The sequence below is a fragment of the Canis lupus genome, chromosome 3 (assembly GCF_011100685.1).
Source record: "Canis lupus familiaris isolate Mischka breed German Shepherd chromosome 3, alternate assembly UU_Cfam_GSD_1.0, whole genome shotgun sequence".
NCBI lineage: Eukaryota > Metazoa > Chordata > Mammalia > Carnivora > Canidae > Canis > Canis lupus.
The window spans coordinates 54,680,412-55,237,893 of NC_049224.1; the positions used below are offsets into that span (position 1 = coordinate 54,680,412).

At 44.8% G+C, this 557,482-nt stretch overlaps 7 protein-coding genes, 2 long non-coding RNA genes, 3 other non-coding genes and 2 pseudogenes across 39 annotated transcripts; 5 read left to right on the forward strand and 9 right to left on the reverse strand.

Moving 5' to 3' along the window:
* Nucleotides 1-3,916: 3,916 nt before the first annotated feature.
* Nucleotides 3,917-4,671, forward strand: LOC111095373 (annotated as a pseudogene).
* A 17,833-nt stretch (nt 4,672-22,504) lies between these two features.
* PDE8A (phosphodiesterase 8A) lies at nt 22,505-179,033 on the forward strand. Of its 4 annotated transcripts, none has more exons than XM_038532922.1 (22): nt 22,505-22,717; nt 95,973-96,029; nt 98,232-98,422; nt 105,046-105,102; nt 105,889-105,943; nt 112,140-112,228; nt 123,414-123,492; nt 125,021-125,158; nt 130,351-130,439; nt 132,303-132,354; nt 132,456-132,498; nt 137,770-137,847; nt 142,292-142,362; nt 142,627-142,791; nt 144,134-144,182; nt 144,397-144,532; nt 146,011-146,209; nt 149,954-150,186; nt 151,601-151,733; nt 154,245-154,412; nt 177,026-177,155; nt 177,691-179,033. In XM_038532922.1, the coding sequence occupies exons 1-22, from the start codon at nt 22,520-22,522 to the stop codon at nt 177,795-177,797; spliced, it is 2,517 nt and encodes an 838-aa protein (XP_038388850.1). In that variant the 5' UTR covers nt 22,505-22,519; the 3' UTR covers nt 177,798-179,033. The 4 variants fall into 4 exon arrangements, with proteins under 4 accessions (XP_038388850.1, XP_038388851.1, XP_038388852.1 ...); XM_038532923.1 differs by having other exon boundaries at nt 149,969-150,186; XM_038532925.1 differs by lacking the exon at nt 22,505-22,717 and adding an exon at nt 89,538-89,705.
* On the reverse strand, nt 57,498-57,628 carry LOC119871375 (annotated as a pseudogene).
* LOC119871402 lies at nt 160,994-161,100 on the reverse strand. Its single transcript, XR_005357499.1, has one exon. It is a non-coding gene; the product is annotated as a U6 spliceosomal RNA (small nuclear RNA).
* Nucleotides 179,034-211,342: 32,309 nt separating the features above from the next.
* RPS17 (ribosomal protein S17) lies at nt 211,343-213,993 on the reverse strand. Its single transcript, NM_001003099.1, has 5 exons — nt 213,984-213,993; nt 213,596-213,747; nt 213,152-213,257; nt 212,630-212,695; nt 211,343-211,433 (listed from the first exon to the last, which is right to left on the reverse strand). The coding sequence occupies exons 1-5, from the start codon at nt 213,984-213,986 to the stop codon at nt 211,353-211,355; spliced, it is 408 nt and encodes a 135-aa protein (NP_001003099.1). The 5' UTR covers nt 213,987-213,993; the 3' UTR covers nt 211,343-211,352.
* A 1,932-nt stretch (nt 213,994-215,925) lies between these two features.
* Nucleotides 215,926-310,307, reverse strand: CPEB1 (cytoplasmic polyadenylation element binding protein 1). Of its 13 annotated transcripts, none has more exons than XM_038532936.1 (12): nt 310,159-310,307; nt 291,332-291,506; nt 242,721-242,912; nt 229,566-229,792; nt 227,158-227,410; nt 225,329-225,442; nt 224,915-225,019; nt 223,909-224,045; nt 220,702-220,900; nt 219,365-219,459; nt 218,761-218,841; nt 215,926-217,369 (listed from the first exon to the last, which is right to left on the reverse strand). In XM_038532936.1, exons 3-12 carry the CDS (start codon nt 242,872-242,874, stop codon nt 217,259-217,261), a joined length of 1,476 nt encoding a protein of 491 aa, XP_038388864.1. In that variant the 5' UTR covers nt 242,875-242,912; nt 291,332-291,506; nt 310,159-310,307; the 3' UTR covers nt 215,926-217,258. The 13 variants fall into 13 exon arrangements, with proteins under 13 accessions (XP_038388864.1, XP_038388858.1, XP_038388854.1 ...); XM_038532930.1 differs by lacking the exon at nt 310,159-310,307 and adding an exon at nt 309,772-309,850; XM_038532926.1 differs by lacking the exon at nt 310,159-310,307 and adding an exon at nt 309,305-309,456.
* On the forward strand, nt 287,968-290,137 carry LOC119871212. The gene is made up of 3 exons (XR_005357091.1): nt 287,968-288,022; nt 288,984-289,054; nt 290,004-290,137. It is a non-coding gene; the product is annotated as an uncharacterized LOC119871212 (long non-coding RNA).
* Nucleotides 310,308-320,428: 10,121 nt separating the features above from the next.
* On the reverse strand, nt 320,429-353,830 carry AP3B2 (adaptor related protein complex 3 subunit beta 2). 2 transcript variants are annotated; one of them, XM_038532940.1, is made up of 26 exons: nt 353,683-353,830; nt 344,633-344,708; nt 344,430-344,504; nt 344,044-344,139; nt 339,040-339,200; nt 338,695-338,761; nt 338,414-338,596; nt 338,036-338,319; nt 337,458-337,512; nt 337,096-337,167; nt 335,749-335,811; nt 335,265-335,397; nt 334,898-335,007; nt 334,074-334,250; nt 328,417-328,603; nt 327,084-327,202; nt 326,507-326,615; nt 326,102-326,219; nt 325,541-325,724; nt 325,335-325,395; nt 324,900-325,006; nt 324,488-324,716; nt 324,009-324,093; nt 323,700-323,797; nt 320,949-321,087; nt 320,429-320,844 (listed from the first exon to the last, which is right to left on the reverse strand). In XM_038532940.1, exons 1-26 carry the CDS (start codon nt 353,793-353,795, stop codon nt 320,694-320,696), a joined length of 3,252 nt encoding a protein of 1,083 aa, XP_038388868.1. In that variant the 5' UTR covers nt 353,796-353,830; the 3' UTR covers nt 320,429-320,693. The 2 variants fall into 2 exon arrangements, with proteins under 2 accessions (XP_038388868.1, XP_038388867.1); XM_038532939.1 differs by lacking the exon at nt 353,683-353,830 and adding an exon at nt 349,940-350,521.
* Nucleotides 353,831-354,534: 704 nt separating this feature from the next.
* LOC106558622 lies at nt 354,535-387,020 on the reverse strand. Of its 8 annotated transcripts, none has more exons than XM_038532951.1 (7): nt 386,398-387,020; nt 385,850-385,912; nt 384,407-384,473; nt 359,733-359,774; nt 358,037-358,096; nt 355,861-356,062; nt 355,258-355,672 (listed from the first exon to the last, which is right to left on the reverse strand). In XM_038532951.1, the coding sequence occupies exons 5-7, from the start codon at nt 358,094-358,096 to the stop codon at nt 355,314-355,316; spliced, it is 621 nt and encodes a 206-aa protein (XP_038388879.1). In that variant the 5' UTR covers nt 359,733-359,774; nt 384,407-384,473; nt 385,850-385,912; nt 386,398-387,020; the 3' UTR covers nt 355,258-355,313. The 8 variants fall into 8 exon arrangements, with proteins under 8 accessions (XP_038388881.1, XP_038388882.1, XP_038388879.1 ...); XM_038532950.1 differs by lacking the exon at nt 386,398-387,020 and adding an exon at nt 386,025-386,391; XM_038532953.1 differs by lacking the exons at nt 384,407-384,473; nt 386,398-387,020 and adding an exon at nt 354,535-354,639 and having other exon boundaries at nt 355,383-355,672; nt 385,850-386,391.
* LOC119871213 lies at nt 374,797-381,497 on the reverse strand. The gene is made up of 3 exons (XR_005357092.1): nt 381,443-381,497; nt 380,393-380,505; nt 374,797-379,656 (listed from the first exon to the last, which is right to left on the reverse strand). It is a non-coding gene; the product is annotated as an uncharacterized LOC119871213 (long non-coding RNA).
* WHAMM (WASP homolog associated with actin, golgi membranes and microtubules) lies at nt 386,449-455,482 on the forward strand. Of its 4 annotated transcripts, none has more exons than XM_038532942.1 (12): nt 386,449-386,571; nt 389,064-389,202; nt 391,244-391,279; nt 438,244-438,417; nt 441,019-441,169; nt 442,353-442,522; nt 443,555-443,720; nt 446,514-446,701; nt 447,717-447,803; nt 448,005-448,100; nt 452,072-452,537; nt 454,609-455,482. In XM_038532942.1, exons 2-12 carry the CDS (start codon nt 389,068-389,070, stop codon nt 454,941-454,943), a joined length of 2,004 nt encoding a protein of 667 aa, XP_038388870.1. In that variant the 5' UTR covers nt 386,449-386,571; nt 389,064-389,067; the 3' UTR covers nt 454,944-455,482. The 4 variants fall into 4 exon arrangements, with proteins under 4 accessions (XP_038388870.1, XP_038388871.1, XP_038388872.1 ...); XM_038532943.1 differs by having other exon boundaries at nt 386,560-386,697; XM_038532944.1 differs by lacking the exon at nt 386,449-386,571 and adding an exon at nt 386,722-386,940.
* On the forward strand, nt 390,371-390,443 carry MIR1839 (microRNA mir-1839). The gene has a single exon (NR_049314.1). It is a non-coding gene; the product is annotated as a microRNA mir-1839 (primary transcript).
* FSD2 (fibronectin type III and SPRY domain containing 2) lies at nt 390,821-432,617 on the reverse strand. Of its 2 annotated transcripts, none has more exons than XM_038532946.1 (13): nt 432,132-432,617; nt 415,286-415,948; nt 415,065-415,160; nt 413,549-413,779; nt 412,310-412,332; nt 410,942-411,063; nt 407,783-407,938; nt 405,499-405,633; nt 404,611-404,761; nt 402,366-402,499; nt 399,909-400,041; nt 394,801-394,977; nt 390,821-392,854 (listed from the first exon to the last, which is right to left on the reverse strand). In XM_038532946.1, exons 2-13 carry the CDS (start codon nt 415,889-415,891, stop codon nt 392,602-392,604), a joined length of 2,217 nt encoding a protein of 738 aa, XP_038388874.1. In that variant the 5' UTR covers nt 415,892-415,948; nt 432,132-432,617; the 3' UTR covers nt 390,821-392,601. The 2 variants fall into 2 exon arrangements, with proteins under 2 accessions (XP_038388874.1, XP_038388873.1); XM_038532945.1 differs by having other exon boundaries at nt 432,097-432,614.
* Nucleotides 455,483-468,036: 12,554 nt separating the features above from the next.
* MIR8898 (microRNA mir-8898) lies at nt 468,037-468,179 on the reverse strand. The gene has a single exon (NR_128869.1). It is a non-coding gene; the product is annotated as a microRNA mir-8898 (primary transcript).
* Nucleotides 468,180-557,482: the final 89,303 nt, after the last annotated feature.

Genomic DNA, 557,482 nt, shown 5'->3' on the forward strand with positions numbered 1-557,482 from the left:
GTACGTTAAGTAAATCTTTCTGATTCTAATAGTATTGAGTGTCTGCAGGAGTCTTACAAGACGGCTCCACATTCTGTCACGCTGCTCCCATCCAGAGGCCAGCGTGTGTCCTCCTTTCTCAGGTAGGCTCATGACCACTCAGACCAATAGAGTCTGGTGAAATGGTGCTATGGGCCTTCTGAGTCCAGGTGTCCCAGTCAACTGGGTCTGCTATCACAAAACACCACAGACTGGCTTAAATGACAAATGTTTATTTATCACAGTTCCAGAGCTGCTAAGTCCAAGGCAAGGACTTTGGTGTCTTTGCAGATGGCTGCCTTCTGGCTGTGTCCTCCCACGACAGGGAGAGAAAAAGCTCTGGTCTCTTTGTCTTCTTATAAGGGCACCAATATCATCATGAGGGCCCCACTCTCACGACCTCATCTAACCCTAATCACCTCCCAAAGGTGCCTGGGTGGCTCCGCCATTGAGCATCTGATTTCAGCTCAGGTCTTGATCTCAATGTTATGAGATCCAGCCCTGTGTCTGGCTCAGTCTCAGCAGAGTCTGCTTGGGACTCTCTCTTTCTGCCTCTCCCCCCGACTCATTCTCTCTCTCTCTCAAATTGAATAGATAAAATCTTTAAGCCTAATTACTTCTCAAAGTCTCCACAACTAAATACCACCCCACTGGGGATTAATATCTCAATACATGAACTTCGGGAGGACACAGCCATCCAAGTCTGTGGTACTAGGTCATAAAAGGCCAGGCAGTTTGGCCTTGTTCACTGGGATACTTGCTCTTGACACTCTGATCTTCCACCATAGGTCCCACTATTCTGAGGAAGCATGAGCCATGTGGAGAGGTGGCACATTCTTGTCATCCCAACCAAAATGCTAGATAGGCGTGGAGAAGCCTCCAGCTGGTTCTAGCCCCTAGCCACGTGAGCCTTCCCCGCTGAGGCTTCAGACGTCGTGGGACAGAGACAAGCCAGCCCTACAGTACCCCATCCAAATCCCCGGCACACTGACTCCTAGACCATAACAGATGGTGGCATCAACAAACCTAGTTGATGCAACTAGGTCTGGGATGGCTTATGACACAGCAGGGAACAACTGGAATAGCTCCAGGGTAGGAATCAAAGGTGCCTAGTCACGGAGCAGTTGAAGTAAGAGGAAGATAAAATTGAGGACTGTCCTACATTCACCAAGTAGCAAGTAGTGATGCTTCCCAACAGGGAAGTGGTGGCCAAAGTCCAGACACTTCAGCCTGCAATCTGCCTTCCTCCACCAGGTGGGGTGGATGCCTTTGCTGCTCCTTCTCAGCCTTTCCCAGGGGCAGTGAGTAACCTAGGCAGCTGGCTCAGCTCGAAGGGGAAGGACCCCAGCACAGCCTGGATCCTGGGATCCAAGGCTGCAGAAAGCGGAACCCCAGGAGGGATTGGGTGTTGCTGCTGCTGGGGGCCTCCTTCTTTCAAGGAGAACAGGGGCTCAAAGGGAAGGTAGGACCTGAAAACAAAATAATCCTGGTCCTATCACCTGTGCCACCACAGGAAGGTGTCCTCCCCAGAATGGGACTCCTCTCTTTAGCACTGCTCATTTTCCCATTGCATCAGATGTCAGAAAGGGTCATTGCCCCCAACAGGGCTGGAATGGCTGGGCGAGGGGTGGGGGGAAGTTTCCCTGATTCACTGCCTCCCACCTTCACTTACTTCCTTTTTCCTTCCATTCAAATCAGCTTTCTACATACACATGATTTAATTTTTTTAATTTATAAATTTGTTTTTTATTGGTGTTCCATTTGCCAACATATAGAATAACACCCAGTGCTCATCCCATCAAGTGCCCCCCTCAGTGCCCATCACCCAGTCACCCTCACCCCCTGCCCACCTCCCCTTCCATGATTTAATTTTTTGAAAATTAAAAATATATATATTTTATTTATTCATCAGCTGAGAGACACACAGAGAAAGAGAGAGCATGAGCAGGGGAGAAGGGGGGAGGGAGAAGCAGGCTCCCTCCTGAGCATGGAGCCCAACATGGGACTCAATCCCAGGACCCTGAGATCATGACCTGAGCTGAAGGCAGATGCTTAACCATTGAGCCACCCAGGCACCCCTTTCCCCAAATGTTTAAAGAATATTATTCTTTTCTAAAAAAAATCCTAGGGCAGCCCAGGTGACTCAGCGGTTTAGCTCCGCCTTCAGTCCAGAGTGTGATCCTGGAGTCCCGGGATTGAGTTCCATGTCAGGCTCCCTGCATGGAGCCTGCTTCTCCCTCTGCCTGTGTCTCTGCCTCTCTCTCTCTCTTCTCTCTGTGTGTCTCTCATGAATAAATAAAAATAAAATCTTAAAAAAAAAATCCTAAACCTAGTTTCTGTGGGTTCAAACGCTCAGACCCCATGTCTGATTCACATTTTTCCTGGAGATGTTCCTCCTAGAGGCCCCCTCCCCGCTCCTCCCCTCCCCTCCCCCTCCAACCTGTTGCTTGGCTGCTCCCAGAGCTTTCCTGCACTGTTTGCCTGCCTGGATCCCCTACTTTTGGATTCCCTATCTTTCTTTTTCTTGGTTTACTCCCTTTGGAGGAGATAAAATTTTCCCAAAGCATTGCATATCTGAAAATGTCTCTATTCTATCATTACCCTGGGTTGCTAGTTTGTCAGGGAATAGAATTTACTTTTGGAAATCATTTTCTTTTACCGTTTTGAAGACTATGCATCTGTGTTCTAGCTTTCAGCGTTGGTACTGAGAAATCTGATGCCATTCATTCTGATTCTTGGCCACTTGTGCATGGACTGTTTTTTCCTTTCTGGAAGCTTTTAGATAATTTCTTCATCCTTGGTGTTCTAATATCATAATGGATTTCTTTTTCATTCATTGTGCTGGGAATTATGTGGGACTTTTAAAAAAGATTTTATTTATTTACTCACGAAAGACACACAGAGAGAGGCAGAGACATAGGCAGAGGGAGAAGCAGCTCCCTGTAGGGATCCTGACATGGGACTCGATCCCAGAACTCCAGGATCACGACCTGAGCCAAAGCAAATGTTCAACCACTGAGCCACCCAGGTGCTCTAGGTGGGACTCTGGATCTGCAATTCCATGTCATGGAGCTCTGGGAAGTTTTAATTAATTTCTTGGGTCACTTCCTCTCTTCTCTTTCTGGACCTATTATTCAAATGTTGGACCTTCTGAATTTACCTTCTACTTTTCTCACCTTTCTTCCTTGTGGTTTTGTTCCCTTCTGGAAATTGTCCCATAAGCTCATCTTCCAACTGCTCTATCAATTTTTTTCTCTCCATCATAATTTAAATTTAAAAAGCTTTTTCCTTATGATGAGATTGTCTTCGTCTTTAACATCTTTCTGTTTCTGGGATGCAATATTGTTGCCCCTGCCAGTAAGGACATTAATGGTTTTCAGGCATCATTTTTCTCTGCCCATCTGCCTTGTCTCTGGGCCTTCCACTCTTTTTTGCTATGTTTTGTTTTTTTCTTTTTACTTCTGTCTTCCATATTGGGTGCTTTCCTCAGATATCGAGTGATCCTTTGTTTTTCCTTCATTCATAACAAAGAGGCTCTGAAAAGTTGTTTGAATACTGGGGGCTTCGAGGGATGAGGCATGGGTCTGACTGTGGGGTGACTGAGCCAGGATCACACATTTGGGAATGCCCAATGACCAAACAACAGTACTTAGAGATCTCTTTTTGGGGGGGTAGGGGAGATACTATGTTTCTCTAGAGAGCAATGGTCTAGTTTCCAGGTCCAGGGCAGGGAGGTCCAGGTCCAGGAATGGTCCAGGGTGGGGAGAATACTGGGAATAGAACAACACAAAGTGGGAAGAGGTGGTTCTCAGCCTACAGTTATAAACTTACACTGAATCCCTCTGTCCAAATACAGTGCCTTGCTCTTTCCCTAGGCAGCCCAAGGTGACCTCTGAAAATGGTTCGCTATTTGCTTGACACCCAGAAAACCCTACACAATCATGCAAATCAGGAGGTTCATATCTTTGTGTTCATGTCAAGACACACCCGAAACTGCCCAGGCCATCAAGGGTATGCATATCCAAAAAACCATCGAGTATCTGAAGGCTGTCACTTGGCAGAAGCAGTGCGTGCCATTCTGTCGCTACAGAGGTGGAGCTGGCAGGTGTGGCCAGGCCAAACAGCAGGGCTGGACACCGGGTGGGTGGCCCCACAAGAGCGCTGAATCTTACTGCACGTGCTTAAAAATGCAGAGTAAGGGCAGCCCTGGTGGCCCAGTGGTTTAGCGCCACCTTCAGCCGAGGGTGTGATCCTGGGGTCCTGGGATTGAGTCCCACGTCGGGCTCCCTGCATGGAGCCTGCTTCTCCCTCTGCCTGTGTCTCTGCCTCTCTCTCTCTCTCTCTCTCTCTCTGTCTCTCATGAATAAATAAATAAAATCTTTTTTTAAAAATGCAGAGTAATGCTGAATGGAAGGGTTTAGGTGGAGAGCCTCTGCACATTGAGCACATCCAGGTGACCAAAGCCCCAAGATGCAGCATAGAACTCACAGGGCTCCAGGTCAGATTCACCCTTACGTGAGCTCTCCCTGCTGCATCGAGATGATCCTCACTGAAAGAGAGCAGGTTGTTCCTAAACCAGAAGAGGAGGTTGCATAGCAGGAAAAGATATCCCAGAAGAAACTGAAAAGACAAAAACTTATGGTCTGGGAGTAAGTTCTGCATAAAATAAACGCAAAACAAACAAAAACAATAAAAATAAAAAAACCAGTGCCTCTTCCCCTCCACCTGCCTATTTCTCTGATTCAATCTCAGAATAAAGGGCTCTTTCCTGGAATGGGGAGGGGGGCAGTCACCTGGCAGGGGAGGGGGTGCTAACTCCAGGCCTTCAACCTAGCCAGCCTCCTGTCTTGGAGCCACCTCCACCCCATCTTGTGCAGTAACCGAATCTTCTGATTCCTCAGTGTTGAGCTTTCTTGGCATTGGCTGTCTTCCTCCTCTATTTCTCTCTCTCTCTCTTTTTTAAATTAAGATTTCATTTATTTATTCATGAGAGACAGAGAGAGAGAGAGAAAGAGAGAGAGAGGCAAAGGGAGAAGCAGGCTCCCCAAGGAGCAGGAAGCCCGACACAGGACTTGATCCCAGGACCTCGGGATCATGACCTGAGCCAAAGGCAGACCCTTAAACAACTGAGCCACCCAGGTGCCCCTCTTGCTTCTTATCTTCCAAACCTTTGTTAACATCTCTCATCTCTATTGTTGCTGTTCTCATTCTCTTTGTCCTTTTTGTTTGATAAATATTTTATTTCTCTACTCTCTTTTCCATGGGGTTTGGAGAGAAAAGAGTACTGCAAGCCTGTGCTCAGCCCACCACAGTTAACTGGCAGAGCGTGAGTCTCCTTTGTAGGGTGAGAATGACAGAGCAAAGGAAGAGTATGGGCTCTGGAGCCAGACAGATCCATGCTCGAGTTCTAGTTCTAGTTCTTCACATCCCTGTGTGACCTTGGGCAAGATAATTGACCTCTCTGAGCTTCATATTTCTCATTGGTAAAATGAGAGCAATAGTGCTTCTTAACTCACACAGGTGTTGCAAGCACTAAGTCTGATGACGCGGGGATTTCCTCCTGGGCCTGAGTGCAAGGCCATGCTCTGAACCGCTGAACCAGCTGGCCTCCCTAGAGAACGGCAGGAGTCACAGGGGGGCGTTGCTTCCAGCCTGGACCCGAGGATGGAGAAGACACATGGAACAGAGCAACCCCCAAGCCGACTTATGCTGTGAGTGGAAGATGAATCTCAGTGGTCGTGAGTCACTAAGATTCTGAGTTTGTCTCTCTTACAGCAGCATCTCGGGGCGGGGGGGATCCATTCCCAGGGAGATGTTGGGTGAGGGGAGCTTGAGCCAGATAAAGCCAGCAGGTGAGGGAGCCCGGCAGTGAGGGAGATGGACAACCCCAGTGCCCATTACATCAAGAACTATATTCTTCATCACGATGACTGAGATATTTAATGGTGCTCACTGGCTTTGTATTTCTCTTCCCTCTGGCTCTTCGGAGCAGGGATCCAGTCCTTTGAATATTCCTTGCCTTGAGTATTTTAGTGGCCAGAGCACTGGAGCTTCTGGAAGTCAGTGGCTGTTTTAGCCTTTTGCAATAACCTTGACTCTTTATGGAGACTCTGGGACATGTTCCGGAAAAAGGAAGAAAGGGTGGGCCTTTGAGAAGAGCCAGGAAGGAGAGGGAGAGGTTTTCACGGAGAAGGGAAGAGGGCAGCGTGTAACACAAGAGGCAAGGGTGGGGACAGGCTCTGTGTCTCTGCTAGGCAGTGTCCACTAGGCAGTGTCCAGGAGGTGACAAGGCCTTGGAGGGAGTGGCTGCCGGGTACACTCAGGGACGGTGGACAGGAGACACAGGGCTCACACCTCTCCCCCACAATTCCTACACCCTCCTAACCAGCCGAGCCCCAGAGCCTGAGGGGCATGAGGGCTGGGAGGCTGGATTGTCCAGGCTTTGGGACCTTGACCAAACACTGAGGTTGAGGGAGGGAAGCCCAGTGATATGCCCGAGATTGAATTTCTTGCTAGCTCAGTGGGATCACTATCACTGATCACTGAGCGGCGCCTGGAGTCAGATTTCAATTGAATTAGAGAAAATAAAGAAATATGCCAAACCACGACAGCTTTGCGATGGCTCAGGCAGGCCCTAAACCACACAGCTCCCTCCCAGGCCTGCCAGCAAACAGCCACCACCAGCACGGGACGCTCCATGTCACCAGGTCTGGAGTGATATGCATCCTCCATCCAGGAGTGGGTGTCCACCACTTGTGTTCCCCTGGTGGAGGCCGCCCAAGTCCTTTATCCTGAGGTCCTGCTTGAATGGGCCATCAGAGCATTTCCCGGCCAGAGGGAGGTAGGGAAGCAGGAACCTAGTTCTGGAAGCTGGGGGAGGAGGTGTGTACCCGATGGTGGGCATGTGGCATGGGCTGGGACATCCTTTCACCGAGTGGCCTGTTGCCTCACAACGTAGCAGTGAGCAGACTGGCTCATTTTCAACTCTGGTATGACCAGGCAGGACACCTTCCCAGGGGCCCAGCTATAGCCTCGTCTTTCTCAGCTGCTGCACACCAGGGAGATTGATGGTGGGACCCACCCAACACCACTCCGGACGACAGCCTGGCTGGGGAAGGGCATTTGAGTGGTTAAGAAGCAGATGACCCAGTTAGTACTTTTATGCAAATGCAAGCTCCTCATCACAGCTCATGAGGATGGTTCCAATTTGGCCCCTGATGATACCCCTCATTTCATCTCTAGCCACTCCCCAGCACAATCCCCTCCCCTCACCCAGCTCCAACCCCACTGAGCTGCTTCCAGGCCCATGAAGGAGTCACCTTCTCTCCTGCCTGTGGCTCTTCTACAGGCTGCTCCATATAGTCAAACATGCCCTCCTCTCGCTTGGCTCATTCTACTTATCTCTTGGGACCCAACTCCTACTCATCCCTCAGGACCCAGCTCTAGGAAGCCCTCTGAATCCTCGAGTCTGGACTAGGAATCTGTTCCAGGCCTCCCATAGCTCCTTGATTTCCTGTCTTGGTCCTTTCCATACCTGTTGTACAGGATTGTTTAATTTTCTGGCCCCTCAGCTAGACTGTAAGCTCTTGGATGCAGGAACTGTGCCCATTTTGCTAATCAATGGTATCTCCGGTATGTGGCGTGTCTGAGGAGGGAAGGAGAAGGAGAAGGGAGAAGGGAGGAGGGGGATCACATAGGACTGGACGGTGCTGACACCTTGACTCCAGGTGACTCAAACTGTCCTGAGTCTGAATCACCTGAGTCTGGATCGCTGGTTATTCCCTCAGAGCTTCATTTACTGGAGAGAAAAAGAAATGCCCATCTTGTTCAAACTTCTGTTATGTAGGGTTTTCTGCCACTTGTAGCTACACCTAATCTGGATGGTATAGAAATTGGTCAAGAGCTTTGATGGATGCCAGGGTGCTGGAAATCAGCTCTGGTGTGCTGCCAGGCACGGGAGGGAGGGTGGTAGGGTGGTGGCGAGGTGGGTTCCACCTGAAAATGTGCAAAGTCCTCCGCAGAGATGCCTCAGGGGTTGCTCCCCGGGAGTCTGGTGGGGTTTCTGCCTCCCCCACCAAAGGCTTCAGCGGTTCCTGCTTTTGTTTCCCTTGATAAAGTGATTCCCTTCCTAGAAAGCAATTTGAAAGCCAAGAGTTTTTAAAGGAATGGTGGCTGTCTGCCCCACGTCCTGCTCTGCCCCCCACCTCCCCAGTTGTTTAGCTGTGTGAGCGGCGCAAAATCCATTCAGATCCAGAAATAATAATGAACATAGAGACCAGAAAGAGAAAGGATATTAAATCTGAGGAAAAGTTGCATAAGCCTAAAGCCCCAGGAGAAACCCAGCCGCAGATGGTGTTGCTGGCAATAGCTGTGCATGGGACTTGCTGCTATGGGGACTTCTCCGGGGCTGCCTGGGGAAGGGGACAGTCCCCCGGGGGCTGTTGCATCATGCCCCGGGTGCCTTTGTTTCCAACAAAGCATCACTGTTCCTGGAAATACGGCCTTCAGGTGCACCTGCGCAGCCCAGGAACTGTCTGGGTTTGTTGATGAGACTTGAGAGTGGGTTGCCAGGCAGGGGATGAGGGCACAAGCAGGGTTCTGTGCAGATGCAGATTTAGTGAGCCGGGGTGGGGTGGGGTGGTGTCAGAATTTCCCCTCGGGCCCACTCTTGAGTGACTTGGAAGCTTCTAGCAGGTGGCATAGAACAGGGAATCTCTGAGGTGCATACAGGTGAGCAGAGCTAGGCAAGCTTTCCCAGACTAATTCTTGAAGAGAGGGCTTTGCTGTATCTCACCTTAGCCATGTCCTGTCTGTGCCTCAGTTTCCTTTCGTGTAGCTTGGGGGAATCATGAAACCTACTTCATAGATGTTGTGAGGGAGGGCACAAACACTCAGTCCAACATCTATTTTGGTGTGACTAAGCTGGTGTTCTGGCCAGGTTCTCCCTCAAGGTCTCAGTTAAGCTGTGGTCAGGGTGGCTCCCCTTTGAAGGCCTGATGGGGGCTGGAGGGTCCGTACCTAATATAGCTCATTCACAAGGCTTTGGCAGGAGGCCTCAGCACCTCTTTACACAGACCTCTCCCTAGAGCTGCTTGAGTGCTTTCACCACATGGCAGCTGGCTTCCCCCAGAGTGAGTGATCTGAGAGCAGGGACAAGGTGGAAGTCACAATGACTTGGATGACCTAGCCTGGAAGACCCCTGCTGTCATTTCTGCAGTATCTTAGTGGTTACCCAGGCCAACCCTATTTAATGTTGGAAGGACTACGGAGGCTGTGAAGGTCAGAAGGTGGGGATCCTTGGGGTCATCTTGGAAACTGGTACCATGAGGACCTCACCAGGCTGTTGGACCAGTGCTCAAATCACCTATAGCCTGACTTCTTATTATGTGAGATGACAAGCCCTAACGTTAGTAGACTGCCTGTAGCCCAAAGCATCCACTATTCCTTCTCAAAAGTTCTTTTTTCGCTTAAGGTAGCCAGAGTTGGACTCTGTGACTTGCAACCAAAGCCCTTATCTGATACCAGAAAGGAAGCCTAGATCATCAGCCTGATTTAGGGGAGAGGAAAAAGGCTCCTGGGCTGTAGGCACCTTCTGTGACTCTCCCTCTGCACTTCCCAAATCTGACCCAGTCTTCCAGGGTTCCAGAATAAGCACCATGAGGGAAAAGAAAGTCTAGTTTTTATATGCCTAGATAGCCATGGTTAGTTAAAAAATACAAAGAAAAATGCTTTGCTGTAATGACATGACTCTGGTTCTCCCTGCTTCTCTAACCAACTTTGTGGATGGCAAGAATCCTTCTCCTTGCTTTTCTCCTGTCATCCCCTGCTTAACTTTGGCCAAGGGTTAACTCCAGCAGAGATTCCCAGGCTCTGCCCCTCGGCTGGCCAGCAACCAGGAGACTCTCTGAAGTTGCCTCCGTGGGCCAGGAGACCACTGAATTTACACAAGTCTGGTCTCCTACTGAAGGTAGGTCAGAAATCAGGATTCACTGCGTTCTTTGTTGCCTTCATATGGGCACTGGCAAGCTTTCACACTTCAGAAGGAAGAGGAGCCTTCTGGAACTCATTCTTTCTGATCTTCTGGGTTAGCTGCAGCTGGCAGCGTGGTGGTTGGGTGGCCCACAGAAACTGGCACAACCATCACTGCCAAGCCTGCTAATTATGTGCTAGGGAAGAGTCAGACTCCGGTATTCCACTGGGTCCCCAGACATGCATGGAGAGGGGGAGGCAACAGGGTGGACAATCATCTAGGCACATCTTGATCCAATCCCATACTCCCCTTTAGCTCAGAGAAGCTGTAGGTGAGTGGTAAATGGAATCATTTCTTAGAAACAAGGACTGGTTGGCACTGATCTTCGTCACTGTATGAAAGGCTTGGGGCAGAGTGGGAGAGAATGCAGTGGACTGGGGGTCCTGACCAGCACATGCCAATGGTGAGACCTTGGACAACTCCCCTGTTGCCAAGTTGTGGTTTCCTTCTTTGAAAAGAGAAGACAGGGGGATGCCTGGCTGGCTCAGTGGTTGAGCATCTGCCTTTGGCCCAGGGCGTGATCCCAGGGTCCAAGGATCGAGTCCCACATTGGGCTCCCTGCATGGAGCCTGCTTCTCCCTCTGCCTGTGTCTCTGCCTCTGTGTGTGTGTGTGTGTGTGTGTCTCAAAAATAAATAAATAAAATCTTAAAAAAAAGAAAGAAAGAAAGAAAAAGAAAGAAAGAAAGAAAGAAAGAAAGAAAGAAAGAAAGAAAGAAAGAAAGAAAGAAAGAAAGAAAGAAAAGGGAAGACAGGAGATCCCTGGGTGGCTTAGCAGTTCAGCGCCTGCCTTCGGCCCAGGGCATGATCCTGGAGACCCAGGATCGAGTCCCGCATTGGGCTCCCTGCATGGAGCCTGCTTCTCCCTCTGCCTGTCTGTCTGTCTGTCTCTCTCTGTGTTTATCATGAATAAATAAATAAAAAGAAAAGAAAAAAAAGAAAAGAGAAGACATCGAATCACGGGATGTTAGACCTAAAAAAAAAAAGAAAAGAAAAAAAAACACAAGGAAATTCATCTGGGAGCCCAGCATGTAAGGCAGAATGCACTTGGCTGCAGCAAACAGAAGACCCACCTAAAAATAGCTTAACAAAAGCAATTACACCACGGAACAAGGACTGCAGCCTCAGGCGGGTCCAGACTTGGTTAACTCAGCGGCTCTGTGATGGCACTGGAGACAGCAAGGACACAGGCCACAGGCTCTCTCCGTCTTTCCACCTGCTGCCCTCAGGTGTTGGCAGCCTCCCGGCATGCTGGCCAGGTGGCTGCAACAGCTCCAGACAGCCTTCTGAGCCAGCCACTCCAGAGGCAGGAGACTACTAGGTGCCCCTCTGGGTAGCTCATTGACCAGGTTCTGGCACGTGTCCAGACTAAACCAATCGCTGGGGTGGGAAGGGGGGTTCCCAGGATTGGCTGAGACCAACCACCACCGGCTTGGGGCCTGGGGCCGGGAAGGGTCTTGCAGCTGGTGAAGGGGAGAGGGAAGTGGTGAGGAGGGCTGAGGGGCTGTTGCATAGGAAACCGGCCACGTCTGCCAAGGCTCAGCTTCTCCTGTAGGTGGGGACCTGGCAGTAGGACAGGTTTCCACAAGTCAAACCACACAGAAATCGGTGGTAGTCAAGAGGGGAACGTGACTCTGAATTCAGGCTCGCTATTTCATTACACCTGTTGCATCTGACCTGGGTGATCTCCAGCCTAGAACCCGAACTCTGGTTGCCTGTGCAGACTTTTCCCTCTGCTACACTGTATGTCCATGGCAGGTCTGAGATGGAATTCTCTAGAGCTCACCTGGGCCCTTGAAGTTTGTCTGTCTCCACCCAGGCATAACCCTAAGGGGGAAATGCTGTGGCCCAGTGGGGCAGAGCCATCAAGGCAGACAGAAGTGAGGTCAGATCCCACCACCGCCTTCTCCGTTACTCATTGACCCCAGCAGACCACCCTGGCAGCGGCTGGCAGCCATACCCTCGCCAACGACAGAGGCAGGTCCCAAGAGTCCTTCCTGTCAGTGCCTGGGTCAATCAGTGGCCAGCCGGGCAAGTGGAAACCACTGGAGATATTTGAGGCAGAGCAGTTTTAAAGGAGGGAATTGGTTACAAAGGTATTGGAAGGCCTGGAAGAACAAAAACATGACAAGGGTGTTACTCAGGGACCAGGAAGCTGTCCCAGGAGCCACACGCCTCATTTTGGAGCTGCTAGAGCTGCTGTCCCCCGTCCCCTGCCCCATTTACTCCCGCCACCATCCCAGCTGCAGTCACTGCCACTCGCGCGGCCTGAGCCAGAGTGGCTTTGCCCTTCCTCCTGCCTTCTGATCTCTTTGACACCTCCACTGGCCTCACCAAGCTAGAAACCAGCTCATCGTGGTTGGGAGTGGGACAGAGGGAATGCACCAAGGACCCAACGTCATACATGGAACAGAAGCATGTAAGATGAAGATGGACAGCGTAGGTTTCAGAGTCAGAGAGGCCTAGGTGTGACAGCAGGCAAGTCACCTTCCCTGTGTGGGCTTTAGCTTACTTGTTTATAAAATAGGAGTGATAACACATCTATCCTGGAGCACTGGTGTGAAGCCTTAAAAGAAAATTATTATTATTTTTAAAGATTTTGTTTATTTATTCATGAGAGACACAGTGAGAGAGGCAGAGACACAAGCAGAGGGAGAAGCAGGCTCCTTGCTGGAAGCCTGATGAGAGACTCGATCCCAGAACCCCGGGATCATGCCCTGAACCGAAGGCAGAAGCTCAATCACTGAGCCACCCAGGTGTCCCTTAAAAGAAAATTATTATAAAAGAGCTTTAGCACAGTGGCCAGAAGCCTAGAAGGGACTTGGTTCCTGAACATACCCTGCTCCTTCCTCTCACTTCAGAGCCTTTGTACTCTACTTTCTCTTATCTCGGCCTGGAATTTTTCTTCCTATTTTTTTTTTATCTCATTACTTCTTTTTTCTCATGGTTTTATTTATTTATTAGAGAGAGAGAGTGATAGAGAGAGAGTGGGGGGAAAAGCAAAGGGAAAAGGAGAAGCAGACTCTCCACTGAGCCGAGAGCCCAATGTGGGGCTCCGTCAGGGGCCCTGGGATCATGACCTATGCTGAAAGCAGATGCTTAACCCACTGAGCCACCCAGACACCCCTTATCTCATTACTTGTGACTCATCCTCCTAGTCCAGATAGGACACTTGGTTGCAAGAGACCAAAAACTGGACCCAAAGAAACTTAAACAAAATCAGAAGTCATTGGCTATTATATTAAAGCTAAAAAGTCCCAGCATAGTCCTGACATCATGTATGGCTTCATCAGAGGTTCAGCCAATAACATCAATACTCATTAACTCTGGATTGGCTCATGTGCCTATCTCTAAATTAGTTTCCATGGTCAAGGAAGTGGCACATGCTAAATGTTCTACCCAAAGAATTTGAAGTGATAGTAGGAGTGATTGGTTTCCCAGAGGAAAATTAGGTATAGTTATAAGGAGGATGAATGGTGTCAGGCAAGAAAAACAGCTCTCTACCCATTTTCAGCTCAGGGAAAACTTCCTGGTGCTTACTCTCCTCTGTCCAAGATTAAATCATTTCCTACCATGATACATACTCAGAGCTCCTTGTACGTCACAACACTCATGAGCTAGTAATTATGCTCTTGTGAAGTTACACGATGCCTGCCTCCCGCCCCAGATTATGAGCTCTGTGGGGGCAGGGGCTCTTTTGTTATCACTGTATCCCCAGTATCCTACCCAGTGCCTACACATGCCGGATGCTAAATAGAGTCTGTACATGAAGGGATGAATATGGAACCCTGGTTATGATGAGGCCCAGCCTGTTACCTTGACTTTTTCCAGCTGCACAGCTACTTAGGCCAGATTCTTCCCCGCCTAAAGTCTTCTCTCTCCTTCAACCAGGCTTGAGGACACATAGGATGCAACTCCCCAGAGAAGAGAATGACAGTTTTCCCTTTAGATCAGAGATGGGTAAATGGGGGTGGGGTGAGGGGATGGGAGAGTGAGGGGGGATGGTTAGACCCATAACTCCAGAGGGTGATTCAGCCAGCAGAAGCGGCTTGATGAATCAGGAGAGGAGGCAGGGGACAAGGGGGGTTACTTTGGATTAAAAGCTTTAAGAAGAGTGATTCATGATCATTGCGGCTGACATTTAGAAAGCCCCAAATACTTTTGGTAACCAGTGTGCCGCTTTGCATTTAGCCTCACATTTATCCTGGGAATGGAGCAGCCCCCAGTGGCTCTGGGGAATATCATATTTCACTTTCTGCTTCTCAAGTGTCAGGGATGTTTGGCTCCTCAGTTTCCCGTATGTAACTTGTTATTACCAGACTTTATTTTCATGGAAGCTCTTGTATTGTGGGGACAAGTTGGCCTTTGGTGTCAGATAGGGCACAGTTTGTAACCTGGTTGCGCCATCTGCTATCTGTGTGATCAGGGACAAGTTATTTAACCTCTCTGAGCCTCCATTTCCCTTCCAATAAAGTGAGGCTGATAATGCCAGCCTCACAGGGCTTTGGGGAGATTTAGATGAGGCTGCTTCTGTGTAGGTTTAGCCTAAGCTGAAGCAGAATGGTGAGAGGAGAGGGAAGGGGCACATGTGCCTGTGACGGAGGAGAAGGAACCACAGGACTCTGGTGTCTCCCTTCTGCCCAGTGTGGGCATGAGTGTGAGTCCCCAAGAGGACCTCTGCGGACCGTAGCTGGAAGGGCTCCCTGCCCAGGTATAAACTCGGGGAGATGTAAGGCAGAGAATGGCTTCAGGGCCTAGGAGACAATGTGACACATCGTGTGTGTGTTCGCATGTGCATGGGTGTGGAAATGTAGGATGACCAGCCAGCCTGGTTTGCCTGGGACTGAGGGGCTCCCAGGATGCAAGGCTTTCAGTGTTAAAACTAGGAGGGTCGGGATCCCTGGGTGGCGCAGCGGTTTGGCGCCTGCCTTTGGCCCAGGGCGCGATCCTGGAGACCCGGGATCGAATCCCACGTCGGGCTCCCGGTGCATGGAGCCTGCTTCTCCCTCTGCCTATGTCTCTGCCTCTCTTTCTCTCTGTGTGACTATCATAAATAAATTTAAAAAAAAATTAAAAAAAAAAAAACTAGGAGGGTCTTGGGCAAGCCGAGACATGGTTGGTCACCCTGGAAATGTGCCTGTTCCCCACTCACCTGGAGCCCAGTACCTGTCACTTAATGTGATTTTTGTCATTATATTGTCTAAGTGGTCATTGATTGTCTATAGCACTGCTCTTTTCCTTTGAATTCTGGCCACTGCAGAGAAATCTTTTATCTTAATATCTTTTGGGTTAATTTCTAAGTATCTTGGATAGAAGCTATATTACCTGCTATTTTTTTAAAAATATTTTATTTATTTATTCATGAGAGACACACACACACACACACACACACACACACAGAGGCAGAGACAGAGGCAGAGGGAGAAGCAGGCTCCATGCAGGGAGCCTGACGTGGGACTCGATCCCAGGTCTCCAGGATCACACCCTGGGCTGCAGGCAGCACCAAACCGCTGTGCCACCGGGGCTGCCCTATATTACCTGCTATTAATGATGAATTTTATTCTTGGCCCAGTATCTGTACTTTAATTGCTAAGTCATGTCTCATTGTACTTCTCAGAGCATCTAGACAGCATCGGATAATAGCAGCCATGCTTGCTGCCCTGTGTTTTCTGATCCTGTTAGTTATGCTCAAGGCGAGGATTTCTTGGTCTTGGGACACTCTTTAGAAGCAGACCCACGAAGTTCCAGCCTTGGGAAGTGTTTCGGTGCTTCACTATTAAGTATCCTGAAAGCTCTTATCCAGAAATAAATACTTTATTATATTATGAAGCATCTTTCCATTTTGAAAAGAGTCTCTATAGAAGGATGGGTGTTGGGTTTTATTAAAGATCTGCATCAGCCCTGTTTCTAAAAAACCTTGATGTTTTTATCTTTAAAATGGAGGTGAGGGCATGGTGCCTGGGTGGCTCAGTTGGTTAAATGTCTGCCTTCAGCTCAGGCCATGATTCTGGGGTCCTGGGATAGAACTCTGAGCCCTACGTCCAGCTCCCTGCTCAGCAGGGAGCCTGCTTCTCCCTCTCTCCCCCTGGTCATGCTGTCTCTCTTGCTATCTCTCTCTCTCTCTCAAATAAATAAATACAATCTAAAAGTAAAATGGGGCAGGGTCAGAGGAGCAGGAAGGATAATAGTAACCACTTTATGGGGCTGTTATGAGGAATAAGTGAGCTCATAAGGTGTTTATGCGAGGTGCTTAGCAGACAGCCTAATACAGGCTGGCAGGTGTCACCGCTGTCACAGGGCCAATCTTGATATTTCCTCCTCCAGGCCAGGAGAGCCTGTGGCCCACTCCTCCCCCACTTCTCCCCTCAGGGAGGGGTGGCCAACAGTGATCTCAACCCCAGAAGCCAAATGCTTTTTTAGGTGGAATTTGGCTGAGAGCCACAGGCTGGTGGTTGGGAAGCTGGATAGGTTAAGATGAACACCCACTCTACTGGAAAGACACGGAGCAGAAGGACCTTGAGGAGCCTGGCTGTGCACCAACTAACTGGCTGAGGGACCATAGCTATCTCCTGACGCTCTGTGTGCCCGTTTCCAGAGGAGGTGATCTCTGAGGCCTTTCCCACCCATGGAGGCGGTGAAGGATACCCAGGACTGAGCTGGGGTGGATGGTGGTGGTGGTGGTAGTGGTGCTGGGTCCAGGGCAGAGGCAAGCAAGGACTATCATTCTGACATAACAACATGAGCTGCAGTAGCAGACCCTGTGAATTTCTCCTGGGACACCAGATTCTTCTACATACTCCTCTCCCCTATGCACACCTGAAAAGTGCACTTTTTAAAAGAAGATTGATTTATTTGAGAGAGAGAGCATGAGCAGGGGGAAGGGCAGAGGCAGAGGGAGAAGCAGACTCCCCACTGAGCAGGGAGGCCAATGAGGGGCTCGATCTCAAGACCCCAAGATCATGATGTGATTGAAACCAAGAGTTGGGTACTTAACTGAGCCACTCAGGCAGCCCAAAGTGCACTTTTTAGAAGCATTAGGCAGGACCAGGTACAGAATTCATGCAGCACAGTCCAAAATGAAAATGTGGTGCCCCTTGTTCAACAATTATTAAGATGGTGACAGCTTAGCAGTAAACCAAGAATGGGGGCCTTTCCAAGCATGGGGCCCTGTGACTCTCAAGTGTCACACCCCTGAAGCCAGCCCTGGGAGTAGGGATGGACCCCTGGGACACTCTCTGTTAGGAACTTGGAACAAAGAATGTTCATGATGCAGTGGAAACCAACAGGGTAGTCACAGGACTGTGAAAACAGAAGCCAGGGGTCCACAAGCCCTAGGCAAACCTTGTTCGGAAGGTCAAGGTGTCAGGATCGAGAGGTGGTCCTAGTGGCATCTTGAGCCCTCCTTGCCCTTCCTGTCTTTTGAGGAAATTGACCAATAAGTACCTACATTTGTTAAGCTAGGTGGAGTTAGGTTTCTGATATTTACAATCAAATTTGGCAATGTTAAGAGTTCTGGACTTTATCCAATTGGTGGGAAAGGAATCGGACCCCCTTGCCTGGTGGGAAAAGGTAGGTGGAGCCAAGGAACAGGGCATAGGGGGCATGTAGGTACTGGGGACAGAGACCTTTGTTGGAAACAAAGAAGCCTAATTCCAGGTCATTTTGAGGAAGGGAGTCAACACTGGGTTGTTAATTTCAGGTTCTAGGTGAACCACAAGTACCAAGGTCTGGAGCCAAACAGGAGAGAAATGCAGGTGCACATCTGAACTGGGAGGTAAGAGAACAGTGAGTGTCCTAGGGGCTTTCCTCCATCATTCTAGCCTCTAGGGGGCGCTCCTTCCTCCTTACAGTTCTGGCCTAAGAGTGGTCACTGGGTTTCTCCCTTATCTGAGAAAGGCTGGAACAATCAAATACATTTTACCAAAGGTGTGGGAGTTCCAAGAGAGATAAAGATAAGGAGGCCTGTCGGTCTAGAGAGGATGACCAGGAGAGGTCTTGCATCTGGGGCTGGTTGCCCCCCACCCCCACACCTTATCCAGGGGCACAGGAAATATCCAGGGAGTTCCCCTTCTCAATCCTTCATCCTCGGCTGGGCTCCTTCTGTTTTCATCCCTTCTGGAACTGGCATAGGGTGGGACATACCTTTTGACCAAGCAATCCAACTTTTAGGAGTCCATCCTACAGAAAAAGATACATTCAAGGATATTCACTAAAGCTCTGTTTGTGACATTGAAATACTTCTGTGTGTGCACACATGCTTGTAATATATTTAACATAGAAACAAGTCTGGAAGCAAATGGTCCAAACAGTTAGCAATAGGGAAGGAAGGGAGAGAGAGAAGGAAGAGAGACTTTCCTCAGGCTCCGCACACTTTACATACTTCTAAATTTTTTTTTATTTATTTATAATAGTCACAGAGAGAGAGAGAGGCAGAGACACAGGCAGAGGGAGAAGCAGGCTCCATGCACCGGGAGCCCGATGTGGGATTTGATCCCGGGTCTTCAGGATCACGCCCTGGGCCAAAGGCAGGCGCCAAACCGCTGCGCCACCCAGGGATCCCCCCTACTTCATTTTTAAAAACTATTTTCCCAGCATGTATTCAGGTGTAAATTACAGAATGTGTAATGTTAAAATGATGGTATATAAAAGTCACATGATACAAAGCTTTGAAAGAGAAATTAAGGTGATGAAATCCGATGCACCGATTTGTAGGGGTGTGGATCCTCCTGGTGATTTCATGCCCTCCACAGGTTCCCAGAAGGCTGGGGTGGGCCTGGAGGAAGGTGGTGTTGAATGCGCCTGGGAGAAAGTGGTGAACTAAGGAAGGCACCTGGGCTCAGTAGTTGTTCTGGGTATTTGACACGGGTTAGCCTCTTTAATCCCAGGGAGGTAGACGTCATGAATCCTAGATTTATGATGGAGGAAAGCAGCTCTGAAAGAGGACACAGGGCAGAACTAGGATTCAGACCCCAGGGCCCAGGAGCTCTACCACTGGCTCTGCTTCCAGGCCAGTTCAACGGGGGAAGGCAAGGGGAGTAGGGAACTGGTACCCGTGGCACAGTCTTTGAATGGCTGACCCCTGGTTGCAAAAGGCCGCAAAGCCAGGAAGAACTGGCTTAGGAAGGATCAGCTTTAGTGGCAGAGGTGTGGAAACCAGTAGATTCTGATGTTAGATAAACAAAGCTGTGTAGGACTACAGGCCCTCATGTCTCTAATGGGAGGTGGGCTGTGAGCACCATGGAGTCTCCTGGGAATGACTGTAGCTTGGGAGAGGCTGGGCCTGGCATCTACCTTTTGGTTTATCTCCTTTCCCAGCCTCACTGACCTTATGCTGACCCTAGGAGTAAGAACTGAAGTAGATGTTTAGCTACAACTCTAAGCCTTATGGGAGTCCAGCAGCTCTGCCTGGGGGAGAGGTACACTGGGTAGAATGGATTGGGTCTGGGGGTAGAGTGTGTTCTACTGCATGTAGACCTTGGAGGTGTCCACCTGGCTGGCATGATGGGGAGTGCCTCTCCTCCAGCAGGATGGGGATTGTTCGTGAGCTCCTTAGGCATCCCCCAAATGGCAGGATTCTTTGCAGGGGCCTGGGAGTCCTGGGTGAACTAGTGGGTGGCACGTGCCAATGACGTTTGGGTTACTTCCATCAATGTGTCCCTTTTCTGTCCACTGTCATGGAGGCCTGGGGGAAGGGGCTTTGTAGGGTGAAGTGTTCAGGGACCTTAGGGTGCAGCTTATGGCTGGGGAAGGTGGAGGCAGGGTAGAATTGATGTTAGGGGCTTGAAGCTGAGGGGGGTGGGTTGTAACTTCTTAGAGCACCCCAGGCTGAGTTCCTGAGCGTGGAAAAAAGTGAGTGGGGCTTGCTGTGACCCCAGATGACGCCTGTCTGCTCTTGCATCCTTTTTAGCTTTAGGGTTTTTTAAGTCTAGGGTCCCCAAATTGCAGAGCTGGAAATGAGTGCTCCTCTCCAGCAGGTCTCTGGGAACAGAGAGGGTGAAAGACCAGCTTGCCAGGGCATAGGGAGCCAGGGAGACCCAGTAGGTGGGAACAGGGAAAAGCAACCCACCCCCTAATTGGCACAGGGTTCAAGGATTTCCAAGGATAGGCCAGGACACAGACATGCCTGCTGAGGGAGGGAGGGACCAATGAGGGAACAGCCCGGGGTTGGAGAAGGCAAGGTCAGTACCAGAGTCGTCAAGGCCTGACTTCTAGGCCAGGCAGGGAGGACAGAGGGCACTCGGTGGACTTTCATGCACTCTGGTGGTTCAAAGCATTTTTCTTCATGAATAACCCTTTATTTAGAAGGGTCTAGATTCTGTCCTGAAAATTACCTTCTAAAATCTGCAGAACAAAGGCAGAAAGCCCTCTGCTATATAGGTGGAATAACGGGTGATGGTAATAAGAATCTTTTCCTGTGTCTTTCAAGGCATCTTCATTGAGCCGGTGGTACTTTTACAAGGTAGGAAAGCATAAATATAATTACTGCTTAACGTGCTTGAACCTGATAATGCAGTCACGTGCCAGTGGTTTGGGCCAGCCCGGCTGGTAGAGAGGGCTAGAGCACCAAGCCACTCTCGGGTTTCCCCGCCGTTGGGCTCCGCCGCCGTCGGACACCGCCCGGTGGGCACCTCGGGCCCGGGAGGCTGCGGATCCCCGGTGTCCCGGCGTCCTGGTGTTCGGGCCGCGCAGGGGACCGGGCACCTGAGCCAGTCCCGCAGCCCCAGCGCCAGGGCAGGGACTCCAGTCCGGAATGCGCCTCCGGGGCTTCACAGTCGCCGGCCCGAGGCGCGAGCGGCGGCATCTCAGGGTCGCTGCGGGGCCGCTTTAGGAAAGGTGTGGACGGCAGCAGAGGAAAGGGGGGGATCGGCCCCCGGGAGTCGCCAGGAGGGTGGGACTGGGGGCAGGCCCGAGGTGGGCCGCTCGGGGGGCCGGCGGTGGTCACCCAGGGGCGTCGTCCTCCTTAAGGCCGGGGCTGGGGCTGGAGCCTCGGGCACAGAGAGGTTGCGTGGCTCGCCCAAGGTCACACAGCGGGCTGGTGTGCGCGCGTGTGGGGCGGTGTGCGGTTCTGACAGCGCGCCCGGCAGCCTCACGGGCCACACCTTGCTCTGCGGCCGCGGCGTGGCGGCCGCCGCTAAGAGCCTCGGGGTCTCGGGCGCCAGGTGAGAACAGGACAGCGCGCCCCCCTCCTCCCCCCGCCTGCCTGGAAACGGGGCTTTTCAGTGCCGCCGCCTCCGGGTCGCCCGCGCAGCCTGGCGTTGGCCTTCCAGGTCGCCGCGCGCGAGGGGGCGCACGGGGCGCTGCGGCAACGTCCGGACCCCGAGCGCCTCCCCTCCCCCACCCCCCGCGCCCCAAGCGGGGGTCCTCCCGCCGGCCTCGCTCGTGAACGCTCAGCGGCAGTGACCCGCCCGAAGTCCCGCAGCGGCTGAAGGACGGAGCCAGGATTCGAACCGAGCGGTCCGGACTACGGTGGGCTCGAGCCCGAGGCGGCCGTGTGTCCCTGGGCGAGTCCGTTCCGTCCTCGGGGCGGCGAGACCGCGCGTCCCCTTCCCGTCGTGGCCGCGCATGCCCGGTCTCCGGCGGCGCCGGGAGGTGGCGGCGGGCGCCCCAGCTGCTTTGCATTGACGCCAGCACCCGCTGGAGGTCACCGCTGGGGGCTGGGCGCGGCGTGCCGCGCGCAAGACCCGGCCCGGAGCCCGGAGCCCGGAGCCGGAGCCGCGTCGCTAGCAGCTCCCCGGTGAGCGCAGCCGCGCTGCGTTTCTCGACGGCGCGGCCCTAGACCCGGCCAGAGCCCGCCGCTCCGTCCCGCCGCCCCCACTCGCCCGCCGCGGCCTCGCCGCCCCAACCGGCGTCCTTCGGCCGCCTCCCCCCCAAGGCCGGAGCGTCTAGGCCAGCCTTCCCCGCCGCCGGCGCTCGGGCCAGGGGCGTTTCTTCGCGGGGCGGCGGCCCAGCGGGCTGAGAGGCGCGGGCTGCGGGCTGCGGGCCCGGGGAGGCGGCGGCGGGCGCGGCGGGGAGCGCACCTCCCCCGGGCGGCGGGCGGGGGGGGGGGTCGCGCCGCCCCGCGGCCAGGGCGGCGTCGCTCGCGCGGCGAGGACTCGCCCGCTCCGGGGTTGGGAGAGCGCAAATCTCCTCCCCCGAAATTCCCCGGAAGCGCGGCGCGGCCAGGCGAGCGCGGCGATGTGAGGGAGGCGGCCGGCGGCTCCCGCCTCAGGAAGGGCATGTTCGGAGGGGCGGCAGCGGCGCGCCTCCCGCCCCAGCGCCCCCTCCCCAGCGCCGCCGCCGCCGCCGCCGCCGCGCCCGCACCGCGATAAAAGGGGCGGCCGCACTTCCTGACGCGAGACCCGCGCTTGCCGCCGCCCGCCCGCCCGCCCAGGCGGCGATGACACGGCGCCCGTGGCGGCCCCGAGGCGCCGGGCGGGCCGTTTGCTGACCGGATCGCGGCTGCCCGCCAGCGTGTCCGCCGCGCCGCCGCCAGCATGGGCTGCGCCCCGAGCATCCACATTTCCGAGGGCCGGGCGGTGTACCACGGCGGCAAGGAGGCCGAGGACGCGCCCGCCGCCGCCGCGCCGCCGCCGCCGCCGCCGCCGCCCGCCGGCCCGAAGACCACCGCCTCGCCCCGGGCCCGCGGCGCCGGCCTCGCGGAGCCCGAGCCTCGCGACGGCAGCGGCGGGAAGGTAAGGGGCGCCCGGCTCCGGGTGACTCTGGCGGGCGGGCACCGGAGCGGCGCGTCCTCCCACCCCCCTCGGTGGGGCTGCGAGCGGGACGCCCTCGGGGCCGCGGCGGCGCTGCCCGGGGCCCTCCGACGTCTCGGCTGCGGGGCCCGCCGGGAGCGCGTCCCGGCCCCGGAGCGGGAAAGCCCCCGGCGGGGGCGGGGGCGGGGGCGGGGGTGGGGGTGCGGCGCGCCCCGGACACGTTGGAGCCGCGTGAACTTTGTTCTGTGGGTTCTCGTGCTGGAAGCGGAGGCTTCTCCCCGCGAAGCCGCGGCGCTGGTCCCGCCACCCTGCTTTGTTTCCCCCCGTGAGCTCTGCACATGCACGCGGCTGCAGTCTGCCGCTTTCTCCCGGGCTGTTACACCGCAGTCGGAAGGCAGCACCAACTCCGCTGCATTGATTGCACATGCATCTGAGGCTCACGGTCATTAGCGTATGTGTCGCGTTTAAAGCGCACGTAATGAGAAAACACTATCGGAAACGCGGTGTTGGAAGCATTCAGCAGAACGAAGTTAATTTTTTATTAAGTGGTCCGACCGGGACGTTTCGTGGCTGTTTTTCCACCACTGTGTGTCTTCTCCAGCGCGCAGCGCCTCTGCGTATGTTTCGTCCAAGTTTTTAAGCTTAGTCTTCCGTACGATTTCCCAAAGGAAAGATAATGGAAAAGGAAAAGGAAAAAAAAAAAAAAAAGGTGGGGTGGTGGTGGGGAGGAACGATGTTCTTTAAGGCACACAGCAACGGCTTCCCAGTCCTCTGGTTCGAAATTGTAGAGCTGGAATGCATGCGGTCATGTTTTATTAAACTAGAAAAACAGTTCTGGTGTGCCTGGCCTCAGATCACTGATCATCCCTCTCTCCTTGCTGTCTGTCTGTCTGTCTCTCTCTCTCTCTCTCTCTTTTTTTTTTAGAAAGTCATTTGCAAAATTGTCTGGGTTTTCTGGGGATTGCTAGACCGCCCAACTTTGATACCGTCTGTTCACTCTCTGTGTTAGATTTCTAGCAGTCGGCCCTGGAGCTTTTTCTGACCGAAAGTGAAAAGTCTTTCTCGGTGTTGCGTAACCCACATGAAGTGACTTCCCACCCCTCCCATACATATCCTAGGTGGAAGTCTAACTTTGCTTTGATTATCAGAAGTTGGATCCCTTCTGTGGATTCTTGAAGACACCTACAATGGTTTTAGGCTGTTAACCCAAGTTGCTCCTTATGTCAGTGTAATGCTTGGACGTTAATCCTAATTGGCTTATAAAAAGCATTACACAGGTGAAGTTGAATATGCAAGTGTTAACATTGGAATAACGCTTGGAAATCTTGCATTAACTAATAATGAACTTTTAGGTCGCCAAATAAGCCCTTTTGGAAAGAGGCCCTGTGTCTTGACTTTTTGTGGGGTTGTGGTTGTCCTAAAATTCACCTGTGTGTCTTATAAGCATCTCCACTGCAGCAGCTTGTTCTTCTGCTCTCCACAGTGTCTGTAGGGCTCCTGAGTGTTTAGGATTCTTAACGTATTCTGTCCCATTGTCAGACTGTTGTCTTGAGTTGGGGCCCAGAAAAATACATTTGTCATTTACAGTGCTTAAGCCAATGGCATGCATACATATAGTAGGTCCTAAATAAATATTTGCCGAATTTGGTTCTTTATTGTTAACTGAATGATGAAACTTTCAGTCGCTGGAATTTTATTCCATAAAACCTCCCATATAGGCTTTAAGGTAGCATTAGTATTTCCAAAGGAGGAGTCAAATTATAAGTAACAACACCACAACCACAGAAATGCTTGTTAGTCACAAACTGTACATGTTGATACCACATCTCAGCTACAGCAGTTTGTATGTAGGCATTTCAGGTAACAGGGCAGAGGTAAATATCAGCATGTCTTTTAGATTGTTATTTTTTCTTTAAGGGAAGGAATCTATTATTTTTTTAAAGATTTTATTTATTTTTAAAGATTTTATTTATTCATGAGAGACAGAGAGAGAGAGAGAGAGAGACAGAGACACAGGCAGAGGGAGAAGCAGGGAGCCTGACATGGGACTCGATCCCCGGTCTCCAGGACCAGGCTCTGGACTGAAGGCGGCGCCAAACCACTGGGCCACCCGGGCTGCCCATAAAGATTTTATTTTTAAGAAATCTGTACACCCAAAATGGGATCCAGCTTGCAACCTCTAGATCAAGAGCTACATGTTCCAGCAACTTAGCCAGCCAGGTGCCCCAAGAGAATGAATCTTTTAAAATTATCACATACACTCTAGAAATCTAAAAATGCATGTTTAGAGAAGATAAACTTCCAGTAATTTAGCAAAATCAAATTATAATACAATTAATTTGAATTCTATTGTATTAATATACCAAGGTCCAGTTTTAGTTCATAAAAAATACGTCTTGGGGCACCTGGGTGGCTCAGTTAAGTGTCTGCCTTCAGCTCGGGTCATGATCCCAGGGTCCTGGGGTCGAACCCCCACTTCAGGCTGCCTGCTTAGCAGGGAGTCTGCTTCTCCTTCTGCCCCTTCCCCTGCTTGTGCTCTCTCTCTCAAATAAATAAATAAAATCTTTTAAAAAATTTCCTCCTAAAAATAAGTAAATTGCGTATCACTGAGTGAATTTCAAAAATAGTTTGGGGAAGTTTTTGAATTTCAGTAGTACATATAGAAAACACTAGTTAATCAAAATGCTTGGGAGATGGATAATTGCATTTTTAGATTAAGTAGTGTGTAGCCTATGCCGTAGTGTATCTCACATGTGTTCCCTGAAGCAATTTGTTGACTATTAAGTGAAAAAAGGAGCCATGTCAAAATATATTTGGGAAATACTGGCTCAGACTAAGTTTGGCAGATTTCTTTTATTCCGGATTTGTCAGAAAATTTAATATGTTTAAGTATACTGTCAATCTCCAAATGCTGTTTAGAGTGTGCAGCATTTCTCAAATGTGTTGGATTATAGAGCATTTTTATTGAGTTAGATCTTAGACCACATTTTAGGACATGATTCCTAACATAAGATACCAATATTCAAAGTACAAGAAATATACTTAACAGTGTAACACAATAAATGTAATTTGTTTCTTAATGATTCCAAAGGTACTTCAGGATCTTGTAATACATTAGGCTGGGTCATCTTATATGAACTTATTTAAGTATTACTAAAAATGTTCTGTTTATTCATTTCAGGAGTTGTAGTCTATGTGGTTACAGATAATGAATGCTGTGTTCAGTTTGAACACTTACAGTTTTGTTTTGTTTTTAATCAGCTTGAGCTTTAACTGCAACATTTCACTATTTTCTTGCCAGTCTTTGGATTTACTTGGTCTTCCCTTTCTTTAGCTCAGACTTGAGTTGCCCTTGAAAGATTTGAGTGTGGAGGGAGGAGTGTCGGAAGAGAGCCTGTCTCCCCCTCCCCCTTTTGCAAACATCTGGTACACTGCTATGATCCACCCCCCCCCCCCTTGTCATTAAACAGTTAGCTCCATGAGGGTGGCAGTCATGTCTGTTTTGTTCACTGCTGTATCCTCCTCCCCCACCCCCCATAGTGGGCCTTCTACAGACATCTGTCGAATTAGAGAACTCCGTGAACCAGGCTGGAGAAGTGGAAAATCCACCCAGCCCATAGAAAGGAAATAGAAACCAGTTTTAACTAGAGTAGAGGCTGGAGGATATAGATCTGGTTTTGTGGAACTCTCTGGTTATTGCTCTTTCAGAGCATTTATACCAGGGAATAATATAGTTCCACCCTGGTGAGCAGAGTAGATTTCCCTTCAAAGATGGAGGGATTAGAGCAGCTGGATGGGCAGTGCACAACAGGTGGCAGATAATAGCTGGTCACACACTCACCTCTCACCCAGGATCCCTGGCCTTAGAGCTCAGAATCCCCTCACACAGACTTGCCATTTTGTCTTTAGTCTTCGCTTCTGTCATTTTCTCCTCTGTCCCACAATTTTGTCTTACTATGTTTTTTACCACCTTCTCCTTCTCTTCCTCCTCAAAACTGGACAAACCAGCTTAGTGCCCCCCAAAGTTTAGTAGTTTCTTAGCTATGGAATAAAATTTGCTGCTTACTCTTCATGTACAGAGTGCGTTCATCAAATTTTAATATTTTCCTTAAGTGAAGCAAATTTCTCTTTGTGTGACCTGCCTGATTTTTTTCCCCCTACTAGGGGTAATTGACTCTGGGTAGATTATGGAATTATTGAAAGTTTCCTTCTGAAAATGTAGTTGACAGAATGAGACCTAACTTTATATTCCTGAAATATGTGACTATAATTTATCTTTGTAGATACTGCTTTTTATATTTTCTTGAATTCTTATTACACATATAAAATATTTTACATTTATATTCCTTATTGTTTTGATATTTAGTATCATTACCACCCTAATATGAAGTGTGGTTCTTAAGGTAGATGTTTTGAATGTTACAACTCTATTAGTGCAGACCTGTGCTGGGCTAGCCCAACCCTTCTTGCTGAAGTGAGAGTTTGGATGAGGCCTGTAGTCCCTTCTGGCACAAATGTTCCCTGTTAAATGGATTATAACACTGGCTCCCCCCCCCCCCCCCCCCCCTTTAGTACAGCTTGCCCAATTGGGATGGGCTCTTTAATAGGGGAAGTTTCATGATTGAGTCTACAGGGTGAGGCAGATGTCTCAGAATAAACTAAAATGTCTTAAAGGACAGAACTTTTTAAAAATTAAAAATCCAAGAACAGAAGGCAAAGTTGCTTAGGACATGAGTAATCCCTTGATCTTGTCCAAGGTCAGTGGCTTTAGCCTGGTTTCTCAGTACAGTGAGGTGATAGGAAGCACTGGACTTAGAAGTTCCTGGAGAGTGTAGACTATTCATATTCATGATATGCACCATTTCTTGGATGCTTCTGATGATACAGGCACTGTGCTGAATGTCTTACAGATGTTATCTCATGTAATCCTTGCAACCCCGTGAGATGACTAGTGTCATTTCCATTTTGCAGATAAGGCGTGGTAGGTTAGAAACTCACCCACGCTCATGCAGTTAAGCCTCTATTCAAATCCATTGCTCCTGGGCTGTCTCTGTTAACCCGTCTCCTTTATATTTCTCCGTCCTCTGGCTCTCTGCTAGGTTGCAGATGTCACAGGTCCACCTGGCTTTTGAGCAGGCATCCTGAATCCACATTCTCAGGATTTTAAGTCGTGACTTGCTGGGAAAATTGGCCCCAGCCCTGCCATAGGTTCCCTAGTTTTTGAGAGTTGCAGCCCTATTTGGCCCTGCCCCAGTGGACTGAAGTCAGGCATTCATGAGGCCCTCTCATTTATTCTCTTTGCTCTCTGGCATGAGTTGGCAGGCATCCCTCTGGAGTCCTCTTTGGTCTCCCTTCTTCCTGGTCAGGCTTCAGGTAGACTTCCTGAGCCAGCAGCCCCCTTGGAGCTAGTTCTTCCCATCAGCCTTTGCTCAGAACATAGCACACCTACCCCCAACTCTGCAAGTCAAGAGTTGCATCATCAAGGCCCAGCCCAAATCTTTCTAGAGCTCCTGGTTGTACTTGCACTCTCCGTTCTCTGCTCTTAGGCTCTTCCCCCTGGAGCCCCTGCAGGCCTGGGAAATCTGACTTGAGCCTCCTGCGGGATGATAGGCCTCTTGAGGACAAGGATGGTGTCCTAGATTCATTCCAGTTCCCAAAGTAGTTAGCACACTGAGTGAATGTTTGGATAAATACACCAGTCTCTAAGGCTGAAAGGGCTTGTATTCATGTTCCATAGGTCCATCTCACCTTGTTTAAATTTAACAAAAATTGTTGGGGTGTGTTGGATATGCGTTAACAAAAAGCCAAAATACCCTGAAGCTAGTGATTAATGTGTGGGTGATTGCTAAAGCTTTTGCCTTCAATTCTGGCCGTGTTTGGGTTGAGCAATGTTCCTGGGTCCTCTCCTTCTGTTCTACTTTTGTTCTGCTTTGGTAAGAAGAGTGGTGGAATATCTTGTCAGAGAAGTGTTTTGACAAGTTTTGTATTGCAGTTTCTTAGCTACAGGCATCATATGCAGTTTATGCATCCACGCAGACAGGAAGGATGTCACAGATTCCCCTAAACTTTGAAGATGGCTTCAAAAAACTCAGGGAGTTGGGCTTGCCAGCACTTTTGTGCTGAATGGGTTTGAAGTAGACCTTGGCTCTGTTGAATTCATGCTTTTTCATTGTTGGTTGTGTCTGTCACATGTGTCTGGTGACAGTAGCTACTTTGCTCCTCTCACTCTGCAGGTGGGATGGCCCAGAGAGCTAGTGGCGCAGTTTCCCTGTTGCCTTCTACCACCTGGAGGTGATGGTAGCTCCCCAGTGGGATGTGTTTGAAAGAGCATAGAAGAGCCAGAGACATTCAATTCAGGTCCAGCTCTGTCAGACACTGGCTGTGTGAGATTTGCCAAATTCCAATCCCCAGTTTTTTCAAGCATAAAATGAGATCAGAATCCTCAGGTTTTGGTGAGAATCACTTAAAATAATCTGTGTAAAAAGCATTTTTGCAAACTCTAGGGCACTAGCATGTGTAAGGATCGAACTTTCTTTTTCAGTCACTTCTCTCAAAGGCAAACTTTGCTCAAATATATCTGCTTATTTTTTAAAGCCAATCTCTTCCTTTTGAAAATGTGCTTTGTCTTTAATATTGTGAAAAGTTTCAAGCATATGGTAAAGCTAAAAGAATGTGTACCCCTCTACCTCTTACCTAGATTTAGTATTAACATTTTCCCATCTGTGGTTTATGACCTCTTTCTATCCCATTGTCCATCAGTGTTTTATTTTTGCATGTGTTAAGTTCCACACATCAGTGTACTTAGCCCCTGGCTTCAGTATGCATATCACTTACTAGAGCTCAAAATTTGTTTCCTTTTTGTTTGACAAATGTATATACCATCTAGATGCAAATCTCTGCCAAGATACAGAATATTACTGTCTGCCAGTAGAAAGTTCTGTGTGCTCCTTCCTCATTTCTCACCCCACCTGCCAGCAACCACTGTTGTGATTTTTATCCATTATAAATTATTTTTGCCTATTCTAGGCTTCATGTAAATAGAATCTTAAAATATATATTCTTTTGTATAAGGCTCCTTGTACTCAGCGCAGTATTTTTGTGATCTATGTTGCACACGCTAGTTGTGTGTTCTTTTTCTTGCTAAGTAGCGTTCTGTTGTTATGACTAGAACCCAGTCCACCTCTTCATTCTCTTATTGATGGATAACAACAGGGCTCTTCCTAATTTTTGGCTATTAAGAATAAAGCTGCTATGAATATTCTAGTATAAATTATTTTGTGGATGTGTGCTTTCATTTCTCTGAGGAAAATACCAACTGGAGTTGCTGGATCACAGGATAGTTGTATGGTTAGCTTTATCAGAAGCTGCCTGACCTTTTCTGACTTGGTTCTACAATTTCACACTCCTGCCAACAATGTATAATAAAAGTCCAGTGGCTCCACATCCTTGCCACTGTTTGGTGTTATCAATTTCCTAATTTTAGCCATCCTGGTGGATGTGTAGTGGTTTCTCATTGTGGTTTTGACTTGCATTTCCTCGATGGCGAATAATTTTGAGTACTTTTTATGTGCTTATTGATTACTTATGTAACTTCCTCTTTGAAGTTTATAGCACTTTTTTTCTTAAAAGGAAATATAAATCCTTTCATGACCTCTGGGCAAGGAAGGGCTTATTAAACAAGTTACCCAAACCATTTGCCATAAAGGAAAGGGTTGACAAATTCAACTACCTTAAAGTGCTTCTCATCATAAGAGATGAAAAGGAAGGAAAGCCATAATCTGGAAGAGAAAATTTGTAACACATAATACCAATAAAGGATTAGTATCCAGAATATATATAGAACTCCTGTACTTCAATTAAGAAAAAGACGGCCTTGGGGATCCCTGGGTGGCTCAGCGGTTTAGCGCCTGCCTTTGGCCCTGGGTGCGATCCTGGAGTCCCGGGATCGAGTCCCACGTCGGGCTCCCGGCATGGAGCCTGCTTCTCCCTCCTCCTGTGTCTCTGCCTCTCTCTCTCTCTCTCTCTGTCTATCATAAAAATAAGTAAATAAATCTTAAAAAAAAAAAAAAAAGAAAGAAAAAGACAGCCTTGTTGAAAAATAAAGACACAGACCAGCCTGTTATTTAAGAGCAAACCAAATGGCTGATAAACATACATGAAAAGATGTTTGACCTCATTGGGGAAATGCAGATTAAAGCCACAATGAAATAACATTTTACACCCAAGAATTGGCAGACATTTAAAAGTTTGACAGTATTTTGAGGCAGTCTTCAACACTGTAGGTAGAAGTATTCATCCACTTGGGAAAACCATTGTCATTACCAGGTACAGTTGACTGTGTGACCCTCTGACTTAGTAGTTTCACTTAGAAACACACATGTGAACTAGAAACGTGTACAAGAATATTCCTAATAGCACTGCTTCTAATAGCAAACTTTTTTTAAGCTCGAATATCCATCAACAATATAATGGATGAGTAAATTGTGATATACTCAAATATACTCAAAAGGGATACTTCACAGTTTCGAAAACAAATGGGTTGTAGCTCCAGATGTCAACATAGGTCAATTTCAAAAACTTAATGTTGAGAGAAAGAAGTTATAGAAGAATTTATAAAGTATAACTTTTTAAAGCATAATAGCTAAACTGTGTATTTGGGAATAGGTAGGGATGTACACATAGATTTTAAAGCTATACAGAAAAACAAGTAATTACAATGAAATTCACTTAGGCAAAGAAAGTTTTAAGTACTAACATGATTAACGGATTAATTTCCAGCACCTTTTTTAGAGAATGTAGGACTATGCCGGCCCTGGCCTTAGGGCACAAGTAGTCAGTCCTCTTTTGAAAGATGGGACAGGCCTCTGACCTGAAAGTGAGGGACGGAGAGCGTGTTTAGAGGACGGGCAGGAACTTGGTCTGGATTGGTCATAAGGTGCAGAGAGAGCACAGGCCAGACCCCTCTCCCCTGCCTGGGAAAGACTGGAAGGATCTATATAGGTAGAGAATAGGGGGATGTACATGGGGGTGGGAGGTGTTGGCTTGTTCTGCAGAATCTGGGGAACCTGACCACGGGTAGGAGGGCCTGAAAGCTGAGGGAAGGAGTTTGTGAAGGCTATCCTATAAACCTCTACAACTCCCAAAGGCTTCATTTTCAGCAGGGTAGTTACAGAACCTATTTTAACCTATTTTATGAAAATTTTTAGGAGGAAATTGCAGAGGCTGGGGTAAGGAAAAGCTAGAGGTGGGGCACTGCCCAGGGGTAAGGGTATAGGGTCGGACCAGGTACAGATAGTACAGGTAGTCTAGTGTGGGGGGTTTGGGAAAGGAGGAAATGAGTGAAGGAAAAACTGGCAGGCTAGGAGATGGACCAGACATGGGGAGTGAGGGGCAAGGGCAAGTGTAGTGTGGGGATTTGGGAAAGGAGGAAATGAGTGAAGGAAAAACTGGCAGGCTAGGAGATGGACCAGACTTGGGGAGTGAGGGGCAAGGGCAGTGGAGGGTGACTCAGGGGCTGCAGTTTACCAGCTTAGAAGGACTGTGGCAACATGTCACCATTTGTAGAGTGCTCTACAGTTTACCAAGTGCTGTTTTATTACATCATCTCATTTAATGTTCCCCAGGTTCCTGTGATATAGGAAGGAGGGATTTTCTTGTCCTTGTTGAAGACCTAAGGTAGCAAAAATGTATTTATTTTTTTTAAAGATGTTATTTGTTTATTTGAGGGAAGAAATGGAGATAGTGAAGGAGATGGCAAGAGAGCACGGAATAGGGAGGAGAGGAAGAAGCAGGTTTCCTCACTGAGCAGGAAGCCTGACTCAGGGCTCGATCCCAGGACCTCAGGATCATGACCTGAGCCAAAGGCAGGAGCTTTTATCGTCCGAGCTACCCAGGTGCCCCAAGAAGCAAAAATTTAAAGAGTTCAAATGACTTGGCCAAGTTTGCAGTGACCAAATACAGAAATAGGTTCACTATAATATAACATAAAATTTGCCACTTTAATCATTGTTAAGTGTGCAGTTCAGTGGCATTAAGTGCATTCACATTCTTTTTTTTTTTTTTTTTTTTTTTTTTTTTTTTATGATAGTCACACACAGAGAGAGAAAGAGGCAGAGACACAGGCAGAGGGAGAAGCAGGCTCCATGCACCGGGAGCCCGACCCGATGTGGGATTCGATCCCGGGTCTCCAGGATCGCGCCCTGGGCCAAAGGCAGGCGCCAAACCACTGCGCCACCCAGGGATCCCTGCATTCACATTCTTATGTAACCATTACCACCATCTATCTCTAGAGCCTTTCCATCTTCCAAAACTGAAACTTTATACCCATTAAAAACCAACTCCTCCCTTCTCTCCTCCCGCCTTCCTGGCCACCACCATGCTACTTTTGACTACTCTAGGTGCCTCATAGAAGTGGAATCACATGGTATTTGTACTTTTGTGACAGTCTTATTTCACTTGATATGTCTTCGAGATTCATCTATGTTGTAGCATGTATCAGAATATCATTGTTTTTTTAAGGCTTGAGTAGCACTCCGCTGTATGCATGTACCACATTTTGTTTATCCATTCATCCATTTATGGATGCTTGGGTTGCTTCTGCTTTTTGATTATTGTGAGTAATGCTGCTGTGAACATGGGCATACAAATTTCTTCAAGTTCCTGGTTTCAATTCTTTTGAATATATATATATATATGTATGCTCAGAAGTGGAGCTGATAGATTATATAGTACTTCTCTTTTTAACTTTTTGAGGACCCGTCATAAGTACATATTTTGCAATGGACCTTTCTTCAGCCAATAATCAGTACATTTTCATTTTAGTACTGTTTTATTTAATACCCATACCAAACCACACTGATATCCCCTCGGATCTCAGAAATGTTCCCTGCATTGTATGTGCTCGTTATGATCCTTACATTTCTTTTTTTCCTAGCACATCCTTTATCTTGCCCTTCACTTTTTTGTTACTCTGACTTGTTATAGAGACCTGGCCACTTTGTCCTAACTTCTGGATTTGTCATATTGTTTCCTTGTGGTGTCATTTAGCTATCCTTCTATCTTCTGTTTTTTTGTAAACTGTAAGTTGTATCTAAAATGTATGAAAGTTACGTATTTTGGGTTAGAATACATCATTAGCCATCCATGAATCACGGAGAAGATGCAGAATATCAGATTGGCCCGCTATTACAGATGGTCAGATTGACTACTGGGTTAGGGTGATGAGAATCTGATCCCTCCCTCTTGCATCAGGTTCCCCTCAGAAGTACAGAAAGTGATCTATGTGGCACTTAGCACTGTTTGGTTCACCAGAGGCTATTTACCTGATCCCCCCACCCCTTTTTTAACACCAATTGATAATCCTGATTTAAAATAACAATTCTCAGGTGCCTGGGTGGTTTAGTTGGTTAAGTATCTCATCTGCCTTTGGCTCAGGTTGTGATCTGGGGGTCCTGGGATGGAGTCCCACATCAGGCTTCCTACTCAGCAGGGAGCCTGCTTCTCCCTCTCCCTCTGCCTGTCACTCTCCCTGCAGGTGCTCTTCTGCTTGTGTGCGCTCGCGTGCTCACTCTCTCTCTCTTTCTCTCTCTCTCTCATAAATGAATGAAATCTTTAATAAAATAACGATTCTGATTGGGGATAATGGATGATGTTTCCTAATTCAGTTACTTTTCTACCTGCAGTAGTTAGTGTTCTCTGTGAAATAGAAGTTTCCTTTATCAGTTGAGGCCAGGACTACTTGATTACTATAAAATATAGTTCCTATTAAACAGACAGGGTGAATGTTTCCCTTTAATTTAACAGTTTTAATGGTTGAGGAGTTGCTGCCTCAAATGGGAATGAATATGTTGTTATTTCTTTTTTTCATTTTTAAAAAGTATAGTTGCGGACATAGGGATTATCATTGGTTGGATGTGCTTGGATCTATTATATAGTCTTTTTTTTTTTTTTTTTTAAAGACTGAAATGGTAGCTCCTTTAGATTGCCTCTCTATTCTTTTGAAATGATTCTGTTCATCTTTGAAAGCACAGCCCATTGTCCCGGGCGCAGCTTGTACATTTGTGGTCCCTGACCAGACAGACATGAGCTTTTCCTCCCAGGTGCCCTGTTGCTCGTAGTGGGAAATGGTGTAGGAAGCTGCAGCCTAGGTGCCAGGAGTGCTCAGTATTTTGGAAGAAACATCATTTTGGAGCCATTTTAGTGGATAGATGCAGAAAATAAATCACTAAAAAAAAAACAAACCCCAACTTATGCGATTCATGTATACTTTCAATTTAGTTTTTTTTTTCTTAAAGATTATTTATTTATTTGAGAGAGAGAGAGATGGAGCATGAGCACAGGGGAGGGGCAGAGGGAGAAGCAGACCCCAGTGAGCAGGGAACCCGACATGGGGCTCTATCCCAGGACCCTGAGATCATGACATGAGCCGAAAGCAGACGCTTAACCAGCTGAGCCACCCAGGCACCCCTCAGTTTAGGTTTAATAATTCAGTGTTTCATTTCCCTTTGCTTGATATTATTATTGTATTTTCTTTTACACTGACAGTTTTGATTTTTTTTCCTTTAAGTCCTTATTCATCCAGATATAGCCAAGTATTCATATGTTAAAAATTTTTTGTGTGCTTATGTAATTTCAATATTTAGTTTTTAAATTTTAAGTCACGCATTTGTTTTGGGTATTTGGGTATTTTGGTGTGAGGTAATGATCTTAGTGCTTTAGAATAGCTAGTTTTTATTCTAGGACCTTTTATATACGTAATTATTTTTATTCTTTACTGGCTTATACTTTCACTTGTCCCATCTTTGGGTTGTCTGTTCTTGGTCATCTATTCTTGCTGGTACTATTACTGCACTGATTTCATTTTAATAGCTTTATGTTTTCATAGTGTCTGGTGACGCTAATCCTTTTCCTTATTATGTTCCATAAAAACAAAACAAAACAAAACAAAAAAACCTTAACCCATTCTTGTCTATTTTTCCATGTCAGTTTTAGGATGATTTTGATCTACCCCCAAGTTTTTTTGGGGGGGATTTTGATTGTATTAGAGTTCAATCCACTGTAACTTGAAAACTGATAGCTTTATAGAATTATTCTGCCTGTGAACATCATATTTATGATTCATTTATCTTATTTTATGTATTTTCACGTGGGTCTTCATAAGATAATTCTGTTAGATCCAGAATCTTTTTTTTTAATTCTTTAAACTAATTATTTCAATTAGATATGTTGATGTTGCTGAATTTTCCTAAATATCCCATAGTTGCTCAGTTGATTTTTTTGTTCATTTGTGAAATAGATAAAAAAAATTTTTTTTTGAAATAGATAAATCTTAAGTGTGTAGTGTCTTGGGTTTTTGAGATAAGATTTGTTATTAGCTGACTGATGCTTTGGGGTTTTCCTTTACCAGAGTAATACTTTTTAATCTCTGTTTCCTTATTGAATTGCTTTAGGGTTTCAGAACGTTGTCAATAATAATGGTTTTAGTATGCATCTTTGCTTCATCCTGATTTTAATGGTCATATGTCCAGTTCCTTCCTCTTAGATGTGGTCTTGGCTGTTGCTTTTAAGACAGTGTGATTTTATATACTTTATTAAGGAAATAGCTTTCTAGTCCCTGTTTTCTATGAGTGTTTTAAAAAATTACAAATGTCAAATTTTATCAGAAGCCTTCCTGCCCACCCTTGCTTTTTGTTTTATCTAATGAAATATTCACATGCTTTTTCTTGGAATTACTGATGTGACATGGCCTAATTGAGTTTTTATATACTAAAAACTTTGCATTCCTAAAATAAATCCTATTTGCTTGATATAGATAATTTTTTAAAAAGTTAAAAATATATCATTGAACTTTGAACAAAGAAGGCATTAGGGGTGCTGACCCCCTGCCTGTTTAAAAATCCATGTATAACTTATGACTCCCCCAAAGCTAACTACTAATAGCCTACTTTTGACTGGGAGGTCTTATCGATCACATAGTTAACACATATTTTAAATGTTCCTTTGTTTTTTTGTTTTGTTTTGTTTTTAGTAGGCTTTATACCTAGCATGGAACCCAGAATGGGGCTTGAACTCAGAACTCTGAGATCAATATCTGAGCTGAGATCAAGAGTTGGCCATTTAACCCACTGAGCCACCTAGGCACACTGATTAACACATACTTTAGAGAAAAGAAAATGTTATTAAGAAAATTATAAGAGGGATCCCTGGGTGGCGCAGCGGTTTAGTGCCTGCCTTTGGCCCAGGGCGCGATCCTGGAGACCCGGGATCGAATCCCACGTCGGGCTCCCGGTGCATGGAGCCTGCTTCTCCCTCTGCCTGTGTCTCTGCCTCTCTCTCTCTCTCTCTCTCTGTGTGACTATCATAAATAAATAAAAATTTTAAAAAAATATTAAAAAAAGAAAATCATAAGAGAAAATACTTTTACAATACCATAGTATATTCATTGAAAAAAAATTTTTGTATATGTGGATTTGCGGTTTAGACCTGTGTTGTTTGGAGCACCTGGGTAGCTCAGTCAGTTAAGCATCGGACTCTTGGTTTTGGCTCAGGTCATGATCTCATGGTGGTGAGATTGTGAGTCCTGCCTGCATCAGGCTTTGTGCTCAGTGGGAAATCTGCTTCAGAGTCTCTCCCCCACCACCCCATGTGCACTCATGCTCTCTTTCTCAAATGATTTTGTTAAAGATTTTATTTATGTATTCATGAGAGACACAGAGAGGCAGGCTCCTCGCAGGGAATCTGATTCAGGACTCGATCTCAGGACCCGGGGATCACGACCTGAGCCCAAAGCAGATGCTCAACCACTGAGCTACCTAGGTGTCCTTAAATAAACCTTTAAAAAATAAATAAATCCATGTTGTTGAAGTGTCAACTGTACTGTGAATTCAGTTTGTAGTAACTTGAAATTCAGTTTTCTATATTCATGAGTGAAAGCAGAGTCATCTACAGTTTTATATACTAACAAGTACCCTTATTAATGCTTTATATTATTTTGTGTATAACATGTGTATTAATAACCTCTTGCATTCTTTTTTCCTGTGTATGCATAGTAAATGTTAAAGTTAAATGTTAAATGTAAGTTTTAAACAAATACTTCCATATAGTTTTATATCCTGGCTTCTACATTTAATAATTAATTATAATTATCTTCCTATGTCTTTAGACTTTCTTCAAAACATAGTTTATATGACGATACTAATGCTGCCATGTACATTCTTCTTACATAAGTGTTTATGTATATCTATGATCATATCCGTAGATTGTACTTCCAAAAATAAATCCTGTTTTCAAGTCTTGATTTTTAAAAATCAATCCTGTTTGGGCAGGCTTTAAAACATTTTGGGCAGTATGTAATGAAAAGGCATTACATTTTATTATTAAACATTTTTATTTATAAACATGGCTCAGGTAAGTTACATTTTCATTTTCTTGTAATTTTATTCTTTAATGGAATCTTCAACTTTACCATATCCAACTTTCTTATTTTATGGAGGAGGAAATTAAGACCCTAAGGGATTTAAGAGACCTATCCAAGATCACACTGCAAGTATTGGCAAAGCTGGAGCAAGTACCTGAACCTAGCACCTTCCTCTTATCCCCCAGTACCTCTTATATTCATAGAAATTGGACCTCTCTGGTCATTGCACTGAGCTGCCTAGGCATCAAACTTTCCACACAACCATCCAATTCAGGTTTGCAAAGTGTAATCTTGTCCAGTGGTTTCCCTGTATAGAAGCAATAAAGGAATTGAACACCTGGAATTTCTGAGCTTGGATATCATTAGTGGAGTTGCTTGATTATTGGAGAATGGTTCTGTTTTCATTTTAATGCCATGTACAGCTATGTGTTTTTTCTTCTCAGTTTGTAACTCATACATTGGGAGTTGGAGTTGGCATGTGGTCAAAAGCTGTATAATTTACGTAGTCATTCACTATATTTGAGCAGCTTCCTTTATACTGCCCTACCTAATATTTTTAGATAAAAGCAGGAAGTCTTGTTCCTTTTTCCTCCCTCAGCCTTTATGCCATGTCTTTTGTTATTCTAGTGTGAAGAAACAGGGTCTTGAAAAGCCAAGGATTCCAGATGAGCTGAGCTGTAGTAAAGCCTTGCCTGGGGGTGAAAGCATGGGGTCAGCCTGGATCCAGCAGTATTTAGAAAAGGCTCAGAACACTCTGTAGTGAAAATTGATAATTGACAATATGAGCGAACTTATTTTCATACTGACAAAAATCAGTACTTCCATGTGGCATTCATCTCTCCAGTCAGATGAGTTTTCAGAGTATGAGCTGAAAAGTTTGTTAGGGGCCTTCTTTCTGTTCTCACTTCTCCTCCCATCACAGGCAGTCCCTTAATTCTCCATCTACACAGGAAACTCTAGTGTGGTTAAGTTTGCATGATAGCTTGCTGGTTTATTTTATCAGATCACAAAGTGTTGGGTCACTACAGTCGCTCCTGGAGCACACATCTGTTTGATGCTTACCTGTGGGCTAGGAACCGCACTAGGTAATGTGAAGATGGGTAAGATGGAGCCCTCTTTTTCAGATGATACACTCCATAGAGAGTAGGCTTGTCTAATTGTCTTTCTGTCTCCTGATTCTGCAGGGCTTGTTCAGAAATCTGAACATACCGTGTCTGTGATAATAGTCAAAGAGGGCAGGGAAATTGCAGTGAGAAGACTTGGGTTTGAATTCTGGGGTTGACACTTACTGAACTGTGAGCTGGGGCAAGTCAGGTGGTGTGTCTGTAAGCCACAGTTCCTTGTATGTAAAGCGAACCGTGGCATGTCTGTAAGCCACAGTTCCTTATATGTAAAGCGAACGTGTTGGAGGAGGTGTAGGAGACGCCTTCTGATCTGTTACACACCATTGAAGTGGCAGATGTTTGTTTCTCTTTGCTAATTGATCAGAATTATGTTTTCTCACCAGTGGGTCAGAAGAGAAGGAAGGTCTCTTATAATCTTTTCAGTGCTGCTGAATATACTGATAATGGAAAAATAAACAGGGGTACGCTGGTTTTTTGGCCTGTAAACCAAAAAACAGTTTTCGGTGCCAAAAGCTGTGTTTGTCTTGAGAGGCCAAGAATATTTCTGCAATGTAGGACTGCTTCAGATCCCACGGTGAATCTCTTGGGTAATCACAGGGTTTTGGTTTAGGTTCAGTTGTTTATAGGGCTAGCTTTGCTACAGTGTAGTTTGCTCACTGTGCTCAGTTACTGCTGTAGTAAAATGATGTAGGCTGGCTGGAGGTGGTCTCTCTGGCCAGGGCTAATAGGAGTTGAACTTGTTCTTGCAGGGTGCAGTCACTGGCCAGTTGGAGCAGCATGTCTGTCCCATAGCAGGTTCTAGAAAGCCCTCTGATCGTGACCCTTACACTGGGCCCTGGCTCTTACCCACCAGATTTGCTTTGGAGGCTGCTAAATGGTGGCATGAGAGCTGTGGCCCTGCCCCCACCATTTTTAGCCTTCTATAGTACTGGAGATCCAGCTTGCTAAAGTGATCTACCTTCTTGTTATTTCTTCCTCAGGAGGAAAGTTTTTGGAATGTCTACCCCACCTAAGCTATTCTTCTGTAAAACAAGTCTTCAGACTGCATTTTTCTGGGTCCCAGCTAACCAGAACCCATATACACAGCGTCAGGGGATCTGCTGCCCTGCAAGCAGAGGTTCAGAGAAGGGGTACAGTGATCAAATGCTAGTCTGATTATGCCCTGCCCTGCTTAAAACCCTCTGTGGCTCCCCAGGATCAGAGTCAGACCCTTTTAAACCTATGGAGTCCAGCTTTCTTATGGCTCCTACCCCCTGCCAAGCTTTATCCCATGCCTTGCATGCTCAGCACCTCCAGTACTCACTTCCAGGGACTAATGACCCTGGACTTTGTGCAGTTTCCTCATGAGTGCTCTGCTGAGAGTTTCTCGCTAACTTAATCAGCAGAAGTAGCAAAGGAACATCGATGAAGGGAGAGCTCTAAGAAGGAAGTATGTAACTGTTGGAGGAAGTATTTTATGTCTGGAAGAAACGCCCTGAGATTTTTGTTTTTGTGGTATTCTGTCAAAAAGAGAGGGAAAGAGAAGATGAAGATAAGATGAAGGGTTCAAACTCTCAATGTCATGTGTGCCCAGAGGAAAGAGAGATCCCTGGAACCTCTAGGGAACCTTCCAGGATAGAGCTCTCCTCAAACAGTGTTGGGCCTCCTGGCTGCCTCACCATGGCCCCTAGGACTGGGGAGCAGAGGAGGGCAGCAGGGAATGAGTAGCCTGTGGGCTAGAGGAGTGCCCTGGTGGCTGACAAAGCCTATTTTTGCTAATAAATTCCTGGGGGTCTGAGGCTGTAGAAGTGCCGCCCCCCCCCCCCCCCCCCCCCCCCCCCGCCTTGGCGGGCACCTGAAGAAATTACCCTTTTATTAAAATAAAAGAGCTTCTAGATCTGATGGTGTGCTGCTGAGTGTCAGATTGGGGGAGGGACAAATGTGTTTTTTTATGATTAGTTTGATGCCTATTTTGGTCTAGCTTGTTCTACCTTAACTCACTAACACTTGGGTCACTGACCTGGAACTCCACGAGGATTGAGCAGCACAACAGTAAAATTATCCTGTATTGAATGTTTAATGCATACCCGGTACTGTTCTAAATGCTTCATGTGTGTTGACTAACACTATCCTTATAAAAGTCCTGGGGCACAGTGTTACCTTAGAGCTTCACTCTTCAGAGAGAAAGCGCCGAGGTGAGTGGGAGGCAAAGCAGTACGCCCAAGCGTTCACAGGTAGTGATTGGAGTGCTTTTATTCAAACCCAGTGGCCTGGTTCCATATGAGACTTTGAAATTTCTGCATTTTTCATTTTATTTTTTGAAGTTCTTGATGTCATAATTTTTTGTCGTTGTTGATTTGTCTGGTTTTCTTCCTGATTGTATTGGTCAGGATTCTTTTGACTGTAGGTGACATCAGCCCGGTCTCAGCCAGCTGAGGCCAGAAGTGAAACTTCTAGGCCACTGTAACCGGCTTCTGTAAGCACATCATGGGAAGGACAGGGTATGCCACCTCTGGGACAAACAAAGTGAGGACTCTCTCTCTCTCTCATTTGGTGTCCTCTTCATTTCCATGGACTGATTTTTCCTGCTCAGCAGGCAGAGTGCCCACCAATAGCTGCTCCCCTCATGTTTAACGGCTTCATTAGTGGAGATGGACTGAGCGCCTGCCTTTAATTCCAGGATAGGAGTCCCTGGGAAGGACCAAAACGGGCCTGGCTAGGCACACCTGCAGCCGGTGGGGTGCTTCCCTGATGGCACAGCGGTCACAGACCTGGGCAGTTGGCAGTTGGCTGAGGAGGAGCCATTCTGGGTGGAAGGGGCTACTGCTCCGAGCAACAACTGCCCCATGCCAGGTTTCAGTCCAAATCCCCAAATGCTTTTCGGCTTCTTAGAATTAATACCAGTTTTATGTGTAAGGAGAGTTATTGTTCCTAATTTTGATCCTGAAGCAGTTTGTGTTTTGAGTTATCAGAGAAACTTTCCAGTTTTTCTGTTTGCTAAGAGAAGAATGGATAACAACTTGTGGGAAAATTTCAACAAGTGTTGAAATAGAAAGGGCTTTCAGTTGACCTTCTCCCTTCCTGGTACAGTCTGCCTGAGAGATATGCAAGCACTCCCTATTACCCATTACTTCTCTTTTTATCCTATGCTTTCATGGTTATTATATGTTCTCAATTCTATTTTTGCCTTCTATTGGTAAGATCATTGCATCCTGTGTTTTTGTGTTCCATTGGATATCACTTGGGTAAGTCATCCAACCTTGTGGGCCTTAATTTTTTCTCCTGTTGGGATAGGCTGACTATTGTGACAAACCCAAAAATATACGAAAGTCTCCACCTTGATAGAAGTTTCTCAGTCATGTAAAATTTAAAATAGGTGTTCTTGATCACAGTGCAAGACTCTCCTCTAAATGGTGATTCAGGGACCAAGGCTCCTTCCATCTGTGACTGCCATCTTCACATGGTCCCGAGGTCACTGTGCATGTTTGCACGGACAGGCTCGCAGAAGGGGAAGGAGATAAAGGGTGGTGAGGGGTTCTTAGGGGCCAGAGCTGAAACGTGGTTCATGTTCGTTTTTCACATTTCATTGGCCACACCTAACTTCATTGAATGCTGGGAAATACAATCTATCTGTGGGCCTAGGGAGAAGAGGAACTGGGTTTGAACAGTTTGCCAGTCCCTGCCATACCTCTTTGGTAACATCTGTAATTCTTCCCCTTTTCTTCTCTCCCATGCATAGCAGTGATGAAGTTTATGTGGGTCTGAGCCCATCCCCAGTTCCAGGATGGGCCATAACATCCTCTTTGCCCCAGTTATTGGGTCACTATTAGATCTACAACTCCGGCCTATGTCATGGAATTCCTCTGGTCCCACTTACTAGTTCAGGGGTAGGCATGTGACCTAAATGGTCTCAGTCAGACTGTGGAATGGGTAGGGGCATCTCACTCCCCCACCCCCAGAACGAAGACAAAGCCAACTCCTGGGTGACAACAAGCCCAGAGAGTTGCAGAGTCACAGAGCCGGGGTCCTATTGAACCTTGCCTGAAGTTCAGAAGATCTCACTCTCAACTTTGTGTTTACATGAATGATAAATCTATTGTGTAATAATTTGAGGCTAATTTTCTTTATTTGTAACCAAAAGCTTCCTAACTGATATAGCCTGTGAAATGGAAGGAGGGCAGGGAGTGAGAAAGGTAGAGTCTGGATCTCTTAAGTTCTTTTTGTTGCTAGCATGTCTGTGATGTTTCTTCAAATACCTGAACACCCAATCAGGATCTGAAGTGATGGTAGCCTCATTTGACTTCCCAATTTCTTGGAATTACAGCTGGGGTAACTATGTTCTTTAACATTCTAATTTCTTCTACCTTTAGACAATGATGTCTCTCTGGGCTGAATGGTATATAATTGCATTGACATATAAATTACCACATTTTATTTGTCTTCCACCAGAATGAACGGGACATAGTTGATGTGCTTTCTTTTCCCATGTTTTGTTTTATTTTTTAAAAATTTAAAAAGATTTATTTATTCATGAGAAACAGAGAGAGAGGCAGAGACATAGGCAGGGGGAGAAGCAGGCTCCCTTCAAGGAGCCTGATATATGGGACTCAATCCCAGAATCATGGGATCTCGCCCTGAGCCAAAGGCAGGCGCTCAACCACTGAGCCATCCAGGCGTCCCTGTCATGTTTTGTTTTGGCAACTTCTTTGAAATTAGCTTTTTCATCAAGAAAGTGTATGGAATAGATAGATCATACATATTGTAAAATGCATTTAATTTATAGCTGAGTATTATCTCTTATCATGTAGGAATTCTTTATTTTTTCTTTTTTTTTTTTTTTTAAGAATTCTTTATTTATTGGAAAGTTCTAAGCCCTTTTGGAATTTGAACAGTTTGTCAAATTTGTTGATTTTTATAGCATCTCCATCTTGGGGAAAAAAGCCATATAGTCTTCCTGAAAGAACATTTTGAGAGACTTACATGATATTCAATAAGGCAATTAGAAAGAACCTATTAAGTAGGAATTGTTGTGCAAGAAGCTGATTTGCACAACCAGAGGCCATTAATTAGCCCAACACACAGACACCTCATAAAGCTATGGTAACAAATGAAAACTATGAAAGCCCAACCTGATTTGTCCCTTTTGGGAGATGGAGAACAGCAGAGGGGTGACAAAACCACATCATTAGAATAGCCCTACCTTGCTTTGTTTCAAAAGAATTTGAGGTAATTTAGAGAATACTTACAGTAAGATACAAATAAGCAGAGAAGCGAACTGGCCAAGGGGACACAGCAGATGGGCTAAACCATTAAGTCAGGAGTTAGGTCATATGTGGCAATGCATGCCACAGACACTTGCCTGGTTGGGGGGTGATGGTCGGGTCCCACGTTAGACTCTGAGCTTCCACAGCCTCAACACAGAGGAAGACAGTCCCAGAATTCCTGAGATTGACATAAGCTAGAGCCTCAGGAGAAGTATAGTTTCTGAGCTGAGACCTAAAGAAATTACTCTTCTGGGCCCTTTTTAAGGGATGAGGCTCTCAGCAACATTCCCTTGATAAACATGGTCATGAGTGTGTCTCAGTGCAAACTGGCGGCAGAATGCTGTTCATGGACTTCAGGTGGGGCCACAGTAAGTGGGCCCCGTACCCTGCTGATTTGATTCAGGAATTAAAGTTTAGTCTGGGAGGATATTGTATCATCAATTTTTAATTTTGGCCAATTTTATTTACATCCATTTGATTAGAAGTGGAGCTCGGTCTTTTCCCAAGTGTGTATCAACCATATTTGTAATCTCTCTTTTGTATACTGTTACTTTGGCCAATTCATATTAGAGAATTGGAGGGTTTTCAGTTTGTATGGGATTTTTAAAAAGTTAGATGTTATTAATCCATTTGTCATTTGTAACAGATAACTTTTTCTTTTCTAGTTTGCCTCCTAAAGTTGCTTATGATGAATGTTTTTAGGGTTGCTTTCTGAAATAGGAGGAAGTAAGTGTGCCAAGTATGGGAGGTAGGCTGTAGGAAGCCAGTAGAGAAGGGGGAACAGTGGGAATAGTCCCTCTGGTCGGGGCACCAGAGAAGGGACCTGGGCAGTGCCTGGCACCCAGCTGCAGGTGGGCACCGTGCACTCGTTCCCCACTCCATGAGGCTGTGTGTGTCACGTGGACGGGGGCCTGGTCTGGGAATGGAGTTTCAGGCTGCTCACCCTGTCCACTAGCTGCTGGCCAGGTGGGTCCCAGTGCAAGGTTTGACCCAGCAGCAGGTGCTGGGAGAGACTAGGAGCCCGGGAGAGCCGGAGGTGGAGGGTTTCCAGAGGAGCCTGGGGGAGTCTGGGGGGGTGTTTCCAGGGGAGCCTGGGGGGGCAGGAGAGGCGGGGGAGTGGCGGGGGCAGGAAAGCCTGGGACCAGGGGCCTGGGGTCTAGGAGAGCCACTGAGAGGGGGCTAGGCAGCCCTGAGGAAGGTGCTGGAGGCGTGCTGAAATGTGTGCAGAGCCGCTCAGCACCAGGCCATGGTCGGGAGGGCGGTGGTCGTGCTAAGAGTGAGGACTGGCAGAATGAATTACACCATTACAGGTCAGCACAAGGGTCCTCACTGCGGGGACTGGGGGGCTTTTAGTGTGCTAGTGTTGCATCTTGATCTGGGTGCTACTTCTACAGGTGTGTTCTGTTTGGGGAACGCTATCCCTTAGTGCATTTCCACACTTTTCTGTGTGTGTGTTCATAAAATGTAACAAACTGAAGGGAAGGAGAGGGAGAGAGTGTGCACTCTTTGGTGCCAGACCACCTGTTTTCAACTCTCAGCTCTTTATGGCCAATTCATAGCTGTGGGACCTTGGGAAAATTACTCAACCTCTCTGTGCCTCAGATTTCAAATCCTGTAAAATGAGAATAATAATTACACCTGTATCTTAGCAGTGTTGGGAGGAGTAAATGAATTGATACATATCAAGCACTCTGAACCATATATAGCACATAGTAAACACTCTCTAATGTTGCTTATTATTATTATTTTTAATAATGATTATTATGAACACGGAAATGGGGATAGATACGGGACAGACCTGATGCCTGGGAAGCTGTGGTCCATGGAGAGCCAGTGGGCGCCCTGCCAGGTGAAGTCCCGAGTGTGGCTGGGGGCGCAGGTGGTAGTCACAGTCATGGAGAAGGAATGGGGAGGTGGTGGTGTTGCCAGATAGACCGTGATGTCGCCCAGGAGGAGAGTGGAAGGAGGCTGAGCTTGGGGTCAGGAGCCTCAGTGCAGGTGAGTGGCCCGTAGTGTTGCTAGATGAGGGGTCTCCGGCCTTGTGGTGGAGGGGCTGCCGGTGAGTGACGGAGGGCATCAGAAGCAGCCCTTGTCTATGAAAGGGCCTGGGTGAGGGCAGCTGTGGCCTTTGTGAGGCTTCTGCAGGGCATTTCTGGGAGTCTTGGTGCCTCTGCAGGCAGTGGCTCAGAAGAGTGTCAGAAGCCAGGTGACATTTGGTGTTTGACAGGGAATAGAAGTGAATTATATCTGCTTTTCATATTTTCAGAATTCCCCTCTCTGCCGATAGCGATAATCCTGCCTGCCTCACCATCATCGCCCTTCTCGAACCTTGGCTAGGTTTGTCCTCATCCTCACTGGGTGACCACCCCTACCCCTACCCCAATTCAGGAGGAGGACATTAAAGTCCCTCTAGTTCCACACTCTGGGACTCAGTCCCATTGCTAATACCTGGACCTTGTTATTGTATACCTATTACTGTCTGAATTTCCACAGCCAGGTATGGGTCTTGCTCTTCCATCCTAGCCCAGCTGCCTGCCAGGGCCCTGGTTTCACTACAGTGGAGGCATCCTTTGCACCTACTCTTTCCTTTGCTGATACCAGGTTCCAAGGATGAGATCCCACCACCTGACACAGATTTCCTCTCCACACTGACATGTCCGCCTGAATCTTTTGCTACCACCCTCACCCTACCCCACCCCATCCTGCCCTCACTTGCTGAGCCCTCCGCCTTGTGCTGAATCTCCCTAAAGCAGTGTCTGCCAGCATTGTTTGCCGGGGATCCAGTGTTCTTCCTGACGAAGGGAGCCTCCCCTCCTGGTGTCTGCGGAGCCGGCCACCTACTCCACCTTAGTAAGCCTGTGACACCTCCTCCCAGGCCAGCCTGTCCTTTGTCTTCAGGGCTCCTGTTTTGACAATGGGCACATGGGAGGGACAGGTTTTGAGCCCTGTAAAAAGAAAAAGGAAGGAAGTGTCCTTCACACAATTTCTGCCCCCTTTTCTTCGTTCTTCCTGGGGTGTCTGTGTTTGTGTGTGATGTTTTGTTGTTTAGGGGCAGGGGATGTTCATAGTGGAGAAGGGTGGGAGGGTAGAAGATCAGTCTTTCCTTTGTGATCAGGCAAAGAAATCTAAAAAGCCAACCTGGAGCCCATTCTAGCTCTCTCTTCTCGAATTTTCTTTTTTTTTTTTAAGATTTTATTTATTCATGAGAGACACAAAGAAGGAGAGAGAGAGAGAGAGAGAGAGAGAGAGAGAGGCAGAGACATAGGCAGAGGGAGAAGCAGGCTCCATGCAGGGAGCCCCATGTGTGACTCTATCCTAGGGCCTCGGGATCACGCCCTGGGCCGAAGGCAGCGCCAAACCGCTGAGCCACCCCAGCTGCCCGTCTTCTCTACCTTTTAATATAATACAAGTGACATAAAAACTCAGCCTCTTTTGAAAGTGACTATTAGAAAGCCATTTGGGACAATAGATGATCACAACAAAATACTGTTCCTATGTGTGTGTTTCCTGTGACCTGGAAATAACGATGTTACAGATCTTTGTAATGGAGTGTATTCTTTTAAGAATTTACATATTGTGGGCAGCCCCAGGGTGTGATCCTGGAGACGTGGTGTGATCCTGGAGACGTGGGATCGAGTCTCACATTGGGCTCCCTGCATGGAGCCTGCTTCTCCCTCTGCCTGTGTCTCTGCCTCTCTCTCTCTCTTTCCCTGTCTCTTTCTCTCTCTCTCTCTGTGTCTCTCATGAATGAATAAATAAAATCTTAAAAAAAAAGATTTTATGCATTGTAAACTTCAGGAATTTGCGTTGGTAAATAATAAATTTCATATAAAGGAGTATATGTGGGGATTTCAGGCTGGAGAAGAGACTCTTAGTCATTGTTTTTGCATGGCAAATTTTCATCAAAAGTTTAGATTTCCTCTGGACTGTGATAGCATATTTTGTCTGTTATGACAAAAACCAGCCAAACAAGAAATAAATGTCATATGCTGTTAGTAGGAATGTAAATTGGTAAGATTACTTTGGAAAACTGTTGGAAAACTACTTTACTAAAGTCCAACATAGGCATGTTCTCTCACCCACCAATTCTACTCCTAGGTGTATACCCAACAGAGAGGCGTACATATGTTCACCAGTCATATACTAGAATGTTCATACCAGTATTATTCATAATAACTAAAAACAAGAAGTAACTCAAGTCCACCAAAAGAGTAAGTTGTGGAATAAGCATATAACAAAATAGTCTGTGGCAGCAGAAATGGAAGAACCATTGCTACTTGCGGCAGCGTGGATGAATTTCACAAGCAAAGTATTGATTGAAAGAAGCCAGACAGAAAAGATTCATGCTATATTTTTTGATTTATACAAAATTAAAAATCAGGCAGAGGTGTGGTTTTGGGAATCAAAATGGTGCTGACCTAAGGGAAAGAGGGCGGGGTAGCGATTTGGAGAAGGCATAAGGGCTTCTATGTTTGGTAGTTCTATTTCTTGACCTGGATGGTAGTTATGTGGGTGGGTTCATTTTGTGACAATTCACCAAGCTACATACTTATGATTTATATTTTCTGTGAGTATGTTAACCTTCAGTAAAAGTTTTATTGAAAACTTCAGTATGGGAGCGCCTGGGTGGCTTGGCCAGTGAAGCATCTGCCTTCGGCTCAGGTCATGATCCTGGGGTCCTGGGATTGAGTCCCACCCATATCAGGCACCCTGCTCAGTGGGGAGCCTACTTCTCCCTCTGCTTGTGCGCTCTCTCTCTCTCTCTCTTTCTCTCTCTCTCAAATAAAATCTTTAATGAAAAATAAACACCTCAGTGTATGTATTATATTTGAGCCAGTTTTCCTAAATGTGTCTGTCCCTCTGGCTGTGGACTTGGTATGTATGTGGCCTCAGTCTAAAGTACTTTTTACTCCCTTTTCACTCAGTTCTTATTCCTCCTTTGGGTCTCCCCTATAAGCCATCCCCTCTGTTCTCCACATGTGCGGGGCCTGGGTCCCCACCTGCGCGCTCTGTGGGCACCTGTTGGTCACAGATGGGATTCCACATGGCCGTGTGCATCGGATCACCCCTCCTCCTGAGGCTGCTGCCTCTGCCAGCCAGATGTGGCCAGTGTCAGTGTCACCGGGGATGCCCACAACTGCCCTAGCAGATTGACTTCTCAGGGAGCAGCCTTTTGCTCTGCCCATCCTCAGGCTGTCTGGGGGAGAGCAAGCCCATGGGAGCTCTGAGGCTGAAGCCCCTCTGAAGTCACATGAACAGTTTTGAGACTGTAGTAGTGACTTTAATGTGTGACCTGCAGGAAAACTTCTTAGCTGGAGAAGTGGTGTCGGCTAATCTATGGTGTCCCTTAACCTACTTCTGTGTCCTGTGCCCACTAGTCATGTTCTTGAGAACAAACAGTTTATATATGATGACTTCATTTGTTCTGGCTTTTCTCATGACAATCCTAAGGTCAAGCCTATTTTAAGCCTGAGAAATATGTCCTGGAAGTTAGTTCCAGAATCCCTATTTCCTTTTTCTTTCCTTAGCATGGAAATCTTGGCTGTCTTCCCCATCCCCGCCCCCCTGAACTGTTCTCAGAAACGACTTTGGAAGTAACGTAAATATCCTCTATGTTGATTTTGTGTGTGTGTATGTCCTTTAGTTGTTGTTTTTCACCTAGGTGTGGGGAAATAGCACGTTCTCCTTTATCATTCCAACCTGACCAAAGGAAGCCCAGAGCCATGCTTAGATGGATCCAGAGAGAGCAAGAATTTAAGACCATGTATTTACCTTTAGGCTTTATTTGTTGGGTGATTTTTGTAGGGTGTTTTCCTCCTGTGTAAAGTGGTTAGAAGATGGGCTTTGGAGCCACACGTGATCAGTCCCAATCCTAGCCCTACCACTCCCTGCCTTTTGACCTTTGGCAAGTCACGAAACCTCTCTGGGCCTAAGCTTTTTCTTTGTAACATGGGGGATAGTCATCAAGATTGGATTAAATTATGAATGTGGAACAATCTGTTCAATGCTTTAAAAACTAAACATCTGACAAAGAGTAGTTACCTAAAATGAAATATTCAATATTGTTATTTGAAAAAGAATGGTTTTAATGTAGAGTATCTATTAGACTCTAAAAAGTAGACTAGGGCTTTCTTTTTAAGAACATATTTGTGATTTTTAAATGATTATACAGTACCCAATTATGTGATTTACTCTTGGGAACAAGGAAGGAAATATAGTAGCATGACATTGGTTGTATCCTGCCTCCTGCCCCCTTTGATTCTGAAAACAAGTAAGTGGCAAATAGAGAAATTTGGAGAATCTGATCCACTGTTAACTCTAATGATCATTCCTGAAGAACAGCCCCATCCAGAGTCACACAGAAATCTGCGATATGGAGTGGGAGCTTTGAGCTTTGTTATTTTTTTCCTTCCTTCAGCAATTTCTGGTTGCTTAGCATTAACAGGGGCACACTGAATGACGCTGTGTTTGTTGATGAGCAAAGGGGACATGGGGAGGTGCTTTGTAAGGGATGGGAGATGGTGTTTACATACTAAATTTACAGATTTGGACCTTCGCACCTTTGGTTCTGACGGCTTGATGAAGAAATTTCAAGGTCAGAAGGGCTTTGAGGTATGGTGGAAAGAACGGCCTTTCTGTACCCTGCTTCAGCTATTCTGCAACTTGAAAAAGTTGCTCCTTTCTCTGTTGCTTTTATTGATCTTTTTTATTTGCAAAATAGGTATAATTTTACCTGATAGAATTTTTTGAGAGGATCGAGATAACCTCTGATACCCTTTTCCTAAGAGACTGTGAGATACATGTGAAAGAGTGAGGTTTTATTTGCTCTTTTTCTTTTTCCATTTAACCTGTTGTCTGCTCTGATAAGAATAAAGGGATTGCTTAAAGGATTCTCTGTAATTAGCCAACTTACTGTTTTGAAATATCTTATTGTGGAGAATTTACAATACGTATAAAAGGAGAGAAAAGAGTGTTAAACTTGTTGCATAACAAATCACCCTAAAATTCTGGGGGTCAGGAATTCGAGAGCCGCTTGGGTTGGTCGTTCTGGTTCATGGTATCCTGTGGGGTTGCAGCCAGGTGTTGGCTTGGGCTGCAGTCATCCAAGGGCTGGACTGGGCCAGAGGATTCGCTTCCAAGCTGGCTCAGTCACATGGCTGGGAAGTGAATGCCAGATATCTTGGGGTGGGGGCCCAGTTCCTCTTGATGTGGGAGGTCTTCACAGGGCTGCTCAGGGTCCTCAGGGCATTCCAGGGAAAGTGATTCTGTACACCAACACAGAAGATTACAATGCCCTTTTTGACCTAGTCTGAGAACTTGTGTATGATCAGTTCTGCCATATTTTATTGGTTACATAATAAATTTGCCCTCGTTCAGTTGAGGAGACCACATAAGATCTTGTGACAGTCATTGCATCTTTAACTCATTAATGGTTACAAATTCTATCATTCATTCCTCATTTAATACTGAAATACTTTTTTAAAGAGAAACTTCCCCTCATTAACTATGTGATAAAGTTTGAATAACATAGGTAAGGATAAATGCTTGTTTCTTGCCTTTCATTTACCAGCTTTCAGAATAAGGATTTGGTTAACATCCTTCAAAAGGGACCAGTTAAATTTTATTTTTTTGAATCATTGTAAACTAAGGACTTCAACATATTTGATGCGTTTCAATCTTTTGCATTTAATCTATTTTGATATTCAGATATTGTACCCATTAAATAAGTAGCATACCACACATAGTCATCTTTACCTTGGTTTGCTCATTTAACAGTATATCCTTGAGATCATGCCATTGTTGTATGGCTAGGAATTCCTCTCTAAGAACTGAGATCTAATTCATATACTCCCCCCTTTAAAGTATACAATTCAGTGTTTTCTCAGTGGTAATGCTTGCACAACTTTGTGACTACGCTATCTGCCTGATTCTAGAATGTTTTCATCACGGAAACCCTATTGCCATTAGCAGTCAGCCCCCCATTCCCTCTGGTCCCTACCACTACTGCCCAAGCCTCTGGCAAACTCCAACCTGCCTCATACCTCTTTGGATTTGCCCATTCTGGGCATTTCATTTCATTTTATTTATTTTTTAAAGATTTATTTGATAGCAGAGGTAGCTAGAGAGAGAACATGAGTGGGGGGGGGAGGCAGAGGAAGAGGGAGAAGCATACTCCCCATGGAGCAGGGAGCTTTGATGTGGGACTTGATCCCAGGACCCTGAGATCATGACTTGAGCTAAAAGGCAGATGCTTAAATGACTGAGCTTCCCAGGTGCCCCTGGACATTTCATTTTAATGGAATCGTACACTTTCTGGCCCTTGTGTCTGGCTGCTTTTACTTAGCATCATGTTTTCTAGGTTTATCCATGTTGTAGTTTGCACAGTTCCTCTCTTGTTTTTATAGTGGCACACTGCTCATGGGTTACCACACCTTACTTAGTCAACCAGGCCATGTTGGTGAACAACTGGATTGTTTCCAGATTTATTATTAAATGGCTTTGTGCAGAAATCCTTTTCTTTTCTTTTTTTTTCTTTTTCTTTTTGCCGGTATACCCTTTGGATAGATTCCTACAAATGGGATTGCTGGGCTAAAGGCTAATTGCATATGTAATTTTGCTCATCTTGCCGAATTCCCCCCTAGAGGAGTTGTGCCATTTTGCATTTTCACAAGCAGGGTATCAGAAAATCTGTTTCCCGACTGTTTTGTTTCAGAATAGGATTTTGTGGTATCCCAATGTAGTTTTGACATTTTACTTGTATTTCTCACAAAATGCTTGAGATTGATTGGCCGTCTATCTTTTCACATGTTTGAGGGTCATTTGCATTCCTTTTTCTGTGAATTACCTGTTCCTATTCCTTTAGGACACTTCTCCAAAGGATTGTCTTTTTCTTCCATTTTTGGATGCCATTTCTCTGTTGCAAATATTTGCTCATTTTCCTTCTTACTTTGCTTAAGATGTCTTGTTATGCAAATTGTAAAATTTTTGTGTAATTCTGGTGATACTTTTTCTTATTGTGTCTGGAGTTTGAGTCATAGTGGTAAAGTTTCCCTCATTGCCAGGTTGTTAAATATTTATCCTTGTACACATCCTGGTGTGTGAAGAATAGATCCACCCCACCCCCCCATATTGTTATTGCATTATTCCCAGCACCATTTTTTAATAAGTATTTCCCCCACTGTTTTGATATGCTACCCTTGTGATAAATTTCATACAAAATTAAATCCATTTGTGGATTTTTTATTCTTTTTCATCAGTCAGTATGTCTAATTGTGTGCCACTGCTATGCTTTTTTTTTTTTTTTTAAGGCTTTATTTATTTATTAGAGCGTGCTTGTGAGCATGAGGGCTAGAGGGAGAAGCAGACTCCCTGCTGAGCAGGGAGCCCAACTTACCTACCTAACCAACTGACCAGGGCTGGATCCTAGGACCCTGGGATTATGACCTGAGCAGAAGGCAGATGCTTAACTGACTGAACCACCCAGGCACCGTTGCTATCCTTTTTAAATATCTGGTAGGGCTAGTCCTCCTCATTTCTTTCCCTATCCTTAGTTGGTTGTTTTTAACAGATGAACTTTATAATATGCTTGTTTAGTTCTTAAAAAAAAAAAAAAAAAAAAAAAAAAAAAACCTTGAAGGTATTTTTATTGGGGTTCTGTTAAATATATAAATTAGTACAGGAAGGACTGACATCTTTATGATGTTATATATCCCTACCAAGCACATAGTATGTCTTTCCATTTGTTCAAATTTGTTGTGTTTTGGAGGGCAGTGTTTTTACACCTCTCTTCAGAGGTTCTTCTTAAGCTTCTACTTAGATATTTTATTACTATTTTGCTTTCATAAGTAGAGTTTTCTCTTCATTGTACTTTTTTTTTCATTGTACTTTCTAATAGAATTTCTCTGTTAAAAATGAAGCCTATTGATTTTGATATATTTATTGTGTAACCTTCTAAATCTCTGATTTGTAATACTTATCAATTCTTTTGAGTTTTCCAGACATATCATTATATTATTTGTGAATGGTTTTACTCCTTTTCCAATTCTTAGACCACTCATTACAGTCTCTTATCTAGTTGCATTGGATAGCATCTCCAGGACAGTGTTAGAAAGTAGAGAAGATAGCATTTTATTTTTATTACAAAATAGTGTCTCGTTTCTAATTTTGGTGAGAAAGTTCTAGTTTTTCTCCACTAAGACTTAGCAGACTTTTACATGCCATCAAAGGAATAGAGGAAGGAAATGATGTAGAGTTTTTGTTTTTTTGTTTTGCTGTTTATTTGTTTTGCTTTTCAAAGTGTGGGTGAGATATCCTCAACATTTGTTAGTAAATGCAATTATTTCTACTCCCAACTCTGTAGTATAATATCTTAATCATTATATCGACAGTTGATGAAATTATTTTCAACTATTTGACAAGGAAAGTACTTAACATATGAGTGATAAATACAGTAGGAAACTGTTACTATATAATTCTGAGAATAGTTGCATAGAAAGAAACCCTGTTTAATATTTGTTTCATCGTGTGATACCGCCATGTGGACACCTAGTTTCGGGATTTGCTATGGTGAGGGCAAGAGGTCCTCGCACAGCTTCAGTGAAATGCCTCAGGGACATTCGTCACTTCAGCTCAGTCTGTTGAAGGTAGAATTAGTCAGTGGCCTGACTGCAAGGGTAGGAAGTGTGTCAAGCATGTGTGTGTCAAGAGAGAGGAGAACCAGATACCAGTAAGCATTTAAAAGTCCCTGCCACACTGAGAACCTCAGTGCTAATTCTTTAAAATTTTCAGTTTCTTCTATAGTTACTGGCCTGTTCTGGATTTATTCTACTTCTGTAAATTTCAATTTATTTCCAGAATTGATATTGTTAAGATTTTAAACTGTTAGTAACCTATCTTGAAAATAAGCATGGTTTGATGGTCATTTCCAAATGATGACCTTGATTATATCTCCATAAAGCTGGGAATAAAATCACTGTGACTACTCTGGAAAAAAGCTGTAGGGGCACAAAAGTAGCAGCGGACTAACTAGATTTATGACACTCTACGGTCCAGGTCATTTGTGTTTGTTCGGTGGTAGCAGTAGGGGTAGAGGGATGTGGGCAAACTTGGGATATATTTTGGGGGTGGAATCTGTAGTGGTACTGTACAAAGGGGCAGGCAGACTGTTTCTTGCCATTTTGGGCAAGAGAAGGTATTTATGCCAGATGTAGATCAACATACTGATTTCTTAGCTGAGAATATCTTGCTGTTTACTTTTTTTTTTTTTTTTTTTGTGGTAATTCATACTCTGGCTTAAACTCTTTATTTCATTGTGGGCCAGTTACAGTTGGTCCATGGGCCACACTGTCAGTTGTGATACTAGTCTCTAGTATTTCCATTGTAGGACATACCATGATTTTATTTAAACATTGTCTTACTAGTGGACATTTAGATGGTTAGTACCTCTCGCCCCAACACCCCCACCCCAAGTCTTTTTCCACATTAGAAATAAGCCCTATTGCTATGAAATCCTTATTTATATAATTATGTGTACACTTTTTATGACTTTGTTTTAGGACAGTTCCTGGGAAAAAATAAAGATTTTGGAACATATGACAAACTGTTCTCCAGAAAACCTTTTACCCAGTTACAGAGACAAATTTTTGCTATCACTGTATTTTTTTTTTAAATCTTTGCTAATTTAGATGACAAATAGCAAGTCATTATTTGAGTATTTATTTGATTACTAGGTAGAGTGAATTTTTTTCATGTGTATTTTGGAGTTGATATTCCCTTTGCCAATTCTTTATGTTCTTTTTTTTTTTATTTTTCTTTCCTTTTTTTAAAATTTTATTTATTTATGCATGAGAGACAGAGAGAGAGGCAGAGACACAAGCAGGCTTCATGCAGGGAGCCTGACATGGGACTCGATCCTGGGTCTCCAGGATCCCACCCTGGGCTGAAGGTAGTGCTAAACCGCTGAGCCACCAGGGCTGCCCTTTTTTTTCTTTTTAAAGATTTTATTTATTTACTGAGCCACCTAGGTGCCCTCAATTCTTTATATTTTTTGATTATTTTTATTTTGGGATATAAGTACCTTTTATGAAGGGTATTTATTCTTTGAACCTATAATGGCACTATTTTTCTCCGTTTTTCTTTTTTCTTTTTTAAGAATATTTTTTACTTATTTGTTAGAGCAGAGAGGGAGAGGGAAAGGGAGAAGCAGACTCCCTACTGAGCAAAGAGCCCGACGTGGGGCTCAATCCCAGGACCTTGAGATCACAGTCTGAGCCAAAGACAGATGCTTAACTGAGCCACCCAGGAACCTCTTTTTCTCCATTTTTAGAATAGATTGTTTGAGGTGCCTGGGTGGCTCAGTCTGTTAAGCATCTGCCTTCAGCTCAGGTCATGATCCCGGGGTCCTGGGATCTAGTCCCATGTCAGACTCCTGCTCAGCGGGGAGTCTGCTTCTCCATTTACCCCTCTCCGTACTCATTCTCTCTCAAATCTTTTTTAAAATTAAAAAAAAAAATGGATTTTCATCTTTTGGCTTCATGTAGAAATTTGTCTTTTTTCAGAGTTTCCTAGCAGCATAGTTCCTTGTGTGTAAGGGTGCTCAAAGCTCCAGCTTCCTTGTCTAAAGAGATTGACCTCCACAGGCAGCGTGTTTGCTGTGGGTCTACCATGCTAGGATGAAGGTTCCTGTGTGAGGAACTTGGGAATTCAGAGTTCTTGTGTCAAGGAAATTTGCACGATGAACAGAGGATATTAAGGGATTATTTTTTATTTTGTTGGTTGTAGTGGAATTGTGGTTGGGAAGAAAAGTCTATACACAGAAGTATTTCAGGGTGAAAATGTTAGAGAGTTGCTTTAAAATACCATGGCACTCTCTTTGCCACATCTACCATGAGAAAGAATGAGGACCATTCTCAGCAGTCATCCTGTCAACATTCCAGAAAATGTCAACATCGTATTGAAGGGACACTATTATTGTGAAGGGCCCCAGAGGAAGCCTGCGAAGGAGCTTCAGTCACTTCAGTTTAGAACTGTCTTCTTGGAAAGAAGAGGCTCTGAGTTGACAGATGGTGGGGAAATAGCAAACTATAGAAATGATCCCTGAAAGTATAGTCTTAGATGGTGGGGAAATAGAGTGAACCAGAGCCACTTCTTTTCTGCCTGTAGTCATGTCCAGAGCATGATCAAGGGCGTTATGCTGGGCTTCTGTTCCAAGATGAGCTCCATGTAGGCTCACTTCCCCATCAACAGTGTTAGGAGAATGATTCTCTTGTTGAAATTAGAAATCTCTCAAGTGAAAAATACATCTACAGGGTTTGGATGAGGCAGGTGTTGCTTTTTCATTAAATATCTCAAGCCTGGGAAGAGGAGTTAGTTCTTGAAGGAAATGACTTTGAACATGTATCAAACTCAGTTGCTTTGATTCAGCAAGCCACAACAGTTAAAAACAAGGATATCAGAACATTTTTTGGATGATGTCTACGTTTCTGAAAAAGAAGCTAAAAGTTTAGCAGGCTGATGAACAAGATCTGAGTTGTCCCTCTATAGAAACAGTAAGATGCCAGATGATTTTTCAAACTTAGTTGTGATATTTATTTATTAAAAAGATTTTTTCACTATACATATATTTTAATAATATAGGTTTAAAATGGCAGGTAAAGCATAAAATTTCCAAATGCCTCCTTTTTTTTTCTGCTTTATTTTCTTCCCAAGTTTTTATTTGAATTCCAGTTAGTTTACATACAGTATAATGTTAGTTTGAGCTGTAGAATTTAGATTCAGCATTTACATATGACACCCCATGTTCCTCACCACAAATGCCCTCCCTAATCCTCATTATTTGTGATATTTTAAAGATACAGTAAAAGTTATATTGATTTTTTTTCTTAAACCAGTAATTCTTTCCAGCTATTTGGCAAGTAAACCATTCAGAAGTAAAAACAAACAACCCCCAAAAAAATTATAGCAAAAAAGGGATAGATGTAGCCAGTGTGTCAAAATTATAATAACTGATCAGGGTGATGGGCATTTGGAGTTTCTTTATAGTCTTTATTTTTGTGTATGTTTTTAAACTTTCATAATACATTTTTTAAAAGTTCTTGGGTCTTTGGAGGGCTTGGTGTGGGGGGAGGTTCTTTAGAGTCCTGGTGGCTGGGATTCTCTCGGCCCCTTTCTCCTGGCACTCTACAGGTGATGTGGTGATTCACACCAGAAATGGAGCCACCATTAAAGTCAGGAATGAGTCCAAGAAGGAGGCTCATTATTACCTCTTTATTTAAGTGTTCATAGTCATTTGCAAATAGTACCTATTCTCTCACAGGTACAAAGTTCTAAGTATGTCAGTTAAATTAAGCTTATTAATCTTCTAAATCCTGTATGTGTTTGTTTTGTATGTACCCAGTCTGCCAAAGAAGGAGAGTGGCATTTTGAAGTCCTACACCACCACTATGGTTTTAGCCTCTTTCTCCTTGTACTTCTCACAATTGTCGGCTTAAACAAAATACTATTTTTAAATTTTGAAATAATTTCAAACTTACAGAAAAGTTGGAAAAAATGTAGTGCAAAGAATTCCTGATATTCCTCACACAGATTGCCCAAATGTTCACATTTTACTGTGAGCTGTTATCATTTATTCTCTATCCACATTTAATTATTTTTGGAATCATTTGAAACTAAGTTGCAGGCATGATGTCCCTTTACTCTTGAGTACTTCCATATGTATTTCCTCAAAATGAAGACATATTCTATAATCAATACTAATATCAAAATCATGAAATTAAATATTGATACAATACTGTTACCTATTCCATAAACCTTACTCAAATTCCACCAGTTCCACAAATTTTCTTTATTATAACAAAAGAAAACTTATTATTTTTTAAAGATTTACCTACCCATCTGAGAAAAAGAAAGAGAGCATGAATGGAAGGGACAGAGGGAGAGGGAAAGAGAATCCTAAGCAGACTCCTTGCTGAGTGTGGAGCCTGACACGGGGCTCCATCCCAGAACACTGAGATCAGGACCTGAGCCAAAACAAGAGTTGGAAGCCCAACCAACTGCACCATCCAGGTGGCCCAAGAAAACTTATTTTTTATTATAGGATCCAATCCAAGATCACACATGTAGTTGTCATGTCTCTTTAGTTTTTCATCAGAGAATATCCCTTGATGTTGATCTATTGGGATCTAGACATTTTTGGAAGAATACAGGCCAGTTATTTGTAGAATTTTCCTTATTTTAGGTTTGTCTGCTGTTTCCCCATGATAGATTCAGATCATGCGTTTTTGGCAGGAATACTATAGACGTGATGTTGGAGCCTTCTCAGTGCATATTAGAAGACACATTGTGTCCCTTTTTCTATTCCTGGTGCTGTTCATTGGTATTCCTTGTTTAAGATGGTGTCTTGTGGGTTTCCTCAGTATTTTTCCCTCTGAAATCAAAGAATATCTTGCAGGCAGATATTTTGAAGCTATGTAAATAGACTTTTTCTCATTAAACTTTCACCAACTAGTTTTATCATCCATTGATGATTTTTGCCTGAAATGTTATTACCATGATGGTTACCAAATGGTGAGTTTTAAATCCTGGCTAACATGTTTTGATGTGCTAGTTTGTTGTTTAGCAACTTGCAGTCAGCCTCGGGTCTTTTAATGGAGATACACAGTGGGGTTATGGCATAGAGCAGCTGTGCTCTACCATCAGTCCAAACACGTGTGGGTGGATCATATTTCTCCTTAGAGAAGACCCGGTTGGGTCCAGGTCTCACCCCTTCTGTGGTTTGGGCACCTGGCTGCCTCTGGCTGTCTGCTGTCCTCTCAGCTCCAGCAGTATTCCACAGCCTAGCAGCAACACCTGGGTATTGGGAGTGGTTTTGCGTGATGTTTGTGGCACAGATCATAGCGTATCAACTAAAACAAATCACCTGAGGTTGTTTTTTTTTTTTTCAAAGGGTCTGTGGAATGCTAGCATGTCATAGATTTCCATCTCATGGGGTCCAGGGAAGATTTGTTCATTTTGTTAAACGGATGATAGATGAGCACGTTTACATGCTAAAGGGTAAGAGTCCATAGAGGAGAGATTACCGATTAGGACAGAGGAGACTATTGTTGGGATCCTTGAAGTAGACTTAGGTGGTAGGATTAGCTGTGGGCAAGAGGAAGGACATTTCTTTTAGGAAGACATTGAAAGAAAGGAAGTGTACATGAAAATGAATGCTACCATTTTTGCAGGTTAAGACTAGGCCTAAATTTTAAGGAGTTAATTGTTGCTAGGTTGCCTTATTTTTCTTTTTGAAATAGAAGTGAGGTCATATTCTAAGAGTGAGAGATCACGAACCTTGAAGACATCATTGATAGGGAAAGAGTTGTTGGGGGAGATAAGAGCTATCTGGGGCCTATAGAAAGCTTTCTAAGCAGCTAGGGGCAGAGACCAAGCGTGATTGGTGGTCTCACTCTACAGAGCTGTGTGATTTTTCTCCAGTAGTGCCCAGCATCCCAGGTGTAGAAGCAGAGGGAATGAACAGTTGTGTTGATTAGAGCACATAATTTGCCCCACATTGTGTTAGCAAAGAAAGGGAGGTGGGAGAGCAGAAGATGGAATGAGAGGGTAGCATTTTGTCAGGAGAGGTGGTTTATACAGGATGGGAGAGGTGGTAAATTGAGAAGAAAGCACAATAGTGAACGAATTGGAAGTCAGAGTTCTAAGAAGAGGAGTAAAGGTCCCACTGAACTAGCAGGATGGGCATATTGGTCAGAGAGCAGGATATTGGAGTTGAACATTTCCATCATGGGACAGTTTTGGCTGCTGAGGGGCTGGAATGGAGTAAGGTGGAGGTGAAAATCACCGGGTTGTGACAGAACCTGTGGAAGTTGCTGGATGGGTCATTTACACGAGTGTTGACCACAGGTTGATGGTAGGATGGTGGTGGAGAGGAGATGACCGTGTTCCAGGTGTTTAGGGAGGTGCTGGAGTATTCAGAGAAGGAGGTGGAGGTGAGCAGGAATGAAGCATAATAGCAGCATGGTGTTTTGTCTGCCAAGAGATCAGGATGGCTGGATATGGAAGTATGCTGGAACTGGCTGTCTGCAAGCCTCCAAAAATGCCTTGAAGCTAGTGGAGAGAGGCATCTGCTCAGCTTTCCAAACAAAGGTTGGTCATCAGATCTTTGCTGGTTATTTCTCCTTCCTGTAGCCCCATTCCCTGCCTGGCTAACTCCTGCTAGCCCTTCAGGAATCTTTCTTGAACGCTGAGCTCTCCTCTAACTTAGGTAGCATGTCATACTGCCATTGTCTGTTTCTTGTTCTCTCCTCTAGACTATGACCTCCTCAATGGAGATAGAGACTGTATCCTTTTTTTTTTTTTTTTTTTTTTTAGCTTTTTTTTTTTTTTTTAAATTTTTTTTATTTATTTATGATAGTCACAGAGAGAGAGAGAGAGAGAGAGGCAGAGACATAGGCCGAGGGAGAAGCAGGCTCCATGCACCGGGAGCCTGATGTGGGATTCGATCCCGGGTCTCCAGGATCGCGCCCTGGGCCAAAGGCAGGCGCCAAACCTCTGCGCCACCCAGGGATCCCGAGACTGTATCCTTGCAACCCTGGCACAATGCCTGGCATATATTTGGGTGAACTTCCTATGCAGTTCAGAAGAGGGGTTTCTTGCTTAACAGAAGTCTTCTGAGCACACAGGAGCACTTAAATGCCTACAGAATGAAAGATGAGTAAACCAGGTATGGCAGCCTTTATGAAATTGCCACTTAGTAAGTGAATTTGGTCTGGTTTGTTATTTCTCTCCCTAATGGGTGACTTTTCCTTTGTCAGTTCATCTTGAATCTTTTTGTTAAGTCTCCCAGACCTTCCTTAGTTTGGCCTTCGCCAGATTCCCTGCAGAGGAACAGAATTGTTTCATAGTGACCGACTAATTTCTATGTAGGCCACAGTCCATCTGTTCATTCTGCTTAGGCTTGTTTTTGTTTTTGTTTTGTTAATTTCCCTTTTGCTTTTCTGTACAAGTGGTAGAAGAGGTAAAAAGAAACTTGTTCACATTCAGTTTTCTCCAGGTGCCAAGAATTTCTCAGCCTGTTTGTCCATGCATTTCATTCTTCTGTTGATTCTTACTGAGTACCTACATACCAGGCAACAGTTGGGACCCAGGCTCACTTCTCTGCCTCTGGTAGGTCTTCTCCTGTTGCTTCCTGGCTTCAGTGTGCTGATGGGGCTGCAGCTGCTGTGGTGATTGTTAGTTGGTTTTTTGAACAGTGACTTTAGTCATGAATTGCCCTAAACACAGTTTTTCAGAAACTTTTAATGACTTGCATGCATTACACATTAAAGAATGCAGTGAAGAATAACACATCCAGGTTAAAAACAAAACAAAAAAAAAAATGAAACCAGGTTTATTTGGAGTAATAGTGAAACATTTTCTTTTAGGGGGAGACACTGCATAAATAAGTTAGTCTAGGGTCTTTGAGTGGCTTCTAGTTCTTTCTGCTTGATCTCTTCTTCCACCATCTCAAGCTCAGAGGTATTTGTTTTTGCTTTTGTGGGCACTGAGAATATAATAGAAATATGCTTTTCATATCCCAAGGCCATAAGTGCTTGAAGTCAACTGAATTCTGACTTGAGAGTTCCCCAAGGCCCCATTCCCATTTCCTCTCTGATCTGGACCTTTTCTTTCAAGGGGTATTCCCTTGAGGCGAGGTCCATGAGATGAGCTCCTTGCATGTGGAACACTTGCTCAGAGAGCTTCTCTTCCTTTTGGGAAGTTTCCTTAATGCTCCCACTCCCAGGCTGCCCTTCCTGGAAGTCCTGTCCTTGTCGTGAATTTCCTGGGTTTTTTTCCCCTGGGACCAGTACTATAATATTAACCTAACTAGTGACATTTAAAGAAAGAAACCAAGAGCCCATTTAATCAATTAAAGTTCTCTGGCCCAGCCCTGCTGGACACTCTCCTTCCACCAAAAATGCTTCTTACTCTCCCTGCCTTTTTTTTTTTTTTTTTTTTAAAGAATCTGCTAATCCTTAACAGATTAATCTGAGTTTATATTTAGATGAAAGTTATCCATTAACAGAAAAGCTTGAAACTGTAGATAGGCTTGACAGTGTTGAAAGTGGATAGATGTAAATAAGTGGCCTTTAGATCAAAAATGTTTTATAGGGACCTTAAGTATTTGTTTTGGCATATAGTTAGCAGGGACATTGGACCATCCTTAGGGGGTTAGGATCACCTTGAGACTCAGACCAAAACAATATGACCTTCCTGTGCTTCAGTGTTTGGCCCCCATGAATCTCAAGTCCTTTTGATGCTGGCTTATTCATATGGGGCCCAAACCCCACTTCCTTTATTACCCTATGCAACCCATCCCATCCATTCCCAGTTACAACCTGAGTATGCAGACTCAGGGAGAACATTACAGGGTTGAATGCCAAGCTTCACATACCGAATTAGTGTCCTCTGAACTAGTGTTTGTCAAACTCCCTACTAATGGATCGTGGCATCAGTTTTGCAGGTTATGTCTGTCTGGCATTGTCATTCCAGTTGTTACTGCTGTGTTATAGACCACCTCAAACTTAGTGGCATTAAACTAGAGACATTTTATTATGCTCCTGGATTCTGGCCCAGGAATTTGGACAGGGTCTGGTAGGGAGTGGCTTGCCTCTGGTCTGTAATATCTGGGGCCTCAGATGGGAGGGGATGATTCCAGTGGCTGTGAATTAGACTCATTCTGAGGCTGCTTCACTCACATGTCTGGTCCTTGGGCCTGCAGTGCCTCCAAAGCTGGTGGGATCAGCTGGGGCTTTTGACCCAAGTGCCTGTAGGCTTGGACTTCACATAGCATGGTTGCTGGGTTCCTACAGGGAAGTAAGTGTCTGGGGAGTGAGTGTTCTCACTTGGTTGAAGCAGCCATGAGTCTGTCCAGGTTCAAAGGAAGGGGATCCAGATCCCCACCTCTCAATGGAAGGAGGTCCAAAACACCTGCGGCTGCCTTAAAAACTACTATTGGGGGATCCCCGGGTGGTGCAGCGGTTTGGCGCCTGCCTTTGGCCCAGGGCGCGATCCTGGAGACCCGGGATCGAATCCCACGTCGGGCTCCCTGCATGGAGCCTGCTTCTCCCTCTGCCTGTGTCTCTGCCTCTCTCTCTCTGTGTGTGACTATCATGAATAAATAAATAAAATCTTTAAAAAAAAAAAAAAAACTACTATTGGTTATTTTATTTTTATGTATTTTTAAAGCTATTGTTTTTTTGTTATTGTTAAAGATTTTATTTATTTATTTTGAGAGAGAGGGCATGCATGAGCAGGGGAGAGGGGCAGAGGGAGAGAAATCTAAAGCTGACCCCACGCTGAGCATGGAGCTCCAGGTGGGGCTTGATTCTATGACCCTGAGATCATGATCTGAGCTGAAATCAAGAGTCAGTAGCTCAATCAGCTGAGCACCCAGGCATCCCACTATCAGTTATTTTAAAATGAGATGGAATATAAAGTAACAGTGGCTCATGTGGTAAGAATGTCAAACTTGTATTTCGGTTTGTTTGGGATATATGTATATTCTGGTTCATGATGTAACTTTTTTTTTCTTACTAGGGACTACAAAATGTATTTTTAAAATACTATTTAAATGCAGTAACATCTAACTTTGATTTATGAACACCAAATTTTATCTTTTAATACTTCAATGAATAGGTTATTATGATGTGGTTCTTAGTCACTTATAAAGATGAAAACCTAAGGAATTGTCATTTGCTTGTAAGGACAAAATGCCTCTTTTTTGGATCTGCTTTATCATTGCACATCAAGAGACACCCCCCACTCCCACCCCCAAGGCTCAATTGGAGTTACCACACTTCAGAAGAGGCTTCAGAAGTGGTCAGGTCTGGCAGCCAGAACGCCCTCAGGTTTCCGTTTAATCTTTGCCTATCGGTTTCCCTAACAAGTTGCAAACAGATGTGAAATGAAAAGAGCATACTTCTCTTTGCAGATGATCAGGAAATATTTAAGGATCTGGAGGCTGAAGAATGAGCCACAGCAGAGAGAAAGCTAGCCATCTCTGAGGAAGGTGGTGTTTGAAGTAAAACAGTCTCAGGAGAGGTGTCCCACATCAGTATTGAAACCAAAATGAAAAATTGAGATTGGGGTTTGCTAAAATGATCTGCCCTCTTCTCTTTCCTCCCTGTAGTTATTTCTACCCTTTCAAAGAAATGTGTAGAGATGACTAAGCAGTGGCATTCACTGTCATCTTATAAAACATTGTATCCCACAGCACCTTTTGTGGAATAGTGTTATAAAAAGACTGAAGTTTTACTCACATATCTTAGAAAATTTACATAATTCCATGTTTTTATTTCTTAATTTGAAAATTATACATGTTCACTCTAGAAAACACAAATAAGCAAAAGTAAAATAAAAATTATCTGCTATTTTATGCTTAGAGGAAATCACTGATTTTTGTTTGATCTTTCCTGTCATTTTTCTGAGGATATATCTATACATTAAACAACAACAACAAATGGTGGGCTTTTACATAAAGTACATTTTTCTGAAATCTGCTTTTAAAATTGACATTCCATGTCAATTACCATATTGCACTACTGGAAACACTTCATGCTATTACATTTTATGGGGGTAGTATTTAACCACTTGCTGACATTTGTCTGTTATAAATAATGTTGTGGTGAACATCCATACAACTAAATCTTCTTATTCCCACAACGTGAGAATTCTTATATTGTTCCTAAGTTAATAACATTTTTTTGAGTATGTAATATATGCAAGTGCTACAGAATAGCATGATTTTTCTTTAGATGTACATGTAAATTGAACTGCTGAATCAACGTGAATGTTTAAAAAATTGTATCTGGCCGGCTAAATTGTCCTTTACAAATGTACCAGTTTATACTACTCCCGGAAGTGTTATCTGTTCCTACTGTTTGACAGTGTGACAGGGTAAAAGCTCATTCCTTGTTTGCTTTTAATTGTGTGACTTATTTGGGTTGTAACCTCCTTTTAGCCTCTTTGCCTTAAAAACCTGCCTCTGCCTTTCAAAGCCCATCTCAGATCCCATCTCCTACCTGATCCTCCCTTACACCTGCCAGCACAGCAGAGGCTTCCCTTCTACTGTCTTGGGGATTTGCTTCGTCCTTTTCAATCAACTGTAGTTATCATGAGAGCATTAAGCACAATCTTATTTTTAATCTTCTTTTGCATGCGGCTTATTTCAGTGCACATCCTTAGGACTTGTAAATACAGAGTTAAATTTAGTCCACAAAAAAGGACTGATGATGGCAAAAAGTAGTCTTTGAGGAGAGGGATGTAAGGAATAAAAAAAAAATACTCATCAAACTGACGACCATGCAGAAGTCTCCAGAGAGCATATAATTTTGGCAATTCGTTTAGGCAGCCCAGCCTTGAAATTTTTTGTTAATAATAACTGACATATTTTGTCACTTTTCTTATTTTAACCATAGGTAGTAGGATCCCCTCCAGCCAGAATTTTTTAATGACCCAAGTTTCCATTAAAAGTTATTTTCTCAAATTAATGTTGGCTATAGTCAGAAACTGACATTTCCTATTTTTACTGTCTTTCCCTTCTTCTATAATGTATTTGCTTCAGACTCCATCAGAGCTATTCTGGCCTCATGGATCTTTTTTCTTTTTTCTTTTTTCTTTTTTTTAATTTAAACTTTGGAGCATCATTCACAAATTAGCAGAGATAATTTTTTTTTAACCAAAGGTCCTTTTCTGGACTTATTCTTTACATTTTGCCTTCTATCCTTCATCTTCTCCCAAATATACAGCATTTTATTTCCATTTATTTCTTTTTTTCCTCCACTCGAATTGTTCTGGTGATGCTGAGTAAAATTATGAGAAGGTACAATGGTAAAACAGTCTGTAAAATTGGTGATAGAAACATTTTTCTCTTGCCAGACTTGGCTTCACAGGATCCCTGCCAGGCCTGAGCCCAGGGCCTTTCTTTGAAGCTGCACAGGCCGTCTTAATGCATCCCTGAGTGCTGGGCTGTATCAGGTATGGCCTTCCAGCTGCAGCCAACAGCCTCCACAGCTGGAATCTGCTTTCCCCACACAGGTCTGGAGGAGAGGGGTACCAGGTGACCAAGTCCGAAGCCCTGGGTCAGCCACCTGTTGCCTTCACATGCAAGGCAGCAGCCCTGGCCTCAGTGTCTCACCCGAGGTGGTCTAGGGGAGGAAGAGGTTTGCCCCAAGCCCCCCACCCCGGCTGCGTCCCCTGGGGTCCCAGGGCTGGGGGTCTGCATGCCGTGTTCCCCTCACACAGGGCTGTGTCCCCACCCTCCCCCAGCCCTGCTGCTGCCAGGGCAGAGGTGGAAAAGGACGAGGCTGTGGGAGAACTCAGCCTGCAGGCTGGCACTGGTGTAGTTCCCTCTCCCGCTGAGCTCGTGCCCCTGTGACCTCCAAGGACCCGCTTTCATTCTGCTCCTTGGAGTCCTCACCACCTTTTCTTCTCTCCTCTCTCACCTGGTGGCCTAGAGTTGGCTGAGGATGGCTGTGTGGACTCCACCTGAGGCCTGTCATCCTGTGGATGATCTTCAGGGCCTCGTGGTGTCTGGCCCAGGGGCCTCGCAGTATCCTTCCTGGCCACCGTGTCCCCGAGCCAGCCTGGGTTCCTTCTGTGGCCAGAGCCACACACTCCGGTGCTGGCCCTGATCAGATCTGCCTGTGGAATCCATCTACGGTTTTCACCTGGTAGTTGTGCCCGGGCACAAGTGCTCACCTAACTGCAGCGCTGCTGGTTGCTCGGGCCTCTGCCATCTGATCTTAGTCCCTCTGCTGCCTCCTCTGCTATGGAATCTTCCATCTCAATCCCACTTAGCCATTGAGTGTTCCTGAATGCCCCTTGCCCCCTTCTTACCTGGCACAGCCCTGCATTTCCTTCCAGACTCGTTTCAGCAGGTGTCCCTCTTCTGAAAACTGGTGACCACCCCCACACCTGCCGGGTGGAGTTAATCAGTCACTTCGCACTCACACTCTGTACAAGCATTTGTTGTTAAACATTCACAAAGTGTTGTAATTATTTGTTTATATTTTTCTATCCTTCTATATTTAGCATCTGGGAGATAGGATCCATATTTTTATTTCTAGAACTTCAGCATTTGGTATACATTTAGTGCCTAAAAAGTACCCCTTAAATATTTGTTGAAGTGAAGGAATGGATGACAATTTCATATCCATACCTGCCAATTGGATAGCTACCTCATGTCTTCCTTGCAAAAGGAAATCTATGTATATTAGAAGATTATAAATGATAACATATTATTACCTACACCTGAACATGATAGTGCATTACAGTTCTTACCTGGAGACTATAATGAGGCTCAGTGTGAAGTGTCTCCCCAAAGGCCATATATTGAGAGGCAGAGCTGGGGCTAGACTTCTATCTTTGTGTCTCACGTATCTTGTCTTCCAGTTTCTGTAACACAGTTTTGCCAGATGGATGAGAAGAGGGTTATAATTAGCCCCATCCATGTGGCTGTCCGAGATTCTGCGTCAGCCTTCCTCTTCTGTTGCTTCTGCTCACACAGACCTTTCTGTGCGTCTCTACTTGTCCAGGTCCTGCCTGCCTTTCCAGACCCAGCCTGATTCCTGCCTTTCTGCCTGTCTTGGTCAAAATCACTGTCCCTTTTTCTGAGTTTCCATAGCTGTTAAGCATACGAGGCAGTATAGTGCAGAGACAAGCATGGGCCTTAGGGGTCTAGATACCCACATCCTCACTTCCTAGTGATGTCACTGACCAGTAGGTTAACCTTGCTGAGCTTCTGTTTCCCAATTATGAATGATAACAGTTCCCACTTTATAGGACTGATGGAAAGTTTAGATGCTGTTTTAGTACATAGGAAACATCCAAATGCTACATGCTACTGTTGTTGGTAATGGCTTGATTACTATGAATAAATCACTGGTTTCTGGCCTTCTCTTGTGCACTTCTTCTCGTGCCTGACTGCTTATTGAATCCATTGTTAAGCCAGTTTTATAGGGGGCATATCCTAACTTAAGGGCTATATTCAAACATTTGTTGGAATGTTTTTGTGAATAACATTCACTTATAGCCTGTTCCGTGGCACATGCCAGTACATAGCCATCTGGAGGTTTGCTCATTTGTGTAGGGGATATTTCATTGAAAAAGTTGTTTCTGTGTCTGCTGAGAGAAAGAACAGAATGTTTTCTATCTTCACAGCTACAACCAGCTTTGAGTTTCAGTGTTTGTGTAGTTCTAAGTCTCTATTAATTAAGGAAATAGATTAGAAAAGACAGTTTAGTGAAAACTCATATACTGCAGGCAATTTGCACATGGTCCCTTGTTTGATGCCCTAGTACAAGCTCACCTCTAGTTATAAGAGGAGCAGTCTGTAATTCTCCTCACTGTCTTCCTGATTTAATAACCTGTAGAGATTGTTCGTCCTTAGTATAAGACTTGTTTGGATTTTCTCTGTCTTGTAAATGAGAAACCAGGAAAATACAGTGTATTTATTATACAGGGAACAAAGGTCATGGAAAACGTAACTTTTCAAGAGAACCCTTAGTTACCTAGTTTTTACAGACCTAGGCCTGCTTGTTTTATTTCTAAAGGCCTGTGGAATAAACCCCTCATTTTCTCTGATTTACAAGGAAACGTTTTAAAATGTGGAAAATTTGATCTTGAGGGGGCATGACTTCTGGTTTATGGGATTGTTTATTTTAAAGTTTAAGCACTACAGTGCCTCATGATACTCTTAGTTAAAAGGAAGTTCATTGTGAATATAATGTCGCTATTAAAATTATATTTTAGATCTGTATTTCCAAGAAAATACTCAGTTTTAAGTGGGGGGGGGAAGCACAGGATAAGGTAGATTTATATGTATCAGGATATGTGTGTCTATGTTAACAGGGATTTTTTTTTAGACTGATGAGATTTCAGGTAAAACCTTTTTATTTTATTTTTTCTCTGTACCCTTTCTGTATTGTCTGGATTTTGGAGTGCCATGTGTTACTTTATAATCAAAGAAATTATAAAGCTATTTTCTTTTTGGAGGGAAAAAAAGTAGAACTTAAGATTTGAACATGCTAAAGTCCTCCTTTCTCTCTCCTTTCCTGGAATCATCCCTGGAAACTAGGAGAAGAAGAAACAGAAATAAAGACACTGTCTTTGAAGAAATCAGATGTGTGGTACCCCAAGCCAGAAAAGGAATGGAAAGAGTCTTTGAAAGATTGACCAGGAGTGTAAGAGGAAGTGAACAGAAGACACAGCCATAGATCTGAGGAAAAGGAAAAAATAAAAAAAACAGCGTGTAGCAAATAACGTTTTCCAAGATGAGAAATACACCATGGGTTTCAAAGCCAAAATGTTTTGTTTGAATGGAAAGGTGTACACAGGCTGGTGGCAGAAACTGCACCAGATCCAGTTTGATTTTAAGGTACAGAGGAGGTTGGAGATTGAATGAGGATTTACACAAGTAACGTATGTAGGGAGCAGCCTGATCTGTGATGGTGGGAAGGAGAGTGCTAAGGCCCTGCAGCTGCCTGTCCCTTTTGGTTAGGGACAGAGAGAAGCTAAAGAACACCTTCCCACACCTTATATGCACATATATACAGTCCTGCCAGAAAAAGAAAGCAGTCTCCTATTCCCCTGAATATGGCTCCAGCCATCCTTCCAGATGAATCTTCAAGTAACTGGTCTAGGAAAAACTGCCTTCAAGAATGAATGAGTGATCAAAGAATGGACCAGTTTAGGGCCTAGTCAAACATAGTTACAAGAAAAAATGATAAAGGAAACATGAAAAAAAAAAAACGGTGAATAACACTCACTAGAAAAACACTGACACAGAACAAATGAAAATTATGACTAAATATTTCACAAATTGAAAAAAAGTCAATCCACCTATACAAAGAACTAGAGCACAAAAAAAGAAATACAGAAGCTCAGGGAAGAACTGACAAGCCAATAGGAAAAGAAACTTGAGTCCAGGAAAGACAGTGAAGGAAAAGAAGAAGAAAACCATCAAAGACAGGGAGGCAATGTTGAAAGTGATGTAAGACAGCAATATAGAAAACAGGAATGGAGTAGGTGAGCTAAGTGAAATAGAAATGGTGACGAAGAGTTAGTGAATGGCAGATGCAAATGAAGGGTACAAAAATTGCCTGAGGCAGGGAACAGAAATGTGAAGGGCTTTTTTTGTTGTTGATATTTTTTTAATTTGAGAAAGAGAGAGCCCAGGCATAAATTGGGGGAGGGGCAGAGGGAGAGGGAGAAGCAGACTCCCCACTGAGCAGGGAACCCGATGACGCAGGGGCTCGATCCCAGGACCCTAGGATCATGACCTGAGCTGAGGGCAGACGCTTAACTGACTGAGCCACCCAGGCGCCCCTTGCTGATGATTTTTAAAAGGTTTATTTATTTTAGAGAGAGTGTTGGGGGGAGGGTTGGGGAGAGGCAGAAGGAGAGGGAGAGAGAATTTCAAGTAGACTCCCTACTGAGCAGGGTGACTGGGGGAGGGGGGCAGCTTTATCTCAGGACCCTGAGATCATGACCTGAGCTGAAATCAGGAGTAGGCCGCTTAACCAACTGAGCCACTCGGGTGCCCAGAAATGTGACGTTTGGGGCTGCAAATGTAAAGAATTATTTGGGCAGCTAGGCCGAAAGATCAACTCATTTGTGAGAGGGGAGATTGTGGCTGCTTCATCTCCTCATCAACACGAGGGAACACTGACAGAATCCTTCAGAAGAGTGAGTATGATTTTATATTCAGGGATTTTATATTCAGCAAAATTGTTTAAAAAAAAAAAGACGAGTTTTTTAACAGAAGATATTGAGAAGATTGTTCCCACGAATCCTTCCTGAGGAATCTAGTCAAAAATAAACTTCAGTCCCTCAAAAGATCACTAGAGAAACTACAGCAAAAGAACTGGTGATGAGCACAGAGTCTGTTTAATTGTAGGTTATTAAAACAAATATGAAGAGTAGTGCAATAGAACAGAATGTAAAGGTTATGTAACCTGACAGTGGGAAATTATCTAACCAGCTAGATTTGGGTGGTAAGTAAAAATATTCTTCCCTTATCTTTAATAGCTAGGATTCAAAGAGCATCATTTAGAACTAACAGATAAGCTAATAGAGGTGTAAGTATATTTAGGAGTACAAAGCTAGACAGGAAAAGAGGATATAATCGGCTAAACTAGTGTTGTGGAGGGATGGTGTGGGAGAAGAAAATACCTTAATCCCATCATTCCTTATAGGGAATTAAGTAGAAATTACCAAAGGAAAGGTTTATAAATATTAATAAAAGTAACCACTAGATAAAAATATAAACCATCTTAAATATCAAAATACACCAAAGGAAAACAGTCATTTAAAAGAGCAACAGGGCAGCCCCAGTGCCTTAGCCGTTTAGCGCCGCCTTCAGCCCGGGCGTGATCCTGGAGACCCGGGATCGAGTCCCATGTCAGGCTCCCTGCATGGAGCCTGCTTCTCCCTCTGCCTGTGTCTCTGCCTCTCTCTCTCTGTCTCTCATGAATGAATGAATGAATGAATGAATGAATGAATGAATAAATAAATAAATAAATCTTTAAAAAAAGGCAAGAAAAATAATTGATAGAACTAAGGTCAATATCTGTTCTATCAATAAATATAAATGGGAATTGGAGGTCACAAGATGGCATCCAGAAGCTTGGTCATCAGGAAGTCAAACCACTTATTCCACTAATACAGGTCCCTATAACAGAAGAGGCAACTTAATGTTCAAGAGCATTGAAGTCACAGAAATACTATCTCACTTCTGGATATTCACTTTATACTATTTGTTTCCACTCAGCCAGCTACAATGAAGTGTTGGTTTAAGGTGATTATCTTCCTTCCTTTGAAGAAATTAAAAATCCCAAACTAATGAGTGAAATTTTAAAAAAGAAAAGGCTACATTGTTACTTAACTTGAATACTATGTGGGAGGTTTTGGTGAAGTTCTTTTTTTTTTTTGGTGGTGAAGTCCTTACAACCTACCACTGGGCTGGGGTGCCTGGATGGCTCATGGCTCAGCTGGTTGAGCATCTGACTCTTGCTTTCAGCTTCTGTCATGGTGTTGGGGTCCACACTCAATGCTGAGTCAGCTGGAGATTCTTTCTTTCTCCCTCTGCCCCTCCCCCTGCTTGTGTATACTCTCTCACTCTCAAATAAAACCTTAAAAAAAAAAAACCTTAAAAAAAAAAAGCTATCACTGAGGACCAGGAAAATATGATATTTTGTTTTTGGAAGCTCCTGAAACATAAACAGGCTCTCATCCTGAAGTGTTAAAATATTTAGTCCTTTCATGTGTGTGCAGTGGCATTCTTTGTTTCACCAGCAGAACCAAAGCCTTATTTACTATTTAATCCATGGTTTCATAAAAATTAATGTGTGTATATAACAGATGGCAGTGTACATGAGGATTCTAGTTTAAATGGCATTTAGCAGTCTTTAATACCACCCTCCCAAATCTTCAACTTGACTCTCCAAGGTTGAAAACTCAACAATGCTGAAAGTAGGCCTAGTAGACTACTTAGTACTAGAGTTCATAGAACTGGCTGAGGGTGCTGGATTGAACAACAAACATGCAATGCAGGAGGAATATCAGCCCTGCCAACTTGCAAGAAGATCGGAAGATCTGTTACTTTCCTCATGGTCTACCTCCTGTTCACCTTGGTGGCCACCCAGATTCCTCTGCTTTTCACAGCAGTCCTTTTCTTCCTCCTGCTTCCCATTGGCTCTTCATTCTGTATCCATTCAGAGACTCCTGCTCTTGATACACATCTGAACAGTGAATGAGGATGCTTTCTTCAAAATTGCCTGTAAGTAAAATGGAGGCTCAGACAGGAAGCACCCCAGACATTAGAGGACAAAGGGCTCATGTCATCCACACAGAGCCACTTCACCTGAAAGCACAGTGGACTTGAACGTGAATATACCAACCTTCCCTCCCACTAAGCAACTCAGAGCAGAGCTGTGAGCACAACTTGGCTTTGGGCAGATGCCAGATCTAGGTAGAATGTTGATATAGGGTCATTCTCAAAGGCTTCCTGCTAAGATGTTAGCTGACCAGGCTGAGGGGACCCCTGCACTAAAGGCTGTGCCGTATGCACTGTAAGGGAGGATTGGGGAAAACCAGCTGGAAGAGAGGCACTGCCCATCTAAAGCAGTTGCAGGGCTAAGGACACAGAAGGAGAATCTCCAAAGAACCCACGAAAATGTTCTGAAAGAGAAAAGCTTTAAAAATCCATCAGCCTCCAACAGTGAGAGATCATGTAATGGTTCCAGGCAAGTGAGAACTTACTTCTCTCTGGCCCTTTCCTACGCTCCCTGCCTCAAACAGCAGCTAGCAAGTGGGGGAGGAAGTGAGGGAGAGAGAGGCAGCCACCCCCCTTTCTCCAGAGGCATGCTGCCCCTGCAACCAGCCCTTGCTGGTGGAGAGAAGTCTTCAGATGAAAACTGAAGTGCTGTTAAGATATTGGACAAATTGCTTTCTTTTTAAAGTAAACGCTTTTTGAAAGTTAATGCAGAAATCCTAAGTGTACAACTTGATGAATTCTTGTAAATGTAACCAGCACACAGATCCTGGAAAATAGAACATTCCAGGACCCTATAAGGCCTTCTTGTGTTCTCTCTGCCACCCCCTACCCCCCACAAACATTACTATAGTTTTGCCTAATTTGATCTCTATGTAAATGAAGTAGATTAATCATTTTAATGACTTAATTAAAGCTGTTTGTGTGACTTAAAGAGTGTACCAGGTTGAATAGTGTCCTCCAAAAATTAATGTCTCTTGGAACCTCAGAATGGGACCTTATTTGGAAATAGTCTTTGCAGATGGAATCCGTTCAGATGAGGTCATACTGGATTAGGCTGGGCCCTTGATCCAATGACGAGCGTCCTTCTAAGAAGTCCATGTGACAACAGGCAGAATTTGGGGTGATGCAGCTGCAAGCCAAGGACTGCCGGAGATTTCTGGCAACCATCAGGAGCTAGGAGAGAGTATGAAGCAGCTAGGAGAGCTGCTTTCTCCCTCAGAGCCTCTGGAATGAATCAGCCCGCCTCCACCTTGATTTTGGACCTTTAGTCTCCTGAACTGTGAGGAAATAACTTTGTGTGTTTTAAGCCACCTGGGTTGTGGTCATTTGTTATGGCAGCCTTCAGAAACTAACAAAATGCAATTCTGGGGGCTTTGTGTTGAGAAAGAATGGACAGAAATTTTATGACATTTGTCTTAAGCATGGAGGAAGTGCTATTTCCATTAAACAGGTTTAAAGTGGGAAAATGACTTAAAAATCACTTTTTTTTGGTTACCCTGCAAGAAGAGTCCTGCATATTCAACCTTCCAATTATGGAAGGAAACTGTTGGCTTACTAGAATATCAGAATCTTATGTGTACAACAGGGCAATGGAGGCAAAACCTTGCCCAGATTTATTTCATGCACTGTCATTTACTACCAAGCTCCCTTTACTGAGTCAGATGTCCCCAAGCACATAAACCTCTGGGAGTGGATTCTGCTGGGAAGCGCTTCAGTGATTCTTCTTTTTTTTTTTTTTTAATAATAATAAATTTATTTTTTATTGGTGTTCAATTTACCAACATACAGAATAACACCCAGTGGTCATCCCGTCAAGTGCCCCCCTCAGTGCCCGTCACCCATTCACCCCCACCCCCCACCCTCCTCCCCTTCCACCACCCCTAGTTCGTTTCCCAGAGTTAGGAGTCTTTACGTTCTGTCTCCCTTTCTGATATTTCCCACACATTTCTCCCTTCCCTTCTGTTCCCTTTCACTATTATTTATATTCCCCAAATGAATGAGAACATATAATGTTTGTCCTTCTCCGATTGACTTATTTCACTCAGCATAATACCCTCCAGTTCCATCCACGTTGAAGCAAATGATGGGTATTTGTCATTTCTAATGGCTGAGTAATATTCCATTGTATACATAAACCACATCTTTATCCATTCATCTTTCGATGGACACCGAGGCTTCAGTGATTCTTTATGGGGGCCCTGTCCTTAGACCCACCGCAGTTCAGATGCCCCCAAGTGATTGCCCTACCTCAGAGTCAATAGAGCTAATCAAAGCTTAGAGGTGATAAACACAAAACTACATATTCAGACTTCTTGTTGCCCCTGCTACCAGTCTTTCTTCAGGCATATGATTTGGTAGATTCAGCTAGCTCTGCAGACCAGCCCTGCACCATCGTTCTCTTGAGGGGTTTTCAGTGTGCTGGGAATCTGTGTGTCCCGGAAACTATTTAGGGGAAATTAACATGTAATAAGTGAAACCAGCCACTTGCAGAAGTGGTCTGCCCTCATTTCATTTTCTGAGTGTAATTAGAATTTCATGTTTTAGATTTATTTCTTATTACTACTGTGTATGTTTGAGAGTTTTTCCATTCTAATAAGTCTTTTTATTGGGAAAATTTCTTACACTATTAAATCAGCATGATATTGAAGTTTCCTTTAGCTTAATATGTAAAGACATTTTGAGGGTATATAGATATACATCCAAAATGTATTAATCTTTACATTTTTTGCTTTTATTTGTTATTTGTCATACAGATTTTTCTACAAAATCACATGGTCATAGCCTGACATTTTTATATGAAAATTGTGTCTTTGGTTGAACTAGAAGGCTCGCTTCCTGTTTTTTGTGCATCATGCTTTATTTTCAGGTTCAGTTATGTATGCTCAAAACCAATACTGTTTTTCACTTCTAGTTATATGTTATAATTTAAATGGAAAACAGGTTTTTTTAAAAAGGAGGTCAGGCACTTTCTATGATAGCTAAAGAAAATGTGGTTGAAAACAGCAATTGATGTAGGGTGCTAAAATGTTCAGAGAGGCAACAAAGCAAGAAGCTAATCAAACAACTTTGAAAAATTTGGCTTATTGAGAATATACTCAACTGTAACAAAATTAAAGATTATATCATTTCTGTGGAGACCTTTGAGAATGAATTAGAATATCCATTTGGCTGGAGAGGATTTCACAGTGAATTAGAAAAAGAACAGAATGATTTATAATATAAGCCAATCAGGAAATGTAGTCATTCTTCATTTTACTCTATCATGTGGGATTTGTTTATTCTTTCTTCTTGGATATTTCCTTTAGGAACATTTATTATCAAAACATGAGGAAATGTTGGGGATTTCAATTATTCAGTAGTTACTAAGCACTGCATTTGTTTAGGTTCCAATTTTATGAAAGTGAATAGAACTCAAGCTCAGCCTAGCAGAGGAAGTAAGGGAATGAAATTCCACTGTGATGAAAATAAGCCCAGGATAACTTTGGGAACACATAGGCTTGGCCCCTCGTCCAGATGGAGGTTGGGGCCACAGGCATAGCATGTTTGTTTGAGTTTTGAAATATGAGGAAGAATTAGGGGAGAAGAGGAAGAAAGCAGGACTGTGCCATGCTCAGTGAGCCACAAGAATGGCATAGTAGTAAGAGACTCAGGCTCTCAGGAGGTCCTGAGTTGTTAGGGCCGTTGAAGCTTAGGCTTCAAACACTATAAGAACCTTGAATGCCACGTCAGAGTCCAGGCTTTGTCCAGGGCAGTGTGATCCCCTGAAGGATTTTATATGTACTCGATTTATGTATCATTCCACTTCCTTTTGAAACTTAACATTCTGATGTTTTTGTGACTTTGGATTAATAATTGCAAGTGTTCCTCTCTCTCCCCACCCCCCACAGTCTACAGTTTATCTGTTGAATTCAGGTAGTAGTGACAGAAGGTAGACAGAATTGACTTTCGTCTTGTTGTTTAGTTAATAATACAAGAGAATGGTTAAGTGTAATAGTTGTGAAGTGAGCAGAAAGATACTTTGAAATGTTTTATGTTCTTTATGGTCAGTATTTTTGTACATCCTGTAGAAAGATGTCATTCTCTATATATTTTCAGGCACTTGTGAAATTTTCGGGTGTCTGAATTCCTTTTTAGGACTTGTATGGATGTATTCTCATTATTATTACCGAAGTAAAGAGGAAATGATATCAGCAGATGTGCGGAGCTTTTATTCACACTGAATACACTATTCATTTAGACAAAAAGATCATTTCTCCATTCAAATCGGAATATTCTAATTTAAGGCCTAAATCAGTTGTGTCATAATCTCTATGGAAACAAAGCTTTCTACTGTGTAGTAGTTGCATAAGTAACTCATTTCCCCCTTGTAGATATACAAATTGTAGATGCGGATGCTGCTTTTTCCATTTTCTCTCAAGAACTCTTAAAATAGAAGAGACTTTAGCCAGTGACATTTGTTTATATGTTTTATAAAATTTAAAATGTTCAAATTTCCTGCTTACTTGAATTATTTTTTTTAATTCTTTTTTTTTTTTTTTTGCTTACTTGCATTCTTACAAAATTGCTGGAATTTAACAATCACTGATAAGCTGCTTTCTTTTCCTAGTTGAATTCTGACTCAGAGGGCTGAATTACCCTGTCACTTCTTTTTTTTTTTTAATAAATTATTTTTTTATTGGTGTTCAATTTACCAACATACAAAATAACACCCAGTGCTCATCCCGTCAAGTGCCCCCCTCAGTGCCCGTCACCCACTCACCCCCACCCCCCGCCCTCCTCCCCTTCCACCACCCCTAGTTCGTTTCCCAGAGTTAGGAGTCTTTATGTTCTGTCTCCCTTTCTGATATTTCCCACACATTTCTTCTCCCTTCCCTTATATTCCCTTTCACTATTATTTATATTCCCCAAATGAATGAGAACATATAATGTTTGTCCTTCTCCGATTGACTTATTTCACTCAGCATCATACCCTCCAGTTCCATCCACGTTGAAGCAAATGGTGGGTATTTGTCGTTTCTAATGGCTGAGTAATATTCCATTGTATACATAGACCACATCTTCTTTATCCATTCATCTTTCGATGGACACCGAGGCTCCTTCCACAGTTTGGCTATTGTGGCCATTGCTGCTAGAAACATCGGGGTGCAGGTGTCCCGGTGTTTCATTGCATCTGAATCTTTGGGGTAAATCCCCAACAGTGCAATTGCTGGGTCGTAGGGCAGGTCTATTTTTAACTCTTTGAGGAACCTCCACACAGTTTTCCAGAGTGGCTGCACCAGTTCACATTCCCACCAACAGTGTAAGAAGGTTCCCTTTTCTCCGCATCCTCTCCAACATTTGTTGTTTCCTGCCTTGTTAATTTTCCCCATTCTCACTGGTGTGAGGTGGTATCTGGTAGAGAACCCAGAAGTGGACCCTGAACTTTATGGTCAACTAATATTCGATAAAGGAGGAAAGACTATCCATTGGAAGAAAGACAGTCTCTTCAATAAATGTGCTGGGAAAATTGGACATCCACATGCAGAAGAATGAAACTAGACCACTCTCTTGCACCATACACAAAGATAAACTCAAAATGGATGAAAGATCTAAATGTGAGACAAGATTCCATCAAAATCCTAGAGGAGAACACAGGCAACACCCTTTTTGAACTTGGCCACAGTAACTTCTTGCAAGATACATCCATGAAGGCAAAAGAAACAAAAGCAAAAATGAACTATTGGGACTTCATCAAGATAAGAAGCTTTTGCACAGCAAAGGATGCAGTCAACAAAACTCAAAGACAACCTACAGAATGGGAGAAGATATTTGCAAATGACGTATCAGATAAAGGGCTAGTTTCCAAGATCTATAAAGAACTTCTTAAACTCAACAGCAAAGAAACAAACAATCCAATCATGAAATGGGCAAAAGACATGAAGAGAAATCTCACAGAGGAAGACATAGACATGGCCAACATGCACATGAGAAAATGCTCTGCATCACTTGCCATCAGGGAAATACAAACCCTGTCAGATCTTAACAGATTAGCATCACCTGGCTGTGCAAGGCTCCCTCTGGTTGGTCTCCTTACTTCTGGATCTTTAGGTGTTCTTTACATATCACGAGCCCTTTGTCAGTCATATGTTTTGCAAATACCTTCTCCCATTCTGTAGCTTATCTTTTCACTCCCTTAGTAGGGTCCTTTAATGAACAGAAGTTCTTAATTTTAAAATCTAATTTATTAGTCTTTTTATGTTTAAGAAATCCTTGCCTATCTCTGACGGTTCCTCACTTTTTTTTTTAGTTTGGTGGTCTTCATCTGATTCTCCTTTTCTCTCCCTGCCAACTGTACATAATCATTCTAATGTGTTTAATGTATGTTATTTCGTTTTTGTGTGGTATTGTAAAGTATGTATTTTTGAGGGCTTATGTATTTGTAATTTTGTAAATGGTATTATAGATCTCATGATTTTTTTTCTTTTTCACTTAGCATAAGTATTTAAGATTTATCATATTACTGGGGCACCTGTGTGGCTCAGTTGGTTAAGCGTCTGCCTTAGTGCAGGTTATGATCCCAGGGTCTTGGGATGGAGCCCCAGGTCAGACCAGGCCAGGGAGTCTGGTTGCCCCTCTGCCTCTTCCCTGCTTGTGCTCTCTCTCGTATCCTCAAATAAACAAATTAAATCTTTTTTAAAAAGGATTCATCATATTACTCTTTCCCAGTTAGATATACCCATATTGTCTGCAGCTCTGCCGCTTCGAATAACCCTGGACAAACATTTTTGCATATAACCCCTTACAGATCTTTGTTAATAGATCTCAAATTCTCACTTCTGGGTCATAGGGTATGCAGGTACAGGCATTTTTGGCTTAACCTTGGTAATTAGTTCCTGAACAGCATGTGCCCTAAGTGAAATTTTCGACTTGGAGCCATTACTTACTCTTAAATGGGAAAATTTTATAATTCATCGTAAGTCAACTCAAAACCCCCAACCTGCTTCCTAAAGCATAACTGAAATTTACTAAAGCCATATACATAAATAACATTCTAGCACGTTAGGATGTAAAATGCTTAAAACATCACTTTCTAATTGTCAAATATTGTGGTTCTTGACAAGAGGTTGCACGTGCAGAGCATGAGCATCTCTTCCGCTCAGGCTCAGACCTAGTTTGCTGTTATTTGGCTAAACACCAAGAAGGGCGGAATCGTAGGTAAATAGGGCACTCGTTTTGGTGTCTCCCTCAGGAAAATGGTGAAGAGATGGAAATGAGCCAGCATGCCAAGTACACTTGCTACTTCTGTAGCAAAACCAAGATGAAACGATGAGCTATGGGGATCTGGCACTGTTTTTCCTGCATGAAGACGGTGTAAGGTGGTGCCTGGGCCACTTCTGCTGTCACAGTAAAGTCAGCCTCAGACAACTGTAGTTGAAAGACCAGTAGAAGCCCCACTACTTGGAACAGCATTAGCCTATAATAAATGAATTAGTTTATGTAACAAAATTACTTTAGCTTGTTAAAATGTATTACTTAGTTCCAGTTTGCATTGCATTAATTTTGCTCTTGACAAAAACTTGGAAATTAAAAATATCCTTATTTTTTTTATGGGGAGGGGGAGTGGTTGCTTTGAATGCACTCAAAAGAACAGTTTGCCTGCTCTCCTGTGACTTCCAAAGGAAGGCAGTGGCCCCATGGAGGATGGTGCTGGGATGCCCTATGTGCACTGGCAGTTTTGGAAGCTGCATATCCCCTTTGACACTCCATGCTTTCCAAAATGCTTATGCAATTATGACTACTTGCTGTTTGAACAAGTGTATTTGGACTGTAATCTGAGACTTCCTGCATATAATTTTGTTGAAAACGTATTAGACTTCTAGTTTCTAGTTCTGTTCATGAGGAGCTTGGAAATCAACATTTTATCCTAACAATAAGTAAAAAGCTGAAGAGACTGAAAAATCAACAACTCTTAAATCCATAGGGGAAGACACAGTACCCCCAAGATTGGAGAGCTAGGCAAATGCAGGGACTCACTGCTTCCCAGAGGCTCTTGAGTAGAAGCCGTTCAGGAATGCTGGGGTAGGAAAACCTGAACTGTAATCTGTGAATTACTGGAGGCTTGGTGCAGACAACTCTGAGAGAATTAGAATGTTCTGAGGGACTGTGGTATGAGGGGGGCCCCACAGTATTGTGAGGTTTGCCTCCAAGAGTTTGACAAGATTTATATAGTAAATATCAGAAAGAAACTATGTTGTCTACAAGAAACTCACTTTATTATTATTTTTTTAAAGGATTTTATTTCTTTGAGAGAGACAGCAGGAGCAGAAAGAGGGAGAAGCAGGCTCCCTGCTCAGCGGGGAGCCCCACATGAGGCTCAACTCCAGGACCCTGAGATCATGACCTGAGCCAAAGGCAGACACCCCAAGAAACTCACTTTACTTATAAAGACACATATAGGGGCACCTGGGTGGTTCAGTTGGTTAAGTGTTGGACTTTTGATATCAGCTCAGGTGCACACCTGCTTGCTTGCTCTCTCTCTAAATCTTAAAAAAAAAAAAAAAAAAAAAGACATCTACATTAAAAATAAAGACATACCATGGTAACATTAATTAAAAACAAGCAAATATAGCTATATTAATTTCAGACAGAGCAGACTTCAAAGTAAGGGAAGTTATCAGGGATACAGAAGGACACCACATGATGATAAAGAGATCAGCTCTCCCAGAAGACATAACAATCCTTTATGTATATGCACCCAACAACAGAGCATCAAACTGCATGAGACAAAAACTAATAGAACTGCAAGGAGAAATAGATGAGTTCAGTATCATGGCAGGAGACCTCAACACCTTTCAGAAATGGACCTATCCAGCAGACAAAAAACCAGTAAAGACAGAATGGAACTCAACACCACCATCAATCAATTGGATATAATTGACATGTATAAACTATTTCATCTAATAGTAAAGTACATGTGGTTTTTTCCCCCTCAAGCTCTTACAGAATATTCACCAAGATAGACCACATTCTGGGCCATAATACTTTAACAAATTTGAAAGAGTAGAAGCCATACAATGTCTGCTTTTAGTCCACAATGGAAGTAAACTAGAAATCAATAACAGCAAGATAACTGGAAATTCCCCAAATATGTGGAGATGAAACATGGGTTAAAAAAGAAATTTTAAAATATTTTGAAATAAATGAAAACTAAATACAACTTACCAAGATTTCTGGGATGCAGCAAAAGTGCTTAGAAATTGGTAGCATTGAATGTGTAATTGAAAAAGAAGATTGATCTAAAATTAATAATCTGGGACACCTGGGTGGCTCAGTGGTTGAGCATCTGCCTTCAGCTCAGGGCATGGTCCCGGAGTCCTGGGATCGAGTCCCATATCGAGCTCCCCTCAAGGAGCCTGCTCCTCCCTCTGCCTGTGTCTCTGCCTCTCTCTGTGTCTCTTATGAATAAATAAATAAAATCTTTAAAAAATAAATAAGAGGGCAGTCTGGGTGGCTCAGTGGTTTAGAACCGCCTTCAGCCCAGGGTGTGATCCTGGAGACCCGGGACTGAGTCCCACGTTGGGCTTCCTACGTGGAGCCTGCTTCTCCCTCTGCCTTTGTCTCTCCCCCCACCCTTCTCTCTCTCTCTGTCTCTCATGAATAAATGAAATCTTTAAAAAAATAAAAAATAAAATTAATAATCTAAGTTACTACCTTCGGTCACTTGGGGAAAAAAACCCAACAAATTAAATCCAAAATAAGCAGAAGAAAAGAAATAATAAAGAATTAAAGCAGAAATTAGTGAAATTTTAAACAAGAAATCAATAGAGAAAAATTAATGAAACCAAAAGGTGGTTCTTTGAATAGATCAGTAAAATCGATAAGCCTCCAGCCAGGCTAGCTAAAAAAGCAGATACAAATTCCTGATACCAGAAATGAAAGAAGGAGCTTCATTACAGATTCCATAGAAGTTAAAAGCTTGGTAAAGAAATACTATAAATGATTCTGTGTCCACAAATTTGATAACCTAGATGAAATGAACCAATTCCTTGAAAGACACAAACTTTCAAAACTCACATAAGAACTTGATGCTTGGGCAGCCCCCGTGGCTCAGTGGTTTAGCACCGCCTTCAGCCCAGAGCATAATCCTGGAGTCCCAGGATCGAGTCCCACGTCCGGCTCCCTGCATGGAGCCTGCTTCTCCCTCTGCCTCTGTCTCTGCCTCTCTCTCTCTCTCTGTGTCTCTCATGAATAAATAAATAAAATCTTGAAAAAAAGAACTTGATGCTCTGAATAGGCTATCTATTGAAGAAATTAAGCCAATAATTAATAACCTTCCAAAACAGAAAGCACTAAGCCTAAAAGGCTTTACTGGTGAGTTTTACTAAACATTTAAGGAAGAAATTATACTAACTCTCTACAGTCTCTCTCAGAAAGTAGAAGCAGAGAAAATACCTCCTGACTCATTCTATGAAGCCAGCGTTACCTTAATATCAAAACTAGATAAAGGGCATTACAAGAAAACTGCAGACCAATATCTCTCATGAACATAGATGTAAAAATTCCTGACAAAATACTAGTAAATCCAATGAAAAAAGTATAAAAAGAATTATGTGCCACAACCATGTGGGCTTTATCTCAGTTAGGCAAGCCTGGTGGTTCAATATTAGAAAAATCTATTAATATAGCCTATCACATCAATAGTCTAAAAAAGAAAAATCACATGATCATATCATTAAATGCAGAAAAAGCATTTGACAGAATCCCAAACCCATTCATGATAAAAAGGTCTCAGTAAACTAGGAATAGTTTACTCAGTAAACTAGGAACCTGCAGCTAACATCATACTTAATGATGAGAAACTTGAGGCTTTCTTGCCAAGATCAAGTGTAGGTCAGTGATGTGTCTTCTTTCACCAGTCTTTTTCAACATCATACTGGAAATTCTTGCTAATGCAATGAGACAAGAAAAGGAAATAAAAGGTGTACAGTTAGGAAGGAAGACCTAAAACTGTTTTTTGTTTACAGATGACATCATTTATATAGAATATCTAAAATAATTGACAGAAAAACTAACGGCAGAATTAATACGTGATTATAGAAAGGTTGCAGGATACAAGGTTAAAATATAACCTTTGCTTTCCTGTTTACTAACAATGAACGAATAGAATTTGAAATTTAGAGCACAATATTGGGAGTGCCTGACTGGCTTAGTCAGTAGAGCATGTGACTCTTGATTTCAAGGTTGTGAGTTCAAGCCCCATGTTGGGTGTGGAACCTACTTAAAAAATAAACAACAATATCATTTACATTAGTACTCCCAAAAAGAAACAACATTTATTAGTATAAATCTAATAAAGTGTGTGCATAATCTATATGAGGAAAACCACAAAACTCTGATGGGCAAAATCAAAGAAGAACTAAATAAATGGGGAGATATTCCGTATTTGTGGATATGAAGACTCAATATTGTAAAGATGTCAGTTCTTTCCAACTTGATATATAGACTCACGGCAATCCCAGTCAGAATCCCAGCAAAGTTAGTTTATGGATATTGACACACTGATTCTGACATTTACACGGAGAAGCGAAAGTCACAGAATAGCCAGCACAGTATTAAAGGAGAGGAATAACTCTCCTTGGTTCAACTTCATGGATACTTTGGGGATATTGATAAAAGAATAGACAAATAGATCAAAGGAACAGAAAAGAGAGCCCAGAAATAGACCCATGTAAATATAGTCACCTGATCTTGACAAAGGAACAAAGGCAGTACAATGGAGTAAAGATAGTCTCTTTAAGATATGGTACTGGAACAACTGGACATCCACATAAAAAATAATTTAGATACAGATCTTACACTCGTCACAAAAACCTACTCAAAGTGAATTGGAGACCTAAAAGTAAAATGCAAAGCCATGAAACTTCTAGAAGATAACTTAGGAGAAACTCTAGATTACCTTGGGTGTTGTAATGCCTTTTTAGATGCAACACCAATAAACAGATAAAACATCCATAAAAGAAATAATTGATAAGAAGAACTGCATTAGGGGATCCCTGGGTGGCACAGCGGTTTGTTTATTTATTTATTTATTTATTTATTTATTTATTTATTTATTTATTTATTTATTTTTGGCACAGCGGTTTAGCGCCTGCCTTTGGCCCAGGGCGCGATCCTGGAGACCCGGGATCGAATCCCACGTTGGGCTCCCGGTGCATGGAGCCTGCTTCTCCCTCTGCCTATGTCTCTGCCTCTCTCTCTCTCTCACTGTATGCCTATCATAAATAAATAAAATTTTTTAAAAATTAATATTAAAAAAAAGAACTGCATTAAAATTAAAAACTTCTGCTCTGTGAAAGACAATATCAGGAACATTAAAAGAAAGCCCCAGACTGGGAGAAGATATCTCCAACAGATGTATCTGATGAAGGACTGTTGTCCAAAATATACAAAGAACTCTTAAAAACCTACTAATAAGAAAACAACTTCATTAGAAAGTGGGCTAAAGACTTTAACAGACATTTCACCAAAGATCTACAGATGGCAGATAAACACAGGAAAAGATGTTCCACAGCATATGTTATCAGAGAAATACAAATTTAAAAGCAAGATACCACTACACATCTATCTTCTATTTATTAATTAAAGATTTTATTTTTTAATGAGAGCAAGGGTGGGAGGGAAGGGGAGAGGCAGAAGGAGAAGGATAAACGGACTCCCCCCTGAGCAGGGAGCCCGACATGGGGCTTGATCCCAGGACCCCGAGATCATGACCTAAGCCAAAGGCAGACACTTCACTGAGCCACCCAGGTGCCCCAGCACACATCTAATTAGATGGCCAGAATCTGGAGCACTGACAACACCAAGTGCTCATGAGGTTAGAGCAACAGGAACTCTCATACAGTGCCGGGGGAATGCAAAATGGCATGACCACTTTGGAAGACATTCTGGTAGTTTCTCACAAAACTAAACTGACTTGATCATACAGCCTAGCCATTTCTGTTTGGTATTTGCCCAAAACAGTTGAAAAACTTAAATCTACACAAAACCCTGCAGAAAGATGTTAATAGCAGCTTCATTCATAACTGCCAAAACTTAGAAGCCACCAAGATGTCCTTTAGTGGGTGAATGGATAAACTAATACATTCAGACAATGGAATATTACTCAGCACTGAAAAGAAATGAACTATTAAGCCATAGAAGATGTGGAGGAACCTTAAGTGCATTGGCTAAGTGGAAAAAACCAGTATGAAAAGGCACGATACTTGGATGATTACAACTATAGGACAGTCTGGAAAAAAGCACAACTGTGGAGACAGTAAAAAGATAAGTGGTTGCCAGGGGTGGGGAGGAGATGATGAGGTGGAACGAGGATTTTCAGTGCAGTGAAAATACTCCACATGATGTTCTAATGATGGATACATGTCATTATACATTTGTCCACATCCATAGAATGTACAGTACTGAGTGAAGCCTAAGGTAAAATACAGATTTGGGATGATTATGACGTGTCCATGTGGGTTCATCCTTGGTAAAAAATGTACCGTCCTAGTGAGTGATGATGATGATGATGATGATGATGATGGGGAGGGCTATACATGTATGAAAGTAAAGGATATGAGGAAAATCTCTGTACTTTTTAGTTTTGATGTAAACCTAAAACCGCTCTGAAAAAAAAGTCTTAAAAATGTATTTAGTTTGGAGGATGTAAATAATACATTTTTCCTATGTAAATACCAGATTACTTCTGGTCAAGATTTTGTTCTAAAACCCTTAGGAAGCAGCAGCCCTGGGATAGTACATTCTCCAGAGGAAACCTCTGGCCTGGGATGTTGCTGTTACTTGCATTGAAGGGGCGAAGGCAGTAGTTATCTGAAGCTGGGGGCCAAGGCTCCCGGTATTCTCCCCCTCCAGCATCCATCCCTAATCTTCTGGACCCAAGGCCTTGTCTGCCTCAGGGGTGCTTCACACTCTGCTGGTGGGGTGAGTACCCCTGCTGTGTACTTCTCTCAACCCCCTGTGCTTTCTCCTCTCCTCTCAAACCCAAAGTTGTTTTCCTTGGAACTTAAGAAACAACTTCTTCCTTGATTTTTCAGAGCTAATTATTTGAAATCTAGAATTAGACATAATTAATAGTGAAATATTCCAAAAAGAAGCTTTGAGGAAATCAGTGTTATTTATGAAAAACCGTGTAGGTCAGTTAAGAGAATACTTAGGTAGCCCTCCTAACACAGGGCTCATAAAAGACATGGTTTCAGCAGTAGAACCTCTGGCCGTGGACTGTGTTCAGAGGGTCTGATGGTTGGATACAGGAAGGTGGTTGGGATGAGCAATTTGACTCTGGCAGACTCTCTCAAATAACATTCGGTCTGGAAACCTGCTTTCTGCCAAAACCGATGTGTGGAGCCTCCACACCTGGTAAGAATTTCCTCATTGCTCTAGAACTACAGCAGGGGCATTGTGAATGCTCATGTATCCCCTTCCACCAGCAATAACGGCCACACATTATGGTGCCCTTGACCGTAGGCCAGGTGCCCTGCAGAACTGCATGTCTGTCTCTCACTGAATCTTGACAATCACTGTTCTCTAGGCAGGGTCCTCAGCAAAGTGAGAAAACTTGCCTAAAGACACATAGGTTTTCAGGGGAGAAAAGTCAGTTTAAACCCCCCATCTGGGGGATCCCTGGGTGGCCCAGCAGTTTAGCGCCTGCCTTTGGCCCAGGGCATGATCCTGGAGTCCCAGGATTGAATCCCATGTCGGGCTCCCTACATGGAGCCTGCTTCTCCCTCTGCCTGTGTCTCTGCTTCTCTCTCTCTCTCTCTCTCTCTCTCATAAATAAATAAATAAAATCTTTAAAAAAAAATAAAAAATACCCCCCCCCCAATATATCCAGTCTCAGGTAGCATGTTGTGGAAACTGGGTGATTCTGGATAATTTATCATATCGTGTGGGTTGTGATTCTCAGTGTAGTCCCTTTGGATATCATTGAGGTTCATGAGCTAACCCAGTAAGGCCTGGGCTGGCATTTGGAGTCAGGATGCTTAGCAGTGGGCAGTGGGCGGGCAGGCAGCTGTACACCCTCCTGAACAAGGCTCACTGCTGTCTAAGTGTGCAGAGTGTGATATAAACATGATCAACATATATACATAGGCCTAGAATAGACTCCTCCCAGAGAGAAGCAGGATGCTCATTTGTTAATTTATAGTTAGGAAACTTTTTTTTTTTTCAGTATCCGGATCATCTATACCTGCTGGATTCAGTTTTTCCTGGAAGGAGCTGAATAAATAGCACTGCGTTCTCCACCTCTGGCTCCCCTTCCCTGGCAGCCTGTAGACCCTCCTCATTCTGCCGGGATGATACATAGTGATCAGTTGCCTCTTTTTTGAGGGGTTGGAGAGAGGTAGGTTCTAGTTATCTTATACCTCAGATTTCCCCAGTTGAGATTTGAGGATTCTTAAATTTCAGTGGCACATTTAAAGAGAAGCTTAGGGTTAGGTTACCCTGCAATTGGCTATTCTCATTTTTTATGGATTGATTTTCTAGTTTCACCTTTAGAAGCAATCTTTCAGAGTTTCAGGAAAATCTTTATTTGTCCCTCGTACCAAATACATAAATATGATATTTAAGAACTAGATCCTGTTTTTTTACACATGATATTTCAAGGTGTCATGAAGTTAATGGTTCTTATTAGAGATTACCTTAGTGCTCTGAAAAAAATAGCTCTTCGGAAAAATAAAGTTTTAAGCATGCCTTAAAGTGTGTATGTGTGTGTAAAGTTGTAGTTTCATAGCAAAAGCTTCTTGGAAAATCTTTTTTTGTAGATACTTGAGAATTTATTAGGCATTTTGCTCGCAGTCAGGCTTTAAACTCTAGATAGTGCTTTTAATCCAGACCATTTTTTGCTCTACACTATGGGTTTGAGGGAAAAAAGGACCTGAGCAGTTTTACCCAAGTATGTGACTTGATTTTGGCATTCAGTTGGGGAAACATATAAAAGTCTCCTTGTAAATATTTGCTGTTTAAATTGACCAAAGGGACAATTAGGAACAGGTAAGGAGAGAAAAAAGAAACACGGACGGTGGGGATGGATGTGGAGCATTTGGCCTGCTCTTGGAGAGCATTTGGGAGCTTTGCCTCAAGGTATATCTTGGTGCCATCTTGTGGGTGGATCTGGAAAGGACCAAGGAGACCCACACCAACTTCTACCAGGATGCCTTGCAGCACCCCAAATTTCCATACAACACCTAAATAAAAACCTCAAGTCAGATATCAGAACTCTGGTCTAGGAACCAGTAGATTAGATAATGTCCCATCTATCAAGAAGTCCTGATCACTGAGCCCCCAAATACCCTAAAGCTATCTGCTCATCTCCTGGGCCACAGGGCCATCCTCTCTCACTTGAACTGCTATGGAAACTTCCTCGCTGGTCTCCTTTGCCTCTGCTGTCACCATCCCACTGTCCATTCTTCACCAGGGATCTATTTAAAAAATAAAAATTAGATTCTATCACCTTCTTATATAAAACTCTTTGGTGACTTTTGATGAAATTTAGGATAAAACCCAGGTTTCTTGTCTGGGCTTAGAAGGCTCTGCATCGTAAGGCCGCTACCCAGCCATGACCTCATCTCCTGTCCTCATTCCCTTCCTTTCCTTGAATGCTCCCCATTCCCACCCTGAGACCCATGCATTCCTGTTCCCTCTGCCTGGGGCTCCTTCTTTTCCTTGTGTGACTGGCTTGGCTGCTTCTCATTCAGATCTCATCTTCTACATTGCTGCTTCAGAGAGGCCTTCCTGGATTCTGATTTAAAATAGGGGTGCCTGGCTGGCTCAGTTGGTGAAGCGTCTGCCTTCATCTCAGATCATGATCTCAGGGTCCTGGGATGGAGTCCCGCATCTGGATCCCTGCTCAGTGGAGAGTGTGCTTTTCCCTCTACCCCTCCCCCCTGCTCATGCGCACTTTCTCTCAAATAAGTAAATCTATAAAAAACAAAATAGCACCCCAGCTAGTTTCTATCACCTTCCCCCAGTAGGTAGAGGTACTGTCTTATTTTTTATTGGATATCTAATGCCTAGGAAACCAGTTAGCTCACTGTGGGTGTGCAACAAAGATTTGTCAAGTGAGTGAATGCTGCTTCCTAGGTTCTTGGTCTTATTTCCATTAGATATAGGTTAAGGTCAGGTGATTTTAGGCCAATCCCAGTGAAGCATAAAAAGACCACAGGAATTCAGTCCCCCTGAATTGGGTCTTAGTCTCATCATTGTCCTTTACCAGCTGTTTAACCACAATGCTCTGAGCTTCAGTTTCTTCATCAATAAAATGGAGTTAATGAGTTTACCTTACTCATAGAGGAAGGACTAAACTGGATTTAAGTATGATTTATGACTAAACTCTGGAAGCAGAGTTTTTAGCACGTAATAGGCAACTCCTTTCTCTGTTAAAACTGCATCATGTTGTCATTGTGTACATTTTCCCCTCCTGCAACTCAAGGGCAGGGTTAGGTACATCTTTGCACTTCCAGCACCTTGCTCAGTGCTTGGCTTAAAGCATAGTAGTAAGTGATACACAGATGTCTGGACTAATTTTGACTCTTCCCACCCAGGAACTAGTGTCTCCTGACTGTCTAAGCTGTGTCCCTTTGACCAAGTTACCACTCTGCCCAGAGAGAAAGACAAGGCCACTGGATGTACAGGGAAAGTCTGGAGGGTTAGCAAGGCTCAGGACAAAATCTGATTTTTGACTTTGCTAGAGCTCCTAGGTTTGTATACAATTAATTTAAGTTGATCCCAGTGTATCTTTGTTTCTAATAAAGGGGATGTAGGAAAAAAAAAAAAAACACATGATTCTTTTGTGGTTCCTAGTGCTTAGGCTTTCGTAAGAGTCCTTCCTTCCTTTATGTTCCTTTATGAAATGAATATATAAAAACATTCTAAAACTGGAAGTGCTGTATCACATATACATGCATATGTAGAAACTAGCATGAGTGTGATTTCCGGATAAACGAGTGATTAGAAAAGATTAGCTGTTGAGTAATACTGATTCAAAAATACTTCTTAAATGCCTCCCACGTGCCAGGGACTGTTTCGGATTTTGGAAATACAGCAATGAATAAGGCAGATAAATCCCTGTCTTCGTAGAACTTACATTCTAGTGAGAGAGACAGATGATAAAGATGATAAATAGTAAAATACAGAGTTTTGCAAATGATGACTGAGAGCTGCAGAGGGAAAAAAACAAAGCAGGCAAGGGATAGAGTTGGTTTGGGGGAACAGAAATTGTAGGCAGGTTAGTATTATGTATCTCTTTTCTTTCCCACCCCTATCCACAAACAAGATTCATAACTAGTTTCACCTTCTAGTGTCACTTCTCTAAGTGTTAGGTCCGTTAGGCAACAAAAGAGATCTGATATGTGTTTTGTCAGTTTTGATAATAATTTAAATTTCATGCTTCTGTCAGCCATATTTATAAATATTACTTTATTAAAATACAAAGAGTTTATAATTTCTTTTACAGTTTAATAAATACATATCTAAAAGTCCAGAAAACTAAACAGCTTGTATGATTACCATTATCCACAGTGTTGTTTCTGTATTGTCTAAAGTATCCATTGCTTTTAAACTTAAAGATTAAATCAAAGCTGTGATATTACAATTAACCTGAAGATGACTTCTCTTTTAAATGTTAATGTGCTCAGCAAATTATTAAGAGGGCTGTGACCTTGAAGCATTCGATCAGTTTGATTCTGATTTTCATACATGAAGAAAAGAAGAATGTAAGAATTCTATAGTTCTGATCCCCTTTTCCAGAGCAGTTGGGAAGTTGTTTACTCTTTGAGGGCCCCTGCTGACGTCCGCACACTGAGTAATGTCATCAGATTTCCTGGTGGTGGTTATTTTGGGGGGGCAGTGGTAAGTAGTTGTCCGGCTCTGCTGGGACACTGCTCGACAGAGGTCCTGAGAGCCGGATATACCCCGTAGACAGGATGTAAGGTTAAAATGCAGTCTAGTTAAGTAAATAAAGTTAAGTGTTGGGTGGTAAAATAGAATTGCTGAAACATTAATGTTTTAAAATGATGATATTGAAATTATACTGAGGCAAAATTAACTTTTAAAAAAATCTATATCTGCTTTTATTTCTTAAAATTAATGCAGTGGTAAGTTGTTTTTGTAAGTTGAGATCATAAAGTTATACTGTCCTTTGTGAAAGTTATTTCACCCACTTTTGGTGTGGACCCAATGCTGAGAGTTGTTTTCCTGGGAGGGATGAGGCTTTGCCCTGATCCATTCATACTTTTATCTTGTTTCTCAGCTTGTGATCAATGCTATATATACATACATGCACACATGTGTATATATATGTGTGCGTGTATGTATGTATGTATTTTTAAATATGGTAGTCATTAACATTTTAAAATTTTATTATTACCTTTATTTTTTTCCTCTTGTTTTCCTTAAGTTTGTACTTTTGACTTTCTCAAACTTAGTGACTTTAAAGCTTGATAAGTTCCCTTAATTCTTGTTTGTGACAAAAGGATTTAAGTCTATAAATCTTGTCTCTGAGTAAAATTTGGCAGTGTCCCATAAGTTTCATTACATGATATTCTTCTCATTTTTATTATTTTCAAGGTAATCTGTAGGTATAATTTCCATTTCCCTCTCTGACCCAGCAATTACAAGTTAATATTTAAAAATTTTTCATGGCAGTGGTGTTTGTTGATTTTTGCTTAAACTCATGTTTTAAATTTCTGTTTTGCTGGCATTATGTTGAAGAATAAAAATGGTACCGTTTTTACTTCCAGGAATGTGTTTTTTCTGTGTGACCTAGTGTATCATATGCTTGTATATAATTCATAAATATTTCTTTTTCTCCTTTGAGATTTTTTAATCTACTTGGCCCTCAGAGCCAGTTTCATAGGTATCCTGTCAGAAGCTCCCACTCCCCACTCACATAAGGGACTCAAGCAAGTACTTAGGCTGCTTTATCTTGGGCAGTAGCAGCAGGCTTCCTGTTCATGAGTCCGCCATGCTATAGAAAATCAGCGAGGTGACTTTCCTTCTTTTTCTTTTTCCTGTCATTTTCTTCCTTTTTTCTTTTTCCTGAGTAGCTCCACTGCATTCTCCAAGCAGTACATCTGTATCATTCCTTGTACGTACTTTCATTCATTCCTTTAAACTTAGTGAAAACCGACAGAAAACTCATCATTGAGATTGGTCTCTCTCAGTGTCTGAGTGCACTGCAGGCACATGACTGTGCAATAGACCAAACCTCTCTTTGAAGACTCTCCTGGCCCCCTTGGATTATCTCTCAGAGTTGCTGGCTTTGACATCAGCTGCACCCCTCGCTGTGAGGCTGGCCTGCTGTTACCCAGCATGGGGGGGGATAAGGCTGGGATGTGGGGGGGTCTTTTCTCCTCAGCCTCCCACTGTCAGAGTCCTCCTCAGTCTTAGGTCTTGGAATAGTGACGGCCTTCCTTCTTCTTCTGTTTGTTACAAAGCATATGAGAAACCAAGCTGGTGTCTCATAGTTGGTAGACATCAGCTTCTTGCAGTGAGAAATAGACATGGGCTTTCCCTATCACTCAGCAAGCCTTGTTCCATGTGTTTACTGTGGGACAGATCCCTGCCTGAGGGTAGACATGGGAAGTGGGCAGTCAGGTCAGAAATATTTTATGGGAAGGCTTATAGATCTAGGTCTTCCGCTGCAGATTTGCCATGGAATCATACCACCACCCAGAGGCCTGTGGAGCCCTTCAGTACATAGTGTTTCTGGAAAAGTTACAGAAATGTGTCTCCTCCTCTGGGTAGCAACTCATTGCCAGCGTCCATCACTCAGGGCTGTATTTCAGCCCCAATATTCTTCCTTCCTTGGGCTCGCTTATGCAGTGCACAGACTGCCCGAACCTTCCAGTGGCCCTGGGTTTGCAGTGAAATAAATCCCAGCTTCTACTTGCTGACTCTGTGGCTGTAAACAAGGTACTTGGAACCTCAGTTTTCCACCTGTAAGCCTCGCTGTGTTGCTGTGAAAATTGAGCAAGATAACATGTTCAGCAGTTGGCATGATGCCCAGTCTATGCTGAGCCCCTCCCCTCCATTGGTGCTATTGGGATTTAGTTATGACATGGTATTTATCTGTGTCATTTAGTGCTAAGTTCTCAGATAAGCAATTATCGATAAACACTGTGCTTCTCTGTAAAATGAAAGTGTTAACTACTTTTCAACGGGATTTATTTGGCTCTGATGTTGCATGATTCTGACTGCTGGATTTCATTATGTATATGCCATTCTCGATGTAAGATTTCGTTGGCCATCAGGAGAAAGGAACTAATGTTCATTCAGTGTCTGATTGGGGGGTCCTTTATACTGTAAACTCATTTGATCTTTGTAACAAAGGGGAAATTAAGGCTGAGGAAGGTTCAGTAATTCACTTAAAGTTAAACACATCTAGGAAAAGAAGAGCCAGGATCAGACTCATTTTATTTCTCCCTCTCTGCTCTGCACCTTTCCTGAGGGTTATAAAGAGATCCCTGGGATTCTGTGTAATAACTATTTATGTGATTTTTCCTCTGGAGTAAAAATCTCACTTTCTTCTGTGGCAATGATTGGAGAGAGAAATTTTAAAGTCAGCTCATCTTTTAAAAACATTTTTTTAAGGCAAATCTTTTTCTTACAGGTAGCAGTAACTGATGTGCAGTTTGGCCCCATGAGATTTCATCCAGATCAACTCCAGGTAATAATAAACCATGCTGTAATCTTTACATATTGATTTTCTTTAAAGAGAGGGAGGGAGTGGGCCTAACAGTGAAAACAGTTTTCTATTTTAGATAATAGTATTGGATTGACGTTAAATTTCCTGCAGCTGATAATAGTTCTTTAGTTATACAAGAGAATGTACTTTTTTTGGATACACATATTGAGGTATTTAGAGATGAAGAGATGTGTGCAACCTACTTTGAAAGTTTCAGCAATAAAGAAAAGAATGTGCATAATTGTGGGATGGAGAGAGCAAAGGGGGCAAAATGTTAACAACTGATGAAACTAGAAGGGTCTGCTAATGTTCATTGCACTCACAGCTTTTATATAGGTTTGAAATTTTCCAGTATAAAAAAGCAAAAGCATGATCTTTTCTGTGTTGCTAAATCAGCTCTACCTGAGAATACCTAAATGATCAAATCCAAAATATTAGACAATCAGTTGAAATTGAGTTCCAAAGTTATTTGATGTTTCTTGCATACAAACCATGTTTACTGTTACATTTTAAAAACACGTGCAAAGGTCTGGCAGGAATGTGCTCTCTTAGTTCTTTGCGTTTGTGGTAGTTGTGCACTTGCATAAACTTAGAGGAGCTAAGCCTTGGGGGACAGGGTTGCTGCCAGCTTTGCAGTCTCTCACAGGCTGGCCGCCTCCACCTTACCACCATTGCCCTCATGAGTCTGTCTGGGTCCAATGGGACAAAACAGTGTACTTCTGAACCAGTCCTGGCTGGAGACGGGGGAGGCAAGCAGGTGCAGACCTCACCTGATCCAGGCCAGGCAGGGCAAGCCGTCATTGTCCTGGGTAGAGGCACAGGTGCCACCTCTTGGGCCTGGTGCTGTGCCTGAGTCACTTAACTGATGGTTTTCATTATTTTGTCATTTGCTATCGGTCAGAACTTTATTAATTGATTTTATTGAAATGCAGTTGACCTACAATATTATATTGGTTTCAGGGGTACAGCAGAGTCATTCAGCATTTATATACATTAGGAAGTGACCATCACTATAACTCTAGCTACCATGTGTCATCATATAATGTTATTTATATAATGTTAACTATATTCCCTGTGTCATATATTATATCCCCGGGTCGTATATATTTTATGACTGGAAGTTTACCTTATCTATCTATTAGAGAGAGAGAGAGAGAGAAAATCTTAAGCAGGCTTCAGACCCATTGCTGGGCGTGGAACCCAACATAGAACTCGATCCCATAAGCCTGAGACCATGACCTGAGCCAAAGTCAAGAGTCAGATGCTTAACTGACTGAGCCACCCAGGCAGGCGCCCCTAGAAATTTACCTTTTAATCCTTTTCCCCTAAGACAAGTATCATATGATTTCTCTTATGTGTGGAATCTAAAAAACAAACCATCACCACCAACAAAAAGCAGAAGCAGACTTATAGAGAACAATCTGGTGGTTTCCAGAAGGAAAGGAGGTTGAAGTGCTATATTTTGGTCTACTTGAAATGTCTTATCATCAAAGTAACTTTTTTAAGTTGGAGGAATTATATAAAATCTTGAGTCAAAACATTTAAATACATTATTTAAAGTTTTGAGTTTTTGGGGTGCCTGGGTGGCTCAGTTAGTTAAGAGAATGCCTTCAGCTCAAGTCATGATCTTGGGGTCCTGAGATTGAACCCTGCATCAGGCTCTCTGCCTAGCAGGGAGGCTGCTTCTCCCTTTTCCTCCCCCTTTGCCCCCCCACTTGTACTTGCTCAATCTCAAATAAATAAAAAAAATTTTAAAAATAAAGTTTTCAATTATTCTAAAAGTTTGACTAAAATAATTATAGTTTTTGCTATCTAAGGACTTATCTAGTTTATTACTATTAACCAAAATAAGTATTGTGTATTGTAATTAAAATACTTTCAAGATAAAATGCTTAATCAGGCTTTTGTTGAGTTCTGCCTAATGGGCTTATTAGCAAAATTAAAAGTATATGACCCATGCACTTGAACTTCCAGACCAGAGATGTAAAATAGTACTAATTTGGGGGAGCTGAGTGATAATGTCCCTGAGTTACATGTAGGAGGATTTCTATCAACAGATTGTTATATTCACATCTACGTACTTGCCTTGAAAACACTGGGGAGTTTTCTGTGGCATGTTAAGAAACGACCATTATAACAATAGCTTTTTTTTTTTTTAAAAGTCTTTGCGCTTTTTTGATTCAGGTACTTTTAGTGTTTACCAAAGAAGATAACCAGTGTAATGGATTCTGCAGGGCATGCGAAAAAGCAGGGTTTAAGTGCACAGTTACCAAGGAGGCTCAGGCTGTCCTTGCCTGTTTCCTGGACAAACATCACGACATTGTCATCATTGACCACAGAAACCCCCGGCAGCTGGACGCAGAGGCGCTGTGCAGGTGAGCTTGGAGCTTGGGCCTAAGCAGTCCCCTGGTGTGTGTGACAGAACAGCCCAAGTTAAATTCACTGTCTCCTGAGTTGCCTTCCATGCACATAAAAGAAGTAAGACAGTAGGACATCATTATTTCTGGGACTGATCTTCCTGCTTTTGTTTTACTTTGCTTAAAACAGTGAAAAAATATGAATAAAAACCATGAAGGGGTTAAGATGAAACCCAGTCTTTAATTAACCACAACAGCCACCTGCATATTACAACAGGAGCTAATAAAATTTTCCAGATGTTTTTAAAGTTGTAAAAAATGGAAAATTGTCTTCTAATGTTAGGCAGATGTGCCCTGTTTATAGTACTTGCAGAATATCAAAGCATGTGAGCTGGGTTGCTGAAGAGGAGGTTTTAGAGAAGCATAGATTGCCATGTGTGCATGTCTTCTACAAAGTTCCCACCCCCAACGTCCCCACCCCCAACGTCCCCACCCCCAACGTCCAGCCTCTGTTGCCTAGAGGGCTGCGGGATGGGGGTGTTCCCAGGGGAAAGCTCTGAGCTGCAGAAATTCTCTTTCTTACTGAACCCAACTTATCCCCTTCCTCAGATTTCCAGCATTTGAGGGCAGGAATGGCCTTTTCTGGATGGAGCATATCCTCACTGCTCTCAGTGTGATTTCATATTCCAGCCCCATCAGGGCTGCTTCCTCCAAGTGCTCTCTTCCAGGCAGTAGCCCTTGAAAGCATGGCTCCAGAAACAAAACTCTCACACCAGGTTTGGATGGCCCAGTGTCCAAACTCACCAGGTTTGGAAGAGTAAGGAGAATAGCCGTCTTCCCTATGTTGTCAGAACAGATGCTGACAAATGCAGCCCCCAAGCACGTTCCTTTCCCAAGGGCTGTGTCACGGCCCTGGCCAAGAATCTCAAGTTTTTTCTTGCTAGCTGTGTTCTGCAACATCATCTCCATCTTGTTGGCTAAGGGTGTGTGTGTGTGTGTGTGTGTGTTGGGGGGGGGGTGAGGGTAGGAAGTCCTTGCATCATGGTTCATGAGTTTTCTAGAAGGAAGAGTATGCCCTGATTTAGTTTCCTAGGTCACTTTCATCTCGATTCTGGCCCTATCTGGTTTATATCCCTTAAGATCATCCCTTTAAGGGAACCTGCCCACTCTGAAGTATTCCTTCAAGGAATCATTCCTGGCTGTCCCTCCTGAACTTGTTTGTGTGCTCTGTCCCTCTGCTGACTTAGACAGTTCATGAGACCTTAGCCCTGGCACAGCTCTCTCCTTTCCTTCCTCTTCCTTTTGGGATACCTAATCAGTATCACCTGTGAAGGGTTTTTCGTCAGTTGCTGACTTATCTAAATGAGTAGCATTCATCTGTATCTCTCTGCTGGGGACATTTGGAACTCCTTACACTCCTTATCAAATGCCTTGCTGAAGGCCAAATATTGTGTCTGTGATATTTCCAAATCCACCAGTTGAGAAACCCTACTTTACAAGTCATACCAATTCTGGGCACTGTCTTTTGTACAAGAGCTACACAGGTAAATAAGACATGGTTCTTGCCTCTGAAGGACTAATGTTCTGGTTGACAGGGCAAGTGAGTGATTTCAGTACAGGCTCCTAAGTGCCCACAGGGATATATATTCAAAGGGCTGCAGGTGCCTGTGTCAGGAGGAGCTTACAGAGGATATTTGGGTTGAATAGAAGTTTTGAAAGAAAGAAAGGTGGAAAAAACATTCCAGGTGGAGGCAACAGCATGTGTAGGAACAGGTGGGTGTACAGGGCTTCTCTGGTTGGTGTTGATGGCCTTTGGGGCAGGCAGGCATGGGATGTGGCTCTAAGGCTGGAGGAACAGACAGGAGCCCATCATGAGGGCTGCAGTTGCTGAGCCAAAGGCTTGAACTTCACCTTGTAGGCAGTTAAACACTGACATGGTCTGTGTAGGTGGAAGATCACTGGCTCCCAGCTGGAGAACAGCATAGAAGGGCAGAGTAGCTGAAGCAAGTCCATCAGTTGTGAGGCTATTGGAGGCCATCTTGTACCTGTTACAGCGCTGCCTCCCAGCTTCCTGTCAAGAAAGCCATGAAGGTAACAGTCAAAAGCTGACCACAGCAGTTAAGAAGCCAAAGATAATCCGACAGTTATGTTAGGAGCTGGGAGAAGAGAAGAGGCCCAGAATTCCCACTGTCTCTCTGTACTCTGGGGCCTAATGAGGAAGCTTGATCCTGAAATGTCCTCTGCAGTTCAGTCTCTGAAGCTGAAGTGCCATATGAACCTAAAGGAAGGAGCTGGGAAGAGACCCCACTGTCGTTTTGACCCTGGGACGCTGGAATTGTGCTGGCCAGAGAAACAGATGGCCCTGCCTTAGCTGAGCACCAGCATTTCTGTGAGTGGCCAGAGCCGGCCAGCAGCACCCCATTCCCTGTGACCTTTTCATTCTTTACTTTCTGTGTCCCCTGGGATATCCAAGACCTGGAGCATAGGGAGGTAGACAGAGACCTGGGTTTCTTTCCCTCATTGTAAGGAGGGGCAAAAGCCTAAGGAGTGTGAGAACAGTCCTTCACATGTTGCAATTTCAGAACAGCAACTGCATCGGTTCTCAGGTTTAGAGAGTGGGAGAGAGCCAGGCAGGAGTGTAGTCTGTGCAGCTAACCTCTGCCTGCCTGCTGGCAGCAGTCTCTGAGCGGGAACTTGCATCTGCTGGCTTGATCTATAGGCCCAGACCTCAGAGGAGGAGGGCCACTCATGCCAAGGGCCTAGCAAAGGTGTGCGAGGGAGGTTCCTGTGACCCTCTGCTGCAGGTTCCCAATGGGCTTGATCTCACTTCTCTTCAAGGATGAATGAACAGGATAAAGAAAGGATCCGAGCGCCTGCCTTTGGCCCAGGGCTAAATCGAGTCCCGGGATCAAGTCCCACATCAGGCTCCCTGCATGGAGCCTGCTTCTCCCTCTGCATGTGTCTCTGCCTCTCAATCTCTCTCTCTCTCTCTGTCTCTCATGAATAAATAAATAAAATCTTTAAAAAAAAAAAAAAGATAAAGAAAAGAAAGGATCCTGTAAAAATCTGCCAGATGATGGAGGGGAAAGAATAGCCTTAAAGACTAAGAAAATTATTCACCCCAAGAAACCGAAGAACCTTTTAGAAGACCTATGCCTAGTATACTCAGAAGAAATGAACTCTTCCTTTGTGTGCACTAGGAGCAGGGCTCTGTAGTGGAAGGGAAGACTTGATAAAGCCCTGTATGGGAACCCAGAGTGTACCAGCAGAATTAGATCTAGAATGAATGCAGGAGCAGGACTCAACTTGGGGTACTGGACACCTGCTACCATCTCTGGTCCTTGGCTTCTTTTTACCATTGTAAATTCCATTCTTTTTGATCTGAAATTCCTTCCACATGGCAGAGGGTACAGTTCCAAAGTACAAGTAACGGAGTTGTACTTTTGTCAAATTTAACTCATCGAAGTGCTTTGCTGTGCTCTTGCGATCAGCCTCCATCACCTGACCTTTTTTCTAGGGTTGTGTTGAGACCATCATCAGATTTATTTGTAGTTGCCAGTGTGTCTGGAGAATGGTAGTTGCCCCCAATACTCATTTGTACTCTTTCCTAATAACAGAATTTCTAGTGTTTAGCTGGGCATATGGCCACCTAGAAAATGCATGCATTCCCTAGCTTTTCTTGCAGCTGGCCAGTGGGAATGTCCTGTGCATCTTCTGGCAAGTATCCTTGAAGGGAGAGTGTGTGCTCTTCTTCCTGCTGTATGGAGTGTGGATGTTGTGGTTAGAGTGTAGCATCTGTCTTAGACCATGAGGAAGAAACCTTGTGGAGTCAAGAATAGGGAAACGTAGAGCAGCCCGGGTGGCTCAGCAGTTTAGCACTGCCTTCAGCCTAGGGCCTTATCTTGGAGACCCGGGATCGAGTCCCATGTCAGACTCCCTGCATGGAGCCTGCTTCTGCCTCTGCCTGTGTCTCTGCCTCTCTCTCTCTCTCTCTCTCTCTTTCTCTCTTTCTCTCTCATTAATAAATAAAATCTTAAAAAAAAAAAAAAAAGAATAGGGAAAACATAGAAGGAACCAGGCTTCCGATGCCACAGCACGCCATTGCAGCCTTGGACTGCCTCTGCACATCTTTTATGTGGGAGAAATAACTTGTTTAGACCACTGTTGTTTGGAGTTTTCTTTTATGCATAACCTAAGAAAATCCTGGTGCTATACCAACTAGCATGGTTTGGAGAGTTTCCCAGTGTGCTCACACGGTCTTTCAGAATCTCATGCTATAGATTCATGCCCTCTCTTTTTTCTAACTTCTTGAAACCTGCCCTCCTAACATCTGGGTATACATTTTAATGATGCCAAGTTGTTTCTTTCTTCATTTTCTTGAATTCTAAAGTAAAGGGTATTTTTCCCCCAACCCAGTTTCCTTACATTTCTATTTTTGAGTCTGTTCCTCCTCCTTATGGACAGAAAAAGTCAAGAGTACACCTCTGCCTTTTCATAGTGTTAGCCCTCCTTTGCAGGTATCAACTTGCTTCCAGGTAAACATGGCCTTCCCTTCTGCTTTGCCCTTAGCTCACTGCCCATCCTCATTCCTGTGTCCCAAGTAAGTCATCCAAAACCACTTCCTGAGTTCACCTGCACAGTTACCTACTTGCTAGTATACCACTCAGATCTGTTTTTCTTCTAAAAAGATGAGAGCTGGTTTGAGATAGCTGACTGCATACATAAATTTGGCTTTTCTTTCTTGAAATCTTTGTGATATGGGGATGCCTGGGTGGCTTAGCAGTTGGGTGCCTGCCTTTGGCTCAGTTCGTGATCCTGGGATCTGGGATCGAGTCCCCCATCAGGCTTCCTGCGAGGAGCCTGCTTCTCTCTCTGCCTGTGTCTCTGCCTCCCTCCCTCTCTCTCTCTCTCTCTCTCTCTCTCTGTGTGTCTCTCATGAATAAATAAATAAATCTTAAAAAAAGAAATCTTTGTGATATGACAGAAATATGAACACAAGAAATAAGTACAGTGCCCTGGGAAGTCACGGGAATACCATTTGTGGGTGCCTGTTCTGCCTGGGTAAGATTGGTGCTAGTGTCAACAGCAGCCCACACTTCTGAGGAGTGAACTGGCCTTGTCTGTGTGAGTGTCCATTGTACCAGTCGCCCTTCCATGCTTAAACAGCCCTTCCTATGCCCCCTCTTCAGGAAGAGGAGCATGGCTGTTCTCCAGGCAGGGAGATCCTGGTGGAACCAGGGACAGGCATCCGGTTGGCAGACGCACAGTGACCTGTCGGGAGGGCTCTTCCAATACAGCAGCCACACAGCACCCTTGAGGTTGGCTTCCTCTGGAGCAGGTGGGAGCTGGATGAATGGAGTGGACACTGGGAAAAGCAGAAACACTGAGAGAGACGTGTGAGCCACACGGCCCACGAGAGTGACTGGTTCGTCCCTAGAGCTGTGTGTCCATCTGTGAGCCACTTCTGTACCCCATATGCAGTCTGTATCTGTCGCTGGACTCAGCCTTGAGACAGTGAAGCCCCGGTGCCATGAGGCAGGGCTGTATCAGGGGGGCACAGCTACACCGTTCGTTGATGCATCGTTGGTGGCTGCTTTCATGCTACTGTGGCGGAATGGAGTGGTTGTGACAAGTCTGCCAGGCTCACAAAGTCTAAAATACTTGCCATCAGGCCCTTTACAGAAGAAGCTTGCCAAGCAGAGGTACCTGTTGTGTATGCTGAATTGACATCCTCGGATGTATCTGGAATGGCTATGTTATGTACCATCCTCGGGAGAATTGAGAAAGAGCCACTCAAATGGTTTTGTGTGTTCTGTGACTTGGGAGTGGTTCTGTTTCTTGAACTAACAGAGTGGAAGTCACACAGGAAGTCTTGGCTGTTCTCTGCCCCAACCTGGCACGTTCTCTAGGAAGCCAATATGCTTTGACATGGCTGGGGCCGCCCAGGAACGGTCCGCTCCATTCTCTGAGCTGGAGCCACCGTTGAGTGTGTCTTCCTTGCAGCCCAGGGCTGCCTTCCCCCTCTTCCTGAGGCATGACCCCTCTTCTGCAGAGTCCTGCTTTCCCCTCCAGCATAGGCTGAGCTCTTGCCCATCTCCAGTGGAGCCCCTCCTCCTGCTCTTCCTCTCCTGATTCATATCTTGCATTTCCTGGTTTTGAGTTTCTGTTGCTGCTGCTTTTGCCTACCTAGGAACTCTTGTTTGTACTGCTTAGGGAGCTGACCTTTGGGCTTTGTCCCCACTGTAACCATGGCCATCAGCTTGTGGTAGCACACATGTACTCGTATGTCCCTTTGGCAGAGAGAGACAGATAAACCCAGTCACGTAAGCTGAAGGTAGGGAACATTCTCCACCTGAGACCACATGGATTAGCAAAGACCAGAATGAGTAGCAGGTACACTCTCTCAGCCAGCTGCTAAATTTGCACTCCGTGGGTGTTAGGGTTACTCGTTCACTGAGTAGAGTGTGTCCCCTAGAGGAAGGAAATCAGGTAGCCAAGAAGGTAAATCCAGAGAGTGACATGCTTGCTCTTCTACCTCTTCCCAACTTTAATTGTTCTACCAAGATTAAGTATATTTATCATTTTTAAGAATTGCTTTTTAAGAATTTATTTTAAAATTTGTGGTTTTTTTTTTTTTAAAGGTCTATCAGATCCTCAGAACTCTCTGAAAACACAATTATTATTGGTGTAGTACGGAGGTAAGCTCTCATTTTTTTTGAGGGTGAAGCTCAGGTGTCAATGTCATGCTTGCTCTTAGCAGGGGCCTAGGAACTTATTGCTATGACAGATGTGACTGTCATTAATTTGGCATTTTCTTCTTTCTTCTTTGCTTTCACTTCACCTGGTAGGAGTTTCTGCTCTGTGTGAGGTTTTGTGATTTTTGGACTGGCGTTCACTTTAGAAATAGGCCAACCACAAGAGATTGCCATTCCTAAAAGTACAGATGTTACCCAGGGCTTTCAAATTCCCAAGTATCTACAAAGGTTTGATTCATGTATAAACAGGGGAATTCTTTATTTCTTCTGAAATTGGAGGTAAAGGAAGGACTAGAAATATGTTAAGAGAAGGGCAGTATTCAGACGTTATTTAGCTTATATGCTCTTGTAGGTAGAAGAAAAGATTCTTTGTCCTTTAAACTTTTTCCAGAGCTTTTGGGGGGAAGACATCATTTTTTTTTTAACCGGAAGTAGAAGAAAATGGGGAAGAACTTAAAATAAAATTTTTATGTGTCAAATAGGTATGTGCTTATTTCTGTATTTTGGATGTTAGTACAAAATCTCCATATTTCAAGCATTGCCAGAAAGCAACATACAGAACTAAAATAGAAAACTATTTTCAATTTTATGCTAATGATTGGTGTATTAGTCTAATTTATCTAAGGTTATTTGACATACGACAGTCCTGTATTATAGAAATTAGTGAATAAAGTGATGAACTGTAATTGATAATAACTGTCTCTAACCTTTTACTCTGTTCTTTTGAAGGACGGATAGAGAAGAGTCCTCTGTGATGCCCCTCATTGCTGCTGGCTTTACAAGGGTATGTACCCACTTCTTTGCTATGCAAGTGTAATTCAGCATGAGAAATTAAATTTTATCTCCTTTCAGAGCCACCAAAAGTTTTGAATTCATTTGGAGAAAAAAATTGTTTTCCTTGTGCTATTACAGTTTGGTTTAACTTTAGAACTTGGTAATCTTAATAATCTACAACATATTATGGTTTTGCTCTCTCAAAATTATGCTTGCTAAAGGCATCTAAACATCATAAAATCTTTAATGGCACACTCATGAAAAGTCATGCCATAGGATATGTTGTTTATAAATAAGGCTGACATGTATACATGCAATTTGAAAGGCAGTGCAAGGATCCTGGAAATGAGGCAGCCCAAACATGCCTCCCACTCCCTCCGCAGCCCTCCCTAACCTGTTGGTTTTCCTTAAGCCAAAGGGCTTCTACAAGCTTTGGTCAGCTGGTTGCCATGAACCTTGGGAATCATGGTGGAGAGAACTGAAGAAAGGCTGATCCTGGGACAGATTTGTGGCCCTAATTTCTGTCTATGAGGTTGTCAAGACACCCCAAGCCACGAATTTACTTTAAAGGGGTTCTAGGTGGTAGGTCGTACTCCTGGGCACCTGGCAGAAGCAAATACAGATCCTCCCTTGCAGAAAACGCCTTTGTCTCTGGCCCCAGAGAATCTTTGCAAGTAATTGCTCAAGGGCAGCAGGCAGCAACCCATGGAAGCTGAGCGGTACATAGGAGATGATGCATTGCAAGTGAGAACTAGTAGGGAAAAGACAGCAGAAACAGACCCCCACAGCCCACAGACACCAGAGTAATCAGATGCAAGTTATAAGGCAGTTATGCTTCTTATATGTAAAGAATAAAAGACAAGCTTGGAAATGTCTGCAAGAAATAGAAAACCTTATAAAAAGTGACACAGCAAATTCTAAGCACAGCACCATTGAATTTTGAGAAATGAACACATTATAACCGAAAAATTTTAAACTTAGTGGGTCTGAAGAAATTATCCAGCATGTAGGACAGAGATTCAGTAAGAGAAGATAAGTTAGGTTAAGAAGTGTGGAGTTTAGCTTATGTGTAGTTGGAGTTCCAGGAGGACAGGAAGGAGAATGAGGCAGAGGCAATACTTGAAGAAGATTTTCCAGAACTGACGAAAGACTGTCATCCATAGATTCAGAAATTCCAACAAATCCGAAGTAGAGTAAATAAAAAGAAGACACTTCGTAGTGAAAAAAAGTGGAGAGCTTAAAATCTCACCAGAGAAAAAAGATTGCCTTCAGAAGAATGATGACTAACAGCTGGCTTCTCAGCAGTGATAAATGGAGAGTAGAAAATAGTGTGATAATGCTTTCAATGTGATGAAATAACTACTCACCTAGAGTGTTAACCCTAGCAGGAAGAGCTTTCAAAAATGAGGCTGATGTACGTTCAGCAGTATGGAAACCGAGAGAGTTTGTAAAGGATGTGCTTCAAGTGGAAGGAAGGCAAATGTCAAGCAGAAGCCTTGAAATACAAGAAGGAATGAAGCCGGAAAATGGGGAATATGGGGATAAATGTAAGCACTCATTTACTGTATGAAACAGTAATAGTCACATCTAGTCTGATTAGAGATGGCAGCAGGAGAGGGAGGCCCAGCCGGGTCCCTGTTCACCCTACAGGTCTAGAGGGGATGTACGTGAACTTCAGAGCCCTGTTTGCCCAAGTGCCCTGTCTGAGGCAGAAAACTGAGAAAGGACTGCAGTGACATAGCAGATGAACTGGAACAGAAACTTGAAGAGGAGGGAGGGTGGATGAGGTGGGAGAAGTGGTGAGCAGTGAATGTGCTGCGCCCACGTGCCGCCTGCTGCCGCCCTCTCTCTGTGGCCTTCCCTCCTCCCCCTACCACGCGTGCCCAGACACAGGCATGTGTGTGTGCACGTACGTGCATGAGTAACGTGTACTGTGGCTTCATTTCTAGTTACATAACACAGGAAATGTAAGTAAAATATAATACGTATCTATCTAACTATAATGTTAGACCTAAAAGGAAAAATGCAGACCTGAATGTATAATACTCTTCTAACAGAGGGGGACACCCCAAAAGAAAAACTTGAACAACAGGTCAGTATTTAAATTCTAGATGATCTTAGCAAATCTAGGCATTTTCAAGGTTTGTGGGGAGGAGGTGGAGGTAGAAGTGTTCTCAGGGCCTCATCTAGCAAACATGCGGTTGGGGGTGGGGAGTGGACAGAGTATCCCAAAGTTTTCATCTGGGAAATGTACAGACTAGAACATTGGTTCTCTGGGAGATGGTCGGTTCTGGGAGTGATTGGTACCTTGTTTTCATATAGTAGTAAAGAAATCTGTGTTGGCCTTTGAGATCAGTGAAAAGGAACATAACCATTAATGGAAAAGTTTAACAAACCTTCCAAATTCACAAGAGGAAATATGAAATTTACAGCCACTTGGTCAAACTGTCTGACACAAAAAGGAATATTGTGAAACCAGTCATGAAGACCGAGTAAGAGAGAAGGAATAAAATCAAGTGCATGTGATTTCTTCCATTTTTAAAAAAGATAGGCTGTTCAACTGGGTTATAAAAGTGCAGTTAAATGGTATTTCTAAGACAAAGCGATAAAGGCTTAGTAACAAATGAACAAAGGTAGCAAGTTGATGCAGACAAAAAAGAACACAAATTCCAATGATAACATCTGGTAATCTGCAGCTTACGATTTTACTTTATACACACACAATGTTATATAAATTATATAAAAAAATGAGATCATTATTTTTACCTAGTTTTGTGTTTCCTCTCCCTTTTTTATTGACAACTCCCAAAGCATATGGCCCATATCAGCACCTACCCCCATTCCCTCACCTGCAGTAATCCGTTCAGTTGTCTGAGAACAACCAGTCAGCCGCTGTGAAGCCGCTGTGAACCAGTCAGCCGCTGTTCCTTTCAGTACAGAATCCTGGGTTGGAAGTGTGGATCACCTCTTGCTAGTGGATCCGAGACCATGCCCCTCCTCCAACCTATGTGGGAAAGCATTCACACAAGGAGAAAAACTTTCCCAGCCTGCTCTGAAGATCCTCTTCAGCTTCAAACTGGCTATTTTTTTTTAGCAAGGACCGCTGAAGCTTCTATTTTCTAGTGAAACCTGAGGATAGATGATGTGCCCTGCCTTGGATTCTTTGCTTACCTACAACCACCAGGAGTCATGAAGCTTTATATTTATTTGTATGTGTCTCTTTGAAAAGAGTTGGGAATGTGTGTGTTTGGTGAGCGATGTATTTGAAATTCCCCATAAGGAAATATACTGGCATAGCTGTGTAGGCTGGAGAGGGCACTTTGGTAGAAGGTATAGTAAACCTCAGTCCTTATATTTTCGTCATATAGTCAAGTTATCCTGAAGCTAACTTGAAAATGCAAGGGTAGCTGACGCACACACTCTCCACCCTCCACCCAGTGCTTGGTCAAGGTGTCCTTTGAAGCCCTTGGTAGAAGCACTCTTAGGTGCATGTCCCTAAGCACAGAAGCTTTAAAATGGTCATTCCAAGGGTTCATGACCTAGCAAATAAGGAGGTAGCCACAGGCTCACCATTTTGTGGGAGATGAATTCAAGTGGAGGACCAGTCCTCAGAGACCACAGTGAAAACTAATCTTCCCTCAAGCAGAGTTCCCTTCCTTCACATAGCAACAGGGCCCTGAGGTAGGCAGTAGTGCCAAGGCTTGAGCCAGCCCCTGCCTGAAAGCCAACACCATGGTGGGGTCTCTGGTCTTTAGGAGGCAGCCAGCTATTTTATGGGTTAGTGCCATCATTCAAGATTTCAGGGTGAATGGAGACCTGCTTGCTTCCTCCATTGGACTTGCTGGCAGCCGAGCATTTGCTCAGGTTTGGTGTGTCTCAGTGCTGGTTGTGCATGAGAATCCTCTGGAAAAACTTCTCTACCTAGAGAGGCACTTTGAGGTGGTGGTGGGAGGGGCCTGCACATTGGTATTATTTTGTAAAATTGCAGATAATTTTAACAGCAGCCCAAGGTTGAAAGCCACTGGGTGGGGCCTCACAAAGTAGGTGTGATAAAGGCTCTGGAAAAGCAAGGTTGAATCCGCTCAGGAGTCCACAGGATTCGTGGCCTGGCCCCTCTGGTGGAATGGAGTAGGGATAGGAGGCTAGCGGCTGTTGATGGAGCAGGAGCAGCAGCCTGTCTCCCAGGTGTCCCTGGACTTGGTGCCCTTCTTTGCCCTCCATGCCTTGTGGAATTCTTGGGTCATACTTGAAAATTGGAGAAGGGCTGGAAAGGCTGGATGTTTAGAAGCAGAGCAGAAGTAGTGAGGGGGAGGGACAGACAGCATGGGCGAGATGCCCTGCATTTGGTCACATGTGCTTCTTTTGTAACTTTGCAGTCTACCTTTGGGGTAAAGAAGTTTGGATATATACATTCATACCCAGTGAAAAATCTGGTTGCATGCCTGGGAGGCCATTTGTAAATACACATGTCTCAACATCCTAGGATCTCACTTGCAGAGCAGGTGAGGCCAGCCAGGCCCTTGGCAGCTGCAGTCCCCACCCCTTGTCTACTGGCAGTGGCATAAGCCCTGGGCTCAGGAATCTCCTCCCTGTTCCTGCCTGGTCAGCAGTAGGTCCCTGTGCAGGTTGATGGCATTCTTGGGTGTTCTGTGGAGTCAGGCCCAACTGAGGAATGGACGGCAGGCCAGTGCTCTCCTCTCAGTAGATGAGAGCTGGTTGGCATGGCACCTCTCTCAGACTTCTGTGAGTGAGAAGGGCTGTGTTTTGGTGTGCAGGTTAGGGACCACCATGCCCGTAGCCAGCAGCCCTTGCTGCCTCTCTTCCCCTCCCAGAGACAGCGGTCATCATACTCTATGGTCATATAGCAGTTTGCAGTTCAAGCGCTTTTGTCCACTTGGTTCTTACAGTCCTCTGTGGTGGCTAGGAGCAGGATAGTCTTGTTCTGTAAGTGAAGACACCAGCCCAGGAAGATTGGGTTCCTCATTTAGGGCCATACGGTTTATAAGCCACGAACCTGGAGCTTGTTTGACACTCAGGCAAGATCTTGATCACTGTTTAAATGGGAGAGGTAGGGGCAGCCTAAGTGGCTCAGCGGTTTAGCGCCGCCTTCGGCCGGGGTGTGATCCTGGAGACCCAGGATTGAGTCCCATGTCGGACTCCTTGCATGGAGCCTGCTTCTCCCTCTGCCTGTGTCTCTGCCCACCGCCCCCCTCCCCCTCTCTGTGTGCGTGTTTCTCATGAATAAATAAATAAAATTTAAAAAAAATAAATGGGGGAGCTATTCACCTTCACTGTGGCAGAGACAGGAGCTCCGTGAGGGGCTCGTGTCCCAGGTTTGTCTGGCTTCCGCTTGCGGATGGTGACCTGCCCTGCCTCTTAGGCCTCAGCCTGCTCCTTGGCTGATCCGAGTATTAGCCACGCATTGAGCAGGTGAAAGCCAGAGCTGGTCATAGAAATAGGGGTGAGTTAATGTTCCCAAATATTTCTTCCACCCAACTGGAACTATGTAACAGAACATAGTGAAGTCTAAGATATCTTCACAGAATACATAGTTTGGTGGTGGAATGAGTCCATGCTTCTCAGAACTATGTGATTTGCTTTGTGGTGAAATGCTTCCATTATGTAAACATTATTATATGAGGTAGTAATTGTCCACAGCAGGAAGAGCTCCTGGACAAGGCCATGACTCTGCCAGCACCTCTGACATGGAGGGCCATCCTTTGATGGCTTGGTTGAGCTGTGCTTAGAGGTGAGTGTAGAAGAGAATGTCCTGAGTGGGGGTGATCTTTGTGAAATACAGGTGCAAAGAGAAGTACAAGCATGTTTTTGCTTACTGTGAGCTTGAACAGCTTTGAAGAGTTAAACCATATACTGAACCTGGATAAGGGAATATGCTCTGGGAGTTATAGAACCTCAGTTAAATAAATTCTTCCTTCTACATATTCTAGCTTCTGATGGTGAATGCAGACAACCAGAATCCTCTCACCTCAAACAAAGCATCCTTAAGCAAGCCCTGCCTTTCTGAAGGTGAATTTGGTACCCATAGGCTTTATCTCTCAGTTCCTGTTCATCATTAAAGATCATGTATTTTTTAGATTCCAGTTACCCACTTGAGAAGTCTATTGAAAAGAGTTATTTTTATTGATAGGCATATTAATTTAAAGATACACATTTGTTGATCCACAAAATCTCCTTTCTCTCTGTAGAGGTATGTGGAAAACCCCAGCCTCATGGCCTGTTACAATGAACTGCTCCAGCTGGAGTTCGGAGAGGTGCGGTCCCAGCTGAAACTCAGGTAATTAATTCTGCTACTTCTGGAATGCCCACACCACACCATGTGGGACAGCTTTTTTGTCTTTCTTTTCTTTCTTTTCCTCCTTTCTTTCTTTCGTATTTAGAGATCTCCATTCCCAAATTTTGTTTTGTTTTTTAGGATTTTATTTATTTATTCACGAGAGACGTAGAGAGCAAGGCAGAGACACATGCAGAGGGAGAAGCAGGCTCCCTGCGGGTAGCCTGATGTGGGACTCGATCCTGGGACTCCAGGATCACACCCTGAGCCAAAGGCAGATGCTCAACCGCTGAGGCACCCAGGTATCCCATGGGGCAGCTTTTCGAGCGAGGTTTTCAGTTGTGGCTCTTTTGGCCCTAACTGACCTCCTACTGAAATGGGAGGGAGTGGTGACCTGGCAGCTCTCCTCACACAGACTCTTGGAGTCTGCCTGGGTGTCTAATGACTGGTCAGGTTAATGATGGGAGACTCACATTTAAAGATGGAGCTCCAGGGGTCTTGGGATCAAGTCCCACATCAGGCTCTCCACATCAGGCTCCCCACAGGAAGCTTGCTTCTTCCTCTGTCTGTGTCTCTGCCTCTCGCTCTGTGTCTCTCATGAATTAAAAAAAAAAAAAAAATGGGGCTCCAAAAGAAAACAATTATCTGTTAAGTTTTTTAAGAAAATAAGTTGAAATATATACACACAGCCAACCTACTAATATTTATTATCTTTGCTAAGTGACATGTTTTCTTCTCCACAGAAAGGCATTTTATGATTTGCTCCTGAGCAAGTTTTTTTTTTTTTTTTAAGTGAAATGAGTTAGAAGCCTAAGTCCTTGTACAATAGGAAAAGTAAAAAGATTAGTAAAATTATAGGAGTTTGAGAGAAGGGGAAAAATGTCAGCAGCCCTTTGTCATCCTGGGTTTCTTCCTTGGGGGGCCTGCTGTTCTCTAATATTTCCAGGGATCAAGGAGAGAATGAAATCACTCTGTTTATTCCCAGGGCAGAGATAAGGGGACTAGGCCTGGAGTCGGAAGATTGGTAGGGACCAGTACAGGCTCCACATGCAGGGAAGGAAAGTACTTCACAGGCTGAAGGAGATGAAGCTTGAGGTAGCAGAGAAGTTCTGACGAGCAGATGTGTTTCGAGGCTAATAAAGTGTATGAAAGAGTCTTATTGCCAGATTCTGCCAGGAAACTGAGGTGGCTGGCTGCCCTAAGGCCTGCTCACCCCTCACTCCGGATGCTGACTGGCTGCGGCATTCCTACAGTGGATTAGGCTACCAGCCACTCTGAGGGTAGAGCAGAGTTTTGGAGCAGTTGGTGGTACTAGCGGATACCTGGCCCTATCAAGATGCAGCAGCTGACACCTAGGGAGATTAAACGACTTTGGTCTAGGACCTCACAGGCAGCAGACGGCCATAGGGAGTCCTGCAGATTGTAATCAGCCTTTTTCAAACTGCAGTCATTGTCTCTCTTCCATCCCTAAATTTAAGTGTAACCTCTGACCTTTTCTTCCTGAATACCTTCACCTAGGAAACACAGCATCATCTCCCCTGTGGTCCTAGACGGAAATCACTATGTCTCCTCACACATCCCCAACTCCAGTCACTAACCAAGTCCTATTAATTTTGCCACCTGAGTATCTGTGGAATATACCCACTTCTCTTCCTCTTTAGGCCACTCTCCTCTAACCTGGATTAGTGAACCATCCATTAGTCTCCCTACATCATTCTGGACTCGTCCTTGTCGTTCTGCACACCACGGTAATACGCAACTCCACTTGTGCTTCAGCTCTGCACCTCCCCATTTCCTTCAAGCTAAAGCCCGAACTTTAAGATGTGGCCTGCACAGTTCTCTGTAGTGCATCTCCTGCCTTCCCCTCTGTCCCCACCTGTGGTTCTCCGCACTAGCTGACAACCAAGGGAGAAGTGCATTATCAAGGGCAATATGAGGGAAGGGGGAGATGCGGGCTTGAGAGCTGGGAGAAATCCAGACTTGTTCCACCGGATGTTAAAATGCGCCAACAAGCTATAACAAGCGCCTTTGTGTTACTGCTAGATCAGTAAACTGGAATGTAAAGTGTAGAGATAGACTTGAGTATATTTCAGAATTTAGCATATGATCAACACAGCAGCTTAAATCAATATGGAAAAGGGCAGACTTTTCAGTGAATATGCTTGTGACAGCTCGTTAACTGTTTGGAAGGAAAATTCAGCTCATATTGATCTCACACCCAACCCCAAAATAAATTCCAGTGACTTAAGAGACTTGATGTCAAAAAGTAGGGCCACATAAGTACTAAAAATATAAGTGTACATATGTAACTGGATGATGAAGTCTGTTTAAGTTCTGCATGGCATAAAAGCCAAATTGGGTAAGGAAAGAGATTCAGATTAAACAAATATAAAAATGTTAAGCTTGTCTACAGTTCTTTTTTAAACTGTAAGTAATGTTACATTTTTATTTTGTCTTATTTTAAAGATTTATTTATTTATTTATTTATTTATTTATTTATTTATTTGAAAGAGAGCATGAATGGGAGGGAGAGAGGGAGAGAGAATCTTAAGCAGACTCTGCTGAGCATGGAGTCCAATGGGAGGCTAGATTTCATGATCTTGAGGTCATGATCTGAGCCAAAACCAAGAGTTGGGTGCTTAGCTGACTCTGCTACCAGGCACCCCAATAATGTTACATTTTTAGATAAATAACATACTGGGGAGAATATATCTGTAATATATAGGACAGACAGGTTAATACCCCAAATACGTAAAGGGTTTTTGATCAATCAGTTAAAAAGTGGGAACATCCAGTAGAAGAAATTAAAAAGGCTTGATCAAGCAGTTCACAGGGGGTAGTAATGGCCAGTAAAAGTGAAAAGATAGATGTTTGGCTTCATTAGCAATCAAAGAAATAAAAATGAAATGGTATACTATTTTTTATTTACCAAATCTGCAAAAAGTTTAAAAAGAATGATAAAAACAAGCAGGGCTTCTCACAGATCCATCTCCTCTAAGCTTATTATATCAGAGTTAGGAACTTCTTTCTCATTGTTTTTTTATTTTATTTTTTTAAATAACAGCTTTATTGATGTATAATTCATATTACATCACTTGATTTTTATATACCAAGAAATGAAAGTAATCCCTATTGGCTAAGCTCCTTTGTCTTATTTAGTGAGATAGTTTATTAATACCAAATAATGTAAAAGCATTGCTCTTGTTAGTTTCCTTAATACTGTCTTTACATTTTATGAACAAATAGGCAGTTGCTTTCTTTCTTTTCATCTTCTGAGGCATATAAGAGAACTAAATTGGAAGTGACCCAAATGTCCAATCATGGGGATTTATTGAATAAATTATGGCATAACTTTAAAATAGACTGTTAAATGCATAGGACAATAAACGTCAACCTCATGGTAACCACAAAGCAAAACTTAAGGTAAATACACAAAAGAAAATGAGAAAGAAAAAAAAAAAGAAAAAAAAAAAAAAAAAAAAGAAAATGAGAAAGAAATCTAAACATAGCACTAAAGAAAGTTATCAAACTAGAAAGAGAAGAAAGGAACAGAGAGTAATTCTAAAAACACGCAGAAAAGAGTGAACAAAATGGCAATAAGTACTTATCCAGTAATTACTGTAAATGTAAATAGACCAAATTCTCTAATCAAAAGGCAGTATACTTGAATAAAAAATAATAAATAATTTTCAAAAAGACTCCTCTGTGTGCCTGCCTAGAAGAGACTTGCTTCAGAAGTAAGGATACACACAGAATGAAAGGGAAAGGATAGAAAAAAGATATTCCACACTAGAAACAAAAAGAAAGCTGGTGTAACTGTATATGAGACAAAATAGGCTTTAAAACAAAGGCTTTAATATTACATATTACATAATATTACATATTACAATATTACATACATATTACATAATATTACATATTACATAATGATAAAGAGGCCAAACCAACAAAAAGATATAACAGTTATAAATATATATACAGCCAACATAGGACACCAACATACGTGAAGTAAATATTAACAGATGTAAAGAGAGAAATTGACAATATAATCCTAGTAGGGGGCTTTAACACCCCACTTAAATCAGTGGATAGATCATCCAGACAGAAAATCAATAAGGGAACATTGGCCTTAAACGGCACATTAGACCAGATGAACTTAATAGATACAATACAGAACATTTCATCCAAAAGCAGCAAGATTTGTGTTCTTCTCAAGTGTTGTACATGCAGCATTCTCCAGGACAGATCATGTTAGGCCACAAAAGAAATCTCCGTGTTTTCAGGAAGATTGAGATTGGAGCAACCATCTTTTCTGATCACAGTGGTATAAACTAGAAATCAATTATAAGAAGAATATTGAGGGAAAAAAACACAAAAATTTGGAGAATGCTACTAAACAACCAATGGGCCACCAGAGAAATCAAAGGAGAAATTTTTTAAAATGCTAAGGAATAGGGATCCCTGGGTAGCTCAGCGGTTTGACACCTGCCTTTGGCCCAGGGCGCGATCCTGGAGTCCCGGGATTGAGTCCCGCGTCGGGCTCCCAGCGTGGAGCCTGCTTCTCCCTCCTCCTGTGTCTCTCTGCCTCTCTCTCTCTTTCTGCCTCTCATGAATAAATAAATAAAATCTTTAAAAACAAAAACAAAAAAACCTCCCAACAACAGAGTCCAGGACCAGATGGCTTCACTGGTGATATCTCCTAAACACTGAATAAAGAATTAATACCAGAGTATTAAGAGTTCTCCAACTCTTCCAAAAAAACAGAAGAGGAAAAAAAAAAAAAAAAAAAAAAGAGGAGGGAACTCTTCCATACTCAATTTATGAGACCAGCATTACCATAGTACCAACCCAGACAAGCAGGCCATGAAATAGTAAAATGACAGGCCAATATCCCTGATGAACATAGATGTAAAAATCCTCAACAAAATATTAGCAAACTGAATTCAGCAATACATTTAAAGGATCATATAACATTTATTCTGAGGATATAAGCATAGTTCAGTCTACAAATCAACATGATATATGCCACATTAACAAAATGAAAACTAAAAATCCTATGATCATCTTAATAGATATAGAAAAAGCATTCGATAGAGTGTAACATTCATTTATGATAAAAACTCTCCACAAAGTGGGTATGGGGGAACGTACCTCAATGTAAGAAAGGCCATATATGACAGACTCACAGTTAACACCATACTCGGTAGTGAAAAGTTGAAAGCTTTTCTCCTAAGGTCAGAGACAGGACAAGAATCCCCCTGCCCCCAAACACACACACACACATTCTTTTATTTAACACAGTACTGGAAGTCCTAACCAGAGTAATTAGCAAGAAAAACAAAAGGTATCCAAATTGGAAAGGAAAAGGTAAAACTGTCACTATTTGCAGATAAAATGATACTATATATAGAAAACCCTAAAGGTACCACCAAAAAAGCTTACTGGAACTAATAAACCAATTCACTAAAGTTACAGGATGCAAAAATCAATAAACAAAAAATCCATTGCATTTCTATACACTAATAATGACCTATCCAAAAGAAAAATAAATCCCATTTATAATTGCTTCAAAAAGAATAAAATATTTAGGAATAAATGACCAAACAGGTAAAAATCCTATACACTGAAAACTGTAAGACATTGATAAAAGAAATTGGAGACTATGCAAATAAATGGGAAAATATATCCTGCTCATGGATCAAAATAATTAATATTGTTAAAATGTCCATACTATATAAAGCAATCTGCAAATTCACTGTAATCCCTATCAAAATTCCAATGACATTTTTCACAGAACTAGAGCGAATAATCGTAAAAACTTATATGAAATCACAAAAGACCCTGAATAGCCAAAGCAATCTTGAGAAATAAGAACAAAGCTAGAAGTATTACGCTTCCTGATTTCAAATTATACTACAAACCTATAGTAATCAAAATAGCATGGTCTGGAATGAAAACAGACACATAGATCAATGGAATAGATTAGAGAGCCCAGAAATAAATCCACGTTTACATAGTCAATTAATCTACAACAAAAGAGGCTAGACTATGAAATGGGGAAAGGACAGTTTTTTTTTAAATAAATGGTTGTTAGGAGAACTGGACCATTATCTTAACCATATACAAAAACTAACTCAAAATGCATTAAAGACTTGTATGTAAGACCTGAAAGCATAAAACTAGAAGAACGCAGAAGTAGCAAGCTCCTTGACACTGGTTTCAGTGATTTTCTTTTTTTGGGTGGATCGAGCTCCAAAAGCAAAGGCATAGAAGCAAAAATCAACAGATGAGACTACATCAAACTAAAAAGCTTCTGCGCAGTGAAGGAAGCCATCAATACAGTGAAGAGTTAACCTGTTGAATGGGAGAAGATATTTGTTAATCATAGATTTGATAAGAGTTAATATCCAAAATACATAAAGAATTCATACAACTAAATAACCAAAAAACTGATTAAGAATTGGGTGGAGGATCTGAATAAACATTTTGTTCAAAGAAGACAGATGCCCAACAGACACATGAGAAGATGCTTAACATCACTAATCCTCAAGGAAATTCAGGTCAAAATCACAGATCTCACTTTGCACCTGTCAGAATGGCCAAAATAAAAAATACAAGAAACTGTAAATGCTGATGAGGGTGTAGAGAAAAGGGAACCTTCATCATTATTGGTAGGAATGCAAACAGGTGCAGTACTGTGGAAAACAGTAAGGAGTTTGCTCAAAAAAGTTAAAAATAGAATTACCATATGACCCAGTAATTCTACTACTATTTACCCAAAGAATGCAAAAACGTGAATTCAAAAAGATAGTATGCACCTCTGTGTTTACTGCAGCATTATTTACAATAGCCAAATTATGGAAGTAACACAAGCGTCCATTGATAGGTAAATGGATACAAGAGATGTTTTACATATATACATATTATAATGTATATATTCATTCCATACTGTATATATATACACACACATATACCTACTATATATAATACATATATGTGTATATATTCCATAGTATGTGTGTATACATACACACACAAACATAGATGTGTGCGCACACAATGGAATATTATTCAGCCATAAAAAGAATGAAATGTTGCCATTAGAGAAAGATAAGTGAAATCTAAACAACAAAACAAATAAAATGAAATTAAACCTAGACTGGGGATCCCTAGGTGGCTCAGTGGTTTGGCACCTGCCTTCAACCCAGGGCGTGATCCTGGAGACCCAGGATCAAGTCCCACATCTGGCTCCCTCCATGGAGCCTGCTTCTCCCTCTGCCTGTGTCTCTGCCTCTCTCTCTCTCTGTGTCTGTCATGAATAAATAAATAAAATCTTTAAAAAACACACACAAAAAAACCTAGACTCCTAAATACAGAGAACAGAGTGGTGGCAAACAGGGAAAGGGGGTTGGGGCTGGATGCCAAATTGGTGAAGGGGATCCCAAGGCACAGACGTATGGTTATAACAAAAGTACATCATGGGAAATAGAGTCAAATAATACAGTTGACCCTTGAACCATGCAGGGCTTAGGGCACTGACCCTTCATGAAGTTGAAAATCCATGTAGAACTTTTGACTCCTCAGAAATTTGAGTATTAACAGCCTACTGTAGATTGGAAGCCCTGTTGATAATATATAACCAGTCATTTAACATATGGTATATTATATATGGATGAGCTGATTGTATTGTTATTAATATTAATTTTGTATGGTAACACATAACTAGACTTGCTGTGATCAGTTTGCAATGTGTACAAATGTCAAATCACTATGTTTAACACATGAAACTAATAGAATATTATATGTCAACTATATTTCATTTAAAAAGACTGAGTTCACCCAAAAGCATAAGATACCTAGGAATAAACCTAACCAAAGAGGTAAAGGATCTATACCCTAAAAACTATAGAACATTTCTGAAAGAAATTGAGGAAGACACAAAGAGATGGAAAAATATTCCATGCTCATGGATTGGCAAAATTAATATTGTGAAAATGTCAATGTTACCCAGGGCAATTTACACGTTTAATGCAATCCCTATCAAAATACCATGGACTTTCTTCAGAGAGTTAGAACAAATTATTTTAAGATTTGTGTGGAATCAGAAAAGACCCCGAATAGCCAGGGGAATTTTAAAAAAGAACACCATAGCTGGGGGCATCACAATGCCAGATTTCAGGTTGTACTACAAAGCTGTGGTCATCAAGACAGTGTGGTACTGGCACAAAAACAGACACATAGGGGATCCCTGGGTGGCTCAGCGGTTTAGCGCCTGCCTTTGGCCCAGGGCGTGATCCTGGAGTCCCGGGATCGAGTCCCACGTTGGGCTCCTGGTGTGGAGCCTGCTTCTCCCTCCTCCTGTGTCTCTGCCTCTCTCTCTCTCTCTCTCTATGCCTATCATAAATAAATAAATAAATAAATAAATAAATAAATAATCTTAAAAAAAAAAAAAAAAAACAGACACATAGATCAATGGAACAGAATAGAGAACCCAGAAGTGGACCCTGAACTTTATGGTCAACTAATATTCGATAAAGGAGGAAAGACTATCCATTGGAAGAAAGACAGTCTCTTCAATAAATGGTGCTGGGAAAATTGGACATCCACATGCAGAAGAATGAGACTAGACCACTCTCTTTCACCATACACAAAGATAAACTCAAAATGGATGAAAGATCTAAATGTGAGACAAGATTCCATCAAAATCCTAGAGGAGAACACAGGCAACACCCTTTTTGAACTTGGCCACAGTAACTTCTTGCAAGATACATCCTGAAGGCAAAAGAAACAAAAGCAAAAATGAACTATTGGGACTTCATCAAGATAAGAAGCTTTTGCACAGCAAAGGATACAGTCAACAAAACTCAAAGACAACCTACAGAATGGGAGAAGATATTTGCAAATGACGTATCAGATAAAGGGCTAGTTTCCAATATCTATAAAGGACTTCTTAAACTCAACACCAAAGAAGCAAACAATCCAATCATGAAATGGGCAAAAGACATGAACAGAAATCTCACAGAGGAAGACATAGACATGGCCAACATGCACATGAGAAAATGCTCTGCATCACTTGCCATCAGGAAAATACAAATCAAAACCACGATGAGATACCACCTCACACCAGTGAGAATGGGGAAAATTAACAAGGCAGGAAACCACAAATGTCGGAGAGGATGCGGAGAAAAGGGAACCCTCTTACACTGTTGGTGGGAATGTGAACTGGTGCAGCCACTCTGGAAAACTGTGTGGAGGTTCCTCAAAGAGTTAAAAATAGACCTGCCCTACGACCCAGCAATTGCACTGTTGGGGATTTACCCCAAAGATACAGATGCAATGAAACGCCGGGACACCTGCACCCCGATGTTTCTAGCAGCAATGGCCACAATAGCCAAACTGTGGAAGGAGCCTCGGTGTCCATCGAAAGATGAATGGATAAAGAAGATGTGGTTTATGTATACAATGGAATATTACTCAGCCATTAGAAATGACAAATACCCACCATTTGCTTCAACGTGGATGGAACTGGAGGGTATGATGCTGAGTGAAGTAAGTCAATCGGAGAAGGACAAACATTATATGTTCTCATTCATTTGGGGAATATAAATAATAGTGAAAGGGAATATAAGGGAAGGGAGAAGAAATGTGTGGGAAATATCAGAAAGGGAGACAGAACATAAAGACTCCTAACTCTGGGAAACTAACTAAGGGTGGTGGAAGGGGAGGAGGGCGGGGGGTGGGGGTGAATGGGTGACGGGCACGGGGGGAGGGGGCACTTGACGGGATGAGCACTGGGTGTTATTCTGTATGTTGGTAAATTGAACACCAATAAAAAATAAATTTATTAAAAAAATGAACAGTTTAGAAATGGGCTTAATAATATGTTAGATTCTTTAAAAAAAAAATGTTAGGTTCTTTAAAGTCCTCTCCAGTATGATATTATTTGTTCAGAAAAGTTCATGCTCTCTCTTTATTACTTTATCTTCCTGTAGAAATAGTTTTAAAAACTTTGGATTAGCAGATTCTAATTTTTACTGAAGAGACTAAGAAAAGGACTAACTAAATCAGAAAACTCTAGCTGGTGAAATCTGCAGTTAAGCATAGATTTTATTATTGGTAAAAGTGAAGAGGAAACACTACAGATGTATGATTAAATTATTAGGATGTTTTTTCAAAAGCACATACAATAAATATGTTTACATTTAAAAAAAAGACTGAGTTATCTTTCTGGTAACTGTAGAAGTTTTGTTGTGATATGTATAGGCAGTCAAAGATTACACTGCCAGGTATATATGGAATATGTTCTATAGATAAGTATCAGGTGGTTTATTAATAAAATTACAGTTGACCCTTAAACATCACGGGTTCTTATACGTGGATTCTTTTCAATAAATACAGTAGTATAAATGGATTTTCTCTTCCTTATGATCTTTTTAGTAGCATTTTCTTTTCCCTAGCGTACTTTATTGTGAGGATACATTAAATAACACATATAGCATATAAAATCTGTGTTAGTTGACTGGTTATGTTATCGACAAGGCTTCTTGGTCTACAGTACGTAAGTTTCTGGGTAGTAAAAAGTTGTATGTAGATTTTTGACTGCACAGAGGGTTGGCACTCTTAACCCTTGCCTTGTTCAAGGTTAGCTGCATGGTTATTTCTCTGGATTTTGTGATGATTATCATCTTTTTAAGTTTGTAATTTGCTACAATTTCTTTCCTCCTTCCAAATACGTATTCTTTTTTTACATAAAAAAAGTAAATAATAGCTACAAATGATTGACCATCTCCTTTCTGTCGGGCTCTGTGCAGGATTCTTGATTCTCTTCTCTCACGTAGCCCTCAGGAGGGTTCTCCCAGATGGGGAGGAGGGAGACTCAGGAGGTTCAGTCATGGGCGCAGGGTCCCAGAGCTGCCCTGGCATGTATCCCACGCTGGTCCTCACCCTGGAAGGGAAGGCACAGCTATGCATATTCATGGTCCCAAGTAGCATGGTTACAGAAGGTGTTTATTTGTCTTTATGCTTTTTAATATTTCCCTCCTCCTTTTTCTTGAATTAGTATTTGTTACTTTTATCATCAAATGAAAACCACATTTAAATAAGTTAATACAATAACTCAAGATTGTATTAGATTTTTTTGTAGTGTTTACATTAATCAGTCTTTTTTTTTTTTCCCCTACCCATAAAGGGCTTGTAACTCAATATTCACGGCATTAGAGAAAAGTCAAGAAGCAATTGAAATTACAAGTGAAGACCGCGTTATACAGGTTGGTTATTTTGGAAGTTCATTTTTCTGAATTTCTGGTATTGCTTTAGCATTAAACCCTTCCAGTCTGATGTTTTTTTTTTCTTTTGGAAGTTCAAGAGACCAAGTTTTTCTTAGAGAATCATCAGAACAAAATCTGTAAAATACGTAATTTAAAATAAGTTCCTTTTAAATAAGTAAAGCTACTAATAGTTATTTATGGTGCCAGAAAATATTCTGTGGAAATACCACATTTGCATTTATTATTATTTACTTTTTTGTTTATTTAGCAAGAGGAGGCTTTTATCCAAAGGGATTACCACAGGAGCAGGAGGAGGCTCTCACCCTAAGGTCTTCAAGCTCTAGCCTTTCTCATTGTTTTTGAAGATAGTTTACACCTATAGAAATGTATTAGAAACTACTCAGAATTGCCAGAATAACCTAGTAGTTACTGAACAAATGACTCATTATTAGCAAAGAGGATTCATAAAAGCAGCTTAAGATAATATAGCTTGTACTTTTAGATTACAAAAGAGGGCTTGTGCCAAGGAAATACTCCTTTTGTCTGAGATCAGCTCCACTTTGCTGTCTCTCCTAAGCACTCTAGCTCTTCACTTTAACTTGCAACATGCTTGGTAAAGAGCTGCTGATCCCGGCTTTCAGGAGTCGGTGCCCAGAGAGGCAGCTGGCCGGCATTGAGAGCGCAGGCTGGTGGCAGGCAACTGCCACACCTTCCTAGCTGAGCATCATAGGGCAAGTTACTTTGTCTCCCTAAATGTGCTCTCTGAGCTGTACAGACAAGAATGATACTCCTACAACAACCTGTCTTTTGTCAGGATGTTGTAAGTGGGTGAGTGCGTGTGGAGTGCTTACTAGTGTCTAGCAAGGAAAACAGAACCTAAGTGGTATCAGTCATTGCTTTATCATCACCGCTATTTTATTATTGCTATTATTAGCACATGCACAGCTTTCCTGTACATTTTCTTCTAGTCTTGTGGTCCTCTCTGAAATTTAGCCATACAGCCTTCCATCAGTAAGTACTTCCCAGTTCATAGCCTGCTTTCCCAGCACACGATTCATGTGTATCACTTGAGAGTGGCGACCTAGGGGTTTCATTCCCATTGAACAGATACGCGGATTGAGACTTAGAGGGGGTTGAGTGACTTGCTGGAGGGGAGCCTGGGTGCTTTGCACTTCAGTCTACTACTTCATTCTACTGTGTCATAATCTGAGAAGTGCTCCTATAGCAGTTCAAGCCGGTATTCATGTGGCTTCTTCCTCTTTGGATGTTCAAGGGGATTGGACCAGTTCCTCTCTGGGGCCTCAGGGACCATGACAGAACCCCAGTCAAGTCCCTGGGGTAGAGGCTTCTCTGGACCCCAGGGATCTCCAGGGGTTATGCTCTGCGACTTCAAAACTGTCACAGTGAGCTCCAAGCTCCTGAGCTTTCTGGGTGGAAAACATAATGGCTTAGGGTAAATACTCTGGATTGTCCTCTTCCCAGATTCTCTTTTAATGTGCTTGATGATGTTTCTCTTGTCTCCCCCCAGTATGCAAATCCTGCATTTGAAACAACCATGGGCTATCAGTCAGGTGAATTAATAGGAAAGGAGTTAGCAGAAGTGCCTATAAATGAAAAAAAGGCTGATTTGCTCGATACTATAAATTCATGCATCAGGATAGGCAAGGTAAGTAAGAGGGTTAGTACCTTTTTTACTTTCTGTAACAAAGAGGAAAGGAAGGTGTTTGCCAAGCATCACCTGGGCGGGATAATCTGCATCTCACCCTTCACTGAGGCCCAGGGAAGTGCCGATAGTGTTGGTCCTGTTATTCCCATTTTGCAGATGAGGAAACTAAGATCAAGGAAGTGGAGGAGACAATCAACTGTTATGCAGAATAGCTTTGATTGACACTTGAAGTCAGTATCTTCATCTTTGTTACAAGTACATTGATCTTTCTAATAATTGATTGTCTAAGTGGTAGATGTTGTCAAGTGGCTTCTTTGGGCAGAGGATTGCCGGTAAAGACCCAAGGTCTCAGAACACACCTGAGCCCAACACATCTGCATCTGTTTGGCCTCTTTTGGAATGTCTTCTATGTGCAGGCACTCTGCTAGATTGTGGTATAGAAAAAAGGGCAAAACATAAACTGCTGCCTTGGGGAACTCCTATTCCAGGGTGTGAACATGACAAGTCACATAATCGTGGTGCTGGAGGGATAGATCGAAGGCAGTCTCAGTCTGAAAGGTTATTTCTCAGCACTGGCTTCTGCCAGCACCTCACTATTACTAGGTTTTCATGTGTGATGACAAGGGAAAGGCTGGGATCCCTGGGTGGCTCAGCGGTTTAGCGCCTGCCTTTGGCCCAGGGCCTGATCTTGGAGTCCCGGGATCGAGTCCCATATTGGGCTCCCTGCATGGAGCCTGCTTCTCTCTCTGCCTGTGTCTCTCCCTCTATCTCTGTGTCTCTCATGAATAAATAAATAAAATCTTTAAAAAACAAACAAACAAGGGAAAGGCTATTGCTTTCCATAGTCTTTTCTGCTAGGCTCTTTTTAACTTTTGGAAGTTGGTGAGAGACTATTAATCTGATCATTCAGAATACTTGAAACACTGGTGACCTGCTTTCTTGCCCGCTCCCCCACCCCATAGCCCAGCAGAGCAGTCTGCCATGAGGGGCTGAAGGGCTCTGCAGAGCCTATACCCTACTTTACCTGGGCCCCTTAAGACACCATTTTTGGGTTGTGTCCCTTTGTTCTGTGGCTCTGAGCACACCAGTTTGCCTTGTGAAAACAAGGAAAGGGCAGGCTGGCTGTGAGGGCCCAATGACATACTCCCAGGGGAATGATAAAAATGGGCACTACTTGAATCCCATTCTGCCTTCAACTTTTCTGTCACGGATGATGATTTTCTTACTGGAAAGAGTGGCAGGTCCTCTGGAGAGAGCAGGGAAGACTGAGACGAATGAAGAGCCCCTCAGGCGCTCAGGCATACTGCCTGGGCTGGACCCTGGGTTCCCTCACTCTGAGAGAGGGGGCATCCTCAGAAGGCAGTGACCAAAGAGCAGCCCTGGCGGGGCTTTACCAGGGCCTTCCCAATCCTGACACTGAGGTCCCAGGCTGCCTCTGGGTCAGCCAGTGGTTCTGTTGTGAGGGTCAGCCAGGCATGAGCCAGAGATTATGGCCCTCGTACGCCTTGATCTGGCAACACGAACACTGAGGAGAGCAAGTAGAGAATGGGAGGGGCCAGTTAGTGGGTTAGCGTGAGGCCTTGAGATCCATCCCAATCTGTGTGAGCAACATCTCACCTCCTAACTAATGTCACTGGTGCCAGGTACAAAGGGGCCTCAAACTTGAACAACAGGAGACCTGTTCTCTAAAACCTGTTTATTGTGAGCACAGAATATGAAAGATTATCATATAATTGACCTCAGCATCACTTCATTGGGAGCATGGTTATTTATTTGTGTGTTTTGGAGTTCCTGGGGAGAGCAGAAGAACAGCCATTTGTCCTTGGTTTGCTGACAACGCTGCAGCAGGACAGGCTATTTAGTTGGATAATTTTTGTGAAATGAAACGATATATGGCCTTCATGATTGAGTTTCCCTATGGAGGGAGAAGAAGCACTTGCTAAGGGGTCAGCCAGCCCTGGAAGACAGAGTCACTGGGCTCAGTGGAGAGAGCTCAGACATGCCCTGGGAACCAGAACAGGGACTCAGGAAGTGGTTTGGTAATGGAAAGAGGGCAGCTTCAAAGGGCCAGATTCTAGATGTGCCAGTTGGGGACAGAGAAGAAATTCTGATGATGTTCACACAGAGAGTATGGCAAACATAGCTCTCCACAAACCCCTCTACCTATTGTTCTCAGCCTCAGCCTCCATGCTCATGCTTCTTTGCATCCCCGCCCGTATACATCCTTCCCAATTCCCTCCCTTTCCTCGTCCCCAAGACTTCTCTAGAAGGGCTCTAGAACTCACACTCTCCTCTTCTCACATGCCTGAGCCTTCTATGGGCTCTTCCCTTGGAAATTGTGTCTTGTAGGCACTAGAACATGTTGGCTGCTCAGTGCCTACGTATAATCATGACATTTGGCTGCAGAGCCCTCTAGCTTTTCGAAACTTGGAGCTCCTATGGTTCCTCACAGGCTCCCCTCCTCTCCTGATCTTTCTTCCACCATTCCTCCCAGGTTTACCAGGGTTCTTCGTCCCTGCCGTATTTCTCAGAAATCTCGCTTGGTGAGGCACTTTGCTGCTCTGCATACATGGCCCACGCCTTCCCATTTTCAGCCTCAGCTTCTCACCAGGGTCTCATACAACTTCCCTCCATCATCTTGAAATCACCTTGTCTAACAATTTTTCCCTCATCCCTCGTTAACCAAAATATCCATCCTCTCCAGCCCCTGCTATCTCTGCTCGTTGGTTGGCCTCCCACTTGCCTCATTCCTAGAATGGTTTTGGTTCCTCTCCACCCATCAGTGTCCAGTCCATTGCTAAGCCATGATGTCTGTTACATCCCTGCATCTCAGTGTCTGTTGCCTGGACCTGACCTTGTGTGGGGCCTTCTTGCCACCCTTGGACTGTGGTGGCCGAATCCCATCAGGGCCATTTTCTGGAGATCTCTGGTCAGCGCTTCCTATGCTCCCAAGTGGTTAGTCTGATCACACTGCTCCCTGGGCCTGGAGTGCAATCCCTAGGCCTAGCTACAAGGATTCTACAGACTGACCTTGGCCTCCCAATTCCATTTGGCTGAACAGGAGCCCCAGTGTCCCTTGACTGACTGTGTGCTGGCACTGTGCAAGCCCTGGGGATGACTGGGCACCCAGAGGGGCTGTCTCAGTAGTCCGAGAAGCCCAACTCAGTGCTTGGCCTGCCCCAGAACAGCAGCGGGGCATGGGTCTTCATATGGTTCTGAGGGGAGCATGGCCCAGAGAAGCCTGTGCAAAACCACCTGGGCTGGAACTGAATGGCCATTTACTGAATGTTTGCTATGTGTCAGGACTCGGCCAAGAATTTCTGTATGTTACCAGATGTAATCTTTATGAGTGCGTTCTGAGGTAGTACTATGTTATTCCAGGAACTACAACTCGTATATTTCTGATAGGTCAATATTTTTGATAAGAACTATGATCTGTGATAAGTAAATATTTTTGCTTCTGTTAATGACTGGAGAACTCACAGGCAAAAGTGTTCTCGAAGCAGAGACACTGACTAAATCACTTTGTTCCTCAGCTGGACCATTCAACACTGGCTGAACTGGCTTCCTATTCCTCTCCTTGGGATCTGGCAGCTGCACATGTCTATCCAGAAAGGATTAGCGGAGAAAATCCTGCAGATATATTTTAAAGTTCTGACTGATGGATGGATTGAATTAGTCTCCCATTTTTCTCTCTCTTTTCTATAAAAACTCTATAGAATTATTCTCTCTTGAGAATAATTGAGAATTCACCCATTAAAGTCTGCAATTCACTGGTGTTTGGTCTATTCACAGAGTTTTGTAAATGTCACCACAATCAATTTCCTACATTTCTGTTGGTAGTGAGCTTTGGCAGTAAGTCTGTAGCTATCTGCTGAAGCCTCCTGCGAGGATACACAGGCTGCAGATACAGAAGGCAGGCGGTAGCTTCCTGTCTAGTGACCTCTGTTTAGCTCTTGCCTGGCACAGGCCAGTCTCCCCTCAGAACTATGGTGTGTGAGACCCTCACCTTCCTTCTGCTCCGGAGGTCCATAAGCATGGAGCTGGACTCTCAGGCTGTCTTTTCCTTCAGTCCTTTCCTGAGGACGGTGTGTTCAGAAGTACACTGGGGAGCATCAGAAACCATCCTTTGCTTCTGTCAGAATGTCCTGGCTTCTGCTGAATCCACTTTCTCAGAGGAGCCTGAGAGGAGATTCTCTTGTTGGCATTTGCATGCAGGTTGCCAGGCCATAAGCATGGAAGATTTCAGAATGGACCCTTTGTAAGGGTCTGGACAGATGTGAGCTAAGCCACCAAGGCTGCCACGGTGGTCTGTTTCCTGCCTGGGTCAGCCCTAGGTCCTGAAGGATCTAGAAGGTCAGGAGGGTTAGGGGTCACCCTAAGAGTTGAGTGTCCTACAGTAAATCCTCAAGCTATTTATAGCTTAAGGACCTTGGTGACCCTTGCAGGAATTCAGAACCTTTTAGGTGATGACAAAACCCCACTCCATTCCAGACTTCTCTGCACCACCCCAAGAGTAGGGTTGCCACCTGCAGTCCCCGTTCTCGCTGGGGTCATGGCCCATACACAACTGCTCTCCCAGACTGCAGATTCATTCTAAGAGGATCTGTGCATGTTCTGACTGGCCGTGAGAGCACAGCTGATGTCGCTGCAGCCCTGGCTTTTAAGGTCTCCAATCTGTTCTACCTGAGCCCAGACTTGGCTGTCATCTTCATCCACTTCCCTGCAGAGGGACTGGAATCCCCACATGTCCCAGAGGATGGTAGTAGGCCACTGTGCTAGTGGCAGCAGAGTGGCCCCTTCTCTGCCCCAGTCCTGAGGTTCTCCCATCAGGGGAGCAGAGACCATGCTGCTCCTCCCCTGCAGCACGCGGGTGAGAGCCAGGACAGTCTGAGGAACCTGTGTGCTGCAGCCAGGGACCATTCTTCATTCCGAGGCCAGGCCCTCTTGCCAGAGGACAGCTCCTGAAAACCTGTGACCACTCCTACCATGGCCAGCTGGTGTTTGTCCCCCATGCAGGAAGAGATGGACTTGGGGAAAACAGATTGCCCAATGTTGTGTTTGGGGTTGGGATCATTTTTTTTGTCTGAATTGCTTTAGCCACGGTAAGTGAATCAGAACCTCACATAGAAGATGTTCTTGGGTTTATGTTTTGAACGCACAGTATAATGATGCTTACATTCCATTTATAGGAGTGGCAAGGAATCTACCATGCCAAAAAGAAAAATGGAGATAATGTGCAACAAAATGTGAAGATAATACCTGTCATTGGACAGGGAGGGTAAGTGGAAAATCCAGGTACTCCAGTCAACATACCATGCTTGGCTTAGGGCAGAATTTGCTCTGAATACTTCAGTAGGTTAAGAACTGCATGCAGAAATTTATTTTTTTTTTTAATTTTTATTTATTTATGATAGTCACATACAGAGAGAGAGAGAGAGAGGCAGAGACACAGGCAGAGGGAGAAGCAGGCTCCATGCACCAGGAGCCTGACGTGGGATTCGATCCCGGGTCTCCAGGATCGCGCCCTGGGCCAAAGGCAGGCGCCAAACCGCTGCGCCACCCAGGGATCCCTGCATGCAGAAATTTAAAAGGAAGACTTGTCACAAGGTCAAGTGTCATCAAAGAACCACCTTCCAGGGTAGAGCGTCCTCATGGCTACAGCCCGACCTCCCCAGCTCGTGACCCAGGGCCACCAGGCTCCAGACAATTGTGCTTCTGCTGCATGGACACAAGAGAGACTACAGTATTTCAGTTAGAATGCCACAGTAAAAAAAAATAAAAATAAAAAAAATAAAAAAAAAAAAAAGAATGCCACAGTATTATGCCATGTGGCAAGAACACTAACTGCTGGATTCTCTATATTTAAAAGATTTTTATCTAATTTGAAAGACTATGTATTATTTCTCTGTAGATCTATCAAATTAGATAAAGGTATTTAAGTCATTACCATTTATAGCAACTCTCATATAAAACAGATGTGACTACAGATGGCAAAGTATTATATATCAGGAGCCTAAAAATGTCATATGGTTTGCCTCAGAATATATCTTAAATAATATGAACAGTGGGAAATTATAAATCTGAATTGTAGGATACCCAACAGTAAAATATGCAACCATCAGAAATGATGATCATAGAAAATTAAATGGTAAGGAAAAAAATGCTTAAGGTAAACACAAAAATCAAAATGTGAAATCATACCTAGAATATAATCTCTATCCTGAAAATAAAAGAAGGAAACACAAGACCAGGAGGGAATGTGGCCATGGTGGTTACAGCAGCTGCGGCTGCTTCTCGAGCCCTCCCTCCATGGGCAGGCTTGGTGCCTGGTAGATGTCACTTTGTTTCCTCATCAACACACACTGTAGCGTCAGTATTGTGATCATCTCCGTTTTACAGATGAGGAAACTGAGGCCTGAGGTGGGAGGTTTCACCAGCAGGGGGTGGAGCAGGGCTGCCATGCTGACCACAGGGCCCCCGTGCTTGGTCCCCCATGAGTGATGGTCTCAGGGAGGCGGGTCTATGTGGGCTCCCTGTTCCAATTCTTTGCCTTTTTATGTCGTCCTCCAAGTTTTTTTGGGATAAGTCTAGGGATTTGATGATCTGGGGGGAGAATTGGAAAAGTGGAAGGCCCAGTGAGTAGTGAGGAGTTCCGCCTGCAGCTTCTGAGATGAGCCCTGAGTGCCTGGTCGAGGACCCTTCCCCGCCTCTTGCCAGTGAGCTCGGTGTGGCCATAGTGCCACCTTAGTGGCAGGGAGCACAATGTTGGCTGGAACCTTAGGAGGAATGTAGATACAAAGGGCTGTGAAAATGAAAACATGCCAAGGAATGAAAGGCTTTTGGTTGGTTAGCATGCAGTCCGTTGTTTAAAACACTGGTATTTTTTATTGTATGTTGTGATAACTTGGAAGAATTGTGTTGTTTTTACTGAAGAGCTCACTTCTTTTCTGCAGAGACACCAGAAGTGGCTCATGGACTCTCACCTGTTTATTGGTGGCCTTGGCCACAAACAATAGAAATGCTCCCCTCAGAGCATTTTGTGTATTGTGAAAGGGAGATGCTCTTTCATAATAAAAATTAGCTGCATTCCTATCAGATTAGAGAGCCAGGAGAGAAATAATGTATTGTTTTCTACTTGCAGAAAAATTAGACACTATGTGTCCATTATCAGAGTGTGCAATGGCAGTAATAAGGTATGTAAAGGGAGCCCTAGGGACTCCAGGGGTGCCCAGCAAGATTTCCCCAATTACGTGACTAGGCAATCAGAACTAATGGCTTCTACATTTATTTTTAGGCTGAGAAAATAACTGAATGTGTTCAGTCTGACACTCATACAGGTATGGTGCTCCATGTCCATTCTTTGGGGTTATCAGGCTGGTGAAAACAACAAAACCAGACCCTTACTCTGCCTAGCTCACCTCATGCACGGGGGCGAGGGGGGAGGTGTATTTTCTTAGCACCATGACAACATGTCTCTCCTAACGCCCCAGGCTGGTTTATGAGCTGATGCACCTGAGCACCTGTGGGCATTCTTACAGGTGTCCTGTCCTGGGGTGGATCTCAGCCTGTGGGGAGAAAACTGATCACCCCAGATGCAGGAACCTTGTAAAGATATGTTGAGTGAGCTGTGACTTGTTGGCCTCACCTGTGCTTTAAGAGGCAACAGTGTTGGGTATAAGACTACAGTATTCAAGCAGGGATATCTCCACCTCCTGATAGTTATCCCCTCCAGCCTATGGGGAGGTAGCTGGACCCTGACAGGCTTGGCTCACCTTGTGTCTGTCCCCTATCATGCTTTGGACGCCGCCTGCTCATCTCCACATCTGTGTTTTTCCCTGCCCCGGCATTGCCTGTTTCCCTCAAGCATATGCCATGGCCTCAGCAAGCCACCTTCCTCACCTGGTGGTTATAGGTGAGGGCCAAGCTGTGCTGGTGCAGAGTTCTTCCAGCTCCACCCAGGGGCGGCTCCATCACACCCTGTGGGTGTTTAACAGCAACCCACCATGCCCAGGCAATGCTCTGGTTGCCCAGCTAGTCTATAGGAGTCTTTAGGGAAAGACTTTGTCTTCCATCCCCTCAGCTGTTGGTGACATACTTTCTGCAGTACCAGAACATTCATTCATTCATTCATTCACTCATTCATTCTAGGAATGGGTCCCATGTGTTTTTCTGAGCATTTACCATGCACAAGACCCCATGCTAAGTGCTTAAATTAAAGCATATTTAATTGAAGCCTTGCAATGACCCAGTAGGGTAAAGATTTTGTGGATGAAGCTCCCTTTTGACAGGTAAGGAAATTGCAGGGCTAAATAATTTGCCCAGGAGAGTCCACCTAGAACCCAGTTAAGCTGGCACTGGAATCCAGATGGCCGGCTCCAAAGCTCTGGAGTATACACCGGGGCAGTTCACTCCAGGATCAGTGAGGCTTTCAGCTGGAATGAAGAGAGACCTGTCGACAGCCAGGGGACACAAGTAATGATAAGCAGTGATCAGTAGTGGCTGGGAAAGGACTGGTGGTGCCATGGTGGCCTAGAGGAGGAGGAGAAAATTCCAGACAGGGAGAGGTGGTCTGGACTAAGGAGAGTGGTGTGAAAGGAAAAGCATTCCAGAAATAAAAACCATAAAAAGAGGAAAAGGTCAGAGTGTGTTCGAGAAAGAGCAGGATTAAATTTTGACTGGTCAGTATGGAAAGGGGAATTGGGCTCATGAGGGATTCCCCCTCAGATGCCAAGTAGGAGATTAGGATTTTCCTCTGTAGGCGGGGGAGCCTGAGGACTTTTGAGCAGGAGAATTGAGTGTCAACATCTGAGTTTAGCTTTGAACTTGGTCTACCTTGGGTGCCTGGAAGAGCCTTGTGGAGATGTCTGGTGGCATATGGAGAGTCCAGGGCCACAGGACGTTGCTCCTGATGAGAGTGGGGAGGCAAGCTGACTGAGTACTGTGGGTGGGAGGCCAGCAGTAGCAGACAGTGAGGGGATGTGTAGCCAGCAGGATGTGGAAGTCATTCGTGCCACCAAAATTCCTCGTACCACCACTGCACACCAGGCAGCAGATGTCTGCTGGTGAGAAACCTGCACTCTGTGTTTCATGGGTAGGGGGGTGGGGAAGGTATTATCAGAACTGTGACAAGTTCCAGGTCAGGCAGCGTGGCATGGTGCTTCAGTATATCTTACAGGTACTCTGGGGCTGCCAGGTTGAGCCCATGGATACAGGTGTCCTGAACTACTGGAAAGCCTTCAAGTGCTCCTTGGCATCCGGAGAAGGCGAGCTTCCTCAGGTGGAGGAGGTGGAGAGGCCAGGGAGAAGAGGGCTAACTAGAAGCTGGCTCTTAGGAGTTCAGTGGTCCCAGTGCAGAGCAAATTTGCTCTCAAATGCCTGAACTATTAAGAGTGTCACAGAAAGTTCTCTAAAAGTCTGCAGTGTTCCCAGCAAGTCCTGGCAGACATCCAGTCCGCAGCTTCCCCATCTCCAAAATGGAGCTCATCCCGCTAGAGCACCATGTTCACGTAGCAGTGGAAGCGGCTACTGAATGCTTACCACCCTCACTGCTGTTCCACGGTTCCCTGGGTTTACTGCTAAAGACCTGTTAGGGGAGGCATGGAAGGATCATGTTCTAGGGAACAAGAAGCAGAGAGCTGAAGTCAGAGGGGGTGCTGAGCCCAAGCCCTGGTCTTTGGAGGCCCATGTAGGCTTCTGTCCATTGACAGGCCAGGCGTCTCAGAGCACACTTACTAGGTGTGAGGGCTTGGACTCATGTTTCTTCAGGGCTTGCAGTCTGGCCAGGTATGAACCTGCACTCATCCTCCGTACCCGTGTCTGCCTCTGAAAGCCAGCCACCTCCCTCCCCAGGAGCAGCATCCCAGCAGGTGCAAGCTATTTGAGATTGGTCTACACAGAGTTGTTGGATTTGGGTGGGGAGCCAGGGACCCCAGTGGGGTTGCTGGGGCCAGGAAGGTGGAGGATTTACACAGCGATAGAGTAACCTTAAAACATTCAATACAAATGAAAGCTGCTTCTCTTCCACTTTTGCCACAGCCCGGTCCTTGGTACATGCATTTTGCTTCTCTGCAGCCACATTTTGCCCCATGGGCATAAGCAGCTTCCTCCTGGAAATGTTTCCTCCTCTTGTTGGCTACATCTACACAACCTAACTCATTTGCTCTCAGACGAGAACCTGCCTTTTCTCCTCGGGACCCCTTCTGCCCTGCAAAGCTGTTACTCTGCCTCTTGGTTCACCTACATTTGTTTCCCTGCATCCCAGCCCATTTGTAGACATGGACCATACTTTGTTTGTCTTCACATTGCTAACGCCTGGCAGAGGGCCCAGCATGTGGGAGGTGCCCAGTGAATGTGTGTGGAGTGGCTAAAAGGGAGAAAAAAGAGTGCAGGACCAACCCAGTAGGTTCAGAGCTGTCTTCCCAGGTGGTCGTGTGGATGTGACCTCCACAGAGCTCAGAGGAAGGAGACAGGCCAGGATCTGTGTCTGTCTGGGGGCCAGAAGAGGGGCTTAATTTGAGGGAATGAGAATCTAGAGAGAGCATCATGTTGAGGTAGGAGTGGCGGGGGTGCCAACACAGCCACGTGTGGTCATGGCAGGTGAGGCGAGAGGCAGGTTGTGACAAGCAGCTTGTCCTGTCTTTGACTGCCAGCCATTTATTCTCTCTCTGCAGCGCTCAACATTTTTGAGCAAGGGAGGCACAGAAGCAGAGTGTTCTATGTAGTGGACCTTATATCCAAACAGGGATACACAGGTGCTTGTCGAGCGTCTGTTACATGCAAGGCAGTGCTGGTCCCCCAGGAATAAGAAAGGAAGGCTGTTTCTGCCCTTGTGTCCTCCATAGCTGGGGAGGAAGGTGGACATTGCTGGCTACTGACAGTGTTGAGGGGTGCAGGGAGGCATTAGGGGAACATTCCAAAAGGTTATGATACCCGAAATGCATCTTCACTGCTTCTTCAAAGAGGATAGAGAATTAACCCGGTAAAGAAGGTGGCCTGGGAGGGGTCCATTCCCAAGTGGAGGTAAGCAGTTGGTGCCAAGGCGTAGAAGATTGTGAGAGGAAATAGTTTGTGGTGGCCGGAGAGAGAAGGTCTAGATACCCTAGGACTCTGGGGCCATACTCTGGTCACATCCTAAAAATAATGGTTGACCCATTGAAATGTTTTAATTGGGAGAGTGATCTAGTCAGATTTTTGTTGTAGGAGGATCTGCCCACAGAGAATGGGATGAAAGGGACAAGGTTGGGGACTGTGGGACCAGTGAAGGAGGCTGTTGCTATAATCAGGAGGAGGAGGGAGAGTGCCTGAGCTAGGACAAGGACAGAGCTGGGGTAGACTAAAGATTTATTTAGGAGATAAAATGTGTAGATTCAGCTGGCCAGTTGAGGAAGAGGAAGGGAGAAGCGTATGACTTGTTTCCAACTTTACTGGATCTGGGGGAAGATGAGTACGCTGGGAGTGCCTGAGGGGTGTCCGATGGAGTCTGGCTCTCTGGAGAAGCCTGGGATGAGATAGCAACACAGGAGTTAGTTAAAACTGTGGGAATAAATGAGATCTCCCAAGGAGACATGTTGCTGGGAGGACAAGAAGGGCTAAGAACAGAATCTTGGGAGCCGGAAGGAGGGAACCATGAGGAAGGGGGTTGAGGAATGAGGAAGGGAGAGTAAGAAACGGAAGGAAAATCAGGAGTTTCCAGAAAGAGTGGTCAGTGTGTCTAGTACCATAAGTAAGACCTGAACAGTATCCTTCAGATGTAGCAACAAGGAGGGTCCAGGTGACATGACAAGTTCACTGTCAGTGCCCATGTAAAAGAAAATGTAGCAGATACCCCATGAAGCAGCTTCTTGATGTGGGGAGAGACATGAAGGGCCTGCATTTGGGTCCTGTTGCTGAGCAGGGACTCTAGCTGAGGCAGCCAGGGGAGGGTAGAAAAGATGCAGCCTGCAGGCGGAGAAGGCTCCGCTGGAGCGCCAGCTGCCAGTTTCCTCATGTATGAAATGGGAACAATTTGGAGAGGCTCAGCACCAAGGGTAGCACACAGCAGGGCACAGGAAGGAGGGTCAGCTCTGCCTTGTCATTGGTTGCCATGGGGTCAGTGGGTGAGAGGAGTCAAAGCCAGCCCCTCCTGGAGGCTGGAAGAGGGGGCGCAGCTCACAGGAAGCAGGGGCAGCAGGGAGAAAGATAAACTGTCTTTTGAAGTAGACCCCAAACCAGTGTTCCCTGTACTACGCTTGAAAAGAGAGATATGTTTTTCCCTGGGACATTGTAAAACATGTATTGTAAAAAAAATAAAAAATTTACCTTTGGGGCAAGGATGGGTGAGAATCAAAATGTTTTAACCATTTTATTTGATTATGCGGAAGTATAAGAGATTGTTTATGACTGTACGAGGTGGGACATTTTGAGAAAATCACCCCCCCCCCCCCCCCCCCCCCCCCCGCTTAAACTTCATTGGTCAAAGTCTTCATCTCCGGGCACTCTGTTGACTTTTGTGACTTCTTAAATGGTGTTCTAATTCTTAAATTTTGTTATTGAAAAAATTTAGATCTGTAACTTTCCTAATAAATTGTTAAAATTCTTTTGAAGAGGTGATTTATAGTTTGTTTCCACAGATAATCAGTCAGGCAAACATAAAGACAGAAGGAAAAGCTCGCTAGATGTCAGAACTCTTGCTTCTCGAACAAGTGAAGGTAGGTGACAAAGACAGGAGGAGAAAATGCTGAACACATGAATACCAGACATTCTGTCCTCAGTCTGCTCTCCAGGTCACTGCCCACACCAGTTCAGGAGAGGGGAGGGGACCCTCTAGCAACCCGTGTCCATTTCCCCCTCATCCGACTCCTGCCAGGGGGCTCCATTCTCAGCCTTTTGATGGAGTGAGGAAATAAAGAAAAAAACCCTACATTTTACTATCTGTTCTATAGTTTATTTTCTAAACTATTAACAGCGGAGGATGTCCATTTATCTGCTATAATTACATGGGTAATGCATAATGCATTTGGAAATTCTTAATATATTCCATTGTGGGTTGCAGTTTGCCATGGAAACTTACCTTTTGGTGGAGAGGTGAGCTGCCTTTGGGGATTTGAAAGACTCTGACTAAGCAAACATTATTTAAATTTTAATTGGAATATAATTTTTCAAGATTACAGTAGATGTGTGGTCTGGATGATATAGTAGTTTTTAAAATGTAAAGAAAATTACAAATACAGTGTGGAGGCAAATAGTACTGCTAGCTCTGTACTTTCTTTGACCCAGAGGCATATGGAGTTGGTTGGTGCTAGATAAAAAGCCACAACTTTCCAAGGTAATAGCAACCGAGATAATACAATGGGGATCCAGTGCCCTTGGGTTTGTTATGAGGCTCAGAAAACACTGGAAAGACTACACAGGCCCCACCCTGCTGCGAGGGAAGCAGTGTGGTGTCACGGGCCAGAGCTTGGGCTTTGGCCTCAGAATACCCTTGATTCTAGTCCCAGCATCATCTATTTTGTGTACAGCCTTGGGGGTAGACTTCTGTGCTTCCATTTGCTCACTGTGAAATGGGGACAGTGATGCTGCCCACAGAGGGCTGTGTGAGAGTTACATGAGGGTGCCTGGCAAGGGGGGACGGTAGCTGCCTCCACCATCTTCACTGTGGCCTTCACTCGTGCACCCCCATGGGCCTCGGGCAGAATGGGACAGGGACAAGGTTGCCCCCACCCACAACAATCTTCCTCCTATGTTCTGTTCATTCTTAGACTGACTTGGTCCATTTCTGTATTTTTAAGAGGTAAATGTTTTTCTTTAATATTTCTGGGTTTGTTTTTTTAAAGATTGAGAGAGAGAGAAAGAGGGAGGGAGCTAGAACAGGAGGAGGGGCCAAGGGAGAGGGAGAGAGAGAACCCCTGGCAGACTCTCTGCTGAGCACAGAGCCCAACTCAGTGCTGGATCCCAGGACCCTGAGATCATAACCTGAGCCAAAATCAAGAGTTGGCCACCCACCAACGAACCACCCAGGCATGCCCCATGTTTCTGGTTTTTAATCACTAGGTGCCTTTTTTTTTTTTAAGATTTTATTTATTTATTCATGAGAGACATACAGAGAGAGGCAGAGACATAGGCAGAGGGAAAAGCAGGCTCCCTGCAGAAAGCCTGATGGGAGGACTCAATCCTAGGACTCCTGGATCACAACCTGAGCCAAAAGCAGACACTCAACCAGTGAGCCACCCATGTGCCTCTAATCACTAGTCTTTTTAACTGAATTATAATTTACACACAGTGAAATTCAGATATTAAGTGTTTGGTTCCATGAGTTTTGACAGCTCCATACACTTGTGTAACCACCACCCAAAGCAAAGCAGATACAGAAAACAAACATGCACACACACCTTGTACCTCACAGAAGCAGCCACTAGATTTCTAGCACCGTAAACCTCTTTGGCCTCCTCTTACACTTCAGAGAGATGGATTTTATAGCATGTATGCCTGGCATCTGCCTTCTTTCAGTTCGTGTTCTTACGATCCCTTCATGTTGTTAGGTGTGCCAGGACTTCATCCTTTCTCTATTGCTCTGCAGTCTTCCATTGTAGGAATGTGTCACCTTGGATCCATTCTCTTGTTCATAGGCATCTGTGTTCTCTTCCCATTTGGGAGCTGTTAAGAATAAGGCTGTGTGAATGTTCTTATGCAACTCTTTTTTGGTGGACATGTGTATTCCTGTCCTACCTGGAAGTGGAATTCCTGGGCCTCTGGGCAGCTACAGATGTTTCCCCAAGATGTGTTGTCCTACATTCTTGCCCACTGCTGATGTGTGGGTGGTCCCTTTGCTCTGCAACCTCCCGCACTTGGTTATCTTGGCATTTCAAATTTCAGCCATTCTGGTGGATATGGTTTTAATTTTCATTTTCCTGGTGTCGAATGAGGATGAGTACCCCTTCCATATGCTTACTGACCATTTGGACATTCTCTTGTGAACTGTTGTTCAGATATTTTGTTTTTATAATCAGGTTGTTTATCTCACTGGTTTGGTAAAAACTCTTTATGCATCACATATATTTTGTTAGTCTGTGGTTTGCCTTTTTACTCTCTTGGTGATCTTTAATGTGAACAGGAGTTCTTAATTTTAATAAAGCTCATTTTATCAGTGTTTTCTATTATAGCTGGTGTTTTTTTGTGTCCTGTTCAAGAAATCTTTCTCTAGCCCAAGGTCATGAAGATATTCTCCCGTGTTTTCTTACAGAAGCTTTATCGTTTTATTTTTCACCACAGGTCTGTGATTCATTTCAAATTAATTTTTATATCTGATGAAAGTAGGGATCAAGGATGAATTTTCCTCGCTCATGCAAGTCCAATTAGCCCATCATCATATAGAAAAAAAAAGTATTTTCAGCAGTGCCATTATTATAATCAGGTGACGATAAATAGATGGTCATTTTCTGGACTCTTCTCTTTTCCTTGTTCTGTTAGTCTATATGTGTACCAATACCACCATCAGCTTCTAGAGCCTCTGCAGTAAAGCCTTCATAGTTGGTAGTGTAAAATTACTATTCTTTACAACTGTCTTATCTATTATAGGTCCTTTGTGTTTCCATACAACAGTTAGCATCAGCTTGTTAGTTTACTTATACACGTACACACACACACACACACACACACACACACACACAGCCTCCTGGGGTGGTATCTCTGGGAGTCTCTCGAATCTATGGATCACTTTAGGGAAAATGGAAATCTCAATGATACTGAATCTTTCAAACCATGGATGCCTTCTGTGTTTCCTTTCAGGTGGTTTTAATTTTCTCTCAGCAGCATTTTGCATTTTTCAGTGTATAAATTCTACACATCTTTCCTTACATATATTCCTAAATATTGGTGGGTTTTGATGCTTTCATAATGATGTTTTATTTTAGTTCCTAATTGTTTGTTGCTAGTTTATAGAACTTTGACGTTCTATGTAATTACCTGATAGTTACGTACCCGGTAACCTTGATACACTTGCTCATCGGTTGTCAGAGTAGTGTTTATAGATTCTTTTGGGCTTGCTGCACACAGGGCAGCCTTTATGCCCTGTTTCTTCTTCTTACTTTATTTATACTGTTATTTCATTTTTATAAGCATATGTCACTTTCATTCCATTTTTAAATGAGACCGGGTCCTTTTATGACATAATGATAAAACAGTGGTTTTTATTTTTGGTTTAGTGACCTTAACTGGGTAGAATGGGGAGGTGGCAACCATATGCTGATTGCCAAAATTAGATGTAAGGAGTGTTGTAGGTCCCTGAGATCTAAAACGCTTTAGAGGCCCTGAGATGGTTAATCTTGCCCTGTGCTTCTTAGACCTCAGTTTGGTGAAACAAGGCTGACGTATCAGGCCATTGAACAGTCTGTGGTCCCTTCAGGTCTGTGGTAAACAGCATTTGGCCTGACAGTGGGGCTTTCAGGGAGACACACAGAACACTATGTGTATGTTTTTTTCCTGCCTGTACACCACCCAGCCTTCCCTTTACCCCAGAGGAACCATATCATGACAGGAGCACCAGAACATGAACAAACTTCAGACAGAGCCGAGGCATTACTGCCTGTCTCATTGATGGTGTTTACCTCATTGATTTTGATTAAGCATCACCATGGAGAACACCAAAAGGTGCCTTGAAAAATTTAACCAAAAATTCCTGTATTTCAGTTGATAGGGGACTGTGCTTATTGCTCCTGCCATATATGAAACAAAGAGCCTGTGTGGCATTGTCTTCGAGAACATTTTTGCTCCTGGATAGCGGCAAGCTGAATATTAAAAGCCTTATTGTTATAAACGCAAAAAGAGGCTAACTGTTTGGCCTTGACTTGCTAGATTGTTTACCCTGTTTTTTCTCTGGCCTGTGATATCAGAAGTTCAGTCTGGGGGGGCACGTGCATCCTAGTGCCTAGGACTGAAGGAAGCTGCTGGCAGTTGGTTCTGCCAGAACCCCAGGCTTGTTGGGACACAGTTCCACTCTTCCCCCTTGCTCTTGCAGCTGAGCACATGGGAGCCTGTGGGGGGGTGGTGCAGGGAGCAAGGCAGGGCCCGGCCCCCCCCCCCCCCCCCCCCCCCGTGGTCAGCAGGTGCCTGCAGCTGTGCGTACCCTGACCTCCATGTCATGTGCTCTCTCAACAGTTGGCAGTCAGAGACGACACTCCTCCATGGCCCGGATACATTCCATGACGATTGAGGCGCCCATCACCAAGGTAGGGCATGTGTGGGCGGTGTCCAACAAGTGTGCAGGGAAGTCCCTTGTTCTTGGGGTTGCATGTTTCCAGTGAGAGGAAGCAGGCCCGCCTGATAAGAATGCTTTCCTCATTGTATGGAGCAGTCTCCTCTAATGAAAGAGGACATGTCACATGAACACAGAGGCTGGTCTGTTTGGTTGAGCACCGTGACCAGCCTGCCCCTCTGCATCGCCCTCCCTCCACGTGTAGGGTTGAAACTCATGTGGTCTTCCCATGCTTTAGGTAATCAACATTATCAACGCTGCCCAGGAGAGCAGCCCCATGCCTGTGACGGAAGCCTTAGACCGTGTGCTGGAAATCCTGAGAAGCACTGAATTATATTCACCACAGTTTGGTGCTAAGGATGATGATCCTCATGCCAATGACCTTGTTGGGGGCTTAATGTCTGTAAGTATATTTGGCCCGGTTGCTGGCGAGAGCCTCCTGTTCTTGTCTGTTTCCCCAGACATCATTTGTGTATGGCTGGCCTACACAGAGCTCTTCGTGGGTAGGGCTCAGCGGAGGCCTGAATCCCTCCATCACTCAGGCTCGACTGTTCTTTGGCCAGAGCCGTCACCCACCTGTTGCCTGCCACCCAGGGAGACTTCAGCTCAAAGCAGAGAAGGGGGAGTCTTGACAGTCTGCAGGGCTAGGTTCTTCATTTTTGCTTAGGGGTCCTATGACGAATTTAAGTAAAACTTGATTGTTTTAAAGATTTTGAAAACTACAGCAGAAAAAAAATATGAAATGATTCATACCAAATTATGACACAGAAAGACTATATATGCTTTAAGAGGCACCAGAGGATGGGGCACAGTTTCCTTTCAAAACAACCTGCATAGATTTGGTGGTTTCATACCATGGGCTCTCGGGGTTCCTGGAGGCCTCCTCCAGCCCAGCTAGCAGAGTGGTCTCACCAGGGAAGAACAACTTTGTGGGAAACAGATCATTCTGTCACTGTCTTCACCTCTTGTCTTGGCCAGAAGTAAAATTTACCTCCTCACCAGCGCCAAAAAAAAAAAACAACAAAAACTCCACTCCCCTCCCAGTGCTTGCTTTCTGAAGTTCACATCTTAAACAGAAGGCTCTAGACCTTCTATAGTAATCTGTAGGGTACAGTGGTTCCCAGGGACAATAATGTCTAACCGTGGTCCTACCTATTTGAGGCACAGGTGCCTCCAGCCTGTGGGTAAGGGGTGAAAATAATGGCGGTGGGGTGGGATTATGTCCTTGGAGGAGGGAGGAAGGGAAGGAAGATGGGAGAGCGGGGCTGTTAGGGGCTTGTGCCGTGGTCTAGGAGGGCTCTCACTCCAAGAGGCAGCCAGGGGTCTGAAGGTATGTGGAAGTGCAAAAGAATCCACTTTTCCAGAGGAAGCTGGAAATGACAGCCTCCTTACCCTTGCAGTAAGGAGGGTGGCAAGGAAATGGCAGAGGGGAGGCTTGAGGGCAGAAGCCAGTTGTCCCTGACACACCCAAGCGGCACTGAGGGCCCCCAGCAATGCTGGGCTTTGGGGCATCTTGCAAGCTTACCTTGCTTGTGTGGCTTGAGCTTAGACAGTTTTCCCAGCATCAGGCCCTGCGCTCTGTGTCAGGTGACTGAGTCCAGTTGTTAATCACAGGGGAGATCAGGGGGCATTGGTGGAGAGGCTGCCCTCAGCTCTCCTCGGAGACCTACTTACTGTCCTGGCATTTTCAAGAAGTAAGGAATAGTTTTGACTTCTCTTTCTCTTGTTTCCTTGATTTTTATCAGGATGGTTTGCGAAGACTCTCTGGGAATGAGTATGTTCTTTCGACAAAAAGTGAGTTTTAACTTTTTAATTTTTCAGGGCATTGTTAATATTATAGTAACACAAATGGTGAAAACATTTTGCAGATATGTTTTCAGTTAATTTTTTTCATCTGTAAGAAGTTTCTTGGTATGTCCTATACCTCAGAAACAAAGCAGCTGTCCCCACCGGAGCAGTAAATACTATAAAGCCTATTAATTTTGTTCTCCACCACATCACTTTGCAGATCTTCAGCAGGTGCCCAGCAGTATAATCACCCCCATCTCCCTTCACGATGTCCCCCCACGGATAGCTCGGGCCATGGAAAACGAGGAGTACTGGGACTTCAATATTTTTGAACTGGAGGCTGCCACAAATAAAAGGTGAGTCCACCTGGAGCCTGGCAGACACACAGCTTGGTTCCAGGGGCCTCTGTGGTGAGCCATTGAAAGAGTGTGGGTTCTTCCAGAGCCCATCCCTGGTCAGGGAGGGAGGCTCTAGAAAGAGGAGCTGAGCAGCAGGTACCCCTGACCACCTGGGCCGACAAGGGATCAGGGAGGGTCGGCGGGGTCATGACTCCTGCAGAGACAGGACACTCAGGGCAAGTGGGAAGTTTAACAGGACTTACCTCTTCAAGTGGCACAGGTTTCTCCTGTAAAATACAGGTGTTAGTTTTTTCTGTATGTGGTGATATGTCGAGACAGCAGCACAGAGTCCCACTCGGGCTGGAACTGAAAAATAGAGATACACAGACACATTTGCTGACAGCCATCCCCAGATCTCAGCTGCTGTGTTGGTGACAGGCCTGGGGCCCCCCAAAACTCCATCCTGATCTGAGTACGCTCAGAGAGTGGGGGTGGGGTTAGGGATCTTACCTTCTATGTTGTACCTTGCTGGAAAAGAACAGTTGGCCAGAAGGGTGTAGTTGACATGACACACAGGGAAGACGGTAGGGCTCCGAACCTGGCCAGGCCCAGAGGGCAGTTACGGGAGAGGCGTGCTGTGCTCTGTGGCCCACAGGATACCTAACTCTTCAGATCTCCTCCTAGTCTGGGTGAACTGTTTCCAGGACAGCCCCTGCCCTTCAGTCGTGTTCACCAGGAGTCAGCCTTCTGGTATGTTCTGTTTCCATGTACCCCTCATGGGCAAGGACACTCCTATAGCAGACGAATCTTCGAGCACCTGGCTTACATGCTAGTGCCATTGCATTCATGTGAATCAGGCCAAGGCAGGCCACTTCAAACCCTGTGAGCCTGATGACCTCAGGATACTGCCTCAGCAGAGCCGTTTCTTGACCTTCCAAGCTGAAGGCCAGATGCTGGATCAAGGCTAACTTCTCAAGAAGGGCCTGACTTGGTGGCCCATTGACCACCTTCTCAGGGGAAACTTCCTCATGCTGCAGCACCTACCTCCAGATTGAGATCATTACATGACAAGTGACGGTATCTGGCTCATACACCATCTTCAGAAAGTGTTATTTGCTTCCAGACAGGACATCTGGCCCATATCATAGGTCCAGCGAGTGGAAAGGTGAGGACAGGGTTCAAGCCCAGCATCACATTGATTTTGAAGAATCTACTGGTACAAGTGAAAGTCTGAATGAAGAAGAGGGGTGGTGAGCAAACCTCGCCCCAGCCAGTGGGGAACACTGCCTGAGAGCTGGCACTGGGCTCCGGCCAAGGTTGGCAGTGGCTGCCAGAAGAAAGGGCGATGCTGCCCTGCGCCACTCAGACAAGCTCCACCCTCTGCCTGCATGCTCTCTGAAGGTTAACTCCACTAGCTGGTTGGGTCTGAACCTATAGGCTCCCAACACTTTGCCTGTTTCTTTTTGTTTTAATGTCTTGGATGTTTTTCTCTTTAGGCCTTTGATTTATCTTGGTCTCAAAATATTTGCTCGCTTCGGAATCTGTGAATTCTTGAACTGCTCCGAGACAACACTGAGATCGTGGTTACAGATTATTGAAGCCAATTACCACTCTTCTAACCCCTACCACAACTCCACACACTCTGCTGACGTGCTTCACGCCACTGCCTACTTTCTCTGCAAAGAGAGGATAAAGGTGAGCTGCATGTGCTCCATGCTTAGTGGGCAGGGACAATGGGGCAGGCTGTGGCCTCCGATTCCACAGAGGTGATCTGTGTGGGGCACCACTCCACCGGGGATGGGGGGCCACCAGTCTATAGGGGGACTGTTCACGTGGTCCCTACCTGTGTGCAGCCCAGCCCTGGGAGAGTGCAGCCGCATGGGAAGTCGGGCAGGAAGCTGTGCTGTGGCTCTGTGGGTTTGATAGGTTAATTCATGACATGAGCCTATTCCTTTCTGTGGGAGTGTGAGGAGCAGATTGGTCCTGTGGAGAAAACCAGCAAGAACAGTTAGTTGGCTGCAATTTGTAGGTTCAGAGTGAGACCCCCCCCAGAATTACGGCCCTAACTTGTAGAGCACCACTTTAGGTGCCCCTCTACCCACCCCATCCCTCAGTGTCATCAAGGTTTGAGGCCAAGTTATATTCTTGCGCAGCACTATGCTCCCCTGGGGTTGCCAGCCCAGGCCAGAATTCCATCAGTCAAGAGGACACCCAGGTCAGAAACCTGGAAGCACTTCTGTTCTCTCTTCTCCCTAAGCCTGTGTCATCTAGTAGGTCACATGACAACACACACAAACACACACACACACACCCCGTGTCCTCAGGATTATCTTTACCTCATAATGCTCCCGCTATGGTCCTAGGGAGGGCCCTGCTTTTTCATCTACATGGTACCACTTAAGCACTCCTGACCCCCTGACTCCCATGGAACTCAACCACACTGCTGCACACAAGTTTTCTGAAACAGCACATCTGACCCCATTGTTCCCAGGAGTAGCTTCCCACCTCCTACAGGACTTAGATTTTATTTTCTTTTTAAGATTTTATTTATCTATTAGAGAAAGCAAGCACAAGCAGGGGAAGCAGCAGAGGGAGAAGAAGCAGGCTCCCCACTGAGTAGGGAGTCCAATGCGGGGCTTGATCTCTGGACCCCAAAATCATGACCTGAGCCAAAGGCAGACACCCAACCACCTGAGCCACCCAGGTACCCCAAGACTTAAACTTTAAAACTCCTCGGTATGATTATTCACAGCTTCCCAACACACAGGCCACATGTTGTTTTTAATACTCTTGCCCTTAATATGCTATCCCCTGTGATAGTACTGCCTTCCTTGTGTCCCTACCTGTCCTTCAGGTATGCATACCAGCCTTTGGTCCTCCAGAGAGGCCTGCCTGAACTACCCTGCATCCCAAGACTGACTTAGATGCCCCAGTTTCCCATGTGTGCTCCACTCGGGCAGGCTGTTTTCCCCATATTTGGGGATATTCCCTCATTGGTCCATGCACTCTGTTTGCATAGCAGGTTCTTTTTCTATCCCATGTCTGTCCTGCTCTGTTGAGTCAGTGCTCTGGCCACTGGCACCCACTGGTGGCTGGTCACCACAGACTCAGAGCCACCTGGGCGCTGTCTAGCAACTTTAGCTCCAGCTTTGAGGAGAAAGAGGGAGAGGGGGTTATGGTAGAAGAGCTTCATAGGAGAAAGGTTCCAGTCAAGGTTCAGGACTCACTGCCCACTCTCAAACCAAGTTCCTAGGAAAGCTTTTCATGTTGTAAATTACTTTGTTAGGGAAATTTTCAAAGCAGCAACTAGACTTACGCTGATCTGCCAAAGCTCTTGTGTTCTTTCCTTCAACATCTATCATAAAATGGCACAGAAGGTCCAGGGAGTTCCAGTGGCATCGCCATTTCACTTTCAGAAGAACCGCGGTTTTTGTGTCTAAGAGCAGGGCTTTTTGAGGAATGAGCAGCACCATGTCATTGCCTAGTGTCCTGGCACCTGGAGACAGCCCTTTGGGGCCATGGCAATCAGGCAGAGCAAGGGCAAGCGTCTTATCCTCTATGATGGAGTAGTGTGTGGAGAGGACGACATGAGGGTAACACCTGGCACACAGACCTACTGGGCAGCAGTGAAGGCCTCACCCCAAAGGTCAGATGTGTTCAGATCTGGGTCTTTCAGGTGCCCATTCACTGTTCCTTCCAGTTTTTTTTTTTTTTTTAAAGATTTTATTTATTTATTCATGATAGACACACACAGAGAGAGAGGCAGAGACAGGCAGAGGGAGAAGCAGGCTTCATGCAGGGAGCCCAACGCGGGACTCGATCCCAGGTCTCCAGGACACTCCCTGGGCCGAAGGCAACACTAAACCGCTGAGCCACCCGGGCTGCCCTCCAGTTTTGTTTTGTTTTGTTTTGTTTTGTTTTGTTTAAAAAGATCATGACCAACACTATAGGCATAATTAAGAGTCCAGAGAGAGCACTGTTTTATAAAATACAAAAACAAATGGGCAGGTAGGCACATCTCTGTCAGCATGGCTCAGTATATATAAAAATAGCCTAATTTTTGCTATAATTTACTGCTTTTAAACCACTCTAGTGATAAAATGCAAATATATACTTAGCTAACTTAAACATTTATCGAGATATAATTCATACAAGTCCCCCATTTAAAGTTAAAACTATTAAATTTTAATTTAAATAAGTTTATAGAAAAAAATTTATAGGACCAATGAGATGTGCACTTTTCAAGTGTCTATAGCATATTTCCAAAAATGAGTTGCTAGGACACAATAAGTCTTGATAAACTTCAGAATTTCATGGGTACATTTTCTAACCTTTACAGAACAAAACTAAAATTTAATAATTAAAGGTTAAATTAAAAAATGCCAGCTGCGGGGCACCTGGATGGCTCAGTCAGTTAAGCATCTGCCTTTGGCTCAGGGCCTGATCCCAGGATTGAGCCCCATGGAGGGCTTCCTGCTCAGCAGGGAGTCTGCTTTTCCCTGTCCCTCTGCTCCTCGCCTCACCCCAGTGCTCATGCTCTCTCTCAAATAAATAAACTCTTAAAAAAAAAGAAAAGTCAGCTGCTACAAATGAGAAAATGTTTTAAATAATTTTAGAAACCAACACAATGAAAAATCTATATATTAAGACCTACAGAATGAGACCAAAATGATATTCCAAAATGATTCTTTGAAATAACCAAGAAAATTAAATTCTAGCCAAACTAATCAAAAAGTGCAGAAAGAAGAAAGTGCCAGACACTTCTGTACTAACTTAAAAGTCTTAAAATAAAATGTTTCACATCACATACTAGAAGTAGAAAACCAATAGGTCAATACCATGGAAGTAGTTCTTAACCTCCATCAACTAAATTCTTCTAATCCAGCTCTTGACTCAGATGGTCAGGTGAGTTCTTCAGCCCCTTGAGGGATTTTTCCATGTTACGTAAACCTTTTCAGAGACTTAAAAATGATGGACAACTTCCAGATTATTTTTACCAAACTCACAAAACCCTGACATCAACCTGACAAAGATAGCACCAAAACGGAGGGAAATACTAGACCAACCCCACTAATGTAAGTGATGCACATTTTAAATTATTTCTCTCTCAGTAATACTAGTTTACTTTGGGCCAAGTCGGTATCTGACTTTTTGTGATGGGTCTAAAGTCACACTGGCTGAGGAGGTGACTCCTGTCTATTGAGGACGCTTCGTATTTTGGTAAGTCCTTAACTTGTGTGAGATTGAGAATCAGATAATGTTCCCTAATTAACAAGTACAAACATGCAGCTATTTCTCAGTGAAGGTAAGGAAACTGGATTTGTTCAACAATATGCTTTTCTCAGAAATCTGGAATAGTTTTACCTTAAAGTAATGGGGCAAAAAGAAAACTATACAGAAGCTTCCCTCCTTTCAGCACCATGCCTTCGTTTTTAAAAGATCTCTTGTTTGCAGCAAACTTTAGATCCAGTTGATGAGGTCGCTGCCCTCATCGCAGCCACCATCCACGACGTGGACCACCCTGGGAGAACCAACTCCTTCCTGTGCAATGCTGGAAGCGAGCTGGCCATTTTGTATAATGACACTGCTGTGCTGGAGAGCCACCACGCGGCTCTGGCCTTCCAGCTGACCACCCGGGATGACAAATGCAATATCTTCAAAAACATGGAGAGGTGAGAGCACTCACTGAATAGGGGAGTATGTTGGTCCCTGTAACAACTTTGAGATACAATTCACATACTATAGAGTTTATTCATTTAAAGTGCACAGGGGTTGTCAGTATGTTTAGAGTTGTGTGGCCATCACCGCAGTCAACTTAAGAATGTTTCCATCATCCCCCAGAAAGAACCTCAGATTCATTCATTGACTCTCACTTTCCCTGCCCCAAGTAGATCCCGCAGCCACAGGCAACTACTGGTGTACGTTCTGGCTCCAAAATCTGCCTACTGTACACATTTTGTAATAAACAGAAGCACACCCAGTGTGTGGTTCCTGCCTGGCTTCTTTCTCTTAGCACGATGCTTTCAAGGTTCATTCAGCTCTTTTATGTCTTGACATTTCAAGACACCAAAGTATAATGCTGACATCTTGAGCTTCTAGAGACTCATAGAAGCTTTTTCTCCGAACACTCCTCTCTGCCCTCCTGTGCCCAGCACACTTCTCATCATTGTCAATGTTCACATGTTACTTAGAGGAAGCCTTCCCTGATTCCTCATACTAATTTTCCGGTGCTAGATTCCTTCATAGCACTTATCACATGTTTAAATAATCATTCTTCATTACTTGGCTAAGGCTGATTTGATTAAGTTCTGTAAGATCACAGTAGCCAGTGCCTTTTGTTCATCACTGTACCCTCAATGTCTAGTAGGGTGCCTGGTCCAGGGGAGGGACCTCATAAATATCAGGTGGAAGAAGATAATTTTGATTCATAAGGAACATTTTATAGGAGATTTTTTAAAAAGGAGATTCCTGTTACAAAACTCCCTTTTGCACTGTTCTAGAATTTCACTAGGTTTTATTCATAGTTGCTGGTATATATATATCAGTTAGCTCTGGACAGATACACAAGACCCTGATAACCTGGGTGTGTCCAGGGGAAGCAGTGGGGTGACTGGAAAAAAGAGGTTGAATAGAGATAAATTTTACAAAATGATTGAATAAAAACAAGGGCTGGAGGGAAGAGGTAGGCAAGTATCCCCTGTGAGTTTCTCAGCTGTCTTGAAGTTTCTGGGCACTGAAATTGTTGGATCTTAAGGTTCCTCTATAGAGGGGGGTACATTCTTCATAACCACAGATCTCTGCCTTTGTTCGCTCCTACCATGTTCTCTTATGCTAAGAACTAGGTGTCTTCTGCTACAGAATGACAAGTGTTGCACCTGTGAAGTCTTGCCCATAAGCTTACTGATTTTAACTTCTATTCAGTTTCCCCTTGCTAATAATCTTGTTTTAAAGTATGCCCTGTGACTTGCACTGACATTAGAATTTAGGTCCAGTGGATGCTATCCTAGCTAACAGATTGTTTTCAGGAGTATCTGTCTGGTCTGGATGAATCCTCCATAGCACCCTCTCGTTTGTCATCTGAAACAGGAATGACTATCGGACGCTGCGCCAGGGTATCATCGACATGGTCTTAGCCACAGAAATGACAAGGCACTTCGAGCATGTCAACAAATTTGTCAACAGCATCAACAAGCCTCTGGCAGCCCTCGAAGTAAATGGGGTAAGGGAAACTGAGTGCAAAGAGAACCTGTATTTGAGGCCCTTATCCCTGTGTGTTGTGGAGACACAGAGTGTAAGACATAATGAGCTGGAGAAAAGTTCCCCAGGAGTTCCTTGGATTTAATTTCCATTGGTTGAAAAATTATTTATTCATGAGAGAGGCAGAGACACAGGCAGAGGGAGAAGCAGGCTCCCTTCAGGGAGCCCGATGTGGGACTCAATCCCAGAACCCCAGGATCACTGCCTGAGCTGAAGGCAGACACTCAACCACTGAGCCACCCAGGAATCCCTGGTTGAAAAATTATTTAAAGTATACAGACTTGTCAGGAAAAAATTAGACCTCCAAAAGTAGATGTGGAAGCTAAAACTAACTTCAGGCAGGTGATCCATTCCTGTGCCTGTTCTCATATTCCTCCCAACCCCTCTCCTTGGGCATTCTGGGGTCAGTTGGCACCCTTGAGGTCTCCCCCCACAACATTCCTCACTATGTACATGCTGTGGCAGCAGCCACTCTCCCCTGCTGGTCTCTGTCACGAGAGGGTGGGGGGTTGAGAAGGACCCTGTATTTTGGTCCCAAGGGTGACATTGTTGTACATTTCTGGATTTGAGGCCTGGAGTCCACAACTGCCCAGCAGGAGACCACAACTCAAGAAGCAGACAGATCTGAGTTCTCATCCCAGTTTTGTTTCGCCATTTCCTTGTCTGTAAAATGAACAGAATCAAGCTGAGGCATAGGACTAATGGGCATAGGGCAAAGTAGGCACTGAATAAAAGGTACCTACTATACTAGATCAGCATGAGATCAGCACCTATAGCATATATTTTCATGAACCCTCTTCCTTTGAGGCCCTACCACCTATCCCATATACACTGAACATCTTGGCACCAGCTCACAATCTTTTTCCATGGCCCTCCTCCCCCTACTCCTATCACCATCCTGAGAGTCTTTATCAAGCACAGAGATGGTTTATCCTATGAGGCTAGGATCACCATTCCTTGAATTCTAACCCCACTTGACATGTACAACTCATCCGGTCATAGCCTTTGTCCCTGGCCTTCCAGCTTATTACCCCTTCGTGTGTGTTCCTCTTCAACCCAATTTGAAATCTGTTGAGAACTCTGCTTCCTTCATCCACCCCTGTTCTCCCAGTTTGTCAGCCTGCTTCTGACTTTACTTCCTTTCCAAGGACTTCCATTGTGGAGTACCCACACCAACCTTTTTTAGTGGCTCCTGCCATCCTGGGTGGGATGTCACCTAGGCCACCGTTCCTAGCCAACTCTGCAGGCTTGGTTTCTTTCATCAAGTCTGGGCAGGTGCCAGACTCAACTGAGTATTCTGTTCTATCTCATCTGTTAGTACTTGGGTTACTTCTGAGACTGGAAATCAATCTGTTGAGCCAGTCAGATGACAGACAAAGTAATATGAAAGAAAGTGGTTTACAGTTGGCAGGACTGAACCATAGTCACAGCTGACAAGAGGAGTGTCAACACAGAGTTGATAGGTGGTGGAAAATTTGACAGCCTGGGCTCTGGATGGGCATGTGCCCGTCTTGATGGCATAACCGTCCCCACTGAGATGGGACCATCAGGCCTTTTTAGACTATTGTGATTACTCATTGAAATCACATGACCCTTCTTTGGAAAGCATGAGGAGACCAGCTCATTGCTGTCTCTGATGGTGCTCTTTGCCCTGATACTCCCTCTTCCAACCTGAATTTGCTTCAGAGGGCTTGTAACCACCAGGTCTGTTATACCATGTGTGGAGAACCCATACCAATGGCACGCCTTTAAACAGGACAGCATGTGGTACTATGAACAGAGCAAACCCAGGACTAAAGGTAAATCTGAAGTTCTTATTCTGGCTCATCTGGGTGGCTCTGAACAAGTCCCAATGTGCTCATCTATAAAATATAGTAGTAGATGATACTGCTTTTCATGCCTACCACAAATCTTTTTGTGAGTGAAGATCAAAAGAGAATGACTATTAAGGAAGTAAGAAGTAACACTCTATCTGACAAATCCAGGTACACTGCCAGCTAATTCTCAAGATCATATCTATCATGGGCCTGGATTGGGCTGTGCAAACCAAAGAGCCTGGTGCACCACACAATTCCTTTTGAGGGAAGGGCAGAGAAACCTTTTTTTATAAAAGATACTGCTCATGTCCCAAGGGAGAGCAGTAGAGATAGAACAAAGAAAAAGCAACTGTTGAGCAATATCTGGAATGGGAAGAAGAGAAGAGTCAAGAAGGGGAGGGGGCACAAAAACCAGCCTCCAGTGCTACCCTCTACTCTTAAGTCCTGCTGGAATCTCACCGAGCCTTGGTTTTCTTTTTTGTCAAGTGAGGAGCTGAGCTCAATGCTCAGATTATCCTCCTCACTGTTCTGTGAACTGCTTCACTTGTAGGCCTTGGTCAATGCTTTACTAAGTGTACAGTGGAGCCACACCTAGAAGACAGGGCTTGGTACCAGAAAACCCACTTTGATTGCTTTGAACTTGTCTTCTGTTTTAGGAAGTGAATAGAGATGAAGAAGCCATAAACACTATGCTTAGAAGTCCAGAGAACCGGACTCTGATTAAACGGATGCTGATTAAATGTGCGGATGTGTCCAATCCCTGCCGACCCCTAGAGCAGTGCATTGAGTGGGCCGCACGCATCTCAGAAGAATATTTTTCTCAGGTGAGATACAGCCTCTTAGGCTCCTTAAGAGAGAGAAATACAGTAAGACCATTAGAGGTAAGGGGCATAACACTCATATCACAGGCTTACTGGTAATGAATTCGATTAGTTTTTCCCTTATCTGAAAATGTATTTGCCTTCTTACAGAAATATCTTCACTGGCTGTAGAATCTGGGGTTAACAGTTTTCTCCCAACAGTATTTTACATTGTAGTCTACCCTTCATATTCTCTCTTGGTAGGAAAAATTATTCTGGGACAGAAAAAAAAATTAGAAAATACAATGGCTAAAGGTTTTACAAATTTACTGAAAGCATATACATACAGATTTAAGAAACACAACACACCCTCATCTATGCTCAGTCATGGTCAAGCAGCTCCAAGCCTTCCAGAAAAAAATGAAACGCAACTTATAAGAGAACAATGATTCTCATTCTTCTGACTGCATGTCAAACTATGAAAGCCAGAGAAGAAGGACTTCTGCAGAAAATGGGGAAATAGGAGAATCTTAAGCATACCTTATCCATGGATACACCTAGATAATACCCACAGCAGTATAAATGACCTGAAGACTGTCAGAAAAGACTCTACACAGCTAAATGTAGAGAATGTGGCTGTATCCAAGAGGATAGGAAGGGCATAGACACCATGAAGGAGCCTAACTGACCTGTAGGACCATCCACAGTAGGGAGGATACTGCAGGCACAGAGAGGGGAGGGGGCAAACTCCACACCAGGAAGACAAATCTCCATAACATCTGGCTTTGTAAAACAGAGAGGTTTAACTTCTCAAGTTCTTAAAATCAATAGGGCTTATGACCTGATTCTTGGTTTTCTCAGGGTTGTGGGATCAAGCCCCATGTCAGGCTCCACACTCAGCAAGGAGTCTGCTTCAGTTTCTCCCTCCTCACCATATACCCCACTAACCCTATGCTCACCCATTCTCTCACAAGTGAATAAATAAAGCTTTAAAAAAAATTTTTTTTTAACTCGGCGGGCTCAGCTCTGAGGCAGGCAGACCACCAGAGGAAACTGAGCTCCCACCCTTAGAAACAACAGAGACAGAACGTAAAGACTGCTAACTCTGGGAAACGAACTAGGGGTGGTAGAAGGGGAGGAGGGCAGAGGGTGGGAGTGAATGAGTGACGGGCACTGGGTGTTATTCTGTATGTTAGTAAATTGAACACCAATAAAAAAAAAATCTTAAAAAAAAAAAAAAAAAAAAAAAACAACAAAACAGTTCCACAGACCTATAGTGTAGAAATAGCAGTTTGGAGGGAGCTTTTTTTTTTAACTAATCTCAGAGCCAGTGGTGGAAGGGGAGGGATCTTTGGAAACTTCTCCAAAACCAAGAGCTGCTGGGTACAATTTCCTTCCCCCACCCCTCAGCCCAGATACACTGGACACCTGTGAGAATCAGCATGACTGGAATACTACCTAACTTGCTGATAGGAGGCCCCAGTCCCACGTTCTGTGGATATACCACCTCTGGCCTGTCTTGGTTCCAGATCTCCTCCCCCAGCAGACTTATGCAGACCCCACCCTGTTTCCACACTCATCTGTGGACCTGACCCTTCCCAACCGGCCTCACCAGAAGTTTTCCAGAGTGGCTCCAGTCCCCACCTACAGCAGACCAGGCACAAATCTTGCTAACACCTTGCCCCTGCATTCTCCAGTACCCCTTCCCCCTTCAAAATGCCTTTAGCAGGAGTCCATCCAAATCAGTGCCATGAGCATAGCAGTGTGCAAAAAACCTGGATTGGGGTCAGCACCACCCCAAAGTGACTCCTGCCCCAGGGAGAGGGTAAGAAAACCATACATACCAGTTCAACTATAGCACAAGACAGGCCCACTAACAACGTAGGGACCAAACCTACCCATAATAGGCAGAGATAGCCATTTCAGACAACTGGACTGTAGACAAACATAGCCCAGCAACGCACAGAGGAGATAACCCTGAAGTACCAGGTTCTGGTGAACAGGGGACACTGCACTGCAGGGTACTACAGGACCTCTTCTTCATAAGGCCATTACTTTTAGCTGAATTTCCAAACAGAGAGCTAAAAAATGTGGAGACAGAGGAGCATGTCCCAAATGAAGGAACAAGACAGAAGCACAGGAGATCTGAGTAGAACAAAGATAACATGCTCGATGGAGAAGTTAAAATAATGGTGATAAAAATGCTAACTAGGGAGCTAACTCAGAGAGACCTCAGTGAGATAGAAAACAAAGAACCAGGGGATCCCTGGGTGGCGCAGCGGTTTGGCGCCTGCCTTTGGCCCAGGGCGCGATCCTGGTAGACTCGGGATCGAATCCCACATCGGGCCCCCCAGTGCATGGAGCCTGCTTCTCCCTCTGCCTGTGTCTCTGCGCCTCTCTCTCTCTGTGACTATCATAAATAAATAAAAATTAAAAAAAAAAAAAAAAAAACAAAGAACCAGTCAGAGAGAAAGAACTCAGTAACTAAAATTTAAAGTACACTACCAGGGGATCCCTGGGTGGTTTAGTGTCTGCCTTCAGCCCGAGGCATGATCCTGGAGTCCCAGGATCAAGTCCCGCATCGGGCTTCCTGCATGGAGCCTGCTTCTCCCTCTGCCTGTGTCTCTGCCTCTCTCTCTCTCTCTCTCTCTCTCTCTCTCTGTGTGTCTCATGAGTAAATAAATAAAATCTTTAAAAAATAAAATAATTTTAAAAATAAATAAAAATAAATAAAATAAAATACACTAACAGGAATAAACAGAGGAAGGAGAACAACAGATCAGTGACCTGGAAGACAGAGTAATGGAAAGCAATCAAGCTGAACACAAGAAAGAAGAAAAAGACTACTGAGAATAGATTGAAGGAACTCAGTGACACCATCAAGTATAACATTTCATTATAGGGACCTTAGAAGAGGGAGAGAAAGAAAAGGGGGTAGAAAATTTGTTTGAAGAAATAGCAGAAAACTACTTGAATCTGGGGAAGGAAACAGAAATCCAGATCCAGGAGACACAGAGAGGCCCCAACAAAATCAATCAAAGGATGCCTATTCCAAGACACATAGTAATTAAAATGGCAAAAAAAAAAAATAGTAATCTTTAGAGCATTTTTAAAGCAGCAAAATAAAATAGTTACATAAAAGGGAAACCCCATAAGGTTATCAGCTGATTTTTCAACAGAAACTTTGTAGGCCAAAAGAATTCATCACCACTCAAGCAGCCCTACAAGAAACATGAAAGAGAATTCTTTGAAAGGAAAGACCATAGCAGGAGTAAGAAATGTAGGAAGCACAAAAGCAATAACATTAAATATATCTATAAAAATCTATCAGTGGATTCACCAAAGGATGTAAAATATAACACCATATACCTAAAATGTGGGGAAGAAAGTAATAAAAATTTAGTGTTTTTAGAAGAGGTTCAAACTTTAAGATTTTATTTATTTATTCACAAGAGACAGAGAGAGGCAGAGGGAGAAGCAGACTCCATGCAGGGAGCCCGATGTGGGACTCGATCCCAGGACTCCAGGATCATGCCCTGAGCCAAAGGCAAAGCCACCCAGGCATCCCAGAAGAGGTTCAAACTTAAGTGACCATCAACTTAATATAGACTTCTATATGCATAAGGTGTTATATATAACCTAATAGTAACCACAAATCAAAAACTGCCAATAAGCAAAAAGTAAAGAGAAAGGAATCCAAGTATCTCACCAAACAAAGCCAACTAATGGTTAGAGAAGGGAGCAAAGGAAGAAGGGAACAGAAAAGAATAAAAAAACCACCATAAGATAAGTAACACAGTGGCAGTGAATATGTACCCATCAATAATTTTGAATGTAAATGAACTAGACAATGAGAAAACCTAGGATGGATGGGCTAGATCCAAAAACAAAACCCATCTTGCTGCCAACAAAAAACTCATTTCAGACCTAAAAATACATGCAGACTGAAAGTGAATACATGCAGAAAAACATTTATCATACAAATAGGTGTGAAAAAAAAGCCAGGGTAGCAGTACTTGTATAAGACAAAATAGACTTTAAAACAAAATATTATAACAAGAAACAAAGGAGGACAGTATATAATCATAAAGGAAACAATCCAACAAGATGTAACCATTATAAATACTTGTGCACCAAACATGGGCACACATAAGGCAGCTAATAACAATGGTGGTAATCAATAGTAATACGATAACAGTAGGGGACTTTAACATCAATGGATAGATCATCCAAACAGAAAATTAACAAAACAATGGCTATGAATGACACATTAGACCCGGTGAATCTAACAGATATGTTTTAGGATGGAATGTTCTGAATATATTAAGTGCACATGGAACATTCTCCAGAAAAAAATCACATATTGGGCAAAAAACCTCAAAAAATTGAAGTAATGCTATGCATCTTTTTCCAACCACAAAGCTGTGACACTAGAAATCAACCACAGGAGAAGATCTGGAAAAGAACACAAATACATGGAGGTTAAAAACCATGTTACTAAACAATGAATGGGTCAACCAAGATCAAAGAGGAAATTTTTAAAAATGCATGGAGACAAATGAAAATGAAAACACAATGGTCCAAAATTTGGATACACCAAAAGCTGTTCTAGGAGTGAAGTTTATAGCAATACAGGCCTCCCTCAAGAACCAAGAAAAAGCTCAACCTAACCTTACACCTAAAGGAGCAAGAAAAAGAAGAAAAAGCAAAACCCAAAACCGGCAGAAGGAAGGAAATAGTAAAGATTGGAGCAGAAATAAAATCAAAACAAAAACCATTAAAATCAATGAAACCAGGAGCTGGTTCTTTGAAAAGATCAACAAAATTGCTAAACCTTTAGCCAGACTCAGTTAAAAGAGGGGGAGGGGACTCAAAATCAGAAAGAGAAACACCACCACAGCAATATAAAGCATTATGAGAATATTATGAAAAATTATATGTCAACAAATTGAACAATCTAGAAAAAATAAATTCCTGGACACATATAACCTCCCAAAACTGAACCAAGAAAAATAGAAAATTTTAACAGACTGCCCGCAATGAAATTGAATCAATAGTCACAAAATTCCAAACAGAAGTCCAGGTCCAGACAGCTTCATAGGTGAATTCTGCCAAACATTTCAAGAAGAGTGAACAGCTCCTCTTCCCAAACTATTCCAAAAAATTGAAGAGGAAGGAGAGCAATTCATTCTAGGAGGCCAGCATTACCCTGATACCAGAACTAGATCAAGACACTACAAAATAAAAGAGAACTACAGGCTGATATCTCAGTGAACATAGAGGCAAAACCCTCAACAAAGTATTAGCAAACCAAATCTAAATAACAATATATTCAAAAATTCATTCACCACCATCATGGGGGATTCATTCCTGAGATGCAAGGGTGGTTCAGTATTTGCAAATCAATTAATATGATATATCATGTCAACAAGAGAAAGTATATAAAAGCCATATGATCATTTCAATCATGCAGAAAAAGCATCTGACAGAATAGGACATCCATTCATGATTAAAAACCCTCTACAGGGCAGCCCAGGTGGCACAGTGGTTTAGCGCCAGCTTCGGCCCGGGGCGTGATCCTGGAGGCCCGAGATGTAGTCCCATGTTAGGCTCCCTGCATGGAGCCTGCTTCTCCCTCTGCCTGTGTCTCTGCCTCTCTCTGTGTGTCTCTCATGGATAAATAAATAAAATCTTTTTTTAAAAAAAAACCTCTACAGGGATCCCTAGGTGGCGCAGCGGTTTGGCGCCTGCCTTTGGCCTAGGGCGCAATCCTGGAGACCCAGGATCGAATCCCACATCGGGCTCCCGGTGCATGGAGCCCGCTTCTCCCTCTGCCTGTGTCTCTGCCTCTCTCTCTCTCTCTCTCTGTGACTATCATAAATAAATAAAATTAAAAAAAAAAAAAAAAAAAAAAAAAAAAAAAAAAAAAAACCTCTACAAAGTAGGTTTAGGGGGAATAAACCTCAACAAAATAAAGGCCATATATGAAAAGCCCACAGCTGGGGTGCCTGGATGAAGCAGTTGGTACAGAGTGCCAACTCTTGGTTGCAGCTTAGATCATGATCTCAGAGTTGTAAGATCAAGCCCTACATTGGGGCTCTGTGCTCAGTGCAGAGTCTCCTTGAGATTCTCTCTCCCTCTGCCCCTCCTACTTGTGCTCACTTGCTCTCAGATAAATAAGTAAATCTTAAAAAAAAAAAAAAAAAAAACACACACACAGCTAACTTCATACTCAGTAGTGAAAAACTAAAAGCTTTCCCCCAAGATCAGTAACAAAACAAGGATGCCCACTCTAACTGCTTTAATTCAACATAGTACCATAAGTCCCAGCCACAGCAGTCAGACAAGAAAAAGAAATAAAAGCATCCAAATCTGTAAGAAAGAAGTAAAACTTTATTTGTAAATGACATGATATATACTATATAAAGAAAACCCTAAAGACTCCATCAAGAAACTATACCTGATAAATGAATTCAGTAAGGTTACAGAATACAAAATTATTGTACAGAGATCCAGTGCAATTCTATACACTAATAATGAAGTAGCAGAAAAAGAAAATCCTATTTATAGTTGCACCAAAAGTAATAAAATACCTGGGAATAAACTTAACCAGGGAGATGATAAATGTGTATCCTGTCATCATTGTGCAGGGGCCATGCTAATCTTCTCTGTATGGTTCCAATTTTAGTATATGTGCTGCCGAAGTTAGCATGATAAACGTGTACTCTGAAAGCTGTAGAAAACTGATGAAGGAAATTGAAGATAACACAAATGGAAAAATACTCCATGCTCCTGGGTTTAGAGAATATTGTTAAAATGTCCATGCTCCCCAAAGCAATCTACAGACTTAACACAACCCCCATCAAAATGCCAACAGTATTTCTCACAGAAGTAGGACAAATAGGCCTACAATTTATATGGAACCACAAAAGACCCTGAATAGCCAGAGCAGTCTTGAAAAAGAACAACAAAACTGGGAGATATTGCACAATCCCAGATTTCAAGATACACTACAAAGCTAAAGTAATCAAAACAGTATAATACTGGGACAAAAACAGACATAGATCAACAGAACAGGAGAACCCAGACATAAAGCCACCATTCTATGGTCAATTAATCTTTAACAAAGGAGGCAAGAATATGCAATAGGAAAACGTCTCTTCAACAGTTGATGATGGGAAAATAGGACAGCTACATGGAAAAGAATGAAATTGGGCTGTTTCTTAACTATACAGAAAAGTAGACTCAAAACGTATTAAAGACCTAAAATGGGGCAGCCCAGGTGGCTCAGTGGTTTAGCGCCGCCTTCAGCCCAGGGTGTGATCCTGGAGACCCGGGATCGAGTCCCACATCAGGCTCGCTGCATGGAGCCTGCTTCTCCCTCTGCCTGTGTCTCTGCCTCTCTCTCTGTCTCTCATGAATAAATAAATAAAATCTTAAAAAAAAAAAAAAAAAGACCTAAATGTGAGAGTTAAAACCATTAAAATCCTAGAAGAGAATATAGGCAGTAATTTATTTGACATCAGCTATAACAATATTTTTCTAGGTATGTCTTCTATGAAACAAAAGCAAAATATATTATTGGGACTTCATCAAAATTAAAAGATTCTGCACAGCTTTTTTGTGGATTGTGATGCGGGACTGTGCCGAGGACGTCGGATCTTCCTGCCCTCCTCCCCTCCCACCTTTACCCTGAAGCCCCATAATAAAACGGTTTGAAATCAATCAATCAATCTTTTGCACAGCAAACAATAAAAGATAACCTGTGGAATGGGAGAAAATACTTGCAAATGACCTCCCATAAAGGGTTAATATCCAAAATATATAAAGAACTTGTACAGCTCAATACCAAAAAAAAAAAGAAAAGAAAGAAAGAAAAAAATAATCCCTGGACGCTTGGGTGGCTCAGCAGTTTAGTGCCTGCCTTCGGCCCAGGGCCTAATCCTGGAGTCCTGGGATCAAGTCCCATGTCGGGCTCCCTGCATGTAGCCTGCTTCTCCCTCTGTCGGTGTCTCTGCCTCTCTGTGTCTTTCATAAATAAATAAATTTTTAAAGATCTTTAAAAGAAAGAAAAAGAAAAACCATTTTAAAAATGGGCAGAAGAATGAATATTTCTCCAAAGAAGAGATGGCCCACAGGCACATGAAAAGATGATCAGCATGACTCCTCATTAGGGAAATGCAAATCAAGACTACAATGAGATGTCATCTCACACCTGTCAGAATGGCTAAAATAACATGACAAGTGTTGGTGAAGATACGGAGAAAAAGGAACCCTTGTGCACTGTTGGTGGGAATGCCAACTGATGCAGCTACTGTGGAAAATGATATGGAGGTTCCTCAAAAAATGAAAAATAGAATTACTACATGATCCAGCAATTCCACTACTGGGTATTTACCCAAGAAATAAGAAAACACTAATTTGAAAAGTTATATGTGCCTCTTTGTTTATTGTAGCATCATTTACAATAAATCAAAATATGGAAGCAACTGAGGTGTTCATAAATAGATGAATGGATAAGGTAGTAGTATATATGTATAAAATGGAATATTACTCAGCCTTAAAGAATGAGATCTTGCCATTTACAACATGGAGCTAGAGAGCATAATGCTGAGTAAAATAAGTCAGAGAAAGACAAATACCAGTATGATTCCACTCCTGTGTGAAATCTAAGTGAAAAAAAAAAAAAAGACTTTATAGAACAAATATGGTTACCAGAGGGGAGGTGGGAGGGAGGATGGGTGAAATAGATAAAAGGAATTAAGAGTATATTTCTCAGGATGCCTGGGTGGCTCAGTGGTTGAGCGTCTGCCTTTGGCTCAGGGAGTGATCTGGGTCTGGGGATCAAGTCCCACATTAGTTCCCTGCAAGGAACCTGCTTCTCTCTCTGCCTAAGTCTCTGCCTGTTTCTCTCTCTCTCTCTCTCTCTCTCATGAACAAATCTTAAAAAAAAAAAAAAGTATATTTCTCATGATGAGCACTTAGTAGTATACAGAACTGTTGAATCACCAAACTGCACCTGAAAGGAATATTACACTACATTATTTATACTTGAATTTTTTAAGAACAAAAAGAAAATACGAAGGCCAGAAGACACTGGAATAACATCTTTAACTTGCTGTTAGGACACAACTGTCAACCCAGAATTCTGTATCCAATGAAAATATCCTTCAAGAATGAGGGGGAAATAAGCACATTGTCAAATAAGGAAAAGCTAACAGTTCATCACCAGTAAACCTGCAATAGAAGAAATGCTAAAGGACGTTTTTAAAGCTGAAAGGAAAGAATAACAAGATACAAACTTGAATCCTCAGGATGGGATGAAAAGTACCAAAACCCAAGGAGATATTACCTTACACCTGTCAGAATGACTGTTAACAAAAAGAAAATCACAAGCATTATTGTTGAGAAGAATGTAAATTGGTGCAGCCACTAGAAAACACTGTGGAGGTTACTCTGAAAATAAGAAACATCATATGGTCAAGCTATTTAACTTCTGAGTATTTATTTGAAGAAAATGAAACACTAACTCAAAAAGACATATGCATCCCCAGGGTCCCTGCAGCACTGCTTACAGTAGCCAAGATATGGAAATAACCTGTGTAAATAAATGGATGAATGGGTAAAAAAGACATGGTATCTATATACAGTGAAATATTATTCAACCTTAAAGAATGAAATCTTGGCACTTGTGATAACATGGATGGAACTTGAGAGAGCATTATGCTAAGTGGAAATAAACCAGAGAAAGACAAGTACTGTATGATCTCACATTTGGAATCTTAAAAACAAAGCTCATAGCAGCAGCCCGGGTGGCTCAGCAGTTTAATGCCACCTTCAGCCCAGGGTGTGATCCTGGAGACCTGGGATCGAGTCCCACGTCAGGCTCCCTGAATGGAGCCTGCTTATTCCTCTGCCTGTGTCTCTGCCTCTCTCTCTCTCTGTCTCTCATGAATAAATAACTAAAATCTTAAAAAAAAAAAAAAAGAAAAGAAAAGAAAAGAAAAAAGCTCGTAGATACAACAGATTACTAGTTCTATTTTGGTGAGCATTTTGCAGTATATACAAGTACAGAATCATGTTGTATATCGATTATACCTCAATTTTAAAAAGAAACAGGGATGCCCAGGTGGCTCAGCTGTTGATCGTCTGCCTTTGGCTCAGGGCGTAATCCCGGGGCCCCGGGATCAAGTCCTGCATCAGGCTCCCTGTAGGGAGCCTGCTTCTCCCTCTTCCTGTGTCTCTGCTTCTCTCTCTGTGTCTCTCTCATGAATAAACAAATAAAAATAAAATCTTTAAAAAAATAAAATAAAGCCAACTACATTCAGTATACAAAAGACATTTAAAATAAAAGGAACAGATTCATGCAAAGACAGAAATGGATGGAAAAAGTGATCATGCAAGTTGTAAACATAACATACTTGAGTGGCTATATTAATCTCAAACAATAGATATCAAGATAGAAAATATTACCAGAAAAAAAAATATTACCAGAGATAAACTGGACACTTCAAAATGATAAAGGGTCAGTTCTATAGGAAAACATAATAACCATAAATGTATATGCACCTAATAACAGAACTTCAAAATAAATGAAGCAAAATTGACAGAGAAGTAGACAATTCTGTAGTCGCATTTGAATATTTTAACACTTTCAGTAATTGAGAGAACATCCAGATTGATAGTATCTGGATTATCTGTTTTTCTGTTATTTCAGTCACCTTACCTTAGTTAAATATTCATAAAATACTACACCCTAAGTGGGTAGAATATATATTAAGTACATCATATGCTGGGGACACCGAAATTATTCAGCAAATTTACAAGACCTGAAATCATACAGAATATATTCTGTAGCCACAGTGGAATCAAATCAGAACTCAGTAACAGTAATGTATCTAGATAAATGCCAAGTATTTGTAAATTGAACAGTCCACTTCTGAATAATCCCTGGTTCAGATAATAAAACAATCCCACTTAGAATTGCACCAAAAACCATATCTAGGAGTAAACTTAACCAAAGAGGTGAAGGACCTGTCAGTTAATATACTCTGAATACTATAAAACACTAGTGAAAGAAATTCAAGACAACACAAAGAAATGGAAAGTCATTCCGTGCTCATGGACTAGAAGAAAAAATATTGTTAAAATGTCTATACTACCCAAGGCAATCTACAGATTTAATGCAGTCTCTATCAAAATATCAACAGCATTTTTCACAGAACAAACAATCCTAAAATCTGTATGGGATGAAAGAAGATCCTGAATAGCCAAAGCAATCTTGAAAAAGGAAGAACTAGAGGTGTCATGATTCCAGATTTCAATTATAAAGTGATAGTATTAAAACAGTATGGTGTTGGAATAAAAATGACAGATCAGTAGAATAGAGCAAAAAACCCAGAAATAAACCCACAATTGAATGTTCAGTTAATCTTCAACAAAGGAGGAATGAAAATACAATGGGAAAAAGTCTCTTCAACAAATGGTGTTGGGGAAATTGGACAGCCACATGCCAAAGAATGAAACTGAACACTTTCTTTCACTATACACAAAAATCAACTCAAAATGAATTAAAGACCTGAAACTATAAAAATCCTTGAAGAGAGCACATGTTAGTAATCCTTCTGACATCATCAATAGTCATCCATAGAAACATTTTTCTAGGTATGTTTCCTGAGGCTAGGGAAATAAACTATTGGGGCTACATTAAAATAAAAAGTTTCTGCACAGCAAAGGAAACAATCAGTAAAACTAAAAGGCAACCTACAGAATTAAAGAAGATATTTGCAAATGGCATGTCTGATAAAGGGTTAGTATCCAAAATATATAAGAATCTGATACAACTCAGTACCCAAAACAACAAATAATGTAATTTTAAAATGAGCAGAAGACACAAACATTTCTCCAGAGATGACATACAGATGACCAACAGGTACATGAAAAGATATTCGATATCACTCATCATCAGGGAAATGCAAATCCAACCGACAATGAGGTATCGTCTTACCACCTGTCAGAATGACTAAAATCAAAAACACAAAAACAAGCCTTGGTGAGGATGTGGAGAAAAAGGAACCCTCCTGCCCTGTTGGTGGGAATGCAAACTGTTGTGGCCACTATGGAAAAAAATATGGAGGTTCCTCTAAAAAGAAAAATAGAACTACCCTGTGATCCAAGAATTGCACTATTGGATATTTATCCATAAAATACAAAAACACTAATTTAAAAGGACACATGCACCCTATGTTTATAGCAGGATTGTCTACAAATAGCCAAACTGTGGAAGTACCCCAGGTGTCCCTCAGTAGATGAATGGATAAAGGAGATGGGGTACATACATACAATGGGATATTATTCAGCTATAAAAAATGAAATCGGGTAGCCCGGGTGGCTCAGCGGTTTAGTGCTGCCTTCAGCCCAGGGTGTGATCCTGGAGACCTGGGATCGAGTCCCATGTCAGGCTCCCTGCATGGATCCTGCTTCTCCCTCTGCCTGTGTCTCTGCCTCTCTCTGTGTGTCTCTCATGAATAAATAAACAAAATCTTTAAAAAAAAAATGAAATCTTGCCATTTGCAACAACATGGAAAGAACTAAATAGGGGCAGCCCGGTGGCTCAGCGGTTTAGCGCCACCTTCAGCCCAGGGCCTGATCCCAGACATCCGGGATCAAGTCTCATGTCAGGCTCCCTGCATGGAGCCTGCTTCTCCCTCTGTGTCTCTGCCTCTCTCTCTCTCTCTCATGAATAAACAAAATCTTAAAAAAAAAAAAAAAAAAAAAAAAAAAAAAAACTAAATAGTATAGTGCTGAATAAAATAAGCCAGAGAAAGACAGATACATATGATCTCACTCATATGTGGAATTTTAAAAACAAAACAAATGAGCAGAGGGAAAAAAGAGACAAACTAAGAAACAGACGCTTAAGAATAGAGAACAAACTGACGGTGAGCAGAGGGGAGGTGAGTGGGGATTAAAGAGTATAGTTACAAGGATGAAAAAAATAAAATGAAAATAAGAAAAGTTAATGACTTAAGTTTTACTTTAAGAAACTAGAAAGTAGGGGGATCCCTGGGTGGCTCAGCGGTTTGGCGCCTGCCTTTGGCCCAGGGCACAATCTTGGAGTCCCGGGATTGAGTCCCATGTGGGGCTCTCCCAGCATGAAGCCTGCTTCTCCCTCTGCCTGTGTCTCTGCCTATCTCGCTCTCTCTCTCTGTGTCTATCATAAATAAATAAATAAATCTTAAAAAAAAAAAAAAAAAGAAACTAGAAAGGAGGGACACCTGGGTGGCTCAGCAGTTGAGCGTCTGCCTTCAGCCCAGGGCATGATCCTGGAGTCTCCAGATGGAGTCCTGCATCGGACTCCCTACATGGAGCCTACTTGTCCCTCTCCCTAAGTCTCTGCCTCTCTCTGTGTGTGTCTCTCATGAATAAATACATAAAATCTTAAAAAAAAAAAAAAAAACTAGAAAGGATAAAGCATAGAGGAAAAAAAAATCCTATTTAAGAGCAAGAAAATTAGGAAATGGAGAAAAATTAACAGCCAAAAGTTGGTTGAGAAAATTAACAAAATTTCCCACTATCTAACTGGAATAATCAAGAAGAGAAAGAAAACACAAATAACCAATATTAGGAATGAAAGAGGTATTGTCATAATAAATCTTACAGATATTAAAAGGATAATTTTAAGGTGTGAGTTTTTACACTAATAAATTTGACAACTTAAATGCCTTAAAAACTAGTTTATCCAAACTGACAAGATAAAACAACCACACGAGAAGCCCTGTATTAATTCATCAAAATTTACTATTAGAGATCTTCCCACAAAGCAAATTCTTGACCCAAATGGGTTCACTGAAGACTTCTATCAAACATTTAAGGCAAAAATAATACCAGTCTTACAAAATAGTATCAAAAGATAGAGGCATTAAAAAAAAAAAAAAAGATAGAGGCAGAGGCAGGGAGGGTGCCTGGCTGTCTCAGTCTGTAGAGCATGTGACTCTTGATCCTCCCCGGTCGTGAGTACAAGCCCCACGTTGGGCATGGAGCCTACTTTAAAAAAAAAAAAAAAAAAAGGAATGGAAACACTTTGCAGCTCATTTTGTGAAGCCATTATTATCCTGATATCTAAACCTGATAAAGACAATACCAGGAGCAAATTACAGTCCATTATCTTCATGAACATAGATGCAGAGATACTTGATTGAATAGTACATAGAAAAAATACTGTCTCATAAGTTAGAGTTTTTCCCAAAAAATGTAAGGTCAGTTTCACAACAGGAAAATCAAGAATTACAGTCTCCATACCCAATTAAAGGAGAACAAACAGGGATCCCTGGGTGGCGCAGCGGTTTGGCGCCTGCCTTTGGCCCAGGGTGCGATCCTGGAGACCCGGGATCGAATCCCACATCAGGCTCCCGGTGCATGGAGCCTGCTTCTCCCTCTGCCTATGTCTCTGCCTCTCTCTCTTTCTCTCTCTGTGACTATCATAAATAAATAAAAATTAAAAAAAAAAAAAAAGGAGAACAAACATTATTTCAGTAGATGCAGAAAAAGCATTTGACAAAACAACATTCACCCATCAAAAAAAAAAAAAAAAAAAACTTAGCAAACCAGGGATAGAAGGGAACTTATTTTAAAAAGGGCATCTACAAAAACTTACAACTGATAAAAATGGTGAAGTATTGAATACATTCTCAAGATTGGAAACAAGGGAAAGGTACCACCTCTATTGAATACTTATCGGCTATCCTAGCATTGCAATCAAGCAAGAGAAAAAAGGTACAAAGAATAGAAAACAAGATTTTTTCTATTTGCAGATGACACAATATTTTAATATGGAAAGCTCTAAGGAGTATACAAAACAATAGCACTTATTTAATAAGGATTTGATTTAGCAACGTCCTAAGACACAAAAATAAATAGTATTTTTGTACTAGCCTAAAACAATTGGAAAATGAAAGTAAAAACCTAATCCCATTTAAAGTTTAGGGGGCAGCCCCGGTGGTGCAGCGTCGGGCTCCCTGCATGGAGCCTGCTTCTCTCTCCACCTGTGCCTCTGCCTCTCTCTCTCTCTGTATCCTCTGTGTATTCTCATGAGTAAATAATAAAATCTTAAAAAAAAAATAAAGTTTAGGAACAGATTTTTTTTTTTTTTTTTTTTTTTATTCATGAGAGACACACAGAGAGAGGCAGAGACACAGGCAGAGGGAGAAGCAGGCTCCATGCAGGGAGCCTGATGTGGGTCTCGATCCCGGGTCTCCAGGATCACATCCTAGGCTAGGCTGAAGGCAGGGGCTAAACCGCTGAGCCACCCGGGCTGCCCTAGGAACAGATTTAATAAAAAGTCTAGTTCTTTACACTGAAAACCACAAAATATTGCTGAGAAATTAAAAAAAAAAAACACTTGAAAATACATAGAGATATACTAAGTCTACAGATTGAAAGGCTCATCTTTACGGTAGTTTTCTCCAGATTGATGTACATATCAATGCAATTCCAATAAAAATCCCAGCAGGGTTGTTTTGTTTGGGAGAGAGTTTTTGTTGTTGTTTTGGTAGAAATTGACAAACTGATTCTAAAATTTATATGGAAAGGTGAAGGACCTTCAATAAGCAAAGCAAACTTGAAAAAGTTGGAAATTTTACACTGTTTGTCTTTAGAACTTAATCAAGCCAATATGGTATTTGCATTAAGATGTCAGATGCATGGATGGAAAAGAATAATATAGAGGTCCCAGAAATAGACCACATCTCTATAATCAGTGGGGAAAGGAAAAATTTTTCAGCCTGTGGTATTGGAATACTTAGATAGCTCTGTCCAACAAAAAATGAACCACAACTTCTACCTCATGCCAGAGGAATATCATTTCACAGTGGATCACAGAACTAAATACAAAACCTAAAACCATAAAGCTTTTAAAGAAAAACATAGGAGAATATCCTTGGTCATTTAGAAGTGGATACATACTTCATAGTTACAGAAAACCACCACCATAAAAAGAAAACTTGGAAAATGAGAATCAAAATTCAGAAATTATGCTCATCTAAACACAACAAGCCACACTGGAAGAAAATATCCACAAATCCTGTCTGATAAACAGCCATATTCAGGATATATAAGAAACCATAGCTCAGTAATAAAAAGATAAACCACCTAATTTAGAATGGCCAATTTTTTAAAGATTTTATTTAACAGAGAATAAGCACAAGCAGGGAGAGTGGCAGGCAGAGGAAGAGGGAGAAGCAGGCTCCCACTGAGCAGGGATCACAATGTGGGACTCAATCCCAGGACCCTGGGAGCATGACCTGAGCAGAAGGCAGATACTCCACCAACTGAACCACCCAGGTGCCCCATGGCCAAATATTTGGACACTTCACAAAAGGAGATGTAGGAACAGTCAATAAGTATGAAAAGTGCTGAACATCATTAGTTATCAGGGAAATACACATTAGAACCACAGTGAAACACTACTATACACCACTAGAGTGGCTAGAAGTTTAAAAGACAACCTATGTTCATGAAGCTGTGGAGCATCTGGGATTCATTCTGTAATAGGTGTGTAAAACACTACAACGTCTTTGGGAAGCAGTTTAGCAGAAGAGGGGTGTGTGTGTTGTGTGTATGTGATCAAATACACATAAAATTTAACAATTTTGATGATCATGTGTTTTGTTTTCCTTCATTGTTTTAACATGGTGTATCATATCAACTGATTTTAGATGCTGAACCATCCTAGCGTTACTGGACTAAATCCCAGTTAGTCACAGCACATGATCCTTTAATGTGCTGCTGGATTCTGTTTGCTATTTTGTTGAGGATTTTTCCATCAGTATTCATAAGGGATATCGATCTGTGGTTTTCTTGTCCTGTCTTTGTCAAGCTTTGGTATTGGTAATGCTGGCCTCATAGGTTGAGTTAGGAAGTGTCCTCTTCAATTTTTTTGGAAGAGTTTAAGAAGGATTGGTGTTAATTCTGTTTAAGAGGTTGGTAGAATTCACCAGTGAAGCTGTCTGGTCCTGGGCATTTCTTTGTTGGGAAGTTTTTAATTACTGAGTTGAACATCTTTACTAGTTATAGGTCTACTCAGATTCTCATTTCTTCACAATTCAGTCTTAGTAGGTTGTAGGTTTCTAAGAATGTTAATTTCATCTAGGTTCTCCATGTTGTTGAGGTACAACTGTTCATGGCACCCCCTTATAATCCTTTTATTTCTGTAAAATGGGTAGTAATGTCCATACTTTTTTCTTTATTTTGTTCTTTTGTCCCACTATTACTTCTGCTTTTAATAATTTGAACCTTCTCTTTTCCTCATCTGTCTAGTAAAGATTTTTTAGTTGTGTTGAACTTTCAGAGAACTTTTGGTTTTATTGATTTTCTCTGTATTTCTATTCTCTATTTTACTCTGTTCTAGTCTGTTCTTCATTTCTGCTAGCTTTAAGTTAGGTTGTTGAGAGTTTTCTTTTTAATGTAAGTACTTAGAGCCATAAATTTCCCTGTCACCCCTACTTTTATTTCATCCCATTACTTTCTAGATGTTATGTTTTCATTTCCATTTGCCTCAAGGTATTTTATAATTTTCCTTGTGATTTCTTCTTTGGCCTGTTGATTGTTTAAGAGTGCATTGTTTGGGATCCCTGGGTGGCGCAGCCGTTTGGCGCCTGCCTTTGGCCCAGGGCGTGATCCTGGAGACCCGGGATCGAGTCCCACGTCAGGCTCCCAGTGCACGGAGCCTGCTTCTTCCTCTGCCTGTGTCTCTGCCTGTCTCTCTCACTGTGTGCCTATCATAAATAAATTAAAAAAAAAAAAAAGAGTGCATTAATTCCCACATACTTGTGAATTTTCCAGGTTACTTCTATTGATTTCCAGTTTCATTCCAAGTAGAATAAGTACTTTGTATGATTCTAATCTTTAAAATGTTTATTACGACTTGTTTTGTGGCCTAACATATATTTTATCTTAGAGAATGTTCCACTTGTGCTTAAGAAAAATTACATACCCTAAGTGTTGTTAGATGAAGGTCCTCTTAATGTCTGTGAGGTCCCATTGGTTTTTATTGTTCAAGTTCTCGATCTCATATTGATCTGTTTTATCCATTATTGAAAGTGTGGTATTGAAATCTCCAACGGTTATAGAAGTGTCCATTTCTCCCTCCAGTTCTGTCAGTGTTTTCTTCATGTATTTTGGAACTCTGATGATTGGTTCATATAAGCTTATAATTGTTGTATCTTCTTGGTAAATTAACCTGTTTATCAATATATAATGTCCTTCTCTGTGCCTGTTTTTGACTTAAAAGTTTATTTTGTCTGATAGCACAACCATCTCAGCTCTCTGTTGGTTATTTGCATGGAAAATCTTTTGTAGGGGCGCCTGGGTGGCTCAATTGGTTGAGCCTCTGCCTTTGGCTCAGGTCATGGTCCCAAGGTCCTGGGATCTGGCCCTGCATCAGACTCTCTTCTCTGCAAGGAGTCTGCTTCTCCTTCTCCCTCTGCTGCTCCCCCTGCTTGTGCTCTGTTAAAATTTTCAAAAAAAGAAAAAAGTATTTTATAGGCAGAGTATAGTTCGATAGGGTTTTTGTCCATTCTGCCAGCTATGCCTTTTGATTGGGGAGTTTAATCCACTTACATTTAAAATAATTACTGATGAGGAAGGACTTACTTTTGCCATTTTACTTGTTTTCTTGGTGTCTTAAAGCTTTTTTGGTCCCTCATTTTCTTCCCTTACTGCCTGCTGTTTTGTTTGATATTTTTGTAGTGGCACATTTGATTCCTTCTGTGTTTAAGATTTTATTTATTTATTCCTGAGAGACGGAGAGAGAGAGAGAGAGGCAGAGACACAGGAGGAGGGAGAAGCAGGCTCCATGCCAGGAACCCGACGCAGGACTCGATCCCGGGACTCCAGGGTCGCGCTCTGGCCCAAAGGCAGGCGCTAAACCACTGAGCCACCCAGGGATCCCCTGCATGTCTTTTAGGTCCTGTAGAAAGTGGAAGTACAAATTAAAATTTGTAACAGTAATATTGCTTTTTAATATTTGCTTGTGTGATTATCTCTACTGGAGATTTTTACAGCTTCATATGACTTGGAGTTACTGTCTGGCTTCTTTTCACTTCAACCTGACAAGTTCCCTCTGGCATTTCCTTTAAGGCAGATCCAATGCTAATGAGTCTTCCCCATTTAGTGTTTATCTGAGAGTGCTGTCATTTCTCCCTCATTTTTGAAGAACAGTTTTCCTAGATAAAGAATCTCAGTTGACAGGTTTGTCCTTTAGCACTTCACATCGTTTCTTTCCCTGCCTACCAGCCTCCAAGGCTTCTCCTAAGAAATCAGCTGAGCATTCTACAGAGAATTTCTTGTAAGAAGTCACTTTTCTCTTGCTGCTTTTATGATTTTTTTTGTTTCTGGCTTTTGACAGTTTGGTTATGATGTGTCACAATATGGTTCTTTTGGGGTTTACCATATTTGGAGTCATTTAGTTTCTTGGTTTTATAGATTTAGGTCTTTCTTCAGATAGCCTCTGCTCCTTTTCATCTTGACTGGACTCTGATAATGCATATATTGGTCCATTTGATAATGTCCTGTAAGTCCTTTAGGCTCTTGTCATTTTTCTTTCTCCTTCTCAGACTTGATAATTTCAAATGTCCTTTCTTCAGATTTGTTTTGTTTTGTTTTCTTCCACCTGCTCATATTTCCTATTGAATCTCTCAGGTGGATTTTTCAAATCTTTTTTTTTTTTTTTGTATCTTTCAGCTCTGGAATTTGCTTGGGTCCTTTTTATGATTTCTCTTGTTGCTATTCTTATTTGGTTCATATATCATTTTCCTGATTTCCTTTAGCCCTTTGTCCATGTTTTCCTTTTGCTCTTTGAGCATATTTAAGATGGTTGTTGTAAAGTCATTAATAAATCCAGTGCCTGCTTCTTCAGGGATGGCTTCTGCTAGCTTATTTTCCTTTTTTTTTTTTTTAATAGCCTGCTTTCCTGTTTCTTCGGCTTTGTGTTAAAAATTGGATATGGTGCAGTAGGGGGGAACCCATCTCACAGTCTTCCCTCTGGGGCAGGGGAACCCACATTGCAGTCTGCAGTTTGCTCTGTGCTGGAGAAGTTTCACTAATAAGCCAGGCACTCCAAGCCCTGGGCTTAGCCCCACATGAAAGCTGAAGTTCCCTTCAGGTTGTTTCTGCACATCTTGCCTAGGCCCATGTGTGGTCCACTCATTTCCACTGTATGTACTGCTGCTGTTGAATGTGTAACATCTGTGTCTTCTCCCAGCTTGTCTTTGCGGCCTCACACGGCCTACTGAAGGTCTCCACTGATAATCTCTTGCCCCTGGCGTCTATGTGTCAGTCAACTACACACACCTTTCCCAAGCACTAGCCATTGCTTTTGCATGAGAGAGCAAAGCTAGGGGAAACAGACCAGTCCTTTGGGCAGCCACCAGACAGGTTAGAATTTTGTAAATAAGATCAGCTCTCCTCCCTCCAGTTCAAGGGAAGCAGCTAGAAACAGGGCTGCCGCTTCCCGACCAAGATTGTGCCAGGGACCTGGTGGGGCGAGGGTGATGCCATGATACTTTATACCATTTTGAATTTGGCTTTTTTAAAAACATTAGAGAGCATGAGTAGGGGGAGTGGCTGAGGGAGAGGGAGAAGCAGTCTCCTCACTGAGCAGGGAGCACAATGCGGGACTCAGTCCCAGGACTGTAGGGTCATGACCTGAGCCAAAGGCAGACACCGGACTGAGCCACTCAGGCTCCCTTTGAATGTGGCTTTTCTTGACTGGCCTTTTCTGTAACTTTTGACTCTTTTCCAGAGTTCCCATTAGGTTATTTTAGCCAGCATGGTGGTGACTGATGAAGGCTTGGAACATTTAAAGCCATTAAATCAGTTTCTTTTGTATACAGCTGGTCAGGTGGGGCCCCTATAATAGGTGTCCATTCCTCCCAGCCACCTGTGTTGAGTATCTTGGGTAGCAAGAGTGCGTAGGCATGAAGACAAGGTGAAATGGTGTCTCTGCCTTCTGAGTGGAAGTAGGGCGTGAGCACCAGACATCTGTCATGTTGTACTTTGGAGCACAGTGCTGACAGCTGTCCCATGGACCAGGTCCCAGAAAGGAAGCTTCTAGGCTCACAGGTGTCCTAGGTGGGGGCTTGGGCCACAGATAATCTCATCAGGAAACACAAGGGCCCGGAACATCCTGTGCACCTGCCACATTGGGCCCAAGAGAACCGGAGTATGAGGGACCTCCCTGACCCCCAGCAAGTCAGCTGCTTCTGTGCACATCGGAAAGGGCAGCACAGACCGAAAAGACCCTGGAGCCGGGACTGCTGGACTGAGCGAGCCTCTGCCAGGAGAGCCCCCGCCCCAGAGCACAGCTCCCTGAGGCTACCTGTGGCCCTCAGGGGGAGATTGCCCCTCCCCGGGATAGCCCCCTGCCTGCGCTGTGGGGTGCCGCCCTTCCCGGGCCTGGGCCTGTGGTCGTTGGGGGCCTCTGCAGCCCAGGCCCAGCGGGGACAGCAGCCACCAGAGGGCTGGTACAGAGGCAGCAGCTCCTGGCCTCAACTTGCCCCTGGGATGGGTCCAAGGGGAGGAGTGGCCAGGGTGCGGAGGGCTCCCAGCCCCGAGAGCAGTTTTCTCCAGGTCTTCAGCCCCTGGGCTCTCGGCCGGATGGCGGCCACTCCAGGGACTCGTCCGCTCGGCCCCGCCCTTCCGCAGCACTGCTGGCGGCCGACGGCACCTGCTGCACCCCTGGCGTCCCCCGACAGGCCCTACCACTCCATGCTGTCTGTCCCAGGTGCCAGGGGAGCCCCAGAGGGAAGGCTCTTCCCTCCAGGGGGGGTGGGAGCACCGCGCCTCCCCCCCACCCCCTCCCCTTCTGTATGAGCTGCTGATGGAGCCTTGGGCCACCTCCCTGACCCTGCTCTCCCGCCCTCTGGTCACCTGCCCCCGTGTGACCCTCTGACCCTCACAGGCACGCATCCGGCTCCGGAAGCCCCTGCCTCCCTGTGGACCTCCCCTCACGCTTTTCTCCAGGACACTTCAGTGAAAGCAAGACCTGATTTACAAAAACTAGCTCCCTTATCTCTCAAGATAAACCTACCTTTTTCCCAGATCTTTATTTTCATTTTTTGGCAAATCTCTCTGGAATCCTGAAGCTGTTCTGAAATAGTCTGACTAGACATAAAAATTACTCAGCTCAGAGGTTTGTTTTTCTTGTTTTACCTCAAGGCTCTCAAGGGTGTTCAGAACTTTTCAAATAAAATAATTGTCTAAGATGAGCAGCAGCCGCTAGATCCTTCTTTAGGAAGGGGGGGGTTTGTCACCTTTGCAGACCCGGCGCCGGGGCTGGAAACACCTTTTTGGTGGAAGGATGGCTGGTTGGGGACTGGCAGCCAAGCACATCACAGGCCAAGTAGGCTCTTACTGAGGAGCTTCAGCCAGAAGCTTCTAGGTTGAGAAAAGCAAGGGTGGGATAGGGCCGTCGTCAGGCCCTCCTGGTGCAAGGCCGCCCCACCCTGGGGACACCTGGTCGTGGCCCAGCTGGATCTCTGGCTGGTATGATGGTCAGCTTCTCCCTACTGGCTCCTGGGGCTGCTCTGTGAGCACAGCCAGGCCCCAGAGTCTCAATTTGGGCATTTTCTGCTTTACAGACTGATGAGGAGAAGCGGCAGGACTTACCTGTGGTGATGCCAGTTTTTGACAGAAACACCTGCAGCATCCCCAAATCCCAGATCTCCTTTATCGACTACTTCATCACCGACATGTTCGATGCTTGGGACGGTAAGCGCTCCTACAGCATCGCCCTCAGAAGCAAATGGGGAGCTGCATGCTAGGGACTGGATAGAGCAGCTGCTTCTAGAACAGACTCTTAGGGAGGATTGAGAAGGACTGAGCCTTCCCTGAGGATACCCGGGGCCTGGGTGCTCTTCCCGCCAGCCCCCTTCCTGTTCACTGCCTCAGCCAACCCCCCCTCCATCTGCTTCCTGCAGCCTGTTCCCCACCTGCTGTGAGGGGGGTGGAAGTGAAGCCCCTGGGGAGTCAGGAGAGCCAGTCAGGGCTGGGAGCAGAGGGGGCTCACTCCCTTCCTGACCCCCCCCACACACACACACAGGAACAGATTCACTCCCTTTTCTGAGTGGTCAGCTCCCTGGGCAATGGCGGGGGGGGCAGCCACTGGGCCAAAGCAGAGTGGACCTGAGTGAACCCGGGGTCGGGATGCAGCAGGATGAGAGTCCCCGCTGCCCCCCCCTTTCTTCAAATGGCCCAACCACCTCTGTGGCTGGGAAGGAGCTCACAGCCCTGTCTCTTCCTCCAGCCTTTGTAGACCTGCCTGAGTTAATGCAGCATCTTGACAACAACTTTAAATACTGGAAAGGACTGGACGAGATGAAGCTGCGGAGCCTCCGACCGCCCCCCGAATAGTGCCGCCCGCTGCCTGGGCCCTGAAGCTTCATCCCTCCCCTCATCTGGAATTCCTGAGGGCAGCTGAGTCCCTCGGTCCTTTCAGTATTAGGCAGAATGGTGCCCAGGTCTTCAGAGCCTGTGAAAGCACATGGGGACAACACTGCCCTTCTCGAGCCATCATCTGATGCCATTGCCACCAAGTGTGACTTAGTCTGCCACACTCGGCCTGTGGCTCTTCAGAAAGTCACAGGGGAACCGGTTTGCGCTAGCTTTCCTTGTAACGAGCTCAGAGTGACCCTCCAAAGGACACTGATGGATTTCCTGCCGGTCTTGTTGCAAACAATTTCAACTGTGTCCAGCACTTAGCAACAGCTCATGGCAATCGGAGCTTTAGCAACTTTTTCACATCATAGAAGGTGCAATCACTCACTTTGGAACACTACTGAAAGTGACTTCTCTTTTGAAACTGAGTAGCAAATGAAAAATGCAAAGAAATTTTGAAGTTAATTATTAAATACAAAGAAATTTTGAAGTTAATTAATATCAATTATTAAAATGTTTTATTTATTTTATTAGAAGTTCAATATTTTCTATGAATTTTGAAATACTTCAAAGCCAAAGCCAACTTTAAATGCCATGACCAAATTTACATGATTCATACTCATTAAATATGTATTACTTGGTATACAGACTTATTTTCATAACGCAAATTAAAACTATAAAATGACACATTTTTATTGCACTACAGAAATATTTGTGTATGTTAAACTCTTTTCTGATTGATGCTAATTGGGAAAACCTGTCTTGGGGCAGGGGGTGGGGTCTGAGTCTGAAACGCTCACGAAGAGCTGCTCCTCTGTATAGAAAGCAGAGCTCTGGAACTGCTTGATGGGCTTTGCAGGCACCTCCCCATAGTCAATGAACTTAAGACCTAACATATTTTTCCTAAAATTTTATAATTGAATTCCCAAAACTCTGCCTTATTTTATAGTGTTTCTACAAGATATTCCCTCCCAAAGAACAAGAATGGAATATTTAGTGAGCTGACATTTTATAACCAATCTGTTTTCATCTGAGGTGGGAATCTTTGATTCCAGAAATTTATAAAGGTTCTGTATCTTCACGTTTTGAATAAATGTAGTACCATAAAAAAAAAATGACACATGATGACATGTCAGAGTGCTTGTCATTTTATTTTAAAGTTGTATTTTTTTCCCAGATAAAAATGAAATTAAACTATTTGTTTTTAAGAAATCATGTGTCACCTTTTCTTTGGAGTTTTCTAATACTTAAAATATTTCATTTCTTCCTTTAAATAAAATACCTTTCTTTATATTACAGAAAAGATTAATAGTTAAATGACTTTTTCAATGTCACAAAAGGACAGGTGAATCTGGTGAAAACTTCTCAGCCCTCGGTACCCATTTGAGGCTGTCAGGGCTGGCTCCTCAAAAATCCCTTTTTCTAAGGAAACAAAAGCCCCTTTTCCTGTGAGAAGACATTTGACCAACGTTGGTAATTGTGGACCAAGGTGGAAGAAAGCCCTCTCATCTACTCTCCCCAGGGTGCCAGGAAAGAACAGGAAATGACTCCCATGACTAATTCAACCATCATGAAGCAGGGAGAGCAGTGCCTGCGATGTCTAGAATCTGCACTGCCCAGAATACCCAATAATCTGGAAGAGACTTTAAGAAGAGAATGCCTACAATGTTTGAGGAGAGAAAAGCAATAGAAACCATAAGATAAACCAAGATAATTTAAGAGATAGATTGGGAAAAGAACCAAATAGACATTCTAGATACGAAGAATATAGTCATTGAAACAAACAGGAAACTTCACAGGTTTAACAGAAAACCAGACATAACTAAAGAGAGTAGTAGTAAATTGGAAGACCTGAAGTTGCTCCCCATGCAGCACAGGGGTTTTAAATTGAAGCAAAGTAGGGGCATCTGGGTGGTTCAGTTGGTGAAGTGTTTGCCTTGGCTCAGGTTATAGTCTCAGGGTCCTGGGATCAAAGCCCCCATCGGGCTTCCTGCTCAATCCCCTGTTCGTGTTCTCATTCTCTCATTAGCAGAGAGACAGAGCTAGTCTGGCTGCTGGGCCCACCTGCCAGTGAGGCCACAGCAGCATCAGGTTTCCCAACAGCACATGGGCCAAACCCAGCATAGTGAACCCACAGCAGTCTAAGCACACCATTGTGCCCAGCTGGGCTGAAGGCAAATATGGCTGAGCCATATCAGTAGGGCACACAAAGCCCTACAGGAGATACCCCAGAGCACCCAGTCACCAGAACAATTATACTAGAAGGCACTGCAGGACCTCTTTACATGAGCCACTACTTTCAGACCAGGAGACATAGATGGCCTCCCTAATACATAGGAAGAGATGTAGAGAGTTAGATAAAATGAAAAAGCCAAGGAATGTGTCTCAAATGAAAGAACAGAACAAATCCCAGCAAAAGAGCTAAATAAACTGGAGATAAGCAACAGACTTGATAAAGATTCAAAGTAATGGTCATAAAGATACTCAGTGGACCTGAGAAAAGAGTGGATGAACTCAGTGAGAACTTCAACAAAGATAGAAAATATTAAGAAGAACCAGTCAGAGAAGAAGAACTTAATAACTGAAATAGGGGTGCCTGGGTGGCTCAGTGGTTGAGCATCTGCCTTTGGCTCAGGTCCTGATCCCAGCATCCTGGGATCAAGTCCTGCATCAGGTTCCTTGCAGGAAGCCTGCTTCTCCCTTTGCCTAGTCTCTGCCTTTCTCTGTGTCTCTCATGAATAAATAAAATCTTTTAAAAATTAAAATAAAAATAAAATAATAACTGAAATACACTGAAGGGAATCAACAGCAAATTAGAGGTCACAGAAGAATAGTTCAGCAACCTGGAGGACAAAGTAATTGAAAGCAACCAAGCTAAATAGGAAAGAGAAAAAAAGGACTAAAAATATAGAATAGGTGAAGGCAACTCAGCAACACTATCAAGTGTGGTAACATTTGTATTCCAGGGATCGCAGGAGGAAAGAAGGGGACAGAAAAATTTATTTGAAGAAACAGCTAAAAACTAATCTAAGGAGGGTAATAGACATCCAAGTCCAGGAAGCACAGAGAGCCCCAAACAAGATGAAGCCAAGGAGATCTACATCAAGACATGTAACTAAAATGGCAAATGTAATGATAGAGTTTGAAAGAAACAAGAGAAAATAAAACAGTTACATACAAGGGAAATCTTATAAGGTTATCAGCTGATTTTTCAGCAGAAACTTTGCAGGCCAAAAGAAAGTGGCAGGATATATTCACAGTGCTGAAAGGAAACCTGCAACCAAGAATACTCTACCCAGCAAGGTTAGCATTCAGAATTGAAGAGAGAGTTTCCCAGCCAAACAAAAGCCAAAGGAGCTCATTACCACTAACCTGGCCTTATAAGAAATCTTAAAGGGAATTCTTTGTTAAGAAAAGGCCATAACTAGAAAAGAATTACAAAAGGAAAAAAATTGAATAGTGAAAGCAAATATAGGGATAGATTAATCATTTCTAAAGCCAGTTAGGAGGTTAAAATCACAAAAGTAGTAAAATCAATTATATCTTTAAAAAAAAATCAGGGGATACACAACCTAAAAAAATATGACATATAAATAAAATGGAGACTGGGAAGTAAAAATTCAGGCCTTTTAAAATGTGTTCTAACTTAAGCAACTTAATATATTTTGCTATATGTTTAAGATGTTATATATGAATCTAATGGTAACCACAAATCAAAAACCTTTAATAGATATACACAAAAAAAGAAAACGGATCCCAAGCATAACACTAAAGGAAACCATCAAACCACAAGGAAAGAGAGAAAGAGAAGGAAGAGAGAAAAATAAAAAACTAGAAAACAATTAACAAAATGGCATTAAGTAACATACCCATCAATAATTACTTTAAATGCAAATGATCTAAATGCTCCATTCAAAAGACATCCGGTGGGGGTGCCTGGGTGGCTCAGTTGATTTGAGTGTCTGACTCTTGATTTCAGCTCAGGTCATGAACTTGTTGTTGTGAGATCCGGTCTGGCATCAGGCTCTGTACTTGGCCTGGGGTCTGCTTGGGATTCTCTCCTTCCTTCTCCCTCAGCCCTTCCCCCTATGCATGGGCTATATATACATATGTGTGTGTGTGTGTGTGAGTGTGTGTATTTTGTATAAATAAATAAATATATATGTAAATAAATAAATAAAAATTGTAAAAACCGAAAGATTTAACTGATTAAAAAACCCACAAAACCCATCTATATGCTGCTTATAAGAAACTCACTTTGGACCTAAAAACACATAAAGACTGACAGGAAAGGACTGTAAAAACATATGATACAAATGGAAGTTAAAAAAAAAAAGGGGGGGTGGCAAGACGTTTATCCAACAAAATAAGACTTTAAAACAAAGACTGTAATAAGAGACAAAGAAAGGCAAAGAAAGGATCCATCCATCAAGAGAGAAATTATAAAAATCTATGCACCAGGGCACCCAGGTGGTTCAGCAGTTTAGTGCCACCTTCAGCCCAGGGCCTGATCCTGGAGACCCAGGATCAAGTCCCATGTCGGCTCCCTGCATGGAACCTGCTTCTCCCTCTGCCTGTGTCTCTGCCTCTCTCTCAATCTCTCTCTCTCTCTCTCTCTCTCTCATGAATAAATAAATCTTAAAAAAAAATCTATGCACCCAACATAGGAGTACCCACATACATAAAGCAAATATTAACAGACGTGAAAGGAGAAACTGACAGTAAGATAATGATAGTAGGGGGCTCTATTTCCTTTTTTTTTTTTTTTAATTTTTATTTATTTATGATTGTCACAGAGAGAGAGAGAGGCAGAGACACAGGCAGAGGGAGAAGCAGGCTCCATGCACCGGGAGCCCGATGTGGGATTCGATCCCAGGTCTCCAGGATCGGCCCTGGGCCAAAGGCAGACGCCAAACCGTTGCGCCACCCAGGGATCCCAGTAGGGGGCTCTAACATCCACTTCATCCATGGATAGATCATTCAGACAGAAAAATCAACAAGGAAACAGATACTTATTTGGTCAGAGGACCTAACAGATATTCATAGAACATTCTGTCCAAAAACAGCAGAATACACATTCTTTTCCATTGCACATGGAACATTCTCCAGGACAGATCATGTTAGGCCACAAAACAAATCTCAATAAATTTAAGGAGACTGAAACCCTATCAAGCATTTTTTCCAACCACAATACTATAAAACTAGAAATCAATTACAAGAAAAAATTTGGAAAAAACACAATACATGGAGGCTAAACAACACAATACAAAACAACGAATGAGTCAACCATGAAATCAAAGAGGAAATAAAAAAGATACATGAAGGGATCCCTGGGTGGCGCAGCGGTTTGGCGCCTGCCTTTGGCCCAGGGCGTGATCCCGGAGACCCGGGATCGAGTCCCACATCGGGCTCCCGGTGCATGGAGCCTGCTTCTCCCTCTGCCTGTGTCTCTGCCTCTCTCTCTCTCTCTCTCTCTCTCTCTCTCTCTCTCTCTCTCTCTGTGACTATCATAAATAAATTAAAAAAAAAAGATACATGAAGACAAATGAAAATGAAAACGCAATGATCCAAAATCTTTGAAATACAGCAAAACAGTTCTAAGAGAATTTTACAGCAATACGGGCCTACCTCAAGAAACAAGAAATATCTCAAACAACCTAAATTTACACCTAAGGGAGCCAGCAAAAGAAAAGCTACCATAAGGAAGGAAATAATAAAAATTAGAACAGAAATAAATGAAATAGAGATTTTAAAAAAATGAAACCAAGAAGTAGTTCTTTGAAAAGATAAACAAAATTGGCAAGCTTTAAGCCAGATTAGTCAAGAAAAAAATAGAACAGTCAAATAAATAGAATCAGATATAAAGGAGAAGAAATAACTGATATTACAGAAACACAAAGAATTATAAGACATTTTATGGAAGCTACATACCAACAATTTAGACAACTCAGGAGAAATGGATAAATCTTTTGAAATAAAATCTTCCAATACTGAATCAGGAAAAACCAGAAAATGTGAACAGACCAATTACTAGTAGTGAACCAAATCAGTAATCAAAAAACCCCAAACAGAAGTCCAGGCCCAGGCAACTTCACTGGTGAATTCTACCAAATATTTAAAGAGGGGTAATGCCTATTTCTTCTGAAACTATTTCAAAAAGTAGAAGAGGGGTTCCCTGGGTGGCGCAGCGGTTTGGCGCCTGCCTTTGGCCCAGGGCGCGATCCTGGAGACCCGGGATCGAATCCCACATCGGGCTTCCGGTGCATGGAGCCTGCTTCTCCCTCTGCCTATGTCTCTGCCTCTCTCTCTTTCTCTCTCTGTGACTATCATAAATAAGTAAAAATTAAAAAAAAATTAAAAAAAATAAAAAGTAGAAGAGGAAGGAAAGCTTCCTTTTTTTTTTTTTTTTTTTTTTTTTTTTTTAAGATTTTATTCATGGATCCCTGGGTGGCTCAGTGGTTTAGCACCTGCCTTTGGCCCAGGGCATGATCCTGGAGTCCTGGGATCGAGTCCCGCATCGGGCTCCCTGCATGGAGCCTACTTCTCCCTCTGCCTCTCCGTGTCTCTCATGAATAAATAAATAAAATATTTAATAAAAAAAAAGATTTTATTCATTTATTCATGAGAGACACGGAGAGGCAGAGACACAGGCTGAGGGAGAAGGAGGCTCCATGCAGAGATCCCAGTGCAGGACTCGATCCCAGGAACCCTGGATCATGCCCTGAGTCAAAGGCAGACTCCCAACCGCTGAGCCACCCAGGGGTCCTGGAAGGAAAGCTTCCAAATTCATTCTTTGAGGCCAGCATTACCCTGATACCAAAACCAGATAAAGACACCATAAAAAAAGAAAACTGTAGACCATTACCTCTGATGGACAGAGATGCAAAATTCCTCAACAAAAAAAGAAACAAACCAAATTCAACAATACATTTAAAAAGTCCCTCACCACAATCAAGTGGGATCTATTCCAGGGACACAAGGGTAGTTCAGTATTCATGAATCAATCACTGTGGTACATCACATCAACAAAAGAAAGGATAACAACCATCATCATCACAAGAGATGCAGAGAAACCATTTGACAAAAATATATGCATTCGTGATGAGAACTCTCAACATAATTAAGGCCATATAAGAAGAAACTCACAGCTAATATCATATTCAATGGTGAAAAGCTAAGAGCTTTCCCTCTAAGGTCAGGAATAAGACAAGGTTGTCCACTTTCACCACTTTTATTCAACATAGTACTAGACGTCCTAGCCACAGCAAACAAGAAATAAAAGGCACCCAAATTGATAAGAAAGAAGTAAAACTGTCCCTATTTGCAGATGACATGATACTATATAAACAAAAACCCCAAAAACAGCACAAAAAACAAACAAACCTATTAGAACTGACCAATGAATTTGGTAAAGTTGCAGAATACAAAATTAATGTGCAGAAATCTGTTGCATTTCTATACACTGACAACAAAATAGCAGATGAGAAATTAAGAAAAAAATCTCATTTACAATTGCACCAAAGGGAATGAAGCACCTAGGAATAAATTTAACCAAGGAGGTGAAAGACCTCTACTCTGAAAACTGTAAAACACTGATGAAAGAAATTGAAGATGACAAACAAATAGAAAGATATATCATGTTCCTGGATTGGAAGAATTAATATTGTTAAAAGTCATACTACTCAAAGCAATCAACAGATTTAGTGCAATCACTATGAAAATACTAATGGTATTTTTCACAGAACTAATACAAGTAATCCTAAAATTTGTATGGAACCACCAAAGACTGTGCATACCCAAAGCAATCTACCCAAAGCTTAAGGTATCACAATCCTAGATTTCTACAAAGCTCTAATAATTAAAACAGTATGGTACTGGCACAAAAAGAGAAACACAAGTCAATGGTATAGGACAGAGAGCCCAGAAATAACCCCACACCTAATGGTGAATTGATCTATGATAGAAGAGGCAATAATATGCAATGGGAAGCAGATGGGCTCTTCAACAAATGGAGCTGGGAAAACTGGACAGCTCCATTCAGAAGAATGAAACTGAGTCATTTTCTTACACCATACACAGAAATAAACTCAAAATGGATTAAAGACCTAATGTGAGGGGTGCCTGAGTGGCTCTGTCAGATAAGCATCTGCCTTCAGCTCAAGTCATGATCTCAAGGGTCCTGGGATTGAGTCCCACATTGGGCTCCCTGTTTAACAGAGTCTGCTTCTCCCTCTCCCTTTCCCTCTCCCTCTGCTTCTGCTCTCTCTTTCTCACTCACTTTCTCTCTCCCAAATAAATAAAATCTTAAAAAAAAAAAAAAAGACCTAATATGAGACCCAAAACCATAAAACTGCTAAAAGAAAACATAGGTAGAAATCTCTTGGACAGGCAGCCCAAGTGGCTCAGCGGTTTAGCACCGCCTTCAGCCCAGGGCCTGATCCTGGAGACCCGGGATCGAGTCCCCATCAGTCTCCCTACATGGAGCCTGCTTCTCCCTCTGCCTGTATCTCTGCCTCTCTGCCATTCTCTCTCTCTCTCTCTCTCATGAATAAATAAAATCTTAAAAAAAAATCTCTTGTACATCAGCCTTAGCATAACTTTATGGATAGGTCTCCTCAGGTAAGAGAAACAAAAGCAAAAACAAACTACTGGGACTACAGAAAAATAGAAAGCTTTTGCACAGCAAAGGAAATCATCAACAAAACAAAAAGGCAACCCAGTGAATGGGAGAATTTATTTGCAAATGAAATATTTGAGAAGTTAATATCCAAAACATAAAGAACTTATACAAACTCAACCCACCACACACAAAAAAAGCAAACCCAAATAATCTGATTAAAAAGGGGCAGAGGAGGAGCACCTGGGTGGTTCAGTTGGTTAAGCTTCTGCCTTTGGCTCAGGTTGTGATCCTGGAGTCCTGGGATCAAGCCCTGCATCAGGCTCCTGCTTATCAGGGAGTCTGCTTCTCCCTCTGCCTCTCCTCTCCTCCCCGCTCATGTTCTCTTTCTATCAAATAAGCAAAAGAAATTTTAAGATTTTATTTATTTATTCATGAGAGACACAGAGAGGCAGAGACACAGGCAGAGGGAGAAGCAGGCTCCATGCAGGGAGCCTGATGTGGGACTCAATCCCAGGACCCCGGGATCACACCCCACCCCAAAAGGAGGCACTCAACTGCTGAACCACCCAGGGGTCCCAACAAAATATATTTTTTAAAAAGACCCAGAGTTCATGGAAGGGAGGAAGGAAAAGAAGGAAGGGAAGAGAAGGAAAGAGAAAAGAAAAAGGGAAAGGAAAGGGAAGAGAAAGGAAAGAATAAGGAAACTACCAATTTCACCTGTAAGAGACAGGACCACGGGCTCAGGCCGGGGCTGGGAGGAGACATAGGGTGCAAGAGCTGCCACACCCACCAACATGCAGCTGGCGGGCACCATGCAGAATTCCCCCCAGGTGCTCCTGTGTTCCTGAGGTTGAGTGATTAGAAACAACCACACACACACACACACACACACACACACACACACACACACAAAGAAGCAACAACACATGCCCCACAATAGAGAATGATCTAAGAAAAGTTTCATGTAAAAAAAAAAAAAAAAAGTTTCATGTGATTCCAAATAATGCTCTTTGCAGCCACTAAAAATAATGATTTAGAAAACTCTTCAGTGAAACCAGACGTGTCAAGCCTGTGTTGTTAAGTGCAAAGAGGTTGAAGGACAGTGTCCATGGAATGACCCATTTTGGGGGGACAGGGGTAGATATGTGTGATTCAGGGAAACATAGAAGGGTGAGGACAGAGCATACCTTTGAAGGCTGGGGCTCCTCCAGGTGCTTTCCTGCCTGCCTGTGCTTTTCAGGGGGGTGGGGTCCCCTGAACTTAACACATCTGATTGCTTTTGCAATTGCAAAGTGCTAAGGTTTGCCATCTGAACGACTGCCTAGATTTGGGTCACCTAACCAGCCAATGTGGAGACAGTAGACTCTCCAGGACAGACAACTGGTGCAGATTTCAACATAATGGAGTCTGAGGGCCTGTGGACACTGAGCAGAGGGGCCAGCTGGAAACGGACCCCAGACTCTACAAGAAACCTGTACCACGTTTAGCTCCACAGACAGGACATAAGCTTGAAGCAGTCAGGATGAGGTAGGTAGGGGACAGCTGAAGGTCCCTGGGGTCCCTGGCTGCTGGAGTCCCCATGGCAGCTGTGGACAAGGCCCAGGACCCCTGGGGACAGCCAGGGCTGGACAGCAGCCGAGCAGAGTGTTCCAGATTTTCCACCTCCTGCCTGAGCAACCTCCCAAGGGATGGATTTCCACCTGGGAAGGACAGTGGCTCTTGAGCCCTACTAGTATGTCCCTTAGACACCGAGAGGGGCCCAGTGATGACATTTTAAATAGAAGCCAAAGTTACCAACCTGGAAAAAGACAAAGGTCTTTTGTCTGCCCACCTCGCCTGAGCCGAGTCCTCCCATAAAGGACAGAGAAAGATCAAAGGAACAGAGGAAACGGTTTTTGCTGTTCCATTTCTTCAAAGAAATAATTGGTTGTGGAAGGACCGACTTCTGAGTCACAAGGAAGCCTTCTCCCCAAGGATTGGCATCAGAAACAATGGGGAAAGGAATTATTAAAGCCATCAGCTCACAACAGGCTCAGGAAGAAGCTGAATAAACTGAACAATCTGTCTCATCCTGCTATAAAAAGAGGACATTTCAGCAAGTTGAAAACCTCCATGGGCACGCAGTTGCACGGTGCCTCACCCCACGGGTGGGGTCCTGCGACAGGAGCAAGGGGACCAGGTCTGTGCCTCCGCAGCAGCCTGCACCCCCAGCTCTGTGGGATGGGCAGAGCAGGGCCACGGGCATCACCCTGGCTGCCCTGGAACCTGCCTTCCTGCAAACACTCTGGGTCTGTGTGATAGGGAGAAAAAGGCAAAAGAAATACAGAAAAAAAAAAGTTCCTTTGCAGCCCACTGACCAGTACTTGAGACAGATGGAGTGATGGTGGAATGACCTTCCATAACCTTCCTCCAGGAGCTCAACTGCCTGGATGTGAATACTTGGCTAAGGGCAAAAGGAAACCTGAGCCTGACGTTAGCCAGACCCACCCTCCACCCACCCACCCCAGACCTGTGAGTCTTCTTTGACACGTAAAAATCCCTTTGGAAGTGTCCTTTATCTCTACCTCAACCAGGATATATGTTAGCAATTATCCTCCAAACAAATGGCTCACATTACTCATCTGTGGGGCTTGGCTAAGGTTTTCCTAGACAATAGTAAATGACCCCTCAGGGTCCGGGATACCTTGCTTTCAAATTCCTTAAGGAGTCTTGCTCCTCCTCATCCCCTCCCAGCCTAAAAGTATATAATGGGTCCCTCCTCACCACCACCACGACCACCACCACCCCCAGAGCAGCTCTATCTGCCCGCAGGTCCTGTCCCCTGTACTTTAATAAAACCACCTTCTTTTACACCAAAGACATCTCAAGAATTCTTTCTTGACTGTTCCCTCAGAACCCCAACATGTCACATCGTGGGTGCACTGGGGTTTGAGAAGCATGGATTGACAGTTGCTTTCCTTGAAATATGAACGGGCCTGGGACACCTGGGTGGCTCAGTGGTTGGGTGTCTGTCTTCGGCTCAGGGTGTGATCTTGGGTCAGGGGACAGAGTCCCATATCAGGCTCGCCACTCTGCCTGTGTCTCTGCCTCTCTCTCTGTGTCTCTCATGAATAAATAAATAAAATCTTAAAAAAAAAAAAAGAACAAATGAATGAATGAATGAATGAATGGACCTTGCAAGCATTTCTACCACCACTCTTTTCTTCCCACCGCTTCCCTCACCAAAGCTTCAAACCCCAGCTTTCCAAAAGACTCCATTCTTGTCCCATGAAATAGATCCTATTTGATCAAGAAAAGGAAGCCATAGTGTTAACCTGCAGGCCAAAACCAACACAGCCAACGGAGAACAATGCAAGAGAGACCAGGGGGCTACTGAGGCAGCTTAGCCCAGTGGTCAGGCCTCTAAGACAGAAGTTCTGGGTGCAAATCACACAAACGGAAAATGGGCAGTGCTGTCTCTAAAAATAGGAGGAATGTTTTAAGAATTTTATCTGAGGATTTTCAGACACTGAAGGTAAGTTTCCTTCAGGACAGAGACTGACCCCACATGAGGCATCAGCTCCTTAGTTCATGGTTCAGCATAAATAATCCACAACAGTAGCAAGGATTTGGCCACAGACCTAGCTACAATCAGTGCATGCAGGTGGGATGGAACTCCCAAAAGAAAGAATTATTTCAGAAGGAAAAAAAATATATTTTCCTTTCAAATTACTTTATAAATAGGGAAGACTCAGGTCTCCCTTAAGAATAACTTTTGAAAATTCAGAGTTAAGGATATTATTAACATGCTCCATTCCAAGAATTTGTAGTTCCCAGAATCTCACACAAGATTAAAAACGAAGATTAAACAAGCTAATACAAGGATAAATTATATGCCCCATTCTGCTACAAGTGAGTAGCAAATTTAGCTTGGAGTTTCTAAGCAGCCAGAGTAAAAACAAAACAGGATCAGTCCAATAATGATAAAAATAAAATAAGCCAGTGATGGAGAGGTCTTTTCTTGGTAGAAGTTTCAGAAGATCTTCTCTACCAGGTAGTCCTGGGACATCTGCCTAAATGCTGTCCTCATACTGTGATATCAAGACTCTAAGAACAAAGCACCAAGGTCAGACTTGTTGTTGACCCTTATTGCCCACAGAAGGAGCACCATCTTTTTGCTTCACTCACAGTGTGGTTTACTCCCTTCTAGATGTTTATCCCATGCCCACCAGGAACTGCTTCAGGCTTGAACATGTGACCCTGTTCTGCGCAGAAGAAGTCTGCAGGGGCCATTCCCACCAGAGAGCATGGAAAGAGATAGTCTCTTCTCCCTCTAGGTGAGTTGGGTCTGAGTATGACACCCGGAGCTGCTGCAGCCATATTGCTACCAGCCCAGGGATGAAGCTACCTCCAGCAGTGACAATGCTGCCGGGTGGAAGAAAGCTGAGCTTTCAGCATCAGCACCCAACTGCTGCATTGATTTCTGGACTTCCCGCCGTCCAGTGAGATAAAATCCTGCCCTTATGGTTTCAACTGGTTCATTCCAGGTTTCCATTTTTACAAAAACAAAAGGTAAAAGCCTAACTTTTCAAGGGAAAATACAAAATGAGACATGAAAATTTTCTACACATAAAAAAAAAAGCAATACAAATTTGCTTGTTTTTAACTTTCAAAATTGTTCCATTTGACTAGGCGACACATTCACATGGTTCATGATTCCAGTAGCACAAGTGAGTTTACAGCACACGATCTCTGTCCCAGCATTGTTTGAAAGAACACAAGTTGGATACAATCTTAATAGCCATCATTAAAAGGGACACAGCCATCACAAGCTATTGGTCAAATACATGCACGATGGAATCTCAAAGTTCCATAAGGAAAGAATGGGAAAGACTCTTTGGCACCCATCTGACAAAATAGAACATTTACACTAAGTGAAAAAAGTGCAGAACACTATGTACGGAGTGCTTTAATATGTATTAAAAAGGGGAGACGGGCACCTTGCTGGCTCAGCCAGAAGAGCATGCAACTTCGATCACGGGGTCTTGAGTTGGAGCCCCAAATGAGATATAGAGATGACTTAAATAAAAACTTTCAAAAGAAGGGGAGAAATATATATACTTTTTGCATATGGTATAGAATCTATAGTTGCATAACAAATTACTCAAACACTTAGCAAATTTAAGGCAAAACAAACACTACTATCTCGTTTCTGTGGGTCAGGAATTTGGGAGTGGCTTAGTGGGGTGGTTCCAGGTCAGTGTCTGTCATGTGGCAATTGTCAAGGTGGTGACCAGGGAGTGACATCAGTGAGAGTGGAGAAATAAAGACCCCCCTAAAAAGCTCTCCTTCATAAAGACAGTAAGAAAACAGGCAAAGGTTGTCAGAATCAACTTTTCTAGAAATTAACCAAGGGACTGAAGCAATCTGGAGTTTTAATCAAGAAAAATGGCTAAATCTCAGGAAGAACAGGGAGCTTTGTGGCAATTTAACTGTACTATTCCTATGCCCTCTCATTGGCTCTGAGATAGTCTTGGAAACCAATTGTTACCATCACAGTGAAAACTATCAGTCTGGCAGATAATAGGGTGGGAGGTGGGGAGAAGTCTGGAGCAATGGGAGGGTTAGGAGTGCCAACCCCCCTCCCACCTCCACCCCCCTCACTCCACTCCCCGCCCCATGAAATCAAGAATCCACATATAATTCTTAACTCCAGAGCACCTGGGTGGCTCAGTGGTTGAGCATCTGCCTTTGGCTCAGGTGATAATCCCAAGGTCCTGGGATCAAGTCCTGTACCACACTCCCCGCAGGGAGCCTGGTTCTCCCTCTGCCTATGTCTCTGCCTCTATGTGTTTCTCGTGAATAAATAAAATCTTTAAAAAACAAAAAAAGGCCTCTGAACTCTCCCCAAACATTACTAATTGCTTACTGCTAACTGGAAGCCTTACTGATAACAAACAGTTAACACATATTTTATATGTATTATATATTGTATTCTTGTAATACAGTACACTAGAGAAAGTATTAAGACAATCATGAGGAAGAGAAAATGCATTTATGGTTCTGTATGTAAAAGATCTACATAGAAGGAAACCCACACTGTTCAAGCCTCTGTTGTTGAAGAGTCAACTGTATTTACACATTAAGACAGCAAAGTTCATTGTATCTGAATTATAGCTCCATTTAAAAAATAAAAAACAAGCAATGATCCAAAAGCTTCCCTGGGGCTGAAAGGTACACTTTTAAGAAGCCTTTCTTACATTGCTCCTACCAGGAGGCCCCAGCTCCTCAAGCAGATGCACCTCTCTAAACACTGCTCAAGTGTCTCAGCAACATGGCAGCTGGCTTCTGTTGGGCCAAGTGATTTGAGATTTCGAAAGGAGAAAGTCACAAAGTATTTTTATGACCTTGGCTTGGGAGTTACACATGGTCACTTTTGTCAGGTTCCATTTAATTCTAAGGGAGCCTCCACATCCAGCCTCATCTCAAGGGGAGGGAGGCAAGCTCCACCTCTGGAAGGAAGGGGGTGTTAAGTAATGCGTGGACACATTCTAAACCCACTACACGTGCATGTAGCATATCCAGGACACACTAGGAACTGACAACATGGCTCCTCCATGTGGAAAGGGAACCAGGAGGCTGGAGGTCAGCAGCTGGACAGAGATCATATGCTGTAAACTCACTTGTTCTACTGGAATCATGAACCATGTAAATGTGTCGCCTATTCAAATGGAATAATTTTGAAAGTTAAAAACAAGAAGCAAATTTGTATTCCTTTTTTTTTTTTTTTTTAATGATTTTATTTATTTATTCATGAGAGACATGGAGAGAGAGAGAGAGGCAGAGACACAGTCAGAGGGAGAAGCAGACTCTATGCAGAGACTTGATCCCAGGTCTCTAGGATCACGCCCTGGGCCAAAGGTAGGCGCTAAACTGCTGAGCCATCAGGGATCCCCTTGTATTCTTTTAAGGAGGAAAATCGGGGGCAGCCCAGGTGGCTCAGCAGTTTAGCGCCGCCTTCAGCCCAGGGCCTGATCCTGGAGACCTGGGATTGAGTCCCACATCAAGCTCCCTGCATGGAGCCTGCTTCTCCTCTGTCTGTGTCTCTACCTCTCTGTGTCTCTCATGAATAAATAAAATCTTAAAAAAAAAAAAGGAAAATAGTTTTAACCTGTAACATGCTTTGCTAGCTGAATATGTTAGGTAAAGTACTAAACTGGATGTTAAAGGACACATATGAGTTTTAAGTATTTATATTCATCCATTCATCCTCACTCCGTAGCTCCTAACAGCCAATTAAAAAAAAAAAAAAAGATTTTATTTATTCATGAGAGACAGAGAGAGAGGCAGAGACATAGGCAGAGGGAGAAAAGGCTCCCTGTGGGGAGCCTGATGCAGGACTCAATCCCGGGATCATGACCTGAGCTAAAGGCAGATGTTCAACCACTGAGCCACCCAGGTGCCCCCAAACAGCCAATTTTTAACAAAAGAAAAAACTGGAATCTTCTTTGGGCTCTAAAAGCTGTTTCTAGTTTCAAGGTTTGTTGAAACCTTGTGATAAAAAAATTACAAAATCTCCTAAACTCTAGCAAGCATGAAAATTAAGGAAAGATCACAAATTGTATCATTGAGTAAACAGATTCAGTACTAAGCTCCCCGGTCTCCTTTCTGGAACATAATGTTTCCTATAGCTGTTTAAAGCTCCTTGTAACTCCTCAGAGAGAACATAATTTCACCATTAAGTCTCATTGACAAAAATCTGTCCACTAGATTCCTGCACCCTAAATACAATGTGAAATCACTTTGTCTTTTCTTCGACATTTGCAGCTGGAAGTGTCTGATCACCCCAGCTTAGAGTAGTAGTGCCCATGGGTTAAGCAGGTGTCAGGGTCTGCCTCAGTTCAAACACTGACTGGTTATATGGCGACATAGGAAAACACTGAGCTCACCTCCTGCACAGACACACCAAATCTATGCTTACTTTTAGAGCAATTTCTCCTGAAGAACTGTGGGCTGACCAAATGGCTTCTGTACAAGAAAAGACAAAGAGACCACATAGAGAATGGCAAGAGACACAGAGACACAGTAACAAAGGGAAGAACTATAAAAAAAAACAAAAAACCCAACAAAATAGCGGTAAGTACATACCATTCAATCATTACTTTAAATGTAAATGGTCTAAATGCTCCAATCAAAACATAGGGTAACTGAATGGATTAAAAACAACACAAGACCCGTCTCTCTGCTGCATACAAGAGACTCATTTCACATATAAACTCAAAGTGAAGGGATGGAGAAAGATATTTTTATGTAAATGGAAGTGGGGGAATAAAAAAGCCTTAGTAGCAATACTTATATCCATATAGCAATACTTTTATCTACTTTAAATCAAACTGTAACAAGAGACAAAGAAGGGCATTAGATTATGATAAAAGAATCAACGCAACAAGAGGGTATAACAATTACAAACAGCTATGCACTCCAGATGCCTGGGTGGCTCAGTAGTCAAGCGTCTGCCTTTGGCTCAGGTCGTGATCCCAGGGTCCTGGGATCGAGTCCCACATCAGGCTCCTTGCAGGGAGCCTGCCTCTCTCTCTGCCTATGTCTCTGCCTCTCTCTGTGTGTCTCTCATGAATAAATAAAATGTTAAAAAACAAAAACAAAAACAAAAATAGCTACTCACCCAACATAGGAGCATCTAAATGCATAAAAGCAATTAACAAACATAAAATGAGAAATTGACAGTAATACGTAGGATATTTTACATAGGACAGTAACAAGTAGGATAATTTAATACCACATAACATCAATGGATAGATCAACTAGATAGAAAATCATAAAAAAAAAAAAATAGTGGCTTTGAGAGGCACCTGGGTGGCTCAGTCAGTTAAGCATCCAAATCTTGGTTTCAGCTCAGGTCATGATCCAGCCCTATATTGGTCTCAGGTGTTAGCACAGGGTCTGCTTGGGATTCTTTCCCCCTTCCTCTCCCTACCCTTCTGTCTCTTCCCCCACCCCTACCCCTGGTCACATATGCGTGTGCGTGTCCTCACTTTCTCTCAAATAAATTAGTAAAATCTTTAAAAAAAAAATAGTGGCTTTGAATGACACATTAGATCAAATGGTAAACCACAGGTTAGGCTGAATAACAAGCTTCAGTAAATATAACTGATAAACATTGATAAACCTTTAGCAAGATTCGTCAAGAAAAAGAAGACCTAAATAAAATCAGAAATTAAACAAAAGTAGTAACAACCAACACCACAGAAATACAAAGGATTATAAGACACTACTATGAAAAACTATATGCCAACAAGCTGGATAATCCAGAAGAAATGGATAACTCCCCAGAAATACACACGCTTACAAAACTGAATCAAGAAACAGAAATGCTGAATAGACCAGACCAATTACTAGTAGTGAAATCAAACTGATCACAAGAAACTTCCAAAAATTAAAGTCCTGGACCAGAAACCTTCATAGATGAATTCTACCAAATATTTTTTAAAGTTATTTAAATTCCAGCTAGTTAACATACAGTGAATTAGTTTCAGGTGTACAATATAGTGATTCAACACTGCCATACATTACATAACCCAGTGCTCATCATAAGTGCTCTCCTTAATCTTCATCATTTGTTCCCCCCAACACTCCTACCTCCCCTTTAGTACCAGCAGTGTATTCTCTATAGTTAAGAAACCATTTCTTGGTTTCTCTCTCTTTTATCCTTTGCTTGTTTTGTTTCTTAACTTCCACATAAGTGAAATCATATAGTATTTGTCTTTTTCTGACTGACTTATTTCACTTAGCATAATACTATCTAGCTCCATCCACATCATTGCAAATGTCAAGATTTCATTCATTTTTATCGCTGAGTATTACTCCTGTGTGTGTGTGTGTGTGTGTATCACATTTTCCTTATTCATTCATCATCAATCAGTGGATACTTGGGCTGTCTCCACTGTAATTTGGCTATTATAAGTAATGTTGCTATAAATGTAGGGGCACATGTATCCCTTTGAATTGGTGTTTTTGTATTCTTTGGGTAAATACCAACTGTGATTGCTGGATCTTTTTTTTTTTTTTTTAATTTTTATTTATTTATGATAGTCACACACACACAGAGAGAGAGGCAGAGACATAGGCAGAGGGAGAGGGAGAAGCAGGCTCCATGCACCAGGAGCCCGACGTGGGATTCGATCCCAGGTCTCCAGGATCGTGCCCTGGGCCAAAGGCAGGCGATAAACCACTGCGCCACCCAGGGTTCCCTGATTGCTGGATCTTATGATAGTTCTATTTTTAATTTTTTATCTTATTTATTTAAAAAATTTTTTTTGAGTAACTTCATATTGTTTTCCACAGTGGCTGCACAGTTTGCATTCTCACCAACAATATAGGAAGTCTCCCCTTTCCCCACAGCCCCAAAAACACCTGTCGTTTCTTGTGTTTTTATTTTAGCCCTTCTGATAGGTGTGAGGTGATATTTGCCAAACATTTAAAGAAGGGTTTTTTTTTTTTTTTTTTTTTTTATTTATTCGAGGGAGAGAGAGAGAGAGAGAGAGGCAGAGACACAGGCAGAGGGAGAAGCAGGCTCTATGCTGGGAGCCCAACATGGGACTCGATCCTGGGATTCCAGGATCGGGCCCTGGGCTGAAGGCGGCGCTAAACCGCTGAGCCACCTGGGCTGCCCCTAAAGAAGAGTTAATAGCTATTCTTCTCAAACTATTCCAAAAATACAAAAGAAAACTCCCATATTTATTCTATGAGACCAGCATTACCCTGACAGAAACACAGGACAGAAAAGACAATTATTGGCCAATATCTCCAATGAACATAGATGCAAAAATCATCAAGAAAAGCAAGCTAAATTCAACAGTACATTAAAAAAATCATTCCCACAGTTACCTGGCTCCCTGGTAGAGCATGTGACTCTTGTTCTTGGGGTTATGCATGCAAGCCCCACACTGGGCAAAGAAATTACATACAATACAATAAAAAATAAAAACCATGATCATCTCAATAGATGCAGAATAAGCATTGGACAAAATTCAACATCTGTTCATGATGAAAACTCCCAAAAAAGTATATCTAGAGCTGCCTGGGTGGCTCAACAGTTAAGCGTCTGCCTTCAGTTCAGGGCCTGATCCCAGGATCCCAGGATCCCAGGATCCCAGGATTGAGTCCTGCACCAGGCTCCCTGCATGGAGCCTGCTTCTCCCTCTGCCTGTGTCTCTGCCTCTCTCTCTGTGTCTCCTATGAATAAATAAATTTTAAAATTTTTAAAAATATATCTAGAGGAAACCATACCTCAATATAATAAAGGCCATATATGAAAAACCCACAGCTACCATCATACTCAATAGCAAAAAACAAAACTTTTCTTCTAAGAACAGGAACAAAACAAGAATGTTCATTCTTACCATTTTTATTCAACATTGTACTGGAAGTCTTAGCCACAGAAATCAGTCAAGAAAAAGAAAAAGCATCCAAATTGGTAAGGAATAAATAAACTATCACTACTTGCAAATGATATGATACTAGAAATCCTAAAATCTCCATCAAAAAACTATTAGAACTGATAAGTAAACTCAGTAAAGTCGTAGGATACAAAATTAATACACAGAAATTTGTGCTTTTCTATTAATGACAAAGTAGCAGAAAGAGAAATTCAGAAAACAATCCTATTTATAGCTGCATCAAAAAGAATACTTAGGAATACATTTAGCCAAGGATGTAATATATCTATACTCTGAAAACTATAAAACATTCATGAAAGAAATTAAAGGTGACACAAATGGAAAGCTAAACCAAGATCATAGATTAGAAAAATTAAGATTGTCAAAATGTCCATACTACTCAAAGCAGTCTACAGATTAAATGTAATCCCTATTGAAAATACTAATAGTATTTTTCACAGAATATGAATAATCCTAAAATTTGTATGGAACACAAAAGACCCAAATAGTAGTCAAAGAATTGGAGAAACAAGGGCAGCCCGGGTAGTTCAGCAGTTTGGCGCCGCCTTCAGCCCAGGGCATGATCCTGGAGATCCAGGATCGAGTCCCACGTCGGGCTCCCTGCATGGAGCCTGCTTCTCCCTCTGCCTGTGCCTCTGCCTCTCTCTCTCTCTCTCTCTCTCTCTCTCATAAATGAATAAATAAATAAAATCTTAAAAAAAAAGAATTGGAGAAATAAGAACAAAGCTAGAGGTACCACAATCCCAGATGTCAAGCTATCCTGCAAAGCTATCAAAAGTAATCAAAACAGTATGGTGTTGGCACAAAAAATATAGATCAGTGGAGCAGAATAGAGAGCACAGAGATAAACCACGCTTATATGGTTAATTAATCTATGACAAAAGAAGCAATAATATACAATGGGGAAAAGACAGGCTCTTCAAAACATGGTGTTGGGCAAACTGAACAGCTATATGCAAAGTGAAACTGGACCATTTTCTCACACCACACGTAAAAATAAACTCAAAATGGATGAAAGATCTAAATGAGAGACACGAAACCATAAAACTTCTAAAGAAACAAAAAAATCTTAGGCAGTAATTCCTTTGGCATCAGTCTTGGCAACATATTTATCGATATATTTCCTCAGACAAGGGAAACAAAAGCAAAAATAAATTATTGGGGTTACATCAAGATAAGAAGCTTTTCACAGTGAAGGAAACCATCAACAAAATGAAAAGACAACCTACTGAATGGGAGAAGATATTTGCAAATGATATATCTGATAAGAGATTAATATCTAAAATATATAAGGATCTTCTACAACTCAACACCAAAAAACACAAATAATCTGATTAAAAATGGGCAGAGGACCTAAATAGGCATTTTTCCAAAGAAGACATGTAGATGGCCAACAGACACTTCAAAAGATGCTCAACATCACTCATCATCAGGGAAATGAAAATCATAACTATAATAAGATATCACCTCATACCTGTCAGAATGGCTAATATCAAAAAGACAAGAAAAAAACAAGTGTTGGTAAAGATGTGAATAAAAGGCAACCCCTGGGATCCCTGGGTGGCGCAGCGGTTTGGCGCCTGCCTTTGGCCCAGGGCGCGATTCTGGAGACCCAGGATCGAATCCCACATCGGGCTCCCGGTGCATGGAGCCTGCTTCTCCCTCTGCCTGTGTCTCTGCCTCTCTCTCTCTCTCTGTAACTATCATAAATAAATAAAAATTAAAAAAAAAAAAAAAAAAAAGGCAACCCCTCCTGCACTGTTGGTGGGATGGTAGGTTGGTGCAGCCATTGTGGAAAACAGTATGGAGGCCCTTCAAAAATTAAAAATAGAACTACCATACAATCCAGTAATCCAGTACTGGGTATTTATCCAAAGAAACTAAATGAGTAAGTCATGGGATGAAAGTTTTCCAGTAAATATCCAGGAAAGTACGAGGGGATGTAGAGTCAAAGAGATCCTGAGAAGGGAGTGTGAGCAACCAAGTAGAGCTTCACTCATCAGGCACCTGGTGCTCTCACCTGCTCTTGTCCTTCCAGCCCATGTGACAATCTGTGCGGGCAGTTTTCCCTGGCCCCTTACCTACATTATAAGGAACTTGTTCCCTTTTTTGTGTGTATTGCAGTCTTCTGGCCAATCACTCCTGCTTTGGGACAACCTGATAGCTGGCTTTCTGAAAATACTGTTAGGGCTGATGCAGATGAAAACAACAGAATTTTGGCAGTTTTCAGAGATGCTGCACAGGAACATCATGGGGTGCAAGGACAGTAGGCAGGAAGGAACATTTTATAAGAATTCTATGAACCCATGGGGAATCCCTGGGTGGCTCAGCGGTTTAGCACCCGCCTTCAATCCAGGGCATGATCCTGGAGTCCTGGGATCGGTCCCGCATCGGGCTCCCTGCATGGAGCCTGCTTCTCCCTCTGCCTGTGTCTCTGCCTCTCTCTCTGTGTGTCTCTCATGAATTAATAAATAAAATCTAAAAAAAAAAAAAAAAAAAAACACTTAAACCATTGGTCCTGAAACCTAAAGAATGCCCCAGAGGTTTTCAACCGAAAATAAAGTTATTAAAATAAATAAGAGAGGGGTGCCTGGGGGGCTCAGTTAGTTAAGCATCTCCCTTTAGCTTAGTTCATGATCCTGGGGGGGTCCTGGGATCAAGCCCCATGTTGGGCTCTCTGCTCAGCGGGGAGCCTGCTTCTCCCTCTTCCTCTGTCCCTCCTGACCCCTCATTCTTCCACTCCCGCTCTCTCTCAAATAAAATCTTTAAAAGAAAAAAAAAGATTGAAAGCTTTTCCTATAATTTCACAAATGAGACAAGAATGCCTGCTTTCACCACTGCTATTTAATGTACCACTGGATGTTCTAGGCAGAGCAACTAGATGAGAAATACAAGGCATCCAAATCAGAAATGAAAAAGTAAAAATATCTCTATTTGCAGGTGACATAATCCTATACATAGAAAATCCCAAGGAATGCACAAGAAAGCTATGAGAACTAATAATCAAATTCAAGAAAATTGTGAAGATCATCACTTAAAAATCAGTTGCATTTCTATACACCATTTATGAACAGTTTTTTAAAAGAAATGAAGAAAGCAATTCCATTTACAGTAACATCTATGTGTGGGTTTTCCACACTGAGCAATTCTCCAGTTCTCTGTAGGTAACAATTGGGTGTTCTACAATTTACTTCAATCCTGACACTAACAACTCAGAGTTAGCACAGACACACACACACACAGACAGGTGACGGGCTCTGTCCCACAAAGTTTCCTCTATTTCAGATGCCAATCACAAAGTGGTGAGGTCCCAGGTTACACACACTTCTGTCTGACTTGGCTACAAACTGGGGCCTCCACCATCCCCTCCTTCAGTTCAATGATTTACTATAATGGTTTATATAACTCAGGAAAAAAATTGTACTAGAGCTGGTTAATTATAGAAGATACAAATGAACAGCCAGATGAAGAGGTACATAAGGTGATGTCTGGTAGAGTCTTGAGTACAGGGGTGTCTGTCCCCCACCTTCCTGGCACATGTTCACCAAGCACTTCCAATCACATAGCTTTTATGGAGGTTCAATTATGTAGGCACAGTTGATCAAATCATAGACTGTTGGTGATTAACACAATCTCCAGTCCCTTTCCCCTCCCCAGAGATCAGGTGATAGGGCTGAATGCTCCAGTTTTTGAATAGCACAATTGGTTCCTCTAGCAACCAGCCTCCAGCCATCAATAGCCCAAGAATGACCTCATTAGCATAAACTCAGGTGGTTGTAAGAGGCTTAAAATGAATAACAAAAGATGGTCCTCCCACCCCTACCACTCAGGAAATTTCAAGGGTTTTAGAAACTTTTGTGCCAAGAACTGGGGACAAAAAACAAATATATATTTATTACATCACAATATCACAATCTAAAAGAATAAAATATCTGGGAATAAATTTAATCAATGAGTAAAAGATTTGTTGCCTGAAAATTAAAAACATTTCTGAAAAAAAATTAAACACCTAAAAACTGGAAAGATTTCCCATGCAGATCAACTGGAAGACTTTTTTTTTTTAATTTATTGATTTATTTATTCATGATAGATATATATATAGAGAGAGAGAGAGGCAGAGACACAGGAGGAGGGAGAAGCAGGCTCCATGCTGGGAGCCCAACACGGACCTGATCCCGGGACTCCAGGACTGCACCTAAGGCCAAAGGCAGGCGCCAAACCGCTGAGCCACCAAGGGACACCCCTCAACTGGAAGACTTAATGACAGTACTACCCAAAGCCATCTACAAATTCAGTGCAATTCCTATTAAGATTCCAAAGGCATTTTTTGGGCAGAAATAAAAAAGCTGATCCTCAAATTCATAATAGAATTGCATGGAGTCCATGTCTTGGGCTCAACTGTGTTCCCCAGAATTCATTCATATATTGAAGTCCTAAAACCCCAGGACCTCAAAATGTGACCATATTTGGAGGTAGGGCCTTTAAAAAGGTAATTAAGTTACAATGAGGCCATTAGGGTAGGTATAGTCTACTTCTGACTGGTGTCTTTATAAGAGGAGGTTTGGACACAGGGCAGGATACCAGGGATGTACACGCTCAGAGAAAGACTCTGTGAGGACAGTCCTCTGCAAGCCAATGAGAGAGGTCTTAGGAGAAACCAAACCTGCTAACACCTGGATCTTGGGCTTCCAGACCGCAGATTTGTAAGGAAATAGGTATCTCTTTAATACCCCCGGTCTTCAGTATTTTGTTATGGCAGCCCTAGCCTTATGTATTTGTTAATAAAACACAAGCAGCCAAAAAAATAAAAAAATAAAAGTAAATAAAAATCTGAAAAAGAATGAAGCTGGAAAACTCATACTTCAAAGCTTACTACAAAACTACAGTAATGAAAATACTGTGCTACTGGCCCAAGGGTAGACTTAAACACCAATGGAATAGAAATAAACCCATACACTATGGCCAAATCTTTTTTTTTTTTTTTTTTTTTAATTCACAGAGAGACAGGCAGAGGCATAGAAGAAGTAGGATTCTCACAGGGAGCCCAATGTGAGACTCGATCCCTAGACCTGGGGTCACACCCTGAGCCAAAGGCAGACATCCTACCGCTGAGCCACCCAGGCATTCTGGCCAAATCATTTTTGACAAGGGTGCCAAGTCCATTCAGTGTGGGAAAGCATAGATTCTTCAAGAGATGATGTTGGCCTATTGGATTTCCACATGCAAAAGAATTGAGTTGACCCTCTACTTCATATACAAAAATTAACACCAAATGATCAGAGACCTAAATATAAGAGCTAAAAACCATAATGAAAGAAAACACAGAGATAATTCTTTATGACAAATTTTAAACTTTTGTTTATTAAAGGACACAATCAACAGAGAAGGCCACTCACAGAATGGGTGAAAATATTTGTAAACCATATCTGATAAAAGGACTAATACCCAGAATATACAAACAACTTCTATAACAACAAACAAAACAAACAATAAAAAAAAATGGGCAAAATACTTGAAGACATTTCTCCAAAGATGATATGAAAATGGACAATAGACACATGAAAAGATGCTGGACATCACTAATCAGAGAAATGCAAATCAAAACTATAATGAGGGGCACCAAGGTGGTTCAGTCAGTTGAGCAGCCAACTCTTGATTTAAGCTCCAGTCATGGTCCTGGGATCCAGCCCTGTGTTGGATGGAGCTCCACACTTAGTGGGGAGTCTGCTTGAGATTCTCTCTCTCCCTCTGCCCCTCCCCTGGCTTGCTCTCTCTCAAATAAATAAATCTTAAAACAACAACAACTATAATGAGATACCACTTCACACTCATGTGGATGGCTATTATAAAAACACCACCACCACAGAAAATCACAAGTGTTGGCAAGGATGTGGAGATATTCAAACTCTTGTGCATTCCTGGTGAGAATATAAAATGAAGTAGTGGCTGCAGAAAACAGTAATACATTTCCTCAAAATATTAAACGTAGGATTACCGTATGATCTAGCAATTCCAATTTTTGGTAATATACTCAAAATAACTGAAAGGAGTTTAAACAGATATCTTTTCACCTATGTTCATAGCAGCATTATTCACAATAACCAATAAGCAGAAGCAACCCAAATGTCCATCAGCAAATGAGTAGATAGGGGCACCTGGGTGGCTCAGTGGTTGAGCATCTGCCTTTGGCTCACATCATGATCCTAGGGTTCTGGGATCGAGTCGTGTATCTGGCTCCCTGCAGGGAGCCAGCTTCTCCCTCTGCCTATGCCTCTGCCTCTGTGTGTCTTTCATGAATAAATAAAATCTTAAAACAAATGAATAGATAAAAAAAACACATGAACACATACATTTTGTTTATCCATATAAATATAAAATATCATTGAGCCATAAAAAGGAATGTAATTTCATATATGCTACAACATGGACAGACTATCTACTGATGAGTAAATAAAGAAGCTGTGGTATATACAGCTTGAGTTTTTGAAGGATGTGTGACTATCATAAATAAATAAATAAATAAATAAATAAATAAATAAATAAATAAATAAATAAATAACACATTGCTGGTCACCAGAGGGTAGGTAGGACCTCCCCCACCACCCCCCATGGGGAAACAGGTGATAGGTGATGGGGATTAGGGAGGGCACTTGTCAGTGATGAGCACCAGGTGATATACAGCAGTGTTGAATCACTATAATGCACACCTGAAACATTACACTGTATGTGAACTGAAATTAAAATAAAAACTTAAAAAAAAAAAAAAGAACTTGCCAAGAGGCTTTCATAATTGAGGATTCACTCCTTTTGGTAGTGAATCCTTTTCCTACTTACCTGGTTAGGGATAAAAGTAAATGAGTCTATGATCAGGAACTTAATTTTTTTTTTTAAAGATTTTATTTATTCACGAGAGAGAGAGAGAGAGAGGCAGAGACACAGGCAGAGGGAGAAGCAGGCTCCATGTAGGAAGCCCGATGTTGGATTTGATCCGGGGACTCCAGGATCATGCCCTGGGCCAAAGGCAGGCACCAAACCGCTGAGCCACCCAGAGATCCCCCAGGAACTTAATTCTTAAAGTTATTGCATAATGTGCTTAGACTCTCTGGCCAAAGCTGTTCTTGATAACAGAAGAGTTCTTGATCATCTTTTAGCTACGCAAGGAGGCATCTGTGCTGTGGCCAACACCACCTGCTGTACCTGGATTGACACTTCGGGCAAGTTGAAACTCCATTACATAAGATTACAAAACAAGCCGCTTGGCTTAAGAAGGTGACTCATTCCACTTGGACTTTAACTTATTTGATTTTGATTGATTTGGGTCTTGAGGACCATGGCTTCAAAGAGCACTCCAAACGCTGTAGATTATCTTGCTTAGAGTAATCATAACAATTCCCCTGCTGCATCATGTTTTCTCAAAAACTTTAAATGCATGTTTGTAGCAGCTAACTACCAAGCACTCTCCCTAAAACTGGAACGCCAGAAAAGAAACAAAGGATGGCTGACCTGAAGCTTTAACTTATAAAAATCACAGAGTGTAAGCAAAGGCATGACCTGTGGCCAACTTGCAAAGGATTAGCACCAGCTGCCTCAACTACAGACTGTTAACCCTGTAGGCTACAACCACAGAACCTAAGAAGAAGGTAGAGAAAATTTCTTTTATCTCCCCTACAGTTATCATGATGAGGATAGGGTATCACTGGCTGGGACACCCTGCTCATTTTGGAGGTTGCAGCTGAGATCTTGGGGAGACTTCAGAAAAGCCAGAGAGTTTCCTAAAACACAGGCCCTCTCTACATGGAGGCAGGGCACCTATGAACAAGCCCTAGTCACCAGTCCTTCTGTCACTGTACATTGTTGTAACACTTAAAATCCCGCTACTCTACTACCTCTCCCTGATGATGGAGAGCCTCACTCCATTCCAAGACTTCCTTGCAACTACAGAAATGGTTTCAAAGCCACAAGATCCCTTATCCCTCAAACAACCCAAACTTACTTCAATTTTATGATTTTTAAAAATTATTTGAAAGAGTGAGTTTGCTTGTGGGGGGGGGGGCGGGGAAAGGGAGAGAGAAGCAGACTCCCCACTGAGCACAGAGTCTGACTGGGCCGGGGGGTGGGGGGTGGGGGGTGGGGGGGGGGTGGGGGTGGGGGTGAGAGGGAAGGCAAGGGCTCCATCCCATGAAGCCAAGATCATGACTTGAGCCAAAACCATTCCTCTCAGGATGTAGATGATCTCAAAGTAAGATTTCTAGAGCCAATCACCAGTCTCTGGAAATAGTCTCCATCTCCTTCATATGAGTTAACTGGACTCAGAAAAACCTTTATGAAAACCCAAGGACTGTTCCTTGCTCAGGTAAAGATACCGGAAGGAAACAGATATAGCTCATAGATGTCATCAGCCATACCTAGGTGACATACCAAAGCCAATACTGCAATCAAACCCTGTGCCTTGATCCTCAAACCCCTCGGAGGTCCTAAGTGTTTCAAGCATAGCCTTTTAAGGCACAAACATTTGCCAAATCTTCAAATGTCTCAGCTGGTTCACAGGCCATCCTTCAAAAACTCAACGACAAAAGCAGCATGGATGGACCATGCTTAGTGCAGTAAGTAAAAAAAAAAGAAAAATACTCTATGAATCTGCTTACATGAGGCATCCAGAATAGGCAAACTGACAGAGGCAGAAAGCAGAATAAAGGTTACCTTGGGCTGGGGTTAGGGAAATGGGAAGTTACTGCTTAATGAGTAAAGTTTTTGTTAGAATCATTGAAAACATTTTGGAGACAGTGATGGTGGTCACCATAACATTGTAAATATATTTATGCCACTGATCTATCTGTACACTTATAAGTGGTTAAAATGGTATTATGTGTTACCACAATTTATTTTATTTTTTTTAAAAGATTTTATTTATTTATTCATGAGAATGCACAGGGAGGAGAGAGAGGGGCAGAGACAGGCAGAGGGAGAAGCAGGCTTCATGCAGGGAGCCTGATGTGGGACTCGATCCAGGGTCTCCAAGATCACCCCTGGGCTGCAGGCGGCGCTAAACTGCTGAGCCACCGGGGCTGCCCGTTACCACAATTTAAAAAGAAATTCATGGAATGGATGATGGTTAAGCCTATGAGAGCAAGTGAAATTTATTGTTAACAACACTGATTCAAGTATTAAGTATTTTATGCAAAATACCGGGACACCTGGGTAGCTCAGTGATTTAGTGCCTGCCTTCGGCCCAGGGCGTAATCCTGGAGTCCTGGGATCAAGTCCTACGTGGGGCTCCCTGCATGGAGCCTGCTTCTCCCTCTGTCTCTTATGAATAAAATCTTTAAAAAAAATTTTTTTATGCAAAATACCTAATGGCGAATAAGGTTTTAAACATTTTACAGTTTTGCAAGCTTTGAAATGTGTCCAAAGCAGCCTCCTTCTGCCCCAGATAGATTTCTACCACCACCTGTTGTAACATTAACTCAGCTGATTCCCACTACAGGTTACATTGAATTATTTATTTCTCATCCTTAAAAATATTCTCACCTGTAGTCCTTCCAAGCAGACCATTCAGAGGCTAATTCCTCGGTCTCTTCAAACAGCATTGACTCCTGCATAAACACCTGAGTGGTATTTGGTAACCTTTATCTGACTCATCAAGAGCCAAGGAAAACCACTAAAAATCATTTGCCTTGTTTTTAAATTTTTTATTGCTCCTAATGTTCTCACCTCCTCAAGGGACCATTTGCACTCAAAGGCTAATAGTCTTAAAAAGTAAGTTTATATCCTCTGGACATACTTCTTCCAGAGAAATTAACTCACCATCGACAAAAAGCTTTCCTTGCTTGGCTTGAGAATGAGCTATTCATACTTGAAAGTACAACAAAGTCTACTTTCTCTTTTTGATGTTGAATGTGGACTAATGATTTTTAGAAAATATCTCATGGTGATAGGTATGATCCTCAAAACACTATGAATGATAGATGTGTAACTGCAGTCTGTAGTGCCAAGTGATGAATGCCCTGGATTGTCCACATCGTGACAATTTAAATTCAGCCATTATAACAGGGAAACAGGCATATACAAAGTATGTAAAGCAATGTGGCTGCATTCCAATAAAACCTATGGACATCTGAATTTCGTAGTTTTTCATAACTCACATTACCGTCCTCCTGTGGTGGTTGTTTTAAACCACTTGGAAATGTAAAAAATCACTCCTAAGCATTTCTGACTCATAAACAGGCCACCATCGTGGTCTGCTGACCCCTGCAGTTGAAAAGGAGAAAATGAGCTTTGTTCACGTCCCCCACAATTGAATCAGGTTGTTTTCCTTCCTCCAATAGCTTATGAGAAAAAGAGGTATAACCTCAGATAGTTAAAGAAGGGTAAAACTTCAAGTGCTTTTTTGAAGCGATCAATAAAATAGTCAAATATCTGACAAGTTTAATTTAGCAAAGAAAAAACATTTAAAACGATAGATGGGGGCTTTTTCTAATTTCGAGAAAAAACTGGATTATACTAATAAAGTTGAAAATCCTTTTTTTTAAATTTTATTTATTCATGAGAGACACACAGAGAGGCAGAGACACAGGCAGAGGGAGAAGCAGGCTCCATGCAGGGAGCCCGATGTGGGACTTGATCCTGGGACTCCAGGATCATGCCCTGGGCCGAAGGCAGGCACTAAACCACTGAGCAACTCACGGATTCCTAAAGTTGAAAATCTTCATGGCAGACCTGATACAGAAAAGAACAAATTCTCAGAGGCAAAGGGAAAAATTGTGGTTCACTGAAAACAGGAGAAACAGCCCTGCAAGTTCTGTTCGGGGTCCCAGCAACACTGCCCCCCTTTCCAATGGCCCTGCCGCCTACAGCTCTGTTAAGTTGCAGATACCTGATAGCAAGCCAGTAATTCTTATCAATAGATGTGCAAATACATCCATTCTGTTGGGTAGAGAGTTAGTTTATTTACTACCGGGCTGTGGGAAAAGCCAGTTTCGACTCCATTTATAAAATGATTTCAACATTCCCTAACTCCACATTCATCCTTCTTTGACTTCTCCATTGAACAGGTAGTGACATGTTCTGTTCCGAGGGGGGGAAAAAAAAGGCTTACCTTGTGTTCATTTGGTATCTACCTGTAGGAGGGTCATTTTTCTTTTTTGTGCATTATATTGAAAATTATCCTTTAACACAAATAACCAAGAACGATATAGAAAAGTAGGAAAAAATTACCTCCAAACAAACGCTCCTGGAGCAGTCTCCCTGACACTGAAGGTGGAAGGCGGTCCATTGTGTTGGTGGCGAGGACACCGTGGGCCCCAGAACCCAGGCCAGGGTCACCCAGGCCAGGAGAGCCAACCAGGTTCCCGCCGCCCACAGAGCGCGAGGGAAGCACCGGCGCCAGCCACGCCCACCTCAGGAATCGCCCGCCAATCGCAGCCCCAGGGGCGGGACCTGGCCACCTGCTTCCCACAGGCGCCTCCCCAAGTTGAAAGGAGCACCTACCCTCCTCTGAGGTACCTAGGCCTAGAGAAGGTCCTTAGCGCTTGCTGTAACATAAAGCAGCTTCTGCGAGCCCCCCAGCTCCCGCATGAGCCCCGCCCCAGGCCGTGGGGTGCAGGAGCCGAGCAAGTACGGAGCGGCGACATTTTCTCCTGGTGGGGGAGCATGAGAACATCACACCGAGCTGCCCCGCTACAGCCTTCACGTTTCCTCCTTAACCCTGCTGGAACCTCCACCCCCACACAGAACCCAGCCCTGCCCTTGACCAAAAACCCAGGTCAGGGGGGGCGGCTCCACGAACCGTCCTGTTTAGAAGGCAAGAATACTTGCTGGGAATGCCCAACCCCACACTAAAAGATGGAAACCAGTTTTCTGCGAATAAATGAGAAAGCTTCCTTACAGAGTTAAAATACCACTAATCTCACAAGTTTATAATTACACAGTCGAAAAGTTCACAATGCAGAAACTTGGCAGGTGTGCCTTAATCAAGAGCTTCAAAGTAAATATGTCACAGATGTGACAAGCTGACATCCTGCACTTCTCAGTATGATGGACCAAACCACAGTATCACGGGACCCCTGGGTGACTCATGTCGTGATCCCAGAGTCCTGGGATCAAGTCCCACATCGGGCTCCCCGCAGGAAGGCTGCTTCTCCCCCTGCCTCTCTCATGAATAAAATCTTTAAAAAACAAAACACAGCAACACTTCTGGACTCTTCCTACAGAAAAAGCTAAGTTTAATTTCACTACGAGGAAACACGAAACCAGACAAACTAAAGGACCTTCTACAAAATCAGGCAATACTGTTCAGAAATGTCATGAAAGACACAGGAGGCTAGAGGGACATGAACACTAGGTGCTGTCAGCAACTCTGGTTAGGATCCTGGGCCAGGGGAAAAAATGAAGTGTAAGAGACATTATTGGGAAATTGGCCAAAATTGATTACAATTCTATCAACATTAAATTTCCTCATTTTGAACATCCTACCGTGGTTTTGTAAAAGACGGTTCTTATTCCTAGAAAACAGACACATGTATTTGGGGCAAAAGGGCACACCTCTGGGTTACCTCAGTAGATCAAGAAAAATCACATATGCATAGATACACACATACACAAGTTCAGAGTATATAGGGCAAAAAGAAAAATAGGCAGATCTGAGTATCTTGTACTGAAGTTCCTTGAACTATATTTGTAACCTTTCTCTAAGGCTGAAATTCTCTCAAAACCGTTACACATTTTTACATTGTTTGCTGTTATCAGCCTCACAGAGGCAGATGGGCAAAGGGCTGCCACCTTCTTGCAGAGATCTTGACACCCACGCTTGCGAACATAGCCAGCTCCACCCTGGACGGAAAAGCAGACAAATGCGTAGATCACCAACAGCTCCCTTTCCTGACGACTCAAGAACAGGCACCAGCCCTGCCCTCTGACCCACAGCCTCAGCAGACCCCCAAGCTCAGAGCCATCTATCCAGGATCCTGTGTGCAAGCATCCTGCTCATTACACTGGCCCTCCTCACACTTGAATCTCAGGGGCACCAGCCATTCTACCTCCCATCCACAATGCCCAACCCTCAAACACATGAGGAGTGTTACCCTTTCAAGACAGGTTCATTAGCCCAGATTGTGTGTACCAGGGAGAGGCTGAGGATCAAGCTCAGGTTACACCAGGTGAGGAGGAAAGCATCTCCTGACTTCACCTGAAGCTACAGTTGGTACTAGGGCCTGCCAGGACTAAGCAGGATGGGGCTGGCAAGCAGCATAGCCACGTGGCTCACCTCTCCAATACACATGTCAGTCTGTATGGGCACCGCCCAGAAGCCACTTACAGAAGCTCACTCTGCAGAGCGCTCCTCAGGATTTCTCCCTTGAGAAAGAACTCCTGCCCTTAGCACTACTGGCACCCAACCCACACAGGACACAAGGTTGTTGTCCAAGGTTTATTGAAGATATTACAGCACAGCAGAAAGATTCAAACAGCTCCCCGTGGTGTTTTAAAATTCATCCCAACTGTAGGCTGAGTGACCTGCAGGTTGGACAGGCTTCCAAAGTCCTGGAAAAACAAAGTTAAGATTCAGTGTGGTTCTGTATTGGTGAGAGCTGTGATTAGTCCCAGGAGCACCGCCTGGGACCAGGTTGGGACCCTATGGAACTCCAACAAGGGCCTTCTCCCTGCCCCCAGAGCTCACAAGGGGGTCTACCTGACAGCCAAAGGCACATGCACCCCAACAGCCACACCTAAGGGTGCTGTCCTGTACCCTGTAGGGTTTTCAAAGCATCTCCGGCCTCTGCCCGCTAATGGCTGTCAGCATTCCTCAGCTCCAACAACCAAACAACCAAACGTGTCCAGACCTCCCCCAATGTCCCGAAGGTCAAAATCTGTTCCTTTGAGAATCACCGCTCTCGGCCACATACAGTGCCATTTCCTTTCCAGGGCCAGACCCATGTAGGAAGAGTCACTAATGCAACTGCCAAGGGCCTGACACATGCAGGAATCCAATGTCCCCCTCTATTTTATCCCCCAAAGCCAATTTATAGATGAAACTGAAAAAGTTGCATTCAGGACAGTGGTTACTTCTGAAGCAAATGATCCACCACAGACTTTAGAGCACGGAAGTTCATTCTGTTCATTACCTCTGAATGTAACATTTCATGATCATAAATAAGAAAAAATAAAGCTGCTTTAAATCGTGTACTGGACTTTGAAGCCACGGTACCTTCACTGAACTATGTAAAACTAGAGAAGCCTCCAGAAGAAAGCTCAACTATACGGTAAGCATGTGGAAAGGAGAGCGCAGTTCTGAGTGGTCAGCATACAGACACGGAGTGAAGGCATGAAGGATGAAAAGACAACCAGAGCTGGAACCATGGAGGCCAATGGAGGAGCAGCCACAGGGGCAGGGAGCGAACAGGAGAGAAGGGAGGAGGAGAGTCCTGCAAGTCATGGGGGAATGGCTACTGGCTCTGGGAGCCCTCTTCCTGCGCAGCAGCATCTCTACCTTCCACAACCAACCAACCAACCAACCAACCCCATTCTGGAGGCAGTCTGTCCAGTGGTTAGCAGTGTAGACGGAATTCCCACCCCTGCCACCCACTCATCTTCCAGTTACCATTTCCTCGGGCAGCAAAGGTAGGTACTAGGGTGTGCCTCCTGGGGCACCACGAGGACAAAGGACATGGTGGAACACCCCAGAGCGAGCTAGGATGGTCCCTGACCAGGGATGCTGCTGGAGGAACACCAACACTTACCAAGAGTTTCAACATCTCCTTAGTGTCAGGATCTACCTCGATGATCTCCTGATCCAGGGCTGAAACCTACAAGAACAGGGCAGGCCCCAAAGACCAATCAGTGGCTTCTCTCTCTCTCTCTCTCCCCACCGCTTCTCCCAGATTCTTCAATGGAAGAAAACGGGAGGCAGGGTCACCCCCCCCCCCCCACCAAGGTGAGCAGTCTGCCTACGGGATAATTCTTCTACTTTCCCCTTTGTAATTCCCTCCTTCCCACCCAGCCACTTTCCAGAAAACCTCAGCAGGAAGCTAAGCCCTCAGAAACCTTATGCTCGGGTACCAAGAGGTACCAAGAGCCGCACAGCATCCAGGACTCGGCCCTGTAAGACCAGAAGGGACTTCACGTCCCGGAAAGGAGAACGAGGCCATGGTACAGGCAGAGGACGGCGGGGTGCTGTGGTTCAAGACCCTCGGCCGAGGGCCCTTCCAGGGTTCTCAGGAGCCTGATCCATCCTCGAGGAGCAGCCGGCCCTGAAAGTTTACCTCGGGCACGTAATTATCCCTCCTTTCTCTCTCCTCCTCTTGCAACTTGATGGAGATGCCTCTCACCGGGCCCCGCTGAATCCGCTTCATCAGATGTGTCACATAGCTGCCAAGGAAACGCGCCCAAGAGCAGGTGTTGGCGCCGGTGCCGCTGGGCCAGGGCTCCAACCCCGCACAAGGCGCGCCCCTGCGCCCCGGGATCAGACGCGCCCCCGGCCTTCCTGCGCCCACAGGACAGGGCGGCGGGGCTGTGCCGGGCCCACCGGGTCCGGACCCCGACCCCGCAGAAAAGCCCGCAGCCCGCCGCAGGCAACAGATACGCCGCCCCCGCCCGCCCTCACCCACCGGGCAGGACAAGGCGTTCATGCACCAAGCCAGGCACACCGGGCCCCCGACCCCGCAGGGAAGCCCGCAGCTCGCCCTCCCCGCCCTCCGCCAGCTCACCCTGCGATCTTGTTGCGGAGCTTCTTGCTGGGGATGATGGCAATCTCCTCGCACACGCGCTTATTGGTGTGGAAGTCGTTCCCCAGGCGCGTGTAGTACTTCTCGATGATGACTCGGGCCGCCTTCTTCACGGTTTTGGTGCGCACGCGGCCCTGCGGGTGGGAGAACACGGCGTCACCCGCGAGCCACGACAGCCCTCCGACGGCAGCGGGGCAGGGCCGAGCGCGGGCCGGGCCGGCCGGAGCGCGGGGCTCAGCGCCGAGGCCAGTGGCCCGCGGAGGCTTGGGCCTGACGGGGCCCTGCGCCCTTCCTCGAGAGCTGGGGGCCGCGGAAAGCAGCGGATGGGCGACGATTGTAGGGGACGAGGGCCTCGGGCCAAGATACCTACCATGTTGGCGGGTATAGTAAAAGAGGAAACAGGAAGCACAAGCGAGGCCTATAAAGCGCGGGCCAGAAAGGCGCTTCCGCCGAACCCGGGACACGCAGAGCCGGCTCCGGAGCTCCACAGCGACCCCCGGCGGCGCGGGGCGGAAGTGCAGGAGGCTGCCACCACCTGGTGGGCGGGGCGAGGGCCTGGCCCGCCCCGCCCCGCCCCTCTCCCCCGTGGGCGTGGCTCCCGCCCCTCCCGCCCCTCCCGCCTCTCTTAGGGTTCATCAGCCCGCGGTTGCTTAGGCTCCCTTGATTCTCAAGACAGGATCGTTTGATGTGCCCTGGACTAGAAGGGGTGCATGTCTTCTGCACACGCCCGCGAGACGGAGGGCGATTCGGGAGCGTGGGAAGGTGAGGAGGTAGGGGAGGTGCCCCGCCCAAGACCCTGGGCCTCAAGCTTGCCTTTTCTAGCCTGGGGGAGAGGGGGCCACTGAGAGAAGCTGATCTCGTTTCTGCCAAGACTGCTCAAGTATCACCTCATCAGAGGTGCTCTTTCTTCCCCCTCTGATCCTTTTGAAGCTGCTGTAGTATCTTAGGCATTTATCATGGTGAACTTGTATTTTAAGATTTTATTTATTCATGAGACATAGAGAGTAGACATAGAGGGGTAAGCAGGCTCCCTGCAGGGAACCTGATGTGGGACTCCATCCATCCTGCACCCTGGGGTCACAACCAAGCCAAAGGCAGATGCTTACCCACTGAGCCACCCAGGTGCCCCTCATGATGACCTGTTTCTTCACCTAGGGGTGAGCTCCCCCACAGTGAGGGCCGTTTTTTGCTTTGCTATTCCCAGTTACCACCCCCACCCTCAGCAAGTTCTCAAAGGTAGAAGCTGAGGCCTGACCACCTGCAGCACTCTCAACCACTGAGGCACCTCCACCAACCACCAGGGTCCTCAGGCTCTTCCTGCTATACCCACGCCCCAACCAGGCCTTTCTGGAGCCCACTGGAGCAGACCACCCCCTTGTCCTCCAGCTCTGCTGAACCAAGTCCCAAGCCCCCACCAGACTCAAGGAAAGCCTGGGCTGGCCAGTTGCAGGCAGTAAGTGGCATGGGGCTGGGCCTCACCCCTCCAGCTCCCTTCTGGTCACCTTGGCCAGTGCAGTCAGACCTTAAACTGGCTGGGGACGGAAGACCAGAGGACAGGAAGTTCTCTACCTGAAAGTGAGTGGCACCTGGACGAGATGGGGTGGAGCGAAGGAGAGAGGCCTCTGTATGGACGCCTCCCCTGAGGGAGCTTCCTTCACCAGCATGCTTCCCGTCAAGCTGCTGCCAGCCAGGCTGAGTGAAGGAGGCAGCCTCTCCTCCTGCTGAAGGACGCCCCACCCCCTGCAACAGTGAGTTCTTGCACCTCTCACAAGGAGGGATGCTTTGATGTGCCAGGTTCCCTCTACCTCAGACTAAAATGGAATCCAAAGGACCAGTCCAGCAGCTGGGCCCAGGCACAACCTACCTGGAAAATCAGCAGACCCCCTCACAAATCCTGGGAGCCTGTGATCAGGAGTCCAAATGAACAGGGATCTCCAAAGAACAGTAGAAAGTTTCTCCCTCTCAGAAGGAACTGGGTCAGCATAGGGTCAGCCTCCCCAGAAATTAGCCTGAGGCCTCAAGGAGCAGCTGAGAACCAGTGGCCCGAGGAGCTGTGCCTCTGGTTTCTCCAAGCTGCGTCTGGGACTTTGAGAAGAGGGCTCTTTATGCTTGGACTAAAGGTACCCACAACTCCAAGGTGCATCTGAGCACCGAAGTGAGCAAGTAATACAGGGGCAGATCTCCCCACGGCCCCACCGCCAACCTGGGCTGGAATCCCATCACAGAGAATCAAAGGAAACACAAATTTTTGCTCTTATCACCCTACTTGCCCCTTGGCTCCCACACCTCAGACACAGAGACAGAATGAGAACTCTGCTGCAACGTGTTTATTATGTGCCAAAAAAACTACACCACAGCGTACTCCACACATCTGTAGGAGAGTGCAGTCTTGCCTGCATATACTACAATGAGGTAGAGACTTCACACACAGCTTCACAAAACCCACAGAGTAGCTGGGATATGCAACAATGCAACGTCAGCTCAGCAGGGGGGGGGGGTTATGACACTGGTTCTTTGGCACACAGCTTCCCAAAGAGGGGCAAGTAGGTTTTTGTTTTTTTTTTTTTTAAAAAAAGAAGAAAGAAAAAGTCAAGTTTTCAAATTCCAGTAGCATTTCAGTGACTGCAACTGTTGCTTCATACACTTCTCAAATCAAAGAAAGAAGGGAAGGGTACTTGTCCCCTCTGAGAGAAAGGGCTCCTGTGAGCCTTCACCTGCCCCCACCAAAAAGCAGCCCTTTTTTTTTTTTTTTAGCTCAGTTACAAAAGAAAAAAGTCCTGTGACTTTGTGATTAAAAACTTCTATCAACCCTCCCCCCCACATAAGTGCAACTTAAGAAGGTGCAATAAACCATTTAGAACTATATACAGCAGCCGCTCAAATACCGTTTATCCGGTCGAGTTTCGAATCCAAAAAAAATTTATTATTCTTGGTTGCAAATGCCTTGATTTGCAACTGTGAGAAACAGTGACCAGCAGTCCCCCAGACACAAATTTGCTATAATGTTAAAAGCTGCCAGGAAAGAAAAAAAAAAATCTCTTGTTCCAAACGACTTAAAAACTGTTTTAAGGAGTGTAAAAAGGAACCGGTAAAAACCCTCGAGCGTAAAATATGAAATATGATTTTGGTTTAAATGAAGAGCAAAGTCTCCTTGTTGTTTACAGTAAAAAACACCAGCTGAACACTCAGTTTATGCCGTTCAGGTGGGGGTTAAATCAATGGAAAGGCACTGTATGGCAACTGCAAGAATGAAACCGAGACCTGCGCATCATCACCATCAGTATTGCAAGGAATGTAAAAAAGCGCTTTTAATAAATAAACCTAGGTGTAGGCATCGTGTCAATACCTTCTGGACACGTAGTTCTTTTTTTTGCTTTTCATCGGCAAAATGAAGAACTAAAATCTGGGACAACTACAGAGTCGCGTGGAGGGTGAGCCAGAGGGTCCTTGCCCAGCACACCCCCTGAAAACAAAACCCGACAAAACTCATTGTGCATTAATTAGTGCAGAAACAAAGACAGATTCAGCAAGTGCAAAGGTGACTACGGATTTTCCCTTGTCCTTGGGAAGCCAGCTCCCTGGTCGCCAGGGGCAGGATGCTGCAGGCTGCTGCCTGACCTGCCAGCCTTGGGCGCCACAGCTCCTCTAACTGGCATCGCGGCTCTTCTGGTTCCGCATCAGGGGTCTGTGGTGGCGCAAGCCCTCCATGCTGTGCCGCCAGTGCCAGCAACTCCGGCAGAAGTATTTGAAGCACACCTGGTTGGGGGAGAAGGAGGAGAGAAGCCATGTCTGAGTCAGCACCAGCTGTGGGGGTGGGGATGGGGGGATGCACCCTGCTGCCTGACAGGGAGCAGGGATTCCTGAGAGCCTCACACAGTTAGAAGTCTTGGCGAACCTCACCCCAAACACAGAGGCCTGACCAACCATGGCAAACCCACTAAATGCTCAACTCAACCAAACATACTGGGTTCCTACTGTGTACAGACTGTGCTAGCTCCCCTCACGCTCTCCTACCACCAGGGCTGCCTTCAGGTGCCCTGATCTCACCTCCTACAGAGCAGCTGTATCATATGCTGCTAATTTAGGAGAACATTCAAAGATAGCAGCTCCATGTCCTAATGCTAGGCAACATGCTGTCCTCTTCACACTAAGTGAGGAGAGGCAACAGGGTACACACCACAGCCCTGGTCCCACCTCTGGCTAGCCGTGTAACTTCAGCCAACCCACCAACCTTTGAACCATGACTTGAACATGGGGGTCATCTGTGAATGATAGGGATACACACAAGTCTGCTAGAAGAGGCTCATTAGAGAGATAACTTGTTCTGGGTGTTAACCCAGCAACCCAAATGTACCTAACACTCTCGCTTTGGAGCCTCTGACCCTGAGCAATAAGCACCAGTGCAAAAAAGCCAAGCATGGTTGACTGCTAGTGTCTGAATAGGCCTCAAACTTCCCAACTCTTTGCAAAGTATGATACCAGGCCAACCACACTGACATCACTTGGAAACTTGTCAGAAATAAGGAATCTCAGGTTCCATTCTAAACCCATTGAGTCAGAATCTGCATTTAAACAAGATCCTCAAATGTGTGTTCATTAACATATGAGAAACTCTGCCCAAACACACCCGATCCCTGCCCCCACCACCCAGGAACACTCAACAGGAAGCTGCCAAACTGCTTGCTGCCCATTTCTGACAACTGTGGATACAAACTCGGTACGTATCGTATCTCAAGCATCCAGAGGTTCACAAGAGAAGAAGGATCCTTGAGTGGGGAAAGATCAATGGAGAAAGGTCTGAGTTAGGACCACAGTGCTTGGCTCATAGGTACTGCTAACCATACCCATCCAGGGTCCTTTCATCTGCAGAGACCTGTTAAGTAGTTGTGCCACATTGCACACCAACATCCCAGGCAATGGGAAGGTCAAAGTGTCAACACTCAACAAGCTTTCCCAAGAGTTTTGCATCAAGCTGCCAGAGCGTTTCCCTGGCCTGACCATGAGGGAACATTACTGCTGCCTCCTTTGTGCTTTCTCAGACAACCACGAGGTACTGGAGAGCACCAACCTTCTAGTGACAAATATGGCACGACAATTTTTAATTGTCATCTCAAGTACTAGACATATCAAGTACCCAGGGGACTTACCTGATCTCGACAGAAGAAAGGACCAGGTTGGGAACTGCAGATGTGACACAGAGAATCTTCTAGGTAGGGGTCAATCTGAACCTGCACAAAGCAAAAACAGGTGAATGAGTGGCTCTTCTCTCCAGGAGGCCAAATGGGCCAGACGAGAAACGACATTACTGGGATATACACAGGAATGCAGGAGGTTTCCTTTTAAAGGAGAGAATTATGGGCAGAGCACAAACACAGCCCCTAGAGGTCAGATGCACACACCACACAAAGCCAGGCTGGCAGGCTCCACAATATGGGCAACAACGTACATTACTGCATGGATTTCCTGGTGAAATCATACACCAGCATTTGATTACCCAGCAAACGGTAAGTGTTGAGGAGACGCAGGTCAGGTTGGAGAATGGGAAGCCAGGCTGCCTAGTGACGACGTCAAATACCCAGTGAGCAGAGACACCTCGCATGTTGATGAGGCTCCAGGGTCCCAGCTCTACTCCCTCCTGAGCCTGCCACGGCCGGGCACTCCCTGCGCACCCCCAGCATATGAACAGCTCCAGTTCCAGGCCTGCCTTGGGTGGTAAAGACCCACAGTAATGATAGAGACCAGCGCACTCACCTTCTTGCTGAACTTGGTGGTCTTGATCTCCACAAAAGCAGCGCTGACTGCTTTCAGGTAACTATGTTGGTTATTGAAAGTCACGCGACCAGACCCTAGAAACAAGGGAACAAACTGACCTTCTAGCCAAATTCTCTCAAATGCTACTTGTCAACACTCAGGAAACCCTGTTTCTATATCAGGGCTGTCAGAAATATGAGATACTCATGTAATTTTAAGTCTTCAAGTAGCCACATTTAAGTGAAAATAAAATAGTAGAATTCTTATTTTATTTAATCCAGTATATCCAAAATATTATCATTTCAACATGTGCCACTAACCATATCTTAAGCATTCAGCAAGCACATTCATTCAACAGTGTAGTTATGTAGACTGTGGTGGCACAAACCACTCAGAGGTGGGAGAGGGATTTGCTGAGTGAAATGGGGGGTGGGGAGAGACTCCTCTAGTGCAGGCAGATGCACAGGCAGGGTTACAAGTGGGAAGCCAGGTACAGAGAGAACACCTCTCTGAAGGGAGGGCAGCAGGCAACCCCCTCCTGGCCTGGAGGTAGTCTGAAGACCTAGCAGGGAAGCCAGAAGACGACTCATCCTGCCAAATGCTCCCTCTGCCCTGCCGCGTCTCACGCCCCTGTTCCCAGCTGGCAGTGCAGCACTTATGAGCACAGAGTGCTCCTTCCTGACCAGATTCAGTGTGGGTGGGCAGAGTAAGCACTTGGGGAGGTGGGTGAGCCAGGGCTTGATCACAAAGTTTAGGCTCTGCTCTGCTCCACCTCCAAACCACCACTCAAGATTATTCTGCTTTGGCTGAGGAATGAAGCTCCTTTCTCAGGGGAGTTGACCAAAAGCCCAACAGTTAAGTCCACCAACTCCCCCTACGCTAGGATGGCACAGGCCATGAGTATACTCTGTTGCCCAAGTCGCCCAGGATCTCCTTCTATGGTCTCTGACCCTAGAGATAGAGTTCTTGAAAGTAACCCTTAGTATAAAAAAACAGGCAAATTCAGAGAAGTCCTGGTCTTTTAATGAAATGATTACCTGTTCTTGTCCCAGACTGGTGTGGCTATGCACTCTGAGCTTCCAACCAAAGTTCCTGTCTCATGTTCACTACCTATGATCTACCACTTTCTCCCCCTTTGTGGGATGTGGTAGGAGAGAGGTGGGTGCAAGGGGCAGTACCAATGGCTTATCTACAAAAAGATGGTATGCTGCTGATAGATGCTGATCTGTGGACCTGGGTCAGGCCTCCCTCTCCACTCCCGTGGGAAGTATTACAATCTCAGTCTAGCAAGGTCCCAGGGGCCACCAAATTTTCCCACACAGAAGTGGGACACTTACCAATGGGATACTTGTGCTTATCTGTGTCAATCCCGGCATACACCACTCCACCAAATAGGTCATTCAAGATGGCTGCAAGGGCCTCAGCATTGAGCATCCCATGCAGAGCACCGACAAACACCGTCCTGCTGGAGTCAAGTCTCTGAGATGGGTTCCGGATAAAGTTGCTGTCAGCCAAGACCCAGGGAATCACCTGCACCTGGAAACCACCCAAAGGTGCGTGAGCCTAGCAGGGAGCCAGAGAGAGGTTCTCATACCGTGAGGTGCATGCTTGGGAGGTCCTCAAACCGGGCCTACCAGGCCCATCCTGTGGGGGAACAGGTGTGCTGCCCAGTCCCAGGCAGACACTCAGCTACCACCTCACCCCAACCTAAGCTGGGTTTTACTGGGTCTGTGTGTCCAAAATGGGGAAAACCAAGTGGAACAGCAGCCACCCATCTTCAGAGCAAGCAAAACAGTCCGAGCTGTCACACCCAGGAACCTAGCACTCTGCCACAACCATCAACTATATGGTTCCAGTAGAGGACCACAGAGCCATGGAAAGCATGATGTCCTTAGGGCAGGAAGGACTCAGAAACTGAAGGCTAACAGTAGAAGGTCAGAGGGTTGGGATGCTTGAAGTCCCACTAGGAGATGGTCACTGGCCCAATGTGGGCATCAACGGGTGTGTGTCAGGAACAGTGGGAGTGACTGGAGGGCTCACAGGGCAGCGTCGCAGCAGGGCAGGAGCTGCCTGTGTCTTTTGCCCCTGAGGCCCCTGAGTCCAGAACAAAACCTGGCATGGCAGGCAGAAGACTCCAAGAGGGAATGAGCTAATAGATGACTGGGGTTTCTGGAAAGTTAATCTGAAGATCCAACAATGACAACAGCAAAAAGTCTCGAAGCAGGAAGAGATGCGAGGCAGAACTATAGCTGAGAGGACAGGTGAGGAGGACCTAGAGGGTCCTAGTGGTGCTGGGCACAGAACAAGCGGAGACCAAGAAGATTCCTTGACAGAGGAAGCTGCACAAGTCAGATGGCCTGGGCCTGGCGGGAGAATGGAAGAGTCGGGGCTGAGGGGATCCAGGCCTAGAAGACCCTGGGATGAGCACTGATGGCACTTTTGGAGGGAAGACAGCTCATTTCATGGAAAGATGAACGTGCATTTTTTTCTTCTTCCATGGAACCGCATGAAGAAGTATCACCATCTTGGTCCACACCCCAGGGGCCAGCAAGCTTTCCAAGCTTTTTCCTACACTAAGCACAAGAATCTAGGATCATGGAACATCCCCAAGAAAGGCCCCACAAGAAGGTGAGGCTCCATGAGGATAGGAGACTACAGAGGTGACTGTAGGTCCAGAAGTGAGAGCAGAGCCATAGGAGCAAGTGATCTAAGTTGACGAGGAGAGAAGAGAAGAGGGAGTCAGATCCTGGCTGCCCTGGTGGCAGGGAGGGGACCCAAGGAGAGAGGAGTCTGAGAGGAAGGAGAACCAGGACAGTCAGTGCATCAAAGACAGACTGGGAATCACTGCAAGGTGATAAGGGGAACAGGAAACTGGGAGGTGCCAGCAGGAGCACTGAGGTAGGCCAGGGGTCTGTGGTACGGCCACGGCAGTTGCTCACCATGAATGCAGGGGACAGGGACAATGGAACACGTTAACCAAGTCCTAAAGGGTAACAAGGTGGGAGAACTGCATGAGCCCCACACAGTGAGAAAGGCCAGCTAGCAGTGCCGAGGGTCACTGTGGGCAGCTGGGAGACAAACTCACCCTGCACTATGACAGAATGTGAATTAACACCAGGAAGCATCTATAAAATAAAGAGCCAGCTTTGTTACTTGGCTTATTTGTTGTATTTTAAATCCAATGTGACCGTCTCAAGTAGTTTTTTTCCCCCCTTTACCCTACAGATTTTAACTGATTTACTTCCTAGAGCAGTTTTAAGCTCACAGCAAAACTGAGCTCAAAGTACAGGGTGCCATGTTCCCCCTGCCCCAGTGCATGCACGGCCTCCCCTACTATTAACATCCCCATCCCAGTGGTTCCTGTGCTATGATCACTGGACCTATACCAACACATCATTACCACCTCAAGACAATGGTTTACCTCAGGCTTAATCTTGCTGTGTGTTGTACATTCTAAGAGTTCTACAAATGCGTAATGACATGATCCCACCACTCCAGCATCACACAAAGTAGTCTCACTGCCCTAAAAATCCCATGTTCCACCTATGTGTCCCTCCCTCCTCCATAATCCCTGGTAACCACTGATCTTTTTACTAAAATAGGCATTTCAAGTCCCCATTTTATATATGAGGAAATGATGTTTCAGATATATTACATATCTAGTCCAGTATCACAAAAGTGATATTCTCTGGAACCCATTTTTTTTTAATTTACTTATTCATGAGAGACACAGAGAGAGAGAAGGTAGAGACACAAGTAGACAAAGAAGCAGGCTCCATGCAGGGAGCCCAATGTGGGACTCGATCCCTAGACTCCAGGATCATGCCCTGAGCCAAAGGCAGACGCTCAACCACTGAGCCACCCAGGCGTCCCATGAACCTGATTTTTAAAAAAACAATACTGATTCCTGAGTGCAAAACTTAACTGACAAGTGGTTCTCAAACATCATCCATGAGAACCATTTGGGGAGATTCTTAAGTTCCTCCCAAACGGACCAGTAACTCTGAGACAGGACCCAGCAGCAGCCTTGACAGCACCAGCAGTGAGGGTCGCAGGTGCAGGAACTGTGCTAGAGATCCCATACTAAGGGCACGGTCACAAGGCCAGTGGTGGAAAAGGCTTAAGGAGAGAGAAACATGAAGGAACACACAATAGACAAACCCTGAGTGGGAGTGAAGAGGTGATCCATGGATGGTGTGGTCTAAGGAGGAAGTTGCCCACCACAGACTGGAGGTCAGAAGGCAGGACCAGAAAGAAACAGCTGCAGATTATCAGTTAATTCAAAGGACAGAAAGATGCTGTTTTCAATTTCATTTCTAAGACCAGAGGTTTTTGACAGAAGTGTTGGCTAGAATAAGGGCTGGAACAGTCTTCTCTCCAGACAGAAACACACACATACTAGTAAGGTCCAAAGGTTTGTTTTTCTACTGTCAAAGAGCATTTTGTCGTCCTTACTGGAAAACAGGAAGAGCAGCCTTCTTGCCTCACTCCGCAGCCTGTGTATGCACCCACCCTGACCCAGAGAGGACACTGTGCTAACTCACCTCCTTGCAGCGCATCCTTCGGCTGGACATCTTGAAATAATATTCACTCAGGCCATCTGGGCTCAGCGGGTCATGAGAGCAAGCCTGAAGCAAGGCCCGGACAGACTTCTCTAGTTCAAAGACCAGATACACATACCCTATTTCCAATAAAAGGAGAAGCTGCATTAACATCCCTGAGGTGGTCACTCTTCAGCTTTGGTTTTGCAGTAGGGTATTTCTTCCAGGAGAAATGGCCTCATGTCTAAGATACATTTTTGTCCTACTTCTGGAACAAGGTCTTTCAAATGGGCGCCCTTGATGTGTCAGATGTCAGGCCAAGGGAGGGAGAAGCACACCATCTCCCACCCAAGTGAGGGAAGGGACGAGCAAAGTGGGACACAGGATCCCATCATAAGCACCAGCATTCTATCCCAAAACACACAGCATGTTCTGGTCAGCAGAGCCAGGCTGTCCTGGGGCAGGGAGGTATTGCTTTAAAAGCCTAGTTAGACCACTGGTTCAGTTCATCAGAACATTTCTGGTGAAGATGGGGCAGAGTGAAAATAGCACCTGCTCCTTTCTACAGGGAAGGGATCTCATTTCAGACCAGTGAGGAATCAGATGCTTGGTCCTCATTCCTACCAACTCCAAAGGGATCTCAGAATTAGGTCAGACAACAATGTAACCGGGCAAGAAAGGCAGGCAAAGGAAAGCTTTTCAAATGCCTCATTTTGAGAGGAAAAGTAGCTGCTGGGGTTCAGGTTTGGAGGGAAATGCACAAGGAATTTTCACACAGCAAGATTCATAGGTGGCTCTGACTGCAATGTAAGTTTGAACAGATGGAACTTTAGCTCAGAAGCAGCAGAAGGATGTGCTAGGTTGGAGAGAGAAGTGCCGACAGCTGAAAGTTCTGTGCTCTGGAGTGCCCAAACCAGGTTACCAGCATGCAGCTGGGACATCCCAGCATCCCTCAGTGCAATTACATACTAGGGAGGGGAAAAAAAAGCTCCTACCATGTCTTTATTACCTTTAGGCATATTACCTTTGGGAGGACACCGGGGGTGCTTGCCATCCTTACCAGGCCACTCCACACTCAAAGAGCCAAAAACACAGAAGGTGTTAACCAATCCAACTGCAGAGAGATGGAAAAGAATGGCAGAAACTGATGGACCTCCATCCCCAGGAAGGCACAAGCACAGGACCACCAGTGTCCTTCTCCCAAACTCAGAATTGACCTTGGGTCCCAGGTGACAAGTGTAAGCACCAGAAAACAGAAGCAATGATATGGGTGTCTACAGAATGTACCCCGCCCTCTCACTGACTCCTGCAAAGCCCTGTGCTTGGGCACAGCTTCAGCCCTGGCCTTAAGTCCAAGTTTAATGCTCTTGAGAGACATGCCCCACCTTCAGTGCTCAAGCAGTAGGTCTCAGAGGCAGCTCACCTTCCGTAATATCCCAGGGAACACCTCCCAGGAACACCTTGCAAGAGTAGATGGGGTTCTTGTAGTTCCGCGGTGGAAGCTGGCCACTCCAGGTATAGGTGGCTTCATTCACAGCTTTGGAGACGACAAAGAGAGAAATGGGTCAGAGGATGAACTTATCCAGGAAAAACTAGAAAGACCATGGTCCCTGGCCTGGCTGCCTGGGACAACATCCATGAGTATTCTGAAAGGCAAGAAACCTTATACTTTATCAAACCAGTCAGCCCAGTGTGACAACTCTAAATCACTAATTCTGTCTCCACTAAAACAGAGAGGAATAGCAAAGCAGATGTGATCACAGCCAAGCTATTTTCAAACATGTTCTTGATAAGCTAGCCACAAAGCAGTTTTATCTAGTCATGGCTTACTATACTAATTTAAATTTCCAATTACTTTAAAATCAACAGAGCGATTTTGTATACAATGTCCTACAAGTTTACTGGTCCAAACTGGCTTTGTCCCCAAATGTTCAAAGAAGGAACATTCTACTGTTTCCTGGTCTTCACTCTGAACTCAGTCACAGGAATCAGGACACTGCCAGTAAAAACCACCCATAGCAATCTGACAAGACAAGAATGTCTCCACTGTTCCACCTACTCAGAGCCATGTCCCATCACTGCCGGTGTCTCACAGCACCTGAACGGACACTGGGCCTTCCTTGATGCCAACACTGTAAGATAATGGATATTCCCCCACCTACCCCACTTCCAATTTATACCAAATCCGAGCTTGTCTAAACTCACAGTGAAGTTTCTCTGACTTAAACACCTTGTTAAGAAACCACTCTTGCTCTACAGAGTAGAAACTATCTTCTGTTTGGTCTATTATAAAACCTAGAGGCCTCTCCGTTCTTGGCAACCAGTTTGGCCTTTGACCTGTCTCAATTTATGCCTTTCCAGACCAGAGACTAAGCTCAGTGGGGACTGGCTCGTTCTTGCCCATTTTAGTACTTCAGCACTGGGGCAGGGCGCCAAAAAACCATCACTTCCATCCAGGACAATGACATGGAAGCTCATTCCTTAAAAGGCACAGATCCAGGGTGCTGCTACGCCAAGAACTTGGGTACCATCAGCAATATTTTGCAAACAAAAACATAAATCAATATAACGGCCCCATCCAAAAGCAAGGTAATGTCATTTCACAGGCAAACAGTGGCACTAATACAATCATGGGCTGCCAAAACCTTTAAGTGAACAGGGCAGCAGAACTATCAGGGGAGAATGAGATCAGGTCCAGTTTTGTGATGGGACAAATGTACTGAAGCCTACAAAAAACAAATGGATAGAGAAACTGAACATTCACTTAGTTATCAACTCCAGAACCTCAGAAGAGCAGTCGGTGAGTATCTCCTGGAAGCCTTGGTAAACTGATTGATACCAAACAGAAAGCCTCAGGGAAAATAGCTCCAGCATAGGTTATATATCTCACAGGTTTCTGAATTAGAAAGGGGAAAGGTGGAATTCTGGGCATCACTTCCAGGGTATCTCCTGAAGATGCCCACCCGTGAAAAGAATCAAAAGCTACACTGGTACACAGCCAACCTCCATGAAAGACCACAAGGAAGAGATGCCTCCAACCCCATACGGGCACAGCGTCTTTCCTCTCTGTTCAGCCTCAGAGAAATTCCTGAGTTTGTCCCATTAGTACTTACCCCACAAAACAGACCAGAGACTTCACCACACAACTAAGTCCCTCTTCTGGACAGTTCACCAGTCTAGGAACTAAGGTCACATACTCCCTGTGCCCAGAACAAGGCCTCAGGCCCCACGCATGGCCACATCCACACTCACCTGCAGCTTGCCGGTACAGCCTGGCCTCTCTTTCTATGCTGAACGGGTCTTTGGGAGCTTCGAGGAGATCCCAGGATGGCCACACAGAAGCTCCTGGCCATCTCTTGGATGCACTGGTTGGGGAGGGGCTGACCGCAGCGAGAGCAGCTTGCTCTTGGTCCATCCGGGACCCAACCCCCATCTTTAAAGGGTCTCTGGGACCACCCCCCGTCAGAGACAGGAAGGGGAGTGGAGGGGAAATTCGAAGGCTTGACTAGGGAAGCAAAAAGGAAGATACAGGTTTTTAAAGGACAGTTTTGTTATAAAATCAATAATCATACTCTATATAGAAATTATACCAGTTAGGTCTGATATTTTCTTTTAGGCTTTCTTCTTATTCATTTTTGATTAGTTGTTCTATGCTATAATTTAAACAAATACTTTTCTCCCCAATTCATTTTTTTTCATATTCCCAGGCAGTCTTCATAATCATTTTTAATTAATTTATGATAATCTATTTAGGGAACATGCTACATTTCGCTAACCTACTCCCCTACTGTTAAACATTTAGACACGTTCCAAGTTTTCAGGATTATAAATACAAACTTTAAGGTATAACTTCTTGCTTTATATGTATGGTGGGTTTTTTTCTAGGTTCAATTCCTAGATATAAAATGCCAACATGCTTTCTATGAGGTTCTGCTTTCTATCAGAAATGTATGAGAGTGTGGGTTTTATTATAAGCTTATGTCAAAGTACTAAATTTTACTTAAGTAGATAAAAATGATACATTATCAAAAAAAGACCCCACAAACTAATTACTCAGAATATTTCCTGTAAATTCAAATACCGCCTCTTTTTTCCTTTTTTGAAAATTTTAAAAAAGATTTTTACTTAACTATTCATGAGAGATAGAGAGAGAGAGACAGAGAGACATAGGCAGAGGGAGAAGCAGGATCCCTGCAGGGAGCCCAATGTGGGACTCGATGCCAGGATCCAGGGATCATGTCCTTAGCCAAAGGCAGACACTCAACCACTGAACCACCCAGGTGCCCTTATTTCTCTCCATCTGTTAGCTGTCTGCTCATATCCCTTCACCAATTAACCCTTGGGAGTATGGTATCTGAGAAAATTCTTTAAACAAAATCCCAGAATATCAAATTTAGTTATGAGGTAAATTTTCAAGACAGAGTTCCATCTGAATTATTATTATTATTATTATTTTTAAATATTTTATTTATTTATTCATACGAGACAGAGAGAGAGAGAGAGAAAGGCAGAGACATAGGCAGAGGGAGAAGCAGGTTCCATGCAGGGAGCCCGATGTGGGACTTGATCCCGGGACTCCAGGATCATGCTCTGGGCTGAAGGCAGATGCTCAACCACTGAGCCACCCAGGCATGCCCCCATCTGAATTAACATAAGCAGAACCCCAAGCATCCAACCCTATTTTATAGGGGAGTAAACTACAGTCCAGAGAATCAAAAGGACCTGCTTGTTATTACCCATCTGGAAACATAGCCTAACAGATAAAACCAACAAGCAGTGGGAACACCTAGCTTTCATATTCTAGGACAGGCTGACAGGAGACAGACAGACCCTAAAAGTTCACGCTCTGGATAGTAAACTAACCACATCCAAAGGTACCAGTCCTGGATATAGAAGAGAAAAGGGCAAGAAAAGCCATCCTATTCACTGAATGGTCACCGGACAGGGGTTTGGCAGGGGAGAAAGGCTCAGAAGGCACCTGAAATTGTATTTTATTTTATGATAATTTCTCATAGTCATTCCCATGTATTTACTTCCACAGTCTCCTATATCCCTCATCTATTCTCATCCATTTGCTAATCCTACTTTAGCACATGTGCCTCACCTGTCACACATGGCTGTGGATAAAGAGCATGTGCTATATAAATTAACTCTGAGGCACCAGTTCATACATTCATCATGGCCTCAAACTGACAGGTGGCATGGGTAGGTAAAGAGGATAAAGGAGCTACAGTCAGCCTGACTGGGTTTAAAATTCTGGCTCTGATAATTACTAATGCATGATTTTTAAAATCTTCCCTTAGAAATTTTGAGATAACACATGTAAAGGTACATAAATGGTTACTGTTTCAAGGCTAAAGAAAATCACCAAGCAGGCCAAGAAACAGAACAATGCAAGAACTCCCATATTAACTTTTGAAATTAACTTTCTCAAAGCTCTTGAAGTAACTTGTAAAAAGAGACTCTGCTGCTTGGGTCCTGAAATGTATGGCTTGAGGAGTGTATAAGGCACCCTCTATTCCGTAGAGAATAAGTTCCATACACGTTCGCAGTGGTCTCCACCACTTCCGTCATCCCACCCCCCACCCATGTTCTGGGGGACACACATCCCCTTGAAGCTCACTTGCCCCGCCCACCTAACTCCGTGACAAGTTACATACAATCAAATCTGAGAGATGATCTGATCCAGAACTGAAGCCACTTGTGTCTGAGTCAGAGGGGCTGCTAGACCGAGAGTCCAAGATGGGCCGGGTGTCCAGGCGGGATCCTCTAACTGAGGGTGCTGGAAACTTGTCCACCAGGTCAGATCCAAGGGGGTCCAGAGGCAGGAAGCTCAAGGGGGGTTTCCCCAGGACATTGCCCAGTGGGTTGTGAAGCACACTCAGTACTAGAAGAAAAAAATAAAGAAGTCTCATGACCTCCTTGTTTTCTTCCCAACAGTCCTTCCCTTTTCTCCCACAGCCGCCCAATAAGATACACAAAGGCACAATCACCAAAGCACGACAGAACCACAGTGAGAGTAGAACGAGCAGATAATGGCCAACCAGGGAGGCAGTTCCAGGACAGCTATCTGAAGACCAGAGTACTTGCTGCAATAGCAGCAAAACTGCTCTGTGTCACCCAGACTGCAGGGTCAGTATTTGGGAAGCTGTGCCAGCAGGAACCCTGGTCACAACTGCTCTTAACATCTGGGTACACACATTGTACAAAGGAGACACATTCAACACAGTTAGGAAGCCCAAACCACGGTCCTTCCTGCCTGCCTGTCAACATATCTATTCAAAGAATTCCACCTTTCTAACACTATATAGCTATACACAGAATTTCATGCCATGTTCCACAAGTCTGTTTCAACATGAGCACACCAGCTTCTCTGTGAAGCTCCGTCATGCCAAGTCCTTGCACGTACACTCTCTCCTGTCCTGTACAGACTGTCTCCAGCTTCAGACACTGAGATGGAAGCAGGACAGTGTGATTAAGCCCCCTTTGGCTAAAGACAAACCTGGGCTGGAACCCCACACGTCTGACACCACCTCTCTAAGGCTGTGTGCTCCGAGAAGCTCGTGGAGCTCCCATTTTCTCATGACATCTTGTGTGGAATACCAACTGTTTCATAGCTTTGTCAGGAGGGTTCGATAATTAAGAAAGCACATGCAAAATGCTCAGCAGAGCAGTGCCTGGTACACAATAAATATTTAAATACCAAACATCAAAAACAAGTGAAGCAAAGGCCAGAAGAGGTAAGGGAGGTAAAGTGGACAGAAGAGGACATTTTTCTATCCTTGGCTTGAAGACATAAGGAATCCAAAGGAAAATACATCTCTTATCCATGAGAATAAGGAATAAAAGGGCTTTTCCATGGAGCATGGGCTTTCCCCAGCACGAAGGCTAGGGAAGGAGCGCTCATCTGATAATGTTTTCATCCCATGACAAGGGAGCATGTCCACCTCAAAATGGCTGTTAGGTGAAACCAAAGTAGTGTGTGTGTGTGTGTGTGTGTGTGTGTGTGAGAGAGAGAGAGAGAGAGAGAGAGAGAGTGTGTGTGTGTGTGGGGGGGGTGAGTGTATCTAAGAGAGAGTGTATGTGTGAGTAGTGTGTGGTGGTGGGTGTGAGTGTATGTGTGTGAGGGGGGTGAGGGGTGTTAGGGGTGAGAGGTGTGCGTGGGGGGTGTGTGGGGGTATGGTGTGTGGTGAGGGGTGTAGAGGTGTGCGTGGGGGTATGGTGTGTGAGGGTGTAGGGGTGAGGTGTGAGGGGTGTAGGGGTGTGGTGTGTGTGTGTGTGTGTGTGTGAGAGTGTGGGGGTGTATGGTTGTGTGAGAGTGTGGGGTGTATGGTTGTGTGTGTGTGTGTGTGTGTGTGTGTGTGTGTGTGTGTGTGTGTAGGGGCTCAATCAGCAGTGGCCACGTCTGGCTCCCCTCCCCAGGTCACTGAGTAACACACAGGTCTCCAGAGCTGACTTGGAACTGGGGTTCCAAGTCAGTCTGACCGACTGCTGGGGGCTGTGCTAGGTACCAAGAGGCAGGAATAAACCTCTCCAAACATGAAGTCAAAGTGGAAGCCTGCTCTCGGGGCACCGCACACACGTACCATGCACAACAGAGTGCATGTGCCAGATGCGACCACCTGACTCTCCTGTGGCCAAAAGATGAAGATATGGTGGGTATATCTTTAGTTTTTTTTTTTTTAAAGATTTTATTTATTCATTCATGAGAGACACACAGAGATAGAGACAAAGGCAGAGAGAGAAGCAGGCTCCCTCTGGGGAGCCCAATGTGGGACCCGATCCTGGAATCCCAGCATCACGACCTGAGCTGAAGGCAGACGCTCAACCACTGAGCCACCCAGGTGTCCCAGATTTTTATTTTATTTTTTTAAGTGCAGGGGGCATACTATGAGTATGTGTGTTTATTTTGTTCTGGTAAATATACCCTTGATTTTTAAAGACATGGTCACACTGGTTTCATAGGGGACATACCATGTTACATTCCTACTAGCGCTGAAGAGGACTTCTATCCCTCCACATCATGCCAACACTTGCTATAGTCCGTCTTTTTAATCCCAGCCAGTCTAATATGCGTGTGTCCTGGGGGTGGGGGAGTCTATACCACCTACAGCAAGGAATCTGTTCATTTATTACATTGTTTTTTAAGAAAACTGTTTTTGGGAGATCCCTGGGTCGTGCAGCAGTTTGGCGCCTGCCTTTGGCCCAGGGCGCGATCCTGGAAACCCAGGATCGAATCCCACATCGGGCTCCCGGTGCATGGAGCCTGCTTCTCCCTCTGCCTGTGTTTCTGCCTCTCTCTCTCTCTCTCTCTCTCTCTCTCTCTCTCTCTGTGTGTGTGTGACTATCATAAATAAATAAAAATAAAAAAATTTAAAGAAAACTTTTTTTTAAAGATTTATTTATTCATGATAGAGAGAAAGAGAGAGGCAGAGACACAGGCAGAGAGAGAAGCAGGCTCCATGCCGGGAGCCCGACGAGGGACTCGATCCTGGGTCTCCAGGATCGCGCCCTGGGCCAAAGGCAGGCGCCAAACCGCTGCACCACCCAGGGGATCCCCTAAGAAAACTTTTTAACTAGGTCTTTGAAAGCAGTTTCCTAAGCATGAGCACATAACCGTTTGCTGAATGTGTTTCTCAAATGCTTGGCTTCTGACATCCACCAAAAATAATCCTTGTCAAACTTCTCAAATACTTTTGACAAGCCCCTGCCTCACCAAAGCACAAAATCAAAGCCCTGGAGCTCATGCCCTGAGAAGGCTGGAAGTGTGAAGATTTATTCAAGGCTCTTTCCTGGTGCTGCAAAACCTGGCATAAAAGCACCGTGAAAACTAACGGATCATACATATTGGCCTTAAAAGTGGTACCAATACCCTAGAGGGCCTCATTTTTCTTCACATTTTACAGAATTAAGTGTCGGGTGCCAAATAACAAGATAACAACCAAATCATACTTTGAAAACCAAGTTAGGGCACTGAGACTTCATTGTGAGGTCCCAGGCAGACACTGAGGAGCTGCTGTGGGGGTGGCAGAGGAGGCTGACAGGAAGGCCACCACCACACCGGGGCCCACTGACAGAGACCATGTCTACACCGATGGCCACTCTCTCCAGTAGTGTTAGGAACCTAGAGACACACTGGACCCACATAGGGCTATGCAGGAGGAAGTGGGACAAGAACTGATGGAAGCAGCTCTAGGGGAGGTCATGCGATATAGGTGAAACACAGAAGTGGGTGAACAGAGTAGAAGCAAATGTAAAACCAGCCATTTCAACGTGCTGACAGCTTCAAGAGGGATGAAGGGGTAGAATAAGAAGGTGGTGGGATGGCGAACACTGAGCTTTGAGGATGGCAAGATACAGGATGCTGACCACAGTGGGCTGACGTGGAATGTGTGGAATCTGAAATACTGGAGAGGTCATCTAAATGGATATTCAAGGGACCCATGGTGATACCTGGGCCTGGGGTTAAAACAAATACTGAGATTTTCAGAGAAGGAAGGAACTGGGAAGTTAGAAGGAAGAACAAAAGGAATGGCTCTGAGACAAGTGGTAGATGAGGCTTGGAAGAATGTGTATCTCCTGCTTGACAATGTAGCACCTTCAAGGAAAAGCCCCCAGCAAATGCACAAGTCAGAGGGAGCACTCCCCAGTGAAAGAGAAGACACAGAGCTGTATGTCAATCCTAAAAAAAGGTATAGCACAGTAGGTAACTCCAGGAGCTATCAAGGGAAACAGCATAAAGCAGCAGAGCAAAGCTCAAGAGAAGATGGCTGGCCCAAAGGGCTTGTGTCTGAGGACACGGAGGACAATAAACATGTGCTACGGTAACTGTCTTCACCCTAAGTTTAAAAAAAAAAAAAAAAGCAAAATGGGTGCCACTGAAAACCACTTTTCTCATTCACATCAGTTTCTGTTCACTACTGTGTTGGTACTTCTGTTCTAGCCACAGATCATCTACTTCAACATGCAATCTTTTTTTTTTCTACCATGCCCACAAAAACATCTTGATGCTCTGTCAAATTCCTGTGTCAAAGCTATGAATTATGACTATAGCATTCTTCTCAATGTGATAATAAGCCTGTCTAAAACGAAAATGTCATGACTATCCATGTTGGCCACTAATGAACTCTACTTCCTTAAGTGCCCGTGGTTCACAGTCAATCATCTCTTCTACGATCTGGACCAGGTTCATTTACTGTACATATAGCACATGTCAGATGCTTTGTTAGAAGCACTTTAGGTAAGTAATCTTCACTACATTCTAAGACATGAGTACTATTACCCCATCTCAATAAAAGGCTCAAAGGGCAAGTGTTTGTGTAAGTAACAGCTAGTCAGTGACAGGGTGGGACCCAATTCTCTGATTCTGAACTATAGCTTCTGTAGTGGTACCATTTACTAGCTATTTTTTTTTTTTCCTTTTAATACTTAGGACTTTACATCTTTTTATCTTCCTGTTATCGACACTTTTTTTTTTTTTTTTAAGATTTTACTTATTTATTCATGAGGACACAGAGAGAGAGAAAGACAGAGACATAGGCATAGGCAGAGAGAGAGGCAGGCTCCATGTAGGGAGCCCGACTTGGGACTCAATCTGGGGACTCCAGGATCACGCCCTAGGCCAAAGGCAGATGCTCAACCACTGAGCCACCCAGGCGTCCCTCTTTTGTTCAAAATTCCTTTAAGACCATCAACTACTAAAAAAAAAAAAAAAAAAAAAAAGACCATCAACTACTGACAAAGCTCTCCCTCCTTCCAAAAGTCAGTGCCTTGAGATCTAAATCATTCAGGCCATGAAACTTCTCTAGGGCCTTGCCACTGTAGGAGCTCATTAAAAATGCATCTTGGGCCCCACTCCAGACCCACTGAATCAGAACCTGCATTTTGAACAAGATCCCCAGGAGGTTTGTGTGCACATTAAAGTTTGAGAAGCACTCATCTAGAAAAACCTAAGGCTTGCTACGTCAAGCTTCTAATCAGTTCCCCCTACCACACCCCAAAAACCTTCCATATGTCATTATTTCCCTTGCCTTAGAAACTGTAGGTTAAACACAGCTCTTACAGCATAATGGCAACTAGTAACTAAAATAACAGCAGTAAGGTGGCTATACAGGACATTCCCAAGGAGTGTGATCTCTGAAAACAATGGTGGGGTGCATGGTAGGGAGTAGGGAGGAGAGAGGGAGGGTGACAGCCAGGAACAAAGACTATGAAAGAGTGGTACAGACTTGGTAACAGGTTCAGGAAAAATGTTGACTGAAGCAAGCCCGATGTTGTGAAAAATATTCAAGACAACCAAGAAACTTTGTAAGCTCATACTGAGCCAAAGCAAAAGGAGCTGGGGCCTACTGCTTTGAGAAGATACCTGCTGACAGAGAAAAGTACCATGAAGGACATCCTGGGTCATGTGATGAAATTGGAGCATGAACAGGACTTTAATTAAAGTACTGTTATCAACCTTATGCTGACAAAGAGTTGAGAATGGTTTTAATTACATAAGAACATCTCTGCTCTTAATGGTCCAGGACGAATTCACGTAGAGACAGAAAAAGAACATGCAAGTGATGAAGGTGAGAATCACAAGAGGAGAGAGTCCAGATAAAAGAAATAAAAGTATTCCTTGTATAACTTTATAACTTCAGTAATCTGAAATTATTCCCAAACAAAAACTCTTTTTAAGTGACACGAAGGAAAACTAGTCAATTCCCATTGGAATCTCTGTCTCTTTCAAGGTAACTGGATCTAGCCTGAAAAGAATCAAGCACAAGTAATAGGGCCTAGAATCCCAGTGGGAGCAGAGGGGGAGGGGCAGGGCATGATAAGTACCTTTGGAGCCTCTTCTTATAAGAAGAAATAATCTTCTTTTAAACAAGCTTTTTAAAGCCTCAAAAACATCTGTATGGATATTTGCAGGCACACATGTATACAAAGTTCTGTCTTCTGTACCAAGCTGGCCAACCCACTCCAACAGTAATTAGCTCAACATCTGGCAGAGAGCAGGGGTTCAGTATCTGCTGAATAGTACTGGAAGGAAGGAGACATCACATCCCTTAGAGCCAGTGTGCTCACTGAGGCTACACCCTTTCCATCAAGGTTATTCAACTTATGGACACAATACTGACTTAGAGGCAACTTGGAACTAGAGGAAAAAAAATCTTAGTTCATTCCAACCCAGCCCATCACCAAAACAGAGGCTGAGAGAAGTAGCTACTAGCCTTGTCAAATAGAGTTACTTGACAAAACCCCTTCCGCTGGTTTCAAATACTTTCTTTAAAGAGAACTAAACATATATAGGTATAGGTGGAAGAGAGCTACTCTGCTCGAGGAAGGGCAGGTCAGAAGAGTCACTTCCCTGCCATCTGTTGGGATCCTCACAGCCATGGGTATATACTTCCATATTCAAGTACGAAGAGCAGGAAAGAGTGCTTCGCTCAACACCATCCCAACCACACAGAAGAACAGAGGAAAAGAGCTTAGATCAATGGCTCAGAAAGGTGCAATGCCATCTGCAGACATAAGATAAGGGTGCCCCAGGATTAACACACTTGGGTCACATCAGCACCTCCATGCAGTTTCCTGCAAATATGACAGTGGAAGGGGCCAAGGATATTGTAGGAGTTTGGCTACAAGATACAAGGAAGACAAGAAAACCTAATATGAAAAGGCTTAGGATTTTCCAGGTGTTTTGATATTTCCTTCAACCTACAGAGGGAGCCAGGTTTCTGGAAACTGTCACGTATGGTCAGATGCCCTGGAGTAACCTAACTATTCTGATATAGTCAACTCACACAGGGCCTGGCCAGGTAGTTCTTTGAATATCTATAGATCACAGGAAAAGTTTCTAGGGAAGATGGGACCTCATCTCAAGAGATGGAAACCTGTCTTGTTCCTGGTTCAGGTCAGGAGACCATACTTCCCCTGCTGTAAGGGTGCTGGGTGGCCAGCACAGATCTCCACCAGCTGAGAATCGGGAGGGAAGGAGCCAAACAGCTAGCAACTGATGGTTTCCCTACTCCTAACTTGAAGTAGGAGGTCTATCTACTGGAAAAGCACACTCTAAGCTACATAACCTAAACCCAATGTAAGCAATAGGTCACTTATACTGCAGGCCAGTAACCTATCTCGAAGTCCACTCCCCATCACAGGGCACAGAGCTTCACCAAGGCCAGGTGTCAAGTATTAACAACCCAGACGGCTTAGGGGGTGGGGAGTGTGGGAGAGAAGTCCATAGGCACCCCAGGAGCCAAGCCCTGATCTCTCTGCTCTATTCCTGAACTCTACAGCTCCAGGACTATAGGAAGCCTGAGCTTTACCAAGTGCCTCCAGCCTGGTAGCCAAGCGTATGGCACTTGTATCCTCCAAAAGTGACTAAGAAAAGCAGTGTGCTCTTCCTGGAGCAGAGGCACTCATCCCCACTCACATGCTGGCAAGAATCAGCATCAGCTACAGACAGCTCTCAGGAAGTCACGGGGAGGAGAGGACCTGGCAGAGGGTTCCAGCTCATTAATGCTACCTCAGAGGGTACAAGAGACCAAATCAGCAGTAATATTTTTAGACCGATTGTTAACTTTCTCCACTTTCACCCTTCTACGCCAGCTCCTGTGGGTTTTATAGCTGAGTCACTGTTTGAATTTTCTGAAGCCTTCCCCAAAAGTACAAAGTCACCCAGAGTCTGATGGTGGCAGCAGCAATGGTAGTAAGAGCTTGGCACTAGATGTGGGTATTGCAAGACCCTACGTTTAAGCTCAGTAGGGGAGAGACTAGGCCTAAGACATTACAGTCAGATGCCTGCTATCTACTGGGAGTAGTCATGGAAAAAGCCCAGACCAGGAGCCATTATTTCTAGCCTGAGATTTAGGACCACATACTAGAACTGTTCCTTTCCTATCACAACCCTTGGGCACCGGACTGCTTGCTCAAAATCCATCTGAAGGCACAGAGGTAGGAAGGGGGAGGGCAGCACTCATTCTAGGTATAACAACAGATTGCTCTTTGCCTAGAACTCCAATGCTGCAACTATACACCATACCCCAACTTAAGTGGCAGTCTCCAGAGTGTCAGTGCCTCTACTGACTCTGGATCCCACAGGTCCAAGGTGGTACCAAATATAGCCTTTCTCCCATCTTGATCATTGGACAAGTTTCATTACCTAAAGAAATGATATACCCAAGTCCCATGTAAGGTCAGCACACTCTCTCTCCTACCCATTTCTTTCTCACCTAGGAGGCACCCTGCTTCCCCGGCCCTCCCTCCTCTCTTGCATTGAAAGCTATTCCTCAGCAGACTACCTGACCCCGTGATAGAATTCATGTTCCAGTGTATGACAAAATTTTCTGTAAATGCATCTTCATGCCGTAGAAGCTATGGAGGTTCAGAGATACTGATTTTTGAAAAAAATCTATCCATCCAGCTGACCATAACAAGTAGGAGGCAGAAGAATGGGAGAGACCTTGACCATATTCTACAGTTCAAAACTACCCAGGATTAACACCACAGTGGCTCAGCATTCATCGTTCATTCAATAGATCCTTACTGGTGATCCCTGGGTCGCTCAGTGGTTTAGCACCTGCCTTTGGCCCAGGGCATGATCCTGGAGTCCCAGGATCAGGTCCCACATGAGGCTCCCTGCATGGAGCCTGCTTCTTTCTCCGCCTGTGTCTCTGTTTCTTTCTGTGTCTCTCATGAATAAATGGATAAAATCTTTAAAAAAAAAAAAAAAAAAAAAAAAGGTTCCTTATAAAAAGCCACGAGCCAGGCACTGTGCTACATGCTGGGGATAGAATAGTGATGAACTAGATAACTGAGTTAGATTTGCAGAACTTAGGCCCAGGAAATCCATGTTCTACAGAAGAGGAGTACAACTCTGTTCTGAATGTCACCTCAGAAAGGCTGTTTGGAAGGACTGCAGTGGCAGAAGCAAAGTACCAAGGGCTCCCCTCTCATCCCAGGCTGATCCTGCGTGCCCACCAACAGGGACCTTGTAAGTAACACAGCATGGGGAACATTCCATTCATAACCTGACTGGTCAGCAGGTGGGCAGAAACCAGAGAAGATCGACAGGTTAATCTCTGAGGGACTTGTAAAGAGAAAACAAGACATGGTCTCTGGCATCCTTCCACTGAGCATCTGGTCTACCTGCTGGGCTTTGGTACAAGGCATTCATTAGGAGTCCCTGTTTCCAGGCCCCCCAAAGTAGATTCTAGGGCACCCCCTTCCTGCTGAGTAATGCTGCATGCCAGAGTCCCTGGGGGGAGTCAGGAAGACAGCCATTAGCTGGTGCTGCTGATGAGCAGAGACTCAGGTGGAGAGGAGTCAGAACTGTCCACTGCACAACCTGGCCCTGACGGGTCTCAGCAAGGGAACTCACCATCTCTGGCCGGACAGCCCCAGGGCTGTGCGTGGAGGTATTTTAACAGAAGAGTTCTTGTCCAACATGTTAGAGTTCTGCTTACAGAAACACAGATGTAACAGAAAGCTTAAGAGTTTTGGAACCAAAGAGACCTGGGTAGAATCCTGACAGCTTTGTGATTTCTGGTATTTCACAACCTCTGTGAGCCTACCTCCTCACCTTTACAATAGAAGTAATGCCCATACCTGCTTCACAGGACTCTGCAAGCATTAAAATCACATGATGGACTTTGCATAGGAAGCAGCTGGTAGATAGTGGTGGTTATTAGTCACTCTATCCCCCATCCTGAGGTATTGAGGACAGCTTTCAGAGTCCTGCTGTTCCATTACAGGACTTAAGACACTGCCAGGAAGACAAAGGTAGTGCTGGACACTGGGGTCTCAGGGAAAAATCCACCTCTAACATTCATTTTTCCCAAAGGGCTCCCCTCCCATCAAGAGGTGAGGCCACAAGGTAGGCATAGCCTAGAGGGAGGGACTCCACGAAGTGCCATATCCCAACCAACGCTGGCCTCGCAGGCACAAATCTCAAAACCAGATTCCACTTCAGGGTCTTCATGCAGACCCTCTGAGGCCAATGGAACCCATGTAGCAGAAAGACCCAAGCCCCTTGAGAAAGGTCTCCAGGTACCAGCCTCATGCTGAGAACCCAATGAAAGATTGTCCCTATACACACACACACACACACACACACACACACACACACAAACACACACCAAATCCTTAGGGGAGAAAATGGAAGCACCCATTGTAGCAACTATTATGTTGCATTTGGTATACTTTTCTCACCTATTTTCCCTTCATAGTCATGGGATTTTATTCACCAATGTACCTCTAGTGTCTAACCTAGTATTTGGCTCACAGCCAGGATTCAATGCTTGTTGGATAAATTTAGCCAGGATTTTCAGTCAAGGGCCCTGCTATCTCCAACCTTGCCCCCAACATTGCTAAATACTTAACAGTGGCAGGAGATGGTCAAATGTGAAGCCATAGCTGTGTGGGGCAATATATCACCACGGAGAGCCCAAGGAATGGGCTGTGCTCCACAGAGACAGCCCAGTACCATGCTGTATGCAAGGATAACTCCCAGACTGTCCAGAGCTATTGAAATACCTCCTCCCTCCCTGAATAAAGTGAGCTAGTTGATCTTCAGATGGGAAGGCAGTGTAGGCACTGGAATGTGGGCTGCATGTTCCCGCATTGCTGGCAAGGGTGCCCAATCTGGCACTGCAGCTGGCTGGTGGGAGGGCTACATCCTACTCCAGTAGGCAGTACCCTCATGTGGGCTTTCCGAGAAGGCCCAGAGCTCAGAGAAAGAAGAGCGGTGGCCATCACCAAAGCTTCAAAATTCAAGAACATCACGAGTGTTAGGGATGCGTGTGTCCTTAAGCCTCAGAAAGAAAGACACAGTCACGCCAGCCCTGCCCATAGCCAGATCATACCACTGGGGCAACCCTCTGGTCCCTATGAATGCTAGGGCCACATACTGAAGTCCCTCCCTGATCCACAAAATCATGTAATATTTATCAATAAAGTGCCTGAGATGAAAGGTCAAGAAATAAATCCATCCCTATTCTGGAGACAAGTAGCTGTAAGCACAGGACATTCAGGTAGTATGGAAGCCAGAGAAATTACGGCCAGGTCCATCCTATTTTTTTTACAGCCCAATTTCACAGTAGCTTTCAGGCCATGCTTTCCAAGGCCCAAATTGGGTCCTCCTGCAATTTTATGTGCTGTAATACTTTTCAGAAGGACCCCTGTAGTTAAGACAGACCAGAGACAAGGCAGGGCCACGCCCCAAGCTGGTATCAGTGAAAGACGGTGCCTTAGTCAAACATGGATCACCACAGACAGATGCCCACCTCCTCTGTGAGCTCTTCTGTCTTCTGGTCAGATACAGTAGGAGTGAGAGCAAGGTCAGCTTCATAGGCCAATTGGGTCGACTTCAGAGTACCACATAAAAGCAGAGACCACGGCCTCGTAGCCATGATCTCCAGGCACAGGATACCACACTTACTTGCCCAGAGGAACAGGGCAGTTACCAACCTTTCTGGATAAACCTGCCTCAACTGAAGGCCAATAACTTCAAGAAACTCTACCTTGACCCAGAGTTAGTTATTTAGGGCAAAGCTCTTTCCCATCCTCAAATTAAAAAAAAAAAAAAAAAAAAAAAAAATCCAACCCCCTACCCTCAAATGGGATTTTGCTGAAACAACTGGCCATTAAAATGCCAGCAGACACAACAACAGTCCCAGGCTCTGCAAAGCATTCTTAAAAAAAAAAAAAAAAAAAAAAAAAACCTGCACCAAATAGGGTGGAGGCCAGAGAAATCAACAAGACAGTACCTTGCTGCCATGACTGCCAGTTTCTGGAGTGGGGGAGGCGAGGAAGGACAGCAGGCTCAGTGAATCCCACGATCAGCACCAACAGCAAATGGCTGCCCCACCTCCACTACCTTTCCATCTTCCTAAAGTATCTGCTGCTAGTACTCTTTTTATTAAGACACAATTTATATAAAGCAAAATACATGGATTTTAAGTTACCTATCATATTTCCTAAGTTCATTTCTTGCTGAATACTCCAAGACTTGGTCTGGTCAACCGTCCCCTGTGTACCACAAGAAGGTAATGAACGGGCACTGGGAAGGTCTTGCCAGAAGCAGCTCAAGGGGTTGCCCAGAAGCCCCTTCAATCTGTCCCCATCAAATCCTCTCAACGCAATAAGGGGTCCAGGGTCTTAAAGGGGAGTGGCTCTTCCTCCTCCATCCATTTGGTTGCCCTTCACACAAAGAAAAACAAAGGCTCTGCAGCTTAGACTTACTCCACCCCACTGACCCTGCCTATCTCTTTCCAGGGTCAAGACTCTCACCCAGATGGTAAGTCAATTCCAATATCCTAGTGCCACCCAGCCTCACCTGAGGTTAAAATTATTCCCCTGCCATAATTCAGAGACCACCTATCCTCGTATACAGGTCCCTAGTTTTAAAAACCACTGAGAAACAGAATCTGGACATCCAGGGATCAGCCCCTCTGGTCCCCTCCCCCACCTAAAAGTGTTTTGCTTCATCATCTCCAAGACAGGCCTGGGCTCGAGGAGGTTAGCTGGATCTTTTCTGCATTAAGACTGTCACCTTGGGGACCCTTCTCAGGGCTACCCCAGGTGCAGACTAATAACTCCAGGGAATTTATCAGGGTAAGTGGAAAAGCCATGCCTGCCTTTACAAGCAACCATCTGTCCTGCCACACTCACAGCCAGCATTTCCATCTCTTGCAAAACAGCTCCATGTTGTATTGGGGTGGGGGGGGAGTGATGCAAAGGGGAAAAGAACAACTGTTGCTGTGGATGTCTTCGCTCACCACCCCATACACCCCCCCCCTCCCCCAGCCAACTCATTTTCTGGCACTCACCCGAGTGTGTGCTGCTCTGGGCTGAGGAATCCGAGTCCTGGGTGCTCCAGGGTCGGTCGCAGCCTGTGAGACTGAGGGACTGCAGGCCAAGGCACAAGTCATTTGCATCTGGGAGGCCCCGGGAAGAATCTTGCGCAGAGGTGGGGAAAAGCATCCTGCTTGCAACTGTTTCTTCAGAGTCCTGGAAGTCTGCTTTGGACAGGAGGACAGCAGAAACCTCAGAGTTAAGGGCTGTTTTCCCCAGTATTATCAACAATAAATATTATTAATAATAGTTTCCCCAAGCCCAAGGAGCAGACATCCAAGCTGGCTGGATGCTGTGGCCGCTGCCTCTGCACTTTTGGGGGCGTTAGAGCAAAAGCAGTTGCCATACAGCCCCCCTCCCCACAAACACACCCCTATCCCGTCTGCATTACAGACTGGGCCAGCATGTGATCAGGCTGCTGATGCTTCCCGCTGCCAGTGACATCAGCCGGCTGAGCCGTGCAATAGAGAGCGGCATCATCCCTCACAGAATGGGGGAGGAGCAGGAGGGGACGACAGGGAGGAGACTTGCCTCCCCGGGAAAAGATAGCACAACAGCTACTTGGAACAGTCCGGGTGCAGTGCCGGTAAGTCAGGGTTCTGAGGCAGCGCCCTCCGGTCTCCAGCAATGGTGGCCAAGCGGCCCTCGGGCACGACTGAAGTCCTCTCTGCTGACAGCAAAGCCAAAGCAGCCGACTGCCTGCTCGTGTAGCTCTGCCCTCCTGCCCCTCCCTTCCCCTCCCTCTGCTCTCCACCCCCAAACCCAAAAACACTCCAGTCCTGGACTCTCTCCAGCTGCTTGCTCAAGCCCTGGTTTTGCAGCCCAATGCAAAGCTTCACAATCCTGCTAGCAAAAATCTATGTGCTCCAAGTGGCCCCTAAGCAGCACCCTGACACAGCAGTGTTTACCACTGAGGAATGGGATAACCTTCAGGAAAACACTGCACACCTGGACCCTGGGGACCACCACCTGGTGCTACAGGCTTGTCTACAACAGTTCATCACAGAGAAAAGGGGTCAGCTTTGGCAGAGGGAAGGGAGTCACTGGGCTGCTCAGGTGTGTCCCATAACCCACATGCGGCATAAGCTGTGCCCTGACCAGGACAATTCTGCACCCCAACAGGATGGGCACAAGTCAGGAGCACACACAGGTTAGGTCCAGCTCCCCTTCCCTCCTGCACCCACAGGGACAGACTGGGGCCACACTAACAGTTTCAGAGACGTGGAAAGGAGAGAAGCAGTCCCAGCATTCTGGGTGTCCAGTGTTCAGGGGCTCCTACTACCCAGCCCTGCTGACACCCTTCCCTGACCTTCTGAGCATTCAGAGCTACACTGGCCAGCTGGGAGGCTCACTGATGTCTCACTCAGGGTGCTGCCCAGGGCTAAGGCCCTGCTTCTGTGCCACTCACAGCTCCGGCCACAAAGTCCAGCTCTGCCCAGAGATTCCAGAACCTCCGCCATTTGCTCTTTGCCAATGTGCTCGCCTATATCAGTCCCTTTCCATCATGACCTGTAGTCACAAGGCTTCCCCACCAAAAAAAGAGGGTAGAGCAAAAATCCCAGCCTCAGCAGACAGGCCGCTGGCACCCAGACCAGGCTGGTAGCACCTCGCCTCGAGTCTCCTCCCATGCTACACAAGTAGTAACCAGATACAGGCAGCAGGCCCACCTGGGACCATCCGACAGAGTCCCAGATGGGCGGTGCAGGGATTATGCTGTTAGCCACAGGAGAAGCCAGACAGAGCCACCTGCACTGTCTACCCTTACGTCCTTAGGCACTCAGGCAGAGCAGAGAGGGGAAAAGTGACCAGTCCATAGCAGGGACTCCTCCCCTTGGAGGTGTTTTTTTTCCATGTTTTTCTTTCTTTCTTTCTCTCTCTTTTTTTTTTTTTTTTTTTTTTTTTAGAGAGCTTTGCTGCTGTGTCATCCATCCACGTTATTCCTGTCTGGCTGTAGATACTCTGCTTGCTCCCTGTTTGTTAAAGCCCTGCTCACCACTGTACCATGCTGTTGTCCTCACCCCAGAACACTCACTCCCTCCTGCTTCTCTATGTTCACCCTTCACACAAACTAAGGATATACTTTAAAAATTATTTTTATGTACTAATTACAAAAATGTAATGCTACCTTTAAGACAATCCACATTTAAGTACCCATGTCCCATAAACCAGCTATCCATTTAGTCCCTTCCACCTCACGGTGAGGCCTCCTATGCCTAGAAGCTACTGCCCCCCAACCTCTAAAATGAGAGTATTTGTGTCTGTGACTACCCCCATGCCCCTGGCAAAGAGAATCTAATCACCAACTACACTGCTGCCCAAAGTCTCATGTGACAGACCAACACTAGAAGTACCACCAGAAACTTGTTATAAACACAGAATCTCAGCCCCCTCCCTGAAACCTACGGAATTGATCTGCGGATCTACGGATTTTAACAAGATTCCCAGTTGATATCTATGCACATAAAAGTCTGAGCGATACTATCTATACAACTTCCACAACCTTCACACCCTGAGCTAACAGACCCAGGCCCAGGCAGCAGGGCTCATTAAGGACAATGACGGCTACACACATCTGGATGCTCCAGAATCTAAACACAACCCGACCTTCCCGCCCAGCATCCCTGCTACAAGCTTCACCCCTGGCCTTATCCAGACAATTTCCATTCTACCATTTCCTCCAGAAAAAGGCTTTCACTACCACTGCAGGATTCCTTCACTAGATCAAAAAAAAAAAAAAAAGAAAAAAAAAATCAATGGAGCCCATACCCATTAAAATGCTTAATGTAGCAGACTGGGAAAAATTGAATAGCTTTAAAAGTCTGATACGGCACCCCCGGTGGTGCAGCGGTTTAGCGCCACCTGCAGCCCGGGGTCTGATCCTGGAGACCCAGGATCGAGTCTCTCGCATCAGGCTCCCTGCATGGAGCCCGCTTCTCCCTCTGCCTGTGTCTCTGCCTCTCAGTCTCTCTCTCTCTCTCTGAATAAATAAATTAAAAAAATACTTATATAAAAAAAATAAATAAAAGTCTGATAGATCTTGCTTTTGCTCACCAGGTCTGCCACTGTGATTTCGGCCAAGTTACTTAGCATCTCTGAGTATCTTTTCATCAGGATCGCATAAAATGTCTGGTACACTGCCTGGCATAGTATTTTATCAGTATCTTCAGTAAGGTGACCATATAATTTATCCTCCAAACCAAGGCATTTCTGAGAAAGGGGGTAAATTTTAATAATCACACCAGGATGAACTTCCAGTTTTAAAATAAGTTAGAGATGAAGAGTACAGCATAGGATACTCAACAATACTAGTAAAGTAGTAGGGGTTAGACAGTGACACTGCTTACTGTGCTGAGCACTAACATACAGAACTGTGGAATCACTAGGCTGTACATCTGAAACTAACATCACAGTGTATGTTAATGATACTTCAATTAAAACAAAAAGGACAGCAAGCAGAGATTGTAGGTGAACTGGTAGGCATGATCACTCTAACCATGGCCAGTTGTGTTCAGAAACCTTTTACTCAAACAGACTTTTTTCTTTAAGGCATCCCTATACCCAATATGAAGCTTGAACTCATGACCACGAGATCAAAAGTCACACACTATACCAACTGTACCAGCCAGGTGCCCCTCCAGAAACATTTTACTCAAAATGCCTCCTTTCCAATGACCGCCTGATCCCATCTCTCTAGACTCACCCATTCTGCTCCATCTCTTTCCTCTGTATTGAAAGACAGTTTGAAAAATACTGTCAACACAGGCTAATACACGAAGTAAGAGGTAAAAAGCAAAAGCTTTTCTCTGCTTCTCAAGCTCACAGTAGATGCTGGACGGGAGTCTGCCCATTTTTACTAAAGGCTATTCAAAATTTTTTGCCAAGCACCAACTAGGCACTCTGAAGTACTTTAAATACTGGTAACCAGTGCAAGACGAAGTGAAAATTCTCATTCTAAGGCAATCTATTGAACAATGTCTCTCAGCTTAAATGCTTTTTTCTACAGTTTCCTTTATCCATACTTACATAAAGCTTCTGATTTAAGTTTAACTTGGTTAAAAAAAATTGTTTTTACTTTGGTTCAAAATTTTAAAATAATTTCCCTTTGAAAATGTCAGTTATATTCTTTACGGTTAATCTCCCAAATTCTTAGCAGCCAACTAATAAGGGGATAAATAAACTGACCCAAAGTTCAAAGTTTGCAACAATCTAAAATACAGCATCCCTTGGCCGACTCAAGATGCAGAGGTGAACCAGGGACCCTGGCTCCAGACCTTGGAGTGGCTTCATCAGCTTCTCCATCTTTGTTAAGAACCTGTCTGTCCTCTCAGGACTTCTCTGCCAGCAGAACTCTAGCACAGAATTTCTTAGGGTCCACTGCAGCCACCATTCCTGAGCATCTGGCAAGTACAGGAAGTTAGACAAGAACAGTGCTAGGAGGCCCTCACTTGTGAAACCATGAAGGCAGGCACCATAGTACAAGGCAGATGGTGACTGCAAGAAGTTAGTTGAGGCCCATTGGACACCTGAATTGGCTTCAGAGAAAAGATCACAAGCTGATTCTAGGAAAAAGGAGACCTAATTTTGAGGAGGTGACAGGGAAGAAGGTAAGCAAGGTGTATTTGTAGGAGCCAAACCAAGGGAGAAGAGAGGTTGGTACCTCAAACTGACACTCAGTCAAGCAACGAGGAATATCTGAACTCTTAAACAGGAAACAATGTGCTAAAGGGCCTGGGATGAACCAGACATCAGAGTTATGGAGGCCAGAGAGGCCAGGGATAAGAGGAAGAGGAGAAAGAGAAGGGATAGCTGGAGGAGGAGCTGGAGAGGAGGAAACCATGTTAAATGACATAAGCAAAGGTGCATCTAATACCATAAGTAGAACAATGTGAAAATTCTGTATGCTGATGGAAATTTTGGTAAAGGAACACAGAAAAATAAGAACAGCTAATGTGTGAAGTTAGCAGGCTGCTATTGGATTTTCCTTTAGTTACTATACAATTATAACAATGCAAAATAAAATCTGTCCTCTCCTTTCTTTTCCTTCTTTTGACCTGAAAGCAGCACACTATTATAGTTTGTTTAGCAACCACACTTGAGCTCTTTTATAAAATCTCAGCTTCACTCCCAAATTACAGTCCTCGCGAATAGCAGAGATAGGACATTGGATTGTTTGTCCCCATTACATTCTTTCAAATGACTAACTTTATAGTCAGACAAGTCTACTTAAGTCAATGATTTATAGTTCTTAAGGTTTTAACAAGCCTATAATGTAGCATTTCTAATAATGTATTTCTAAATGACTGTCTGAAAGACAATTTTCTCACCCAAAAATCCAGAAAACCAAAATGATGATTCTGAAAATCCATTTTAATAACTTAAAGATAAAGTACAAACATGCAAAAAGTCAGCCATGTGTCAAGATCATTTAAACTCCTCTGTTTGAACTATGGCCCTTAATCACTCATAAGCCAGGGGAACTGCAAGCTTCTCCAGAGTAGTCCTCCTCAAACTTTAAGGGGCAAACGAATGACTAGGGAATCTTTCTGAAACACTGATTCAGATTTAGTGGGTCTGGGTCAAGCCCAGAACTTGCAATTTTAACTCCCAAAAGATGTCAACAGTACTGGTATGCTGGCCACACTCTGAGTAGCACAAGTTTAGAAGGGTTTTTCTACCCCAGATTGTGTCTTCCAGGCAATTCACCCCATTCTTACTCAACACCACTTTCTTCATGGTGTTCGCTCCACTGAACAAGTACCTTCAACTGCTCCCTCTGGCCTCTCACATCAAAGCCAATCTTCAGGTCCTGGCTTACTTATTAACTTACTCTTACACTATTCATCAAACATTAAAGGTTAAGTTTGAATTAATCACAACTCCTCAGAAGTTCACACTCTAGGGAATAATTTATTCTTAATCTGTGTGCTAATAAGTGAAACAATAGTTGAGGTGAGAGAACATACACGGGGCTAAGACATTCAGAGAAAACTTACATATGATTTTAGTTATATGTTAAATCACATTACAGATTAAGGTATGAAAGACAACCAATTCACTTTCTATGTCCCACCATGAAAATGGGATCACTGGCTTTAGCCTTGACTGCTTTTAATAATCTCTAAATAAATTCCACAAATTATTTCCATGATAGTAAAAAGTGATTTCTATCCTATTTCTTAAATACTAACAATGTTTAGAGATTCCAAAATGTCATATACCATGTTCATATACTGAAAGATTAAATATTGTCAAAAAGTTGATAGCTAAAAAAAAAAAAAAAAAAAAAAAAAGTTGATAGCTATCCACCAAAGCAATCCACATGGTCAATACAAGTCAATACAAGCCCAATAATATATCTGGTCTTCAAGTAATTCAGTGGAGAAAGACCCTTTAACACACAGTACTGGAACCACCACAGATCCACAGGGAGAAAAATAAATCTTGACCCCGTACCTCACACCATATACAAGCATTAAATCAATATGGATCAGAGGCTTTAAAAAGTTAAAACAAGCTTCTCTAAGAAACTATAAACTATCTTTGTGACTTGGGGTGGGAGGAGTGCACAGACGAAGGTTTCCTATGGAGGATACAGAAAGCAATGATCATTAGAAAAAAAAAGGGCAGCCCCGGTGGCACAGCGGTTTAGCGCCGCCTGCAGCCCGGGTTGTGATCCTGGAGACCCTGGATCGAGTCCCACATCAGGCTCTCTGTATGATGCCTGCTTCTCTCTCTGCCTGTGTCTCTGCCTCTCTTGCGCTCTCTCTGAATGAATGAATCTTAAAAAAAAAAAAAAAAAAAAAAAAAAAGAAAGAAAAGAAAAAAAAGCTTTGGGAGGAGCCTGGAAGCATCTGCCTTTGGCTCAGGTCATGAGCTCAGGGTCCTGGGATGGAGGCTCCCTGCTCAGCAGGCAGTCTGCTTCTTATCCCTCTGCTCCGCTCCTCTGCTCCTGCACACATGGGCATGCCTGTGCACTCTCTAAATAAAATCCTAAAAAAAAGAAAAAACTTTTGATAAACTGAGCTTATCAAAGTTAAAAACTTCTGCTCATCAAGACACCATTGAGAAAATAACTGGACGAGCTACAAAATGAGAGAAAATATCCAAAACCATATCGGATAGATGGCTAGTATGGAGAGTATATAGGAAATGTTAACTCAAAAGCAAAAGAAAAAAGTGTTTTTCAAAAGGGCACAAAATACTGAAAAGGCATTTCACAAAGACAAATAACTGGTCAAACAGCACTTGAAAAAGTGCTCAACATCATTAGTCAAAGAAATGCAAATTGGACCACAGGGAACTACTACACACCCACCAGACAGATAAAATTAGAAAGACTAGTTCCACATTTTGTCAACATTTAGTTAATGTTGCAGATCAGAACTTCCGTGCATTATTATATGCAGTACAATCACTTCTGAAAAAGGTCTGCACACTTATCAACTAAGCATAACATTATTCTATGACCCAGAAATTCCACTCCTAGTTATTCAACCAAGAGGAATGAAAGCATGGATTTACAAAAAGGTCTGTGCTCGAATGGTGACAGCTTTATTCATAATCACCAAAACCGGGGACAGATCAAATGACCATCAACAGAGGAATAAAATGTGGCTGATGTATCAACTGGAATATGACCCAGCAGCCAAAAGGAATAAACTAATAGATGCAACATGGAGGAATCTTGAAATAATTACATTGAAAGAAACTTTACATAAATGGAATCATATCTACATACTCTTATTTGAAGTTCTAGAGCAGGCAAAACTAATATATGGTGAAAAGAAATCTGGTGGTTACTTCTGGGGGAGGTAGAGGAGGAGAGTGGAGGGAGCTAACTAGGAAGAGGCAGGAGGAACCTTTATGAGAGGATGGTAATATACTACATTTTGATGGGACCTAGAGTTGGGTGTGTGCATTTGTCAGGATGCATCTAGTGATCCATACAGGATTTTTATATTTCACTATGTAGAAATTTTACCTCAAAAAACTGTAAACAGGGGATCCCTGGGTGGCTCAGCGGTTTGGCGCCTGCCTTTGGCCCAGGGCGCGATCCTGGAATCCCGGGATCGAGTCCCACTTCAGGCTCCCAGCATGGAGCCTGCTTCTCCCTCCTCCTGAATCTCTGCCTCTCTTTCTCTCTATGCCTATCATAAATAAATAAATAAATCTCTAAAAAAAATTGTAAACAAATACTGAACATTAATGATATGCATACTGAAGTATTTAGGGGTGAATAATATCCATGTCTGCAACTTACTTTGAAATGTATGGTCAAAGTAAAATGAAGTGATAAATGAATGGTTAAGGAGACGGATAAATAGGTATGTGGTAAGACAAACTTACAAAGTGTCAACTGCAGAATCTGGGTGGTAGGTATGATGGGTATTCACTTCATAATTCATTCAGCTTTTCTCTATGTTGGAAAACATTCATAGTAGAATGTTGGGGAAAATAAAGCAAGACTTCTGACAAAAGGTAAGTCTGAACTCAGTGGTTTGACAGCAAGAACGGACTTCATTAGATTTTATGGCTGACATTTTCTATTAAGCACAGCATGAAAAAAAAAAAAAAGCACAGCATGTTAGAATCTATAGACCCAAATACTGACAATACATACCTTAAAGCAAGTGTAAGGTAAATAGTGTTTTAAGATACTGTAGTGGCAAAGGTGTATTTTTAAATTAACAATTTTCTCGACCCTTTAGGTAAATGGAGGTAAACAAGGTCTCTAAGTCAAAGAATGACAGACATACTAGTTATCTAAGACCTTCATAAAGCACTCTTGGTATACTTTCAAAAAACTGAGAAATTCAATAACTGATGACTTAGGTAACAAATCTTTTCACAAATTAGACGGGTTCCAGTTCCTCCTTTGTCACAAATATGAAGGAGTGAATGGAACTGTCAGCAAGTACAAAACTAAAAATAATGACAGATGTCTGATTTTTTGCAGAGAATTTGAGGAGTTCAAGCTGAAAGACACTGCTCTAATAACTCCTTCATTTCCCATCTTTTTATTTATGTGAATAAGTTTACTCAGAGCACAGATCTATAAAAAAGCAAAAAAAAATAGGAATATATTTGGTGCTGAAAACTCTGAGTCATTCCAGCAATAAGTGAGTCTTCTAAAATTACATGGGTTTTTTAAATGTCTCATCTCATTAAGAAGCATTTCCAATAAACAATCATTAAAGAAAATTTCATGAAAATTTGTAACATTTAGACTGTCTTAATCAACTGTCCTAGCAAACCAAGGCTACAGCAATCCAGGATACTTATAGCCTTTTAGTCACAGAAAATAATTTAAAATTTCAATTTATGTACTGTTTTTGTTACAAAGAAGAATAACCTATGATCGACAAGACTCGTAAGTATAAAATACATTAGGATAAAATTTCACAGGAGAAGCAGACTAGAAATACAAGGAATAAAGAGGAACAATGAAAAAGTGTCCTAATGTTCAAGAATGGGTTTATGTATTTTTAAATAGAGAACAGGTATTAAATACATCTATTTTTATTCCACTGGCTACTTTACTTATGATGATTATTTAGATATCAAATTAAATATGCAAGAAGTATGTTGTATTTTTAAAATATTTTTCACTGTGGTAATAAACTATAAATAAAATTTTACCATTCTGGCCATTTTTAGGTATACAATTCAGAGGCATTAAGTATATTTGCATTTTTGTGCACCTACCAGCACTATTATGTATTGCCAGAACTTTTTCACCTCAAATTGAAACTCTGTACCTATTCAACACTAACCCTACAAGCCCCATCCTCAGTCCCTGGTAATCCACTTTGTCTCTATGAATTCTCTAATACTTTAGGTAACTCAGAGAAACAGATTCCTATATTATTGGTCCTTTGTGTCCAACTTTTTTTTTTTTTTTTACTTTGTAGGATGTTCCAGGTTCATCCATGTTGTAGCATGTATCAAAATATACTTCCTTTTTAAGGCTGAATAATATTCCTACATTGTATATACATTTTGTTTATCCACTCAACTGTCAATGGCCATTTGGGTTATTTCCACGTGTTGCCTACTGTGAAAAGTACAGCTGTGAATACCATTGTACAAATATGGGTTCAATTCCTTTATATATACACACATATACACACCTCTGATGGTAATTCTACATTTAATATTTTTGGGAACCACCATACAGCTTTACATACTGGCAGCACTAGTTTTATTCTATGATGCACAAGTGTTCCAAATTCTCCACATCCTTACACATACTACTTTCTACTGTTTTAACAATGACCATCTTAATCGGTGTGAACGGGTATCTCACTGTGGGTATATTGGTTTGTTTTTTAAAGATTTTATTTATTCATGAGGCAGGGAGGAAGGGAGACAAGCAGACAGACATAGGCAGAGGGAGAAGCCAGCTCCATGCAGGGAGCCCGATGTGGGACTCAATCCAGGCATTCCAAGATCATACCAAGTTGAAGGCAGATGCTCAACTGCTGAGCCACCCAAGCATCCTTGTTTGTTTCTAAATCAACAGGATGTATACAAACCAACGTTTTAAGATTGCAGCTACCTTGTTCATGGTTCTCCCAGACCATGTTTTTAAAAATCTCCCACACATCAGGTTTTTGTTTGATCTTTTCTTCTTCCTATGGCATATAAATGGTCCCTAAAGGCAAATGCCACCCTCCTGCAGGATTCTGCTTCACTGATTAGTGATGGTCCACAGGTGAACATGTAACCCCACCTGGGCTTGAATAACCCATTCCTGGGACTACAGAGACTTGTCCAAGTATGGGCACAACTCACACCAAGCCACCTGGGGGTTGCCCTTTTTGCAATTTTTCTAATTAGACATAGTGGAAGAAGAACCATTTCCTGGCTTCATGATGCTAGAGAAGGCAAGCATAACCCCTTCCCCACCCAGATAATGGGGCAATTGTGCAAAAGGAGAAAATGAAACCCACACTTGGGGAGAGGCCACAAAGAGACAGGATCTTAACATTGAAGGCTCTGGATTCAATGTCCTTACTTAGTTTTCCGGCCATTTCTTCCAATTCTGTGAGGTATATACCAAGAGCCTTCCAACACATCTCGTAATATGCTAAGGTTAGTTCTAATCAGGTGTTTGGTTATTTGCAAGTAAGAGCATTCTGCATAATTCAGGTCTGTTAAGCAAGGATTGATCAAGAAAGTAATTACTAAAGGCAGGGTTGAGAGCTCTGGGACAAAAGCCCCTAACACCCTGTCACCAAGTAAGAGTCGGCCACAAAGAAAAGCAGGAAGGGATCTAGAAAAACAGTTGGTTAAAACCTTTTTCTCCAGAGAGCAAACAAGGCCCAGAGAGGGCCAAAGTGACAAAGCTACTAAGTGGCAGAGGTGGGATGCAAATCCAGAGAACCACCTGTTCTCTTGCCTCTCTCCTACCCTGGGGTACTTTCCTAGATAAGTCTGCACTCATATCTGCCCCAACTCAGACTTATCAGTAAATTAGTGGATTCTCTTTTTACCACTTAGGTCCCCATGGAGCTTTGTACTAAACCCATCCCATCCTATCAAGGGTTCAATTTTTAACAATAGCTTCTCTCCTATCATCCTCCCCCAAATCTCCCAATTTTTCAGCAAAATGTCAAGTTCACATTCTGGTGTTTCCAAGATTCCACTGCCTCATGTGCGTGTTATGTGTATTATTTTTGAATGTGACAATTTAATTCTTCCCCATGGAAAACGAGAGCACTGCTGATTCAACCTAATTTATGGCTCCTGGTATGGCCATATCTGAAACAGAGGGCTTGAAGACCCTGATCCAGAGTCTTGGAATATAACATGCTGCCAGAGGCTATGCCTGAGTTGCATGTACAACTAGTGTAATCAAAACACAATGAAGTGTGATGCTCTGCTGTTCAAATCTGGAGTTTGCACAGGTTCCTTCAACGTGACACCAAATTAGAAACCCTTACAGTGCCAAACCACAGCAGATCTAGAGAATATAAAAGCTAGTGATTCTTAAAAGGAGTAGGTGCTTTCATATAATATGGAAAAGAGGACTCTGGTACAAGATTTCTGGAAGGTGATCTGATATACACTCAAAACTTTGAAAGATACTTATCTGATAAGGAATTTTACTTCTAGAGATTTATTCTATGTCCAAATAACCAAAGATGTAGCCAAAGTTTTACCTTTAGGTACTTCCTACTAATGTTTAAAATACACACTTATGTAAGCAAATGATCTCCAATAGTTTGGAATTCTTAACTTTTTTTTTTTTTTTTAAGATTTTATTTGACAGAGAGTGAGAGCACGCATGTGCACAAGCAGGGTGCAAAGGCAGAGGGAGAAGCAGACTTCTCACTGAGCAGGGAGCCTGATGTGGGGCTTGACCCCAGGACCTTGAGATCATGACCTGATCTGAAAGCAGACACTTAACTGTCTGAGCCACCAAGATGCCCCTGAAATTCTTAACTTTTTAAACCATGAACAATTTGGAAATCTCCTAAAGCCTATCAATGTTGAGAATAATGTTAAATATGTAAATTAATAGTAATTTTGAAGTAATGAGGAGTATAGACAACATTTCAAAATATGTGCAATGACTAAAGAAATCAGATATAAAGTGTCTGACCATCCAATGGATGATGAAGATTATTACCAAAGAATTAGGCCCTGTTACTATTGTGATTTGTTGCCAACATTTACAATAGATAGAAACACTACATTTCAGGTAAACATTGGTTAAAGATAAAATAAAGATGTATTCACCTGTCCAAATTCCTAGACTCTCTGAATTTTCTCCATGAATCTGGATTTAGAATCCCATATTGTGTCTATTTACACAGTAAAATGCTATGTAACTCTGACAGAAAGATTCTAGGGGCACCTGAGTGGCTCAGTGGTTGAGCATCTATAAATGAAAATGTATAGTTCACCCTGCCTTTGGCTCAGGGTGTGACCCCGGGGTCCTGGGATCAAGTCCCCACATTGGGCTCCCTGCAGGGAGCCTCTTCTCCCTCTGCCTGTGTCCCTGCTTCTAGGTCTCTCTCATGAAGAAGTAAAATCTTTACAAAAAAAAAGTCAATGATTATAAAAGATAAAAGAGAAAGAAGCAAATCATCATGTTGTGTGTTCACAAAGCTTTCAGTTTAATAAATATATATGTTAGAAAAATACTGGGTATGCTAAAATGTTAATGGTTATCCCTGAGTACTGGGATTACACAGGATTATTTTTTGTCTGTTTTCTTCAAATGTTTTACCATAAACACATTGAAACAAGAAAAACATACAGGCTATTAAACAGGGTAAGGTAACTAAGATTTAATATTCCCTAAATAAAAAGTCTAAAAATTTTTAAACAAGAAAAATCCATGTTAAGAGATTTTAAACTTCACACATTATGAGTTCAATGACAATACAAAATTAGAACTACAATTTAAATACAACAAACCACAGAATATTAAAAATAAAAGGAACTTTGGAGTCCACTTAGTCCACGCCTCTCACTTCACAGCAGAAACTCTCTCCTTGGTGCAGATTCTGGCTTTGACCCTTGACCTCTGCACAGCTCCCATCACTGGACCTGCTGCTTCTTCAGTCAGAAAGAAATACAACACCTACATTCAGAAGGTGGAGTGCACACACTACAGTGGGAGTAGTCTTACCTGTGGCTCAAAACATCATCAAGCCTTCACTTTAAGTGGCAAAGCCCTGCCCTTCCAGCAGATGGGGATGGCATCTCACAGATCAAGGGTTTTATAAATTCAACCTCAAAAACCCTACTTTACAAAGTGAGAAAGAAAGACTCCATGGACAGATTCTAGAACAATCTCATAAAATGCAATCTCATAAAAATGCATTTCCTTCCTGGGACTGGAGTCTCAGGGTGGGTTTCCCCTCCCACTTGCTACCACAGTTCCTCAAGTCCAAGTATTGTTCTGTCCCAACCTCACTTAGAGCTCGACTGAGAAAGTAAGACAGCATGAGGTTAGCAGAGCTGGACATAGTGAGGGATGGACACAAAGATGCTGGCATCCAGTGTGTGCTTGTCCTCCTTCACTCCACCTCTGTGGTTCTGCCCAGAATAGACCTTGATGACAAGAGCAAGCCCAGACCTATCTCCAGGTCTGTGGCTTTGTACAGATTCTCCACCAACTCCCCTGCAGGGCTGACCCTGCTAGCCACATGTGCTTGCTTCCTAGAGTACCCTATAAGCCCTGACTGTCCACCTACACCAGTCCTTTAAGAGAGCTCTTTAGTGATGCTTCTGTGACCTTTCGTTTCCCAACCCCACCAACTATGAAATGTAAATCCTGTAATAAATCCTTAGTCCATAATAAACATTGCAGCGGCTCTGCTTCTTGGTCAAACCCTGAAACAGTCTCATCAGAGGGCAGTGTATGGACCAATGGGAATCCCCACAGTAAATATGAAAGCCAGAAATTTCACTTGGAGAGCCAAGGACACAAGCAAGTTTGGACTGGCTGCCAGGCTGAAGAATCCTAAGGCGAACAAAAGAGGATGGATGCCATCCCCTGGCCTGCCTATCACACATTACTCTACAACTGTCGACCATTCAGAGCACACAGGAAGGAGGTCAATGGGCACTTAAAAAGCAGCTGTTCCAACTAGGGAGGTGAATTGATATTTAAATAAAAAACTGGCAACTTGGGTCTGTTATTGGAACACTTTTAGGAGGATTCAGAACAACTTGACGTGAATCTGCATTTTCGACTTTGTATTTTATAGACTTAAATATGTATCAACTACTTCAGATGAAAATTTATAGTTCAAATCAAATCAGTTGTGAAATGTGAAATATAATACAGATCATCAGAATTGCATATCATCTTGCAATAAATACATGCATCAAATCATATACATCTAATACTAATGTAATGTTATATATTAATTATAGCACAATACAAATTTATTTTTATTTTTCTTAAGATTTTATTTATTCATGAGAAACAGAAAGAGAGAGGCAGAGACACAGGCAGAGGGAGAAGCAGGCCCATGCAGGGAGCCCGACATGGGACTCAATCCTGGGTCTCCAGGATCACGCCCAGGACTGAAGGCAGCACCAAACCGCCTCACCACTGGAGCTGCCCACAAATTTTCAAAACATATATTCATTGTATTTTGAAGACTCAGTATGAAAAAAATCAAAATATCTCATGATGTTTATGTAAATTACATGTTGAATATCTTGGAGTAAAATTATTAAAATGAAAAAGATAAACACATGGAAAAGACACTATATCCATTTTATAAGTACTGACACCAAAGCTCAAAAGAGGTGAGGCAATGACCAAGGTGGCACAGCTAGCTCTCGGGGCAGACACACACTTTATGTTAAAGAAAAAAGGTAGCATCTCAAAATAATACACAAACACAAGGTAGAGAGTAAAAGCTCACTTCCATTCCTGCAACACTCATCCTCAATTCTAATCTCTAAATTAATAGTTTAAAATAGATTTTTTTTTTTTTAAAGATTTTATTTTTTTTTTAATTTTTTTTTTATTTATTTATGATAGTCACAGAGAGAGAGAGAGAGAGAGAGAGAGGCAGAGACATAGGCAGAGGGAGAAGCAGGCTCCATGCACCGGGAGCCTGATGTGGGATTCGATCCCGGGTCTCCAGGATCGCGCCCTGGGCCAAAGGCAGGCGCCAAACCGCTGCGCCACCCAGGGATCCCCTAAAATAGATTTCTTTTATATCATTTTCTTTGCATTTGTGAACACCTTTACCAACACTGGTGTTATCCAATTTCTGTCAATGTGTTAGGTTTAAAAAAAAAAAAAAAGTACTTAAGTGAGATTCTTATGTGTCAGGTACCAGCTAATATGATAAGGAAGAAAAAACAGCTACAGCTCTTACACCTTTTATAGATTACAAGTCTAGAGGTGGAACAGTCAATCTAAAGAATCATACAAGTGATGAACTGCCATGTGAGTGAAGTGCTAAGAGGAAAGATAAGTACATAAAGAAGTTCCTGGCTCTGGGGGTGCCAGGCTGGCTCAGTCAATGGAGCATGCTGCTCCTGGTCTCGAGGTTGTGAGTTCGAGTCCCATGTTGAGCATAGACACTACCTAAAAACAAAGTGTTTGGGGCAGCCCAGGTGGCACAGCGGTTTAGCACCGCCTGCAGCCCAGAGCATGATCCTGGAGACCCTGGATAAGTCCCACATCGGGTTCCCTGCATGGAGCCTGCTTCTCCCTCTGCCTGTGTCTCTGCCTCTCATTCTCTCTGTGTCTCTATGAATAAATAAATAATCTTAAAAAAAAGAAAAAAGTGTTTACGAAAAAAAAAAAAAAAAAAAAGGTCCCTGGGTCCAGTGGGGAAAGGTAAGTTAAGACTTCCCTGAGGAAAAACACTTTTCAAATATCTTGTTAATCTGATTTACAATATCTTTGATTAGATAGTTGAATCTTTTTCCTAATAGAAAAATTAAAAACAGCCAGTAGCTATCAGTTCATAACCCTGCCCTCCTTTCTGTGAGGATGAGATCAGGTGGCCTTTCCTTTACATTAATAAGCTGGTATTTTCTTCTGCAAGGTAAAAAGTCAAAATAAAAATTTAAAAAAACCCTTTAAAAATTTGACTACATTTTCCTAAGCACTTGGTTAAGATTTAAAGCATGGCACTGTTTATATAGACCCTTACTTTTCAATCTTAATTTCCTTTTTAAAAAAGGCACATTAAATAAATCTGATCTCTCTCCTGCTCTTTGAATTTTGGTCAGAATAAAACGTTATGTAAGTTACATTTTGTGTAAAACAGAGGGATTGCTGGGAAAAAAACAGAAATTGCACTGATGTGCCTACGAATGAACACTTAAAGGTTAGTCCATACTTCCGTACTCACTGGGAAAGAATCAGAGGACAGAGGTTCAAGGTGGAGCCACAGCCATTCCAAACCTGAATTCGCACCTGCACACACACCTTCCAATACAGAGACACGGAGCCACACAGGTGTGACTCAGGACAATTGTGATTCATGACCACCATTTAACATGTCCAAGAGTCGAAACTGCCAGTAAAGAGTGTTTGCCAATTTAAGCCCATTTTAACACATTTTCCTCATGGGATTTTATTCAAAGGAACTAGATAACAATGAATTAAAAAGCTACATATTTTCTTTTAACTTCACAACAAAGGAAGGAATCACAGTGGTCTTTCAGGCAGTTTGGTTTTCCAGAGTGCCTGGTGGAGTTTCCAGTCAAAGAGAAAAAGAAGGTCAGTAGGAAATTCAACAGGGAAAAGATAAAAGGCCAACACTGTTGTTTTATTTTTTTTTTTTAAACAAAAAACCCCCAACTTGTTCCACTTTAAAACAAATGGGAATTCAACTTAGAATTCTGCTTACCAAATCAGAAAAATTACAGGTATAATATGCAGTGGTGAGGCGTCATTTCACTAATTTTCTTCTCTGCATAATACATAAGACAAGCTCTCTCAAATTGCTGGAGGGACCATAAAAAGATAGCATTTCCATAAATCATAAGGAGCTTAAAAAATTAAAACTGTTCAACTTAGTGATTGTATTGCTAAGAATCTCTAAGTAAATACTCATAAAGGCAGAGAAATGCCTACCTATAAAGATGTTTGTGACAAAGCTATTAATGTTGAGAAGCTGAAAATAACTATTTCGCTCATTAAGAGGCAGGAACTTAGCCATTAATATCCCTGGTTCCACACATGATAGAGGAGAATGCTTAAGTGGCTAGGGAGGGAGAATAAACCATGAAAAGCAGGATTACAACTCATGAAAATTTCCACAAGTACACATAAAAGGACCAACAGTCTTCCAAATGACCAAAGTAGACTACAGGTAGGAGGATGTATAAATTGGTACTGCATTTTCGAAATCATCTACAGCAAATATAAATCACACACAAAAAATTCAGAAGATGGATTTTAAGAATTTAAAATCTGGGTAAACTTACAAAATATTAAATTATATTTATTTGAAAAAATTTTATTTAAGAGAGAGTGGGTGCACACATGTGTGCACATGGAGGGGTGGAGGGGCAGAGGAGATAGAGGATCTTAAGCAGACTTGGCACTGAATGCTGAACCTGATGTGGGGCTCGATCTCACATCCTGAGATTATGTGAGCCAAAAATCAAGAGACAGACACTTAACGGACTGAGCCACCCAGGCACCCTGGAACACAAGATATACTTAAATAGCATATTTAAATAAAAATGAGCTGTCTTTTAAGAACTTGGTAAACCTTCTGGGATGCTCTTGATCCTATATATCCAGAGTCTCTTTGTGTTTATATTCTATACAGATGTTAGCAGTCCAAGGTTTCTAGGATTCGATCACAGACTGTCCCATAGGAAGTTCACTGCCACATTCAGAGTTCCTGATAAAGCTGTGCACAACTTCACTGGATCTTAGCCAAGAGGCTGTGAAGCGATGTGCACAACTTAAAATAGGAAAGGAAAATATAAAGTGAGAATCCTCTTTCCTCAAATTCCCCAACTCAGAAGTACCTGTAGAAGATGCTTTCATGAGCACAAAGCACATAAACACAGAGCTTTTACAAGATAGACACAAAGAGTCAAATTGTATTATTTCAGATCTTTCTTCCCTTACTATAGTTTGGACCTCTTTCCATTGTGTACAGAGATCGACTTCATGGTCATGTGGCAGCATCCAGCTTGTGAGCGAGCGTGCACTATGTCTCTACTGATGGACACTCAGGTCTTTCCTAGTAGTTATTTCTTCTTCTACAAACAATAAGGCAATATACACCCCTCTGCATTTATTTTCATTTTTCTTATGCAAACATTGACAAATACATATTCCTCATGATCCAGTAGGTTTAAAATGGATAGATGTTGGCCAAAATTGCCCCAAGAGTCATTCTGGTCTTAATTCCCAACTATATGTGACCTATTTCTCCATACTCTTACCAAACTTTACTTTGTATCAATCTAATAGGTAAAAAAATAGAATCCCATTGTTTCAATGTGTGATAAGATTCTCCTACTGAATGAGAAAAGTCTACCCTGTCTTTCTAACTTTTCTAAGATTTAGCATTCTCTCATTGGTTAGTTGTTCTGTTTTCTCCTACTATCCCCCCATCTTAAGAAGTGGATCCATTTAAGTGTGTCAGACAAATTTGATTCTAGTCTCTCTCATCCGCCACAATCAGCAAGTCCTATTGAACCCACTTCTGAAATTCACACTAAATCTGTCCACTTGCCGTTTCTATTGTTCCCATCCTAGTCCAAGCCAACACATGCCTCACCTGGACTACGGAAACAGCTTCCCATTAACTCTGCTTTACACTTAACATACTTCCCATCCCACTAAAGCCTTTCCATCCATCATCTACTAACTTCAGATCCATCCCACTTACCCCAGGACATTTCTACTTGCTCTGCCCTGGTATTAAATCACTTCCTTTATAAGGCTGGCTTCTCATCATTGGAGATATATATGCCACTTCCTTAGAAAGAGGATCTCCCTTAACAGTATGTGAGGAAACCATTCATGCAATCACTAACCCTCCCCATGGTGCCATTCTTTATCATGTAGCCCCAGTCCAGAGGCTTTCATGTAACTTAGCATAACCTGAACTATGTGTCCCTGTTACCCACTAGACTCCTGTGGTTACATGCACACAGTTAATGGCTCTTCTCTACAGAGGCACATCTGTTCACATCTGTATTCCCAGGCCTGAGAGCAGATAATTTTATGATGGCTAAAAGAACAGTCTCTTCATGTGTGTTCTAACCATTTTAAAACAGGGTTTAGTCTAACTCATAAGAACACTTTATTTTTTTTTTTAAGATTTTTATCTACTTATTCATGAGAGACACAGAGAGAGAGGCACAGATACAGGCAGAGGGAGAAACAGGCTCCATTGCAGGGAGCCTGACATTGGACTTGATCCCGGGTCTCCAGGATCACACCATGGGCGGAAAGCAGCGCTAAACCACTGAGCCACCCAGGCTGCCCCATAAGAACACTTTAAGAAAGTGTTATGTACTGCAAATATTCCTTTCTCCTTAGTCACATTCACTCACTAAAAACATGCAATTCAGTGATTTTTGTATTTCCAAAGAGTTGTGCAATCACAATTTTAGAACATCCTATCACCCCAAAAAGAAATGGGTACCCTTTACAATAAACCCCCATTTCCCTCCCACTTCTCCCAGTCCAAAGAAACCCAATAACTGGGACACCTAGGTGGCTCAGCAGGTTAAGTGTCTGACTCTTGGTTTTGGCTCAGGTCCTGCATAATCTCAGGGTTGTGGGATGGAGGCCTGTGTCAGGCTCTGTGCTCAGCAGGAAGTCTGCTTAAGAGTCTCTCTCCCCCTCTCCCTTTGCCCACCCTGCCCTCTCCATGCTCTCACTCTCTAAAATAAATAACATCTTAAAAAAAAAAAAAAAGCAGCCCAATAATCTACTTTATTATTAAGCCTGTATCTACAATATCTGCTCATTCTGGGCATTTCACAGAAGTGAAATGATATAGCACATGGTCTTTAACTAGCTTTTCTCACTTTAGCATATTGTTTTCAAAGTTCATCCACATTTTAGCATGAGTCAGGCCTTCATTCTTATCTACTGCCAAATGGTATATCATCGTATGGATATGCCACACTAGTTTATCCACTCATCAGCTGACAGACATCTGAATGGTCTCCATGTTTGGGATATTATGTATAGTAAGTTATAAACATTCACATGCAAGCTTTTGTGTGGACACGTTTCCATTTCTCTTTAGGTCTACAGCCAGGATCATATTTCTTTTTTTTTTTTTTTTTTTTTTTTTTTTATTTTTTTATTTTTTTATTTTTTTTTTTTTCAGGATCATATTTCTGAGTCATATAGTAACTCTATGTTTATCTTTCTAAACTGCTAAACTTTTTTTTTTTTTTTAAACAAATCAGCTGTAATATTTTGCAGTAGCAATGTCTGAGGGCTCTAGTTTTTCTACAACTGTTATTGCCTGGGTTTTTGTTTTTTTTTTTTTAGAGTCACCCTACTGGGTGTGAGAAGCTTAACTGTTCAAAGACTAGACAATCTGAACTTTTCAAAAGGGATGACTGCATGGATCAAGACACAAACAGATCACACCATAAGTTCCTAATGATACTGGAAAACAATTTACTGGTCAGCTGCGGAGAATGCTGGAGAATTGGCTCAATGTTACGAAAGAAGTGAAAAAAAATAATCAAGCATTTTTGTGGCTTTACTTAGTGTTTCATTCTTCCACTTAATCAAATGGATGACGAGTGAAGTTTGCTTTTACAAAAGTTTATCAGCTAATAAATGAAGGCAAGAGAATTATACAAGCACTCTCTGGCAATCCCTAATGAATTACTGCATCCAGGTGGTGACCATCAGCACTGCCACAGCCACTTTATAGAAGTACTCACTGTCACCTGTGAAGTGCTCTCTCATCCTGAGGACAGGCTGGAGTAAATGGAGATGGTATCTGCGCACTGGCTTTTGGGCAATATCAAATGTAAAGGCTATTTTAAAATACAAGTTACAACCGATATTGATCAAGTATTTTCAGACCAACAGAATCATGAGGCAGCAAGCTTAACATGAAATCTACACCTGAATAAAGGTGAAAAAAAGCAAAGAACAAGATTTTAAAATAAATATGTCCAAAAACTAGAAGGTTCACAGGAGACCTCCAAAGTTAAAATTTGATTACAGAAGACCAGCAAATGGTCTGCTTGGTGTAATAGAGCTAAAGAACTTAAGTGGAAAGACAAAGTTTTCCAAGAATTATATTTTTTTCAACAACAAAAAAAAGTTGAAAAATGAATGAAATTGGAAAAATTACTCATTATAGGCAACTGGATGTATACTAAGCTCTTTACACATGCTCTCTCTTTGTATTTCTTTACAGCAACCATTCACAATAGGTACCAGTTCCTTGAGAAGGTTAAAACAAAGTTTAAATCAAAATTTAAAACCATTCAAGTTTCATTTCCAGTTGTGGCTGACAAGGTTTATTCAGACTAATCTTCCAGAAAATAAAAAATACCGCTTAAGACAGACATTATCTCCACAGCATCTGAGAGCACAGAGAACAGTAGAGAACTACGAGTTTAGTTCAGATTGAAAGCAGAAACCCAGAAGAGAAAGCAAACACCAGAGCACCCAAGTCACTGACCCTCTGATGGCATCTGCCCCTGCTCAGCAATATGGGGGTTTGGGTCTAAGACCTGAAAAAACAAAGGGAAAGAGGTTAAGATTCATGGCCCTGCCCACCAACAAGTCTAACAGGACACCCTGTCCTCTAGGCTAGGACCCCAAGGGCACTTCAGGGTAAAAATGAACCAGCATGAAGCCAGGGACCAAAAGCTCTCAGCAAAATACTGGAAGTGAGAAATTCTTAGGTGGAGTTTAACAGCCAATGAGGCACAGCACAGGACAAGAAGTGAACTAGAACACTGGGCCAAAATGTCCAAAACAAAGGAAAGATAGAAAAAATAGAAGATACCAAAAAGAAGATGAGAGACCAAGGACTGAATAAGTGGAGTAAATGTTTAATTGCAGTAACAAGGAAAGAGAAAAATGAAGCAGAGGACATAAGTGAAGAGACAATGACTGAACTAAGCAGGGAAAACCCATCCATCCATAAAGAAGCCCAAGAACTAAAAAACAAACAAAAAGAAGCCCAAGAACTCACAAGCAAGAAAAATAAAGATATTATCGTATGCAGACTCAGAATGAAACAGCAGAAGAGACATGGGTACAATAAAAACAAACTGCACAAGAGACAGATAACAAGAAATTTCAAAAAAGAACAACGGATTTCTCAACAAAACCTTTAACACCTAAAGATAATGAACCTGAATGGAATGGAATGATAGCAACCAAGAATCCTATAACCAGTAAGTATGTTCTAAGAAGTCAAAGTGAAATCAAGACATTTTCATGGAAAAATTTTTAAAATTCATTGCCAGTAAAAAAAATAAAAAATAAAAAATAAAAAAAATAAAAAAAAAATTTCATTGCCAGTAGACTCACACTGAAGAGAACACTGAAGATGTTCCTCTGGTAGAAGGAAAGTGAACCCATGTATATTCAGAAAAGAATAGGGCAGCCCGGGTGACTCAGCGGTTTAGCACCACCTTCAGTCCAGGGCATGATACTGGAGACCCAGGATCAAGTCCCGAGTCCCGGTTGGGCTCCCTGCATGGGGTCTGCTTCTCCCTCTGCCTAGATCTTTGCCTCTCTCTCTGTCACTCATGAATAAATAAATAAAATCTTAAAAAAAAAAAAAAAGAATAAGAAAAAAGACACATGTGAGCAAGACTAAATACTAGTTATATAAAATAATTCCTTCTGGAATTTAAAAATCTATACACAATTAAAATGCATAGTAACAATACTACAAAAGCTGTGGGAACAGGGTAATCAGACTTGTACAAGTTTCTTGCATTTTCCAGGAAGGAATGAAAAAACTAGGGTAGAATAGTGGAACAATGTTTAGACAACAGAAGAAGGAAGTCTGAAGAAAGAATACCTGATTAATCTAAAAGACAGTCACATAGGACATGAAGGACAAAGAGAAGATCCAATAAAGTTGATAGATTTAAACATAAGCATATTGACAGGTGTTAAAAAAAACCTGCAATTAAGACACTTACTGGCAGAACGGATTTAAAAAAAAAATAAAAATTTCTACTATTTGCTGTTTAACAGAGTCAGCTCTTACAAATGCAAGTTCAGTGATAGGTTGAGAAATACAGTAAAAGGCCATGCCAAAGCTAATCAAAGAAAGCTGGTGTGAACAACTATCAAGTAAATTTTAAAGCAAAAATAAGAGATAAAACCAGGGCTTTTCATAAGCACTAAGGGATCAATCCATAGGTGGTTACAGTTCTAAAACTTTACAAAAATCTATTAAACAAAAAATACATTTCTCCCTTGGTAACTGATCAGATAAACAGACTAAAAATAAGAAAAATACAGAAGATGTGAAATGTAGAATCAACAAACTGGACCTTTTGGACATAAAACAGGTCATGAACGTGTACCCTACGCCCTTTCTTTACAAGTATACACAGAACATTTAACAAACTAGGGCATATGCTAGACCATAAAGAAAACCTCTGCAAATTTCAAGACTGATATCATATGGAAGATACTCTAAACTCATAATGGAATGAAGATTAAGAACTCCATTACAAAAACAAGAAGTCCCAAATATTTTGAAGATAAACTACACACTTCTTCAGGGGTTAACAAGACATCCAGTGGAAATCCGAAAGATTAAGTAAATGATAATTAATAACAAGTCATAAATGCATTTAAATCCCTACTTAGAAAAAAATTTATAGGCTCTGGTGCACATATTGGAAATATATTTAAATTAAAAAAATTCGATGATCAGGGTAACGTCAGCTAAACGGTCAAGTAAGGACGTCCAAAAGTTTTTTTTTGGTCAATGAAAACATTGACAAAACCTGTTCAAATGAACTTTTTCAGAATTCTGGAAATTAAAGGCTTACAGTAACTGGGTAACATCAGCTGGATCCTGGTAAAAACTGTAAGCTTTGTGGCCTTTTACCTTGCACTACTCCATCTCCTCCTCCCTAGCTCTGCAGTCACCTTGAAAATAAAGAGCCCAATAAAGAGTGAAAATTAGCAGCCGGGTAGCCACTGGCAGGGGTAGAACAAGGCTGGAGCTCAAGCCCATCCTCAGAGACTGTCATTACTTGACCTTTCTGGTGGTTCCCTGCCAGTTTCCATTTTTATTAAGGATGTCTTTGCTTTACCTGCCTTGTTTCACTTAGTACTAACAGCCTTTCTCCAGGGAAGTTTGTCCAACAATAAAAGGCAACTGTTAAACATTTGGTGTCTCAAGTAGTGAATAATGTGGGCAAATAAAAGATTACCAAAAACTACTTGCAAAGAAAAGTTAGGGGATGAGAGTTCTATAGGGGGATTTAAAAAGTTCAACATGGTTCTGGGTATCTAGAGGGCCACATGCACACTCAGAAAAGACCTAAGGCGGCCCTGAGATCTCACTTCTGGTTAAGGTTAAGGCTCTGCACAAGCACGGAATTAAAGGCTACTGTAGTGTAGTGTAGTAAGCTGTATGGCTCATTGTGGAAGGTATGCTGAGGCCCTTAGCAAGGGCTGGAGACCTACTGGTTCCAAGTATATAAGAAAATCTCTTTGCAATCATTAGCTAACCAGTAAGGTAACTGAGTAGAAATTCTACAGAAGTAGTTGAGGAAAGCCACTGAACAACAGCAAACAGAAAGAACAAACCCTGGGGGAAAAGGGATAATCTGACTTCCAGACTTATCCTATTAAATTAAGAACCTCTTTTCAACAAAATAATTATAGGATATGCAAAGGAACAAGAAAATGTGGTCCATTCACAGAGGAAATAAAAGGAAATCAAAAGAAATTACCTGACAAAGACTAGACATTCCAAATACTAGACAAAGATGTCAATGTCACTCAGCTGTTTTAAATATGCTTACATAGGTAAAAGGAAACCACATCTAAAATATTAAGTATGAGAACAATGTCTCACCAAAGAGTTAAGATTACAAAAAGGAATTAATCAGAAATTCTGTGGCCGAAAAGTACAATAACAAATGAAAAATTCAGTACACCATCTCAGGATTTAAAAAGGCAGAAGAAAGGATGAGCAAACCAAGAGATAGGTACATTAAGATTATCCAGTGTGAGAAGAGAAAGAAAAAAATGAAGTAAAATGAAGCGAGTCTCAGATACCCTTGGGATACAATCAAGTCCCAGAAAGAGAGAAAAAAAGGAAAGGGTGAAAATATGAAGAAAAACATTTTTAAAGCTCCCCAAATTTTATTAAAAACATCAGCCTACGCTGCCAAAAAACTCAATAAAGTCCAAGTAGGATAAATACAAACAGTCACACTGAGATGTTAGAATCAAAGTGTCAAAGCCAGAAGTAAAGTGAACCTTGAAATGTGCAAAACAAAAGCAACTCCTCACAGATCATGTACAAGGAATCCTCAATAAGATTAAGACTGACTGCTTATTTCTCATCAGCAACCCCAGGGAAACCAGAAAACGGAGATGAAACATTTGGGCTTTCATCTGTGTTGATGGAAATAACTCAACCAAGAATTCTATGGCCAAGAAAACAATCCTTCAAAAAATGGAAGAATTTAAGACATTCCCAAATTAAACAAAAACTGAGTGTCATTAGCAGACCTGTCCTATATAAATACTAAAGGTAGTAGTCCTTCAGGCTTAAATGACATTTAAAGACACTGGGCAGTTACTTTAATCCACAGGAAGTAGCAAAGATACACAAAAAGTACACAGTTAAATAAAAAAGACAATATAAATATCTATCATTTTTTCTATCTTATTAAAAGATAACTGAATAAAAGCAATAATTATAAATCTGGGTTGATTGGCATAAAATGTAAAAGATGTCATCTGTGTGATGCTATCAGCACATGAGGAAGAACGCAGCCATAGAGGAGTCAAGTTTTTGTATTCTACTGAAGTTGGTATTAATTTGAACTAGATTGTTATAAGTTAAAATGCTTTTTGTCATCTCCAGAGCAGTGAGCAACAAAGTAACTAAAAAAATATAGTAAAAGAAGCCAAGGAAATCAACATGGTACACTAAAGAATATATATATACTTGACACCAAAAAAGGGGCAATTAATGAACAGAAAGGACATGAGACCTATGGTAAATAATAAAAGGACAGATGCATATTCTAGCTTACCAATAGTGAATTAAATGTAAAAAAAATGAATTAAATGTAAATGGACTAAACTCTACAACTAAAAAGGCAGAGATTGGCAAAATGGATTTTTAAAAGCCATAATCCAAATATATGCTATATAAAAATACACTTGAGATTCAAAGACACAAATAGGTTGAAAGTGAAGAGTTATAAAAAGATATACCCTGAAAGTGGTAGCCAAAGAGATGGAGTGGCTATACTAACATCAGACAAAATAAATCTTAAGATAAAAATTGTCCCTATGGGGCACCTGGGTGGGTCTAAGTTGATTTAGACCCAACTTTTGATTTTTGGCTCAGATCATGATCTCAGAGGTTGTGAGATTAAGTCCTGCATCGGGCTCTGCAAAGGGCGTGGAGCCTACTTAAGAGTCTCTCGTCCTCTCTTCCTCACTGCCCCTCCCACCCTCTCTAGAAAAAAATGTCCCTAGAGACAAAGAAAGGTGTTTTATAGTGAAAAAAGATTAATCCATGTAGAAGATGTAACAATTATAAACACAGGTGAACCTAAGAACAGAGTACTGAAACACATGAAGAAAAAATAGAACAGATGGGATAAAACATAAATCCACAATTAGAAATACCTCACTTTTGATATGAATAGAACAAGGCATATCAAAACAGAAGACTTGAATACTATAAGCCAACTAGAACTAAAGACATCTGTAGAATAGTCCAATAGCAGAATACACAATCTTAAGTGAATTTTGAGTATTTTACAATCCAGACCATATGTAATGCAATAAAACAAGTCTAAATAAATTTTAAAAGACTGAAATCAAACTATGTTCTCTGACCACGATGGAATTAGCAATCAATACAGAAAACTGGAAAGTTCACAAATATGTGGAAATTAACATAATTAATAGATCAAAGATGAAATCACAAGAATTAGAAAATACAGGACACACCTGGATGGCTCAGCAATTTAGCGCCTGCCTTTGGCCCAGGGTGTGATCCTGGAATCCCAGGATCAAGTCCCACATCGGGCTCCCTGCATGGAGCCTGCTTCTCCCTCTGCCTGTGTCTCTGCCTCTCTCTCTGGGTCTCTCATGAATAAATAAATAAAATCTTAAAAAAAAAAAAAGAATTAGAAAATACTTTGAGATGAATGAAAATGCAACATACTAAAATATATGGCAGTACTTGTAAGGAAAGTTACAGCTGTAAGTGCCTATATTAAAAAAAAAAAAAAAAACCTTGGGATACCTGGGTGGCTCAGCGGTTGGGTGCCTGCCTTCGTTTCAGGTCTGATCCCAGGATACGGGATTGAGGAACCTGCTTCTCCCTCTGCCTCTCTCTCTCTCTCTCTCTCTCTCTCTCAGTCTGGGTCTCTCGTGAATAAATAAATAAATCTTAAAAAAAAAAAGACCTTAAATCAAAACCTAAAGCTGCCTTAAGGAAGTAGGGGGAAAAAAAGCAAAAAAACAAAAAGCACATAGGAAAAATTTTAAAAGATTAAATGTGAAATAAATGAAATAAAAACTAGAAAAACTATAGAGAAAAATCAATAATGGGGTGCCTGAATGGTACAGTCAGTTGAGTATCTAGCTCTTGGTTTTGGCTCAGATTGCAGTCTCAGGGTCCTGGAATTGAGCCCTGTGTGGAGCTCCCCCCTCAGCAGGGAGCCTGCTTGAGATTCTCCTTCCTTCTCTCTCTCTCTCTACCCCTTCTGCTTGTACTTTCCCTCAAATAAATCTTAAAAAAAATTTAACAAAACCCATAGCTGGTTCTTTGAAAACATCTGCAAAATGAACAAATCTTGAGCTAGATGGACCATGAAACAAAACATCAATCAAATTACTAAAACCAGAAATGAAAGTGTGGGCATTACTACCAACCCTACAGAAATAAAAAGGTGAAAACGTGTACCTCCAAATTAAAAAACTTAGGTGAAATGAACAAATTCCTATAAAAACTGCCAAAACCAAAAGAAACAGTCTGAGTGGTTCTATAATGAGGAAACAGCCTGAACAAGTGATCAAAAACTTCCCGTTAGAAAAGTCCACGACCATAACATAAAAATCCTCAATAAAATACTAGCAAACCCAATGCAATGGCATATAAAAAGGATTGCACACACCATGACCAAATGAGATTTTTCTCAAGAATGCAAGGTTGGTTCAACATATGAAACTCAATCAGTGAAATATACCATATTAATAAAGGATAAAAATTACATGATTATTTTAACAGACACATAAAAAGTATTTCACAAAAATCAAACACCTTTTCATGATCAAAACAAAATTCAATAAACTAGCAATAGAAAGGAACAACTTAAAAAAAAAACTTAAAAAAAAGAAAGAAAGAAAGGAACTTCAACCTGATATAGGGCTCCTAATAAACCCCATATTTGGCATCATACCTAATGGTCAAAGACTGAAAGCTTTCCACATAAAGCTGGAACAAAACAAGAATGTCTACTCTTGTCACTTTTATTCAAAACTGTACAAATATTCTAGCCAGGGAAACTAGGCAGGAAAAAGAAATAGAAAACACCCAGATTGGAAAGGAAAAGGTTAAACTCTACTCAAAGCTGACATAATATTGGACTTAAAAAAATCCTAAGGAATCCACCTACCCAAAAACAATTAGAGCTAAAAGAGTTCAGTAAAGTGGCAGGGTACAAGATCAACAAACAAAAATCAATGATATTTTTATATACTACCAATAAATAATCTGAAAATGAAATTAAACAATTTACAACAGCATCAAAACAGAATACAAATACAGTGCAAGACCTGTACATTGAAAACTACAAAACATTCTTGAAGAAATTAAGTGGAAAAACACCTTATATTCATGGATTGAAAGACTTAGTATTATGATGGCAATAGTTTCTAAATTGATCTACAGATTCAAAGGCTGACCTGTCTTTTTTGCATAATTCGACAGGTCAATTTTAAAATTCATATGGAATTGTGAGTGTCTATGAATGCCTAAAACTATCTGTGTTGGAAGACTCACACTCTGACTTCAAAACTTATTACCCAAAGCTACAATAATCAAGGCTGTGTGGTACTGCCTAAAGAATAGATATAAATCAATGGAACAGAACTGAGAATTCAGAAATACATTACTAATTTTCTAGTCAACTGATTTTCTACAAGGATGCTAAGACTATTCAATGAGGAAATAATACTCTTGCCAACAAATAGTTCTTGGATAACTGAATATCTACATGCAAAAAAAAAAAAAAAAGATTGAAAACTCATACCTCACACCATATGCAAAAATTAACTAAAAATGAATCCAAGAGCTAAATGTAATAACTGAATCAAGAAAACCTTGTGCTACAGGACACTACCTAGAAAGCTGAGACAATCTACAAAATGGACAAAATATTTAAATATTTGCAAATCATAGCTGATAAGGGTCTAACATCTAGTAAAGAACTCTTACAGCTTAATGGTAAGAAAAAAAAAAAAAACACTACCCAATTCTTAGATGAGCAAGGATTTAAAGAAACATCTGCCCAAATAAAATATACATAGTAAATAGGTTAATCATTAGAGAAATTAAAACCATGATGAAATACAAATACCACTTTACCATCTATTAGTTTGGTTAACCATTTAAAAAATAAAAAGTACTGGAACACCTGGGTGACTCAGTGGTTGAGCATCTGCCTTTGGCTCAGGGGATGATCCCAGAGTCCTGGGAGCAAGTCCCACATCAGTCTCCCCTTGAGGGGCCTGCTCTCCCTCTACCTAGGTCCCTGCCTCTTTATCTCTCATGAATAAATAAAATCTTAAAAATAAATAAAAAATAAAAAGTACTGATAAGGATATGGAAAAATCGAAACCCTCATTGCTGATAGCATTGCAAAATGATTGCAGCTGCTTTGGAAAACAGTTCAGCAATTTCTCAAAAAGTTAAACACCAAGATACATGATCCAAAAATTCATTCCTAGGTATGTAACTTCCATAAGGAAATGTTCTTAACAATATCATTCATAATAGAAAAAAAAAAACCAAACAACCCAAATGTCCACCAAGTGATGAATGGATAAAGGAAATTTGACATGTCTATATAACAGAATATTATTCAGCCAGAAAAAAGGAATTCTATACTGATCTATAGTAAATATAGATGCATGTTGAAAATACTATACTAAGTGAAGAAAGCCAAACAAAGACTGCATATTACATCATTCCATTTACATGAAATATCCAAGGTAGGCAAATCCATAGAGACCAAAAGATTAGTAGTTGCCAGGGTATGGGTAAATAGGGGAGGGGAGTCATGACAAATGGGTATCAGTTTTCTTTTTTGGGGTGATGAAAAGATTTTAGAATTAGTGCTGATGGTTTCACAATTTTGCACATATACTGAAACCACTAAATTATAAAAATTATTTTTAAGAGATTTTATTTATTCAAGAGGAAAAGTTAAAGATCATGAGCAGGGGAAAGGGCAATGGAGGTTAACTAGACATACTGTGATCATTTTGCAGTATGTTCAAGTATCAAATCATGCTGTACACCTGAAACTAGTATGCTGTACATCAGTTGCAGCTCTTTTTTAAGATTTTATTTATTCATAAGAGACACACAGAGAGAGGCAGAGGCACAGGCAAAGGGAGAAGCAGACTCCATGTAGGGAGCCCGATGTGGGACTCGATCCCTGGACCTCAGATTCACGCCCCAAGCCAAAGGCAGATGCTCAACCACCAAGCCACCCAGGCGTCCCCAGCTATATCTTAATAAAAAAAAGATGCTCATAATTCTAAAACTTTAGGAGGCTATTATATATAAATCTATGCCAAGGAGTTTGAAATTTTAAAAGTGGAGAAATTCCTAGAAAAACTCAAAAGGAAAAAGTATGAATGATTCTATTAAAAAAACTGAATCCAAAAAAAAAAAAAAAAAAGGAAACTAAATAACTGAATACATAATTTAAAACCTTTCTTAAAAAAAAAAAAAAAAAAAAAAAAAAAAAAACCCACCAAGTAATATAAATGCTGCAAGTGCTGGTGACTTAACCAGTAATTTATACCAAAATTTAAGGAGGCCACTGCAAATTTTACACAAGCTCTTCTAAACAGGAAAATAAAGTTCTCAATTTATTTCAAGAGGCTAGCATAACCTTGTTACCAGGGATATTTTATGGAAGAGATTATTACCTACATGGATACAAAAATCTTAAAGGAAACATGTGCAAACCAAATTCACCAGTATACTAAATAAAGTATATTACGATCAAATTGGGTTTATTCTGGGAATGCCAGGTTGGTTTTACTTTGGTAAAACCAAACTTTTCTGAAAGTTATTCCTGTGTTTTTTTTTATTTTTATTTTTTATTCCTGTGTTTATATAATAAATGAGAAAGATCATATGAATACTGAGAAAAATTGAATTAAAAATTCACTCATGATTTACAAACACACTCTCCACCAACTCTGAAAAATGAATTTCCTTAGATAAAAAAAAAATCTCAATTTCAGCTAAGACAAAGAAATGCTGAAGACTTCCATTCCTGTAACATCTTCCACAAAACTAGCAATAAGATATAGTCTTGTTATTATCATTGCTATTCAATGCTCTACTGTGTAATCTAAACCACTGAAATAAGTTACAGAGAAAAAAGCAGAAGGACTGGGAAGAAAGAATAAAACATTCATAATTTGCAGATAACTGTGTATATAGAAAATCCACAGGATCCTAAGAGTAAATTATTGATATTATCCAAAAAAATTAAGAAAGCTTCTCAAAGACAACACAAGAAATATCATTTCTTCAAAAAGGAAAAAGATTTCTTAAATCTTTGAAAATGCTGACAATACAGAAAAAGCTCAATAAATTAGATCTTAAAATTAACTTATGTTCATCAAAAGACAATAGCCAAAAGTTTGATATACTAGCAGTGCATAGATCTGACAAAGGACTCCACTCCACAATAATGTCCTACAAATCTGATTCCCCCAACCGAAAAAAGGCACAAAAACCTGCTTAAGCATGTTGCAGAAAATTGCTCAAGATGACCAATAAAGATCTGAAAATGCTGAACCTCAGTGAAATCAGGAAGATACAAAAGTTAAAAGCACATGAGGTATTACATTCCATAACAACAGCTCCATTTTTTTTTTTTAAGATTTTATTTATGAGAGAGCGAGAGAGAGGCGCAGAGACACAACACAGGCAGTGAGAGAAGCAGGCTCCATGCAGGGAGCCCGATGTGGGACTCGATCCCAGGTCTCCAGGATCATACCCTGGGTCGAAGGCAGATGCTAAACCACTGAGCCACCCAGGGATCCCACAGCTCCATATTATAGACTGACAACATCACAGTAGTCGGTTAGGGTGTGAAGCAGCTAGCACCAAAATACTCTCTGCTGGTGGAAAAGTTAACTGGTACAACATCTTTGGGAAAGGCTGGGCGTTACTTATTCATTCTGAAGATACTCATTCCTAGATATTAGAGAATTTGTGTATCAGACCTACCTCAAGAATGTTCATGGTACTACTGTTTAACAGCAAAAAACTAGAAACCCAAATGTTCAATATTAGAATTGATAAATTAGGAGATATTTTATAATGCTAGATATATCCATCAATTTTAACTATAGTTGCATTCAACAAAGATAGGTTTCATAAACAAGGCATCATAAAAGAATACAGTATGGAATAAAGCTCAAAATGTAAATGCTTTTTAGGGATATATGCATGGGGATGAAATATATAGACAAAAATCATAGGAAAGCAATGGTTCTATCTGGGGGAAAAGGGGATATGATCATTAAAGAAAACATGGGGAACTTCTGCAGTATTGGTAATATTTCATTTTTTTTAAAGATTTATTTATTTTAGAGACAGAGAGCACACAAGCAAGGAGAGGAGTAGAGAGAGTCTTCAAGCAGAGCAGACTCTGCTGAGCATGGAGCCCTATGTAGAGCTCAATCCTAGGACCCTGAGATCATGACCCAAACCAAAATCAAGAGTCAGCCACTTAACCAATTGAACCACCCAGGAGCCCCATTTATGTTTTTTTTTTTTATCTAGGTAAGGGCTATCTGGGTGTTTACTGTATAATCAGAGTAAAACAATGGTTTTAGCAATTTCCTGTACATGTATGCTATGTTTAATGATTTGAAAAGCCAAGAAAACTAGTCCAAAATGGGGAAATGGCAATCTAAGAAATTTAATGGTTTCTTACTAAAAGTAAAGTTGCAATAAGTGATGTATAAACATACAAAACTAAAACCTTAGATGCTAGGAGGCTTCTTGGAAGATAGAAGTGTAAAAAGTGCACCAAAATTATACTACCATGATCTCCTGTAATATAATGATTTCATTAAAAAAAACTTTTTGGGGGGACACCTGGGTGGCTCAGCAGTTAGGCACCTGCCTTTGGCTCAGGTCATGATCCCGGGATCCAGGATAGAGCCCTGCATCAGGCTCCCTGCAAGGAACTTGCTTCTCCCTCTGCCTGGGTCTCTGTCTCTCTGTGTCTCTCATGAATAAATAAATAAATCTTAAAAAAAATAAGAAAAAAAATTTTTTGAGAACGAGAGGAAGAGCATGCATTAGCAGGTGAGGGAGGTGCAGGGGGAGAGAAAATCTTAAGCAGGCTCCACACCCAGCTCCGAGCCGGGTGCAGCACTTTATCTCATGACCTGAGCCAAGAGTCAGATGTTAAATTGACAGCCACCCAGGTGCCCCCATGATGTAATTATTTCAGAACTCTGGAGTCTGTTGAAGGCTTGCAACTTCCAAGGGAAAACCTGAGAGTCAACTGCATTAATATTGGTCAATTTCAGATCCCAGCATACCAGCAGCTACCCATCCCTCACCCCAGCCACCAACTGTGCACATGTTCTGGAGCAGCCTGTATTTAGTCTGGAGGAGTTAAGGCCAGCAAGGACCCAGGCATCCAATATTGGGGATATGTGCTCTCAACACTGGATTGGTGCTTCTGACCACAGAAGTGCTGGCACAGAGACAGTCAGCCATTGCTATTGCCCCTCTCCCTCCAGGTGAAATGGCTTCCAGGGGACTGAAAGGGCAGGTGCCACTTCCCCCCTTCATTTTCCACTTTTTCCCCCCTACAAGAGCCAGACACTGGCTAGGACACTCTAAGACAACCACATATATAGAGAATATCAGAAAGTGCCTGCATATGCCCAGGTAAAGGCTCAAGAAAGACCAGAGAAGACACCTAAGCATAAACACACACCTCAGGCTGATCCTCCACACAGAAACTGCCTACAACAACCAAAAAACAAAAACGGAAAACAAAACAAAACAAAACAAAAGAAAGTCCAGAAACATTAAAAAAAAAAAAAAAAAAAAAAAAAAAAAAAAAAACAGAAAATGCTGGGAAAGGCAAAGAATCCGTTTTCCAGAATTACTACATTATAATCCAGTGTTCAACACATTGAAAGGCATACAAAGAAACAAGTATGGCCTATTCAAAGGAAAAGAAATCATCAAGAACTGTCCTTGAAAAGACACTGGAAATTTTGCTATACAAAGACTTTAAAACAGTGGTTTTAAAGACGATAAAGGAATAAAAGGAAAATGTGAAGTCACGAAAACAATGCATGAACCAAATCAAATGGAAAGGTCAATGAAGAGACAGAAAAATCTACAAACAAAAACCTGGAGCTAAATAGTGCAATATCTGAAATGAAAATTTCACTAAAGGGATTCAAAAGCAGATTTAAGCGGAGAGAAGAAAGAATCAGTGAACTTTAAGATACGACAATGGAAATGATCAAGGGCAAAGAAAAAAGATTTGAGAGACTTCAGCTTCTCAGGGACAGACATGGGACACCATCAGGGAGACTAACACAGTGGAAGTCCCAGGAGAACAGAGAAAAAAGAGCAGAGAGACTATTTGAAGGAATAATGGCCTAAAACTGCTGAAATGTGATGAAATGGAGTATGAACACTGAAGAAGCACAAAATAATCTCAAGTCAGATGAACTCAGAAACCCACACCACGTTATGGTATAATCACACTTTCATGGAAGAGAGAAGCCAATCATCATATTCAAGGATGCTCAGCAAGATTGTCAGCAGAATCTCATCAAAAACATTTGAGGCCAGAAAACTATGGGTCTGTAAGTACAAAATGCTAAAAGGAAAAAAATACATACTAAGAATCCTATAACACAACCACTGTCCTTCAAAAATGAGGGAGAAATTGGGGTGCCTGGGTGGCTCTTTTGGTTAAGCATCTGCCTTCGGCTCAGGTCATGATTCTAGAGTCTCAGGATCAAGCCCCACATCAAGCTCCCTGCTCAGCAGGGAGCCTACTTCTCCCTCTCATCCTCCCCCTGCTCCTCCCCACTGCCTATGCTCATGTGCACTCTCTGCCCCTCCCTCTCAAATAAATAAAAATCTTTAAAAGAAATTAAGACATATCCAGACAAATGAAAGCTGAAGTTCATGACCATTAGATATGACCTGTAAACATGCTCAAAGGCATTCTGCATGGTGAAATGCAAGTACATTCAACTGTAACCTGAAGCTACATGGAGAAGTGAACATCACCACAAGAGTAACTACATGGACAATTACAAAAGCAGGTGTCATTGCAATGAAATACTACTCAGCCATAAAAAGAATGAAATCTTGCCATTTGCAAGGATGTGGATGGAACTAGAGGGTATAACACTACGCAAAAAAAAGTCAAAGACAAAGACCTTATGATTCCACTCATACGTGGAATTTAAGAAAATGAAAAAAAATGAGACTAACAAGAAAACAGACATTTAAACACAGAACATACTGATGGTTGTCCAATAGGAGGTAGGTGGGAAAATAAAATAAAGCAGATTAATATCACAGTTATCAGGATGAGCTCTGAGTAATGTATGAAAGTGCTAAATCACTATACTGTACACCTGAAACTACTATAATACTACAGGTTAACTATTCTGGAATTTTTTTTAAGTAGGTATCATTGTAATGACAGTTTATAACTATCCTTTTCCATGTGATTTCAAAGATTACTACATTTAAAGAAAAATTATTACTGTAAAAGCTAATATGACTGTAACTCTGGTTTGTAATTCCAAATCTTGTTTTTTTTTTTTTAAAGATTTGAGAGAGAGAGAGAGAGAGAGAGAGATAGAAAGAGAGCATATACACACAGACACACAAGTGGAGGAAGAGAGGGAGAAGCAGACTCCCTGTGAGCAGAGAGCCCAACGTGGGGCTCAATCCCAGGACCCTGGATCATGACCTTAGCCAAAGGCAGATGCTCAACTGACTGAGCCATCCAGGTGCCCCCAAATCTTGTTTTCTACATAAAGATATAATCTTGCAACAACTGAAAGGGGAGAGTACAGACTTGTAAAGGAGCAGAGGTTTTGTATGTTATTGAAATTAAGCTAGTCTAAATTCAAATTACAGTATTCTAACTTTATGATGTCAAATATAACACCCCATAGTAAGCACAAAGAAAAAAGCTATAGGATACATACAAAAGGAAACCAGAAAGGGGTTTAAACATTTCACTACAAAAAAAAAAAAAAAATCAACTTAACATAAAAGAAGACATGAATGGAAGAAATGAAAAGCAAAAAAGCCATAAGGCATATAGGAAACAACACAATGACAGAAGTCCTCAAACTATTCAATCAAAAGACACGACACACTGGGGGTGCCTGGGTGGCTCAGTCGGTTAGGCATCCAACTCTTGATCTCAGCTCAGGTCTTGATCCTAGGGTTTTGAGTTCAAATCCCGTGTTGGGAGTTCATGCCCAGCATGGAGCCTACTTTAAAAAAGACTGGCAGAATGGATAAAAAACACATGACCCACCTATATGAGGTCTACAAAGGACTCAAGATACAAAGACACTAAAACAGGTTAAAAGGGAAATGACAGAAAATGTATTCCATGTAAATAGTAACCAAAAGGGAGCAGGGTGGCTATACTAATAACAGACAAAACAGATTTAAACCAAAATAGGCTAGAAGAGATAAAGAATGTTATATATTAATATAAGGTTCAATATATCAAAACAGAAAAATTATAAACATTTACACATCTAATGACAGACCATCAAAAGGTATGAAACAAATACTGACAGAACTGAGGAGAAACTGTTCTACAAGAGTTCAACATTTCAATACCCCATTCACAATAGATAGAAGAACCAGAAAAAAATTAAAGAAGGAAAAACAAGACTTAACACAAATAAACTAGATCTGATAGATATATACAGAACATTTTACCCAGCAAAAATGAATACACATTCTCAAGTACACATAGGACATTTTCTTGGATAGACCATATGTTAGGCCACAAATCAAGCCTCAACAGATTTAAGAAGATATGTATCATACAAAGTATCTTTTCTGACTACAACAGATGGTGCTAAAAATCAGTAATAAAAAACAGGAAAATTCACAAAAGTGTGGAAATTGAACATTTTTAAAAAACATTTTAAACAACCAATGAATCAAAGCAGAAATCACAAAGAAATTAGGAAATACTTAGAGACAAATGAAAATGAAAGCACAATATTCCAAAACCATGGGACACAGCAAAAGGGAAAGAGGGAAATTTATAGCTATAAATATTCTCATCAAAAAACAAATCTCAAATCAACAACCTAACTTTACAAGGTAAGTAAACAGAACAACCAACTAAGCCCAAAGCTAGCAAAAGAAGAGCAGAGATAAACATAAAAGACAAAAAAATAAAACAGAAGTTAGTTCTTTGAAAAGATCAACAAAATTGACAAATCTTTAGCTAACTAAAAGAAGGTTCAAATTAGTAAAATCAATAACAAATGTGGGAACAGTACTACCTATTCTACAGAAATAAAAACGATTGTGAGAGTACCATGAACTGTACACACCAGAAAATTGAATAATCTAGATGAAATGGGCAAATTCCTCGAAACACAAAACCTACCAAGACTAAATCACAAAGAAATAGACCATCTGAATAGACTAGTAAGGAGATAGAAAATCTCCCAAAAAAGAAAAGCCCTGGATCTATTGGCTTCACTGGTGAACTCTACTAAATATGTAAATAACTAATACCAAACTTTCCCAAAAAAATGAAGAGGGGGGAACACCTCTCAGCTCACTGTATAAAAGCAGCATAATCCTGATACCAAAGACACTACAAGCAAACTACAGACCAACATCCTTTATGAACACTGATCAGAAACAAAAATTGAGAGGTGCCTGAGTGGCTCAGTAGTTGAGTGTCTGCCTTTGGCTCAGGTTGTGATCCCGGAGTTCTGGGATTAAGTCCCAATCAGCCCCCTGCAGGGAGCCTGGTTTTCCTTCTGCCTATGTCTCTGCCTCTCTCATGAATAAATAAAATCTTTTTAAAAATTTGAACTAAAATTCTAGCAAACAAATTTCCACAGTGCACCGAAAGAATTACACACTGTGGCCAAATAGGATTTGTTCCTGGAATGCAAGGATAGCTCAACATAAAAAATATATATACCTATATACGTATACATATACATACATATATATGTGTGTGTATACACACACACACACACACACACACACACACGCCACATGAACAAAATGAAGGGAAGAAAAACCAACCACAGGGCCATTTCAAACGATGCACAAAAACTGAGAAGATACTTTTGTGATAAAATCACTCAACAAAATAGGAATAAAAGGAAACTTACCCTCAAATAAAATCCTTTTATTAAAAAAAAAAAAAAAAAGGGGATCCCTGGGTGGCGCAGCGGTTTGGCGCCTGCCTTTGGCCCAGGGCGCGATCCTGGAGACTCGGGATCGAATCCCACATCGGGCTTCCGGTGCATGGAGCCTGCTTCTCCCTCTCCTTCTGCCTATGTCTCTGCCTCTCTCTCTTTCTCTCTCTGTGACTATCATAAATAAATAAAAATTAAAAAAAAAATTAAAAAAAAAACCCACAGCAAACTTAATACTCAACAGTAGGACTAAAAGTTTTTCCTCTAAGATCAGAGGGGAAAAAGATAAGGATGCATACTTTTACACTTCTATTCAACATAATAGAAGTTCTACCAAAATTATTTAGTCAAGAGAAAGAAATAAGAGGCATCCAAATTATAAAGGAGTAAGTATAATTGTTCCTGTTTGTAGATGACATGATTATATATTGAGACCCCTAAAGAGTCCACAGAAAACCTATTAGAATAAATTCAGCAAAGTATCAGGATACAAAGTCAACACACACAAAAAAAAAAAAATCAACTGCATTTCTATATACAATGAACAATCTGAAAAGGAAATTACAAAAACTATTCCATACACAATAGCATTAAAAAGAGTAAAATACTTAGGAACTGACTTAACCAAAGAAGTAAAAGACTTGTGCAATGAAACCTAAATTGTTGATAAAATAAAGACAAAATAAATGGTAATACATTCTATGTACAAACATGGATTGGAGGACTTAATATTGTTAAAATGTCAATACTACCCAAAGCAAACTACACATTCAATGTAATACATATCAAAATCCCAATGACAGAGTTACAGAAAATAGAAAAACCTGACACCAAAAGCAAAGACAACATCAGCAAAAATAAACACATGCGAATATGTTACTATAAACCTTCTAACCATCAACAAAATGAAAAGGTAACCTATTGAATGGGAGAATATTTGAAAATCATGTCTGATAAGGGATTAATATCTGAAATATGTAAAGAAAACCCCATCCTAAAATTCATATGGAATCTCAAGTGACCCTGAATAACCAATCTTGGGAAAAAAAAAAAAAAAGTTTAAGGACACACTTCCTTATTTCAAAACCTACTAAAAAGCTACAGTAACTAAACAGTGTGGCATAAAGACAGACATATAAAGTAATACATTAGGATAGAAAGCCCAGAAATAAATCCTTACATATATGGTCAAATGATTTTTGACAAGAGTGTCAAAACTATTCAATGGTGAAAGGATAGCCTTTTCAACAAACAGTGCTGGAAAAACCGGATATACACATCCAAATAAAGTTAGAGGTTTATCTAAAACCATATGCAAAAATTAATGCAAAATTATCAAGGACCTAAATGTAAGACCTTCGAAGAAAACACAGGACAAAAGCTTCATGACACTGGACTTCGCGATGTTTTCTTGTATATGACACCAAAGGCACAAGTAAACAAACAAAAAAGTCAAATTAGATTTCATGAAAATTTTAAGATTTTGTACACCAAAAGGCACTCTCTAGAGTAAAAAGGCATCCCACAGGAGAAAGTATTTGTAAATCACATGTAAATGAGAGATTAATACCTGTAACATACAGAGAACCTGTAAAATTCAGCAACTAGAACAAAAATTAAACAACCTGATTAAAAAATGTACAGAGGACTTGAGTAGATGTTTCTCCAAAGGAGATGTACAAATAAGTAATAAGCACATGAAAAGGTGCTAAACATCTCAAATCATTAGGGAAATGCAGATCAAAACTAAGATACCACTTCATGCCCATTAGGATGGTACTATAATATATACACAAAAGAGAAAATAAGTGTGTGTGAGGGTGTGGAGAAACAAGAACCCCTGTGCACTCTTGGTGGGAAGGTAAATGATACAGTTACTGTGGCAAATAATACAGGGATTCCTCAAAAAATTAAAAATAGAACATGTAATCTAGCAACTATCTCTTTTGGTATATACCTGGGAGAATCAGAAGGAGTCTTGAAGAGATTTGTACACTCCTGTTTATAGCAGCATTATTCACTGCTAAAATGTGGAAGCAATCAAGTATCCATCAATGTATGAAACGATAAGCAAAATGGGATATATACAACATAACAGTATTATTCAGACTTAAAAAGAAATTCTGACAAATGCTACAACATGGTTGAACCTTGAGGACATCATGCTAAGTGACATAAGCTAGTCACAAATGACAAATACTGTAGGACTCCACATACATGAGGTACTAAGAATAGTCAAAATCAAAGATCTAAGGTGTAATGGCAGGTGCCAGAAGTGGGTGGAGAGATGAGAATGGAGAGTTATTATCCAACATGTACAGACTTCCAGCTTTATAGAATGAGAATTATAAGGGATGAATGGTGGTAATGGTTGAACAACATGCATGTATTTAATGTCACTAAACTGTGTGCTTAAAAATGGTTAAGATGGTAGATTTTCTTTTGCTACAATAAAAAAAGAAAAATCCTTGAAGTTAATCAATATGGAACATGGGGAGAGAACTTATTTGAAGATTAGGGCCTCTTTCAGCTTCAGTACTCAGTTTGTGAGAACATACATACCAAACAATTATATGACGACACCTATATGTCAGAGGGAATCCAAGGGTGTTTAAGACTGGTCCTTGACAGTCTAAGCCAGAAACCAGGAATTCAACTTTTAAACACAATGACTTCAAGCAATGCTCTCTCACAACTGCACTCTATATATATCCACACTGTTACAATCAGGACCACCACACAGTGCATAAGTACAGTTATGGGCATGATTATACATATTCAACACACATACCTTATTCAAGCTCCCCCAAGTCCTATAGATGAGTATGGCTATTACTCTCATGTTACAATTCAGGAAACATAATCTTAGAGAGTTAGCCAAGATTAGAGGATGTAAGAACCACGGCCAGGATCTGTTCAAGTTAATCTTCCAGAGGCTACACTTTTGTGTAGATTTATTATGAAATGGGCAAACTGAATATGCTTCTTCAAAACTATACTTTATCTTCCCTGTTTTGAGACTACATGTTTACATTTAGAACACCACACAGTGGGGTCAATGAACAATGTAAAATAGCCATGGATGATCTTGCTACATATCTAACAGAGGCAGAGAATGTGAGAAAAATTTTCAGAGATGATAACCAAGCCATTCTTGAAAAAAAGAAGGATTTTTCTAGGCAGATAATATTCAATTTAGTATTCTGCTTAACAGTTCAGCTATGTAGCAGAACAGCATTTCCTGCATGATTTCACCTAAGCCAACAATTTTAATTATATAAAATGGAATCTCAAGAAACACAACAAATGGAACAGGATAAAAGAACCCTGAGACCCAGGTTCTAGAGATCTTTCCTAGGTTGATACCAGATCATATATGCTTATGTAGTCTTTGAACTGTAGAAAATATTTCACAAAAACAAAATTAAGTAGGTTTTACACCCAAGGCTGATTGGAATTTTGAATTACAATAATAATTGGGGTCTACAAAAATGTAGGGGAAAAAAAGACTCTCATGAAATCCTGGCTGGATTGCAAACAGAGAAATTCACTTTGAGAAAGAAGTCAGTAACTTAATTTGAAGACAATATAAACCCCATTCTGCAATTCACTTCTAGCTACACAGGCTAAAGAAATTCTTGTTACGTGCACATAAGGAGACCTAAACAAGGATGTTCACCAAAATACTATTTATAATAGCAAAAAATAATTTACCAATATAGGATCAGATAATTATTATAGATATTTTTGTAAAATACTACTACTATACAGCAATTAAAACACACTGATTTGACTTAAAATATTAATATGGAGACATCATAAATATAACAATACATAGAGGGGCACCTGGGTGGCTCAGTTGGTCGACCATCTGCATTTCGGTCATGATCCCAGGATCATCAAGTCCCACATTGGGCTCCCTGCTTGCAGGTAACTGCTTCTCCCTCTCCTCCCTGCTTGTGTGCACTTTCTTGCTCAAATAAAATCTTTTAAAAATAGTAATAATACATTGAAAAAGGCAAATACTGGCTTATCTTGTTTTATTGTACATTGAAGATACTGCATTTTTTTATGAATTGAAAATTTATGGTGACCCTAGCAAGTCTATCAGTGCCATTTTTCCAACAGCATTTGCTCACTTCGAGTCTCAGTCACATCTTGGTAATTCTCACAATAATAGTAAGTTTGAAATATTGTATTTGTTATGATGATCCATAATCTTTGATGTTACCACTGTAATAGTTTTGGGGACACCACAAACCATGCACACACAAGATGGCAAACTTAATTGCTAAATGTTATGTGTGTTCTGACTGTTCCACCAACTAGCTATTTCCCATTCTCTCCCCCCTCCTTGGGCCTCCCCATTCCCTGAGGTACAGGAATATTGAAATTAGGCCAATTAATAACCCAATGATGGCCTCTAAGTGTCCAAGTGAAAGGAAGAATCCCACATCTCTCACTTTAAATCAAAAGCTAGAAATGATTAAGTTCAGGGAGGAAGGCCTGTTAAAAGTCAAGATAAACCAAAAGCTAGGTTTCTTACCCCAGACAAGTTGGGAACGCAAAGGAAGAGTTCCGGAAGGACATTAGAAGTGCTACTCCAGTGAACACATGAGTGATAAAGTGAAAACAGTTTTATTGCTGATAAGGAGAAAGTCTTAATGGTCTTAAGAGAAGATCCAACAGCCACGGTATCCTTGAACCCAAAGCCTAATCCATAACAAGGCCCTCACTCTCTTCAATTCTGTGCAGGCTGAGGGAGGGGACAAGGCTGTAGAAGACAAGTCTGAAGCTAGCAGAGGTGGGCTCATGAGGCTTAAGGAAAGACAGTGTCTCTGTAACATCAAACTGCAAGGTGAAGCAGCAAGGGCTGATGCAGAAGCGGCAGCAAGCTCTCCAGAAGATGTAGAGATCATTCGTGAAGGTGGCTCCACTAAACAATGGATTTTCTGGACGAAACAACATTCTATCAGAAGAAGATGCCATCTAGGACTTTCATAGCTAGAGAGGAGAAGTCAGTGCCCGGCTTCAAAGCTTCAAAGGATGGGTGGACTATTAAGGGCTAATGCAGCTGCTGACCTGAAGTTCAGACTGTGCTCAACATGCCATCCTGAAAATCCTAGGGACCTGAAGAATGATGCTAAATCTCTCTGCCTATGTTCAATCAGTGGAACAACAAAGCCTGGATGACAGCATATCTGTTTAGTAGGACACAGTTTCCTGAATATTTTAAGCCCACTGTTAAGACCTACTGCTCAGAAGATTCCTGGCAAAATATTACTACTCATTGACAACACACCTGGCCCCCCAAGAACTCTGAGGGAGATATACAATGAGACTCATATTTGCACACCTCACACAACATCCATTCTGCAGCCCATGAATCTAAAAGTAACTTCAGCTTTCAAGTCATTACTGAATATATTTCAAAGGGCTATAGCTGTCATAGGGCTTCCTCTGATGGATCTGGATAAAGTGAACTGGAAAACTTCTGGAAAGGATTTACCATTCTGGATGACAGTAAGAACACTCGTGATACAAGAGGTGGTCAGAGTATCAACATGGAAGGAGTGGATTCCAATCCTCACAGATGAATGAGGAGTTCATGACGTCAGTGGAGGAAGGCACTGCCGATGTGGTGGAAACAGCAGAACAAGATTAGAAGAAGAACCTAACAATGGGACTGAACTCATGATCAAACTTTAACAGATGAGGGGTTGCTTCTTGTGGATAAGCAATGAAAGTAGTTTCTTGAGATAGGATCTACTCCTGGTGAGGAGGCTGTGAAGACTGTTGGAATGACAACAAAGGATTCTACAAACAGAATACTACAAACACTTAGCTGCTAATAAGGTAGAGAGAGGATTTGAGAGGATAGACTCCATGATTTTTTCCACTGTATTTATATTTTTATATTAATTTTAGGTCTCAAAATGGAGACTCTATATGTATATAGATATATGATTAATATTTTATCTTAATTTCATGTTATACAGATTTTTATGTGACTAAACATGTAGAAAGATACTACTCTCAAAAGGTATTATTCTAGTAACTACAGAATACTCCATCACTTGAATATACTTGAAAATATATAAATATTTTCCTCTTGGGAGACATTTAGGTTTTTTGTGTTTTTCTTTTCCAAATTTTCACCATCATAATAATGCTCTAAGTATCCTTTTATATAAATCCTATCTATATTCATTATTACTCCTAAGGAGACACACTCAGATCTGAACACAGTAAGTCAAAGAACATGATGATTTTTAAAGCAAAAAAAAGTGATCTTTGAGGCAGAGTTATAAAGAAGCTGCAGAAGCAAACAGAGAAGCAATGCCAGGAACCCTGTCTGAGCATCAAGAAAAACGACAAGTCAACCTTAATTTTCTCCAACACAGAAGGCAGCCAGCTCAGCGGTGTGGCTTCCATTTTGTCCTCCACCTTTTTGTTGGAGAAATGAGTAACAGAGTTTGGAGGACAAATCTGCCCTTTAACATTACTGGCCATGGACCTCTGGAACCTCCAGGGGCTTTGCACAGCCCACGACACTCTGGCCCCCATCACCCCTGCAGCCATCATGAGGTGCTCCTCCTTCCCTACTCTTCCTTCAGTGCCCCAAACATGCCAAGCTCTCTCAAAAGCCTTAGTCCAATCTTCTCCATCTGAAACATTTTCGCCCACACTTTTTACATGATCTAGCTCTTTCTCTTCCTTTAGAACTCCATTTTAAACATACCTCCCAAGAGAGTTCCGGCCTAGGTGACTCAAAATGTTACTTCATAGTACTTACTAAAACTTGCCATTATTTTACTTATTTCTCTGCTTATTTTTTTCCTTCTGTTTCCCATCCACGAAGGGAGAACAGGTTCTGAGGATACCACATAAAGTCAGGAATCCCTGGAGCCCAACAACAGTGATTTGTATGAAGTATGCATTCCATAACTATTTGCTGTTGAACTTCTGGTGAATTTGGTCAATGTGGCAGCGGGACCAAGTGTATAGTAAGAGAAGTGGAATCTAAAGCTAGATTTTATAGGAATGACCTGAACTACAGGTCCAAGGTGGAGCTGATCTGCATTACTTAATGTAAGTGCTGAATGATGTCTCCCAAAGATGTCCAGGTCTTCATCCCTGGCACCAGGGATGGTTGAATGTCTCAGAAGAAATGTCTCAGAAGGAAATACTGATGTCTGCTTGGCCCAAGAGCCAAGCAAGCCATCCTAAGGTTAGGGCATGATGTCTCAGAAGAAAATACTGATGTCTCAGAAGAAAATACTGAATGTCTGCTTGGCCCAACAGCCAAACAAGCCATCCTAAGGTTAGGGCAGCATGATCTAGGCGCAAAGGCTAGGGCTCCATGTATTAAGCACTTGACTCAGCAGAAACCCGACCCGCAATAGTCACAGCATCCACTGAAGCCCAAATAAAACCAAGACCAAGCACAAGTGCTTGCTTCTCCCTCTCCCTCTGCTGTTCCCCTTGCTTGTGCTGTCTGGAGCATGCGCTCACTCTTAAATAAAATCTTTAAAAAACAAAAAAAGTCAAAGCTGGGAATACACCTGCACGTACCTAAAGATGTGGTGTTAGTGGGAGTCACGTGTTAGGAAGTAGCCTTGGTGCCACTCAAACATGGACTGAGACCGCAGGTTTTGGTCTGAGTCTGAGATCAGCCACTTAGTGACTAGCTAGGTAGTCTCACAAGTCCTTTAACCTAGAGGAGATTTAGTTTTCTCATCTGTAATACAAGATTGACTCCAATTTTGAAAGAAGTTCTACCATGGGTAAAATGCTATCAAACAGCATTGCCTGCTATAGAGAACTCATTCCTGAAAGAAAGAGTCCATCTGTGGCCAACTTAATTGTTGTCTTATTTTAGTAAGCTGCCACAGCCACCTCACCTTCAGTGACCACCTCCTTGGATAGTCAGCGGCCATCAACATCGAGGCAAGACCTTCCACCAGTGAAAAGACTGACTTGCTGAAAGTTCAAATGATGGTTAACATTTTCTAGCAATAAAGTATTTAAGTATGTACAATTTTTTAGACACAGTGCTTTTGCACACTTAACTGACTACAGCATGGCGTAAGCATAATTTTCTTATGTATTGGGAAACCAAAAAATTCCTTTGGCTCCCTTCATTGCCATATTTGCTTTGTTGCAGTGGTCTGGGACCCACCCACCACTTCTCCAGTTAGAAGAGTTTATAAATTCCACAGTTACCAAAAGTCAATCTTGTTTGTAATAAAATCTCTCCCTCAGATGTTTAGCTACTTTATGTTCACATACACCTGTATCCTTATGAGAACTATTTCCAACATCAAGTTAGGAAGCAAATCAAAGAATTTATGATGAAAAAACAGCAATTACCAGTCCTTGTTCTGCAGACCCCACTACTGCCAAATTTCTTCAAGGTACATTTAAAAAATTAAAAACATGTTCACTTTCAACTAAAGTAACTCAAACAAGAAACATTCCATCAATTATTTTTACAACATGTTGCAACTTCCACGAAAGATTATGAAACAACACTTGTTAGGACATCCAAGCCTCCTTCTGAAGTATCATCTTAGGGGATGCTCCCTTCTCCCTCCACTATCCTATGGGGTATCCTACATACCATCAAAACTAAATGCTCATTGACTTGCATTTGTAGTTAAAAGCAATTAAAATATTCAAGAAATGCACTGTCCAATACAGCAGCCACTAGTCACATGGTGACAAAGCACCTGAAACACAATTATTTCCAACTGAACTGCATTGTAAATGTGAAATATATATATTGAAGTTTTAGCACTAAAAATGACATGCCATTTATGGTTTTTATATTGATTATATGTTGACATATTTTGTATATTAGATAAAATATTAACATGCCTTTTTAAAAAAGAAAACCTTTAAAATGTGGCTACATTTATATATGTATGACTCCCATTATAATTCTCTATATAAATAGTCCTGCTATGTTTGACCTATCCTTTTCTATCCAGTCTTTATATGCATCATAAAATAGATTTGCGTATTAGAAATCAAAGGCAGTCTTCACCCAGAGAACCCAATGCACAAAGTGAGCTACAAAAAAGGGCAAGGATTACCAAAGATTCAGTCATTCTTCACAGGTCATGAGAAAGCTGCCCAGAAACAGCTCTACATACATACATAGCGTATATACAAAAATATTTGCTCAAGTTTTCAAGTCTAAGTCACCTGGCAAATGATCATGAATTCCTCGGTTTATGGGTGTAGTGCAGACTCTATTGAAATCCAGAGAATTATCCAATATGGCATTTATCCTTTGAAAGATACTAGCATTGCTACATGTGGAGAGCGCAGGTGCTTCCTGGTTGTCTCGACAATCTTTTATCCTTCCAGCTTCTTCTTCCTAGACACAGAAAAAAGATATTTAGGTTTTCTTCCTAGATGAAGAAAAGATGCTTAGGTTTCTCTATACTCCTTTACGATAAATACCCCTCCTTCCTCCTAAACCAACACTATGAGATAAAGTAACAAGGAGCTGAAATTTCTTGCCTATATATTAAAATGCTCCCTTGGTATTCTCTAGCTCAGCAGACAACACTACCAGTTGTCTCTGACAGAAATCTTGGTACCATTCTTCATTCTTTCTCACTCATCACATCCAATGCCTGACATAGTAAGCAATGAAATACCACCGGACAGTCATTTTTAAGTAAAGTCTAATTAATCAAGCTCTAGGATTCCCAATTACCTTGGGGAAAACAAAAAACAGATGAAGTAAGGAAACTAGAACCTAGGATCAGACAGCTGGTCACTTCAAAATAAAATTTTAAAAAGCTGAGTGACTATGTTTAGCCTATTGAAATTCAGGTAAGCATGAGTATGGCCAGAGACAGGACAGCCTTAAAGGGACAAACTTGAGTCCCATATCATTCTCAAGTTCTTGAGAAATCTGGCATCCTTTGCAAGCTGTGAGGATGACCAGGATACTCAGTCCTACAAGGCTGTTTCCCCAAGCCTCCCAGAGAGCCACCACTGAGAACAGTTAAAGCCACACACACAAGGGTCCTTCCACAACTGTAGATTTCTAAGGATTCTCAACCTCGCCAAGGCAACATCACAAAGGCTAAGATGCACACATTTACCATCAATCTTCAGGTTTTTGTTTTGTTTTTAGTTTTTATTTATTTATTCTTGAGAAACAGAGAGAGAGAGAGAGAGAGAGAGAGAGAGAGGCAGAGACACAGGCAGAGGGAGAAGCAGGCTCCATGCAGGGAGCCTGATGTGGGACTTGATCGTGAGACTCTAGGATCATGCCCTGGGCCGAAGGCAGACACCCAACTGCTGAGCCACCCAGGCGTCCCAATCTTCGGGTCTTAAGGTTACATGCTTCATTCACTCACTGTCTCATCAACATTAACCAACAGTTTGCTATGTACAGTAAGCACCTGAAGGGTAGGCAGATTAGACAGACTCAACCAAAAGAGATTTCTGAAGTCTAGAAAGGAAACGAAGATCTGATCAGGCTGTCAACAGCCACCACACAAGCTATAGTTTGCTGGGATCATACATTGTCCTCTCAGCCAAAGGGGCTCAAAGACAACAATGTACCTGAAAGTACAGGAAGGAAAAGTCTGAAGCACAAAGAGAACAGAGGAGCTTTATCAAAAGTGGTCCAGTATGGCAAGGTATGGGGTTCTCAGGAGAGCAAACTGGAGGGAGGTCTGCCTTCAGCTCAGGTCATGATCCCAGGGTCCTGGGATCGAGCCCCCACATCAGGCTCCCTGCTCAGTAGTCTGCTTCTCCCTCTTCACCCTGTGAGTATGCTCTCTCAAATTAATAAAATCTTAAAAAAAAAAAAAAAAAAGCAAACTGGAAAGAATGCCTCATGACAGCTTAAGGATTTAGAATTGTCTCCTATATAATCAGAGCTTTCCAATTTTTTTCCCCAAGATTTTATTTATTTATTCATGAGAGACACAGAGAGAGGCAGAAACAAAGGCAGAGGGAAAAGTAGGCTCTCTGGGGGGAACCCAATGTGGGACCCAATCCCCGGGATCACAACCTGATCCAAAGGCAGACACTCAACCACTGAGCCACCCGGGTACCCCCAGAGCTTTCCAAATTTTAAAAGGCCCCTCTTAACATACAAATACTTTTTGATTTTTATTTAGTAGTACAGATACGCTATAAATCTATGTATTCAGATCCTGGTGAGGAGATATGTACACAGTATGTAAGTTTCAGGAGATCTCAAGCAACTATGTGAAAGAGGACAGGAAGAACCAGTGAGGAAAGTACACAGTCATCCAGAGAAGATGCAGGCCCAGAGACCCTGTGGGAGAAACTGGCTTCCCCAGGAGGAGGGCAAGGTCTTAGAATCTTACCGTCTTGAGCAGCCTGAAAAAAACCCAATTTAGAAATATGCCTGGCCAACTCTACTCCAAATCCCATGAGGAACATATACCAAGGATGCCTGGGTGGCTCAGCGGTTAAGCACCTGCCTTCGGCCCAGGGTGTTATCCTGGAGTCCCAGGATCAAGTCCCCCATCAGGCTCCCTGCATGGAGCCTGCTTTTCTCCCTGCCTATGTCTCTGCCTCTCTCAGTGTCTCTCATGAATAAATAAATAAAATCTTAAAAAAAAAAAAAAAAACATAACTTCGAACCTCAAGGCAAATGCTGTCTGGAATGCCTCCCTCCCTCTCAGGTACACCAATCCAGTTATCTGGAAGACTCTGGGTAATTAGAACTTAAGGAAATGGAGCATTCGATTAACACCCCAAACTGCTTAATCACATCACTAAGTACCAATGGTTTGGAAGGGGGGGGGGGGTCAAAACAAGCAACTTCGGGGGAGGGGAGTAGATCTACCACCTTCCTTATGTACAAAACAGGGATAAAAGTTAATACTATGCCTCAGATGGCTCTTTGTGAATACACATAACATGCTTGGCACAGTACCTGGCACATGATGACATGCTAAACAGACAAATGTGGACTAGCAGTAGTATCATTACTAGTACACCAATGGGTCAGAGGCCACCACAAGAGTCCCTGAAAACAAGACTATTTGCTCATTAAAGGAGAAAATGTACTGAGGACACAAGCCAATTATTTCTTTGAAGACCCCAGACCCTTCCATGCCTAATTTTCCTAATCATTTCATTTAGAAAGCTTAATTAAAAGGACTAAAGATTGGATATAAATTGAACTGCCTAAAATGTGTACCTAACACCACAATTCAGTGATCCTTCAAATTCTCCAGCTAAATGAATTCAGTTTCTCATTTTCAAAACACAAACCTTTGGTCCACATCCATTACTCTATATATTCTACTGCAACTGATCAATTTATAGGTCTATGTTCACATCAATGTTTGTTTGTTTGTTTGTTTTTTTACCATAAAGAAAAAGTAACCCCCTTGGTTATACCACTGTTGTCTAATAATTTTCCTGATTATTTTTGGCATATTTTGTCTTAAAAATGAGATCATTTGCAAAGGTTTTTTTAAACCTTTATTTGGTCTTTCACAATGGACAGGAAAGGAGATTTTAAGAGGATCAGAGACTTGGAATGCAAATCTTAATACTATTGAGAACCATGGATCAAAAGAGCAAATTACTTCGCAATGCTAGAAAAGAGAAACAGTAATGCTTACTGTCACTGGCTAAAAATGGTGTCAAGATAAAACCAGTTTGTACCTCCTCATTGTCAGAAAGAATGGTTCATGAGGAATCTTCGCTAAATACATGCTATTTTTTTAATTTATTTTTTATTGGTGTTAAATTTACCAACATACAGAATAACCCCCAGTGCCCGTCACCCATTCACTCCCACCCCCCGCCCTCCTCCCCTTCCACCACCCCTAGTTCGTTTCCCAGAGTTAGGAGTCTTTACGTTCTGTCTCCCTTTCTGATATTTCCCACACATTTCTTCTCCCTTCCCTTGTATTCCCTTTCACTATTATTTATATTCCCCAAATGAATGAGAACATATAATGTTTGTCCTTCTCCGATTGACTTACTTCACTCAGCATAATACCCTCCAATTCCATCCACGTTGAAGCAAATGGTGGGTATTTGTCATTTCTAATAGCTGAGTAATATTCCATTAATACATGCTATTTTATAGGTCTCTATGTTCTGCTCTTCAACAGGTAAGAGCTGACATTCCTATCATGACACACAGGTCTCCTACAGCAATAGTTCTCAACTGGGAGCCAGAGGGAGACAATATTACAGAAAGCAGCATTCCTTTTCCACAAGGGAAAAAAATCTTCCCCAAACTGAACCACTGTTTCACAAAGCAGAAAGAACACAGCCCTCGAAGCATAAATACTAACTCTACCATATAAGTATCCACTATGAGCTTTGGTTGTCTTAGGTATAAAATGGAGTACCATCTACTCTGCAGACTCTGTAGTAATGAGAAATCTATGAAGTGCCTGGATAGGCTCATCCCAGTCAAGTTCACTAAGAAGCTCATTTACTTGTTTAGCACTTCTACCTGGAGGTTTTTCTGCATTTGTGGCTTGAAGCTATCACTCATTAACTCTTTAAAAATCTGAACCCGTATCATCTAGCTAGGTTTTTCTACTTATAGACTAAGATCCCCAAATTTTATACTTATTTGTATACTAGAATTGCCTAATTTGGAAATCCAAGCCTTGCCTTCAGATACCATACAACCCAGCATCAATACGGTGATAGTACAGCCATGCTTTAGGTCAAAATCCTGGTCTGGGGATATCTGATGGTCATAAATGAATGCCAAGTCTACCACCTCTGGGTTGATAATAGTTCAGTTTGCCATTAGTCAAAAACACAACACCTATATTGCAGACCCCTTCAAGACTATCCCTATTAGCCATTTACTATGTTCATGAAAAGTCAGTTGAGAGATTTATGGAATACTATCTGAAGGATATACAGTTTATTCTTCCAGATGGGAGTTTTAACCTGAAGTCCACAGACTAACATCTACTAAGTCTCCAGCAAAACTGTATTCACCCTTGAAATTTTTTCTGAGAATAAGATTTTCTAATTAGATGTTTTTTACATGAGAGCATTAATATTGAACATTCAGGTTTTTTAATTAAGACATACCAACAGAAGGGCGCCTGCCTGGCTGGCTCAGTTGGTAAAACAACTCTTGATCTTGGGGTTGTGAGTTCAAGCCCCACCTTAGGTATAGAGATTACTCAAAAAAAAAAAAAAAAAAAGACATACCAAAAGATATACTTAGATGCCCCCAAAGAACTGGTTCAGAGATGTACTTTGGCAATTTGCTTTTTACAGTAAGTAATAAAGCTGAACAGAACCTATCTATAGCATTTATACTCATGATTTTGAAGACGCTGTTTGACTACAACTTTGAACAGCCCCCTTCTATAAACACCCACTGAGGGATCCCTGGGTGGCGCAGCCGTTCGGCGCCTGCCTTTGGCCCAGGGCACGATCCTGGAGACCAGGGATCGAATCCCACGTCGGGCTCCCGGTGCATGGAGCCTGCTTCTCCCTCTGCCTATGTCTCTGCCTCTCTCTCTCTCTCTGTGTGACTATCATAAATAAAAAAAAAAAAAAAAAAAAAAAAAAACACCCACTGAGAAAAAGGTCATTCAGATCAAAGATTAGGAAATGCTACAGACTCACCTGAGGAACTGACAGGTTTCTTTTATGGAAGAATTTAAATCATCTGGCCATTCAAAGTCAGTTTCTGGTTGAACTTTACTGACTCTACAATTGCTAAGAAATGCTTCGTTATGTTTAATTTTCTCCTTGACCTTTACCTGTCCAATCTTAACTGAACTTCCACCTCAAGTTTTCTGTGCAACCCTATACGAACTAAAACTTATTAGATTGATCCATACAGAACTGTCAACATTCTACCTTTTGCAACCAACAAAATAAGAGATTCACACAGTTCAATCTATTTCATAAATTCAAAAAACCTGTTAGGTTGGATGTTGAGATTACAGATAGAGGAAGCATAATCCTTGCCCTAAGGAGAATTAGTCAAGCAAGAGAAGGAAATCTAGCTAGGCAAGTACAAAATGCCACATATACAGGAGAGTAGTAAATAAAAGGTACCTGGAATGGTTTCACAACTCAGACTTCTAAACTGAAGAATGAAATATCAGAATTTCTCCAAGGGTGGGAAAGAACAGACAAGCAGAGAATATGCACAGAATGGATACAGAACACTATAAACTCAAGAAAAGGAAGTGGAAGACAGAGAGGTTCACCAGGAATAAAGGATAAATGGCTGCAGGTCCTTACTTACAGAAAGACAAAGTGAATCCATCACCAGGTACAAAACTCAAGATACCACCCCCTTCTTCCTCTTCATGATCTGACCTTTCTTCTCCACTGTAAGTATACCCAAGGCTCATTTTAAAAAACAAACACACTTTCCTTGACTTAAAACATCCAAGCCACTGCCTTCTTTCTCTTGCTCTACTCCTAATCTTCTAGAAAATATGCTATACTTAGTTCCTAACCTTCTGCTTGTCCTCTCAATCCACAATATCCTGGTAGTATGACACCCTCCCCACAAACAACAGAACAACACTACAGAATTGCTCCTAAATTGATGACTTCATAACTGCCAAACCAAACCAGTATTGCAGGTTTATTTTACGTGGAATCTTTGGAGATCCGATCCTTAACTATTCTCCACTCACTTAATTCAGGATTCCTTCTCATCGATCTACTTTTCTAGTTTTCAGTTTCTACAGGGTACATCAAATGTGACTCCTCGCTCTCTCTTGCTCTCGTCTCAATGCAGTCTGGAAAAGGAGATATAATTTCCAAGACAGGTTTATGAGAATGTTAAGGGAATATTTAATACCTTGACTGCTCAAAAATATCCAGAACACAGGATCACTGTAAATGTAGCTCTTGTCATATTTACTTGTCAAACTGTTAGCTATATGCACTGTTAGCTCTGTGTTTGATATATGATAAGGTCCTCCAAGGCCTTTATCTAAGCAGCACTCAGCGTACTACCTGCAGCACTCCCAGGTACTCAATACACACAGCACAGGAAGGGCAGACCCACAGCACACCCCTTTCACAGGTATGCTCCACCACTTCGATCACAAGCTCCATCAATGGCAGTGACTCCTTCAATTTTTTTTTCCTTTCTTTAATCTTAAGACAAGATCAGAATCAATATTCAGTCATCAAGTTTATCTCTTCTGTCAAAGCTCTAAGCCACAGTCATTTCAGGATTTGGGGTTTTAAGTCCCTTGGACCAGAGACAATTCACATGAACAAAAAACAAAGAACCCATAAACAACATAACCTGGTGATTGCAGACTCAAAGGTTATAATTACACTTACTGATTGTATTTTCATCATATGCCAGGAGCCATTCTGAAGACAGAGGTAAGTCAGACAATCCCTGCACGCAAGGAGTTACCCTAATGGGAACACAGCACATAAACAAGTATAGGCTGTACTATAAGCCCAACAATAAATATATAAGTAACAAGAGTAGTAGGAAGGTAAGAAGATTAAAAGGTTTTACTAGTCACAGTAGGGGTGGGGAGGGTATTCTAGACAAAAAGAACATGTACAAAGGCAAGGAGGTATGAAACAGGGATGGTTTTAGGCAGCTAGAAGTACACTACTGCTAGAATTTTAAGTGCCAAGGAACACCCTATGACCCAGCAATTGCACTCAGGCTCCTATATGCAAGAGAAAAGAGTACATGAGATTGTAAAAAAGCATGTAGAAGAACAGCCACAGCAATTTTAGTTACATTTGAACCCTGAAAAGAAAAACTGAAAACTGATGCCCATTGTGTCAGTGGTCCCCAAGTCTGGGGCCCCCAGGTTTGATGAGTCACTAGAAGATTTCTCAGGACTCAGTATACAATTGTACTCAGCACATATGGCTAACACTTATCACAGCCAGAAGATACAGAGAAAAACCAGCAACGGGAAAAGGCACTTGGAACAAAGTCGGGGGGAAAACCAGGTACAAGCTTCCAAGGGAGTCATACAATTAAGCTCAGTTACTTAGCTCCCCCACAATGAGTTGTGACAACACACATGAAATGCTGCCAACCAGGGAAGCTTGCTAGAGACTTGGCACCCAGGATTTTTCTTGAAGAGTGGTCACATAGGCAGCCTCTTCTTAGAATATGCCCAAATTCCAGACTCCAGGAGGAGAGCAGGTATTCAGCATAAATCACATTGTGTGCACAGTTTAAAATCACATTGTGTGCACAGTTTAGGTGTAGTAATTCACTCTATCGGTTCTGGGAATGGTGGGACTACAGCAGTAAACTTGGGACTTCACTGTGACTTGTAGAAGTCTCAGATACTAAATTAAGTGGTGGGGAAAAAAGTAAGACTCCAAAGACCACATGCTACAGGATTTCATTTGAAGTTCAAAGAAAAGGCAAAACCAATTAAGGACAAAGAAGTCAGAATAGTTAATTTAGGGGTGGGAGGGTGGGGAGATAGAGTGGGAAGGGCACACGGGAACCTTTACCAGTACTAAAAACGTTCCATATCTTTATCTGTATGGTAGTTACTTAAGTGTGTAAAAATAATATAAATATATAAAAACTTATTATGTATATACTCACAATTAGTGCTTTTTACTATGTGTATGTTCTCTCTCTCAATTTTAAAAAAGTTCAAGGAGGAGACCAATAGAAATTAAACTCAGACCATAACGGGCTTTGTATGCTACCACTAAGGGCCTTGACTTTTCCTGTGTGGTGGTAGTTCTCCAAGTGAGGTCTTGGCCCCTGGAGGTCCCCACGACCTTTTAGAGGCCCCCTAAACCAAAACTACTTTCACAATTCTAAGATTTTTTTTTCACTATGCTGACATTTGTAATGATGGTACAAAAATCCTAAGTGTGGGTAAAACTACCACCTTAACGGGAATCGAGGCAATGCCAGTAAACTATAGTAAGCAGTTACTGTATTCTTCATGCTCTGCAATCCCAGAGACAGATTTTCTTATTGATGTCCTTGAGAAAGCAGTAAAAATGTATTAAATCCTGACCCTTGAGTATAAGCCTTTAGTATTCTGTGAGACAAATGGGAAGTAAGCATAAAGCCCACTTGCTGCATATTGAAGTTTAGTAGTCGTCTCAAGGGAAAGTGTTTATGTGCCTGAGTTTCAGGAAGAACTAGTTTTTTTTTGTTTGTTTTTTTAAAGAAATAGCTTTTTCACTTGAAACCACAACTGATATACTATAGTTATATCCAACTTTGGGTACTTGGCAAACATTCTCTTGAAAACAAAGCAAGTCAAACACTTCAAATAAAAATAATGGTCAGTATTTGTTGCCAACAGTTAAAATTTAAGATTTGAAGGAAAAAAAACAGAACTCTGGGAAACCCTCATCGGCCACTTTCCTCAATATTTTAAGACTCCTCTGATGAGACTGATGGTGTAATTAACTAGTGTGTCAGCAGTGTATATATGTGTATGTGCAGACATTATACATTTACTATGAATATTGCATAACAATGAACCAGTATTTATCAAATGATTACGGTGTTACAAAATCAGGCATGGGTGAATGATCTATCCAAAGTATGAGAGAGATATATGTGTTTTAATCTAACAGAGTAAGAGTACTCCTATAAGGCTTTGGAATCCATGTTGCAACTGACCTTTAAGAAGTTAATACTTGTTGAGTTTTAGTGTAGTATCAAAAAGGAATAGCCACAATTAAATGAAAAGGTTATTTAAATATCCCTCCTTTAAAAAAAAAGATTTATTTATGATAGAGAGAGAGAGAGAGAGGGGCAGAGACACAGGAGGAGGGAGAAGCAGGCTCCATGCCGGATCCCGACGTGGGATTCGATCCTGGGACTTCAGGATCATGCCTCCGGCCAAAGGCAGGTGCCAAACCACTGAGCCACCCAGGGATCCCCATATTCCTCCTCTTTTCAACCCAGCATCTGTGTGAGGCCAAATTTTCTTCATATATTTCAACTGAAACAACACACGGCAACAAATTAAACACAGAGACAGGAAAAGCCAGCTATCTTCTAATAAATCCAATACTAAAGAGATTTGCAAAAATACAAAAAAGACTGCTCACTCTTTTCATCTTCCTTTGTCTCCAAAAATATAACTTTATTAATATGAAATGGATTTGTAACTTTAATAATTTTTCAGTTTTAATTTCTAATGGGCAAATATCAATAAACACAATCCACATACACAAGTATCAAGATACAATCCACAAACACAATAGATACAATCCACATACTGAGGTCCTCAGTAATGGAAGTCTGAGATGAAAATGTCTGAGAACCCCTGCATTACAACAGGTAATCAAACTGGCACTTTTCAAAGATCATATAGGAACATCCAGGCAGAAATACAAACATCCATAAAGCCTGAAGAAATGCTCCTAACGGCACAGTGTACTTGGGAAAAAGTTTCAGAAATGCACATGTGAGACAGGAAAGGAGCATCTGATGTCAGATATCAAGGATTTAAGAGATGAGCAAAGGGCAGGCCAAAATGGGGAGGGAGGTACTATGTACAAAAGTTTGATGGGAAAAAGCCAAGCAAAGCCACTGAGGCTGACTGCTTGAGGGGAGTGCTGTACTAAAGTAAGGTCTAAACAAAGGAGAGAAGTAATCGTGTTCACCAACAGAGGTGAAAGGTGTGGCAGAAACAATGTACCAAAAGGTCCTGAGGGTGTGAGAAAGATGGACTCCAATGCACAAACTGCTCTCTGAACCGGGAGAAGGCCACTCCTGCAATAGCTGAAGATAAAGAATATAATGAGAGCAAGTCCAATTGGAGAAGGCAAGAACACCAACTAGATGACCAACTGCAGAGCTGAGAGTGTCTCTTAGCCTAAACAATGTAAGTCTGTATCCATCTCACATTGCAAAGTATTAACACGACATGCTTAAAGAAATTGAAAATCTAAAAAAAAAAAAAAAAGGAAATTGAAAATCTTCCTCAAAAATCAACCAGTTGACAGAGCACAAGGACTCAAATGAGGATCCCAGACTCCAAATGTCTTCTTTCTCTGCATAAAGGAAGCCGGAAAAAGAGAGGAGATAGGGCAGGTCAGGGAACTGCTCTGTGGCAACTTGGAACTGTATGGGAGGCTCTCACAAGGGAAGAGAAATACTGTTCTCAATGCTCCACGTGAAACATCTGGAACCCTTGGCATTCAGAGACCTTCCCAAACTCAGGTAGGGCAACAGGAACAAGCAAAGCAGCATGATGGTGGTGGAGGAGACATAACATCCTGACCGGCAGAACTAAATTCAGCTTTCTGAAGTCCAAAATCCAAAGCAACTTTGAATTTCATCTTAAAACTCCTACACTAATGGACACCTGAGTGGCTCAGTCATCTGAACATCTGACTCCTGATCTTGGCTTAGGCCTTGATGTCACCATCATGAGTTTGGAGCTCCACAACAAAAACAAAAACCACTTCGTGGATTTAATCAAGCTGAAATACCTCAGTAGTCAATTCCTAGAGGTAAGGGGCACAGAGGGAGGAGTTTGGGAGATGCACCCATCCAGGGACCAAGGGTCAGAAGGATAAGTCTGGGAAACAAGAGGATCACTAGCATGATAGAGCTCCACTCAGAGCAATGGGTATGAATAGGTAGCAACAACTGAGGAAGAAGGTAGAAAGAGAAGACTGAAAACTCTTCTCCAAGGAAGACCTGACGGTAGCAATGGAAAAAAGAACCAATAAAAGGATGCAGAAGCAAAGAAAGACACAGACCACATCAAGGCTTTATAGTTACAGAAATTGCGAAGAGGTTTCCAAAGAAGAGCTACAAGTATGCATTCGTCCTTCTGTACTGGGGCCTCCACTGACTAAAAATACAAAACATAAGAACCAAAACACCCCCGATACAGTCCTTTCCCCCAAGAGAACACTATAGTCCAAGAAAAATACACTAATTGGGTGCAGGAGATAGAATTAGATTAGCCCCAGGAGAGGAGTAGAGAGAAAAAATTAGTTCTGTTTTTACAAAGATTTGTCAGAGAGTGAGAGTGAGAAAGGGAGCGAGCAAGCACACACAAGCAGGGAGAGTGGCAGGCAGAGCGTGAGGGAGAAGAAGGCTCCCCACTGAGCAAGGAGCCCAATGCAGGACATGACCTGAGCCCAAAGCAGATGCTTAACTGACTGAGCCACCCAGACATCCTGGTTGTTTTTGTTTTTAGCATTTAAATTTTTTTTCCACTTATTTATTCATGAGAGACAGAGAGAGAGGGAGGGGGGGTAGAGACACAGGCAGAGGGAAAAGCAGGTTCCATGCTGGGAACCTGATGTGGGACTCAATCCCGGGTCTCCAGGACCACAACCTGGGTGGAAGGCGGTGCTAAATGGCTGAGCCACCCAGGCTGCCCCATGGGTGTTTTTAAACCTGAATTTAATATGCCTCTGACAACTCGTTCAGTAGGCCAATCAAAACCATGGGTTTTGAGAACAATCAGGGCTAGAGCTCAACTTTAAATTTGTTCAGAGAACTAGTACAGCAGGAATACACAAGCCCTCTGTATAAGGGGAAAGAAGAGCCAACAGAATGAACCGTAGGGAATGTGGCATTCAGGGGGAGGAGGAAACTTGTAAGTGCCTGGACAAAGATCTACTTGGGGGGGGGGGGGGGGGGGAGCTACAGAATCTTAGAGACAAACGGAAACTTTAAGTAGGAGATAATCAGAGACCAATATAGCAAAGGTCGAGGTACATGAATTCTAGAAATACCAGTATGGAAATGAAGAGGACTCTATCATCCATTCACTGAATTACCCTAAAACAATCACTCTCATGCTAAGCTTAGTTCTCCTGAGAAAATAGGTAGACGTTAGAATCTGTGTTTGGTGTCAACTTTGAGTTCTACCTGGGAGATAGGTCTCTAATATCTTTTGAGGTTCATAACAATTCTAAAATTACAGTTAAAAAAAAAAAAGTCTCAGGAGAAAGGACTCAGGAGACAGATGGTATCAGAGCCAGGAGCACAAAGCCAGAATGTAGAGAGCACAGGTGTTAAGTAGCAAGAGATTAAGTGTTCTGTCAAAAGACAAAAAAGACAAAAAAGACAAAAAAAAAAAAAAAAAAAAAAAAAAACAACCAGCCCCTCAAGGTAACTGCCTGCCTCCAACAGAGAGCTACTCCCATACCTTTATCCAAGGAGACTTTGGGTCAAGATGCTAAACCCATCAGGATCGTACATGTATCTGCATATAATGCTGGCTAAGAATAAAGAAACAAGTAATACTAGTATAGTTAAATTACTCCCAGAGTCAATAGCTAGGTTTAACTGTGACCCATTTTTCGAACACAAATCAATCTTTAGACCTGTCCTCTGGGGATTCTACAATTACCTCAAGGCAAGTCATCACAAAATGCCTTAAAAATCAAAACAAAAGAGTGTTAACTCATTGCAATCTAAAGGGTGCTCCAACCATACAGGAATACTAGAAACGAAGTAGAAACCAAAGGTTGTCCATGCCTAAGTGTTCTTCTGCACACAAAGCTCAACCCATTTAGTCAGGAATGCTCCCCCCACGCGTCTGTTATTTAAAAACACATTATAGGTTAAGAAAGCAAAACAATCCCTGAGAGGAGACTTTTTAAATCTCAATAACAAAACTCAGTGAAAATTATCATTACAAAGCAAATTTAACACTGAAATTTGGATATTGACTTTTTATGGAGTCAGATAATTTTCCCATGAAAAATGCAAAGTATTACATATATGATGTACCTTTTTGTTCTGTACTTTCAGCCAGTTTACTATAATTGAAATAGTAGCCTTGTTTTAGGAGTCCTATCTTGAACATAAAAACTTTCAGCCCTGAGAATCTGTGCTTACAGCAGAAGGGATGAGCTCTCAAGAGGAGGTATAACCAAAAACAGCAACAAAGGCAGGAAAGAAAACAATGAGTATTTCCAAAGCTGCAATGTGGGGGGCCAGGGAGACTGAGTTGGCAGTAAGCAAAAGGCTTAATACTGAAAGGGTGCAATCAACACTTCTTGGCTTTAAATTAAACAGGAGCAAAAATTCTTGTAACCTCCTCTACTCCAACCTCTAGGTCTAGCCCCCTTCCTACCCTTCACCCTCTGTCCCCAGGGTTTCTGGCAAGTTCTCCCCAGAGTCAGTATAGCTTAGATACTGTTTAGGAAACGCAGATTTGCAGAACAGGATGGGATTAGCACAGCTCTTCCATAGGAAAAGAATAATTTGTTATTTGATTCTGATTCTTTTACTGACTCCACAACTAGCGGCTGAAGACAACAGCCTACACATTAATATCCAGGTTTGATATGCTTTCCTGTCCCAAACTTCAAGCCAGAAGCACAAACCCATTAATTAATTTGCGTTTTAAACACATTATTTTAGGCAATGGTCATTTAGCCAAGGGACGGGAAACCAATGAATGAGAAAGTCTGAGCAGATAATGTCTACCACATGAACACTAAAATGCCAACAGACAGCTACTTTAGTCACCTTACTTTTTCTCCTACCCACCCCCAAATTCACAAACACTGAACTCACAACTGAGTGCCTGAACTAAAAATGTTTGCTAGAGGGGCCTCTGGGTGGCTCAGTGGTTGAGCACCTCCCTTCTGCTCAGGTCGTGATCCTGGGGTCCTGGGATCAAGACCCACATCCAGCTTCCTGTAGGGAGCCTGCTTCTCCGTCTGCCTAGGTCTCTGCCTCTGTGTTTCATGAATAAATAAAAATAAAAATGTTTGCTAGAGAATCAGCTGGACACCAGAAAACATTCTAAAGTTTCTGTCTTTCCAAAAACTTCCCAGATGGGCAGCCCCGGTGGCGCAGCGGTTTAGCGCCGCCTGCAGCCCTGGGCGTGATCCTGGAGACCCTGGATCAAGTCCCAGGTCAGGTTCCCTGCATGGAGCCTGCTTCTCCCTCTGCCTGTGTCCGTGCCTCTCTCTCTGTCTCTCATGAATAACTAAATAAAATCTTTAAAAAAAAAAAAAAACTTCCCAGACCACAGGTTTAAAAGAAAAAAAAAAGTTATCTAATTTGTATTGGAGTCTGCATTTTTAGAAAATCTCTTTGGCAAAGGCTCTGAATATGGTCTCTACTGCTTTATGATTTAAGCCTTTTGGGAATAAAATATGGAAATAAAGGTACATACCCCTTTACATCTGGTAGTGTGGCTATGTACGCTTCTGTGTACCTAAGTTTCACCCAGAATGAAAACCCATTCGCTCATTCTTGGCACAGGGCTATTTTATGTTCTGGAAGCTTATTCCAGAAGATCTTAAGCACATACTGCTAAAACCCTTATTAATTCTTCCTGGAAATCTAGGAGGCAGGATTATGGGAATTTTAGCTAAGAGAGAAAAGGTGAGATTTAATAAGCCATATTCTACTTTCAAAGGTCTTAAAACAATTATATAATATCACATTTGCCTAATCTCGGAAGGAAAAAGTTATTGAAATTCTAACTGTCCTGAAAAAGGAAAGTCTTTTGCTCAGAGGATTGGGGAGGGTCACCCCCACAGTGGGAGGAGCCTGATTTCTCCAAACCTCTGGCTCTCTCAGATCAGCTAACTGCTCTGACACACATCCCGGAATGATAGACACAGCACATTCCTCCTGACATCAACACCACTGCACAAATGCTCAGAAGACCCACACTGACTTCCATAACAACCAGAGAGATTCCATCCAATGCAGTTAAGTTTCGCCGTGCCTATAAATGGGACCAGCCCATAAACCACTGGATTTCCTATACAATGTCCACCACCAATAACTCCTTGATCCCTCTGACCTACCAGACTGCACACAGTATCATACCTGGAGAAGGAAAGAGCTAGGTTCACACTTGAATCTCCCAACAGCCTTGTAACAATTTCTGAGCCTGTCTCCTCATTTGCAAAATAGGGGAAAAATCTAAAAGGAAGATTTGAAGACTGGGATCCCAAACCAGCCCTGAGTTTGAATCTCCTCTTCAGAGACATGTTACCTTAAAACCTTACGCAGTCCACAATTTTTTAAGCTCTACATTTAAAACTGCGACTGTCAGCTTAACCAGGAAAAAAGTCAAAGACCTATCAATTCTGGCTGCATGTCTGTGTGTGACTGCTACTGCTGCTACTCCTGCTACTAGCTGCTCCCTTTAGACACAAACTCTAGCACAGTAGGCACTACTCTTCTCTCCCTTCTTCCCTCATTTATGTTACCTCAGTTCCCTGCGGGGATCTGAGCATGCAACCAGTTTTCAGGATTAAAAACAAAATAAATAGCTTGATGACTCATGAAAATACTTAGTGAGACAGCTATTAACACAGGCTTACTTGCTAACAAGTTCAGTGTGAAGCCTGGAGTCTTCCTACTTTCCCCACCTTCCTCTGCTTTCTGTCTCAGGATCATTGCCATGGGAGGTGAACCACAGCAAAAGACCCACTCCTGTATCAGGTGCCTATGGCCCAACCCAAACTGAGAACATATCTGTGATCATTCACCACCTGCATCAGCTCTTACTGTGCAGGCAAGCCTTGGGAGGGGGCAAGGCAACCATTTTTATATTATAAAGACTGACTTACATATAGGGTAGCCAACTCCCAAATTCTAGTTCTACAAACTGACCTGCAGGGCCAGGCCACTCAAGTTTCAATTCAATCACTTGGCAAACACCAAACTCTATGGCAACGTGCTCTGGGGGCAGTGCAGCTCCAAGCCAGTCCTGCAAGGAACGGCAGACAGGGCTGAGCTCCGCAGCATTGCTATCCCTACGGGCTCCCCCTGAGCTCCAGGAGAACTACTTCTACTCCTCTCCTACCTATGACCCAAATCAACCACGCAAGGAAACAATCACCAAGCTGAGGTTTCCAAGGTTTTGTGCTGCCTGTTTGTATTTCCTCTTATTTTTAACCCAGCGTGCATCCCAGGCTCAAATGGAGCCTGAGGGTGCAAACTATCCTCCCAACCTCCCAGTCGCACTGGAAGTGCGCACTCGGTCACCTGATGGGGCGGGGAGGCGAGGGGGCGCAGACGACAGGCGGCACACCTGTGCCTCCCAGAAAGCCAAGTGGCCCACTCGCCCCTCGCCCCGACAGATGACGCAGAGCAGTAGTTTACCCAGGTGCCAGAACAGGGAGTGTGGCTGCGGAGTGGTAGCCAGGGAGACCAGAAGCAGTTGCCAGAGAAATGCAGCGCTGAGCACCGAGACTGCGGGGTGGGGGTGGGGGTAGGGGTAGGGGAGAGGCCCCCACGGGGCTCCCAGAAGCGCCCCCCACCCCCCAGCTTCTCGGCGCTGCCACGGAGGCTGCCGAGCTTCTGGCCTCCCTCGGGAGCGAAGTCCCAATTGGAGGCACGTGCGGAGGACCGAGGCCCGCAAGGTGCACCCTGCCAGCTCCAGCGCCCGGCGCGCGTGCGGCGGTGTGCTTCAGCGCCCAGGTGTGCCTTAGCCTCCCACAGGCGCCCGGGCAGCACCCGGCCATTCACCAGGCCTCTACCTGGCCAGGGTCTCCTGCGGACGAGGCTACGAAGTCAGGGGCTCCTGGACGACAGACAACACCGGCACCACGAAAAAGCCCAGGAGCGACGCCGAGTGGCACAGCCAAAGGCGAGCGAGTGACCTGTCCTCGGTCCGGGTCCCCAGCACCCCCAGCAGGCTTCAGTACTGGCCCAGGCCTTCCAAGCCAGCTGCCCTTCAGCTGCAGCTCCACACCTGAACCGGAGCGGGGTCTGTAACTCCACCTCCTCCCAGCTTGGTGCACCTGGCCCCGCTAACCTGGGTGCACGAGAGAATGACAAAACCAAGGCCACACGCACGCCTGCCCTCCGTCCGCGCCGCCCGGCCGGGGAAGCAGAAGCAGGTGCCGCCTACCCGTCCGTCCGTCCTTCCGGGCCCGCAGGACTCACCTCACAGGCGCCGCCTGGGGCCTCCCCCCGCGCCCCCGCGCAGCCCCCTTTGCACGTGCCCGCCGCCCCGCCGCCCCCGCGTGCGACCCCACCTAGACGACCCCGCCCTCAGAACGCGGCTCCTGCAGTCGAACGTGTGAAGCCATGTGACCTCCCGGGGCCGGCCGCGGCACCTCGGCCCGCACGAGGTGCCGATCCCTCCGCCTTAAAGGAACCACGCCAGCTGCCGTCGCGGCGCGCTCCGGCCAGCCGAGGCCCCGCGCGGGGGTCCCCGCCGCCCGCAGCCCCGCCCCACCCGGGCCGCCCGCCCCCGCCCCCGCCGCCCGCTGGGTACGAACGAGACTCGCTGGGGGCGCTGCGAGGCGCGGGAGCTCCCTGCGCCGGCGGCTTCGGGTCTCACGTGCGACGGCTGCGGGAGGAGGAAGCGTTCCCGGCGCCGAGGCGCCCCTCCGCCCGGTGGGCTCCCGTCTGGACATATACTCGAGGCCCCTGGGAGCCCGCAGCGCAGCCTGGAGGCCCCGCCGGCCGCCCCCGGAGGGCCGCGGCGCCTTTAAGCCCAAAGGCCCTGAGTCACGAGGAGGCTCCCTGCCCCCCTCGCCACACGCCCCTCCACGAGGCCCCACGCCCGCGGGCACGTGACCCGCGCCCCGCCCGGGACTCGCGCTCACGGGGGGGGGGGGGCGGGGAAGAGGGGGCCGCCGGGCTGGCCGAGGCTGCGCGCGGACCGTTAGCTGCTGCGGCCAGGACCGCGCCCCGCCCAGCCCCGCCCCGGCGGGCGGCGGGCCGGCGGGCGGGCGGCTCTTACCAGCGGGAACGCCATGGGGCCGGCGTGGCCCTGCGGGGCGGGCTGGCTGACGGACGGGCGGCGGGCCGGCGAGGCGAGGGACGCGCAGACACGTGGGCGCTATTTTTGCAGCGAGCCGCGCACAGCGCCGCGCCCCGGGCCGCTTATAAAGCCCCCGTGGAGCCTCCCCCCGCCCCCCCCACCGCGGCCGGATGCGAAGCACCTGTGCCGGCCCCGCCCGGGCCCCCGCCCCCGCCCGCCCCGCCCCTCCCAGCCGGCCGGGCCGAGGGCTCGCCGCCCACCCGGAGCCGGGCTCGGGGACCTGGAGGGTGGCAGCCAGCGCCTGCGGGGCCGCAGCCCCACGCCCGAGCGCGCCGCTCACTTAGTGACCCTGTTCAAGTCACTTACCTCCTCGGGGCCCCACTTCGCCCCGTACACTCGTGTGGGGCGCCACTTACAAGCCCCTGCGACGCGGCGACCTGGTGCTTTGTCAAGAAGAGCCCCGGGTCCGAGCTCCTGTTCTTCCAAGGACCCCTCCAGGGCGGTAGGCAGCCCTGCGCGCCCCTGCCCCCCTGCCCCCTTGCCCCCGCCCTCGTCCCCGGGCTCCGCAGGCGCGTTCACACCAGCTCCGCTGCACCCGGTGCTGGAGACGGGGACGCGTCGGGGATTCCGGAAAGTTCCAAAGACACCAGGGGTCCTGTTCGGACCGCAGCTCCCTGGGCAAACCGCTTCCGACGCTCCTGCCCTCCTGCAAAGGGAAGCTACAGGGAGAGAGGACGGGAGGCACCACCGTGGGCCTGGCTGTGGCCACGGAAGGCGACCTGGGGTAGCTGGTGCAGGAGCAGACCGGAAGCCCCTGGCGCTCGCAGAGGCGGAGATGGCATTCCAGGCGGAGACCAAGCAAAGGCGGGGAGGGAGGATTGAACGGAGCGGCTGGATCTGACCGGACGGAGGATCGTGTGTGCTGATACCACCGGAGGGAAGAAGCCTGGGCCCAGTTTGTGAAGGGCCTTTATTTTGCAGACAGCAGGGAGCTATTAAGAATTGTAAACAGGGGAATGGCTGCATCAGGTCTGTTGAGATGTTGCTGGAGACTTGTAGAAGCTGAGGAGAAACAGGGACTGGAGCGAGGAGAGGAGCCAGCATCTGTAAAGCATTACTAAGGGTTTTACCTGTGTAAGCTCCTCATAACACTATTTATAAAGCATTTATTATGCACGGGGCTCTTCCTGGCAGACTGGTGAGGCTGGCCTGGATTTACTGGCTGGGGTGAGGGGTGCGGGTAACTGCAGGTTTCTGTGGAAGGAGAGGAAGTCAGTGGTCTAAACCTACTGTATCAGGAGGATTAATGGGAAAAGGTGGCCGGGGTAAGAACAGATGGAGTAGGAGGACTCAGAGTGACAGTGAAAGTTGGCCAATCTCCATTCACAGTTAGGTCCTTGTGCGGGGAACTTCTTGGGTTGCTGGGGGTCACAGGCAGAGAGGATGATGGCTGCAGGGGTAGAGCAAAAGGGGGTCCTGCATCCCCGACCTGTCACCTATTCTACCCTCTTCCTGCCCAGCCATCTGCCCTCCTTCTTAAGGTGGTGCACCCCAGCCATCCAGAAAACCATACCTCATGGTTCAGCTTCCCTGGGACCCTCCCTCAGGGGGTCCTTCCTGGGGCCCGCCCTTCTTGGGGAGCAGCCCACTCCCAAGTCTTACTCTGGCCCACACACAGCATAGGACAGCTGCTCTGGGGTGGTGTATCTTGTCTTCTTGGGGGTCATAACCTGGTCAACCCATGGCACAGGAGCCACATGAGGGTGAGTGAGTGAGCATGGAGAAGGCCTGGGCATATCTAAAAGGGTAATTAGCTGATAAATACCATGTTGTAATGAGGTCCCCACCCAGCCAGATCTTTTAAGACACTCTGGGTTGTCTTGGGTTTTTTAAACGTGAAATTTTCCTAATTTTAAATCTGGCCACTAATTCAAATTAAAAGAGCAAAGCCCAGTATATTTAGGGTCCCCGTGCAGCTCTCTTGCCGCCAACTTGTGTACAACCTTTTCCTTGACCCAAAGCTGAACAAGATAAGAATCTGAAACCTGGAATAGTGTCCAAGGGAGTAGGTATCTGGGAAGTCTTTCATATTTTAAAGCTTCTAGCCATAAGAAAACGAAGGCATCTTTTAGGTGACTTGGAACAGAAATTGCTGTCCCAGTAATAACAACTGACCTTCACTGAGCACTATGTGCTTGGCACAGTTCTAAGTGTTTTACCTGTGTTAGGTGAGAAAACTGAAGCTCAAAAAAAAAAAATAAAATAAATAAAAAATAAAAAGGCAAAGTACCTAGCCCAAGGATTCTGAGCTAGAAATGGAAGAGTGGGAACTCAAACCCAGACAATCTCCTTGTTTCAGAGCCTTAACTAGATCAGAACAAAACTGCCAGGACCCTTATGTGTGCAGTTCTTCAGACTGACCCCAGAGCTTACTGCAGATGGTGGAGGAAGGGGTGGCTGAGTCAAAAATACAATCATGGCCTCAGGTGTAGCCATGCCTCTTTGCTCCCTGCCCTCACTTGGCCATACCTGCAGGTAGAACAGGAAGAACAGTACCTCTGACTGGAAGGTGTCCACAATCCACAGGGTGTGGAAAGCAGCAGAGGTGGAGATATTAAATGACTCGGTCAAGTCCCCACAGCTGGTCACTGACAGAAGTAGCAGGAACAAATAGGCAGCATTATCCATTCTCAGAGTCAACAAACAGCCTTTGAGCCCAGCTATGCCTGGCACTGTCTCTGCAGTCAAGCCCCAGATTTACAATACAGGTTCTAAGTGTAACGGTAATTGGCTGGACTAAGTTTTAAATGCATGTACTAAAAGGACTGGAGGAACCCTGTAGTCGTGCTCACTGCTTCCACCGCAGGCAGAGAACTGGAAAGAAGAGAAGACAGTGCTGGGAGGAAATAATTTTCCTGGTTAAAAAAGATCAGAAGGGGGATTCACTTAGGAACTCAAAACTACGAGGTAAAATAAGCACACAAGTCTTTGCTAGACTTTTCCCAAGCTCTGTGAAGAAGAAATCATGTTCTTTGGTTTGGGTATTTTTAAAATGTCTTTTAAAGTGGGATTTTAAAATGTGGACCAGCCCCACCTTTCATCATACACAAATGCAAATTTAAAGTGGGTTAAGATATAAACGAGAGGGCAGCCCGGGTGGCTCAGCGGTTTAGCGCCGCCTTCAGCCCAGGGCGTGATCCTGAAGTCCTGGGATTGAGTCCCACGTCAGGCTCCCTGAATGGAGCCTGCTTATTCCTCTGCCTGTGTCTCTGCCTCTCTCTCTCTCTCTCTCTGTCTCTCATGAATAAATAAATAAAAATCTTAGAAAAAAAAAGATATAAACGTGAAAGGCACTACTTGGGAATGTTTCAGAAGGAAATACGAGAATATTTTGTTACCTCAGAGTGTGGGTGAATTTTGTAAATAAGAAACAAAAAGCACAAGACATATTGTTATAAGATTGTTAAATTTGGCCATATTAAAATTTATTTTTTTAAGGTTTTATTTATTCATGAGAGAGAGAGAGGCAGAGACATAGGCAGAGGAAGAAGTAGGCTCCCTGTGGGGAGCCTAATGCAGGACTCAGTCCCAAGACCCCAGGATCATGACCTGAGCCAAAGGAAGATGCTCAACCACTGAGCCACCCAGGTGCCCCAGGCCACATTAAAATTTAAAACTTTGAAAAAAAAAATTTAAAACTTTGAAAAAACAAAAAATTTAAAACTTTGATTTAACAAAAGATTTTTAAAATCTGAAAAAAAAAAGTCATAAGTTGGAAGAAGTTATTTGCAATGTGAGATCTATAAAGGACTAGTTTCCAGAATGCATAAGAACTCCTTATGAGGAATTAATGAGGAAAAAAGACAAACCTATAGAAAAATAGGCAAAAGATGGGAACAGGCAATTGACAGACACTGAAAACCCAAAAGCCCAACAAACGTATCAGTAGATGTGTACTTTAAGCAATTACCAGGGAAATGCAAATGAAACCACAGGAGAGAAAAATGAAAAAGTCTCACTTTCCCAATAGCAGGATCCCTGCCAGTGAGGGTATAAATTGGCTCCCCTACTTAAGTTTTTTGCTTTTATTTTCTACATTGTTTTGACTTGGATAACACACACAGTGTGGAATACACAAATCTTAAGTGTCCAGCTCGATAATTTTTTACCTACGTATAGAGCCAGGTAACTATCACCCACATCAAGGCATAGAATCTTTCCAGAACCCCGTAGGGTTCCATCATACCTCTTCCCACTGTGTATCTCCAATTATTCTCATTCATTTCCTGACATTCACTCTGCCTGTTGTAGAACTTCATATAAGTGGTGTCTTTCATTCAATATGGTATCTGTGAGACCCACACATGTTGTCACTTGTAGCAACAGTTCAGTCCTCTTGTTAAGCAGGGTTCCACTGTGTGGATATAATGAATTTATTTCTCTATTCTCCTGTTGTTTGGTATTTGAATTGCTTCCAGCTTGAAGACTCTTATGAACAAAGGTACTGTGATCATTCTTGATGTGAACTGCTGCTATTCTGGTGATGCTGGTGGTTTGCAGGTGTGTATACCCTATGACCCAGCAATTCTACTCCTAGGGTAACCTGTTAGAGAAACTTTTGTATTTGTTAAAGGAGGTATGAGTAAAAATGCCAATAGCTGTATTATTCATAATTGCAAAAATAAAATAACCTTATATATCCACCAGCAGGAGAGTGGGTCAATAAATTTTGGTATGGTCATACAGTGAAATACTATATATAAATAAAAGTAAGTTAAATAAAGCCAAATTATATCAACATAGATGACTAAGAAAAAATAGTGAAAAAAGCAGGAGGTAGGAGAATACATACTTTATGATGCCATTTACATAAAAATTTAAAACATGCAGTATACTGCTATCACAAAGTACCATATTATTTATTGTTCAGGGACATATCCGTATGTAGTAAAAGTACAAAACAAACACATGACATTGATAAATGGAAAATTCTAAATAGTGATTTACTTCAGGGGAGGAGAGAAGAGCTTGTGAAATGAGGACAGAGTATTGCCTGAATTGATAAGTGCTTTCTTCCTTAAGCCTGGGAATCAGTACATTCGTGGTTGTTATGTGATATTCTTTAAATATCACAGTTTTTTTAAGAAATAAGGGACAGAGATTAAAGGCAGTGTGCTGGCAAACGTCTGACAGTTAGCTGTGGGAAGGGGAGTTATTTGCCATAGTCACCTATTTCTGTGACATAAATACTCCCACCACACCTGATTTCACACTACCAGTGTGACACTATGTGGCTCACAGAATTCCTGGGAGCAGTCAGTGCTCCGAGCCAGCACGCCCGCTCCAGCACACCACCGACATGATGTGGGAGCAAAGGGCCTGTAAGGGCCAGAGCAAAGGGCCTGTAAGGCCCAGGCCCCCTCTGAGGGACGTTCCCTCGACCCAAAAAGTTGGGTCCAGGGCTGAGTCGTATTAATTCATTGCTGTAAAGTTAACGCCAAACTAAACAGCTCCAAACAACAAAATGTCTCGCCTCACACAATTTCTGATAGGAATCCGAGAATGACTTAGCTGGGTGGCTCTGGCTTGGGATCCCTCCTGAGGTTGCAGATGAGCTGTTGGCCAGGACTGCAGTCATTGGAAGCTTTGCCCAGAGCTGCAGGTCTACTTCTTAGCTCACTCAAGTGGCCCCTGGCAAAACTCCAGTTCTTTGTCACAAGGGCCTCTCCCTCCAGAGGGCTGCTGGCTTTAGCTCAAGACATGGCACCTGGCCCTCTCTAGAGCAAATTACCAGATGGAGAGGGAGACTAGGATGGAGGTACGGTGACTCTCCTAACCTCATCTCAGGAAGGACATACTGTCACTTCTGCAGTTTCCCGTTGTTCACACCCATCAAGCCTGAGGAAATGTATGAGAGAGTGGCCCAAGGGCACAAATGTCCAGGTCCAGAAGCAGGGATCCCTGGGTGCTGTCCTGGAGGTGAACTGCCACACTGATCACAGTGAAAGCTGAGGGCTAGCTGCTTATCCTGAGATGCTCATAGTGGGTTAGAGATAACTGGAGTCTCAGCACCAGGAGCAGAACTCAGGAGGCCGTGGCCTCTGTTCTCGGTTAAGGAAACTGAGATGTCTCAGGATTCACTCGAGAGAATGCAGCTATTCCTGTCAGGATCCTGGGGTCTCCGTGCTGCATCGTCCTAGGGAGACGCCCTCTCCCAACCCCACCTCTCCCTGCCTTCCCTCTGCAGGTGCAGATGCTGGGCTCTGGCATGTAAAAGCCTAGATCAAAGTCACCTTGCCCAAGCCCTCAAGAGTTCCCCGACCCCAGAGCTGCCCCTCACATTCTCCTTCAGGTAAGACCAGAAGACAGTCCTGCTTATCTCCACATCCCTCGCCTCTGCTACAGGGGTCGCTGGTGCCCTCTCTGGTGGCCCCAGAGAGTAGCATATACTACCGTGCTGGCATTGCCAGACACAAGTCCATGCTGGCCACCTGGGATCCCACTGCCAGTTGGAATCGGGTGTCAGATGGCTTCAAAGTTCCGTGGTCTCTCAGCGAAATAAAACACTGCCCCAAACCAGAAGGAAGCATGTGGGGGCTGTACCGTCACACCCTGTTTCTTGTTTACGTGCCGGGGGGTGGAGGGGGTGTCATTCTATGAGAGCTCATCAAATTGCATGCTTGTGATTTGCACAATTTTCTATATGAATGTTATACATAATTCTTTTAAATAGTATTTGCATTTTATTTTTTAAAGATTTTATTTATTTGAGAGGGAGAGAAAAAAAAACACAAGCAGGGAGGACTGTCAAAGGGAAAGGAAGAAGCCGGCTCCCCACTGAGCAGGGATCCCGATGTGAGGCTCGATCCCAAGACCCTGGGATCATGACCTGAGCCGAAGGCAGACACTTCACTGACAGAGCCCCCCAGGTGCCCTTGAGTAGTATTTTTAAAACAGTCTTTTAAAAATAAAGAGGTGTCTGGGATATTCTTGCCAAGCTCTGTCCCCAGGTACCACAGAGAAGCCATGCAGTATCTCTGTTTAAGCAGAGTCTCAGGGTGGAAGATCTGAAAATGGACTAAAGTTGGAGGACTCTTGACACCAGGATAAGAAGTGGTGAGAAGTTCAGGGGGTGTGGGCACTCCCAGCACCGTTCCAGGGCCCACTGTGAGGCCTCGGGGATCCCACAGCATCCTCTGCAGTAATGGGACAACAAGGATGGAGCTCCTAATGGTCAGGGTCAAACAGCACAGCCCTAAGCACTTTCTCTTAATAGATCAGTGGGGTGGGGGAGACAGTGGGCTCAGACCACCTTCTAGTAGAAAATCCAAGATGGTATGCCCTGCTGGTACCCCCTGTGCTCCATACCCTATCCTGGGTTTCATGCTTCCAGATCCTAGTTCACTGTCCTTCTCTTGACCCCGGGAGACAGAACAGAGCAGGCAGTCAGAGAGGGAAGACACAGCTCTCGTCCTTGAGCACCCTCCTCCAGCTCTCCTGTCTGCACCCCAGAGCTGAGGCTCTCCCCACCCAGTTAGCTCTGCATCTGGTAGAGTAGGATGGGACCTACGGGGCTGAGTAGGCCTTCTGTGGTTCACAGCCCTGTCATAGTCATTAGTTTATAGCTTTGTCACCATAGCACCTAGGACATATCAGCTGCTCAGTCACTGAAGAGGAAGGAGGGACCTAGGCAGGCCTTCCCTCCCCAACCACCCCTTCTAAGCCCTGTCATCTTGAGCCATAGTAGAGATGGGGGTGATTGAGCAGGATATGTATATGGCTCAGCAATGTTCAGGTAAGAAATTGGTGGTGAGGATTTTGACTATCCAGAGCCCAGGCCCTCTTGTGGGGCATAGTTTTTCTACATTCCCTTCCTTGTCCGGTCAGACCAGGGAAAGCCCTGTCACACTGAGTTACCCACACAACACCCATCCCTTTGATCTGCAGGCTATGCCAGGAGGAGGTGCCCCCCAGATTGCCCAGAAGAAGGATTAGCGCAGAGCCTCACCCTAGGGACTGGCTGGGTGGGGGTCCTGGCGTGGGCACAGCCTCATAGTGGCTTCCTTACCAGCCCTAGATAGATCTGTCTGCCAGTCATGGCAGCTAGCCAGTTGCCACAGCCTGGCCAGAATCTGAAGCTATTTCTTCTGCATTTTCCAGGGCACTACTTTGAAGCCATACTGGACTGGGCTCTGTGACCAGCCCCTCACTCAGTTCACTGTTCTCTGGCCTGTGGAGGCCTGTGGTCAGGCTCAGGCACACTCAGACCTCCTGGGTCTGCATTCCTGCTGTGCCCCATCCTTGCTGGGGGCACATTCTCCCCCTGTGAGTCCAACCACCTGTACCTCTTCCCAGCGTCCTTATGTACCAGCAGAATCCTAAGAGTGCTTCCTAGTCTTGGTGCTCTGTGGTCTGGGGGCCCCAGCTCTGGGCCAGCTTCCTGGCCACCCCATTGACGCTGCTAATGGGACTGTGAAATCCAGGAGATCTGAGCCCAAACCCCTGAGGCCCTGGGGACAAAACAGCACCAGAAATGCAAAGCCTTGGGTCCATGACAAAATACAGGGTATGATATGGGTTGGAAAGAAGAGTGTTCTAGGGGAGAGTGAGGTCCCCTTGCCCTGCATGTCTCATCTGCTCCCCCCAGTGTGTGCTGGGTGGGCCCCTTCTTACCCTTGCAGAGACTCACTCAGGGGATGCTGACATGGCAGGGCTGTGGCAGGTTCAGCCAGGGACCTAGAGTGTTGGGAGGGCTGGGCTGGTCTGGGGGCTGGATGCTGGGGCAGCTGATCCCTTCCTCTGGCAAAGCTTCTCTTTCCCTCGATCATTCCCTCAGCACAGCCTGGGCTCTTTCAGCTTCCCAGCTTGGAGGTTGCAGCATCTCCAGCCCCAGCTGCACAGCCTGCTCATTGGGCTCCTTCTCCTCCTGGCCAGCTGCCCAGTCACACTCTCCGGCCACACCTCACTCCCCCACTCCCTGCCTCTCTCCTGAGACCAGCACAAGAACCGTTTGCTCATAAAGGGTTGCGAGTACCAAACCCACAGGCTGGGACATGCTCCAGAGGACCCAGCACAGGGCCGCAACCAGATTCCAGCACGTAGGATTCTCGCTCAGGATCGGAGACCCCAGGACCCTTCCTGAGAGGCTGTGGGAATTGGGGATGGGAGCTGCTCAAGGGATGTTGGGTGCTATGCATTATACACTTCTGGCTCTTACAGAATCTACTCTGGGGCTTTTGTTGCAAAGGACAGGTCAGCCTAGAATTCTCTGATGGTCTTTGTCCAGATTCCTCAGAAAACCACTCTCACCTTCTTCTGCTCTGGGCAGTGCTGATTCAGAGACAAGAGTGAGAATGAGTCGACCAGTTTGCCCTTGACTGGCAGAGCAGTGACAAAAACAGTGATCCCAGGGAGACTGTGGGGCTCCAGCTGCTCTCTGGTGCCACAGAGCCCAGCCGGTCTCCAAGGACAGCAGCAGGGGCATCCCCTGGCACTTCCTCTGTCCTCCTTCCCTGAGAGGAGGGCACACCTGCTGTACCTGTCTCTACCCTGCAGCGACTTGCTCAGGAAAGCCTCAGGGACAGGGCTGTGGGGGAGGGAGGTATGGCCAAGGGAGTGGAGTCTTGGTCACAGAGGACCAGAGGCTGAGGCATCACATCTCAAACCATCATTTGAGTGTGTTCCTTGTAACCCAGGCAATCAACACGTTCTGGGGAAAAAGTGTTTCAAAAGCAAAACCAAGTTTGGGTAACACTGCTCCAACCTCTTTGGGGGAAGGATAGGTCACAGTGCAAATTGACATAGTAAAGGCTTTGAGAAGGTATGTGGGAAATAAACTTGTTTCATTTAAATCCATTATTCCAAAAAATAAATAAATAAATAAATCCATTATTCCTAATCTTGTTGATCATAGACTTTTTTTTTTTTAATAGAACACATGCTAATGTGATACTTTATACACCTTTTGGAACCACTGCTCAGCCTCTTTTGTCAGGGGAAAAGGCATCAAGGAGGGCCCTGACCCTCACTGCCACCTCCAGAAGGCATGTCCCAGGGACAGAGGCTATCTTCATTGTTCAAGTGTCCACAGAGCAATAGCCTCTGCCCCTGGAACTTTGTTGAAATGCAGAATCTCAAGCCCCACTGCAAACACTGACCGGAATTTGCATGTTGTTAAAATCCCCAGCTGATGGGACACGGGGCATCTGGGAAGCACTCTTCCACCTCTCCTGTTCTTTCCCAACTGCAATGGCTGGTTGGGTCATCTCCCCAGCCTGGTGGGGGCTCCGCTGCAGACATATTCTGAACCTCACACCTACATCTGGGGAGTTCCCCACATTATGAGTCTTCCCCAAAAGCCCATGGGGGAAACCAAGGGGCTGACGGTTACTGGAGAGGCCTCGCTTTTGCAGAGGCTCATAAAAATGACCAGGGAGTTCTTCCAGCTTGGTCTCCCTGTCTCTGCTTGGGTGTGTCTCTTCCACAGACAGACCTGGAGATTCAGGGACAGTCACCATAGAGTCCAAGCAGAGTCACCTGTGAGAATCAGCCACAGCCTTCCCTAGAAAGTCACAGGGACCACAGGTCACCCACTGCCTTATCAGAACCCAGAAGGAAGGAAAGCTGAACCAGCATATAGGGAGAAGACATTTTATTGGGATATTGCTACATAAATAGCTGCAGAAAGCCAGGAAGATGAGGGGAGCAGCTGCTGGCTCCCCCTGCATAGGTCACAGTGGAACCTATAGGGAGGGGCCCTGTGGGGGGAGCCTGGTAATGAGCAGAGGGCAACAGGCCCCCCTGGATACTATCTGCTATGAGAGAGAGAAGAGGGGGGCTAACAGCCCAGGTACAATGAGGGAGCGACAAGTGGAGGTCAAAGAGGTCCTAGCCCTTGGGAATCACTGGGTCAGAGCCTGTACCACGTCCTTCACCAGCATGGTGCCAATCACCATCTTCTCGCTGTTGACAGTCAGCTGGGCGGCTCCAGTGGGCCGAGCATCCAGGGTCAGTAGGACCAGGCTCCCACTGGTCAGTGTCCTGCCTGCAAATCTGAGGTGAGGGTAGAGGAAGGGGCTCAGCCTCGGGGTGTGGGGCCTCCTACAGAGCCAGCCTCCCCACAGCCCACCTCTTCCCCTCTGCTGGTGGCCTTGTACCTGTACTCATCAGATGTCCCACAGGGTACACGACCCAGGTTGGCAACAGTTGTCACTTTCTGCACCACAATGTGGTCACTCCGACAAGTGTCTGGCAGCGTGAGCTTCTCTGTGATCTCGCTCATGCCTGTCAGCTTTCCTGGGGGCAGAGATTGTGATGAGGGCAGAGGCCATGCTGGGACCAGAGGCTGGCACCTGAGTCTGTCTACTGAGCATCCTCAACCAAGTTCCCATCAGTCTGGCCAGGTCTCATGCTAAAAGGGGTTCTGAATCTCTCGATCTTAAGGGGCTACTTTCCTGCTGGACCACACCCTCCTTTAGGAAGCCAGCCTCCCCACCCTATGCCACCCCAAGCTCTATCCATGTTGTTGACCAAAGACTGGTCTGGCTCTTCCCCACTGTCAGACATCTGGGCTATCTGTCCCTTGGAAGGAAGGGACCAGTGGACGTGGTGCCCAGTCAGCTCGAAGAGGTTTTCTCCAATCCAGCCCTCACACTCTGGTCCTTCCTGGCTGGCTCTCCCACCCACGCTCAAATCCCTCCCAGCTCCTGGAAGCTAAGCCCTCACAAACAGATTATGGGTGGCTGTTATACTCCTGGTCAAGGCACTGGTCCTCACTGGACAGGCCAGAGTCCAGCAGCCACTCAAGGCTCTCAGAGGTGGACCTCTCATTCCACCTGTGGGAAGAGCTCCAAGCCTGGCCAGGGCTCCTGAAACCCCTACAACCCCTCACTCTACAGGTCTGACCAACCTCCATTCACACATGCTAGGCCAGCCATGTGATGTCCTCCTTCTGCCCTCCTGCCACCCTTTCTTCAGCCTTTCTGTCCTCCTTCATTCTTCTCTTTCTGAGAACAGACCTCCCTCTCCTGCTGCCCTCATCCCCTTCCTTTCTGACTAGCGACATTTGTCTCTGTACCTTTACTTTTCCTGCGGCCAAGTCTCTGAGTCCCTACACAGTCCTCTCCAGAAGCAAGAGTTCCTCATGGCAGTGCCATGTCTCCCTCTCCATGCATGGTCAAGTCCTCCACAGAGGGCTCCATTGCCTCAAGCCCTGGTCTCCTCCCACCCACTGCAGTTGGCCTCTGTCTCCCATTTGCAATGACCTGCCCGCTGAAGTAAGCAGCAGCCTCCAATCTGCAGATCGCTCTGGTCTGTCACCATCTGACCCCAGGGCACGCTTCTGGTGTTCTCTCTGGGTTCTCTTTTTGCCTCTCACTCTGTTCCTTCTCTTACCCCTCCCCTCCTTCTCCTGAGGAATGCAGGTTTTCTGCAAGGATGCTCCCTGGCCTTCCCTTCCCACCGGTCTCTCCCCCAGGGCCCTCTGACTCATTCACAGCTTCAGCTCTCACCTCTGTACTCCTGACTCTAGCCTAGAGGTGTTTCCAGGGCACAGGCGCACATCTTCAGTTACTTGCTAAAGGCTGCCTCCTGAATCTCCCAAATGCACCTCACAATCAGCTCCTCTGAAACCAACCATGATCTCCCCTCCTCCCCTGACTAGCCCATTCCTCCTTCTCCCATATCAGGGCTTTGGCAGATTACAGGCTGCAGGCCAGATCTAGCCTGATCCAGTGGGCTGTATGGCCTGCAATGTTTTTTATATTTTTTAAAAGTCAGGGGAAAAGAAATCAAACAATATTTCATGACATATGAAAATGATGTGAAATTCAAATTTCAGTGTCCATAAATAGAATTGTATTGGAACATAGCCACACTTGTTCATTTACACATTATCTGTGGCTGCTTTGTGTTAACAACAGTAGAGTTGAGTAATTGTAGCAGGGACTGTATGGCTGAAAACATTTGCTTTCTGGCCCATTACAGGAAAAGTTTGCCAACTCCTGGTCTAGGTGAAGGGTACAGTTCTTCCTGCCATCCTTGGATACTTCTCTCTATTCCTCATCAGGGCAGCAGCCCCTGGCTCCCCCTTCCCAGCACCACTACCCGCCCCAGCCCTGCAGTCCCTTTGCTGGGGCTCTCATCTCCATCCTCACCATCTCTCACCAGAGCTAATGCAATAGTCTTGCACACAGTGACAGAATTTAGGCCAAGGTCACACAGCAAATGAGCAGTGGGGTCAGAATTTTGAGCCACAAGTCACGAAACCCCATGCTTCCCCTGCCTACGCTGTCTTGCATCTTGTCCCTGGTGCGGGCTCTCCCCATCCAGTCCTAGCTATGAGTGCTGCCGGATTCTCCTGGGTGAAACAGATCTGAACCTGGCCCCTTCCTCAGATACCTTTCAGGGGGTCCTCCACTGCTAGGGAAATGAGGCCTACAGTCCTAATCTCCCTCACAGTCTTGGTGGACCTGATTACTTTGGCGACCCCTTCCAGCTCTGAAATTCTGAGATTGAAATCCTTTCGCATAGCAATCAAGGCTTTTTCAGAAACTAGACCAGACATCTCATTTTCAGCTTCGTTCTGACTACCCCTCTGTGCTGGACTCCTGAGCTCCAAACCAAACTCTTTTCCTTTCTTGCCTATAAACTTTCACTGGGACACACTCATGGTATCTCCCCAAGTTGGAATGCTGGCCTAGAATTTTCTGCCTGGCCAAGTCCCACTCCCTCTAAAGCCTCACTGAAGTGTCCCACCCTCTGTGAAGCTTCTGCTGGAGGCACAGGCTATGAGGCCTCCCTCTGTCTGAAGATGGCGAGGCTCCTCCAGCAGGACTGCATTGGGAGCTTACTGAGAGCCCCAGCGGATGGTGCTGAGCCCCCTCCCTTCTACCCCAGGGAGCGCTCACCTTGTTCCTTCTTGAACTCATTCTCACTCATGAACACAGGAGCCATCAGCTCCCCAACGGGTGGCTGAATGGAGACATAGAACTGCCGGGTTTGGGTACTGGGAAGGGTGGAAGGAGACAGAAGGAGAGGAAATGAGGCCAGCATCTTTCCCCTCACTCCCCCACTTTGTCTGGAAGCAACAAGAAAGTGAGAGAAGATCTGATGGCTTGAGATGGCTTCTGGATCCAGCAGCTCATGATGTATCCCTGACATTCTGCTCCTTCCTCTCCCCAGCCCACCCTCCACCCCACCAGGAGTTGGATACACACCACAGCTGGAAGTTGGCCACCTGGGTTGAGTCACAGAAATTAATACCCATTACAGCAGTGGCAGATTCTCCCGGCGCCAGGGACTCTGCAGCGGTATGAGGCAGGGAAAGGGGGAGAGAGGCAGACACCATCACCTGAGAGGTCTAGAACCCACCACTGCCAGAAACGATCACTCCTCTAGGCACTCCTGACTTTCTGGGCCTCTAGAGATGGTTCCTGGTTTTCTCCTTAAATCTAACTACCCTTTCCCCAACCCCACCCTCACCCCATTTAAATCAGTCCTGAAACCACAAAGGCCTTCTGCTCTGATATGGACTTGCTGGTTTCCCAATCTATCTTGTCTACCAGGGCATGATCACATCAGATGCCCTCTCTGTACCCCCACAGCCTGGCCCAAGGCAGAGAGGGCATTGGCAGCCACAGAAAGATGGACTCTACCCAGGTGCCTCCTTCTCTACCATGTCCAAGGCCCTTCGTACCGATTTCAGGAAATTCCTGGATGCTGATGCCAGGGGGCAGTTTGGGGGTGCCCACGTGCAGGCCCTTGATGGGGGTCTCAGAGCTGTTGGAGAAGTGGATGTGCACAGACACCATGTGGGGGTCCCCAGAGAAAGGCTGGCGGCTGAAGGTGTAGTCCACAGCCAGCCCCTCGCCAGCTACGCGATGCAGCAGCTCCTGCCTCCCAACACCAGACACCGGACTCAGCAGCTGGAGGGGAGGAAGAGCAAGGAGAGCGCCCATCCCTGCCTTGTCTTCATCTACAGTCATCGAGCAAAGGGGACTCAACACTATCCCCTACTTCACACCCCCACACACACAAAGCCACACTATAGGATGCACCACAGAGATGATGCAGACCCGCCCCAGCAGTCCTTCCACCATCCCACTCACCGAGGGCACCAGCGGGGAGTCTGTGAGCGTCAGGCCCTCCAGGTCAGTAGCCAGACTGGTGGACACAATCGTGGGGGGAGACACAGGCTGGACACTGGGAGGAGTGACTGTGGGAGTAGATGAGGGAGGGGATGATGAAGGACAGGCAATGTGGAATTGGCTTGGATTGAGCAGGGAGCCCAGAGTTCGGGGAGCACACGGTTCAGCACCACGGACAGCGAGGCACATGGCTGCCTGGGGGCTCCGGGCAGATTTTGGTCCTTGATCCCAACCCCACACCTGGGGAAGTCGCCCTGCTGCCTCTCAACCCAGAAGTGTGTTCCGTCTGCTTTTCCTACCCTGGAGCCCTGGGGAGCCTAACCCAGAGCTCCCATGGACCTTCTTAAGCCATCCTCCCGAGGTGTCCTCCCCGTGACTTCTATCACCCAAACTCACAGTCCTCTAGGTCAAGCAGGGAGATCTCCTTGGCCACGGGGGCACTTTTGCTGCTGGGAGGCTGAAAGAGAAGAATGGGATGCAGGTGCAGGAGGAGAGCATGTGGCCTGTTCTGGGTTGGGTAGGTGATACCATGGTCTATTCTAGATGGTGGGGAGATGACTGGGCCTGGCCCATGAGCCCCCCTCCCGCCCCAAGGTTCTCACTGTTTTTTTCCTCCAAGAATCAGGTTCCACCTGCTCCTCCTCGGTGTCTGATGTCCTCTCAGACTCTGATGAGCTACTGCTGGAATCACTGCCCTCATCTGAGGATGAACCTTCTCCTTGTCCCTCAGCTACCTTCTTCCTCTTCTTCATCTTCCTCTTCCCACTTTCCTCTTCACTCTGTTCACTGGAGGAGAGAGGGCAGGTGGGGCTCAGACCCAGCCTGGAACCCCTTCTTGCCTCACAGAAGAGCAGGAGAAGCCCAGGAAAGTGGGAGGGAGGGTAGGGAGCCTAAGCCAGTGGAGCCCACACCCAGGCTCCTATGCTGGGGCCCCTGGCCCCAGACTGCTTCTCCAGGCTGCCCCCCATGAGGTGCAGAGCCAGCACAGAGACCCTCTATAGCCAACCACAGCAGCGATCATGGGAGTAGACTGGGGTTTGCAGGAGGTCTGCATGAGGAAGCACAGGGGCTCTTAGGAGAGTGGCTAAGGCTGAGCGTTCCCCCCCTTCTTTTCCAGAGGAGATTCCTAAACCCCACCAGCATCTGGCTGGCTGGCCTCTTACCTCTCACTGCTCTTCCCTTTCTCCTCCTCCTGGTCTTCACTATCAGACTCACTGCTGGACTCCCCGGAGCCACTCTCACTGCTGCTCTTACTGTCTGAGGCACTCTCGGACTCGGGGTCTGTGAAGGAACTGTCTCAGGCCCCCTCCCTGTGTGCAGAGCAGGTGCCCTGGGACCCCACCTTGACTCAGCACTGAAGCTGCAACCCCCTGAGCTGCCTCTGGCCCCAGATGCCACCTGCACCAACCAGGACACAGGTGGACTAGTAGGGGACATGCAATCCCTCAGGTCTACCAACACACATACAGGTCCACACAATTAGGTGCACAACCCCGGGGACACATGAAACCATGTGAAACACACACACAGGCAGGAGCACAGAATCCCAGCTCTGCCAATCTCCTCACCACTGTCTGCCGACTCTGTGGGGCCTGACTCCCCCTCAGAGTCTGAGTAGAAGGGCTTCTCCTTCTCCTTCCTCTTCTCTCGATTTGAGCACTTGGTCCATTCAGGTACCTGGAGATGGGGGTGGGGCAAGAGGAGCATTAAATCATGGTTGGGGCAGAGGAAGGAAAGCACAAGGCTTTAACTTTGCACCTGCCTCTTCTTGAGCCCTACTTGGACCAGTCTCCAAGAGGGAAAGTGGGGATGAGTGGAGAGGCACTGTCCGTGGAGGGGAGGAGAGGCTACTGAAAGAGGGAGCACTGCTAACCAAGGAGGAAATGGGGTACAGCACACGAGGAGGGTGAGGGGGGAGCACAGGGTGGGAGAGAGAGCACTGCACACAGAGTAGAGGGCACATGGCACACAGGCAGGGGGACCTCAGTGTATTCGCCCAACAGGCCCACGTGGGTCTCGATAAGAGACAGATCTTCTTCCTGCATGTGGGGAGGGTGTCAGGAGGGCCAGGCAGCACTGCCAGGACTCTGCTATCTGCCCTCCCCCCCACACACACACACAATTCAATCCTTTACCCCTGCTGACCTCCACATTTCGCACAGATGGGTCTGGAGCTTCCTCTGGCCAGTCTGGGAGCTCCTGGTAGCCTGTGGCCTTGGCATTGAGCAGGTGGGACAGTGAACCCAGCTGGAAGTGATCCCGGTCTGGGGGCAGGGTTAGAGGTCAGGCCAGTAGTAGGTTTTAGGAAATCCCCTGAGAGAGTTATCTCCTGGGGTGGGGGGCACGACTCTGGTCAGGATCCCCCTCTAGGCAGATGAAAGAAGTGAGCGTGTTCCGTTAGGATTCTTCCACCCTGATCGCACCCTCGGGTTGTCTGGCCTGACTAGAGCAAGGGCTGAGGGAGGGGGGCGGGGGGTGGTGGACTCCAGGCCTAGAAGATGCTGCTGGCTCCTCTGCTTGGTTCTATCTAAAAGGGAGGCAGACATATGAGCGTGGCTCCTTTTCCGGGGCAATGTGGGCTGCGTGCTTTTGCACAGCCAGGCTTGGGAAGGCGGCCTGGTTGGTATGAGGAAGAGGATGGGCAGGTTGGATCAAGGCCGGAAGACATGCCTGGTCAGACTCTGGACCCCGTGGGGAGGCACGTGCAGTCTGAACGGGAGTGGGAAAGAGTCGGGGCCTGAGGTCCAGCCTGTGGCATCAGAGGGCAAATCAGAGACTGATGAGTGGGGATGGTGTTGAGGAGAGAGGAATTCCTCCTTCCTGGGAGATTTTCAAATTTGCTCCATCCCTCAGAATCTCCCTATTCCTGAGGTCCAGGGAAGGGAAAATGCAGAACCGAAAGGCACCCAGGAGAACTGAGCCTTGTGACAGAGGCTCCCCTCCTATGTAAGATTCCAAGGTCCAGAGAGCCAGCTGAAGGACCCTCCCCTCCTGGCCTCTCCCCAGGCCCCTGTCATAGGAGATGCACCCAAGGACAGAGAGGCAACGCTGACGACCCAGCATTTGGGCCGAGCTCCAGGGACAGCCCAGAGTGCTGGCAACTTCTTCCTCGGGAATTTTACAAACATACACCTCTCCTTTGAATGCTGTTTGATTTCCTGCCTTCCCAGGTCCCTGGTATTTAAATCTTGATAGGTAGTGCCAGCTCAGGGAGGGAGGTGGGCAGGGGAGCCAGATGGGGAAGGAGCCAGGAGCCCAAACCAGCTGGGAGGTGTGGTTGTGGGTTACTGGGTGATTAAGTCCTGGGTGCTGCAGGACAGGCAAGAGGGGGTGGGCTAGGGGGAAGTGGGAGACTGGCATTTCTCCAGAGGTCCTGATGTCTGGCTAAGACTGGGACCTCAGGGGCACAGTCTGGATCTGGGGTTCTGGCCAATTCTTCCCCCTCCACCAGGAGGTCACCCTTGATTTCCGCTCACACCTTTGAAGGATGACTCCAAGACTGGGGCTGGTTTGGGTGCCAGGAAGAGCTTCTTGGCATGACGGCTGAGGGCCCCCCCTTGCTCTGAAGGGACGATCAGCTGTCGGGTAAAGCGCGCTCGGTCACGGATGTCATAGTTCTGGTCATACTTGGCCAGACTCAGCACGTACTGGGTCAGCAGCTTGGTCTGGGGGATGAGAGATGATCAGCAGCCATCAGAAAGGGTGGGACACAGAAGGCCCTGCAGCAGTCTGTAAGCCGACACCTCCAAGCAAGTGCTTTCCTCCCAGCTGACGGCCAGCTGCCCCCACCACGCCCTCTCCCACCTGCTGTTGTACCCCTCTGCCGTTCCCCTCACGTCCCTGGCTGATGCCCGACCCGAACTCTGACAACTGCCGTGGCCCAGCAAAAGAGGTTGCCCTTTTGGAATCTCCTTCCTCTTGGCCGTGGGCCCCATCATTCCTCAGTCTGGGGTCCCCACTGTACCCCGCCTACTCCAGGCCGGGTACTTTGGGGTGGCAGGATGAGTGAAGGTCTGGAACATTCTACTGGAAATCCCACAATTCCCAGCCAGCATCACCCAGAGGAAAAGTAGACAACAGAAGGAGACCGGAGGACACACAGGGATCCCCTGGGCAAGGGCTGTCCTCATGCCCCATTAACCCATATGGTAGACTCTGAGCAGCCTGGGGTCTCCAGAGGCCATGGCCTCCCCTGGAAGGTTCTGAGATCACAGCAAACTGGAGCTGCCTATGAGTTTGCTGGAATCATGCAGGATCCACTGTCTGCAATGGAGGCAGCCACATCCTAGGACCCAAAATCTTGATCCTGGACTGCTCTGACTTGCATTCATAGCATGATAGGGGGCAGACGTCATTGATGGAGGCCTTCTAGGGCTGTGTGTTGTGTATGGTGCTTCACATGACCTCATGGAATGTCTGCAGCCCTTCTGAGAAGTAGGGACTGTTGTCCCCACTTACAGAGGAGAAGCAGAGTCAGAAGCGACATATTTCAGGTTAAAGAGCCAGTTGGTGCTGCTTCTAGGCCCAGGCCCACCAGAGCCAGCAATCTGCACTGCCTACTGCTGACATAAGGGGGCTATCCCCAGCTGGGTCTCCATGTCTTGTGACCAAGACAGAACCACCAAGTACATAGATCTCCTGTCCCTACAGCCAGAGTGCCCAGGGCAGCAGGAACCAGTGGAGGTAGTCCTGAACCAACCCTGGTCTGCCTGAGGTTTATGGACATCCAGCCAAGTACATGGCTGACTTGGGTAACCCAGTGGGAGCATCACAAAGGATCAGAGCTGCTGCTGTGGCAAAGCTAGAGAGCTACAGTGACTCCCTTGTGCCTATGACACGGCCCACAGGGACTTCGGCTCAGTCCCTCCTAGCAGTAGCAGCGCCTGCTACACTTTTCCCATCACAGGTAAGTATTCTCAACTCCATCCCCCCTCAGATGCCTTGCAATGGACTCTGTCACAGACCTTCCCTTCCCTGGGCCAGACATCGTCTGACTGCTCATGGCTGGTGGATGCCCTCATCAACATGGTCCATCATCAAGATGCTGCTGATTCCCTTCTACAGACTTCCCAGCTGGCTGATCAGACTCCCCCCCACCCCTACCCCCTCAAGTCCTTGCCTAGTTCTGGAAAGAAGTGTTAAGGATTTGGATCTGTCTGTCCACAAACTTCACTGTATTATCAACAACCAATACAGGAAGGGGTTGGTTCACCCACCTCTATGCTGCAGGATTTGCTTATAACAACTCATTACCCTTCTCCATACCAAGGATCCATTCACCAGAAATCATAGCATCCAGCCTGCACCAGCAGGACCGTCACCTCATTCAGCCAGGATGTGCAGGATTTATGGGCAGCTCAAGAGGGCCTATGAGACATGCGACAGTGCACCAAGAACAGAACCAGGTACCCATGGACCAGCGGGCTCCAGCTTCTGGGGCAGACTTTTAAGTAAGGAACATGGACTCCTTTTCAAGAATGGATGTTAACATACCTGCCACCTTCCAACCACCTGTAAAATCACACTGGGACACCAGGTCCTCAGAAAAAAATACAACAAAATACATCCTGACCTTACATATAGAAATACGCTCTAGATGGACATGGCCCACAGATTCTAAGGTCCTCCCCCACAATTCCTGCCTCCTGGTGTTTGTGCCTTTATGCAATCCTCTCTCCATGAGTGTGGGCAAGACCTAAAACTCACTTCTAACCAATAGGATATGGCCAAAGTGATGGGGTGAAATCTAATCCCATGATTATGTTTCATTATATAAGATTTGCTCTGGAGACTTTTTACCTTGTAGCTTTGAAGAAATAAGCAGTGGTGTTGGGAGACCCCCTCGGCAAGGAACTGAGAGTGCTCTCTTGAACTGAAGTGGTCTCCAGCTAACAGCCAGTAAGCAGCCAGGGCCTCAGTCCTAGCATCCCAAAGAACTGCACCCAAGCACCAACCCTGCCAATCTGGAAGTGAACCCTTCCCTGTAGAGTCCCAGATGAGAACCCAGTCTTTGCCAGCATCTCAATGGTAGCCATGCATAAGACCCAATGAAACCCCATGCCTTGACTCTTAACTCACAGAAATTGTGAGAAAATAAGCATGTTGTTTTAAGCCACTAAGCTTACGGTAATTTATTACACAGCAAGAGAAAACTACTACAAAAAAAAAAAAAAGAAAGAAAGAAAGAAAGAAAACTACTACAATGGATTTAAAAAACACAAAAATAGAAATCTAGATGAAATTACTGGTGACATTTTTAAATGACATATGACTGGGGAAATAACTTTCTAAATATGACGGCACTTGAAGGAAACAGAAATGAAAAAATTAATATATTGAATAAGACACCAATGGGCAACTTCTAGATGGCTATCTATAGGCACCAGAAATGTATTTTTTAAAGCTAACGGGGGGCGCTTGTGTGGCTCAGTGGTTGAGCATCTGCCTTTGGCTCCGGTTGTGATCCCCGGATCCTGGGATTGAGTCCCACATCAGGCTCCTCATAGGGAGTTTGCTTCTCCCTCTACCTGTGTCTCTGTCTGTCTCTCATGAATAAATAAATAAAATTTTTAAAAAATCAATAAGAGCTAAGAAAATATAAGATTAATGGTGTTGTCTTTTCTAAGTAGTAGGCCTATGGCTAATTTAAATTTTTAATTATTATTTTCCTGGATTTTCCAAATATGTTATGATGATCATGCATAAGCTTCATGATATTAAAAAAAGTTATCTTTCTAATTTTTAATTCTGCAGAACTTTATCAAAATCTTCCATCCAACGTGGAGGCCAGATTTTAGCTCCCACCATGCTCCTAAAGGACCCTCCTCCCACATATCTCACCTGGCACACAAAAAGCAAATTCACTGTCAAAAGAAGTCCAGGCAGTTGCCCCTGGTGCCGTACCCTGGTGCTATAATGAGCACCTTCACTGCTGCCGCCGCCCCAGTTCCTCTGTTAATACATCTATTATCAGAGTTTTGGTGGCCTGTGGCCTGGAACCTGGTTATCTGCTGAGCCACAGCAGGCAGAGCTATGGCCATCCCTCTGGCCTCAGCCTGGGCCAGGATCTGGCGTGTGCTGGGGGTCAGTAAGTTGGGAATGGCTGGGATTGCTATGGCCCATTGCAGCCCCAGAATGTCACCCATGGTAGCAGGAGGAAGAAGCATCACTACTGTTTTACATGAACATCCATATGCACACGCAAACCTCCTCCCTTCTGATGTGCTACGGATTCCCTATTCTCTACCATTCTGAGAACAGGCTGGGAAGAAAAAAATTGGGAAAAAAAATGGAGGGAGGAGAAAAGCTCTCTTTATTGAATCAAAGAACCATCCTATAGGGCCTGTGCCTGGGAGGGTGCACCTTTAGTACAGGGAACCTGGAGTTAATGTCCATTTGCCAGAACAGCTATACTGGCCACCCTGATAGGAGTAGGACCCCCGTGTCCTATCTAGGAGAGGGGTTCAGCTGAACACACCCGCACTCTCTGCTCCAACCCTGACTACAGTTCTTATTGCTTTGTGTTTTGTACCAATTCCCCCACTTTGCTGTGAGCCTTTGGAGGTCAGTAAACATGTCTCACTCATTGTCATTATCCCAGGACATATCTCTGTGCCAGGCACAGTAAGCATGCAGGAAATGCATGTTAGGTAAAGCACTGAGCAAATGTACATATAGCTAACAGTGCCAGCTTAGGGAAATGGCATGTGGACACACCCAGCTTATGAGAACGTGCCGACATCACACATCACCATCCTGGGGCTCAGGAGTCCTGCTCGGTCCTCAGCCTCTCTGGGCAGCTCCCCACCCACGCGGCTTCATCTTTTCAAATGTTCCTCCCACCTGTTCCTTCCTCCTCTCTGAACGAAGAAGGCACACAAATATTTGTTCAGGGACTGAACACCTCCCCACGGTGCTCTAATTTCTCTCTTCAACCCACTTCTCCCGCGATACTGACACTCACAGACCTGGTCCCATGCATGACAGCTGCCTGTCCCAACTCCCGACAAGTGTCCCAGCCTATGGTGGCCCTGCCTCCCCAGCTTTAACTCCCTGGCACCCACCGTAGGCACATGGATCAAAGGAGCCACTGAAGAAGCACAAATGCCACCATCCAAAGACTCGATGGGAAGGCAAAGAAACCACCTGCAGGTGAGCAGGGATGTCACAATCTCTAGGGTTTACCCATGTTGCTGACCCTAACCAGCCGCCCAGGAGCTCTGCTCCATGGTTGCCAAATTATTTCTAGAAAGGGCAGGGAGTAACTCTTTTAGGCTTTGTGGACCATATGGACTCTTGAAACTAGTTAACTCTGCTGTAGCACAAAGGCATCCATATACAATAAACGAATGAATGGACATTTCCATTCCCAATAAAACTTTATTTACAAACACAGGCAGCAGGCTGGATTTGGTCCACAGGTGATCATTTACCAACTCCCAACTCCCTTAACTGAGTGGGGTAGTGAGTATAGGAACTGTCACAGTGCTCAGCCTCTCCAACACCTTGAAAACTCTGCACATTACACTGTATTTTTAGGACAATTTCTTTCAAGCATCTCAGGGGTTGCTCGACACTTAAGAGGCTTTTAATATCCTGATATTCCAGCTTAGTGGAGCCATGCCCTTGGCTATGGTACCTCTCATAACCTTTAACCTTGAGAATGACAATGGACACCAGTACTGCCTCAGCCGAGCAGAGACTTGCCCTTACATCCCTGGCACAGACTGGCCGAACACAACCAAGTCTTGGAGGAAGGACAGACCCTATCTCCTAGGACACATTTTCTCCCACCAGTGTCTGTCATCACTGGCCCCTTCCTCAGTCCCACTCCACTGTGGTTCTTACGGCCCCATTGCTCCCAAGGTAGCAGGTAGGAACACTCTGTGACTGGAGGTCACAGCCCCACAGCAGAGCCTCTTAATGATGGCCACCATCCCTACTGGCCCCAGGTCCTCAGAGTAGCTGTGGACACTGGGGGGACACCAGTTACCTGGATACACTAGACTCTTGCCCTGCATTCTCTCTTCCAAAAGAGATGCTGGAGTTCACACTTATTTGGTGAGGGCCCACAGATTCCTGCCTCAGCCATTCCCAGGGCCCAGCATGTTTTCGGGGGCATCTTTCAATCCTTACCTGCTTCGAGTTAGTCAGGTAGAGCTTGGCTGCCAGATTGATGACCTGTAGCTTGACAATGTCCTCCTCTGCTGTGAAGGACTTGGCCATTTTTCTCAGGACATCAGGTGCAATCTTGGGGACGTGCTCACAGTACTCGCCGATAAGCCACAGGATGCTGGCTCGGGCCATGGGCACCTGTTGGTGTGTGAGAAGGGTCAAGACAGGTGTACATGTGGAAATGTGGGTGGGCATGTGGCTTGCCACACCAATGGCAATCCTCCCAACTGTGCTGGCTTATGAATCATGGGGATCTCTGGAAATGGGTCAGGGGGCTGGTGGGAGAGAGATTAAAAGGTGAGCATTGCCTGGGCAGCGTCTCCCTTCTCCCCAGGGGTTTACTAGCATAGGCACAGTTTTCAAAGGCCAAAGTCAGCCCTGGTTTGGTTTAGAAGACTGATTTTCTAGATCCATTGCACCTTCAGTGTTTTACTTTCGTGTTATTCTTCCTGAATCTTCAAGGAATACCTTATTTGAATGTTTCAGCTCCTCAGTGCAACAGAAAAACATGAGCTTTGTCAATTGGCCAGAGCTTCAGAGCAAAGAGGAGCAAAGAGGAGCATGGAGCTCAGCAAGGGACCCTCAGCAAGTGAGTCTTGGGCAACACATGGGGACCACGTGGATGCTCCCTTTTTCCCCTTCCACCTGCAGACCTTTCAGAGCCAGCATGGAAGGTAAGGACATTGATCTTATGAAGGCTTAGAAGTGTTTAATTACAGGGTTTTAAAATCACGTTGGGGTTGGGGGATGCTGGGATGGGCGGGAAACTAGGGTTCCTCCCTCACCTGGATGTTATCTGTGAGCTTTGCCAGATGTTTGATGATCTCTCCGTGCTGTGCAGGCTGCATCTGGAGCAGCTTCTTAATGACCACCACAGACTCTGCCACCACAAGCTCTGTGCACCGGGACATGAGTGTGTGGGCCCCAGGGTAGTCAGACAGCCACAGGCAGGGGGACAGACACACCTGCAAGGGCCCCTGACCCCTGGGTCTCCTCCACAACTCCCTGCACTTCTCCAATGGCCCCCAAAGGCGTAGCAACACTCAGACGCTAAATGAGGTTGAGGGACAGACAGATGAACATGCATTGTGTCTGGACAGACAGGCCGACGGCCACTGCTCATCAAAGCTGGCCACTCGGACACACACTGACCATCACGGTTGGATAGCAGCTGCACCAGGCCGTTGAGGCAGGTGTCCCGGACTCGGCCTATGTTGGTTGCACAGCGTCCAATGGCCTGGATCGTGGCTGCCACAAAGTCCTTGTCCATGCTGCGGATGTAGGTCTGTGGGGCAGCACAACAGAGTGAACCCTCTGGGGGGTGACCATGCAGGCAGTGACCTCAGTGATTCTGCAGGCTTGAGGGTGACCGCTGGGGCAGCTTGTCACCCTCATTCAACGACTCATCGTGCTGGAGACTAACCTCCAGGAGAGGGAGTGACACCCTCAGCCATCATGCAGTGACTCCCCAGCCCAAAGCCAGCAGAAGGCACTGCAAGGAGCCGAAGAGAATAGTTTCTCCACTTTTTCAGCCCTTAAGAGAAAGTTGGCCCATTGAGATGATTCTTTCTGAGCACAGGGGCTACAGGGCAACTCTCCAGGGCCCCTCTACTGGGAGCTGGGCCCTGGCCCGTACCTGGAATTCCCGTAGGACAGTAGGGATGTTGGTCTCATTGGCCAGGTTGGTCAGCACTTCCAGCTGCAGGGGGGGGGGGGGGGGGGCAGAAAATGGGCAGCATGGCCAGTGGGCTCTGTGCTTTCACAACCCCTCATTCCAAACACCCTCCACAGACCAGAACACAATCCTACAGACAGCCCTGCAACATCCTTAAACCAATGAAAGAGATGACAGATTGTGAAACTCATCCAAAATGCAGGAGGACTAGTTTGCCTCGTAAATGGATTTCCTGCCAGAGTACGCTCATAGCACAATCATGTCACCTCTCCACCTCCATTGAAAACAAAGCCTCCTATTGCTTTCAGGATAAAGAGCAACATCCTTATCATTGTCTATAAATCCCGGTATGAGCTGACCGCTGTCTACCTCTGTTCTCACATTGCATTCCCCCTTGGCCTCCACACCCCATACTGGCCTTTTGTCAGACTGCTTCCTGTCTCAGGACCTTTGCTTATACTGCTTCTTCTGTGTGAAGCTGTTCTGCCGTTCCTGTCCTTGCATTCACCTAGATAATTCGTGTTCATTTCTCAGGCATTTCTCAAGCCTCACTGCCTGGAGGAAAGCTTCCCTGACACCAGACTAGATCAGGCTCTCCAAGTCTATGCTCTGACGGTCCTCTGCAATTCTCTTTCTTACCACATCTCTCAAGTGAATTTTTCCATGTGTTTTGGGATTAGGTGCTCAGTGTCTCCTCCTCATCCCAACTAGACGGCAAGCACCCAAGGGTGAGGTGTCTGATGAGTTTGCCATCTCTCCTATCCCTAGATCTAGCTGTGACTGATACATAGTAGATGTTCAGAGTCAGGACTACCTGCTGCTGCATGAAATTACTCAGTAAAGATGAAGCAGAGATGGAATGGAATGTGGGTACAGGCTCCTGACACATCTTCTGTGGGTGTATGTTTACATGGAAGCCTGAGGGGATAGATGTGTAGGGAAAGGAACACTGTGGGTGGAACACAGGAGCCTGCCCGAAGTGGGGGCTAAGTAAGCATTCTGGAGTCAGCAGGCCACAGACCTCACCTCCTTGGGTCTACATTTTTATAAGATGAAGATCATGTATGCTTCCCGAGTTTAGTACAAAAATCAGATTACTTTACGTGTGCAAAGTAACAGATGTCTAATAGGTGAAAGGCAAAGGGTGAGTCCCTTCCCACTCTCGTCAGCCTGGCTTCCTGAGCAAACGCTTCTGGCTGGAGCAGCCACGGGCCCAGCTGCAGAAACAGGCAGGCCCAAGGTGGCCACTGTGGTCGGTGCGGTGGGAGTGAGGCGGGAAAGCCCCATGCACTTCTGTCCATCACTCACCTTCAGGATCTTGATCTGGGTGGGGTCGGTGGATCTGATGTAGAAGCTCTTCAGGTAGGGTTCAAACATACCCTGGCAGAGAGAGGCAGCCCAGGGAGCTTCATCACAGCAGGAGACCTGCCTCTCTCCCAGAGCTACCCCACTCTCCTGCCCAAGGCCCAGAATCCTCCCTCTCAGATCTGACCGGGTCTTTCTTCACTGGGTTTTCCTCTCTCAGCGGACCCTAGGATCCAAGCCCTGCTTATCCTCCTGGGTTTGGGGTCTCCCCTTTGCCATGCTCTGCACAGCCCTTCCCCAGTGCCCCGCACACCCACAGGAGCTACGCCTCGGGTTTCCTGGGCAGGCTTCAGTCACTTGCTCACCCGGCGCTTGATGGACATGGTGGCCACGTTCTGGAGTACCACGTACTGCACCTCACTACGGAGAGAGGACAGGTCAGAGGTACCTGGGCCCCTCCACCAGGCCAAGGGGCAGCGAGTGGAGGGAAGGGAGGTGGGCCAGACAAACAGGAGGGAGAGGAGGGGACCAGTGTGTGTGGGGGCAAGAATGGAGTCAGTACAAAGTCTGGGGTGTTGGGGGTGCTATGTGCTCCCAGAGCAGCTGGCCGCTGGGAGGGCCTGCAGAGTGCGCGGGGCGGGCAAAGGCAGGCCAGCCCTGCCGCCAGCCTTCTGGGGACGGGACGGGGCGGGGCGGGCGTCAGCGGGCAGGCCACCTGCGTGGGCGGTGCCGGGGGCGGAGCAGCCCCCAGAGCGGGCGGGGGCGGACCAGCCCAGCCACCCCAGCAGCCCGAGCAGCCCGAGCAGCCCGCAGTGCGGGCGGGGCAGGCTCCGCGCACCAGCCCATCCATCCCGCGGGTGTGGGCGGGGCGCGGCGGGGCGGGGCCGGCGAGGGCGTGCAGTGCCCCAGTGGGCGGGGCAGCCGGCCCAGCCGGGTTGCGCACCTGTGGCTGCGCAGGAGGCGCACCAGGGCCTTGGCGATGACGCCCACCTCCGCCTTGGGCGCCAGGTGGAAGTAGAGCTGCGCCACCGCCATCACCACGGCCGCGCTGCGGCTCTGCAGCAGCGGCTTTGTGTTGCGCAGCAGCAGCCGGTGGTCGGGATCCATGACGTAGGGCTTGCGGGCGGGCAGCGCTGCGGTGGTCGCCTCCTCTGAGCCCGGGCCCTTGGCCTCATCCTCTTCCGAGCCGTAGAAGGCTTTCTCGGGGTTCTCCTCCAGCAGAGATTCCTGGGGGCGGGGCCGGGGTCGGGCAGTGGGCGCCTCCTCCCAGCCGCCCTCCCCCCTGCGCGGCCGGGGCGAGGGCTGGGGCCCTGGCACTCACGTTCTGGGTGGGGCTCAGGAACTGCGTGCGCGCGTAGCGGGTGAGCATGCTGATGATGACCACCTGGCCCCACTCCTCCACGTCGATGAGCAGGTTACAGAGTTTCCGGTAGTTCTTGTGAATCAGGTCGATGCGCTCCGGGCACACCTCCTCGAAGGCCATCACCACGCTGCCCGCCACCAACTGGGGAAGGGGCAGTGGCTAGAGAGGGCGCGCAGGAGGGGCCGAGGGCCTCTGTCCCGCTCCTTTCCACCGCCCGGCCGTGTGTGAGGTGTACACACCGTGGTCTTGTCGGCCAGAAGCTTCTCAATGACCTCGATCAGCTGGTCCTTCTGGTCAGAATCCAGACTGAAGGAGAAACAGTGAAAAGGAATTTGCCCCTCGCCCCATCTCCCACCTTCCCAATATCTGCCCAAGCTGCGCCCACCTCCCACACCCCAACCCCATTGGTGAAGAGGTGTGAGCTGCCACCACCACTGTCCTCCATCTCTGTCAGTTCCCCAAACCGTCTCAAAGCATCCCAAGTATAAAAGAAAAAGGGCGATTTGCAAGACCTGGGAGGGGTCAGGGGTGCTGGGGACTTGAGAACCGCTCCCAGAGGAGTGAAGGGCTGGATTGGGGCGTACCTGTAGAGTTTAGGGATGGCATGAGCTGCTGTTTTCCGTACATAGGGTGACATGTCCGAGGCAGCTTCCTTGATGGCCAGCATCATGATGGGCACTATGATGGGCACCCGGATGCTAGACAGGACACGGAGGGCACTAGCCCGGATCAGCTGGTTGGGGTCCTAAGAGAAGAGGTGGAGGCAGAGCCCTGAGAGAACACAGTGCACTGATAGGAAAGGCTACACCTCTGGAACCCACTGTTCCTGGCTACCTCCCCAACTCCCTGAATGATGGGCTAGTGCTAGTACCTGGGGGGTACTACTTGAGGGAACTGGCTCTTGGTCCCCGCTGCAGAAATCTGATACCTGAACAGTTGTGGCAATGGGTTGCTTCACTTTCAGGAAGAGTAAAAATCTTCTAGAATACCTGAAGTTCCTGAAACACCTCCTGGTCCTCGAGTGGGATTTTGGGGGGGAGGGGGGGGATTTGTATTTATGCCAGAGCTGACTGCCAGCAAATGTAAACTGGCCTTCTTTCCAGGGTTCACCTTTAACGCTCCTTTTCAAAAAAAAAAAAAAAAAAAAAAACGCTCCTTTTCCCCAGCAACTTCCCAAAAGTTGCTCTTCTTCTTTTCCTCCAGTGTTTAAAATACATAGGTGCACAGGTCCCTCCTCTTTGCTCCTGCTGCATCCAGTACACACCTGGGAAGAGCCTTTAGTATACTGCAATCATGGCAGCAGCACTACTGTAAATTGCTGTGAATTTTAGAGAATGGTGGACAATGGGAGAGGTTTTGGAACACTAAATGGCAGATGTCTCCCTGAGGTTCTAAAACAGAAAAAGAGAAGATCCACGAAATGACAGGGGACGATAATGGTAATCCCTGTCAAAATTCTAGAACTGATTTTTAAACACATGGTTTAGAAGCACTTATTTAAAAAGCAGGAGTCTGTATTTTCTCAGTCAAATCATGTCATATCTCACTGCTCTAGCCTATTTTTTTCCTTTTTATTTGGAAATGAATATGGATTCACAAGAAGTTACTAAAAAAACACATTTTCCTTTTTGATAGAGTAACTAGGCTGGTCGATATTAACACTGTGTATTTCGATTTCAGCAAGGCATCCCTGGGTTAGGGTTAGGGTTAGCATTTCCTGGCTTGCCTTTTTTATTTTTATTTTTTTTAAGATTTTTAATTTATTTATTCATGAGAGACACAGAGAGAGGCAGAGGGAGAAGCAGGCTCTATGCGGGGAGCCCAATGCAGGACTCAATCCCAGGACCCGGGGATCATGCCCTGAGCCAAAAGCAGATAGATGCTCAACCACTGAGACACCCAGGCGTCCCCTGGCTTGCCATTTTTTGATGCAGGCTTTTTGTTTCACTGAATATGTAAGTATTTTAAGAGCAGAATTCCTGTCTATTTTGTTTCTGTATCTCTACAGCCCTTTGCCCGTGAAGGGTGTTAAGAAATTTCTCTGCTATTGAAAAAGATCCTTTCTAACAAGATAAGAAAATGCCAGCTGACTGTATAATTAGGTGAATCCACAACTTGGTAAAACATTGTACTTGGGGAAGGTTTATTAACTGATAACCTTGGAACTCACAGTCTGTTGCCCTGGTCTGTACAGCTTATGAATATCTTGGAGGAAGATGCAAGAGGACAAAAATGAAGATTTAGAATTGCCCTGAATTGGACGCTGTGCTAAACCAATAAAATGAAATGTAATGGGATGTCATATGGGATTCAGGGGACCAACTGCATAAAGACAGTATGTAGGGAGACCTAGATTATCTGACTGCCCACTGGAGGTTTGTCTGAATTGAGCCAAACACAGTAGTGGGCTGCTGAGAAACCAAACCTAGTCTCAGCCTGGATCAATAAGAAGGGAGAGTCCTTGATGGAAATGAATGGTTCTAATGTACAGGAGAGCCCAGAGTCATTAACAACAGCAGAAAGATGGGGATCCCTGGGTGGCTCAGCAGTTTAGCGTCTGCCTTGGGCTCAAGGAGTGATCCTGGGGTCCCAGGATCGAGTCCTGCATCGGGCTCCCTGCATGGAGCCTGCTTCTCCCTCTGCCTGTGTCTCTGCCTCTTTCTCTTTCTTTGTGTCTCTCAAAAATAAATAAAATCCTTAAAAAAAAAAAAACAACAACAGCAGAAAGAAAATGAGTTTTAGAGGAACACATATATCATGTGATACCATTTACAAAACAATATTATATGTTATTTAGGAATGCATAAATAAATAGTAAGACAGTAAATGTATGCACATGAACGATAAACAGGAGAAGAGACATAAGGGGCTTTGGCTATTGATAAATTTTTCATTTCTTATGCGTGGCATATAGATATTCATTATACTATTCTTTGTGCCTTTTGTGAGTTTGAAATAAATTTTTAAAAATGTAGCTATGGAGGTTTTGAGACAATAAAATGGTTTCATTTTTTAATTTTTTTTAAGATTTTTATTTATTCATGAGAGACACAGAGAGAGGCAGAGACATAGGCAGAGGGAGAAGCAGGCTCCCTGCAGGGAGCCCGATGTGGGACTCGATCCCAGGACCCCGGGATCACGACCTGAGCCAAAGGCAGACACTCAACCACTGAGCCACCCAGGCGTCCCACAATATAATGGTTTTAAAAGAAATTGTAGTTGTCCTAAGTTGGAGCAAATTGCCTTATGAAGGAGTGACATCTCTGTCACTGGAGATGGCCTGTTGGATATGTTCTAGAGCAAAGGTTGGAACATTATGGTCCTCAGGCCAAATCTGTCTTCTGCCTTTTTTATTAATTAAAATTTAGGGACACCTGGCTGGCTCAGCAGTTAAGCGCCTGCCTCAGCTCAGGGCATGATCCTAGAGTCCCGGGATCGAATCCCACATCAGGCTCCCTGTATGGGGCCTGCTTTTCCCTCTGCCTGTGTCTCTGCCTCTCTCTCTCTCTCTGTCTCTCATGAATAAATAAATAAAATCTTTTTAAAAAACTTATTGGAACCCAGCCATGCCCACTCATTGACAGGTTCTTACACACTTCAAGGGCAAAGTTGAGTGGTTGCAGGGTTGAAGCTATCTGGCCTACACAGTCTAAATTACTGCCTGACAGTATACAGAAAAAGTTTGCTAACCACTCTTCTCGAGAATCCTTGCACTGAGTGGACTAAGGAGGCTTTGGGTAAATGTAGAACTTGCCTATGCAAAAATCCTAGAATAGTTCTTCTAAGAGGATTTAACCCTGATTCAAATAAAAAGATCACTTGCCAATCTAGATAGATCGATCCTCTGGTTTTGTCTTTAAGAATTTACCTTGCACAATGTGTGGCCGGGGATACCCAGGTACTGCTGGCTGACTAAATGTAAATGCAAGTGCCCTTGCTCGCTGCCCCGCCTGAGAGGCAGACCCTGTCAGGCCCTCCTGCTGGCCACAGCACAGTGACCTAGGGCTGGGCCCGGATCTGGGCAGTCAGTCCTCAGGCTGCTCAGCAACCTACTGAACCAGCTGATCACGAAAAGCTGAGCTAGACCTTTCAGAGATGCTCTCACAGGAATGTGAGCTACATGTGCAGAAAGACTAGGGGAGTTAATGGTTGTCATCTGAGCTGAAAATGCTGCTGTGGAGAGAGAACAGAATGGCGTTCAGAGATACTGGCTTCTGTCTCCTTGACATATACCGACCAGGAAAGCATGCTGTGGAGACCATCACACATGCATGTCATATGCAAAACACAAGTGGAGAATATTCAGTTTACATAGTATGAGGGGATTTAGCACCCACTCCATTCTAAAGGATTTGAATCTTCCCACTGCTCTTTCCTTTAGGTGATTGATTGATTGATTTTTCTAAAGAAGGGGAAAAGGTGGGGAGGGACACAGGGAGAGGAAGAGAGGGAATCCCAAGCAGGCTCCTGCCTGAGTGCAGGGCCTGACATGGGGCTCCATCTCTCAAGACATCATGACTTGAGCCGAAATTAAGAGTCAGATGCTTAACCAACTGAGCCACCCAGGTGCCCCTCGGTGATTTCAATTTCTACCTGCCTCAAAGAGCCTGTCAGGACAACAGACATGAGCCAGCCTTTAAAAGCAGGTGTTTTGCATACACCAGGACATCTAAGACAAGTCAGCTACTTCTGGTGCTAAACAGAACAGTCATCATGGGCGCCTAGGTGGCATGGTGGGTTAAGCCTCGGGGCTCTTGGTTCCTGCTCAGGTGATAACTTCAGGGTCCTGGAATCGAGCCCTGCCCTCGGCTCCATGCTTGGTGCATAGTCTGCTTGAGATTGTCTCTCCCTCTCTAAAAAATAAATTTTTTAAAAAGAAGGAAGAAGAATGATCACCTAGAGCTTGTTTCAGCTCTAGAGGAATAATTGTGTTGAACTCACTGGAAGTGGACAGTCATTTGTTTATGGCATCTGCGCTGACCTCTGAACCCACCCCGGAGTCTGAGGCAGCTCTCCTACAGGGTAAACTCTGTTGCTTTCCTGTCGGTAGAGCTCATTTGTGTTCAGTAAGCCCTTCTGTCCTCCGTAACAAGTCACAGGTGAAAAGGTTCCAAACTCATTGTTCTCCACAAAAACCCAGCCCAGGCCCACCTGCCAGCACCCAGGCTCTGACACACAGAGCTGAGGAGCCCAGGTCAGCCGTGGCCCTCACAGTCCTGTCCTAAGGAAGCTAGCTTTTGCCTAGTTATGGACCCCGGATCCTTCACACCAGTGCGACTGGGAGGGACCCCAGGGCTCTCTACTTCCAGGGCTTTAACTGGTTCACATTTGAGGCAACCATCATCCTGAGCATCTCAGAGGAGGGGCTGCACGCTCTCAGGGCACCCACTCTGCATCTCAACCCCCTACTGAGCCAGCCTCCACCGTCCGAGGGTCCCTTTGGCCCTTCTCTCTGACGCTGACCCTCCCCATTCTCGGCAGGTAGGAAAGGCCAGAGCTGCTTCCTTCAGGCACCAGCCTCTCCCTGGCCTCCTTCTACATGGCATCCACAACCCCAGGTGCCAGGGAGGCAAACCGAAACCTCTGACCTTTAGGCCACGTTGGAAGGTGGAGATAGACAGCAGGGCCAGGTCTTGTTGCTCTTCGGCATAACGTACCAGGTACACATAGACAAGCTTCTTCACCTGGGGAGAGCAGGTTTCTCAGCAGGACTGGTGCCCCCCACCCTGTGATATGCCATCACCTGGCCGGCTGTGATCACACAGGCAAATTCCCCCAGTGGGGGGCAGCATCCCTACTGTGCCCTGGGGCCTCCACTCGGACCCACATCTGATTCAGGGACATATCCTGAACCAAGAACATTCCGAGCAAGTCAAGCCCCCAGGGGCTGGATCCTTCCTTCCTCACCCCAACAGGCCGGAGTTGATTCCCGATGGAGGTGAGCATGAGAGATCCATCACTGGGTGGTGCTCACCTCTATGTTCTTGCAGGCCACATTTTTCACCACAGCGGGAAACAGGTCTGAGGCATTCTTTCCCCGGGCGATCATCTGGGTGGTGGGAAGGAGAAAGGAAGGGGCCCACACTCATTAGGGGAAAGTCCACAGGACACAAGGAGAGCAGCTCTTTGATTCCTACCCACCACCCACCCTGCCCTGAGGACCCCTTTCCCACTCACAGCCACAATCCTCTTCATGGCCTCCAGCTTGAGGGAATCCTTGTTGGTATCCAGCATCTCCTTCAGGTCATCATGCCTGGGGGTGCACAGGAGGTCAGGGGAGGCCACGAGAGTGGGGGTGGGGGTATCCATCAAGAGGATAGAAAGAAGCGACATGGGTAGGGGACTTGGGGTCAGAGAAACGTGGGCCAGGGTGTGGTGCAGGTTGAGCTGGGTGCCCCTGAAAAAAGCTCTGTTGAAGTCCTAACCTCCAGGACCCCAGGGACCCTTTTTGGAAACAGACTTGCTACAGTTGTCATTAGTTAGGATGAATGGTTGACACAGTATTCCTGGTGTCCTCATAAGAAGACAGCCGTGTGAAGAGAGAGACATGGAAATAATGCCATGTGAAGCCAGAGGATTGGTGTGATCCATCTACAAGTCAAGGAGCACCAAAGATCGCCAGCACCGGAAGCTACAAAGTGATGAGCACAGATCCCCTACAAGTTTCAGAGGGAGCATGGCCCTGCTGACACCTTGATTTTGGACTTCTAGCCTCGGGATCTGTGAGACAATACATGTGTTGTTCTAAACCACCCGCTCTGTGGCACTTCTTTCTAGCACCCCAGGAAATCTATACAGCCGGGGACCTAGAGCCAGAAGAAGAAAGGTTTGGGGTAGGAAAGGTATGGACCCTGCCCAGAAAATGGCCAGTTGGATAGACGGGAAGGATCTGGAGCTGGTATCCAAACAGAAACAGGATACCCTTAGCCCACCCCAGGTGTGTCCTGAGCCCCGACTCCACAGACTGATCTAACCCCAGGGACTGGATGGGTCCCAGAGCTCCAGAAATCTACTGAAATGGCTTCACAGCAAAAGCCAGAGCTGTCCCTTAACATTCAACAGTGATTTCAGGCAGTTATAAAAACCTCATGGGGGAAATAAATGAAGATTTGGATAAATAACCCCTTGCACGTGGCTGAAGGGAATAGAGGTAGTCCTCAGGCCAATACATAAATTTCATGCAATGCCCCTTGCAAGTTCAATGAAGGCATTTTGTCAAACATCCTGAAGTGGCAGCAAAATTTGCCCGGAGAAATCTAAAAATAATGAATAGGTTAAGAACTCCAAAGAATAGTCTGGGGAAAGAAGAGAACAATGAATAAATGACAGAATTCATCCTCCTGGAATTCCAAACACAAATCAACACAGCAATGACAAAACTGCATGGTACCAGGCTAACAACAGAAAGTCAAAGGTCATAGGGGGCAATTTTTTTTTTTCCCATAAATGAATCTAAAGTGATACATTAGGAACAACTCACCAATGGAAGGAAGAACCTTTCCTTCCCATATATAAATGCTGTTGGGACAACTGCTATGCAGCAAAGAATTTAACTTGTACACATGTCTCTAACCAAAATAAACCCCACATTTTTTTTTAAATAATGAAATGATTTTTAAATACGGAAGAGGAAAGGGAAATTCTTATTTTCAAGGTCATAAAATTATCAGTAACCAGATGGCTAAGGTTTAATTTTTTAAAACTTTTGTATATGAAACTAAATTTAAGATAAAAAAACAAATATGGCAACTGTATTTGTTGGCTAGGTCTGCTATAACAAAGTACCACAGACTGTGTGGGCTTAAACAACCTAAATTTATTTTCTCAAAATTTTAGAGGCTAGAAGTCTGAGATGGTGGTAGTGGGCATGGGCAGTGGCCTCTTCTGAGGCCTCTCTCCTTGGCTTATAGATGGTGGTCTTCCTGTGTCTGCGCATGGTCTTCCCACTGTGTCTCCCTGTGTCCAAATTTCCTCTTTTTTAGTTTAAGATTTTTTTCATGAGAGACACACAGAGAGGCAGAGACACAGGCAGAAGGAGAATCAGGCTCCATGCAGGGAGCCCAATGTGGAACTCGATCCCAGGATCTTGGGATCACGACCTGAGCTGAAGGCAGATACTCGACCACTGAGCCACCCAGGTGCCCCCAAATTTCCTCTTCTTATAAGGTCACCAATCAGAATGGGTTAGGGCTCTCATGACCTCATTTTAAATTTTTTTTTTTTTTTTTTTTTTTTAATGATAGTCACACAGAGAGAGAGAGAGAGGCAAAGACATAGGCAGAGGGAGAAGCAGGCTCCATGCATCGGGAGCCCGACATGGGATTCGATCCCGGGTCTCCAGGATCACGCCCTGGGCCAAAGGCAGGCGCCAAACTGCTGCGCCCCCCAGGGATCCCTCATGACCTCATTTTAACATAATCACCTCTTTAAAGACCCCTGCCCCAAATATAGTCATATTCTGAGGTACCAGGGGTTAGGACTTCAACATAGGAATTTGAAGGGGACACAATACAGCCTATAAAGCAACAGAAAGGAAAATATTTGGGATATGGCAAACAAAAATTTAATATTCAAAATAAAGCATTAAGGCGCCTGGTTGCTCAACGGTTCAGCATCTGTTCAGGTTGTGATTCTGGGGTCCTGGGATTGAGTCCTGAATCGGGCTCCCTGAATGTCGCCTGCTTCTCCCTCTGCCTATGTCGCTGCCTCTCTCTGTCTCTCATGAATAAATACATAAAATCTTAAACAAACAAACAAAAACAAAATAAAGCACCAATATAGATTTAAGGTCTATATCCAGCTTTCATTGTAAGGGCTGCTGCAAGCATATCCACACCTGTTAGTCCCTCCAAGGAGACATAGCCCTGAGCTATCGCTCTCCTTTCAAAGAGTGGAGCATAGTCTGGTAGTCCTCAGTCATGTGCCCTTGTGCAGTGAACAACCTGCCTGACCATACTCAGAGGTCTAGGGGTAGGTGGTCAAAGAAGTGAACCTGTGAATAGACTCATGGAAAAAATGCTTCTATACAGCCAAGACAGCTGTGGGACAACTGATGTGCTCATGTGTTGCCAAAACGGTTCCAAGATGTGGTGATCAGTGTGTGCAGAGTCCTGCACAATTCTCTCATCTTCCAGATAATAAGCCACAGCTTTTGAGCCAGGCAGGAGAACCCAGCCTAGAAAGGTTATCACTAACAGTAGAAATTAAAAAGCAATGACAACCCATAAAAAAAAAAAAAAAAAAAGCAATGACATATTTAGAGACAGCAGAATGTCAGAAATTGAAGCGAATAGCGACAGCAGGGATGAGCAGGACAACAGTCACAGACAGGCCAGGGTGGCGGTGCTGCCGGTGCTGAGAGGCAAGTCAGCGACAAAGGCCGAGAGGAAGGGAAGAAGCCAACGTGATGCATGGGCTGCCTTCTGCACAGATGCCCAAGTGCCTAACGCACACTCAGAAGGGACAGAAGCAGAGCTAAGCTATGGATGATCCAAGGGTTTTAGAAAGGGTCTTTCCTGAACAGATTTTTTGGTGGAAAGCAGGATAGAAAGCTAATGTCTTCCAGGACACAGAAGACCTGCTAGTCATCACAGAAGGCAGAAGAATGTCCAGCCCCAGCCATGCTCATCTAAACGCCCCCAGATCAGAGGATCTTCTCACTCTCCCAAACACAGGCCAGGTGGTCCACTCCTGCAGGCTGAGCTCAAGCCCACGGGGTACAGGAGGCCCAGACGGTGCAGCTGAGCATGGGCACCATTAGGGCTGTGGGAGGATAAACGCTGGGCACCCCGGTCCCCGAGTATGAGTGCAGGCCGCTGAACTGCCACATTCCACCATATGGACAGCTCACAGCACACATCCCACAAATACCCACACATCCCAATACCCCCTCCACGCTCCAGCACCATCCACACGTACCACAGGCACACCTGCACCCCACAGACACGCCTGTACCCCTCACAGACACATCTGTACCCCAGACATCCCCACATCCCCCCCACAGACACATCTGTACCCCAGACATACCCACACCCCCAGATATACCCACACCCCACAGACCACCTGGACCCCAGACATTCTCACACCCAGACACACCTCACACCTACACCCCTAGACATACCCATACCCCCACACCTCCACCCCATAGATATATCCACACATCCCCAGACACACCTGTACCCCCAGACACACACAATTCATACATAAACTCATACACACCCACGACCCTTGGAGAAACACACGATCACAGACACATACACCACACGTTCAGACACTTCCCACAGAAACTCTACACACATATACCCACATATGCATTAACACATACCTCACACCCACATCCCTAGACCCCCACAAACACACACATTCCCACAAGACTTCTCCATTCCCTCCCACACCCCCATCTGGATGTGCACATCCCACCCAATGCACCCCCACACCCAAGCCCCTCCACAACACACACCACGTACACATACACCCTCTCAACAAAACTGTCACTCTGGCCTCATTCCCCAGTGTCCAGTCAACTCCTATTTGAGATGCTGGAAGATGAATTTAGGCTTCTAGGATCAAACACAGGCAGCCTCATGGACCCTCCGGCCTCCTCCTGAGGGGTGGGCCTGGGTGACCTGACTGGGAGCAGCTGGAGTTTGCCTGGGTGTTCTCTAAAGCAGACTTCCTCACCCGGAGTGTCCTCACCACTCCTAGAAATGCCACAGGCCCCTGTCAAATGCACCACCCCTGGGGCCGTGCTGCAGCACCCATACTACTCCCACCCTCCCGGCCTGGTGCAAATACTCCAGGCCCTGGAGGCTCCAGCCGGCCAAGGAGAATTGAGGGAGGGGAGGGCCTGTGGGTACATGGCACAGGGAGCCAGGCAGGACTGTCAAATGCCCATGAGCAGACATCAGCCCCCTCCTGGGATGTGACCACCCCCGGGCCGTCATCTTGTGTGCCCGAGAGGGAGAGGGAGCGAGGGATGCACAGCAAGGCTCCGAAGCCATGAAACATTAGCCTCTGTGGTCAGATCCCCTTACACCGCACTCTCTCTGCCCTGACCCCTGGCCTGACCTGGCCGAGGAACTCTCCAGGGGGTGGCCAGAGCCACCCAGACACTGAGGCCAGACGTGCTCACCTCCTTGATATACACCTTCCTCCCTCTCCTCACCACCAAATCCCAATCCATTAGAAGTGGGGGTGGGGGTGGGCTGCCCAAACTCTGCATCTTAGCCTGTCTCCAAACCTCACCCAGAGCCCACTGCAGCCGGGACCTGGGAGGGGGAAGGTCCAGGTGGAACCATAACACTATCCCCCCCTGCCAGAGCTGCCCGAGTTATGTTCATCGCCTCATACACTCAGCCCCCACACTGCACCCCTGATGCCCCCACCCACCTAGACCTCCTCCTGGGGAGGTGGAGTTTGAGCTAGAGCAGCAGCTGTCCACCCTTCCTGGCATGGGGGTGAGGGGCCCTGGGAGTTCCTCTGTACCTTAGCGGCTGGCTCTGGCTCTGGCCAGGCTCCGGGCCAGGCCCTTCCAGGGACGCCTCCGGGATTGTGTCTTCCTCGGGGGCCTGCAGCCACCGGAGCTCCTCAGGCTGCAGGGCCTGGTACCAGGGTGGGGGCCCGCCTTCAGGGGCCAGCACAGGGCTGGCAGCCTCCTGGTCAGCTGCACCAGCCCCTCTGCCCCCTGGCCTCACCACAGCCCCCGGGAGCTGCAGGAATCGCTGCATGGGGCACCGGGTCCTGCTCTGAGATGAGACTGAGCCAACCAGGGAGCCAGGGACGCCTGTCCCTGTCCTAGACGGTCCGCCCCCGAAACTCAGAAACCAGACACTGGCAGGGAAGGAGGCTCTGGTTTCCTTTTCGTGGCTCAGAGATAGGACTCCAGATGGGGAGGACGGCAGGGACTGGGGAGTAAACCACCCCTATTTCTGGCCTGTGGGCCAGGGGAGCTGATCCAGACAGAGGTGAGGGATGCCCTCCTCACTCCCACTCTCCTGCCACATCTGGACCCCTGCCTCCCCAGAACTGCTCTTCCTCAGAAACCCTGTACACCCCCTTCCCACTCTGACCCGAACCCGGAGCCAGGTCCTTGATTCCTTCCTTCCTTCTCAGTATTCTCTGGTCTCTACTTCCTCCCCACCTGGCCCAGCCTCCCAGCCCGTCCCTCTAGCTGCTCTCTCTCTCATACCCAAGGCCCTCCCATCCTTGCTGCCCCTACCCTGCCAGGAGTAGTTGGCTTTATTTGCTGGATTTCAGACCTGCTCAATGTGCCTCAAATCCCCACCCACAGCCTTGCTCTCTGGCTCTGAGAGCTTCACCACCTGTTTCTCATGAAAATGAAAGGCCTCAGATAAAATCCCCTGCAGCTCCCAAACATCTGCGTCTCCTCTCCTGTTCTCCTCCCCGTGGGCAGTGATCCTCCTCAAAGGCAGCTCTGTAGGCTTCCCCTCCCACCACCCAGGGGTCCAGGCCTGCTTCAGTTCCCTTCAGCCTCTCCCACACAACTGGCTCCTTCCCATCAGCAGTTAGACTTGCTCCAGGCTCCCCATCCAGATAATAAGCAAAAGTAACAGCAAAAATAAAATAAACCTTCTTGAACTAATTATCTCCAGCTACTCTTTCTCTCTCTCTCTCTCTCTCTCTCTCTCTCCCCTTTACAAACTTCTGGAAACCAAATTTCCCATTCACTGTGTTTTATTTATTTATCTCTTATTTGCTCCTTTATTCACTTTAACCTGGTTTGAGACGCTGATAAGAATTTAGGGCTGAGGGGCACCTGGGTGGCTCAGCGGTTGGACATCTGCCTTGGGCTCAGGGCATGATCTGGGGTCCTGGGATGGAGTCCTGCATCGGGATCCCCACAGGGAGCCTGCCTCCCCCTCTGCCTATGTCTCTGCCTCTCTCTGTCTCTCATGAATAAATAAATAAAATCTTAAAAAAAAATAAAGCAGGGATGCCTGGGTGGCTCAGCGGTTGAGCATCTGCCTTTGGCTCAGAGCGTGATGGTGGGGTTGGGGACTGAGTCCCACATCGAGCTCTTTGCAGGGAGCCTGCTTCTCCCTCTGCCTATGTCTCTGCCTCTGTGTGTCTCAAATAAATAAATAAATAAATAAATAAATAAATAAATAAATAAATAAATAAAATATGTTTAAAAAATAAAAAATAAATAAAGCAAACATGGCACAATGTCAACAATGGTTGGATCTAGGTGGAGGGTATGTATGTATTCCTTGTATTATAAAATCAATTTTTCTGTATGTTTAACATTGTTCGTAATAGAATGTTGGGGAAAAATAACCCAGCTCCCCCTCTTCTGACTTCGCCAGACTTGTCCCACAGAACAGGAAGTGGGGAGCAGAACAGGGAGAGGTTGACCGACTCTTTGTCAAGCCAATGGTCGTGATTTCTTTCCCTTGTTTGGGTTGACATTATGGATTGCTGCCTCCTTGAAACCGCATGATGCCTTCAGTTTACTTTTTCTCAGTTACCTTGAAACACTCTTCCACTGCATTCTGGTCATCCCTAATGTCTGTGTCTTTAAAGTTCCTATCTGTGCACTGTCTGTACTCATTTTATATCCCTGGGTTACCTTCACTTCCTTCTGTGGCTTTAATATATATAATATAATATAATATAATATAATATAATATAATATAATATATTTATTTATATATATATTAAATATATTTATTTAAATATATATATGTTAAGAATCTGTCCTGGAATCCAAATCCTAAAATCTCCTAGCTCCTAGGCTTAAATACCCCCCAGAGTTTACAATCTCAGGCTCTCAAAAGCTGGGCTCCAAATTATTTTCACAAATTTGTTTGTAACATCTTTATTTCCAAACACACTGTAAGGCACTACCATCTATCCAGTTACAAGAAATAGTAATCTGAGTATTATACTTACCTTCTTCCCCCAGTTAATCAAGTCTGTGACTTCTACAGTCTCAAAAGCCCTCAAATCCTCTGCCCCTCCCACCATCATGTCCCCTCCCCCAACTTCCACACCACCCCTTGTTTCCTGCTCAAACTAGCACACCCCAATCTCTTCTGCATAATTCAGCCTAGAATCCTAAAATGCAAATCTGTATAACCTGCTCAGAACCCTCATTTCTGGTCACTCCAGAGGATTGCACAACGATTTGGGCCATATCCCACTAGCACCTACAAAGCCTGGCTCTCCATCTCCCCTCTCCCTACCAGTTCTTTGCTCTGCCTAGAACACCCTTCATGCTCCCCTGCCTCTGTTCTCCAGGCCAGGCACCAGCTCCTCGCATCCCTCCCTCTGACTGCTTCCACAGCATGGATTCTTCCTCTGTGCTCCCGTCTAGAGCCACTAGAGGACGAGGACTGAGAATGGTCCTGCATTCACAGTGACTAGGACAAGAATGGACATAGAACCCCCTTAAAATACTGGTTTCATGGGGCGCCTGGGTGGCTCAGTGGTTGAGCATCTGCCTTTGCCTCAGGTCGGGAAGGGGGCTGCAGGCCTACGGAGAGGGCCAGGGTGGGGCCCTCCCCGTGATCCCGGGGTCCTGGGATCGAGTCCCTCATCAAGCTCCTCACAGGGAGCCTGCTTCTCCCTCTGCCCACGTCTCTGCTTCTTTGTGTGTCTCATGAATAAATAAATAAAATATTTTTTAAAAAATGCTGGTTTCAGGATTTACAGATAAAGAACCAAAGAATGAGCCAAAGGTGGAGGGCAAGAGTGGGAAGACCTCGTAGGGCGGAACTCCAGGGGCAAAGTGGGAAGCAGGTGTGTGAGCGCCAGCCTGATGGGAGCTGGGGGCCTGAGCGTGGGGCCAGAACCAGGGAAACGATCCGTAGGAGAGGCCCGGCTCGGGAGGCTCGGAGGGCACACGCAGGGCCAGCTTTCCCGGACAGGCCCCAGGCTCAGCTCACCGACGCTGAGCCTCCCCCACGGTCCTCTGGAGCCAGCTCGCCCCGCGTGGAAGGGGCGGGGAAGCTGTCGTGCGAACCCACAGACTGCAGGCACGCCCGGGGCTGGGGGGCCGGGGTCGGGCCCTCCTGGTGGGCCCCGGGGCAGGGCTGGGGCCGCGGGGACGGGCTGGGGACAGGCTGGGGACGGGGGGGGGGGGGGAGGGGGGTGCAGGGCCCGGGCGCCGCCGGGCGCGGGGAGGGGGAGGGGGAGGGGGCAGGGCGGGCTTCCGGTCCGCGCGGCCGGGCGCTGTCCATGGTGCCGGCGCGCCGCGGGCTCCTCACCGCTTGTAGTCGGAGGAGAAGATGCCGCCGCTCGCCGGGTCGTGGCCGTACTCGGGCTCCCCGGGGCCGGCGGAGCCGCCCTTGTCCTCGCCGTAGGCGGGGGCGGCCGACATGGGGCGGCTGGGGCGGAGGCCGGGGCCGGGGCCGGGGCCGGGGAAGCAGCGCGGGCCGGGCTCCGCGGAGGCCGCAGTCGGCGCGGGCAGAGGCCGAGCGCTGATTTCTCAATCCGGGCCGCGCCGAGAGGCTCTTAAAGGGACCGGCGCGTGCGGAGCGGAGGGCGTGTCCGCGGGGGGCGGGGCTGAGCCTGGGGGGCCGGGCCCGCCCGCAGGCCTCGGAAATCCCCGCCCCCTCCCCCTCCCCGTCGGGAAGCCTCGGTCCAGTAGGACTGGATGCACCTCCGCGCCCCGCCGCTGGACTGGGGGTGGCACAGCCTTCCTGGAGACGCAGAGCGCCCTCCTTCCCCCTCCCGACCACAGGGTCTCGGTGGAAGGGCCTCTAGGGGCTCCGCTCATTCCAGACACAGCCACACACGCTAGCCCACGCAGAGGAAGGAAAGCAGGGGACTGAAGAGGAGGCTGTGTCACAGCGCTGGGGGGCGGTCCTAGAGCGGGAACGAGGCACTGCACCCCGAGACCCACTTCAGAGACCCAGGCCCCTCCGTCTCCCTGCAACATCTTTTCTGCAAAATCTGGGCTCTCTGGTGGTGTTTTGGTTTCTCACCAGGAAGCCGGGGGTGGGGGTGGGGGGTTCCTGAACGCGACAGAATTTAAGGAGGTCTGTCCTAGTGAGGAGCCTACAGCAGGCTGCAGGCAGAGAAACGGAGACTGAATAAAAGCGGCAGTGAGCCCGGAATTCATCTTTGCAAAATAGTTTAATGGCCATTTCTGAGGCCCCGTGCCTATTCAGGAGGGCCTAAGATCACACCTAGTCCATAGCCAAGTTCAAGTCCACCGACACCTAGGAAGGAAGGGAGAGAGGGAAGAAAGAGGCTAGGGTAAGGTCTGGTGTGACAGTCAGGACCCCTGGATCATGTAGGCCCCCAGCTCAGTTCCCAAGGCCAGAAGTACCCCCAAGGAAAGACGGCCTGGATCTAGAAAGTAGTGGCCAGGTTTGGAAAAGGGGTGGGATCTAGTTGGGCGTGAGTTTGGGCGTCGGATTGGATGGCTGGGGTCTCTTCCCTGGGCTTGGAGGAGGAGGTGAAGAGGGCTTGACTTGGTGAGCAGAAGAAGCGGTGAGAAGAAGAGTTTATAGGGCTGAGTCTTAATCTATAGACTAGGATCCCAGTGTCTCCAGAACCAGAATTTGTGGGCCTGGGTGTAAACGGACAGGGCCCAGGAAGATGGCTCCATAGGCAGGTTCCCCTGGGGGAATGGGAATGGAGGGTAACAAGGACCAGGGCAGCGCCTGGGTTTAGAAGTTGGTAGGCTGAAGGAAACAGATGTGGCCAAGATCTGTGAGCTGGGGCCTTCCTGGAGTGGGCCCAAGAGTTTCAGAGAAGTGGAATCTCCACGAGCTGGCAGGCCTAGTTTCCCTCTGGGTGCTTTGGGTCTGCCAGAGTAAAGTGGACCTTGTGTTTGAGGAGCGTGGCCCGGGCTGGGAGGGAAAGTGTGAATTTTGCAGGAGCACACTGGTTAGCGGCATTTGTTAACTGGCTTGGGAGGTGAGGTGAGGTGGTGCAAGGGTAGCTGGGCAGCACTCACCGAGTTAATAGGACCGCTATCTATTTGCAGGGGGTCCGGGATGGGCATGGGGCCCAGCAGACGCAGCGCAAAGTGCACGCAGTTGCTGCGCGTGGGGTGATATGGGGGCGGGTCCGCATCCATTGCCTCCCGCACGCGGTGCTCCAGAGCCACGCGGTCCACGCCGCCACGTCTACGCAGCACACGCCACAGCGAGCGGGAGCGCAGCATTGGGCGCTGCCCCTGTTTGGATACGATGCCTTCATAGGAGCCCAGTAACGGGTGAGGCCCTTGGCCGGCGACATTCCTCCCTGCAGGGGTCGCCCAGTGGGCGCAGATCAGCCTTGATCCTGCAGCCAAATCTCCCAGGCCCTGGGGGCCCTGAGCCCTGCACCCTGCGTGCTGGGTCGCCCATCTTCAGAGACCCGCACCTCCAGCATGGAACCCGGTTTTCGTTCTCGCTGCCCCACCCACTGGTGTCCCAGCCGGAGATGCTCACCTTCAAAGTGGATGATCTCCCCGTGGCCACAGTACACACCCACGTGGGCCCCGCACCAGCGTCCGGTGGGGGACAACAGCCTGAACAGGAAGAGGTCTCCTGGCTCGGGCTCGCTGCCCTCCAACTCCACGGTCTCGAAGTGGCGACCCAGGAAAGCCTCAGGGAGGAAGAACTTAATGGTGCTGACTGCCCCGGTCAGGGCCTGAGAGGAAACAGGGACCAGACCGCCGGGGGTTTGTTTGCACAGGCCGGGATGATGGGGGAGCCCGTTCCTTCCACTGGGCAGGAGGGCAGCAGGTCAGCTGGGCCTCTCAGGGCCCAAGGAGATCCATGCCTCTGTGTGCTGAAGAATGCCAGAGACCTGGGCATCACGAATGAATCCTACCCTGAGCCTGCTGAGAACCCCTCGGTTCCCAGCAATTGGGACCTGCTCCTCATCCAGTGTGTTCTTCTCATCCTAAATTCCATCCTCTCCAATCTCCCTCCCCCCACTCTCACCACCCTCAGTATCCCCTTCCTCAACCATCTCCCATCTTGCCATTCCCTGGAGGCAACACCTGGGACTTGCATGTACCCGAGTTGAGCTGAAGAAACAGAAACCGTGGAGAAAAGGGAACCCTCTTACACTGTTGGTGGGAATGTGAACTGGTGCAGCCACTCTGGAAAACTGTGTGGAGGCTCCTCAAAGAGTTAAAAATAGACCTGCCCTACGACCCAGCAATTGCACTGTTGGGGATTTACCCCAAAGATACAGATACAGTGAAACGCCGGGACACCTGCACCCCGATGTTTATAGCAGCAATGGCCACAATAGCCAAACTGTGGAAGGAGCCTCGGTGTCCAAAGAAAGATGAATGGATAAAGAAGATGTGGTTTATGTATACAGTGGAATATTACTCAGCCATTAGAAATGACAAATACCCACCATTTGCTTCAACGTGGATGGAACTGGAGGGTATTATGCTGAGTGAAGTAAGTCAGTCGGAGAAGGACAAACATTATATGTTCTCATTCATTTGGGGAATATAAATAATAGTGAAAGGGAATACAAGGGAAGGGAGAAGAAATGTGTGGGAAATATCAGAAAGGGAGACAGAATGTAAAGACTCCTAACTCTGGGAAACGAACTAGGGGTGGTGGAAGGGGAGGAGGGCGGGGGGTGGGAGTGAATGGGTGACGGGCACTGGGGGTTATTCTGTATGTTAGTAAATTGAACACCAATAAAAAATAAATTAAAAAAAAAAAAAAAAAGAAACAGAAACCCAAATGACCTCTGGACCCAAGAGAGGCATCTCCTCCAACAGGCTCCGCAGCAAACCTCTATTGAGCAGCTGCTCATTTGATGTTTAATACAATTCTACAAAAAAGGGACAGTATCCCTGTTTTCAGGATAAGAAAACCAAGGCACACAGCTGTGTGTCTGGTCACCTTTACCTTCCGTTTCCCTATATGGAAGGAAGAGGTTTCTCATATCTACTGGGAACAGAGCCATCTAGGGACTTGGAAAGATGGCCTCCTGGGCTGTGCCAGAGATATGGTCTGAGACGGTTCCCCAGGAAAGAAGGTGAAAATTGGGGCCTGTTGAGCACTGACCCATCCCAGGCTGGCAAGGACCTCCAAAGAAGTGGCCCACCACTCCCGGGTCTCTGGGTGTCTTTGTTGGAAGGGAGGGGCCTGACTCCAGCAGATTTGACTGGGGTGGGAAGAACCCATATGCAAACGAGGAGTGGTGCTACTCAGCCAAAGTTGCAGAGGTGCCAACCACCATGTGGCTGTGTCTCTCTCATCCCTGACACTCTTGTTTCCTTTTCGGCCCTAGCCTGTAGTCTCCTTTATGTATTCCTGGAGGTCTTGTTTTCCCAGACTAGAAGCTGTGGAAGACTGTGACCAGCTCATCCCAGTTTGCCTGGAACTTTCCAGGTTTTAAAATTGAAAGTTGCACATCCCAAACCCAGGAAAACCTGGATGGTCACCCTAGACTCTGGTCTCTCCCCTTCCACATCCTTTGATTTTAAACCAGTCACATGCACAGCCCTCAGCCTTTGGTCATACTCTCTGGCAATCCCTCAGGTAGGGAGGGCACCTTGGTTCCTGCTTCCCTCTCCCCCCTTTAACACTAGGCCAAGTAGTGGCCACAGCTGTACCCTGGCCCCTACTGGGGCAGCAGGCATCCCACCTGGGGAGAAGACAAGACAAGCTGAGGACTTCTGCTGCTCCAGTTACCTGTGAAGCTCATCTAGGGAGGAGAACAAACAAACAAACAAACAAACAAACAAACAAAAAGAAACCTAGCTATCATCACCTGGCTGCTGAGGAGGGAGGGTTTAGGCCATTGCCCCTCCCTTTGTATCTCCCTGGGCTGTGTACTGTGTGTGTCTGTGTGTATGTCCATGGGGGGGCGGGGGGGGCGGGGCAGCTGTCGGTGCATGGCTGTGAACTTGTTGTGCCCCTGAGTCTGCAATACCAGATACAGGACTGGGAGACCGAATCCTGGATGAGCCACTTCTCTATTTGGGGCATCACATATACCACTTCCTCCCTGTGGGCCTCAACTTCCTCATTTGTGAACTGGAGGCACTGAGCTCAGAAGGCTGGGAATCACAGGACCATTGTGAGACACTGAGAGCTCTTTGTGAGCTGCACAGGGAGAGACGGCAGTGTTTGTTTACCTTTGGTCTGCTCCTGAGCATGCAGAGTCAGGCATCAGGGGGAAGAGAGGTGGGGAGAAGGCATCTTTCCCAGCTCAGAGAAGAACAATGGGCCCTCAGAGGCTGGCTGCCTCCCTGTGACCCCTGGCCCAGAGCTCTCAGAGAATCACCCAGCTGGAAAGGCCCAGGCAAGCAGGGCCCCACCCCTGACTCCCTCTGAAAGTTCCCCAGTGGAGGTAGGAGCCCTGCAGCACTCTGGCCACCTTCAACCGGGCCCTGGAATTTGAGTCAGGGTCTGGATGAGATGTCCGTTCAGATAGAGGATCTAGGTCTACATGTGGTGCTCCACCCATAATAATATCTACTGCCAAAACACTGTGCTAAAACCCCATTTAGTCCTAAAAACAACTGTCATAAAATAGATGTCGTTAGCTTTCCCATTTTACAGTTGAGGGAACCAAGGCTTGGAGAGAGTATAAGCTAGTAGGTGGAGAAACCAGTATTCAACCCCAGAGGGTCTGGTCTAGTGCCGTTGACCTCCACCACTGTACAAGTACTACGGCTCTCATGATGCTAGCACACGATGGCCCCCTTCCCCCAGACACCCCCACTAGGAAGTGCATCCTTCCTGACCAGGAGAAACAGCCGCCCTTCCCTTTGGCTTTCATTGAACCAAGCCACCATTTTCCTTGTAAGAAAGGAAAGGAGCAGGGCCCGACCCATGAGCTAGAGACTGGGGCACAAAGCACCTCTCTCTTTGCACTGTCCTGACAATGCTGCCTACTTCACTGGGGCTTTTCTGGGGGCCTGAGCTTATCTTCTTTCACCTGAGGCTTTCAGGGGAACAGAATGATGAGGGTAGCCCTGGACCTCAACCCAATGGGGTCCTGTCACTAAGTACAGACATTGTGGGGCCACTGTGGCAGCCCTTGGTTCTGGGGCTGTAGTCGGACCAGAACTTCCAACCCCTCCCATCCCCCTTCAGCCTAGCCCTGGACAGAGTTCTTCTGTGGGGAGGAAGGTTCTGGGGTCGCTGCCTTCAACTGGTACCTTCAGTCAGAACAAGGGTTGGGGCTCCCTACTGGGGCAGAGCAGGCCCTTCCCTTGAGCCCTCAGTATACTCCGCTCTGACCCTTCCTGTCCTTTCAAAGGGTTTGCTCATCCCTCCCCTTTGGCACAGAGTAAGCCCACCTGAATCCCAGCCCCCCAGCCCAAGCAGCTTACCTTGGAATGGCCACACTCCACACGTTGCTAGGTGCTCTCCCTCTGTGGGGCCAGAGCAGGGAGGACAAGCTATTAGTCCCTCAGGTAGACAAGGAAGCCAAGCAGGAAGCCCTGGGGCTCTGTCCTGAGCTTTAAGGCCTAGGCCATTTTGATAGTAGCACTCCCTCCTGGCAGCTCTGAAGGCAGGTGGCAGCCAATGACCATGAGGCTGGGGTCTGGGTGGGTTATTGGTGCCCTCACCCATCCTCTGTCTCTTCTTCATAATGTTCTGCCCCTACCTCCACACCTGCTTGTGCTTGCTCTCTGAACCCATACTTATCCCCTCACTGGCCCTCTAGGGTACCCAAGTGCCCCATCCCCACACTATTGTGGTTAGAGAAACTCTGTATTCCCTTTGAATGTATTGAGGCTTGCTGTATCGACTAACATATGGTCTATTTTGTTGACTATACTATGTGCACTTAAAAACATTTACTTTGCACATTTACAGTATTCTAGAAATATAAATTAGGTCAGTATGGTTGATAATGTTCAGATCATCTATGTCTTTACTGATTTTTTGTGTTTTTTTCTTTCAGTTGTTAATAATATTAAAACTTCCAACTATGATTGAGAGATGGTCTATTTCTCCCTTTAATTTGATTGAATTTAGGGCTCAGTTGGTGAAGCATCTGCCTTGGGCTCAGGTCATGTTCCTGGAGTCCTGGGATTGAGTCCCAAATGGGGCTTCCTGCTCAGCAGTCTGCTTCTCCCTCTCCCTCTGCACCGCCCCCCACTTGTGCTCTCTCTTTCAAATAAATAAAATCTTTAAAAAATTTTTTGTTAAGTTTGTTCTGTGGATTTTGAAACTCTTTTATTAGGTACATAAACACTTTATGCATGTGATGTCTTTCTGATGACTTGACCTTCTATTAGTATAAATGTCCTTCTTTATCTCTGCTACTGTGTTTTGCGTTGAAATCTATTGCATCTGATGTCATGCTCCCCATTTGCAGGTTCTTTTACCATCCTATTACTTATATAGTCTGTCTCTTTGTATTTCAAGTGCAGCTCTTCTAGACAGAATATAGTCTTGTTTTATTCATTTTGGCAATCTCTGCCTTTAAACTGTTTAGTCCACAAATATTTCATATAATAATTGATATGGTTGGACTTAGGTCTACCATCTAAAAAATTCTTTTGATATTTGTTCCTTTGTTCTCCTTTTCCTGTCTTTTAACACAGTCAGGTATTTAAGAGTTCCATTTTATCTACCGATAGTTAACTCTACCTCTTTGTCTTATATTTGAGTAGTGTCTCTAAATATTGCAATACACCTACTGAACTTTTCACAACTACTTAGAGATAATATCATACAACTTCATGGGTTGTATGAAGACATGGGTCCATTTACCCCATCCCCTCTATATCCTTTATGCTGTATTTGTTATATATAACTACATACTTTATAAACCACAAGGTAACATAATTTTTGCTTTAAAGTGTCCTATCTTTCAGAGAAAAGGACAAACATCTTCTATGTTTACTCAGATATTTATCATTTCTGCTCCTCATTCATTCCTTTTAAATTAAAGTATACTTAATATACAGTGCCATATATTAGTTTCAGGTGTACGATAAAATGATTGTGAACAACTCAATGCATTTCTCAGTGCTCATCAAGCCAAGTCTTAATCCCCTTTATCTATACCATCCATCTCTCCATCTACCTCTTCTCTGGAAACCACCAGTTTGTTCTCTGTATTTTTTTGTTTGTCCTCTTCATTCATTTGTGAAGGTCTAAGATTTTCTCTGATATTATTTCCCTTTAGCCTGAAGAATTTCCTTCAGCATTTCTTGTCCAGATCTGCTGGCAATAAATTTAGATGATTTTCTAATCTGAAGATACTTATTTAATCTTCATTTATCCTATTGGATATAGAATTCTGTATTAATGATCTTTTTCTTTCAGTACTTTAAAGATACTACCCCCCACCCCCACCCTTCCCCACTATTATCAACCTTCATGGTTTCAGGTGAGAAGTCAGTGAAAAGTCCAGTCATTTTGTTCTCTAGTGTGTCATGTGTTTATCATCTTTGGCTGCTTTCAATATTTTCTCTTTATCTCTCTTTTCAGCAGCTTGATTGTGATATGTCTAAGATTGGTTTTGTTCATATTTATCGTCTTGTGGTTCCCTGAGATTTTGAATCTGAAATATTTTGTCTTTACAAAATGTAGGGATTTTTTTTTTTTTTGCCATTAATTAATCACATTTTTTTTTCTACCCTATTTTCTCTCTCATCTCCCTCTGGAACTCCAATTAATCCCATCACTTGAATATTGTTTGATAGGTCTTCTTTTTCAATATTTTGTTCTCAGTCCCTTAACTGAGATGTCTCTTGATATTTGATCTCACAGTTTGTGTGGACACCATCAATTTGCTGTTAAACCCACTCACTGAATTATTTTTTCAGTTCTAGTATTTCTATTTTTTAAAATAATTTTTTCTGTTAAAATGCCTCATTCATGTATTCATTATAACTCTTTTCCGTAAACTCTTTTGTAGGTATTTATAATACCTGCTTCAAATTCTCCCCCCCCCCCAACATTTGAGTGGTCTTGGTATTTACTGCTATTGTCTGGCTTTTCTATTAATACTGAATTACATTTGGGAGCAGGCATGTCTAGGATTCTTAAAATTCTGTAATAGACATTTGGGATGACATTACACAGATTCTACATTCTTTTATCTTCTGAAGAATGTTGATTTTTGTATTAGCAGGCAGTCAAATTAGTAGCTGGAATGTGATCTTGTATTTGTGTAGTTTGGGTTCAACTGTTATGGTTTAAGTTTCCCCATTATTATTGGAGTAAAAGCCTTAGTCCCAGGACATAGTCTTCCAACACATGGCCCCTATGGGATTTCAGCAGACAGTCTAAGGCATTTACCATGCCCCTTTGAGTTTGTGAAAAGCAAACTACAAATATCACCTCTTTTAGAGCAGGCAGCAGCTGAAATATCTGGCCTTTGCTTCCTGCCTTTGACTGTTGCTTTCCACTGTACTCCTTGGAGTCTCACCCAAGTAGATGTGCAGAAAGGGGTCTTCTAAGGATTTGAGGGGACTTCCTCCCTGCCAGTGCCTCCTTTCTGGGTATTCTCCTTCAATATTCAGCCGCTCTGGCAGCAGTAAACTTTATCCACTGATATATTTTGTATTTTTTTAAACTATAGTTACCATGATGTACATTACATTCCCAGGACTTATTTATCTAACTGGGATTTTGTGCCTTTTGACCACCTTTACTCATTTTTCCCACTCCCCCACTAAAATCCACTGCTATCTTAAGCCAAGAAGTCTGTGGCTTTGTGCATGAATTTGAGCCACCTACACTGTGCAGCCTGGTGAGTGTCCTAAGGAGAAACCTTTGTAAAGATGGATCTCATCCAGTGCAGTTTGCTTCTTTCAGGGACCAAATCTACAGGTTCTCCTTATTCTTACTCTCCAATTCCTCCAAATCATTTAAAAATTTTATTTTTTAAAATTAACATCCAGTAAACTATTTTTGTTGTACATTTCTATGAATTTTAACACACGTATAGATAGATTAATCATGCAAAACAGTTTCACCATCCCAAAAAACCCTTTTAAATGTATTAGTACTGTCCACTTGGGACAGTTATTGAACCAGAATTGACACATTATATTTTTTAACGTTTTTATTTATTTATTTCAGAAAGAGAGAGCATGCACTAGAGAGAGCAAGCACAAGTGGAGGCCAGAGGGAGAGGAAGAAGCATGCTCCCACTGAGCAGGGAACCCAATGTGGGGCTCGATCTCAGGACCCCAGGATTATTTTTTTATTTTATTTTTTTTAAAGATTTTTATTTATTTGTTCATGAGAGACACACACAGAGAGAGAGGCAGAGACACAGGCAGAGGGAGAAGCAGGCTCCATGCACCGGGAGCCCGACGTGGGACTCGATCCCGGGTCTCCAGGATCGTGCCCTGGGCCAAAGGCAGGCACCAAACCGCTGCGCCACCCAGGGATCCCATGGACCCCAGGATTATGACCTGAGCTGAAGGCAGACACTTAGCTGACTGAGCCACCCAGGCGCCCCAACATTTAACTAAGATCCATACTTCATTCAGCTTTCTTTACTTTTTTGCTAAGGTCCTTTTCCTGTTTCAGGATTCCATCCCAGATACCATATAACATTTCGTCCATCTCTCTCTGGGCTCCTCTTTTCACAATGGTTTTAATTTGCACTTCCTTAATATGTTGAGTATATTTTCATGTGCACTTTTCATCTATATAATCTTGTTGAAGTTCACCATTTTAAAATATACAATTTAGTGGGGTTTAGGTTGTTCATAAACATGCACAACAATCACCACTTATTGCAAAACATTTTCATCACCTTCAAAAAACACCCCATATCCATGAAGCAGTCACTCCGGATTCCCCTCTTCCCCCAGCTTCTAGTAACCACTAATCTTTTTGTCTCTAGATTTGCCTATTCTGGATATTTTATATGAATGGAATTATATAATCCATGACCTTTTGTGCATTTATCTTATATTCTGAAACCATCCTGAATTTATTAGCTCTGTTAGGTTTGTGTGTGTGTTCTTTTAATTTCTTATATATAAGATCATGTCATCTTTAAATAGAGGCAGTTTTATTTTTTCCTTTCTAATCTGGATGCTTTTTATTTATTTTTTCTTTCATAACTGTCCTGCCTAGAATGTCTAGTATGATGCTGAACAGGCATGGTAAGAACAAACATCCTTGTTTTATTCCTAATCTTTAAAGGAAAGCTTTTAGTCTTTCATCATTAAGCATGCTAGCTGTGGGCTTGGTGTGTGTGTGTGTGTGTGTGTGTGTGTGTGTGTGTGTGTGTGTGTGGTAAAACACACATAACATAATATTTACCATTTTAACCATTTTTAAGTGTATAGTTCAGTGGCATTAAGTACAGTCATACTGTCATGCAACCATCACCACCATCCATCTCCAAAATGTTTTCATTATCCCAAACTGAACCAACCAACAATCTCTGTCACAGTCCTCACTATTTTAACAATATTAAAAAAAAGTAAAGAAGGTCCAATGACAACAATAAAACTTATAGGCCAATCTTTCTTATGAACAAAGATGCAGAAACTATCTTCTAAAATATTAGCAGACTGAATATAGAAATGTATTAAGAATCATGATCAATTTGGATTTATTCTGAAAATTCAGGCATGGACTAAAATGGAAAAGCTATTAGAATAAATCACCCGCTATCAGATTAAAGAAAAGCCATATATTAACTCTCATTAAGTACATAAAAACATTGATTAAAGGTTAACATCCAAGATAACAGCTTTTTTAAAAATTTTTTTTTTCATTTATTTATGATAGTCACACAGAGAGAGAGAGAGAGAGGCAGAGACATAGGCAGAGGGAGAAGCAGGCTCCATGCACCGGGAGCCTGACGTGGGATTTGATCCCGGGTCTCCAGGATCGCGCCCTGGGCCAAAGGCAGGCGCTAAACCGCTGCACCACCCAGGGATCCCCAAGATAACAGCTTTTAAGCAAGCTGGAAACAGGAAAGAACTTATTTAATAAAGGTTATCATGGCAAACACATTTAATAGCAAAGTGTCAGAGCTTCTCACAAGTTAAATTGTATCCCACAAAAATTAATATGTTGAAGTCCTAACCAATATCTCAGAATGTGACCTTATTTGGAAATAGGGTTATTGTAGATGTAATTAGTTAATATGAGGCCATTAGGGTGAATCCTAATCCATTATAACTGGTGTCCTCACAAAAAGAGGAAATGTGGACACAGAAGCAGACACATACACAGTGAAAGCATCATATGAACATGAAGGCAGAGGTCAGGGTGATATTTCTATGGCCCAGTAGCACCAAAGGTTGCCAGTAAACCACCAGAGGCTACAGGAGAGGCGTGAAACAATTTTCCCTCACAATCTCAGAAGGAACCAATCCTGATGACATGCTGATCTTGGACCTTTAGCCTCCAGAACTGTGAGACCATAAATTCCTATTACTTAAGCCACCCAATCTGTGGTACTTCATTACAGCAGCCTGGCAAATTAATATAGCTTCCTTTCAAAATTAGAACAAGACAAGGATGTCTGCTATCACTATTTCTATTCAGCACTGTACTGAAGATGTTAGTGTATGGGAAGAAAAAATTCTCCAAAACCCTCTTAGGGTCTCTGGCTGGACCAGAGAATTAAGCTGATAAAAGATTAGCAGGAGAAAAGTGTAAAACTGTTCTTATATTTCTATGAGTACATGGCAGGGGCGGGGTGCTTCAGAAAAGAATGAAGACCTGAAAAAACGACCAGAGAAGAAAGCTTCTATACACTTTAGGCAAATAATAATGGGATTTAACACAGGGAGCCAAGTATCCAAGTATAGTAAATGGTGAATGCGAGGATAGAAAAGATATATATATATATATATGTATGTATGTACATATATACATATATACTCTGTCCCTGGGTCCTGACACAGCACTCTTAAAAACCTTTTAAATTCCTAGTAATGGGGATCCCTGGGTGGCTCAGCAGTTTAGCGCCGCCTTCGGCCCAGGGTGTAATCCTGGAGTCCCGGGATCGAGTCCTGTCGGGCTCCCTGCATGGGGCCTGCCTCCCTCTGCCTGTGTCTCTGCCTCTCTCTCTCTGTCTCTCTCTGTCTCTCATGAATAAATAAATAAAATATTTTAAAATATATTTGGCCTTTGACCCTGGTTTCGAACAGAGTTCCTAAATCCCTTCGATTCCTTCATTAAGTGGCAGCAATGTTTTTTTGTTCTATTGAGGTGACCCTGGGTGGGCTTCTGGGGGGTAGGGTGGGTCACCAGAAAGATCAAGCCATAGTTAGAAGTTTGGAACTTTTAGCCTCATCCCTCATCTCCACAGAGAGAAAAGGGGATAGAAACGGAGGTAATTTTATACATATATGTAAAATATTATATGTAAATTTTATTTTTAAAATATTTATATTCAATATAGTTTTTATATATTCTGCATCTTGATAATTAAAAGGAGCTATTGGAATAGGAATTTTATAACTAAATAAATTCTGAGAATAAATAATTGGAAACTGGGAAAGCAGGTTTTTGGGGGTGGTTAGATGAGGGCAGATGAATTAAGAGATGAATGTGTCACCCAAAGGCACAGCAGACACAATAAAAAGAGAAGGACATAAAGGACAGATTGAGTGACTGACACCTGAGAACCCTTTTAGTTGGGTTGTGCCCAGACATCCTTTCAAATCTCCCTTCCCAACCAAAGTAGGTTAAGGGTTAACATTTGTTCTACTCTAGTTCTTGATTTAGGTCCACTGGTAAATAATACTTTATACTCTTTCAAAATGACAGAACATTAGCATACTCGATCCTCTCAAAGTAAAGACAAGCACGTTAGAAAGAATGATTTTAAAGGGTCTTTTTCAAAGTTCAAAGGGCACAACCAGGACCCAACCCCAGGTGTTTTGATAGTTGAATTCCACAGGTAACAACATGAAGCAACTGTAGTCTATGTGGCTGATAATAGGGCTGTTGAGAGAGCGGCACATACACCTTCATGAGGTTTCAGTCCTGGCTCGTTGCAGATAAGCCTCATTTCCATCTCTACTCAGGATCATTCCAACAGAATACATTTAGAGGTCTTCAACTCAGGAAGATCACCACCAATATCTTCTTTGCCTTTCATAATTCTATCAATCTTTCTCAACAGCACTCAGAGAATTCTCTCATAGCATCCAAACAAAACTGTAGGGTTCATTTTTGTTTTTACAACTGACCCTTCTCACAGCCTAGCAGCAGCATAGAGCATCTGTCCATCCCCTGATCTTGATTATGTTACTCTCCTCACCCCTAGGTGGGTTCCTGCCTCCAGTGGAATGCTAGAAACATCCCACTGACCAACCAAGAACAGGCTAACCCAACTAAAAACCATCTTTCCTGTAAAATAGTGTTTTATCACAAATAATTGCCATCATCTGGTCTCTTCAAAAGAGAATGAGTTTTTGTATTTAACCATGAACGTATGTGTATCTGATAGACTTATTCATCTGGGTTGAACTTGGGAAAACCTTTAGGATGCTTCTATGGGATTCCTGCATTTGCTTTTATTTTTGGTTCTGAGGTTCCAGGAGGATAGAGAACTCATTATCCTCCTGGATCTTATCTACACACACGTGTGAGAGCATCTGAATGCTCAAATTTTGAACATTTAGGATTTGAGAGAAAGGAATAAGGATCCTGGAGTCTGAGCGGTATGTTTTATAGTTTAGTAAGTTTGTCTCACTTAGAGTTCATTAACTATTTATTATCTACCATGCTTCACTGGCCAATCTACTGGAGGTGGGGGGACAATGAGAGCAGCATGATCCACTGCAAACCCCAGAGGACACTCACCATGACCTGCTGCTATAACAGACTCTGACCACCTTTTCACTGGAGACATTCTCTACAGGACACAGCTGGGACTTACCTGAGCATGCATGGGTTACACTCTGGGTGATTCAAAGCATTATATAACTGGGCCACGCCATCACGATCCAAGGTGTTTGGGGCTACATTTATATTTCAGATTTTTGAGATTAAGAACGGAGGCAAACTGTCACAACAATCAGAGTGAAAAATATCCCTCAAACATACAATGAAGGGATCCCTGGGTGGCTCGGCAGTTTGGCGCCTGCCTTTGGCCCAGGGTGCAATCCTGGAGTCCTGGGATCCAGTTCCGCTTTGGGCTCCCGGCATGCTTCTCCTGCTTCTCCCTCCTCCTGTGTCTCTGCCTATCATAAATAAATAAATCTTAAAAAAAAAAAAGACTCACAGAGTCTTTAAAAAAAAAAACATACAATGAAGACACATATAGGTGAGAAATGACCCAAACTAAAGTCTAATCAGAAAAACCATTTGTGAACCTGAAATTGAGAACCCTGTGAAAATCCTGAAAAAGACAAACTTAAGATAAAGAAGCTTATAGTACACATACACTATTTGCACCTAAGAAGTAGTTTAAGCATACATTTTTGCCTTTAACCCTACCTGAGAATTATACAACTCACAAATTCACCTTTACTTTGTGGAAACTGTCATACTCTAAAACATGTATAGAGGAGAACCAGCCAAGAGCAGCTAAGACAGTCTTGAAGAATAAGGAGGGCAGACTTATCTTCCCAGATATCAGGTTTTACAATAAAGCTAGAGTAATTAAGACAGGGTGGCACTGGTGCAAGATCAGACAAAATGACTAACAGAACAGACTGATGGTCCCAGAAACATTGATGAACCAGTATTTTAAAATTTGTATCTTGAAGAAACCATGTGTCCATTTCATAATCACAGAAACAAGTTAGCTAAAACAATGAAAAACGTGTGCCTCCCACCACTATTTATTCTCTGGGTTCATAAAGGGGTATCATGAATAAACTGGTGGCTAAAGTCACAGAAATGACTTTCTAGACGTTTTTGCTCAATTAAGGATATGATACCACAGGATGCAATGATCCATATCTATTCCAAGCAAAAATCAGGAAAAATCACAACTCACTCAGTTTTGTAGTGTCATAAGAACAGCCTTGCTCTTTCTTAAAAAATGACAGGTTGTTTTGAGGACAAAATGCACATGTAGTTGTCACTGCTGGTGCTCTTCATTTCTCCAGTAGATCTAGGTTTCCACTTGGTGCTATTTTCTTTGTGCCTGAGTGAGTTCCTTTAATATTTCTTGTAGGGAGGGGATGCTGCTGATGAATTTTCAGCTTTAGTATGTCTGAAAAACTCTTTATTTCACCTTTGGTTTTTGAAATAAGGTACAGAATTAGTATAGAATTCTAGCTTGACAGATTTTTTTGTTTAAAGTCCAATATTTCTTTTTTTTTAAGATTTTATTTATTAAAAAAAAGATTTTATTTATTCATGAGAGACACAGAGAGAAAGACAGAGACACAGGCAGAGGGAGAAGCAGGCTCCCTGCAGGGAAACCGATGTGGGACTCAATCCTGGGACCCCAGGATCACGCCCTGAGCCAAAGGCACTCAACCATTGAGCTACACAGGGGTCCCTAAAGTCCAATATTTCTTACGTGCATTGTTTCCACCAGGTTATCTGCCATCATCTCTACTTTTGTTCTTCTGTATGTAATATCTCCTTCTACCATAGCTCCTCCCCCCAATCCAATTGCTTTTAGATTTTTTTACTGGTTTTAAAAATTTTGATTATGATGTACTTGGTATATTTTTTTCATATTTCCTGTTCTTGGGTGTACACTGAGCTTCAATCTGTAGATTTATAGTATTCAACCATTTGGGAAAATTTTGATCATTATTTCTTCAAGTATATCCTCCCCTCTTCTCTTTTAGGGATTCACATTACAAGTGTATTAGGCCACTTGTAAATTATCTGATAGCATACTGATACTCTGTTCATTTAAAAACAAATTTCTTTTTTTAAAAGATTTTATTTATTTATTCATGAGAGACACAGAGAGAGAGATAGAGGCAGAGACACAGGCAGAGGGAGAAGCAGGCTCCACGCAGGGAGCCCGACGTGGGACTCAATCCCAGGTCTCCAGGATCACACCCTGGGATGAAGGCAGCGTTAAACCACTGAGCCACCAGGGCTGCCCTGAAAACAAATTTCCCTGTTTCATGTTGGATAATTTCTATGACTATGTTTCAAATTCACTAGTCTTCTCCAATGTCTCATCTGCCATGGATCCAACCCAGCTTCAAATTTCAGGTGCTGTATTTTTCATCTCAAAAATTTAAATTGGGATTGTAGGTCTTCCGTTTCTCTACTTTTTCAATCTATAGCATACTGTTCTAATAACTTTTAATGTCCTTCTCTGCTAATTCTAATATCTTTGTTCTGGGTTAGTTTCAAAGATTATTCACTCCACTTGGATTAGATTATTTTTCGTTTTTGCATGCCCAGTAATCATTGAGTAGATGCTAGACATTGTGAATTTTACATTTACTACTGGATATGTTTGTATCCCTACAAAATTTTTGGAGCTTTGATGTAGATCTAAGATGTAGTTATTTGGAAACTGGTCCTTTCTGGTCTTAAGATTTGTTTGGTGTAACTAGAACTGTATTTAGGCTAGAGATAATTATTCCCCACTAATGAAGCAAGACTTTTAGTACTCTCCCCAGTGCCTAATGAATTAGTTCTTCCAGTCTTGGTGGTAGGAATGGGCATTACTTTTGGTTGTGAGCGCTGCAGTAAAATTCTTTCAGGTGGTTCTTTTACTGGCATCAGGTTTCCTCACACACAAGCTGATCATCAGTACTCTGGTGAATACTTCATGTGGACCCAATCTCCACAATGACCTATCCAGCTCTCTCCTCTATGGTACACTGTCCTGTAAACTCTAGCTGCCTTGGTCCCCCTGGATTCACACATCTTCAACTGAGTGAGTCCACCAAAGGCTTTGGTGGACTTTGTACATATTTTACATTGTTTTTATTTCTCCTGTCAATACTTCAGTTTGATACCATAGTAGATACATCTATTGACTTTTATATGAGGAAATTATCTCCCAACTTTTGTGCACCTCTTTTATCCTAATTGGTTACATAACTTTGAGCTTTACACAGTTTAGTCATTGTTTTCTGTATTTTAAATATAGATTCTAAAATTTCCAAATGAATATATAGTACTTATGAGATTATATTTCTATAAATATCATTCACTGCAGGACCAAGGACTAAGATTAAATCCAAAGAGTAAGAAATGTAATCCTATCACCAGATTTGTACTGATCAAATCCTTTCACACTCTAGTAATTGCTTACAGTGTTACATTTTAGTTTTTGTATCTGGACTACCATGTTCTTATAGAACTTCCTCTTCCCTGGCATTTCTTTCTCTCTCTTTTTTTAAAGATTTTATTTATTTATTCATGAGAGACACACAGAAGAGGCAGAGGCGCAGGCAGAGGGAGAAGCAGGCTCCTGCAAGGAGCCTGATTTGGGACACAATCCCTGGATCACTCCCTGAGCCGAAGGCAGACGCTCAACCACTGAGCCACCCAGGCATCCCTCCCTGGCATTTCCAATAACCTCTTTTATTTGACAAAATGAAGCATACACCTATGCCTCTTTTGGTGATGATCATCCAGCCTCTTAATTATATGTTTAACAGGAATCTGCTTTTTGTTTCAATGAATTCTTCTGATCCTTTAACAGCCTGTTCTAATGCAGACCCATTATTTTTCAGGCTTCTGCTAACATTCTAGGGTTGTTTTTTTTTTTTTTCCATTGGATTCTCCTGTCACTTTGGAGAGATGTTTTATTCTCTCCAAAGTATACTAAGTAATTTCATAAAAATGTAGATGTGAAACAAAAGTGAATTCTTACATAATGAAATATCTATTTCCATTTTCTATTTGTTTGGGTACAGAATTCCATATTCAGAACCCTTTCTATTCAGACCTTTAAAGGTCTGCTTCAGTATCTTCTAACATACATTCTTGCTAAAGACAGTCTAATTCTCATTCTTTCTTAGGTTTTTTTCTGTTTTCCTTCTCCGGAAGCTTTTAGGCTATTATCTTTAGTAATCAAAAATCTCCCAAAGGTTTGTAGTGTGTATGTGTGAGAGAGACAGACACTGTTTAAATTTATTTTTACTTAGTTTTCACTAAAAAGACATATCTCTGTGTTACCTGAACTATCATTCTTTCATTATTTCTTTTCCTCCATTTTTCCTGATTATTTCCTTCTTAAATTCTTTCAGGTATTTAGTTTTTTTTCTGGACTAATATTTTTTTCTTCTTTTGTTTACTTTTATGATCAAGCCCATGAACTTTTAAGGCTACATAATAACAATTATGAAAAGTCCATGTTCAAAAACATATTTTAAAAACAAGTACTTAAAAAAAAGTACTTGCATGCAAATAATTGATTTTTTTAAGATTTTATTTATTCATGAGAGACACACAAAGAGAGAGAGGCAGAGACACAGGCAGAGGGAGAAGCAGGCTCCATGCAGGGAGCCGGATGTGGGACTCGATCCCAGGACCCCAGGATCACGCCCTGGGCCAAAGGCAGATGCTCAACTGCTGAGCCACCCAGGGATCCCTAAATAATTGATTTTGAAGAAAAAAAAGTCTTGCCCAACTCAAAATCATCTCAACCATAAAATTTGGATCAAAATTTTACAGATCTTGGTGGCTATGACTTACTTTTCAGAAATTTGGAAGGAAACAAAAATGGCTAAGTAGGAAAGATACTAAAAATGTGGCAAAATATCAATAACTGGTTAATTGAGATGAAGGATATATGGATGTTCATTGTTTAATTCTTTCAACTTCTCTGGAGGTTTTTTACATGTTTCAAAATAAAGGGGGAGGATTTTAAAGAACTGCTTCACAGAACTCCACAATAACAGGAGCATCTCAAAGGTCATTGAATGAGAAATTTTCATAAGTAATTTTAGCTGTTATTGTATCTTTTTTCTAATTATCTTTTTAGGGAAAATGTATTTTTTATTCCAGTAAGATTACACTTTTATTTTAACAATCATTTTAATTTCTAAAAGCTCTTTCATTCTCATTATTCATTTTCCCTGGTAGCCTATTCTTGATTTATGATGCAGGAGCTTCAAATCTTTCCATAGACACTAATTAAAGTTTTTTAGTTACCCTCTTAGGCCAGTGGCTTGATCAGTAAGGGCCTTTTCTTTTCTTTTCTTTTCTTTTTTATTATTTATGATAGTCACACACACACACAGAGAGAGAGAGAGAGAGAGAGAGAGAGGCGGAGACACAGGCAGAGGGAGAAGCAGGCTCCATGTACTGGGAGCCCGACGTGGGATTCAATCCCGGGTCTCCAGGATAGCGCCCTGGGCCAAAAGCAGGCGCTAAACCACTGCACCACCCAGGGATCCCAGTAAGGGCTTTTTCTTAACTGCTGTTGGCTTTCTTTATATGTAATAAGTCTTGGTTGAACATTGAATATAATTTACATAAAAACAGAAGACCTGGCTTCTGGGTGCCTGGCTGAGTTTCCTCTGGGCCTGGGAGTCCGAATTCTCCAGCTGGCCTTTGTGGAATGGGAGGGACAACATGAACCTCTAAAACACAGAGGGCATGTCAAGTGAGACTTCACTTTTGGGAACACAGGCAGAGGGTAGGAAGGAGGACCCTTCCTAACGCCCAAGTATGAAGGGCTTTCCTACACTGAAAATAAGTGCCTTTCTAAAGCAGGAACAGTTTTCTAGCATCTGTTTCCAGTTTAGTTTTTGTTTAGTGATGGTGGCAGCTAATTCCATCACTTGCATGCAGGGCTGAGGAGAGCCACAGGATGAACCCATCCTGTCCTCTGTCTTATCCTTCAGTAAATCCCTTTAATGTTAGTTCTATTTCCAATCTCCACTTTCCCCTCTCAGTCTGCAGGCTCTCGGAGATACTCTTGGGTAGAAGGATCCCATGCCTGCTAAGTCCTCATTTGTAAAAATTCCAGGCTATGGTTTTCTTTACTTTGGTTTATCTGCCAACAGGTTCCCAGCTTATTACCACTGTGGGAGAAACAATCAGCCCAGGAGGTAGAAGAAGAATCCTGGTGAACATCTCAGGTAGCAGGGGAAGGGGACCTCAAGAGTCTCTGATCAAGAGCCTTCAGAACAAGTGTGTTTGTATGTTGCAGTTTTCCCTCCTTGTTATAAGTAAATGATCATCTAGTTACCCAAAGTTCCAGGCAGACTTTCCTTCCAGAAGAAAATGACTTTTCAGAACAAACATTCCTTCCAGAGGAAAATGACTTTAATAAAGAATCCTTACATACCAAATGTCAATTCCAAATCTCCTCTCTTCTATTTACATTTATATTCTAGAATTTCATGCTTTTCTTGCTAAATTGTTTTTTTTAATTTTTTTATTTATGTATGATAGTCACACACACAGAGAGAGAGAGAGGCAGAGACACAGGCAGAAGGAGAAGCAGGCTCCATGCACCGGGAGCCCGACGTGGGATTTGATCCCGGGTCTCCAGGATCGCGCCCTGGGCCAAAGGCAGGTGCCAAACCACTGCGCCACCCAGGGATCCCGCTAAATTGTTTAATTAAAATCAATTTATCAAAATCTCCTGTAAATATTGTAAACCTTGAATTTATTAGCCTAAAAATGAAGGCTGGTCCTTCGGTTGGACAAACCGTATCCTCTGGGGCCCTGATTTGAGTGGTCAGAGTGGCACCCACTGGCCACACAGTGCGTAAAACCAGCACCCTTTCAGAGATAATGGGGATATTTTAAACAAATAACAATACTGAGTCACTGAAATAATATTAAGGGAATAAACACGTGTACAAAATTGTTCACATACAGAATAAACAAATAAGCCTTAAAATAGTTGGTATTAATCTAATGAAGTTGTGGATTGAAACATTTTAATTTTTTTCACAATACCCTAATACCGATTTAGTAACAACAAGAGCGTTTTTTTTTTTCCCCACAAAAAGAAAACTCTAAGAATCAGTGGGACTTTGGGAAAGAAAAATTTGTATTATGATTATATTGAAGACAAAAGACTCAGAATTCCATTTAAAAAAATGAGTCAAAAAAAAAAAAAGAGTCATTTTGAACTCAACTTTTTCTTAACAGATACAGGTTCCAGCGTTCACACCCATGAACAGAATCCCTACCTAACAAATGCCATGTTGAAGGAAAGCTGCAGAACACAATCTGCATTTTATTATGCATTTTATAGTCAGATGACACAAAGACTTATACAGAAACGTCATTCCATAATCTTCCACAAAATTAGCCTTCAAACTGAGACAAATCAAGATCTTGTTGCTTGGGAAAAGAATTACCAGTTCACTGTTGTTTTCTGATGATAAACAGTCTAGACGTTAAACAGATGCAAGAAAAGCATGGATGTCCGTACTATGTATTCTTACTTCTACCTGCATCCCAAACTCATCTCATGGTCTATCATCATTGCTCCCCTTATTTCTCACCTAGGACTACAGGCCCTATGCTCCACAATAACAAAACTATATGTTTTAATCAGCTCAGGGTGCTATAATAAAATACCAGTGAACTGTTGGCTTAAACAACAGACTGTTTAATTCTCACAGTTCTGGAGAATTTAAGTCTTAAGATCAGAGTGCCAGCATAGTTGAATTTTGCTAAAGGCTTTCTTTCTGGCTTGTAGACAGCTGCCTTTTTGCTGAGGAGCAAGATGGGAAGAGAGCTCTGCTGTCTCTTCCTATAAAGGCACTAATCCCATCATAAGGTCCCTGCTCTCCTGACCTCATTTAAACCTAAACATCTCCCAAAGATCCCATCTCTAAATACCATCATGTTCAGAGGTAGGGCTTAAAATATAACTTTTTTTTTTTTTTGCAGCATATAACTTTTTTATAGAGGAAGTGAATCACCATATGGTATACCTGAGGGCAATGTAGCATTGTTAACTATACTAAAACAAAAAATTCTTTTTAAACATACATTTTCTGGGGTAGAGTGCACATTTCAATCCATTGTACCTACTCAGGAGTGTCCCGTCTTATGATAGTAATGATAGAATAAACGTAATTCAAGAGTCTATTATGTGCCAGCACTATGTCACATGCTTGTATAGAAAGGTTCGCCTATTATTTAGGTGAGGGAACTGGCTCCAGCTCATTAACTAGACGAGGGTTACAGCAGGTAAGCTGTTGTAAAGCTAAGATTTTTAGCTCAGGCAGCTTAACTATAAAGCTCAAACTCCTAATTCTCTCCCTATACTGCCTTAATTAGAGGAAAAATCATTTTGAGATCTGAGGAACTGAGCTCAGGAATTTACTATTTTAGTTATCACACTTTTTGAACTGGGTAGAGAAGAGCTCCAAATATCAAAGTGACTATTTTGATAATTACTCATAAGAAAATAAATCAGACAGAAAAAAAAATGCTGACAATAGAAAAAGTTAAGAGAAAAGTACAACTTTGGAGAATATACAAACACCAGTTTGAAAGGGGTGACTCTCTGGGTGCCAATCAGATGAGATATCTCTTGCAGAAGGCAACTGGAAGCAATGACCATCAAACTGGCCAAGCAGGAACTGCATAATGATCTCATTCCCTGGCTCCAGCGAGAGCCTAGGGAACCAGCATGGTCAAATACTGCTGGTGAATATATGTCTGCATTCCTTCTGGAGAGTAAATTTGAAAATATTTAAAGTTTCAAATGATGTTCTCTTCATCAAATAAATGTGGATACTTGAAAAAGCCAAGCTGCACACAAAAGCTTGTTTATGTACAAGGATAGTCATGATAGTATTTCACAAATAAATTTACATATATTCTGGTTACTAAAAACATGCTTATTTTTAAAAAGTTCAGAAGATCTAGAGATGTTTAAAGAAACTGAAAGAAAGAACTCTGGATATTACCTCTCAGATTTAACCACTGTTATAATTGGGTTCTTTCCTCAGTCACATGTATGAATCTAGTTTATATTTTTATAACTCAATGCTTTGTAAATTTTTAAAGACATACTCATCTTGGCAAATTATTGATGCCAAAATAGGTTCATTCACTTTTAATGAATGCCTAGTACTTTGTTGTATGAACAGAGCATAATTTAATCAACTCTTGATGGACTTTTAGTTGTTTTTAATGGTGAAAATCAGAAAGCAGGGTTGCCTGGCTGGCTCAGTTGGTAGAGCATGTGACTCCTGACCTTGGGGTCATGAGTTTGAGCCCCATGCTGGGTGTAGAGATTACTTAAATAAATAAAACACTTAAAAAAAAAAAAAAAGAAAGTAATGATATAGAATTATTTGGAAGACTGAACACACTGACTTATCTCACCTTCCTAACATTTCATTAAAACAACACTTAAGAGACAAAAGGAGACATAAAGATCAAGACAAGAGAATGGAAAAAAGGACCATCAGTGGATCAGAGATTTCAAAACCACTCACCAAGACAGGAAGCTGATGAGGAATGAAGAGCTAAGGGGAAGTAGTAGAAACTGGGGAGGGTGAGAGATAAAGCCAAGGAAAAAACCAATGTACTCTACATATTGCTAGAAAAGTCTAGAACCAGGAACCTCAGGGTGCAGGGATAAGAGGCAGAGCCAAGAAACCACACATGAAAGAGGTGTCCCTCATTCTAATCCAGCACACAGAGCACTTCACAGCCAAGATCTACCCCCAGGGTGGGAGGAGGAACAGGATAACACCCAGAGCTTCCCAATAACACATACACACAGAAAACACTGAAATGTTATTCTGTATATAAATTTAATGGCTCCATAGAAAATACCCTGCATTCTGCTACTTAGGGCAAAATGTCAGCACTCCTGCCCTATCATCTTAGCAGATGATAAGTGTCACCTAAGTACAGAGACATGATAATCCATTTAGTACCTCATTCTTAAAAATGAACAATCAAGACCCGCAGACATTTGAGGAAGTTTATAGGATGAAAAGATAGAAATAACATCTTCCAGTAGAAAGATTAAAAAATAAATAAATAAACAAGAAACTATACTGTGAAAAAAAGAATCCAGGGAACATGAGAAAATGCAGACATTGAAGAAATTTCACTCTTAAGCCAATAACAGGATGCTCTAAAAGAGTAACAAGGAACAACTCCTGAAAGTTAAGAGTAGGGCTGAAATTAAGTTGATGGAAGGGCATGGAGATCAAAACTGAAGCAATCTTCAACTAAATAGCTGAACACACAAATGGAAAAATAGACAAGGGACAGAAAAATCAATCAGAAAGTTCAACTTTGAATTAACAGAAATTCCAGGAAGAACATAAATAATAAAAGTGAGGAAACTAGAGAATTTCTCACAGTTGGAGGGCAAGAGCCTTCAGACTGAAAGGCCTTACTGACCACTGGGAATTTGGTACTAGAAAGTGGATCTCAGTGCATGCTGGGGGAAGCTAATGTGGTGCTGCTGCTATGAAGACAGTTGGGTGGTCCCTCCAAATATTAAACACATAAATATTAAATACTAAACTAAATATTAAAATATTTAAGCTAACATTTAATATTAAACATACAACTACTACATGCCCTATCAGTATCACTCCTAGGTATTATCCCAAAAGGTCTGAAACAGGCATCTGAACGAAAACTTGTAAAGTTCATAGCAGCACTATTCACAATAGCCAAAGGGTAGAAAGGACTCGAATGCCTATCAGCTGATAGATATATCTATATAATGGAGTATCATTTGGCCATAAAAAGGAATGAAGCACTCATAGATGTTACTACATGAATGAACCCCGAAAAAATTGTCCTCAGAAGCCAGTGACACAAGAACACACATAGCGCTCAATTTATTTTTTTTATTTTTTTGATATAGCGCTCAATTTACATGAAGTGTCCAGAAGATGCAAATCTCTAGCAACAGAATCCTTTGTCTACAAAATATTCTGATCAGCAGTTGCTTTGGTTGTGAGGAATGGGGATGACAGGTAAAGGACATGGAGCTTCTTTTTGTGGAGATGAAAAGGTTCTACACCTGACAGTGGTAATGGTTGTACATATCTGTGAATATGCTGAAAACCACTGAATCATACACTTTTAAGTGGGTAAGCTGTACAGTATATTAATTATATCCCAATAAAGTTTTTTTTAAAGGAGGGATTAATCAATTCAAACGCCTAAAAGAAATCTAGAGATAAGTATTCTTTGGATGGGGCTCAGAAGACAAAACAAGAAAATGTGTATTAGGTGAGGAAGCAATGAGGATGAGAGAGAGAGATGCGGCATCTGGGCACAGAAGGAAAAGGAGCCTTGCATGGAAGACCACTTCTTCCCTCTGATAGGGTGGAGGAAGGGTACGTGTTGAAGAAAGGTAGATAGCAGGTGTTCTACTGAAAACCCAGGGGATGCAGAGGCTGCCTCTCGCGGTTAGATGAGAGCCAAGGAGGCACTTGTAGGGAATCACATTCTTCAACATCACTGCAACACAGGACACAGCATTCAGGTGACTTGCTGGAGTGTTCTTCCAAAGCACTGGCAGCAAGCACCTCCTGTCAAACTGGGTCTCCTTTCTCTCGTCTCCAATGCCCCTATGTTTGCACAAGTGCCACAAATTCATTTAAAAAACATCTTCACACACCAAGCATCCAGGTGTTGTTCCCAGTATTCCTCACAAGGGAAACCTTTACTCATTCAGGTGTCACTCTTGTTCTTAGATTCAACTTAGCACCGAGAGAAATCAGATCTGACCACGGATTAAAATTTATATGGAACAAATTACAGGGACACTTTCCACAAAGCTCACAGAGTAATGAGAGAAGTATTTCTGGGTTTCTGCTCTGCTATCTATAAAGCAAGTCTTCCAACCTTGATCCCAAGGCATCTCTCACAATCCCAAAGTCTATCAGTTATAGAGGAGGAAAAAAGGGAGATGTACCACAGGAACCAAATCTGACCATCTGATTAGGGAAGGAGGCAGGGAAGTGGAAGGAGAAAAGCTGGGGATGTGAGGTAAGCAGCACTGCTCCTAACCTGGCGCCTCTTCAGTGGGAAACTGTGAACAGGGCCCATGTACTTTTGGTCCTGGAAACCCCTCTTCCAACTGGCTATTGTTGGGAGAACCCAGCAACTAATAGGAATGGAGATGTTTTGCTTCCTGTTCTCAAGCTTTCCTGTGTTCACCCTCTGACCTACTGGCTGCGAGTAAAAAGAATACCTTTCTCCCCTCCACTGCAAGAGCCTTGGCAGGACCTCTGACCACATTAGCTTCTGACAACTCAGAGCTAGGCGGGCAGCACAGAGGCAGGATGTGAGGAGGCAGGCTGATTTCTGGCAGGAAAAAAAGGAAAGCAAGGAGATAGTGGGCCTGGGTTTTAGTCACCTCAGAACCATTCATAGGACACCTGAAATACTTATATAAAGAAAATAATCTTCGCTAATGCAAAATCTAATCCATGACTTCTTGCAGATCTGCTTCTGATTTCTCAGAATAAAATTAATGATATTTGACAATAGTGATCACAGTATTGTGAACTGTTTAACATCATATGAAAGTTTTTTTGTTTTTGTTTTTCTTTCTTTTTTGCAACATAGAACTATCCAAGCTCTAGGCCTCCATGCATCTGCAAGTCTCCTCAGCGTATCACCTGGCTTCTGCATCATTACTGCTAAACTTTCCAGGTGAAAAACTAAACCCAGATTGCTCACTCATTAGATCTATATTTTTTTCTTTTACTAGAAATGAAACTTAAAGTAATATAACAGATAAGATGGAGGCTATGAGAAACCAGACAGACGTAAACAAAATAAGGAATGGTATCCTTAACATCAGATAAGGGGATATTGGTCAGACATAAGTTAGCATTAAACAGGATAAAAAGGAACTTGCAAAGAACACAGGGCATAGTCTTGGGTGGACCACTGATGTAGCAGTTGAATACATAAAGGAAATCTTTTAGAAATGCAAGAAAAACTTGTTTAAAAATACATTTAAGTTGGAAATTTTAATCACATCTCTTCTAGAATTAAACTGATCTAGGAAATATATCAGACAATTGAACTCTAAAATCAATAAACTTGAACACTAAAACCAGTAAACTTGATGGAACAGAGGCATAGAACTTTTTAATTCCAAGTGGAAAATACACATATTTTGATACCTGTAATGATTGATTATGTACTGGCCAAAGAAGTAATGCCTGGTTAAAAACTACAGAGGCTAATTCTGTCTAATGATAAAACTGGAAAATAATACAAACATGATTACCATCAAGCTGTGCACTTGAGGGATCCCTGGGTGGCGCAGCAGTTTGGCGCCTGCCTTTGACCCAGGGCACGATCCTGGAGACCCGGGATCGAATCCCACGTCGGGCTCCCGGTGCATGGAGCCTGCTTCTCCCTCTGCCCATGTCTCTGCCTCTCTCTCTCTCTCTCTCTCTCTCTGTGGCTATCATAAATAAAAAATTTAAAAAAAAAAGCTGTGCACTTGAACTTACAAGAGTGATGAATGTCAATACATCTCTAAAAAAAAACTGAGCAAAGAAAATAATTGAAAAACATAACTATTTTAAAAAATTATATCTGATCCTGGAAACTCTTAGATCAAAGAGAAAAAATGACAAAATGACAACATACGTAGAAAGCAATGAAAAAGAGAACACTTTATACCAAAAGCTATGTAACACAAACACAAGTTGTATTCAGAGGCAAATTACTGCCTTAAAATGTCTTCATCAAAAATGAAAGATTAAAAATAAAAGCATCTGGGCAGCCCAGGCGGCTCAGCAGTCTAGCGCCACCTTTAGTCCAGGGCCTGATCCTGGAGACCCGGGATTGAATCCCACCTCGCTCTCCCTGCAGGGAGCCTGCTTCTCCCTTTGCTTGTGTCTCTACCTCTCTCTCTCTCTCTCTCATGAATAAATAAATAATATCTTAAAAAAAATAATAAAAAGTACTTAAAAAATAAAGGCTCTCAGATTAATATTAAGAAATTAGAAAAGAACAAAAGAGAGTAGGAAAAGGAATGATCATCAAAACTCAAATTGGAAAACAAAATAGTAAGAGCAGAAAAACTCCAAAGTTGGTTCTATGAAGCATTCAACAAAAGAGACAAATCCTCTATGAGCTTGATTTGAGAAAAAAAGAAAATAAAAATGTGTAAGGTTAGGAATGAGAAAGTAAACAACTGACATGCAGATCAGATTTTAAGAATCACAAGAGGGACGCCTGGGTGGGCTCAGCGGTTGAGCGGTTGAGCATCTGCCCAGGGCGTGATTCTGGAGTCCCCGGATCCAGTCCCACATCGGGCTCCCTGCATGGAGCCTGCCTCTCATGAATAAATAAATAAAAATTAAAAAATAAAAGAATCACAAGATAATTCATAGACAATACAATGGACAACTAATTTGGAAAACCTATTGAAAATGGATGACTTCTAAGCAAAGTATAAACTATAGCTGATCCCCCACAAAAGAGTTGACTTTTTAAGTGATCACAGAGGAGAGTGGACACATCATTTAAAATCCACCATATAATACTGCATCATATAACAGAGTTTCACAAATGATTTCTCTAGTTGACCTTAAAAGAGCAAATAATTCTAAAGTCACTTAAATTATTTCAGACAATTAGTAAAATAAGAAATGCTCCCTAAAGTTATTTTAAGGGATCTAGCATAATTTTAAGTACCAACATATGATTAATACAGTACCGAAAAACCTCCTCTATATATCAGTCTAATAAGAGATACATTCTAAATAAAATACCAATAAATGGCACCCAAGAATGTATCAAAAGAATACAATACTTAGACCAAAGAGAATTACTTGGAGATCCTATCAGTATTTTTTTAAAGATTTTATTTACTTATTCATGATAGAGAGAGAGAGAGAGAGAGGCAGAGACACAGGCAGAGGGAGAAGCAGGCTCCATGCCGGGAGCCTGACACGGGACTCGATCCCGGGACTCCAGGACCACGCCCTGGGCCAAAGGCAGGCACTGAACTGCTGAGCCACCCAGGGATCCCCCAATCAGTATTTTAATAGGCACTGTATGAAGACTGTTTCTTAATTTATGATACACTGATATATTTAAAACACTGAATTTCCCATACCAGAACATAAAATCTCCACTTATTTATCTTTATCCTTAATGTCTTTTCATAATACTTATTTCTCATAAAAAGCCTCTTTTGTGCAGTACATTCATATTTGGTTATTTTTCCCCCCTACTTTATAACTGGCATATAAGAAAAACTTAAGTTTCTGTATGTAATTTATTTGGCCACCTTGCTGAACCACTTAATTAGTTCTAGTAATTTGTAATTTCATTCTTTTCCACTTTCTAGAAATAAAATCACATCATCTAAAAATAGTACCTTCACTTTTCCTAACATTTTTGTCCCATTCTTGTTTTTATTGTTCCGGCTAGAAATGCTAGCACAGTGTTTAATATTAGTGAAGGTAAATATTCCATTTCTTCCTGAGTTTAATGGAATGTTTCTACTGTTTTATCATTAAGTACGAAATTCACTATCATTTCTTTTAAGTGCCTTTTATCAAGTTGCTATTTGTCTATTCTCATTCTGTTAAGTGTTTTCAAAGGAGGTATTGAATATTTTCAAAAAACACTTTTATCAATTGAAATGATCATATAGATTTAAACTACTAAAACTGATTTATAGAAACAGGCTTTCTAATGTTAAATCATTTCTGGGATAAAACCTTTTTTGTTCTAGATGGAAGGCACGATTGACTTTACTAGTACTTTATTACAGGGCTTTGTATTTATGAGAGTTTGGTAGCTTTTTCTTCTTGTGCTATCTTTGTCAGTTTCAGCATCACAGGATGCAAACATTATAAAATGAGTTGCAGAACTCTCCTTGATGGCAGGGCTCCAGGAATAAGGGACAGCAAGAGCAGAGACACCAGGATGAAAAATAGCAAGATATGCTCAGAGAAAAGGACTTAAGACTTCTTAAAATGGACTAAGTAACACAAAGTATATTTGACTCATGTTGCTAATTAATCTTCAAAGCACAGCTCCTCTGCCAAAAACACTTTGATTTACTGCTTATTTTACATACAGAATAGAATCCAAACTCTTCAGCTTGTATTCAAGAGCTTTCCTGTTTTATTTTACATTTCAGCCTGTGCTTTCTTGTCTGTGATGTTTGTTTGCCTGGAATGCTGTGTATCATCTATGATGATACATCCAGATTCTACCCACTTACCAAGGGAATAGCTCACATGTCCACGAAAACTTCTTGGATCCAATTGAAGTGTTTGAATTCATGTGTCCTACAGCAAATTATTGTCAGCTTTTGGACTGCCAACTTGTTTTTTTCTTTCTTTCTTTTTAAGATTTTATTTATTTATTCATGAGAGACACGAGAGAGAGAGAGAGAGGCAGAGACACAGGCAGAGGGAGAAGCAGGCTCCACACAAGGAGCCCGATGTGGGACTCAATCCCGGGACTCCAGGACCACACCCTGAGCTGAAGGCAGGTGTTAAACCGCTGAGCCACCCAGGGATCCCCCTTCTCCTTCTTTTAAAAAGATGTTATTTATTTATTCACCAGAGACACACAGAGAGAACCAGACACAGGCAGAGGGAGAAGCAGGAGCCCGATGTGGAACTTGATCCCAGGACCCTGGGATGGCAATCCGAGCCCCAGGCAGATGCTCAACCACCAAGCCACCCAGGTGCCCCATGGCCTGCCAACTTCTTTTTTTTTTTTTAACATTATTTATTTATTTATTCATGACAGACACAGAGAGAGAGAGAGGCAGAGACACAGGCAGAGGGAGAAGCAGGCTCCATGCAGGGAGCCCGACGTGGGACTCGATCCTGCGTCTCCAGGATCACACCCCAGGCTGAAGGCGGCACTAAACCGCTGAGCCACCGGGGCTGCCCAGCCTGCCAACTTCTTAAGGCTGACAGCTACATGAGGTTGGCCAGTGTCACCCTCCCCCCCCCAAATTCAGGTCCTTCCCAGAACCTTAGAATGTGACTTGATCTGGAAACATGGTCATTGCAAATGTAATTAGGTAAGACCAGGTTATACCACAGTAGGGTGGTCCTTTGTCTAAGAGGACTTTGTCCTTTTAAAGAAACAGAGACTGGGCATCTGGGTGGCTCAGTTCATTCAACACTCAACTCTTGATTTTGGCTCAGGTCAGGATCTCAGGGTTATGAAATGGAGCCCTGCACTGGGCTCCACACTCAGTAGGCCATCTGCTTGAGATTCTCTCTTCCCCTCACCCTACTCTGCTCCTCCCTCATCCCCCACCACTCTTGTGAACACGCTCTCTCACACACAAAAAAAATCTTAAAAATAAAGAAACAGAGACAGAAACACAGAAAAAACATCGTATTGGAACAGTTAAAAGATCCGAGCAATGGGGCAGCCCCAGTGGCTCAGCGGTTTGGCGCCTGCCTTCAGCCCAGGGCCTGATCCTGGAGACCTGGGATCGAGTCCCACGTCGGGCTCCCTGCGTGGAACCTGCTCCTCCCTCTGCCTGTGTCTCTGCCTCTCTTTCTCTGTATCTCATGAATAAATAAATAACATCTTTAAAAAAAAAAAAAAGATCTGAGCGATGCAGTTAACAAGCCAAAGAACTCCTGGGATGGCTGGTCACCACCAGGAACTGGGAAAAGGCAAGGAAGCATTTTACCCAGCATTTCAGGGGAAACATGATCCTGCTGACATCTTCATTTCGGACTTCTGGGTTCCAGAACTGTAAGAGAGCAAACACGCTGCTCTAAGCCACCCAATTAGTGATACTTCGATAGGGCAGCCCTAGGGAACTAAAACAATGGCAATTTTAATTTGGAATTTATCTTCCCAACCCCAACAGCGCCGTGTCCCCAGCCCAGTTCCTGACGCGGGCTTCCGGAAGCAGCAGCAGGAATCCACAGACGTTTATGAGCTCCGGCCATGAGACGACGGACTGACAGCCAATGCTAAGTGGTCACCATCACGATGCAAGGTAGGCGGCCACGCAGGTAAACTGAGGTCGGAAAGTAAGTAAAACACGGGGCAGCTGGCTGGGGAAGGGCCTCGAACGGACGCTCAGGGAGGAACGGCGGGGTTCTTGAGGAGATGGGAGTCTCCGAGCAGCTCTCCCAGGCCCCGCTGTACAGCTCAGCCCCCTCCCATTCCCCACCGCAGACCCAGCAGTAGCGACCGGGGCCCGTTCAGGAGCCTCTCCTGTCCACCTACCACATCACTCACGCGCGTCCGCGGGCGCATCCGTGGTACGTCAGCGCGTCCCGCTGAGTTACGGTGACGCGTGGGGGGAGGGACTTCCTCTCCACTCCCGGAAACCGGAAAAGGCTCTTTCCCACCGGAAGGAGAGAGAAGGTGCTGCCCCGCGCCCCCACGAGGGAGGGCTAGGTGCGTCTGTACCGTAGTGTGAGGCGGTTCTGTGGCCACCGGCCGGGCGGGCTACATCGGCCCTCTAGTAGGCAGACTGGCTGGTGTGTCGGGTTTCGGGGAGTTTGGCGGGGAGCCGGCGTAGAGGTGAGAGGTCGGCGTATCTGTCGCGGGGTCCGCGTCACCAACGTGCTGGGGCTCGTTCTTGGTGCTCAGCTTTCTTGACTTCGTTTGAAGAAAAACAAGCGCGGTGGTTCACGGAGCTGCGGGGGGGGTATATGCGGAAAGGAGAAGTACCCGCTCAGCGTGAGGTTTAAGGAGGAATAATGCAGCAGGTGACTTTCACAGAAGTGGTGGCCTGGGTCGCCCAGGGCTGCGACGCGAGGGCCGGTAAGAATCGGACGGTCTGAACCGGTGGCTCCTGCTTGAGGCAGCGGCACCTGTTGCGTTAATGTGGAAACATGCCCGGCCGGCTGGTCATTTTTAAGCTTCCTGAATCCGCCGGGGAGGTCATTCGGTGTCAGAGGAGGAAGAGCCATCTGGGCCCTCCCCACCTCGGTTCAGTTTAAATTGAAGGCATATAGTGAGAGGAGGCGGGCTGAAAGGTCGCCGAGCCGGTCAGTGACAGAGGCAGGACTAGGGGTGAGATTTCTTCGTTTCCAGCCTAGACTTCTGTCCTCCACATCTTTTTTTTTTTTTTTTCTTAAGATTTTATCTATTCTTGAGAGAGGCAGAGACACAGGCAGAGGGAGAAGCAGGCTCCATGCGGGGAGCCTGATGCGGGACTCGATCTTGGGACTCCGGGATCACGCCCCCCGGGCCAAAGGCAGGAGCTAAACCCCTGAGCCACTCAGGGATCCCCTCCAAAGAGCTTTTTATGTGAGAGATATATAGATAGCTCTATCTATATATCAGTATTTTTAGTGTTGGAGATTAAAACTGAGACAGGTTTTAAACACAAGAATATACAAGCATATACTGTTGTCAGAGTTATGAATGTCCTCACATGCATGTAGCCTCTGGTTAAACTCTGCTCTGTAGGTTCGTGGAATAAGAGTGAAAGGGCAAATAATGTCTCAGTATTATGAAAGTAGTTGTGACCTGACTAAGCCTCTAAAAGGGTCTCAGGGGCCCCCACAAGAACCACACCCAACAGAACAACTGCTCTGGGCAAATGGTCCAAAGAAATCTGAGATGATGTAGACATGATTGCAATTGCAAGTGGTGGTGACACGAGCAGAAGTATTACCTTAAAAATGCAGTAACAAGAAAGGATCTTTTATTTCCAGGACATGTATAATTCCAGGCACGAGGAACACATTATCCATTTTGTGTTCTTTTCATCTCATTGATTTGTATAGTGCTTCAGACAGTGGTTCAGACTAACTTCTAGAGAGTCAGGGCTAAGGAGAGACTCCACCCATTGAGTGGATTTGGACATGCACAGGCTGTAGGCAGTTTCTACACCACTCATTCCCCTGGCCATTTAACTCTTGCTCACCTTCACCACCTGGGACCACAGCAGGTTACAGTCTGCACCTCTCATCTCTCACTTCCAGAACTCGAGACTTCAGTGGATTAGTAACTGCACAGAAATGTACTCACTAATGAGTTCAATAATTATTACAGAAGTAGGTAATGTTGAAAGTGCCTTTTACTTGACAGAAATCCTTGGTAGATAGTTATATGTGGTTATTTTGGAGAGATTGGCTTGAGATTCTTTAAGGGCTGGGAACGTAGTTTTCCAATAATGAAATAATTTTAAAATAATGAAACCTAGGATCTGAAAATTCTGTCAGCTTTTTAGGAAGGGATGAGATTTCAAGAATGAGAGGTGCCTCATTTGTAGGATTTTGTAGGATTTTCATCTATGTAGGATTTTCACCCTATACCTGATACAGAGAAGTTTGGCTATAATTTTCTGGGGGTGAGCAAGTCTCTCCCGTAAAATGATTTTTAAAAGACACTTGACATTTGAGAAGGTTTAGCCTGTGGTTTTTATAAGTCCCTGGGGTTATCATTACCTTTTCAGTATATCATTTCTCCATGAAAGTCTTAGATTCTAAGACCGTAGAGAGTCATGGTGTGGTGTGCTTTCAGATCAGGCTTTGAAGGCCCTAACTTCCACTTATCAGCCTTACTGATGTTTCAGAACATTTAAAACATGTATGTTGTAGACTTTGGGCTCTTAAGAATAGTCAAAACTATAATATTAAATGTGAGTGTTAGAGATCTCTTGCAGTGATGGGAAGGAAGCATCCTAAACCACATACATCTTCCTCACATCAGATAAGCCCCCTCCCAAGCTTCCCAAGTTAGAAGTCACTGTTATTAAATGGGGTTGTGTGGGTAAGATCCTTCAGGTGTATTGGGACAGAAGAAAGGTTGAGAATCACACTGTATTTTTTGTCTCCTCCCCACCCATCACCTGCAATTTGAAAGTGCTTTGCTTTCTGATGAAGAGATTTTCTTTTAATTTGGAAGACAATTGGATGTCTCTTACCTCTTTTCAGGTTTATGAGCTCTTCTGAAAGCAGAATGCCATTGCTTCCGTGTTCTGATCATTCAGAGATTAGGAAGATACAGTTCCTGCCTTTCATTTTTGTCAAGTGGAGCAGACATAGGTCAGTAGTTACAGTGTGCCACTCAGAGGTGAGTGTGGCACTGACCTCAGCCTGGGAGGGGAGGAATTAGGTGGGCAAGAAAGGGTACGTCCGATCCAGGTGCCTAGGGATCTGTGGCTTTTTTGTAAATTGTAGATTTTACAAAGATAGTATCAAGCAAGTATGTTACACCTTTCTTCAGAGGTCTGTCCTTACTTTTGGATGGTGCTTCTCTTGTTTTCCTTCTCCTTGTCCATCTCCCCCTTGGTTGGACAAGGGATATATAATTGGTTGGGTGTTTGGGATATAAAAGAAGTCAGAGGGTAGGAAACTTTGAGTGGCAGAGTAACATGACAAGTTTACCAAGAAGTAATGAATGTACTCAGGAAATCCACCTCTAAAAACTAAGTTCCTTTGTTGAAATGCACAGCTGGGAAACCTCAGTTTTGTTGACTGAGTGCTTTCCCAGTGAATGGATTATAGTCTTGTCTCCAAACCAGTCTTTTTTAATTTAAGGGTATCTCTTAAGCCTAGGAATGAGCATGGAGGAACAACAAAATTAGAATCCGAGTTCCTATTACAAAAGCATTTTTATTGGCTCTATCTGCGTGGGTGCATGTTGTTTGAGCTGCATGCTGTATAGTTGAATTGCCACAATTCAAATCAATGATAGTTTAATTCCACCGGGATTTGATTAAGATGGAAATGGAGCAGAAAAACCTGATCTGTCAAAGTCTGGGAGAATGAAGAGAAAGCAATCCGTGAATGTGGCATAATTTTTTCCTGGGATTGAGGGTAGCAGGAAACAAGCAGTGAAGTAGTGGGACATGATATATGTGACAAGAACTACCACCTGTGCAGTAGCAACTCTAAAGTAATTCCTAACTTGGGGCATTGTACCCAGCTCATTGTCATGCTCCTTCTAGGAGACTTGCTGACAGAGAAGATGCTGACTGGTTGGAGTCTTCTTCCCAAATCACCAACTCTCATCTTACACTTAGATTCCTTAACCATTGTTTGCAGTGAAGCATGTGTATGTAAGAGTTCAAATCTCTGAAAACTTGAAAAGTAATCAATTACCTAAAAGTAGTCCATTACTATTCCTTTCATGTCTCAACACACTACAGGACAGTGTGTCTTAAAAACTGGACTTGGTTGTCTGGAGACTAAGAAAACAGAGTCCTTGAAGTCAAGCCAACTCTGCTATTAGCCTCCTAAAGGAAAAGGTAGATAGAACAGGTCTTGTTAGCAAAATAAATTCAAGACCTACTTAATCTACCAACAGCAATTACATACTTTGCATTGGAAAATAGGAACAGTAAATTAAGAGATTGGAAAGGGTGGGAGAAGGTAGTGAACCCATGAGACTCTCATTGTACTGGTGGGAAGGTGACTGGAAATTGGAGAAGTTGTTCAAGAAGTGGAGGACAGGTCCTCTCCTGGAGCGCAGCCTTCAGAGGGTTTTCTGGTTAGATGAGCCTCCTTGGACAGAGACCAGCACAGTCCCGTTTACAGAATGCTGTGTCACAGTGAACTGTGCTCCAGAGCAACTGCCAGCGTGTGAGCCATGTGAGTTAGGATTCTGACAAATACTGGAGGATGAGAAGTCTTAAAGAAAAGGCCTTGGTACCCATGTAATCTCTCTGCTTTATACTGATCACCAAGCATGTGCTTCTGAAATATTTTATTGGATGTGTACAAGTGATTGCATATCATTGTCTGAACCAGCAGGAAGTCAACTATTAAACATACACTTTTCCAAAAAAGGCAATTTAATTTTACCAGGAACCAATGTCATCTTATATCTCAAGTCTCCAAACCAACTTTCCAGTCCCTTCACCAGGTGTCTTAAAATCTGACTATTCTGAATTACTAAGCCCATGTTAGTTTACACTAGGATTCTGTGGTTATTCTCCATATTCTTGTTCCCCTTTATTGAGGGAAGCCTAAGCTTATGTTAATAACTTGCTCAAGGGTTATAAAGTGATACAGGTAAGAACAGATTGACATGTTTTAACTGCAGAGCCAGGGATTGCAGCTATAATGATCTGACTTTTAAAAATAGTTTTTTTTGTTTTGTCTTTTAACAGATTTATCGGCAGGTTGCTGGTGAACATGGCCTTGAGGTAAATCCTGCCCCTTGTTGAAATTTAATTTCAGTAGATTATTCATGGTATTTTAGGAATTGGAATATTTTACAGAAAACGTTTTGTTTGGTTCTGTTCTAGACTTGTTTTTTTTTCTTCTTGTAGAAGAAACATGTTTAATCAAAAGTTCTTTATGCAGAATAATTGTGATGCTTTAAGCTGGTCATCTGCCTTAAGTGGATCTTAAATGTTAATGGTCAGTGGCAATTCTAGATTATTTTTTTCTTGGTCAAATAAAAATGTCACTTAAACCTTATAGGTGTTAAGTTTTTATCATTTTATTCATGTTCGTATTACATGTGAAATATTCCATAAAGCCTGTTAGAATCCTGAATTCAGGCTTGCCTATGATATCCTACTTCCTACCTGGCAGTTTCTATGTTGGTAGCTGAGAACAGTTTTGAATACACACATGTGTCTATAACTTGAACTATCTCTGTGCTTCATTGGCTATACTTTCCTTATTTCTGGGTAGTGATCCAGCTTGGCAGGGCAGTCGTGTGTGTACACATAAGGAGCTGTGAGATCATCAAGGTGACTTGTTAATTCAAGTATCTGAGCTGCTGTTAATATCAATAGGCAGAGCAGTGGTTGGATGAAGAAGATACTAATTTAGTCTATATGTGGTGTGTACCTGTTTGTGACATGTTAGCCATTAGGGGTTGAATGATGAATAAAACACTGCCTGCCTTCATGGAATTGGGCCTGGTAGAGGTCATTTCAAAGTTTAAGTGGGGTAAGTCCTCGGAACGGGGTGTTCAGAGTGCTCATTGCAGTGCCGTTAACTGCCGGGAAGATAGGAGAGGGGAAGGCACATCTGGTTAGGTGGTGCTGGTCCATGGCTTCCCTGGTTCTGGTTGGGGACAGCTCCCTGCCTCCTCAAGTCTGTTACTGGTGCTAGTGACATGTTACAGATGTGCTGCAGCCATTAACACTTATGCATCTTTTCCCTTCCTTTCCACTGCCCCTCATCCCGAGCTCTGAAGGCCTTGGAGATTCAGGTAACTTTGCATATAAACAATAGATGTGTACAATATGACAACTTGAAAGACCTCTGGGTTCATGTTGGCTGAGCTCTCGTTTTACAGCCGGGCCTAGTAATGACCAGCCTATCTCACACAGGCGGCAGTGCACAGGACTGGAATCCAGGTCAGGTGAGATAAGTGTCAGTGCACTAGTCTGCCAGGTGAGAATGTGAGCCATAAGTTGTGCTTGGTGCATGGTGCCTGAATGCCAAGTCCAACCAGTCGAGGGGTGAGTGGCTGAGAGGGGTAGGTACGGAAGTCGGGGATCAAAATGGTCTAATAGAAAGCAACATGCTTTGGCATTGCAATGCCATTATGTATCTTCAGACACCCAGGCTTTTCCAAAGAAAAACACGGATGCACAAAGCAGTAGAACTGACAGCTGAATGTGTATAGATGCTGAGAAATGTCCGCATTGAAAAATGACAATTTTGAATTTTCATAGTCTAACAGAATGCCAATCTTCCTGGGGGACACCGTTATTCTTATGTCTGGAGTCATCTTGTTATGCAGGAACTCATACTTATGCCTGAAAATTAAATGTTGATACAACAAAGTTTCAGAAATTCTGTCTGGATTATTTGCAGAACATTTCATATTAATTTTATTCATATACTCCTATGCTTATGTTATTTTTTTAACTGATTACCCTTTCCAAAATTATCTTTTCTAAAATTTGTCCTAAGAGACTTTTATTTTTTAACTCCATTTGTTTTCAAGCAATCTGTTAACCTAAAATACTTAGGTACAGTAACATAAATTCTTACTACATAAAAATTTGTATAGATATAGGTGTTTTGGAAATTTAGATTTTTAAGGTTCAGATGTATAAAACCTTTGTAATAAAGACATTTGAAACAGGCAGCCTCATGATCTTTCATGGAATAAAATGAGCCTCTTGGTAGAATCTGTGCACAAGCAAGCACTCACTAAGGCACCATTCTCAAACCTTCAGCCTTAGCAGGGCCCCCTGGGGGCCGTCTCCATTCACTGCAGTACCCTCTCGCCAGGCTCTGTGTCCTTTGTGCTTTGAAGAATGGCCTGAACTGAAACCAGCCACAGGAACTTCCTACCCCTGCTATGTGCAGACATTTGCAGAGCTCAGCAGCAGCACGCTGGTCCACATGCCTGGGAGGAGCACTTGGAATAGCCTTCAGTGCATCAGGCCAAGCCAGCCTGTCTCCAGCACGAGTCACCTCATCTTCCCCTCTGCTGCTCCTTTCCTTAACTAAGAAGCCACTCTTCCCTCTACCTCCTCCCACCACAGTAGAGTCAAGACTAAAGCAAGAAATACGAATCAGCTAAGATACCCAGCCCTCACCCTCCACTTGTAACTCGGTCCCTCTCTCATGTGTCTTTCGAAGATGGGACTGCAAGAAATTGCTCTGGCTCCAGTGCTCGGCTCTTGTCCTTTTTCATGCCATCTCATGTTCCCATCCTCTTCTGTCCTCTGACTTCCCACCCTTTCCACTATACACAGACCCCTACTCTTCCTTTATTCTCTCTCTTGTTTTCCTCTGCCATTCATTTTTCCTTTTATAGGAGAGGACACTTTGATTTTTAGTCTTATTTCAGGCAGGATCCAAATAAACCATTTGGCTCAGTGCCTGGTATTTGTATTCCTCAAACTGGGTCTGAGGCTCAGTAAAGTCCATTCTAATCCAGATATCTTACAGGGGGCAAGCTGGTCTTCCCACATACGTGTGGGCATGACAGATAGTGTTTAACCATGATGGAGGCTCATGAGCAGAGAACATCGGATCAAATGTTAATAGGATTCAGCAAGCCAACGAGGGTCAGAGGCCCCGTGGTAGAAGAGGTACTAGGAAAATAGGTTTTACAATTTTTGAGGTGAAGGGAGGTTGCAACGATGGCTTTCTAAGTCTGACAATGTCCACCCCACTGGGGGCCTCTTTTTGGAACTAGTCCATGCATAGAGGACAGAGTGCTTAGCAGCAGAAGCAAACTGGAATGAGCCATAACTATTTTAAGCCTCTGCCCACTTACAAAGATGGAATTGGGGCTTCAGATCAAACTATCCGTTTAATAACATAAGTTCAACATGAAAAACCAATTACTTAGTGGTTAAGAATGCTGTCCTTGGAGCCAGACTGCCTGGATTTGATTTTAAGCTCTGAAAACATTGGATAGATGACATGACTGTTATGAGGCATAGCTTTTTTTTTTTTTAATGGGATAATAGAAGTAAATGGGCTAGTACACATTTAAGAGTGTGGAACAGTGCTTGGCACAGAACAAGCTCTCCGTGAATTTTAGCTATTTTAATCCGAAAGAAAAGTACCCAAAGCTGCTCTTTCTCTTCTCATCTGGACTTTACGGAGAAGGGTAAAGAGACCTGTAATACCCTAAAAAGATTTACGAAACGTACTGTAGGCCTTAATTATTGCTAGTGAAACCTCTTGATCTCTTCTTTCAAAACAAACTTTAATGCTGGGTATCCAGATTTTACTTTACCTTGATGATGCAAATCTGTGCCTCATGCACCAAGACAGGCAGTTTGCTCCCAGGTCGTCCTGTTTAGGGACATCTTCAAAGGCCACACCCACCGTGTAGTCCACACGCTCATCCACCTCCACCTCCCAGTAATGGCGCCCTCTGATTGGAATTAGATTCCCCATGACAGCAACACACCTGGGTTTAGAAAGTGGAAACATGTGCTTTGGGGTGACCCAAGCCTGGCTGTGCAGGTGAGTGATCCCAGTGGTTGGGGTCGGTAGGAGGTGGTCTATAAATGTGGAGGTAGGTGTTCTGAACCACCTCCCTTGTGAAGCGACACACCCTCAGTTCATGATGCTGATGATTACAAGAGGATTATTACCCTGCTGGTATGGAGGCAGGATAGAAAAGCCGCTGTGTGCATTTTTAAATGACTGGCCTTTGTAGTACAAAAATAAAAGTTTGGAATTACTTGTTGAAAAGGGTGGGGGGGTGGGCACCTGGCTGGCTCAGTCACTTAAGCATCTGCCTTCAGCTCAGGTCATCATCTCCGGGTCTTGGGACTGAGTCCTGCATCAGGCTCCCTGCTCAGCACAGAGTGCTTCTCCTCCCTCTGCCTCCCACCCCCGACCATATGTGCACTCGTGCTCTCTCTCAAATAAATAAAATCCTTAAAAAGGGGTGGGGGAAGGGATTGAAACCTCAAGGAACTCCGTATAGTCCAGGGAACCACGTGCTTGAAGTTCAGGACCTAGTCAGCACTGCTGGTGCTAGGACACTAGCATGGGGGGCAGTGAGGTGATGTATATCTTCCAGGCAGCTTCAAGCATAATACAGGGATTCACATCACAGGGGCAGACCCAAATGGAGCAAATGGCAAATTCCTCACAAATGATGCTACCAGGAACAATTAGGTTTACAAAGGTCAGAGTTCTGTTTTGTTTTACAACAATACAACATTCTTTAGAGAAAGGTTCTTGTTGGTAGTTGGACCACATCAGTATCTCCAAAATATTCCACCTCCGGCAGGAGACTCCTACATTAGCCAAACTCTGGCTCCCCAAATCCCATGGCAGATTTGTTTAGCTGTCATTAATACATGATGTCTACTCAAACCTCAAGCTCTTATTTAAAGAAAGGCAGACTGCAGACATGCAGTGCCTCATTTGGATGTGCCTGGAGTCTTGGAAGCTTGACTACATACATTCTCCTGCAAAAGGACCTTGAGAGTTTGGGGGGGGGGGGGTTCTCGAAGGTGAGTACAGCTACTCCTACACCCTTGACAGGGTGACCTTGACCTTGACTCCTACATCCTCTATCAGGGAAGGTCCTCTTCGACCCAGCCTGCAGCTTTGGGAGGCTCGCACAGGGGAGCAGCAGAGGAGCAAGGGGACTCCTGCCTCATCAGCCAGCTCAGCTGCACCAACCCTGGCAATCTGTAGGGTGACATGTTGCAACCAGATCACCCTCACGTACTCAGACCCCAAGTTCTGAAGGCCAAGCAAAGCTGTGGGAAGGAGGCTGCAAGTGAAGGAACTCCTCTGTAAAACGAAGCGTCTCTACCTCAAGCTCCAGACCCACATCTCCACTCCCTGCTGTCTCTTTCAGAATTTCCCAAACGGGACTACTCCATTCCTACCCCTCCCACTGACCACAAACACGTGGGTTATTTACCCCACTTGTTTTCTCCATTTTGGTTAATAGACTCATTATCCACCCAGTAACCCCCAGGCAGCAAACTAGGAGAGGAATAATGCAGTGTTACAAGTTTAGCTTCTAGTTTAATTCTGACCCCAACCCTTATCTGGCAGTGTGGGCACATCCTTGGGCACATTCCTTTACTTCTCTCTGCCTTAATTTTCTTATGTAAACCGGAGTGATCGTGGTTTGGACCTCAGAGGCTATTGTGGAAAGCACTTGAAACGAGTCTGTCACTTGATAAGCACTCCATAAATTACAATCCTGGACCCATCCCTCCCCTGCCCCTCCCTTAACCAGTTGGCCACTCTCCTTGCTGGTTTTATGCACTAAGGATCTACTGAGTCCATTGGCTCGGCTCATCTACCCTGTTACTGATTTTGTCAGGGCTGCCGCAGCCTCCCCTCTGGTCTCCTTGTCCTCTGTGCCCCACCCACTCTCCCCTACATCCCCAGTTCACACTTCACCGCGCAGTGTGATCCTTTTCAAATAAAAATCTGATCCTGTCACTTCCCCTACTTGAATTCTCCCCAACCTGAAGGGTAAGGTCCAAACTTGTTTCCATCTTTCCTGCCTCATCTTCCACCTCTTCTCATTATGGACCCTACACCATTGACACACTCAACTGCTCATCATGCTCCATACAGACGGTCTCTCTGGCTTCTGTCGTTGGTGTAAGACACTGGATCTGCCTCGTTGGCCTGGAGGACTACCATTTGTCCTTCCCCCTGCAGGAAGCCTTCCTCCTTGGGACTCCTACAATGCCCTGTCCATACTTCTACCTTATCTTCCATACGTGTGTCTTTGACATGTGTCTCCCCCGCTTGCCAGTCTGAGTCAGGTGGGCAGGGACAGCATCCTTTTCTCTTTGTCCCCAGCACACAGCATGGTGTTTCACAGGGCAACAGATACATCGGTAAAAAGATACTGAAATGGGACTAACTCTGCTTTACTGGACCCCAGAAAGCCAAGAACAGAACAATAGATGGTGAGCTCTCCCATATTTCAAGGTGAGGTGCTAGACCACGTATGTAGGACTCGGCAGCCAAAAACTGTTTTGCAACTTTTAGTGCAACACCAAAAGGGCTGGAGCTGAGGATGCTTGAGGCTCTGTCTGCACAGAGAGCTTTCCTATGGTTCACACACAGTGAAGGAGCAGTGGCCTGGTCAAAGGTGTGTGTTTTCAGGGGACCAGGTGTGAATGGAACCCACTGAGGACACCTGTCTCTATATTGTTCTCAAGAGGATCCTGCCAGAGAGTTTCCTGTGAGGTCCCAGGAGACCTTGGTAGAACTAGAGCTATAGCACTGGGTGCTGAAGTTGAGGGGTTGTGAGGGGCCTCGACGGGGAGGGGACTGCGTGAGACACATACCACCCTGGGACCAGCCAGGTACCAAGCAGGTTAAAAACAGGACAACAAGCCCAAAATGGAGTCCATTACGCTAAGCCCCATGTCACCAAACGGAGACAACTCAGTTATAGTTCAGCTCTCTCAGATATGGAATCTTAAACCACCAGTCATCACCTGAGGAGCACTGGTGAGGATATACCTGATAGGCGCTGCTGTCCCTGAAGGAAATGAAGCTGCCACAACCACCCACTTGTTTGCCTACTTATAACTTCCTTGTTCCTGCTCACTCGGCCCATGAAGGTCTTCCATTTTGGACGGCTCCTTAGAGATCCTTTCCGCCTGCTAGACTGGATGATGGCCAGTTCATAAATCAGTGAATAAAGCCAAGAATATCTTTAAAATCTGCTCAGTTGAATTTTTTCTTTAAACACAGGTAAGGGGTACTGGAGTGACCCAGCGGTTGAATGTCTGCCTGTGACTCAGATCATGATCCCGGGGTCCTGGGATCGGGTTCCCCACAGGGAGCCTGCCTCTCCCTCTGCCTATGTCTCTTCCTCTCTCTGTGTCTCTTATGAATAAATAAATAAAATATTTATATATATAATCTTTATTTTATATACAGGTAAGACCTTTATCACTTCTTATCCCTCTCCATCTCTCCATGCCCCCCAACCCTGGGCTGAATGGGCAGAGGCGAGAAGGGATAAAGTTGCTTTCACTATACCCCATGCGGTTGTGTTACGGCACACGGACACTTACATACAGTAGGTACTTAACATACACACACAGTAAAAACCCCAGTCCCAGGATAGTCTAGGACCCGGGCAGGGAGGCTGGATACAGTTTGCATCAGTGGCCTTTGTGACCCCCATAGGGGAGCCCCATTTCATCCTTGGAAGATACTCCTGACTCTAAATCCAACCCACCAGGACCTTCTCTTCCTGACTCTGGGGAGGCTGAGAGCCACGTTCATTGTGTAATCCTGGAAATGGAATTAGCTCTTGAACTTAACCTATCTGTGTTCTTCCACTGCTTTGACTTTTCTATTTCAGTAATGTATGTTTGCCCCTTAACTTAAGTCTGCTTTTAGTATTCAGAAAGAATGAAGGCATAAGTAAATGGTTTCAGCATGAACTGAGCACTAAGGTCTGAAAACAGCTACAGATCTGGACAGATGGCGCACATCTTTGCAGGACCACCCCTCCCTCAGGTCATGCACTAGCACAATCCCTGTCTCTTCCACCAATGCTAGCTCAGATTCCATCCTGGGTTTTCATCAGGAGTTTTATTTTTTTAATGATTTTATTTATTCATGACACACACACACACACACACACACACACAGAGGCAGAGGGAGAAGCAGGCTCCCTGCGGAGAGCCTGATGTGGGACTAGATCCCAGGACCCTAGGATCATGACCTGAGCTGAAGGCAGATGCTCAGCCACTGAGCCACCCAGGTGTCCCTTCATCAGGAATTTTAAAATAAGGTTTCACAGTGTAGGAGAGGGAGCGCGGGCCAAGCCCTGGGAGACCTACCTCCTTGCTTGGCTCTCCCGCTGCCTGTCGGTGTGACTCTCATCACCGCTTCATGGTCAGACTCGCCCCGCTTAGTCACCCAGGACACAACCTCAGAGGCCCACGTGTCTTCAGCTCACACCAGCCAGACCCTTGCTCTCCACCTCCCCAGCCTCCCTTCCCCACCAGACCCCTCGCCCCATGTCCATTTCTGGGGCCTCTTTCCATCTTCAAGGCGGCATCTGTCCTAATCTATGTTTCCCTGAACTACAGCAAGGATTAGGGAGGTTCACAGAACATTCCAGTGGAATGTATTTATAAAAGCCTTAAATGAGCATGAATCAGCAAAAATTGCTAGATATTCAAAAATTCAGGGCACCTGGGTGACTCAATCAGTTAAACGGCTGCCTTCAGCCCAGGTCATGATCCCAGAGTCCTGGGATCGAGCTCCACATCCATCTCCCTGCTCAGTGGAGAGCCTGCTTCTCTCTCTCTCTCTCTCTCTCTCTCTCTCTGCCCCTGTCCCTGTCCCTGCTCATGCTGTCTTTCTCAAACAAAGTACCTGGTAAACCGGGTGTTACTAGGGAGCGGCTCCTTTGCGAGGGTTTTCCTTTCGCTTCGCACAACAGTCAACCCGTCTTCAGAGATGGTCAGCCAGGGATGGCAGGTGTGCTCATTCAGGTGAAAGCAGCTGCCTGCGAAGGCGGAAACACATGCAGACCCAGCCCATCACTCCATCACTGCTGCCAGCTCCTCTGGGAAGCCTGGGCTTGTGGGGTCCCGCCGCCCCCCCCCCCCGTTACTAATGAGTGGGGCAGCTACTCCCCACGGGGGTGGGGGGTGTCCCTGTGCCTTGCTCCCAGCTAGCGATCTGCAAGTCTTAGCTCATTCAATCCTCACAATTACCCTTAGAAACAGCTGTTACATTTGCACTTCTAGAGGAAAACACCGAGGCACCAGGTTGTTAAAAAGAACAGGCAAATGACAGAACTCAAATTTGAATCCCTAGGCCCTCTGATTCCGGAGACTTTGTTCTTAACCAGGAGGCTGTAAACGCCTGCAGGCAGACAGGAGCCTCTAATCCACCTGCCAGGGGAAATAGGAATTGGGATTCTTAATGATCAGTTGGACAAAAGGAAGTAAAATTCAACATTTCACTTAAGGCTGTGGGGGAGAGACCTCCCCAAATCACAGTTGAAACAAAGCTCGCCACAAAGTGGTACGGAATAGATTAACAAATTATTTTGTAAAAAATCCATCATATAAGAGCACAGTGACTCATTCTACACTCCTGTGTCTTAACCAAGTTCTGTTTTTCTCAAGTTCCTATCCTGTCACTCCTCTTCATTTCAAACCTGAGTTTGGGCATCACCATCAAGCTGTTCACAATTATTTTCACAGTTAGCTGCTACTGGAAATTTCATTTACTGTCTGCACTCTCCAGCAAGGGGCAGGCCAGGTCTTCCCCACCCCCACTGTCCCCAGCTGATGCAGCACATGGTCCTTGCTCCTGGTGTGCTAGTTCTAACAGAGGAGCATAAAAAAAAAAAAAAAAAGATTTTTTTATTTGTTTGAGAAAGACAGCATGAGCAGGGACAGGGGCAGAGGGAGAGGGAGAAGCAGGCTCTCCACGAGCAGGGAGACTAATGTGGAGGCTCAGGTCGTGATGCTGGGGTCCTAGAAATGAGTCCTGCATTGGGCTCCCCGCATGGAGCCTGCTTCTCCCTCTGCCTGTGTCTCTCCCTCTCTCTCTCTCTCTCATGAATAAATAAATAAAATCTTTAAAAAATAAATAAAAGCCCAATGCGGAGCTTGACCTCACGACCCTGAGCTCAAGACCTAAGCTGAGGTGAAAAGTTTGATGCTAAGCTGACTGAGCCGCTCAGGCACCCCTTCTTCCATAAATACACTCTTAAAAAGAATTATATGAACAAACTAATTCAGAGATGACTGAGTAATCAAGAACTGTCTGTACCTTTTGCTCTGTTCTCTTTTACTGAAACAGCCAGAATTTGACATTTCAAAACACTAGGTCAGCACAGAAAATGAGAAGGGCCAGCCAAGTAAAGGCAGGCCCCAGGCCAACAGAACAGAAAAACCGGAGTCCTAATCCCAGCACTAGCCTGCACCAGCTCTGGGGCCTTTGGTGGCCACTCAGCTTGTTTTTCCCATCTGCGTGGAAGAAACACCGTGGGAATTAATCACACACCTTTCCTCCTAGCATTGGAAATGAGGACAAATGACACAATGTTCCTTAGGGAACGATCCCAGTCAAGAGTATGTCATCCTCAGAGCCCAGACCTAGCTCCCTGCTTCTGCTTCCTACCTGCCGGCCACCCAGTCAGCCGGCTGAGCTGGACTGGCTCTGTGCTGTGTGGGGAGAGCCACTGGGCTCCAGTGCACCATGACAGAGCTCAGAACCCACAGCTAAGCACTGCCAGGAAAGCGGAGGTATGGAATGTTGCTGGTGATGTCACTGCTCATTTAGGATCTGGACAGGACACATGATAGTCACATGACAGGAGTACGGCAAGTAAGAAGGGGAAGTGGCTGGGGCTTGGGGGGTGTGGGCACCCATCAGGGCCAGACAGGGTGTAGGGAGAGGCTGAGCAGCCAGGTCCAAGCTGGGCCTGTGGTGGGTGGGAGATTCTTGGGCTGAAAGCAAGAACAGGAGACAAGCCAAGGCCAGCAGCTCTTGCTGGGAATAAAGACGCCATCCCAAGGGTAGTATGTGGCCTGAGTGAGCTGTGAGGTGTCTGGACCCCCCAGATCTGGCTGACAAGCCTCTAGTCTACCTGAGGACATGGAGAAAACCCCTGAGTGCTAACGTTTGCTTTGCCACCAAACTGCTCTGAGTTGGGCCTGAGTACTCCCGTCTATAGAGTGGGACCACGGGGCCTCTATCCCCTGACTCCCTTCCTGGCCTGACTTGCCACATTTTCCAGCCAAGTCATGCAGCACTGGCCTCCCACAGAGTGGCTCCCTTAGGTCCTAGGGAGCGTGCGGCCTGGGCACGTACCAGTGGTGTAGATCGTCACGGGGTCGCTCCTTGCACTGGGCCCCCCCATGTTGAGGGCTCGCACGTAGACCGTGTAGCTCTGCCTGGGATGCAACTGCACCAGGGACTCGCAAGTGGGGATGCCCACAACTGACCTGGGCAAAAAGGCAGGGCTGCAGTTACTGAACGGTGGGGCCTGGCGGCCAGTTTCCAAGCTGAGAGTGTAAACCCAGCCTCACACCCCTGTCCTCCCACCAACAGCAGCACAGCCAGGAGTGTTTCCTCCCACTTTCCTTGTTCTTTGTCACTCCTTGTGTTTGGTCTCTTTTGCCTCCGGGTTCCTGACTCTGGTGTCCCAGGCACCTCGAGCCACGCTTGGCCTCTGATGCCGTGTCTGTGGAGGCAGGCAAGAGGGGGGATGCGGCGTGCCCCCAGCTGTCTGATGGGTCAGAACCCCCCTGCGGGCAGGGGCTGAGGACCACCTCCCGAAGCCCAGCTCTGGGCCCCGACCAGGCCTCAGTCTGTGTTTATAAACAGACAGAAGCCCCCTGGGAACAACCCGATGTATTTAAATTCTACAACACACAATACACACCCCTAATTGCCACTGACTATTCCTGCAATTGTTAAACCCATTTCAGCCCAGGGGGAGAGAGAAGACTTTGGGGTGATGCCTGTTCACGAATTCAACACCCTCATCCTGAGGCCTGGGTGTCCAGGTCATCCTGAAGGCTGCAGCTCCAGGCCAGAGGGGCACTTTCACACTTCATCCAATTAATATTAACCAGACACCTTAGGCTCCAGGCACCATAGAGGGAGGCTCTGGGGAAAACTGAATGTAGTCTTGCCCTCACAGAGCTACAGTCTGGATGGGTAGAGAGGCACCCCTCAAGCCATCACTGGAGAAAATGTAAGGTGGTAACCGTGACATGGTGATGGCATACCACAGGGTGCATGATGCTGGAGAGGTGACTTCTGAGCTGAGACCTGGAGAATGACTTGGAAGTAACTAGGATGAAATGGGGACAGGAGTGTCCTACATGGAGTCACACAGCACGTGGCAGGAAAGAGCACGGGAAGTAGGAGAACTAAAATAGGACAGTGTGGCTGGACCCAGAGAGGGAAGAGAAGCTGGTACAAGATGAGCTCCAGATGCAGGAAAGGCCTAGCCTAGGAAGGGATTTTGTCTTTTCTTCAAGATGCTTAGGTTTGTACTAGAGAACAGGGACCACCCCAGGTCACCTCAGTCACCGACCAGCCTTCTGGTGACCCCCATCATTATGGGCTGGTCCCAGGCGTCAGGTGCTCCTAAAGTATCAGCACAGATTGCAAAGAAAATCCGGATCATTCAGGTGGCCAGAGCTGTTGGGCCACTTCCGCCTCATTCCTGAGTATCTCTGGAAGTAACCCTGATGTGGCTGTGGATGCATGGATTCTACCAGGAGCAGAGGGTGCTCAGGATAGATGGCCAGGCTCCAAGCCTACATTCAGCATAGAAGAATCCGTCCTTCCTAGCAGTTGACACCAACCCTGCCTCCTCCCTCTCTCCAGAGCCCTGGTGGTGGTGGCTGGTCCTGGGCTGCCCGGATGGTTCATTCCCTTTCCACAAATTCCAGGACTGCCCAGTAGTGAACCAGAGGTGCGTCCATTTGTCCCCCACTGCACACAGCTGCATGCTTGTGGGATCTGCGGGCACCCTGTGCGTGCTGAGTCCAGCCCTCATCCGCCTGTGAACACGTTCAGCTCCACCAGCCTGGGGCGATATGAGCCTTCCGACGGCCTTCCTCCATAGACATGAGGTTCTTTGTACGCTGAACTCTAACCTCTCGTTTTGCCTCAGGATGCTCTCCCTCTCCTGTAAATTCCAGCCTGGTGGTTCTTTCGGTTTCTCCAGCACCCCCATACGCTTGCTTGTTTTCTTGTTTTTCTATTTGCCCCCGCTTGATGGCCAGCTCTGTGGGGGACCCCAGCACAGGACACAGCACCACCTACACCCACAATACTTTTAGGAATAATGAACTGTAAATCGTTGTTGGGCTGAGAAAGCCAACCCGACACTTAAACCATTTATTTACCTGACATGTGCCTTCAGTAATAACATTCCAGCAACTTCTCATGAAATCGAAGCAGCCCCAAATTAAGGTTCCCATGTGCCCCAAACTCCAACCACCGACCTCTACTCTAGGCCCCATGCATTGCCTGAGCTGGGTCACCATATGAGGTGTCAAGGCCTCTTGCTCCCAGCAAACATCCCCCCGTGACTCACTCGGTTACACCTGAGGGTTCAGGCGTTTCTGCCTGGGTCAGTTCCACTGTGTAAGAGTCCACGGGATTCAGGTTTCCGGACTCCCAGCAAATCAGCGCTGCCTCCTCGCAGCTCTGTATCTCTTTGCTTTTTATGATGGGCGGGGAAGGCGCTAGGTACAGGACAAAGGGAGAGGAAGACAGCCATGTGTCCGGCACGGGGCCACACAGCATGGCCACTGTCCTTGCACAGAAGAGATTCAGTGCAAGAAAAAGCAAAGCAGGTGCAACAGACAGAGGCTCTGTGCCCCCCTCCCTCCTCCCGCCAAATTCATGTGCTGAAAACCTACTTCCCCACATTATGGTGTGTGGGATCTCTGGGAGAGGAGAGGGAGGACGTCTTTTATAAAAGAGAATGAAAGAGCTCTGTGGCCCCTTTCTGCTGTGTGAGGACACAGCTGGAACACAGCCCACCATCTCCAAACCAGGAAGGCTTCTCATCAGACACTGAATATGCCAACACCTTGATCTTGGACCTTCCAGCCTCCACAACTGAGAGAAATAAACATGTGTCAGTTATAAGCCACTCTGTCTGTGGTGTTCTGTTACGGCCGCCCAAATGGACAAAGACACAGAGAATCCCCTTCCCATGTTCCTGGAGCAGAAGGTGGCTAAAGGGTTCTATGGCCCTGCGATTAGGAGCAGGGCTTTTTTGATATTTTGAGACCAACTCTGAGCGAATGTCCCTTCCATCCTCGGAATACAGATTGCATGTATTGCATGAAAGAAAATATACAGCTATTCCTGCCCTGCCAAATAAGATCGAGGGTCTTGCCACATCTAGAAAGCTGTGACTCCTGTGTCCCCCTGGAATGAAGGTCCTGCTCCAGAAACAAGTGACCCCAATTACCTGTCATGTACACCACACACTCGCTGGCAGGGCTGGGGCCAGTCCTGTTCTGAGCTGTGACCCAAAATTCATACTGGGTATTTGGCATAAGATTTGTCACTGAGCAATATGTTTCTTTGACAGTCATTGTAAACTCTGGGGGAAAAAAAAAGGGACATGATTCAACCCTAAAAATAGGCCAATAGCTCCAAATGAGTTGTGCTGAATCTCCCTGTAGTAGATTACAAAATTGGCCACAGATTCCTCCCACCCCTACACGTGCACTCCACTGCAGTTTGACTCCCTACTCTTTCAAGAGGTTCATTTTTTCTTGCCCTCCCTTGATGGGCTCAGCCATATGACTTGCTGTAGCCGATGGGACAGCAGCAAACAGGATGCTAGCAGAGGCTTGGGGAATGCCTGTGAGCAGGCGCTTGTCTTTTTGCTGCTGAGAACACATCCATTTCCATGTGAACAGGCCCAAGCCAGCCTTCTGGACAATGAGACCAGGTGGACAGAGGGCCCCAGACATCCAGGTCATCTCATCCATCCCAGCCAAGTCCCCAGATTTGTAAGTGAGGCTATCCTAGACCATCCAGCCCTACTCAAGCCCAGACCAGAAGAATGGACAGCTAACTCACAGAATTATAAGAAACAGTTTATGTTTGTCATGTTAAGCAATAAGTTCTATATAGATGCATACAGTAGAGTGGGCTAAGGTGTTCTAACTGCTATACCTCCAAACCTCCCCAGATTCTTGGAAGGCAGTGATATGTCATTAATCCACCCTCTGATAACAGTTCTTTTATTGCAAAGTGGTCCATTAAAAAGGTCTTCACAGATGGTCATGACACAGCCCAAATATCCTGGCTTCCTCTGTGTATCTTCATAGAGTGCCAGCAGGGTCAATTCACGACAAGAGTTGGGCTCAGTCAGGTCTGGCTTCTTGGTCTCTGATCTCCTGTTCCAAGTCTTCCTCTTTCCCCACTATACCCTAACTTTAGTCTTTGTTCAGACCACCCTCACCATCTGTTCACCTTATCCCGACCTCACTCAGCATCAGTTAGACTTACTTTCCTTAAGAATTCCCGTTCCTTCCTACATCCTGGGCAGAAAAACAGTCCTCACTTTCAGCACTTTGACCCCTTCACCTGCCTGGCCTGGTACAGCGAGCAAAGCTCTGTACAGGGGGGATCCCTGGGTGGCTCAGCGGTTTGGCGCCTGCCTTTGGCCCAGGGCGCGATCCTGGAGTCCCGGGATTGAGTCCCGCGTTGGGCTCCTGGCATGAAGCCTGCTTCTCCCTCTGCCTCTCTCTCTCTCTCTCTCTCTCTCTCTGCCTATCATGAATAAATAAATAAAATCTTAAAAAAAAAAAAAACAAAACCTCTCTACAGGGAGCCTGCAGACTTGATTCTTGTCCTGGTTCTGCTATCACCCATGTGTCCCCATGGACAGCTTGCTTCTCTCCGGGGTCTCAGTCTCTGTATTCATAAAGTGGAAATCCCTAAGGCCCTGCCACCAATCTCACTCTGCCTCCATTGCCACGGGACAGGTCTTGCCAGGCTAGCCTTGGTCCTGGAATTCCTTCAGGCACTCAACTAGGGCTCCTCCACTGTCTGGGCCTCTCTTCTCAACAGACACATGGCTTATCTGTTATGTGGGGTGGAGGGAGGCAACTACCCCGGGCCTAGCCCCACACCAGCCAGCTCCATTTCCCGGGGAGGAGGATGGGCTGCCCACTGGGAGGTGAGGGTCCATTCCCAGGAGGTTGCTCAACCTGGGAATGTGAATCTGAGCAGCAGTGGCCCTTCCAGGCTGCAGAGGCCCCCTCACCCTTCATGGGGGTCTCCATGCTACCCCTCCAGTTTCTACCAGCACAGGGTTGCTCTGAGAAGAGCCAGCCTCCCCTCCCCTCACATGCTAGGCCCACTGGAACCCAGACAGCCCAATTGGGCCTCCTCCAGGAGAGGCATCCCCACCCTTCGTGCACACAGGGCATCCAGGGCATCCAGGACTTCATCCCAAGGGCAACTCTGACCTGACAGCTCTATCTACACTCCAGACACCTTAGCCTGGCCTTGTGACTCTCCCAGCCAGGCCCCAATTTGCCTTTCTCACCCTTTCTGTCACGCTCACCTGCCTGCATCCTGTCCTCTGAGTAGCTCCTGGATCATGACAGCTCCAAGGAGCTGGATGCGCAGATGCATCCCACCTCCGCCCTTCTGAGTGCTAGGAAGGCAGGGCCCTAACCTCTGAGGGCCCTCAGCCATTCCAGAGCACTAGTGTGTTCTTAGCAGAGCCTCACCTTCTGGGTCCTTCCCAGGTAAGCTGTCCTGCATTGGCCGATAGGACAGCTGATAGCTCTCCACGGTGTCATCAGAGTATAAGCTCCAGCACACACGGACAGAGGATCCCGTGGCTGAGTTAGGGGTCTGTGGGTTTATCACTGGAGCAGAAGGAGCTAGATGAAGACAATAGAGAAAGACAAACACAAGTGAGAAGCCTTGTAGAGGTGTGGGATGGGCGTGACCCCTGTCATAGGACTATTGCACCCCCCCCCCCGACACACACACCTACAGGCTTTGGAAGTGGAAGCAGCAGCCCAGATTGGACAAGGTCAGGAAAGCCAAACCCCTCAACCTTGAGTCTGCAAGCAACAACCAGCATGTCCATTCTTGCTCTGACAAATCCACGCAAGCTTGGGGAGAAGGGGTTGGTGACAAATCCCCTCCAGCTTGGGCTGTATTGTGGTTTGCCGGACCTGCCCTAGGTATGGGTCCTTTGGCCCCTTCTACATCATCCAAAGATGGAAGACAGCCAGGACCACAGCAGTGCTATCTGCAGCCCTGAAGTGAACCAAGGAGTCCGAGAAGCCTTCAACAGGGAAGCTCTGTTTTCCTTGGGGGACCCATCCAACAGCCATGTCTTTGTTATAATGAGAGAAGACTGGGTTGGGTGAAATTGTGCTTTTGGGAACCATTATCATCAGACTCCAGCAACTGCGTTGATTCTTTTGTTCTCTGGAGGTTGATACTTCTGTCTTCCCACTCTCCAGACTGACACATATGTAGGAAGCACTGCTTGTTTCCCTCCATGATTCTTCCCTCCAACCCAGCCTTTGTACGACCACCTTAGCTTCCAATTCTGACATTGCTCAGTCCAGGTAAGAGCATGACCAAACTCAAAAGAGTTTACTTAGCCACTGCTCAGCCTTTCTTCCCTGGTCAGGGGCTGGAAGGTCCTAACGTGACAAAGGAGAGGAGGAGGAGGAAGAACCCGTATCCCCAAATGACAAAGTCCGGGATACACAGCATGTGTCCTTCTATACCCTGCAAGGAATGGCCCCGCAGCAAGAACATCAGGAGCTTCAGTAAGAAGAGGGGTGGCCCTGGGGTAGGTACTCCACAAAGGAGGCTCCGAATGCAGGCGGGAGGGTGGTAGTCTGCATGGAACCTGGACTTGGGGGTGAAGAGAAGTGTCAATGTTTTTCAAACTCTGACATGGGTGATACTGCCTTTCCTTCCAAATGTTTGGGCCTGATTATTTGGGCAGCACCATCCCTAGGATGGGAAAGCTCATCATAGCTCAGTGAAATTACCCCTTGAAAAACACAAATCAAAACCACAATGAGATACCACTTTACCCCGGTGAGAATGGGTAAAATTAACAAGACAGGAAACAACAAATGTTGGTGAGGATGTGGAGAAAGGGGAACTCTCTTGGATTGTTGGTGGGAATGCCAGCTGGTACAACCACTCTGGAAAACAGGATGGAAGTTCCTCAAGAAGTTAAAAATAGAACTATCCTATGACCCAGCAATTGCACTACTGGGTATTTGCCCCAAAGATACAGATGTAGTGAAACAAAGGGACACCTGCACCCCAATGTTCATAGCAGCAATGTCCACAATAGCCAAATTGTGAGAGGAGCCATGATGTCCTTCGACAGATGAATGGATAAAGATGTGGTATATAGATACAATGGACTATTACTCAGCCATTAGAAAGGATGAATACCTATCATTTACTTTGACATGGATGGAACTGGAGGGTGTTATGCTGAGTGAAATCAATCAGAGAAAACAATTATAATATGGTTTCACTCATATGTGGAATATAAGAAATAGTGAAGGGACCATAAGGGAAAGGAGGGAAACTGAGTGGAAAAAAATTAGAGAGGAAGACAAACCATGAGAGACTCCTAACTCTGGGAAACAAAGGGTTGCAGAAGGAAAGGTGGGTGGGGGGATGGGGTAGCTGGGTGATGCATATTAAGGAGGGCACATGATGAGATGAGCACTGGTGTTACACTGTATGTTGGCAAATTGAACTTAAATTTTATTTATATGTATAAATTACTTAGAGGAAGAAAAAGAAATCATCCCTTGAACCATGAGTCTAAGAATGGATGTCCAGTATCCCATCCAGTTGAGGATTAAGTAAACAAATTAATGTATATATTAAAATGATGTTATAGATCAGTACAAGAAAATATTAATCATAATTGTTTTGATAAAATAAGGTTGCAAAACAGAAGAATTCCCTTTTTATTTTAAAAAACTTGTGCAGGGGATCCCTGGGTGGCTCAATGGTTTAGCACCTGCCTTTGGCCCAGGCGTGATCCTGGAGACCCGGGATCGAGTCCCACATCAGGCTCCCTGCATGGAGCCTGCTTCTCCCTCTGCCTGTGTCTCCACCTCTCTCCGTGAGTTTCTCATGAATAAATAAAAAAATTTTTTAAAAATTAAAAAAAAATAAAAAATTTTAAAAACCTGTGCAAAGGAAAAATCTAAATGATATACACAATATTTTTACGATGTAATTGGGTGTTGGTGAGAAAGAGGTGTGCAGCCAAGAAAAAAAAAAGAAAAATAAAACCAAAACCCTGAATACAGGATTATTCTTAGAAATAAATAATCACAATGATATTTTTAGGAGCTTTCTGGTACCATGTGACATGCCATACATGTATTACCTCATGTAATTCTTACCATATCCCAGGAGGCATTATTATGTTCATTTTGCAGACAAGGAAATCAAGACTCAGAGAAGTTAGGTAAGTTGTCCAGAGTCACACAGCTATGAAGTGGCAGGCCTGGGATTCTCACCAGCTCCACAGGATCCCAAAGCTCACTTCCTAGCTGCTGTGCTATTTAAGTAAATAAACTTCAGGCTGCTCACTTGGAGTGACTCAGGCAGAACAGGTGTTTATGAATCTGGGCAGCCTATAAACAAAAAGTATTTCAAGGCTGCCTGGGGCCAAATGTTGGTTGACTCCCTGGAAGTGAGGTGGGTACTTACCCCAGAGGGAGGTCAGCCTCTATTCTCACTCGTACAAGCCATAAAGACATGAAATTTGAATGAAAAAAAAAAACTTTGCTCTTAAATCTTTATGATGTTTTTAACTATCAAAGCTCAGGGAACTTGAACTTTCTGTGAGGTGCACACACAGGGTAAACGTGCACCTGGGATGGTGTTAATGGAGCCCATCAGCTGCTCTACGTCAGAGAAGTCCAAGGTCTGATCTTCAAAGTCGGGCTGTGCAGAGATTTCCACATCTGTTTCTGTATTCAAGAATTTTCCAAGTCTGTTGGTATAAAAAGACACACTGATAAGAACAAAGGGGTGTACTCCTGGGGGTATGTCTAAGGAGCTGGATGACTGGTAATAGGTGCGAAGGGCCTCTTTGCTGAATTTTTCTTTCTTTATTTGAACATGCCGCTGGCTGCCTTCTGCCATCTGCTTTGGTGACTGACCCAGGGGGTCTCCAGTGGGGATGGGGTGGATTGATTTCTGCATTTGATGGGAGGGGAAAAGGTGGGGTCATTTTGGGGGGCACGCACCTAAGAGTTCCACATCTGTGCCCCCTGGAAGACCTTTTGGGTGCTGACCTGGAGGCTCCCACCCCCAGGCCACCCTAGGCCCCATGATGTACAGACTCTGGGGTTTCTTCTCCATGGGGCCAAGGGTACTCCACCTGCTGACAGTGGACGGGTTCTCTGAATTTTCTTGCCTCTTGGCAGTCATGGGGTTTGTAAGTCGCAGGGGCAGAATTTGAAACCAGGTGTGTCTTTACCCAGTTCTCTTAATCCTTATATTATCAAGTTTCAGCATTGCTTTACAGACACTGCCTCCTTTAATTCCCATAAAACTATCCTGTCTGCAGATAAGGAAGGTGGATTTTAGACTGGCTGGACTAGCCCAGGGACATCGGGGTAGCAGGATTTGAACTCCTGTCTGATTCTACAATGTGTGTATTTTCTGTGGTACATAGTCTGGATCTTGGCACAGCTTGGGGGTGGGTGCTGGAGACACTGGATCCTGGCTCCTCCTGGTGAAAGGAGGGGCTCATGGAGGAGACCTGACCTCGGGCTTGCTGGCTGGGCCTCTTGCTTCTAGCCCTGGGATCTTGAGATTTGGTACTAGCGGGTCCTTGTGACCCCCATCATCCCTCCAAAGCCAGTGCTATCAGATCTTCTGGGCAGACACAAAAGCTGAAACTGGGATCATATACCCAAGTGGAACCAAATCTATTTGGAAGACTAGAGGAGAACAAACAGTATAAGAAAATATATTTCAAGGGGGATCCCTGGGTGGCTCGGTGGTTTGGTGCCTGCCTTTGGCCCAGGGCGCGATCCTGGAGTCCCGGGATCGGGTCCCGCGTCGGGCTCCTGGCATGGAGCCTGCTTCTCCCTCCAGTGTCTCTGCCCGCCCCCCTCTCTCTGTGTCTATCATGAATAAATAAATCTTTAAAAAAAAAAAAAATATATATATATATATATATATATATATATATATATATATATATATATATTTCAGGACAAAAGTATTACCTGTCAGCCATGGCCACGGCGTCCTAAAAAGGAGGAGGAAAAGGAGAAAATATTAAACCAATTTTGGAAATGAATTTCCTTTTCAAAGTATATAATGATAAAAACACATCTTAAAACTGAGCAGCCATAGCCCCCACTCTAGCAAGATCATTGTGCCAAGCCGAGCACTGGCTCCATACTCCTCTCCCAGCTCCTCCCCATGAGCTGCGTGAGTGCTCCCACTACAGGTGCTGTTTCACACAATCAGTTTGAAAGACTGAGTAACCATCCATTGAAAGGGAACTCCATTGTTTATTGAACCATTCCTCTGTTAATGGACATTTTGGCTGTTTCTAAGGTCTCATCATTTCCAATACCAGTGAGAACGTTTTTGCTCATATCGCTTTCTACACATTCGGGATTATGTCTCTGAGATACAGTGATATTGTGGGGCCAGTGGTTCAAAACGTCTGCATGTTGGGGGCTCTAATGGTACCTCCCCACTTGCTTTTCAGCTTCTGTTGTGGGTCCCTTGTCCCAGGCATGGCAGGAAGGAAGTGCTGCTGGGTTCTGAGGCACCACTGTGGGCAGGGGCAGAGTGCAGGCCATATTTGGCAACTGGGGGAGCTCTGGTGGCTGAAGGCCCCTCCCTCACATCCCTGACACCACAACTGTCCCATATTCCTGTGGGTCCTTGTGAAGAAAGGGGACCCCACCTCTGACTGAGATTAAAATTCCCACAGCCCAGCAGCCTGGGGCCTTGAGGTCAGATCTAACTGGATTTCAAAGAAATTAAGAAATGGACTTTGAGGGTGGCATGTTTGAATTTATAAAAATTTCAAATTGGTGCCCTTATAACTGGAGAGTCAGAGGTGCCTTTTTAGCCTGGACACACATACCACCACCCCCCGCCGCCAGGCTCTGAGAGGCCACCTAGGGTGGACAAGAAAACTCTTGAGTGCTGATGTTGCTCAATTCCTGGGTGAGGAGACAGATCTCTAGTACAGAGGGGCTGAGCCCCCTGGAGGCTTCAGTAATGGTGCAGGGGAGGGGTCAGTCATGTCCCAGTCGGCTCAGCCTCTCGTGGCAAAGCTGCGCAGGGACACGGGAGACCACCTTGCCATCATGAACATCCAGCAATCAGATGGATGCTGCCCACAGCAGTCAACTGCAAGGTCTCCAGGCAGAGACGGGCTGCTCTAACCTGTCCTAGCCATACTGTGACTTGGGTTCCTGACCTCATGTCACCTCATGACTGACCTTGATGAAGTCAACCTTCTCCTCATGGCACATCTCCTCTATGTTTTCCATGAGTTCCTTGCAGGTGTCGAGGTTTTCCCCACAGCTGACCAGCTGTCCATACAAGGTTTCCAACTTTGCTTTCTTTTTCTCCCCTAGAGCTTGTATTTTTTCTTCATATTTTTGAGCGAGTGTTTCTAAGATCTCGTTGTAATGTGACTCAAAGTTTTGTTCCTGTCTTCCGAAGTTCTCCTGCAAGATAGTTGACCTCAGCCATCAGCTTGGTGAAATGTGGTGTGTTGGCAACAGAACCATTTGGGGCATGAAAACGTATCCACCCAGAGATATCTTAGTCACCTCCCTGGTCTTAGCTTCTTCTGCCAGGATGCCGGGGGTGTGCACAGCAGGAGCTAGGAAGAGGAGTCTGCAGCTAGAACCCCTGGGATAATCTCAATGAGAAGCACTGCTTTCTCTCCTGGCAGCATTTTGCAACCCTCACCCAGGGGAGGAAGGGTTGTGGCCAGATGGCACTGCCTAATGGATGGGAGTGCAGGATGACAGGGGGAGACTTGTGACAGTACTTAATCCTGGGGCACAGCAGATGTGTAATATTAATTAAAGCCCATCAACTACTGGTCCTCTTACTTAGGTTGGAAAGTCAAGAGAGCTCTGCAGGTTCTGACCGATGTCACCCTCACCAGATAACAGAGACATTTCCAAAGAAGAAGCCCTTAGGATTCAGGGAGTATTTGCTGAGCCTCTTCTATGTGCACAAGATTAGCTCAGAATGGCACTGGTGTCGGTGTAAACGAGAAGACTCAGAGTCTTCCCTGAGGGTGATTGACTTTGATCTGAGATGCACTGCCAGTGGGAGTATAGGGAGTTCTGTCCAGGCACACTTATTCCTACCACTACCTTCGCTTGTTCCTTCCCTGTACCCTGCAGAAGGGATTTGTGCCATAGTTCTCCTCCCTCTTAAGACTGGTGGTGAAGAAGGTCCAGCTTCACAGGAAAGGGGCCTGGGCTCAGCTAATTCATATGAGATGCTCCTGCAGATTAATAGAAGCGGAGCACTTGCATGAAGAGAAGGGAGGTAGAAAGTCTCCCAATTCTCTGTCCTGGGGCACTTTATCTGGATGGTGAGGCTGAGTGCTGGCATCACAGTGGTACTACATGTCTCAGAGGCTGACCCAGGGCTGTGACATGTTTGGTGACAGGCACAAATGTGTATTAATCTGATAAGATACAGAGGACAGCTGGGGAAAGGAACAAGGAAGGATGGCTGCCTTGCAGGGCCCTGTCAAGCCTGGGCCGTGCAAGAGCCCCACCTGGCAGTAGGGCTGAGGCTAGAAAGACAGAGAAGCTTCCAGTTCAGGAGAGAATGTGGACAGGTACCTGGTTCCAGAAGATAGATCCTCCTAAGGTCCCCTACTAGGGCAGTAGGGAGGCAGTCTCTAACCCACACCTGACAACAGCTACAGACTCCACCACCTGCGGAAGCCAGCGTGTGACTGATGGGTCCATCACCTGCTCTTACCTCCACAGTGATGAAAACCTCTTCCAAGTGATTTGCAAAATTCTCCATCTCGATGATCTGCTTTTCCAATTTGAACATGTTTTTGTGAATTTCATCCTAGCAAACAGAGGTTAGCAAGGAGACATTAGTGTTCTATTCTCTCTTCTGTAGAAGGCATTTCCATTCATTCTCTGCTTGCCTACCTGAGATATATATGTGCTACAGACAGAACATTTATTTACCTTGGCGCTTTCCAGGGCCTTGCTGAGTGGGGTCACCTCGTGCTCTCTGTGCTCATCAGAAACCTCCAATGCCCTCACCGGAGCTTTGCAAGTGACGCAGAAGACCAAGGCGGCTTCATCCTCGTCCTCCTCCTCGGGGATCACATAGCACTCGTACTCCTCGCTGGCCCGGCCATGCGAGTACCTGTAGGCTTCTCGCAGGTCCCGGCTGGGGGCAGGTGCACCCCAACCCGCGCAGCCCCGGTCCCCGGCCTCGGCCTCGGCACCCAGACTCCAGTCCCTGTGCGCCCCGGCCATGCGCGGCCGCTGCTCCCAAACCTCCAGATGGGGCGAGCTTCCGTCCACGAGCTCCGCGTCCCACTCGCTGCCGTCTCCAAGTGCGTATAAATGGACAAGCTCTTCCACGTCCTCCTCCAGGTCTCTCGGGGCCGCCCCCTTGGGCTCGCCGGTCATCTCGGCCTGCACTTCTCTCCCTGTCTGCAAGTGTTCTTCCGGGAAGAGGTGCAGCCGGTCTTCGGGGTCATACAGATCCATGGGGTAGAAGTGGAAGTCCTGGGGTGCCCGGGCTGGGCGCAGTTCGGGTGCCCCTGCAGCCTCCCCGTCCATGGCGCCTCTGCACCTGCAGAGTTCCTGCCCCGCAGCTCCCACTGGGCGTCCTGGGGTCTAGGACACAGAAAGAGTGAGCAACCCCATTCATGAGAAGGCCATCCCAGTACATGGTCATTAGATTGGTCTCGCTCATTCACAATTTAAAAAAATGTTTTCTAAACTTTTTTAATTTAAAAAGGCAGCTCAGCTACGGTTTTACTTTGAACCATCTACAAAGAGAGGTTTACTTTCTCCAGGAAGGAGGGACTTTCTAAGCTTAAAGAGGACCAGATATTACCAAAGAAATTTCAATAGTTTCCTCTTCATTAAAACAAATAAACAGAGGCCAAATAAAGCAAAGTGACTTGGGCAGTTATTACTAAACAAATAGTATAAATTGATAGAAAAAAAAATAAGATCTCAATAAGTTAGTGTGCAAGGACAACTCACAAAATAATCACTTGTGCAAAAACATTTGGGAAATGGTCTATCCTTATGAGTAATAGAGAACAAATAAGTAAGATGCCATTTAGCCTTTCCAGTGAGCAAATATTTAAAAATATAAGAATGTTACCCAAGACTGGGTAGGGTACAGCAAAGTGAGTATGCTCACATGCTGCAGTTTGGGATGTATACTAGCCCCAACTTTCTGGAGAGCAAATGGGACAACACAGATCAGGAGCCTTAAAAATGTTCACCCTCTTTAAGTTAGTAATCTTCATGAGTACCCTGAAGGGAAATATTCAATACAGGAGAAAAAACGTTTCTATATAAAAATATCTATCACAAATTTTTTAGAGTGGGGAGAGGGAGAGAGATAATCTTAAGTAGGCTCCATGCCCAGTGCAGAGCCCCATGCAGGCCTGGATCTCATGACCCTGAGAGCATGACCTGAGCCAAAATCAAGAGTTGGACATTCAACAAACTGAGCACCCAGGTGCCCACAAAAATTATTATGACAGCAAAAAAATTAAATTGTAAAGCCCCAGTGATTAGGAGAATAGTTAAGTAAACTAGGATATCCATACTCTATAGGATATAATGCAGACTTTAAAATATTAGGGAGAGCAAATGATAACTTGGCAAAGATGTACAGTATGATATTAAGTAAAATAAACAATATTCATTATATAGAGACTATGATGTTTACTACTTAATGGAGGTATACAAATCTAGAAAGAAATAATAAATGGTAGAAGTAGTAAATACAACATTAGTAGCAGCTATTACTCATGGAGCACTTACTGTGTGCTTTCTCTATGGTCGGCAGTTTAGAGGCATACCCTGTGTGGTAGGCACTGCTATTATCTCCATTTTGCAGCTGATAAAACTGTGGCTCACACAGGGTATCTGGAGCAAGGTCATATGGTCAATAATTTGTTGAACTGATATTTGAACCTTAGTCTGTGTGGTGGCCACGATACTGTGCCTGACAGATGTCCCAACTACAGGAGCTTCGGTGACCAGGTGTTCAGGTGTGCTCTGAAATCCATCATCACATTGCATGGAGGACACACTTCCCATAGGCATTTCCATCCAATGACAGAGTGTAGCAGGGATTCTAAGGCAGATCCATTTCTGTTTGACCCAAAACTCCTCTGACAGCAGATTTTGACTGGAGGGCTCCTTGACAGCCTTGCCGAATCTTTCTTAGGGTGCAAGGCAGACTGGAGTGGCTCCTCCAAACCATCCTACCCTCCCTCACTTGGGGTCAGACTTGCACCATGGTCTGAGAGCACTCTCAGCCTTTCCTATCTTCCTCCCCATTTTATCTCAGATAAGAGTTTCACCTAATAAAATCCTTGTGTATCTGATCCTGTTTGGTGCTTGGTTCTTGGAGGACCTGGATTATACAGTCTGTTGGATTCCAAAGTCCCTGCTTTCTTCTTGGCACATAATTGCTATTATGTTAGATTACCTCTGATAATATTTGTTACTGATACTGAATTCACATACCATACAATTCTCCTGTCAGAAGTGTATAATTCAGTGATTTTTAGTATATTTACGAAAACAAGCAACAATTGCCACAGAACATTTTAGACCATTTTCATTCCATCACAAAGAAATTCTGCACTCTTTAGCTACCACCACCCACATTCCTCCATTTCTACCAGCCCTAAGCAACTGGTAATCTACTTTCTGTCTCTATTGATTTATAAATGGGATCATACAATATACTGGATTCATATAATGGAATCATAAATGGGATCATATAATATACTGTCTTTTGTGATTGGCTTCTTTCATAGCATGTTTTCAAGATTCATCCATGTTATAGTGCGGGTCAGTACTTCTTTCCTTTTTTAGAGCGAGATAATATTCCCTTGTATGGGTATATCATATTTTTTTATCCATTCATCAGCCTATTTACACATTTCCTTTTTCCTTTTTTTAAAGATGTATTTATTTGAGAGAGAGAGAGAGAGAGAGAGAGGCAGGAAGAGGCAGAGGGAGATAAAAACTTAAGCAGATTCCCCACTGAGTGTGGAGCACAATGCAGGGCTCTATCTTACGACCCTGAGATCACGACCTGAGCCCAAACTAAGAGTTGGATGCTCAACTGACAGCACCATCCAGGCACCCCTGCATGTTTCCCTTTCCATTTCGATTGTTTTCACTTTTTGACTACTACTATAAGTAATGCTGCTAAAATGTTTATGTACAAGTTTTGTGTGTGTATATGTTTTCATCTTTTTCATCTCTCTTGGGTATATACCTAGGAGTGGGGTTGCTGGGTCACAGGGTAACTCTACATTTAATTTTCTGAGGAACTACCCAGCTGTTTTCCAAAGTGGCTGTGCCATTTTACATTCCTACTAGCAGTGTATGAAGGCTCTGATTTCACCACACCCCTGTCAACACTTGTTATTATCTGATTTTTTTTTATTATAGCCATCTTGGAGGGTGTGAAATAGTATGTCATTGTGGTTTTGATTTGCATCTCCCTGATGAATACTGATGGCAGGTATTTTTTCACACATTTGTTGGCCATTTGTATATCTTTTTTTTTGAGAAATGTCAATTCAATAGTCTGCCTATTTTTAACGGGGTTATTTGTAAGATTTCTTTACATATTCTAGAGACTAGTCCATTATCAGATACATAATTTGCAAATATTTTCTCCCATCTTGTAGACTGTCTATTTCATTGCTTTTTATAAATTAAAAAACATTTTTAAAGTAGGCTCTACACTCAACGTGGGACTCAAACTCACAATCCCTAGACCAAGAGTCGCACACTCTACCAACGAAGCCAGCCAGGCACTCTCATCTTTATTGATGGTGTCCTTTGAAGCACAAAAGTTTTTACTTTTGAGGAAGCCTATTTTATTTTTTCTTTTGTTACTTGTGCTTTTGGTGTCATATCTAAGAACTCACTGCCAACTCTGAGGTCAAGCCAACCTTACATTCTTGGGATAAATTGCACTTAGACATAGTGTTTAATATATATATATATATATATATATATATATATATATATATATATTACTGGATTCAGTTTGTTGACATTTTTAAAGGAATTCTGCATTCATATTCCTAAGAAATATTAGCCTGTAACTTTCTTTTCTTGTAATGTCTTTGTCTGGTTTTGGTGTCAGGAAGATGTAGCCTCATAGAATAAGTTGGGAAATATTCCTTCTCTTCTATATTTTGGAAGAACTTGATATATATATATATATATATATATATATATATATATATATATATATAAAGAACTTCTGAAGGACTGGCATTAATTCCTCTTTACAAGTTTGGTAATTCACCAGTGAAGTTATCTGGGCTTTCATTTTGAGTTTTTTTTCCTTATTATTATTTTTTAAAGTATTTATTTATTTATTTATTTATTTATTTATTTATTTATTAATGAAAGACACACAGAGAGAGGCAGAGACACACACAGAGGGAGAAGCAGGCTCCCTGCAAGGAGCCTGATGCGGGACTTGATCCCAGGATTCCAGGATCATGCCCTGAACTAAAGGCAGATGCTCAACCCCTGAACCACCCAGGCGTCCCTTTTTTTCCTTATCATTAATTCAGTCTCTTTATTTATTATAGGCCCATCCACATTGTCAATTTCTTCTTGAATCATTTTGATAGTTTGGATTCTTCCAAGAATTTGTCCATTTCATTTAACTTACCTAATTTTTGGAATACAATTGTTCATAGTATTCTTTTAAATTATTTTTATTTCTGTAAGGTTGATAATAATGTCCCTTCTTTCATTTCTGATTCTAGTGCTGTGAGTCTTCTCTATTTTTCTCTTGGCCAGTAAAAGCTTGTCAGTTTTGCTGATCTCTTTAGGAAGCAAGCAGTTTTTGGCTTTCTTGGATTTTCTCTATTGTTTTTCTATTCCCTTCTTCATTAATTTCCATTGTAATCTTTAGTATTTCCTTCCTTCTTGCTTTGTTCAGTTTGCTGTTCTTTTTTCAGAGTCTTAAAGTGGCAGGTTAGGTTGCTGATTTAATATCTTTTTAAATACAGGCATTTATAGCTGTAAATTACCCTTTAAGCATGACTTTTGCTACATTCTGATACTGTGGCAAAAAAAACACAAACTTTTCATATGTTTTATCTTTATTTTTATTCATCTTGAACTATTTTCTAATTTCCCCTCTGCTTTCTTCTTTGAAACACTGGTTATTTAGGAATGTATTTTTAATTTCCACATATTTATGACTTCTCAAATTTCTGTTACTGATTTCTAATAGCATCCCATTATGGTCAGAGAACATATTTTTGTATTATTTCTACCTTGTTAAATTTATGAAGATTTGTTTTAGCATTTGATTTATTCTGGGGAATGCATTCTATATGCTTTGAGAAGTGTGTGTATTCTACTGCTGTTGGGTAGAGTGTTGTCTGAAGTCCAGCTGGTTTACAGTATTATTTGAGTCCTCTATTTCCTTGTTGATCCTCTTTTTAGTTGTTCTGTTATCAAAAGTAGAGTGCTGAGGTCTCCAACTGATTTTGTTGAGTTGTCTCTTTCTCCATTTTTGTCACCTTTTGCTTCATGTATTTTGGTGCCCTGTTATTTAGTGCATATTAATTATGTTTTTAAAAAATTCATTTATTTACTTTAGAGAGAGAGAGGCAGAGGAGGGGGCAGAGGGAGAAGGAGAAGGAGTCTTAAGCAGACTCCAAGCTGAGCATGGGGCCTGACATGGGGCTCAATCTCATGATCCTGAGATCACTACCTGAGCTTAAACCAAGAGCCAGATGCTCAACCAATTGTGCTCCCTGCAGGAAGCCCGATGTGGGACTTTATCCTGGGACCCCAGAATCATGCCCTGAGCCAAAGGTAGACACTTAACTGCTGAGCCACCAGGCATTCCGAACTTTTTTTTTTTTTTAAGCCCCATCCAGCTCAAGAGATGCATTTCCATTTCACTTTTGTTTAATAATTGTCAAAATTAGTAATGCATGTTATTTTGCTCACATGTGACTATAAATTGTATTGATAAATTATCATTTAGAGACTTATAGTTCCAGGAAAGTAAAAAAATTTAAATTGCATGCATATATGTGTTTTTTGTTGTTGTTGTTGTTGAGATTTCTCCTAGATGATCAATAAGACTTTATAAGTACAGAAAAAATACATTAGGATAAAACTCTTTGGAGAAGTTATATGTAAACACAAGCTCGAGGAGAAAAAAAGAACAAGGTAAACTTTCTAATGTTATAAAAGAGGTTTTTTTTTTTTTTGAAGCTTTATATATTTATTTGCGAAAGAGAGAGAGAGAGAGAGAATAAGCAAAAGGGGCAGAGGGAGAGGTACATTCTAGAGAATCCTAAACAGACTCCATGCTAAACGTGGAGCCTAATGTGGGGCTCGATCTCACGACCCTGAGATCATGACCTGAGCCAAAACCCAGAGTCAGATGCTTAGCCAACTGAGCCACAGGCTCACATAAGAGTTATGCTCACATCACAGGCATTCCATAAGAGTTTATGCTGCATTTTTTTAAGCATACCTGATGAAGGGTATCAAACTACAATAGTATTTAAGAGTCCATTAAGTAAATTCAAGAGTTATAAAAACAGTTTTATTTGGAAATGTAAACATTTATAGCATGCCAGAAAGTGTATCTTTTGACACTATTTGTACTTTTTATTTTTTAAAGGTTTTATTTATTTATTCATGAGAGACACAGAGAGAGGCAGAGACATAGGCAGAGGGAGAAGCAGGCTCCCTGCAGGACCCCAATGCAGGACTCCATCACAGGACCCCAGGATCATAACCTGAGCCAAAGGCAGGCTCTCAACCACTGAGTCACCCAGATGCCCCCCTATTTGTACTTTTAAAAATAATGGTTTCATTAAGATATAAGTTACAAATCATAAGGCTCAGCTTTTAAAGCGTAAAATTTAGGGGTGCCCAGCTCAGTTGGTTAAGTGTCAGACTCTAGGTTTTGGTTCAGGTCACAATCTTTGGGTTGGGAGACTGAGCCCCGCATTGGGCTCCACGCACAGCAGGGGGTCTGCTTGAAGATATTCTCCCTCTGTCCCTCCTTCCACTTGTGTGCTCCTTCTCTTCTATCTCTCAAATAAATCTTTTTAAAAAAGTGTACAATCTAGTATTTTTAATAAACTTAGAGTTATGTGCTCATCACTGTTATCCAATTCCAGAACGTTTTCATTACCCCCACCAAAAAATCACCTACTCATTGGCAGTTACTTCCCCACTACCTGCTCCCCCAGCCTCTGATACCTGCCATTTACTTTTTGTCTCTATTTGCCTATTCTGGACATTTTATATAAGTGGAATAATACAACATATGGTCTTCAGTGTTTAGCTTTTTGTCATTGAACATAATATTTTCAAGGTTCATCCATGTCGTACAATGTATCCTTTTTACAGCTGAATAATATTCCAGTTTAGGAAAATAGCCTATTTTGTTTATGTCATGGATAACATATCCAGGTGATGGATACCTGGGTTGTTTCCACTTTTTGACTCTTTCTCTTGGGTACATTCTGATGAGTGGAATTGCTGGATCATGTGATAACCATGTTTAACCTTTTGAGGAACTGCCAAACTCTTTCCCAAAGTGGCTTAACCATTTTGCATTCCCACCAGTTGTGTAGGACCGTTCCAATTTCTCCATGTTCCAGTCAACACTTGATATTGTCCATCTTTTTTTTATGGTGAAAAAATGTATATTTAGATTTACAGCCAGCTGGACTCAGTTTAGATGATCCCAATTTTGTTGGCAACATCCAAAGCATCATAGTCAGGAGCCAGTCGAACATATGCTTTCTTCTCTCCATCAGGCCTGATCAAGGTGTTGATCTTGGCCACATCAATGTCATAGAGCTTCTTCACAGCCTGTTTGATCTGGTGCTTATTGGTCTTGACATCCACAATGAACACAAGTGTGTTGTTGTCTTCTATTTTCTTCATGGCTGACTCAGTAGTTAAGGGGGACTTGATGATGGCATAGTGATCAAGCTTGTTTCTTCTGGGGGCACTCTTTAGAGGATATTTGGGCTGCCTTCGGAGATGCAGGGTCTTGGGTCATCGGAATGTAGGTGACATGCGGATCTTCTTTTTTTTTGTGACTGTGCATGCCTTTCAGCACCGCTTTCTTAGCTTTCAAAGCCTTTGCTTTGGCTTCGGCTTTGGGAGGGGCAGGGGCTTCCTTCTTCGCCTTCGGCGCCATCTTCATGAAAGGGTTGTCCATTTTTTTGATTGGAGCCATCCTAGCAGATGTGAAGTGCTAGCTCATCTTGATTTGCATTTTCCATATGGATGATGTAAAGCATCTTTTCATGCACTTAGTGGCACTTATATATTATCTTTGAAGAAAAGTTTATTCAAATCCTTTGCCCACTGTGATGGTTTCTTTTATGTGTCAACTTGGCTGTGCCATGGTGTTCAAGTATTTAGTCAAATATTTTTTTTTTTAAAGATTTTATTTATTTATTCATGAGAGATACACACAGAGACGGGGGGGCGGGCAGAGACACAGGCAAAGGGAGAAGCAGGCTCCATGCAGGAAGCCCGACGTGGGGCCTGATCCCGGGACTCCAGGATCACGCCCTGGGCCGAAGGCAGGCACTAAGCCACTGAGCCACCCAGGGATCCCCCAAATATTATTTTGAATATTTCTGTGAAGGCGTTTTTTGGATGAGGTTGACTTTTAAGTTGGTGAGTTTTCAGTAAATCAGATTGCCCTCCGTAATGTGAGTGGGCGCCATCCAATCAGTTGTAGAGCTTAACAGAGTAAAGGTGGCTCTTCCTCAAGCAAGAAGGAATTCTGGGAGCAGATGGCCTTCAGACTTGAACTGCAACACTGGCTCTTCCCTGGGTCTCCAGACTGCCAACCAACCCTGCAGATTTTGCACTTCCAGCCTCCATAACTGCATGAGCCAATTCCTTAAAATAAATGTCTCTCTCACATTCTTTTTTTTTTTAAAGATTTTATTTATTTATTTATGAGAGACACAGAGAGAGGGACAGAGACACAGGCAGAGGGAGAAGCAGGCTCCATGCAGGGAGCCCGATGTGGGACTCAATCCCAGGATCTGGGATTACACCCTGAGCCAAAGGCAGATGCCCAACCACTGAGCCACCCAGGCATCCATCTTTCACATTCTTTACGCACATACACATACCCCCTCATTGGATTCAGTATCTCTGGAGAACCCCAATACACTCATTTTCAAATTGGGTTATCTGTCTACTTATTGTTGAATTTTTTATTTACTTGAGAGAGAGAGAGAGAGAGAGAGCATGAGCGGGGGAAGAGGCAGATGGAGAGGGAGAAGCAGGCTCCCCATTGACGGGGAAGCCCGACTTGGGGCTCTCCCAAGACTCTGGGATCATGATCTCAGTAGAAGGCAGGTGCTTAGCCAACTGAGCCACCCAGGTGTCCCTAAAATAATGATTTTTGCTTGCTTGTTTTATAGATCTATTTATTGGGACACCTGGGTGGTTCAGCAGTTGAACATCTGCCTTTGGGTCCGGGCATGATCCTGGAGACCTGGGATCGAGTCCCACATCAGGCTCCCTGCATGGAGCCTGCTTCTCCCTCTGCCTGTGTCCCTGCCTCTCTCATGAATAAATAAAATAAAATCTTTTTTAAAAAAGGGATTTATTTATTTATTTATTTATTTATTTATTTATTTATTTGAGAGAGTGTGTGCTCTAGCAGGGGGAGGGGCAGAGGGAGAAGGAGAGAGAATCTCAAGTAGACTCCCCACTGAGTGCAGAGCCTGACACAGAGTTCGATTCCAGAACCCTGAGATCATGACCTGAGCCAAAATTAAAAGTCAGATGCTCAACTGACTGAGCCACCTGGATGCCCCTTAGAATGACCTTTTTGGTATAGAGGAGCAGTTATGTTTTTTTTCCATTTAACTGTACAAGTCACAAACAGGTGCACTTGATGTCCAAATATTGGCCAAAATTTCTATCTATTGAACTGTTCTACCATTCCAATTTACATGCACAAGCACTTTATCAACAACTTATTCCTACATAAAACCAGGAGTTCTGTGAGCTGCTTAGCCTACTCATTAATCTATTCTGAAAATAACTTTATTGACATATAATTTACAAATCATAAAATTCACCTGTTTTAAGTGCACAATGCAATAGTTTTTAGTGAATTTCTCAAGTCGTGTAACCATCCCCATAATCCAGTTCCTGATGCCCCCTTTAAAAATAAACTGTGGTAAACTTAATGCCTTTAAAAAAAAAAAAAACTACTATTACTGGGGTGCCTGGGTGGCTCAGTCAGTTAAAGAGTCTGCCTTCGGCTCAGGTCAGGATCCCGGGGTCCTGGGATCGAACCCCAAGTCATTGGGTTCCCTGCTCAGTGGGGAGTCTGTTTCTCCCTCTCCTCTGCACCCGTGTTCTTCTGTTCTGCTCTCCCTCTCTCAAATAAATAAATAAATAAAATCTTTAATAAAATTTAAAAATAATAAAATAGGAAAACTGCCATTCCTAACTATCCCAAATGGTACGTATACAATAAATTTGGGGGGTAAATAACAAAATCAAAAAAATTTAAAGATACAGCTTAGTACTCCCTCCCCACCCCAGTCATAATGTTTATTATGATCCAAACAGCCCCCCTTAATGTCCACTGTGGGATCAGGGCCAGCAGCCAGCTGTTTGCTGTACCCAGGACTCAGGTTCAGTGGCTCCCCTGACCAGCAGTGCCTGTTTTTCTGCAGGGAGGGACTTTGTGACCTCTGCTGACAGACTGACTGTCCTTTTAATAACCATCCCAAAGCTATATTTAAAAAATGCCATTCAAAAAATAAATAAAAATAAAAAAATTAAAAATGCCATTCATTTTTCTTTCCATGTTCTGTTTTTGATTGCCTTTTAAAACAATATAGCATTTTCTGATGGCCTAATTGCGAAATCCATGGACACTGGCCCATGCTTTCTTGGCTATTCTGTGACACTCGATCCTGGTGACCCAGCTCAGCCTACCATCTTCTCTTGGGACAGCTGAACTCTTTCTGAGTCCTGCACTGAGCAACTCCCCGGGCTTCCATCCCTGCTCGTCTTCAGTCTCTACCTCCTGCAAGTGATTTGTCTACTCTCGTGGCTCCATATCCTTGTCTCTGGCCCTAATCTCTGTTCCACGCAGAGGCAGAAGTTTAGAGAAGCCTTGGCTTCCTGAACATTCCCATTCTCCCCAGATCTGACACCGCCAGATGGAGCTCACTGCCTCTCGCTTTCTCCACTTTGATGTGTGGTGTGACGACATGCATCCTGTCTCCCGAGCCACAAGCCTGCGATCACCCCCACAGGCCACACTAGCAAATGTGACGGGGCACACTTCTGGAAAACCCACTCTTCAGCCTCCCTAACCCACTCTTCAGTCTCCCTATGCTCTGACCTTGAGTGCCTGTGATGTCCTGCACTGTCTGGGTCCTGATCCTCATCCTGCATATTCCTGCTCTAGGTCTTCTGTTTCATCTCTCTGTTCCTCTACTCTGAGGAGACCAAGGATCACTCAGCTTTTCTACCCATTCTCCCAGGGAAAAGAACTTGGCCCATGTTCCAGGCTGGTCAGAGAGGACACTTTTGCTCTTGTGACCCACACTTCCCTCCAGGCTGTTTCTTGGAAACAGCCACCAGGCTCCTCTGGCTGCCTGCCATACACCCTCCCAGCTCTGTCCTGTGAGCACAGGGAAAGGCTCAGGGCAGGGATCCCTGGGTGGCACAGCGGTTTGGCGCCTGCCTTTGGCCCAGGGCGCGATCCTGGAGACCCGGGATCGAATCCCACATCGGGCTCCCGGTGCATGGAGCCTGCTTCTCCCTCTGCCTGTGTCTCTGCCTCTCTCTCTCTCTCTGTGACTATCATAAAAAAAAAAAAAAAAAAAACTTTAAATGAAAGGCTCAGGGCAGTCTGAGGAGCGCAGAGGACTGACCCAGCCCCCCATCTGGCCTTACTTCTGGAAGACTCAGAGATTCTGGATCCCAGTGATGGAGACTTGCTCTGTCCTTACCCTGGGGAAACCCTCAGCCACCTCTCTTCATCTAGGCTCTGTACCAATTGTCATTCTTCCAACTTATTCAGGGCAATAACCCTCCTTGGAAGTCCCTCATACATGCCCCAGAGGCTCATGTTAGCTCTTGCTAATGACAAGACAAAACATAACACCCGTAGGCCTTCTCTGAGTGTGGTGGGGATAGTGGGAATGGACTGCACAGTTTTGGCCCCGGTGAGCCCCTGGGAATCTTGCCTCTTACCCCCCTCTCTGAAGTTCACATAGGATGCTGTAGTTCCACTTCCTCTCTTAGCACCACACAGAGAGGCCTACTTGCAGCTGCTATTATGGACAAAGACACTGCTACCCTCACCACATACCATCCATGCAACTGGTCTCTGGGGGCTGGATCCACATTAGGAAACTTGACTCCAAGACCAGGCATGTCACATTAGGTTTAGAAAAGCTTCAAGTCCTGTTCTCTAATGCTCCAAAACTCTTATATGGAAGACAGTGGTCAGCATCCCTTCAGTAATGTGTGCTGGGGCTGAGCACCATGACCACACAGGACTGATGCACAAGGTACTAGTTCCACTGTGCCTTGGACCACCAACAGATCCATGGGGACTCAGTCTGCCCCTGGGTGGGTGTGTGTGGAGGGAGGGGGGATGAATGAAGAAGGTTGTTCCTAGACGCAGCAACACAAAGCAACAGGTTTAAGGGCCAGTGCTTTGCCTTCCTAAAATGTGTGATTTATGAAGATCCCAGAGCCTGGATGTTCTTTTGGGTTAATTCCTAAAGCTTGCCCACCATTAGACTCTGGCTGGGGCAGTCCTGGCATCTCCTCACAACATAGCTTGCTTTAGGGATGGGAAAGTATGGCTTCAAGTGAAGTAGGACACATTTCCCTATGATGGGTCAGCATCCCAATAAAACAAGCATTGAGATGGACCAAGAGGCCTTCCCTACATACCCCTAAACACATGTGCCAGACCCAAAGGACTGCAAGATACTCCTGAGTAGCACATGCATCACCCCTACTTTAGCCCACATCTCTCTTCAGAGGTTCCCAAGGCCTAAGGGGCCATCCAGCTGTGGAAACACTGCTTTGTTTTCTCCCCATTCTGATCCATCCTATGACCCCACATCCTTTACTGGTCAACAAAACAATCAGAGTCTTTCAACCTAAGGGGCTCTAAACACCACTGCCTTCGCTCTAGCTAATCAGAATTACCCTGTTGTGGGGAAAGACAATTTCTTCAATAAATAGTGCTGGGAAAACTGGATAATCCCACGCAAAAAATAAATAAAACTGGACTCCTATTTTACACCACTTACCAAAATTAACTAAAAAATTAAGGGCTTAAATGTAAGATGTGAAACCATAAAACTCCTAGAAGAAAACAAGGGGAAAATGTCCTTGACATCAGTCTTGGCAACAACTTTTGGATGCGACACCAAAAGCATAAGCAACAAGAGGGGAAAAAACCAAGCAATACTAGATTAAACTAAAAATAACTTCCATAGCAAAAGAAACAATCAATAAAATGAAAAGGCAATCTATGGAATAGGAGAAAATATCTGTAAACTATTTACATGATAGTTAATATCCAAAATATACAAGGAATTCATACAACTCAATGGCAAACCCCCCCCAATAATCTGATTACAAATGAACAGAGGGCATGACAAAACATTTTTCAGAAGAAGATATACAGGTGGCCAACAGACATATGAAAAGATGCACAATATCACTCATCATTAGGGAAGTGCAAGTCAAAACCACAGTGAGGGAGAGCCTGGGTCACTCAGTGGGTTAAGTGGCCAATTCTTGATCTCAGCTCAGGTTTTTTTTTTTTTTTTTTTTTTTTTATTTATGATAGTTACAGAGAGAAAGAGAGGCAGAGACACAGGCAGAGGGAGAAGCAGGCTCCATGCACCGGGAGCCTGATGTGGGATTCGATCCCGGGTCTCCAGGATCGCGCCCTGGGCCAAAGGCAGGCGCCAAACTGCTGCGCCACCCAGGGATCCCCTCAGCTCAGGTTTTGATCTCAGGGTCATGAGTTCAAGTTCTGAGTTGTACTCCACGCCAGTTGTGGAACCTACCTAAAAACAAACAAAAAACAACCTTCCCCAAACCCACAATGAAACAAAAAACCACAATGCCTCGTGCCTGTTAGAATGGCAGTCCCAGAAAGACAAGAGATAACAAGTGTTGGGGAGGGTGTGGGAAAAGAGAACTCCTGTTCACTGTTGGTGGGAATATAAAATGGTACAGCCGTTATGGAAAATAGTATGGAGGTTCTTAAAAAAAACTAAAAACAGAATTACCATGAGCTCTAGCAATCCCACTTCTGGGTATACATCCAAAGGAAATAGGACCAGGATCTCAAACCAGAGACCAGGAGCTCATCCTTGACATCACCCAGGTAACCAATACCCAATTAATGCTGATTCTGGTTCTATCAATTCAATCTCTAGGGAACACCCTCACCCCACCCTTAACCCCTCTCTAAGGCCACTGCCCTCTGGATTCAGAAAGCTCTGTGCTTGTTTTCTGTCTCTGCTACTTCTTATCGTGGTAGCGTTGGGAAAGTCACCTCTCAGGGTCTTACTGTCATGAGCCCATGAAATGGGCCTATTGTGCTTCCTGCCTCCTAAAGATAGCATTAAAAAAAAAAGATTTTATTTATTTATCCATGAGAACACAGAGAAAGAGGCAGAGACATAGGCAGAGAGAGAAGCAGGCTCCTTGCAGGGAGCCTGATGCAGGACTCGATCACAGGACCCGGGGATGATGACCTGAGCTGAAGGCAGGTGCTCAACCGCTGAGCCACCCAGGTGCACCCTAAAGATAGCATTTAGATGAAATAACATGATGTGTGTAAAATGCTTTGCCTAGCCCAGGGCTCAAAGTCAGTGCTCAGTACGTGTCAGTTGCTGTTATTAATGTGGGGGTGGCTGTTAGTATCATTATGTGGACCCTGGCCTCTCCCACAGGGCACCCACGAAAGGAGAGGATGGGGGTCAGAAAGTGAAGACTCACAGTAGCCATGGCAGAGTGGAGGCCCTGCAGCCGCTGTGGGATCATTCCATCCCCTGAAAACAACCAAAGATGGGAGAAGGCACCAGAGTAGAAGAGCCTCATCTCCAGGCACAAACATCCACTGTGAGGTCGCTGGTCCTCACAACATGAGCTTCCAAGGGGCCTATGCTGAGGTATAGACCCTCTAGGGGTAGAAGTTCCCTTGGAGAGCATCTAATTCAACTTTCTGATTTTAGGATGGCAAAACTGAGTTTCTGTGAGGAGAAAGGACTTGCCAGGCCCAATTTCATTTAACAAGGGGTGACCCAGGGCTACTCTGTGTCCGGCCCTGTGCTGTATGCTGGACACATAATCCAGCAGGTAAAGAGATGGATCCAGACTCAGTTTTCCACTACACCATATTGCCTACAGACCCTGGAGCAGCCTGCTAAAACTAACACATTTCTGTGTGCCACCAAAAGGGAGAAAACCAGAATTCTGTATTACCAATAAATCATGCTGACAAATTCTTTCAACCGGAAACTGAAGGGTGAAAAACCAAATTGAACTGTCCTACAAGCAAGAAGACTGGAAAACATTGAGAACAAATCTAATGGGAACAAACTCTTTTGTGCCAGCCTTTCCCCTTTGGACAGACAAACAAACTGGTCTGGGCACCCGGCACCCAAGCAGGAGGTTTGCAACACACCTCCACAGCTGCCATGCACTTTCCTCCTCAACGCTCAGACTCTTTTAGTGTCTTACCAAAATATTCAGAATCTAGGGAGAAGGAACATTACCAATAAATTGTCATTTCATAAGTGATGAAACTGAACCTCAGAGAAATAAATAGGTCACAGCCTATAAAGAATAGAGTAGCTAGACAGCTTCTACTCTAGGCCATGGGGCTGCAGTTACAAAGAAAACAGACTTTTGCTGTCTATGTGGGAGGTATACCCCAGTGCATTAATTAGAAAAGTCCCCCACAAAAAAAAAGAAAGAAAAAAGGAAAAGTCCCTCACAAAAATGATTTTTAACCTTCTATAGGGCACGAGAGTTTCTGGGAATCTACTGAAAGGTGTTAATTCTCTCCCCAAAAGTGAGCCCATGAGGGCACAAACGTAATTTTGCCTATAGTTTCAGAAGCTCACCTGTGTAGCTCTTAGAAATTCCCAAGCTGCAGCTGAAGAAACTTTGCTTTAAAGTGTTGGCTGTGCAGTTACGCAAAATAGCTCAAATCAACTTTTACAGACACGGTCCAAACCTGGAAACTTTCCATGGGAGGAGGGGTATGTATAACAGGTGAAAAATGATCATAGTCCTGTCTTCCCGTATGTCAATCAAAACATGAAATTCTGATTTCTTGGGATGCCCACACAGATTAAAACAAGATGTATTTATCAATTGGTCACTGGAGCCAGAGGATAACACTATTTAGGGTTCCAAACTGTTCTAGCAAATGGGCCCCCGCACTAAAAATACTCTATGGGTACATTTTAAGAACGGCCAGCCTCTATCTGTTTAGGGGCTTCCACACCCTGTACCAACACTACGTTGTATTAGCAAGGCAAATCCATGCTACTGGAAGGCACAGAAGACATTCACAGTTTAAGATTCTGCAGTTTAAGATGATACCTCTCTCCCTAAAGGAACGATTTTGCATTAACATTGTGGCATCAAGTTACGGGGTTTCTAATAAAATACCCTTTGCATTAGAAGACTATGATTATCCAAAAACTTGCCTGCTTATTTAAGGGTCCACAGGGTCTCCTTTTACCTCCAAGGTCTCTGGATGATGGCTGGAAAACTGAGGATCTCCCTCTGGGTTACCTGTGCGCCCCAGAGGGCTGCCTCCGACTGTCTCACAGCAGGACTCTGCAGCTGGGGTGCAGAGGTGATGGTAACATGAGCTGGCTTCCTGCTGCAAATAGCAACAGGCCTGCCATGAGTGAAAGCCCAAATATAGACCTGCCTAGGCTCTCTTGCCACTTCTTGCTGCTCAAGTGTCACCGGGAGAGGTCACATGCTGTCCTCTGAGTTTCTTCATATACTGGGAGGATTTGAGGCCTAGAGACCCACTGAGCTACTCCAATGGCTGGTCATGTTTAGAGGGCTGGAGGCTGCCACAGCAGGGTCAGGAGGGTAGCTGCAGGGCATGTGGAGAGGGAGGGCATCTGAGGGCCCTTGTGTGGTGCATCTTCCACCTGACGCTCTATTCCAAGAGCGTTTTGAACAAGCACAACTCTGAAGGCAATCAGATGCAACTTAATATTTTTTTCTTCCACCATTCCTTTAACATTTACTCACAGTGGGAATTATTTCCCTCAGTGGATAAAAAAGTCCAGCAGATCCATGACTTTCTGATCCCTCTTAGGTGACATTCAGTCCAAGGGTGAAGGCATAGTCTGCATTCAGCAACTGAATGTATAGTGCAGAATATTAATGTAAAAGTCAGACTTTGCTTAGCCAGTATCAAAATCTTCTCCCCTACCCGGTCTGGGCCTCTTTAGCTGGAAGTCTGCCCTCAGAAAGGAGGAAAGAGATCGGCCTCTTCTCCCCACACCTCCTTATTGAGCTGCTGGTGGAACGCCAGGGCAGGAGGCGCCAAGGTGATAAGATGGCTCCTATTGGAGTTAATGCCACAATGGGTGCTATCTTCCGGCTCTCTGGGCTGGCAGGTGCTTAGAGCTCTCTATTGTGCACTTGTGTGTGTGTCTACACTCTCCCTCCCTCTCTCATGGAGAGTTTTTTACATCTCTGGAGTTTTCCATTATGGAGACTTTCCCCCCAGGTTTCCATAACCAGGCTGAGAACGCTTCTCTTCCAGGGGGTCCCTTGCATTCTCCTTATAGGCTCTGGTGGGCCACCTCCAGGATCTCTCAAATGAGGTCTCCTTACCCATGCAGTTGGCTCTCTTGGGCAGGATATGATGATTCCTTGCTGACTCTGTCTTCTTCCTGGCTTACAACTGGATTGTAGGAGGCAGGCCCATCCTTGGTCCCTGCAAACTCTGGAATGCTGCCAGAACCAATGCAGCCACCTCCCCTGGGTCTGCCATCAAAGCAGCCAATCTGCTCACCTCAGGCCACCTGCAGGAGATACAGCAAACTCTCTGAAGGGTCCCTTTGAAGATCCTTCATTGGGCTTGGGCCTAGAGGACAGGACTTCCAACCTTCCCTCCATCCCACTAACAGCATTCTCTGGAGAAATGGCTCCACCAATTTTCCCCCTGAAAGCATGAATTGGGTTCTGGACCATTTCCTTGAAAAGTCTCCTTATGGTGATTTGATCTCAGAATTTTGCATCTGCTGCTTTTTAAATCTCAATCAAAATGTAATTTGAAAAATATCATTACTGCCAGGTATCTAGAATATTAGAAGCAAAATAAAATATCAGAACAAAAAAAATGAAAGACAAAATTTACGCAAAGATATATATGTACAAGGATGTTCACCACAGCATTATGCATATTGGCAAAAAGCTGAAATTAATCTATGACTATCAATATAGAATTTGTAAACCACAATACACTCAATATTGGCAAGTATTAAAAACAATCATGTAAATACCTATTTTTTATGTGGAAAATATCCACAATATAGCTGTAAGTAAAAAGAGAGTATAAAATACAATTACAGCATAATCATATATATATTATATAGATGATATATAATATATAGCATAATATATAAATATATAATAATATATGATAATACATATAATAATAAACACAAAATGAGAGCAGAGTTTAACTTTTGAGTTATTTTGCTTTTTTCTTTATATTTTTTATTGTACCTATTTTGATAACAATTATTTATACACCTTTTATTAATTCTTAAAAACTATTTAATAATGAGAAATAACATATGATATTTGGCTTAGAAAAAGGCAAATATTTAAAAAAAAGAAAAAAAAAGAAAAAGGCAAATATTACAAAGGAACCATAAAGTAAATATAAAGTAGGCATGTATCCTGGTAACAACAATGATTAGGTTTAGTGTATACTCACGCTTATTTTTTCTAAGAATATACAAACATCTTTCCCTCACACAAAAACGAAATTACTTTTATAATTAGAAAGCCTACTAGTGTCATTTTGATAAAGCAAGTAAATTAGAAATACTAAAAAGGATAAAACAATATAAAACAAATACAGTAAAAAGACATATTGTAAAGAATATACAAAAAAGATATTAAAACAGACTATTATTGAATTACAAGTAAATCGTGTTAGCTAAGATAATATATTTAAAAATGACTTGAGGAGAAATAAATCCCTTCAACTAACAAATTCTTGTTCCAAGAAGACCACCAAGTGCAGCAGTTCTGAGTCCAAAGCCCCACAGCACTACACAAGCACTAAAGGGTTGGTGGGGGAGACTCAGATAAGCAACTTTGGACCTTAAGCTCATTCCACAGAAGTTTCTAGATACCCTGGGATCAACTTCAGGGGGAGAGATGCCCTAACCACTGCTCCAGGCTGGCCCTGGTTTGTTGTTGTTTTCCTTTGGGCATAACAGCAACTGTAAATCTGATCTCCTGCTTTCCCAAATCCAAACCTTCAAAAGTTTTCTCACCGGTTCCTGAGTCTAGCCTTCAGGAGCCTAGTCTTGGAGAAAGGCTTCTCCTCGCGGCTCCCTGGGTTGTCTCCCCGCACCACCCATCCCATGAACTCACGGGATGGAAGCAGACCTGCTGCTCTGTGTCTCAGTCCCGGACACAGACCTGGGCTGTCTTATTCCCTGTTGCGTGAACCCGACCAGCTCCAAGTCACATCCCATCCTCACGTGCAAATTAGATTTCCCCTATCTCCTTAAACAGGTCTTGGGGAGCCAGAGCCAGGTGGTCTTACTAGCCTGCTTGTGTACTGTTGGGACAGGATTCCTTCTGGATCTGTCTCCTTGGCTGTAAAGCGAAGAGTAGGAACACACTATTTAAACACGCTGTCTGGGAGCTGGGATGCTTTGACGACAGAGACATCTTTTGTGTATGCCCCTCGGCAGCCCCCCCCCCCCCCCCCCCGCCCGCACACATCAGGCACTCCATAAAAGTTCGTTGAGTTGGTAACAACAATCGGGTGGCTTTTACCCGGTGGGTGGCGCTTGGAGACCCTCAGCCCATAACTCCTACGTTTGATTTAACCTTTGGTCTATCTACACCCCTTCTGAGCGCAGGAACCCTCGGGTGCTCCCCGACGCCCCAGTGAGCGAGGACGGAATCAGTGGGTCCCCGTTCTCAAGAGGTTCTTTGAGTGCAGGAGGCTAAGACGATAACTCGTCAGGAACACTTTCCCTACGTCAGCAGGTACAAAGGTGGGAATGGTGAGGCAGGAGGGGAAGTCCTTGGGCCCAGGCCCCGCGGGGCGGCAGGGACCGCTGCCCAGCGCCGGCCGGAGACAGAGTCCCAGCTTTCCCATTGGCTGCCGAGAACCCGTCCACGCCGCGGGCAGCCAATCGGAGGCGCCGGGGGTGGGGTGGCGCCCCGGGGGCGCTGACGCGGGCGCGGTCCCGCCAGAATGTCGCGGTCCGCGGCGGGCAGCTGGGGGCGCGGGGAGGCCGGGCGCGCGCGGGCCGAGCCCGCGGGCCGCTGGTCCGAGGCCATGGAAGACGAGCAGCCCGACAGCTTGGAGGGCTGGGTGCCGGTCCGCGACGACCTCTTCGCCGAGCCCGAGCGACACCAGCTGCGCTTCCTCGTGGCCTGGAACGACGCGGAGGGCAAGTTCGCCGTGACCTGTCACGACCGCACGGCGCAGCGGCGGCGGCGCGAGGGGAGCCAGCCCGAACCAGAGCCCGAGCGGGCCGCGTCCCCCCCGAGCTGGGCGGGCCTGCTCTCGGCCGCCGGGCTCCGCGGCGCGCACCGGCAGCTGGCGGCGCTCTGGCCGCCCCTGGAGCGCTGCTTCCCGCCGTTGCCGCCCGAGCTGGACGCGCGCGCCGGCGGGGCCTGGGGCCTGGGGCTCGGGCTCTGGGCGCTCGTGTGGCCGGCGCGCGCGGGCCCCGGCGACGCGGCGGTGCAGGAGCTGTGCGGGCGCCTGGAGCGCTACCTGGGCGAGGCCGCGAGCGGCTGCGGCGGCGCGGCGGTGCGCGACGCGCTCTTCCCGGCCGACGGCGGCGCGCCCGACTGCGAGAGCCTGCGCGACTTCCGGGAGAGGGCCCTGCGCGCGCGGTGGGCCGCGGCGGGCGCGCGGCTGCGCCAGGTACCCGCGGGGCGGGAGGGGCAGCGCCGGGCTGGGGCCGCGGTGTGTGTGGCGTGGGGGGGGGGTGGGGGTGGGTTGTGTTCGGTTCCGGAGAGCCGGGCTGTCGGCCGGCCAGGGGGCGCTGGGGACCTGAGGGGCGCGCGCGCAGGTGCCCAGGTGCCTGTTACCTGTAGGGGAGCTGGGCGTGGACGGGGCAGGGCGCGCGCAGGTGCACAGGTGCTTGTCACCTGCAGGGGAGCTGGGGGCGGAGGGGGGAGGACGCGCGCAGGTGCCTGTCACCTGTCGGGGACCGGGGGGGGGGGCGCGCAGGTGCACAGGTTCCTGTCACCTGCAGTTCTCAGGCGGGTCAGCGTGCATCCTCTGTCTGCAGCCAGCCCTGACCCCTTTCTCCGAAGACTCTGGCAGACCCGGCTGCCCTCTAACAGTATTTGCCAGAGAATAGCGAAAGCAGAACCGGAAACAGCCGTAGTACACGTGGGAAACAGCCTGGCGCACGGGATGTAAACACTTCCCGGTTCTCGGCGGGGACGGCGGGGGGCGGGGGTGGGGAGCGGCGGCGGCCGTCAGGAACCCTGGAGACCCGCTGCCTTAGAGGATGAAGGGGCTTCTAGGGGAAAGGTTGGAAAGTAACGCAAACGTCTGGTGGAAAGCCGACGGGGAGTGAGCTTTATTCTTTGATTTGGAAGGGCAACCGGAGTGCAATTTTAAGTTTAAAAGACGTCATTTGGGAAGCCCAACAACTCATTCTTTGAGTGATAAACTTATAGAATTTAACGGGGGTGGGGGGGGAACGCAAGTACACAAAAGGGTTTGGGAGAAAAATAGGGTGTGTGTATTCACAATTTACTACGGGTGGCCAAGATTGAGGCTCTGACACCCTGGACACGTCCTCTTGCTTGCTTGTTCTCATTACAGGCCGATCTTAATCTGGATGATTTTTCTGCGCATTCTTTTGAGGAAGGGAGGAGTGTGAGGGAAGAATTCAGCCATATTTCAAAGTCTTAATTACATCTTCCTAATCAACATATAGAACCAGCTTTTTTTTTTTAAGATTTTATTTATTTGTTCATGAGACACACACACACACACACACAGAGGCAGGCTCCCCGCAGGGAACCTGATGTGGGACTTGATCCCAGGACTCCAGGATCACACTCTGGGCTGAAGACAGACGCTCAACTGCTGAGCCACCCAGGAGTCCCTAGAACCAAAGTTTTAAAGCAAAATGGTTTTATAAAAGGAGTTTGTGGGATGCCTGGGTGGCCCAGTGGTTAAGCGTCTGCCTTTGGCTCAGGGCGTGATCCTGGAGTCCTGGAATTGAGTCCCACATCGGGCTCCCTGAATGGAGCCTGCATCTCTCTCTGCCTGTGTCTCTGCCTCTCTCTTACTCTCACTCTCTCTCTCTCTCTCTCTCTCTCATGAATAAATAAATAAAATCTTAAAAACAAATAAAAGGAGTTTGTTAGGGGGTCTTACACCATTGAATGATTATAGTCATAACATTCTGCCCTGGATATACCATGATTTAACTGTTCGTTTTATTTGACATTTTGGTTGAAGGACATTAGCGTTTTCATATAATCAGTATTTTAATTTGTGAAGTTGAGGGCATTAAAGTTTCTTTAGTTTTGTTTATTTGGTATGATCTTATAAATACTGTCCTTACGTGAGCTTTTATTTACATTTTGTCTTCCAGGTTCTTCAGGGGCATGATCAAGCCCACACCATGGTAGCACTAATGAAAGTTTATCGAGAGGAAGATGAAGCATACCAAGAGTTAGTTACTGGAGCAACTACATTTTTCCAGTATTTACTGCAGCCATTTAGGGATATGAGAGAAGTTGCAACTTTATGTAAGCTTGATATTTTGGTATGTTTTCTTTATATCTGTATTTTATCAGATTTGTTATTTGTCACGTATTATTTCTTTAGTCCCATTTCAGATTCAGTGTATGTTGGCACCTTGGGTCCACCTTTGTGTTTAGATGGTAGTATACATATGTTGAGTTTATTTAAAAAAAATTTTTTTTAAGATTTATTTATTTATTTATTTATTTATTTATTTATTTATTTATTTATTTATGATAGGCAGAGAGAGAGAGAAGCAGAGACACAGGAGGAGGGAGAAGCAGGCTCCATGCCAGGATCCTGACATGGGACTCGATTCCGGGACTCCAGGATCGTGCCCTGGGCCAAAGGCAGGCGCTAAACCGATGAGCCACCCAGGGATCCCCTATTTTTAAAAATTAATTTGAAAATGAAGGCATTTTATGTTGGTCATCTGAATACATTAAGATTTCTGCAGCTTTCTGAGGGTTAAACCACATTCTTTGCTAATGACTTGTTTTTGATGAGAAGCTTGTTTATGTTAGCCTATTTTCAGATTCTAAGGACATATGCAGATTTCCAAGAAACTGAATGAAAATATAAATAGCAAGGCCCTGGATCATAATTCAGTAATTTAAGCTTTAGTAAATGTTGCCATCACTCTTATTTCCTTGAGCTATGTAGTAACCCAGTGACCCTGGTTAGCGTAGTCATCCTCCTGTCAGTGTTACGAAGGAACCTAGGGCCCAGAGGGGTGAAATAGCTTTCCCTGCGTCTCAACCAGCTGGAGTCAGAAGACATCAGAGAGATCTCTTGAGCTCTGCCCCTGCACTGGGCCAGACTTCCACACACATACTCACAGCCCCTGCCAAGCTACTGTACTGTAGAAATGGTGTCCTGTTTAGATAAAACTCATGCCACTCAAATTTCCAGAGAAAATTGTTCTGTTCATTATACTGAAAGCATATTACTTGGATAGTCTTTACTTCCTGTATATATTTTTTCCTTAATTAACAGCTTCACTGAGATACAATTCACAGACCATACCACTCACCTGTTTAAGATATATGTTTCAGTGGTTTTTAGTATATTCATTTGTGCAACTATCACCACTATCTAGTTCCAGAACATTTTCATCACTCCCCAAAGAAACCCCATACCCATAAGCAGTCATTCTCTATTCCCCCCTCCAACCCTGGGCAACCAGCAGTGTGCCTTCTGCCTCTGTGTGTTTCCCCATTCTGGCCATTTCATCTTGTGTGGGATTACATGAGATGTGGTCATTTGTGTCAGGCTCTTTTCATGTAGCATAATGTTTTCAAGGTCCATCCATGTTGTGCAATGTCCCAGAACTTCATTTCTTTCTATGATCCTTTAGTATTCACTATAGTACATTTCACTTATCCATTTAGCAGTTGATGGGCATTTGGGTTGTTTGATGGACATTTAGGTTGTTTCCACTTTTTAACTATTAGGAATAATGCTGCTATGAACATCTATGTACAAGTTTCTATGTGGACCTATGTTTTCTTTTTTCTTGGAAAAATGTGGAATTGCTGGGTCCTATGGTAACTATATATAGCCTTTCCAAAGAACCATCAGACTGTTTTCCAATGCAGAATGTACCATTTTACATTCCTACCAGCAGTAAGTGAAGGTTCCAGTTTGTCCACATTATCGCCAACACTTGTTATTGTCTGTCTTTTTGGTTTTATCCACCCTAGTGGATGTGAAGTTGTATCCTGTGTTTTTTTTTTAAGGTTATTTATTTATTTATTCATTCATGAGAGAGAGAGAGAGAGAGAGAGAGAGAGGCAGAGAGAGAAGCAGGCTCCCAGTAGGGAGCCTGATGGCAGGACTCGATCTCAGGACCTCATGATCATGAACTGAGCCAAAGGCAGATGGTCAACCACTGAGTCACCCAGGTGCCCCTATCCTGTGGTTTTGATTTACATTTCCCTGATGGCTAACCTGTATATATTTCTTATATTATTAGTTTTGTAGAAGAACTGGATGCCGAATGACTACTAGTACATATCATAATTATGAATTTTTAGATTTTATGATCTTTTAGGTTACTGTATTATTTTTGCCCTTCAGAGAAGAATTATTATATTGAAAATCTTCCTGCCATGTCCCTGAAAGGACCTGTAGCAACAGCTAACACTTGAATGCTGTGTACTGGGCCTTGTGCTGAATGTTTAACAAAACAGGTGTCATTTAAACAATTATGGGTTTAATTTTTTTTAAATTTTTTACCTAATCTCTGTACCCAGCATGGGGCTCGAGCTCCCAACCCCAATATCAAGAGTTGCACGCTCCACCAACTGAGGTAGCCAGGTGCCCCTAAACAATTGTGTATTAATAGAAGAACATAACTTGAGAGAATTCCTGTCTAGAAAATGTTATTCTAATATTGCAAAGTGAAAGTAGGTTTTTATTTTATGTATGCCCCAGAGTATCCCTTGTCTCCCAAGTGTTGCCTGGCTTAGAGCCTCATTCATACTCAGTAAGGAATTGCTGAATGAATGAAACTTAATTAACTAGTAGTAATAAAAGTAGTTGAAATAATCCATGTAACCAATTTCCTGTGTCTCTGCATTACTATTCTCTCTTGTGAATACAATTTTCCTTTCATTTGTAGAAATCCTTGAATGAGGATGATTTGGGTCCTAAGAGGATAGTTGCCTTGCAGAAAGAAGCCAAAGAATGGACCAGACAGGCTGAAGAAGCTGTAGTCTCTATTCAGGACATTACAGTGAATTATTTTAAAGAAACAGTAAAAGCATTAGCAGGTAACAGTGTAAAATTCTACATTAAGGTGTATGTGATTTTCATTTTATTCAACAAACATTTGAGTACCTCTTGCACACGAGGCACTGCGTTTCCTAGGAGCTGAGGATTCAGTATAAGGGTAAGCATAAACAGACATGGTACAGTCTGGTGAGGGGAGAGAGATCTTATTTATGTATACATTCAAACACATGGGAAATGGCAGTAGCAGCCGGCCTCCTGAAGAGAAGCAGGGGGTTCTGAGAGCTGCCAAGAGGCAGGAGGCTCCTTCACTAGGTCAGTGAAGGCCTCTGGGGAATGGCACCTGCCCCAATACCTGAAGGTCAGTGGGAGTTGAGAGACCATCAGAGTGAGGGGAGAGTGTTCCAGACAGAAGAAATGGCACTCACAGAGGCCCTCTGACTGGAAGGAACTTGGCAAGTGTGAGGGGCTGGAGCAGAGAGGAAGGGGGAAGGGAGAGAGGTGTGAGCAAATTCAGCAGACAGGCAGGGGTGGGGAGGGGAGGGGGGTGCGGAAGACTTCTCATAGAGGATGTCATTATAGATGGCGGCCCCAAACAGGAAACCTAGTGTCTGCCAGCTTGTTACATTTCATTCATAAAGTGAAATGTCCTGTGGCTGTGAAGCCCAATTCTCTATATCTGTTTTTATGACTGTTGGGAGTTGCATGATACATTAAGTGAAATAAATGAACTACAAAGAAGAACGATGATCTTGTGGGGTTTTTTTGTTTATTTTTTGTCTTTGGTTCAAACTGCCTATCTAGCTTGACCTAGAAACAGTCTGGAAGTGTATGCACCAAAATGTAAGAAACATCGCCTCAAGTAGGTGAGATTCATGATTTCTTTGTTTTTTTTTTTTTTAATGAAGTATCTAAAAAAATTTTTTTAAAGATTTTATTTTTAAGTAATATCTACACCCAACATGGGGCTCAAACTCACAATCCTGAGATCAAGAGTCCTGTGCTCTACTAACTGAGCCAGCCAGGTTCCCCAAAGTATCTAAAATGTTTATACTGATGTTCATGTATAATTTTTGTGACAATAAAAGGTAATTAAAACATTTTTTTCTTTTAAAAAAGGATGTTTTGCAAGTAAGGTGGGAGGCAGTAAAGAATCAGCTCAGAATACATTTTTCCCTTTTCAATGAGTTGTAATTATGTTTTATTTTTATTCCAATCCAACAGAAATGCAGAAACAAATGGAACAGGACAAGAAGAGATTTGGCCAGGCTGCCTGGGCCACAGCAACTCCCAGGTTAGAAGAACTCAAGCTGATGTTAGCCCGAGAGACTCTACAGCTTATGAGAGCCAAAGAGTTGTGTTTAAATCACAAAAGAGCTGAAATTCAGAGGAAGGTAAGATAAAGATAAATGAAACTTGGTTGGAAAAAACCCACACTTTTAGGGCACCTGAGTGGCTCAGTTGGTTAAGTGTCTGACTCTTGATTTAGGCTCAGGTCATGATCTCAGGGTCATGAGATCAAGCCCCGCATCAGGCTCCATGCTGGTGGTACAGCCTGCTTACAATTCCCTCTCCCTCTCTCCCCACCCCCACCTCATGCACACGCATGTGTGCATGCTCACTCTCTCTCTAAAGAAAGAAACCCCACACTTTTAGGTAGCACCTTTCTTTCCAGGCACCATTAAGAGCTTCCTTGCTTCATTCCAACATTTACTAGCTGAGAATTTAGACTGTGGAAGGTTGGCCTTAAAGCTTCCTTTTGATTAAGATGCTTTTGAAATATTCTGTTGTAGGATGCTCCTGGTAGTAACACTGAGCTCAGTACTGAAGTGGGTAATATACTTAAGTCAATCAAGCAGTATCTCAGCACAACTCGAGAGTAATGCAAAGGTCTTTCAGCCTAGGATCACAGCCCCTTAAATTTCTTCCTGTAATATTAAGAGTTTGAAGCAGTAAACACTGCAAATGGCTCACTGCCTCGATTTTTCTCTAAACCTAACTGTTTTCATTTGTTTCAGGGTAAGTTAAAGTATTTGTAACAAACATTGAATAAAGCATTTTTGTTTTGTTACTTGAAATTGGAAAAATGTTTTTTCACTTTGTTCTCTATTTGGTCCTAAGCAAAAAATAGAAAATTGTTCAAATGCACTTAACATTAGCTTTTTTTTTTTTTTTAAGAGAGAGTTATTTATTTATTAGAGAAAGAGAGAGAGAGAGCGTGCGTGCACAGCCAGAGGAGGGGCAGAGGGAGAAGCAGACTCCCTGCCGAGCAGAGAGCCCAACATGGGGCTCAATCCCAGGACTCTGAAACCACGGCCCCAGCCGAAGGGAATGTTCAACCAACTGAGCCACCCACGTGCCCCTAACATAGCTTTTAACGTACTAATCATTTTAACTTGCTGTTATTTTTTTTTCATGAAAACAAGATGGAAGATCTTCCAGAACAAGAAAAAAATGTAGATGTTGTAGACGAATTAGAAATACAGTATTATGAAGTCCAGTTAGAACTGTATGAGGTTAAATTTGAGATATTAAAATATGAAGAAATACTGCTTATAACACAGTTGGACTCAATTAAAAGGCTTATAAAAGGTAAGGTATATATTTAAATGTGTATGTTAAAATGTTTAAATCACACCTCCAAGGAAATACAGGCCATGTTATTACTTCTTATAAATTGGCTAAAACATCTACTAAATTTCCTAAAAAAAAGTCTCCTTTTAGCATTTCTGTTATTCCAGTAATATATTCATTGTTAAACACAAGGCAAAACAAAGGAAAACTTACCCACCCCCCAGTCCATCATCACAGATACCAAGTGAGAATAATATGCTGGAAAGTCTTGTTTGTATACTGATGTATACAAGTAAATACCAATTTTTAAACCCAAAATGTATATCTTGTTTAATAACTTCCTTTCATTTAATACATAATAAGCACCTTTCCGTTTCGGTAAGTAACAAAAACATGAGACATTTTAATGGCAGCACAGTATTTGGTTATACGGATATACCGTGATTTCTAGTCTTAAACTATTGCAAACAGCAATTTGGCAAAGAACCCTCTTTGACACATCCTTGTGTGTAGAAGAGATTCTTTCTTTTTCTTTCTTTTTTCTTTCTTTCTTTCTTTCTTTCTTTCTTTCTTTCTTTCTTTCTTTCTTTCTTTCTTTCTTTCTTTCTTTCTTTCTTTCTTTTTCCTTTCCTTTCCTTTTCTTTTCTTTTCTTTTCTTTTCTTTTCTTTTCTTATTAAATTTATTTATTTGAGAGTGAGTGAAAGTGAGGAGCAGGGAGAAGGGAAGGGGGAGAGGGAGAAGCAGACTGCTGCCTAATCCAGGAACCTGATTCTGGGCTTGATCCTAGGACTCCGGGATCATGACCTGTGCTGAAGGCAGATGCTTTACCAACTGAGCCACCTAGTGCCCCGAGATTATTTCCTTGTAATAAATTTCCAAAGGGGGAATCGTTGGGTCAAGGACAGTGCAGATTTTACATGTTGACACACACCTGCTAACCCTGCAATAATCATTCGATGCACATTTTCCCCTCATCTTTGTTATCTTTTGATTTCTGAATTCCATACTACATAATGGCCTTCCAGATTGAGGTCGTGAAAAGAGCTGATTATGAAAATAGCTGTTCCACACTTACACCATTATTTTAAGTTCTTGCCTACTTGATAGAAGACAATGGTCTCTTGTACTTTTCATTTATTTAATTACAAGTGTAATGGGCATGATTTTGCGGTTGACTGGCTGCATTTCTTTTATTAACTGTCTATCATTGGTCTTTGCCCACTTTCCCTTGGAACATTCCCTTTCCACACTAAGACTATTACTCTGTTATCTGTCCTATGTTGCAAAGAATTTCTCTCCACCATTTGCTTTTTCTTACCTTGTAGAAATACTTCATTTTTATGAAGTCATATCTGCTTTTGGTAAAGTCTTTCTGCATCTGTCAAAGTGCTCCTCATCCCCAAACTATATCAAAATTTTACTTAAGTTTTCTTTTAGTATATTTCTGATTAAAAAAAATTTTGCTCTTTAATCAGGTTAAATTAATCTTGACGTGTGGTGGGAATCTAACTCCCCCCCTCCCCCAAATTGTTAGGTAATCTCAGTCACTGATTTTGAAAACGTTTTCCCTAAGTACTTTGACTGGCTTCCTGTCTCATGTCCAGAATTATTATAGTTATTTTTACCTAATAATGAATTGTCATTTTCTTTCACTAGTTTGTGAATGGCTTCTGGTGCTGGTCCCGTATGTTCCTATTACTGTACTTGGGTGTACATTTTAGTGTCTGGTTCAGCAAGCGCCTTCCATAGTACTCTGCTTTTCCTCAGGTTTCCTGATTTTTTCCACTCCTTTATTCTTTCAGACGAACTTTAGAATCACTTTGGCAAGTTCCAAACAAAAACCAAAAAACCTCCTTGGAATTTTTATTGGGATTGTGCTTAAAATTAGAGATTAATTTGGGGAGAATTGTCATCTTTGCAATTTTGAATCTTCCCATCCAAGGACATGGTATGTCTTTCCTTTTACTTACATCTCTTTTTTCCCCTCAAGTTCCTCCAAGCATAATACTTTTCTTCATACTGAATCTAAACATTTAATTTAATCCTAGGTATTCAAAAAACTTTATAGTAATTTCAGGTTATAAGCACTATACATATTTAAGGGAAAATCCTATTTAAAAAGCTATTCCCGGAAAGATGTATGCCAAATTGTTCATAATATTTTCCTCTGGGAATGGGATCCCAAAGGTTTGGGAGAAAAAGAAAATTTCACTTTCTAGTTTTGTAGGACTTGATTTGTTACAACTAGCATGTATTTAAAAAAAATACATATGTAACCAAAATTAAGTATCTTTAAGTCACCTTAATGACACACTGCTGGTAGAATGTAGGTTGCCCTTCTGGAGGGAAACTGAATGCTAATTATCAAGAGCCCTGACTGTTCATCTTCTAAATAAGTAATAAAAATGTACGCAAAGATTTTATGTTCAGATGTTCATCACGGTGAAATTAATAATAATGGAACCCTGGAATATTCTAACAATACAGAATGCTCAAATTAGAGAATACTGTGTTGCCATTAAAATTCTATTTCCATCACATGGAAGATGTCCTCTTAGCTATGTGTTATTGATTATGTGTAGCTGTGTGTGTGTGTAGGGTCTGTGTGTATGTCCATAAGTGTGTGTAGCTGTGTGTGTAGGTACAGGTGTATGTGTCTGTAGCTGTGTATGTGTATACCCATGTTAATAGTGGCTTTCCCAGGGTGGTGGGGTTACAAGTCATCTTCACTTTCTAAAATTTAAAGTATATTTGTGTGTTATTTTTTTATACCAAAATATGTTTTAAAAACATCATCAATACATTTCTAGATAAAGAGGATGAAGTTGTCTATTACGACCCATGTGAAAGTCCCGAGGAGCTTGGAGCCCTTGACTGTGTGACAGGGCTGCCAAATGACAAGAGTGTAGAGGTACGGGAGCTGAGCCGGCAGCGCCAGCGCCTGGAGACTCAGCGGGGCACGATCTGTGCCCGGAGAGCCTGTCTCAGGAACAGAAAGGTAGGAGTACCATGCAGGGCAGCTCTCTTCCTGCCAAGGCTCCTTTTATGAAAGATGAAGAGGTCCTGAAAGGAAGGCTTTTTACCAACACAGTGATTAACTTCTTCTTGGGTGTTTATACAGGTATCAGTGGCTACAATTTATTTATTTTTTTTTTGAAAAGGATTCCCTTTCTTTTGGGGGTCTAAGCATTTACCATAATCTCTAGATTTTAGTTGATCCATTCAACAACTGTTTGTTGAATGCCTGTTACATGCCCAGGTATTTAAAAAATCATGGTAGGTAGAAAATTCAAGTAATCATCTTCAGTACATTCTAAAGTTTATTTTATTGTAAATTATTGATTATAGAATATTTGTCAAAAATAACGAGGTGTCTGACTGGCTCAGTCAGTGGAGTGTGCGACCCTTGATCTTGGGGGTTGAGTTTGAACCCTATACTGGGTGCAGAGAAGACTTAAAATTAAAAAAAAAAAATCTATAAGAAGAACATTCAGCTCATTTCAACCCTTATATTTGGTGACTTTTTTCTTAATTTTTATAAATTCCACAATCACATAAAAGGTAATATATAAGAATAACTAGTACAGTTAAAATACAGTTTTTAATGTAAATGTATTTGTGGGTTGTATATGGTTATGTAGGTATGTTTGGAAATATAATTACTATTGTAATATTATGTATGGGGAGAGGTGTTTAAAACACTTGCATGGAAATAGATTCTTTGGACACATGCCATGTAAGCATGGAGGGCTGCCTGTGTTATCCCCTCATTTCCATCTTTCACAGCACTAAATCCCAGCCTTGCCCTTATGACTGGGTGTGGTCGATTCCTTGAAGTAGCCAGTCAGCATGTAACCAAGGGGAGGCAGGACCCTGGAGCCACACCAGAAACTATGAGAACAAATGCCTCATAGGACAGCACAAACACAGTGGTGCTTTCTTCTGCTAAACTTCTCTGCTAGAGCCTACTATGATAGTAAAAACTGTACAAGTGACCTGTATTATTCCACCAGGATCAATGCAAAGAGAATCATCGGCTGCGACTGCAGTTGGCTGAAGAAAGGATGAAACATTTTCATCAGCATCATAGTATCCAGGTGGTAAGTGGTCGAAGAAATGTTCTATGTTTGCATAACATGACATACTGGCTTCAATCTGTAAAGAGTAGAACCCCCTGCCCTCGACGGGCAGCTGCGAGCCTTAATCCTAGGGAGCCTGCAGTCCAGCCCTGCAGCTTGGGCTTTCTTTTCTCAAGACCTCTCTTTTGAGAAATGTACAAACATATGTTCCTTTAAATATAGAAAAGAGACAAGATGAAAGAAGAGGAGAAAAAGAAAAAAGAATGGATAAACCAAGAACGCAAAAAAACACTCCAGCGGTTGAGAGCATTTAAAGAGGTAAGTTCTAGAAATAGTGGCCTCACTTGTATTTTCTGGAGAAATAAATGAAGGTCACCCATCCTAGGAGAAAAGTGTTGAATATTATGAACAGATCACTTGAAACACAAAATGTTCTCCAAACGCCATTATTTTTAGTGTAGAAATAAAAAATGAAAATATTAGAATATTTTTTAAAAGATTTTATTTATTTGAGAGGGAGTGTACACCAATGGAGTGGTGGGAAGAGGGAGGAGGAGGAGGAGCAGGCTCCCCTCTGAGCAGGGAGCCTGACCTGGGGCTTGATCCCAGGATCATATCTGAGCTGAAGGCAGATACTTAACTTACCGAGCCACCCAGGCACCCCCAAAATAATAGAATATTAAGAAATTTTTGACATTGCTGTACACCAGGGTTCTGATGCTGACTCTGCCTGCCATGCTGTTGCCCAGCGAGGACAACTGAAAAACAGTTAAACTGACCTCGACTTTAGCTCAGTTCTTCCTTACTTGTAATAAGTCTCTCAAAGCAGTCAAGGCAGCGTTGTGACAAGTAGATAGTTAAGGGCTCTGTTAAAAGTGAATAGGCTGGGGATCCCTGGGTGGCGCAGTGGTTTAGAGCCCACCTTTGGCGCAGGGTGTGATCCTGGAGTCCTGGGATCGAGTCCCACGTCAGGCTCCCTGCATGGAGCCTGCTTATTCCTCTGCCTGTGTCTCTGCTTCTCTTTCTCTGTGTGTCTCTTGTGAATAAATCAATAAAATCTTAAAAAAAAAAAAAAAAGTGAGTAGGCTTAAAAAGAAAGTAAATAGCTACTTACTTAAAAATAATGTTAAACTAGTTGAATATAAAACATAAATCTGTTTTCATCACATACCCTCACAAAGACCCAAGTTGGTAGCTGCCCCCCCAAAAGAAAGACTATCCATTCCCAAAGTTCTGGAATAAGGTATTGAAGGTGTGCTGTGATATCAACCAGAAAAGGGGCCCTGGAGTGGTAAATCAGGACACACTGACTTCAGCTCACTTTTTGGTACACTTGCTACTCTGATCATTAATGAGCACCTGCTGCATACCAGCCCAGTGCTAAACACCTGCATTCATTCTCCTTTACTTAAGGCTGCAGCCCGCGTGGTGACCCACCTTAGCTCATGCTGCGTGCAGCCACTTGTCTGTAACTCTGGAGCTGCACAGGCCTTCTCCGGCCCAGGCAGCACACCTGAACCAGCCAGGGGGCTTCTGAAAGTCACGGATGCCCAGACCCGCCCCCCCTCCAAAAATGGGAGACTGAGTTGCGGGTATATCATGTGAGACCCACGTGAAGGCAGAGTGAATGTGCACAGGACGACAGGTTGGTGGGCTCTCACTGGAGGGCACTGGTTAACAGAGTGCAGTCAGGATGGAGGAAGGATCGAGGCGTGCAAGTCTGGCTCTTAAGCCTTGAACAGGCTGATCAGTGATCAGTTTTTCAACTGTGGAGATGAGAGGGGTAACTGATGGATGTGGCGGAACTAGGCCACCAACGCTCTCAGACTGAGCAGGGGGTGTGAAAATCCAACACGCTGACCTCACGTTGGCTTAAGGTGCGGGTTTTGTGGTCCTCGGAGGGGTACGCTTCTCCAGAGGGTGGGAGGAAGGCATGCATGCAGTCTGAGTGCAGGGGAAAGAACTTTCTTCAGCCTCCTGCCACCACTTGTGAGGAAGCTCCAGAAAAGCCAGTGTGTTTTTAAGGTGTGTGAACAGAAGCAGCCTCTGTAGAATGAGGGGACCCTGTGTTGGCCCAGAAGTGCTCCCTCGAAGGGGACAAAGCCAATCTGAGCACATTTTGAAGGAAGGAAGTAGGAGCAGGAGAGGATGGGAAGTGGGTCATGTGATGCATGCTAGCTGGTGGGCCCAGGCAGGCTTTTAAATATCTGAGGGGCCGCTGGGAGGCAAAAGATTGAATTTGTCTTAGGTGAGCCCTGGGGACTCCCAGCAACATAAGGCAGAACTCAACAGGCCAGAGTCACAGCGAAGTGCAGCCACCGGAGTGCTGGGGCAGGAGCATCATCCCTGCCATCAGGGGATGGTCGGATGACCCCGGAGTCTCGCCTGGAGTTTCTGGGGCTCAAGTTCTACCAGGACAACACGTGACTGGCAGCTGCAGGCCTAGTGACTGCATGGCTGAGGTCTGGGGTCTGGCACCAGGCTGTCCTAGCGCTCAGGAAAGGCAGAGGAACCTGGGAGGGAGACAGGGCACGTTCGGTGCCAGACTAAAGCAGTAAAGCGAGGCAAGTGAATTGTCTGGTTTCCCAGTGCAATGTTAAAAGCGATATTTATACTGTACTGTAGTCTGTTGAGTGTGTAATAGCAAGATGGCTACAGAAAAGTACATATCTTAATTACTTTACTTCTAAAAATGCGATTGTCTGAGCCTTCAGCTAGTTGTACTCTTTCCACTGGTGGAGGGTCCTGCCTCCACATTGATGGCGGCTGACTAGTCAGGGTGGTGGCTGCTGAAGGTGGGTTTCCTAGAATAAGACAATGAAGTTTACTGTCATAAGGGCACAGTTTGGGCACCCCAAAACAACTGTTTGTTTTTAAAGATTTATTTATTTGAGAGAGAGAGCAAGCAAACAGACGCAGGCTGCCCCTTGAGCAGGGAGCCCAACAGGGGGCTCGATCCTAGGACCCCAGGATCATGACCTAAGCCGAAGGCAGACGCTTCACTGACTGAGCCTGCCAGGTGCCCCTCTCAAAACATTTGTAATAGTAACATCAAATATCACTGATCACAGATCACCTGTAACAAATGTAATGATGAAAATATTGCAAGAATTGAATTTGAAATATTGCAAGAATTGCCAAAATGTGACACAGAGACACCAAGTGAGCAAATGCTATTGGAAAAGCGAACCCGAAACGTGTTTGATGCATGGTTGCCACAAACCTTTAATTTATAAAAAAATGCAATATTTGAAAATTAAATAAAGCAATTGCAAAAAGACGAGGTAATCTGTACTCTTTGTTTTATCATGAATTGCAATTTTGGTATATTACTACTAAGTTTACATAGTATTATCACATTACATACATCCTTGGCCAGTTTTTTCCCCCCCACTCAAGTTATATTTTTGGGATGTGTTCATGTTTATATATATAGATCTAGTTCATTTTTTTTAAGATTTTATTTATTTAATCATGAGAGACAGACAGACAGAGAGAGGGACAGGCACAGGCAGAGGGAGAAGCAGGCTCCATGCATGGAGCCTGACATAGGACTCAATCCCGGGTCTCCAGGATCACACCCCGGGCTGAGGGCAGCGCTAAACCACTGAGCCACTGGGGTTGCCCAATCTAGTTCATTTTAATGGCCACATAGTATTAACATTTTATGTGTTTTACTGGCCAGTCAGTGCCTTCATTAGGGAGGCCTCCCACCACTCAAGATTCGTTTTTTTATAGGGTATGTTTTTCTTTATCAAACCAACACCCGAGAAACCAGAATGTTTTAAATTTACATTTTTAAAGTATAAAATTTATTGTAAGCCTACAAATTAGAGAAGAGACATGTTACAACTGTCACTTTGAGGTTGATGCTGGTAGAATTTTTTTCATACAGCTGTATGTCACCTGTATTTTTTTAGGATGTTTTACAAACTTTGTGTATACTGCTTATTATGATTTTTCATTGCTGCGTAATATTTTAAATTCACCATAATTTTCTCAGCTAACTTCCTATTTTTATTTTCATACAAAAATATGCATGTTTTCATTTATGCTTATACTTTCATATATTTATTATAGAGAAAGTATTACATATCAAAGGAATAAATGCTTATTCCTTAGTAATAGATTTAGTAGCAAGGGCAGCTATCCAAAGTGAGAAGGAGCCACTGCAAACGAGAACAATCCACGGACAGAGGCCCTTGAGTGTATACTTATTTACAGCAAGTTTCAGCATTCTGATGGTTTGCACTTGTGGCAAGTTTCTCACAGCAGTGTTTCATTTTCAGAGATGTCCAGGTGGGTCTGTACTAAAGACCTCTTGCTCAGAGCCTGCAGCTCCACACCTGCCAGGTGGGCTTTCCCTGCAGACCTCTCCCGCGGCTGCTGCAAGCCATCTGTCCTCTGGGGAGACCAGAAGGGCTCCCCCCTCTGAAGTCAATAACGCTAAAACTTCTGAGGATCTGCACGACCCTGGAAATACCGCCCAGAGTTCTGTTCTAGTTGGTGACCAGACACATTGCAGATCCAGTGAGGAACTGTCACCGCCGCCCCCTCCACTGCCACCCCCACTGCCGCCCCCTCCACCGCCGCCTCCACCACCCTTCCCTGCTCGGCCCTTTTCTTATTCTCAATCAACGAATCGCCAGAACTCACACTTGAGAACTCCAGTAGCCGAGGATCAGCCACTGCCCCTGATGTGCGAACCATCTGCTGGGAGACCACACTATTCCTCAGCTGCTCTCGGAGGCCCAGGTAACCGCTGCAGTTCTGTCTCTGCTCAGCAAGGGTCATTGAGTGGTGGGCTGAAGCATTCTTGCTGTAGAAGCAATTACGCTCACATCAAAACCTTTTGCAGAATTCTCTACGATCTTGAAATTCTCCAGCATTTGCTGCCTTAAGTTATCATTACTGCAAAGTTAGCACAGCCAGAATCTGAGTTCGATAAACACTAACTCATCTTGAAGAAATGATCTCTATACATTTAATGGTCCCATGATGTGGGATCACTATTAAAGACTTGCCTGTTTCAGGTCCTTAGGACTTGAGTGTGCGTTTGATTTCTGCCAGTGTTGCTTTGAATTAAGCATCTGTGAGTCATTTACAGAATTTAACTGTTGCAGCTTAAGGAGAATATTGGTTGGGAATTACTGGAGAGGAATATTAGAATATAGAAGGGTGTTCTTACAGACTGCTGGACTGGGAAACCATATATTGGGAGATCTTTCTAAACGGAAGTGGTCAAAAGAACAGCAGACCCCGTTCTAACTCTGCAAGTACAATACACTGAATACACACGAATATTCTTGAACGAGGGCTGTCGTTCTGACTCATAGTTCTGGTGATGGCTGATACATTGACTGTTGAGGCGACTGGCTGAAATCCATCTGCCCAGACTCGGAGCCTGCTGCTTGGTGGTGGAGGAAGGGTTTAGATAAACCCCAGAAAAACTCTATGTACCTGTGTTACAAAGACTGTGCCTGAGCAGCTCCCCTGAGCACAGGCAGGGCCGCTGGAGTAGGCAACAGGAATCCTATAAACACAACAGTTCCAAAGTGCAGTTCTGGTTAATTGATTTTTCCAGTTACTTGGAGTTCACAGTTTCCCTCTACCCAGAACCAGGTACAGGTGAAAACGTCCATGCTCTTAGGTGGAGGCCAAGTGGCCCATTTCCACTTGGGATCTGCAATAACACAGTGTGAATGAAGAGCAAGAGCATGCCTGCCTGGGCCAGCAGTTTGCATGTGGGGGTCATCCCAGTTAGGGTTAGTGCGCACAGTGTCAGGAGGCCCTACTCAGCACCCCACCCCACCTCCTCTCACTGCAAAGAATAAGGTGTGAGTCAGTACCTGAAAATCAGTGTGAAACTATCTTCTTACTCCTGGAAGGGGACTACTGTGAGTTTAAATCCAAAATTAGCTGGTTGGTAGAGCATGGCCTCAGTCCCGAACCAGGAAGGACTCTGTCTTGAAGCCTCCCTAGAGACCTCCACGGTGGTGGCCACAGTCCCCCTCGCCCCCACCCCCCACCTCTGGAGGGCGGTTACAGATTTTACCCCCTGGGGGGGGCACTGTCTCAAGGCACCTGAGTGAAGAATAGCTTCTCCTCACCCAGGCCTTGAAAGTCTGATGTGATCTGTGTTGTGACAGCATCTTGTACCATCCCAGGTGGAAGCTGTGCGTTGGCTCAGGTAACATTTGTAGGTGGAATTAACACAGCATGCAGCGACCTACCAGTGCCACCCCCAGGTTCACTGTCGCTGATGAAAGTTTACCTTCAGCCTTTTCCTGTGTGTGCAAACCTCCTCACGTCACCATCACAGAACATGTCACCACTGACATACTGCAGGGTGAAGTTAGAGAAACACGGCGGGTACATTGTAGAAAAATATCTTCTTGAAGTGGGAAGCAAATACAATTTCCCGAACTTGTGTGCAGCTGTCATGCACATTAGGGCAAATTATTTACAGCCCCAGGATTCCCTGTCCCTCAGAATCACACAAAAAGATAACCCCGTGTCTTGAAAGACAGCTGTTGTGACAGCAGGTGCGCATGACTGGGCCTCCGAGTGGCTGTGGCTTTGAGGAAGTGGCGGACAGTGAGTGGTCAGGGGACATGTTAGTGACTAAACTCGCCCGTATTCACCCAGGGAGCCTGTGGTTGGCCTTTCTCACAGGTAATCAAGGCGTTTGTTTAATGGAAGATGGTTTGTTCCAATCATGTCAGTATCCAGCGTGCGACTTGACACAGAGCTATACAAAAGTGCGCTGGCATCTTGGGGGGAGAGATGCGGTTTGCTGATGGCACCTGCTGTTTGCCAATTTCAGGATCCATGGATGAAGTGCTGGCCTCCCTGCGGAGCAGCAGCACCCCTCTGCGGAGAGTGGAAGCGCCCACTTTGAGCCCTCCCCGTGCCTCGTTCAACGAGCAGCTTCTGGCTGCCATCAGGCAGGGGGTCAAACTGAAGAAAGTTCACTCTGGCCCAGGCCTGAGCCCCAGCAACAAACCAGCCAGCGACCTGGAGAGAAGTATCAAGGCAGCGCTCCAGAGAATCAAGAGAGTGTCTGCTGACTCGGAGGAGGAGGAGGGGGAGGGGGAGGGGGAGGACGGTGATGAGCAGAGCCCTGGTGGCTGCGGTGGTGGCGGTGAGTGGGACCGCTGAGCTCTGTCCCTGCCGCAGGCTCCACACCGGGTGGCTGAACAAGGGGACGCAGGCCCAGGGTCTGTTCTGGAAAAGCACATGAGCAGGTCCATCAGCCACGTGACAGCCTGGTTGGTGAGCAGGGCTCCGTGTGATGTTGCAGCTTTTCTGGAATGCCGAGGCTCTTAACATCAGGGCAGGAAGTCGAGGGCTGGTGACTTCCACACACCAAAAGGTAGTTGGGATCTAAGAACCCACTGTATTACCGGCGTAAGAGAACAGTATTTATTTTCCACCAAGGATTATCTGGAATCATTCCCTCGTTCTGAAAAAAGTTGATAACCACTGTGCTCAGCAGCGCTGTTGAGCTACGGACCGCGTCTCCCTGTTTGGGTGGAGCGGGGGTCTCCTTGCACAGAAGGCTTCGAATGTGAAAATGATTTTAGCAAGAATCAGAATAAACTGCTCATAGCCAGGAAATATTTTAAATATTTTAAATGAAATCTATTTTATGTATTGAGCACTATATAAACTCATAATAAAGAACTATTTATAATGCACCAGTGTCACTCATGAGAACATGAAACGTAATATCTGAACATAGCTGTCCCTGCCTGGTGGGGCGTGGGGGGCAGGGGTGGTTTAAAGGTTTTAACGAGATTTCAGATAAACATTTGTTTAAACAAATACCAAGCGTGAGGGATAATGTCCCCCTCAGGAACTAAAGTCTCATGCTGGGACCTTTCCTCCTTGCTTTGTGTTAAAATCAAGAAGAGGGAGGGACCCACACTAGGCAGTCTGCTCCTGCCTTCAGACTGTCCAGAGCATCCCCACCCTTGCCCTAGCCATCTGGGTTTCTACAAGATGCAGAACAAGATGTACTGGCCTTCCCTTGTTTCCACAGAAAAGTCAAAACCCCTCCTACTTCCGATTTCTTCTTGACTAACTCCATCCTGATAAACTGAGGCCTGAGAGGCCTTGGCTGGGAGGGGCCTCAGCCGGGAGGAATCTGGAACCTTCTTCCACACCAGGGCCTGGGCCTCGTGGGTGGCCATGGTCAGGTGCCCACAGGTCTGGCCTGCATCCTGCCTTCCCCAACCTCAGGAGGTGCCAGCCCGAATCTGGTTCCTGTGCGTGAACAGGTACGCTCTGCAAGTAGAACCCAGGCTTGGATGGCCTGGCCCTGCTCCTGCCTGCCCTGGCCCCCACACAGGTTCCCAGGGTGCTACACAGAAGGACGCCCGCTGGCCTTTGGTCCCAAACCAGAGGTAAGTCAAGTGCCTGTGCCTCAGGCCTCCTGCCCCAACACAGACAGGCCAAGCTTAGCACCAAAACGTTTCTCTGCAAAGAATTTGATATTTTAAAAAATGGCAAAGTCAGAGCTTTGCTGGACTTTCCTAAGCTTACTCTGCAGTTTGGAATTGTTTTTATTCTAATTATTGTAATTTCGTTATTTTGAGACTGACTCAGGCTTGGATAAATTCTGAATGTGCTTTGTAAGGGCTGCCAAAGACAAGAAGCCCTCAGAAATAGGACCCTTTTCAAAACAGAGTCCTCCCGGTTAAAGCTCCTCCTCACCCAACAGCTCTCCGGGCACCAAAACCTCCCTTTCCTCAGAGCCTCCTCTCCCTCATTCCTCCCTTTGCCCCCTTCTTCCAGCCACGCCTTGATGGCAGACTCTGGCCAGACTCTGGCCTCAGGGACTTCAGAGCCATGGAGAGGGACACGTGTTACCTCCTTTGCTAACATCCAGTCTCCCAGTCTCTAAGTGCCCCTCACTCTCCGCCCGCCCTCCCAGCTCCCAGCCTTGCAGCCGCCCACAGGTACTGAATCCTTCGGGACCTAGCTGCTGTCCCCCGGGCAGCCTCATCCCTCCCACAGCTTGTAGTCTGGCACCATGGTGCCCCACCTGAAGCCTAAGTGCCTGGCTGCCCCCGGCTCCAGGTCCTGGCATAGCCCCAGCCATCTTTCAGCATCAGCCCCACATACCTTCCTCCCTGAAATCCTCCTGCCCCTCTCTCTCCTCTATGGCCACTGCACCTGGTCCCAGACACCACTCGTGCTGCCTCCCCACCCACAGCCCAGCTACAAACGCAGCCCACCCAGGCCACGTTTTCTCCCTCGGAGCCCTCTGGCCCAAGCCGGTCCTAGAATAGCCAGTCCATATTGGCAGCATCCCTGGGGTGTCCTGCAGTGAAAGAGGAGGAGCTGGGCTAATTGGATTTACCTGTTCATGCATCCACTCGTTTCCACTCCAGAATTTGAGTAGGGGAATGCAGCATGTAGTAGCAGGTACTTTTCTATTCATGACCACTCACCACGTGAAACCATGCAGGTGAATGAATTTATGCAGCAGAACTTCTCAATATTTAGCTATGTAAACTCTGTGAGGAGCGCACTGGTTTCCTCCTGCTGCTGTAATGAACCACCACAAACCTGGAGACTACACAAATGCATCATCTTACCATTCTGTAGATCTAAGTCCAACATGGGACCCACTGGGCTGATGTCAAGGTGTCAGCAGGGCCGTGTTCCTTTCCGAAGGCTCCAGAGGAGAGGCTGTTTCCTTGTCTGTTCCCATTTTTAGAGGCCACCGGCGTTCACTGGCTGTGGCCTTCATTCATCTTCGAAGCCAGCAGGGTCTCATCTCTCAGACTCTCCTCCGCCATCAAGGCTCCTTCTGACCCCAGCCAGGAAAGTGCTGTTTTTAAGAACTCAGCAATTAGCCTGGGCTTACCCAGATAATCCAGGATAACCTCCCCACCTGGAGTTCCATAACTTGCATCATATCTGCAAGGTCCCTGCTGCCACGTAAGGTCACATATTCTCAGGTCCCAGGGACTGGGATGTGAACATCTTTGGGGAGCCATCGTCTTGTCCAGCACAAGGAGCTCGCTAGAATGTATACTGCCAGGACAAGCTGCAAAGGTACTAATCCAGGAAGTTTTTCTGGGATGGCCTGGAAACCCCAGGTGGCCCCGAAGCATCTGGTCTGTGGACCACCCTTGGAAGATGCCAGCACACACAGGGAGACCGCAAACTGGGGGCTGTGGTGAGGGAAGTGTGGAGCAGGTATGCTGAGAGTCACAGTGGGCTCCTTCCAAGGGCAGGGCCTCGAAGCCTGACGTCTCACAGGCTGAGGATCTTCAGAGTGGCCTGGGGTCCCCCAGTTCTGGAGAAGCCGGCTGTGCTCTGACCCCTGTTCTTGGCCCCACAGATCTCCCATCAGCTGGGTTCCATTAGTACCAAAACATACCCTCTTATCTCAGCCCTGGAGGTACCCACATGCAGAAACTCTTGGGAATCTCACCTTTGCATGCCCAGGCTGGCTGTGGGAAGAAGAGCAGGGCTGGCCCAGTGAAAGGGTTCCAAGTGGCAGAGGAGAAGCAGGAGGAGCACGGCAAGGCTGGGCAGGTGGGGAGGTGCCCTGGGAGGCCTTGAGGAGGTGGGGAGGTGGGGCTGGACCCGATGCCTCCAGCCTTAGGAAGAGGCCCTGGGCAGCTTCACATAAGAGGAACCAGAGGGTGGAGGAGCTCCGGGATGATGAAGGCCAGGAGGAGGCAGGGGTGTTCTGTCTGCAGACCGTGGCAGGGGTGAAGAGGTCAGACAGCCCGAGGGGAGGTCCCCAAGATCACGAGTCACTGCACAGGCAGCAAAGATGGGAACTCAATTGTGTGGCCAGGGGAGAGAACGTCAAGGGAAAGTGGCCCCAGGCCAGATCCTCAGAGACCTCAACACTCCAAAGCAGGAGGATGAGTGGAAGGAGGAGGGATAGTCAGAGCTAAGACAGGATTGGGAAGAAAAACTTCAGAATTGTGGGAGGATTATTTCAAGACCCAGGTCAACCTGGCCAAATGTCCTAGAGGTAAAACGCAGGACCTGAGGTAGTGTAAGGAGGCCCCCGGGGAGGTAGTAGTGTTAAGGAGGCCCCCGGGAAGGTGGCTGTCGCAGTGGTCAGGGTCACAGGCTAACCCACAAGGCAGCTGTGAGGGCCTGCGGCCATCAGCAAACAAGCAGGTACTGGTGGCCACAGAACCACTTCCACTCAGCAGGGAGCTCCCATGCAAACGCATCTGGCCTATCCAGCAGTCCCTGCAAGTTAAATCACCCTCCACCAGAAACCTTGGCTGTCAAACGGGATGTTCTGCAGAGAGGGCCTAGGACAGCCTCAGGGAGAGTTCTGTAGCATGGGAACATCTGGGTAGTTCTTGTACTCCCAAGCTGCAAGCGCCACACAGAAGTAGCAGAGTGAGAGACAGCAGGGCAGGGGCAGGCACAGAGGATCCCTTGGTAGGCACTACCCCCTCCTCCAAAAACCTTGAAAGATACATGAGCCCCACCCCCACCCCCAGAACCTCTGAAGACTCACACTGGAGTAAAGAGGGGAGTCCCAGAACTGACCAAGACCAAATTGCCTGGGCCCGGAAAAATGCGGACTCAAAACAGAAATGAACTTGAATGAAGGGAAAAGAGAGATGGTCTTACTTTCTCCACTCCTGAGCGGTGGGCTGAGATTCACACCTCCTACATGTGTTTGGGAGAAGTTGCTGTCTGCCTGATGCAGACTTTGTCATGTGAATATCTGTTCAAACAGCTCTGGAAAAATCTTTTCCAGTAGAATAAGTCTCTGGGATTAACTTTCCCCCAACAGCCAGGAATGCAAGCATACACCCTGCTGCCTTCTGCTCAGAAGGCTAGGCCTGCAGAAGAAACTGGTTGGGTTGAGAACAGGTCTGGTATTGACAAAATGTCACCACCTAAAGGGCAGGTGTCCCTTAAGCATACCCAACCACAGGTTGGGTTGCCCCAAAGCAGAAACTGGAAATGTTGGTATACTCGAAAACTCTTATGCTGTTCCACCAAAAGTGTATGGGCCTCAACCCACACTGCCAGCCTTGCTTTAGCTCAGGAAGTGACCCCAGAGAACATCAACTTACCCTTGGGGTGATGAAGAGCTTCTAAAATACCTTAAGACACAAAGGATTTTTGAAATCCTGAAAGATTTTTGTGGACTTAAAAACAGACACAAACATTTTACTGAATTGTGTATTTCTACATAAACAACTCTGTTACAACAAAATCAGGTAAAATTCACAAAGATATACAAGTCTTCAAACGGACATTTTCTTCCCCTTAAATATAAAAAGATAATTTGCCAAATAACATCATACTCAAACCATAAAGAAAAAATCATTAGATACACAAGAGAAATAGACAGAAATTCAACAGTAGTGGGAGACACACACTTTCCTTAGTCTTTAATGGATCGAGTAAAAATTAACAGTCTATAATATAATTAATAAGGTCAAATTAATACAGATAGACTGAATTTTGTTCCCTTCAGACATACACCTTCTTTTCCAGTTTCCTGGGAATATTTATTAAAATTGACAAGTGTTGTTCAGTCCCAAGAAGAGAGCAATAAACTCCAAAATGCAGAAATTGTACAGGCCATACCCTCTTGGACAGCAAAGCGGTTAAACTCAAAATGATTAACAAATATTAAAAACAATAGTAGCAAATAAACTATCTGGAAAGTTAAGAACATAATTTCACATAACTTTCCAGTGAAAAATTAAGTTAGATCTGAAATTACAAATTATTTATAACTTAAAACACTCTACTTAAAAATGCAAGGGAAATGGATAAAGAAATATTCAGAAGAGAAGTCACGGCCTTACAACTGCTAGTAACTGTGTCCATCATTAAACAAGACAAAGCTTGGGAAGCCTGGGTGGCTCAGTGGTTGGGCATCTGCCTTCACCTCTGGTCGTGATCCCGGGGGTCCTGGGATTGAGCCCTGCATCAAGCTCCCCACAGGGAGCCTGTTTCTCCCTCTGCCTATGTCTCTGCCTCTCTCTCTGTGTCTCTCATGAATAAATAAAATCTTAAAAACAACAACAACAACAAGACAAAGCTAAAATGGCAGTCAACTTGAGAAGGTGAAAAAATTAAGGAAATAACAATAACAAAATAATAAAATTGTGAAAGGGTAAATTTGGGTTTAGGTTCTTTGAAAAGACTGATAAAATAGACTAATTCTGGAAAAACTAATCAGGATAAAAGGAAAACACAGACATATAATATTATAAATGAGAAAGGAGAATACTCCATGCTGGTAAATCTGAAAATCTTAACGGAATCATTATTTAGCAAACTTAAATGGGCCAAAACTCACAGAATAGAGTTAAAATTAAAAACAAAAGAGAGTTAATAAAAAAAAAAGTGTCAGGGAATTATTTCCTAAAAAGGCACTAGACGTGGACAGTTTTACACAGGTTATAAAAACTTGAAGGAACAAAAAATTCTAAATATTATTTAAACTGTTTCTAGGGCATAGAAAAGAGAGAGCAAGAGCTCCCCAAGTTCTTGTTGTTGTTTTTTTTTAAAGAAGTTAACATAAACCCAACACCAGTACCTGACAAAGCAGAGAAAAAAATTACACAACTATCCACCCTAACATATGAAAAATTCCCAAGATAGGAGCAAACCAAATTCAGAATTTTTTTTATTTTAAAGCTCTTTTTATTATACAAGTAATATGTGAGACTTCTGGAAAAATCAGAAAATTCGGTAAGAACACAAAATAAAAATCTACCCTAAACTAACCCACCATAAATAACCACTATTAACATTGAGTAGAGATCTATATGAAAAGAATAATATACCATTACTAAGCCAGTAGTTTTTAGAAATGCAGAAAGGGTTTAGACATTAGCACGTCTATGAAAATGATTCATCTTAGGTTATGATAAAAACCATTCAATCACCTCAAAAAAAAAAAAAACCATTTAATCATCTTGACAGATGTGAAAAAAAAGGAATTTAATAAATTTCAACATCCACTACTGATAAAGCTTTCAGCAAACTAGAAAGACAGAATTTTAATATAGAAATTAAAATATTAAGAATATCTTACACTAAGTCAAATCTGTACTTTTAGTAAAACACTAGTAGTATTTTTGCTAAGTAAAAAAAAAAATCTTTTTTTTATATATACGTAAAGATTGTACAACGCCGGCACAATGATATATGTGTTACTTAACGTTCTTCCAAAAGTGCTGGTCAATGTGATAAGGAAGAAAATGTGGAGGTAAAACTATCATCACCACCCAGAACTATTAGCTACCTGAGACAGGCAAAAGAATGAACAATAGCAAAACCACCAGAACAACAGAATACTCAGTAATTGTCTAGGTACAAAATAAACCACCAGTTGCTCCATTAAATAAACCAGTATACACCACTATGTAGAGTTAAGGATGAGGTAGATTGATATGTCCTGACACAGAAAGATGCCCAAGCCCTATTGCCAAGTAAAAAATACAAGTAGTGGAAGAGTTGTAGCAGGTGGTCAAAATGATAAAAGAGAAAAACATTTTTAGAAAAAAAAAATTTGAAGAATTTGCACCAATTGTTGACTATCTCAGGGCAGAGGGTATTTTCATTATGGGGCACTTTTGGTCTGTTTTCCACTAATGTGTACATTTATATAACTCATATAATACTTTAAATAAAAATCAGTGAGTCTGATTTTCATTAAAAAAAGTAATACTTAAAAAAAGTAATATTTTATATGGACAATAAGCAGTTGGAAACTATAATGAACAAGGGGGCTCATTTACACTAGTGAGCACAACTACAAAAATTACTGATACTAGAAAAAAATATATGGAGGAACATAATACTTTATTAATGTACTGCAATCAAAGTTAATATCATAAAGATGTTACTTCTCTCTGAAAAGTTAGAGTAAGCCATCAATTTTTACATGATCCAATTTCTGATTCCTCTAAACATTACAAAATGATCCCAAATTTCTTTTAGAAATAGTAATATAAAAAGTACTAACATTTTTTTGAAAAAGTTTAACTAATGGAGACATTTTGTCTAAATGTGTGATGGCCAACAGAGTGGGACCAGCGTCAGAACATACACAAGAGAATGCTCAGAAGCACACTTAATGATATAGAAGGACTGGGTGCAGGGCACCTGGGTGGCTCAGTTGGTAAAGTGTCTGTCTTCACCTCGGGTCATGATCACAGGATCACAGGATTGAGTCCTGCTTTGGGCTCCCTGCTCAGTGGGGAGTCTGCTTCTCCCTCTGCCCCTCCCCCTTGCTTGTGTACTCTCTCTCAAAAAAATAAAATTAAAAAAAAAAGATTCGGTATATAATAAAAATGGAATTTCCTATCAGTAGAGAAAGATTTCCCAATTCCGAAAAAAATTTCAGATGGATCATAGATAACATTTTTTTTCATTTTTATTATTTATTCATTGGTCTCTTTATTTTTTAAATTCCAGTATAGTTGATACAGTGTTCTATTAGTTTCAGGTGTACAACACAGGAATCAAACAATTCTAAATATCCCCCAGTGCTCATCACCATATGTGTGCTCTTCATCCCCTTTGCCTATTTCACCCCCCCACCACCACAGACTTAACTGTTTAAAAACAATGAAAGTATAAGAATAAATCCTGGTGACTATACAATCTTGCAATTGGAATCCGAAAGATCTTCATAAGCCTGAGTGCAAAGGTAGCAGGCATGAAGGAAAAGATAGGTTTGAATAAAAAGAAAAAACTGTTTAAATGTCTAAACATTTAAAAAAGCCATACACACTTTTTTTTTTTTTTACGGTATTTATAGGGAAAGGAGGTTCTTAGAAATCATCAAGACAGCTACACATCTTATGAGAAAAGTGACCAGAGGAGATGAATAGGTAAAGTACAAAAGAATATAGTCCAATAAGTATTTTTGCTAGTGAAGGTCACACTTTAATCAAAAAAATGCGTATCAAAACTAGCCCCCAAACCCCCGGGTAACACCAGTAATTACAGGGTAAGGAGGACATTCTTACACATTGCTGGTGGGAGTAGAATTTGGTATCGGTCTTCTGGAAGGCAATTTGAGGCAATATATATTAAAAGTCCTAAAAATATGTGTACCCTCATTAGAATAGAACATGTCACGCTGCAGTGACAAATTAACCCTGAAACCCCAATGGCGTGCCACCGGAGGTTTCTTGCTTATCCACACTCCATGTCTGTGTGGGCAGGCGGGCGGGTGTTGTGAAGGGAGAAGGAGGTTCTTCTGCAGCCACTCAAGGACCCAGGCTGACAAAGTCTCCATGGCTAGGACGCCCCGCATGGAGGCAAGGGCGCAGAACCTGGAAAACTGGTCACGAGCATCTCACGATCTCGGCCTGGGAGTTTCTCAGGTCACTTCTGCCCATGTTTCATCGGCCAGAATGTCAAGGAGGCTCCTGTGTGCCCAGGAGGAGACACAGAGCAGCAGGTGTACTGCCTACTAAACTTCTGAGCCAGCAAGTCCAATTTTAGAAATTATCCTACGTAGATAATTATAAATTTTCTGAAAAGTTTATAAAGACATTAGAATGAAGGATTTCATCATATCCTTGACTGTGACAGTAAAAAAATCAGGAACCGCCCACGTACCCAAGGGACAAATCTACGCAGATACTAAAAATGATGAAATTACATCTTCAGTGATACAGAAACATAGTCACAAATATGCTATCACAAGGGAAAAAAGTTATAAAACTGTGTATAACAGAATTGTTATAATTTCATAATTTCATGAAAAAAGTAATAAAATAAATACAGATGCATAGAAAAAAGTCCGAAAAGCTATATATCAGTATGTTAACAGTGGTTATAATCAGATGGTCTAATAGCAGGTAATTTTTTCCTTTTCACTCATCTGTAGTTTCTTTTTTAAAAAATGTATATATTATTTACGTACCAAAAATGCATTTAAAAAGGAAAAAAAAACACACCCTAGTACCCTGGGAGAGTCCCACTTGACCACCTCATACTAATCATTAAATTCTTACATTTGATATAAGAAATGCCTAATGGGCTGTTCTATCACAAGACCTTGATACACCAATTTATTTAAAATCAGGACTTTATATTAAAAGTGGTACAGCAGGGTAAAAACAGTAACACGTTCCCCATAACAGCTGCAGATCATCAGATCTGTCAATCATCTGCTAAAACGTCCCACAGTCTGGCCTCCACTGTGGTTTCTCTGGGCTCCTGCCAGGGGCGCCAGGGGTCTGTGTGGCCTGGGGGACCACTTTTCACAAGGCTCTGCATCATCAAAGAGAGTAGGGCACTGTACAATTCCACTTGAAACAAAAGACTCGCAAACTCATCTTCTCCTCAGCGGATTCCAGAACACGTAACGTCACCACCAGGATTATTAAGGACTGTTCTTAGGTATATAGATTTTTTTTTAATTTAAAACCGTTCCTTATAGTTTCTCCCACTTTTTCAAACACACACGCACGCACTCGCAACTCCTGAGTTCACCAGAACATTCCACCCAGCTGCCAAATCATTACCAAAGTCGCCTTCTTGCCTGGCTTATGTTTAAAGAGGAACCAGAAAAGCCCACATCCTTGAGACAGGTGTATGGAAAAGACAAAGACATGTGAAGAACATACATTTCTGTACAGGATTCCCTCTCCGTGATGCCACCCCCACCAACCCCAGAATATGTAATATTTCTTTTGGAGAAACCACGTACTCAGAATTAGGCTCCTTTTAAACCATGCATATCATTTAAAAAGGTATACAGACACGGATTTGCAAGCTTCTAGTTTAAATTGTCAGCGCTTCAAAATCCAGTGACTATCTCAAAGAAATAAAAGAGTCATAACTTCCAGAAGGACCAGCAATACAAACGACCCACTTTCAGTGATTAGCAAAGAGCATGGCCAGCTCCTTCTTATAGGGCAGCCTTTTCAAACGCCTTTGCTAAGTCATCTCATGGCTGCTTTCCTTCCAAGGGTGTGCCTGGCCACATGTGGGGTGCCCCAGGATGGTCCCCGGCATGCCCTGTGGCTGGCTCTCATCCAACACTGCCCCTCACTTCTACAGAAAAGCAGTCCTTTAAAATGGGCAGATGGCAGTACCTCCAGGGAGTGCCTGAACCATACACTCTGTTCTACCTCTGACTCAAGCTTCACGTCCAATGCAGTACAAACCAGCCAGGCAGCACCATCCTCAGGGTGATGCTCATGAGCTGCCCAAGTCTGGAAAGTCCACAGGGAGCCTGCAAGCTGGAGACCAAACGCCCACCCGGACAGTCCTCTGGGGGTCAAGTCAGGTCCTGCTCAACCCACTCTAAGTACTGGGCTGGCCTGCTCCTCCCCCAGGGCTGGCTCCTGTCTGGGAAGGGGATGTGGAGCGGCTGGACAACCTCCCAGCCACAACTCTGCTCACCGCCCTGCCATCTCGGGCCTTCCCGCTTGTTTTGGACAAACCGCTCTACTTCTGCTAAAGCCACCAGTAAAGAACTTGAAGTGTTTGTGTTTCACAAAGCTGGTCTCTCAGAACACGGTTTTAACCAACACTCTTGGAAAGATCCTTGCAAAGCCAGAGCCACTCAAAAATGGAACCTCTTGTCTATAATGAATGTAAATGTAATTCTAGGTCGCTTGCTTACAAATCATCACTTGCTGTGGACATATATTAAAAGAATATAGCTGCAATGTGCTCTCATCAGGACATCAGAGAATTCTTTTCCTGGCATCTAAAGGTCACAAAGGGAGAACGGTGGCATGGCCCACAGAAAGACACCAGACCAACAGCCAGGAGAGCCAGATGCACAGCCGACAAGGCTGCTCGCTAGCTGGGTGACGGTGTGTCACCGTCTGTCTCTGCTTCCCATCTGCAAAATGGGGAATAACTCTGACCAGCCCTCTCACCCACCTGAAGTTTATTGTGAGAGCACACAGGAAAGTGTGGGACTACGTGCCACCCAAGCTCCAGGTCTTGCGTGGACACTGGCTTGCTCTCCCTCTGAGGCATGACCACACTGTCCCAACCTGTCACTTGGGGTCTACATTCCCTGGGCGCTAGGAAGATTTCTCCACTCACCTCTCGATTTTGTGATGCACCCAGCTGAGTCTTTACTTAGAAAATCTTTATTTATTTTAGAGGGAGAAAGAGAGAGTGGTGAGTGGGGGGAGGCACAGAGGGACAGAGACAATCCTGAAGCATGCTGAGCAGGGAGCCCATCACGGGGCTCGATCCCAGGACCGAGACCATAACCTGAGCCGAAATCAAGAGGTGGCCACCTCACTGATGGAACTACCCAGGCGCCCCAGGAGTAGTTATTTTTAGGGCCTGTTATGAAGGGGTTCCATGTTTCTTTCATGTCACCCCCCTTTGGCCCCAGGTTTCACAGATGTAGGACAAAAGCTAATCCAGGTCCGGGCGGCCAGCCCTGTGCATGTCAAAATCAGGAGACATGACCTGGAAAGGAAATGCAGTCCTGGCTCTAGATCCTCCAGAAGCACGGCTGGCAGGTTCACAAGTGAGAGGCACACCTGCTGCCCATGCTCGGCTCCAGTGGTGGAGCTACATGTCCCGGTAGGTGAGGGCATGTCAACCTGGCTCAGGCGAAACACGGGGTGAATTTAGTGGGTCATTTTCATTCTGTGGAGCCCACCTTCACGGTGCCAGGAGCTGTCAGATGGGTAGTCTCTCCATGGACCCTCCAGGTTGCCCCCAGGGCTATCTTTTTTAAATAAAGTCAATGAAAAAGCATTAAGATCTTCAGAGAAAAGCAGAAGTGAAAGGCCAGTGGTTTTGTACAGCTGTGGTGCTTTCCCTGCTGAACCCAAGCTCCCTTAGAGGAGCCCACCCCGCTCTTAGCTCCTGGGCTGCAACCCACGAGGCCACATCATGCATCCTCACCTACTACCCGCAAGGTGCTTCCAAACTCCCCAGGGACAGGTGAGTAGATATCATGGGTCTCAACCACAGAGGGACACAGCAGCCCACCATGGTCATGGAGCTACTTCTGCCAATGTTTCTCACCATCACTGCTATGGAGTGTATGAAGGGCTTTGGCAACTCTATTATCCTATGAATATGCCACCTGAGTGTGCTCTGGTCAGTCAAGATAGTTCCTTCCAGATCAGTAAGTCACCCAACAGACAGGTGGCAGACACCATAAGACTCAAGCTCAAGTTTTGAGATCCCAGTGAGCACTGCTCCCAGACAGCCCTAGGCCTGGTCTGCTGATGGGTGGTCTGATCTGGCCTGAGAAGAACCCCCTATAGCCATTGCTGGGCCACGGGGCCGGACCACGGCCAGCCTGGCTCTCTGGACCAGTAGGGAGCTGCTACCAACTGTCCTGAGGCCCATCTGGAGCTCTGGGGAAAAGGCAGGCCAGCAGCACCCTATCTCAAGTCACCGAGAGGTGACCATGCTCTCCACTTTGTCAGCCACGGGCCCAGTATGCTCAGGCAAAGCCGACGCACTCAGCCTGTGGGTCCCCCCCACCCCTGAGCTGCCTTGCTGCTCTGGATGACTGGCCTTCTCTCATTTCAATGAGACCTCTCTGCTCAGAGATGTGGTCTCAACGGCAGGATTCATCCTGGGGCCTGGGAGGCATCTGTGTGTCCCACCTGCCTCGTCAGGCTGTTTTATTGTTCATCCAAATTCACCAGGGGGGAATTCTAGAAACTCTTTCTAGAAAGGGATGTTCTCTTGGTGGTTTCTCAAAGCAGGTAAGAGGGGGTAAGAAGGAGGCACCAAAGCCTCCACCACCCCAAAAGGCATTTAGAAATGCCTATGACCGGCGATTCAAGCCATTTTGCCCCATGCAGGGCACCCACTGAGAAACTCAGTAAGAGAAGGGAGCGTTATGGCTCTGGCCCTTACCTTAGCAGGAACGGAGAAAGACAGAGGCAGAGCTCCTACGTCACTAAGGCCATGGCTCAGCCAGTTTGAGCAAACTCTCCCTCACGGGCTTGTGTGATTCCTTAGTCATCCAGTCCCAACACAGGGTCCTATCCTAGATCCCCAGCCTGGAGAAGAGTGGTCCCGGTTTGAAGGCACCCAGGGGCACAGCACCATGGATGGGCTAGTGAGGGACCTCAGACCAGCTCCTGCTGCTTCCACTGCCACCTGCCCTGCCCTGGGGCCACCCGAGCCCATCCGGTACCTTGACCACACACAATGAACGCCTGTCTGATAATCACCTAACACGGCAAGATGATGGATTATTAAACAGAGTCCGATAGAGGCTGCTGGGGGTGGGGGGTTGATTAACACACTAAGTGCTGTTTATATGTTGAATTGAACAAATATTTATTAAGCACCTACTTTGTGCCAGGCACTGTGCTAAGCACCCTCACTGCACGCTGTTCCCACAGCACAATCATCCGCTTAGAAATTAAAACCCAGGAAAGGAACATTGTCGCAACCCTACAAACTGGAGGCGGGAGGAAGGGGGGCAGAGTGGACACAGGCGATCCCTGTGTGCCCACCAGAGACTTGTCTTCTTTCTCTGGACGAGCTTCTGCTACGTGGCACTTGCAAACATCTTGGTTCTTACGGGAGGGAAGCTGCTACCGTGTCCCACGTGCTGGTGCCCCCTGAACGTTCAAACACTCTGAACGCTCTTTCAAAAAAAAGGAGGTGTAAAGGGTGTTTGTATTTGGATTAGAAAATGCTCTGTTCAGTTGGTATGGTTGCAACAGCCCTTGAGAGAGATACAAACGTCCCTGCCCTGACCGCGTAAAAGTCGAAGGGAGACCGAGCGCAAGGTTCCTGAGTCAGCATCGTCCCGGGCTCGGCAGCCTGGCCAGGCCGGGGAGGTGAGAGGGGACAGCGCCACCGGGGTGCACACACGACGACCCGCACCTGCGCGGACGGACAGACGGACGCTCCCGCCCTCTGCCCCGTGGCCCTAGCTGTCGGCCCCCAGCTTGGAGAGGCCGCGGCGGAAGTCGTGCAGGTCATCGATCTTCCCGTCCAGCACCTCCAGGAAGCTCTTCAGCTCCACCTTCAGGTGGCGCTGGCGGTACTTACTCTCCTCAATGTCCGTCTTTAGGGAACGCACTTTGTCCTCCAGGTTCTGATTGTCTCTCTCTGCCGCCTGGAGGGAGACAAATGGAGAAATGGAGAAATGGAGAAGGGTCTGGGGCTGGGGTGGGGGGCATCCATGGAGACCAGCCACGCCCCAGCTGGCCTCTCTCCCAGACCTGCACCTCCCAGTGCCCAAGCCTGCCACCCCGGGTGGCAGCACAGAGTTCAGAGCCTTCTGGGGTGTCCCCCCTCCTGCCCATTCCCCAGCAGAGGTGCTAACAGGCAGGGCACGTGACCAGGGTCTGGCCTGATGAAGGACCGCCCTGCAGAGAATGCAGAGCTCGGGTTCTGCCCAGGGGAGCCTGATGCAACTGGGCCCTCTCGCAAAGCCCCGGGCAGAGAAAGTCTATAGACCCAGCACAAGGGGTTTTTCGGCCTCAGGCCCAGAACAGTCAGCTGAGGCCACGTGTTAGTTCATTCCAGGAGACAGAAACAGGACAAATGGGGCAGTGACTTGTCTCCCTGGTTCCACATAGAGGCCAAGGCCTCCCTGGCCCCAGGCCAGCCTCTGGCTCAGTGAGGAGGGACAGGCTGCGCCAGCCTCAGGGACAGTAGTCTAGGCCCCAGGATCACATGGTGTGACCAGGGAGACCCTCAAGCTCCTCCTCAGGCATCCTAAGGTGGCTGTGAGTTCATAAATGAGGTGCAAGCCCGTGCTCTTCAGTGAGAGCCTCACTTTCTGGACATGATGATCAGACTGTTCTGAACAGCCGTCCAGGAACCAGTGACTAGTACTAGGTTCACACACCTGAAAAAAACGCTCCTGAAGGAGGAGGAAGTGAAAGAGGACGTGGAAACTCTTCTCTGAGAATCTGAGGCCAGGAAGGGGCACTGCCCAAGGTCATGTTCAAAGTCAGTGGCTGTGGAGTGGCAAGATGGACTAGCTCCGGGGTCTTATGCTCTCTACCCTCCCCTCTGCCCGGCTCCTCACCGCCCCAAGGCTCTGTGGAGACTTCTGTGGGCGGGACATAGTCCCTGCACTATCACTATGCACAGGACACCTTTGTAGAAGTGGAAAAACCATTAGACAAACACAGCTGAGTGTGCACCCAGGAGGCAGAGACGGCATCTGGTGTGCGGTTACTGCTGGTTTTTCATGACTAGAAAGTCGCTCTTCTTTACCAGCAGAGGTGTGAAAGGGGGAAGCCCCAGAGAAACGAGTAACACCATGGATGCCTCCAGGTCGGAGCCAAGGCAGGTGTGCCCCCCACCCTTACCTCTAACTTCTCTGAGACGTATTCACACTCTGACATGAGCTGAGGTATGATTTCACTTTGTTTGCGGAGGTCTTTCAACTCCTACAGGGGACAGAAATTCAAAAAAGAATGTGAAAAGGAGTCGATAAAAGGCGATAAAATGCCTTCTTGAAACAATCTGTGTGCACACCAGCTCTTGGTGTCTGTACCCTCCTCAATAATAACAAAAGTGGTGGAGTTAATAATCAGCACACAGGTAATTCTACGGGCTGTGTTACGGGCATTGCCATGTGAAGTTTATACATCACCACACCACCACAAAGAGACAGGGATTCTTATGATCCCCAACTTCTAGGTAGGGAAACTGAGGCAGGGACATTTGGTGCTTTGCCCACGGTCTCCAGCATCTGTGCACTTAGCTGTCCTGCCACCCATCCTTGCCAGAAAACAAATGTCTGCCTGGCCGGGGCTCTGGCTGCATGAGCAGGACAGCACAACTCCTCTTCTGACGATAGAGCACCTATAGAAGTTTCTGAGCGTTTCATATATATCCAGCTCCCCCTCAGCTTTGAGCTCAGTACAGCTCTCGGCTGGGCCGGTGCTGATGTCCAGGCAGCTGCCCCCAGGTCCGGTCACCTGCCCCTCAGACACCTGCCATGTCCTGGGTGCATGAGGCCTGCAGGCGCCTCTACTCACCGTCTCCTTCTCCCGCAGTTCGGACTCCAGGTCCTCGATTCTCCTCTTCAGCTGGGTGTTCCTCTCTTTCTCTCTGTTGATCTCGCTGCACTGCTCTTCCAGCTCGTCAATCTTTAACAGACACCACACGCTGAAGCAGGGATGCTGGTTTACTTTGGTCATTAAACAAAAGATCAGCCCGCCTGTTGACGCTGTCTTTTAAGATAAACCATGAACTAACCCACTCACACGTTGTTCCTTGGGGCTGTGAACAAACTCCATGTGGCCCCCCCGTGGGGCTGCCCGCCCTGCTGGCACGAGAGACCCTGCTTCACAGCAGCAGAGCCCCGGCAGTCACAAAATCTGGCTGCAGGACATGCTGGGCTTCGGATTTTCTCTCACCACCTCGGGACAGGAACTTCAGGTTTGCTTTAAAGGATTCATCACGAGTAGGGGCCAGCTGTCCCATGAATCTATCTGCTTCTCCCCATAATGATTTTTTTTTTTTACATCATTTGGTCATGTCCTGAATTATTCTATTTCATCTCAAAGGTTTAAGATAGCAGGGAAGGGAACCAATCAACTCTGTGGGACAGTGGCCACCAAATGAGATGCAATGACATTTCAAACGCTTTAAATCAGGGTGACCTTTCTTGACTGATGCACGCAGGAAGGGCCTGGCCTGTGAGCCTTCTCCCGGAGAGAAGAGAGTGGCAGACTGTACTGGCAAGTCCCCAGAGTGCCTTCTTCTCCCCTTCCCAAGCCTGAGACCTCAGAAGGGCCTTGCTGTGTGACAGTGTTTCCCAGCGGCCAGCACATGTGTGCAGAGTGGAATAGGACCCACAGGAACACAAAAGCAGCACACTGATGGGGTCCCACAGGCAAGCAGCAGTCCTCGAGCTGAAGGGTGCTGGCTGGTCACGATAAGGTCACTTTCAGGGGTGGCTGTGCACCAGCCCTCAGGACTTGGACCCCCCCAGCCATGGGAACTCCTGGGGAGTCCACCAGCTTCTACCTTGTGCCCTGGAAATCAAGCTCCCAATGCTTCCTGGACAGGGAAGCAGATGCTCCCCTCAGGTGGCGAACTCTATGGGGTGTGCTTCCTCTCCCCCAATCCCCCCACCCCATCACGTTCACGCAAAGTGAGAAACCCAGCTCTCTGCTTGGAAAGAGGATAGGGCAATCGATCCCTCTGGCAGACAGATCGGCCAGCCCTCGGGAGGGAATGCACAGTCAGCACCTGGCCTGGTGCCCTCGCTGTCAGCACTTAAGGCACTGAAATGAAAAAAGGACAAGAGGCACTTTTATGTGCCATCTGTACCAAAGCAAGGTGGGGAAATGGGAGAGTGGTCTCCCATGGCTCCATTCAGGCCGAGTGGGCAGGTTACAAATGGGGGGGGGGGGGCAAGAGAGAGTGCACGCCCATCTCAGGGTGATGTGTCTCCCTGAAATCCTGCACTCATGCGGCGGCCGCTGTCCACGGCCTGCTGGATAAATGTGCTGCCCATCCACACCCGGCCACACAGAGACCCCCAGGGTCTCAGCTGGGGATTCTGTGGCCACCCCACAATGACCTCATCAACTCAGCCTGACCACAGACAGCGTGAGAGACTAACTACCGGGAAGGCTGTTGATGAACTGCCTGGATGTGGCGGTCAGAGAGCAGAGGGCACGGGATGGCAGTGAGCACCCATGCGGCTCATACTCAGAGGCCACATTCCCCGTCCAGCCCCTGAATGCAGATTCTCAGACATTGGGATATGCATGCTAGCAGGGTTTCCACGTGAACGCTCCTCACCATGTTCTCAATCCGTTTTCCTTGCTCACCCTCTGGATCCCCCTTTTTCAACAGAGGATCTGGGAACCACAGAAAAGGCCAAAGGAGGCCACCATCCAGGAAGGGCCCCCCACAGCTAGCATCAGAGGGATGAGGCTGACTCTCCCATGTGCTCACCTTCCCCTTTGCAATAGCAACTCCAAGACGTGGCTCCCTTGGCTGTGCTCCCACAGAGAAAGTGGGGAGGTAGGCGGAGGGCTGCAAGGGGAGTAGCAGCGAGGCTTCCTCCCATCACAGGGAGGGAGAAGCCCAACAGGGACCCCGGACCCAGGCCCACCCTGACACCCACCTTGTTCCGGAGCCGGTCGTTTTCATCACGGCAGATGGAGAACTGCCTCTTCCACTGCTCCACGCTGGCGGCCGACTCCTGCAGCGCTGTGCTCAGCCGGGCATTGCTCTCTCGCAGGGTCTGCAGCTCAATCTCCCATTTCTTCACATTGGCAGCACTATGGGGTGGCCCAGGTGGTCACCCGGTGGGTGGGTGCCGTCCACCCGGCTCTACCCCCACCTGCCACACCCCCGCCCGACACCCACCTGCCACCCCCTCCCGACCAACGCCCACCTGCCACCCCCCAGCGCAACCCCTAAGTGCCATCCCACCCCACCCACCTGCCTCTGGGGGGGCCACATGCCTGTCCCCCCATCCCTCACCCCGAGAGGCCAGCTACTAAGATCAAATGCCAAGAAGGGCTGGTGCCTCTCTAGTGCCCATGTGTCACCTTGCCAGGCTATTTTCTTAAAGAATTGCTTTAGGAAAGAACCAAACTCATGGAGAAGGAGGAGCCCTGAAGCTAAGAGCAAAGACACAGGATGTGGAGAGGACCCCCTTCCTTCCTACTGGTCCCTGCCCCAGAACCCTCTGTTGTGTCCCTTCCTGACACAAGCCCCCAGGACACATGCTCTGCAGTGGGACTCCAAGGATCTCATGAAAGCTATAGGCCCTTTTGGCCATCCCGGACACCCCAAGACCCCAGGTGTGAGAGACAGCCTGGCTCCAGGTGACAGTGGGCACCTCCCAAGCCTGTGGAGGAATCCAGAGCTGGAGATCAGAGGGCAGAGGGGACAGCGACAGCATGCGAGGGTGCCCTGGCTGAACCTCCATCTCCTCAGGGGCAAGGAAGGACCACAGGTCTACTGGACACCTCCCCTGGACAAAAACAACCTCGAGTCTGCCTTCCATCCTATGTGCTCCACAAAGAAGTTTCCAGAAACAAACTGGAATCAGGGTCCCCTCAGGGGCTTGGCTTTCACATGCCGCTGTCTCCTGGCTTTGCAGCCCACGCAAGCAGGGAGCTGCAGGTGGCCGTGGGCAGAACTGTGCAGGACACGCAGGATATGCCCTGTGCAGTGTCCTGCTTCTAATTGATCCTGCCTGGCTGAAGTCACTTCTGTCTCGGCAGGCTGTTTTGGGGGTGAGGGTGGGGTAAGTAAATAGAACTGCATCTCGATTATCTGTGTTATCTTCCTTCCATCCCCACAGCCTCAAAGATGTAGGAACGTGACTAGAAATATAAGCTTTCAGTTTCAAACACCACAAGCAAAAAAAAAAAAGTAAAATGTAATCTGATTAATTTCAGAGCTGTTGATGGAGAATTTAAACTGATTTAGGGAAATGACTTCACGCTCGTTCCTATAATTCACTTGTTCATTAAGTTGGGATTTAAAAACATTTATTTTTAGGGGTGAAATGTTTTTATCCAGGCAACATCTTGTGGCTTAAACAACAGAAGAGTGAAAAGCAGGCAATATGGTGGAGAAACTGACTAGCCATGTGACCTTAGGCATAGACTCACTCTACCATCCGGGACTCAGTTTCCTCATCTGTAAAATGGAGTTAATATGATCCAGCTCTTTAATGGGGCAAGTTGGGGAGAGCAGCTTCTCAGCCACAGAATGGCTGGGGGAAAGCTGGCCAAACCCCTGTCCGGGGGGACCAGGATGATTCCCAAGGACAGCAGCAATGAGCACCGTCACAGGGCCAGCCCCACCATCAGGAAATGGGCCACAGTCTCAGGGGAAGAAAACATAAGCATGGCCTGTGCGGGTCATTAAAAACTAAATTGTGTTGATGTCATTACAAGGATGTTAAATTTATATGTCAATTTAGGAGAGACTCTTTTTAAAATATGAAGGCATTCTTACCACCTCCCAATAGAATGTATCTTTCTGTTTGTTAAATTAGTTATTTATGGTCCTCGAGAACATTTTAAAGCTTTCTTCACAGAGATACCATGCCCTTCTTAAGTTTTCTGTATTTTATGGTTCTAGTTCATATCGTAATGAAATCTCTTCTTCAAACACATATTCTATGGGATGTGTGTTGGTACACAGAAAAACTGTTGGGGGCAGCCCGGGTGGCTCAGTGGTTTAGTGCTGCCTTCAGCCCAGGGTGTGATCCTGGAGACCCGGGATCGAGTCCCATGTCGGGCTCCCTGCATGGAGCCTGCTTCTCCTCTGCCTGTGTCTCTGCCCCCGCCCCCCCCCCATGTCTCATGAACAAATAAATAAAATCTTTATTAAAAAAAAAAAAGAAAAGCTGTTGATTTTTGTGAGAGGTTATATTCTTTTTAATAGTTTGTTAGGGTTTTACAGGTTTTTCTTGGATATTCAAGATTCAATCTTATTATCTATAAATAAGACATTTGGCTCCTCAAAAAACCGAACCAAAACACAAGCATGGGGACGCATCTCTCTCACACTTATCCATGTACAAACACACCTCCTTCATGTACCCTGTAGTCTCACACACACCCCTGGTCTGGTCGGCCAGACAGAACCTCCACAAAACCAGCTGGCCTTCTTTGGCCCGGAGACAGGACTGGACACTTGGAGCAAGACCCAGTCTCCTTGTGAAACCCCGCCTGGCGGGAAAGGCCGAGGGAGGCACTACACTCAGAGCGAATACCATCTGGAGTTTAAACACACTTACCTCTGTGTCAGGGCAATCTTCAGCTTGTCGTTCTCAGACTTGAGGTGTGTGTCAGCAGGACCCACATGAGAGGCCTTTTCATCGTCCGTCCCGTTGACACTGGATGCCTGAGTAGGAGATGGGGTTTCACACCCAGATTCCTGGCCAAAGTGAATCACCTTCACACATTATTGCTCACAGGAGCAGCAAACCAGGCATGAGGAAGGAGCATGTGCGGGAGTGGGGGAGGACCAACTCATCAGACCTGAGTGCTGTAAAGACTAGCATGGCCAGACTATTAATCACCTAGTTCTGCCTCTGAAACTTAGTATAAAAAACAAAACAAAAACCAAACAAACAAAAAAAAAAAAACAAAAAACAAAGGAAAAGACCCAGAGGAGTCCACAGGAAGCTCAGAAAAGTCTGTGTATTTTACTGACAAGAGCACACCTGGGGCCCTGGTTTTGTCTTTTTTTACTCAACTTTAGAGATAAACCTGACAAGCTTGGATACCTGGTCTCTCTTACTTAACACAGAAGCCACGGATTAAAGGGGGAGGAGGATTTACAACAGGGAGCAAGAGAGAGTGAACGAGGAAAAAGTATTAGCAGCTGGAACAACTCCAAACCCCGGGGCCACAGAGAGAGCAATGCTCATTAAGTAAACAGGAATCAGATGTGGATGTGTGCGGCCTCCACTGCTACTTAGCATTATTATGAATATTCTGAAATATTTTCTGTAATATGTCATGCCACAGGGAGGTGAAATCTCATCTGCTCTCAGGTAAGATCTTAGATCTTATTTAGCTTCCAGTAAACATAAAGGCAAAGGAAAAAACAGGAAGGGAATGATGCATACATTTGACTAACTTTAAATTTCTGCACTGTAAAAAACAAACAAACCACAGATGCCATAAATAAAATTAAAAATGCACACAGAAACTTGGGGAAAGTATCTGCTGCTGAATATTTGCATATATGAAAAACAAGGTGTTAATACCTTTCCAGTACTGAAAAACCCTCCAGGCCTTATCTATTAGAGCCACACACTGACATATCTACCAATGAAATGATAAGATGTCTGGGATTTGCTTTAAAATTGAGGGGGAGGGGCAGCCCGGGTGGCTCAGCGATTTAGCACCACCTTCAGCCCGGGACCTGATCCTTGGAGACCCCAGATCCAGTCCAATGTCGGGCTCCCTGCATGGAGCCTGCTTCTCCCTCTGCCTGTGTCCCTGCCTCTCTCTCTCTCTGTCTCTCATTAATAAATAAAAATAAAATCTTAAAAAAAATTAAAAAATAAAATTCTTAGAAATGAACACGAAAAGCGGTCCTGGGACAGAGTCCCACATCAGGCTTCCTGCTTCAGTGGTGAACCTGCTTCTCCCTCTGCCCCTCCCCCTGCTTGTGCTCATGCTTTCTCTCAAATATAAAAAATCAATGCAAAAAGATTACCACTTAATTTTTTTTAAAGGGGAAAAATACAAAATTGACATTTATAGAAGAATCAGTAGACACAAAAAATATTTAATCTCACTGGTAAAGAGACAAAATGAAAAAAGCAACAGAATACATTTTTCTTCTGTCAAGTCAACAAAGCTTTGCTGGTAAGAGTGTGGGAGGAAATATCGCCCTCAGTCCTGCTGGTGGGAGTTATGATCATACATTCCTGTAGGCTACATCTGCAGTATTTATCAAAAGCTTTTAATATGTCCCTGCCTTTTAACTCAATACTTCCACTTCAAGAACTTATCCTGTAGAAATTACCAAATGCACAAAGAGGTACAAGGATGTTCATCACGGTGTCACTTATGAGTGAAAATGAGAAACCACGTCAATGTCCCAAAGTATAGGTTAATGGGATAAGTTGTGATGCAGACAAATACTAGAATACTGTCTAGACATTAAGACAGTTTTGAGGGACGCCTGGGTGGCTTAGCGGTTGAGCGTCTACCTTTGGCTCAGGGCATGATCCTCGGTCTGGGGATTGAGTCCCACACATTGGGCTCCCCTTAGGGAGCCTGCTTCTCCCTCTATGTCTCTGCCTCTCTCTGTGTCTCTCCTGAATAAATAAATAAAATCTTAAAAAAAAAGTTTTGAAAAGGGATATTTGAAAACACAGGGAAATGGTCATGACATATTAACGAAAAAGTTAAAAAGAGAAATATAAAACTATACTAGAAAACTCTATCAGGAAGATACACACCAGAACAATAGCAAAATATCTGTGTGTGGTAAGAAAGCAGGAGGTTCTTACTCTCTTCTTTAAAGTATGGCATAGTTTTGATTTCTGCCATAAATACATATTGCTTTTGCGTTCAGGGTAAGACCCATATAAAATGTTTAAGGTCTTCAAATAGTTGGAAAAACTGGCAAAGTGTTCACTCCCTAAGAGATTCAGGAAAGCAAGCAATCATATGATTTCTAATAAAAATTAAAAGAAAAATGTACAGTGATCTCTACATCTGGGGAGACATCAGGAAAATAAAAACTAAAGATTAGGGCTGCCTGGGTGGCTCAGTAGTTGGGTGTCTGCCTTAGGCTCAGAGCCTGGTCCCGGGGTTCCGGGATCGAGTCCCGCATCAGGCTCCCCACGAGGGGTCTGCTTCTCCCTCTGCCTGTGTCTCTGCCTCTATTTCTGTGTCTCTCGTGAATAAATATATAAAATCTTTTAAAAAATAAAATAAAAACTAAAGATTAGAGAAAATTGATATATAATTAATACACATATATAAAATAGCACCTTATGGGTATAGTTGATTTTTTTTAGGGTTTAAAATACTTTTGGGAGGGGGTGCCTGGGTTGGTTGAGCATCTGAATCTTAATTCTGGCTGAGGTCATGATCTCAGGATCATGAGACCAAGTCCCAGGTTGGGCTCTGAGCCTGCTTAAGATTCTCCCTCTCCCTCTGCCCCTCCTTCCATGCACATGATCTTTATTTCAAATGTACAAATACCTCTTTAAAAAAATAAAAAAATAAAAAACTTTTTTGGGAGAAATAAACATTAAAACAAAAACCTGGAACGCCCGGGGTGGCTCAGTGGTTTAGCATTTGCCTTCAGCCCAGGGCATGATCCTGGAGTTCCTGGATTGAGTCCCACATCGGGCTCCCTGCATGGAGCCTGCTTCTCCCTTTACCTATGTCTCTGCCTCTCTCTCTGTGTCTCTCATGAATAAATAAATTTTAAAAATCTTAAAAAAACAAAAACAAAAACCTTATATAAAGAACTTCTGATTAAAGTTTAAAGGTATTGCTATAAAATGTGGTATTCAGAAGAAGATTTTGTATTAGAAACTCTTCAGATTATTTCCAGTGTCCAATTTTATAGGTTCTCAGCAATTACTCGGTATGGTAATTATTAGTACATGAAATTAACAGTATCTCTTAAAGATTCCTTAGAAAGATTCAGGAAAGCTCCTCCTGTCCACCTTAAGTCGAATTCACTTCCATGAATTCACATGGGGCATCTTCTATAGGATGAGCCAGGACAGGCGCTGGGAAATCTCTGGTCCTCAGGGTCAGCCACAGCAGCGGACAAACCCAGAGCCCTCTGCTCTGCAGCATGGACACGAACCTCATTGGGTTCAGCAATGGGGAAGGTTCTTCTTCTCTGCTCTTCACTGGCTCCTTTCCCATAGCTGGTGCATTTCCCAAGGCTCTAGCTTTGCCCTCCTCTCCCCACTGCTTTTTGGGACAGCCAACGCTTCAGCTCTTACTTCTTCCAGGCTGCTGGTCAAGTCGAGAATGTCAGTCTTGACAGCTCAAGATGCCCAGCTTCCTGGTTCTCTGCCTACAGGCTGTCCCCGGCATCCATCCCTTACTCTTTATTAAGTCCTGTGGCTGCGTCCTTGCCAATCTACTCCCTGTTGGCTGCTCCCTGACTTCCTCACCACCTGCATGCAACCCTCATGTCAATTCCAGAGAAACAATCATGCAGCGCCTCCAATGTCTGCCCAAACTACCCAATAATAATTGAATAAATGAATACTAAATAATAAACCAGTAATGAAGATTTCCAAGTCTTCTGCAGGATCTCCAAGGGCATCTCTCATTCCTCCCATAGTGCACCTCGCTCCCAGCCATCTGGGTTGTCTGGCTGCTGCACGGTGCTTATTCCTCACCCCAAATCTTTCCCTCTATGTCTCCTTTTGCTTGTCTCTCTGCACAGAACCTCGCTGCCCGGTTAAGCCTTCCACCTCCCACTACACCTATCAAACTAGACATCAAGAATGCAGGTATTTTTACTTTGGGCTAAAATAGATTCCTTTTAGTCAATCATCACACTTTTAAATAGGCAAAATGCTCAATTTCTGACAAAGCCGTATCTCCTTTGCTAAACCAGAGCTGTTAGAATACTATCTCCCACCTGACTTTGTTAAAACAGGGAGACAGAGACAAGGGCTCTCTATAATTACCAAGTTTTTTGTCTTGTGGCCACGAGGCACCTGTATTTGTCCTGTAGACTCACCTGCCAGCACAGAAAGGAAACACATTGCCTCGTCTCTGGTATTGAAACACAGCAACAAAGAATGCCTCTTAGCAGCCATTGCTCTTAGGCATGTAGCAATTCTAATCTCATCAACTGCTTTCTGTCAAAAATACATGAGCACATCTGGAAAACTCAAGAGTCTCATAAAAACATGTCAGATCCACCTCAGTGGGGGCAGGCTAACAGTCAAAAAAAGCCTTCAGAATGCCCTTCTGCGGGTAGTCCCTATTTCTTGTCAAAAGTGACAAGGCGGGATCCCTGGGTGGCACAGCGGTTTAGCGCCTGCCTTTGGCCCAGGGCGCAATCCTGGAGACCTGGGATCGAGTCCCACTTCGGGCTCCCAGGGCATGGAGCCTGCTTCTCCCTCTGCCTGTGTCTCTGCCTCTCTCTCTCTCTCTCTCTCTCTCATAAATAAATAAAAATTTTTTAAAAAAGTGACAAGGAATGAAGAGTCCCAATTACTGATCACGCTCAGTTTTGTGAACAAATTACTTACTTGGGAATGATTGCTTGAGGTCTCGATTTTCTCCTGGGACTTGTCTCTGGCTAGTTTGGCAGCTTCTTTCACCTCCTGGAATTTCTCTGCAAACTGAAGATGATGAACAAGAGTTATTGAGGTTGTTCTCACTGTTACACACTGCTGGTCCTCAGAGCTCACCTTCATTGCTTTGCATTCATTTTAAGTCAACAAACTCTGTATAAATCCAGAAGAATAATTTTATTTGAGATTGAAAAGAAAGGAACATAAGGAATACTTCTTCCAGGATACTACCAGCCCAGATCATATCTGAAGCTCTTTTAAGATTTGAGAGACATGTGCCTGGGAGAGGGGCAGAGCGAGGGAGAGAATCTCAAGCAGATTCCCCCTTGAGCATGGAACCTGACACAGGTATTGATCCCAGGACCCTGAGATCATCACCTGAGCTGAAACTAAGAGTCGGATGCTTAACCACCCATGTGCCACCCACGTGCCCCAGATCTGAATCATTTTTTTTTCCTGAATCATTTTTTAAGTTGCTGAAGCTAGTTTAATAATGCTAAAGCAAGTACTAAAAGCAAGTACCTCCAGTGAACGGTAACTCATACAAATGTAAGAACATCAATGTAGCTGTACCACAGAAGGGATCCATGAAAAACTTGATCATCTCTACAAAGGATCCAAGAACTCATACAATATGATGGAAACCAACAAGGGATGCCTGGGTGGCTCAGTGGTTGAGCATCTGCCTTTGGCTCAGGGTGTGATCCTGGGGTCCTGGGATGAGTCCCACGTTGCACTCCCTGCAGGGAGCCTGCTTCTCCCTCTGTCTACGTCTCTGCCTCTCTTGCTGTGTCTCGCATGAATAAATAAATAAAATCTTAAAAAAAAAAAAAAACAAGATCTGAAGAGCTGGGGAGAAGGAACTGTTCTTGATTTTAAAGGCTTAAGCTATAGGGGTACCTGGGTGCTCAGTCAGTTAAGCATCTGCCTTCAGCTCAGGTCATGATCCCAGGGTCCTGGGAGCCTCAGGTCAGGCTCCCTGCTCAGCGGGGAGCCTGCTTCTCCCTCTCCCTCTGCTTCCCACCCCCACTTGTGCTCTCTGGCTCTGTCAAATAAATACATAAAATCTTTAAAAAATTATTTTAATGAAAGCTTAAGATATAAAATAGCAAAATGCAAAACAGCAAAAGGGAACATGGAGCCTATGACTATATTCTGTGCTGAAAAGACCATCTGTAAAAGACTCCTTGAGGAGCAACTAGGGCACCTGGGTGGCTTCAATTGGTTGATCATCTGGCTCTTGGTTTTTCAGTTTAGGTCAAGATCTCAGGGTCATGGGATCAAGCCCCACATCTGGCTCTGTGCTCAGTTTGCTTCAGATTCTCTCTCCCTCTGCCCCTCCCTGCACGTGCTCACTCTCCAAAATGAATAAAATATTTTTTTTAAAAAGAAATGCCAATGATGTTATGGTCATGAGGGAAATGTCATTATTTTTTTAGAGATAGATACTGAAATGTCTTGATGTCTGCAATGTACCTGGAAGCACTTCAACAACAATAAAATAGATGAAGAAATGTAGCAAATGTTAATGAGGGTTAAATCTGGTGATATGTATAAGGGTGTTTATTATATGATGCTTTCTACTTTAAAGAAACGTTTTAATATTTTCATTATAAAACACTCTTCAAATGCCAGAGGTAATCAAATCAATCACTGCCTTATAGTCACTGACAAGGCAACTGATTTTTAATTAGCAAATACATTGTTCGAGCAGAGAACATTCTGTGATAGATAATGCTGGCATTACAAAGCAAGAGAGAGCTAAATGTGGTTGCTGAGAAACACAAAGAGCCAGCAAGTTGCAAGGCTACCGACAGTTCTATGGCTTTTGCTGAGAATGCATTAATTTCTGGGCATGGGCTACCCCCTGAGTATCTCCATGACACAGGCAACAGTGGTCCGCTTTGGAAAACCTTGCCAGATGACAGACACCGGTGAACAAAGCATCTGGCAGAAGCAGAAAAGGTCAGCCCTTCCATTCTGGCCTGTGTTGCTCCTGCAGGACCATAAATAAAGCCACAGCCACGGGGCTTCATATTTAAACATCCCACAGCTGTCAGAGGAAAATCACAGTACTTGTTTGAAACACGTGCAGTCCAGCAGGGATGCACAAAGCCCCTCCCCACCCTGCTTCCTTTGAGGGGGCCCTGAAAGTAAACACATCATGTCAGAAACTCCTTTACAGCATGGTCCACGCCTTTCCTCTTGGCATCCTACCCAATACCGGCAGAAAGCAGGCACAAATAAGTTTGTTCGGTGAATGAATGAACTCTGGGTTCCAGACCCATAGCTCCCCCCACCCCCCTCAGCCACTTGGAAACAAACCATGTCAAAGGCACAGGTCTAGTCTAAGAGTGGGGCAGCTCTTCTTCTGCTAGACAAGTGAGAATGCACTCTGGGAGGAACTGTGGTTAAGTGTCTGGGAGTATTCACAGCCCCAACCCTCTGCTTCCTAAGCTCACCTGACCGGCTCTACCTAGGAACTAGGCAGGGCAACTCCCAGAACATGAACATTATCCCAGAAGAGATTCTGGGCAGGCACATAGAGGCCTTTCAATCTTACTAAGACATTAAAAGATTTGATTTCTAAAGGTCTTAGTTTAAATGTTTTTGGGAAAAAAAGAAAAAAGAAAAAGAAATAAATGTTTTTGGGCCCAGTACCAATGAAAAGTCAAATACGATTTGCAGAAAACTGTAGCAGACACCCTTGCTAACAGCCTCACCCACACCATACTCTGTAAGATCAGGGATGCCTCTCTCCCTGCAAGCGTCTCCATGTTTGTCAGGCCACCCAAACCAGAAGTGCTCTCTTCTTCACGGGTCCTTCATGTCCCTGTCAGGATTCCTTTCTCTCATGGGTCTTGTTTGAAGTTGCTTTTCAACTAGACTGGAAATGTCATTAGCCAGTGTCACACTCATTCAGTCAACAAACATGGTCCAAGCACCAGTTGTTCCTTCAGTGAACACATATTCCCACCATCCTGGGCTGGGCCATGTACACTGTGCAGCTATCGCAGGCTGCTCTGCCCCCCAGAAGGCCACGAGTTGAGCAACAGAGGACACTGGCAAGCAAGTCAGTACCTAAAATTCTGCCCGGCTCTGACAGAACAAGTCACTTCTGGACAGAGCTTGGGCCTCTGTTCCCTCTGTCTTGTACCTCACCCTGAACATCCCTAACTGGTGAAGATCTTGGTTCTACTCTTGGAGACTCTCAGCCTAGGGCATAAGCTTTCAACTCCAATGGCTTCTTGCTTGTCTCTGGACACCCCTCATGATGGCTCCCTGGTGGCCCTACAGTCCTGGCCCTGGTAGGCATACTTACCACCCTCTTCCCCCTGGACCCTCAGGACAACCAGATCTATATGCTAAGGAGTTTAATGACTTCTTTTCTTTTTTTTAAGATTTTATTTATTTATTCATGAGAGACAGAGAGAGAGAGAGAGAGAGAGAGAGAGAAGCAGAGACACAGGCAGAGGGAGAAGCAGGCTCCATGCAGGAGCCCGACATGGGACTCGATCCCAGGTCTCCAGGATCACACCCCAGGCTGCAGGCAGCACTAAACCGCTGCGCCACCAGGGCTGCCCAGTTTAATGACTTCTTGACGCACCTTCTCTCTTTGGCTTCTCACCAGCATCCTGTAGGATGGGGATTCTCATCTCTGGTTTCCAGATGAGAAAGTACCCATGATCACACAGCTAATAAAGGGTAAACTTGGGATCCCTGGGTGGCACAGCGGTTTAGCGCCTGCCTTTGGCCCAGGGCGCGATCCTGGAGACCCGGGATCGAATCCCACGTTGGGCTCCTGGTGCATGAAGCCTGCTTCTCCTCCCTCTGCCTATGTCTCTGCCTCTCTATCATAAAAAATAAATAAATAAATAAATAAATAAATAAATAAATAAATAAATAAATAATAAAAATAAACAAATAAATAAAAAATAAAGGGTAAACTCGAACTTGTGCCCAGATCTGTCTTCCACACACCCAGTTACCCTCTTGTGCCAACAAGGATGCCTAGAGTCTTGCCCATAGCAGTTGCTAAGTCTTTACGGATTAGATTTTCCAGTTGCAAAGAGAAGTCCCATGACCTTAAAATTAAACTGGAACTGTATTCACTCCCTCTTTAAATGAAAATTACTTACACAAGTTTCAGCTCAAAACAGGCCATGGGGATCTTTTAGGCAAAGACAAGGCCTGAGACACAAAATATCAGATGTGGAGTGGGGGGCTCGACTCGTTCTGATTGTACAGCTCTCCTCAGTTCCACTGAGTAACTGTCCTTCTCGAGAGTTATAAGAAGACCAGGAGCAGCTGTCATACACACACCTGAACACACATCCCTATAGGACTGCAAGGTGATGGTGCCATATCAGTAATAACAGCCTAGAATAGCCCAGAAAAGGGGAAAGGACACGTCTCCTTGGCTCCCAGGGATGAGCAGAGCAGAGTGGCTGAGGTGTCTCATCTCACTACATACACACTCACAGCAACCCCTGGGTGCTTGGTACACAAATGGGGACAGGTGGCTTTTGTAACCGCCAATGTTACACTGGGATAGAACACAGGACATCTGACACCAGCACTGGATGATAGTGTCTTAAGACCTACCTGCTTAGCGGCCAGCTTAGGTAAGTGGCCCAACTCTGACCCTTACCAGCCTTTCAAGTGCAGGCAAGTGAACCACTCTGAGCCTCGGCCTCATCTATACGATGTGGTAACAATGCTGCCTCTGTGGGCCACTGGAGGAGAAAACATGGGGCTTTGCTGGGTTGGTGGCAAGGGGTCAAGAGAGAGAACTGTAGCATCTCTGGCCTTCTGCAAGTAAAATAAAAGCTAAAGCCTGGAAACCACAATGTTTAGTAAAAGAGACATATCAAAGGGTGAATTCATCCATTCAGAAACATGAACTAGTTATCGCTATGCGCCAGTGACTGAGCTGGGGACCCCGAAATAATTAAGGAAGATTTGGCTTCTGTCTTCAGAGAAATTCTGAGTTTGTAGAGGATTTGGTTTTGCCTTCAAATGGGTAAGAATAAAAAAGAAAATTTCAAAAAATAAGCTTAAAATGTAATGAAGTAGGTAGGATACGCCCTATCAGATAAATTTTAAATTAAAAAAATCCCCTAAAACATGTGGTACCAGTAGATGCACAATAGAAAGAGGTCCTACTGTTTATGTCAACATTAGCCTGTGATAAAGGAGGAATCTTACACTGGTGGGGAAGATGACTGACACAACCTTAGTAAGAAGAGGCAAAGGAGTTTAAATCTTTACTGCAAACATGCAGCATGATCAGTTTTCTTTTTTTTTTTTCATGATCAGTTTTCAATGAGGTAAAGGGGTAAGTGTGTTTTTTAAAAATATGGATGCAAACAGAATTGAACATTTATTTAACTTCTGCTTGAAGGGTGAGAGGGTAATATTCTAAACTTGGAAGAAATAAAAGAAAAATCATAGGAATGACAGACTTGATCACACAACAGGGAAAAAACCCCACTAAATCAGAAGGGAAACAACCACCTGGGGAGGACTATGCATAGATAGGCTGGTATCATAGAAAAAGGGCCATTATCTTTAGTAGAGGAAGAGTTTGTGCACACAGAAAAGGAAAATATGAAAAAACCCAACAAATACATGGCAAAATTCACAAATAAAAAAAACACAGTAAGCAAGCAACTGATAAAAACGATTGCTCAGTCCCGCTGGAAATGCAAATCAAAATAATGAGGTACTATTCTTTGCTTGCTAAATTAGCAAACATTAAATACAATTATAATACCCAATGTGGGCAAGATATTTCCAGGCACATTGTGTGGCGGTGCAGCCCCACAGAGAAGCAATTTGGAAATGTGGATCATCAGTGAAAAAAAGCATTCATACCCACTGACCTAGTGATATCACTTCTGGGAAACAATTCTATGAAAAAAATGGAGAACATGAAAAAAAAGAAAAAAGGCTTCAATACAAAAATGCTAATCCTAGCTTTATCTATAACAATGGAAACCCAGCAGCAACCAAGAAGTACCAGAGGATTGTCCTTTGATGAAAAATCCCCTGACTCCAAGTCTTTAGTTTTAAAATCTTCCCGTTATATATATAAAAAAAAGCACATATGCTTGTGAATTTAGACATTGTAGCTTGGAAAAAAATAGTTCTTAAACCTGTAGTCCTATCACCCAGTGATACGCACTGACCACATAAATTTTGAATAGTTTTCTATCTGTGTATATGCGTTCATCACACATTTTTTTAAAAGATTTTATTAATTCAGAGAGAGAGAGAGAAAGCAGGGGGAGGTGCAGAGTGAGAGAAAGAATCCCAAACAGACTCCAAACTCAATGCGGAGCCAGAGACAGGGCTCGATCTCATGACCTGAGCTGAAATCAAGAGTCAGACACTCAACTGACTGAGCCACCCAGGTGCCCCATGACACATACTTCTTTTCAAAGTAGAATGATATGGTACACTTTATTTTATAGTCACTTTTGAAATTAACAGTGTGACATTAATATTTCCATGCAATTATATGACCTTCTACTATAGCATCTGAATTGCCTTGTAGTATAGTACCCTAAAGGATATACTGGAGTTTATTTCACCTAATTGCTTACTGCTGGGCATTTGGCTGGTGTTCTTGGATTTTTGCTTTTGCTATTACAAATGATGCTGCAAGGAAAATTCTTACAGTTAAATCTCTGTGCTCAGTTATAATTATTTCCTAAGAATAGATGCCAATAAATGAGACCAACAGATCAAAGGATATTCAAAGCATAAAGGTTTCTGAAATGTATGCCAAATTCTGATGTTTTTACTTATTAGGATCATTTTCTGCAATTTTTAAACTTGGAGTAATAATCTATAAAAAAATTAAAATCATCATCTTTTTCACCATTATCCTGCTAGAAAATGAAAGACTATTGTTATATTTGTGGATTTTTTTGGTCTTGTGTATTGAAGACCCCGTGGCAGACACGATTTGCTTATTCAAAATCCATTTATTTTCTCCTGGCTTAACAAAATTTCAAATTTGACTGAAGCAGGAAATATCCTAGCTGGGAGAAAATAAGAACTAGTGTAAACCGGTCATGGCAACCTAATTCTCTCTGCCCCACCCCCTACCCCTCATTGGAAGGTGGCCCAGGGACCCAAGACTGACTGTTGGAAGGAGAAGTCTGCCAAGGGAGCTCACAAGGAGGTAGCTTCTGCCCTCTCCCTCTTGCCATGAATGCAGACGTGATGGACAGAGCTTGAGAAGCCATCTTAGCAACATGAGGAACAGGCCAATAAAAGAAACAAACATGCAGAGCCCTCACACCCAACATCATGGGGCCACCATTATCAATGCTGGCAGCGGCCTTCCTTTGGATTTCTTTTGTGTATGAAAAGAATAAGTCTATTTGCCTCAGCACTGTGATTAGTTCCATTACCTGCAGCCCAAAGCATTCTCACTGAAACATATCAAAAGAATGATTAATATCCCCCACTTAAAAACAATGGCCCTTAAATCAGAAAGGTGGAAGACAGAGCAATGTTGTTACAACTACACAGACTTGATGAGGTGAACTTCAGGATGTAAATTTGGATTACAGATGAAATAATTAAAATGGGTCAACAGCCAATGCCATGTGTATCTGTGTGTCTGAGAGAGAGGATTTAGAAGAACTGATCACAGAGCACTAGCAACATGATCATCCCCTTTGTGGCAGGATGTACTTCCTTCTGTCTGTGATAAATGACAGGGAGCCAAACTTGAAACAGTGACACCCCAAGGTCAGCTGCCAGAAAGAACCTCCATTTAACAACTGGCTCACTCTTAACATTTGGATCTCCTTCCTTTCATCTCTTTTCAGAAGTTCTTCCTCTTCTCAGAATGCAAGCTCCTTCACCGAGGCACCATGTCCCTGCCAGCGGGCGGACAGTCCCCATACTACGTCTGGGCTGGTGGTGTGGGGTGGTCCTCGTAATAGGAGCAGTGAAGACCAAGGTATCTATTTTCCCTTCTGGAAGGTAGGGAGAGATGTGTATATAAAGCATTCTTAAATGAAAATAGCCACACTGGCGTTCCTTTTCTAGCCTCCTTACAGGCTGTGATTACTGATCCCTCTTTTGGGACCGTGGGTGGCTGTTTGGTGGTGTCCGGAACACGTAGCCCCAGCCATCCCCTCAGCCACATGCCCTGGGAGGCTTCGGGCTTGAGCTCCTCTCTGCCAGCTAATTGCCACTTGTCGAGGCTGCCAGCCTCACTTCAGGGTAATTCATCAGTGTGTGGCTAATCGTCCCTGTCACAGAGAAGGGGAAAGTTGACTTGAAACACTTTGAACAAAGGCGACATCTAAGGGCTTATTTGATGAGTCTTTGTGACAACGGCAGGTCATGGCCATACAGTGGAGACTCCAGCGCTGCCAGAGGAGCCTGGGTGACTCACGAAGGAGGGCACTCCTCCCGAACAACAGAACATTCCCTTCCGCTGGAGAGAACCAGGAGAGGCTGCCCATGCACACAGCAAGGCCTGAGGTCTCCTCAGTTCTTGGAGCTGGAAGGAAGTGACCTCTAACCATGATTTTTGTGTTCAGTTCTCCCTTCTTTCGGTTCTTTTCATCAAAACGTTTCCTGTTTATCCTTCCTAGCTCCTCTGATTCCTCCCGAGGTTGGAGAAATTGTTCCAGGCAGCTGAGAGCTGATTCTGTCGAATGGCTGGGGCTTCTGGAAGGCCTGGAGCCTTGGGCTGCATGGGAGGAAGTGACCTCACGGCCGCAGGGCCTTGCCTCTGATGGAGCCTCTGCATATCCATGGGGCTTCCCTGGAGGTGTGAGGAGGACACCCCTGCCTCCTCCGCCATGGGGAGGAACCATGGAGGGGCTCAGGAGGACCCCTCCCCATCCTTGTCCCCACCAGGCACTGCTTCAGAGGGAAAAGGTGCCCAATCCCTGCTGCTCGCTTCGGACAGTGGTGCTGGTATCATTGGTTCAACAAACCACCATCATACCTGCTTCCACTTCACATCAATTCTGATTCTCACAGCCCTTGTTCTTCCTCATTTCACAGAACAGCAGCTCCAGCTGTCCACCCTCCAGCCCGCCTCACCCTAGAGTTCCTGTGTCTCACATCCACATACTGAGTCCTGCCAGTTCAGCCCCATGGCGGTTCCCGAGGGCCTCCAGCTCTGACTTAGGCATCCCTGGTCCCAGAACAGCCCAGTCTGCCTTGAGGTTGGACAAATCAAGCTACAATGCAAATGTGATCGTTCTCTTTCTTGGCTTAAAATCCTCCACAGAGGGCACCTGGGTGGCTCAGTGTTGAGCATCTGCCTTCAGCTCAGGTCATGATCCCGGGATCCTGGGATTGAGTCCGGCATCAAGCTCCTTGCAGGGGGCCTGCTTCTCCCTCTGCATCTCTCATGAATAAATAAAAATAAAATCTTAAAAAAAAAGGTCCTCCACAGGCCACAGTCTCAAGTCCAGGGCTGGCCTCTGGCCATAGCCTTGCCCACCCCAGAGCCCACAGACCCCATTAACAGAACAGTCTCTCTCATGACAAGGTGCCATGGGTTTGCTCGTGCGGTTCCTGCTACGTGGAGGATGACAGAAAAGGGAAGTCCTCCCCGTGGGCATGACCTGGAACATCTCCTTGTCCAGCATGCATGGCGCAGGTAGCCTGGTGGCAGGGTCCACTCTGAGCCCTGAGGAAATGGTCAGGGGCCCAGCTGCCTGGGTAGGGATCAGGAAACAGCAGAGTCAGAAGGTTAGTGACAAAGAGATTTGGGAAGAGCTGCATCAGCGGAACACAGGGGGGCCAGAGGAACCGAAGTCTGAAAATACTCACATTCCATGTGAATGCTTGCAACTGGCTGAAAGTCCGCATCCCCCTCAAATTCATATGTTGAAATCCTAACCCCCAATGTGATGCATTAGGAGGTGGGGCCACTGAGAGGGGATAAGGTCACGCGGGTGGAGCCCTTAGAAATGGGACTGGTGGCCTCATAAGAGACCCGAGGGCTCTCCATCCACCACATAAGGGCACAGTGAGAAACTGCCAGCATATAACTGGAAAGTGGGCCTTCCTCTGATGCTAGCCATGCTGGCACCCTGATCTCAGACTTCCAGCTTCCAGAGCCCTGAGAAACCAACTTTGTTGTGTATAAGCCACCCAGTGTGTGGTATTTTGTCATAACAGCCTGAATGGACTAGACAATGTTCCTCTGAACCCCTCATCTTGGCACCAAAGAGAATCCTTCAAACCAGGGCAGGAAGGGCTGCCCTATGGACACCGGGTCCTTCTCCCACGGGCAGCACAGTGCCTGTTCCAAAGCCTTCCAGGACACACCGGTCTGGGGGTCAGGGAGAAAGGTACCGTGTGACCTTGACCATCCTTGCTCCTGCTCTCCATGGCCACTGGATCTCTGACCCGCTGAGTGCCAACCACAAACAAGAGTGAGTGAGCCCCAATTCTGCATCATACCCCTAAGTGATTACCGGCTTGGTACAAAGATAACTGCATTGGGCACCTTCATCCAGAGCAAATGGGACTCATCCTCCCTTGATAGGCTCCATGGTCTGTCATGGCTGTGCCAGCCCCACCACTCAGAGACTTGCTTAACGTCCTTTGTGCCACGTAGCACAGCCTCAAGCCAGCAGACTCACTTCTCCACAAATGAAAGGAAGCAAGGGTCTAATAACCCTGGGATTCTCGGTCTTCCCACCTTATAGAACTCTGCTGTGCTGCTGCTGGAACACACACTCTCCAGGCTGGTGGGATGTGGTGCTTCCCCTCAGGGGTACAGCGCACAAGTCTGGGGACCAAGGGACATCGTTTCCCACAATTATACCCAATGGCCCGGAGTCAAGAATCCTGTTACCTTCCCTGTTTCAGGGCCCTGGTGAACTGAAGGGAAGGTTTTATGTATTATTTTTTTAAAGATTTTATTTGAGAGCAAGAGCACAAGTTGGGAGAGGAGCAGGAGAGGGAAAAGCAGGCTCGCCACTGAGCAGGGAGACGGGACATGGGGCTTGATCCCAGGACCCTTAGATCATGACCTGAGCTGAAGGTAGATGCTTCACCAACTGAGCCACCCATGTGCCCCTGGGGGGGGGGGGGGGGGGGTTAGTCTCTAGAAAAGGATACTTCTGTGAGCAAGTGGCATGAGAAGGATGCTTAGAGTGCCACCAGGCCATTTTGGGTCTCTGGGGCTTCTTAGGAGGTGATGTCCACATGGAAGTACCTGAGAAAGAGAAGAGTCTGTGGGGTGTCCTCCATCAGGGGCTCATTTCTGTGGAGGTAGGATGGCTGGATCCATGGACTGCAGGCCTTTGAGCCCAAGCATGTATGTGCCTGTGTAGGTGCCTGTGTGCCCAAACATGTGTGTCTAAGCGTGTATGTGTACCCAAGCATGTAACTGTGTGCATACATGTCCGAGCTTGTATGTGCGTGCGTGCCAAAGTGTGTATGTGTGTGTACGCACACAGCACATCCACGCACTCTGGACAGATGTGAGGTGCAGATCCGCAGGCCCCTGCAGGGTGGCGTCCTGACTTGTCTTAATGGCCCCTCTTTGCAAGCTGTCATCTGTATACACAGGGAACCCAAGCAGTCAAGTCCATCGTAAGTGACCCTGTCAAGTCCCCAGGAGTCTGGAATTTCGTAAATGCCTCTCAGAATGGACCACGGCCCTGCATCCTTAGCACCTAGCATACCGTTGGCCCAGCGAGAGCTCAATAAATATGTTCAGGGCCATGGTCTAGAGAGAAACACTCCTTAAGCCAAGTTTCCTGAGCCAGACTGGCTCTGGGCCTTCCCTTTCAATTCTCCCTAGGATTCTCTGGGACCCTCTGACATCCTTCCAGTAAGTTCCTGTGTCATGTAAACCAGCCAGTCTTGGAGCTCTTCCAGCATCCTATGAGGAAACCTACTCACTCAAACAAGCTCTGGGTCTGTTAATCAGCTGGACGAGGCGAGGCCTCTCAGAGATGGTCAGTTTGTCCCCGCAGACCTTGGGGCTCTCCAAGCCTGTGGTCAGTCCTGATCCACTCTTAACACCTTTCTGACTGTATACAGAGTGTGTGTGTTAAGCCCTTGAGAGAATCAAAGTTATGAATACCTTCCCCAGAAAAAAGAAAAGCAACATGCACAGCAAATGCTGTGTGACATTTTAAGGGGTGCAGGGACTCCAGGGCAGGAAGTGCTTGCTGTAAGTATGCAGCAGCACCTCCCTCTGCTTACAGGCTCCAGTCAGAGGGTCACTGATGCCAAGGGCTGGCAGGTGCACACTGGGCTCAGGGTGACACACACAGGAAAGGAACCACCGGCAGGGTGGTTTGCTGGGGCTGCGGTCTTAGGCTCTGCAGGAGCAGGTGTCACATAAGCCTTCCTTCCCCAACGACACCACCATTTCAAGGGACCTGGGCTTTCTAAGGGGTCACCTGGCTGGGCAGCCCTACGGCACCAGAAGGGCTGGAGAGGAATCCTGCTCACCAGTGGCACCACTCAGGCCCTTGGCATCCAGGCACCGAGGGACAGAGCATCCGATGAGAGACCCTCATTACCTTGGTCAGGTGCTGCTCCGAGGAAAACCCCAGGCCAAACACCGTGTTGGCTCTGCTGTCAGCCCACTGCCCAAACTTCTGTGACGTTTTGGTGAAGGTCATGTTGGGTGTGATGGTGCTGTTTATAATCACCTGCAGGAAAGAGCCAAAGAACAGAAAGTGAAACCCTGAATGTGCCACCCATGGAGCTCCTTACAAGCTTGGCACAGCAAGCACCTATCATGTGCATCCTGGCACTGCTACACTTGCCCCTGGGACCTCCTGGCACATCCTATGCTGAGTCCAATACATGACCACGATAAGGTGTAATTGAGTTAAAAACAGACAGTCATTCTAAAATAGACCTTACAGCTAGTGGGAGAAAGCATGCCCTAAGGAGAGAATAGTTTCCCAAACTGCTATTTATTTCCTCAAAGCTCTCCGTACCTCCAACGGCCCTTCATGGCCATTTAGCCCTGCCCCACACTCTCTGAGACACTGTGCTATGCACTCTTCTAAGCACCTGGAGCCACCGTGTCCAGCTCAAACAACTTAAAATCTCCACCAGCAATTGGGATTTGCTGTTTCCTGACAAGAAGGAAAAGGTATGGGGCACCTGGGTGGCTCAGCGGTTGAGCATCTGCCTTTGGCTCAAGTTGTGATCCCGGGGTCCTGGAATCCAGTCCCACATCAGGCTCCCCTCAGAGAGCCTGCTTCTCCTGCTGCCTGTGTCTCTGCCTCTCTCTGTGTGTCTCTCATGAATAAATAAATAAAATCTTAAAAACAAAAGAAAAGGTATATTCCAATCAGGATCATTTGTGAAGGGTTAATTTACAAAGAAAGTAATGGTACATGTATGAGCTGGTTGTAGAGAAGCCATAAGTGATGGTATAGGAACTTGGCGCTTAATGTTACCCCCTCCTTGGCCTAAAAGGATGAGGGGAGGAAGAGGTTACAGATTATGGAGGACCAGAGTCACAGACAGCAGACTGCCTTGATATATGGGTACATGCATGGCTTTCCCCAGGAGGGGAGCGTGGGGAACAGAGACCCTCACTCCTCCCCTGTGGTCTCCTGCCCCTGGCCAGACCCAATCAGAAGCCAGAGGCCCCATGGACCAAGTGCTGGACTCTGCAGGTCAGCCTCTCGGAGACCACAGCATGGTAGGAAGGATGGAGAAAGAAGTTGGAAGAGATATCCAGCACATGGCATGTTCATGCATTCAACATTTACAGAGAACATTTACTTGTCAGGCATTCTGTTAACCAAAGACAAGAGATGAACAAGTCAGGATTCCCGATCTTCTTGTTGCAGTTGCAGGAAGAGGGTAGAGACATGTAAATAAATCACCAAATAAATGATAAGCATTAGTAAATATCAATGACAGGCTCATTCTGGCAGAAATCCTTCAAAGCCCTAAGACTCTGAGAAATACTCATGAAAAATGCCCCTGGAAAAAAAGGGATGTTTGCTAACAGGCAAGAGTGGCTTACTTCCCCATCAAACCATGTGTGATGCTCTGAGCAGAAGCAGTAGCATTCTAAGCTTGGGCACAGCTCACTCTGTCGCACTTCACTTTATCACACGCCACTGAGAATTCGCTGTTTTAGGTTTTTTTTAAAAGATTTTATTTATTCATGAGAGACAGAGAGACAGAGAGGCAGGGACATAGGCAGAGGGAGAAGCAGGCTCCCTGCAGGGAACCCAATGTGGGACTCGATCCCCTGGAATGGGATCATGCCCTGAGCCGAAGGCAGATGCTCAACCACTAAGCCATCCAGGTGTTTCGATAATTCGGTTTTTTGTTTGTTTGTTTTTTACAAATTGAAGGTTTGTGGCAACCCTGCTGTCAAGCAAGTCTATCGGCACCATTTTCCCAACAGCATTTTTTGCTCAGTTTGTGTCTCAGTATCACGTTTGGATTATTCTTGTAATATTTCAAACGTTTTCAGTTACTCTATTTGTGATGGTGATCTGTGATCACTGACTGCAACTCACGGAGAGCTCAGATAATAGCATTTTTAGCAATAAAGCATTTTTTAATTAAGACGTACTTTTTTCAAACTAATGCTATTGCACACTCAACAGACTACAGCATGGTATAAATGTAACTATTATATATACTTAGGAAACCAAAACACTCCCTTGATGCGGTTCACTGTGACATTTACTTTATTGTAGTGGTCTGGAACCGAAGCCATAGTATCACTGAAGTGTGCCTGTAAATATTCTCAAGGATGAATCTACTGGCGGTTTTATTAAGGAAATGCTCATTCTCAAAAGTCAACTCTGAACACTTCTGATAAAGCAGGGAAGAAAAGACACTAACTGGCATGGCCTCTGTTTCCTTGGTAGGAACTTTTTTTTTTAAAGATTTTATTTATGTATTCATGAGAGAGAGAGAGAGAGAGAGAGAGAAAGAGGCAGAGACACAGGCAGAGGGAGAAGCAGGCTCTCCCATGCAGGGAGCCTGATGTGGGTCTCGATCCTGGGTCTCCATGTTCAGGCCCTGGGCTGAAGGTGGTGCTAAACAGCTGAGTCACCCGGGCTGCCCTCCTTGGTAGGAACTTTAATTATTTTGCTGGACAGATTCTGGACAGTCTTCTGGACACAGATTCTTATCTTTGCCAGGCAGGAAGTTAGAGGTGCCTCTAGAAACAGAGGTATCATTGCCACGTATAAGTGAACATGCCTACTGAATTTTCTCCTTAGAAAATTAGCATTAGCTCAAGTATAAACCCTGTTTACTTGGCAAAATAATTTCTGGATGTTAATACTAACAGCAGTAATTACTATTTATCTAGCACATCTTGAGAACTTTCCTTCTATCAGCCCACAGAAGCCTTCAAGGAGGGGCTACCCCTTGCCCCTCCACTTCACAGAAGGAGACAATGACCTGGTAAGGAGCAGGGCCTAGAGATAAAACTCAGGTTGTCTGACCAGAAACCTGCTTGTGGAACTTGTATATAATGTGCTTCTCATTTTGTGCAAGATGACCTCCCTTCTTCTTGCCCATCTGGAAAGTACAGATGCCTCCACTGCACACTGGGTTCTTTCCCTTTGACTATGATAACTCCTATAATAACAAAGTCCACAGGAGTTAAGACACGTTATCAAGCATTTTTTAGATAGCTGGATGCAAGCATGGTTGGTCGGTCAAGAGCTCTGCCTGTTGTCACCTAACACTCTCAGAGATGGGGGCAGAGGAGCAGGGTGTGTGAAATGCAGACCTAAACCAGGGGCAAGTGTAGAATGTTTCTCGGACCTTGGAGGCTGGCAGGGGCTGGCTCAGCCCCATGCGGGATGGGTTAAGGTGGAATCAAGGCAGGCCTAGGGCAGGTGTGTGGCTGGGCACTGGATCACAGTGGATCACATGATCCCAGAAAGCCAACCCCCGTCACCTCTGAATTACCAGGATCCTGGGATGGAAGTCTTCATGCTCCTTCACAGCAGACCTATGCCTCTAGTTAGCCTCCACATCCCTTCCCCAAAGCCCTATTGAGAGGGAGAGACTGAGTATAGAACACACCTGTGAAGCTGACCCCAAACACACTGTCCCGGAGTCTGGCAGGCTGGAACACCAAAGGTGAGGACCCCTGGTATTCCTTTAGGATGTAATAGTTCCTAAGGCACTTTTTCATAGTCTTCTATCTCATTCCCATTTTCATAGATGGAAAAACTGAGGTTCAACAAAGTGAAATGACACATTCAAGGCCACACAACTAGTGTGGCTAAAAGGAATATAGTGTATGTACTACTTACAAGGCAATGAGTAACTGGTCTCAAGAGCTAAATCTGTAACAGTTCATGAGCTTCTCAAATCTGTTGACTCAATTTTCTTATCTTTTTTTTTTTTTTTTTTTTTTTTGAAAAATTCTCAATCAGGGCGCCTGGGTGGCTCCGTGGTTCAGTGTCTGCCTTTGGCTCAGGGAGTGATCCCGGGGTCCTGGGCTCCAGTCTCACATTGGGCTCCCCACAGAGAGTCTGATTCTCCCTCTGCCTGTGTCTCTACCTCTGTGTGTCTCTAATGAATAAATAAATTAAATCTTTAAAGAAGGAAAAAAAATTTCTCAACCATTCTATGAGTATCGCTTCTGCTGTCTCCTCTCTTCTGAGACTCCAAGTACACATATGCTAGACCAGAGTGCATCCAACATGGCTTACATTTTTACCAGCTTTTCACTCCCTGATTCTTGGTTCTCTCTGTTTCTAATCTGGATATTTTCTATTGGTCTATCCTCCAGTTCACATCCTGGCTACTGATACATCCAATCTGCTGCTAAACCTAGTCATTGACTCTTTTTTTTTTTTTAGATTTTATTTATGTATTTGAGACAGAGAGAGAGAGAGAGCACGCATGAGTGGGGAGAGCAGTAGAGGGAGAAGGAGAAGCAGGCTCCCCGCTGAATAGGGAGCCCAATGCAGGACTTGATCCCAGGACCTCAGGATCATGACCTGAGCCAAAGGCAGATGCTTTACTGACTGAGCCACCCAGGTGCCCCTGAACTCCTAATTTTAGACGTTGTGTGTATATATACATATATATTATAATTTATTAATATAATTATATTAATATATATTTATATTATATATAGTATTATGTATATTATATATTATATTAATCTCTCTCTCTATATATATATATATATATTTAGTTCTAGAATGTCCCTTTGATTCTTTAAAAAAATTCTAAGCCTTTGGGAGCTATCCTCCTTGTCATCTACTTTGTCCATTTTCCTCTCTATTTACTTGGATATATTAATCATAGCTCTTTAAAAATCCTTGATGCTGACCCTAATGTCTGGATTATGCTGGAATCTGCTTCTCCTCATCTGGGTTTTGCTTCTCGTGACTCTAAGCATTTGGTTTTGTCTTTCTGGGTGTCTAGTCATTTTTCACTGTATGGTGGCAAATGGGTATGAAAGAACTTGTGAGGGTTCCATATGACATTACTACCTACAGAAGAAACTTTTCCCCTTTGTCCTTTGGGCAGGTAGGGAATTCAGGAAATCCCTAGTGCATTCAAGGATGGAGCTGGGTCAGGGCCCAGTGTCAGAGCTGGTAAGGCTCAGCTCACCTCTGCTTCACACTGTTTTCTAGGGCTTTCAACTGCGAGCCTGACAGGTCTTTATGTCCTCTTCCCCAAAAGACTTTAGGAGAGTCAGTTCTATTTATCAGAGTTCCTCAGCTTTGCTCTGTAGCTTTCCAAATTTTTTATAAGATTTTATTTATTTATTCATGAGAGACACAGAGAGAGGCAGAGACATAGGCAGAGGGAGAAGCAGGCTCCCTGCAGGGAGCCTGATGTGGGACTCGATCCCAGGACCTCAGGATCACTCCCTGAGCTGAAGGCAGACACTCAACCACTGAGCCACCCAGGCGCACCCCCATAGCTTTCCAAATTTTATTTTATTTTATTTATTTTTTTTTTAATTTTTTTTAAAATTTTTATTTATTTATGATAGTCACAGAGAGAGAGAGAGAGAGGCAGAGACACAGGCAGAGAGAGAAGCAGGCTCCATGCACCGGGAGCCCGATGTGGGATTCGATCCCGGGTCTCCAGAATCGCGCCCCGGGCCAAAGGCAGGCGCCAAACCGCTGCGCCACCCAGGGATCCCCGCTTTCCAAATTTTAACCTTCAAATTTGGCAAGCCCTGAAGGAGAAACTGGCCATGTGTCTGGGGCCATTCATCCCCAATTCTGTCACTCGAGCTCCAAAATCTCTGCTGGTCTGTCTCTTCCCAGGGGCCAAGCACGGAGTTTCAGCTTCCAGCTCCTCTTCACATCAGCGAGTGCCCCTCCCCCCCCCAGAGAGGGTGGCACATGGATGCCCAGCATCAATTCCCTGTGCCCTCTGGCATTTTCGTGCCTTTGCTGTTCTTACCAGACCCTTTGGCAGGTCTTTGCTTTCTAAGCACTGCAAATAGGAGGGAAATTTTACTCAATCTTACAGAAGCATCCAGTCTACCTCTTCAGATGGGCATGCACCTGCAAGTCAGCCACTGTCTTGTGGAGAGTCCAGGTGTGGTCTGAAGGTCCCCCAGCCTCCAGGGCTGCCCCTCTGGCCATGGGCACGGCCGCCTGCTCAGCAGCTTCCTTCTTCCCCCAGCAGCCCTGGCTGGCAGCCAGGCCCAACACAGAAAAGAGCTGCCAAATCCCACTGTCACTGTCATCTCTGAGTGGTCCTTGTCTCTCTGGAATTTCAGTCCCTCATGTCCATGGTGTTTCTATGGTCTTCTGATGCATGCATGCCAGTCTTTCTTTCCTTCCTTCCCTTTCTCTTTCTTCTTTCCTTCTCCTTCCTTCCCTTCTTCTCTCTCTATTTTATTTATTTGAGAGAGGGAAACAGCATGAGCAGGGGAAGGGGCGGAGGGAGAAGTAGACTCCCTGCTAAGCTCAATCCCAAGAACCCCGAGATCATGACCGGAGCCTAGTACAGATGTTTCACCCACTAAGCCACCCAGGCACCCCTCTCCGATGCCTTTCAATTGTCATCACCTGGGTTCTGTGTTTGGCCACCAGAAGGACCGCTGCCTGCCGGCATGTAGATAATTTACTCAAAAGCGGAAGTGCTGACTCTGGGAACGTTCCAAGAGATGTAATGTACTACATGTCTCAGTAGTACATGACACTTTCTGCTGTGGGAAGCATGCAACCTTTCATGGGTTGCTGTTTATACCAAGAAGCAAAACTACTTTGAGGTACCAATCTGGCTTATTAGCAGGACTTCCAGGGGCTGGCTCCAATCAGCTGCAGATATTCCTCAGATCCCCCAGTACCCACCTGGAGCAAAGATCCCAGACCTCTAACCAACTGCCCAGTTCATCCCTCCCCTTCTGTTGCCCATGCTCAAGTATGTCAGTGGGGAGGTATCAGAACACCCAGCCTGTAATTTAGTTCCTGAAACTGCCCCCCCCACCTTATTCTCTCCATTCACCTGCCCCAAATTAAACCACCCCCGTCCCCTGGGTCCCTTCCTCACCCCCACCTCAGGTGTTCCTCTTACCCACCCACCTGCACTGGGCACTCACCACCACAGACCAAGGACAAACAGAAGGTCCATTCACTCTTACAGCACAAATTTCTGCTCCTCCAGGAACTCTCCATAAGGACATTACAGTGGGAGGTAATGTCCCCTCATTCCCTACTGACAGGCCTGCTCTGCCACAGGACTGCCCTACTTCTGGTTCAGCACAGTGACCCTCACTCTGTCACCAGCATCAAGGTATCTGGCATTTAACAAACATGGCCTAGAGCATCCCCCAAGCTGGGAGTCAGCCGGGAGGGAGAAAGAGGAAAGCCCTCTCCCCTCAATGTGCCACTCTTGCAATCAGGCTGGTTCCCTGTACTGTGCAATGTCCCAGTTGTCTCCTGACAGCTTACCCAAGGCTCTGGGACTTCCAGAACTTTCTGAATTCAGAACAGAGGAAGATAGGGGAAGGAAAGCCATCATTCACTTCTATGTTACCTATTATGTTGCTAAAATTCACCGGATATGGCAGGTCTAAACCATTTCCAGGCCATACTGGTAAGCCCATTTCTATGAGAGAGACAAGCAGCTGGCTATTCTCCCAGGACATCCAGGGCACTGACCTTATCAGAAGCAGCAAGACTGACAGTGAGAGCAATCAAGCTGTCAAACATGACCAATCCCAAAGCCCCCATCCTGCACTTCCCACTAATATGGGAAGCTCATCCTGTGCTGACCAGTCTCCTGGGCAGACAGAGGCTTCCAAGGGCAAGCTCCTTCCGGGTGTGTTCCTCTCAGGCGCCCAGATCATTTCTGGCTACCTGCTCTTGTACTTCTGTTTCTCATGAGAGTCTTTCATGCTCCTCAGCCTGTGTGAGGGAGTGAAAGAAGGTGGATATCCATGAAAAGTTCCGTGTGCTCGGGTCTGCGGTGGGAGTGCCTGGTGCAGCTGTAGGGTAGGAGAGACCTCCTGGGGTGTGCAGAGGACGTGGCACCCAAGAGGGGCTCAGCGCTGGGCCGATGAATGGAGCCCTCTCTCAGGAGCCTGATGGACATAAGTTCCACCTCAATTTCACTGGCAATATGGAAAGTGCACTGCCATCAGCATTATATACTCACCAAACTCACAATAGGTCTGGTGATACCAATTGGGGCAAGGATACGGGACAAGGGGAACCCTCAGAGATTGGTAAAGTCGTTTTGAAAAACAGTGTGGCTTTCCCTGATAAAGTAAGAAATGCACATTCCCTATCAACCCAGCAAATCCACCACTAAGTACACACACGAGAGAAATCTTTGCACAGGTGTATCAGGAGAAATAAACAAGAACGTTTTCAGTGGCAGTGTTTGCAAACACAAATGTCCACCACCAGCAGAATGTATATACTGGTCTATTCATCTAACAAAATACTATCCCACAGTGAAAATGAACCAAGGCTATAGGCATCAAGAGGGATGAATCCTTTTTTTTTTTAAATATTTTATTTATTTATTCATGAGAATACACGGGGGGGGGGGGGAGAGAGAGAGAGAGAGAGAGAGAGAGGCAGAGACAAAGGCAGAGGGAGAAGCAGGCTCCATGCAGGGAGCCTGACGTGGGACTCGATCCCGGTTCTCCAGGATCACTCCCTGGGCTGTAGGCCACGCTAAACCGCTGAGCCACCAGGGCTGCCCAAGAGGGATGAATCCTAAACACAATGCTGGCAGGTGGCCCAAGGTACAAACTTCCTGCTGTAAGATAGATAAATACTGAGGATGGAATATATAACACGAGGGCTACAGCTAACACTGCCGTGCGCTACACAGGAAAGTCAAGAGAGTAGATCCTAAGAGTTCTCATCACAAGGAAAAACTTGTTTTCTCTTCATGGAATCCATAGGAGATGATGGATGTTAGCTGAACCTACTGTGGAATTCATTTCACAATGTATATAAATCAAACTATCATGCTGTATGCCATAAGCTTGTACAGTGATATATATCAATTATTCCTGAATAAAACTAGGGGAGAATCCAACATTAAGCAAAAAAATTAAAAAGGAAGTCACAAAAGGAGATACACAGTATGGGTCACCAGTGGGATTGTATTTATATAAGGTTCGAAATAGGCAAAACTAAATCATGTATTATTTAGGGCCAGAGTCAAGAAACTATAGCCCGCAAACCAAATCCAGCCTGTGGCCTTATCTGTTTTTGTAAACAAACTTTTATTGCACACATCCACATCCATTCATTTATATATTAGTCTACAGCTGTTTTCTTGCCTGAAGAGAAACGCTGAATAGCTCAACAAGGACTGTGCAGTTCATTAAAAAAAAAATTACCATAAGGCCCTTTAGAGAAAAATTTTGCCAACCTCTGGTTTAGGGATACACTCAGATGGCAAAACCATAAAGAAAATTAAAGGATCACTTAATACAAACTTCGAGAGAGTGGTAACCTTTTGAGGGGCATATAATTAGAGACAGGCCCATTAAGGGACTTCTGAAGGAGATTCCTCAACCGGGCGGGCAGGTACAGGAATGTTCACTTTAGTAACAGACAGTTGGTAGTAAGTATGACAAAGTTGTCAGGGAGGCTAATCTCTGTGAGCAGAGGTTTCTGAAAATACAAGGTGGGGAGCCCTGCACTCAGGGACACTGGAAAATTTGTTGGGGACAGAGGAGGGGGCTGGGCCTATAGGTTCTGGCCCCAGGGGACATGGAGGGCTTAGCAGACTATGGGGTGGCAGGAGCGGAGGGTGTCCCCAGCAGGAGGTAACAGAGGAACAAGAGGAGAGGCAGCACCAAGGAAGAGCAGGGGAAGGAGTGCAGGGGGCAGTGAGGACAATCCAGACAGAACAAGACTAATGAGGTCCTGGGTGATGAGATGGAGGGTGTTCTGTGGGTGGTAAATGCTGCAGATGAGTCAGCAGTGCCTCCATGGGAGGGGGGCAATGATGGCGAGTCTAGGGGGAGCTGAAGGCCAGAAGCCCAGAAGGATGCTTCACATAATGCATCCTGGGGAATAGGCTGCAACGGGAGCTCCTGTCTCCTATACACACCCCTTTCCTCTTTTGTGACCTATTTCTGCCACTTGCATAGAAAAAAATGAAAAAGCCTCCCTAATAAAAGCCCCAGCTCCTGTGGATGGCTGGGACCAAGTTCTCAGAAAATGCACACAATCAGCAAGAGTTACTTAGAAGAAGCGACAGCTTGGCCCCTCCAGTCTCCAGCCTTGCTCTGGACTCCAGAGGGCACTGCGTGGCATACAAAATGGGAGACAGCCCTGGTTTCTCTCTAGGGAAAGCCATTCCCAGATCCCAGGAGATGGAAGTTGGAAGGATCTAAATGTTTTCTACAAGAGGCTGGGATTGAGTGACAGCAGTTGACAGACATGCTGCCTACTTCTAGAGTAGCAATTAATAGATGCTTTTTTCCCCCTTTTCTTTTAAACCATAACGAGGGAAGAAAAGAAACCAAATATCCATTGAAAACCTACTGTGTGCCGAGACCCTTCCATATGCTGGTTCCCTTAACATAAGGTGCTCTATTTGATCCAAAAAAAGAAACCACAATGACGGGAAGAAGGGACCCGGCTGCGCTCTTAAGAACAATTTCACATTCCCAGAAGAAAACACCCAGTCAGGGTCTGAAATGCTTGCATCCCCCAGTCACGATCAGGTGGTCCTGGCTACACCATGGGGCTGCTAAGTATTTGTAGAATGGATGACCTCGGAGGGTTCTTCCCACAAAGAGGGAGGATCCTATAAATCTGTGATCCTATAAATAACAGACCCAAGGGCGGCAGAGCCTTCCAGAGCACAGGGGAGAAACACCTGCTCCCAACAAGTCGCGCCCACTGGCAAGGCACTACCACCCAAAGAGGTGGGTCTGAGATGGGTCTGTAAAGAGTGCCAATCGCACAATGAAACCAAGTGCCCTGGCAGCTCAGTTAATAAATGCTCAAGGAAGGGAATGTTCATATATGGTAGAGTTGGCTGTTCTGCCCAAAGACTCACCACAAATCATCCGACTGCTGGCATTTAGCTGGTGGCGATAGAATGGCTTAGGTAGGTGCTCTAGGAAGCTGGGAGATGCCCTCACATGGCTCTCACCTGTCCACATACGGCGGGGTGGGGTTAGTCTGAGGTTTCAGTCCTGGTTCCCTCCTGACACTGACCCCACCCATGCCCGCTGTTCTGTGGACACAGCGCACCTGCCACAGGCTGGAGAGGATGTGGCCAGGTCTGGCCTTGTCACCCACTGACTATGTCACCTGCCTCTGTGCTGCAGCCCCGTCTGGCTTTCTGCTGGAACTCCAAAGGTGAGCTGGGCCCAGTCCCCAGCCCTCAGAGAGGGCAGTGCCCTGGTGCCCCATGCACAGAAAAGGATCCACACAGCCCCCCTGAAGTTCAAGCAATGCTGAGACAATGACCACAGGATTCCCGCCCAGCCCTGCCTTTAGTTGTAGGTGGGGCTGAGACATGAAGTCTTTTCCTGGGGAAGAAGAAAATGCCTAGTGTTTCAGAAAAAAGAACAGGTCTGGGCACAGGTTTCTTCTGTGATGAACAGCGCCAACTGCTCTTAGGGGAAGGACAGGCCTTCTGCATCTTTACCCAAGTACAGCATGACAAATGCTTGGACAGGGCCTAGGAACTTGCTGGGCCCTGGTGTGGGACGACAGCTGCTGGAGCTGCTGGCTGTGCCTCTCCCTTTATGGGGAGCCTGTGTGCTGTGGACTGCCTGCAGTTGACTCAGCGGCTCAGTCTGCTATGGCCTCTCCTCACAGTGACCTCCAAATCCCTTCTACACCAGCAACTTATCATGAAGCCTATCTACTCCTTCATCTGGGAGGGGCAGAGCAGGGCTTCCCATCTCGGCCCATGCCGGCCTCCTGCCCCAGGAGGGATAGCTGGCTGAGCAGCATTAAGACGACATTCAAGGTCATGCACTTGACTTGGCCAGGCCAAAAGAGAGGGGCAGGATCCAGGCTCTGGACCTGCCCAAGGTCAGAGTTGCAACCCATGTGGCCAAGACATAGTTCCAAAGGCTAAAAATGCCTGACCATTGGCCACCTCAGTTCAGATCCACATTTGGGATCAAAGGTTTAAAACAATGTGATGACCACTATCTGGTGTCCCGTGCTACAGCTCTCCTGGCGGGAAATCTGCCCCCCCCCATCCCTGCCCTGAGTACCAGTCCCGGTGATTCAATGACTAAAGTTCCTATGTCCCCACCACACTGGCCCTCCTACTCCCCCAGGGCACCTCCTTTTGTACAGCTAGGACCTGTCACAGCTCCTATGCCGCCACAGTAAAATGGGAATCCTGGGCAGATTTCAGGAATACCAGGAGGGATGCACAAGATCCTTGGCTCCAATTCTGAATTCCAGGGTGCCCCACTGCCAGGTTCCCACTCTGTGAGTCCATAACTCAATGGGTCCCCCACACACTGACTGTGAATTGGTTCTATTCTGTGGTGAGGGGGTCAGCAACCCCCACCCCATACCCATCTGACCTCTCGTAGCTGGCTTGCTTGGCTCACACCCTGCCACACTGTCGCAGTCTTTATGCAGAGTGGCGTGATACAGTGGCTGACACTATGACAAATTATTAAAAGTCCAGCTAATAGGAATAAAGCACTTTCTCAAAGAAAGTCATTTTATTGGGGATCCCTGGGTGGCTCAGCGGTTCGGCACCTGCCTTTGGCATAGGGCACGATCCTGGAGTCCCGGGATTGAGTCCCGCATCGGGCTCCTGGCATGGAGCCTGCTTCTCCCTCTGCCTGTGTCTCTGCCTCTCTCTCTCTCGGTCTATCATAAATGAATAAATCTTTGAAAAAAAAAAAAGAAAGAAAGAAGAAGGAAGAAAGGAAGAAAGGAAGAAAGGAAGAAAGGAAGAAAGGAAGAAAGAAAGAAAGAAAGAAAGAAAGTCATTTTATCTGTATTTAAGCCCAATATAACCTTGAATAACTCAACTCACAAACGTGCAAACCCAGCTTGAGGGCAGATGAACTGATAGCATCTACAGATAAGAGGAAGCAGGTCAGTTGGATTCACCACCCCTGTCAGAACATCCTGGAAGAAGTACGTGATTTCAGTCCAAGCCCAGAGATACCTGTGGTATCACCACATCTCCCAGAAGAAAAACAGTAACAATAATAATAATAATAATAAAGGCACCTTTCCAATATTCACTCAGCAAACATGAGCTGCCTACCTACCAAGTCCCAGGCATGTTCACACTTCCTCAGCACTCACCAGAATCCTGCCAATGTCTTATCCTGCTTGTTTAGAGGAGAAAACCAGCCTCTGCCTCCCTTTAGACATATTTGCCAGACCAGCTATTGCCATCTGAACACAGAAGATGACACCCTGCCTGCAAGGCACCATGTCAGGACACGCTCCTCTACCAGCCAGGGAACGGCCTGCTCCAACCCAAGCGCTAGGAAACTGGTGTCCTAGGAACTAGCCACAGTGCCAGCCTGCCAAGCCTACTGGCAGTGTGAATGTGGCCGGGTAACTGCCTGTCCTTGATCTCAACTGTGAAGTGAGAACTTTGGGGCTCCCTTCTTGAGTAGGGGGAAGGGTTGTGGCAACTAGGTGGAAGTCACAGAGGACGTCGGGGCCCAGCCAATCTCATCTGCAGTTTCTATGAGGCTGAGAGAACACGGCCGCAAAGGGGAATTTTGTCTTAGGACAAGGAGCCTCGTCAGGAGATCAGAAGGCACCGACAGGCTCTCACAGCTTTCTCAGAGGACCTTCTGATGGAGGCATCTCTGTGCCTTCTGCTCTGTGGCTCCAGAGGAGCAGGGAGCCTCCAATCAGGCCCCATTATACTGCCCAACCCCCATCCCCTGCTTCTCACCCTTCAGGATGTGGACTACAGGCAGAGCCAGGAGGGGGGACAGACTATAGGCAGGAGGGGGAGGCCGGTCACAAGACTACTAAGAACTTCAAGTCAGTGAAAAGGTGCTTAACATCCCTCCTCAGTGGGCAAAATGCAAATTAAAACCATGGTGAGATAGCACATCACACCTGTCAGAATGGTTAGCATTAAAAAGAGAGGGATGCCTGGGTGGTTGAGGGTCTGCCTTTGGCTCAGGGTGTGATCCTGGGCTCCTGGGATGGAGTCCCATTTCAGGCTCTCCACAGGGAGCCTGCTTCTCCCTCTCCTTCTCTCTCTGATTTTAAATAAAATCTTTAAAAAGACAAGAGGGGTGTGTGGGTGGTTCAGTCCATTAAGCGTCCCACTCTTGATTTCAGCTCAGGTCATGATCTCAGGGTCGTGGGATTAAGCCCTGCATCTGGCTCCAAGCTCAGTGGAGAGTCTGCTTGGGATTCTCTCCCTTTGCCCCCCACCCCCACTCGCATGCACACACATGAATGCTCTCTCTCTCTCTAATCAATCAATCTTTGGGGGAAAAAAGCCAAGAAATAACAGGTGTTGGCAAGGATATGAGAAAAGGGGACCCTCATGTACTGTTGGTATGAACGTAAATTAGTGCAGCCACTGTGGAAAACAGTATGGAAGTTCCTCAAAAAATTAAAAATAAAATTACCATACAATCCAGTAATCCACTACAGGGTATTTACCCAAAGAAAATAGAAACACTAATTCAAAAAGATATGTACCCCTACGTTTACTGAGCATTATTTACAATAGCCAAGATATGTATGGGAAGCAACCCAAGTGTCTATCCATAGATGGATGGATAAAGAGCATGTGGCATATATGCACAATGGAATATAACTCAGGCATATGAAAGAATGAGATCTCACCATTGGTGACAACATGGATGGACCTAGAGGGTATTATGCTGAGTGAAAGAAGTCAGACAAAGACAAACACTATATGATTTCACTCGTATGTGGAATCTGAAAACAAAACAAACAAAAAAAGGGAAAAACCAATGGTTGTCAGACAGGAAGCAGGCAGGAGGAATGGATGAGATATATATGGGCAATTAAGAGGTACAAACTTCCAGCTGTAAAATAAATAAGTCATAGGGATGAAAAGCACAGCATAGGGGATGTTGTCAATAATACTGTAAAAATATTTGGTGACAGATGGTGGCTACACTTCTCGTGATAAGCAGGAGTAATATATGGAGTTGCTGAATCAAGACGTTGGAAACTAATATAACACTGAAACTAATATAACACCTAAAACTAATATAACACTACTATATGTTAATTATACTTCAATAAAAAAAAGACTTTCAAGACAAGTTATGGCCTTAAAACAAAATATTAGGCATAACTGTGAGGCACTTCAAAAGCAAGCTCATTTGACCAACTTAAAAAAAAAAAGGATGAATTTGTGCTTTTTCTTTCCTTTTTTTTTTTTTTTTTTAGCCCAGATTGATTGGGAATAAAAACTGGGGAGGTGGTTTAGAGGGAAAATCGGGGAATTCAGCTTCAGATACACTAAATTTCATTTTATTTTTTCATAAGTGACTTTGTTTATTTATCTATCTAAAGTAAACTATCTCCAAAATGGGGCTTGAACTCACAATCCCAAGATCAAGAGTTGCATGCTCCACCGACTGAGCCAGTCAGGTGACACAGATACGCTGAATTCCTGGTGACAGCATATAATGTAAATCGTAAACTGTCCAGTGGGATGAACACAGATTAAAGACAGAAAAGAAATTATAAAGCATCAAGTCTAACTTTTTTTTTGTTAACTTGGTGATACTTCTGTTGACATCCTTCTTTATTCTACCCCCATAGCAATGTGGCAAAAATATCAAGGAAGACAGTGGAATAATACAAGTACCTGAAAAAAATTTTATTTCAAGAAATTCTCTAAAATCTTTTTAAAAAAATTTGACTTCCAGGAATAATTAACACCAAAACCAGATTAGATATAACAGCCAGTGCTGGTAAGGGTGCAATACGCTGGCATTCTCATGCATGCTGGAAGAACAGACTCTTGGGAAAGCAATTTGGTCACATCCACCATATGCCATGAATAAATAGTTAATATCTCGACCAACAGTATTCCTTCCAGGAATCTATCCTAAGGAAATAGCCCAAAGAAAGCAATTAGTTATGTGATGAATGAATGAGAGTATTTGTTGTATAAAGATGCTCATTATCTATACAGTAAAAAAAAAAAAAAAAAAACGGAAGCCACTGACATATGCGACCATAAGGGGAGAGATTAAGAACATTATAGGCCTTGGTAGAACTACTACACAGGCATTAAAATGCTAGTTACAAAGACAATATGGTAACAGGGAAATTTTTTTTTCCATTTACAATAAGTTTAAATGAAAAAAAAAAAAAAAAAAGGCAGAGTGTATGATTATACCAGCATCATGATCACAACAGTAAGATCTGTGTTAAGGCGGCAGGATTCGGGTGCATCTCTTCCCCTCCACTTTCAAACATATTGTACAGCTTTTTTGTTAAGATTTCATTTATTTAAAAAAAAAAAAAAAAGATTTCATTTATTTGGGGCAGCCCGGGTGGCTCAGCGGTTTAGTGCCGCCTTCAGCCCAGGGCCTGATGATCCTGGAGACCAAGGATCGAGTCCCACGCCGGGCTCTCTGCATGGAGCCTACTTCTCCCTCTGCCTGTGTCTCTGCCTCTCTCTCTCTCTCTCTCTCTCTCTGTCCCTCATGAATAAATAAAAATCTTAAAAAAGAAAAAAGATTTTATTTTATTTGAGAGAGAGAGAGTGTTTGTGTATATGTGAGCAGGAGAGAGAGGTAAAAAGAATCTGAAGTAGACTCTGCACTGAGCTTGGAGCCTGATGTGGGGCTCGGTCCCACAACCCATGAGATCATGACCTGAGCCAAAACCAAGAGTTGGATGCTTAATGGACTGAACCACCCAGGTGCCCCCGGATTGTACTGTTTTTAACGAGAAGGAAGTGTCTGGGAATGTTAACATTAGCCCCTGGGGTGGTACCTTGGCTCCATCCACACTGATGATGCGATAGCTATTCCTGGTGACATCGTAGAAGTAGGAAACGGTGACTGCCTGCTTGCTCGCAGGCACCCAGTTCTTTTTGGTGCTGGGGTCGATCTGGAAGACGTGCGCCCGCGTGGTGAAGATGGGCTGTTCTCTGCAGGAGGAGAGAGGGCGCGTGAGCTGACTGAACGTGACTTCATGCATCATTTATGATTTCCAGCACCCCCTGCTGCCCCCAAAGATCTTAATAGCTCCTGGGGAGAGATACATATGCATGAGGATAATTAAAATAAGAAAAGGGAGCAAAGAGATGCCAGCACAGGAGTTACAGAAACCCAACACACGCAAGCTGGGGGCAACTGGCCGAACAATCGATCTGCTGTAAATGCTGCTTTGTCCAGCAGTCTTGCTTCCTGTCCAGTGTCCTGGTCCTGTTCTGACATCCTGTGGGCATTCTTGGGACTTTGTGATACATTTATTTTTGGAGGACTCTGCCACAATTTTAGGATTTTGCAATCCATTTGCAACTTTGTATTATATTTCTAGGAAGTATTTCTCAAATTCACAGCCTTTTACAATGATGTGTTCATTCATAATTGACTGAGCCTTCAAGTTTTATGTTTCCACTTAAAAATCTTTTGAGGTTTAGGAGTTTAATTCAGGAAATCCATCTCTTTTGCTATTCTTGCCTCTGTACGGTTGTTGCTCTTTTGTTCTGCATGCCTGTCAATTCTTAATGTGATCGTCAACCAAATGGGCACACTATTCAGGTTTCTTCCTGGCAAGCAGGGAATTATTTTGATCGTGACAATAAGTGTCAAGAAATAAGGAAGATGGATTAAAAAATTGTAATGGATTACACTGGATTTCATATTTTAAGGTATCTACTTCATAAAGTAACATAAAATGAAACACAAACTCATTAAGAAACATACTTAATTTTAAAGAGTGTCTTCGGACAAACTGGCTCAAAAATCCTTTAAGTGTTCCAGATAAGATAACATGAGGGAAATGGAACCACCAGGATGTAAAAGTAGCCCCATTACTCACAAAACGCTACAGATTTAATATGCATTTATTAGAGATAAAAACAAAACCAAACAGTAACTCAAATTAAGTTTTAAAATCCTTACGACATCAAAAGGAGTGACGAAAAAACACCAAGTGGATAAAAAAAAAAAAAAATCAATAGGAGAAGGTGAATTTTAAGTGTTGTGGTCTCTAGATGGAGCAGTCTTTGAGCCTGTTCTGCCTAGAAAAGGCTCATTACTGGAAAGAAAGTGCTTTCTTAGGAGAGAAACTTCTTCCTAGAAAAGCAATTTATTATTTGACCCTCATGCAAAGAATACTGAGTATCGCCACAAATATCAGCATCAACCTTCAACTGTGGCCACAAGACAAGTGCAGAAACTTTTTCATGACTACTCTTCCAGAAGAATACAAGCCAAGGGCATGCCATTTGTGCTCCCTCAATGCAGCAGATTCAAGAGGCCAGCTTTCCAGAAGAACCAACAGAAGCATTCCTTGCTCCCCCGAAACTTTCCTTCTAGATCCCAGGCAGGACAAGTGCCTCTGGGGATGTGATTACCAGGACGTTTATCTTTCCTGAACCATGATTAGGTTCACCCACCCACCCAATCCTAAATTGACACCCTTCCAGCAGCAGGGTGACAGGATGTAGAAACAACAGGAACACCCTGGATGTAATTCCCTGCATCTGTTGTCCAGAGGGACCAGCCCAAGGGGGAGCCTGTGTGCACATGGCTGCAAGCTGTCCTCAACAAGTCCACATGGGGAAGTCGGACATCTGGATCCCCCAGCTGTGCCACTGCCAGCCCAGGCACCATATTTTGCTAATCATCTAAGTACAACACCATAAAGGAAAACACTTGCTCACATGGAATTCTCCTGCATATGCAAGAGGAGAGGCTGATTGAAAGGACAGTAACTGCGGAAAAGATTTTTAAAGAAATTCTGCAATGTAAACAAATAGCAAATCATGGTGTGTACCTAAAACTAACGCAATGTTACAGGCCAATTATGCCTCAATAAAACAAATAATAATAATTGCATGGCACTTAGTCTCTCTGCCTCCCTTGCCCAGAGCATGGACAAGCAGGGCAGGGGCCCATGGATCAGGCAGGAGCCCTCGCTGGGGAAGGGGCCTGGCTTTCACACCTTCCCTTATGTACTCCACACTGAGGAAGAGGAACTGGGTCTGGGATTTAGTGCCCTTAGCCCAGTGCTCTCTAAACCTCTGATAGAAATTAGCTGGGGCACTCAATAAAAATACAAGTTCCTGGGCCCCAACCTCCCTCTCCCCCCAGGAACTTGGCTGTCCAGGGAGGGGCCTGGGTAGCTCTGTTTTTAACAAGAGTTCCAGGTGATTTTATCTTCAAAGAAGCAAGGGAGATACCCACAGTAGACATGATCAGATGATCTAGAAAAAAGGTGGAAGAAGTGACCCTACAGCCAGCATCTTTCCTCTAGAAAGACACAGCTAACTTTGAATAACTCCAGAACTTCCTTCCATAGCCCAAAGGGGACTATGTCTGTGGCCAAGAACATGATTTTGGGGTGCAAAGAGTGGGTAGGTACACGGTGAGGCAGAAGAGAGCACTCTGGGTAGAGACTGGGGGGTGGGAAGCTTGTGTGGCCAAGCAATGACCTACTGCAAGCACCCTGTGTCCCTGAGGCCTGCAGGACAAAGAAAGTAAGGAAAGTGGAATGAACGGAGACATGGCAGGAAGGACCAGGAGACGAGAGGGTGGAGGTTCCTGACCAGGGCTAAGCAAAAGCCAAGAGTCATCTGCGTGGCTCGATTCAGGTCAAGGTGAACATATAGACATGAAGACACCCCATCTGCTAATCTGTCTGCTCTGCTATGGGAATGGACCCAAGTGATGGTGAGTCGCCCTGGGGGCCCTATCCAGAAATGAAGGATGTCGGAAGAACACAGTGGACCTTCCGTGGCAGCAGCCCTGGGGTACCATGGTCAGGTCTCGCAGGCCAAGTGGCTGCTCCAGTGTGGAGAGAGGCCCCGAGCCCTGGAAGGGGAGCTGCGGGGAGTCCCACCCCTTCTGAGGACGAGCACCACGGAAGACCAAGGACCTGCATTCCTTGGTCCTGGCCAACGCAGGGCCGGTCTGATAGCAGCTCTGTGCCCAGGAAACTACTCAGAGTACTGAGATTTCCATGTGAATAACCACATCTGAGGCCAGTGGGGAATTCTAATTAATTCTTCTAAACTTCAAAAATCTAATGGTATTTAAAGAAGAGAGGAAAAAAGGATTTTTAAAAAGCCAGTAGTTAATATTTACTGACTACTTCCCATCTGCCAGGCTTTACACGTGACCTCTCCTTTAGGATCATAATGATCCTTTGGGAGAGGTGTACAGGTGGGGAAATGGGGGCTCAGAGAGCCCAAGGACCTGCTGTGGCTTACACAGTAAGTGGCAGATCTGACATGTGAAATCAGTTCTAAGTGACATGGTCACCCTCCCTCTTAATCATTATGCTATGCTCTCTTTCTAAAATAATAGCTGTCTGTAAGAGGCAGTTTTTGATGTGGTTTCCAATGATCCCCACCTCCCGGTAATTATGCCCTTACATAATCCCCTCCCCTTGAGTATGGTGGTAGTGGTTGGGGGGACCTGTGACTTGCTTTTAACTGAAAGAATACAGCAAAGGTGATAGGATGTCATCGTGCAAGTAAGTTCCACGGAACATTAATGTCTGTCTTGCTAGCAGATTCTCTTGACTCTCTTCACAGCTTTGGTGAGGCATGTTGCCATGCTGGGAGACCCACATTTGCAGGAACTGAGAGTGGCCTTCAGCCAACAGCCAGAGGGAAACTGAGGCCCTCTGTTCAACACCCCCTGGGGAACTGAAATTCCTCCAACAACCACTTGGAAACTTGGAGGTCAGATCTTTCCACAGTTGAGACCTCAGATGAGATCCCAGCCCTCGTTTATACCTTAATGACACTTCATAAAAGACCCAAAAGCAGAGGACCCAGCTAAGCCACGCTAGACTCTTGACCCAGAGAAAGGGTTTTAAGCTGGGAAGTTTGTGGCAATTTACCCAGCAAAAGATAACTGATACATTGACCTTCATAGAAAGTTTACTGTGTACCCCAGATCCTTACATCTTGATGGGCAAAATCAGAGAAGTCTACAAACCTCACCACAAAATTCAGAAATGCAGACCCTAGCTCTGGGAGATCATCTTGTCTCACCTGAAAAAAGCAAAAATGCTAGAACTAGGACACCAGAAGTCAGTTCCTATAAGTGTGCAAATCAGTATAAATAGAAAAATTCAAGAGAAGCAGAACTTTCCAACCCAGGAGGCCGCCTTTCCCGCCCAGCAGGGAAAAGCTGAAGCCAGTCTGTATCAGAGAACAGAAACTACCTTCATACCCAATTTTATTCTCCTTTCTTTGGTGTTTGATGCTTAGGGAGTGTATTTCAAAAATACTCCCAATCCTTCTCCAGTGCTTTAAATAGAAAGCAGATGTTTCCGGATGGCAAAACGTTTCTTTAGGCAGACAATATAACCTACTGTTCCCTCGCATAGCCTTTTTAGAGCTGAATAAACACCAATTGCTGCTCATTGAACACATTTTGGAACCTGACAGTAATTGTCTCCAAGAATAATTAGACACTCTGTGCAACATATGTATGTTTGGAATATGAAACCCACTCAGCAGAGACACCACTCCTGCTCTGAACGATTCCTGGCTCCGTGAAAGATAATTCTGCAAAGAACTGGCATGACTACTTTTTGCAAGAAAAAAAAAAAAGAGAAAAATGATGTTTTAATTTATCATAATCCTTCACTTGCAATTGCAATGCTCAGCTCCAGGCTTTTTCTGATATGAATCTGTAAAACCTCACAATTATTATTCCTACTTCTGACTTGAATGAACACAAACCATCCAGATATTATTTTAGAGCTATTTAAGAAGTGTTTCAGAGTCTCATAGGATGCCCTAACTAGTTTATCTACCTTGAGTCTTGAAAGCCTCCAAACATCAATCACACAGCACCAAGAGAAATGCTTGCTCTCAAACTAGATAGATGATAAGGCACAGCCCACCCATTGCAAAGGCCTTCCCTGGCTCTAGCCCCCAGGTGTGTTAGAATGGCCCACCAGCCCTGACCACCTGGCCTTGCTCCTCACCAGAGGGCCCTGCTGTTCTCCTGCCAGCACTTCCAAATCACTTACATTCCCAAATGTCCATGCACATGCCCTGCCTTGAGCCTAAATGTCCTCCCCCTTCGCTGGCCAGAAGAGCTCCTATTTGTCCTTCAAGTCCAGTCACAGCATCCTGAGATGTCTCATCTGTGCCCCTAAAACACAGGCCCTTGTGTCTGGCACAGGGACCAGCAGTATGGGCTCACCTGGCTCCTAGCCCTTGTTCTAGATGGTTAATAAGGCCCTCAGCTATCAGGGTCAAATCTCCAAAGCCTAGACACAGAGTGGGTAAAAAAGGAGATAATGGGTAAAAGGTTCTTCTAGTACATTCTTCCATGCAAAGGATCTAACCTATGAGTGTATTGTGGTTCTACTTTCATACCAATCTCTTATTATGTTATATAATAAATATAACATATTATAATATATATAATAAATAGAACATAATAAAGTTGTTAAAGATAATACAATGGCACACCTAAAACACCCAGGAAAATCAACTGAAAAAGCAATTATGAATAATTACATTCAGTAAGATGACTAGTTATAAAATTAACAAAAAATAAAATCAACAGCCTTCCTATATACACAAACAACCTCATAGTTGATATAATGGATTTTTAAAGATCCCATTAACAGCAGCAACCAAAAAGATACCATTTCTAGAAATCTGTTGAAGTGTGCAAGATATATATTAAGAATATTAAGGTAAGAATTTCTAAAGGCACAGAAAAACAAACTTTAATAAATAACACACATTCTGTTCTTAAATAAGAAAAGTCCATATAAAGATGTCGAGAACCCCTATGTTAATGCATACATTTATCACAATATCAACAAGAATATGTTTAGAATTAGACAGGATTATTCACGTGGGAAACTCACCCTATGAAGATAACTAAGAAAATTCTGAAAATGAAGAGCAATCAGATTTAGCCCTGTCAGAAAATTAACAAAGAAAAAAAAATTAAAATAAATAAATAAATAAATAAATAAATAAATAAGGAAATTAACAAAGCAGGAAGCCACAAATGTTGGAGAGGATGTGGAGAAAAGGGAACCCTATTACACTGTTGGTGGGAATGTGAACTGGTGCAGCCACTCTGGAAAACTGTGTGGAGGTTCCTCAAAGAGTTAAAAATAGACCTGCCCTACGACCCAGCAATTGCACTGCTGGGGATTTACCCCAAAGATTCAGATGCAATGAAACGCCGGGACACCTGCACCCCGATGTTTCTAGCAGCAATGTCCACAATAGCCAAACTGTGGAAGGAGCCTCAGTGTCCATCGAAAGATGAATGGATAAAGAAGATGTGGTCTATGTATACAATGGAATATTCCTCAGCCATTAGAAACAACAAATACCCACCACTTGCTTCAATGTGGATGGAACTGGAAGGTATCATGCTGAGTGAAATAAGTCAATTGGAGAAGGACAAACATTGTATGTTCTCATTCATTTGGGGAATATAAATAATAGTGAAAGGGAATAGAAGGTAAGGGAGAAGAAATGTGTGGAAAATATCAGAAAGGGAGACAGAACATAAAGACTCCTAACTCTGGGAAACGAACTAGAGGTGATGGAAGGGGAGGAGGGCCGGGGGTGGGGGTGAATGGGTGACGGGCACTGAGGGGGTCACTTGACGGGATGAGCACTGGGTGTTATTCTGTATGTTGGTATATTGAACACCAATAAAAAATAAATTTATTATTAAAAAAAAAGATTTAGCCCTGTCAGATGCTGAAATACATAACTGTAGAGTTATAGCACATGAAACGAGGAAGTATTGAGCGAAGAAGTAAATTAATGGAACAGAACAGTTAGAAATAGAAGCCAGAGGAATTAAGTGCACAATGCAGGTGGTACTGATCAGCAGGGGGCACGGGAGTAGGTCCACATACCCCATTACAACAAGGGATTAGCAACTCCTGGGGTGGGGGGACCTGCCCCTCTGGTCCTTAGCCAGAAGCCTGTCTCCTCGCCTGGTCTGAGCACAGCCAAGTGGGTCACAGCAGGCCCATTCTATTAAAGTTACTTCTGCCTGCCCCAAAACTGCCTAGGTTAACACAACTGATAAACGAGAGACCTCATATAAGTCATATTTGTCACAAACTCTCCTCCTCCACTAACGGGATTCTCTGTTTTGGGTCACACTAACATCAGAGAATGGAAGGAGACAAGTGACTCTGATGAATGCTGATGGCCTTTCTTAATGACGCTGCCTCATATCCCAGAGGGCTTGACAGTTTCTCAGGAGCTCTCCGTACACTCATTTGCCGTGGGTCCCCCTATGATGCAGGGTTGATGAAGTTCCAGGACTGATTCACAGCTGTGGGCTGCCCCAGAGGGGCCATCTGATCCAGTCCCCTGTGCTCTGGGAAAGGGTCAGGAGTCTCCAAGTGGGGTGGTGGTCCCGAGCAGTGGGGGGGATCCCAACGGTGAGGAGGGCAAGAGACAGGGTTTCTGAGAAGCAAATCTGATATGAAGGGTAAAGACTAGCAAGGGGTACGGTGGGAGCTTCTCTGAGGACGCAGAATAAGAAAACAGGTTATGGGAGGACAAGACCAAGGGCAGGACCGAGAGAAAATAATGGACGCCTAGGTGGCTCAATGGTTGAGCGTCTGCTTTCAGCTTAGGGCAGGTCCTGGGATGCAGTCCCATATCGGGCTCCCTGAAGGAGCCTGCTTCTCCCTCTGCCCGTGTCTCTGCCCCTCTCTCTGTGTCTCTCATGAATAAAAGATACTAACTTTTAAAAAGAGAGACAGGGATCCCTGGGTGGCGCAGCGGTTTGGCGCCTGCCTTTGGCCCAGGGCGCGATCCTGAAGACCCAGGATCGAGTCCCACATCAGGCTCCCGGTGCATGGAGCCTGCTTCTCCCTCTGCCTATGTCTCTGCCTCTCTCTCTCTCTCTGTGACTATCATAAATAAATAAAAATTAAAAAAAAGAAAAAAAAAAAAGAAAAAAAAAAAGAAAAAAAAAATAAAAAGAGAGACAGAGAGAGAGAGAATAAAACAAACTCACCAGGGTGATAACTGAGAGACATGAGGGAAACTTCTGGCGTAATATTCAATATCTTCATCTGAGTGATGCTTACTCGGTTGTGTTCACTTTGTGAAAACTCACTGAGGTGTACACTTGTAATTTATGTATGCACTTTCCTGCATATACATAACTTTAAAAATATATCATATGTGGGCAGCCCGGGTGGCTCAGCGGTTTAGCGCCGCCTTCGGCCTGGGGCCTGATCCTGGGGACCCGGGATCGAGTCCCACGTCGGGCTCCCTGCATGGAGCCTGCTTCTCCCTCTGCCTGTATCTCTGCCTCTCTCTCTCTCTCTCTCTCTCTCTCTGTCTCTCTCATGAATAAATAAAATCTTGCAGTTTTACGCAAAATTGACAAAAATGATGATACACCAGAAATGAATCTGGTTAAAGAACTGATTAAAAAACAAACCCACCTCTCTGAAAACTATATAACACTGATGAAAGAAATTGAAATTACAAAGAAATGGAAAGACATTCCACGCTCATGGAGTAGAAGAACAAATCTTGTTAAAACACCTATATTGTCCAAAGCCATCTACACATTTAATGCAATTTCTATCAAAATATCAACAGCATTTTTCACAGAGCTAGGACAAACAATCCTAAAATCTGTATGGAACCACAAAAGACCCTGAATAGCCAAAGCAATGTTTAAAAAGAAAAGTGGAGCTGGAGGCATCACAATTCCTGATTTGCAGCTATGTCACAAAGCTGTAGTCATCGAAACAGTCCGGTACTGGCATAAAAACAGATACACAGGGGATCCCTGGGTGGCTCAGCGGTTTGGCGCCTGCCTTTGGCCCAGGGCACGATCCTGGGGTCCCGGGATTGAGTCTCGCGTCAGGCTCCCGGCGTGGAGCCTGCTTCTCCCCCTGCCTGTGTCTCTGCCTCTCTCTCTCTATCGTGAATAAATAAAATCTTAAAAAAAAAAAAAGATTTAAAAAAACAGATACACAGATCAACGGAAACAGAGAACCTAGAAATGAACCCACAATTATATATAGTCAATTAATCTTTGACAAAGCAGGAAAGAATATCCAATGGGAAAAAGACCGTCTCCTCCACAAATGGTGCTGGAAAAACTGGATAGCAACATGCAAAAGAATGAAACTGAACCATCATTCTTTTTTACCATATACAAAAATAAACTGAAAATGGATTAAAGACCTAAATATGAGATCTGAAACCATAAAAATCCTAAAGAGCAAAGGCAGTAAGTTCTCTGACATCAGCTGTAGCAATATTTTTCTAGATTTGTCCCCTGAGGGAAGGGAAACAAAAGTAAAAATGAACTATTGGTACTACACCAAAATTTTAAAAGTTTCTTTCTGCACAACAAAGGAAACTATCAATGCTAAAAGGCAACCTCCAGAATTGGAGAAGATATTTGTACATGACATATCTGATAAAGGGTTAGAATCCAAAATATATTAAGAACTCCTAAAATTCAACACTCCAAAAATGAATCTGATTTTAAAATGGGCAGAAGAAATGAACAGACATTCTTCCAAAGAAGACATCAGATAGTCAACATGACTCATCATCAGGGAAATGTAAATCAAATCACAAAGAAATACCACCTCACACCTGTCAGAATGGCTAAAATCAACACAGGAAACAACAGGTGATGGTGAGGATGCAGAGAAAGGGGAGCCCTCTTGCACTGTTGGTGGGAATGCAAACTGGAGCAGCCATTCTGGAAAACAGTACAGGAGTTCCTCCAAAAATTAAAAATAGAACTACCCTATGATCCAACAATCATACTACTGGGTATTTACTCAATGTATACAAAAACACTAATTCAAAGGGATACATGCACTCTGATATTTATAGCAGCTTTATTCACATTAGCCAAATTATGGAAATAGCCCGTGTCCATCGATAGATGAATAGATGAAGATGTGGTACATATACACAATGGAATATTATTCAGCTATAAAAAGGAATGAAATTTATACTTTTTATTTTATAATAAATAAAAAAGGAATTTATAAAAAAGGAATAAAATCTTGCCATTTGCAATGACATGGATGGAACTAGAGAGTATTATGGTCTAAATGAAATAAATCAGTACAAGAAAGATAAATACCATATGATTTCACTCGTGTGGAATTTAAGAAAACTAACAAAAAAAGAGATGAACCAAAAAACATATTCCTAACTCTAGAGAACACACTGCTGGTCAGCAGAAGGGGAGGATGGGGGAAACAGGTGATGGGGATGAAGGAAGCACCTGTTGTGATGAGCACCTGGGGATGTATGGAAGTGTTGAATCACTATATTGTATACCTGAAACTAATATTACACTGCATGTTAACTGGAATTTGTTTTATTTTATTTTATTTTATTTTTATTTTTTATTTTTAACTGGAATTTAAATAAAAACTTTTTTAAAAAACCCACCTCACCAGTAATACTGCAATGTCACCCCATATTCATACAGCACCCCTCTATTCCTATCTAGACCCTCTCTCCCTCCTCCACACATACATCTATCTTTCCTTTGCCCAACCAATCTTCTGGGCTTGGTAGGTGAGGGGGAAGTGGCTCTCCAGATGCAGAAGATGTGCTCGGAGACAAGCCAGCTAACGTAGCTATGGGAGAGGGGACAAGAGATGAAGCCAGAAGGTAGGCCCAAGCTAGATACCCACGGACTCAGGATGCCACACTAAGGAAACCAGTCTCTACCTTGGGGGCCACTATCTCCCAACTGTGCTCCATGGAAAGTTTATGTCAAAGCTATTTTCTCTTCAAATACATTCCAAGAAACACACATTGTAGGAAATAATGTTAAATGCATTTGGATAGTTGTTTTCTTAATTATGTAACATCATCTTTAAGAAATGGTATTTTAAGGGATGCCAGGGTGGCTCAGTGGTTGAGCTCCTGCCTTTGGCCCAGGGCATGATCTTGAAATCCCCAGACTGAGTCCCACACATCGGGCTCCCTGCATGGAGCCTACTTCTCTCTCTGCCTGTGTCTCTGCCATCTCTCTCTGTCTCTTAGTATTTTCAGGGCACCTGAGTGGTTCAGTGGTTGAGCCTCTGCCTCTGGCTCAGGTCATGATCCCAGGATCCTGGGATCGAGTCCCACCTTGGGCTCCCAGAGGGAGCCTGCTTCTCCCTCTGCCTATGTCTCTGCCTCTGTGTGTCTTTCATGAATAGGTGAAAAAAAAAATTTTTAAGGCTATTTTCAGAGCACCTGGGTGGCTGAGTCAGTTACACATCTGACTTTGGCTCAGGTCATGATCTCAGGGTCCTGGGATGCAGACCCGTGTCAGGCTCCCTGCTCAGCGATGGAGTCTGCTTCTCCCTCTCCTTCTACTCCTCCCTCCACTTGATGAATAAATAAAGATGAATGGATAAATTCATTCTCTCTAATGAATAAATCTCTCTCTAATGAATAAATAAAATCTTTTTTTAAAAAGAAAAAGAAATGGTATTCTCTATCCAAGACTGCTGGAAATCACCTGGGAGCTGTGAAATGCACCAGCTCTTGTCATTGGAGCTGCACAGGAGCGTATGATCTCCACTTGCAAACTGGCCATCACCTCGATGGCACCTTCTGTTCACGTTGTGCCTGTGGAAGATATACTGTCTTAGGATTTTCACATGTATTCATAATTTTATTCCATATGTAGCATATTGAGCATTTACGCTATCAAAACTCCTTCTATCTGAACCTATGATTTTAAAAAAAGGAGTTTTAAACAAAAAAGCAGAGTTCTATGATTCGTGTACTGTGAACACCAAGCCAAGAATCAGAATACATCCCAAGTGACGATTTCTAAAAAGCCAGGTGGCAAGCTGCCCAAGTCATAACGATTAATGAATCCTGGGACAGCTAATTCAGGAGAGCACAAAATATTGCCAAAGGAGCAGTTTGTGCTCTTCTTCTTGCTATAATACATCTGTGCACAGAGTTTCATGTTACACTGCAATGAAAACAAAATATAGAAGACTTTATGCCACACCTGATATGAGGCTATGACTTGGCAACATTATGCCCAATCACAACAGATGTGATTTTTCTTAAAGGACTGGAAAAATAATGTTCTCAATTTTAAATGCTGAGGGCTTTTGTATTCATCTATAGCAAAATGAGGAGAATGCAGGGTGACTGCTAATGGGTTCTGGGTTTCTTTGAGGAGGGATAAAAATGTTCTAAAATTAGACTGTGTTGATGGTTGCACAAGTTCTGATTAAAAAAAAAATCAATGAATTGTATATTTCATAAAACTGAGTTGCACCGTGCCTACCTGAGTTAAATTGCAATAAAACGACTTTGGTTTTTGTTTAAAGATCAAATGTGGACGAGAACAGGGAGAAAAAAAGACCCAGTGACTAAGTTTCCCCACTGCGGCTGTTGAGAAGTCTGCATCATGCTAAGCAAGCCCTGCCTACAGACCATCTAGCGGAGGTGCTGGAAGGCAGATGGGATCACTTCTCGAGGTAACTCTGTGAGGTTAGACTTCCTTGGGGAGTCCGCTGGGTGGATGACACTACTCAGAGAGACCAGGGGAGAAAGCAGAAGATGGATACCTGAACGCAGGGAGGCGCCCAGCACCATGACGGGAAGAGGAGCCAGGAAAGAGTCTTGAAACTCAAGAAAGTCCTCAGAATCACTACGGCTGAAAATCATTTGGCTTCATATCCTATTGAAAGCTACCATGTTGCTCCTCTACCTTTTCTGGGACAGATGTCTGAATGATGCCCTAAAAAGATTTAAGAGTAGGGGCACCTGGGTGGCTCAGTGCCTGAGCGTCTGCCTTTGGGTCAGGTAGTGATCTCTAGGTCCTGGGATCGAGTCCCCACATCGGCCTCCCCACGGGGAGCCTCCTCCTTTCTCTGCCTAGGTCTCTGTGCCTCTCTTTCTCTCTCATGAATAAATAAAATCTTAAAAAAAAAAAAAAGATTTGAGTCCTTGCTTGTCTCAGAGACACAATGGGGTTTGATTTTACCTTCTGCTTCTTTCTGGGCGCTTTCTTCCTGGCAGGGACAAAGCTGAATTAGTGGAAGAACTCCTTCAAATGGGGCTGTCTCTCATCTTTACGAGTCAGGGAGGAACCACGTCCTGACCCTGGAGTTAGGGATGCTCGCCCCACCTGTGTGACCTAGGAGCAGGTCACTTCACTCTGAAAATAACCAGCCCAGGCAACTGTGAAGAGTCCACGTGGTAATGTGTGCAAAATGCTGGTTATTAACAGCAACCTGTTAAAGGAATGTTATAATACACTAATTATAGACAGAGATGCCACTGCAGGGAAGACAATTCCTTTTCCATCTTAGCTCAACTTGCCCAGACAGGATCTAGCTGCCTCTCCTAAGATCATCAAATTAAAACAAAAAATCTTCAAAAAGAATAACTATGCACAGTCATAATTTAAATTTTTGTTTCAAAGTCTAAAAAATTCAATAGTCTGAGATTTGTTTTCTCCTCTACTGGCAAATTGGTTTCGTGGCTCATTCTTCCCTTTAGGTTCCCAGGTGGCAGCCAGGGGATTCTAGTACAGGTTCAGGAAGCCAACCCCCATTTAAGTGTATGGCTAACACTCTGAATTCGGGTTTTGCGGGAGAAAAGCTATTCTTCTTTTCCTAGGACTTTTGTTCAAAATTAAAAACGCATGTTGGGAAGAGGCTGGTAACTTGCCAACTCAATTGCAAAAGGTGTAAAAGAAAACCAAAGGTGCAGACATACCTCACAAGAGCACCAGTGATGTTTTCATTTATACTAAAAATTGGTCTCTTGGGTTATTTGATCTTTTTATGCATTACAAAAAAACTTTATTTACAAAAACAGGTGGCAAGTATAGAGTTGCCAGATTTGGCATGCACATGTGCGTGTGCACTCTCTCTCTCTCTCACACACACACACACACATCCACACTACAGAATTTCTGGCTCAACTTAAACTTCACATAAACAATGGACAGTTTTTACGTTATTGAGTTATAATTCAGACACATAAAACTCCGTCTTGTAAAGCACACAATTCTGTGAGTTTTAGTTTATTCACAGAATTGTGCAGCACCACCACTATTTAATTTCAGAGCATTTTCATCACCCTTCAAATCCCATACTCCTCAGCACTCACTCCCATTTCTCCTCCACCAGCTCCAGGTAACCACTGATACGTGTTCTGTCTCCATGGATTTGCCTGTTCTGGACATGTGACATCAATGCAATCATATACTATGTGGCATTCTGGGTCTGGCTTTTTTCACTGAGCACAGCATTTTCTGGCTTCCTCTATGTTACAGCGTGTCTTGATGTTCCATTGGTTTTTGTGGCTGAACATTAGTCCATGGTATGGATACACTACATTTTGTTTCTCCATTCATCAAGGGACAAACATTTGTATGGTTTCCACCTTTTGGCTATTATAAATAATACTGCTATGAATCATTTGTGTATTACCGTAATGTGAACATGTGTTTTCTTGGCTCTTGGGTACATACCTAGGAGTGGAATTGCTGGGTCACAGGGTAGGTTTGCTGAAAATCTGCCAGACTGATTTCCAAAAGGCTGCGCGACTCTGCATTCCCACCGGTAGTGCAGGAGGGTTCCGATCTGTCCACATCCTCCCTAGGTACTTAGCATACTCTAGGACCTAACTGAAGGTGACCCACACCCCAAATTGACAAATGTGTGCCTACTCTGTGTTTCCACTACCTTCCTTGGTTGCTGCTGCCAAGGAGGAGGAACCAGACCGCTTATTTCAAAATCTTTTATTAACAGGAGAATTTTTTTTCATGCTTTTAAAAACACAGAAAAACACAGAGAGATGGAGTTTAGGGAGAGGCAAGAAAGGAATTCGGTAAATAACGCAGCCAATGGTTTTTACATAAGGCAATCTTGGAAGACACAAGCAAACCTACAGACTGTTGGGTGGGCCACATTTCAAGGCTAGGAAGATGTCCTCCTGGGTTCTGCCATTCTCAGCTTGTCTGGAGTGGCCTGGACAGTGACAACTCTGCATCTCTGTGCCCTGGGGGGGGGGGGTGCTTAGAGAGGCCCCCAATGCCCACAGGGCATCCCACTTTTCTTACTTTGTCTCTAAGTTACTTTGACCATCCTGCAGAAGCCTGAACTATAAGGAGAGGAGAGCTCCAGATCCTTTTAATACCTCTTTTGTGCAACTGGAAACTCCCTGGCTGCTCCTGGCCTGTGGTGCCTGCCAGCAGGGTCCGACAGCCTGACCTGATAACCCCAGCCCAGAGCCCAAGGCCCTCCTGGTCCTCATATCTCTGCCACTGCCCTCACTTTTGGTATCTCATCCCAAGTAGCACTGTGAGGCCACCTTCCTTACAGCCACAGAAGCCATGCTCAGAAGAGTCATCTATGGATAGGCAGACAAGCAACCACACAGTCCAGCTCTCCAAGCCTTAGGAAATAGTTCTTGCCCCAGTCCCCTGCCTGGACCCTTTGTCCAGACTCCCAGGTATAGGGACTGTACACAGCACAGTCCCTCAGCCTCGTGTTCTGGGAGGTCTCAGGTACTATCTCTCTTTTGTCATTTATTCAGAAAGTATGCAGGGCTTGTGGAAAAAAGTTTGTTGGTCCCTCAAAAGTTAAACATAGAATTATCAGAGGACCAGCAACCCCATGTCAAGGCACATACCCCAAAGAGTTGAGAGCAGGAACTCAAACAGATACTTGTACACTACTGTTCACAGCAGCATGGTTCACCATTGCCAAAAGGCTGAAACAACCTAAGTGTCCACCAACAGACGTGGCTAGACATATAATGGAACAGCATTTAGAGATAAAAGGGATGAAATTTTGATATGTGCTACAACACAGATGAACCCTGAAAATACGCTAAATGAAATAAGCCAGACACACAAGGATAAAAACTGTATGATTCCACTTCCGTGAATCGAACAGTCAAATTCATAGAGACGGAAAGTAGAATGGTGATTATCCAGAGCTGGGGGCGTGGGGAACGGGGTGTTACTGCTTAGTGAGGACAGAGATTCTGTTTGGGAAGATGAAAAGGATCTGGAGGTGGAGGGTGGTGACAGGTGCACAGCAGTGTGAATGTTCTGGATGCCACTGAATTGTGAATACATTTAGAAACAGTTAAAATGGAGAACTTTATGTTGAGAATATTTTACCACAACAGCAGAGGGCTAGGCACAGCTCCTGGGGGGCAAGGAGGAAATGATGACCTCAGGAGGACGTGGCGGGAAGAGCATCTCAATCTAGAGAACAGCTGAAAGGCACAGAAGAAACTGCAAAGGGCACACACTGAGCAGGCAGGTGAAGCACAGGAGGTGGGGAGGCTGGGCAAGCAGAGGGGGATGAGAGAAGAACAGAGAAGAGGGCTAACACTGAAGCCTGGGAGCACAGTTTCCAGGCGGGATGGTCCACAGCATTTAATGGTTCCACAGGACTACGGACGAGGATTAAAGTTATACCTTCTCAGTAAAAGGGACACTGTGAACTAAATCAATGAGAGAGCCTTTCAGCATCAAATTGGAAAGGATGGAAAAAAATGAATTGCTTGCCATGGGGTGTGGTAATGGTCGTGTTAACAATGTGAGCATAATGAAGGCCTCTGAACTGCACACCTGAAAATGGTTAAGATAGTACATCTTATGTATGTTTTACCAGAACAAAAATATTTTAAGAAATCCAGTCTGCTAGAGTGGAATACATTGCTCTCTTGTACGCTACAAATGGGTAAAATTTGATGGAATTCTCTGGGACGTAATTTATCACCACGTAGCCAGAGCTTTAAAACTGTCCACTCCTGAAGCCAACAATTCTGCCTCTAGGAATCTACTCAGGGGCTAAGACAAGGGTGCACAAAGATAGTTAGGCAAAAGAACAGCCACTGAAGAGTGATTTTTGGAAAATGGAAAGAAACACACATATACACAAAAATCTTGTAAATAATCTAACGGCTCCAGAGTGAGGCACTTGCTAAATAAAGCACCATATATACATGCAGTAAATACCATTCAGCCTTTAAAAACTATAAATGCATACTTACTAATGTGGAAAGGTGTTTCTTCTTTATCTGTTATGATTTATTCTCTGCTTCATTTCAGTTCAATGATTTATACCCAGAAGTGACAAAATAAGGGACCACCAAGAGTGTCAGAGTCCCAGATTCTCTAAACAGAACTAGCTAGACCCTGGAGGACTTGGATGTCACCCAAAATCTCTTGCTTCAGCAAAAACAAAGCAAACAACAAAAAAAAGGGGGGGGGAACCTCTTAAGTTCCAGAATTCCCACAAAAGCTAGCCAACACTAGGACTGTGGATGTTAAGGACATGGTATTAAGAGAAAAGATAAGGTTACGAAATAGCATCATGCTATGCTATTTTTTTTAATTTTATTTATTTATTCATGAGAGACACACACACACAGAGAGAGAGAGAGAGGCAGAGACACAGACAGAGGGAGAAGCAGGCTCCATGCAGGGAGCCTGATGTGGGATTCGATCCCCGGAGTCCAGGATCACACCCTGGGCTGAAAGCAGTGCCAAACCGCTGAGCCACCTGGGCTGCCCTGCTCTTATTCTTATAAACATGTACACTAATATAGATACATACTTACTTAACAAACTTCTACTACACTAAGAGGGCTGAGCTAAGCACTAAGAATATCCCAGCAAACAAGCCACCGCCACTGCCTGAGGCTCCAGGGTGCTCCCTACCTGTGTGCATGGGATGAGTATGCAATGGTGACCTTGCAGCTGGGGGTTTGTCTGGCAGGAAAGAGAACAGGTTTATGGAATGCATGCAACACGGAATGGTATCTGGACAAGGGAGTGGCCCATGTCTCTTGCTTCCCAAGTTAAAGGTCAAATAATGTACAATCACATGGACCAAATAAGACAGGTCTGAGAGGGCCCCGACACCACAGCGGACAGAGGGAGAGGCAGGTCCTCTCGAGAACTTTCTACAGCATAGTGCCTATACTTAACAATGTGACACTATATATGTAGAAATTTGCAGAGGGTAGATCTTATGGTGTTTCTCCATGCACACGCACATGCAGATAATGATGCAGAGGGCAGGAGGAAGCTTTCAGGGGGAATAGAAATGTTTATGGCAGAGATTGTGGTGACCGTTTCATGGGTGTGTACTTATCTCCAAATTCATTAAGTTGTATGTGTTTTTTTAAACAAAACAGGTTTAATGATTAAAACAGATGAATTATTAGGTTTATATAACCATTAACTAAGGGAAGCCCTAGAGCCAGAAATAAGCATCTTTAAATTGCATGCAAAGTCTAGTTACCATAAAAAACAAGTAATACCAAAATATCTCAGCTTCCTAGTATAGACTCCAGGTCTTTTATTTCCAACTCTTGGTAATCAAAATATGTACACTTTTGCATGCTACTGGTGGTGGAGAAATAAGATTATTTGTATATGTACAGTTTCTTGTACTTAAATCACTTTTAAGTGATTAAAAAAAAAAAGTTTAGATAGCAAGGGGACAGACATGACAGGAACCAGATGGGGACTTGGCATCAAAGGAACTGAACTCACAAGGTCCCCCTGTCCCTGGCCCTGAGCACTCAGGTGCTTGGCTGGAGATCTCCAAACCATGGGCTGATCTAGAAAAAGCCAGAGCCCTCAGTATGAGTTATTATTTGGGTTTGATTCTACCTCACAGTTAAGCCACTGGTTTCCAACCTCGTGACCAGGTAGTAATTTATTATTTGTATCTTCCCTGTAGACCCCATTTATTGAAAGACTTTGGCCTTCCAGGTGGTATTTATGAAAGAATAATTTGTTTTCTCTTTTCTTTATTGATCAAAGTCACCTATAACTGCCAACTAGCTTTCTAATCAGCAGGATTTTACCAAGGTGGCCTTAAGAACTGATAGGATTCCAGCCAAAGGCAGAGGGGTACATTAGCTGCCAGCTCGAGTAGTCTGAGAGCAGAACAACTGCCCTTTGTCTTGGGGAAAGAATGAAACAGCGAGGACACCTGTCCCCGCTTTCCCAGGCCCCTGGGTGGGAACAGCTGGACTGCCATTTCCCTTTGTGCCCAAGAGGTACAAGCACTGGAGGGTTGGGGCGGGGGAGGGAGGGAGGGAGGGGAATCTGTCCAGTGGGGGCAGGAACAAGGACCAGTAGTACATGCATAAGGGAGAAGTGACACGTTCAAAATTTAACATTACCAGGCCGAAGCACTGGAAGTCTCAAGGAGGAAACCTAGTACATAAAGGTAAGCCCATTGTTCTAGAGCCGTGTGCATTTACTGGGACACAGGGAAACTGTGCACCTCCCTCCAGCCCTTTATTCACTGCAGTCTCATGCACACAGTAGGTCCAAAATATTTGCTAAACAAAATTATTTGGCTTTGATGTAATGTGGCAATTCTATCACCTGTGCCCAGCAAGGAAAAACTCCTGTTATTTCCCACAACTGTCAAGCACTCATCTAGTTCAAAGGGACAGGGGTGGGGCCCCAACACAGGCCGCCTTCAGCCCCTGGGGGCAGCCCTGGGCCAGTGGGTGAGGCCTGAGCCCTGCAGGACAGGGCCAGCTGGGTCCCAGGTGGACCAGACACTGTGGAACAGTATAGGGTGGGCATCCTGGAGAGTCCCTGCAGGAAAGCTGGGGCCAGGAGCTGGCAGGGCTGCTGGAGCCTCACACCACTCACACATCGGACTCTGGCCCTCTGTCTGCACTCATAAGAGTCCTTGAAAAATCCAACGCTTGGCCCCAGGAGCAGAAGGATGAATGCAGTACCACACTCCCAGACTGCACTCTCTGTCGGGAACAGCAGGTGAGCGCTGAGCACAGAGCTGGCACGTCCTGGGGCTCAGGGAAGGCAGCCAGAGGTCTCTGCCAGGGATCATCTAGGGCAGCAAGATCTTGTTGGGACAGGACACCATGTGCACAGATGCCCCTCCTACCAGGGTCTCATTTCCATTCCACTTGAGTCCCAGGCCCCACAAAAGCAGGGAGCTCACTTGTTCCTGCCTCTTCATCAAGAACTATTCCTACACACTCGCATCTGTAGTGTCAAGTTCCTACACACTCGCATCTGTATGTGAGGACCCCCTGAGTGCACCTGCAGTCCAGGTGCCTCTGCTAAACTCAGCACCTGCACCTCACCTGCTTGCAGGCTCCCTAGCAGCCCTAGTTTATGGACTCCCACTATCGGCTCCATGAGCAAACCAGAAACCAGGGAGCTCATGCACTTCACAGCCTGGGCTCATGCATCTCCCAGCTTCCTTGCATGCATCCTCCTCAAATGGGCCACAGGTGGGCTGAGCCCGCCTGCAAATGGCTATATCACACACAGTCTGAGGGTGTCCAGCTCTGGGTGTTCCTAAAAGATCTGCATACTCCTGTCCAATACCTGGCACATGGCAGATATCCGGAAGGTATCTAGGGAAAGGAGTGTCTTTTTCTCAATTGCACAGACAGCTCTGGGCTGGGAGCAAGAGGTTCTCCCCAAGCTTCTGTGTACAGAGCTAAGCCTGGGGCAATTGGAGTGGCCTGTGGGTCACTCGGACCATGAGTGGTCTCGTCCATCTACCTGCATACCATACTAATATGTGCTATGTGTTGTGACATTAGAAAAAGATTAGGAAACGCCAATTTGATTAGAATAGCCTCTTGCTGTGTCTAGATCCTTTCTGTCAGTACATAAACAAGCTCGGGTTTCTCCTATGTGCCCTGGACCTGCAAGTCAACCACCCAACACGCCCTCCTGCCTACAGGCCCCTGCCCAGGACAGCAGCACCAGGCCGCTCAGCGGTACAAGACCTGGGGACCCCAGGTCAGGCTGGCCTGGTGCCCGAAACCGTAACGGGGTTGGTCTAGATGAGCCACCCCCCTTCCGAACTAGGTCATCACTCTCACATGTGAGGTCCCGGCCCCCTCCGTACATAATTATACATTACTAGGGGAACGATTCAGTTCTCCAGCTCTTCAACAAAGAGGCTTCACGGATCACCCAGACTGCAGATTCCAGCATTACTTACAAAAAGGTGAACCAGAAATATAATGGAACGTCCACTACCAGGAGGAGTTAAGTCAGTAACTGAACACAAGAGTACTGTGTATCCACCTAAGAAAAAGCACGTTATTAGGATTACACAAATACTGTTCCTTGAGGACCCAAGAAATGTGCCGGGATCATATTTCTTTCCGGACAGTTTCAATGTCCAGAGCCAGGTGCTCCTCAAAGAAAAAGCTCCTGGCATCAAGGTCAGAGAGAAGCTTTTCATGAATGCTCCCTCAACTGTTTAAAAAAGCAGCAGTATAGGGGTACCTGGCTGGCTCAGTGGGTGGTAGAGCATGCAACTCTTGACCTTCGAGCGATGAGTCCAAGCTCCATGTTGGGCATAGAGTTTAATTTTTTTTTAAAATTAAAAAATAAAAGCAAGTGTTACCTTAGTGTGCCTCCTATTTTGAATATTATGTGCTTGTGATTGTTTTTATTTTTTTGTGGAGTTTTTATATTGCCTTCTTTTTCCTATTGAGTAAAAGAAAGAGTCCATCCTATCACCCTAGTGTCTTCCATCATCTTGTTTGTTCTGTCCATCGTCTGGAATCCATTCTAGTCTGTCCCAAAGATATTATTCTTGGAGCCAGTGACTCTCCAGTTCCAAAATACACTGGGTGGCCCGCTCACAGCCATCTGTCTGAGAGTTCTTGTCTCTGGACTCCTGGAAGGCACCCATACCCCCAACTGTCTCCTTCAGAGACATCCTCGTCTTACTGGTGTGGACCCTCAAAATGAGTAGGAAGTAACCCCTAAGAACCTGCACATCTGTAACTGCCTTTATGCTCAATTGGTTTGGCAAGCTCCGCCAGTTTCCTAGAGCTGCTGCAAAGGATCCACACTAACTTGGTGGTTTTAAACAACTGTGCCAGGAGAGCTGTGCTCTCTCCCAAGGCTCTGGGGAAGGATCCGTCTCCAGCCTCCTCATCTGGAAACCACAGCTTAGCATCTTCAAACCACTCTCTGCTGAAGTCCTGACATCCCCTTCCGTCTTCTGCTTCTGCCTCACAAGGGCACCTGTAATTGCATTTAGGGCTCACAGGGATCACCCCAATTTAAGACCCTTACTGTAATCTAATCCCATCTGCAAAGACCCTTTTACCATACACGGTCACATTTGCAGGTTTGCAGAGATTTGGGACCAAATATCTAAGGGGGGCATTTTTCAGTTGACCACACTGGATATGAAATTTTTTTTCAATAGTTAACAAATTATTTTCCCTCAGAGCATTGCTTTACTGCTACTGTCCTGCAACCACTTTATCTGATGAGAAGTTCATTTTGCTGGCTCTTCCTCTTGCTGACTCCTCAATGCTCCAGCACTCCATATTCTCGCCCTGGCTGATCATACTCATACCACAGCTCCAAACACCAACCACCCACACTGGGTGGCCAGACCAGTGTAGACTTTATTCTGCAATACTGGCACCCTCCTCCCAGCCTCGCCCCTGCCTCTAGGAGCTTCAGTTGAAGTTCCAACTGTTAGTACCCCTTCTGTCCCACCCTAGGTGGACCTGTGGGCTTGGTCCAGAGGCTCTCCGGAGTGCTGCAGGGCAGACTGGCCCCACTGCTACCCCAGAGTCCCAACGCTGCACTCTGGGCTCCTCTGACACATTGTTGGCATCACCATTTCCCCTGCCTGCTTTCTATCATCTGGAAATTTGCTGCAATCTCTCAGCTGCTGATAATTCCCACCGTTCACCTTGCTGTTGTAGGATTATGCTCTTAGTAATGGCTTTATTAACATTTTAATGGGTTCCGGGGAGGGAAGGCATAAATAAGCACATGTGCTGAATCTTCCATCTTGGACTCTCGGTTACTCTCATTAATTTTTCAGTTACAACTTGCATATGCTTAAGAGACAGCAAACATTCTATTCTAAGCCCCCTGTCCATGGCTCCTCTTGGTGGGAGTTGGGGTGGGTAGTTGGGCAGGATTCAGACTTACATCCCACCTTGTCCCACCTCTGACACGTGCAGACCCTCCTGGTCTGAGCACCGCTGCTCAAGACACAGATCCGCCAGTACGTGTGAAGGAACTGGCAAACTCCATGCAGGTTTCCTCTTTCCAGGATTTTTTAGAAAAGCAAAGTACTTCTGTGGCCTTCCCCATAACGCTGAATACATGCGCTGAGGCATTCAATGAAAAGCATGGGCAACTTTATGTCGAGAACATCTTTCGCTGATTCCATCAGTCCGAGAGAACCTTTTTACTCAAAAGCAAAGCCTGCATGATACATCCCTGCTTTACAAAGGCTCAAGTTTAAAAATAAACACAGGCATTTAAAGGAGCACAAAAATAGTCTGTGCCCACAGCGCTACAGAGCCTTACAACACTAGGCATATGCTGGCTCGGAAGGAGCGAGAGGCCACGGTCCATGGAAAGTTAGCCCTCGCACACCTCAAACGAGTGACACGAGTTGAAGGGAGCCTTTTTTGCACCCGATCCCCTTGTTGACCCCACCCCATTCAAACCAACCACAGGCGTCCACCCTGTCCAGCTATTCACAAATGGGGTCTGAAGGTGGCCCCCTGGGGGTTGAGATTTGAGGCCTCACCCAGCCTTTGTTTCCACCTGACTTTGTGGTCTCCTCCTCAACAATCCCTAGACCCAACCTCCAGGCTTCACAAAAACAGAAGTCCCTGTTCAGCCCCTATCGGTGCTTTCAGGAAAGCTGTGCCCTCCTCCCAGCATGCTTCTTGCTCAGATCCACCCCCTCCCTGGTCAGAATCCCACACCCTTCAAGGCAAAGTGCAAACTCCTCAGCCCTTTCGTCAGGCACCCAGTTCCACCACCGGACTGCATTCTCTCCTGGGAGCCCAGCTCTCTGTACTTCCTCTGGGGCCCTTCTATCCTGTCTTGTCTTTGGGCACCTATTGGTGAGCTGTCACCCCCAAGCTGGGGTAAGCCCCCTTGGGCAAGGATCAGTCTTCATCTCCAGAGTTCCCACACAACCTCGAGAGAGAAGTGCTCAAAGTTGAAGCCAGAAGCTCTGAGTTGAACTTAAGTAGCCGAGGGCCCAGGGTGACAAGCTGCCAGCTAGTGGGATCCTAGCAGTTCCATGGTGTAAGCAAGCAGATCCCTGTCAGCCAGCAGTGGAAACTCAACAGCAGAGCTGCCAGGTAATGCTTTCTCCCCACATGTACACACGTACATACAGGCGCGCGCAGTCCTACTCAGATCTACTGACCCTCCGAGCTCAGGCTGCAGCAGGATAATCAGAAGCCCAGTTTATGGCTCCCCAACCAGCACCTCCTCCCTTTATGCCAGCGTGCTGCATGAATGACCTTTCCCAATGTGCCCTGCCTGGCCTGAAAGCGCAACTCTGCCACGGCGAGCTTGAGGGCCATGGACTACGCCTTCTGTGCCATGTGACAGCCAGAGCCTGGCACCTCATAAACAGTTCTCAACAAAGGAGTGAAAGAGCAGGGTGCATGGAAAGATAACAATAGGGGTGGGAGCAAACACCTAGCAAATACTTTATCCTTCTTCAGGTTTGGAAGAAAAATGTAGAGTACCAGCAGGCCTGCAACAGCTAGAAATAAAAGCCTTACAGAAGAGTGACGTGTTTTCCTATCACTCTCTGGTTGCTGTGTGGGCTACAGGTTATAATGCATCAAGTGGGGGACTGCAGTACTGGATCTTCCACGGTTTCTTCTCTCTTCCAGAAAAAGGTCTGATGCTTGACTTTTAGCAGAATGAGGCAGCCAGCAGGTGTCAGACAGCTGGGGCCCATGTGTGCGGCCCAGAGTCTGGCCCCAGAACAGCCTGTGCTTGTTCCCCTGTACCAAAGACACATCGCCTGTCCCCTCCAAAGGGCCAGATGGCTGTGTGTACACTTCTCCCTACTTCATTTTTATCTTCTCCAAGATTTGCAGGTTTCTGTGCACATTTACATCTCCAGTGAAATTCATGCCCCACCCCCCACCCCGTATCTGTTTTCTCCATAGGAAATGCCTTTCCATAGTCCTACAGTAAAGTCACCATTCCCCACCCATTCCCAGCTGTACCTCTGAAAAGGTGCTTCCTGGAGGTTTTAGCATGTGTGGGTCAGCAGCTGTGTGCTGCCATCCTGCTGGGCACTGACATCTGAATCTCACCTGATTTTCTCACCAACCTTGAGAAATCAGCATCCGAGTCTTCATTTCACAGAGGAAAACAGAAAAGGGAAAAAGATAAAGGAACTTGCCCAAGGTCACAGCCATTAAGTGACAATCACCGAAGCTGCCTGAGCCCAACACACAGTGAGTGCTTCAGGTGCCCTTCACGCTGGTCCCCAGAGATGTCCTCCATCTGTGCTCCCTAGACCACTTCGGCCACTCTTCCTTCTCTGATCACCACGGTCAGGTCAAGGCTCTCTTGAGGAGCTTGACGGGTCTCTGAGCAAACAGGCTCATCCTTACCTATCTCTCACGTAGGCTATCTTCCTTCAGCATCCCCACAGCCCTTCCCAACATCCCAACAGTCAGCAGAGTCCAAAAAATTCAACCTGAGTTCCTCAGACCTTCAAATTCCTATCCAAGGACTCACAACCCTGAATGGTACCTCTCAGGCCTGTTTGGACTGTGCTGACCAACGAACCACTAGATCAGTAAGATGAGGCTCTCCTGGTGTTTCAACCACCTGCCTCCTAGGTGGCCACAGAACACCTCCCCATGGCCCCACGATCTCTCTGCAGCCTCCAACTACCAAAATGGGTCTCTTCTTCCCATAGCAGTAAACAAACACCTTGGGAAGCTCCCTTCTTCTCCCAAACTCCATGTCCCCCCTGCCCTCCACCCACATGAAGTAGGCCTCCTCCTGAGTATAGCCCTAGAAAGTTCCTGTTCCTTCTTGATGGCCTTTGGACCACACCCACCCACCTGCCACCCTCTCAGGGATGCCTCTTCAGGGAGCTAAGGTGTTACACCCAATTCTAATGTGTGGTTTCCCCCTCATACCACCAAGCAATTCCCTGAGACAACTGTCCCCTGAGCTTCTGACTTACCAGTTCTACATCTGAAGTTTCCTCCTTGGGTTCCATTAACCTGCTAGAGCGGCTCACAAACTCAGAGAAACACTGTACTTATAAGAGCCTCAGTTTATTATGAAAGGACGGAACTCAGGACCAGCGGATAGAAGAGATGCACGGGGTGAGCCATGGGTACGGGATGAGGAGCTTCTGCAGCCTCTGAGTGAGCCATTCTCCCAGGATCTCCACGTGTCTACCAACGTAGAAGCTCTCCGAACCCTGTCCTTTTGGAGTTTTATGGAGGCTTCATTATGTAGGCATGAATGATTAAATCATCGACGACTGGCAACTGATTCAAACTCCAGCCCCTCTCCCCTCCACAGAGGAAGCTGGGACTGCACGTTCCAAGCCTCTAGTCACAGGGCTGGCTCCCCTGTCAACTGGTCCCCTCCCTCAGGTGCTTTCCAAAAGCCACCTCATTAACATAACAAAAGACACCTTCCTGGCTCTCGAGAAATTCCAAAGGTTTTATGAGCTCTGTGCCAGGAATGGGATGAAGACCAAATACATACTCATCATATAATACAGTATCCCAGCCTGTCCAACCTGGGCCAGTACCCCCACTGTAACTCCCCTTTGGAGCACTTCACATCCCTGGACTACCGGTTCCTCACCGCCCCTCCAGACAACTCTCTTCCCTCTCTGCTAAAACTCCCCAGCTTTCAATCTCTTGTCATCAGACCATCATTCACTACCCCATCTCCGCTGCTGTCAACCAGCAACCCCCGTATCACTCCCCTTCATTTCTTGATGATTTTAGCTCCCAGGCCACAGTCCCTCCCTCCTACACGACTCCTGTCTTGAGTCTCAATCACTTCAATACACACATGGATGATCCTCCCCCCATCCCCAGGTGCTCATACTTCTTCCTCCCCTCAACCCTCTATCATAACCTGTCATTTATTTGTAACTCCAACCTATCCATAGTCTTCACATCCTGCTTCCCCCTTTGCAACTGACCCCCGCCCCAGCACATACTTCCAAACACCTTTTCCTGTTTCCCACAGCACTTACCACCTCCCGGCATGCCAAGGAGGGGGAACACAAAATGTCACCCCAAAATACAACATTTTGGCATACTATTTTGAATTAAAGTTACTTTAAAAATGGCAGGTACAAGAGGAATAATTTGACTCTCCTTTGTCCCCCTGAAAGCAGGAGGTAAATCTTCCATAGAAAGGTATCCTCCTGGGACCAAGAGGGCAGAGGTCTTCCTCATCACCAGAGACAGGGAATTCAAGGCTGAGAAAGTTGTATCACCAAACCCTGTTACTTCCTCACTAATTGAGCATACTGAGCCTAAACCTGTCTCTCTAATTCTTCATGAATTTATTGTTTCTTTGTCTAAAAGGGAAAAGAGTTGCTTGCTTTAGTCACTTCCCTGAGCCTCAGATCCTCAGGGCTCCCACATGTAATTACATTTTTCTCTCGTTAATCTGTTCTGTGTACATTTAATTATTAGACCAGCCAAAGAACCAAAAAGGGAGGAGGGGGAAAGTTTTCCTCCCTTACATGATAAAACTTACTTACTTGTTATATTTTAATTTGTTGTCTGTGTCATTTGAATGTAAGCTTCGTGAAGGCAAGTTCTTGTCTGGTTACAGATATCTTCAATACATGAACAGCTCCCAGTGCAACAGACACTCAACAAATCCTTGTTGGATGAATGAATGAATGAATGAATGATAACCAACATCCATTTTCCCTGCTGTACTATAAGCTCTACAAGGACGGGGCACACCCGTCTTCATCACCCCTGGAGGTACTCAGTAAATATGGCTTAAATAGGCGAGTGGAGAAACAGAGGTAGAAAGTAACATCTAGGGATCCCTGGGTGGCGCAGCGGTTTGGCGCCTGCCTTTGGCCCAGGGTGTGATCCTGGAGACCCGGGATCGAATCCCACGTCGGGCTCCCGGTGCATGGAGCCTGCTTCTCCCTCTGCCTATGTCTCTGCCTCTCTCTCTCTCTCTCTCTATCATAAATAAATAAAAATTAAAAAAAAAAAAGTAACATCTATTCAGAATTCAGCTCCCCCCCACCCCCACTCTGCTGGCTGCCACCTTGACACAGGTAACCTATATTAAGCTATTGACTCTGATAAGCCCAAGCACACAACTTGAAGCCCCTGGACACAGAGACAGGAGAACATGCAGTGGTTTCTGCTTCTGCCGTGCAAACGTGATCCTATAGATAAGGGGACACTGGTATTACCTGTTACCAAGAACAGCTCCAGAGACCACTTGAAATTTTTCATTCTAAAAACAGGTGACCTAGAAGACCCTCAACCATGAACTTCTTCCAGCAAAACACACATGACAAGACCCCATCCAGGCTTCAGATCATCATTCCAGCCTGTGACTTCCTCTTCAAGCTGCACTCACCATTCACCAGGTTAGTTTAACCATCAATGAGCAAGACATTTGCTCCAGGGAAAGACACACATATGTAAACCAAACAATGTTTATAATAAGATGCATGGAGAGCACCAAATTTCACTACTTTAGATTCAGTCCAACCGCTTCCCTAGGATGAAGGGGCTTGAAACCCTCAACTGCTACAGGAGATAAAGTGCTGTTTGACTGGAAAACCAGTCCTGAAAACCACATCACTAAGGCACCTTCCCACCTGTCCACTTAGGTTCCTAAGGGGCAAGTCCTGTTACAGCCAGGAGCACCCCAGCTACAACAATGCAGCTAGAACACTAGAAGGAAAAGGAAAGGGAAAGGGAAAAGGAAAAGGAAAAGGAAAAGTGGGTACTCATGCATCTTTGAGGCAAACAATGCAGGCAACCACCTAAAGTGTGAACCAGTGACAAATATGAGAGATTCTGAGTCATCGCCAAGAAGAGGGTGAGCAACGTGGGCTTTGGAGAGCTTACCAGCCCTGCTCCTGTCAAGATTAATAACTATATAACTGATCAGACACAGACCCAGGGACTAACAAGTTTACTTTTCAAAGATTTAGATTCCCATTGCATGATCTGGAAAATGTCTCAGTAGATATGATCACAATGTACAGTTCAACGAGACTGAAGAATCCTGTCGTTCTGAGAGCCTCTACTGAAACCTGAGGGAAAGGACCCGGGCAAAGCTGGGCGGTGGAAGGATGAGGAAGGAAAAACTAGAGAACGGCTCAGGAGATCCCGGGCGGAAGAAATCTGTGGACCGTTCAGACAGACGTTCGAATAGCCGTGTGTGCCCATCAGAGCAAATCCCTGCTATGAACCCTTCCCTTTTAAAGGTGTACTGACAGAACTTCCCTGAGGCACGTCTTTCTAAGTGAAAGATCAGACTGCAAGTTGCTCTTCTGAAACAAGCATCGTTTTTCTCATGGAACCGCGCAAGTCCTACGGAGCGTGGACCTCAGAGCCAGACAACACGGAGATCGGCTGCCAGCCCGTGTCCCGGAGGTATCAGCCAAGCCAAGAACTGACGCTCTCTGAACACCCGTTTCCTCAACCGCAAGTCATAAAGCTTACATGAAATAATATATATCAGTAATCAATGAAATAATACGTGTCAATAATCAATACATTCAGTTCCCTTGCCCTGGCCAAACTCACTCTTCTACAGAAGCAGAGGAAGACACCATAACGCCGGTCTGGCATGACCCTATGTCTGTCCAGCACATACCATTCTGCGACCGCAGTGAGGAGGGTCCCACCTCATCCCAGAACGGGCAGGTGGCTGAGAAATGATCAGCCAGTACCGAGATACCACCATTGCTCCCGGCAAGAGGGTTTTCTGCCAGAAGATAAAGTAGCCTTCTCTTCCCTACACACATTCTCCAGAAATTTCTACCAAGTACATCCAGAAACCAGTGCCAATACTATAGCGGTTGCGAGGATACGGATTTGGCCCGAGGCCACTGTCCTCACTCATGGACAGTCACGTGACAGAGAGTTCACCAGGCAAAAGCAAACAACTGATGGATGTAGCCTCCCAGAGGAAGATGCATGCCATCTTCACCTTCCTTCATGACATTTCCAGGGTTGCGCCAATTTCACCAAATGCCTGAGAGGCGGCTGTCTGAAGCTGCATCAATTTTCCTGAAGATAACCTCTTCAGGCACCCACTCAAGCTCTCCCCTTGAGAAAGAGGCCCCCAGAGGCTACAGTGTGACCTGACCTGGGTGATACCCCTTTCTCAGTATACTCTACTTAATTATTTAAGGAATGAGACATTGTTTCCTTTATGGGCAACGTTTTCAGAACATTTAAAATTCATGGGAGAAGCCAAGGAGTGGTTTTTTTTTAGCTTCCTCCCTTAAAGCAAGTGATATGGCTTTCAATCAGACTGTGGGATTCCAATTCCAGTTTTCCAGAATATTCCAACCTTGGTGAGGCATGCCTGCTTTTAGAAAAAAAGATTGAGAGTAGAAAACAAAACATTAAAAAAAAAAAAAAAAAGAGGAAGCTCTGACAAAGCTAAACTCGATTAATCATCACTTTTGTCTCATGGGAGCCACTTTTAAATTTAGCAGATCTGATTCTGTTGGTGCCAAAGTAAGGTAGGAGCCCCAGCCATCCCTTGGAACGCATTGGGTGCGGGGGCATACGAGGCCCCCCTAAGAGAGAAAACTGTGTTCAACCCACGAGCCACCCAACTCCACATGGTAGAAGGGAACCCAGTGCCACAGACCCATAGACCATGCAGGTGGGGGACAGATGGCCCATGAGGCAGGCTCACCACCCCGAATGACATGCAGGGAGGACCTAACACCATAAGGAACATACTTTGGCAACACCGTAAGGAACATACTTCTCACATCACAGAGGAGTCAGTCGAGGCCCTGCAGCAGACAGAGGGCCCACTCTCCAAGGTGATATTTAATTCTCAGTCTCGGCAAAGCCAGGCAGGTTTTCCAGGGCCCCTGCAGCCCAGAGCCACACACCTGAGTATCTGGAGGGTTCCATTTCCTCAGCAAAGCTCAGCCTATGAGATGCTCTCCCCAAGGACAGAGAAAACCCAGCAATACCCCAAGTTGTTTACTCCTCAGAACAAGAAGATCTGGACAGAGTTCCTGCTGGCCTCACCGGGGGGGCCCCCCTTCTGTCACTTGACACCTGTGCATATCCCACCTGGGACAGGTGCTTGCAAGTTCCCTCAGGTACCAACAGAGCCAAAACCAGGCTCCCTATGCCTCCTTCTCCCTAACTCTGGTTCCAGCAGTTGAGTCCACACAGAGTGAGCCCAACATCAAATAGCTGGTCATGTGAATGGAAACCGCTCTCTCTTCTCCCCACACCCTCACCTCCTGGGCCCGGCTTTTCCTCTCCAGCTAAATGCACCCCAAGTATTTTCAACAGTGGTTCTAATCTCTTTCAGGTTAAAGACCCTTTTGAAAATCTGATAAAAACTATGGATATTGCCCCCAGAAAAGCATATGCACAGGATTCTCTGTGCAGTTTGGGGGAGGCGTGTTCACAGACCCTTGAACTGCTCGGAGAAGCCACTCCTTAAGACACCCTCCTTCAAACCATCCTCATGGAGTTGCTGGGGGTGGGGAGGCGCCTGGCTGGCTCAGTCGGTGGAGCATGTGACTCTTGATCTCAGGGTTGTGAGTTTGAGCCCCATGTTGGAGGTAGAGATTACTTAAATAAATAAACAGTAAAATATAAAAACAAAACTGGAAACGTCCCTCGCAGAATGTGTCCAGGTCCCTCCCGCCCTGATGGTCCCTCCTCCAGACAGCCTTCCACACACCTCAATTTGGATGCATTCTGTGCCAGAATCAAATATTCTAGCTGCACAGCAAAGCAGACCCATCGCCTCCTTTATTTTATTACAGCTATCACATGCTTCAATGAAGGTCTTCCAAGTTTCTGGTGGCATTTGGGATGGACACATCACCAGGGCTGACTCACAGAGCTCACCTGCAACTGGGAGGCCCTGAGTCTCACATACTTGGAGAGATGTGCTCCATCACCACACCCCAAGACATGAAAGTTCCCCACCTCTTCTCGGGAGAGCCGAGAGACCACACCTTCCTGGCCGCTGGGCTTCACCTGGGCTCCAGGTTCTTCCCTGCCCTGTCCACGCCTCCAGGGACTCGCTGAAATCTGTGCTTAGATCCGCAGGCACCAGCAGCCCAACCAGGTGTTCCCTTCACCTTCACGCCTTCCCTGAAACCAGGCGGGTCCTGAGGCCTGCAGGGCCTGCCACATACGCAGCCCTACCCTTCTCGGCTCCCATGAAGGCAGAACACAGGGAGACAGGGTGATGGGGTGCCTGTGGCACCAGGAGGTGGTTCTCACCGCACCCTTGGAGGCTAGGCCATCCCAGCCAGCTGCCTTCCACCCGTGTTCACCAGCCTCCAAGTCCGTTCCTGCCACGACTCAGGGGCTTCAGCTCCAGGCCAAGCTTCGCTCTCTGCCTACCTCCTGTCACTGTCGCCATGCACCTGGACAACTCCCAGTGCCCTGGACTCAGTCCTCGTCCTCTGCTGCAATGCCTTCTACCCTGCACCCCTTCAGTGGCGCTCTCCCACGGCCATCCACGGAATCCTTCAACTCCAAGAAAGCACTCCCTCCAATGTGACTCTCCAGTCCCTGGCTGCCTGCCCACCCCCATGGCCCATCCTTCCAGCTCCCTTGCTGATGGATGGCCCACCTCAGACACCTCCACTCGCTCTCCACCAGCCACTTCTTGGCTTCCCTCTCTTCCTCCACGGACCCTACCCAATCCCCTGGGTCTGTCACTGCTTCCCACTCTGCGTGAACACCCTACCTCCCCAGCCTGGCGAACCCCCAACCTGGGGCCCCTGCCATCCATCCCCTCCAGACCCACACCCAAGCCACTAGGTGACACCACAAAGGTGGGTGGACAAGTTTCATTTAAATTCATGTTCTCTGACCTCAAACTGTCACTCTGCAGTGGCCCACAAGCTTAGGGTTCTCTAGAAGGCTTGCCACCCACTCCCAGAGGATCCACACCTTCTCCTCAAGCTTCCCACACCCCTCCCTCCACCCTGCTCTCAGCTCACGACCCTGCTCCTGCCCCATACTTTGTGGGGACAACAGCAGCCGCGACCCGAGCTCATGCATCTTCCACCACATCCAAACCTGCCTATGTCTGCCCCTATGGTGGCCTCCTTCCCATGACAGGGTGTCTCCCCCAACAAGGGACAGCCCTTCCCCTGGTGTTGAACCCCACCTCTGCCATCTCCTCGGTCACTCGCCTTCTCTCAGGCAGCATCCCTGTCAGCATCCACCTGTGCTGGGCTCCTCCTCTCTTCTTTTTTTTTTTTTTTTTTTTAATTTTTATTTATTTATGATAGTCACAGAGAGAGAGAGAGAGAGAGAGAGAGAGGCAGAGACACAGGCAGAGGGAGAAGCAGGCTCCATGCACCGGGAGCCCGACGTGGGATTCGATCCCGGGTCTCCAGGATCGTGCCCTGGGCCAAAGGCAGGCGCCAAACCGCTGCGCCACCCAGGGATCCCTGGGCTCCTCCTCTCTTAAACACATCTTCCCTTCTCCAGCAGCTTCTCGTGTCCTTGTCCTACTCCCTGCTTCCTCCCCACTTCCCAGCCTCCCTTCCTGACCAACCAGGTGGCTCCTGGCTCCACCTACCACTGACCCAGTTCCTAGCCAGAGGTCAGAGGTCACTTCCCAGCAGAGCAACAGTGGACACCCAAGCCCTCCACCTAAGACACTTCATCAACCATCCTGATGCCACCAGCCCGGTTCCTCCTCCCTCCCCACCACTGCTCCCCTGTCTTCTTGGCTGGCTCCCCTCTTCTTGGCTGGCTCCCATCCTGTACCACCATGGAGGTGGAGATGTGTGGGATTCCAGGCTCCACCCCCAGCCCTGTCCTCCTCTGCCTACCCTCTCTTCGTCATGACCCTGCCCTATCCTGACTTCTGCTGAGCCCTACACACAGAGTTAATTGCTTTCTTCCCCACTCCACTCATTGCCTCAAGCTTGACATGTGGATTCTTCTTGACCTTGACTCCCCACCCTCGCTCCTGACCTGCTCCTCCTCCAGGCTTCCCCAAATCGATTGGGTGCTTAAACCAGACACCAAAGGAGTCCTCCTGCTTCCTCCCTCTCCCTCATCCCTTACCCTACATCTGGTCCCGTGGAAAGTCCTGGCAAAGCCATCTCCAAGCTCCATGGAATCTGCCCGCTCCACTCCCTCTCCTCCACTCCTGTGACCTTCTGGGCCTCAGACAGCAATCTCTGTCATCTAGAGCCCAGGAGCCTCACACCTGCTCCATTTCTTGCCCCCTTCCTATCCAGTCTCTACGGAGCCCAGGGTAATCTTCCCAAAACTTCAGGAGGACTGTGTCACATCCCTGGAAAAACCATTCCATCCCACTGATGGCAACTCCTCACACTCCCGGCAGCTTCTGTCCACTCTGAACACCTGCCCTTCCCTCCACCGGGAATGCTCTGTTCCCGTTCGTCACATAAGGCAGCAGCTTAAATGTCACGTCTTCAGAGAGGCACCTCCTCTGAGCCACGCATTCTAGAGTCCGCCTCAGCGCTTGCATCATCCCCATGGAGCATGACCTGCAGGTCATTTTGTGAAGCTACTGGCAACTGGATGTCGCGAGGGGACGCATGGCATCTGTCTTCTTCACTAAAATGTAAATGCCACAGTAAGAGGGAGGTGTCTGGTTTACTCACTATCAATCACACGTTGAAACGATGATATTTGGGATATGCTGGCTTAAAACACATTAAAACTTATTTCACCTGTTTCTTTTTTGCTTTTTCAATGTGGACCTTAGAACACGAAAAATCCCATATGTGGCAGTGATATTTCTACTGGGCTGCACTGGTCTGGTTGACAAGGAAGCGGGGAGACGCAGATTATGACATGTTGGACAGAACACTGCATTATAATGAAATGTATTATGTGATAAATGATACACAGGGGCACAGGCCAAGTACTCAGGGTACCCAGAAGACAGGCAGGTCGGGCTAGGTTACAGCAGGCTTGAAATGCCAAACTGATGAGGCTGAAGTCACAGAACATTGCAACTAAGCTGGATGCCTCGCAAGTAGCTTATGTCAACTGTTCAGTACGTGTGCACACGTGAAGACCAACACTGGGATGAGAGAGGACATGTTTCAACATGGTCGGAGAACAAGTATCCCAACACCCGTGCCAACTCTAGTGGGTTCTCAGGCCTTTGTGAATGAACACACAGTCTAGGTATTCTCGTCTGCACAAGATTCAATGCTCCCATCTCCTCCTCTCCCCCACTTAAAGAATTAGACTCATCCAAAGAGACAGGATTTCTCTGAGCACCTCGACTTTGGGCCCCGGGGAGACTCCCTGAGCAGGGCTGACTGGGGAGTGAAGTGCAGCAGCAACCAGCCACCTGGTAAGCCAGGCGGGGGCGGGGAGCACCAATGAGCTGCCACCACCACCCTGCCTCTGCCCTCAGGCGTCGCGCTCACCCTCCAGGTCAGCACATTAATGTCCATCCCTCCCAGAGATTATCTGCTCCCGTGGAGCAAGGAAATCCACTTCTCACAGAGGTTAATAAACTTACAGATCTCATTACTCAAAGGGGTCATGCTGGCAAGAATTTTAATGTATTTTTTAGAAAGGGTCTGGAAGAATTATCAAAAACAGAACAATGACTGGCTGCCCGTAGGAGTGAGGGCAGAAAGGTGACTGAGCAGGCTCCCCCTCCTCCCACACAGCGTACCTCCCTCTGCTGTGGACGGCAGGACACTCAGAGCCCAGCCAGGGCAGCCGGCTCTGAATGCCCCCCACCTGGGTCTGGGACCACTTGCCTCTGCTCCTGCTCCCCAGTCACTTGGTGAGTTTTTAGCTGTGGCGACTGGCACCTTCAGACTCCAACTGGGCCCCCAAGGTCACTCACAAGTGTGTGCCTGCCCCCAGCTAACTCCCTGCCCCGACCTCCACAACCAGATGCACCAAACCATTTATTTCTTCCTGATATACCTCTGGTCCTCAGAGCAGTTCTTTAGCTCACACTGAGAAGGAAAAGCCACCTTATCCAGCTCCTCATTCCCCTTCCCGCCACAGCCTCAGAAAGCCTCTATTCCTGCAACTCACCTTCTTGGAGGACAACTCCCCGGGCCCCTCTGGAGGCTTCCTCCTCCCCTGAGGCTCTTGCTCCAGTTCCCTCCAGCCTCCAGCTCACTGCCTCTCACCTTCTCTGGTAATCTTCAATCTCTTTTCTTTGCCCTCAGTTCCCAACATGCTCAACTTACGAGACAAAGTCAGACCCTGATTGACTCACAAGCTCCCCTTCGTCTTCAGCCAGTGTGTCTACTCCTCCCCATATACCCCCTTCCTTGAAAGGCCTAAAATGGACTGGAGCCTTACACCGAGCTCCCCTTAAAATCCATCCATCCAGGGATCCCTGGGTGGCGCAGTGGTTTGGCCCCTGTCTTTGGCCCGGGGCGCGATCCTGGAGACCCGGGATCGAATCCCACATCGGGCTCCCGGTGCCTGGAGCCTGCTTCTCCCTCTGCCTGTGTCTGCCTCTCTCTCTCTCTCTCTGTGACTATCATAAAAAAAAAAAAAAAAAATCCACCCATCCATGCCCTGACACCCCCCCCCCCAAACACACACACACTGCGGTACTTGGGTCCTCACCTTTCTCCAAGCTTTCTGAGGCTTTGATCCCAAGAGCAGCCACCCAGCTCAACTCCTCTCCTCTGGCTCCCGAGACACCTTTCACCTCTGCTCTCCTCAGACTCTTCTGGCCTCTGTCCCATCCACAGGCTTCTTCTCAATTCCTTCAACTGCCACCCTTATCCAGAGCTGCACTGTCATCTTCCAGGCCTGTCCTCTCCATGGGAGACCAAATCCAAAGGTGATGGCTCCTAAACCCATACTTCTGGTTCCATCCTGACTGCTGAGTGCCAGAGCCGAATTCCTACTAACAGAGGCCACCCCATGGAAGACATGGGGTGGACATTCAGCATATTCACCTAAAACTAAGCTCTCACAATTGTCTCCCCAAAAACTGCACCTCCCTTGTAATCCCAACCTCATCCCATGGCATCAGTCACACAGCTGAGAAACATCTGAACTGTTGGCAACCCAGGTTCTTCCTTGGTCTCATCCCAGCAGTCAAGAGCTGTGCGTCCACTGACCACATGACTTGTACAGTGCATCTGAAGAACAGGGGTTTTGCTCCCAAACAGACTCAAGCTGTATTCCCAAACTCTGCCTTCCTGAGGGAATCCAAACGTATCCCTGAATCTCTCCAGGCCAGTCTCCCAACCAAGAAAGTGGGTGCTGTGAGAGTCAGTGTGATATTGTACAGACACAGTAACTCCAACCTGCTAACGCCTAATGAAGTGATAGTTTCTTTGTGGCTCAATTTAGTGATGCTATAGGAAAGACTCCCCAGCCCTCCTGGTGGGGTGGGAGGCACCAGCGAGGTGCCTTTTATATATCATCCGTTTTCTTGTATTTCGAGGATTCCTGGAGACCACGTCGGATCCCTTACTGAACAGGGCCAGGTTTAGACCTGTGCCATGTCCTCTCCCCTCCACCCCTCTGCTCCCAGCATGGTCCATTAACTCTCCACGCTGCCCCCTTTGCTACTGCCTCCAGAATAACCATCTGGCTCCAAGTATTACTCTCGTCCTTAGGCCTGAAAGTGCTCTCTCATAGTCTACAGACTGGAGTCCAAATTCCCTGGTATACAGCACCCCATCTTTTCCTGCTCCCCGAGCTCACTGCCTAGCACTGCCTCCTCCAGGCCTCTTTCTTTGGTACCAGGACCAACTGCTCCCCTCACCGTGGCCTCACCTCTGGCAGGCTCCCAGCCACCCACAGGATTGAGTCCCAGCACCGAGGCACAGAGGCTATATTTTTCCCACCTTCTGTGCTCCTGAGCTGTCCATGACCTTCACACTCTCCCTCACCTCCCTGCCCACTAGATAGCTAAGGTACATCAAAACATGCGTTTCCTCGACTCCTCATGATGACCCTATGATGTCAGTACTGTTATCATTCACATTTCACAGATGAGGAAACTGAAGTTCAAAGGAGGTCAGTGTCTTGCTCCAGGTCATACAGCCAGGTGCACGGGAAGCCAGGACTGAGTCCAGGGTCTCTGGGCTCAACCTCCATGCTTCACCACTTCCCATGGGCATGGGCAGCTCTAAATATCTTCCACCCACCCCATCCAAACTCTTCCTCATCTGCCCGGGAAACTCCTGCCCATCCTTCAAGACCCAGTTAAAAGGTCACCTCCTTCAAGAAGCCTCCTCACACCTCTTGCAGAAAGAAGCACTTTATCCTTGTTCATATTTCAACAACAGCGTTTCTCTCACTGCCCTCTTGACCTCCCACCCTCCTTTTCCCTCAGGAGGGCAGGGATCCTGTTATATAACCTGTCTTCCTGGTGCCTAGCCCAGAGATGGCACTCAATGGCTCGGTGGTGGTCACTGGTCAGATGCTCAAGAAAGGTACAAGAACTGATGAAGCGATTGGGGTGATGAGAAAGGAGTTCAGACCCCTAGGAACGGGTGAGGGCCGTGAAATGAATGTGAGGTCCTGAAACCTACTGATGCACAGTCCACAAAGTCCCTGGCCCCATATTCCCCAAGTGAATCCATTAGGCAATGTCTGTCTGATGTCCACCTTCACCCACTGGACTTTAAGCCTCGTTCGTGGGGCCCCAGACTTTTATCACTGTGTTTCTGGCACCCAAACCAGCGCTGGACACACAGCAGATGGTCTCTCGCATTTCTTGAATGAATGAGTGAATAAATAGATCAAAAATCGAGTGAATGAAGGGTTCTCTGACCAGCAACATAAATTCTTAGTCTGATGCCCAGATCGGGGAGAAATCTCTACTAATACCTCCCTGTGTCAACAACAGGTTGGGACAGAAGACTGGTCTTGTTGACAAACGTGGGTCAGTCGGCTCTCCTCACCTTCCACCTCTGGCCAGTGACCGTCCACCCACATCACCTGACAGGTTTTGTGGTGTGAGCAAGGCTTCATATTGTCAGGGTTGTCTGATGACAGGGAACTGACTCTGGTGCTGCTCAGGAGTGGCAGCAAGCAGCAGAGGACCAAGGCAGGGGTAGGGGTGGGGTACCCGAGAGGATCCAAGACAAGGGAATGGAACATCCCTGACAGCATATTCCAGAAGGTCCTTCAGGGGTCTCCCTCCAAACCCCACCCAAAGCAGAGAGGATGGTGATGACAATGACAATGGTGATAAACCTGGCCACCATTCACACATTACTTCTGTGCCAGGCATTGTGCTAAACACTTTACACACATTCCCTGCTCAGTTACCTCACTGTGTATTTAACAGATGAAGACAGTGAAGTCAGAGAGAAAAGGACTGCTTCAAGCTCACACAGCTGAGGGGGCTGGGTTCAACTGTACTTAACCATCCTCCTCCATCCACGTCCGTAAACTGGCCACCAGGTGAGACGGCCAGTTCTACCTCTAGTCTCTAGGGGCGTCAGACAGTTCTTCCTCAATCTGCACGAGCGAAATAGGCAAGGAAGCTGGCTCTGCTAGAGCTCCTCTTCCAGCCCCTTGGAGCCTCCCAGATCAGGCTCCATTCCTTTTCCCCATGAGGACCTTCTGGTCCCCTCCTCCCCCAAGGCAACAGAAGTCAAAGCAACTCTCCTTCTCTCCATATATCTGAACAACTCCACTAAAAGCTTTCCCAATTAAAGATCCCAGAAGGAATCCGATACCCAGGCAGCAGGATCTGGGATATTCCTCACTAATTGGGCCCCTGTGGACACCCCCAGCCCAATAATCCACAGATGAGAGCTCCCCCCCAGAGCCAGAGGACAAAGAGCCTCTGCTGCCCTTACTTGTGACCTCCCTGGGGCAAGGTCAAGAGAAAGGGGTCTGCAAGAGCCGCTCCCTTAGCTGGGATCCAGCTTCCATTCGGCTGGGAGACACCTGCACACTGCACACCTCTCAGGCTAACCGCTTTGGCTGGTGGCGATGCCACAGTCCCCAGTTCCCCAGAGGAATAATAATATGACTATCAACCAGGCTTGTGAATAAAAATGTTTTTTTTTTCCTTAAATCTCTCGAATCGTTGACAAATGTCTAAATGTGTTCCCCACAAGCATATTTTTATTCTAACAAGCTAATTTGAAATATAATTTAAATAAATTCTACCAGAATGATACCATATGACTAACAGCACCCGGTGGCAGAACTACTGGAGACTTCATCGTAGTTTAGCAGAGGCTCCCAACCCGGTGCTTCCCACACAAGCACACCCCACTAGGAAACTGGCTCATGACACCAGTGTTCACCTCCTGGCCCATAAGCACTGTACAATATCTAGAAATGCAGACACACTGGGGAAAAAAACAGTCTAACTCTCAAGATCTATAAGGTCAGGATTTGGCATCTGAGATTTCTGATAAAATGCTTTCTCGTCTATCGTAAGCCAGTTTCTGGACTGCTGTTCACCTTTTTTACACTGTTATAAAAATTATTGAAGTACAATTGACATACAATGTTATATTAGTTTTGTGTTCACTGCTTTTTTGGAGAAATGTAAAGTTTTTCAAGTGCTTCGCATCCCCACTCCATGTACCAAAGGTAGATTTTTCCAAAGATTTTAGATGCCTATGCTGGCAGAGGTGACATGTCACAGGATTTATCCAGGTTTTGTGTGTGTGCGTTTTAATTGCCTCATAACTAAGGCAGGGAATACAATGTCCTTCCCATATATACGTCCTTGCCAACCCTCTTGCCAAGGCGATTCTCTGAAGGAGGGGCTATGGTACCCACCAGACAAAGGGCTTTGAAGCAGAAAGGGCACTCAGGGGTGGGCATGGGTGCTTTCTGCTTGCAGAGAACATTCTTGTCCTGGTCTGAAAGGAGAATCACTCTGCCCCGATATTTCCAAACGAGGAGAAACAATCTGAGCAGCTGGGTCCTAGTCCACCAACCACCCTTAGCAACAGTGATGAATCCTTGATGTTCCTACCAAGATTCACTAAGAAGCAGTGACTCACCCAAAATTACACAGTTGCCACAAATTACCCAATGTTAATTGTGATCCTGGTTTCTCTACCATTTCTTTCCTTCGGTAATTCATTTAGAGCAACCAATTGCTTTAAGGAATTGTCAAAATGTCTTTTTTCCCCCCAAATACCCTGCCTTATTCTAGAGGGGATTCAAGCAAGCTTTCAAAGATGCATAAAATTTAGCAAAATGAAGAATCAGAAGTAGGTGTGGATTTAAATACTGATGTGTATTTATAGTTACTGGCATGAAAAGATGTCCACTCAAGGTATTTTAAGTTACAAAACTTACATTTCAAAACAGATGTAGGGTATGATTCCATTTTGTTAAAAATACATTTGTTCCAGGTAGACCTACATCTAGACACCGGGACATACATAGACAAGAAGTCTGCAGACAGACACTTGATTACTGAGGGAGGTCATCCCTGAGACATGGGATAACAAGTAATTTTCACTTCCTTCTCTATGCTGCTATGTTTTTGTATGAACATGTAGCATTTTTATAATTAGAAAAAAGCAAAGCTATTTTCATTTTGTTTAAAAAAAATAAGTGGTAGATGAGCAAGAGAAAAGGCGAACAAGGGAGGGCTGTAAGATGGAGCAAAGAATAAAGGTGATGGATGAGGTCTGATAAATTTTGCTAAGACTGAACACATATTTAACTCTAAGTTCCCCAGGAGCCACTGCAGAAAAGAAAGCTAGTGATTTACACAAATCACAACACCCACTTGACAAAAACAAACCACCTGCTCTGCTCTGAGTTTTCCTCTAAAGGACCGTGTAGGAGCAGCAAATGTGCCCTTGACCCCATCAGAAAACTCTCAAGGGCGAGGGGTTTCGGTGCTGTAGCCTACAAGAATGATGGCCTCTCCCCAAAGTGAAAGTCAACCCAAAGAGTCTTCACTCATTCCTATTCATTCATTCATTCATTCATTCATTCCATACATATCTATTCAGTGCCTACCCCATTCCAAATACTATGGTGGGTTTTTTTTTTTTTTCCAACTCTTGCACAAAGGGAGATGCTAAGGCTGCCTACATAATGAGGGTGATCCTAAATGCTAACAGCCCCCTGGCACTCCCTATGGCATACCAGGGCATCTGTCCTAAGTGCCCCAAATAGGCCGGCACTGCCTCTAACATTTTTGAAGGGCAACATTTTGTTTCAACTCATACTAAAACTGGAACTTCTATATGTGGCTTATCTCTGATTCTAAAACACAAACTCTGTAAAGGCAGGAGTGACCTAGAAGGTCTGCTCATCCTGTGTTCCCAAAAGACCCTCCAAATGCCTTAGAGATGAACAGATCGAAGGAACCTTAGGAAGTGAAGTTTAGAAAACCCAAGGCAGGACCCAGAAAGACAAGTTCCCTCAAGGCATCTGAGAAATGTTACCTGTTTTAGTCAACATGAACCCCAGAGCAAAGTCCTTTGCAGGAGGAATGGAAAGTTAGAGAGGAAGTAATGAACAGCAAGAGAAAGCTAACCAGTCTAGATTACCGAAAGAATGCCCTGGGTGTCAGATAACTTCAACTGTGCCCACCACACCCTGCAACGTAATCTTGGCTGGACAAAATCAAGGGGTGTAAACCGAAGCCAAGCAGAACTACAGTAGATCTTGTTTGTAAACACTGACAAAATCAGCTAAAAGTCACAACAGCAGGCAAGCCGGCTTTTGTTACCTTTTGCAGGCGGGTAAAAAGATAATTTACAACCCCAGTACTCGGATGACAGCTGACAGCTTGAGAATTAACCCAAGTCCTACTAAAAGCTAAGTGGCTTGCTTTAGCGTTAAAAGAAAATTGCATCCAAATGTGATTTCTTTCTCTCTTGGCCCTTGCAACCCTCAATTAAGCAAGCTATATAAAAGGTAATCCAAAAATTATCACAACTTCCAGGCCGGCATCCAAGCAAGGCCACCCACCACAGTCAAGCATTAACTCAATCAAAAAATACTGGGGGCCTATTTGGTGCCTGTCACTGTGCTAAGTGTTGAGAAACACTGGAGAAAGAGGTAAGACCCTATCTTTGTGGGATGCTATTGGGGAAGACGGATTATAATTAAGTAAACAAAGCCCAAATGATTACATGTGTGCTGCAGTGAGCAACTGTAGAAAAAAAGCTGTGGCTATGCTAGCAAGTAAAGGTGGGGGTCAGGAAAGACTCTGCAGGTGACCCTGATGCCGGAATCCAAAGCAGGAGGAAGGTATTTGCAGAGCCAAGGCAAGAGCATCCCAGGCAAAGGGAAGGGCAAGTTCAAAGATCCTCAGGCAGAACAAGAATAGCAATGAGGCTCACGTTAGCAGAAGGCAGTGAGGGATGGCCGGAGTGACAAGGGAAGTTGGGAGATGAGGTATAGGCCAGCCCCTGGTGCTGATGGGTGTTCAAGGAAGAGGATGATATGATTCTGATCTGCAATTTTGAAAGCCAGGCACTCGGGCTCCCGGGTAGGGAATGGACTGGAGATACCCAGGGCAGAAGCTGAGGAAGTTGGTCCAGGAAGGAGGCAAGGGTGGCCAGGACCAGAGTGGGACCCAAGATCCTCAGGACACATGGACACCTAGAGGTAGAACCCTAGGACAGCCTGGACATGGAGGGTGAGGAAGAGGAGAAGCAAGGACCACTCCTAGCAAGAGGGTGGGTAGTGGGGCCACTGACTGGGACAGAGAAGACGGAGGGAAGGGAAGAGCTGGAAGGGTTATCAAGAGCTCCGTTCATGAACAAGAATTGGAAGCCCCCAGAAGCGCCGTGTTGGAAATAAAACCATGGGAATCACCAGCGGGGCGGGGGGGGGGGGGGGGGGGGGGGGGGGTGGATCATATTACCTGGGAAGAGAGTGTCAACCACACGAAGGAAGCCAGTCTAGTCCCTGAGTGGCCCCATGATGCAGTGGTCAGAGGAGCAAGAGCAGGGAGACTGGAGAGGAACCATCAGGAAGGGGAGCAGAGAAGCAGGGGGAGTGTGGTAGTTAGAAGCTGGAGGGCAGTGGGAAGAGAGGGTGGCCAGTGGATAGGAACACAGCCGAGGGATTAACACAAGGACAGCCATCTGGCCCCATGCAGGTTCCCAGGGACCTGCACTTGGGGTGGGACAGCAGAGCATGGGGGTTAACGAATGGCAGGAGAAGAGAGCCAACGGGGACGGTGGGTTTGGGGTGGATCTTCTGAGTCATCTTCAGGTGAAAAGGAGCAGAGAAGCAGCAGAGAGCCATAAAGTGACAGAAGCTAGAGCTCTGCTCTCCAATATGGCAGCCACCACCCACATGTGGCTTTTCCATTCCAATTAAATTAAAAATTCAGGTCCTTGGTCACACGAGCCACATTTCAGGTGCCCAACAGCCACTCGTGGCAGGTGGCAGCCATATGGGGCCACGCAGACACAGACGGTCTCATGGGTGAGGAAAGGTCTCCTGGACGGCACTGAGCCAAGCCCTAGTGTACACTGCTGGGAAAACCCAGGAGGTGGAAGGAGGAGAGAGAGATGGTGCCTGATGAGGTGAGAGGGGTGGGATGGATGGTCCTGGCCGGGTGACAAGACGAAGGCCTGGCCAGCCACTGAGCCAGGTGGGAAGAAAGCCACCAGGGTAGTGCAGGTGGTAGGAAGACGAGGCTTTCCTCAGTCTGTGGAGGGACCTGTTCTGTCAGCAAAGGGAGGCAGGTATATGTGAGGAGACGAGAGGTCTGAGATGTGAGAAGGTCTGCACCAGCGGCCTCTTCCTCAGGCAGAGAAAACAAACTTACTGGGGAAACCACAGGCTTAATGCAAAAACACTTCACAGAAGAGAAGCAGAAAGTGAATGTGTGAGAGAGGATAAGCATCTTAAGTGAGGAAGAAGTAAACTCAGGGGTTTTCCCCCCCCTTAAGTCTCAGCCATGTCTGCACAGTCGAGCCGTAACAGGGCTACAGGACCACAGTGAGGATCCCTCCTGGCTGCCCTTCTGTTCTTCCCCCTCATCCTACTCAACTCTCGGGGAGGATGACATTGGTACTATTTTAGGTTGAGATGGCTCCCTCCACCCTCTGTCTCAACTGCTCATCCAGCCCCGGCTCCATCTCAATTTACAGCCATGGTTTGTATGTTCACATGAATCACAGAAGACGTGGGTACAGTGAAGCTGGCAGAAGCAGGCAGGAGTTACAAACCAGCCCTCACCTACAAGAAGGGAGTAACACACATGTACCGAGTGATGCTAAAACGACAGGAAAGCCACATTCCCTTTCAACAAGCTCCCTGAGCTACTCCTCCCTGATGCTCCACAAACAAACATTACCTTCTGACATTTTCTTCAAGCTTTTACTAGTAAACATTTTCATTTCCACAGAACTATTTGATCTCAACCACAGAGTTTCAATATTCGTTTTTGATCACGCAAGTGTGTTTGTGCTGTCTGTGGGGGGGGGGGGGGGCACAGAGTTAAAATTACCAGATCCCTTTGATCTTCCATATTGAGACCTACATTAGCCAACTCCTTCCCACTGCCCCCACCTCGTACATTTTTTTAAGTATGAAATCTGAGAATCTCAAAGGTTCCCACTGCACAAAGGTTCCTCCTGCAGAGGTCACTGGAAATGTTACAGAAAACCTGCTTTCCAACCAGTGTGCCTCTGGTAAAAATCACCCATAGTTGCTCTATGTGTGAAATCTCCTGGACTGGCACCAATGTCTTAAGCCAATCTCTCGGTCCCTCTGCTCTACTCATGGAGGTGTGGAGCCCTCACACTTTCCTTCAGCGAAATTCCTCTCCACCTGCCTCTGGTTCCTTCTGACACTTGCAGACCCCACAGACAATATTCGCTGGAGAAGATGACTCCAGAAATTTATGTGGAGTGAGGTACAAGAGAGCCACTGACCATGGGAGCTAGGTCAGGCCACCAGGACAATCTCACCCCTTTCCACTCCTCCCCAACCCCATAGAGAAAAGAACGACCTCTAGACCCACCCAGCAGAAGTCTTAGGGTCAGGAGGAGGGCCATTTGAAGGCCGCTAAGCACAGCAGCAGGGGACAATTCAGGAACTCTGGTTCAGGGCCCACACCCCCACCACCCCAGGGTCCCTGTCAGGCTGGGGCTTCCCCTCTGCTGAGGCACAAATGTCCTTCTACGAACGCTCATCAGCTGCCCAACCTGGGGATAGTCACCGAACCACTTAAAGCATCAGTTTCCTCATCTGTAAAATGGGCATAATGAACTGTTCCAGGAAATCGTCACCACGTGCTCCCGGCGGGTGAGCAGGTGTAAGGAGTTAACCGTGTTAGTACAGTGGCTCCCTGACTCACAGCGCCTGCTGCTCGCGGAGACGCCAAAGAGAAATCTATCCTGCTTTTTAAATTACTTTATAGACTGGAGCATTAGTCACTTGCACAGAGTGTTTTAACTTGTCCCCTGAGCATCTTACTCCTCACCCG

Bases quoted from the DNA above. Each gene is read 5' to 3' on its own strand.
- FSD2 (XM_038532946.1), bottom strand. From the start codon at position 415,891: ATGGACGGGGAGGCTGCAGGGGCACCCGAACTGCGCCCAGCCCGGGCA. The intron at 415,161-415,285 runs GTAAATAAATGT...TCTGTTTGCTAG, and splicing joins AGGCCCTGGAAAGCGCCAAG to GATGAAATTCACAAAAACAT. The intron at 411,064-412,309 runs GTAATACTTTTG...TTATACCAACAG, and splicing joins GCCGTGGCCATGGCTGACAG to ACTTGGAAAATTCTTGAATA.
- RPS17 (NM_001003099.1), bottom strand. The intron at 212,696-213,151 runs GTAAACTTTCAG...CTGTTCTTGTAG, and splicing joins GGGATAATTACGTGCCCGAG to GTTTCAGCCCTGGATCAGGA. The intron at 211,434-212,629 runs GTAAGTGTTGGT...TTGTTTTTCCAG, and splicing joins AGGAGATGTTGAAACTCTTG to GACTTTGGAAGCCTGTCCAA.
- LOC106558622 (XM_038532951.1), bottom strand. From the start codon at position 358,096: ATGAGCTTCACAGGTAACTGGAGCAGCAGAAGTCCTCAGCTTGTCTTG. The intron at 356,063-358,036 runs GTGGGATGCCTG...GTTTCCTCTCAG, and splicing joins TTGTCTTGTCTTCTCCCCAG to GCCCTGACCGGGGCAGTCAG. The intron at 355,673-355,860 runs GTGAGCATCTCC...CGACCCCTGCAG, and splicing joins GGAGATCATCCACTTTGAAG to GGAGGAATGTCGCCGGCCAA.
- CPEB1 (XM_038532926.1), bottom strand. From the start codon at position 309,442: ATGTCCAGACGGGAGCCCACCGGGCGGAGGGGCGCCTCGGCGCCGGGA. The intron at 224,046-224,914 runs GTAATAAAGACA...TATTGGAAATAG, and splicing joins CAAAGGTAATATGCCTAAAG to GGTATGTGTATCTGGTCTTT. The intron at 218,842-219,364 runs GTGAGTGCGCTG...TGCTTTGTGCAG, and splicing joins CCACCAAGTTCAGCAAGAAG to GTTCAGATTGACCCCTACCT.
- WHAMM (XM_038532941.1), top strand. From the start codon at position 435,954: ATGGAAGACGAGCAGCCCGACAGCTTGGAGGGCTGGGTGCCGGTCCGC. The intron at 436,548-438,243 runs GTACCCGCGGGG...TTTGTCTTCCAG, and splicing joins CGGGCGCGCGGCTGCGCCAG to GTTCTTCAGGGGCATGATCA. The intron at 438,418-441,018 runs GTATGTTTTCTT...TTTCATTTGTAG, and splicing joins TATGTAAGCTTGATATTTTG to AAATCCTTGAATGAGGATGA.
- PDE8A (XM_038532922.1), top strand. From the start codon at position 22,520: ATGGGCTGCGCCCCGAGCATCCACATTTCCGAGGGCCGGGCGGTGTAC. The intron at 105,103-105,888 runs GTAAGCTCTCAT...GTTCTTTTGAAG, and splicing joins ATTATTGGTGTAGTACGGAG to GACGGATAGAGAAGAGTCCT. The intron at 132,499-137,769 runs GTATGGTGCTCC...TTGTTTCCACAG, and splicing joins TCAGTCTGACACTCATACAG to ATAATCAGTCAGGCAAACAT.
- AP3B2 (XM_038532939.1), bottom strand. From the start codon at position 350,181: ATGCAGCGATTCCTGCAGCTCCCGGGGGCTGTGGTGAGGCCAGGGGGC. The intron at 338,320-338,413 runs GTGAGTGCCAGG...CCCCGCCCCCAG, and splicing joins TCCTGAGCCCCACCCAGAAC to GAATCTCTGCTGGAGGAGAA. The intron at 326,616-327,083 runs GTCAGCAGGGGT...CCCCATCTCCAG, and splicing joins CATCTGTGCGAAATGTGGAG to GTACCTGAATGGACCAAGTG.